Source organism: Erpetoichthys calabaricus, chromosome 5, assembly GCF_900747795.2.
Source record: "Erpetoichthys calabaricus chromosome 5, fErpCal1.3, whole genome shotgun sequence".
Taxonomy (NCBI): domain Eukaryota; kingdom Metazoa; phylum Chordata; class Cladistia; order Polypteriformes; family Polypteridae; genus Erpetoichthys; species Erpetoichthys calabaricus.
In genome coordinates, this window is record NC_041398.2 from 111,795,533 (window position 1) to 112,269,714 (window position 474,182).

General features: G+C 38.2%; 2 protein-coding genes across 13 annotated transcripts; one reads left to right on the forward strand and one right to left on the reverse strand.

The window, feature by feature from the left end:
- Positions 1-2,284: 2,284 nt before the first annotated feature.
- uchl1 (ubiquitin carboxyl-terminal esterase L1 (ubiquitin thiolesterase)) lies at positions 2,285-25,865 on the reverse strand. Its single transcript, XM_028801942.2, has 9 exons — positions 25,741-25,865; positions 25,650-25,661; positions 25,269-25,397; positions 8,421-8,568; positions 8,214-8,299; positions 8,085-8,132; positions 3,257-3,326; positions 3,056-3,114; positions 2,285-2,791 (listed from the first exon to the last, which is right to left on the reverse strand). The coding sequence occupies exons 1-9, from the start codon at positions 25,771-25,773 to the stop codon at positions 2,708-2,710; spliced, it is 669 nt and encodes a 222-aa protein (XP_028657775.1). The 5' UTR covers positions 25,774-25,865; the 3' UTR covers positions 2,285-2,707.
- Positions 25,866-92,709: 66,844 nt separating this feature from the next.
- apbb2b (amyloid beta (A4) precursor protein-binding, family B, member 2b) lies at positions 92,710-434,937 on the forward strand. Of its 12 annotated transcripts, XM_051928061.1 has the most exons (19): positions 92,710-93,006; positions 145,118-145,188; positions 199,219-199,321; positions 211,812-211,923; positions 220,680-220,758; positions 222,077-222,904; positions 273,312-273,520; positions 281,114-281,254; positions 286,746-286,808; positions 287,120-287,205; positions 287,292-287,352; positions 336,071-336,217; positions 346,835-346,962; positions 407,427-407,541; positions 412,081-412,168; positions 416,031-416,123; positions 419,627-419,742; positions 424,980-425,168; positions 431,562-434,937. In XM_051928061.1, exons 5-19 carry the CDS (start codon positions 220,740-220,742, stop codon positions 431,730-431,732), a joined length of 2,454 nt encoding a protein of 817 aa, XP_051784021.1. In that variant the 5' UTR covers positions 92,710-93,006; positions 145,118-145,188; positions 199,219-199,321; positions 211,812-211,923; positions 220,680-220,739; the 3' UTR covers positions 431,733-434,937. The 12 variants fall into 12 exon arrangements, with proteins under 12 accessions (XP_051784021.1, XP_051784018.1, XP_028657781.2 ...); XM_051928058.1 differs by lacking the exon at positions 211,812-211,923 and having other exon boundaries at positions 92,711-93,010; XM_028801948.2 differs by lacking the exon at positions 211,812-211,923 and having other exon boundaries at positions 92,711-93,006.
- Positions 434,938-474,182: the final 39,245 nt, after the last annotated feature.

A 474,182-nucleotide genomic window follows, 5' to 3' on the forward strand; every position in this document is an offset into this window, starting at 1 on the left:
AAAGGCTTCATGAGAGTGGCCAGAGGGCCCGACCACCTCTGGTGGGCTCTGTGAAACTCAATTAGCATTTGCTATACAATACCAGAATTGGCAGGTCCACCACTGGCACCCTGTGCTTTTCACAGATGAGAGCTGGTTCACCCAGAGCACGTGATAGACGTGAAAGGGTCTGGAGTAGCCATGGAGAACGTTATGCTGCCTGTAACATCGTTCAGCAGGACCAGTTTAGTTTGGTGGTGGGTCAGTGATGGTCTGGGGAGGCATATCCATGGAGGAACGCACAGACTTCTACAGGCTAGACAATGGCACCTTGACTGCCATTAGGTATCTGGATGAAATCCTTGGACCCATTGTCAGACCCTGTGCTGGTGCAGTGGATCCTGGGTTCCTCCTGGTGCATTTCAAAAGGGCCTCATTTCACAGCTTAAAAATCATTCCATAATCATGCCATTAAATCAGACTTTAGTACAGGCCATCATTGATTTTTGTGAATATTTAAATAGCATCTGCACAATACAGAGTGTTCATTTTGGACCAAAAACTGAAAAGCAAGTGTCAATCTAAACCAATTAATCACATACTGAATAAATCCACATTTTGTAGCACCAGCAGGTGCCCCAGGAGACAGCAGTACACAACATGGTCATAGGGAGTCATGAGGATCACTTATTCCATAAACACACATCACCTTCTGCCACTCAAAGTGTTAAGAGTTATACAGGAATGCCAGTCCAAACATTTGAACAAATGCCTTAACAGTTACCAAATATGTACACTGAAATAGCAAAGGTTAATACTTTAGAAAATTAGGTACTGCTGAATGTTTTAAAATAGTTAACTTGCCAGTTAAAGGCTGCTATAGCTGCGTAACAGTACTGGTCTCTTGTATGTAGTTTGCAGATGCTCAGTGTATTGTGGCTCATACAGAGATGCATGTTATAATCTCAGCAATCAAAAGGCAGTGTCGACAGGAGATGGCACCAAACGAGACAAAAGTCAAAGGCAGGAAAGGCTCTGCCTAAGCACAAGCCAACTACACTAAAACATTTCCCAATGTTGTAGTGAAATGACGGGTAAAGATCCTACCATTAAAGTCTTCCTAGATACTTCCAGCAATACTAAGGTACCAAGAGGCAGAACAAAGCAACTGTCCAAGTGAGGGACACAGGGTACAATGCTAGAAGTTGGAAGTGCAAATCAAAAGCTCAAAAACTGAAAAAAATATTTGAAGTTGGTCAAACAAGTTTTTAGGTTATCTAGCGTTTTAAACTATAACAGAATCCAATACACAAAATCCTTGCCTGCTACATTCTTAAATACAGAGTGACACAGAAGAGGATGATACCCAATCAAATCTAGCAATGAAGTATGTCTATAACATGGCCATGTAAAACTAGCAAAGCAGCTGTACCCAAAAAAAAAAAAATAAAAAAAGTGCTGTAAACCTTCAAAGATGAATCAGTGCATAAACTTTTCATGAATGCACAAAGTGCAGCAATGTAAATCTGAGATGTTAAAACTCACCCACACCACAACTGTTCATAAAGAAACTGTATGAAAAGGGACTTGCATATAGAAAAGCAGGCACTAACACCTATAGAAGAAAGTGTGGTTAAAGTTGGCTAATGAGAAATTCAGTGTGGATTGGGTTAAAATGAAACTCTGTAATGAATCACAAATCTACATTGGCCAAGATTCTGGAACTTGTCTGGTGCCACGAAAAGAACAAAGATCACCGAACAAGCAGATTTTCTCCACTCATTCATGATATGGAATTGGAGGTCAACCAGGGGAAAATGTCATTCATTACCTCAGTCAATGTACAGGTGTATACTGAAATTGGACACTTAGGTTACTCAATTATCAAGATCCTGTAAGGCCAGTCAACTGATATTTAAGAACCAGATTGTAAATTTTTTGGTGAAGTCCACACCTCAAAGAAATCAGGATGTCAAAAGCTCAAAGTGAAGCAACAAAGTACCAATTGTGTCTTAATTCCAGAATTTTCCTTAGCTTGATGTGGAAAAATGCTAGATTTGTTAGGTGTGTTTCACAAATTCAGAATGTTCACTTATTAAATTTGTTTTACATGTGGTTTACTCAATATGAAGTTAAAAAGACCTGGATGAGTATCATGTGGAGGTTCAATAATACATGCCAGGGATTGTATAACACTTAGATTCATGCTACATGAAGTGCCACCTGCCAGAACCCAAGTATTGGCAGTATGTGCGCTACCCAAAGGAAACTTAAAACTACATGGTCAATAAATGTGAAAACTACATTTCAGACAAAAAGGTGAATGTTTATTTTCCCCAATAGCTCAGCACTAAAGTTACAGCAGTAACTATTTGCAAACAGTGCAAAGCATGTTGACAATACTTCTATACAGACAAGTACAAAGTGCTTTACAAAGTGCTATTGATGCTCAGAAAGAGAAGGCAAATTGCAACAGAACACATTTTGCTGAACTCTAATGCTGCCAGGTCTTTAAGTCTAACATTCAAGGCTTAAACAGCTCCAACCATCAACTGTAGAATCATCATCCATACAAACCAATGATGGCTATATGGCAAGAAAACAATGGGAATCCTTTCTATGAACATACGCTGGCTGTAAGTAGAAGCTCAGGTGTTGAAATATTCAACTAACAGAACAAGCCCTTGCAATTCAGAATTTGAACAATAAGCTATTTAAAAAAAAAAAATTAACATTTGATCAAAGCCACAGCAGAAAAACGAACTTCTCCTTTTTCTCGTTCTGTGAACTGCTTGCAAATTTTGGCTACATCCTGAAAAAGAAAACAAAAAAAAAAAAAGGGTGGTAGAAGGGTTTACAAATTAAAAAAAGAGGATTCCTCAAGTCATAGATTTTTATGAAACCTCAACTTTCAAAGAACTGTAAAATTAATCTGAAATACTCTAGCTGAAACCCCCAGGGAAAACAAACTGAACAGATAGGACTCAAGAATCACTTAAACTAGTTGAACAATTTTGCTTTAAATTTTTTTTAAAAACTAAAAGCACCCACATGCTTTTAAAGAAATGCTACTAACCTTGATGAAAGAGCCATCTTCAGTGTTTCCTTGATTAACTGGACAATTCATTCTTCCATCTTAAAAGAAGACACACCACACCATTTACCCATTATGCATGTTTACAGCAAATCTGTCTTTAATATAAAGCTCAACAAATATCCTTAACCTTGAATTATGCCCTTCAGTTTATTACTGTATATATTTATAAAAAAAACCCACCTAGCTCATACAGTTGGTTGTTAACTTTGGCAAAAGTAATTAAGTGGAAATTCAGCTTATCATCTTCAACCTAGAATGAATGTTAAAAAAGGAACTCAGAAAACAAGTAAAATTATAGTTTACATGTGAAATTTAAGGCCAATTTATTCCAATACACACACACACACAGCATGTTGCACTTTATACACTTGACCAAGGTAATGCAAAGCCACGTGTTACTCAACCTTAACCTAAGATGAGAACCTCCATGATGCAAGAATAAATGCTACCAAATACCAGTGTTTACAGGGATTCTGGTCAGGGACTACCGCACTGAAGATGTGGCCAGCTTGAATTATGAAACAAGTAATGCTTCCTATCCAAAAGATCATCCACATGTCAGAAATGCAATTATACACACAGTGTAATGGACAGAGAACTTTTGCATAGGGCATACTAAATGACCATAAGCTAGCTCCCTTTTGCAAGTTTAAAATAAAAATGGAACTGATTGTCATACATTATTCGAGTGGCACTGCCCTCTGATATACAAGCACAAGACTAGCACTCTGCAACCTTTCCACCTCAAAACAGGAGATCAAAAGTTGGTAGAGCCCAGGTTTCACATATGCGGCATTGGGCGGTTTTAGAACACTTTCCTTACTCATCCAAGACAAATGATCAACCATGGGGAAATGTTGACTGCCCAGGTGCGGAGGTCTTGCTATAAACAGTTTTGGTTAACACCTCTACTCCCAAAAAGTAATACCATTCCATAGTGGAGTTGGACATGGGTACCGCATCAGGTCCAGACTTGTTACATGACAGACAGTACAGAGAAACAAGTTGGTCTTGCAGAGGGGAGAAATTACTTGGGCTGTTAGTTTATACTAAAAGAGAACCATTGCATCAGAAACCACCACTGCTTTGAATACAGTACAAGCTCAAACCTAAGAGCAACAAAGCAAAAGGAGAAAAACATCCAGACAGACTAAATGTGCTAATGTCATTCCAAGTATGCCAGGAAAAAAAAGTTTCCACCTTAAGGAAATTGAATAAAGCACTGCCTCCACTTGGGAGACAAGAATCGATGCATAAAGTGTACCTATGGTTACTCCTTTACTGTGCCAACTCTGACTTGTACCAGCAACTTCAGACAAACTCAGAACAAATAGTTTGGGTAAACTTAAGCTGAAGATGTTGCTATCTTGACTATATATTTGAGAATAGTTTCTGGCTCAATAAAATTCATCTTTGGTTAACACCTGTGGTCTCTGCAACATGGCCTATGGCAGGAGTCCTCAACTCCCATCCATCGGGGGGGGGGGGGGGGGGGGGGGGGGGGGGCGGGGGGGGGCTGCACGTTTTCATTGTAACCCTTTTCTTAGAGATGCGTTTTTGCTGCTAATTGAATTCTTTTGAATTACAATTTTACTGTAATTGACTAATTTCTTCATCATTCACCTGAATTGCTTCATTTCTTTCCTTAAAAATGGAACCCAAAGAAATGAAATGTCAAGTGAGTGAGCCAACAGAAGACCAACTGGACAGGGTCCGAAACTAACCACGGTTTTTCAAAGTTGGTACATTCACAAAAGTGAACTCACATGATGTACTACTGTATCCCACAAATGGGGGACATTTTGTCACATATCAGTGTACATATTTTGAATGCACTTTCATTATGTTGATATATTGTTATGCAGTCCAGCTGTACACAACATTCCATAACCATTCCCGAGAATAGCTTAGTTGCAATATTTGGTTTGAGGCACTAAAGATGTGATGCAATTTAAACACTTCTAGCACCTATTTATAGAAAGTGACAAATAGGGTTTTTAGCCATTTATCAGACTGCTAAAATATGTACTGTCAGGGTCTTGGCGAGCGAGTTCAAGGATTCAAAATAGTTTGTGTAATCTCCAATTATTCCTGCACAGGTTCAAAGTTACAGAAGCAGTAGTGAAAATTGGGATCATACACAAGTCTGTTCCAAAACACAGCTTGGAGATTTTAGTATCTGCCTCTATCCCATATATTCACTGGTCAAAAGTCTTTTCAAAAAATCCGTATGAATTACATTTCCACATTTATGAGCAGTGCAGATTCTTCCACTTAAAAAGGACATGTGGATTATCTTGACACGATTAACAAAAGATCAAAACCCCTCCCCACCCAATACTCGAATAATCCCAATAATCGAACTGTTGGCCGTAAGTGTGTGCATCCCTATTACTTGCCCAGAGAGTTTGGACACGTCATTGTTGCTACTGTTTACATCCCTCCTCGGGTGGACATGGAGATAGCGGGGGACATTATCCATTCCTCTGTTGCTAAATTACAAACAGCACCCTGAGGTGCTTGTGCTAATCGCTGGAGCGTTTAACCATGTGATGCTGGACAAAACACTACTTGCCTTCTCCCAGTACGTGGATTGTAACACTCGGACTATTGACCTACTGTATGCAAACGTTAGATGCATACAGCGCCACCCCGCTGCCTGCTCTTGGGAAAGCAGATCATAACCTGGTTCTGCTTCAGCCTCACTACAAACCAAGAGTGAGGGAGGTACCTACAACCACACATTCAGGAAGTGGTCCCCGGAGGCAGAGCAGGATCTGAGAGACTGCTTTGGAACTACGGACTGGGATATCCTGCAGGGATCACATAGTGAGAACACCGAGGAGGTTGCTGACTGCACTACTGACTACATCAACTTCTGTATGGACATTGTAGTTCCAGTAAGAACAGTACGCTGCTATGCTAACAAGCCATGGATTACAAGTGACATCAAGGGCCTTTTGAACAAGAAAAGGGCTTTTAAAAGGTGGCCATCACCATAAGCTCAAGCGCGTGCAGAAGGAACTCAGAGTCCAGCTCTGGGTGGCGAAGGAGCAGTACAGGAGAAAGCTGGAGCAGAAGTTGCAGAACAGCAGCATGAAGGAAGTGTGGTATGGGATGAAGATCATCACTGGCTGCAGCTCGAAGCAGGGTGCCACCATAGAGAGACACGTGGAGAGAGCAAACCAGATGAACAACTTCTTTAACAGGTTTGACCAACCTAACCCACTCTTCCCTTGGAGTACTGCACCATCCACCTATCCTTCTGCCGATACCAGCATGTAAGAATTGTTTCTGGACTTCTCTTGGGCCTTCAACACCATCCAACCTCTACTCCTTAGGGACAAGCCAACAGAGATGGGAGTAGATTCATACCTGGTGGCATGGATCGTGGACTATCTTACAGACAGACCTTGGTATGTGCCTATATACATCGGCATTCCAATACAACCGAGTCCTTCCATGTGCAAAAGTTTGCTGACGACACTGCTATCGTGGGCTGCATCAGGAGTGGGCAGGAGGAGGAGTATAGGAACCTCATCAAGGACTGTTAAAAAGTGCGACTCAAACCACCTACACCTGAACACCAGCAAAACCAAGGAGCTGGAGGTGGATTTAGGAGACCCAGGCCCCTCCTGGACCCCGTGATCATCAGAGGTGACTGTGCAGACCTATAAACACCTGGGAGTGCAGCTGGATGATAAATTGGACTGGACTGCTAATACTGATGCTCTGTGCAAGAGAGGACAGAGCCAACTATACTTCCTTAGAAGTCTGGTGTCCAACATCTGTAATAAGATGCTGCAGATGTTATATCAGACGGTTGTGGCAAGTGCCCTCTTCTATGCAGTGGTGTGCTGGGGAGGCAGCATAAATAAGGATGCCTCACACCTGGACAAACTGGTGAGGAAGGCAGGCTCTATTGTAGGCATGGAGCGGGACAAGTTTGACATCTGTGGCAGAGGGACGGGCACTCAGCAGGCTCCGGTCAATCATGGAGAATCTACTGCATCCACTAAACAGTATTATCTCCAGACAGAGGAGCAGCTTCAGTGACAGACTGCCGTCAATGTCCTGCTCCACTGACAGACTGAGGAGACCGTTCCTCCCCTACACTATACGACTCCAATTCCACCTGGGGGTGGACGTTAACATACAAAGTTATTGTCGGCTTTACCTGCATTTTTATCACTCTCAGTATGCTGCTGCTGCTGGAGTATATGAATTTCCCCTTGGGATTTACAAAGTATCCATCTACTCTCCCCAGCATTTCACACTGTTCACTATCACACAATATTGGCTTGTATTCTATTAAACTTCCTCTGTTCTACACGTAGACAAATTCTGCCATCTCTACAAACTAAGGGGAGAGAAAAAAAAAAAACCACAAACACCCACACACTACACATTTAGGGTGGAGTACTTTAAACATAAAATGTTAGAATTGCCACAACTCTTAAGTTTTAGAATGTAGGCTAGCAACAAAATCTTAAGACTGCAAACACTTTTCATTTAGCTTGGGCCTTTGGTTAGACAATCTAAAAAAAATAAAGTTGACCCATTTTTTTCCTGTCAATTACAAGCCCTATTTTAAAAGTGATACCAGCATATCATGGAGACAGAATCAGTGCCTTTGTTCTGCTAGCTTTCAAAGATGCAACTTGCTCTCACTACTGTAGAAAATTACCATTGAAATGTACTCTTTACGATCTCATGATGCAGTGTGCAAATCTGTTTAATGTAATTTTTAACTGATGTTTGGCATCATTCTGAAAGTACAACAAAGCCATCCAATAAGATACAATGCATTAGTTTATATAGCTCAATTTTTCTATAGTGTACACCTTGTAAAGCTACAAGATTCCCCACATTCTACACAAGTGTATTTTACCTAAAAAATGCAAGTGCTGCCTACTACTAAAAGGTCAAACAGTAAGCACACCCACACATTTAAAATTAGTAGCCCTACTATTCCATCCCAAAACCTAGTCACAACAAGAAAACATACCCGACACTGGCCAGTAGCTGCCACTTCATCATGGACAGCACGTATATCCTTTAGGGAAGAGAAGGGAAAGAATTGAGTGTGCAACTACCTCTTAAAAGGGTTATTTGGTTGAATAAATCTGCAAACCACCTTATTTTCCTGAAGGTGCTTGGCTCCCTCATCTGGAGACATGCCTGATGTTTTATCAAGGAACTTCTTTATTACAGATCCTTCCACTTTATACAAAAAAAAGAACCCACACAGAAGGAAGTTTTACATCAGGGTTAGCAAGGAGAATACAAGATTACCAGACATGCAGAAGTGCACTAACACCACTAAATCTCATAAAATACTTGCCAAATTCAAGGTTGTCTTGATTATTTGCAACTGCATGGAGAAGCCCAACAGTTGCACAAGAGTTGACAATGGTTTGCTTTAGAAAATAGACACCAGGTACTGCCTTCCCACCCAATTCCTCAGACTGCTTTTTTCTGAAACTCTCATGCTGCCAAATAGAGGGGGAAAAAAAAAAAAAAAAAGTTTAATAAAATCATTTATGAAAAAATCCATAATCCTAAACAGGTGAGTGAAATATACTTTGTATTATTGCATTAACATAGCATTATATTAATATCACATTAGCATTTAGTATCACAAGACCAAACCAGATTAACGGCAGACACTCAACTTCTTACCTTCGACAATTGTATAATCAGCCATTAAATCTAACACCCCAGAGACCCTACCTTTAGACGCAGAAAACGCATTTGATATGGTTTAATGGCATTATCTATTCACCATAATGCACAAATTTGAGTTCAGCCCAAACATGTGCATGGATCAGACTACTTTACACACTAGTCCAGAAGTCCGTTTGTATTATTTTGGGCTATTTCAAGCTAGACCGTGGTACTCAACAAGGATGTCCCGTCACCACTGCTCTTTGCAATCGCAATTGGCTGTATACTTTTGAAATGCAGAGATTAAGGGGATTTTCAGAGAAGGACTTGCACAGAAAATATCACTATATGCAGATATGGTACTGTATACACATGACCCACAAAATTCAGTGCCAGCAGTCCTAAAGCATTAGCAGACTTTCAAAAGATATATGGACTCAAATCAGTTTGAATAAGTGTACTTTTCCATGGAATTCTCTACTACACAATCTGACTGAACACCTTCCCATCTCTTTGCTTATCAAAATATCCAAGAGTACATATAAAGCTTGTTTTTCCACTACATTTTGCTGCGAGCATAGAAAAAAATTGAAGATGTGAATAGATGGTTTACCCTTCATCTTACATTAGCAGGGAGAATCATGACCATCCTTCCCAAGCATTCCTATATACATTAATAAATCATTATAAAAGAAAATCCTTTGGGATGGAATGACTAGGAGACGATAAGTGATCATCACGGAAGACAAAAGAATGGCCACATAGCGTCTCATAGGGATATAGAACACGATTCTTCATGTGTTCGAAACAATATAGTATTTATAAAAGGTGTCATTTTGCATGACTTCTCACTCTATACAACTCCAAGCTACTGACACACAGGTAAACAGATTTGAGTTAAAAAAACTGCAGCGGTGGGGGATGCGACAGCAGGCTGCTTTGTTTGTTGCTGCTTATTGACACATTTACAGGACAAAAGACGCTGATGTAGAAGTGTGAAGCAATTTAAGGTGGGACGGATCTACAAGTTTTTCGTAGGCTCTGGTAATTCTAGTGTTAAGTGGAGAAGGACAAATTGATTGCCTTTACACCACTACATAGACATGTTTCTCAACTGGAAGAATCCCAACCCCACCACTTAAGTCCATTGGTAACAAGTTCTATACCATTTGAAGTTGGAAAAAAATTCAGAGAATCTGTTCAAAACTTTAAAAATCTGGCAGAATCTAATTAATGACTTTTTACAGTAAGTGTCCATTTTTGGGGGGGAAGGGATTTCTATTAAAAAAAAAAAAAAAAAAAAAAAAAAACACCAAGAAAGTAACTGGTAGTTGCCTGTCCTCCATTTCTCGAGTGGGGGTTGAATTTTGCTTTAAGTTTGACTTAATTGTTACACACACAGTATAAATATACACACACCAGATTCTCAGACTCATTTCCAAGTGCCTTGCTTTTTTGGTTCTGTCCTCCTGACCATCTCACCTTAAGCTTTTGTCATACTGTACAATATTGCCTAATCTTGTGTAATAAGGAAGTTAATATAAAAAAAACATACAAGTCAAAGTTTATTTTAAGCAAGGGCATGCAACGTTAAACCTGAAGCAATTACCCTCCAGGACTTGGTTCCAACCCAACTTAAAGAAACTGGCAAAGCAACTAAATGAAGAATGTTTGAGCAATAAGCACTAAAACACCAATAGTAGAGGTAGATTACCCTTTAGTCTAAAAACAGCTACTTAGTTTTAAAAATGCTCCTTATTAGCAATAAAATGCAAATGACTTAGGAACTAGCAGTTTATCAAACCATTCCACCTTTTCAAATGTATTGTGAACTCAGGTTTAAAATTTGGAAGACCGGAAAATTATCCCCAGAACTCCTTATTCTACATGTAGCCCCAAATAGTATTTGAGGTGCAGTGTATTATTGTGTGCTGCCCAAGATGTATTTCAAGCCATTTATAATAAACCATGTGAATTTTACTGCTAGTAAGCAGATACTTCGAACCCAGAATAATGACCGAGGAATCATGTGGATAAGCTTCCTGATCATGCATTTTATAGCCAGCCTATTATAAAAAGTGTTCCTGTAGGGATTAAAACCAGCATTAAATAGGTGCATTTTAAGTTGAAATGGATTAAACTATTTTGGGAAAGGAATAGAGAAGCACTGTGCAGGTGGGAATATTTCATTTTGTAATATGGGAGCTGCAACCCACCCAGAGCTTATGTCAGAATAAAATATTCTTATAGGGAGGGCTCAACACTACCTTGAAACTGGTTGCCAAATATCAATTTCTATTACTTGTTCTTGTGACTTTCCAAAATACTAATCCTTGCATCTTTTACTAGTTCAACATAAGTTTTGGATCTGTGGTCAAAGATGTTTTCACTTTTTATATGCAGGATGTTGCTTATGAGCCCAAAGCTTCCCTTGGCCAAACACTTTTTGGGATGTTTCACCTGCAGTTGACCTAAAACCATCCTCTGTTATGGAAAACAACCACTGATGTTTCATATAGCTAAAGAATGGGCTGTTTCCACAAACAATTAACTAAGCATATACAAGAGTGTCATTGTTCATGACAATCAGAAAAGCGAGGTCCATGAAGTTTGATGCATTACATGCATTGTCTGGGGCTATTGTTTGAGGTGAAACTGATTTAGTAGAAAGCTTGAGCATTTTATAAAATGCCTCGGGTTCTATATCCGAACTCTTAAAGAGAAACACCCTCCATAACAATATATGAATTTTTAGCAACAGTCATTTTCCCCTTTTAAAACTTCGATTCATTTGCAACAAAAGGACATGCTTGTTTGGTCCCCTTATTGGGTTATGGAGGGTAAGGTGTGAAAACAAATCCACAACTTTTATAGGGTATGAACATGGGTACCAATTTCAGCTTAAAGCACACTGCAGGAGTCAGTCTTGTCCCAGAGATGATTTAGCCAAGGTAAAAACCAATCTACTATACTTTTGCAGGAACAGTGAACCAAGTTATGCTAGTTAAACTTCTAATAGCTGTAGCAGACATGGTGCCAAAAGCAACTGTTTTAAGTGTGGCTGTTACAAATGGGAACACTATGCAGATCTTGCTCCTTTGGAAAAGGAACAAAGGTTCTTTGTAATGGGGTATTTCACAAAGCATACTTTGAGTAAGCCTCACTTAAAAATCGACACCAAGCTAATCTGAGCCAGTTTCATTACCACAAAAGCATTACAGCAAGTTGACCCATAGTTTCCTCGGTTATCAAGCACACGTCTTAGCCTGCTATGTACAAGGCTAAAGCTTAAATTTAGTTCCGGGTTGTGGACTGAGAGATCACAAAATTCCCAGTCGACAAGAAACATCCCCGGAGAAAAGATTTTGGTATTATACAAGGTCCCTGGAACCTGTTTAAAAGTTAAATCATGAATACATTCACCAATTACAAAATTGTAAAATTACAATCCAACTATTTAAATTGACATTTAATTCATTACTACCTTTTACAGGATTTTGTAGCATTCTTCATTACACCAACATTTAAACTGCTCTGGTTTTTGTTGATAAAGTAGAGGTTAGCGGACAGGTAACTTGGGGCTGCATAAATCCCACAAGCATGGTCTTTTTAAAAAAAAAAAAAAAAAAAAAAACCCAAGTCAGATCAATATTTGAGTTTGGAAACCTGTCCCCTTGCTTCCAACACACGAACTATGTACAGTGGAACCTCGGTTTGCGAGTAACTTGGTTTACGAGACGAGCAAAAATTAATAAATTTTGACTTGATAAACAAGTGAGGTCTTACAGTACGAGTAGTGTGTATACGCTTTGTCTGCTGAGCGTCATGTGATCACAACTGAGCTGATGGTTCTCTCTCGCTGCGGGATTGTGGGCAATCGTCTCCTATTCTCCATCCAAGTCGGCGTGCCTCTCTCAGTCAACATCCATACGAGCGTATATAGTTTACTGCAGCATTAGCATTGTGACTGTGTGCACACATGCTTGTGTGTGCTGTGACGTGCGAGTCCCAGTCTTGCACCCTAAAACACAAAGCTGAGTCTCAGTACTTTAGCAACACCAGCTTTATTCAGCTTGAAACAGCAACAGCGCGGTTATTTATTGTGGGATCTGCTGCTCTCCTATACACAGACACAGTCAAGCACAGCCCTGCGCATTTATAATGTTCCTTGTATCACCCATCGATGACAGGCGCTTATAGCATATCTGCAATCTTTTCGGATTCGCTTTTACGGCAGACTGCGATTGCTTTGGGACGCTCTTCCGCATGTCGTCCCGTTGGGTGCAATCCCACAAGAGTTTAGAAACTCACACCACCCATGATTCAAAGGTAAAGTGCAGGTTAATTTGTTTTATGTATTTTTACTTTATATTTCGTATTAATCATTTTTATATGAATAGTTTTGGGTTGTGGAACAAATCTGAGTTTCCATTATTTCTTATGGGGAAATTCACTTTGATATACGAGTGCTTTGGACTACGAGCACGTTTCCGGAACGAATTATGCTCGCAAACCGAGGTTCCACTGTATTTGGAATGCTTTATCCCACTATGAACCAGTTTTTGCAACTAACAATGGGGTTAGGGAGATTAGATATATATCTTAATTTTATTTGCCAAATTTAAACACCATGACTGAAGAAATAACTGACGTGAAAACCCGATTTTTTTTTTTCTTTAAGCACAGTGAAGCTGATAAGTCAGATGGTTAGGTTTAAGTGGGTTAATTGTGGTGTGCGTTTATAGGTGTAAAGCATTTTCTCTTCAGGAATTAATGCATGGAAGTGCGCTACTATGTAACAATTTTAGAATACTAACAAAAAAAACAAACAAAAAAAAAAAAACCTGTTAGCTATACCACATTCTCCAGACAAAGATCCCTTTAAAAATATCTTATTATTATGTATCTCATTGTTTGGCAATTGTTGGTGACCCCTGCTCTGTACAATTTGGGGGGTTGGAACTGTGAAAAGGGCATTTACATCAAATCATTGCAGCCCCTTCCAAAGTGAAAGCAGAGAAACCAATATGCTGCAGTCCAACTTTAGACTAATTGGTTCCCATTTTTAAAACTATTAGCTAGTTCGTGGTTGACCCTAGTGATGTGCATTGCTTATACCAAAATTGTTTTTACACAATGCAAATTTAATTGTATTTGCTGGCAGTTTAACACTAGAATTACCAGAGCCTACAAAAAAAAAAAAAAAAAAAAAAAAAAAAAAAAAAAAAACCAAACTCGTAAATCCGTCCCACCTTAAATCCGTTTGCACATCTCCGCCAGAGTCTTGTCATCTAAATGTGCTGATAAACAAAAGCTACTAGCAGCCAGCTATTCCATCCCCCCACCGACTTAGAATGAACTTCTCCTAGCTCATGCCTTGCCTTGATTTGATTATCTGGGATTGAAGTGGAGTTTTAGAGTGGAAATTAGAGCGTTATTTGGAATACACGCATTTCATGTGTGTTCCGTTTCTACAGTATAGTAGTCTGTGCAAACATTTTTAAAACAAACGTTTTTCATATTCTAATAGTAAATGACAAAATGTAGGCATAAGCTATATAACTTATTTAGCCTGAAGTCCATATAGCAAAGGAACACTTTCACAAAAAGGTACAAATAAGAACACGTGCGCTTTTATTCAAAAATATAACTGCACAAAAAAAAAGCCGCGTTAGCATGCCACATTGACACTGTTACTACAACCGCCACGGTGGCGTAATGGTATCAGCCCCTGACTGGGAATCAGAGGGTAGAGAGTTCGATCCTGCATGGCTCCACTTTGAGAAGTGAACTGCTCTTATTCTTACAATTTTAGAACAACAACAAATTTGATTTCAGTCTGTAACAGCCGGTGTAACTTCTGATACTGGTAAAGGTTAGCTTTTTTTTTTTTTTTTAATTCACTTTTCATTCTCGCAGTCGCATTCAGAATCAATCCAAACAACCCTATCTGACAAAGACGTGCGGATTTCAAGTGACAGATATGAAGAAGGCAGCTTCACCAGCGTTTGTGTGTCAGAACCCTTTTTGGGCAGGGGGGGCGGTAGTATGCATCGTGGTACACTGCAGACCTATAGCACGTCTTTATGTCAGATGGGGTTGTATGGATTGATTCTGAATGCGACTGCAAGAATGAAAAGTGAATTAAAAAAAAAAAAGCTAACCTTTACCAGTATCAGAAGTTACACTGGCTGTTACAGACTGAAATCAAATTTGTTATTCTAAAATTGTAAGAATAAGAGCAGTTCATTTCTCGAAGTGGAGTCGTGCAGGATTGAACTCTCCACCCTCTGATTCCCAGTCAGGAATTGATACCATTACGCCACCGCGGCGGATATAGCAAGAGTGTCAATGTGGCATGCTAACGCGGCTTTTTTTTTTGTGCAGTTATATTTTTGAATAAAAGCGCACGTTCTCTTATTTGTACCTTTTGTGTAAGTGTTCCTTTGATATATGGACTTCCGGCTAAATAAGTTATATAGCTTATGCCTACATTTTGTCATTTACTATTAGAATATGAAAAACGTTTGTTTTAAAAATGTTTGCACAGACTACTATACTGTAGAAACGGAACACACATGAAATGCGTGTATTCCAAATAACGCTCGAATTATTTCCACTCTAAAACTCCACTTCAATCCCAGATAATCAAATCAAGGCAAGGCATGAGCTAGGAGAAGTTCATTCTAAGTCGGTGGGGGGATGGAATAGCTGGCTGCTAGTAGCTTTTGTTTATCAGCACATTTAGATGACAAGAGACTCTGGCGGAGATGTGCAAACTGATTTAAGACGCGATTTAAGGTGGGACGGATTTAAGAGTTTTTTCGTAGGCTCTGGTAATTCTAGTGTTAAAACCTTTACTTGCCCATGAACCAAATCTATTTAAAAAAAATAAAATAAAAAAATAAAATAAAAACCACTAGCATGCAAGCTACCCACATTAGAACAGTTAACAGACACTTCAAGTTTTAAAAAAAAAAAAACAAACAAACAAAGCAATAGTCTACAGGGTGCCGTTGTGTGTACATGTATCCTGGCTAAACACCTTTCTCCACTAGCAATATTGGTTTCTCAGTACCTTCTGTTACTTGCTGTACCAAAGGTTGGATAAATAACCTAATGGAACATTTGGTCCTGGATTAAATTTAAATCCATCTAGACTGACTAAATTAAATGCAATATGTAAAACTTTTACTTAGCGGTAATGTACCATTTGCAATCACTATGCTAATATCTGAAAAGGCAAGCTATAGCTTGACAATCAATATGAAAGAGAAGCAAACTTAAGTCATTGTATAACCACCAAATCACCAGTAGATGCATTCATGACAAAAGCCAACACTGGCAGTATATCACAAATGAACACAGCACACACTGCCAAGGCCAGTTCCTCATTTACATGTTAACCCCTTAAACAGGAAGCATGTCTATTAGCGTTCTGAAGACGAAGCTGAATCGGGGAGGGCATCTATAAATGCACTTAATTTTTCTTGCATGGTTCTGCCATCTTGTGTAATTTATATAAAAAAACCACACTGGTCAGAGGCACAGACATCCTTCACTTGGGTGAAAGTTATGGTAGTTTCAAGACCAAAGAACCCCTAAACGGTAGTTTCTTTCACTTACCCTCTGTCACATTTCTAAGGGAAAAGGATTTAGTTTTGGCATTTTTAGTGGAGGAACATCTTTCAGCAGTGTAACATTGCAGTTTTTAGCGTGCACAAAGTTACATGCATGTTTTGAACACAAATTTCTTTGATTAACGTTCTTATTTTGCAAGTGGTAATTCAGTTAGTAATTTTGCTTTTGTTTTGGTGTTTCTTTTTTTTGAGATTTGTTCTTTCTGGTTGGCAATTAGACATTCGTTACCCATTACTTGATAATGAAGCATAGTGACACTACCAGTTTCTCTAAAAGATGTGTGATGTGATAGATAGAGATAGATATACTATCTCTATATATTAGTTTTGGGATGTAAGCTTTGTGAGGCAAAAGTTGATTTGTGGAATATGTACATGGGAAAAGAACTTGTAAATGACACAGGAGGGGTTGATATACGTTAATTTAAAAAAAGATTGCGGATTGTGCCAACACTTGGGGAAAGGCTACCGAATCAAGGTTATCGGACTAGACAATTACTACAGCAGTTCAGAGCTGTATACATTTTTGAATTCTATTGAAACTGATGCAGTAGGAACAGAAGGATCAAACAGAAAGGACCTGCCAAAGTCTGTGATAAAAAATTGAACTCTGGAGAAGTTTTTGCTGCATTCAAAAATAAGTTGATGGTTTTGAAGTGGAAGGGTAAGAGATCTTTGTATGCTGAGCAGATATCTCACCAAGATGTGTAGTGTGTTTGTCACACAAGCAGAGGAGGGAAAACAATATGCTGCTGCAGAGACTGCAATGTTCCACTCTGCACTTCTCCATGCTTCTGTGCATACAACACGGAGTACTAAGTGAAAAATTATACAGTGTAAATAAAAAAAAAAAAAAAAAAAAAAAAAAAAAAAGAACAAAATTAGCTTGTTGCTAACAAAAATTGTTTTAAATTGTAGTTTAATTTTTTTCTTCCAACAATTTAACTTGCGTGTCAAATATTCTAGCAAAAATTCAACCATTTCTATTGACAGTGGAACTACAAAAGAGGCTCCCATTAAAGGGGTTAAGGAAAGTGGGATTCACAATACTTAATGCTAGAAATGCACCAATTGCTCAGCCGCTAATCTAAATCTGAGGATTTTTTAATATGAAAGACGATCAGTTAATTGGCAGATTTAAAAAAAACAAAAAAAAAAAAAAAACCACCAACTATTCAGTTGCAGTGCTCCTTTACACGAGAGGTATTACAGTAACTGAGCCAGTCCATGTCTTTTGCAGTAAACCTTTGGTAGTGTAAGCAAAGCAAGTCAAGGCTCATTATACAAGACAGCAGGAGACTGGAATATTAGCCTATACGTTAAAGTGGAGTAAAACTGAATTGTAGAAGACACCCTATGCAATTAGACAAATGGTAAGAAAAGCTACTTAAAATAAGCTCAGAATTCATTAAAGTTGAAAATTACACTGAGTTTAAACAGGCTTGCTTTAAGTGCAGCAGCTTACATTTTCAATCATAAAGTGTGGGTTTTGGTAAAAAACCAAGTACTGCATTATAAAAATGGCAATGTTTATAATTAGACCTCAAGAATTTTGTCTTGCCAATACACTGGGTGGGATCCCCACACAAAATAGCCAAGTATACTTTAACAGTAAAAGGCTGTAGTGCAATTAATGATTAAAACCTATACATGCAGGTATATTTACATTTAAGCAGCATTTAATTGCCTACCACTTAATTGTACATGTGTAATTTTGCTATAGAAATTGTGAATAAGCCTTTTAAGTACATTACATAAAAAAATGTGACCACTTAAGAACCACTTCATTTTTTTATGCTGTGTATTATGGATACAGTATTTTTGTATGCATTTAGGAAATTAGCATTTTTATAGTGACGAATAAGCCTACACAATTTCATTTTGTTTCAGCTGCTTCCCAAATTTACCATTGAGTAGTGAGCTGCTCTTGTTAATATACAATAAAACCACACATTTGATTTGTGTCTGTAAATTTATAGTACTTGTCAAAGTTAGCTTCCCCCCCTTGTTTTCTTCTAACTCACATTCAAGCTCCCACAACCCCCCCCCCCCCCCCCCACTGTTTTCAGATTAAGTTTGTTATACCATGTCTAACTTTGTTTTGTTATACCCCCCTCTGTTTGAAAACTGGGTCAGATCTTGTATGCGAACGAGACTGGGAAAACTGGATGTGAAGGCAAGTATGTGGTGAGGTGAGGGGAGTCATTCTGCATGAATGAGTGACTGGATGCGAATTTTATTATTTAAATTGCTTTGTTCTTGTGTTCCTGCTCACGCTGAATTAGTATGCACCTTCTGATCCATGATGATGTGGAAGCCGCACTGACTGGTGTATGTGATGTTTGGAATAATTCATTTATGACCTGTATTGTACATTTCTTAAAATGTTGCACTAATGCAACATTATATTCATTTGCATACCTTCATATGGTTGTGGTAAGCGACTGCGTTCGTCTCCCCCCCCCCCCCCCTTCTTTGCCAGTGTCCACATGTTGGTATTTCTTTTGAACTCTGGGAGATGCAGAAGACAATAGTACAGGAGGTCAGTTCCACGCTATATACAGTCAGATTCAAATGTTAACAGTTTCCCCACACACACACAGTCCTTCCTACATTTACGACATGTGTATAAAGGTATGAAGCCTTAAGTCCAAATATCAAACACTTTCACAAAAAAGGTACAAGTATAACAAGTGCACATTATTCAAGAATATATCAAAAAAAAAAAAAAAAAAAAAAAAAAAAGCAGATTATGGTTGGCGGATGATACGGCGGCTTGCGTGGTGCAATGCTATAAACTGCCGACGCCCAAACAGCTTCTGGGTTTGATGCCGACAGTTCTCAAGTTTACTGTTTTGAGTAGAGAGCTGTTCTGTTATACAATAAAAACCATATGCAAATCAAATGCAACAGCCTCTAAAATTTACAGTGCTTAAAGTTAGTTTTGTTTTATTCTCTCACGTTCACACTCCAACACCTCCCTGCCCCCCCCATCGGACACAGTGGTATAACAAATGTCTGCCACAGAAGCCCTACTGACATTCCCAGTCAAGCACACATCTTTATCTGAAATCTGCGTCAGATTGGGATGGGTATGTTTGGGAGCTTGATCGTGAGAATAAAAGCTAACTGACAAGTACTACAAATTTACAGACAAATCAAATTTGTTTTTCTTGTACGATATTAAGAGCAGCTCACTACTCAAAACAGCAAATTTGGGAAGCAGCCGATATCGAAACCATGACCCATTGATTGGAAGGCAGCAGTTCTTAGCATTGCACCACGCAAGCTGTCGTATCAACTGCCTACCATAAACAGGCATTTTCCTTTGGTTAAGTTCTTGAATAAAAACACTTGTTTTGTTGTACTTAGTGTTTTTCACTTTAATAATTGCAGATTACAATAGATTAGTTGCAGCCCTAGTTCCTTGTCAACAACTATGGTATTTGACTAATCAATTCCCCCCCCCAAATTAGTCACGATTATTTCATGCCTGACCATTCTGAAGCCTGCAACCTGTGGTTGCACACCCTGCTCTGGGCTCCAGTGCATGTCTTACCTCATCTGCTCACCTGTGAATGTCACCCTAATGTCTGCATCAACAGCATTAAAATTAATCAAATTAAAACCAGTGAAACATGAATTTAAAAATCAGATGTTTTTATATTAGTGTGACCATCACAATAATAGAAATAAATACAAACTAAAAGTGCACACAGTCATTAAACACAAGTGCATTTAACTTGACCAAAAAATAGTTAACATGTTTTTCATATGAAAAAATGTAGACTATATACAGTGGAACCTCAGTTCACGAACGTCTTGGTACACGTACAAATCCATTTACGACCAAAAAGTTTACCAAACTTTTGCCTCGGTTCACGACCACACTATATGAACAAGCCAGTTTCCCTTTCACTTTGTACATGTTCAGTCTCTCCCTGTGCAGCAAGCAAGAGAGCATGCAACAGGCAGAGAGAGAGAGAGAGAGAGACACACGCAGCATGAGAAAGCTGGATGCATAAGGTAGGAAGGCAGTTAAAGAATGCACTGGGCTGGACTTTGTTTTCACTTCCGTTTTACATCGATTGGTTCATAGTGTGCATTGTTGCAATGTTATTCTTGGTGGTTTATTAGATTTTTTTCAAATGTTCATTTTTTCCCCTGTGCTTAAACAAAAAAAAAAGTTTAGCCAGCAGTTGGTAGTGCTATAGCAAAAACTATTGCTGTGTTAGTTCTCTGTTCAAGGTTTTCAGTGTTATTCAGTGTTTTTACATTTTGTTTACTATTACACTGTGCATTCTATGGTTTGATTATATTTGTGCTTAAATACTTAAAAAAAATATATATTTACATAGTTCGTATGGTCTGGAACAGATTAATTGTATTTACATACAATCCTATGGGGGAAATTGCTTCGGTTCACGACCAGAGTTTTGGAATGAATTATGGTCGTGAACCGAGGTTCCACTGTGATGTGTAAAGCCTGAAGTGCAAAGATCAAACTTTCACAAAAAGGTTCAAAGATACAATAGCTTCCGTGGTACAACGGTAGGAATTGCTAATCAAGAGTCCCCCGGTTCGATCCGGACTCTCGTATATTTACCATATTGAGTAGCGAGTTGCTCTTATACAATAAACACATTTGATCTGTGTCTAACAGCCACTGTAAGTGTACAGCACTTGTAAAAGTTTTTTTTTTTTTTTTTACCTTTAATTCTCAGTCACTATCATGATACATACTACTGCCTCCCCTAGGGATCTGAGGCTGTTACTTTTCATCTGAAACTGGGAATAACTGATCTGGATGGATAAAAGCTCTCGCATCTAATCTCCAGTTTGATTGTCTCAAAACTGGAAATGCTGGCGAATCTGCCTTATTCGTATCTCATTGTCACTCGATTTTATTGTGTGTTCCTGCTTACACCGAAATAGTACACCCCTTATGGCCTGTGATGTCAAAGCCACACATAGGTATATATTTGGAATTTTATGACCTTAGTACATTTCGGAAAACATTGTGGCACAGATGCAACATTATTCATATTCATGCACGTACTTTCTTGCAGTTGTAATCCGTGACCGCGTTTTTTTTCCCCCACCCCGACCTTGCCCAGTCTGCACAGGACTCCAGGACATGCAGGTGGTGGTTCACCTTGCAGAGGAACAATGAACACTTCTCCGTGGACCCAGTACATGTGCTTTGATTGCCACCAGGTCAAGCTTGTTATAGCACAAGCAACCAGCCACCTGCTAGCACTGAATAAGCTCACGGCTTTGGGTGTCTGCAATACTGGGGTGGGAGGAAAGAAAAAAAAAAAAAACCCACACGACAAATGTGACATTTTGAAGAAATCATTGCAGGACCTCAACAGTACCAATCAGAAAACAATTGCACTAATGCAATATTTGCAAATGAACAGATCGGGTGTAAATTTATTACTTGTAACAGCTTTTTTCACTTTTATTTTCTCAGTTTCATTCATGCTCTCCCTCCCCTCCTGATCTGACCCTAACAGTGCCAGCATAAATTCAAAACGGTGGCATCACAGCTCCAGTATGCTTGCGTTTCATATGCTCATGCATCACGGTGGTGCTACCACACTTTAGAAAGTGTGTCTCAATCCCCTCCCCCCCATTGAAACCATTTATTTTTCCTCTACATTCTTATCCTCAAGACGTTTTCTGGGTTGGTAGGACTGTGTGCAGTCTTGACAAAACAATACTGCCCCCAGACATTCATGTAGTGCATTGCAGTTACAAAAACCAATGTGGTTCTTTGTGACTGGAGCCTCTATTGAAGGTTCTGTTTAGGACACGTCGACAATTGTTTAGTCAACATCGACTAATCATGGCAGCCCTACAAGGAACACATTAACTTTTGTTAACTGAACTGCAGTAGTGTTTGGGCAGGAGGGAGAAAATGGGATACCAGGACAAAAGATACCAAGGGAGAGGTGAGAAAGGATTTAAGGTGGGCCGGATTTGAGTTTTTCCCATAGGCTCTGGTAATTCAAGTGTTAAAAGCACAGTATTGTGGGAGTCTTTCCTGCTTATTGCAAGTCATTTTCCATAATATTGTAGCAATAATGCATTAATTTTGCAAATGTTCATACAAATCGATAACGGACATGATTATGAACATTTAAGAGACTGTATTGTTCTGTGCTGGTCACACTATTCGTGTTAGATAACTTGTCCACAAAAACCATGTCTGTGGCCAAGGATCTACATGGCTATCTGGAAGGTTGCAGGGTTCTGTTCGGTTCCTGCCAGAACTGATGTTACTCTGTTGGACCCTTCGGCAAGGCCCTTAACCTGAAAAATTGCTCCAGGGGTACTGTACAATGGTGTACCCGGGTACACTCTCACCTCCAAAGGTCATGGAGAAAAGGGGAGATTTCCCTCTGGGATTAAAAGCATATCAAGAAAAATTTCTCTTCCACTAGTACAAACTAGATGGAAGTAATTTTAATTTCTCATACATGAAGTATACAGAAACTATTGTAATTGTCCAAAAGTTCAATTAAAGACTCGAGTCGATAGATATCTGTCTATATATAGACTACGCTTCCACTTTGTTCAACCAAATTTTGCACACTTTAGGTACAAAACAGACTGGTCAACTTCTGAGCCTCTCTGCTAACCAGAAGTGGGGTACTTTATTCATGCAGCTGCAGAGGTCAATTCATTCAATTTCACTTTTATAATACTGTTCAATATATTTGATTTGTTGTTGATGGTTCTTTAAGGTACACTATTTTAAAAAAAAAAAAAAAAACACACACATTGTCTTGCAGTTTACTCCTCAAAATATCCTGAGTATTAAAGAGACCACTGCTGATTTTTTGGGATGGGTATTCCTTTAAGAAATACCTAAGAGCAATAGCAAAAATTCTAGAAATATGTCTAGTTAACATTTCAATTTAATGTTAAGTTTGACAGCACTGATACCCTTTAGGCACAGTATTCAATAATTATGATGTAGTAACTAAATATTGCCATTGAATTGTCACTATAACCCAGCAATACTTGCTTAATAGGAGTCCTATTGTTAAGTAGTTTAATAAAGTATCTAGGAAGGAAAAGGGCATAAATCTAAAATACTGGAGCAAAAAGCAAAATTGTTCTGCGTTTCATATGCTCACCCTTCAATTACGACCTTCAAGTTCTAGAAGAACTAAGTATTACAAATACCACTTTTACCCTAACTCTACATAGGGTTTTTGACAATTGCTAATTTTGTGAAGAATTGAAACTCATTCCCTTCTGATGAAAAGAATTTGAATGCTGCCTTTTAAAATAAGCACCCATAATAAAGTGTAACCAAAGGAGCCAATCACTGCACAGCAATATTTTCCTTTCTAGCAATGGACTATGCTAGCTTTATACATTTGAGTCTAATCTACAAGTTAAAATGATTAAAAAAAAATGCAATTTGTAAGGTAGTGGATGACTAAAAGTTCAATAAATCATTGTTTCCTGCAGCAAAGTAAATTTGGGTTTAAAGTTCACTTCAGAACTTTAATTATAAAATTTACTCCAAGTCTGTCTTACTCCTATTGAATAGTTTTCTTAGCAAACTAAGTATACATGCATCTGCCACACAAACTGTGCTCCAAAGTAGCATTTTTAATAATTTCTCCCAATCCCACAGTGGTATTTTTACAATGGGGGAAAAGCACCACCATAATATATGAGCCTACAACATGCCAAATACATCCAGTTACAATGGGATATGCCTCCTTGTTGCAGACATGAGGAAAGTGATCTGGCAGTAGTCATTTACTGCATACTCCTGATGCCATTTTTCTATTCACTTGAAGGTTCATGTAAACCTGAAAGTAAATTAAAATCCCCAGTGTGGCACAAGCACCACTGTTTGGTCTTCTGCCACAACCTTTCCCTTAACCTGGGCAGTGGTTACTGTAGTGGTACAAAGCTGGTTCTCTTAAAATGCTGAATCTCAGATGGTGTTAAAAAAAAAAAAGTTACTGGTTAAGCTGCATAAATATAATCAATATTCTGCTTAATACAAGCACCATCTTGGTATTACACCTATACCGCAGAGAACTTCAACTTGGATACCAGACATCCTTTAAATCTGTTTTGCAGAGTGTTCAGATTGTTTTTCATAAACTACAAGTTATTAGGCAGAATATGATTAAACAGCTATATGTTAGCCTTGAGCCCACAAAGCTTTGAAGGTTTTTAGACCATCCACATAAATACTGCTTGAATACTTAAGCACTTGTCACTGCAAAAATCTAAAACCACACCACTTTACAAGCACAAGTTGTGGTTTGCTCAAGGAACTGCTGCCGCATTGGAGATTGTGTTGGAAGGTTCTCCACGTTGATTTTCATCATTAGGAAAATTGACTAGGACTAGGTCTGCTGTAAAATTAAAGTAGTCACTTGCTGAAACTGCTCATTTAAAAAAAAAAAAAAAAAAAAAAAAACCGCACACCACACAAAATGGGGGGGGGGGGGCGCTGTGCAGTAGTTACATTTTTCCCATCGGTAGTTTAATGCTTGCCAATACACACATTAAAATTAAAAGGTACCGCAATTAGAACTGCATTGACGCGTTTGTTTCTCCAAAAGACTTCACGGCTCCTGACCCCTAGTCCTTCATATTTACAGTGGCCATTTCTTTTCAATTAACTTGAAGACTAACTAGCTCGACTGTGCTTTCCACAGCAATGCGCCCATGAAAACCAAGTTAAAACATTAGAATAACGACATGCCAATACGCGCGACACTTACAACCACCTCTTGTTTTGTTACAAACAACAATGTTAAAAGACTAAATATTAAAACACAGTTTGTGAAACAAAGCTTGGTCAGAGCAGCAGCTCCACCCCGACTAAGCAGTAACCCCACCTGTTCAGTGAGCGGGAGCAGCAGCATCACTGCGCAGCAGGGCTTTGGCACAGCAGATAGCGCTTCGTCATCGAAGCCAACCACATCGACCACGCGCCAAGAGGAGGCGACGCCCCATTTACATAGCACCTGGATAAAAACAAAGCATTATAAAAAAAATAACAGTGCAAACAGTGCTGAATACTAAGGCTTAATAAATTCAAATAAATGCAAGTCGGCGCCTTTTAAAAGCAAGTATATGAAGGGTCGGCACAAAGCACAAGACCCAACAAAAGGAGATAATGAGAGAAGATGGACAAAGCGAGGCATTGCGCGTCGTTTTCCATGCAGCTCACATCCCCGACACTTGGCAGAGACAGAAGTGACTCAGCATTCACGTACTTGGCTCAGCATCTGAAAAAGAAATACAGTAAATTAAAGAAACTGCCAAACGTCACAAACACAAGCCAGAATTGAAAGATAAAAAAAATACCTCTGGGTTAATTTCCATTGCATTCCACGCCATTGTGATTATATCAAGGAGTGTTTCCAAGTTCTTTCTCCGCCGGAAAATGCACCTTTACCGCTTCGTCAACTTCAAATCAAACTACACCGCTCCCTACCCCGGCCCGCTGTTCTTATACCGCCGGTGCTCTTCCATTATTGGAAGGGGAGGGGGGGGGTGATAATATACATGGCGTTAAAGAGCCAAGAAATTGGTGCCTAGTTCCTTTTGTACGTTGTTGTCATATAATAAAAAATAAACTATTCCCATGATTTCAGTTTAAAAAAAAATCAATTAGAGCAGCAGCGTTTCAGCCCACCAGCCTCGGTTAGCACATTCCGGTTCGAGCGATGCTTCCAGAAGTTGACAGTAAAGGGGAGACTATCGCTTCCTGGGCGCTGTCACTGACGTACAAATTTAGATCAGTCGTCTGTCTAACGAACTGTGTAGCACAGCGAGTTGGCGATGTCAGTTAGTTTATATCTGAATGGTCGTCATACATCTAAAGGTTCACTATAAGCGTATTACGTTTTAATCATAAAAAAGGATACTTGATGATACAAATACCAAGTGTGTTAAAGTTGTATGTTTACAATCTGAACAATAAAGAATATGATTAGCAATCGAAGTATTTCTAGAATAATATATATATATGTTTAATCCACTTAAGGTTCACAGGGCATCAGAACCTATTCTGGCAGCACTGGGCACAAGGCACTAAATGACACATGACACATCACATGAACCGTTTGCATATATTCAAGCTAGACTAGTTTGGAATCACCAGTTAACTTACTCTGCACATCGTTGGGAATGTGGTAGGAAATCCGCATCGGAAGAACGTGCATACTCTGCACAGACATAGGGGCTTAGGATATGAAGCCTGGATCAGTGAAGTAGCAGCACTACTCATTATGCTGTCTTAATGACAATGATGGAATTAATGATCATAAATAACTGAAGACATTCTGTTGCATTTTAAGAAAAGCAGTTATTTAAACTGGTTTCTTTATTGCAGAGTAATTCTTGTAACCAAACCAAAACCCTTTTTAACAAACCCATTGTTAATTGATTTTGCCTAGAAATTGCCTTACAGATTGAAGTTTGACTTTTAATAAAATAGTTTAATACATTTGTACTTTTGTCTAGAATTTCATATCTCACAAGCATTTTCACGTGCTTCATCATCCATCTGTTTGTTTGCTAACCTGCTTATTTTGTTCATGGTTGTACAGAGTGGTGCTTCATTTGAAAAAAAAAAATAATTTATTTCTAGTCGAGAAAAATAATCAATAGGTTTGAAGTCAATGATAGTATATTAAATGCAACAGTGAATAGTACATGTATTCAGTCTTCTGTCTGACTGGTTACTAAACCTATTTAATCCATTCTATTAATTTTGAAAAGCTCTCTTATGCAAATTTAGAGTACTCTGGAGCCAGAGCCTATCCTGTCAGCATTGGACCCAAGGTGGGGACCAGCCTAAAATGTAACAACAACTCATAACAGAATACACTCAAATGTACTCTTTCTTAAACTGGTATAAGTTTGAGTCACCAATCAATCTATGTTGCCTGCCTTTGTAATGACCTGGAGGCCCAAAGATACACAAGGAATGCGCAAACATCGCACAGGCTGCAACCAGAATTCACAGCTGTAGAGCTGTGAGGCAGCACTGCTAGACACTGCGAAACCCAACAGCACATTCAGTGTCTGCTAATTTTTTTATTTCAGCCAAGTAACTAAAAACAGTGGTGTTATTATTTCTTTAGTCAATAATACATACACTCTTTAAACTGTATAGCGCCTTTCACTCAGTACCTTATAACAGAATGATTAAATATTGAGATTCAAAGCATCACAATAACAATTTGCAAAAGAGAATAATCAAAATATATTATTAATCACAGGGAAAACAAAAAATTAAATTGCCTGATTAGTAGTCCCATATATACAGGATGGAAATTAAAGCTTCTTCTTCTTTCAGCTGCTCCCGTTAGGGGTTGCCACAGCGGATCATCTTCTTCCATATCTTTCTGTCCTCTGAATCTTGTTCTGTTACACCCTTCACCTGCATGTTCTCTCTCACCACATCCATAAACCTTCTCTTAGGCCTTCCTCTTTGTCTCTTGCCTGGCGGCTCTATCCTTAGCATCCTTCTCCCAATATACTCAGCATCTCTCCTTTGCACATGTCCAAACCAACGCAATCTTGCCTCTCTGACTTTATCTCCCAACCGTCCAACCTGAGCTAACCCTCTAATGTACTCATTTGTAATCCTGTCCATCCTCGTCACACCCAATGCAAATCTTAGCATCTTTAACTCTGCCACCTCCAGCTCTGTCTCCTGCTTTCTGGTCAGTGCCACCGTCTCCAACCCATATAACATAGCTGGTCTCACTACCGTCCTGTAGTCCTTCCCTTTCACTCTTGCAGATATCCGTCTGTCACAAATCACTCCTGACACTCTTCTCCACCCATTCCACCCAGCCTGCACTCTCTTTTTCACCTCTCTTCCACAATCCCCATTACTCTGTACTGTTGATCCCAAGTATTTAAACTCATCCACCTTCGCCAACTCTAGACAGACAGACAGACAGACAGACAGACAGACAGACAGACAGACAGACAGACAGACAGACAGACAGACAGACAGACAGACAGACAGACAGACAGACAGATAGATAGATAGATAGATAGATAGATAGATAGATAGATAGATAGATAGATAGATAGATAGATAGATAGATAGATAGATAGATAGATAGATAGATACTTTATTAATCCCAAGGGGAAATTCACATACTCCAGCAGCACCTTACTGATACAAAAAAACAATATTAAATTGAAGATTGATAATAATGCAGGTAAAAACAGACAATAACTTTATATAATGTTAACGTTTACCCCCCCGGGTGTAATTGAAGAGTCGCACAGTTTGGCGGGAGGAACGATCTTCTCAGTCTGTCAGTGGAGCAGGACAGTGACATCAGTCTGTCGCTGAAGCTGCTCTTCTGTCTAGAGATGACACTGTTTAGTGGATGCAGTGGATTTTCCATAATTGATAGGAGCCTGCTGAGCGCCCGTCGCTCTGCCACAGATGTCAAACTGTCTAGCTCCATGCCAACAATAGAGCCTGCCTTCCTCACCAGTTTGTCCAGGCGTGAGGCGTCTTTCTTCTTAATGCTGCCTCCCCAGCACACCACCGCATAGAAGAGGGCGCTCGCCACAACCGTCTGGTAGAACATCTGCAGCATCTTATTGCAGATGTTGACGGACACCAGCCTTCTAAGGAAGTATAACCGGCTCTGTCCTTTCTTACACAGAGCATCAGTATTGGCAGTCCAGTCTAATTTATCATTCAGCTGCACTCCCAGGTATTTATAGGTCTGCACCATCTGCACACAGTCACCTCTGATGATCACAGGGTCCATGAGGGGTCTGGGCCTCCTAAAATCCACCACCAGCTCCTTGGTTTTGCTGGTGTTCAGGTGTAGGTGGTTTGAGTCGCACCATTTAACAAAGTCATTGATTAGGTCCCTATACTCCTCCTCCTGCCCACTCCTGATGCAGCCCACGATAGCAATGTCATCAGCGAACTTTTGCATGTGGCAGGACTCCGAGTTGTGTTGGAAGTCCGATGTATATAGGCTGAACAGGACCGGAGAATGTACAGTCCCTTGTGGCATTCCTGTGTTGCTTACCACAATGTCAGACGTGCAGTTCCCAAGACGCACATACTGAGGTCTGTCTTTAAGATAGTCCACGATCCATGCCACCAGGTATGAATCTACTCCCATCTCTGTCAGCTTGTCCCTAAGGAGCAGAGGTTGGATTGTGTTGAAGGTGCTAGAGAAGTCTAGAAACATAATTCTTACAGCACCACTGCCTCTGTCCAAGTGAGAGAGGGATTGATGTAGTATATAAATGATGGCATCCTCCGCTCCCACCTTCTCCTGATATGCAAACTGCAGAGGGTCGAGGGCGTGTTGAACCTGTGGCCTCAGGTGGTGAAGCAGCAGCCTCTCCATGGTCTTCATCATATGTGATGTCAGAGCAACAGGCCGGAAGTCATTCAGCTCACTAGGACGTGATACCTTTGGGACTGGGGTGATGCAAGATGTTTTCCAAAGCCTCGGGACTCTCCCCTGTTCCAGGCTCAGGTTGAAGATGCTCTGTAGAGGACCCCCCAACTCCGACGCACAGACCTTCAGCAGTCGTGGCGATACTCCATCTGGACCCGCTGCTTTGCTGGCACAAAGTCTCCTCAGCTCTCTGCTCAGTTGCGCTGTTGTAATTATGGGTGGGGATGTCTCTCCTATGCTGGTATCAGCAGAAGGATGGGTAGAGGGTGCATCCTTGCATCCTCACAATTCCACTGACCTCCCTCTCATTTACACACATGTATTCTGTCTTGTTCCTACTGACCTTCATTCCTCTCCTCTGTAAAGCATATCTCCACCTCTCCAGGGTCTCCTCAACCTGCTCCCTACTATCACTACAGATCACAATGTCATCAGCAAACATCATAGTCCACGGGGACTCCTGTCTAATCTCGTCTGTCAACTGTCCATCACCATTGCAAATAAGAAAGGGCTGAGTGCCGATCAATGATGTAATCCCACCTCCACCTTGAATGCATCCGTCACTCCTACCGCAGACCTCACCACAGTCACACTTCCCTCGTACATATCCTCATACTCTTACATACTTCTCTGTCACTCCCGACTTCCTCATACAATAATACAACTCCTCTCGAGGCACCCTGTCATATGCTTTCTCCCGGTACACAAAGACGCAATGCAACTCCTTCTGGCCTTCTTTATACTTCTCCATGAACACCCTCAGAGCAAACATCACATCTGTGGTGCTCTGTCTTGGCATGAAACCATACTGTTGCTCACTAATCACCACCTCACTTCTTAACCTAGCTTCCACTACTCTTTCCCATAACTTCATGCTGTGACTCATCAATTTTATCCCCCTGTAGTTGCTACAGTACTGCACATCCCCCTTATTCTTAAATATCGGCACCAGTACACTTCTCCACTCCTCAGGCATCCTCTCACTTTCCAAGATTTCATTAAACAATCTGGTTAAAAACTCCACTGCCATCTCTCCTAAACACCTCCATGCTTCCACAGGTATGTCATCTGGACCAACAGCTTTTCCATTCTTCATCCTCTTCATAGCTGTCCTTACTTCCTCCTTGCTAATCCGTTGTACTTCCTGATTCACTATCTGTACATCATCCAACCTCTTCTCTCTCTCGTTCTCTTAATTCATAACCCTCTCAAAGTACTCTTTCCATATGCTCAACACACTCTCCTCGCTTATGAATACATTTCCATCTTTATCTTTTATTAAACCTAACCTGCTGCACATCTTTCCCAGCTCGGTCCCTCTGTCTAGCCAATCAGTACAGGTCCTTTTCTCCCTCCTTAGTGTCCAACCCCCTCTTCTTCCTCTTCTTGATCTCCAACGTCATCCTACAAACCACCATCCTATGCTGCTTAACTACACTTTCCCCTGCCACTACTTTGCAGTCTTCAATCTCCTTCAGATTGACTCTTCAGCATAGTATGTAATCTACCTGCGTGCAGCTTCCTCCACTCTTGTACATCACCCTGTGTTCTTCCCTCTTCTTAAAATACATATTCACCACAGCCATGCCTGTCCATTTGGCAAAATCCACTATCCTCTGACCTTCTTCATTCCTCTCTTTGACATCATACCTACCCATCACCTCCTTGTCTCCTCTGTTCCCAACATGTCCATTGAAATCCGCTCCAATCATCATTTTCTGTCCCTTGGGTACACTGTTTATCACTTCATCCATCTCACTCTAAAAATCTTCTTTCTCATCCATTGTACACCCAACTTGTGGGGTATATGCACTAACAACATTCATCATCACACCTCCAATTTCCAGCTTCATAATCATTACTCTGTCTGACACTCTTTTCACCTCCAGAACACTCTTGACATACTGTTCCTTCAGAATAACCCCTACTCCATTTCTCCTCCTATCCACACCATGATAGAACAATTTGAATCCACCTCCGATCCATCTGGCCTTACTCCCCTTCCATTTAGTCTCCTACATGTACAACCTTCCTTCTCTCCATCATATCGGCTAACTCTCTCCCATTACCAGTCATACTGCCAACATTCAAAGTTCCTACCCTCAGTTCCACTCTCTTTACCTTCCTCTTCTCCTCCTGCCTCCGGACACATCTCGCCCCTCTTCTTCTCCTTTTTCTTCTTCTTCTTCTTCTTCGGCCAACAGTAGTCCAATTTCCGCCAGCACCCTGTTGGCTAACAGTACTGGTGGCGGTCGTTGTTAACCCGGGGCTCAACCGATCCAATATGGAAATTTGTATTGTTGTCCGCATATTGATTTGGCCAAATTTTACACTGCATGCCCTTCCTGACGTAACCCTCCCAATTTATCCGGGCTTGGGACTGGCACAAAGAAAAACACTGGTTTGTGCATCCCCTGTGGCTGGGTTACAGAAGGCAGGAGGCAATTACAGCACTGTACACTGTAAAGTTTCACATTACTTACTTTTACCTACAAATAGCTGATCATTTCTGGCTGTGAGATCATTGAGAATGAACAAGCCATTCATTGAAACAGGAAGAAGACATTTACAGTTGTACATTGTTTTTCCTGTGCATTTTTTATTCATTTTGTTTTAGATATAACATTAATGACCTTGCACCCCTATAAAACAATAAAGATTTACGTGGTGTCACACACGTGCACTTGGGAGTCAACCAAAGGAACCAGAAAACGCCAATCCCAAGTCAGGCCGGGGGGCAGCAGGTTGCGCTAAACCTCTCTCTTTTCTCTCAGCAGACCAAATACTAGAAATCCTACCTGTCTTGGCCCCGAGGACATCACTTCCTGGGAACCGACTATAAAAACCCCTCATCCTTCACATTTAAACAGTTCTACTTTGGACTCGAACCTGTAAACATTGTACTCAACTCAAAGCCTTTTGCAGCCAGGGAAACCATACGGATGGCTGCCCCAAACCTTTATTATGTGTCCAGTCGTTTTTTTCACAATGGTCTTTAGCACTCTAAGTCATTCATCTGTAAAGGGTGATGAGTAAAAATATGTTGTTGTTAAACTCTAGTTTTTCTCTATTATTCTTTCTCACATTTTAGCTCTGATCCCAGTGTGTATTTTACAATTAACTATTTTATCTTCTTGTGAAACATTTTAAACAACTCAATAAGTATTATATTCATTCTTACAAGTTTGTAAGCCACCTACCCAGTGTAAGGCATCAGTGACTATCTCTCAGCAAATGCTGGAAAGCAGTATAAATTCTCTTAGAATACAGACCAAACTCACTTAGGATTTGCTGGTGAGCCTAACAGGATATCTTTGAACTGTTGGAGTGATCTAATACCACAGGACAAAACTGAAGTAAGCACAAAACCAAAGTAAGCACAAGGAGAAGGTGAAGGACTGTGTTTTGCATGGGGGACATACTCTCTGAAATTCAAGTCATTTCATTTCGTAGCCTAATACTGGCTTAAAACCACACACACACACACACACAGCTCTAAACATGTGGCAAAGCACTCCTACAAAAATAGCACTTTGATGTTTAATGGAAATGTAACCTCTTTAAAAAACAGGAACAAGGATAAGTTTCTTGTCTTTTTCTGCAATCTTCAATCTCCCATTATTTGCAGAGAGCTTGATTAAGAAAAAATGTCCAAAGGATTGATGGCTCAATGACTCCAATAAAATAGTACAGTACTGAGAAGTTAAACCATTGAGAAAGACAGTCTGTGAATGAGCAAGTAGTAACAACCTCACCACCTTATTCAAATGTTAGTTTACTCTAATTCTTGGTACAACTCCATATATGCCCCTTCTTCCATTTCTTTCTCTTTGTAATCAGAATATTCTAGCAACTTCTTGGACATATGAAATGGACAGGGACAGGGAAATATTTTGTCCCTGACCTTCAGTTTTTTCTTGTTTTCTGTTTTGTCCCTGGATGTTTACACTTTCCAAAGTTTCTGGTTTCATGTTATGTCCAACAAATTAAAAAACTTAATTATTTGCAGGCATATTGTTACTAAGATTGTCTTTTAGCACAACTAGTAAAGTCCAGCCAAACTCAGGAGATTTTCTTATCCTTGATACATCTAATACCTGAAGCACATTTAATTCTTTTGTTCTTCCATTCTTAAATACAGAGCATATATTTAACATCTACATGAGACATTTGATTTATTTCTTCTTTGATAAAACCTTTGGAGTGTAATTTATTTGTTTCATTTGCTATTTCCTATTTAATTTAAGCAAGTATTCCCTTGTGTAACTTTGAGGTTTTTCAAATGGTCTTTTTTAAACTGAAGGCATAGTGATCCAGTGGCTAATGATGCTACCTCACATCTTTAGGCAGCTAGATATGAATTCTGACCTAATATTTGCCTGTCCGAAAAATTAACTTTCTCCCTGTGTGACATAGTTACTATGATAGGCTCCACCTTACTATAACACAATAATGGAATTCAGTGGGTCTAAAGTGAACATATTTTTTATTAGAGTATTGGTGTATGTCTTACTTTCTATTGAACTTAATTTTTCAAACGCTGTCTTATACTTTCAAATTTTTATGATGCCTAATTTGTTTACATTGTTATATTTTCTTAATTAATATTATTCTATAATATTTTTTCACAAGGTCTTTATTCATTAACTACATTCACCGATGTTCTGTTTTATTCATGTTTGCTTCACTGTGTTTATTTATTTATTCTAAGAATGAATCAGCATATCTCCAAAATGGCAACTGCTGTTATTTACAGTTCAAGAGTTTTAGTTTTCTCATCCTTACATTTTCTAGGTGCTTCTTCCTTCCTAAAAATAAGATACACTTTTGTCAGGCCCACTGTATTTTATTCTTTCAAAGATTGAATCTTTACTATCTTGTGATCAGATGAGATCTGAGAGGCATCACTCTGTTGTGGACTGGAGAAAAAATTTAGTAGGAAAGCACTACTCCCTCTGAAACTCCTTAAATAATTACCAGCTCTTTAAATTTAACTAGGTCAGTTTTCATCTATTCAGTTCCAACTGGTAGCAAGGAAGGAATCTGAATATCTCCTGAAGTGGTCTTTAACTACAGTTGTTCTGCAAATAATGATTAAATAATCGCAAACTAAAACAGCACAGCTGAACCCTAAAATGAGCACACAGACTTTCAACAGTTATTACAGTGGTGTCGATCAACCAGCTTGCAATATGAATTGCTTTTGAGCACTGTGTGATTAAGGGCCATGATGAATTCTAGACATTCAACTCTTGTACTTTCAGTCTCCCAATACTCACTGTATAATGCTTTCATGCTTTTATGAAACTGGCAACATAACTTCTCCTTGTATGCATGAGATTTTGCATTGTTGCTCCATTTTTCCTCTGATACCACACACATAAGCAGGTTTGGTTAATTGGTTATTCAACATTGGATCTATTGGAGTGAAAGTGGATGTGTGAATCAGAATCCTTCATCAACCATGATATTCAAACTTTCAAATATTTTCAGAATATGATGTAATGGCAATTTAGGGTAGGAAGTCACCTTCGTTAAACATGAGGTTCCCCTTGATACACTTGACGTTATACATGATGAAACACTTACTTGCATTTGGGATTCTACTTATAGACATAGTAGCTCTTTTAGATGTATGACAGTTTTTGAGAATCTCAACAAACGAAAGGATTGTTTGATGAGTTAATGAGCAAACTTGATGAGTTGATGCCACAGGGCCAAAAAGACACTGAACCAACAATGAAAAGAATTTTGGATGTTAATGGTTTTCCTGCAGCACCTACACCCTACCTGCTACTTGGAACCAGCCCCCAGACAGCAGGTTTTTAATGTCAAATACGAGGTGGCCACAGAAAAGTGGTGTGATTGAGGTGGCTGTAGGGATCAGTTACTGTATTTTTGTCTATCTCTGACTTTAAATCATGATTCACAGTCTGGCCTAGCCCTTTAAATCAGATAGAAATACTAACTTTGAAATATTCCACTGGAAGTGGATATCATTAGACTTTTGCAATGACCCCTAATCTAACATATTATTCAAGGTATTAGTATAAAAAGTTTCACAGTTCTAATAAAGACAGTAATGAAAAGACAAAAAAGAAAACATATATTTGACCTGATCAAGAAAAAATATTTTTTTAATATACTATACAAATTGGATATCATATACCAGTTGGTTCTGCATGGTTTTGGGCATTTTCAAAACAAAATCTGTAGTTCTCTATTTGAAATTTTTATCATAGATAGATAGAAGGGACCAATAGACACACATGTTAGTATAACATAAAGTAAGTGATTAACATGTTTGATTGTTTCTCTAAAGCAGCTGTCTACAATAAACTTTAGGCCAATTTCAAGGACTGCTTAAGTCCAAAATGGGTCCACAAGAGCACCCTACCCCAGACTCCAATTTGTGAAATAGAGAATGCCACCTCTTAACCGAAGCAAGCATATCTAGCAAAATGCTTGACATCATTAGGCTTACCATAGCCTTTTTATTCTTGCACTTGTAATAAAGTAAAATGCTGTATTGCCACCAATCAGGGGTGGTTTTCATTCTTATAAAGTATGAATATTGAGTCATCTGCTATTGTGCCATTGCAATCATGATGGAAATACTGAAACCTTGATATAGTTTTCATAGAAAATATGAACATGATAAACATATCGAATCATAACTTGTCTAAACTATTGTGAAAAATACAAAGACACTATTCTATGTGGCACTCACCTGTGTGTGGTATAATAATCTGTTATAGAAATCAAGACTGCCACTTTACAATTTTTTAAAAGAAGTGTACCAGGTAAATAGAAAAGTAACAATGAATACTCTCTACTAAAATTTGTTGTTATAAAATCAGTTTAATTTCAATTAAATTAATTGATATTTTATTATGAAATTAATAACCTCTTTTCCAAAAGTATATGTAATATGGTCGTATCTTTTGTCCAAAACTGAGGGGGCTGTACAGTTCCATTAAGAAAGTGATGTCCATTTTTGTCCTTCTGTGATACTGGGCCTGCTCTCTTTAGTTGAGGAATAAAAGAGGAGCACATACTTCATGGTGTACCGGATAATAAGCCTTTCAGTACTTTCAGAGTCCAAGTTCTTTTATTGATTTATATCAGGCCTGGCCTTAGGCATAGGCGAAGTAGGCGACCGCCTAGGACCCCGGCGTCCGGGGGGCCCCGGATCGACTCCTTGGTCTAATTTTCATGCATTTCACAGAGCTTCCAGGGGGGCTCTGCCCCCCTCAGGGGACCCCTGGACCCCCCTTTCGCCTAGGGCCCCATAATACCTAAGACCGGGCCTGTTTATATGAATGCCTTTTTGGATCTGCTTGATTGTATTACATCTTGGACACCTGTGCCTGTATTCTGGACAGATTTATTGTATTTTATGTTGTAAAATTAAAATTTAATTCATGCAAATTTAAAACCTCTCAGCTTCATAGAAGCTTTTACTGTTTTTGCAGAAGTACAGTACTTTAGGATAATAATGCAGTATATTTAAAACACTTCTGCATTTTATTTTTTGTTTTAGTTTTATTTTATGCATATGACATAACTGTATTTATTGATTATACATTAAACTGTATTTTACAAACTGTAGAAAGAAGAAGCCTAAGATATTGATTTAGTATAATATAATTCCTCTTGGACTAAAGCAAAAATCTTTCTTCTCAGAAACTGTGTCCTACAGACAACCTTTCCTGTTTCTCGGAGTTAATATGTACAGTATCAGAAAATGTTTAACAACATTTAATGAGGTGTTCTATTTAACAAATATTAGTTTATTTCTTAATGTCACTTAGTTAATGATGTGTACACCATTATCATGACTGCCTGCTGAGTTAGATAGGTGGCTTATATTCTAATGTGCTGGAATAATCAAATGAATAATGCAAATGGAAAATGTGAATAACATTATGGAAGGAAAGAGATTTGCAGTATGTAGGCAGATGCTGGTAAACCTAGCATCCGTGGCACTGTTGTGTAGTAGCACTGCTTTCCCGCAAATTACACACCTGGATTAACTTGCTGCCAGGTTACTGTCTGTGGTGTATGCCAGTTTTCCTTGTGCCTGTTTAGGTTCTTCTTCAGGGACCCCAGTTTCCATGTTAGCATTTTTTACAATTCCTGTTTAAGAGGAATTGGAGGATAGATAGATAGATAGATAGATAGATAGATAGATAGATAGATAGATAGATAGATAGATAGATAGATAGATAGATAGATAGATAGATAGATAGATAGATAGATAGATAGATAGATAGATAGATAGATAGGTGCCACCCCCAGCCGCTTGCCACAATAGATAGATAGATAGATAGATAGATAGATAGATAGATAGATAGATAGATAGATAGATAGATAGATAGATAGATAGATAGATAGATAGATAGATAGGTGCCACCCCCAGCCGCTTGCCACAATAGATAGATAGATAGATAGATAGATAGATAGATAGATAGATAGATAGATAGATAGATAGATAGATAGATAGATAGATAGATAGATAGATAGATAGATAGATAGATAGATAGATAGATAGATAGATAGATAGATAGATAGATAGATAGATAGATAGATAGATTATATTTGTATAATGTTTTTCTCACCTACTTAAAGCACTTTACATAGACAGTGGGGGGAACCATCAATGTCTTGTATAGTATATTTTCAAAGTAAATGTATGAATAATTGCAGCTGCAAATGATTGATACATTGGCTGAAGAAATAATATGAAGTCAGAAACAAACTTTTTTATATTACCATAATTAATGTCAGTATTTATTATTAGCAGCTACTCTTGCATCCTCCATGTATGAGTTCATTAATTTCCCTTTGTATTACCCAAGACTCCAGCAACATTCCAGTATTCCACTATTTAACCAACTACATTTTATGTTTGAATTTAGGTAACAACTATTTTGTATTTGATAATGGTGTTCCTTGTCATCTGCGGTGGGTTGGCACCCTGCCCAGGATTGTTTCCTGCCTTGTGCCCTGTGTTGGCTGGGATTGGCTCCAGCAGACCCCCGTGACCCTGTGTTCGGATTCAGCGGGTTGGAAAATGGATGGATGGATGTTCCTTGTCATTCACATGGTGGGAGCAGAGCATGTGGTCATGATTGACGATACTGTTGACTTAATAAAGGTGTCCAAGATTCTGGATTAAAAAACAAAGTTTCACAGTGCATTTAATCATTCAACTCTCTTTTAGGGAGTCAGAATTCTAAGTTTCGTCATTTACGTCTTATTATTCTTTTAACCTTGATCCATGCTCTTCTTGCTGATCAATTTCTCTCATCTCCATTCTGGTGCTCCTCTTTTAGTGATCTGCCTTTCCTAAGTAGAGACAGAATAATCTCTAAGACATATAGGCAAACAAGAAGTCAATTCTCTATTCTTTACTATATACTGTATGCCAAAATCAGATTATTATAAACATAGGTGATAAACAACACATAACACACTGCTGTTATTATTTTTATGGTGTAGCCAGGGTTTTACCCAAGGCTCAGGTTACTTGTCATTTTTATTATTTAGTTTAATGTATTTTGTTGTTGGATGTGTTTTTGTCTAAGTGCATTTGAAATGAACTGTGGGAAACCTTCTGGATTTACAGGGTTGAGGGCAGTTGAGGTGATTGGCAGGTGGCCCTGGCTTTTATGGGTTCGACCCACAAAGCACATGGAACATAACAAAGGCAGCTTACATATGTAGACAAAATCAAAAATAAAGAAGAATGTACATAATCAACATAGATAAAAAAAATCAGGAATGAACTAAAGGGACGGGAAACATGAATTAGAACCCTAGCCATGACACAAAGTTCTTTGAATATTTTAAAATCTTAATTATAAAAAATAAAATAAAAAAAAAGAAAGGCAATGGGGGAAAAAGAACAAAAATAAGTTTAGTGCTTTAGACAAACCTATATTAAACTATCATGTCTCAGCCAGGCTTCCTCCCCTGGCTGGGGTCCACATTCATGTTTTATGTCACTTTTGTTCATTCTCAATTCTTTTATTTATTTTGATTATGTGTATAATTCTTTATTTTTGGTTTTGTCTACTGTATGTACATAAACTGTCTTTGTAACGTTCCACGTGATTTGTGAATAGTCCCCCAAGAGGCAGAGCCACCTGCCGATCACTGCCAGGAATTGCTCTTTGCCCTATAAATCCAGAAGGTATTTCAAAGTTCCTGGTAGGTCATTTTGAATGGAATAACAAGTTCTTGTGCTTTTGTGACTTTATAGGATTTTTGATTCTTTAAATTTTTGAATATTTGTATTGGGACTTTGTTCGACTTGGATGGCCTTACTACAGTAAATTCCATCTTGCCTTTTTTGCTCTCGAGAGCTGACTTTTTGTTCCATATTTTGTGAAATAAATCTTTACTAGCTACGCGCATAATTATTTATTGATGGGTGAACACTTCCTGAAAGACACAGTTGTCCTAATGGGGTGGATTTGAGGATACAACTGTGAGTGAATGAAAAGATGGAACTCTGGAGAGAGCAACATACAATTGTCCGTGACTGAAAATTGGTTTTGGCAGATACAGGCATATCTTTTTGAAAGTTTGGCACTGTGCCTTATTAATTGTCATTGCAAAGGTCAATCTAACAGGAAATTGTCTGCGTGTAAAAGTAAAAGGCAAATTTGAATCTGATGGGGTCAGGGATATCTCGGAAGTGAATGGTGATAGTAGCTGGAAGCATGTGGGACATTGCCACAATTTCTGCCTCGCCACCATAAACTCCGGAAGTATTCATGTAGTCAGCGTATTGTTGAGCAGACTGTATGACTATGCTTCTGTGACTAAGAACAACGCTCTGTCATGCGTACCCCAAGGTCTTAGAGTTGGCGGGCGGGGCTCTGTCGTGTGTACCCCATGCACACTGCCTGCTCATGCCTCGAGAGCGAGGGTGGACGTAGGAGGAGGGTTAGAATTGGCGGAATCTAACTGTCTTGCGTGCGTGCGTATCCCATGGTCGGGCGACTTGGTGGATTATATAAAGAAAAGCAGCCGGAACCGAAAAGAACAATGAAAAGTCAACGTGGCTCAGAGGTGCATGTGGACTGTAGCATAGACGAAAGTGACTGAGGCGGTGTTTGGTGAGGTGTTGTGTGCTGGCACATGAGCAGGCAGTGTGCATGCCTCGAGAGCGAGGGTGGACGCGGGAGGAGGGTTAGAGTTGATGGGTGGGGCTCTGTCATGTGTATCTCATGACGTGGGAGGGGGGTTAGAGTTGGCAGGTTGGCTGTCATGCGTATCCCATGGTCTTAGAGTTTGTGGGCGGGGCTCTGTGAGTTGGCGGGCATGGCTCTGTCGTGTGTATCCCATGGTCTCTGTCTTGTGTGCCATGGTCGGATGCTTAGTGAATTGTTGGTGGGCGGGGCTCTGTGGGTTGGCAGGCGTGGCTCTGTCTTGCATCTTGCGTGCCATGGTCGGCTGCTTAGTGAATTATATATATATATATTAGAGTTTGTGGGTGGGGCTCTGTGAGTTGGTGGGCGTGGCTCTGTCATGCGTATCCCATGGTCTCTGTCTTGCGTGCCATGGTCGGATGCTTAGTGAATTGTTGGTGGGCAGGGCTCTGTGAGTTGGTGGGCGTGGCTCTGTCTTGCGTCTTGCGTGCCATGGTCGGCTGCTCATTGAATTATATATATAGATTTTTAAAGATTCTGTTCTTGCCCTTTTTTGGTCTGGGTTTGGCAGTTTACTTCCCTCTAGTGGGCATTTTTGAAAGTGCTTTTGGAACTCTTTAGTGCCTGAAACTCTATGGCCACAATTTACACAATGTCAAAAAACAGGAAACCAAAAATCAGTGTCTTTTAATGAAAACAGGAATGAAAACTAGGAAATCCAAAAAAGAATCTTAAATCAAAATTAGGAGTCACAAGCTAGCAATGCCAAAGCTGCTGTGAAACCAGGGCAGTCACCCAGCTGCATAATCAGGTGCCACCCTTGGGGCTTTACAAGCAGGAGAGAGAGCCATTACAAATAACAATGGCAATGCATATATACAATGTTAACATAATACAACGTTATGCAATAATTAATAAACACAATATCAAATAAATAAAACACAGAAAGTACAAAGCCAAAAATGAGATTAATAGCACAATATGCATGTATAAAAATGTATGTTTAAACAGCAAAAAGTCAAAATAGACATGAAATAAATTTGAGCCAGGGCAACAATCCCAACAGTGCCAGAACACTGGCCCTAAACGTGACTACAAAGATTTCTGTCAAATGGGGTGGGCAAGCGATACCAGCACACAGATAAGAGTTCAAGACATGTTCAGATAGGCCCAGAGGGTTGGCAGGATTTTTTTTTTTATAATTTTTCTTTCTTTATCTTCACTTTTTGTGTGTCTTTCTAACAGTGTGTATATGTGAATAGATGCTGTATTTGCTTTAAGTGTTGGCCTCCATTATTCTGTTCTGAAAATACTGTATTCTAGAACAGTGCCCTAAATGAAAGGCATCTTTGTCTTCCTGTTCTGAATTATATAGTCCTGATTCCTTGAGAGATTTTATCTGGAAGAATGATACCTCCCACCATAGCTGTGAAGCTGTTCTCTCACAGAGAGATGGTGAATACCCTCTGTTCTCCACTGTGCTTCAGTTGGAAGTCATTAATTTTGCTGCATAAAATTTTCTGTTCTAAGGAATCCCATTTCCTACTCGGAGGACCAGGATATAACAGAGCGCATGTTCCTGAAAGCATCTTGACACATGTTAACAAAAAGCTTTCAGCAGTGGTGCAATGGTGTGTGGTATAAGTATGAACTTCTGACTGCTGTGCAATACCTGAACATCATTTCCATTCAAGTATCTCAGTTCGTAGCACCAGTCAACCTATCTGCTGCATGACTTTTTCAGCAGTGTTCTGTTCAGTATTACAAATGTCCTGCACTGGTAATGGGAGCAAGTCAACTATTTAAGTTCAGGGAGCCTACTTTGGTTAAGCCCATTAACATGCATATAAATTATTCAATTACAGATACTTATTTGTTTTGAGGATAATGTGAATAACTACAGTATAATGATGTCTGCTGCTCTTCAGACTTATTTTTTCACATTAAATCACAGATTTCTTCTAATTAATATGGTTATTGACATTATGATGTATCTGCATTTACAGTATATACATGACAGCTTGTACCTCCCTTCTTGCTATACAGGTACATTAGTTTCATATTTTAACAACTTGAAGAACTGTTTGAATTTATCAGTTTTGTTGTTCAGAGGTCTTGAGCATTAATGTCTATAAGTAATCTCATATTGCACTGTTTTTTGTGTTTGTTATCACAAAGCTTAATGCGACCTGGGTTTGAACCTCACTCCTGGTTGTTGTCTTCCCATACCTGCATGTGTTTTCCACCATTTTTTCTGATCTTCCTCTGACATCAATAAACACTTTATTATTATCTTGTTACCTTAAGCATAGCTGGAAAGGGAACGTTTTGAGTTTGAACCCTACAAATACATTTTATGACAGTTCCAACTAATTAATCATAGATGGAATATTGTTCTTTCATAATAATGTTCATGTTCTTTCTTATCCTTTTGTGTAGTTATTTCCTTGCAGCTCCTGCATGTTACATAGCAGTAAATAAATAATACAGGTGGTATATGCGGCCCCTTCTCTGTTGTGTTGCCTTGGGGCTTTCTTTGTTTTGTTAACACCAAACAAAAGTGTTGGTTAAGGTTTGACTACCTAGTAGTAATTGACTAATTAATGTACTAAATAATCTCTATTCTTAAGTGTTTCCAGAGTTTGTATCCTAGATATTATTGGAAGAAAATGCTAGCTGTCTAGCAAACTAATCATGCAAATTCCATTATTTTTTCAGTCTTTAATTCTTTCAATTCACCCACTTTAGTAGTCATGATCTGGCTTCAGAAAAAGGGAAAAGAAAATGTAGCTCAGCAACATAACAAAATTTCAGTAGTATACAGTAGAATGATCAGCTTATGCCACATCAGCATTTCTCCAGGCTAGGACAGCAGTCAGCAGAATTCATTGATGCTGTCATCTTCGGTCTGTTGACTCAGGGTTGGCTGTTCCACAAAACAGGCCTCTAATGACATTCCAGAACAGAATACAGGACTGAAAGCAAGAGTTCTGCAAAAACTTTTTAAAGGATTGAGTTTTTACACTTTGTGACACTTTGTAAACATGTGCAGGTTTTGAGCAGCTTCTAGCAACAATGATAATGAAAGCTTATAGCCAGAATTAGTATTTGGTGAGGAGGCTGTGTTGCACTATTTACAAAATGCAAACAAAGTGCTAATGTGTTCTGTTCTTCATACTACAGCATGTATTTATTGTGACAGGAGATAGATAGATAGATAGATAGATAGATAGATAGATAGATAGATAGATAGATAGATAGATAGATAGATAGATAGATAGATAGATAGATAGATAGATAGATAGATAGACTATTGACTTACTGTATGAAAACGTTAAAGACGCATACAGCGCCATCCCGCTGCCTGCGCTTGGGAAGGCAGATCATAACCTGGTTCTGCTTCAGCCTCACTACAAACCAAGAGTGAGGGTCCTACCTACAACCACACGATCATTTAGGAAGTGGTCCCCTGAGGCAGAGAAGGCTCTGAGAGAATGCTTTGGTACTACAGATTGGGATATCCTGCAGGGATCACATAGTGAGAACATTGAGGAGGTTGATGATTGCACTACTGACTACATCAACGTCTGTATGGACATTGTAGTTCCAGTAAGAACTGTATGCTGCTATACTAACAACAAGCCATGGACTACAAGTGACATCAAGGGCCTTTTGAACCAGAAGAAAAGGGCTTTTAAAGGTGGTAATCAGCATGAGCTCAAGCGCATGCAGAAGGAACTTAGAGTCCAGCTCAGGGCAGTGAAGGAGCAGTACAGCAGAAAGCTGGAGCAGAACAGCATGAAGGAAGTGTGGGATGGGATGAAGATCATCACTGGCTGCAGCTCAAAGCAGGGTGCCACCATCAAGAGAGTCATGAAGAGAGCAAACCAAATGAACAACTTGTTTAACAGGTTTGACCACCCTAACCCACTCTCACCTCGGAGTACTGCACCCTCCACACATCCTTCTGCTGAAACCAGCATAGGAAAGACATCCCCACCCACAATTACAACAGCGCAGGTGAGCAGAGAGCTGAGGAGACTTTGTGCCAGCAAAGCAGTGGGTCCAGATGGAGTATCGCCACGACTGCTGAAGGCCTGTGCATTGGAGCTGGGGAGTCCTCTACAGCGCATCTTCAACCTGAGCCTGGAACAGGGGAGAGTCCCAAGGCTTTGGAAAACATCTTGCATCACCCTAGTCCCAAAGGTATCACGTCTTATTGAGATGAATGACTTCCGGCCTGTTGCTCTGATGTCACATGTGATGAAGACCATGGAGAGGCTGCTGCTTCACCACCTGAGGCCACAGGTTGAACACACCCTCGACCCTCTGCAGTTCGCATATCAGGAGAAGGTGGGAGTGGAGGATGCCACCATCTATATGCTACACCGATCCCTCTCCCACTTGGACAGAGGCAGTGGTGCTGTAAGAATTATGTTTCTAAACTTCTCTAGCGCCTTCAACACAATCCAACCTCTGCTCCTTAGGGACAAGCTGACAGAGATGGGAGTAGATTCATACCAGGTGGCATGGATCGTGGACTATCTTAAAGACAGACCTCAGTATGTGCGTCTCAGGAAATGCATGTCTGACATTGTGGTCAGCAACACAGGAGCGCCACAGGGGACTGTACTTTCTTCTTTCATCCTTCTTCTTTATGCTGCCTCCCCAGCACACCACCGCATAGAAGAGGGCGCCCGCCACAACTATCTGATAGAACATCTGCAACATCTTATTGCAGATGTTGAAGGACGTCAGCCTTCTAAGGAAGTATAGTCGGCTCTGTCCTCTCACAGCGCATCAGTATTGGCAGTCCAGTCTAGTTTATCATCCAGCTGCACTCCCAGGTATTTATAGGTCTGTACCCTCTACACACAGTCACCTCTGATAATCACGGGGTCTGTGAGGTGCCTGGGACTCTTAAAATCCACCACCAACTCTTTGGTTTTGCTGGTGTTCAGTTGTAGGTGGTTTGAGTCGCATCATTTAACAAAGTCCATGATTAGGTTCCTATACTCCTCCTCCTGCCCACTCCTGATGCAGCCCACGATAGCAGTGTCATCAGCGAACTTTTGCATGTGGCAGGACTCCGAGTTGTGTTGGAAGTCCGATGTATATAGGCTGAACAGGACCGGAGAAAGTACAGTCCCCTTTGGCGCTCCTGTGCTGCTGACCACAATGTCAGACCTGCAGTTCCCAAGACGCACATACTGAGGTCTGTCTCTAAGATAGTTCACGATCCATGCCACCAGGTATGAATCTACTCCCATCTCTGTCAGCTTGTCCCTAAGGAGCAGAGGTTGGATGGTGTTGAAAGTGCTGGAGAGGACAAGAAAAATAATTCTTAGTGCACCACTGCCTCTGTCCAAGTGGGAGAGGGATCGGTGTAGCATGTAGCTGATGGTATCCTCTGCTCCCACCTTCTCCTGGTATGCGAACTGCAGAGGGTCGAGGGTGTGGTGGACCTGTGGCCTCAGGTGGTGAAGCAGCAGCTGTTCCATGGTCTTCATCACATGTGATGTCAGGGAAACAGGCCTGAAGTCATTCAGCTCATCAGGACATGATACCTTTGGGACTGGGGTGATGCAAGATGTTTTCCAAATCCTCAGGACTCTCCCCTGTTCCAGGCTCAGGTTGAAGATGCACTGTAGAGGACTCCCCAGCTCCAACGCACCAGCCTTCAACAGTCATGGCGATACTCCATCTGAACCCACTGCTTTGCTGGCACGAAGTCTCCTCAGCTCTCCTGGGCTGCTGTAATTGTGGGTGGAGGAAAACTTTCTCCTATGCTGGTATCAGCAGAAGGATGGGTGGAGGATGCAGTACTCTGAGGTAAGAGTGGGTTAGGGTGGTCAAACCTGCTAAAAAAGTTGTTCATCAGGTTTGTTTTCTTCCTGTCTCTCTCATTGGAGGTGCCCCGCTTCGAGCTGCAACTAGTGATGATCTTCATCCCATCCCAGACTTCCTTCATGCTGTTATTCAGCAACATTTGCTCCAGCTTTCTCCTGTACTTTTCCTTTGCCGCCCAGAGTTGGACTCGGAATTCCTTCTGCACGTGCTTGAGCTCATGCTGATCACCGCCTTTCAAAGCCCTTTTCTTCTGGTTCAAAAGGCCCTTGATGTCACTTGTAATCCATGGCTTGTTGTTAGCATAGCAGCGTACTGTTCTTACAGGAACTACAATGTCTATACAGAAGTTGATGTAATCAGTAGTGCAATCAACAACCTCCTCAATGTTCTCACTATGTGACCCCTGCAGGATATCCCAGTCCATAGTTCCTAACCAGCCTCTCAGAGCCTGCTCTGCCTCAGGGGACCACTTCCTGAATGAGCGTGTGGTTGTAAGTAGCTCCCTCACTCTTGGTTTGTAGTGAGGCTGAAGCAGAACCAGGTTATCTGTTTTCCCAAGCGCAGGCAGCGGGTGGAGCTGTATGCGTCTTTAATGTTTTCATACAGTAGGTTAATAATCCTACTTCCTGTGTGTTACAATCCACATACTGGGAGAAGGCAGGTAATGTTTTGTCCAGCATCACATGGTTAAAATCTCCAGAGATTAGCACAAGTGCCTCAGGGTACTGTGTTTGTAGTTTAGCAACAGCGGAGTGGATGATGTCACTCGCTATCTCCACATCCGCGCGAGGAGGGATGTAAACAATAACAACGATGACGTGTCCAAACTCTCTGGGCAAGTAATAGGGATGCAGACTTACGGCCAACAGTTCGATGTCCCTGCAGCAAGTGGAGATTTTGATGTTTACATGTCCAGGGTTGTACCACCTTGTGTTCACATAGAGAGCGAGTCCTCCTCCTTTCCGCTTCCTGCAGGTACAGTGGTGTGAAAAACTATTTGCCCCCTTCCTGATTTCTTATTCTTTTGCATGTTTGTCACACAAAATGTTTCTGATCATCAAACACATTTAACCATTAGTCAAATATAACACAAGTAAACACAAAATGCAGTTTGTAAATGGTGGTTTTTATTATTTAGGGAGAAAAAAAAATCCAAACCTACATGGCCCTGTGTGAAAAAGTAATTGCCCCCTGAACCTAATAACTGGTTGGGCCACCATTAGCAGCAATAACTGCAATCAAGCGTTTGCGATAACTTGCAATGAGTCTTTTACAGCGCTCTGGAGGAATTTTGGCCCACTCATCTTTGCAAAATTGTTGTAATTCAGCTTTATTTGAGGGTTTTCTAGCATGAACCGCATTTTTAAGGTCATGCCATAGCATCTCAATTGGATTCAGGTCAGGACTTTGACTAGGCCACTCCAAAGTCTTCATTTTGTTTTTCTTCAGCCATTCAGAGGTGGATTTGCTGGTGTGTTTTGGGTCATTGTCCTGTTGCAGCACCCAAGATCGCTTCAGCTTGAGTTGACGAACAGATGGCCGGACATTCTCCTTCAGGATTTTTTGGTAGACAGTAGAATTCATGGTTCCATCTATCACAGCAAGCCTTCCAGGTCCTGAAGCAGCAAACCAACCCCAGACCATCACACTACCACCACCATATTTTACTGTTGGTATGATGTTCTTTTTCTGAAATGCTGTGTTCCTTTTACGTCAGATGTAACGGGACATTTGCCTTCCAAAAAGTTCAACTTTTGTCTCATCAGTCCACAAGGTATTTTCCCAAAAGTCTTGGCAATCATTGAGATGTTTCTTATTAAAATTGAGACGAGCCCTAATGTTCTTTTTGCTTAACAGTGGTTTGCGTCTTGGAAATCTGCCATGCAGGCCGTTTTTGCCCAGTCTCTTTCTTATGGTGGAGTCGTGAACACTGACCTTAATTGAGGCAAGTGAGGCCTGCAGTTCTTTAGACGTTGTCCTGGGGTCTTTTGTGACTTCTCGGATGAGTCGTCTCTGCGCTCTTGGGGTAATTTTGGTCGGCCGGCCACTCCTGGGAAGGTTCACCACTGTTCCATGTTTTTGCCATTTGTGGATAATGGCTCTCACTGTGGTTCGCTGGAGTCCCAAAGCTTTAGAAATGGCTTTATAACCTTTACCAGACTGATAGATCTCAATTACTTCTGTTCTCATTTGTTCCTGAATTTCTTTGGATCTTGGCATGATGTCTAGCTTTTGAGGTGCTTTTGGTCCACTTCTCTGTGTCAGGCAGCTCCTATTTAAGTGATTTCTTGATTGAAACAGGTGTGGAAGTAATCAGTCCTGGGGGTGGCTACGGAAATTGAACTCAGGTGTGATACACCACAGTTAGGTTATTTTTTTTAACAAGAGGGCAATTACTTTTTCACACAGGGCCATGTAGGTTTGGATTTTTTTTCTCCCTAAATAATAAAAACCATCATTTAAAAACTGCATTTTGTGTTTACTTGTGTTATATTTGACTAATGGTTAAATGTGTTTGATGATCAGAAACATTTTGTGTGACAGACATGCAAAAGAATAAGAAATCAGGAAGGGGGCAAATAGTTTTTCACACCACTGTATCTGCGTCTCTGTCCACTCTAACTGTGCTAAACTCGGGTAGCTCCACGTTAGTATCTGGGATGCTAGTTGTTAGCCATGTTTCACAAAAACACAACAAACTGCATTCTCTGCAGGTCCTGACATTTTTCACCAGCGCAGCCAGTTCATCGATCTTATTTGGTAGTGAGTTCACATTTCCCAGGATCACAGAAGGCACCGAAAACTTGTATTGTCATTTCCTCGCTAGCCGCTTAGCCTTTAGCTTAGCGCCAGCTCTGCTGCCACGATATGGCCTTCTTACCTTGTCAGGTAAATAGGGAACCACACCGGCACGGACCTTTGTCTCAGTGCTAGAAGTTTACTACCTGAATAGATGAGTCTCGGCGTGTAAAAATCCATGTCCAAGTAGTAAAAAGTGTCCAGGAAACAAGTCCACATAAAAGAAAGTGGCAGGAGTGATCAGAGAGATAGAGAAATGGTGAGTATGCCTAGTGAGAATGATGCAAAGGAGGTCAGAAGTGTACAAAAAAGATACACTTATTCACTAAAACACAAAAGAAAATGATAACAAATACCAAATAAACACAAGGCAATTACAAATGCCAAAATAAATGCATGCCATGCAAAACCCTGTAGTCACAGACATTTCTAAACAGGACTGCCCTGTGGGATGACTTGGCCAGTCACTAAATATTCCCTTCTCTTCATCAGATTCTTTCTCTCTTTCTCTACCTCCCACTCTGTCTCTCTAATACTTAGTCCTCAGGCAATCTAATCTAATACATCTAATCCAACATAACATAACATAACATAACATAACATAACCATCAAGGTTATAAAGCCAATACTGTAGTTATATATACATTGTAAGAAAATACACAAACCACGTGAAAGAGTTGGGGATCCACCCCGTATACTTGAAATAAGGTTATGAAAATATGTCTTTACAGACAGGAGTCCAAAACAGAACCGAAGAAATAAACAAAACAAAACAGCACTTTCTTATTTTCACTCAGTATTAATTAGCACAGGGCACTTTTACAAATTCAGCAGAAGATGCTGTGCTTCAATTTTTATTATGAAGTATTTCATTACAAGTGTTTAGCAATTCAAGGTAGCTATGGGTTCATCTATCTATCTATCTATCTATCTATCTATCTATCTATCTATCTATCTATCTATCTATCTATCTATCTATCTATTGTGAAGGACAGCCGGGTCCCATTCCCTGGAGGGACGCCCCTACTGCATCTGTTCCGGGGGAGCTACCATGGACAGCTCAATACCTCCCCCGGGACGCTTGGTGACAGCCTCCCTAGCAGACGATGATTCCCCAACCGGGCGCATGGCTCCATGGGAAATGGAGTCCTCCACAGCCTGGTTGGGGGCTCGGATGGCCGCCAGGGGGAGCTGCATGGAGTCTGCAGTGCGGCTGGTCAAATCTTCAGCCCCACCTGGAAATGCAATTAGCGCCAGGTGATCACCTGGAATGCTTCCGGGTGGGGTATAAAAAAGGCCAGCCACCACCACTCGAGAGAGCCAGAGTCGGGAGGAGGAGGAGGAGGACTAAGCCTGAGGAGGAGGAGTGGTGGTGAAGAGAAGAGTGTTGTGGTAATATTTGTGTTTTGGGACTGTGTTGGGCCTGTGGGACACGGGGAAGGCATGCCCCACAGCTGAAGAAAAACAAAAGTGTGCTTTGTTTAAGTACGTGCCTCTGCGTCAGTCTGTGCCGGGTCAGGCGCTATATAGCGTCTATATTACATTGGCGTAGTCGTTTGGATCCCGGTCTGTACATTTGGACCAGAACCTGCAATAAAATTTCTGCAGAGACCCGGCATAGCGAAGCGCAACAGCGGGAGGCACGTACTTGACTCAGCTGCACGGAGAGCGTGCTCCCGTCGCAGCTACAAGCAAGCAGGCACGGCCCAGAGAGCACAGCACAGCGCAACAAAGCGCGCACACGTAGCGGGAACCGGCAGCTGCAAGCCAGCACGCGCAGCACAGCTCGAGAGGCGCGAAGCGGGCACATGCAGCAGGGACCGCAAGCTGGCACGCGCAGCACAGCGCGAGAGAGCACAAACAAGGCCGCCAAGGAGTGATTAAAGATACCACGGGATGGGGAAGAAGAAAGCCGGGCGGTCACAGAAGCCAGCCGCCAGACACTGCCATGCCCTCCAGCACCACGGGTTGCAGCCGGAGGTAGGTGACGGGCCCAAAGGGGAAGGGCTGCGGGAAGGGTTTTCCGCATTCGCGTCAGCCTACCTCCTAGGTGACGAGCCACAAAGCACCCGGTGGTGGCCGGGCGATATCTGTCCATGGATGGATGGTGGGGTCCGCTCAGCAGAGACCGAGGCAGAGCTGTGTTTTCCCTTCGCCCTGATCGATCGGCTGGGGGAGGAGAGCCCGGACGAGCTTCCCAGCGTGGTGTTCCCGCAAGAGGAGCGGGAGCAGCTCCCTGACACAGGTAAAGGGGGGGAGGGCATGTGTCAGTTGCCCGCCGAGGAAAGGTCGCAGGCAGGGCTGACAGACCTTCTCCCCGAGCCTCCGGAATGCCCGACCGGGCCTGCGGAGATCCCGCAGGGCCTTGATGGCTCGCGGTCGGCGGAAGGGGACAAGGGGAGCCCAAGTCCACCACCGACCAAAACTATTAACTTTTCCTGGGCTGCAGGGGAGGTGCAATCCGTTGTCCTGGCCCTGCAGTCCTTGTTTAAAGTCTTTCAGGTCCTGCAGGAGTCAAAGGAGGGGCTTGAGAAGAAGCTCGGCGGCCTGTGCGGAAGCCTGGTTGAATGGCTTCGGACACGTGGGGCGTCACCCTCCAGCCTGCAGGATGCAGCGGCGCAGGTAGGTGAAGCCTGGGCCGGAGAGCAAAGAGGGCGGTGCGCAACGGCAGCAGTAATGATTAGTACTGCTTGCCAGGCCGCTCCGCCCTCAACACAAGACGTTGTGATGACAGACAGCATGGCAGAAGAGCATGCGGGGAGGCAGCTAGTGAACGCCGGCTGCCAAACGACTCCGCCCCGACTGCCCGCGGCTGTCTTACGGCCGTCTAAAGGGGTACAGACAGCACAGGGTCTCCCTTCTTCCCATAAGAGGACCCAGACTGTCAGTACACCCCAGAGAAAAAGGAGGACCTGGACAAAGAGGTCGGAGACTCCTAACAAGGTGCAGCGTAAGCCTGTTGGTTTAACAATGCGGGAGGGCTATGCTGCAGAGGGGCAGAACCATCGCAAGCCCTCCGCAGAGCGGGCTAAGGGGCAGGAGTTTCCTGCCTGCTTCCACTCCCACAAGGGTCGAACTGGAGGGGGTCGGGCGTGCTATAACTGTGGCCGCGGTGGCCATGTCTGGCGGTGTTGTCCAGTAAGGACGTCCGAGGGGCAGGGACGTCGGGGCAGCACCCCCAGACCTGTTGGTTATATTTTCACAGGGCGCAGAAGCGGAGCCAAGGACGCCGACTCCCTATCCTGGGGAGGACCGGCCCTCACGGGGCAGGTCGATGAGCCCCATAAGCCTCATCTGAGGGAGGGGCCCTGTGAAGGACAGCCGGGTCCAATGCCCGGCAGGGACGCCCCTACTGTATCTGTTCCGGGGGAGCTACCATGGACAGCTCAATACCTCCCCCGGAATGCTTGGTGGCAGCCTCCAGATGATTCCCCAACCGGGCGCATGGCTTCATGGGAGATGGAGTCCTCCACAGCCTGGTTGGGGGCACAGATGGCCGCCGGGGGAGCTGCATGGAGTCTGCAGCGCGGCTGGTCAAATCTTCAGCCCCACCTGGAAATGCAATTAGCGCCAGGGGGCGCCCCAATGCCTTTGGAGCCCTGGCCCTCAGTATTTCTGCCACAACCAGAAGTGCTGGGGGGAAGAAGACCAGGGACACCCGGAGTGCTTCCAAGTGCACAGCCGGTACTTCCGCCACACTAAGGAGTGCCGGCGGAAGATTGTCGGGAGGCACCTGGAGCACATCCAGGTGGTTATAAAAAGGGCCGCCTCCCTACATTCGATGGCTGGAGTCAGGAGTGAAGGAAGACAGGGTCTTGGAGGAGAAAAGGAGGCGGCCTGAAGAGTGACGCATTTGTGAGGCCTGGGCTTTTGGGGGAGTTTAGGGGATTGTGTGTGCACTGTAAATAATGGACTTTGTAAATAAACGTGTTGTGGTGAACAACGATGTCAGTCTGTCTGTGTCTGGGCTGCTTTCCACACTATCTATCTATCTATCTATCTATCTATCTATCTATCTATCTATCTATCTATCTATCTATCTATCTATCTATCTATCTATCTATCTATCTATCTATCTGTGGGTATAGAAAAGAATCGCCCCCTTCGAAATATTCCCATTTGTTTTTGCTTTACAGCCTTAAATGAAAACACACACAAAAAATATTTCTTCCCAGCTTTACTTACTCAATGCAACCTATAACATCCAAGTGAAAGATATCACAGTTCAGAAAAATTCTAAAAAATCAAAAACAAGATACACTGAGATTAATAAAGGATCACCATAACCCCCATGTCAATATTTTGTTGAACCACCTTTTGTTTTAATGACAGCCATTCAGTAGCCATTCACATTTGTGCAATGTGGCATATTGACATGCTGGTCAAATTAATTGTCAATTTGAAGAATTCACAGGACTTATACTCAAATATGCAATATCAAGAGAAACAGGTCTCACTTAAGCCCCCTGAGACCATTCCAAAGTGAAGTTATTTTAGTAGCCCACATTGCTGAGATGAATAAACTGTCAATTGATGCTTTGAAAGTGTTATTAAAACCAAAAGAAATGTATGTTAATGTCCTGTTACTTAACAGTAAATGAGTAACAGATACATTTTAATAGATACCTAAACTAAAGTGTTAACAGAACTCTTTTAGAATATCTTGGGAGTAGGAGCAAGGTTATTTTGTGGTATTTTTCATGTGAATACAAGGTTGGCACCAACCTAAGGCTTTGAGCAGAGATTGATTTTAATTTTGTATTTTACAAAAGTGTGTTCTGCATCTAGTTGCCTCATGATTAAAATATTTATGTTATCTCCATAAAGAAAGTTATATTAGATGTTACTTGAAAGCAAGTGGGAAACATGTCATGCATGAGAGTGCTGCCCCATGATAATATTCACATGACTCCACTGTAACTTTCAGATTCATAATGCATTTTTGGTTTTGAATTCAAAGCCTTAAAAATGGTGAGCAGCCTGCCTGAAAATGTAACTGTCATTCTATGTAATGTCTTCTATCCATGCAAGTTTTAAATCCACATAATCCAGTTCAGAGTTGCCCCCTGAAACTGAAACGACTTTCCAAAACAGGGAATACACACGTTTGGATATTCACTGACATTAAACCAAGTTGGAGTTGTCAATCAAATTACCTGAAAACACGTGGCATATAGAAGAAAACTAGCACAGCCAGATAAAGATAAAACCCACTCAGACATGAGGAGAACATGCAATGTCTATAAAGGCACAGACCAGGCTGGGATTCTGAAGTAAGTCCCCTGGACCCTGAGGCACTAGCACAATTTATCGGATGGGCACAGGTAATGCTATCATCCCTAATATTCATTAATGGGTGTCGTAAATAAAGAATATGCCACAAAAATAAAGAGTTGGGGAATGACCCCATATAATGTCCAGTGGACGTAGCAAAGAAAATATTTGAAAAAGTGATCAAAAACCAAAGCAATTGACTATCTGTAACAGTGACATGGTGGTGTTATTTATACAAAAGATGGTTGACGGAAGTGATGTGGCAGGAGATTGCATCAGAACGGGTGGACGGAAGTGACATCATCATCGGGAGACTGGACATGATGTCATCATGGTTGTGAAGGAAGTGACGTCATCATCGGGAGCCGGAAGTGATGTCATCATTAGGAGAATGGAAGTGACGTCATTATCTGGAGTCGGAAGTGGAAGTGACGTTGGGTGCCCATCTTTTGAATCTGGAAGTTTGAGTGGTGAGTAAAGAGAATTATTTTTCTTCTTTTGGTCTGATGAAAAAAAGAGTGAGGCATTAGTACCATAAATCAACCCTTCATCTCGTGATGTTTCACTCACCTCAGGGCTTGACTGCCTCCTAAGTACATGTGTGTGACATGGGCTTTATATTATTTTAGGCTCTGCTATAATATACACAACTGACCAATCGACAACAATCATTTCAAAAAGTACTTTTTGTTCAAATTGGCTTTATTTCATATCAATGATTTTAGTTATGAATGATGGACCCCTTTTAATATTGTTTTGTCTAACATTTTGGCTACTGGCTTCAGTGTCTACCAATCTACGCTATTCAGCCTTCCCTGTTGTTGCATATACATGTAATAAATGGGTTGCCTCCTAAGCCACTGTCACATTATGAGATTTCTAGTCTAGTGGGGTATATTATATTTGCCAACCGCAGTCACTGATCTTGTTGCCAGACCAGTTTAAATGACTGAAAAATCACAGCTCATGTCAAATTTACTGACTGAGTATCAACTTTCTCTGAGTATGTCCCTTTCTCTCACAGCTGATAGCGTGCTGCCAACTGGAGCTGGTTCTGTACGAAGAGTTAACAGGTACAGACAAGTTAAGCTGCTATCTTGGCCCATTTTTCTTTTTTCCATTCTGTTGCAGTATGTAAAACATGAGACATCAGACAGAAGAGCTTTTCTTCTGTTTGTGAACTCTCATGCACACAGAGTCCACCCCTACAACCAAAGACAAAACTATGCCTGTTTGATGTTATTGAAGTAAGTCAGAGACTAGTTGGAGTGAGTCGCTAGGCATATACCTTAAGGTGAGTGGGAACGCACCTCCGACCGCCTTTGACTCGCTAACATTATGTAAATGAAGGCTATGAATGGAAATCGCTTGAAAAGTAGTCTTTAATCAAGAGACGCACCTGACACCTACAGTAGATTTTTATCTAATACTGTAAATATAGATGTGGTCCTAGTCCACTGAGTTTATCACAATAATCTTCTTTCTTGATTACTGATTAAAAGCAAGCTATAAGAATATGTTTAGAAGAAAATTTCTGACAGATACTCCTTGCACCATCAGGGCATTAGACATGGACATGCATTTCTGTTGCACTACGCATGTTAAGCTTCAGCCATATTTTCCCTAATTCATTGATTCTGTCCTAATGCATGTTTAATTTAATTGATCACAGATATTTTCCTTTTAGGTGCCACAGTATTTAGTACTGTTGCCTCACAGTTGATGCAAATCCTGACCTTGTCACTGTCTGAGAGGTGTTCAGATATTTCTCCCCGTACCTGTACTGATTTATGAATACAAGATGGCTGATGCTGTCTTTCAGGAAGTAATCTTAAAAACGTATTTAAGACTTAGATTGACTCAACAATTCTATTCTTCTAGTTTTGGGATCCCATTTTTCTGAATGTACTGTAAAATAAGAGAACATAAAGTGTAGTTAATTCAACAATTAGATCAGTTAAAGTAAAGCTGACACTTTGATTTGTGAAATTGGCTGGAATGAAAATCTGAAGCCACTGTGGTACCCCAGGACTGAACTTGAGGACCTCTTCTCTAGACTATGTATACATGAAATTAAAGAGGCAAACAAGAGTGCTGAATATAAATCAAATAATGTTACAGTATGTTAGACTGCATCCAGAGAAGGATGAGTGAAGAGCTAATTCAAATCTTCAAAATTATTGGGGGCACCAATTAAAATTGATCCTTCAGAATTCTTTCAATTAAATAACGAATCTTGCACACGAAAATACCGGTGAAAATTAGAGAGTAGTACTTTTTAAAGTTGTGAGGGATGGCCGACAGTTTATCCCGGCCAATACCCCCAAGCCTAACATACTAACATCCGGCGCCGCCAAGAGTGGCAGCCTTTTCAGCAGCTCCGTGTATGGCTGTATGTGTATGTGTACTTTTCTACTTTTATTTTTCTATTTTTATTTATTGTTTTTGTGAATTTCCCATTGGGATTAATAAAGTATCTATCTATCTATCTATCTATCTATCTATCTATCTATCTATCTATCTATCTATCTATCTATCTATCTATCTATCTATCTATCTATCTATCTATCTAAGCTGCCAGATGGAGCCATCCCTGCAACATGGAGGGGCCCCGAATTCCAGCAGGGCATCATGGAACTTGGAGTCTTTCATCACAGCCCTGCTGGATACCGTGGGGGCCGCCAGGGGATGCTGCAGGGATGCTCAAGGACTTGTATTTTCTATATAACCCAGAAGTACTTCCCAGTCACGGGGACAGAAGAAATGACGTACTTCCGGGTTGAAGAAAAGAAGGAGTTTGCATCTGACCCGGAAGTGCTGGGAAATCACACGGACTGAGGGAAAGAAGCACTTCCGGGTCAAGAGATATAAAAGGACTATGGGAAACCCCAGAAAGTTGAGCCGAGTTGGGAGGAAGGGTGACTGAGCTGCTGGGTGGAGTGGAGGAATTGTTATTGGAAGATTATTGATTGTTTATTGCGTATAGTGGAGGTGCTTTGTGCACTTATTTATATTAATAAAATAATAATTTGGACTTTTATCTGGTGTCAGAATGTGTTGTCTGGGGGTTCAAGAGGTCGACAGCGCCCATATCTGGCACAATGTGCAGCCAAGAAGCACTTCCTCACGCAGAGGCTCATGAACATTTGGAACAAACTATGAAGTGTTAGAAATTCTCCACAAAAATGGGAGGCCAAAACCATATAAAAAAACGTTACATCCATCCATCCATTTTCCAACCCGCTGAATCCGAACACAGGGTCACGGGGGTCTGCTGGAGCCAATCCCAGCCAACACAGGGCACAAGGCAGGAACCAATCCCGGGCAGGGTGCCAACCCACCGCAGGACACACACAAACACGCCCACACACACACTAGGGCCAATTTAGCATCGCCAATCCACCTAACCTGCATGTCTTTGGACTGTGGGAGGAAACCGGAGCGCCCGGAGGAAACCCACGCAGACACGGGGAGAACATGTTACATTTATTTAATAATTAAATTCAATCGTTGTAATCAGTAATTTAATAATGAATTCTCAATAAGGGAAAACATTTTATCTGGACAATAAAAAGTGAATTAGTTCTAACTAAGTAAACCAAAAAATTGCGTGAGAGCTAATGCCACTGCATTAAGCAATGAAGACCAGCTGACGTTTTATTTCCCCTCTAATGACTGCAGCAATAGAGGTTCATGAATTCCAAAGGAGAACCACCTCTTTAAACACCATACAAAACTGGAAATAACAATTGGAGAGAAAGGTATTGGGGAAAATAATAAAAATCACAAAAGGTGGTGCCAGATGCGAGGCCCTCCTAAGAACCTGACACCAAATCATTTAGAGAAAACAGAAAACTTATAAGTTTTAAAAAGTACCTGAAGTGGAAATTGTAATAGCTTAGTTAAACGTTAACTGAAAGAACTTGATGGATTGAGTCTCTTTCCATTTGTCAGACTTCTTATGTTCTTTTAATCATCAGCTGCTTGTGTTTTCCTTCCATATTCCAGCAATATTCAGGTTAGTGTAATTACCAACTATGAATTGTCTGTGTGTTTGTGGCAGTATGAACTGTCATGAAGTCTTGTCCCATCAACCACTGGCTCGTACCTGCAGTACTACCTGATGCTGCTGGGATAGAATCTTGCCCTACAACCTACACTGAAACTAGAATAAACAGTTTAAGAAAATGAATCAATGGGTGGCTTCACAAAATTCCTCAAATGAAATATGCGGTGTGCCATGATGGGAGCTTTCTGACAGGGATTCAAGGAATAAAGCACAAAACAGTACAAAAGAAAACTTATTTTAAATAAATAATTTCATTTTTAATATATGTTACATTATAAGCTCAAACATTACTGTATATATAAAGATATTTTAAAGTCTATTTTTGTTCTGCATGTTGTAATCCTGTTTACTGCTCTGTAATTTTCAAAATCATCTTAAGCTGCATGAGATCAAAACGGACAAGACTCTAACTGAATATTTGTTGAAGAGGTCGCCTGAACTCCACTAAGATGTGAAGTAGTCTTCCTTTGACTTGTTTTTCTTGAAATTCGTCTTTTTGAGCTGCTATTTTGCTGATGACCAGCAGAGGGTGCAAAGGACTTTTATGGAGCAATTTCAGCACTTTTATATAAAGGGTCCATTTCTGCCTAACTGGAGTGTTTTACAGTCATTCATGGTGAATTGTTTTTCATATTTGTAGACATTGCAATGTAAAATCTCCAATTTTTTATTCGATATTGTTAATGTCAGTTTCTATCTATCTATCTATCTATCTATCTATCTATCTATCTATCTATCTATCTATCTATCTATCTATCTATCTATCTATCTATCTATCTATCTATCTATCTATCTATCAGTGCCTTTAATATGTTTTCAATTTATCAGTCAATGTATCACACAGTGACTTTTTCATATTTGATTGTGTATAATATAGTGTCTTTTCATGTCTGTCCTTTTCTTATAGAATACTTTTACATATCATTTTACCACTTTATTATATAGTACCTTTCATATCTATCTATCTATCTATCTATCTATCTATCTATCTATCTATCTATCTATCTATCTATCTATCTATCATGTGCTACAGGCCTGAGTTTTCATTTTATGTTGCTCAGTTTCCAAATATCTTAATCTATTGTATTTTTTTAGGACAGGAATAAACTGTACATTTTTTGATATATTAATGTTTAGGCAAAGAAATATGTCTGGTATTCTATTTTCTGTTATTCTCTTGTGTGCACAACCATTTAAAGAAAAAAATACACCATACATGCTTTTGTTAGGTGGTTTGTCCAAGAATTATAACACGCTTTTATAAATAAAAGCATAAGAAATCTGTCTTTCACTTGTGTGGGCTTCACAAAAATAATGGAATTACAGCAAGAGCAGCCAGAAGTCGAAAGTGGACTTGGCAATGCAATTTTGGCTATGATTGCTAGGAAACAGCACTGACAAAGAAGAATAGCAGGCAAAGTTAAATGGGTTCCAGCCAATGATGAACTGTGTTAAACTCCTATCCAAAATACCTTAAATTACTTTAATTTTCAGTTCTTATAACTACTTTAATTTCCCATATGCAGAAATTATTCAATGTGCCACATTGTTATTATACTTATAAAAGCTCTAATCATATTTGTTCAAGTAATGTCTGGAAAAATGAACATTTTTAGTAATTTAGTCAAGTCCTTTGAATAAAATATATTAGTCTATATTTAGCATCTCTTTTTTCCAGTATTACTTTCATCCAGAGACAGTTCTTGCAGACATAAAAGACAGCTGAATATATTTACCCTGTGGAAATCAATTCCAAGAAGTTATTTGTACTGCATTGAGACAAAATGGCTATGGCTGTCTCTGCTTCAATTAATTTGTGTTGTATTTGCATGTTCTTCTTGAATCTGTGTGGGTTTTTATCCAGTTTTATTCCCTCATCCCAAAAGAGTGGTTCTAAACTGGCCCTCTAAAGTTGTGCACATGAATAAGCCTACAATGGAACAGCTTCCTTTCTGGGGCTGGTATCCACCTTGCAACTGAATGCTGCCGAGACAAATAAGGCCTTTCTCACCTATAAATCGGATTAGGTGGATTTTATATAGAGTCCAAAGCCCTGGGTAGTTACACAGCTGCATTTCCAATGTTTTAATGGGGGTCTGCACACTCTTGCATTTGTTAGTTTAATTTATATCTTACTCAAAACTGTCCTGCTATGATTGAGAGCATGTACAGTATGTTGCCACAGATTCACATTGGAAGATCAAGAGGGGGTGCTGTCATTAACATTGTCTTCTCCTTCTCTCTCCACACCACTGAAAAACTGTCGACTGAGGGCATATGGACCTGCCCCTTCTCGTTCCACAAGCCTGCCTAGAATTAGGCAAATTTTTGGCAAGGACCAGCCACCAGATGGAGCTCCCCATCAAACAGACCCTGATCCTATGGCTAAAGCTGAGCCCTATAACCAAGGGCAAGATACCCAACGCCACAAAGCATTTAGTATTTTGATTTGACTTCTGTTATAATTAAATGGGATGAACTGGTTGGCGTCCCAATTTTTTCCTCGAGACCTGTCATTCCTACACCCAGCCACAGTGTGTATGAATGTGCTTTATGATTGACTTGTGTCCCATCCTGGCTTTGGTTCCAGGCTGGTGCCTATTGCTCCATTGATACAATATAATACAATTTGTTTTTGTATAGCGCTCTTCACTGAGTGCAGGCAAAGACATTCTCATGCAAAATGCAAGTACATATTATACTAATCACTAAATACAGAATTAGTACTTGTAAAGATATAAGACTTGATAGGCTGTGGCTACTTCCTACCCTGAAAAGTGTAACATGTAGCACAAATGTGTATCAATGTGTGATTAGAACTGAGCTTTTGAATAAAATTAGATACAAGTGTCAGGATCAATAACTACTTGAATGCATTTTTCATTCTGTGCTTTTATGGATTTCATATCTTTTACCTTTCTGGATGTTTACTCCTGGTTAGCCCATTGTTTTTTCCAATAGGGCTGCACCTTTGTAACGTCATTGAATTGCATGTCTTGTAATTGTTGCTGCTGGGATGCTTTTATTGTCACAGAGTTCACTGTGTTCTGATATTGTACAGTGTATTTGTTCTTAGACCTGGAGACAAGTGAGTCTCACTGATAAACAGAGACGTCAACCCAGTAAAGAATTGGCTAAACTTATTGTCAGCCTTTTTCTGATGTCAATCTGTTTGTGTTAAAATGTGTTATGCACTTCTATGCCATCTTTTCAGGATTAAGAATGCTTCATGTTCACCGTGAAAATGTCATCTGTCTACGTACTAATTTGCCACAATGAAGACTGTGCTGCCTTCATGAAATGTCAAGTGCTTGACCCCATCAACACACACTTATCTGACTGCCAGAAGTGGTGCTTGGTCTGAGCACTCATTCTTTTAATAATCATTTTCATTCACAAGGTCACTGGTGGCGCTACTGTAAATATGCAAGAAATTGGAACCACAGTAGCTGCTGTATGTTCACGTTTTGGTTGATTGGGTGGTACAGTGTTCCTGCTTTTCTTATGAGGTTTTTGATCCAGCCTTAAAAGTTAAAGTGATGTCTCTTCCTTGTCATAGAGGTCAACTTCAGGAGTCATTTTTAAATTTCCCTCAGTCTCTCAGGTTCATTGATGACATATCTGTAGCCACACTGCCTTTTAATTTTAAACACCGTGTCTCTCCTTTAGCTGCCCTTGCCTGTAAAATACTGTTTGCAAACTTTTTTACAGCTTTTCTTTTTTTCATTTTAATACTGTCAATAAGCTAAAATAACATTCCTTCAGCTGAAGAAATGTGGTATGCAGTGCTGGGAATGGACAAGTTTTAAATGCCTCATATTTGGCATGGGCCTGTGGATTTGTGCAGAATTATGAACTGATGGCATGGACTTTAATGATGATAACAATAAGCTCACTAGGGGAGCCCTCAAAACATGAAAAGCCCTACAGGCACGACATTTATGTACACTACCACTTTTTTAAGGGGGCCAATTTTTTTCAACAAAAATATTACAAAATGTCTTCAAAATATTCAGAAGCAGTGTCTCTCTGACCAAACTTTGAACTTTGTGAGCTGGAATGTCAAAGGTCTCAATCGTGATCTAAAGAAAAAAAGGTTTTCTCCCACCAAACTGACAAACTCTCTGACCAAACTTTGAACTTTGTGAGCTGGAATGTCAAAGGTCTCAATCGTGATCTAAAGAAAAAAAGGTTTTCTCCCACCAAACAGGCTTAAATGCTAAAATAGTATTTTTACAGGAGAGTAACAAGTAAGGATCAGTTTCAATTGCAAGTTGCAAAAACTCCAGCTATATGAAGAAAACAAGAGATGTAGATATTATAATACATTAAACAACCTAATTTGTAGCATCAGATGTAGTATCTCATCTTGAAGGGTGCTATGTCATGGTGATGGGTGTTTTATTCAAATCTAAAATAATTTTGATAAATATATAAATATATATATATTCCTCTTATACTCTCACAGCATTTCATATCTACCTTTCTTCTTTGATAGAGAGTCGGTGTTTCAATTAACTCTAGCAGAAGGTGGCTGAGTCCAAAATCATTTCTAGGGTCATAGTGCCCTCTGGAGGATCCTGACACTCTTGCATTCTTGTTTAATTAAAAGACCCAAATTCCCAGCACAAGCAGATTGTAGACCTCCTGTTTTCTGCCTCATATAAAGCATTTAATGGACTGAACAATGGAAGAAGCAGCAAACACAATCTAAAGACAAAGTGAAAGTCAAAAAATGGAGGAACAGAACAAGAAAAAGTCAGTAATAGGCCAAGGTTACAACTGGGAGAGACAAATATTAACTTGCCAAAGTTGAAAATGTTAAACAAAACTTGTAGCCAAACAGCATGCAAACAATTTAAAACCATAAGTCATCCCGAAACTAGCTAATTGTGATTTTGTTTTGAGAATATCCAGAATGCTGTCTGGAGCATGATGCCAGTTTAAATACTGTTGTGCTGAGGTTGCCAAGTTACGCAGTTCTGGAACATATTCTCTGGCAGACCAGGAACTGCAGTGATCAGGTTTGACATCCCCTCTAACTAGGGAAATGTGCCACTAGCTTAAGTTCACTGTTGATATTAAACTAACTGTAATACTGTAGATGATTCCCTAGAGTCAGTAGAATCAGTAGATTTGGACCTAGACAGAATTGAGAAATGTTTAGCTGACAGATTAAATTTAATGTAAATAAATGTAAACTATTACATATATCAAATGAGAATATTACACATGATAACAACTGGACAATGAATGAAACTTGAAAGTACACCTTATGTGTAGAACGTTGAGTAATAGTGAACCCATAGTAAACTCATCACTGTCCACGTCTGAACATTGTAAAGGAGTAGTGCTTGAAATGGAGCAGTGCTCACTGGTCCTTTGTACCAATTCTTCTCTGTTTTGCTATTTGAAGAACTGGGAGTTTTCCTGCATAACAGCAACTACTATTTACCAATATGCTGTACTATACCAGCTATGGGGGGGCTACACTGGCTCCTAGGTCATATATGCATGAGTGGGCCCTCCCAAATCACCTGCCTCCTGAAGGGCGAAGAAGCCGAAACACCTTATGATTAAGCTATACAATGCATTAGTGAAGCCTCTTTGGGGTATAATTCAAGACACAGCAGTGTTAGAGAAAGTCCAGAAAAGACCAACTTGACTGATACAAAAGTTGTATTTTGTGAGTTATAAGTAGTACTAGGGTGTTGTACCGTGTTAGCCATTATGAATGTAGAGAAAAGCCAAGCAAAATGACACCTTTTATTGGCTAACTAGAAAGATTACAATATGCAAGCTTTCGAGGCAACTCAGGCCCCTTCTTCAGATTACATCTTGCCTGAAGAAGGGGCCTGAGTTGCCTCGAAAGCTTGCATATTGTGAGTTATAAGGAAAGACTGAAGGAGTTTAATCTTCCTGTATTAGGAAAATGGAGATTAATAAGTGACATGATAGAAATGTGCAAAATTATGAAGGAAATTAGAACAGTGGATTCCATCTGAAATGAGTGAATCAACAAGAACACAGAGACACAGATGGAACATGTTTAGAAGTAAACATTGCAAAAGTTTCTTCCCAAAAAAAAAACATACATCTTGAAAAAAGTAATATTTATGGAATAGAAAAAAAACAAGCTATTTTGGCATAGTTCTTATGTTACAACATGTGATATTAGACAAATCAACATATTAATAAAAGAAAAAGGAAACAAAAATAGTAGTAAAGGCAAATAATGCTTTATAATACCAGAAGCTGGAGTTATATCTAGAACTATACCATCTGATCCATACAATCAAAAAAGACACCTAATTAGAGTCTCTTCACACACTGTGGTGGAATGAGCCAATGTCTAAAAGTGTTACAGTATTTCTGCAGGGCAGATGAAGTGACCAGAACAATAACATGAAATCAAAACATGTTTAAAACTGGAAGATCACAGAAGACTGTACATCAACAAAGAGCAAGAAACAAAGTCAAAGACGTAAGTAAAAAGTCAGCACACAAACAAACAAAAAACACAAAGATTTTTAACAAGTGCCTGGATAGGGGAATATTGTCTGGGAAGACCATTTATACCCATTGCGTTGCAGTACTCCGGTCATGACCACCAAGGACATGTCCATGACAATGATTAGGTTTCCTAACAATAGGTGCCCAACAGCACAACGAAATGTGCATTTGCCTGTAACAGAATAATTCCTATCTTATTCCTATGCTCTAGGGCTGCATGTCAAGGGAAGAATAGCAGGTTTAGTCATAATGGCATCTAATTTTGACAACATCCTGACTGATCAGTTTATTCTGACATCTGATATCCTCAGCAGAACTTTTTATTAGCAAATATGAACTTGTAGAATAACCCCAACAGTGTACTGTCACAAGGTGAAGTTTGTGCAGAGTATAAAAGAGCACAAAGGACCAGAAAGTGAAAAACACAGTCAGAAAACAGAGCGAATGATGATCAATACTATCAAGCACCAAAGCCAGCACACAAAACAAAAACTCAAAATTCAAAAATTCAAAAATCAGGGCCTATTACATTGCAAACAAAACACTTGCTGAAGATTAAAGAGAACATCCAGAATACATTTTGCATTTTAAATACAGTCATGCTGGGACTAAGAAATGACAGCACCCATAAGAAAACAAAGAGGCATCTGAAGGGCTGCAGAGCAGCTGGAGCCTATCCAACCAATCATCATGCATAAGGCAGGAACGATTCCTCGATAAGACACCAGTCCATCACACGGTGAACACACCAACACAAACATGGACCAATTTAGCAACGCCGATTCATCTAACCTGCAGGTCTTTGGATCATTGGAGGGAAATCACACGGAAACAGAGAGACCATGTAAACTTCAAGGATGCAAGCATTCGACTCCTTGTTGTGAACTCCAAAGTCATATTGAACATTGAAAAATAAAGTAAACATGAATTTTCCATATTTCAAAATCAAACTTTAAAATTAGTACAGGCTAAGTATACATTTTTAAAGCACAAAGTAAATTAAGAACATAACAGGCAGCTTCTTGCACACTGTGAAGGGCCTGTGGCCAAACAGAAAGAAGAGCCTGCTATGGCCCCTTTTCAGTAACGTTTGAATGCTATCCACCCAGCTCGATTAACTGTTCAGATGCTTCCAGGTATTTATAAGTCTGCAGCACCTCTTCTGGCTACTTTCAGCTTTGGCTTTAAAGAAGGACTCCTGGATTGAACCTGTCTTCATATCCCTATGCTGGCTTCAATAGAGAACTACTCTGAAAGGAAAACATCTGCCTAGGGCATCACTGCTAGAAGAGAATGAAAGCTTTTCTTCAAAGCTTGCCTTACTGCAGCACTTTTAAGTAGAGCTTTAAATCATTTTCTCTATTATGAAACTGAAATACCTAGCAAAACTTGGAATAATATTCGGCTAACTTTGAAATATAATGGAGGCAGTGTTTCTCCAAATGCGGGCATAGAGTGAGTGAGAGAGAAAATACCAAGAACAGTAGTTAAAGTTTAACCTGAAGTTTAATGTCATGAGTACATAGTACTGTATATTGAAATCTTACTTCTATATCTCCACATAACACTTGACAACAATATAATAATAATAATAATAATAATACATTTTATTTATATAGCGCTTTTCCCATGCTCAAGGCACTTCACAGAGCTTAAGAAAGAACGGCAGGGTATACAGTATATAGCATTGTACTAAACCAGATAAATAAATAAAGAAGAGTAAGATAGTAAATTCAGAGAAAAAGCCTAACATACAACATATGTAGAATACAAACAAGATATACACACACACACACACACATAAAGAAACACACGTAGTATCCAACAACTAAACCTACAGCAAGGCCTGTTTGGCCTTTTTTAACTTTAAAAAGAATAAGCTTGCAAGTGCACAGCCACAGAGTTGCTGCATTGCTTGTGGTGAACGTGCCATTACATTTTAATAGCTATACACACTGGGCTGGCTGTGATTGTTAATGAAGTTTGTAGCATTAACTCGCCTAAACACTGCTGGATGAGAAGGTTTGCTGATGGCTTTTCAGCCATAACAATAATTAAAGCACAAGTAACATTGTTGTAGTCTGCACCGCGTTACTTGAAATGCAAAAGGCAGTGTGCTTTGCTTAAGCCTCCTGAGAATTTTGGATTACGCGTTTCTCATATTAAACACTTGGGGCTTGAAACTTTAAAACATTGACTTTTTAAAAAAAATCATTTATTAAACTTTTACTGTCACCTTTACTTTTTCATTCCTTTGTCACCATTCAGCTAGAAAACATCTGAGGGAGCCTTTATTTAAATCTAAAAAGATTTCAACATGTTATCATTCAAATCAGTTGAAATAAACAGCAATAACTGACAACAACTATGGCATTTTAGAGCGTCATGCTAGTCAATTCATTCTTATTTTACATTAAAACAGGATGTCATACACGTGCGCTTTGGGATCACCTTCCATTCCCTCTTGAGGTAGGTGGTACTATGATGGGTTGAGAGGTGGCACTCACCCTGTTTCTCTGTTTTAACCTGCAGCTGTGAGAGGGCAACTGACCCAACCGCCACCTAGAGTTGGCACTAGAGGAGGGGGTCTGTTTTTGGACCCGAAACTTGACCTGTAGCAAGCTCCTACACTATTTCTAAGCCTCCCTAAGGGGAACTTTTATCTTTTGAGCTGACCAAAAATAAAAATAAACCGGAAAATATTTTTAAAACGTGTTTAATTTAATTTTCTGTACAAACTACAATTAGTCTCCTTCAAAGTACTCTCCATTGGTGGAAATACACTTATCTAACCGTTTGTTTCATTGTTCGAAACATTTTTTAAATTCGTCTGAAGTAATGCCCATTAATGCTCTGGTCGTTTCTTGTTTTACTTCTTCGACGTCAGCAAAACGCCTTCCTTTCAAGTCTTTTTTCATCCGAGGGAACAAAAAGAAATCACACTGAGCTAAATCCGGTGAGTAGGGTGGGTGGTTCAGGGTTGTCATACCGTTTCTTGCCAAAAATTGGCGAATGCTGAGAGCAGTGTGAGATGGAGCGTTGTCATGATGAAAGAACCATTCGCCCAACTCCCACAAATCAGGGCGTTTCCTTCTCACACTGTTGCGCAACCTACTTTTACAAAAAAATTCACTGAACACAAGCACAACCTTCCAGACTGATGGCACTTGGCAGACTGACTTGTGAGGAGTGTAACTAGATCGCCCTAGCGGCCCAACTACGTACTACAAGTACCAACCTAACAACAACAAAATTCCGATTATTTTTGGGTCCCCCCTCGTATAACATCATTCCCAGTTTTGACATCCAACGTCCATGGTAAATGGAATGCAGCATAAGGTCTCAAAAATGGAAGAGGCAGGTTCAGGGGACTGGAAACCAGAAGTGATGTAATTGAAGGTGGGCCTGTCAATCATTTCTTCTGCAGAAGGAGGAAGAGTAGAGGTCTTAAGTGACAGCAACAACCCTTCATTTGAAGTGTTATTACAATCAGCCCTGAAGTTGCTGCACACATGTGTGACAATTGTTATTTTCTGTTGTTGGGGTTATCACGCCCAGTTTTTGTTTATTCTTTTGTGCTGTAATATAAAAGGCAAGACAATCATAAAGAATTGTGGCACCACTTGTGGGCCTCATATAATTGATGGAAAAATGCAGCCTCCACGTTGTGGTGTGGTTGGGCGATTGTACTACTTTCACTAAATACTGTTTGAAGCCGAATACGGTGTTATTATTGTAAGTAGAGGGCTTACGTGAAAAAGCCTTGTGCTACGTCTACTCGCTTTTTCACCAAAGTCTAACTGAAATCATTTCAGTTCTCTAATTGAATTAAATGCTTGACTTCTACAAATTAGATCATGTAAATCTCTACTGATCTTTTTAATTTCAGTAATTTGTAGCCTGCGGTATTCTGCTATTATTGTTGACGCCTATTTCTGAGTTTAGTTTTCATTTTTGACAATATCTGTTGTTATTATTTAAATTTTGGTGTTTTTGTAATAATAAATTCTTTTGAAATTCTATTAAGTTTTCTTTCTGCTATTGTATTAGCCTCCCTTTTCAAGGAATAAATCAAATTAAACTCGATCAGTTAAAGTAGTATACTGCAAAGCATGAAGTCTAAGGCAGCCAGAAAGATTTTTAGAGAAGTATAAAAATGTATAAGACTGTAAATCATGACAAACCCAAAAAAGCAAGAAAATCCAAGAGTTTCAGACTCAATTACCTGCATGTTCACTGCAGTCCTCTGAGAAGGCCTATCATTTCTTTTTTACAATTTTACTTCAATCAATAAATTTCAAAGGAATTGTATTACACTTTTATGGTATCACATTTCAAATATTACAGTCTGCCAAAATAAGGACAATGTTTTGGCCAGATGTGTGTCATAATAATGTCGCATCTGGCTGTTGCTTTTTTTCAGGGAAGTGGCAGCCCATAATCTGAGGCTTTCAGAGTAAAAAAACATTTTATTGCAAGGTGGAAAATAACTATAATATGAAGGTTTTAGTTTATTACATCATGGATTACCTGTATAATCAAATCTATCTATCCATTAATTTGCTATACATCTATGCAATTGTAGGGTCATGTGGGCAGCAGGTGCCAGTGCTGGACAAAGCACCAACCCATTCAACACCAACCTGGCCAAAGCAGTGTCATTGGTCAACCTAACCTTCACCTCTTTGGGATGCATGTGTTAAATACTGCAAGGCATGTACAGTAAGTGATGTATGGTTTGGGTGCCATTAGTGGTGTTATACCTATCTGAGTTGTCACACCAGTTGTCACGTATGCAGCTGCTGTTGCTAGGTAGAGGCACACCTGCACCAGTGGGTGATGTCAATCACCACCATGTTATATAAGAATGGGGCTTGTTTTGATTTTTTTTCATGAACTTTAAAATAAAGAGTTGGCAAATTAAAGCTTTCTAAAAACTGTAGCAAGTTTTAGTAACTTGACTTTTGTTTTCCCTCACCTTTGTCTCTCGCCTTGTCTTTGTACCACTGTAACCAAATTAATAACCAGCTATGACCCTGGCCATCTCTAACTATGTTATTGCCTTCTGCTTTTCTTTGATTCCGCAGTTTGGTAAAAATGTTCATCCTAGAGCTACACATCCTTTTTTTGTTGCATTGGACAGACATATCTGCTTCCTCACATTGGGAGGAAAAGAAACGGCACAACAAAAGAGAAACCCAGGCAGATGCAGGGGGACATACACAGCGAGTAGCTTTTTAAATTACAGCTCATGCAATCCAATCTGCAAAAGGAGAATAAACTCGATTCCCAAAACTACTCAACTCAGCCAATGGATTTCCACAATGATTTGCATGTTTTTATTGCAACGTGATATTATTGTCAGGGTAATGTCTTCATCTGACTCGACCTTCTGTGGGTTTACAGCTCTTATTATGTAGTTTCTGTACTGTAGTTACTATATGCTACACAAATTACATGATATTTCATAAAAAATAATTTTAATCAACAGTTTTCTGTATTCTGTTCTTTAATGTACATGTTAATGGTTATCTGTCTAAATCATTTTTTTAAATAGGTACCAGTAATGAGCTATGCAGAGGAGCCCTTCATTCATTGTTCCAACTCCCTTCCATGTCTCCCATGACTGTCTGCCGTGGCTTTTCCTTGAGCTTACAATTCCCAACTGGGATTGTTAGCTTCCAGGCAAACAATCAGAGTGAAATACTAATGAGGCAAACTGAGAGAGAATGCACGCTTATGGACCCCTGTGCAAAAACCTTCCTAAAGCTGGCATTACTGTTTAATTATCAACTGGGTGTTTTGAAGATGTAAGATGAGGAAGGCCTTGGAATTCGGCTCAGGGTAACTGTGAAAATGCTCTGCAATGGTGACTGTCTATGGATTGATTTGGCTAGTCACTTCAAGATGCAATGTGCCTTACTCCAATGTATTGACACTGTCCCTAAATGAAAACTATTAAAATCTTATTCAAATAACCATCAATTGTTGTGAACAAAGTAAAACATAATTCAATTAGATTTAAAAATATGTTTTGATAAAACTAAACTCCAAAAATTAACCATGATGTTAGATGCTATAACCATTAATCCTTACAACATAAGCTAAACTGTTACACTGCAAAAGTGGATTTCTAGTTGTTTAATGAGTGGAAAAACAGAGTGCACAGATTAAATAAGGAATTTTTTACAGTCATTCTTGTCTTGTTCTGTTCCTTGATCTCAAATAGTCTGTGCTTGTACTGACTGCAGAAAATGGCAGGATTCTGAAATGAGAATGGAATCAGGAGTTAGTAATACAAACTAGAAATCATTAAAACCAGAAAAATAAGAATTGAAGAGACAAGCTCAGAATTGAAACCAAATCATAGTTAAGAGTCAGAAAGAGAGTCAAAACCCCCAAAAAAAGTCAAGGTGTAAAACAAAAGACATAGTCAATAATGCAAATTCGAAACAAGAATTCAGTTACTGTATTAATCTCAGAGACAAACACTCAAGGGTTTTAGGTTGTATCCACAAACCTGGACAACTAGGAAGTGCACGAAAAAATAGCGGCTCCAATAAGGAAAACAAGATGGCATTTCATATTTAACATTGAAGAATAATAATTTATATAAATTAATTCTTTGGCCGCTAAAACTCCCAGCACAATGTTTTCAAATAATTTAAAAACTAAGGAACCTTTTAGAAAAATTAAAAACAAAAGGCAGATCATGACAGTGTTATTTTGTTTTTAATATTTTTTATTGTAGTTCAATGATGAGATTTTCTCTCATGGGTATTGCCATTTTGTGTTTCTAGATTTCATCAGCACATTTTGTGTGTCTGGTTACTGTGGTGCTGCTTCATGTCTGCAATTCATGTGATGCATGTTTCTTTTGATGTGAGACAAAATGCCAGATGTATAAAACGGCTCCTCACATTTAGCAAGCATCACCATTTTGAGAAATCCAAGGAAAGACTATTGCTCAAACATATATAAAACTATTTAGGAAGATTGTTTGGTTTGAAAATCCCATTTGCTTTTCATTAATAATTTCGATTGACATTTAGGTTTTGCTAAAAAATCTTTTGTTTCAGACCTTCGTTTTGACTTTTTCTATTTAAAGTTCATTAAAAATGATATTTGAATTAAAGGCCACAAGGGCTAAGGAAAAAGACCAGGAGATGAAATCTGAGTCAAATAGAACAAGCAAAAGCTCAAAACCACAAACACTTTTAAACTTGTAAAAACAAAATAAAATGTAAATAATGTAAAAACCAACATCAAAAATACTTTGCGAAAGTAAAGTCTTTACTCAAGAAAGGAATTGTGTGCCTGTATCCAAAATATGAAACAAAATGTTGAATTCAGAATATTCATTGCCAAGGTCTAAATCTTTCAACAAAAAGATAGAAGAAAAAAAGGGATGCTGTTGACATTTCTCCATAGTCTAGGACAACCTAGAAGTAAACAGCGCTGACCTTTATATTGTTGCAATGACGAAGTACACAACACACATTTCCAGTCGTCAAATGGAGGCCACCATAGGTTAAAGGATCACAAAATGGTGACGCCCATGAAAAACAAATAATTTTAACTGCGTGAAAACAAAAATTGAAGGTAAAAAATACAGTAATTACATATATATATTCTCCTAAAGGCATAATAATTGTTTACAAAATTTAAAAAGTAGGCTCAAAATAAAGGTAGAATCATTATTATTTCAGTGTGTGGTGTTAGAACAGTAAGTCACTCGCTATCCATTTCATTTTCTTTGACATCATGTAGAGCTGGATAGGCTCTAGACCTACTAAGACCTACGTCTTAGTAACCACTATCCAAAATGGCAGGTTCAATGGAAATAACAAGATAGCATAGCAGGAATTCCAAAACGTAACCAAGCAGTAGTCATCACATACTTCACAGGAAAATTCTAGGCACCTCCATGTCAGTGGAAACATATAATCCCTCCAGAATATCATCCATGTGTGTTTGTCCTCTCTCACCATGTCGTTGTTCTGCTTTCTTAAGAAACTGGAAGTATGTTTATGGTGGATACACCCAAGAGAGGTAACCAGATGGTATCGGGAAATGACCCAACTCATGGAGGTAAATAGGCTGAAGTGCTACCCCTTTCAATGACTTGACCATAGGGAGATATCTTATATGGGGGGTTAATTCACAGTATAACCTAATTCCAAGACCAAAGGCATAATAGTGGACTCCATGAAGCAAGGAGGTGTATGCTCCCCTATCACCATCAGTGGGAATATTGCTGAAAGGGTGAGCAGTTTTAAGGTCCACAGTGTGCATATCACCAAAGTCTCACATGGGCTGTTAACATAGAAAAAGTGGTGAAGAAGATACAACAACAAAGGTTTCTCATGATCCTATGCATCCTCAGATCATTTTACATGTGCATCATTGAAAGTAACTGGTTGTATTAATGCTGGGTATGGGGACTGTGCTGCTCACATTCACAAAGCCTTGCAGAGGGTAGTGTGCTCTGTCCAATAAATTTTTACAGGTGGCCTTCCTAACCAACAAGACATATCTGTTAGTCAGTATCTAGGGAAGGCAAGAAAAGTTATCAATGACTCCAGTGATCCAAGTAATGAACTGCTTGTGTTATTACCTTCACGCAGATGAATGCCATTGCATCAGGACCTGTACCAGAAGGTTCCTAAGCAGCTTCTCTCAATTGAACCGTTAAGGTGTTCACACTACTGATCCTTCGTCCCTACCTTCCATTGCATAACAACTATTTTGTGCTATTAGAATGCATTGTATAGTATACAAATTGTCATTATGTCTAATTGTTTACTTATGTAATGTTTATTTTCTACAATGTGTGCACACATGTTTTTCACTCACTTGTGAATTTGTGTTAAGTGATGTGGCAATAAAGCGACTTGACCTAAAATCTCCTTTAAAATATCATTAATATTTCATGTCTGAGTTTAACATATTTACGGGCACTGTCATTTTGTGAGTTTTTTGTTTACAGTGTCTATAGTGTTGCTACACTCAAGCAACTAGAGATGCACTTCACATGACATTTAAATAGCATCATACTTGTGATGTCACCTGACACAACTTTATGGAATTGGTGTCATGCTCTAGAAACTGGGACCTGTGTCTTAGTAACTGCTACCCAAAATGGCAGTTCAATGGAAAGAACGAGATGGCATAGCAAGAAATCCAAAACATAACACTAAAATAAAACAATAGCTGCAAGCATAAGTTATTCATTGAAACTAATCGTTAGATTCCCCATATTCCAAAAAGAAAATAAAAAATTACAACAAAATAAAGAAAAACTTATCCAGCTCAAAATTTGTTAAAGAAACAAAAGATAACTTACTACTTATGTTCACTGACAATGTATTTAGTTTTATGGTTTGGCTTGACCACCCATTATATCGCTTTCTTGTTTTTTTAACTTTGGCTCAGTTTACGGCAATATCTCATGTCTCTGGCCTATTTAAAAAACAAAATCTGCTGTGTCACCTTTTCTCGTAGAAGTGTTGGGAATCTTAGTTTTTTACTTCCGATATCTTTGTCTTTTTTGTATATTTATTGCATTTTAGGATGTTCTGATGTTTTATTTTTATTTTTGTGACATTGTCAAATTGTGCATTGTTTTGGGAGTCAGGATTTTGCGCATTTATTCTTTACTATGATATTTAGGTTTTCTGTTTGATATTTTTGGACCTTCTGGCTTTGAATCCTGCTTGTTTATTAACTCCTTTCATCTCCTGGTCCAGTTCAAATATGTGCTTTTGTGATCTGCTGTTCTCTACCTCTAGCAGTACAGCTGTTATCAGAGTAGCTAAACACTTGATAGGGACAGAATGGTTTATACAACTTTCTAAACTTTCCAGTATCATTTTGCTTTTATTTTAGTAGACAATAAATGTTCTCACCAGTACTGTTGCCTTACAGCTCATGGCTGCTAGGTTTGAAGCTCAGTCAGTTTCTGTTTGGTGTTTTTTACATATCTTCTCAATGTCTATGTCAGTTTTTTCTTTTGCTTCTCAAAAGATACAGGTTAGGTTAATTAGAGCCACTAAACTAACACAGAGTGAGTAAGCATCGGTGTGTCCTCAATGGACTGGCATCTCATCAGGGACTGTTTTCTGTTTTGTGGCTAGAAAAGTCTCTATCCCTTTAACCTTAAACTAAATTGGATGAATGGATATTTTTATATATATAAGATAATCTATGACTCCCTTCAATGCTAAAATAAGGTTAAGCATGTTTAAAGCATGAATGCATTGATTAATACTTATTCTTCTTTTGAAAGTTATATGTATGTGGAATGTATGATATGAAATCAACCATGTGTGCATATATGTTGTTTTGTTTACTACAACCTTGCTACTCACTTGGGACCCCGAGCATCATTCATTGCAGCCTTGTTACTAGGATGAATCCAAGTTCTCCACCACGACAACATGTCATACAGGTAGAGTTTTTTGATGCCAGCTGTCATTTTTTCACTTTTGTAGGCACTGCCTATAGTATAATTTGTGCCATCAGCAAAAAAAAAAAAAAAAAAAATAATAATAATAATGAAATCAATAACAAAATAAAATTAATTGTCAAATATCCAGTTAATCAGTAAAGAATTATGCAGAATGCCCTCATTGCAGAACACACCGTATATATATTCCACGAACAAAAGAGCTTTAGAAACTTCTAGTCTGCTTTATTTCCTGCCTCACTGCTTTCACCATGTCTGTCTTTCACTCTATTATTTCTTATCTCTCTCCCTCCCTCTTACCCAGTCTCTCTTCCTTTTTCTACTAGTCACGTCTTCTTTGAGGAAGCCTGTCCCAACTGCCTCCCATGTCATCAGATCTGACTGCCCTGGCTTTTCTTTGAGCCTATTTGTGTCATCTGGGAAGCTGGGTTTCCAGGTCAATAATCAGAGCTCATCATTGGTGACCTGAACATCCTCAGCACTGAGCAGACAATACAGCTTCAGCTGCTTTTCATCAGGAAAAGCTTTTTCTTTTTCTGATGCCTTTTCTGGATTGTTTCCTGGAAGTGTAGTGCCTAAGTTGCAACTGTTGTAATAGCATAGCAGAGGGAGTTTGTTGTACCCAGATCACACTGAAGAAGACTAAAATAGAGTTCCCTCAATACAGTAATGTTCATTTACATCGTCAAGCTAAGGCATTGCTGTAATTGGTAAATGGAAACAAACACAAATCCTGGTGGAGAGCACCTTGCAATGTTTGCAGAATAGACCCTGTTACAATATTTATGCATAAATTTTCAAATCCATTTAAACAAATTCTGTATTCCAGCAACAAGGATGGTAGCAGACCATTGCAGAATATTTTTAAATATAAATTTAGAGAAAGTAAATGGTTCCAGTGCACTGTTTCAAGATGTCTGTTGTCAACTCCATGATGGCTATGGTCTAAATGACAGCGACCTTTCAGCAGATGACCAACATATAAAGGGCTGAGCCTGGAAAGGGTGGCGCTTAGTTGGTACATCAGAGGTGGGGCTAGGTTTCAGGGAGCCATTTGGAGCTGTGGAAGAAAAGGAGATATTGTTAGCATCACCACCCTGTCTTGCCATGGTGTGTTATTGTTGGTCTTACCTGAGCTCTTAAGATTCTATCCTATGCACGCTTGTGTGACATGCCCCCCTAACGCTTAGTGTGTCACCAGTGGGATGGGCAGATCTAGCTGTGAGGTAGTGTAGCCAGGAGAGGGTGACAACATTAGTGTAGAGAGCACCCTTCTGGTGTCAGACCACAAACTTATTCTGGGATTGGATTCCTTAAATGTTGAGAGCCATTGACGTGGTGTGTGGTCCATTTTCAGAAGGTAATAGTGTAGTTGGGTGGTGGACCATTTAATAACCAGTGCCTCCCGCTCTGTCACCACATACCTTGTCTCTCTCTTCAACTGTTTCCGGTGGAGGTACATTATAGAGTGTTCAGCTCGATTTGACTTTACACAGAGCTAAAACCGGTGTCAGATGCATTGGTCTGCAGGAGGAAAGGTAATGAAAAGTTACAAGTAATTACAACTGTAATCAACATCAGGGCCATTTTCAGGTCATGGAAGTATAGCTTTCAACAAGCCAAAGTTATTTGGGTTGATTTTCGTGCCATTGACATGAATGGCGAGAAGGACGGCGAAAATCTGGTGTATGTGTTCCTTCCAGGTACAGCACTATAGGCATTGTGGGGTTGAAGCATTTTGTCCACCAGATGATCAAAGTCCCCATGAAACAAAAAAGGTAGGAGATGACACTGCCAGTGCCCACTAGGGGTGCTAATGCAGTTTTCCCCTAGGCCAAATCTGTCAAGGGGATCTGCCATTAGCCCTTTGTCATGTCAACATTGAATATCTACTGGGCATTCCCAAGTCGTTTAAGAAGATCATCCACTCTTATTATGGAGGAGGCATCAATGAGGTAAATTTGATCAAGCTGATGGAAGTTGTTACAAATCCTCCAACCTCTGTCAGGTTTAGGGACCAAAACGATGGGATTCAACTGGGGTTATGGCTCTCTTTAATAACCTCTAGGCCCAGCATTCTCTTTATTATAGCTCCACCTTGACTCTCTTTGACTCCAGAAGGCAGTACATGCACTCTCTAACCACCAATTCCATGTCTGTTACTATGTTATTGGACACCAGAGAGGTCTATCTGGGGATTGAGCCTGATCTGTTAACAGAAGTTGCCCACAGCTCCCAGTATTAAGAGTCTCCTCAAAGTTGAGATCATCATCTCTTACAAAGAGGGCTTTATCTGAGGGAGGAGTGGACCCATTGCCCCAATTCCTCTATGATTTAAAAAGATTTATGTGATGACTTGACTCAGCTGCCAAGTAGTCCACTAGTATTCTTTGTTCCTTGATCTCAAAAGGCCCTAGCCAGTGAGCCAGGAGTTTGGAGTTTGACATGGGAACAAGTAACATGATCCTTTCTCCCGGGTGGAATTCATGAAGGTAGTGCTGTGGTTACATAGGTAGCTCTGCATTTGCTGTGCTCTTTCCAGGTGCTGTTGGACAAAGTGCTGCAATTTAGAGGGGTGCTCACATAGGCTCCCCTTCCACCCAGCCTTTGTTGATGAGATCAAGCAGTTCACAGGGAAGATTGTTGAGCAAAATGTGTAATATCAGTTACTCAACTCACATTTCATCGTACCTTATTAGCACAGGTTTCACCTCTGTAAAGTGTAAAAGCTCAGAACAGAACTATAGAATATTAATATGGATTTGAGTAAACACCCTTCAGGAGGTAAGCTGATCTGAGGTGATGGAAATAAAAGCAGTTTGGACACAACAGGAGAAGATCACATGGTACACAAACCTCAAAAGTACAAAGATTTTACTTTAATATTATATTATTGTAGGGTGTGCGGGGCCAACTTGAGTTAGCATAGGTTGGCCTATTCTTGTAAACCCCAAGCTTAATACTTACTAGTGATGAGCGAACATTGCCGAGTTTGATTCACCATGAGATCCACCATGACAGAAATATTCTCAATATTCACTGAACTTGGCAAACCGCATTAAAGTCAATGGGGAAGGACTAACTGAACTGGATTTGACTGGATTATAATGGTGCAGGCAACTTCAAAGTGTACTTGAGGGCTAGGGAAACATCTGTCAACTATACTGAACCGACTATTGTGGCCAAAAAGGTGACCTGAGCTGTGCAGCTGCAGTGCTAACCACTGCACCACAGAGCCTCCGTTATATCAAGGAAGAAAGTACGCAGTCAGAGATGCAACATGTTAGATTTCGTCAAAATAAAGCGAAAACACCAACATCATAGTCAAAATTCAGAAAAAACATGTAGGTCTTTTAAAGGCAGAAAATTCAAAGTGTCGTATCATGATTGAAGTCGTGCTGAAGGCTCTCCAAACTGTCTGTGCTTTATACTTTTTCTTCTATTAAAAAAGAAACATTTTGTAAATAGCAATAAACCTTTTGTTATTATTATTGATTCATAGAGTCTCCTGTGTTTGGTGTTTTTCAGGCTCTTTCATGGTTTGTTTCCACTCTTACCGCACCTTGAGGCTAAATATTATGCATGCATTGGGCGCGCTACTCTTTCTCTTAAGTTGACATGGAACTCGAAGATCGACCTGCACATTTGGCTACAAGCAGATAACTCATCCAAAAGAGCCTGTAATGCAAATGATCAGCATTATATACCAAGGGGGCGGTCCCATCAGTGTTGGCTGTTAGGATGTTACACTGGCCTCGGAAAGTATTATGGTGCACGGTATTAAAAAAAAAAATGCTCCTAATCCATCTGAATTATCAGCAAATAATTCAACGAACAAGGGCAAATACAAACACAGCAAATTTGCTGCAAAGAATACTTTGGCATCAGCACTAATACTTACTCACACTGAGAAATACCCAGTACACTTATGTGTTGATAATGAGTGATGCCTGCTCAACCTGTCACTTCTCAGTACTTCACTGAGGGTCTCCCTAGATCTGGCTTCAGCAAAGCAAATTATACAACTTACTGCAATTATGCTGAAGTGCTGCTCCCTGTTGGAGGCATCCACAGCTTCTTAACCTGTGGGAAAGATGTAGCAAAATATCTGCACCAGCTGCTCTGTATTCTGCCTGAAGGCTGTAAGAGATTCAGAAGATAAAACAAACAAGGTCCAATGCAGAAACAAGTCAATATCAAAAGGTTGAAATTCTGTAAGCAAAGCGAAATCGCAACCCAAAAATCAACATCAATAAAAGAAAGCTATTATATAAAAAAAGAACAAAGAAGAGAAACACACACAAAGCTGTTTTGTTTATATTCAACTTACAAATGCAGAATGATCCTTTGTGACAATATTTAAGTCATTGTGCCCCTCAGTGGTCTTCCACAAACAGTACTAATAACTTGGCAGTACCGAGAAGAAAAACAAAATAAGTGTCATGGTAATGTGAAACTCATAACAAATAAATATTAACCATGATCTAGAAGCACTACCATTGCATAAGAAATAGAATTACATAAGAATAGAATTGTTCCTGGGGCAGCCATCCATATATTGTCCTTGGCTGCAAAAAGGTAAAGAGATAAGCCAAGATATGCTTGTTGAGTTCCAAACTGAACTGATTTAGTATTGAAAAGATGGTGGTTTTATAAGCTGAAACTGGAAGTGATGTCATCTAGGGCCGGAACCGGAAGTGATGTCATTCTGGGTTCCAGAAGCGGAAGTGACGTCAGTCTGGGGGGCCAGGACCGGAAAGTGATGTTGTTGATGTTGAATCAAGTAATTTTCCCATATTTGGCCTGCAGAGATAACAGAGGTAGGTTTAATGCACTCCGCCACCCCCTGGCTGGCAGGTAATTGCCTCTACTTGGTCCACTCAGCTCCCTCCTAATCGCATGTACATGACAACAGAATAATAGCAGTAAAATGAATAAATGCAGCAAAAAATATAAATGAAACAAGTGATAATGAATAATAGCAAAGCCTGGATGTAAAGTCCTAAATACACCCTTGTTCCAAAATCAAAACGCTTAAACAGTACTTTCTGTAAGGATATAGAAGATGAAGAATATAACAAAGGGAAGTATCTATGTGGGACAGTGATAGAAGAAGGGAGAGGAAGAGCTTGCCTTTCAGGTAACAGCACTGACAACAACTGGCTTTTAAACCCAATGCCTCTTTATGTATAACTTGCATTAAGCACATTTCTTCTGAAAGTATGGGCCATTCACAGCTGATACAATTCTTATCACTTAATCGAAGAGTCATCCCACTTTTTATAAATATATTGTGAAACTAAAAACCTTCCTGGGTTGAGCATAAGAAATGTACAACTTGAGTAGAAGCACTAGTGTAAAAATGTCACTTGTTTGCAGCATTGCTTTATAGACCTCCACTGTGTCACCTTTCAGATAAATGTCTGTAGAAAGAAATATGACTCTCAGATAGAAAAAGGAGTTTGCAGCACTAAAGCGTGATTATGAAAAAGGGTCAGAGGAAAAGTCAGTCACAGGTTTTTCTTTATTCACCTTTGATATTTAATAATTGACTTCAAGCTACAGGTGTACATCACAGAGCATCCTAGCAACTGCCCAACTGAGGTTATGTCCACTGGGATGAAAGTAGTAAATGGAGTAAACATTCAAAGGGATTACTAGGGTGGCTTTATGGATAAGGTATTGGATTTTCAAATCATAAGGTTGTTAGTTCAGTTCTAATCCTGGTGAAAGGCAAGTTAAATAGCTTGTGAGTGTTGGATCTATAAAAAAGTAAATGTAAATAATAATAAGAAGTGTGGTAGACAAAGAAGAAGAAAAAGGATGGTAGATGAAAAAGAAGATGAATAATAATAATAATAATAATAAAAAGAAGAAGGGTATAGTGTAATTTCTGCTGCCTCCCACATCTATCATCTTGGCCTCAAATCCAACAAATAATCATCACTGGTCTGAAGTTTGCAAGCTATTCTTATGTCTGCTTTTTTATCATATAATAAAAAAATCCATGTTATATCAGTTGATATTTCCAAATTTGCTCGTTTTGTGCAAGTGCATGACAAGGTTCAACACTGGACTGGTATTGTGTTCAGGGGTACAATTCTGACTTACATTAGATGGATTAGGACAAACTGGATGAATGATATTTCTTGGATGGCCTGGGAACGCCTGGAAATTCCTTAGGAAGAGTTGGAATCTGTAGCTGGGGAAAGGGAAGATTGGGTTGACCTGCTTAGCCTGCTTCAACTGCACCCTACACCAGGAAAATGCATTTCAGAAAATGAGATAAGAATGTTATATATTGTAATTTAGGTTAATTGGTGGCTCCATTAATGGGTTTCTAAGCACACAAAGCTGTTGGACAGGCACTGCAAGATGAAGCAGATTCAGAAAAAGAGTAGATGAATAAATGAATGAAGGAACGAATCTGTGGTGGGTTGGCACCCTGCCCAGGACTGGTTCCCTGCCTTGTGCCCTGTGTTGGCTGGGATTGGCTCCAGCAGACCCCCGTGACCCTGTGTTCGGATTCAGCGGGTTGGAAAATGGATGGATGGATGAAGGAATGAATCCAATAACAAATTAATTAATATTTTCCATTGCATATTTCAGCAACTCATGCGGCCACCATTGAATTTACTTTGAGACATGAAGATAAAAATGTTAAGTCTACCGTCATCTTAAAAAATGGCATTGAATCATTAATTTGTTTAGTTCTGCATAGTTCTGTTTAGTTCACTTTATTCTGCTTCCCTTCATTGACATTTTCACAAATAAAAATTGGATCGATCTGCATGCAGAATATGCAAACCAATCTAAATTCATTTGTGGCTCTTTAGTATAATAGCTGCTTACCGGCTTTCCTTATGCTCAATGATCTTTTCCTGTATCTGCCAAGCCTTACTAATTCTGTGCTTTAAACAGTTCATTTTGAATATGTTTCACAATTCAAGACAGAAATTCTAACATTTGTACAGTTAAGTTGTCAGTCAGTTTCTGGCATCTCCCCAGTTATTCATGAGCAGTACAGGTTCACATCTCATTCAAAGGACAAAGCTCAAGGACTCTTAAGGGTTCATAACAGGAACATTGAAGCACCCAATAATGTGGTTTATGTCCTCATAAAACTGATATATTCACAGATTCTTAAAGATAACAGCACATAAGACTATGTGTTCTTTACCTTGCTCAAGAATTATTTCCTAAAAAATGATCTTTAAAAAAATAAATGACAACTAGATCAGGAGGCAATAATAACAAAAGGGCAGCATGTTTGACCAACTACCATTATGTTGCTCTGGTTCTTTAGATGGCTTGCATGAGTACAATGTTTTATGACTCTGTGGGTCACTGCTATAGAGAAAAGAAATGACTACTCCTTTATGTCAAATTCAGGGGTGTTATTTTTGAAAATGTTATCAAATGTCAATCAAGATATTCTGTATGAAAGGAACTGTTGACTATGTCACCTACCACTATATTTCAAGATAACTGCTAAAATGTTGAATATATAGAGATGAACCATTGTAGTAAAAAACATTTGGGATCCATGGTAGTGCATGCATTTTTTTTAAATAGTGCAGGCTCTGGGCAGGCATAGGTGTACAAGGTGGTGAGGATGAGCGGTATTGATGAGGGAATTCGCAGAGCTTGTCTTCACATGCAGACACGCATGTTGTTAGAGCTCTGGGGTTGTAATTAAGGTACGTATTCCTGCTGCAGTGAAGTAGGATAGAGGGTGAAAAAAGAAACAATGGACGATCAACAGGTTAAACGGAAAAAATGAAAGAGAAGAAGCCCCAGGGTCGTGGGAGAGTCAGTGCTGTAGTAAGGAGGCAAGGGGCTGGGAAATATGCCCCAGATGGAGTGAGTGACTGGTGGTCTGTAGTCGGGTTGCTCCTACTGAGCATCCAGAGTAGCAGAAGCAACCAACCTTTGCAAGTGTAATATAATTAAATTGATGCACATCTAATAACTAGAGCCGTGGTCCACTTATGAATGTAGGAGAGTGAAATAGCTCTACTGAAAATCTCATTAATTACTATGCTGACCTGCTTTCCTAGGTCGCATAAGTAATATCCTTCACTTAAACCATTTTGGGTAAAATGTTTTATATATCTTTCAGATAACTTTGAATTTAAAATCATTTCTAACACCTCAGCAGTAATATAAACCATTTTGGTATTTTTTATACATATTATTCAGATCGCCTTGAATTTAAAATCATTTCTAACACCTTAACAGCAGACAGGATCAAAGTGTGCTATGATTAGTTGTAATACCTTACACCAGGGGTAGGCAACGTCGGTCCTGGAGTGCCACAGTATGTGCAGGTTTTTGTTCCAACCCAGTTCCTTAACGAGAACTCAATTATTGCTGATGAAGCACATATTGCTTAAGTGACATTTTAATGCTTCATTTTAGTGGTCTCGCTTGTTAAGGTTCTCCAACCTTAATTGCTTATTTCAATCTTAAACTGCTGCATTCAGTGTTTTAATTGCTCCTTATTAGCAATAAGATGTAAAAGACAAAGCAGCCAGCAGTTCTCCAGCTAGCTTTTTTCCAATTACATCTGTGTGTGTTCGTCATGCACGGTTTGATTTAATAAAACACTTAATGGAAAAATGTGACAGACTGAAAATGATCTGTTTTAGGCTTCAAATCATTTGGATGATATCCTTGGAAAGGAAAAAAATCTACGATATAAAAGCCTTACATTGCACAGACTAACAAGCCATAAAATTAAATAAGGTCTGAGACTGGCAATGATTGGTTTCTAATTAAGCAATTGGGTTGAATGAAAACCTGTAGCCACTGCGGCTCACCAGGACCGACATTGCCTACCCCTGTTTTACATCTTATTGCTAATAAGGAGCAATTAAAACACTGAATGCAGCAGTTTAAGATTGAAATAAGCAATTAAGGTTGGAGAACCTTAACAAGCGAGACCACTAAAATGAAGCATTAAAATGTCACTTAAGCAATATGTGCTTCATCAGCAATAATTGAGTTCTCGTTAAGGAACTGGGTTGGAACAAAAACCTGCACATACTGTGGCACTCCAGGACCGACGTTGCCTACCCCTGCCTTACACCACACTTCTTGCACACACAATTGATTTACTCAGCTTCAAGAACCTCAGTCTTCTATTACTCCATGTGAAAATGATGTTCTCCAGTATATTACAGAATCTCAGATTGGAACTCATTAATTTAATCCTAAAGCAAATATTCCAGGCCTGTTTTACTGTACTTGCTCTTTTAACCAATATAAAGAACCATTTCAGAGTAGCTGTCTGGTCGTTAAGCTTTCAAAGCACACTATTATACTCGCTTTTTTTATTTCCAAATAAAAGTAAGTAATTTAAAAATTTTAACTTGGCCAAAAGTGAAACCAATAAGAAATGAATAATTAAAGAGCATTGTTTTCCCTAATTTAATAGAATATCTTCACATATAGTACACCCATGACACCACTGTGCGTGAAGATGCCGCTTCTAATACCTTCAGAATGACACAGAACCTGGTGCCCACTGAAGTGCCACAGTCAGAGCCTGTTAAATCTATGGTCTTGCACATTTAACCCCAGAATTGCACACATGCAACCTTAATGGCTGGTGTCCTCCTTGCAGCTTTTACATACATGAAATTGCTTCAAAAATGTTTTCTGATTGTAGTACTTCCATAATTAGTAATTTTAATATTGGTGTATCCATTTCTACTTCAAGTTTTTTTTTGTACTTCATTGTTTCTGCAGTAAAGGTACAGTATGTGCTCCAAGAGTAAATTAGCAAATCGAGGCTCGAACAGCCTTGATACTTGTAGTTTGTCACGGGTGTTTTGTAAGTCTTTGAATTTAAAATTACAGCCAAAAGCTAAAAAGGATCAGAGAAGTCAATTAAACAACCTGAAAGAGTAAACAGAAAGGAAAATCTATAAAGCACAACCAGAACATAAATAAATTTTAATAAGTGCACCTGCAAAACACGTTTTGGCTTGCTTTGGTGACTTTCAAGCACAGAGCATTCAGAAAAATCAAATGAGCCGTCTTTCACATATATTTCTTAATATCACTTCCATCCCATAAAATCCTTGCATCCTAACCCTAATATTAAGGTTTTAAAGATAGAAACACATTATTCATGTTTAAAACAATTCGGAAAAGAATAAGTTGCTTTTACTTTTGAAAGATGAATAAAAAGATTCTTACTGTTTTCAGTTTCATTTAGGAGAAACCTGAAAGAAGATGCATTTAAATCACAATATCCACTACCAAATTATTATTTGATATGGTTACTGTCATCACCAGTACAGACATGCTGTGTGATAGAGATGCTATAAAACACATCTACGGTACAATTTGCAGTGACCCAACTTTATACTTTGCACTTCAAATCCTCAAGACAGTACACCACTCAGTCTTTCGCTAATTTTTATAACCAAAAACTCAAACAAAAAAATGGGCTCATACATTTAATTATGGATTTGAAAAGCAGAAAAGAACATTAAAATGCCTTTAAATTATTTTTGCTTGACTTTTGCCACTGACTGTTGGTGTGAAATCATGATGCTTACGTATCCTCAGAATGGTCAGTATTCCCCAATAGTCATTCAGGGTCATGCTCAAATGAAGTTATTGACGAACATTATATGAAACATATGATATCAACAAAACATGAACATAAGTTTAACTAATGTAAGGAAATGTGCCCCCATGACTGCAAATTGGATTAAATAGGTTTGACAGTGGTGTGATATCCTATAGGATTATACACTGCCTCTAAAAAGTATTCAGCCCCTTGGGAATTTTCACATTTTATTTTTATACATTGAATCTCAGTGGATTTCATTTGACTTTTTTGACAACCAAAAGAGACTATTTGATATCAAAGTGAAAACAGATCTCCCCAAAGTGGTCTAATCAAATTACAAATGTAAAACACAAAATAATTGATCACAGAAGTATTCAGCCTCTTCAAGTCAATATTTAATAGATGGCCCTTTGGCAGCCATGAGAACATTTAATATACTTGGACAGGTATCTCTCTGTCACCTTTGCACATCTAGACACTGCAGTTTTTTCCCAATTCTTCTCTGTAAAGCTTCTCAAGCAAGCTCTGTCAGGTTGCAAGTTGTTCATGAATGAACAGCCTTTTTCAAATCTAGCCACAAATTTTAGATTGCATTGAGACCTGGACTTTTACTGTGCCACTCCAACAAAACAACACCAACAACAACAACAACATTTATATAGCACATTTTCATACAAATGGTGTAGCTCAAAATGCTTTACAAGATGAAGAACGAAATGTTTATAAAAATACAAAAATAAGATTAGGTAACACTAAGTAACAGAGAATAAAGTAAGGTCAGATGGCCGGGAGGACAGAAAAAAACAAAACAAAACTCCAGATAGACTGGAGAAAAAAAACAACAAAATCTGCAGGGGTTCCAATGCCACAATATCGCACAGCCCCGACTGGACATTCTACCTAACATAAATGATCTAAATAAGTCCTCATGGTTTTCAGGCTTCATGTTACCAATGCTGTTTTAAGGCCATTCCTGTGTAGCTTTGACTTTATGTTTGGGGGTCGTTGCTGAAAAACAAATCATTTCCCTAAGCGAAGGTCTCTTGGAAACTGAATCTGGTTTTTCTCAAGGATTTCCTTATATTTTGCTGCGTTCATTTTACCCTCCACTCTCTTGAGCCTTCTTGTTCTTGCTGCAGAGAAGCATCCCCACAGAATCATGTTTCCACCACCACCATGCTACACTGTGGGGATGGTGTATCGTTAATGCTGTAAAGTGCTTTGTTAATGGAGAAAAAGCTCAATTTTGGTGTAATTCACAGATAGAGCTTTCTTCCATCTGACTTCAAAGCTTCCCATGCATCTTCTGGCAAACTCTAGCCAAGATGCCATGTGCTTTTGTTCTCTTTCCCACTCTCACATAGAACTGTGACTGCTGAAGCATCCAGCAACAGTTGTTGTCTGCACAATCTGTAGCTTGTAAGTCTTTCAGAGTTCTCATAGGTCTCCTGGTGGCCTCCCTCACTAGTCTTCTGGCATAATCATTCAGTTTTTGTGGACAGCCTGCTGTAGGCAGATTCACCACTGTGCCATACTCTTCTTATGTCTTCATGCTTGATTTAATTGGACTCCAAGGAATATTGAGTGACTTGGATTTTTTGTAGCCATCCCCCGACTTGAGCTTTTCAGTCACATTTTCACCAAGATGCTTGAGTTGTTCTTTTGTCTTGATCAAGTTTATTACCATAAATGAAAATCAAAATGAACATAAAAATTATTAACAAAAAAAACATTTTTGTAAACTAAACTACAAACAAAAACTACATAAAAACTAAAACTAAATAAAACTATTCAGTAGATGTAAAGACAACTAAATAAAATAATAAAATAATAAATTACAAAAAATATTTCAGTTTTCTTCAGAGCAAGACAGATATAAGGAAGGTACTCTCCGAAACTGAAAGTGTCCAGATTTATTAGGTTAAGTTAAATGTTTAATAAAACGATATGTATTCCTATTTGTGTGCTAAAATTTTAACAACAACGTTGATGTTCACACCATAACTAACATCAATAAAAATTTCTCAGCAAAATGTGTTTTGAACAGATGATGAAGGGAAAAATGATCACATACACAAAAAGAAAAAAATACACAAATTGTTAAAATTCATTAATAATGACAATTTTACCCTACGTTGGCATTCATTTTTTCTCCTGACATCCTAACAGTGTATTTGTGCTCATACTGTACTTACCATATTTTTGAAGTTTTGTATAAATAACTCTTGTTGTTTTTTAATGTTTGTTGAATATTATAAGAAAATGAGATGACAATGATAAAGAGCTGGGGTGCCAGCCTGGTTGTCCCATATAATTGGTTTGCAGAAATCAAAGAAAAAATAATTGCGGAGACATCTTTACAGAAGTGAATACACAACAGAACTAAGAAAGATGGAGGAAGTTCCGGTTTTGACCAAATTGAAAGAACATTGGTGACTGATATTTAGCCAGAATTATTAATATTATTTGTTTAGCAGACACCTTTATCCAAGGCACCTTATAAAGCAAGTTATAATACATACAAGAATTAAGGTGAAAGGATCAAAGCAACAGAGAGCAAGATTAAAAAGCAAGCATAAGAACTACTTGTCACACATATGTGTCAATGGATCTTCCTCTGGGCTCTTCTCAACTTCCATCCCAGGTTGGGAGGGGGCACCGGAGCTAATCGTATCCTCTGTTTTTCCCTCCACAGTCCCAAGATGACGCCCAGTGACAGCAAGTGACTTTGCCCCTTCCAGTTCCCCCACTACATATCCCAAGGTTCCAGGAGGAGGCATCACTCGTTACAAGAATGCACTGTAGGACAAAGCTCCTTCCCACCGGGACTCTCACAGAATTTAGCAGCCAAGAACGGTTCCTCGCATTAGGATCCTGATTTTTGTTTGTTTATGCCATCAAGTGCACGTATTGTTTGGACAATTATTATAATTAAATGGGGATAACCAGGTCAGCTCCCCAATATTTTCAGCTTGTGTACCTGAAGTTCCTTCCAATGACCACATACTGTATAATTATTCCTACAACTAGACTAAGACAAAAATAAGAATCCTAAACTCTTTATCAGTACAACAGCAGGTATGCTGTAGGAAAGAAGCTAAGTAGATCCAAAATCTTTAATGAAATGGTGCATTTTCTAAAGATGCTTAAATACAAGTAAATCGGGTGCCATTCAAATAGATAAAGGGAGATCACAGCTTTGGAGCAAGAATGGAGAAACATTGTCCAGTCTTGGCATATCTGGCAAGAGAAGGGGTGGTCCGTAGACAGGCAGAGGTAGAACAGAGACTTTTTGGAGGAACATATAGAGAGTACAAGGACTGGAGATACAGAGGAGCAGAACTGATCAGAGAGCTGAAGGTCAAGACAAGAGTTTTGAACTGAATCTTTATAGCAACAGGATGCCAGTGGGGAGACCAAAGGAGAGCAGCAGTAGGAGTGAAGTGAAGAACTAAGGACACCAGTCAAGCAGTTGTATTCTGGAGGAGCTGGAGAGGCCTGACAACAGAGCATAAAATGTTAAATATTGTATTAGTAAGTTCTCCATATTAGAGAATTTATCTGTGATTGTGGCAGGCAGTTTTCTTCTCACTGTGATCAATATTTTGCATTTCCACAGCCCTAAACCAATGAAAGAAAATGTCTGGTGATAGCAGATTGTTCTTTTATTTCCCTTTCTTGATTTCATTAGCGCAGAGTGGATACAGCCAGTCAGGGGAAAATAATTGCAGCTTGTATTATCTTGTCCAACTTGCAGAGACCCTGAACTGGATTGTGCAGAGGATGGATAAATGGGATAACTATTTTGACATTCAAAGCAATGGTCTAGCTGGAGTCCAGTATATTTTCTGCACCATTTGCCAGTACAAAGGTATACCATTTAGTATCTTTTATCTGCTATACATTGTAAACAAGAACTTACTATCAGAAACTTTATAAACTACATCATGAAGATATTTTAATGAGAGTAAGTAAGATAATTGTCACTGTATTTTCTTAGTTAATAAAAATTTTTAGGCACTGATGTGCCAAATATGATTTAGCACTCATCACTTAAATATATTGTTGCATGCAAGTGTTCGGTGAGAGTCTAAGCAGCTCTGTCAAGATAAGGCAACCACATAGCAAGGGCAAAAGCGATTGCTAACCGCTTCTTGTATCGTCCTTACAGACCAGAGAATGAGTCCTAGGATGAACCATAATATCACTTCCTTTATGACCTCAGAGGCAACAGAAGTTGGCGCCCATTCAGACTGCACTAATTTAGCGTTAACTTTGTGGTGGAGAAACATTTTGTCACTGAGACAACAAAAACCTGAGACATCCTTACTGTTGCCTTTTTTGTTCCTTTCTTTTTGACCTCGTTTATTAAAAGGTGTGTCTAGTTGTCCTTCTTCTCTTTATGATATTCTGTGTATTTATTTTACAGAATTACAATATGCATTTTACAAAAAAAATAACACTTTCATTACTGGTGGTTACTTCAGTCTCTTAGCAAAGGTAAAAATGTTGCTGCTGTTAAATGGTGAACTGAAAATTCATTGAAAATTTATACTGCAATTACAAAATCAAACATAGGTGTACTGAATATCACCTGAAAGTTACAATTCTGAAATGTTGCTTGGAAATTTGGAAGTAGAGTGAAAAGCACTCTTAAAAATATTTGTTCTTTAATGGCACTTTATGGTTCCTTACTGGTTTCTGTGATTCTTCACAGAGCCATTGCTTGACAAAGTACCCTTTAATTCTGGGAAGAGTTCTTTGCACATGAAGTTGGTTCTTTGTGCTTTGGAAAGTTTGTAATATTTAGAAAAAATTGAAACTTTTAATGTATTGTAGGCTACCTAGCAGGACACTAACAGATTAAGATAACCTGCACTTAGCCTGTGTGATTGTGCAGTAAAAGTGCTTTTAAAATAATGACCCATTAGTATTTCACAAATCTGTTATAAACTGTTCATGGTTATTTACTTTATGGAGGCTGTTATGGATATGAGTTAATACAGGATCCTTCTGGGATCTTCATGTGGATGTGTCTTTTAAGAACCAAAAATGGTTCATCTATGGCATTGTTCTGAAGAACCACTCTATTTTTATGAGTCTGTGGTCTTAGACACAGTGGGCATTAAAGGTTGCAACTCGAAAAGGATGGAAACTGTCAAAAAGCCTGGCCAAAAGAGTAAAAATTGTTTTATTAAAATACAGTAATTAAAATTCAAACTCAGAACTCTGGGCTATCATACCACCCGGTAAGAAATGTTAAGCATGGCAAGATTTATTCAGGTATTTTTATGCCACCATTAAAAGTTTTCATTCTGACATGAAATATGAGATCCATGTCACACACCTACACCCTGAACTGGACACGTGGGCATGGCAAATAACACAGATGGATGAATATAAATTGAAATACATTATTAAAATGATCAAGCAGTAAGATAATTTCTAATACAGGAGCTAAAAATAGTTTTAAAATAACATGATCTAATAATCTTGAAATGAATATAAAACTAAACTGTGATCATGAAACATTCAAAATACATGTATTTTTTCTATTGCATATCTTAAAATCAACTTGACACCTACGGGTCTCCGTAGACTGAAAACCCTCAGTATTATAAATGTGTCGAAAACTTGCCGGGAATTTTGGATACTCGCCTCATTCTAAACTTTAAACCACTTTAAAATGATCTATAATTTGTGGCAAACAAACAAACAAATCAATGAATATAATAACACAAAAAAGGCCGCGTAATTTATTGATTGTATCTCTTGATGCATGTTTTACAAGTGCCTTGGAATAATTTCAGTCGTTTTAAATTTTCGATAAAGATGGACAGACTGATAAACTATAGTTATTAAAATGTACTTATTATTTAACATATTCCAAAATGCGATAACTGATCAAACCTTGGCTCATGATGACTTATTTTCGATGACTGGAAATACAGCACTGCGCCACCATTGCATCTATTCTTTTATGTATGCACGTATACGTATATATAAAGTGAATGTATCTTGTTGGGGGCGCGAAGGCAGGGAGTGAGTGACTTGCTAAAACTGGGACACTTTTTCGCACTGACACCCAGCCCGCAAGCCTTCGGCAGGGCACCACGTGGTGTCGCCTGGTTTCCCAGTCTCACCGCCTGCCTGTCTCCGTGTTGTCTCACTCTCTCGCACACACTCTGCCGGCCAGTCTCTTTCTAGATTTATTCCCAGCACCAGGAATTATTTCCTGAGGTGAGGTTTGTGCTTGAAGCGTTCAGTTCCGGAGTGCCCAGCGGAGAGCCGGAGGCAGCGGCATCTGGCAAAAGAAAGAGAGAAAGGAAAGCGCTGCAGATCGGGAAGGAAAGAGAGTAGGAATGCAAAGAATCCAAGGCGAATAAGAGGCTGCTCGGTTCTTCGTACTTCTGCCCGTCGCCTGACGCCTTTCCAGTCCAACCTCGGTGAGTAAGTTTTATGTGCGAACCTTTGTTAATAGTGAAAATGTAGAAAGAGAAGGATAAACGAGGATTAATGCGTGACGGCAGCAGCGAGCGAAAGCGAAGATTGCTGCAGAGGAGGGGGGACTGCAGCGGTGCCAGGGCTGCGCCCCCGATTAGAGATCCTACAGCCAATTTCGTGATTCGGAGCATATTTTTGACTATTTACACAAATGAAAGTGAGAAGCAGCCACCTCCTCCCATTTTTGTATTCGGTCTGCGCTGATCGGGTAGGTGATTCAAATTGTACAGGACGTCGCCTTCTTATGTGTGTACAGGTTCCAGTGATGAGAGCTGCAATCTCAGATTAGAATTGAGCAAATAATTATTTTATCGGTTATGCGATCGAAAAATGACGGAATACGTTTTTAGAATCAATGCCGGTAATTAAATGTACAACCCACTCGACATCCCTCAGTCCTTCAGCAACATAAACATACATCTTTGGTGTCGCACGATTGATTTATGGATATTGGGGACAAAAAGATAAATTTATACATGCGATAAAAACATTTCAGGACTACACTGTGGCCTTACATAATACTTTTTTTCATACACATCCTCTTGGAAAAAAGGAGTATCATATTTATATGGCTCATAGTCAGGCCAACAGTAAAACAGCCTGTTCGCTTGCGCTCTCATCAAAGTTGGGTGTCATACGGGGCGGCCCTGAGAAGATGTCTGCGCGCGACGCCCCCACTTACTTTCTTCACTTCATCATTTTCACTGACAGCCGGTGCTTGTTTGTGTCGTCAGTCGATCAGCTTGCAGGAATATACAGTACGTATCTGAATATTCTTTAAAGTAAACGTAATGATACAATATCTATCTATCTATCTATCTATCTATCTATCTATCTATCTATCTATCTATCTATCTATCTATCTATCTATCTATCTATCTATCTAACTAACTTATAGTGCCTTTCCTAAATATATATATGTCTATCTATGTGTCCATGTTGCTATGCAGCATGCAAAAAGGTACGTGTTTTGTTTCGCATCATCCACGGCATATTGTAAGAACTATAGAAAGTGACGTTTCACTCCATGAAGTGGATTACGTCTTTCTGTCTCGTTAATGTTCGGTTTGATAATTCTAATACAGTTAAACGAACAGCTTGCGCCCTTATCATCCAACAGCCCCTCGTGTTTTTCTTCTGCAGGACTGCTGAAGTGGAGATGCAAAGGCAAGTTTGTTTACTTCCAAAATTATGTGACATGGATGGCAAATGAAAAGCAAGATTATTACAGTTAATGGGAAGAGTCTATCTTAAAAAGCGCTACCAGATGTTAGAAGGCATTGCAGTAAAGGCTAAACCTGTAGCGTAGAGTTACGTACTCGTTATGAATGTCATTTAGTTAAAATATCTTTAAATGTGTTAGTGTGATACTGGCGCCCATCCGGAGATTATTCCTGCCTTGCTCTTTGATGCTTACTTGAATAGGCATGTTCTTCCCTGCGACCCTGTTCTGGATAAACGGGATTAAGATTTTTTTGGTGCAAGTTATTTTAGAATAAACTTCAAGTAAATTTCAATGACTGTATATTCTTTCAGTGGATGTATGTTCCATCTGCCTGTACATTCTCTGAACTGATCCTTCCATTCACCCATCATTCTAACCCTGCCTCATCCATGTTTGAGGTTGATGGGTGCTAGAGTTCATCTCAGAAGTATTCGTTACTATCCTAGAGTCAACCCCGAATATGCTTATTTTGTTTCAAGGTGGTGAGAAGCTGAAGCCAATCCTGACACTATGAGGGTGCTATTTTATCACAGAAAAATATGTATAGGTAGAAATGAACTTGAATGAATGATGTAACTTTTTCTCCATTTTACTTTATATCCATTACTAATATGCTTACTTGGACAGAGCAAGTGAGATGGCACCACCTCATAACCAATTCTGAGGGGAACCTAGGCCTGCTGGAAAATCAAAAAATCTTAAGCGTGGCCTTGTTCTGCTCTTGGGTGTTGTCTCACTAGCTCGTGCCTGATTCATCTATATTGATGACGTGTCCCCATAATACATTCTAACTACTTGTATGACATTTGAGGTTAGGTTAAGCTTTTAGTTATATTACAAGTAACTGACAGAAGTTACAAATTTGGCAGTGTGGCATTACTACTATTGGCTTTTTATTTTATTATGGTGGTCCGTCAACAGTTCAGTGATGAGGTGTGAGTAGAAAAGCAAAACTATTTATTTGGTTGTGGAAAGGGTGCTTAATCCTTAGCCACACCACTTTGATACCGAAGGGTGGTCCAAATGTCATGGAAATCCTGGTACCTTCTTTGAAATCCACTGCACCGGGACCTGCAGGGATATTTTAAGCCTTCCATAGCCTTGTAATGGAATTAACAGGTGTCAGAGATAAATTAATAAAACTGACAGGAATTTAAAACCGATAGGAACAAAACTTTGACAAATGGTATGCTGAACATTCAGGTAAATTTATTTAAAGCATGCTTCAATATATGTTACATACAGATTTCTTTCACGACCGTGAAATGGCATTGTAAGTTTGCTTGTGCAAACAAAGATTCTTGAATGCAGAAGAGTTCACTTGCACTTCATAAGTGTATTATGCTCTGCATACTGTATATGCAGAATGTGAGCACATCATACCCATTGCCAGAAGTCTGCATGACCATCACCATCAAGTCCTTCCATGAGAACCCTAAATACAAAGAGGACTGTTTCATTTATGTTAGGTAGAATGCCCAGAAGGGGCTGGGCGGTCTCATGGTCTGGAATTCCTGCAGATTTTATTTATTTTTTCACTCCAGCTATCTGCAGTTTTTTTTGTTTTTTCTGTCCTCTTATTCTATGTTAATTAATGTTGTTTTATTTTAATTCTTACTTTTGTCTTTTATTTTTATTTTCTTCATCATGTAAAACACTTTGAGCTACATTATTTGTATGAAAATGTGCTATATAAATAAATGTTGTTGTTGTTGTTGTACCCTCCCTGTATGTATTGTACTAAGCTGTTCTGCATAAGCACATAAGTTGTAATACTGTCCAGAGTGCAATTTGAGTAGAATGTCCGTAATTTTATTCCTTTTTTTATTTAGACATTTGATAAGATGCTTTTAATAAAATACTTTGTTTTATGATATTGAAGAACAGTAGAAGCTGCAAATAGAATTGATTTTGTTAATGTAATATTGAATATGTTGATTCATGATGTTAATGTACATTTCAAATTTATGTTAGTCTTAACAAAGCAGTTGGCACTTTGAACAAAGTGGTGGAAAGTAGGAAGAATAAATACATTTATTGAAGCTGTTTTATGATGAAGTTATTTTATGATGCAGATTTTTGGAATTACTTGTCAGATGCGAATCAAAGATGTTCAGTTTTTACCAAGCAGTGTTACATGTGGTTTTAATATATGCTGTATACACAGATTGACACTCATGTTTGTGGGTTATAATTAAATTTTTGAGCACAGTCAGTCAAATATTTACAATGGAGAAGTTTTCATTTAATTGTGTGTATACTGTTCCAATGTACTAATAGATACATAGTTTTTTTGATGTCAGCGGTAAATAGAAAACTATGGATGCAACTTTAATATCATTGTATTCAGAGTCATTACATGGCTTAATTTTTGGCAGTACGTGTTTAAGTTTTTTTTGTTTTTTTCTTTTTGTACATACTGAGGTGTTTGAATGCATTGGTAAGACATTGGTAATTTCTTTCACCTTTTCCGAAGCAAGAACTTGAATTGAATCATAAAACGAGACAGGTAGCAATTTGGGAACAGAGCTTGAAATACTTCAGTGAACACGTAACAGCTGAAAGTTTTGTTTTGTCATGATTTATTTTATGTTGAAAGACAAACATAAATCTGTTTTTCTTAATCCATTTGTAATTAGACTGCATTTTAGAATGTGTTACTGTCTTTATTAATGCAATGTTTATTTGAGTTTGTTGTACAGTTTACCTTTTATTTGTAAATACATCATGGGTTCTTCAAGTTGTTAACTAAAAAGATTACAATATGCAAGCTTTCAAGGGTTAGGGTTGCATATTGTTGCATACAAGCTTACATATTGTAATCTTTTTAGTTAGCCAGTAAAAGGTGTCATTTTGCTTGACTTCTCACTACATCCATAGTGGTTAACACGGTACAACACCCTAGTACTCAAGTTGTTAAATTAGTTCAATTCCTATTCTAAATACATAATAATAAAAAAAAAATCAACTGCACATACTGTGTATTGAAATACATAGCTTTTGAGAGGTCCACCTGGCAGATGTGAAAGAAGCTGCAGAAAGTTGAATCTGTTCATTGTTAGGCATGTGGTTGTATAAATGTTGTTTTTTTTTACGGTGATTGCTGGCATCTTCTCCTTTTGCAGAAAAATGTTGAGTGTAGATCCCTTTCCATGCATCATTGACAACATGTTTCTTTTTACTTAATGGCAGTTATGCAGTCTGTACTAGTCTGAGTGTACACCAGCAATTATTTGGTAACCTCTTACTAATTGTTTTTTACATTTACTTTACTGAAATAACTGTTGTTCTCTTTATCAGTTGATTAGATTTACTGATTGCTTACAGTGCCAGTGAATTGATTTTTTAAAAATGTGTGTTCTACTCCTTCTTAATAGGTAAAGTTCTAAATGTTATATTGATAAAGTAATCCATGACATCCAGTTCAGATATTAATACTGTATTTAATAAAAATTCAACCACATGCTGCTGAGCAGTTAGTGTCTTGTATATACTGATCGCCATGCCTATTTTCAAAGAAAAATGTTGATAACATAACCGTATTAGTCATACACTTATTAAACAGGAAGATCCAATATTTAATTTATCGATTTACAGCCTGGGGACTGCAACTACAGATCAATTAGAAAAAAGTAGTGTTAAACTTATCCTTTGGAAAATGACGTGAGTGAGAGTAAAGAGCAAGAAACTGTAATAAATATATATAATATTAATTAATGCTTCCTTTTCATTCAACACTTTCTTTTTTAAAATACATTAGAAAAACATTTTCTAACATGCTTTTACTATAGTAGTATTATATTGTCTCATTTTTTTATTCTGTCCATTTTTGTAACGGCACATATCCCTTACAACATTCTCATTTTTGCCACATCTAACTTCTTATCCTGCACTCCCTTTACTGCCCATGTCTCACCTCCTTACATCATTGCTGGTCTTACTACTGTCTTAAAAACTTTACCTTTAACCTTTGCTTTAATTCTTTGATCAACCAATACTCCTGATATCTTCTTCTTATTGTTCTGACCACATTGCACTCTATGGGTTATCTATGCATCCAATTCTCTATCTTGGGCTTCCAGAGATCCTAGATATATCAATTTATCTACTCTTTTCAATAGTTGTCCCTTTGCAGGCTAATGTCTGAATCCTAATCATCATTAAACCTCATATATTCCATCTTCTTCCTATTTATCTTCAAAAGCCCTTCTCTGTTCTTCCAACTTCCTCTCTACTTCCTCTTTTCTGATGCTACACAACACAGTGTCATCAGCAAAAGTCATGCACCTGGAGTATTGGACTTATTTCTCATGACTCAATACATCCATAATGAGATCAAAGAGTTAAGGACTTAAAAAAGATCCCTGGTGCAGACCTACTCTAACTGGGATCTTGTCTGTTACACCAACACTGCTTTTAACCTGAGTTCTCACTCCCTCATACATATCCTGGACAATCTTCACATACAGTACTTCTCTGGTACTCCTTTCTCTCTAATACATCTTCAGACATCTTGATGTAGCACTCCATCACGAGCCTTCTCCAAATCAGTAAACACCACGTGCAGCCCTTTCAGTTTTTCTTGATGATTCTCTATGAGTTGTCTCAATGCAAAGACTGCATCAGTTGTTTCTGTCCATGGCATAAAGCCAAACTGCTCCTCCCCTATGGTCGTCTCCTCCCTAAGTCTTCTCTCTATAACACTTTCCCAAATTTTCATTATGTGTGACACCAACTTTATCCCTCTATAGTTTCTATAATCCTGAATATAGCCATTCTCCTTATAAATGGGTACAGTCACACTGTTCCTCCACTTCTCTGGTATTCTCTCCTGTTAACAGATCCTCTGCATTAGATCCTACAACACATTTACTCCCTCTTCTAAATTCTTTCACACTTCTGCTGATATTTCATCTGGTCCTGTGGCCTTTCCATTTTCCCTTCTTTTCAGTGCCTCCTTTTCTTCCTTCCTTCTTATTTTTGGTACTTGCCTTTCATTTGGGACTCCATCCCCAAATACTACTTTAAAAATGCTGACCTTAAAGTAGCATTTTGTAATGATGTTACAAAATGATGTTGCTTTTGTTTGCAACGGATTCCTTGAGAATGTGCTTCTAAACCTTTTGAGGCTTAAACTGTCATTGTTAGTAATATTCTCTGTACTTCTGAATTGTCTCGGTTAGTAAAAAAACAATTTTTTTTTAATATATTAACTTTTTAGAGGACAGAAGCTAAAAATAACACAGGCTTCAGAAAAAAATGTTCCTTTCTTGATTGACACAAATAAAAACAGATTTTTACAATGTAACATCAGCAGTAAATTCATATATCTAGCTTAGTAAATAAAGAAAAAAATGTCCAAAGAAAGCAATTGAATTTTAAGATTATTTTGCTGTGGCAAAAAATGTTTTTGATTTAACATTTTTTTAGTGATTTATGTTTGCATTTTTTATTTTAATAGTTTTTAGCTCTTTATTTAAAAATATATGCAATCTGCAGATTTGCATCTGCTTACTTTACCAACTTGTTATTTATATTCCTATTCAGTCATTGTCCGCTAGGTCACGGGAGTCGCTGGAGCCAATCCCAGCCAGCATAGGGCACAATACAGGAACAAATCCCTGGGCAGGGCAACAGCCCACCGCAGGGCACACAAACCCACACACAAAGCACACACTAGGGACAATTTAGGATCGCCAATGCACCTAACCTGCATGTCTTTGGACTGTGGGAGGAAACCGGAGCACCCGGAGGAAACCCACACAGACACGGGGAGAACATGCAAACTCCATGCAGGGTATTCCTATTCAAATCATTTATATATTAAAATTAGCAACTGCCCTAGCACTGAAACCTGTGAAAACAGCACTCTTAACATCAGCCAATGCCAATGCTGATGGGGTTTCTTGCGCTATCACCCTCTGCTTCCTGTGTCTGAACCAGTTCCGCAACCATCTACAAACATGACCCTGAACTCACACTTCTTTAGTTTGATGCACAACCACTCGTGTGGCACCTTATGAAATTCTTTCTGAAAGTTAAGATAAATAATATCATATGCTCCACTTTGACCCGATCCTTTTGTTGATTCGTCATAGCATGCCCGCATGTTAGTTGGGTGAGTGTATAATTTCGTATTTGGCTCACATTTTTCTCTTATTTACCCTTGTAACCATGCCTCCAAAGCGGACATCCGATGAACGTGCTGGTGATGAATCAAAAAAAAGGTAAATGATGATGATGATGGGGGAAAAAAAGTAGAAATAATAAAGAGATCAAAAAGAGGTGAAATGCTATCATTCTTTGGAGAAGCGCTATAGTCAGTCAACGATCAGAAAAAGTTTAAAAGATAAAGATTCTCTCTGTTCAGTAGAGTACCATATGTAGTTACTTTAACTATTTCTGTATTATTATTGTGTACTACTATTATTATGTTTAAAATGTTTTAGTGTATTTGGAAGTGTTTCTTAAGTGTATTATATACATATTAAGGTAAAATATATATCATATATTCACAATACGACAAACATTTGACTAACTGACGGTAAATGAGAACCATATATACCTATTCTGACTTATATACAAATTCGGCTTAAAGACAGACTTAGGAGCGGATCTTGTTCATTATCCGGAGACTGCTTGTAATGGCGTTCCTATGGTTATAATGGCTTTCAAATGATTCTGCAGTGAATATGCAGGCTTTGAAAAAGGACTGCTCAATAATGTGATGCTGAAGTCATTAAATAAACGATTAGCTTCCTTTAGTCTTATAACCCCAATAGTTTGTTACACCTCTACAATAGGCCAGTTTTTATTTACATATTTTGGTTTCAGCTTTTGAGGGTTAATTCTTGTTCAATGATAATCTTAGTTTTTTTTTTTTTCTTTAATATCTCCATTAAAAATGTTGTCAAAGCAAATCAGTGATTGAATTACTGGATTCAAGTTACTATTATATGAATCAAGTTTATTGTTATTTCTCAAAATTAATTCATTTAGGAATGCATTTTCCAAATTCCTTTTTCCAGTACATTGGTGCATGATGACCTGACATTATTGGAGGCAACACAGTTCATTTGTAGAGCATAATCACTTACATTGGGCCAATTTAGTGTCACCAGTTACTTTAACTGGATTGTTTTTGATGTTTTGGAGAACACAGGAGGAATTAACAAAGGGCCCTAGAGCTCTGAGGTGGAGACACTAAACTCAGTCACGGTGTTTCCTTCAACAAATTAATAGCAGTTTATATAAAAGCAACAGGAATGAAATGAACTAATCAGTTTAGAAAGACAAACCAATTTTAATGAATATATACAGTAATCCCTCGCTATATCGCGCTTCGCCTTTTGCGGCTTCACTCCATCGCGGATTTTATATGTAAGCATATTTAAATATATATCGCGGATTTTTCGCTGCTTCGCGGGTTTCTGCGGACAATGGGTCTTTTATTTTCTGGTACATGCTTCCTCAGTTGGTTTGCCCAGTTGATTTCATACAAGGGACGCTATTGGCAGATGGCTGAGAAGCTGCCCAACTTACTTTTCTCTTTCTCTTGCGCTGACTTTCTGTGATCCTGACGTAGGGGGATTGAGCAGGGGGGCTGTTCGCACACCTAGACGATACGGACGCTAGTCTAAAAATGCTGAAAGATTATCTTCACATTGCTATCTTTTCTGCAGCTGCACGGTGCTTCGCTTGACGTATTGATTTTTGCTTGAAAAACAAACTCTGTCTCTCTCTATCTCTCTCTCTCTCTCTCTTTGTCTGCTCCTGACGGAGGGGGTGTGAGCTGCCGCCTTCAACAGCTTTGTGCCGCGGTGCTTCGCATACTTAAGCCAAACAGCCCTATTGATTTGTTTGCCAGAGATTGTTTTCTCTATCTATGTGACATTCTGTGCTCCTGACACGCACTCCTTTGAAAAGGAAGATATGTTTGCATTCTTTTAATTGTGAGACGGAACTGTCATCTCTGTCTTGTCATGGAGCTCAGTTTAAACTTTTGAAAAAGAAACAAATGTTTGTTTGCAGTGTTTGAATAACGTTCCTGTCTCTCTACAACCTCCTGTGTTTCTGCGCAAATCTGTGACCCAAGCATGACAATATAAAAATAACCATATAAACATATGGTTTCTACTTCGCGGATTTTCTTATTTCGCGGGTGGCTCTGGAACGCAACCCCCGCGATGGAGGAGGGATTACTGTACTACTTACTAATGCATTGATCTGTATCTGTCATAGATTTATGTTCTTTGGACCTACAGTATTTAAGACAGCTTGGTTCAAATTAGGCATGGTGTATAAATAAAATCAATTATTATTATTATTATTATTATTATGTGTTGGATGATTAAAAAGAGTCATTGTTATTAACCATTCTGAGTGTTTTGAAACTGCTGGATGTGAGCCTTGCATCATAGAACCTCATCAATATATTTTCTGGTAATCATAATCCTGAGGACTGCATCCCTATTAAATTTGTGTCTTTTGAGATGTATGTAAATAATGATGCAAATAGACTACACTAGTGTTGTGTCACTATGAATTGTAAATTCACTGTCCAGATGGTTACTAGCCAAATGAACATCTTCATGTAAACCTTTTCAGTTCCATTTCCATCGAGATGCACTTTGTATGTTTGTTTGTTTTTTGTTTTGTGTAATTCTTGACTGACAATATATCGGTCCCTTTTGTTTGGTGTAACTCAGAGCTGTTTGATTGAATCAATGGTCACACTTTGTATGGTCATAAATGGATTTTTGAAATACAACTGACATGAATCTCTTTGAAGTCATGTTTGTTAACATGTTGACTCTGACTCATAAATGCATCAAAAAAGGGTGCTAAGCAAAATGAATGTTGTATTTATTCATTTTAATTAAGATATTTGCTTTATTGATTGAAAATGGTGACAAGAAACCAGTTCCAGCTCTGAGACATTTGTATGGGAGAGCTTTGAGACTGATTATAGGTATAAGAGAATGCATGTAATGGGCGGCACGGTGGCGCAGTGGGTAACGCTGCTGCCTCGCAGTTGGGAGACCTGGGGACCTGGGTTCGCTTCCCGGGTTCTCCCTGCGTGGAGTTTGCATGTTCTCCCCGTGTCTGCGTGGGTTTCCTCCGGGCGCTCCGGTTTCCTCCCACAGTCCAAAGACATGCAGGTTAGGTGGATTGGCAATTCTAAATTGGCCCTAGTGTGTGCTTGGTGTGTGGGTGTGTTTGTGTGTGTGTGTCCTGCGGTGGGTTGGCACCCTGCCCGGGATTGGTTCCTGCCTTGTGCCCTGTGTTGGCTGGGATTGGCTCCAGCAGACCCCCGTGACCCTGTGTTCGGATTCAGCGGGTTGGAAAATGGATGGATGGATAGAGAATGCATGTAAATTGCATTATTTATTTCGTTATTACCCCCCTTGTAACTCGATTTGCCAGGCTTTTCTCTTAATGTGGTGCTTTTCCAAGTTGGCATCTACCCATCTTACTTTATTTATCTCCATCTTTCACTTTAGACCTTTTCAGGCACAAGTATCCTTAATTTCTTTATTCAGCGTCCTCTTTTGAGATTGGTCTAACTGGTGGCCGTGATGTTAGTCACAAAACACCCTCAGGTAACCGTTCTGCTACACTAATCTTAGCCACAGTGTGACCAGTCTTTCAATGGACATTTTGTGACTGATGTTGTGGCATTACATGATGCTGGGCCAATATGTGACTGACCTCATAGGTATTGTGAGCTGCAATTAAACTCTGTTTTAAAATATTCTAACTTTAGTTTGACTATAGATGGCCCCAGTGTGCGGTCAGGTTTGATCTGATTTAAAAGTTCATTCATTTTTCAGTACATGGTGTGTAATGCATGTACAGGACCATAATTCAAAAACATGTCTTTCCCCCAGCTTTCTTGAAGGTCCATCTTTCACAGACATTTTTTTTCAACTAGGGAGATGATTGCTTTAACTGTTCAGACTTGATTGTTAGTGCAGTAACCCTTGGTTTAATTAGTGTATCAAGGTTTCTAAAAGGAGATGCCACCTTATTTATAACTGCGGTTTGTATAAAACATAAATGTTATAGCTCAGTAAGCTGAAGGTTTATTAACCTCTACTTTTTCATCACATAGTTTCACGTGGTTGGTATAAAACACGTTTGCTTATTATTGTCTGTTGTTTTTATTATGAGGAACCAAATCACTATTGTGTAAATTCAAAGCTAACATTAGCAGCATATTGAGCATCCACCTGTCCTGGCACTTGATGTATCTTTGGTTAAGCTTTTATTTTTAAATATACCATATGGTCCTTAAAGATTTTCCTATCCTCCTATATTCTTTTCGCCTTTTCCTGTTAGTTGAGTTGCAAAACACAAAACCCATGTCTGGATTAGATGAACCTAACTTACCCAGCATTTGTTTTCTGTGGGGAACCCTTGTCATTACATGAATACATCTATGCACAACATTAGTTAGCAAGTTCATGGACAAATCATTTCCTTTATGACTAGTAATTTTGACGGTAGTCTGATGGGTTTCTTCATTTTTTTATTGTAACAATTGTAGCAATTTTTAAAGAAAGTTCTATAGAAACACCAGCACTATCACTAATGCCTTAATACTTATCCTATATGTTTAACAAAAATTACTAGTGCAGATATTCAAGGGCTAGTACATTTTCATCCATTTATACATTAGGAATACCACACACAATGCCTTATTTTCAGTCCTTCGACTTTTATTCCATTACAGAGATGCAGAGTATCAAATACTATCCTGGCATCACTGGACACCGCATACAACAACAACATTTATTTATATAGCACATTTTAATACAAAAATATAGCCCCAAGTGCTTTATAAGATGTCAAAGAGGAAAGTTACAAGAAAAGAAAATCAGATAAGATTAGGTAAGAATACAATGGATATAAAAAGTCTACACACCCCTGACGAAATCACAGATTTTGTGTAATAAAAAAATGAAACCAAGATAAATCCTGTCAGAACTCATTCCACCTTTATTGCAAAATTACAATCTATACAAATAAGGTGAAAACAAATCAGAAACTGTTTTAGTGAAAAAATGAAAAAACTATCACACAAAAACCTGGTTGCATTAATGTGAACATCCCATAAACTAATACTTAGTTGAAGCACCTTTTGATTTTTTTACAGCCTTCAAGCTTTTTGGGTAAGCGTCTAGCAGTTTGGTACATATGGACTTGGCCACTCCTCCTTGCAAAAAATGTCCAGATCTGTCAAATTATGAGGACATCTCCTATGCACAGCTTTCTTCAGGTCACTCCACAGATTTTCACTTGGATTATGGTCTGGGCTCTGGCTGAGTCATTCCAGACCATTGATCCTCCTTTGATGAAGCCATTGCTTTGTTGATTTTAATGTATGCTTTTGGTCGCCATTCTGAAAGGTGAAGTTCCTCTTCATCTTCCTAGCAGATGCTTGAATATTTATGCCAAAATAGACTGATAATTGGAACTATTCATGATTCCATCCACCTTGACTAAAGTTCCAGTTCCAGTTGAAAAAATGCAGCCTCAAAGCATGATGCGGTCTCTATGCTTCACTGTGGGTATGGTGTTCTTTTAATGATGTGCTGTGTTATTTTTGCACCAAACGTACCTTTTGGAATTATGCCCAAATAGTTCAACCTTGGTTTCTTTAGACCATAATACATTTTTCCACATGGTTGTGGAAGACTGGGTTGGAGACTTTTCTTCACCCTTTAAACCATGAGCAGTGCCCTGAGTTTGTGTAAGAAATGTGCAAGTGTTTTTTGCTTTTCAGATCCCCTTTCTATTTACCATTAAATTGTTTTAATTATTATCTATTCACTTCTGATATGCATCAGTATCTCTTACTAACTTCAATTATAGACCTCAGAGCCTAGTGAAAATACAGGCTCCCCCCAAAAAAAAAACCATTTAAAATATAAAATTTCAAAATATTTATTAACAGAAAATGAAAAAATTAAGCTTTTAAATAAACATACACATAAATTCCTTAAATTACTAGTTAAATGCGCTTAATTAATTACTCTTCTGTTCTAATCCAAATCTATACAATCTACATATTTATCTCACATTTCAAATTTTAATATCTCGGGATGAAACTATTTACAAACTATTAGACTTCAGTATCATTCAACAATATATTATAGGACCCCACATACCTACCTACTCGAGTACACACACACATACATGCACACACAAGTATTAAACATCAAACGATACATTAAACAGAAAACATTTACAAATACAAACAAAATAACCAATGTTGATGGCCTGAGCGACGCTCGTGTGAATGCTCAACAAACGTGTTCAAAAGCCTTGACAACTCCTATGGAATTGCATGGAGAATACCCTTCAAAATGTCCTTCATGGTTGTAAGGACTTTCAGGACTTTCTCATTCATGACACACAAACTGCTGTTTCATTTCTCCTCTTTTGTGCTTGTAATCCCATTCAAACAATACATCCACTGGCTTGCAGTAAATGCTTGCTAGCAGTCTTGCCACTGTGCTAACAATTACAGTGCGAGCTCTCAGGCTAATCAGTTGTTCCTCTGCACCATTCAATTCCTTCCTCTAAATATTTTAATATTTTTAGAAGCACACAGAACTGGAGTTGGACAGCTCTGCAATAGCATGTTGTTTTTTTTTTTTTTTGTTTTCCTCATTTGCGTCCCGGTCTTTTTAAGTCTCCCGCCTTTTCAGTCAATCCCATTGTAGGTACAGGATACATACCCTCACTCAGCCAATCACACAACTGAGATACTGTCAAAATAATTTGTGCTCGGCATGATAACCAGGCAGTTCTCAAACAGCATTTAATTTTTTAAAACTTTTTTAAACCAAACTTAAGGCACCTATAGGGTAAGAGCTATGCAAAACATGGACTATCTGCTTTAAGATAGGAATCCACAGCATTTTACTCTCATATAGTAACTGCAAAAGGCTCGGCCAGGAGCCTAATACTGCATGCCTTAGCATTGTGGTACTTTTGTATTTTATTCAAAATATATTTACTTGTGTAGTAAGAAAAATTATTACTGCTGTCAAAGTAACATAAGATGGATGTGCTGGTAAACTAAACTGATAAATAATCATTTTCATTTATGAAGGACATGTTAAGCATTAACCTTTACTCTGCAAGACCATTATAGACTTGAAACATTTTCCAGTACTATGTAGAACGGCAGGACGGTATTGCTGTCTCAAAGCACTTTAGAGATGGTATCAGGTGGGATCTTAATGAATTAATTATTTTAGAGTCCCAGATGATTCTACTTCCTTTGATTTACTACATCTTTAACTCTTTAACTTGTCATATTTATAACCATTTAAGTGTGTACAAAACCTGACTAAAAGTAGATGCAACAATCCAACACACCCCCACCCATCCCCCATTTTCCCAGGTTGCACCTGTAATGCTGGGATAGGCGCCAATTCACTGCAACCATGTAGGCTCAGAAAACAGATGTGTTCAGGAAAAGATATTCACATTTTTTATTTTCAGGGATTATTGAGATGTGAAATTCTTTATTTGATACTTTACTGAGATGAAAATATTCAGAATTACAAATTAGAAATTGTAGTGCTTTAAAATCTTGGAGCACAATAAGAGATGATATGAACAGTAATGTTTTATATGAGAAAATGAAAGCTGTATTTCTTTTATTTTTGTGCTTTTTTTACAATTGGTGGTGTGTATTTAGCAGGTTTGAGTTGCTTGTAAGCAGACCCCCGTGACCCTGTAGTTAGGATATAGCGGGTTGGATAATGGATGGATAGAGTTTCTTGTAAGGCAGAACAGTGAGACCATAGTCATTGTTGCTGACCCTTGGTCCAGAATTTCAACCCTGTTCTGCCTGTGGTATTAGCATGTTCTGCCTCATCTGCAGAGAGTTTTCACCAATTACTTAGTTTTTCTTGCTTAGCAAATCTAATACGGCCATTTGCAAATGTGGGTGTTTGCCTTGTGATGTACTGGCTCCCTAACTGTGGCTTGTTTTTGCCTTGTACCCAGTGTTACCTTGAGTTACCTTGAGTTTGAGTATGTTATGTTATGAGTTCCTTTGTCAGTTGTAACCTTGTACAGTAACTGGTAAAGCTGCTGTGTTTGAACCATTTATCATGAACATACCAAATGTAAATAGGGAGTTTTTTCATGAAAATTTAATAGTAATTGGCCATTGTGAGGCAAAACAAAGAATTACAAATTCGACTATATGGCTTCTTCAGAAATATGCATCTGCCCCTCTGTTTGCTAAACCCACGTAATACAGTTATACGGCTATGGGAAGCTGGGGCCTGTCCTGGTAATAAATGCTGTTTTGATGATGAAGTAATCTACTTGTCTATCCATTATCTGACTTGCTTAAGCCAGCACAAGATTATGGGGACTGGGACCTATTCCAGCAACACGGAAAGTAAGCTGATCTGTGCATTTTATATATTTATCTGGGTTTAAACTAACATTTCCATGTGACATGCTAAATACAATGGATAAAAATGGAAAACATCTTAAAAGGAACATTTTATAACTGGTTACCCTAAAGGTCTGTTAGACACCTAAAGTCTTCTGATACTGATCTTCTCACTATCCCAGAGCCCTGTTAGTGATGTTTTTTGTGAAGACTTGTTCACCTTTGTGGCTCTTTGGTTTTCAGAGAGACTCAATCAAAAGAGCAATTAGTTCTTGCTGGAGTAAACATGGCCGTTCCTCTTTTATATTTTAGATCTCCTACCCCTGCAATTAAACTTTTTTTTTTTAATTGATGTACTCTTTTGTATATACTGTATTGATGCTACCTGATCAATGGTATATTTTTATTTCTAGTTGCCTTGACATTTAAAGCTTCTTTAAATTTCCTCCATGCTCCCTTTTCATTCAACTTGTTTAGAAATATTCCTGTAATCTGAAATTTTGGTTTGTGTTTCTTTACATTTCACTTTTGTTTCACCATGCACCTTGCAATGTTTTTTTTTTTTTTTTTTTATGAGAGGCCTTTTATAAATTAAGAACTGGATAACTGCATAAGTGAAAATTGTTTAATGTAGGCTGTGGTGGCTATGGTATTCTGTGACCCTGAGAAGTCTCTGTTCCTGCCTGTGCTTCAATTTTAGATAATTATTATGAACAATTGTGCCGTGTCTCTGTGCTTGTAAAGTGCCATATAGTGGCAGTTCCTGGAGAAAGGTGCTAAATAAATGAAGAGTTTTTTTTGTTAGAGATTAGTTGCAATGAAACACAAGGTAATCCATTGACGAACAAGGTAAGACTGTCACTTTATGAACAATGCTGCACATCCTCTCTCTGATACGCTAACATTGAGTACAATCAGCCATCAAATTATTCTGAAGAAGTGTGTCAGGGAATGCTACTGGGGCTCCTGTATACCAACAGCAATACATTTGCATAATGCCTCACTGTGATTGTGACAGCCAAGCTAGAAGTTTTCTTTCTTTTGAATTTTCTTGCTTTTTAGTTGTTCTTGTTTGTGTTTAAGTCCTAGTGTGTGTATGTGTGTAATTATTTAAAGAGCCTTTGTAAAAAGCTATATTTCCCCCTGGGGACAAATAAAGTTCTTTCTAGAGAAAAGCACATTTGGCCTTAGTTTATTGCAGATGCCTTTAATAAATGATATACTACAAATCTCTCCCTCGATCATCATTATTGAAGTACATACGGTAAAGAGAACGAAGGATGTTTAAAGTTATTTTTGTTACACCATGTGTTAGCACTTCACATAAAACCTCTTTAATTGCTGACTATAATGAAAAACTAAATGGTCACTTCCTATACTGTGTTCTCAGGCTATGCATTTTTCTAGGTTAATGGTACATTCCTGGTTTGGATTGCTGCCCCACTTTTTATTGCAAGATTTGAAAATGATCAGTTTTTCTGGCTATTGAACATGCCTATGGCAGTATTCAGACAACTGACACTTCCTCATTTTTCATCTCTCTAAAATTAAAATGCGGTATAAGTACCCCAGGAGGAATTGTAGTAATATCCACTAAGACACATACCGTTTTTGTTTGGTATTGTCTAACATACCTTTTTCGCATTAATGGTGTCTTTTTGGTTATTTAAGCATGCTATAAACTAGTAATGGATAGTTAGACCATTAGTAGCATTAAAAAGGGCAAAAAGGTGATTTGAATCATAAAGGAAAACCTGAGACCAATTTCAAGTGTATTGTTTCTTTTACTGTTTTTCTTCATCCTGTATACAGTACCTCAACAGGTTTTTGTGAATTGATTAGTAAATTATTGAATTGTAATGTGAAATTTTCAACAATGCTTTTGTCTTGTACATTATATTGAATATGTGTAAATGACTACAGTATTTGAGTTCACTCTCTTTAAATAGCCTGCTTTAGGGTTGTCATGATAGAAAATTTCAAACTTTGATATGATACTAAGAAAAGTATTGAAATTCAGTACCATTTTTGATACTCAATACAGTATATTATGTAACTCAATAAAAACATTTAATTCAATTTTAATTCTGCATACATTAAAATCTTTACGATGATGAAAACAAATAATAGAAATTGTAGTCAGTAAATGCAAATAGTTCAAGTGAAAATACTTCAAGTTATGTAAACAATAAAAAGTAAAGTAGTTTAAATCTGGTCAACAAACACTGTTACTGAGGTAGTACAATGAAATATTGCAAATATCATTAAATGTTAATTGAATAAGTATTACATTTTTTCTAAACAATATACATAAATTTAAACAAACTTTCAAAAAATATTGAACTTCTCAACTTACAAAAGTTATATCAACTTACATGTTATAGTAAATGTGATGAAATGTAATTTTAAAAATTGTAATAAAATAATAGTAAGTAACACACTACGGCAATACAGATGGTGGTAACAGTTTAAAAATCGAGAGAGTGATGGAGCTAAAATGCACAGAATCAAATTGGCCTGCAGGTAAAAGTAATTGCAGACCCCTGTCCTAATGCGTTAAATGTTTAACTCACTGCAAAAAACATTTTAAGCTATAGAAAAAAATTAACGCCACATCCCTACTTCAAAAGCAACAGTTTAGAGGTTAATACTTATTAATGTTTCCATAATTCACAAATAAGATACATCTGAGAATTTTTTTCTATTGACTTAATGTGTTGGTCCTTTAAGCAGAGCTGGTCAACCCATTAGCTGACATAGGTGACCTCTGAGGGCAGCAGCATCCAAAGGGCACTGTTTAGGTAAGTTAAAGGGTGCACTCCCCTGGTCACCATAGTATTGTCAATGCACTTCAGAAAATGAAGGGCTCTGAAGCCACTGAAGCCGACATTTTAACACCTGTGGGTGTGTAGAAACGGGGCTACAACTCTAGTCATGGGAAACCGGAAGTGCATTCGTAATGCAGGGTGCTGAATCAATCCATCCATCCATCCATCCATTGTCTCCCGCTTATCCGAGGTCGGGTCGCGGGGGCAGCAGCTTGAGCAGAGATGCCCAGACTTCCCTCTCCCCGGCCACTTCTTCTAGCTCTTCCGGGAGAATCCCAAGGCGTTCCCAGGCCAGTCGAGAGACATAGTCCCTCCAGCGTGTCCTGGGTCTTCCCCGGGGCCTCCTCCCGGTTGGACGTGCCCGGAACACCTCACCAGGGAGGCGTCCAGGAGGCATCCTGATCAGATGCCCGAGCCACCTCATCTGACTCCTCTCGATGCGGAGGAGCAGCGGCTCTACTCTGAGCCCCTCCCGGATGACTGAGCTTCTCACCCTATCTTTAAGGGAAAGCCCAGACACCCTGCGGAGGAAACTCATTTCAGCCGCTTGTATTCGCGATCTCGTTCTTTCGGTCACTACCCATAGTTCATGACCATAGGTGAGGGTAGGAACATAGATCGACTGGTAAATTGAGAGCTTCGCCTTGCGGCTCAGCTCCTTTTTCACCACGACAGACCGATGCAGCGCCCGCATTACTGCGGATGCCGCACCGATCCGCCTGTCGATCTCACGCTCCATTCTTCCCTCACTCGTGAACAAGATCCCGAGATACTTGAACTCCTCCACTTGAAGCAGGATCTCGCTACCAACCCTGAGAGGGCACTCCACCCTTTTCCAGCTGAGGACCATGGTCTCGGATTTGGAGGTGCTGATTCTCATTCCAGCCGCTTCACACTCGGCTGCGAACCGATCCAGAGAGAGCTGAAGATCACGGCCTGATGAAGCAAACAGGACAACATCATCTGCAAAAAGCAGTGACCCAATCCTGAGCCCACCAAACCGGACCCCCTCAACGCCCTGGCTGCGCCTAGAAATTCTGTCCATAAAAGTTATGAACAGAATCGGTGACAAAGGGCAGCCTTGGCGGAGTCCAACTCTCACTGGAAACGGGTTCGACTTACTGCCGGCAATGCGGACCAAGCTCTGGCACCGATCGTACAGGGACCGAACAGCCCTTATCAGGGGGGCCGGTACCCCATACTCTTGGAGTACCCCCCACAGGATTCCCCGAGGGACACGGTCGAATGCCTTTTCCAAGTCCACAAAACACATGTAGACTGGTTGGGCAAACTCCCATGCACCCTCCAGGACCCTGCTAAGGGTATAGAGCTGGTCCACTGTTCCGCGACCAGGACGAAAACCACACTGTTCCTCCTGAATCCGAGGCTCGACTATCCGACGGACCCTCCTCTCCAGGACCCCTGAATAAACTTTTCCAGGGAGGCTGAGGAGTGTGATCCCTCTGTAGTTGGAACACACCCTCCGGTCCCCCTTCTTAAAGAGGGGGACCACCACCCCAGTCTGCCAATCCAGAGGCACTGTCCCTGATGTCCATGCGATGTTGCAGAGGCGTGTCAACCAAGACAGTCCTACAACATCCAGAGCCTTGAGGAACTCCGGGCGTATCTCATCCACCCCCGGGGCCCTGCCACCAAGGAGTTTTTTGAACACCTCGGTGACCTCAGTCCCAGAGATGGGGGAGCCCACCTCTGAGTCCCCAGGCTCTGCTTCCTCATTGGAAGGCATGTTAATGGGATTGAGGAGGTCTTCGAAGTACTCCCCCCACCGACCCACAACGTCCCGAGTCGAGGTCAGCAGCGCACCATCCCCACCATATACAGTGTTGACACTGCACTGCTTCCCCTTCCTGAGACGCCGGATGGTGGACCAGAATCTCCTCGAAGCCGTCCGAAAGTCGTTCTCCATGGCCTCCCCAAACTCCTCCCACACCCGAGTTTTTGCCTCAGCAACCACCAAAGCCGCATTCCGCTTGGCCTGCCGGTACCTATCAGCTGCCTCCAGGGTCCCACAGGACAAAAGGGTCCTGTAGGACTCCTTCTTCAGCTTGACGGCATCCTTCACCACCGGTGTCCACCAACGGGTTCGGGGATTGCCGCCACGACAGGCACCGACCACCTTACGGCCACAGCTCCGGTCAGCCGCCTCAACAATAGAGGCACGGAACATGGCCCATTCGGACTCGATGTCCCCCACCTCCCTCGGGACATGGTCGAAGTTCTGCCGGAGGTGGGAGTTGAAGCTACTTCTGACAGGGGGCTCTGCCAGACGTTCCCAGCAGACCCTCACAACACGTTTGGGCCTACCACGCCTGACCGGCATCCTCCCCCACCATCGAAGCCAACTCACCACCAGGTGGTGATCAGTTGACAGCTCCGCCCCTCTCTTCACCCGAGTGTCCAAGACATGTGGCCGCAAGTCAGACGACACGACCACAAAGTCGATCATCGAACTCAGGCCTAGGGTGTCCTGGTGCCAAGTGCACATATGAACACCCCTATGCTTGAACATGGTGTTCGTTATGGACAATCCGTGACGAGCACAGAAGTCCAATAACAAAACACCGCTCGGGTTCAGATCGGGGGGGCCATTCCTCCCAATCACGCCCTTCCAGGTCTCGCTGTCATTGCCCACGTGAGCATTGAAGTCTCCCAGCAGAATGAGGGAGTCCCCAGAAGGTATGCCCTCTAGCACCCCCTCCAGGGACTCCAAAAAGGGTGGGTACTCCGAACTGCTGTTTGGTGCATACGCACAAACAACAGTTAGGACCCGTCCCCCCACCCGAAGGCGAAGGGAGGCTACCCTCTCGTCCACCGGGGTAAACCCCAATGTACAGGCTCCAAGTCGGGGGGCAATAAGTATACCCACACCCGCTCGGCGCCTCTCACCGGGGGCAACTCCAGAGTGGTACAGAGTCCAGCCCCTCTCAAGGAGATTGGTTCCAGAGTCCAAGCTGTGCGTCGAGGTGAGTCCGACTATATCTAGCCGGAACCTCTCAACTTCGCACACTAGCTCAGGCTCCTTCCCCTTCAGAGAGGTGACATTCCACGTCCTAAGAGCCAGCTTCTGTAGCCGAGGATCGGACCGCCAAGGTCCCCGCCTTCGGCCACCACCCAACTCACACTGCACCCGACCTCCTTGGCCCCTCCCATAGGTGGTGAGCCCATGGGAAGGGGGACCCACGTTGCCTCTTCGGGCTGTGCCCGGCCGAGCCCCATGGGTGCAGGCCCGGCCACCAGGCGCTCGCCATCGAGCCCCACCTCCAGGCCTGGCTCCAGAGTGGGGCCCCGGTGACCTGCGTCCGGGCAAGGGAAAACGGCGTCCAAAGTTTTCATTCTTCATAGAAGGTTTGAACCGCTCTTTGTCTCATCCCTCACCTAGGACCAGTTTGCCTTGGGTGGCCCTACCAGGGGCATAAAGCCCCGGACAACAGAGCTCCTAGGATCATTGGGACACGCAAACCCCTCCACCACGATAAGGTGGCGGTTAAAGGAGGGGGCTGAATCAATACCAAAAATGAAAAATAAAGTAATTTAAAGATGTTAAAATTGATACTAATTGATATTTCGATAATTTTGACAACCCTGTCCTGCTCAGCTCCAGTCCATAGCTTGGTGAGCATAGGGTGGTTGGATGGATATTCCATTACATCTACATATACAAGAAAGCCTACAGCAAAATACTTTGCACTGATCATGGAGCAACATGGCAATTGTAAATCTGTTTTATTTCAGATGGGTAAAAAATGTAATTCTCAATTAAAAAAATTATTGGAGCATAATTCCAAATGTTCACAGACAATTTAAACAACGGTGAAAGCTAATGGATGCTAAGTAAGGGAAATTCTTAAAAGTAGATAACAATATGGTGGAATCCATCCGTAGATCAGCTTTCTCCTAACCTATTGATTTGGAATATATGTTTAAATGTCTTTAAAGATTGCTGGCTTTATATATAACATTAAACACACACATTTAATGCCCTGGGCTTGTGGAATTTGGTCTTTCTCATTATCCCACTTTTGGGAAAACCACACGTATAGTGTCTCCCTAAAGAAATGTTGTTCACTGTGTATGTGTATGTGTGTGTGTGTTTGACTTAAAAGTTTGTTTTCCTCATATTTTGATCCTTTTAGAGTAGTTTTCTAAAGAGTTTCTTGTAATGTTGACTTCCCGTACACCATCATTGTAGTCTTTATATAGCTGCTAGTATCTCTACAACACTATGTGATCTTTGTGGACTCATAACTTGACATTATTACTAGTGTCGTCTATACTGAATTATATAACAAAACAATGCTGTTAGGTAAATCTAAAACTCTATGTTGGTCTCTGAATGAATGTGTCTTTTGCTTGATGCTGCCGATGAAGGTTCTGGCCACAGTGACTTTGACCTGGATTGTTCAGGCTTGAAAATGGATGGATGGTAATTTATACAGGTGAGCCTATTGAAAAGAATTGGTATTAAAAGATCTTATCAAGATGCTTTGTAAAGTGGAAAATAATCAAAAGTCTTAAAATTTTACATAATGTGCATTGTTGAACCCTCAGCTATCTTTTGTACAGAATAAATTAATTCATTCGTAAACTGAAGCATGTAACATTTTAATGTTAAGGGTGTAGTTATTTTAGTTTGCAATTCTGTTTTAATTAAAAATGCCTATTACAGTTAGCCTGACCTTTATAACAAATTTATGTGTTTAATGTACGTAATGTTGTAACTAAGGACTTTTATCAGTAATATGAAGATCAGACAATAACTAAGACATCTAATTCCCATCAGACGTGCAAGGCAATGAAGGAATGCTTCCCTGCACTGGCCAGACTTGCAAAGGCATATTTGAATATAAATGTGATGTCAACCCCATCAGAGCACCTATTCTTTTCAACAGGGAACATACCTAGTTTGAAGCAAGATAAAGTCAATGGGTAGAAATTTCTTCACTGCAGTGCAGGTATTTCACATTTAGAGATGTGACCAAGAAAATAGTTAACTGAAAATTTTTATTTAAAAATGTATTTCATTTTACCTATAAATTCTGAAGCCTCATTATTTTCTGTTATGATGCTTTAATCAAAATACTTTAGGTTTAGTCTGTCAGAAGCTGATTTGTATAGCTTGCAGTTCACAGCATCTGTCATATGCTCTTCCAGAACCACAGTTAAAAGACACCATGACATTTCCTGTGTTTTCTTTTCTTGATCTAATTTTATGAACATATTTTGCTACAGGGAAAGCTTTAACTATTTAAACTTTTTTTGCTAATGAAGCATCTCTGTATTTAAGTTGTAACAAAAGATAAAAGAGATCATAAGAGTTGGGGCACCAAATAGCGAACCCCTTATAATTGTTGACAAAACAACAAACACAATTTCACAATTATTGTTGGAAAATCTTTTCAGACGTAATGTCAGTGGTGGTATAGCCATTAATCTTCTGGTCTGCAGAGGGAGGAAGAGAAAACGCATTAGGACATAGCGCCAACCCCTGTAACTACCTGGAATTATCATCACTAGAGCTCTTAAGCAGTCCCTTACGTACACATGTGTCACAAAGTAGTGTTTCCAAGATAATTGTGACACTTTTTGCATTGAGCTCTTTCAAGAACTCCTTGTTAAAACAATAAATTTTAACTCACTGGAGAGGAAATGTCCAGCATATTGTCCATAAAATTGTACTAGACCACAGCCACCTCTTTTAGGACTATAGTCCTGAATGTTTAGTGCTCCAATATGAAATACAAGAAAAACTCTTTGGAATGACTCCCTTTTGGATCATAAAATGTAAAGAATGTAAGTTGCAAAAATATCTTCATATATAATATGCTACCGTGGCTGTTCGTTTGTCTGTCCAGGATTTTAAATCACCTGTACCTCGCAAACCGTTTCACCTATTGACCTGAAATTTGGTACACATATACTACGTGACGTCTACTATCCATTTTCGGGTGATGATTGACCTCCAAGGTTATTCCTCTTTTTATTTTTATTTTATTGTAGAATCAATTCTCAGCAACGACCAGCAGGGCGGCAGTGCGACGCATGTGTACAGGTGCCATTCTCATCCCTACCACCTTCACCGTCACTTCCCCTACCTCTTCATATCTTAAATCATTCTTGAGGCAGATTGAAGACTTAAGTGCCAGCTTAAGTGAAAATTTAAAGAAAACGTACTAAGTAATTGCAACACAAACACTGACTTAATCAGTTTTAACGTGAAAAGATGCAGATGAAAGAAGAGAAGAAGTTGGCCACTAGGGTGGAGAAGAGAAAAGCTGCTCAGGAAGCAGCAAGCGCATCAACCTCTGAACAAACGAATGCTAAACGTACAGACAAAGAGTTTGAAAACTACAGTATGAATGCTCAAGTCAAGTGTATTCAGTGCATGTTATTGTGCATTGCGCCGTTACTGGTGCTTAAATAATGAAATGCCTGATGAAATGAAATGGATAGGAATAGGCCACTGTATAACAGGTGAGTATATATTATCAATTCTATACCATAATCTAACAGAGGAGGCAGTGTGGCAGTTATTCTCATAAACAATTTGCAAAATCACTCAGTCGTAATTGTTGAATGATAAGATGATTTCCATTAGAATGGGTGAATATCTTGGTGATACTAAAGCAAACAAAGATAATATGGGGATTTGTGGATAGCGCTTTGAGTACTGAGAAAAGCGCTATATAAATGTAATTAATTATTATTATTATTATTATTTTTTTCTTCCATCTACAAGAGTTGATTAACACTACTAAATTAAGATGCTATCTCTTTTATTGTGGATTAAATACAATATTTTTGGACAAAACTGAACAAGATGCTGACTGTTTCTCTGATCTTAAAATTCCCATCTCCTTATCACAAAGTTAATTCAAATACTTTCACCAACCATAGTGCAAATAAGTGGACACTTATTACTGTCGTTGATTTAATGCACCAAACGTGTTTTACTAGTTCTTTTTAAAGTTTGACAATTATAAATTTTGTTGTTTTACCAACATTTGTTCATTTTGAAGATACATTATTAAGCGAAATGTGATGTAAATGTGTGCAACAACTAGTTGCTTTAAAATAAATAATATAGTACTGTATATCAGTTTTTGCTTAGAGGCAGAACGTTTTACTGGATATAAATACTGAATACTGTATAATCCAACTTTTATGTGGTAATTAATGAAATAAAAATATTTAGACCTCTCTTTCAAAACCTTTGTCAATTTTGAAGGACATTATGACTAACAAATGATATCCTTTGCATTGCTAATCAACATATACATTTAATGTAATGATCAGTGTACAGCTGACATACAACCATTGGTGCCATAACAAAGTATAAGTGGTATAGTTACACATTAAGTAGTAAACATGTTGCACATAATTCAGCCTCATGCTGGTTTCCAAAGACTTACTGTCAAGTCAATAGGGTCCTGCATCTAATGGCAGAGGTTGCCTATATATTTGTGTCCTATGATCTGCTAGTGTTAGTTTGTACCTTTAACTGGTCACATTTCATATAACCTTGAGCTTTGTACAGCCACGTAATGTAAAATGCAATCACAGAAAATACATGTGGGATAAATTTCAGGTGGTGCTGACAACCATTTGTAATGCCACGTAAGAACGGTAACTGTATCCTATCAACTGCATCTGCTTTACATCTTAATTAGCCAGGCTCAATTAATATGTTCCTTTAATTATTTATTGAAAATAGAAGCTTAAGGGGGAGAATGCTTTATTGATCTAGTAATATGCTATCAGTAAAGAGTATCAGCGAAGCAGAAGCAGTGATGTGCTATTTATATAAAGATGAGAGACAAAACTTCGAGGGCATCTCCTTTATGAGGATCAGAGCCTGATTTTCTTGGACTAGAGCCAGTGCTTTGTGATGCTCCTGTTTTATGGCATTTAATAATACATTGGATGTCTCATGAACTCTCTGCTAGACATGGGATTAGTTGCATGGTATCCTCTTCACACTGATGGTCTGAATGTAAGCATCAGATCCATAAAGATAAATCATGGGCTGCGGCTGCGGCTGATTCATCTTTGCAGCCTTGAAATAACCCTGGAAATTTTCAGCAGTTGCAGCACATTGGCAGGACCTTCTGTCTACATGCTGAAATTGTCTTTCTGATTTGTTTTTCTACTTGTCATTGAAAGGCCTGTTTTCACAGTTGGACAGTTTCTAGATTGAACTACAACATAGTAAAAAGTGGACTAATCAAGACTGGCTACAATAAAATTGAGGGTGAAGCAAGTACAGTTAAGATTTAAGAAAAATTTGAGTAAACGTTTATTTTTTAAATATCTTAACAGTTGTACCATGGCTTTGTACTTTTAAGTAGCTTGACATAGTTTGTATAATTTTTTTTTTTGTTAAGCATGCTTGTTTTTTACCTTCTATGAGGCAGTGAGGAGCTGGAACCTACGGGTCAGTAATTTCCTCTGCTCCAGTTCAGTTCTTCTGTCATCCTTCATCTCTGTAAGTGTGCCTTGGTCATTTATATATCCCAGTTCTCCGTTCATTGGCATGGGAGCTAGTCCTTTAAATCTGTTTGAAATCATTCCTTTAGGTGTCATTGCTTGAGTCTCAGATGACTGCAGTTAACTATGGAGCAAAAAGCTGTGTGTTTGATTTCACCATCTAGTTCTGCAGGTCAGATTCCACAATACTTATCCTGAGGTGTTTGTTAAGGTGGTTACTTGCCACATTTTTGCATTTTTAAACTCATTGGAAAATCTCTGGGTGGCATAGTGGTACAGTGGCTAAGTCTAAGGCTCAGATTCTATTCCAGTCTGTTTGTCTGCATAAGGCTTTTCTAGGTACTCCAGTTCCCAGTCTTATTTTGAAGGTGTGCTTGTTGATTTGCATGGATACTTTAAAGACCCAGATATGAGTGTGACTATGACTGTGAACTTCGGTGGTGTAGCCAATAGCAGAAAATGAATGTTTGGTTACTGCTTAATTTAAAGTATTGATCACAGAGCGCTACTCAAAATTTTTCACTGTGCAGCTCTTATAAAGTTATTAAATAGTGGTTCATGATGCCATTAGTAGTATTAGTATTAATAGTATTGCCACACAGCATTATATTTTAAGAGAATGTAAATTTAGTGAAAGAGAAAGTAAAGTATTGAACAGTAATCAATCCAGCCATGATATTTCTGAAACTACCTATTCCATTTTGAGGTTTTTAGGGGCAGAATACAATATCTGCTTCATCTGACACAACCCAGACCTGGAGGGGTGGCGTTCATGTTCACACCTATACTCGCTTAGCCATAAGGGTCCATTTGGACACCTAAGTTAACCTAACATATATATCTTTGAACTCCAGTATGACAGTGACTTTGCTGGAATTTAAACCCAGGTGCCTGCACAAAGCACTGTTGCAGCAGAAAGTGAAAGAAGTTCTAACCTGACTTAGTTTCAAAGGAATCGTAACTAATTAGCTAGTTAGGTAAGGTTATTTTTGCTGCCTATTTGTAATCTACAGCCATACCTGCAAAACCAACTCTGTATATTTGCATGCAGTTGGTGTAGTGATTATTCTAGACCATACTAGAAGGTTGTTACACTATTGGATTTAATGCTTCACCTCTTCACATTACATGTATAAACTGTGTCAGTATTAAAGGGGAAATGGGAGATCTGGAAGTCAGTTCAGAGTTTAAATATGTGGAATTTTTCAGATTATATTTATGAGTTTGTTTTCTTTTTTTCTGATTTAAATTGGACTAAACAGCTCTGTTATTTTTTTTACATTAGAAAGTAAAAGCTTATGGCAGTGTGCCAGAAAATTCCTTTTTTGTTTATCTTGTTCTCTTCCATCAATCTCAGCAATTATATTATCTCTGTGTCACACTGATCTGTTAGTAGTTGAGGCACATCCAAGGTGAAAGACAGATTTTTGTTTCCTTTTTCGGATTGCCAAAAAAGGCATACCTTCACAAGTGTGCTGTTTATCCTGATTTTATTATTGAATTGCGCTAAATTTTGCCAAGATTGGCTTCAGCTCTATATGACCCAGTAGTAAATAAGGCTGTTCACAAAATGGATGTGCAAAGGACCTATCAAAAACTAGATTTGCTCAGCTTAATCTAAAAGCCTCAGGTGACACAGATTACTATGAGAGATGCAATTAGAACTGTAACCGTTCTTTTTTGTGCATTTATTTTTATGAGATGCTGCTGCTGTTGAGTATGCAAGTATAGTAAGACTACCTTACCTTTTTTGGTTTACAGTACTTGCTGTGCCCACTTCATAGCTTCTAATTCAGTCATTTAAACGTTATGGGTTGTGTGAAGCTTCAAAAACCTTATTTTATTAGAGAAATTATTAGTTCAGTCAGAAAGTCTCATGAACTCTATATATAAAGTTTATATTTATATTTTAAAAGGTAGGCATGCTTTGTTGTGAAAAAGTCATTCAGCCCAACATACCTTATCTGTTTCCTGCTTGCTTAGTGTTTAAAATACTATAATAAACGAGTCATCAGCCATAGTGGTATGTAACTGGTCTCACAAATGTATTTCCAAATAAACATTTTCTAACAATTTCAGATATACTTTTAACCATATTTTACACAATGAAAAACTTGCTTTAAAAAAGCAGCTGGAATCCGATTTATTTATCAGTCCAAGGTGTCCATTGCAGTGCTGCTATAGCATTGGGTGCAACACTAAAAGAAGTTAAAAAATGTGAGGCCAACACAGGGAATACTCACAAACATTTGCACATACTATACCTACACCCACACTCACTCAGAGAGGGTCAATTCAGAGTCAACACTTAAGCAAACATGCACGACTTTGGGATGCCGGAAGAAGCTGGAGTTCTTGGAATAAACATGAGAATGTGCAAACTACACGCAGATAGTGGCCAGACTGGGAAATTTGTGCTAGCCACATAATTTTAACTGTTGTTGTTCAACTTAGTATTTCAGATGTTCTGTAAAAGATATGCTTTCAAGAGCTGTAGTCCTCCTACTCATATTGTATGCTTACTACCTATTATCTGAGGGATGTAGTTAGTGAATTTATATTATTGATAAATTATGAAAAAATTAAAAGATAGGATATGATTTTTCATTAATGCATTATTGTGGTAATGCACGTGAAACTAAAATTTCATCTTAAATTTGGTCAATTTTCAGATTTTCTACCACAGTCTCACTAATATTGTGCTTAATGGATATAATTGGGACCTGTTAATTAGGTCCAAGTTGATGATAATAAGAATGATAGTCCACATATGGTTGGTCAATCATTTACTGCACACATTATGCATAATCTTTATATGTTTAAAAGTAAAACTTGGGATCTTAATGCTCACACCAAAGATAAGTTTGTTTGTTTAGAAGATGCAAATTAAAGGGCAAATGAACAGTACAGTTGTGCTGTATGTTAAAAACAACAGTTTTAAGGAGAATGCAAGAAGGTAATTAGAGAAATACAGGTCAGGAAATCTATTAGGTTTTGTCACATGTTTATAGGTATAAGCTCTGATTGGTTGTTATTTTAGAGTTGTGATCATTTGGAGAAAAAGGTTGTTGCCAGTACATGAAAATATGCGTTTGAAAATGTAAGCTTATAAACTGTTAAAACTGTTGGAACTGCCATAGTACATTTCATTTAAAGTTTCAACAAATGAAAATATGCATTTGAAAATGTAAGCTTATAAACTATTAAAACTGTCAGAACTGCCATAGTACAATTCATTTAAAGTTTAAAAGCAACAGAACAACTGTTGATCTAGCAGTAAACCCTTATGTTAGGCACAGAAGAGGGAGAAAATCATCTTTGTAAAGCCCTCAGTATAGCACATTTCTGGGACATTTATCTTGCATGTCAGTACAAGTATTTTAACAGCCCCCGATCTTTTACACCTTCTTTACATTCTTTGCTTTATCTGACGTGATGTCGCAGATTGGTATTTGAAGTATGCAGATCTTTGTGGTGTATATTTATGTAAATTGACCTGAAATAGTTTTACTTTTTAAAATCTTCACACTTCCGACAAAAATGTTCTGAGGCACACTGCTTCTGGAATACCCTTTCCTTGCGTACATACAGTTTCTTGGCATTATTGAAATCATTAGGTAGCCTTTGACCACTAAACCAAAAAACGTGGAAAGTAAATTAATGCTTTTGATAGCTAAATACATCATTCTTTTCTACTTTTTGCCTCTGTGCCTTTTTAATAGTCACACCTTCGAGTAAAATGCAAACTTGCTTATGTTTAAGATATATTTAGCAGTAATGAAATGCACCCAAAACGTGCAAGATTGCAAAAATATTTTGTTTTAAACCTCACCAATGTAGTAGTTGTATTTGTTCCAAACCATTTTGTCTATAACAACAATTTAAGATGAATAATTCTTTTTCACATGGACTTGGTGGTAGTGTAGCAGTTAGCAGTCTCCTAGAATCCTCACGGGTGGCGCAGTGGTAGTGCTGCTGCTTTGCAGTAAGGAGACTGTGAAAGATTGTGGGTTCGCTTCCCGGTTCCTCCCTGTGTGGATAGCGCTTTGAGTACTGAGAAAAGCGCTATATAAATGTAACGAATTATTGTTATTATTATTAGAATCAGTATCCAAGATTTGAATGGTAGTCACAGTCTTTTTGAGCTTGTAAGTGAGTCCAGTATTTTTTCACAGTAAATATTATTTTTTAATGCTGTGTATTAGGTTTTTCACTCTAAATTGATTGTAAAATAGCCATATGTGAATATGGGTGCATGCAAATGTGTGCCAACCATTGGACTGGTGCTTTATAAATAGTTCTTGTCTAGCTGCTAGTGTTTCTGGAATAGGCTCTAGTTAAAAATGATTTGTCCCGGGTTCAAATAAAATAATTTTTTTTATTTTACAATACCTCCATATCCTTACTATAATAGAAAAATACACAATTTTCTTATTTCTTCCACTAATACAAATCTTCTTGTCTCATTCACTCTTCTCCTGACTGTGACTTCCCATACAGGAAACTTAGCTTATTTTGTGCCGGACCCGGGAGTACTTCTGTTGCTGCCACATCTCATCCAGGAAGCACTTCTGGGTCACATAACAGCACCCATGGACCACAACAGGGACTGCAGTTCCTAGGCTGCCCTGCGGTTATGCATGCAGTCGCCATAGCCCAAGAAGACTCCCACCTATTGTATCGTGGGGGCAAATAGTCTCTCCCTGCCCTTCTGTTAAACTGGTCTCCTGGCGGGGTAAGAAGCCATGAGCCATCCCAGCCAGAATGCCATTGTTAACTGGAAATATCAATTAATTGAATCAATTTGTGAGAATATATATATTTTTTCTTAGACAATTGGTGAAAAGTACTTTTTTAATTAAGTTTTTTTCAGATAAGTACATTACAGAAGAAATGAAACAATGTGTCAGTTTTAATTAAGAGAAACATTTTATTTTCTTAAATGCCATAAGTATTATGAATAAACATTTTCTCTACATATTTTATTAGTTAAAAAACTATGTATTTTAAGGGAATTTAGTTTATTTTAGCATTTTTATGGTCACTGAACAATATGCCTACAGAATTTCATTTTGTTAATAAAAAATGAACAGGTAACATCTGTAGTCCATAGTTTAATTATAAAAATACCAAAGTTAACAGTTTAACATAGAACAAAAGGTCTTCTCTGCATCTTGTTATACTGGAGCTTAGTGTAAAAAATTTTTTTTAAAGGGGTATGGAAAAAATTGTAATCAGCCAATCCAGTAACATGGTATCGGCCCTAAAGAAACCTAATTGAAGCACCGATACCGTTGACGTATTTGACGTAGTGCTGAAAGCGTTCTGCCATATCCATGTTTAATCACATCATGGTCAAGAACATACGCATGTTTTTGTTTATTTGCTTGCTTCGGTCTTTAATTAAGGATTAAGGGTAGCTAATGCCTATCTTGAATGCACTGACCATAAGGTCAGATCCAATCCGGAATTGAACACTACTCCTTTGCAATGAAGAAAAATGTAAATGTTTTTTATTTGAGAAGATTATTAAACAACTACACTGACAGGCAGTGAACATGCAAACTGTTCAAAGAAATTACAGTAAGTCTTCAGACAATAAAGAAAGAAGAAATCCCTAATATATAGTCAAGAATGTAGGTCTGTCAAATTTCTGACTTGAGTATCCTTCTGTTTTGATGGTGTTAGGATTTAAAGCTGATGTACACAAAATGTAAAATAGTGCAGGGACAGATAAACATGTTTGGGTAATTTGTCATCTAAATTAGGAAACAAAGAAATGCTATTCATAAATTTTGGGGTTATTTAATTACAGTGATAACATTGTCCAGATAAATCACAAAGGCTTTGGACACATTTTAATGGGTAAACATGTTTGATCAGTCCATTACTGGTAAAAGTTGTTCTTTTCATATTAACACACATTTTAGATATTCTGACTGCATAACGTCAATGACACGTACAGCATTAAAGATGAAGCAGAACAACAGTACAGACTTTGTAAGAGACCGTTTTGCTGTCTTAGCATGATGCTGCTCCTTGACTCGTACTTCTTGGCCTGATTTATATTGCACAGTATGTCTTTTGGCCACTTGAATATACCTGTTGTACAGATCACTAAATAAAATCTGGCTGTAAAAAAGTGCAGAGACAGATAAACATGTTTGGGTAATTTGTCATTTTAATTATGAAACAAAGAAATACTGTTCATAGTCACTTGGTGGTCTCATTCTAGAGTTATGATCTGAATGATAACTCTGAATTTTCAGTTGGGTCAAAGTGGAAACCCCATTAAAAAAAAAGAAAAAGAAAGATGGCCAGCCATGAAAGGAGGACTACCTGCTCCTGGCCTGTGGTAGTGGGCTTCCCCATGTATTATACCATAGTATGTTGTGTGGTACCAGGTCAGGTTATCCCCCAGTAACTAGCCTATGAGGGTAATGTTAGGCTTCATTTTGTAGGGGATATGGCAAAGTTGATAAACACAGAGGTTGTGAGGTGGTTTGTAGACTCTCAGGAATCATGAGTGTGCCTTTCTGGGTGTCAAGGTCACAGGTTGTTTCTGGTTGGATCTTTGTGTTGGATCAAAGTGATTTTCTTGGAGAGGTTTCAGTGAGTGGCAGAGATTGCAAAATAAAGCCATTTGATGGATTCATTGTAATACAGGAGAAGGAGTTGGTACATGAAGACTGCAAACATGTGAGTAGCAAACTTGTAATCTCTAGACTTTTCCATGGTCAAAATACTACAGCTTCTTTATATTGTTAGTTGCTCTTGAATTGTTTCTTAAGGAAGATGTCTTTTTGCCTTATTGTAAAAAGTGCAGATGAGCTTCTAATGTGAAGCTCCCTCTTAACTAAGATGGCCTCTGTAATGTCACATACCAAAACCTGCTACTGAAAATGGCAAGGCGTTAAAGCAACTGTTGTAACAATAGAGGATGACTTGAGATGTCATAGTGTGTGCCCATCAATAATGAAACTTAATTGAAACAAAAAAAGTATTAAGAGACTTTCAAAAAATATGAAGTGTACAATATATCATGATCCTTTCAGTCATGCAGCCCACCTTCAGTTCTGGGTGCTCAGCTTTCTGTGGTAATTAGTGGACACAAGTGCAGTGCATCTATGATCTACAACAGAACACAATACCCAGATTATCCCAGATCTTAATCATATTTATAGAAATATTTATGGGGGCAAGCCAAGAGAAGTGATGCATGGGAGATTTAAACATTTTATTAAGCTTTTCTGACTGAAGTCATTTGAGTTAGAGAAGTATGTAGACAGTTTTGGTGAATGGACCAGCTGACCTACTAGTTGATATAATAACTAACACATATTTAAGTTGATATGGCACTTCCAAGAGAATCCTTGAATTTTATTGTAATAATGGAGATGATGATGATGATGATTATTATTCTTTGTGTGGTTAGGAACCTGTTATGAAACTCTTTGTTGTCTGCTACTTCTGTTTTTGAATCAGGATGGCACTTTGAGTCTGGAGAGCTGTCTATTGTAGTTCTGTATTTGTTCAGAGGAAAGCAGAGCTTAACAAGGATGAAATGAGAAATGGTGTCTCCAGATCTTGTGTCATGATATTTTCCTGTGTATCTGAGTGAACAGCAAGTAGTCAGGTGGGAAGGGTTACATACCACAATGTGTTGTTCACAAGGCAGTCATGTTTTTGGCCAATGAGCACATTTTCTGACCGTAGTTCCACATATTGTGGAGTAGGAAGTGAAGCCCACTAACAAAACTCTAGATGTATTCATAATATACTTATTTAAAACTTTAGTGTGCATTACCATTGGAGCACAGGTGGGTTATACGATTTGCTTAAGGTTACACAATGAGTTTGAGGTGAGACTGATTTTCCAGTCTTTTGGGTTAAAGTCCAGTGCCTTAGCCAGTATACCACAATACAAGTTTACTTCTCCATCCACTTCTGTGGGTTAATAAATGACTGTTGATTATGGATACAAGTGCTTTGTGATAGGATAATCAGTTAAGAACTCAGCGTTCACTTGCTGCCCCAGCAAGAGGAGAGAAGCCAGTCATATTACTGATTATGCATAATACAATGAAGTTCTTACATGTCTCCTCAAAACAAATAATAATAAATAATAATTGCAAATATAAATTTATTATTACACTGGCATTCTGGCTGGGATGCCCCCTACTCACTTTGCTCACCTACCCCCTCCCCCAACAGGGTGTGCTATGTGCCAGCCACTTCGCGTCTCTGCTGCTTGCGTTGTGAAGGGGGGGCTGAATGCACACTAAGGAGATGTGGTCGGATCATCTGCTGGCTTGCTGCTGCCGAGCTGTGTGCTCTGCTAGTTGATCTGCGCATCGATCATTTAAAAGCCTGTACAGCAGCTGTCCTATTGTCTCACTGCCTTGTCTCGCGGGACGTTAAAGTGTCTTTCGTGGGACGTTAAAGTGTCTCAGAGAAAATCATGTATTGTCTCCTTCCAAGCCTTCCAAAATTTTTTTTATAATAGAGAGATATTACAATTTTTTCTATTATGATCCCTGATTCTACAGATGTGATCTCCAATGGCTCTGTACCACTTGCCTTAAGGAAGGACTGAGAAAAGAAACTGCAGGGCAGCTGCAGTCTTTAATAATTCTCTTTGCCTTTCTGAGCCATTAAGGGTTATAAATACAATGAACAGAAGGCAGTAGGATGCTGGTAATATTTTGTACTATCTTCACGATCCTCTGCAGTGCATTCTGATCTTCAGCCGAGCAGGTGCTATACGAAGATGTACTGTAATACAGTCAGTGAGGATGGACTCCACTGTGTTCTATAGAAGATTGTGAGAAGAAATGGAGAAATGCAAGCTTTCTTCAAACATCTAAGAAAGCAGAAGCGCTGTAGAGCTTTCTTGGCAAGACTCAAAATGTGCTGTTCCCTGTTCAGTTCTTCAGTGACAGTCATTCCAGGAAATTTAAAGCTGATTGTCCTCTCAACTGCCTGTCTGTCTTCTGCTTGTTGATGTCTTTGACCAGATCCTTGGCTTTGTTGACATTAAGGGTGAGATTTTTGTGTTGGCAGCAAGTCAGCATGTAGACTTCTTCTCCGTAAGCCGTCTCACCATTGTTGTAGTGGAGTTGTCAGCAAATTTAATGATGGAATTAGATCTGTGTCTGGCCATACAATCAGAGGTGGGCAAAGAGTATAGAAGTAAGGTCAGAATAATATCTGGTTGAGTGCTTGTGTTGAGGGTCATCATGGTATAGCCAATCTGCACATACTGAGGTGTGTTGGTTAGGAAGTCCAAAATTCAGTTACAGTGGGTGGCACTTAGTCCTAAATTGAGGAATTTGGTGGTCAGCTTTGCTAGTACAACTGTTAAATGTTGAGCTGTTGTCTATAAAGAAGACTTGTTACGGATCTCCTTCCTGATATAACCTTCCCCATTTATCTGGGCTTGGGACTGGCATGAAGAAAAAGACAGGTTTGTGCATCCCCCTGTGGCTGGGTTAAAGAAGACTCTGGGTTATTATGTTTAATGTTCCCCAGCACCAGTTTCTCAAGCATTTCATCATGATTGGAGTGAGTGCCACCAGTTTGTTGTCATTTTAACAACCTACGTTTATTTTTTTAGGTACAGGGATTATCCTTCTGAAGTACAGAATGTTTGAACCACAAATTCTTCCAGTTAAATACTAAAGATTTCACAGAAGACTTCAACTAATTGGTTGCAACAAGCCTTTATTACAGTACATGTTAGTTTAATACTAACTCTTTTTCTACAAACAGGATATTAAGGTTATGTCTAGTATTTATTATATTTCTGCATTTCTACTGTATTCTTTATGTGTTGAACTGAATATCACATACAGTAATTGTGTTAAACCATGATAAGGCAATTGATTTCCCTGTTACACTAGATAGTATTTGACACTCTACCCTGGGCTGCTAACCATTTACCTTATTTTTATTCTCTTAAAATTTGTTAATGGCTGAAATGTTGAATGCTGTGAGGAGATAAATTATGAGCACTGAGAAAAGGACCTTTTGCACTGGTGGCAAAATCCATTCTCTGCATTTTTTCTTAGACAGAAATGTTAACAGCAAAATGTCCTTAGCTGAGAAGGCAAATCTATCCCTTATTCAGAACCATAAAAACAAGATCATTCAATCAATTTTTATTTGATAAAGTACCTGCCATGGTGAACAGTATCTCAGAGAAAGAGCCTAAAGATTTAGGAGCAAAACTTCAGAACACTGAAATAACATCCATCCATCCATCCATTTTCCAACCCGCTGAATCCGAACACAGGGTCACGGGGGTCTGCTGGAGCCAATCCCAGCCAACACAGGGCACAAGGCAGGGAACCAATCCTGGGCAGGGTGCCAACCCACCGCAGCTGAAATAACATAATATTCAGAATATCTTTAGTTAATAAATATGAATTATAGGCTATTCACTGTAAACAGTAAAACCATACATAAAAACTGTAGCCATGGCTAATAGTTCTGTTACAGTGTATAGGAATTCAGTGATGAAAAGTTAAAAATTATTTTGATGGAAATATAGTGGACATATTGGAATGAGATAACAGTGATGCCAAAACCTTTGTTAAAACATAATTTTAAATAGATTGATCTAGGATTAGGTACTGAGTTAAACTGAGTTTGGTTTAGCTATCATCATCATCAGTTTAGTAGAATGACAATGTGGATATTAGGATTGTGTTTGGTGTGATAAATTATGTATCCAGAGGGATTGAACCAAAAATATGATCTCTAAACGTCACTGCCACTATTGTGAGATTTATTTTGGTGGTACTTCATGGTTTAGTGATGGTAGGTTAGAGAGGGTGGTCAATCAAGTCTTGACAAAATAAGTGTTGTCTCAAATGAAACAAAGGAAAACAAATACATGCTGGTGCTTAGGGCTAAGTAATCTTGAGGTTCTTAGGTTACAGAGGAGTGCCGTCTCTCTGGTTGCTTAGTTGTGAAGTGATGCCTTCTTCCGGGCAGTCGTGCTTTTATGGTCCAGAGACTGCAAGGGGTGGAGTCAGTTGCCCTAACTTGGTGCTTTCTCAATACTGTGAAAGAAATGGAAAATGCCACAGTTAGTGGCAGCACCCCCTCTTGGTCTGGAATGGAACTACACACCTGGGAGGAGTTAGGAGGGTGACTCTCTGATGCACTTTTATTTTCTCCATGGCAATGTGACTGAATTTTAAAGTTGATTTTTTGGATTTCATTTTTGTTCCAAACTGAAAAAAAATGTTAAAGAATGATTTTTTATTGTGAATGTTAATACTTATTAATTAAGCTAAAAACTGTATTTTTGAAAAACTGCATACTTTTTTTGATATAATTTTTGTATTTTTAAATTATTTAAATTTTATTAGCAAATAGTCCATAAACAGGTGAAATAGGCAAATGTTCCATTTCAAACAACAGTACCTTTGTATAGATAAATACCATCCAATGGTTCTTTAAAAATACATTTAACATGATAGAATATTTTTTTTTACCAGTAGAACATGAAGATTTGAGAAGAGGACTTGCTCAGCCTTTCTTTTGCATGCTGTTTGCCCCAGGATTGCCACACCCCATGTGTGACTGTTGCTATACAATGCTAATTTTGCAGGAGATGGAGGAAATAAAAACAAGGAACTATGATGGTGTCATTACTGAAACAATAAGTTAGCTTACCTGTTCAGAGTTCATCATTTCAAATTTCACTAATTTGTACAATTTTTGTGCTTTTTCATTTCTGCTTTTGTAATTTTCTAAAGAGTGCTACATCAATTATGTGAAATTCTTTTGGATAATGCCTTCCTTGTAATGGGCAGGTTAAAATCATGATTGAGTGATAGACTATCAGTACTTCACCCTAGGGTAAGCTCAGTGAGATTTATGTGGATATGCTGTATTTCACATTCCTTTTCAGATAAATATTGTTAGCAAAATGAAAAAACTTTCAACCAAGCTACACAAATGACATACACAAAACAAAACCCTTTAGCACACCTTCAAGCAACAGTGATATGCTTTCTTTCTCCATTCTGGAACTAGTGAGGTATACCTAATATTAATACTAAAGGTAGACAGAGTGGATTTACTTTATTCTAAATTTAATGTGCTAACCCAAAGATAAAGATGTTTAGTATAAATAAAAATGCAAAAATGCCTCATTGCCAAAAAACAAATATGTATGTTTTCATACAACACAGGTTTTGAATTTTCATAGGCCTAACTGCATGGAGTCATGTGACTTGCTTCTGGTTGAGGGTCTGAGTAACTGTGACATTTGGAACAAGTGAGAATTTTAGGTTAAAGTCAAATTAATATTTCTCATTAACTTGGAGACTTAGTGTAATCCATGTGAGTGGTAATGAAACCATAATGAAAACATGCCAGCGATTTGCTGTTTGCTATGGAGATACAAGGACACATGTGGGAGACTCTTTATGTGGGTTTGAAAAAGAGCAGAGATGTGTAACATTCAGGTATATCATGTAGTGCAAATTATGGTAACAATATGGAGAATAATCATCTTCAACACTATTGTTTTAATATTTAGTCAAAAGCTTATCAAACAGGATTTTGCATTTGTTATACATTTTGTTGTACAATGCAGAGTGGATTTCTAGAAGCTAGAAAAGCTCTGTTTGTTACCCATGAATCAACTGAATATGTTGGGAAGTGGAGTGATGGATAAATATGTATGCTTATAATTTTTTTTAGTTTTTATATTCTTTGTGTTGCAAGACATTGCATATTATATTTCTTAAAAATATGAGGAGGAACAATGGTATTATTGCAACAATCCCTTTCATTAAATGCTCACTTCTGCAGTTAGTACTTTTTTAAAACTCCACTAAGATAACATGACAAAGCTACTTATTCAAATTAATGGTTACTGGAGCAGTCAGCACAGGGCAAGAACAAACTCAGTTTTGACATACATAGTTATAAGAGTTTGTAAGAAGGAGATGTGCTCAAAGCACTGAATTTCAATTTTGGCTTTATTAAGAATTGTGATGACCTAGTTTTGTCTGTTTTGATTTTAGTTCGAGTTGATTTTTTTGAAAGCTTGTCTTTACCGTGCTAAAAATGCCTCTAGCTTTGTACTTATTCTTGTTTTCTTTGGATATTTTTACTGAGCCCAGGCATCAGGAGTATTTTGTGAATAAAACAAAATGTCAAATCTTAGGACTTAAAGAATACATGCCATAGTTTCAAGGATGACTGGCCAACATCATTCTGATGTTACTCAGAACCTAAATGTTTCACAGCTCTCATGTTAGTCTATTTTCTAGTGTTCATCCCAACATTAGTTTTGTAAGTATTACACTTCTATAATGATCAAGATTTAAACTTTGCAGCAGTCTTGTTTATTTGTATATGTATTCATTTTATCCATTAGAAGTGGCCTCAAGCTTGTCTACAGCAATATCATAATCAAATTTATTGTCATTTGTGCAGAGTACAGTGACATTTTTAATTGCATGTCTGACCAACATGTCTCCAATTTATGGTACCAGACTTCGAAAGGTTGTGAAAATATTCATATGAAAGTAATACCAATAGTAAACATAATGAAAATAAATACCCTTAATAGGATTTTGTACATATTTAGCTTTTTTATCTTCATATATTAATTATGACAGTCTTTGAAAGCACATTTCATTGATAATGAGATCTATACACTGTTGCTGCTCTATTTTGTTTAAAGCTGCTTTCAGACACAGCTCCAGCTCCCTGCTGTGTATTCCATATGGCAGAAACACAGTATTTATTGATTAACCTTATTTTAAGGCCATATTCTCAGAAATATTCTATACCAGAGAATTGACCACTGAAATTCAATGGGTAAACTGAAATACATGTAACACATTTTAAAGGTTAAATGTATTTTTCAATATAATGTGGTACTTATTTGACAGATTAATTATATGTATAGTGAAGATAATAGAGTAAGTACTGTACTCAGATTTTTATCAGCAATTGATCACATACAATTAGTGCTGCAAAAAGGGAAATATTTTTGAGGTCATTAGATGCAAAATGGCCTATGAAGAAGTGAATGTTTTTTAGGACACAAATACTGCTACATTTTCCTATAAAAAATATGCATTATTCATAGATATCACATAGATTGTTGCATAAAATTAGTATGCTTTTATTTATATTAATACAGTATACAAATGTCAAAAATGAATAGGCTGTAAATAGGTTGCAAATATTACAAATGAGAAATAATTGTCATTCAAGAGAAGCTGTAATTTACCATTTTATCATACACTAGCTGTGCTACACGTCTAAGACTGGTTGAAATCTAAGTAATCAACATTGACCTCAGAATTAATGTACGTAGTGAACCATGCAATACATATGTATCTGTTATATGCCATTTAGTGTGGGATTTGTAAAAGCATATTTATTGTTTATGATGCGCCATGTATTAGAAGGACAAATGCAATTTTTTTTTTTTTTACTAAAATGGAATGACAGAGATATAGAAACTGAACAGACACTCAGACAGTTATCCTTTTATTACATTGGACTAATAATTTCATAATTACTCTTTCAAAAATGACTTACTGCTTTATCCATTTATGACCTAAAAAGACACATAGTGTTATGCCCCCAGGTAATGGACACATCGCCATGAAGACCAAATAAATAAGAGTTTTTTTAATGACAATAAGACTGCTTTTTGAAAGCAAAAATGATGCACTATAAACCAATCACAGGTGACTTGTCAACTCATTCCCTACTCAGAATGTATGAGAATTAGATGGCTGGTAACAGACACATATACATGCATAAAGAGAAATGTGTATCGTATAAGACAAACTGAACCAAGGCACGCACTTCAAAAATTTTATTACTTGGAAGAATGATTTCTCAGATACTGTCCTGTTGCAGGACAAGGGACTCTTTATAAGAGCAGCGAAGTCTCAGCAGAAATGAAAACCATTCAAAGCCAAAGAGTGAATTTGGGCTTGCAAAACAGAAGGAGAGCTGATATGCTAATATTTAACACTGTTTTACAGCAAAAATGTTAAAATGTTTCATCATATTAATTTAATTTATAGCACTGGCATCCGTGCCATATTGGTTCAGCAAAATAAAGCTTTGGATGAGCTCTACTACAGTGTCTTTAATGTTGTATACAGCAGAACTGAACATGACAAGCTATAGTAAATAGATAAACGAAGGAAAGTTAAAATGAAATGATCTAGCTAGTTTGAGTAGATTTTCTGAAAAATGTTAGTCTCTTCTAGTAAAAGTTGCATCCTTCTTGACTTTAACTACAGTATTATGAAATAGTACGTTGTGTAACTATGTACCAAAATAATATGAATTCATCTTAAATATTCCTGCTACCTGAAGTGAAGTGTTGCCGTCTCTCTTTAATCTACCTTACATTCATAAACATCAATTTATTCATGTACTGTACAGGGTTGAGGCCGTTCATGAATTGAATTGAGAATGCATGCTAAATTCCAATTTACTTCCTGGAACTGGAATTAGAATTACATGCAGCTGAAGGGAAATGAAATTGGAATTGAATTGGAATGTCAGGAAGCAGAATTGAATTCAAATAAATTCCACAGAATTCCATTTACTAAGATAATTTGACTTGATTTTCTGAATAGTCTACAGTACATTCATTTTTATGAATCACATAAATCACAAACATATAAAAGAAATACAAGATAATGGCTACCAGCTTTATTAATAACAGTCCCTTGGCTAACAAACACCAAAAATTCTGAGAAGGTAATATGGCTAACAAATGATATTTTTCTGCCTTTAGTGGCAATCAGGCTGATTACATACGATGAACAGCTGCACCATTATACTCTATTGTATTTCATAAACAGCTGGGTTCTTTTGCTATGGTTTACATCAGATAAGCAAGTCATTTTTGATTCTCTCTTTATACAATGGCTTGGCAGTGAGTTAGCTGTTGACATTGTAGGTAAGTGTTTGGCTTGAACTCGGCCAAACAGCTATTTATACAGTATTATGTTCTGAAATTGTACATTGTAAATTGCATCTCAAGCTCATTTCAAACTGACTGCCAGGTACCCAGGACGATTCCTGGTTTGTTTCCTTTGTTTGCCACCCACCTTTCTCTGCATTACAGACCTGTGCATTGCTATAGTCATGTCTATTGACAGAATGCAGTTATGTCATTTCACAGCTTCTCCTGATGGTGGATCTTCAGGATTGTCAGAATCTGGAGAAGGCAGAGGAGAATAAAAGCACAAACAATTTTCTGCCACTATCTTTTCTTATGTAGTTCAGGTTAGCTTGATTTGAGAAACATGTTTGCACATTCTGTAGCCAAAGTTCTTTCTCAATGCTTTGTTCAAAGTATGCGTTAGGAAGCCTCCTACCCTTCCTTGAGACACAACAAAATGCTGTAGTGCTTCCTCTTGCTCCACTGCATTTTCCAGGCTAAATTACTGAGGATGCCACTCACTGGAACATGTAAATAATCTCTTGTTAAAGCATAGCTCTTTCTCTCATAAAATTGAAAACCTCCTTTCTTGGTTTAAATCCATATTGGGCAGGTGACTACGCAAACCATTTTTTCCTGCACCAACAGTCCAGTGTTAATCATTTTCATAATATATCTAATCATTCCCAGCATTCAAAGTCCTTGGGAGGTATAGTGAGAATTTACAGTAGTAGAGTTCATTGAAGATATGACCAAATCTGTACAAATATGTGTCAGAATTGAGAATAGTAAGGAGCTATATTGATGTACAGTACTTTATTCTTACCACCTAAGATTGTACAAATAATATACAGTAAACAGTGTATTTTTAGTACTGCTACAATCAGTCATGCAGCATCAAGAATATAAAGTATGTAATGACCAACAAGGCATAGAGTGCAGTATTTCTGCTATTCCTACTTTTTTTCGGGTATTAACAGAAACAGTGATAACTTGTGGCCTACAAAAGAGTGTCTTTTTCACCTCTACAGTGATTTTCAAATGAAGGAGTTGCTGCATAAGTAATTCTTAATACTGTATACTAATTATTTATTGTCCTTTTAGACATTTGTTCAATGTGGAGATATGCAAGGATCAAATAAACCCAATTTCTTGCTTGGGTGCTTTCTGAATCCTAACATGCCTTTTCAGAGTCACTTACTAATTGCCACAAAAGTCACAAACTGTCATTTTAACAAATAATCACCAATTGATTAGAGTCTGTGCATCTACAGCCTCCTGAATTTCTTTTTCCTTACCGAAGTGTGAAAGATCAGCGGCAGTCTCTGATCTCCTTCACTGTAAGCTCATTAAGGGCTGGCTGCATGCTAAGCTTCTAAGACACTGTATTATCTTCCTGTAGAGTCCCAAGAGTGTTAAAAGATATTGAGTGAAACCATCATGTATGCTTATGGCATATTCTGTATCTAAAATTCATAACATGGGAGTTGGCTTTTCTGTTAGTAAACTTTCAGGATCAACAGATACAAAGTTTGAAATTAAAGGGGAAGAAAATCTTTTCATTTTTCCTAGGGTGAATTAATTTTAACCAGTGCCAGATTTGAAATATAAAAGTTAATTACTTGTGTGTGTTTATTATTATGCTAAGATTGGTGTCTTATCTTATGAAAAGAGTGGATAAATTTAAATATCTAGGATCAGTGGTAACCCGAGTTTGGAAAATTAGATGCAGAAATAACTCATACAGTGCAGTGTGGATGGAACAATTGGAAGCAGGTATCGGGAGTATTGTGTGATTGAACAATTAAGGTGAAGGTTAAAGGTAGTGCTGGGAGGTATACCGGTTTATACCAAAAAACGATTTTATTTTTGTTATGATATGGAGCTTCTTATACCACAACACTGGTTTAAATAGCCTAGGGGGGACCTTTTTCACTGCTACGCCATTAAACACTCATGCAACGGAGTACATACTTTAGTGGAGGTATTGAGCTGTGAAAATGGACAGAGAACATTCTGAAACTGAAGCTGTAGCAGACGATAAAGTTGAACATGATGACACAGAAGAACATTTGTTGAAAAAAGGAGCCGTGTCTGTTGTCTGGAGATACTTTGGTTTTAAAAGGTTGGATGTGGACCAAACAACTATTTACTGCAAATGCTGTCGAGGTAAAGCTGTCGTCGGAGGCAGCAACACGAGCAATTTGCTGCACCACCTTAGCCACATACATGCTTTGGAGTACTAGTGCTTTGGACACAGGCTTCACACAGCCATAGGTACATATTAGTTTTTAAAATAATAAACTATTTTAAGGAACTGTAAAGTAAAAACATACCATAGTAATAAGAAATGTACAATGAATGTGTGTATAATCAGTTTTCTGTTATCTCTATCATCAGGTAGTCCCCTACTTACGATGGTTCAACGATCAAAAGCGACAAAATTGTGTAAAATATAAATTTTCAAGTTGGCGCGGTAAGCGAACATTTCTGTGGGCTGAGCGTTCCGAGCGATGCAGCATGATACGTTGCCGGAAACTCCCATGTTGTGATATGCCTCAGTTTAGCTAGAGATCGATAGAGATCAGTGATCTTGTTGTTGCCCTGCTTTTCAATATGCTTTTGCTAGAAGGAAATTTAGCTTTGATGATTTGACCTTGATTCCCTGCACGTGCATGAGTAACGAAGAGCAAACAGCTTCTAAAATGGCATGTGGAGAGATAGCAAAGTGAATGCTCAAAGCAAAATAATCCGTGGATGACTTTTTGCGTATTATCCCTGAATCAGATTCTCACTTGTCGGACTCCGATTTTGATGCAAGTGATCTGGAGATGGAGATCGAAAATGAAAGTGAGGTACCGGGAGCAGCTGATCGGCCCCCAGCTGATCATGGTGCTGAACATGTTCCTGTAGCTGATGCACCCATGGCAACGTTTGCCTGGGATGACCGACACGATGACCTTATTGCGTCTCACTGCAGCGGTCGCACCTGTCTCACAAAGACGGCCAGTCCACCGTGCATTCCTGCTGGCCTAGCTTGAAGCAAGGTCCATATTAATACAATTTGCCTTAATGATGGTTCAGTTGGTAAAGATGTCATCACCAAGTTGCACTTGCTATTTTATTTATTTTTATTTGGTGAATACTGTGTAATGTACCTGGGCTTGAAGCTTTAAAGTAATAGTATTATTACTGGAAGTCAGTCAGTCATTATCCAACCCGCTATATCTGAACACAGGGTCATGGGGGTCTGCTGGAGCGGCGGGCAGGGCGCCAGCCCACCGCAGGGCATTACTGGAAGTTGCACTATTATTTATTTTATTGTTATTATTTATTATTTTAAATATTATGCAGTTTAATGACGGTAAAGTTGTTGGATATTTTACTAAGTCTAAATGCCTCTTTGGATGGTTGAAAATATGTTGTCAAAATTTTAGTTCAGGTCAGGGAGTGCAGGAGAAAAAGTTAGATGTGGCAGAGATGAGGATGTTGAGATGGATGTGTGGAGTTACAAAAAATGACAGAATAAGAAATGAGACTACCAGAGATAGAACAAACGTTGGAAATATATTTAAGAAAGTCCAGGAAAGTAGATTGAATTGGTTTGGACATGTGATGAGAAGAGACAGTCAATATGTGGGCAAAAAAGTGATGGTAATGAAAGTACAGGGGAAGAGAAAGAGAGGGAGGGCCAAAGTGGAGGTGGATAGATAAAGTAAAAGATCTGAAGAAAAAGGGTTTGACTGGTGAGGAGGTGCAGGACTCAGCTGTTTGGAGAAGGTAAGTCAAGCACACATAGAAGTGGGAAAAGATGGAGAGGAAGAAGAAGATGACCAATTCTTAAACAGCAGCAATGGTTGTTGGTTTTTGTTCCAACTGCACTTTTAATCAGCAGCTGCTAACTGAAATCATTTTACTCTGTTCCTGACCTCAATACATGTATCTAAAAATGAGTTGTACTGTTATGTTTAACTAAATCATATTTAGAAATTTTATTGTAGATCTTGCATTTGTACTCTTACTCCTAATTGCATTTGCTACAGGAACTGTTTATGTTATTGTTGCTTAAATGCTGTTATTGTTTGAAGCACCTGTTTTCAGGCTATAGGCATGTGCGCCTACTGTTTGAAAACCTGATCACTGCCATCTGTTATGATGTAATCTGCATTTTTTAGGATTGTTTGATTGTAATTAAGGAAGCAAATGGTAATGGACCAGTGCCTCATCTAGTTCCTCTCCTGGTGCCAAATGCTGTAAGAGGTTTTGCTATCTCCTTGCAAGCATGGAGGGGAAAAAATAGGTTCAATAAAACAGATTTTAGACAGGTTTCTAAAGACGATGACACTATGAATTTATCCCTATGTGGGAGCTTTCATGACTCTTGGACACATCTTTAAAAAATTAAGTAGAAATAAAAAGCTGGCAAGCATTTCTGCTTTTATCAGCATGCATAAATGGGGAAATCGAATTATAATTAAGTAAGCAGTTCAGTTAAAGGTAGAAAAGAGGATATTCAGGTCACTGAATAAACTGTCATACTAGAAATCATTCCTCTACTTGCATGCCCTTTAACCAAAAATTCAACATGTTTAGCTCAGTCTTTGTGTCTGACAAGTTAACTACAAATTGTCTGTTTGATAATGATTGCCAAATAGATACTGTATTAAATATTATTTTAGATTAATACTGTAATAGTAATAGTAGTAATTGAATTTTTAGGTGTACATAGTACAGTCACATTTTTACTTGTCCAACATGGTATGACCACTCACCAGCTCCGTAATAAACAAGAGCACTATGTTATTTAAAAATGTTACTATTTATTTCTCTATATAAACAATTTTAATCCTGTATAGTAATAAATAATTTGTTTCTGTTTGACCTATACATTTTTGCCATATACACTCTGGTGAGAAATGATAGTATCATCCTGTTTGGGGCCTTGGTGTCTTTATCAACAAGAGGGTGGTGGTTGCCTGAATGGTTTAAAGAAAGAGACAAATCAACATAAAGGTTTGGGGCACCAGCAATAAAAGAAACAAGATTAACAAGTGTTAACATCTTCCCAGACACGAGTCCCACTGTGATAATTCTAAGATGGCGTGACTTCTGGCAGGAAGAGAGGGGTACAGGCAGATAGACACTGGAAGTGACATCAGGGTTTTAAAGCCATCAGTCTTCCGGGCTGCAGAGGGAGGAAGAGATGAGACATAAGCATAAATCCTGGATCATTGGGGTATTACCATTGCTAAAGTTCTTCAACTATCCCATATGGGGGACAATGGATAGAAACCTACTAAAGGTAATCATTAAACACATTAATCCAGGTACTGTTAAATCTGGCCAGCAGGCAGACATATAGTACTTTCTGAAACAGAATGCTCTGGAAGGTCCAACACTTTAAAACCAGATGTAACATAAGAAACATCTTAAAGGCAACCTCAAAAAGTGTTCACTTTGGCTAAGAGAAATTTAAACATATATTGGCAATCATCATCTTTCAGTGTCAGACTGCATTTCTGGAGTTAATCAGATGGAGTCTCTGCTTACAGCCAACACATTGTTCTACAATACTGCCAGTACCAAAATGAATTTTGACTCAACATGTTTTATACACGATTCTCATATTTTTTGGCTATGAAAGAACATTTAAATTAAGGCGATAACTCCATAGTCATCTTCTTTATTATCTTTGTAAGCCACAGTAGACCATCAGTTGCCAGGAATGTGAAAATGCTTTCCTATCATCAGTGCTGAAAGTCCAGGATAATTCACCTGCTAATTTCTGAAATAGAGAATCCTGACAAATTAGAAAAAGATTTCAGTAAAATGGTAAAATTAGCCAAGTTAGATTTTAACATGAATTAAATTTTTGTGTAACATAAGATGTTAAGACTATAACTATTACTAATATAATGTATTAAAACTTGAGTGTCATTTTTCAACTGTTTCTTTAATTTGTGTTGTTTCTGTACTGAATGCTTTGCTTTGGTGTTAACTTAGCACAGAACCAAAGACACATATACCCTGTAAAATATTTTGCTGTCTACATTTCATGCCAACATTCCATATTTTCCCACATTTTTGGAATTTGCTCACAACTGCACTCTTTTCTTGTAAAGAGGTCACTTCAGGCAGTTTTATATTTCATTTCTCTTAATAGGATATCTAATTTATTGTTCACAAACAGCAGCGAGGTGAATCTAATTCTCATCTCTCTTTTCTATAAATTATACTGTATGTTGGCCATGAGAAGAGTTCTTAGAGCCGATGTTGTGATTAAATTATTGTGGATGGACTAAATCTTGCCACTATTTCTACTATCTTAACTCAGAGTGAGCTGACCACTGCAGAGCCTGCACTGCTTCTAACACACAGTTGTGCACCGGAAATAACAAGAATGTAATTATTATTTTCCTCAGTTAGCAAAAGCTCTGTTGCTGTAACATTCCAGGAGTCATTCCTGTTCTGCATGCTTGTGCTTGAGCTCCGAAAGAAAAGCCAAATAAATGGAAAATGCAACATTTTTGGTTTGTTTATTTTTTTTATTTAGTGGTTGAGAATTTAATGGGACTTTGGCTTTAATGGTGAGGGCTGTCCCCTTGGTATAACATTCTCCTGCTCCAGTGGCCTGCTTTTGTTCAGTTTTTAACTGATGTCCCAGTATATTGCTACTTCCAGCTCTGGATTACTCCTAATATGCCTTTACACAATGTGTTTTCTGGGAATGCGTCAGTGATGGCTTAGAAAGGCTAGTTTATTCCTTTGATGAGATTTATTATGTGTACCATTTTATGCACAAGGTGATGGGTTAGTTGGATTGAAGGAGTTTAGTTATACTTTAATGTTTGTGTTTCTCATGTATGGGCTTGGGAAGGAAATCTTGACTGTTCCTGGAGCTATTAGACTGGTTTGGGGTGGGGTCAGTTTGCCCTGTGATTATGCATTTATTTATTTATTAATTCCTGCCGCTCAGTGGGAGGACTGACAGCCTGGCATTGACTCCTTATAACCTTCATTCCATTGGTATTATGTTTTAGTGTTTTACTTTAATTAATTCCTCTTTATTTCTGTGAGCAATTATAAATATCTTTGAATGCCCACAGCGTGCTTGACTATTAGTTACACAAGAGGACGTTGTGGTAAATGCTATGCTATTGTTGCATCAGACATGGCTGACTCCTGGAAATAAGCAGCTTTCATTCTAATTCTTTGAGAGTGATTCCTGATAAGTGTGTCTGCTGTGTATTAGTTGAGCTAGCTCAAAAGAAAATCACCTTCTTCTCTATACATTCTCCCACACATCATTAATTACTTTCTCATGTCACTAATCACATTCTGCTTTTTAAAAGACCACAAACCTTCATGGGCATTGACACAAATGCATATATGAATCCAAAAAACTGATCAAATTATTCTCCTCATTTAACTTGGTTAGCGTGCTTATTTGTATAGACTTTGAATCTACGTGACTTCTTCCATTTACTTAAACCTTCTGCTAAGACTTTCTCATTTTATTCCCCTTTCCATTATTCATATTTGAGGATCAACTATGTTTTTATTTGGCAATCACTGGTGAATTAATTGTCTGATTTTAGATTAGTGCTAGTCTGACTGATCTATCACAGAGCATTCAAGATCCAACTTTTCCTTTTGCACATTTCTTTCAGTGTCCCATGGTGGTGGTTTAACAAATCCCTGCAAAGATTTCAGTCATGTTAAGTTGTTTTTTTTAGAACAAAGTTCAACTGTGTCACTGATCCTGCAAACGTTTGGCGGGCTATTAAGGGTGCCATTTGTGATTGTGAATTCACAATATTGTTTGCTGCAAATCTGCAGATATTTACTGTGTAATTACTACACACACTATGACATGAACTTGAACAACATCCCTCAGCACTGGAGGTTTCACACCTCTGCATGATTATGACCTGTAGATTAAAAACTTTGGTGCTTCAGAGGCCTGAGTTTGAGATTCCTCATACTTTCACGTTTTACTATGTGTCCATGGCAAAGCCTAGCAAATTATTGACTTTAAAATCCACCAGTGAATCCCATTTGTGTCCATTGCAGCCATTAACAACAAATCAGGTTTTAATTATTTCTGTTAAAATAAAAATAGACATTATATCACAAAAATAACCATGTTGTCAAGAGCAGCCCATTGATCCTCACAAATCTTGTCAAACCTGTTCACCTAACTTTTACAAAATACACCAAATGAAATTTGGAAGGTCTTTTAAGTCTTACTATCGCCCACACTATTTGTAGCCACTCAGGTTAGGTGCAGATTGATTGCACACCTTGTGAGCAAAGTAGGTGACCATGTCCTTCAACTGCCCTTGCCTTTCATTCATAGTTAAACAATATTTCTTTCGGTGACAGTAAATTTGAAGTAGTGTCAGGGATTAGGGTGTTGTAAAGAGTGCTGGGCTGGATTAGTGAATGATGAGAATTTTAAAGAAAATGTACTCCTCATGTGCTGAAGCATAACTGGACCTCCTGATCACGGAGACACTTCCATTACCTTTTCCGTATTTAATGACTTATTCTTGCATTATCATTCCAGATAGAAAACGGAGCAAGCTAAATCAATTTTTGAAAGAGCAAAAGTGTACTTCTTCCTCAATAAATCCCCAGAATGTTAAAGCAACTTTATTACTTGAGAGTATGTCTTTTGGCTAGTCGGCTCTAATATAAAAATAAGTTTGTTCAGTTTAGGTCTTTTCTTCCTTTAAGAATGTTCATTCCTCATCCCATTTTTAGAAATTGCTAGGGTCACTTAAACAAAGAATGTTCTAAATAAAACAAAACATAGTATTTATCTGTTTTGGAAAAAATGAATTATGTGGTAAAATAAGTCTTGATTTCAGGTTAGACCATTAAGATTTGAAACAAACTGTGCAATTTTGTGTATTTGGATTTCAAATTCATGACATTTCTTGCTAATAAAGATGTGTTAACATTTTATGTATAAACTTGTTCTTGCATTAGTCTGGCTGAAATAAATGCACTCTTTGAAGCTGTAACTCTTAGCATACTTTATAATTTGAATTTAACTGAAAGTGGTGTCTGTCTTTAATTCAAGGATGTCCTTTTTCTCTGTCCTTTTCAGAAGAAGTTGGATTGGAGAATGGTTCATTTTAAAGCTTAGGAAAATCAATAGAGGTTAACAAATATCTTAAGGTAAGGCACTGTTTCTTGTTGTTTTCTGTCATAGTATTTGATCATAAGTCTCAAGAGGGAAGCTGCTTGATCAGATCATGTACTTTTGCACTACATGTTTCCATTAACAGTTCACAGAATATTGTAGGCTTACTGTATATTTAATGGATATGCTGTCAAATAATTAGAGTACCTTGGCAGGTTTTCTCACTTAAATATCCACATTTTAAAAATATCTTTGCATGCTACTTCTTAAAAACCTTTCTCAATAAAAATTGTTGCTGCAAGCTAAAATCTCTGTAAACAATAGGATGATCAGCTTGAGACATCTTTAGCAAATAGTTTTATCGTATCCGATAACGTTGGGTATTTCAGTTTAATAAAATGTGATTAAATAATGAAGTGGCTTGTTTTCAGAATAAAAAATGAAGCAAAGAACGTACCATGCCATGAATTGGTGCCTTGTCAGGGGCTAGTTCCTGGCTTGTACCTGATGCTGCTAGGATAGGCTTTGGCCCCCTGTGCCGTGAACTGGGTTAAGCAGGTTTGAGAATGTTATGTCAAATTTATGAAGCAAAGAAGGTTGACCTGTCAGATGAGTGTGCTGTGATCTGGATGCAGATAAATAAATTCCTTTAAGTTACACCTGAAATAACAACCACATGCCAGTATTTGATATGACAGGGTACAACCTGCTGGGTAGTTAGTTGGTAATTTGCCTCTTTCCTTATGCTAGATTATAAAAATTCCTTGTATAAAAATGATATTTTTGTATATTGCCATTGAAGAAGATCATATTCTAAAAAAAGATTACATCATGTGATGATTTTATTAAATATGAATGGCAGGTGCAGTAAGGTGCTGAAGTGTTTTCAGTAAATTCGAGTGACTCCAAAGAAAAGATTAGTAGAGATGGCACCGGTGTCTGTACTTCCTCCAGTTTAAAATTAGGGGTGCACAACTGGCATTTAAAACTGAGCTGCTTTTATTTGACTCCTTTCTGGGTAGTATGGATTGTCAGAAAGCAAGTGTTTTAAAGCTTTTGGTTGCTTGCAAATTAGGGAGAGATCTTCACTGGAGAACAAAGTGCTCATCCAGTTTCCCACAAAAAATAATTTACCTACAAAATAATGAAATGGAAAAATGCCTTAATGGAAAATAAGTATATAATGTTTGAATTTAAATGACATTTTCTCTATTTTATAACAATACAAGGGGGCTCTGCCCCCTGCTCGCTTCGCTCGCCTACCCCCAGCGTTGGGTATCCTGAAATACATTAGTCGAGCTCGTTCATTTTGGAGCCGTGCCCGCTTTGCCCGCGGCATTTCAGACGCGCGTTGTAGGCGCCTGCGTTCATTGATTTTATCCAGGCGGGCTCGTGTTTGCATATCCGTCAGTCGAGCTCGTTCGTTTTGAACCCGTGCCTGCTTTGCTTCCGCAGTTTCAGACGCGCGTTGTAGGCGCCTGCGTTCATTGATCCAGGTGGGCTCGTGTTTGTATCGTTGAGCTGTATTGTGTTTGAATTAGGTGTAAAGTGTTCAGCAGTTTGTACAATCCCAAGCAGCACATTATTCCAAACTTCGCTCCGCAGTAGTGCCACTCACAACATGGCGGTGACGCCTGCGCCTTCACTCCGCAGTAGTGCCACTCACAATATGGCGGTGACGCCTGCGCCTTCACTGCGCAGTAGTTCCATACTATCTTTGTGGACCTGTGGGGCCTCCGTAGCCTCTTCCGTTTGAATCTGGGCTGCAGCGCAGAATCCTCTTTTCTGTGTGGCTGTGTCGTTAGTCGTTAGCTATGGGCGTGTTGTTGCTTCATTTCTCATTCACGTCAGTTGAGCTCTTTCGTTCTTGGGCCGTGACTCCTTCGTGCGTGGTGGATACGACTTCGCTTGTGGTTTATGAGATGTGCGCTGTACGCGCCTGTGCAGTACGTCTCATGGTCCCATCGCCGTGTACCTGCGTCCATGCCATCCGGTTACCTGCGTCCATGCCATCCGGTTTACCATTCTCGGTTAGTAATATGGATGCTTTCCCTTTTCATGAACATTTGCTCTAGAATTTTGTGGACAGGGAAGAACACAGGGGATTGATTGTAGTGCCAGGACTGTTGTTTTTGATTTACCTTCCTGATAATATCACTTATCGCAATATGTTCCAAAGGTGATGTGCAGTTGCGTTTGACTAGTACAAAGATTTGAAAAGGCATGCATTTACATGTGTGAGATTCTGCTTTTCTTTGTTGTTTATCTTATATTATTTATTAAGCAAATATATTTTGCAGGATTAATTTCATACTACTTATATTTCTTTTAGAAATGTTATAACACAAAGAGTCAGGTGGGATTGTCTGTTCATTTTTCCCACTTGAACAATTTTTCTGTAGAAAGGGGTGTGGCATTTGGCAAAAGCATATACTTTTTCATTGTTTTTATGTATTTATTTTTTGAAGCAGCATTACCTGCTTGTCAGTACTGAATGGATATGTGGGAAATTTTGACTTTAGTTATAGTGGTTATGAATACATTTTCAGGCCAGATAAATGGTTATTTTTCCTTGGGACAAAATCAGTATTATGTAATTTATGTAAAATTAATACAGTTTTATATTACAAAGTAACAGATGGAGCAGGGATTATATTAGTGCACAGTGCTGCGAGAGTATAGTAAAATTAAAACTGTACATCATCTGGTAGTTCAGCATACTGTAAGCAGCACCTCTTAAAAATGACTTACTGCATCATATGATAGAGTAGACTGCAAACACCACCATATGGTTTGTCTAGTTGTTACTGACTTTCAAAAGAAACCCACTATTTTACTGCTTTATTTTTTATTTGGAGTTTAGATTGTCAAGGGAAAGTGTTTGTTTGATTCACTTGATGGTCTCTCATATGGCTTACTTTGTGTGGCAATAGCAGTCAGCGGTGACTCCTCACAATCTTTTCCAGAAAAAGAAAATGTATAGATTTATATTGTTGACATCCAACTTTAACTTTTTAGGGGAATAGATAATGCTATTTATCAAAGAACATAGAGAAGATAAAACCCTTTCAGTGTTTTTGTATTCTAATTCATGACATGCCTTCATTTTATTTATTTGTTTATTATTTAAATAAAAGCCAACTGACATTTAAAATGACACACTATCAAAGGATGTTTACTGCCTTGTACACAATATTTTGGGACATTAATACCTCTCACGCAATCACCATGGATTAGATATTTGGATTAAGTGGGTTTGATAATGTTATGCCAGGGAGAAAAGATTTTATTTTTTTTAAATTAAATTATTCCATCTTCCAGTTGAGACCTTGTCTTTATAAATCAGTCAACCTCTAGCTCAGGTAGTCTCTGGGCTTGAGACAGGTTTATGCTCTTTTGTGATTGTTAAGAACCTATGAAGTTCTATTTCTGTGTTGTGTCATTTCCTTTGCTCTTCATTTCTGGTCGTGATAAGGCACATCTTTATGGTACATATAAAATGAATTTATAGTACTTCCTAGTTAACCAGCATATTAGCTGAACTGTTGTAATTTAATTATTTAATAAGCATCTCTTTAAAATATTAATCCCAAACTGTTGGATTGCATCCTGTCATGATACTGACATATAGCTTTATATTAAAATATGTGTGCCCTTTTCAGCTTTGTATCATACAAATGTAGAAGGAATTTTTACTTTTTTTTTTTTAATTTGAACAGTCAGTTCTGATGATAAATTACTAAACTGCAAAAAGAAATATGTTAGTCTTCCTGCATTAAAAACGAAGTAAAAAGGACTAGGTTAAATTGGGTAATGTGTATCCAGACTTTGTGCTTGTATAAAAGAATAATTAATTAATTTTTTTTTCCTCAGTTTTAAAATGTGAGTTTTACTACACTTCAGTAAAAGGCAATAAAGATCTGACATAAAGTAGTTGTTCTCCTAAGTGCTATCATTCTCAGTCATTTTACTTTAGTAAGGGAAAATCAGGAAGATGGGAGGAAGGGAAGGCAGTGCACAACCCATCCAAGATTTCCTTACTTGACAGGAATCATGTCATGCAAACTAAAGGCTGAGCTTTACGGAAATCGGCTGAAGTTTACTTGAGGTTGAACTTAGTGAGAACAGTAGTACTCCAGAACCCTAAAGGGCAGTATTCTGCTGGAAATGGGGTCCTGCAAGACTCTTTGGAAATGTAGCCTCTGTGGGAATAGAGGTGATGTGGAAAGTCGTCCTATTTGAATTGAATGTCAGGGCCTCTACCTCCACAGTCAGACATGGTTGGAGTTGGGGTAGGAGCACTGGTAAGATCTCACCTAGCAAACGGGTAGAAGTGGGTAGTGGATTTGATAAGGACAAGGCCAGGGGGTAGGAAGGAGCTGTTTAATTTCAGTGATCACAGATATATTTGACTAAGTAACCCACAATCTACTAGCCAGACTGGAAGAATATAGGGAGCTCCAGAAGGGCATAGGCTTGATTATTATGTTATACCTTTTGTGTTGCGCTTACTCTTTATATGAACCCTGCTCTGGTATATTTTAAGTTTCATAATCAAATATACTAACTAATACCTATTTGAGCAGCTTTGGTGCTATTCTGAGCATATGTGCCATTGTGTTCAGATTCTGTCACACCTATTACATTGGAAATGGCACTATTTACTTACTATGCCTATTATATACAACATTTTCAAGGATCAGTACCTGTTGATCAGAGAAAAAATGTTTGAAAATTAGTATAAAAAATGTTATTAGGAAAGATCTTAGTTTTATTGACCATAATTCACACAACATTACATGAATATTCAGCATAAAGTTCAGGTTTGTGAAGAAAAGTCAGGAAACAGCATGTGAAAGGAAGCAAACTGTTCTTGTTTGGACTTCAGAGTGTCCACTTATGATTGGCTAGATCATTCTGGACAAGCACCCTTCTCTGCCCGAGTACTTATTTTACCAGACAATTACGTTGGCAGCATTCAACCTTAGATGTAGTGAATTGTGATGCTACTTTTACTAAAAATAAAATGTCATGCACACAGTCTGCAATCCAGGTTTAGAGCAGAATTCATTTTTTTTCTTATGTACAACACTCATATTTTATTTGCATTACCGTAATTGAAATGGGTAAACTTAAATAAGAAACATTCTTGGAAAAGAAAACACTTTCTAAAGGTAGAAGGAACTGGAGCTGGAACGTTGAGGCAGACAGTAAAGTCATGACAAGTCTGAGACTGTCAACTCAAAATGAGGAAAAGAAGTCCTCTTTCAAATCTGGGCATGTAGAGGCTGAATGCATTTGCAGAATATTTAGGCCCAATCCTAACCTACTCTCTCTCTCCTCGTCATGCCTGCTGAATTTAAATCTCACTATACAATGATTCTAATATGTCTGCAGTAATTCATTCTTGTAAAATGACTAGAATAACTATAGTAGTTTTTTCTTGTCATAATGATTCATTTTCAGACCGTTAATGTGACAATACGCTTTTTGGGTAAAATAAACTCTTATGCTAAGGTAGTTAAATAAGTTTTGAGGGGTAATTTTGACCTATTGCTTTTGAACCTGATATCTTTAACATGTCCTTTTTTATAGCTCACAAGAATGCATACCTTTGTGGTGCTGCACATCACCTCATTAATAGAAATATATGTAAATTGTATATTGTTGTCAAGATTAGGGTTATCTGTGCTTTTTAATATGCACTCCAAGTCGCCTGTCACTACTTTGTTCCTGTGTAGGTGTGCATCCCCCTTGTAGTGAAACACAGAGAAAATGAGATCATTACAATTTTGACTGCTACAGGTTTCACATAGAAACATTGATGGTGATTTTTAGAGGAATAAAATTATATTTCCTATCTGGCAATGTTTATTTCATATCAGGTGATGGTTTCAGGGATGACAGCGTGTTTTGAAAAGTTCCATCCATCCATTATCCAACTCGCTATATCCTAACTACAGGGTCACGGGGGTCTATTGGAGCCAATCCCAGCCAACACAGGGCGCAAGGCAGAAAACAAACCCCGGGCAAGGCGCCAGCCCACCGCAGGGCGCGCACACAAACACACACCACACACACACACACACTCCAAGCACACACTAGGGACAATTTAGAATGGCCAATGCACCTAACCTGCATGTCTTTGGACTGTGGGAAGACACCGGAGTACCTGGAGGAAACCCACGCAGACACAGGGAGAACATACAAACTCCACACAGGGAGGACCCAGGAAGCGAACATGGGTCTCCTAACTGTGAGGCAGCAGCACTACCCACTGCGCCACCGTGCTGCCCGTTTTCAAAAGTTTCTTAGAGTATTTATATTAAAGTTTTTTGAGAAACTCCAGCTTTTTTTGACATGTTTCTAAGACATGTTATAGGGTCTCACAAAGTAGTGGATATTATTAAAGACACTTCAGAAATCTACTGAGTAGTTGTTTTCATAAATTGAGATATAATATCCCAAGGATTGACTGCTAGTTTAATGCAAGAAGAATAAGTTTTTCTTATAAATGTGGTTGGTAAACTGGATAATGGTGGCACGGTGGCGCAGTGGTAGCGCTGCTGCCTCGCAGTAAGGAAATTTGGGTTTGCTTCTAGGGTCCTCCCTGTGTGGAGTTTGCATGTTCTCCCCGTGCTGCGTGGGTTTCCTCCCACAGTCCAAAGACATGCAGGTTAGGTGCATTGGCAATCCTAGATTGTCCCTAGTTTGTGCTTGGTGTGTGTGTGTGTGCGTGCCCTGTGGTGGGCTGGCGACCTGCCTGAGATTTGTTCCTGCCTTGTGCCCTGTGCTGGCTGGGTTTGACTCCGGCAGACCCCTGTGACCCTATGTTAGGATGTAGTGGTTTGGAAAAATGACTGACTAAACTGGATAATGGTAATCTGGTTGGAATTTACTGATCTTTTCCTATGATACTAGTAATATGTATGAGTGTTTTAGTAGATGGTAATTTTTTTTTTAATTTTAAACTTATTTTAAGGGATGTAAATTTTGAATTTTTAGATTATTTTTCCACTGTACACTTCTGTACTTTTTTCAATGAAGAAGCTGTAGCAAGCACAAAAAAACATTTTATTACTTCAGTTCTGATCTCTGCTACAAGTCGTTGTAGCTTTGGTTCTTCTTGTGATGTGATATGCAGAGAAGTCTTTTAATTAACAGTGGTAAAGGTTTGAGGCAGGGAGTGTATTCATTTCCTGTGAATCCTAAGAAAAGCACTTTGCTCATTTATTAAAACCTTTCAGCTCTTTCTAGCATACAGGTGAAAAATGAGCAACTTAAATCTTTTAATTAATGATATATAGTGAATAAAGTGTTATAAATACGAGTCTGAAAAACACTATATAGCCTTTCAGTGAGTCATAAAAGTAATGTAATATGGTCTTAAGCTACATTCTTGTAGACTCTTTTTTGGAAAGAAATAAGTAGCATACAGTATTATAATGGTGTGAGCCACATCCTGTTCATTTGAGGTTAAATTATAATCTTGTTCGTCATTCAGGAAATCCAAGCCCAGATCCTGTTCCCATAAAGGTACACTTGTAAAGCTATCAGTAATAACTAGCAGAGGCATAGCAGCCTTACTTTTGTTTGTTATTATGGGCTACAAATAAAGCCTTTTTTTGGAACCTGTCTATTTTTCATTGTGCTTTTTCCCCATACCGGGTAATGAGAAGAAGCATTTCTGATCCAACATTAGGAAAGGATGTCAATGCCTGACAAAGCAAACTCACATTAATAGTGTCAATTTGTAATTATAATGAAGCTAATTGGCAATGGGGGGAGAAAACCCACATATATATGGGAAAAAATCATATAAACATCAGCTAAACCAAGAATCAAAGGTCTCTGAATTTGAGAGCTAGCAGTGCTAACCATGGCATCTCCAAGTCAACCACTTTTTAAAATAAAAGTTACTTTTTTCTGCTGTGTTGAACATAATTCCCTGATTTGCATTACAGTACATAATTGTAACGTTGTAAGCAGCAAGCATATTGTGGTATATCAGATTTGTTTTGATAGCTTTAATTGTTAAGTTGAAAGGAGCTGTATAATGTAAGTATAGAAGCAGATGGATTCATAAAAATGAGTTTTAAAGAACCAGTGACATGGATGTAACCTTTAGCATGTCCTTACTGAAATAATCTAAATCTTGTGTCAAGAAATGCTACTGGAGCTTCTTTGTACCAACAGCAATATGCCTGCATAATGCCTCACTGTGACTGTGTCAGCCAAGTCAGACATTTTCTTTCTTTTGAATTTTCTTGCTTTTCAGTTACTGTGGTGTGTGTATATTTATTTATTTACTTATCTACTTATTTATGTTATCTGCTTATTTATTTAAAGAGTTTCTGTAAAAAGCTAAATTTTCCCCTGGGACCAAATACATTTCTATCTATCTAAAGTGCAATCTTGGGGTGGCCTCAGAGGGACTCCTTCATCCCCTTTCACACTAGCTCTAAGAACTGCATTCAAATACACTTTTTAAACCTGTGATGTCCCCAGAGGACATCCTGAAATTATTGCAGAAATATGTATAGTCTAATCCTGTTGCAAATACTATGAAAATAAGGTCAAATACCTTTGAAAATGTACAAAGTTTACTGTAAAATAAGCAAGAAGGAGACTTAAAAAGAGTTGGGGCTCCAGGAGATAATGTCCATTAGTCAAAATGTGAATAAAACAAAACACGTCTAGGTAAAGTGTCTGTTCGACATGAAGATCCATCTTCTTCAGAAGCTGGTTCCTATAGGGATTAATAAATAGGAACTTGTGAGAAGGCTTAGATTTAAGTATTGGAGGACACTGAAAAGATGACCTCCTAACGAGGAGGTTGCATTCAGCCTAGTGACAATGCTGCTACATTGTGGGGAAAAAATGTAACCCTCAGAGGAAACCTGTGTGAACACAGAATGTACATGAAAAAGCACAAAGGTGGCACCCCAAAAGGACCCTACCCCATATACAACTGACTAAACTGACTTGCGGATGCTAAATTAACTTCCAGTTATTGAAATTAATACAACATACATACACACAAATGTACAGTAATTCCCTTTAACTCCTGTCCACACAAGCCCACTTAGGCAGCACCTCAGCATTGTAGTATATATTCCTGTCTTTTGGCTCTTGTTTTGGATTTTGCAAGTGCTTTCTTGTTCTGAGGTTTTGGTTAAGAAATTTGGCTTGTTAAAGATTTACTTCATTACGGACTGGATATGTTGTTGTCTTACCTGTTCAAAATATCAAAATCAATGATGAGCCTCTTGGAATTGTGGCAGGGTGATGATAGCCTCTTGCACCTTTGGCTCAACATAGGAAGAAGAAAGAACTTATTAACAAGAACTAATTGATATACACAGCAAAAATCCATCCATCCATCCATTTTCCAACCCGTTGAATCCGAACACAGGGTCACGGGGGTCTGCTGGAGCCAATCCCAGCCAACACAGGGCACAAGGCAGGAACCAATCCTGGGCAGGGTGCCAACCCACCACAGGACACACACAAACACATCCACACACCAAGCACACACTAGGGCCAATTTAGAATCGCCAATCCACCTAACCTGCATGTCTTTGGACTGTGGGAGGAAACCGGAGCACCCGGAGGAAACCCACGCAGACACGGGGAGAACATGCAAACTCCACGCAGGGAGGACCCGGGAATCGAACCCAGGTCCCCAGATCTCCCAACTGCGAGGCAGCAGCGCTACCCACTGCGCCACCGTGCCGCCCCGCAGCAAAAATAATACAATAAAACAACTGATAAACAAAATTGTATTAATTGTGAAGAAAGCATGTTCAAAATCAAAATTTAGAAAATTGTATTCAAAACACAACAAAAGAAATTAATAAAAGAAAAAGAAAATGAAGCCTGGAATGAAACCCAGGATGTTCTAAAACAGAGAGATTGCTGTGAGTGGTACAAAATCATTATTTAGCATTCAAGTAAACACTGCTTGTTTTAATCATGTTTGAAGAAGTTATTTATAGCAAAATACAGTATAAACACCCCACTGATTACATTTGTTGAGCTATTACTCTGGAAATGCCCGATGGCATCACCCTTGAAGTTATTTCTAGGATGGACAGGTAGCTTCATCTTATTGTGTGCCGGACCCCTGCTACCAAGTGTGTTTGTCTGGTTGCACTTAAACTGTTCTCCCTGCTGTTCATGAAACTAGCACTATACACGAGTAAGCAATTTAATTGATGACACTCTATTTGACAAAATTTCCAATAGTTATGATTGTTGTAAAGGTAAATTCAGAAAAATGTATGTGTTTATCAACTTCTCGATTTCTTTTTTAGCAGTTGATGCAGTACTTACGACTGCTTATCTGTATATCATTTACGTGTCTAATATTGATAGATTATTCCTGTTGCTTTTCTTAAATAATTGTTATATATTGTTTAACTAATACACTTTGTAATAAATAACAAACATAATATTCCCTCTGGCATAAATGTAAAACCTGTTATTTGTATAATAGAGTAATTTTTATGAACATTCTAGAAATACAGGGATGCTATTTTGCCTCTATGCATGAATTTTTAGATTTTGCTTGTGTTTATGAGTCTGTGTCTTAGTGTACTGTTTCAAAGCTGTCATTTATTTATAGAACTTACCATGATGAAGATGATGCGTGTTTGACTCCAGGGACTTAAGATGTATGTTCAGTCTTTTCTTTTGTTTGCCACCGAGATTTCACATTGCTCTTGTGCTGTGGAAAAATACAGCTGTCTGAATTCACATGGCTTTGATCCACCTCACATACGTTTCCAATGCTGGCTGTTTTATTTTTTTGAAGTTGTGTGCTTATTTCATGCTTGTCTGCAATTTAAATGTTCTTCTTCAAACCATGCAATAAATCTAAAGGCCCTGGTTTTAGTTGGTTTACTGTTACTGTATTAACTTGAAAAAATTATCGATGAACTAGTTTTTGCACATTAAGCTAAACTTTTGCCTTGAGAAGCTCAGCTTGGGAGTGGTAAGTTAAATGTACAGTAAATGTGATAATTGAGGCTTCGGGAGAAAATGCAAGTCAGCATATCAATACCAGAAAAGTTGACTGAAATCAAACTGAATAATACCAAAAATAAGGCACAAGAGTTTAAATAACTAGAAAAGTCAGCATTGTGTTAAAATTGCTCACAGTGTGTCACCATGTGTATTAAAAAAATCGAAATGCATCAGACCACTGTTTTGTGCTACTTATCTGAATCTGCCTTTGTTTAGGCTAAGATGAATTTTTCTCTCCATCATCAAGCTTTTAGAAAATAATGCACTTTTCTTCTTTAAGGGTCCATAAAGCCACTACCTGAAAGGAAACATTCAGATTGTAGGTCAGTGTTCACTTCCCTGCTTAGGCTGCTGCCCCCGTGACCCAACTGCGGATAAGCAGTGGACAATGGATGGATGGATGGTCAGTGTTCAAACTCATGTTCACTGAAGGCAACAATATTTAAGCTTAAAAAATTAATGAAAACTCAGTTTATTATCACTAAACTAATTGAATATTGAAAAGTAGTTGTTATTCCAACAGATGCAGAAACATGCAGTGACAATTCACTACATAGTAGAGCAGCACAATTACTGAACAAGTCAATAAATATGTAACCAGATATGATGCCCTGTATTCCAATGACACTGGCACGATTCACCTTGGGCATCTAGTAGTTCATGAACCAAGGTCAAACTAGGGTTGTAGAAAAGGAAAGAGTCAGACAAAGAAGATACTGAAAAATATAAAAATTCTTTATTACATTCAGTACTGCAAATCAAAGTCAAAACCGTTCATGTACAATGACATTTATCAAAAATAAAAGAGCAAAAAGAACAAAATTAAACATAAACAAAAACCTATGGCAATCAGATTCTTTTCCGTCTTTCCTTCTTAAAAGCAGTAATTGGAAAGGAAATCTCCAGAAGATAAACAGTACAATAAAATAAAAATAATCTACTGGTTAGCTCACCACACAACCCCAGAGTTATCTTGTACTTTAATGGTTTCTCGGAGGTCTACACTATAGACTCTACACAACCTTCTCACACTCAGAATAATCAAAAGGTTACTATACAAAAAACCACCTCTACTGCGTCAATCCCAGCAGACACTTTTCTAGTCCCAACCAATGAGAGCTTGTGTCGCCATGCTCTCGATGCTGTGGACCTCCAGAAGAAACTCCTATAATATGAGATTCAGACTCGCATCAGCACATGCAGACACGTGTGAATCCTCCGTTAAGGCACCCCCTCCTCAACTCTGTACAAGTACCTTTCCTGCACTTACGCTAGACCCTTCATTCACTCAAAATCTTTCCCTTGCTGGCAACTAATTTGACACTGTTGACACTGAGAGGCAACTCTCCTTCCATATCTGCACTAATTGGTGCCAGTAACTAGTCATTTCTTACTGGTGCCTTATACTTTACCATCACATAAATGAACAGGTAAGCTCATAAAACTATTTAAAAAAAGAAAAAGTAAATCTATAAATAGTTTTCTCACCAGACTAAAATAAGTCCATTTACATGGCCAGTCACACCATAACAAATTAAAAATAATTATCAGATAAGAATGTTCAATATGCATTAGGCAAAATAAGTAAAAATCAGTAAAGCTAAATCAACTGATTGTTATTGGGTATATTTACATCATGGAGTTTTACTTACGGGTCAAGCACATGTTTCTATGGAAGTTGAATTTTTATGGCCTGGGGTAGAAGTTGTTAGTGGGTCTAGTGGTATATCATTGATCTCTATGATATTGCTTGCTGGATGGCTGGGGGCAAGAGGTTTAATGCTGTGCTGTATTAAATGTTGTGTGCAGATGATCCTGAAATTATGTGTTTATTCTTAGACCCCTTGAGTTTCATGGGCTACTCAGAATTGGGCAGTGGCCACAATTATAGCAAATACAATATTGAATTAGAAAGGGAAGAACTAGGGTTTGAAGCACAATGTGCATATTGTGTGGACTAGTGGCTAAGAGGCTGAATGTTAAAGAACTAGTCTGCTTTCTCACCCCTCCTATCCAAGTCATTGAGTGGTCCTGTGTCCCATTTATGTTAACATATGTACAGTGCTGTGCTTTGGGATGATTCATTGTGAACGGTGCTGTTTAAAATGCAACGTGGCTGGGTTATTCTTTCCATAGCCTTTAGTTTTCAATCATTATGCAAATTTAATTGCAAAGTTTTGTCAGGCATATACATTTATTCTAAATAAATGTGTTTTATGGTCTCAATTGAGTTATCTCAATTCTACATTTCATAAACTGTTTTGTAGCCATTGTTTGTGTCAGCTTTTTTGGCTTTTTTTGTATACAAAACAAGAACACCTTCTATCTCACTTGGTTTGCATGATTTTGATATATAAGTTAACTCAGTGTCTTGTCTATTACTTTTTAAATGATACACACAACTCTGTTTAAGACTCCCACTGCCAAATTTAGTTCTTTCCCAGTTTTAGATATTCAATGTACTTTTCCTTATTTTATATTTCCACTGATGTATTTCACTTTTTTACTTTTAAAATATGACTCTGAAGGATCTTTTGTTTCAAAATCTTTAACAATGGATACATTTGAAAATGGATAGATCAAAGTGACAGTAATCTTATTGACTATTCTGAAAATAATATGGAAAGAAATGGGTAAGAAAAAGAGGTCTTACAGAAAGGACAAAGCAGGGTACATCACCTTTGTGTTTGGCAATCCGCTAATCTGTTAATTTCAGCCTTCGTCTTTTCAGATGACCACACTCTAGTTCTTAAGTACAGGATGTTACTAATCACGCTTGAGTAGCGTCAAAGTGTCACTTTTATAGCGTTGCTTTCATATTTCAATATGGAAGTATCCTTTACCTATTTTTCCTTTTGCAGATACTACTGTAGTCTTTGTTATATGTATGTATATAGTTAAATACCATGCTGTATTTATATACTGTATATGTGGAAGTGAAGGTGTATGATATGGTTTGCATATTTGTAGTTAGAAATCCACAAAGTGAGAAAACGAATCACATATCTTTAGTTTTTTATTTCTAAGCTTTCAGTCATCATCAGAGATAAATGATTAGACACATAGGAATCCAAGGCAATATATAGCAAATAAGGAGGGGAGTGTAGGTGGATTTGGGGTGTGTTAATGAGGTGGGGTTCAGAGGGTGTTGGTCATAAGTCTTATTTATTTGGTGCATGTTCTTCTTTTCAAGTCTGCATTTGCTGGGTTCATGACCAAATGTATATATAACTCTGCAATGAACTTGTGCCCAGTTCAGGTGTTGTTCCTGCCTTGCACCTGATGATTGCCTGAATAGGGTCCCGCTGTCCTGTGGCCCTGCTGTGGATAAATAAGTGAGAAAAATGCATGGATGTATATACTCTGTACCTGCAAAATAATAGAAAGAGTACGCAACACATGTTTCGCCGTCATTGGGGCTCACCAGGTGTATGCACCTTTGCTTCCTGATGTCAGAGGTTCGATCCACCTAAAGGGAAGCAAAGGTGCATACACCTGATGAGCCCCAATGAGGGTGAAACACGTGTCGTGTACTCTTTGTATTATTTGGCAAATACAGTATCACATGTCTATGATCTGCTTCTTGAAACTGAGAGGACATGGTGGATGTTTGCTGACTGGCTGACCAACCACAAGCGTTACCTGGTAGGTAACCATCAAAATAATCAGACTGAGATTCAGACCTATGAATGTATATATGTATATTTACACATACACACTCACCGGCCACTTTATTAGGAACACTTGTTCAACTGCTTGTTAACACAAATATCTAATCAGTCAATCACAGGGCATTATCTCAATGCATTTAGGCATGTAGACATTATCAAGATGACCTGCAGAAAACAAGCATCAGAATGTGGAAGAAAGGTGATTTAAGTGACTTTGAATGTGGCATGGTTGTTGGTGCTAGACAGAAAATGGTCCGAAAATATCCAGTGAGCATTGGTTCTTGGGGTGAAAATGCCTTGTTGATGCCAGAGGTCAGATGAGAATGGCCAGATTGGTTCATGCTCATAGAAAGGGAACAGTAACTCAAATAACCTCTCTTTGAAACCAAGGTATGCAGAAGAGAATCTCTGAAAGCACAACATGTCAAACCTTAAAGCTGATGGGATACAGCAGCAGGAGATCACACCGAGTGCTACTCCTGTCAGCTAAGAACAGGCAACTGAGGCTACAATTCGTATGGGCTCACCAAAATTGGGCAATAGAATATTGGAAAAAACGTTGCCTGGTCTGGTGAGTGTCTATTTCTGCCATGACATTCGGATGGTAGAATCAGAATTTGGCGTCAACAACATGAAAGGATGGATCCATCCTGCCTTGTATCAATGGTTTAAGCTGGTGGTGGTGGTGTAATGGTTTGGGGAATATTTTATTGGCACATTTTGGGCTCCTTAGTACCAACTGAGCATTGTTTAAATTCCAGCAGCCTACCTGAATATTGTTGCTGACCATGTCCATCCCTTTATGATTGCAGTGTACCCATCTTCTGATGGCTACTTCCAGCAGCATAACATGCCATGTCACAAAGCTCAAATCATCTTACAGTGGTTTCTTGAACAATGTGTTCACTGTACTGAAATGGCCTCCACAGTCAACAGATTTCAATCCAACAGAGCACCTTTGGGATGTGGCGGAATGGGAGATTTGCATAATGGAGCATCATGTATAGCCGACAAATCTGCAGCAACTACGTAATGATATCATGTCTGTGTGGACCAAAATCCTTGAGGAATGTTTCCAGCACCTTGTTGAAACTATGCCACGAAGAATTACAGCAGTTCGAAAGTCAAAAGGGGGTTCAGCCTGGTACTAGTAAGGCGTACCTAATAAAGTGGATGGTGAGTGTGGTCAGATCTGTTGAAGAGAAAAGAGAAGTATTAGGCAAACCGAACCAACCCTCGACCTCAGGTGGAATTACCAATCGATGAGCCCTTATGCTGTCTTCCTAGTGCTTGTTTGTGACAATACACACACACATACACATATATAATAAAAAGTTAATATAAACTATTTTTAATCCATAGATTAATTTGTGCACCTTGTGACATCTCACATTTGCAGTGTTAGATTAACTTTTGGCATGTTCACCGATGGTGCAACCTCCGGTTTTGTAAATGGTTTGGATGTGAAGCCAGAAAACATAAAATTTTTGTGTGTAAGATGAATCATGAACATGGACTTCTTTAAAATTAAGAATGCTGAAAAGAACTACTTCTTGTAATGCTTCAGTAGGATTTGTGAAACTCTCACTTATAAGGAACATATGAAAAGTCTCTTTAGTATTACAACAAGCATGATTGTAGCACAAAGCCATGATGTAAACAATGAGCAGCCCTTAAGATGATGGACTTGATCATGTTTTTATTTGATGGTAAATTAGCTTGGCCATTTTGTCAGTAAGACAATTTCTTGGTGACTTCTAGGCTTTGAACTTGGGACAGCATGCTCAGTAGCGTGTATACCTTATATTAGATTTTTTTGTACTGTCTTACACTGATTTAGTACCTTGATAATTCCAGGGAGGGTTAGAGCCTCTTGAAGATGTATGTCATATGACCAGCAACTGTTTTGTAAATATTCACCTTATTGGGCTATTAAGATCATATTTGAGAAACACTTTGTAGAAGTCTATCAGCTATATATTGTGTTAGGCTGAAAATACTTTTTATTTACTTGTAATCGTGCCCAATAATATTTTTTCCATCACTCTGTTTGGCTTAAGTGTTCTCTGTCAACAAGGGAATCTGGTTTTTATTTGATTAAATGTGTTTTGCGCCGTTGGGAAACACTTGCCTGAAACGATCACCCTTGGCAGTATGTCTTCAGCTAGTGATTGGCTGGCTGCTAGAGGTGGGTTATTCCTGGTGGAATTATGGAGGATATTTGTTGATGTGGTTGAGTGGTACATTTAATTTTCTCCAATACATTAGCATCTTACATACATCAAATAAGGAAAAAACAAAAAAAAGTTTACAATTTTAGAAGAGCACACAGCTGCTTTAAATGACACTGGCAGTGCTGGGAATTACCTTTACTTTAGTACTTTTCTCTCATTTTGCATCACATGCTCATCATTGCATTCCACATTCTCTTTGAATTAAAAAGACTATTTGAGCGATTACTGACTTGTTTAAAAAATGTAAAATATTTTAGATGTTAGTACTTATAATTATTGAAATTGAGCTAGTAGAGTGGTGCAGTGGCTACTGCTAACTCTTCACAGATCCAAAGATTTAAGTTTACATCCATGCCTGATAACTGTGTGTGGAGTTTGTTCATTCTCTGTGTGTCTGTATGAAATTTTCCATGGTACTTTGGGTTGTTCATATAAACAAATTAGGCAGGCTAGATATAAATAAGTAAACTCTGAAAATGATAGAAAGTACTATACAGTAATCCCTCGCTATATCGCGCTTCGCCTTTTACGGCTTCACTCTATCGCGGATTTTATATGTAAGCATATCTAAATATATATTGCGGATTTTTTGCTGGTTCACGGATTTCTGCAGACAATGGGTCTTTTAATTTCTGGTACATGCTTCCTCAGTTGGTTTGCCCAGTTGATTTCATACAAGGGACGCTATTGGCAGATGGCTGAGAAGCTACCCAACTTACTTTTCTCTCTATCTCTCTTGCGCTGACATTCTCTGATCCTGACATAGGGGGATTGAGCAGGGGGGGCTGTTCGCACACCTAGACCAGGGGTGGGCAGATTCAGTCCTGGAGGGCCGCAGTGGTTGCAGGTTTTTGTTCCAACCCAGTTGCTTAATTAAAAACCAATCCTTGTCAATTATTTAATTGCATGGCTTGCTAGTGCTTTAACTCTGCCATGTCAGGTCATTCTCATATCCTAGATTTATTTTCCTTTCTAAGGATATCATCCAAATGATTTGAAGTCTAAAACAGATGAGTAATTCTCAGTGCTTCACTTTTTTCCCTTCACTTTCCTTCCATGTATTTAAATAAACCAAATAGTGCGTGATAAATACACACAGGTGTAAATGAAAACAAGCTAAATGGAGAAATGCTGGTCTCTTTTGTCATTTGCATGGTATTGCTAATTAGGAGCAATTAAAAACCAAGAATACAGCTGTTTAAGACTAAAATAAGCAATAAGGGTTCAAAATCTTAATAAGCGAGACAATTAAAGTGAAGCTGAAGTGTTACTTGAGCAATAAGGGCTTCTTATTAAGCAATTGGGTTGGAGCAAAAACCTGCAGCCACTGTGGCCCTCCAGGACTGAATCTGCCCACCCCTGACCTAGACAATACGGACGCTCGTCTAAAAATGCTGAAAGATTATCTTCATGTTGCTCCCTTCTGTGCAGCTGCTTCGTGAAGCGAAATGCTGCACGGTGCTTCGCATACTTAAAAGCTCGAAGGGCTCGTATTGATTTTTGATTGTTTGTTTTTCTCTGTCTCTCTCTCTCTCTCTCTTTCTCTGTTCCTGACGGAGGTGTGTGAGCTGCCGCCTTCAACAGCTTTGTGCCGCGGTGCTTCGCATACTTAAAAGCCAAACAGCCCTATTGATTTGTTTGCTTTTCTCTCTCTTTCTGACATTGCGCACTCCTTTGAAGAGGAAGATATGTTTGCATTCTTTTAATTGTGAGGCGGAACTGTCATCTCTGTCTTGTCATGGAGCACAGTTTAAACTTTTGAAAAAGAGACAAATGTTTGTTTGCAGTGTTTGAATAAAGTTCCTGTCTCTCTACAACCTCCTGTGTTTCTGTGCAAATCTGTGACCCAAGCATGACAATATAAAAATAGCCATATAAACATATGGTTTCTACTTTGCGGATTTTCACCTTTCGCGGGGGGTTCTGGAACGCAACCCCCGCGATGGAGGAGGGATTACTGTATACAAAAGGGTGTTCCTCCCCCTTGCTTCCAATGCTTTATCTATGTTTACGACCAAACAGCTTTGGAAAATGACTGACTGAATGAATGAATTAGTTACTTTTTATTTGACAGATGTCTTTACCAAAGTGATGCAGAATGTCGGAAAACATGGGGGCACTCATACCAGAAAGGTTAGTCTTGTGTTTAGAGTGGAATTGCTCAGTGATTTTATTTCACAACTTGATCCAATGGCAGCAACAAGTCTACCAATATCACAACAACACATTCTGTCATGTCAGTTTATCAATAGTAGAAATGTAAATGTCACTTTAAAACAAAGAGAACAGTCTATTTTTCTGTCCATTAAAACATTACCATTTTAGAATAAACCAAATTACAAATTGTGTAGCCAGTAATTCCTCTGACACATAATTTAAGGCGAGACCCATCTTAAGTAATACAGACTAGGATTAACTTTAGCTAAATTTATTAAAGCAGAGATGAGGCTGTCAGTTTAAAACACCTCTGTAAGCAGTGTAGGTTATGGGTAAAACCTATTGTGGTTTATTTAGGCTCAGCCGGGTGTATCCTTTATGGTTATCAATGTGTCCCAATAGCTAATGCGTTTAACTTGTATACCACAGGATATGACCCTGAACAGGTCACCCAACCACCAAATATAAAAAAAGTAAAAATTGTTACACATTCTTGTAAATCACCTTCTTCCATAAAATATTTTGTTAACTACAGTAGCCTGTAAAACTTTTGAGATAGTTCTAGGTTACATGTTGTGTTCCAGTCTATATTTTGATTGCAGGCTCTCATGCTTAAGATGAAAAATATTTGAAGCATAAGGAATTATTTTGTTAACAGAAATGTTTAAAGTTAATCTACAAAAAGTTAAATATGCTGGTTACATAAGTATCCAGGGCCCCGTGCTGTGGTACATTTAAGTTTCTGCATGTTAAAGATAATGTCTTAATGAGGGTACAATTAATACTTCTAATCAAACAGGGAAAAGCAGTTTTATAGATATAAAGCAAATGGATAGAACATATTAGATTAAAATTAGAAGAGGGTCTGCCAAAAGAAAAGCTTAGGAAAAGATTAATCTTTTAGCAATACAGAAATTTCAAGCACAGGACCTAAACAAAAGTGGAATGGCTCAACAGTTGAGATGGTGCTAACATTTTGACATCAGCGACATCTAGTATTATAAAAGTGGCAGTCCACATGCACTATCCTAAAAACCTGAAAACACTGGAGGAAACCTGCCAAGAGGAATGGGCAAAAATTACTTGTATACAAAGTTGATAGACACCTTTATCAAAGGACTTGAAGATGTTTATTTGTATGAAAATGTGCTATATAAATAAATGTTATTGTTTTTGTTGTAAAGAAGGGAGAAAGGTATGTAAGAAAAGTTTTACTTTAAGATATCTGTTTACAGATAATTAGTTTTGTCTTTAAAAAGTGTGTACTTGACTTTGCAGTACAAATACAGATTGGAATCAAAATTTTAAGAGGCATTTGTAATCCAACCACATTTGAAAGACTTTAAAGGAGCTGCATTCTTCAACATGGTGCTGTAAATAAGCGTTTTAAGATCAATGTATTGCTGCCAGTTCTTGTTGTTATTATTATTTTTAGAATGGGCCTGAGAGTCCAGTTATCTTTATAGAAAGAAAGCGTTCAGCTAAAAATCTGTAGACCAGTAGCATGTTTACTGCTGCTTTCGCCTCCTCAGTAATTTCTGTTGTAATAAAACAGGCAGCAGACAGAAAATGGTTTGGGGAAGGCCACCCTGCATACTTGAAAAAGGCAGGCAAAAATGAAAAATATGTCTTCACATACTTGAGTTCAAGACAGAACAGGATGAAAACTGGTCTATAAATGGAGTCAGGGAGGACGGAACAGGAACTGTGGCAGGTAGATGGGTTCTAGGTACAGGAAGTGATGTCATTAGTGGGTGGACTGGTGGTGATGTCACTGAAAGGCATGGTATTCGGCTGATCTGCAGAGGGACAAGAGGAGAAAAGATCAGATGACAATGCCAACTCCAGGTCTGGCTGAGAAATAACACTGTTTTAGCATGTCAACCATCTCTCATGTACACTTGTGTGACGCTGTGTAGTTTTTTGGTGATTCCAGCACTTTGCTGGTAGGGTAGCATTGGTATTGCCAGATTTATGTAAGCTTCCAGTTTAGTGACACTGAGATACACACCTACATTGAGGTACTGGATTGATGGTTGTGCCCAGATAGATTTTACTTGCAACAACTAAAATGCCATGTTTTGAGATTCCAGCTCAGCCACTTGAGTGTATGGATTTAGCAAGGCAAATTCTTGTTGGTTCACGTGGTGTTCTTCCCACATTTTAGAGACATATCTATTAAAGGGCTCTGTGATAATAGTGAATGTATGTGCCCCATAGACTGTTAACTCCACCTTGAGTTTCTTCTTGTGCCTTTTACCCCTACCTCTTTGGGGTAGATGCCTGGATGGGTGGCTATAAAGAAAAGAGATCCAGACCTAAAAAATAATGACAAGTGCCAAGTTTCAAAGAAGATCCGTAAAATAAGGAAGCACAAGGGTAAGGGTACACATGCAACATCTGACATTCTTGTGGAGTTCAATGTAACTTGGTGTTCTTTTCCACATGGATACATTATTTGTTCATTATATGAAATTGGTTGGTTGCATGGTTACTCTTGTTTAACCACTGTTAGTTCAGTGAAAGTTTTGCTCATGCAGTATATTTAAAGAGGCTTCTCAGCATCTAAGTAAGGGTACTTTTGTTAAAATACCTAAAAAAAAAAATCTAACTCCGTACTGTATTTTCTGTCTTCAACAGAGGCTATGCCAACAACAACATGTGCAAGATAAAATGCCATCCTAGCTTGGATACTAAGCCATCAAAGGGCACGATCAAAACAAATACACACACATCAGAGCATGTCTAGTGTGAGCTGAAAAAAAACAGGAAGTCTACTTTTGTATTGTGGGGAGAAACTGGAGTCACTGGGTGAAAACACTCAAATACATGGGGAATGTGCAATCAAGGCTCTGCATGAACTGTAGAGAAATCTAAAATCACTACTTATTTGAAGACAACTGATTAAATTGTGCAATGAAACTTTTTAAGTGTAAACATTAGCTCCTACCTAAAAATAGCTTTTACGTGTAAGTGCATACATTCCAAAGTGTTTAAGTACACACGTGTCCTCTCTCATTGACATTAACTATAAAGGTTTGATAGTAATCGCTACTATCAGAGTTCATGTCCTCAAAAGAGAATATGCACATGACAGTGAAGAAACATTTGTGTCAGAAAGTTCTTTCTCACTGTTGCCATGTTCTGAATTCTGTTGATTGATGCTAACTTGTCATCATGTGGTTATTCACCACTGAAAACATAGTGCAAGTTGCCAAAGACTCAAATACGCAAAATTTGTTAATGCAACATACACATGTTGTCATCAATTGGCAGTCAGTGTTGATTACATAAGTACTTTTTATTTTTCTTAAGATTACCTCACTGTGAAGGCTTGCTTTGATTTTTGACTTTTGCCCTATGGACACCTGTAGGGATGAACTGCACTCGTGCAAATATCTAGTCAAAGTGTCCACACCACTATATAAATAATAAAAAAAAATGATGATACAATGATGTGTTCTTTTCCTCTAATGGTTTGCATGGGATATGACTTTGCTGTTGTGTGCAGGGAGTCCACCACCACTTTTGCTGTTTCTAAAGCACATTTGTCACACATTGGACTGCAAATGTTTATGTTGAGGAAAGCCTTTGATTTTTGCTCATGCCTGCTGTAGACAATACTGATAGGTTTTCTGAAGTTTCTAATTACACTGGGGCAGCTCACTCATACTAATGCATCAGACAGCATGAGGCACACTGACCTTAAAACTGAAAAATGAATGAAAGTGCTAATGATGAATCTGTATTTTTTTATGCTTTTTTGTCATACAGATCTGTGTAGAAGTGTTTTCTTTTGTCTGTTGGAGATGAAGCCTATGTACTCTTTGTGAGACACTACTGCTTAAATTGTATGTTTTTTTCTTAAGCAATACCTGGAAATTGAGATTAGTAAAGCAGAATGCGGTAAATATTTCTGAAAGGATGCAAAAGCAAGTGTAGTATTAAAAACTGTTAATTATTTAGAAGCTGCAAGTAACACACAAGTTTGGAATTTGATGTAGAAAACCTGTTTTAGACAGAAAAAAGAGGAAACATGTAATGCCAGAAATGCCTGAAAAATGAAGGAATGTGGAGTTAATTATGCTTGAAGCTCTCTTGTCTTCAAGTGTGCCTTAAAACCTTTTATGCTCTAAATATGGTTAACTATGTTTTCACCTGCCATTCAGGTACAGGGCACAGCGGTCCCTACCTTCTTCCTTCCTTTAGAGACATACTACCCTTCTTTCACACACACACATAAGATTTTCTCAAATGGAAGCCTTTCCATAAAAGTTTAGCTTGCAGTACTTACACAACTTAATGTTGTGGCTGTATAAATGCAAACATGGCAACAAATTGTGACATGGCACACCTGAACCAGTATGCTTATCTTGTTTTAATCCTGAGGAATAATATCATTGGTTTATGTCTTTTTTTGATCATCATAATAATGCTAGATCTGAATTAGTGGTGGTGTGTTACTCATTAAATTGTTGACTCATTCATTACATATATAACCATCCATTTTCTATAGTCAGTTTTTCCTGAGCATCATTCCAGGAAGCTGAGCTGTGGCTCTGGCTGGCACATAACAAAATCCAGCCCTGGGTGTGGTGTTAGTACTTCACAAAGCTAACATAGTTCATATTAAACATAAATATCTGAAGCAAAAGCTTACAATTATCTACTCGACTTTCAAAAGTAGCTCAAAATGTCATCACCCACTCAGTGCCATTTTTGCTGGATAAATTGCAAAAAACACCCCCAATGAATGTGGCATTTTACTCGGTCTGAAAACACTGAACAGAGCAGAGGTTTATGTTTTTTTTTTTTGTTTGGCATGGTGGTGCAGTGGCAAGCACTTCTACTTCAAAGCTCCAGAGCCCTGGGTTCAGATCTTGGCTGGGCACTGACTGTATGATGACTGCATGTTTTCTGCACTTCTCTTTAGTATTTTCTCCAGGCATTTTCCCCTTCAATGTATATTCATACAAGATAATGTACACTTTTAATATAAAAGAGCAGCTAATGAAATCTTAAACTGATCCAACATGAAAAAAATACCTTCATTGCATACCTCTTGGGTCACTGCTTACTTAAAGCATCTTGTAGAGAAAAGCCAAGCAAAATGACACCTTGTATTGGCTAACTAAAAAGATTACAATATGTGAGCTTTCGAGGCAACTCAGGCCCCTTCTTCAGGCAAGATGTAATGTAAAGATGTAATAATGATTACATCTTGTCTGAAGAAGGGGCCTGAGTTGCCTCGAAAGCTTGCATATTGTAATCTTTTTAGTTAGCCAATAAAAGGTATCATTTTGCTTGGCTTTTCTCTACATTCATAATGGCTAACACGGTATAACACCCTAGTCCTACTTAAGGCATCTTGTATAGCAAAACGTCCATGAGCTGCTGTGCTGATATCTGGCCACTTTCTAGAGCTGTATAATACAGTATTTTATCCCATTCTTCTAGGTCAAATATAGTTTTCACAGTTATTCTTTTGAATTCATGTTAGCAGTGTTGCTAAGACAATCACAAATGTTAATTTTATTTTTAGCAATATAGGCCTTTTGTTCTTTTGCTCAGTGCTTAGTGTGGTTAGAGTCCTTCACAAGGTGAAAGGATTCCTAAATTTCAGGGTTCATTTTGGTTACGATGTTCACAAGTCTCCCTTCCATCATCAATGGTCCTGTTCACGGTGTGAACTATGGAGATGGTATAGTGTCTGTTACCTTTTAATTAACCTCCGGGACACCTAGTAAGCCTGAAATTCAAAATTCTGGTGTCCCTGACAAAATAAAATTAAAAACATGTTATAGAGCTATGAATTGCTCATTACTGACTTTGTGAGAAAATATTGTAGCAGAATGTAGAAAGCCTTTCAGAGGCAGGACTGAAATGCATTAGTCACAAACAGTTTACAAGATGGGTAGGACTAGAGGCTTGAATGGCGGCAAACTGTCTAGCCAAGAGGAGGGAACATTTACAAAATCAGGAGAATTTGAGAAAGAGACTGATATTTTTCATAGGAAATACATAAACTGGAGCTCCACAGAGGCTTAGTGCTGTGTAGGACTTCACCTTAGTGATGAATAAAATCCTGAAGTTCGCAGATGATATGACAGTCATTGGCCTCATCAAGGACAGTGACGAGTCTGTATACAGACGAGAGGTCGAACAGCTGGCCCTCTGGTGCGGTCAAAACAACCTGGAGCTGAACAAGCTTAAAACTGTGGAGATGACAGTGGACTTCAGGAGGATCCCCCCAGTGCTGCCCCCTCTCACACTACTCAACAGCATTGTGTCTGCTGTGGAAAACTTTAGGTTTCTGGGATCCACAATTTCCCAGGACCTAAAGTGGGAACTAAACATAAACACAATTGTTAAAAAGGCCCAGCAGAGGTTGTACTTCCTGCGCCAGCTCAGGAAGTTCAACCTGCCTCAGGAGCTGCTCATCCAATTTTACTCTGCAGTAATCCAGTCTATTCTCTGTTCATCTATCACAGTCTGGTTTGGCTCAGCCACAAAACAGGACAGGAACAGACTTCAACGGACAGTCAGGATTGCAGAAAAAATCATTGGTGTTGATCTGCCCTCCATTCAAGACTTATACAGATCTCGAGTCAGGAAACGGGCAGAAAACATCATTGCAGACCCATCACACCCTGGTTACAACCTTTTTCAACTTCTTCCCTCTGGTAGGCACTACAGAGCACTGTACGCCAAAACTACCAGACATGTGAACAGTTTCTTTCCTCAGGCCATCACTCTCATGAACACTTAAGTCAATCTCACAGCATCTGGGACAATACTAGGTAAAACCGGAGTCCAATTCCTTGTATGTGTACATATACTTGGCCAATAAAGCTGATTCTGATTCTGAATAGCATTGATTATTGATATATTTATACTGGCAGTGTTCATATTGGGAACGGGGTGAAGCTAGCCAAGTCTTGTTCTCAGTTTGTATCTGTTGCTTTGTAGTTTCCTGAGAAAAGTTAAAAATATGTAAGAGAACTACTCCAACAGTTCTAAACTACAGAACAGTTGTGCTTGTAAAAAAAGGAGAAGGTGGAGTGTCCAAAGCGGTGAAGGAAGGGTTAGTAAAATATTCACGTGAGTGGATGACATACATAATCAACAGATGTATTTCAGATATTTTTGCATGTCTATTTTGCCCTTTCATGACTTTTTGTCATATTCAGGCCATTCATTCATTATTATGGCTCCCATGGAGCCCCAGCCCCTTCTTGAAATTCACTATTTTGAATACATAGCACTGTGTCCACAATTGCTGCGTAGATAGAAAAAAATTTTGTGCACAGCACGCAGCAAAAACCGTGCGTGCGCTGGGATGTGCCTCTGTGTCTGATGTCATTTTCACTCCGCTGTCCTCATGCCCAGTGCAGTTGCACCAAGTATAAACCCCTTTTAGACTGCAACCGTATTTGACCTAGATATTTATGAGTGGATGGATAGAAAGTTGAATTCATATCATGTACATTTTGTTGTTTTCTTCTGTGCAATTAATTTTGTTATTTCTCATAGATCTCATTCTATGAATACCAATGCTGATGCTCCTTCTTACCAGTTTAATTATTGCTCTGAAAATTTACTTGAAGTGATAGTTCTCCTTTGGAAGTTTTTATTTCAGTGTCTCTCCAATTTTACTGTGGACTTCATGGATTGATATTTTATTGAGTTTCTCTTTAATTAGTTTTTTAGTCTATTTGTATTTGTTTTTTTCTACAAAATACATTATTTTAAGTTTTTAACTTTAAAATGTTGGATTACAGGGCAACTTTAAAATGAGACAGCCATAAAGAAAATTTTAATGAGTAGATTAATCAATTATTGTTTTGTATAGCCCTAGGAGGATTCAAATGACCTTCATATCAAAAGGAATGAAAATAAAATGAGTTGAATTATACATCCCAGAATGGTGAGCTCTTATGAAATCACACTCAAGAAGGTGACACTTGATAAATGATGGTACTTATTCATTTCTGAAATTCTCATTGTTCATGCATTCATTTTGTAGACCTAACATTTCCTGGTTAGAGTTTTAAGCATTAAGAAATGTAATCCACAGTTCAGGTCATCACAGAGCACAAAAGTCATACACACAATTACATTGAGTTACACTGAGGGCCACTAAGGCTAACAATCCATCTTTGATATGTGAATAAACATGTAACGACTGAAGGAAACCCATGCTAATCTGGAAGAGGCATGCATATTCTGCGCAGAATTTACTTCAGCCCTTTATCCTTCTTTATGCTAAATTTGTTTGATCTTGCTTTGTTCTAATATTGTCTATGAATGCATTTTCTTCTGCATTCTGTCTTATAAAGTGTTGCATGATGGCATAGGGTTCCGCATCTGTCTCATTGATTAAGTGCCCTGGGTTGAATTCCCAAGTCTGATTGTTCCTCTCATGTTTTACGAGTTTTTCTCTAATTTCGTGTCCACATCCCTAACAACACATATGCTAATTTAGTTTGTGACACTAAACTGTGTATAAGTGTGAAAATGTGTCTCAGTTGGCCTTGCGAAACCGATACTCATCTAGAGCTAATTTCTGTCTTCCCATCAATACTGTTGGGGAATGTTATGACAATAACCTGTGAACTTGAATTGGATTAAGTGGGTGATTAAGTAAGAATGTTATGTCTTTCTTAAAAATGACACGTTTTCATTATTATTATTAGTGCTACTTTTAAATTTTGGAGTTCCTTTAATGTTTTAGTATTTCTCATCAGAGGTCAAAAAAGACTGAAGCATGATTCAGAAATGCTATTCACTTGTGGAGTACAGCTAAATTACAGAATCAAACATGGAAACAACAACACAAGTTACAGAACAAAATTCTGTTTTTTACAAATTATGAAATTAAGTTTAGAGAAATGCAGTCTGGAAAAGATCAAATCCATGTGTGGCTTCCTAATATTTCGTGATTCTAGCTAACTGTGCTCATGAGCACACATACTTTTTTATATAAACGTATGACAGCACCCTAAGTGTTTTATATTTCTGCTTGACTTTTATGTTTTGACTGAGACTTCAACTGCCTCTTACTGTCCTTCACCTCTGGTGCCTTTGCATAAACTTCATGTTGTTGCCATGGTGATTGCTTCAGTAACTCGCTCATCAGACTTCTTCTTTCAGCAGATAGCAGGCCGCTCTCCTGCTACAGATACAGATTTAAGATTTATTTTTGGGCATAGACAAACATGAGAATAAAGAGAGCTAAATGCTTGCCTGTCCCAGATGGTTTTGATAGTATAGTTTAAAATCCCACTAATTTTAACACTCCACAGCTGCTGCACTAAACATTACTTAAAAAATTGGATGATCTCTTTCATTCATTCATTTATTATGAGTCAGTTTTGTTAAACTGGGTTTCCCAATTTAGGGGTATTGATCATGTTAAACTACTGGCTTCTGATACTGGTGTGTTGTGGTGTAAAGCAGCTTTCAAAAATTTGACAGGAAAATCTTAAACTCAGTATAATTTCAGAAGCTACATTTATTACTTTTATATTTTTAATTTTTAAATTAGAAAACAATTCTTTTTTTCTTAGATCACTTAATTTTTTACATTCTATATGTCATTAGAGTATATAGAAACAGCTAAGAATGAATCAATAACACTAAAACATTTATCCATCTTCATTTCAAAGATTATCAGATCTGAAAGAAAAAATGTAACTGAGGATGTGTGTTTTCTTTCAGTACTTTATTTTTCATCTTCAGGTTTTCAGTTAATGCATACATTCTAGACACCCTACAATACGATTTGAGATTCAGGTCTGTGAACATGAAAGTTCAGTTATTAGCATTGTAAAATGTTAGATGCCTATTGAATTTGAACAAAATCACTCTTGCAGATTTTGCTTTACATTTATAATGATAATTGTGTTTTTTGCGCATATTGGCCTGAAGTATTTTACTGATAAAATTACAGCTTTATACAGTGCAGGAACTGTCATGTACCAGAATCATCAGATTTTTGTTTGTAAACATTGTTAATTTGAAATGCATTTAACTATGATATGTGTAAAATGATGGCAATTAAAATATATATACATGAGTGCAGAAGTGTTTTTAGTGGTGTGGTGAATATAAACAATCATGTGCCGGATTAATTTTGCTTTCAGTGTTGGTAGCAATTCCACAGCTTGTTTTGTTTATGACTTTCCACAGTTTGCTGACAGAACAGGGAAGGTTTTAATTTACAGTTACAGTCATTGTATTTAATTGAATTTATTTCTTCTCCTTTGTATATTGTTTAGAGCTTACTGTGTGGGTTGTGACATTTCTGGTGAGTAATTATTATTTGTTTTGCCTAGCCCACCCAATCCAAGCCTTAACTTTAAAAACACTTTTCTAGAATATAGCCAATGCATTAAATTTGCCTTACAATATTTTGCTGTAATTGGTTATATTCAAATTTGTTTAAATGTATTAGATTTTTGTCTGATTTATTTCCATCTTGACATGGCAAATAATCAAGCAAATAACAAATCTTTAGAGCACCTTTCAAAAGAAATGCGATGCCAAAACAGTTTTCATATATAGGGCCGCTGTCCATGATTGATATTAAGGAGGCAATCTTAGTTTCTTTTTTATTTTCAGTTGTAGTTGTTACATAATTCTGTTTTATTGCTTTTAACTATTTATTTGAAATACAAGTACAGCAAAAGACTCATATTAAATTATTGTTAGACTCCTTGTTAATTATTAGACTCCTTGTTAGGCAAGGTTATTTGCATTTTATAGGGAGATGCTGGGTGCAACCTGTTTTCCAGCAAATGAGAACAGCCTCAATACTGGTACAAATGTGGTGGAGGTATGAAATTAACCTTTTACTGTGTGTGCCATATTTTTGCATATGGCTGTTGTTTGACTGTCAGTCAGTAATTCAATATACTGAATGTTGTTTTTTCTGTTAAAAATTTTACAGTATATTGGAAACCTTTTCTATATGGACTTTGCATCAGAATGGTTTGTGTTAGGTTTTTAAAAACATTTAACTGCATGGAGTTTTAGTGCTTACGGTTCAAAGCACATGCAATGGATGGATTGTATCCTGATGTACAGTGACTTATTGAAGAGTTTCCTCCAAGCATGTCTTCTTCATTATCCAGTGGGGCTGCCAGCCCTTGCTGTGCCTTTTGGCAACATTAAGGTTGGGCAGTACTGTTCATGCTGAAATTGCATTAGTTATATAAGTCCTTGAAGACAAGCATCCCCTGAATATAAATCTGTGTAGAGGTAATTAGAAAGGCCTTCAAGGCATGCATTTCAATTAAAAAACCTTATCATATGATCATTATTCATTTTCCATTTTTTTCTTAAGCAATTTCTACAGTACCTTCTAATAATTATGTCATATGTTTTAGTCTGGTGCATGACATTCTTGCTCTTAAATTCTGTTTTAACCTAAGTATTACCTTTGTGGCGTTTGCATATTCTGCTTGCGTCAGGATGGGCTTTTCACTGGGTTACTCTGGTGTTGCTCCCACATTCCAAAGTCGTGCAAGTTTGGTTAACTGGTGACTTGTCCAGTTTGGGTGATTTTGTGTGGGTGTAAATGTACCCTGTGATGGACTGGTGCTTCATCCAGGGATGGTACCTGTCTTGTGCCGCAAGCAATTGCCATTGGCACTGGCTTTCATAGTGCTGGCCTATATAAGAAGATAAAAAACTGGATGTATCGATCTGAAAGCAATCTTGAGCAAACATCTGCATTACAGCTGATGTATTAAAACATTTAGAGAATAGCATATGCACATTTTCATTTCTGTGCTAGTTGTGCTTTAATCATTACAAATGCTATATAAATGAAACTAAAAAAAAAAAAATTGTGCCAACGGTGTGTGATGGCATTTCTATGTTTGAACCTGAGCCAAGAAGTTGTCAGGGGCACAAGGGGTAAAGGAGTGGCACACAAAAGAGGATAGATTTCACAAGATCCATAAGTTAATAGGAGAATGTGGAATGTCCCTTTAACCCTAAAGGTGATTATCCAACCAGCTATATCCTAACTACAGGGTCACGGGGGTCTGCTGGAGCCAATCCCAGCCAACACAGGGCGTAAGGCAGGAAACAAACCCCGGGCAGGGCGCCAGCCCACCGCAGGGTGCGCACACACACACACACACCAAGCACACACTAGGGACAATTTAGACCTAACCTGCATGTCTTTGGACTGTGGGAGGAAACCGGAGCACCCGGAGGAAACCCATCCAGGCATGGGGAGAACATGCAGACTTCACGCAGGGAGGACCCAGGAAGTGAACCCAGGTCTCCTAACTGCGAGGCAGCAGCGCTACCCACTGCGCCACTGTGCCGCTGGGTAGGACTAAATGGATTAATAAAAACCCACTGAACTTTGACTTTGGGGGACCAAAGATGTTGTCAGGCTTCACTCTTTCACTTTTGTTCCTGCTCATTTGAAGTGCTCAGTTCTTTTCATCTCTTGAGCCATTTCCAAACCCGGCCATAAAAAAGCTAGAATCAATGCTGGCAGCATTGGGAATGAGACAGGAATCTTGGATGGGATATTAGGTCATTCCAGTGCAGGAATAGTTGTCTGAGTTTTCTTACCGTAATGATTCATATTGTGGAATATCAACATTTTTTGGAGCAACATTATTTATTTTTGCTTTTGACAACCTTGACATGCTGTTTTTACTGTAGCTTCTTGACTCAGTTCTGTTGGTAGCCACATTCTGTCTTTCCTGGTTGCTGTAACCTCAGCAGGGCTGTGGAGTCATAATCCAAGTCGTGGAGTCGGAGTCAGAAACAAGTATTGGGTAACTGGAGTCAGAGTCAAAAGTAGGTAAAATGTACTGACTCTGTCTAAATGTAAATTGTAATGTAATATTGATAAAAACATAGCCATTCTTAAATGTTTTTATGTTTTGTCTTATGTTTGTTACTCAGTGTTTGTAACTTCTTTAGTAAATAATTTAAAAAAAATCTACAACAGCATTGCTGCAGCCTTTAAACCCAAACTTTAACAGGTTTGGGTACTAAAAAGTAACCTGTTGACTCATGTTGGCAGTGATGAAATGCCTTCTGTCTTGTACAATATGTGTTTTCAGTCAACATAGTAAATATATTAGTCTAATTACAAATTGAGGAGTCCGAGTCGGTGGTAAACATAAATTGAGGAGTTGGAGTTTTAGGTTTTGTGTACCGACTCCACAGCCCAGAATCTCAAACACTAGTTAGATTTATAATCAAGCATAAAATAATCAGGAGGCGGTCTCAATAGGTAGACATTAGTCAGTGTCCAAGTTTTTCCATAGATGATTTTTCCCAAAAGACAAGAGGTAAAGCAAACCTGTAACAACATTATAGATCACTCACAGTAATTATTAAGAATATATGATGGATTAGAATGAGGTGTACATTTGAGTGGGGACTTTTTTAGAATTCAGGTTTATGGTTGTTCTTCTAGGGTCTACAAATATGTTTATGTATTTTTCAGTGCAGCATGAGGCCCTATTGATCATTTTGTTTTTAGTTTATGTCTTAAGGATGTATTGGTGTTCCTCTTTTTGTATTTACTGTGGGCATAATCTTGCATCAAATCATCCTACTCATATTAATATACTTGTGTATCATTAGTGAGAATTTTGCAATTTTTAATTGCCAATAGGAATACTACAGCTAGTGTAAATTGCTTCTTAGGAAATTAGCACAACTTAAAATGAATAAGTCAATATTTTGTGTAGTTTCTTTATCCATCCATTTATTTTTCTGAAGAAGCTTTATTTACTGGATCTCAGAGAGCTGAAGACTTTACATATAGCCGTGTATATATGCATTGCATGAACCAGAGCTTTATGGGATGTCAGTTTGTTACTGAGCACACCTATTACACTCAGTCCTACCCACAGTCACTCAAACAGGGGTCATTTTAGAGTATTCTTTGGGGAGCATGCAGGTTCCACAGGTAACTTGGACACAAATCAATCTAGTATGCAAGTGCAGTATGGTGGCACTGTTACCAATTATACTCCAAGCTGTATTAAAACCCTATCCACCAGTTTATAACAGGGTACTGGGAGGAGTTGGATGCAAGACTAGTGAAGACATTTCAGGTTACACTCAAACACATAACTTCTTGGTCTATTTACAGCTAACTTAATTTGCTCCTCTTCGAATGAAGTAATGGTAGAAAAAACACACTGATACGTTGAGATAGTGAGGTGTGGAAGAGCAGTGATATTCAGTCCAGAGTAGTGTCATACAAAGCAAGAATCACCACTGAAATGGCTACCAGTCCATCCTGGGCACACTCAGAAACACTCACACGCACTCACACTCACTCGTACAGGGTCTGTTGAGAGTAGTGAATTAATCTAAACTACATGTTTTTGGGATGTGGGAAGATCTGGCAATATTGGGAGAATGTACAAATTCCACACAGACAGTTACCTGGTGTGACGTTGAACCCAGCACCCTGGAGCTGTGAGGCAGCACTGTCTCATTAAATTAAGTGAAGCTCCACAACATGTACAGTGCAAATCACATGAAATTGGCATTTGGAAATCATATAAAAAAGCAAATATACAAATCAGGGAATTGAGTAAAATGATTAGTAATGATCTGCATATATTGTGCATGAAAGTTTTTTTAACAGACATTATAAAAATTAAAAAGTTTTACACCTAAAAACTGCATATTATTTATTGATTCCACTCACCATTATATGGGCATACTAAAACATGAACAGGATGCAGATTTAGAGGATTTACTGTCTTTGTTTTTAATGTATTAGTGCCTTAAAATTGTAAAAGGTTTTTGATACCAAGGTGACGCTATAGTACAAAGTCACAAGACATGCCAGTGTTTCCCTGGAGCCTGTTAGTAGATGGAGAAGGTACTGGCGATGTGCATTTTTAATGGCTGTATGAGAGTCCCCCTCCCGTTGCAGCGTGACGCAGGTGCTGTTTTCACATGTTCTCACTTGTGCTTGGGCTTGCAAAGGATTGCAGCAGGGGAAGGTGAGTGTGAGCTTATTGCTGTCTGTTGCTGATGTGTGCTGTAGCTCTTGTCTGTTGAGAACCTTTATTGCCTTCTATGCCGAATCACAGCTGTGACATCAGCTAACCCTGGCTCATTAAAGGGGCACTCAGACGCAGTAAACTGAGTCAGACTAGCAAGCTCATGCTGTTGATGGAGGAATCAATGTAAAGTACAGATGTAAATTTTGGGGTTTAAATTAAACATTATATTGATTTGTTTTAGACAGAACAGAAAATTTATGTAGCTGACAGGGAAATGTGTACCTGCCGAATTTCAAACACTGGATTATGTGCTTATTCTTTTTTAAAGGTTTTTTTGCTTTTTAACAAATCTCTAGTCTGTTTTTTCTGGCCTTAGTGACTGAGATCATAGGTAAACTGCTAAGTGTCATATGGCTGAAGCATTCTTTTCTGTGGACTTAATGCTGTTGTATATTATGATTCATGTTATGCAGGCTCCTAAATTTCTTTTTATTGCTTGGTTTCTTTTCCCTTAAGATATGCATGTGGAATATAAATAAAGAAATGAAGCTTTCATAGTTGGATCCCTCTAGTGGAATGGCCTGGAAAATTTGCTGCATTCACTAAAGGCCCCAGATTACACTGTCAGTCATTAGTGAACAAAGAATATATTTTGTGCAGAGGGGAAAAAACTACTAAAAATCTGACATGGAAATTATTCAAATAAAAGTAAAAAAGTATAGTTTCTCAAAAAAATACTAAAATAAAAGTACAATTTAGTTATTTTAGAAGCTCAAAAATATAGATTATCATTAATTAGCAAGTGTCTTCAGTTTTCCATGCTTTGCATTACAAATTATAAACACAATATGTATAGCAGTAAGTTGGATTGGTAGATTGACAGCATATATTTATTACAGTAAATGGCATACTTTACCTTATGTAGCAATTAAATTTAAAAAAAATTAGCCTGTACATGTCTATGAAATACATAAAAAATATATTTGTAAGAAACTTTAAACACAGCACACAGCAGCTTTATGGTTTTCAACTTACAGTTATTATTGTAGACTTCTATCAAAAGGGGCTTATCATCAGTTGCAAAGCACCTTGTACTCCCCTCCACTTGAATGAGATTTAAAGTTATAGAAGCAGACTATTTATTTAATTGCTAGAAGTACACAATGATAATTAAAATACAAATAGAATAAAGTTACTATATTCTTTAGTTTGGTTTAGTTTTTTTATTGTTTAGTGTAAGTAAACTCAGTAGAGAATTTTCCATACAAATCAGTTTTTTGAACAGCTCTTCTAAATATTATGAGTGATGTATAGTGATGTCTCCTCTTTTGTAGAGAGTGTTGCTGCTCCCTCTACACTGATAACTTTCCACTGCTTCTCCCACTTCACATCAATCACCATGTGCAAGCAGAGACACAAGGCCACAACAAATGAGTAGAAGTATTGAAATTTAAAAATCCCTTAAAAAGTACAATTCCCTACAAAAACTACTCAATGACAGTAATAAAAATAAATGTAATTTATTACTGTCCACCACAGGTCTTATGATTAATACTCCAAGATAAGAAAGTGCTTTAGCATATGCAAAATATTAGATATAAATGAAGAAAACAAACTGAACAGTCATTTTATATATATCTAGTGTTAGAACACCAAAACATGGTAAAAACAAAGACAAACTAAAATAACAGGAAATAAAAGTACCAATTTATAATGGATGCAGAATACCATTAATATACTGATAATAATCAGAGCACCTATGATGTGAGATGTGGCATCAATAGTCTTTATTCCACACAGTTTTCTTCACCTCTGGTCCTCTACTTCTGGGATTTGACCTGTTGAATCTATTGTTACTTCCACAACAACTGCATGAAGTTTTACAATGTTTCTTCTGCAAAATAAAATACTTGCATACATTACATAAAAACCCAAATATCATTAAACATGTGACAGATAAGGGTGGTACCAGAGTTATTATGAACACTGAACAATATGTGAATGAGTATTTTAGGAGATTAGCTGATATTTTATTAATTTCATTAATAAAATAGTGCAGATGATCAAATCATTAATGAACTTACCCCTCACCACATACTTAATTGATAAATGGACTGCCACATTTTAATACTTGTAGCTCTTTTTAAATTTTCTATATAAGATCACTAGGATCTGGTGGCACCTTCTGTTCTCCCCAGCTAAGGATATCTACTGCAACTTATTACAAAGTTTATTAATTTTCATGAGAGGGGTCTGTGTAAAATCTACCTATAAGAGCTCTTCATGTCTTCAACCACTAAACTCATCCCATATATTAGCATGTTCACTAACTTATTCTCATTTTCCTAACTCCTTAATGTATAGTATTGTAAAACACTTATTTCACAAACAACGCCCTGCTTTTATTAATTACCATTGTATGACTTCTCCTATAATAAAAATATACAGGACTGAGAGGTGAAACATCTTCCTATGCTGTTTGATTACATCTTGCCTGAAGAAGGGGCCAGAGTTGCCTCGAAAGCTTGTATATTGTAATATTTTTAGTTAGCCAATAAAAGGTGTCATTTTGCTTGACTTTTCACTAAAGGTGATACCTTAAATATTAATGGTTCAGAGATTACCCTTCCACGGCATTCTGATTATCATACCTAAGGCGTAGTTTATATAATGTGTTATCCTAGGATATGAAAGAAACATATGCATATAGAATACAAAAGAGATACAGTGGTGTGAAAAACTATTTGCCCCCTTCCTGATTTCTTATTCTTTTGCATGTTTGTCACACAAAATGTTTCTGATCATCAAACACATTTAACCATTAGTCAAATATAACACAAGTAAACACAAAATGCAGTTTGTAAATGGTGGTTTTTATTATTTAGGGAGAAAAAAAAATCCAAACCTACATGGCCCTGTGTGAAAAAGTAATTGCCCCCTGAACCTAATAACTGGTTGGGCCACCCTTAGCAGCAATAACTGCAATCAAGCGTTTGCGATAACTTGCAATGAGTCTTTTACAGCGCTCTGGAGGAATTTTGGCCCACTCATCTTTGCAAAATTGTTGTAATTCAGCTTTATTTGAGGGTTTTCTAGCATGAACCGCCTTTTTAAGGTCATGCCATAGCATCTCAATTGGATTCAGGTCAGGACTTTGACTAGGCCACTCCAAAGTCTTCATTTTGTTTTTCTTCAGCCATTCAGAGGTGGATTTGCTGGTGTGTTTTGGGTCATTGTCCTGTTGCAGCACCCAAGATCGCTTCAGCTTGAGTTGACGAACAGATGGCCGGACATTCTCCTTCAGGATTTTTTGGTAGACAGTAGAATTCATGGTTCCATCTATCACAGCAAGCCTTCCAGGTCCTGAAGCAGCAAAACAACCCCAGACCATCACACTACCACCACCATATTTTACTGTTGGTATGATGTTCTTTTTCTGAAATGCTGTGTTCCTTTTACGCCAGATGTAACGGGACATTTGCCTTCCAAAAAGTTCAACTTTTGTCTCATCAGTCCACAAGGTATTTTCCCAAAAGTCTTGGCAATCATTGAGATGTTTCTTAGCAAAATTGAGACGAGCCCTAATGTTCTTTTTGCTTAACAGTGGTTTGCGTCTTGGAAATCTGCCATGCAGGCCGTTTTTGCCCAGTCTCTTTCTTATGCTGGAGTTGTGAACACTGACCTTAATTGAGGCAAGTGAGGCCTGCAGTTCTTTAGACGTTGTCCTGGGGTCTTTTGTGACCTCTCGGATGAGTCGTCTCTGCGCTCTTGGGGTAATTTTGGTCGGCCGGCCACTCCTGGGAAGGTTCACCACTGTTCCATGTTTTTGCCATTTGTGGATAATGGCTCTCACTGTGGTTCACTGGAGTCCCAAAGCTTTAGAAATGGCTTTATAACCTTTACCAGACTGATAGATCTCAATTACTTCTGTTCTCATTTGTTCCTGAATTTCTTTGGATCTTGGCATGATGTCTAGCTTTTGAGGTGCTTTTGGTCTACTTCTCTGTGTCAGGCAGCTCCTATTTAAGTGATTTCTTGATTGAAACAGGTGTGGCAGTAATCAGGCCTGGGGGTGGCTACGGAAATTGAACTCAGGTGTGATACACCACAGTTAGGTTATTTTTTAACAAGGGGGCAATTACTTTTTCACACAGGGCCATGTAGGTTTGGATTTTTTTTCTCCCTAAATAATAAAAACCATCATTTAAAAACTGCATTTTGTGTTTACTTGTGTTATATTTGACTAATGGTTAAATGTGTTTGATGATCAGAAACATTTTGTGTGACAAACATGCAAAAGAATAAGAAATCAGGAAGGGGGCAAATAGTTTTTCACACCACTGTATATGCATGTATTCTTTGAAACATATTAATTCTAGACACTTCAACAAGAAAGCTTATATAGTAACCCAGCTGTTCTACACTGTCATTAGGTACTTTCCCATAACAAAAACTTTTCTTAGAAACTCAGGAACTTTTGTAGGATTACCCGTGCAAGAATTTGGGCCATTTGTAGTTCTTGGTGCTTTTTTTAGCTCCTTCTCCAGGGTATGTAGTTTTGGTTCAACCAGGAACTACTATGGGTGGGGCTCAGGCAAGAACTTGTGCTGGTTGGTTGACCACAAGCACTGCAGCCATCGTACAAATCTGTGAGGAGTTTAGAGAGTTATTGGTGTAGATGGAGCACCACATTTCACACCGCATCACTTTTCATTGCTGCCTCCTTGGTGTGCTATGCTGTGCGCTGCATTGAAGCAATAATCTCCCCAATGAAGCTGCAATCACTTTGAAGCAATATGGTGGGAGTGTGCTTCGTAAACTCCCGGACGCTTCGCACTTTGCACCACATCGCTCTTTTTTGCACATCATTTTGATAAAGGTTACAATTCTTGTTGTGCAGTGTGAGTGCAACACATGAAAGTGGCTTGGAACCAAAAGTGGGCCAGGGCTTACATTGTACAGGAACTCATTCGTTCCTGAAAACAAAGTTCCTGTGTTGGGAAAATGCCTGAGATTTTAATCCCACATCCTAGAGTCAATAACAATTCCTTGTTTAGACATAAAGCTTAGTGGATTTCTAAACTGGTTGTCCACATGTTTATTGTACTTCCAATGATATTTTTTGTTTGTGTTTTATTTTTTGTTATATTTTTCCTGATTCCATTTTTAAAACACTACAGTCATTTTGTCTTTACTATTCTGTTTCCTTCCTTACCATTTTTCCTATTTTATTGTTTTGTTTACTAGGACCCCTGTAGTTTAGCATTTTAAAAAGCAGTCCATTTTACATAGTTGATAATATTGTCTTGCTTCTTTGTTATATAAATGAAATTCCACATTGTAAGTATGATGCCCTATTTATATTCAATCTTTTTCAACTGATACTTGTATATTTTTTACAAAGAAGATGTTTGCATGGTATGTAATAATTTATTAAGACAAGAAAACTTTGTGTTTAGTTTTTTAAAAGTTTTACATTTTGTTTTTGTTAGATTTATTTTCATTTTGTTTGGGCCATTTGCTTAATGCTTGATAAAAAAAAAAATACTCCTTTATTTAAAAAAAAAACTTTCTGAATTATGCTGTGATAATATATGAGCCCTAAAAAGGGAAATATGCCTGTTGATTCTGCTCAGTAACTTTTTCTATTCCCAACTTTCATCACTAAGCATATATTTACCATTTATTTTTTGCTAGTGGACTTTTTTCATCTACTCTCATCAGTAAATGGGTATGGACTCTGTTTAATGCCAGATAAGATATTTTGGAATTTGATTTATTGATTAAAGACACTATGAAATGTGGCACCTCACATTATTGCTGATCTGATTATATTAAGATTTAGTGGAACTCGATACTCAATTGCTAGCTTTGCGATTGTCTTTACTCTGTTTTGGTGTTTTTACATTATGGATATATAAAATTATATTATCATTTTCAACATTTTTACTACTGTTCTAATGCCTTCACTTCTGTCAGATATATTTTACATGACCTGATGTAGATAGTATAAAATAGATGAAGTTTGATACACACGGCCCCTCAATCTGTGAGAGATAAGAGGGCAGACTAAGGGGGATAGCAGTGAATTGTGTGTCTTGAAGTTGCTGGCAAAGCAAAAGTGTAAACAGCCAATGAAACAATGTGGGCTGGTGCTAATGGCAGGAGCTAGGGGAGCAACAGTGGAACACTGCAGATGTGATGAGGTCCAGTCATTTGCAGTGGCAGCTATTTCTGCAAAACGAACCTGATTTATGGCACCTAATTCTCCCGCTTTCTCAGTAGAATGGGCTAAGCATTGCAATCACTGAAAAAAAACATGCAGTCACTTGGTCCCTCTTGTAACTGGGAGTGTTAAGGTTACGTACATATTCATCTACTTGAGACATTCATTGAATAAATGAACAATAATTGGCATAAACAAGCTTCTTATGGTGTTCTTATGGTGTTTTGGTCGTAATGTTAATATTGGTTTTATTGTCTTGCCTCTTAGTTATTATTTCTTGTCTGTTTTGCTAATTGTATCATATGCAAAAGGTATATTAGAAGTCTGGGAGCATAGAAAAAATTAAACAACAATATACAGTTCTTAATTCAGTTGTCAGGTAGTTTAATGTTAAAGAGCATGCTGGGGATGTTATTAGTTAAGTTGTTTTAACATTTATGTAATTGTAACTTCATTGACACCATTATTTACTTTAAGAGTTCCATTATTTACTTTAAGACTTCAACTTGAACAATGTCTTTACTTATATTATTAATTTAAAATTGCATTTGAAAAATTGGTTTACTGCATTTCTGTGTGATATAAATAATTAGATACCTTTTGTTCATTTAAATAGACACATGATGATATTATTTAAGCTACTGTATATATTAGATTGTTTTAGTGGCACATTCACTAAACGCGACTGCACTGGTAAATCAGTGGCACTCACATCATAGGACTAACTATGTGCAAAGCGCTAAATGCGATTTTTTGGAGTCTAATCCAAATAAATTCTTTTAAGAAGTGGGCATATTTTTTTTTCTTTTTGCAGCAGCTTCCAGAAAAATTGAGAAGTATAAGTAATGATGAGCCTAGTTCACCTGGGGCCTCATGTATAAACGGTGCGTACGCACAGAAATGTTGCGTACTCCCGTTTCCACGCTCAAATTGCGATGTATAAAACCTAAACTTGGCGTAAAGCCACGCACATTTCCACGGTAACTCATACCTTGGCGTACGCAATTTCTCCGCTCCGTTTTGCAGACTGGAGGCACCCAGCGTCAAAGCAGTGCTACTGTTCCTGCGTGGTCACCCTTTCTTTCATAGCTCCACATTCCTGACGCGGCTTTATAAATACACTGAAACTAACTGCATATTATTTATTAGTGTAATGCATCTGATTGTAATTAACCTGTAGCAATATAATGGTCCAGGGAATAGCCATAGTATTCCAAATACCATAACTGCTTTAGCATTGTAACTCTCACTGCATCTTCTTCTTCTTTTAGCTGCTCCCGTTAAGGGTTGCCACAGCAGATCATCTTTTTCCATATTACTCTCACTGCACCACTCGGAGTATTTATATCACTGTATCTGAGTGGGGAATCACAGCAGCAGCTGATCGGAAAGAGAAATATTGGTATACAGCATGAAGCAGACGCTGCCTGAGCCACGGCAAAACGCTTTAGAGACTTCCCAGTATGGACTTCGCGGTTTAGAAAAGGTTTCATCCCAAGAACTCTAAACGCACTCAATCAGTCCATCAAGTGCTCCTTGTAGAACTGTTTACTTATAAGTACAATTACCTCACTGTAAACTTGCACTACAGTTATAATATTGCACAACCTGCGCCACTTTATAAAGCGCATATTTACATATGATGACGGTATTCATTTTTAAGATGAAATGCAGCAAAATATGTTGATTATATTATACAGATAAAACTTTAACTTCATTTAAATAATCTGTATTGTTAATAATTAAACATGTGAGGACACGGTGCCGCAGCGCTAGCTAGTTCAGGGATTGTTCCTGCATTGCGTTGTATTCTTGCGCTGACGCGACACTGGAAAGATAGATGGATAGAATAATTAAACATGTACTACGAAGATATTTCAATGTTCCTTAAAAGTTTTGAAGAATCGATGTTCTGAGCTTACAAATGGCTTCACGTCTATTACATAGCTGATTGTGTGGCGATTGGGTATTTGGAGAAAGAAAAGTAAGGACAGGAATTGGAGGTTAGTACGTTTGAAGGAGACAGTACCGCTGTGATAAATTATTTCATTGAAAGTCGCGCATGGCGCAGCAAGCCTCTTACGTGAGATATGAACAAGCACTGCGCCACCGTGCTCCCATGTTTAATAACATGCTTTCATTCCTATCATCATGAAAAAGATATCACATATACATCTCAGTATTTTAATTATTCAGAGAGCTGTAATATCACGAATGTAATGGATTATGTGTTCTGTTGGAGAAAGAGAAAGCCCGTTTAAGAAGCATGTAGTGATTCACACACAGAGCACAAAGAAGATCAAATACAGAACAAAACATTTAACGTCCTACTTTAGTTACAATGGGATTTGAGAAACTAGTAAATTAAACGATTTTAAGATGAAGTTTATGATGTTCTACTTTAATGGCAAAATGAACTACGTGATTAAAGTGGAAATTTCGAGATTAAAGTTGACATTTCGTGCTTTTTACCCCACTGTGTGCCTATTTTTTTGTCTGTACCCTAATAAGCTTTCATATGACACTCAGACGGTGGGCTACGACTTGCCTATATTTACGGCGACTTTGATATGTGATTTCTTTTTTATTTTGGGCACTGTGCGACTTTGTGAACTTGAGCTTTCGAGTTTGTCCGACACTCTGTCACTCGATCAACTTCCTTTTGTTGATTAAACCACTGTTTAAACCAGCAAATAGTACGTTTTTCCTTTGCCTCCACTTGGTATTCGCTGAAATTCTTATATTTTCCCCTGTGCTTTTCCCATTGTCTTTTCTCAGAAGGCTATTTATATCGATTTGCATATTCAAAGAGGCGTAATTCTTGGAGGAGTTGGAGCGGGACAGAAGGCGCGTACACGTGCGTTACTTTTCACGCTGATCGGGATTTATGTAGTGGAAGAACGTGAAAGTTTGTGTACGTACAGATTCCTGCATCTGGATTTTTCTGAGCGTACGCACATTCCCACTTTTGTGCTTACGCTATGTTATAGTGTGAGTTCTACGCACAGCGTTATAAATGAGGCCCCTGGTGTTTACATGTTAAAATTAAGAGAATGCACATTTCTTATGGAAATATTTGTTTTCAAAAGCATGCTTCTCAATCATTTATACAGCTGTTAAAAATTCAATCACACAGTCCAATATGAAGAGTGCATAAAAGCACTAAGTTCCAGTAAATTTAGGTCCATGACACAGTAAACCATTACCTGTTTCTGCTATAATGTATGTCTGTATCCAGCAAGCTATTGGATAACAGTAGTCATCATATTTTAATCTTCAGAAGACAAAACTCTGATTAAAACTATATGCAACAATGGTTTTAAAAAATGTTCAACATTCAGGGTAGAAAAGTCATCTCCTACTGCAGTTGGTCTTCCAAAGTTTTGTTGCCAAAATCAAAACAGATCTGAAACAAGTAGTGCTTTATGTAGCTACGAATGTTTTGTGATGAGCAGCTTGAGCATAACAGTTCAATTATATTGATGAGGTATATATACTGAAAAGCAGATGCTTGCATTGCTTCTCCTCTAAATGAACAATCGTTTCATTACAATACAGTTGGAGTTTGTTGGCAGCATGTAATGTTACTATCAACATACCTTTTGAGCTTGCAATACATTCACATCATTACATTCAATGTGTTTACATGCATAACAGAACTATCAGACAGTGGTTACATTAAATTCTTAATTTTACATTACTGGCATTTAAGGTTTTATTATCTGCTTATATTTTGAATGCAGGTGCAACATGTGTTTACTTAAAACAGTTGAACCTCAATTTAACATTTCCATGTTTAACATTTTCCCAAATTGAACATTTTTGAATGGTAAGTGATGGTGGTGGCTGTTCTTTTTCAGAAGAAACATTTATTTAATTTGGGGAAAAAGGAGGAATATTTCTATGTTATACTTACATTTAATTTTTTATATATTTATAATAATAGTAATAATAATTCTTCATATTTATATAGTGCTTTTCTCACTACTCAAAGTGGTCTCCACGTAGGGAGGACCAGGGAAGCAAGCCCACAATCTCCTTATCGCAAAGCAGCAGTGCTACCATTGCTCCACCTGTGTGTCAGTAACTTACTGTATTAAAAATAGTGACACATATTTTATAATATGTGTGCTGTGTCTTTATTGCCAAAAATAAAAAAGAAACATCATTAAACACTGCATCTTGAATTTTTCAGCTCATCCAGCATTTAACAATTTCATATTAACCATTTTATAAGTTGTTCCCTGCAAAGTTGTGGGGGTTCTACTGTAGTGTTTGTAGACGGAACATAGTATACGTATGCAATTGGCAAAACAAGGTGTATATTTCATTGTACTGTTAATTGAAGTTAATTAATTTGATATTGATATCAAAGACCTTAATTGTCAATTATTAATTATAGTCGTTCACCTCTACTGCCTAGAAATGATTTAATGCTTGCCTATGTAAACTAATCAATGCAGAAAAAACATTTAATACACACTTTGTATAGTTTGATTAGTTGGCAAGTGTTATTTCTGTGTTTTTACTCTGGAAGTTAAATTTTTTCACTGGTGTCTTTTAAAACTTTTTGTATTTTGTTTTTTGCTTTTTGATTATATGCTGCTGTGCCAAGACCACCAGGGCTCTTGCCTGGCTGGGACACTTCCATAGTGGAAAGACAGGGGAGATAGCTTATTCGGGACATTATTTCCCCCGGAACGATAGAAGGCAGCCTCCTGGCTTGCAGTGGGGCCATGAGATGGGAGCATAGAAGTTCAGTCTTATTGGGGCCCATGGCCACCGCCAGGGGAAGCCTGAACATTTACAGAGCCCTGTTTGCACACCCTGTTTCCGGGTGTGGCGGAAGTGCTGCCGGAAGAAGCTTGTTGGACACCTGGAATGCTTCCGGGTGTCCTATAAAAGGTGCCAGCCATCACTACTCGGAGAGCCAGAGTTCGGAGGGGGTGGATGAAGCTTGCTGGGAGAGGAGTGGAGGTGGAGAAAGAAAAGAGAAAAGAAAAGGACTGGGCCTTGGTGCTTTCTTTATTTGTAATTTCCTGATGTGGGGAGCGAGAGAAAATCACTTCCCCACGTACATAAAACTGTGTTGTGTGCTGCACCTGTGTCTCTGACTGTCTGTGTCGGGATTGGGGAGCTGGTTTCCACACTGAATTTTTGTGCAGCTTACAAATCAAGCACACAAAGTTTTGCATCATTTATTTTAATAGAAATAATAGCAAAACCACATTAGCTCAGAGTAATGGAAAGACTGCCAAGATTGAAAGCAATACAGAAATAATGAAGAACTTTATACCACAGAACTAATACAAAACACAAATCTTTAAATTAAAACAATGTAAATTATGCTAATATAGGAAAAAATACCAAAGAGTTAGAAAATAAGTTGAAGTCTGTATTCATTTATCAAAAAAAGAACAAAACCTGGGAGTCTAAGGTCCTACAGAAAGACAACTTTTGAAACACCAACCCAGAATGTCTTTTGCTAGTTTATTACTATGTAGATGAAAGTGTAGAACTGTGGTGTTGTTCTGGAATTTCTTTGAACACAGTGTCAGATTGTCATCCTGATTCTGGTCCATCTTGTTTAAGGACACATCTACTGGGTTTGTTGGTTAACTGTAGAAATGTAGTAGTGACAAGATGTCTGGATAATTGAATGACATTTTAATTGACAAATTATTTGTTTATGGTTTGTTTGTTTATTTAATACTGTTTAAGAAATCCCATAAGATAAAACAAGCTAAAGTTTGGAAGCCAATCAGATTCCTGTTTCTCTGCTGGAGTTATAGGGCTGGAGCTTGTCTCAGTAGGATCAGGTCCTGCCAGCAAGACAGAAACCAACCTTGGATATTGGCTGCAGAGAGTAAAAACAAAATAGTTAAGTAAGGAAAAAAAAAACCGTAAATCTCACTGTTTCATAATAAGAATTGCAGCATGTAACATTCTTTCATTTTGGAAAATCATCTAATTTTGTGTATCTTTTGTTTCCTCAGAAGTGTTGACTGAAAGTCCTTTATAGTTCAGTACTTAGACAGAACAGAGGTGAATCTTCAGAATCCTCCTTATTTGGGGAAACTACAGCGAGAGGCACATTAGATTTCTGGTTGGAAGCTTTACACATTCCCTTGTAGATATACCTTGTAAGAGACACACCTGCGACAAAATGTCAGTTGACAAATAATGCAGTTTTAATAGCCACATTGGATTTTATAGAAATAGGCTAAAGTAGGCCTGACTGTTTGACTTTTGTTATTCCACAGAGGTGAGAAGTTATTTAAAAGTTTATTGAACTTGTAGCAAACCACTTTTCTACGTACTGTAATTCTCTCTTTCCTAGAGGTAGAAATGACTTGGCCACACTTTACATTCCAGTATATAACATTTACTAAATCTGCTAGTTAAAGTAGAGCTAAGATGTCCCACCTAAATATTGTGACTGAAAACAAAAATGAATTGTGTCAAAGCAGCATCCTAATCTTCATAAAGAAGGACTGTAACATAATATTTACCACTCAAGTTCACTTGAGATTTTTCTGTTCTGTAAACTAATTTAGTAATTTTAATACATATCTGGATATGTGTGTAATATGTCAATACTATCACTAGTAGAGAAAGAAGAAAACATTAAATTGGTCATCAGAAGTGTTGTTGGTTGAGATTAGGATACTACCAGATATTGAAAATTGGAAATCCTCCAGTGTTTTTTGATTAAAATTATTGCTCCATGGTTAATATGAATGTTGCTTCTTATGTAGTACACCACTGGTTAATTGTTAAGTGCACACAGTAATAACTTTATCTCTTTTAAACATATTATTAAATAACATTCTGTTTTTGCTACAGTTTGGACAAGCCACACTTTCCTGCCACTTTGACCAAGATGAAGTGGATGCAGAAATTGAATGAATATTCCTTTTGAGCTGATTTATTTTTGCAACTAATGATAGTAGTTCTTTGTTTTCTTGTCATTGCTTCTTCTATAATTCTTATTGTCTATTAAGAAATAAAAAGAAGGATTGTGTATTGTCTAGGTATATCCTCAGTATACAGTTTTGGAGCTAGGAGACCAAGTTCAGGAATGTGGAGGTGGCATGTTCTCCTTGTGTGCATGTGGATTTTCTCTGGGTACTCCAGTTTCCTTGCATACCTCAAAATAATGCAGGTTAGGTTAAATGGTGACTGTAAAAACTGAACTAATACTAATGACTGAGGCAGTGCTGGTTCATACCCTGTTCCTCCTTGTGCTCATATAATCTAAACCCCCAAACTCTATATAAGCATAAGCATGTCTGGAAGATGAATGTATGAATCACTGAAAGAAGACTCCGCATATGTGTTGAAAATAAATGGAAATATTGTGGTATAAATGTTCCAAAATCATTCAAAAAGACATTTTGATTTTGAATGCAATAACCAAGATGAGAGAAAATACAGAAAATGCAGCACTTGATTAAATTGCACTTGCTTCATCTGATCCACAGAAAAGTGCAAAGCAATATAACATAAATAGTTTAAAATCTGCTTTCCATCTTATTTGTTCATAAGTCTTAAAGTACATACTTGTATATAAAAAAAAAAACTGTAAAAATCAGGCACTGATGTTACGGCAGGTTCATAATGGAACTGGCAGGATTTAGAGGAAGTTATTAATGGCTTGTTGTAACCACAAAACTGTGTTTCTTCACAGAATGATTGATAGTTGGGAAAACAAAGATCCCTTGAGAATTAGCAGATGATAGCTTAAATTAAACTTTAGATGCACTTTCATATGTTCCAATGACTGTCTTTTAGACCATGGTTTTATCAATGAGTAATTTTGTGCGATATTTTCAGCCCTTAGTTTATGCATTTAAAATTGGTACAGATGTTCATAAAATCTCTGTTTCAGTGTTTTACACCCAATTTTTTCTTATTGTGATTCACATTTATATATGATTCAAGCCATGTTTTTGTCTACTCACTACCTGCTAATATCAGTCATTTTGAAGTATTTAATCCATCCACATGTTGTTTCAACCTGCTAAGTCCAGCTTAAGGTCATGGGCAACTCGGCCTGTCCTGGCAACACTGAGCGACAAAACAGGAACCATTTCTGTTGAGAATACCAGGCAGATACCTACGCTTTCTTTTTACCGACCATTTATCCCATCACACATTTCTTTCGCTTGTGGATCGAGAATGCTTTATCTTTATTTCACTCTTAATTATTGTCTTTAAGCAAATTTTTCTTTATACAGAAACATTTTAGTGTTACATGCCTTTTTATAATAAAAATCTGTTTACAAAAAAAATAATGCATTTTAGCTGCTTAGAGGCCAAAATAAGTGGGTCGAATGCAGGTCTGTGTGATATGTGTCAATGCTTAATTCTTGATTGGTTGACATAATTGGCAAGTTTGTAGACTCAAAATATATATATAGTATATGGACAAAAGTTGATAAATTACACCAAAACATCTCTAATTTTCTAAATTACGTAAGCTTCTTCACACCATTTCTTCTTGGTTTCTTGTAAAGTATGTATAAAAGATAAAATCAGTTTTAGCGCCCTCTTTTTTAGAGGTAATGTTTAATGCATGAAAAAGAAGCTTTTCTTTGTCTAAAGATATAGCACTAGATGGACAATGACACATTATGCAGTTGCCTCCATCCTAGTCTCATAATATGCTCATTGTATTGTCTGGCAATGCTGTCTTTTGTTCTTGTTTGAACTATAATTTTCTGTCATTTTTGAGCCTGAAAATCATTGATATTCATACTTCGCACAAAGCCTTACTGTAGTTTTTCCTCACCTGCCACTTTTTCAGCCTGATGCATCTGCTTGTTTTCATTGCTACAGAGTTCTCATTAACTGAATTATACTGTTAATCAGAGTAACAGTTTGCATGAATAAAACTTGTTTTTATGCACCCATTTATATGAAACAATTCTAAAATGACAATCTAATTTTAGTTGAACAAACTGTTGTCAGTCATTGGAGTTTTTTAATATCTGATTTTTGCTTTCTGAGATTTGCTATGGGAGTGCTGTTAGATTTGTTTTCACACTGTTGTCTGCTGCATGGGAAGCATGGTAGGATAGTGATCATTGCTGCTGCCTCCAGGTTTGAATCTCAGCCCAGTCACTGTCTGAATTTTACAGTCTCCCTGTGCATGAATCATTTTATCCTAAAGATATGTGTTAGGATACTTGGCTATTTTGGCCCCTGTATACGGTAGCGTTTTATGCAGTGGACTGGGAATCCATCCAGAGTTAGTTTCTTCTTTGTGCATGAGTCATTTGCAGTGAAAGCCAGCCAGCCTAGTGGCTGATAAAGACAAGGTTTGCAAACTGCTTTATTATGAAAAGATACCTAAAACTGGGAAATGTCCACAACATAAATTACAATAATTGATAATTTCATTAACCCTCTTTATAGAGGAAGTATCTGAGACCATCACACACATCACCATTTATTAAACCAAGTGGTATAGAAACTACAAAGACAAAATGAGTAAATATGAAATATTTAGTGTGTGTCAAAGGTTAGTGGTGGGAATAACTAATTTTGGGCAAAAACTTTGATATATTATTTTCTGGAGTAAAACAAACTTCCGGATATTCCCAGTATCATATGTTTGTTGTTTGGCATTGTGCTGCAGCTGCAATGTCAAAAGTTGCTTAGTCTAATGTCAAAGTGTTAAGACTGTTGAGGCATCCCTCAGTTTGGCAGGTAGGTTACTCCAAAGCTTAAGTCGCTGTAACTGAAGACTGTCCCACCTAACTTTGTTTATGTTCTGAAAATGCTCTGTGTGATTGCAGTGTACAAACCACTTGATCAGCATAAAATTATTCACAGGTTTCATGAAGAAGACCTTTGATATCAGTTCACACATAAAGCGGAGCAAATAAAAAGATAAAGAAATATACATATATGGTTAGGTTGTTAATTTTTTATATATTATTACAGCTACATTAGTCTTTAATTGTGTTTGTTGGTTCAAGGATTCTAAATTTTCACTGTGTTGTTCCAGGCTTCTGTCTTGTTATATGAATGTTTATATTGATTTAAGTTATAGTAGAATGAAGTGAGATTGTTCTATGGTGAAATTTCACAATGAATTAAAAGAAGTTTATAAAATGAATCATAACTTGGCAAAAGTCAAATATATGACTTTAAGCATTTAATAAAATGTTACGTGTTTAGTCTTAGTCTTAATGAAAGAGGTTGAAAGTTTTACTCATATTTCTTACAATCACGTGTGGAGCTGATTGGATTTTGAATACTTCTGGTTTTCCTTCAGAAAGTTACTATATACACTGACAAGAAATTACTGAAAGATATATTTTTAAGTCTTTTCACACAAACAGAAGAAACAGATAAATTGACTGTATATGTTACATGGGAACATATTGTGCAAGTAATGTGATTAATTTTTTTGTCTATATTCACCAATATATATATATTTCAAATTAGTTTAATGTCATTGGTAAGATGCTATATGCATCCTATCCATTCTGATTGTTTCATATATTTAATCAGAGACTTTAAGACAAATCTAGTATGGGTTAACAAAGCATATCCAAATGTCATCTTCTTATGTTTCAAATAATGCATCATACAATCATGCACTGAATCCTGTTATAGCAGAGCAGAAAGTTAAATAAAAACACTAATTTCATATTTTTCATTAGAATCTTTAAACACCACAACATTCGCTATGAAAGTAATATTCCATGAAAGTTTTTGTCCAGACACAGGTTACTCTCATTCATTTACATTTGTGACACCCCCTGTATAGTGAAGATGGGAACCTGTTATAGGAGAGGTGCCTACATCTTGGCATTCAAGGAGATTTGCAGTGGCCTTCACTACTTAAGTAATGTTTTTTTTTTGACTCAGCAGACTGTGTCACTCTGTTTTGTGTTACAGCAAATGGCTGCAAATCACTAGGTTATGAGTCTGAGTGTCGAAATATTTGAGACCTGCGAGTCTAAAAATCCTACCCATTTTATTCAAAAAGTTATTATCACAAAATCAGAAGGATCTTGTCCAGATTATAATTTAATACGTGCATGTACTTGGTGAAATGTATTTTAAGTAAAAATTCATCTGATTGCTTTAGGTGTTTCTTAAGTTATTGTTTTTAAGTAATGAATATGAATTTTAAGGGTTAATAACAAATAGGAGACGGAGAGTACACATAGAAGTAGTTGCAGGAGACAACTAAAAAGTCAATTTAGTAGGTGTGTATTTGTTATTCACATATTAATTTATTGCTTAAATAAATTACCCTGTGTTTATCTAATGGATTAATATTTGTTTTTTTATGTTTTTCTTTAAATGTGTTCGGTCACTGAACAATCAGGACTCAGATCAAAGAAAGGAGTTTATGAATCTCCTCTTGTAACAGCTATGATGCCCTAGATATGCATTGATCAAACAGCTAGGAGCATTTAGGATGATTTGTAATCCGCAAACAAAATATTTCAGCTTTGTATAGTCATATGTTATCCCAATACACTTTCTAAATATCAATTCATAGTACAACTGTCTTTGAACATCAGGTGCACTGGCAGGACCAGGGAATTTATTTTTTTATATTAATTGTGTACGAGTTTCTTTCTCCTCTGCTGCCAGTAGCCAATGACTGTTTTAACTCCACTGTTCATCTGTTTGATGTGTGAAATTGTTTTTCAGGGACATTACAGAAGACTTATTGCTTTCTTCTTTTTACAAATGCATAGTCAGTGTTGTGTTACTAGGTGAGGTATTTAATGTTTAGAGCCTAAGGACCTTAAAGTTACAATATGCATAGTGAATTTTCTCTTTTTTAACACCAGACAAAACAGATAAGCATATTGTGCACAAATCCTCTTGTTAAAGCCTTTAGAAATGTGTTAGACATTGACCCAAGAAGAAATAAAAAACCTTCTGTGCCGGCATTGTTCTAAGTAAGACTTATGCTCAAGCAGTAGCAATTGCCATGTTGGCAGCAAGAGTTAACTATGTTGGTCCAATCTGTACCACCCAGCATGTTGCAGAATTAAACAAAAAGCGTTTACTCCAGTCTGTGTCATCTTTGTTTCCAGATTGGCAGTATTCCGCTCAGAAGTAAAACTTTCTCCTGGCAACAAAATAAATAGTTATGTCAGTGCATCTAGCTTCAAAGCACAATGCTAAACTTGCAATTGATTCTGTACACCGACTTTATAGGTGATTTTCTGATTTTTGATAAAAAGTGATCATTATTGTGTACAGGCATCAATGGGGTATCAATGATTTTGTTACAACCTTCACTAAAAGTGACCATTAATTAAAGTATTGGCAAAAATGCATAATGCTTTATTATTTTGAGAAAAATGTTTAAAACTTTCTAATATAATGACAGTGAAGCAATATTACTTTACAGTAAATCACAAAACACCAATAATATAAATGAAAATCAACCATTTAGTATATATATATATATATATATATATATATATATATATATATATATATATGTGTGTGTGTTGACCTTAAACAGCCTACAGTTTCTGATAATGATGCAATCCCTCAAAGAGTTGGAAAAGGCCTTCTGATGGCATGAGATGCCATCACATCATTAACTCAAGACTGATTCCTCAGCAGAGATGTTCTGTCTTTGCTGAGGTATCACCAAGGGAATCATTTCCCTCTCTCATCGACTATACTCCCAGAGATGGCACGGCTGTGAGGCATACTTAGGATGCTGGGAATTATAAGAAGCATGTTCTACCTCTACTTAGTTAAATGGACAGTAGCATATTGAACTGCCCGTGATAGAGGTTATTGAGCACTTACATATGCTGCTGGTTAAATTCAGTGACATGTGCTGTCTTTGCCGAGAGATTGTCAAGTGTCATGTCCTCCTCCTTCTTGTGGCAGTTATGCTGTCTGAAATGGCAAGGCTGAGACACATATCTAGGACACTCAGAAGTGCAAGTAGCAGTTTCTACCCCCAGCTAACCAGCCAGCTGCAATCAAGCTGCTTACCTGCAACACTGCCATTATGATTATCATATTACGTTAATGGAAGCAGATGTTAGAATGGGGTTAAGGAAGAAAGCAACCTGGATATTTGTTGGAACTTTTGTGAACCCTTTTCTCAGTTTTTTAGTAAAATTCTATTTGCACACATTCTACCATACCATTTTAAGACCGACATTGCACACTCACAAGCAGGCTTGATGGACTGAATGGACTCCTCTCATTTGTCAAATTTCTTATGTTCTATAACTAGTGGTTTGACCTAAGAGACCTTTTAACATATCTTTCTAGTTTTTCATTTGAAAGATATAATGATGTTTTTTCTACCATTTTTACAGCTGAATGTTTTGACCCTCAGTACCTTACTGCCTGATGATAAAGTGAGCTGTTTAGGTCAAATAGAAATGATAACACTGAATTGAATTTATGACCATGTAATAAATGTAAAATTATAAAGAAGAATTCCATGTCCTGTGTATGACAAGGTTTAAATCACTTGAGAAATCTTTAGTTAATGTTTCAGATTTTTGCTCCTATTGATGCTGTCATATAAGTAATGGACACTGATTCCTAAATGAAAGTGTGATAGCAACTGCAAATTGCTTATATTTTTAATTTATTTTTACATAAATGAAGGTGAACTGGTGACTGCAGAAAATATACTACATCATTGTTCTTTTTTAGTGGATACTTTTTATTTAATTATTGCACTTCCTAATTATTGTTTGCATTTTCTTATTTTTAGGGGAAAATTGCATTCCCTTCTGAAGGTTAAGTCAGCATCTATTGCTGACAAACCAGTATGGGCAGACGCTATCCTGGAGTTTCTTATTATCCATACAACTCACGTATGTGCACAATTTATTTCTGAATATCAGTCCACTAAATAATCTTCTTAATATGTTTGTTTGTGTAGTGTGTACTTGTTTAGACTTTACATGGCACAGTTGTCCCTTGCTTCATATGAGAAAGGCCAACATTCCAAATACTTCACAATAGCACTTGCATGGTAGTGGAAAGTGGTTGGTAGTAATTTTTCTAATATATATCTGCTCTTGTATACATATTGTTAGACTTTTATGTGTTAAACATTTTGAATATGATGCTATACTAGACACTGCCTTTTAATATTAAAGGACAATGAATTCATAGGTTCCTGACTGGGTAATGCAGGAAATATTAATATTAAACAATCTGGAGATTGTTCAGTTTGATGTTCTTTAACGACATTAAAGGTTAACAGAAAATACCAAGAAACCATCAGGACTGGACAACATTTATGATGCTGATTAAACATACAGGAGAGGACTGACTCTAAAAGTGTGTTTTTGGTGACCACTGCAAAATAAAGACATTTTTAAGAACTGCAAGCTTACTATCCTGTGTCATGTCAGCCTTAATAATTCAGTTCAACTAAGTTGATTGTATCTTAGGTAAAGTAATGGGAATAGTTTTAAGACTAGAGAAAAGCAAATGTTCTGGTATCATATTGTTAGCTGGAGAATGTCAAATCTTAGACAGTTGTGTAAGTTATATTATATACTATAATGATTTGTTTCTGCGGTGGGTTGGCACCCTGCCCAGGATTGTTTCCTGCCTTGTGCCCTGTGTTGGCTGGGATTGGCTCCAGCAGACCCCCGTGACCCTGTGTTCGGATTCAGCGGGTTGGAAAATGGATGGATGATTTGTTTTGTAATAGCCATCTGTGACATAGTGTTTTAAACATAAACTAATGCTTTATGTCATCTTAAATTGTACTGTTGAATCAGGGAATACATTCAACAAGTACTTTTACTTTAATACTTGAAGTATATTTTCAAGCAAGTACTTTCTTACTTTTACTTAAATAAAGGTCAGTGGAGAATTTTAACTTCTACTAGAGTACATTTATGCTTGTCTATTTGTACTTTTACTTAAGTAAAGTGAGTACACACTGCTTGTAAAACTGGAATAATTGTACAGATTTTAGTTATAAAATGAATTAGTTTTTAGTATACAGTACCTCCTTTTTATTTGTGTGCAAACGCACACACTTTGTTTTCAGTGAAAATATTGTATTTCCTTGAGATAACCATAAACCATTTTCTCTGTTATGTAAACCTTTTTCGAATACTTGCTTTATTTCAGTATGACACTAAATATCTATCTGATTTAAATTGTGTAAATTTACCAAATGGTGACCTGATAGAGCAGTGGCTAGCAGTGCTGCCTCAAAGATCCAATGTTAAAATCAAACACCTAGATTTTATCTAAGTGGAGTGTACATGTTTTCCTTCTTTTATGCCTACATCCCAAAATATACGCTGGTTAGGGAAAGGGTGACATTAAATTGTCCCTGTGTGAATGTATTTTTTTTTTCTCATTTTAAGTAATAAGCAGCAAAATAAAGTGGTTACTTCTAAATTTTCAAAATTCAATATAGAGTTGCTAAATGCTAATTTCTGTCCAGTGCTGTTTCTGCCCAGAATTGGATTATGCAGGTTTGAAAATGGATAAATGGTTTGGTTTTTATGATTTTTCTTTTTAGTGGATATAAATGTGGCTTCCATGGTAGACTGCAGTTACAGTAAACCCTCCTCGAAGGTGAAAATCCGCAAAGTAAAAACCATATGGTTATTTTTATATATTTTAAGCCCTTATAAACTCTCCCACACTATTATAAACATTTCCCGCACAATTATACAGCATAAACCCTTTGTATTCTCTTAGATATTAGCTAAGATTCGTTGAAATTATGTGTGTAAACACACTGTTTATATACAGTAAAACCTAAATATTTTAAAGATATCGAGCGTCTACGATATCACATATGTTACAGCCATTACGACAGACAGGCCACCAGCATATAATATGTACAATGCAAAAAAAAATTGTATGCAGTAAAATGTGTGTACAGTGACACTAAACTATGTACATGTAATAAGTACTGTACGTAGAAAATTAATTATGGTTACTCACCAACAATGACACGACGACTTGTACGATAACGATGAGTTTAATTTTACAAAGGAGAACATTACAGCTCTTCTAAAGGAGCCTCTTCAGGCGATTGTGTAGCACCACCGTTGTTCTTCTTCCGGCAGTCTTCAATCCAAATCCCTAAAGCAGATTCCATCTGGACTACCGCCTTATTACATCCACTTACAACTCGTTTTGCGCCCTGGTTAAAGGACACTGCGGCCGTAGATCTTATATTCTTTTCCTCCTTTTTAAATAAAAAGAATCGTGGACTCATTGATGCCGTAATGGCGTCCTGCAGCGGTGTAGCTGTTCCGTTCCTTCAACATATCCAAAACTTTTACCTTTTCGGCAATCGTTAGCATCTTCTGTTGGCGCTTGGGCACAGCCCCTGAAGCAGTAACAGGAGCACGTTGATGCTGAATGAGCGAGACGAGACTTCCTGGTTAACGCAGCGGAATCGAATTCGGTGCTCCGTCGCTGAGCCAATCAGTACACAGGAACTTAACTGCGTGCTGTGTTTGGGTAGCTTCTCAGCCATCCGCCAATAGTGTCCCTTGTATGAAATCAACTGGGCAAACCAACTGAGGAAGCATGTACCAGAAGTAAAAAGACCCAATGTCCACAGAAACCTGCGAAGCAGCGAAAAATCTGCGTTGTATATTTAGATATGCTTACATATAAAATCCGCGATAGTGTGAAGCCGTGAAAGTCAAAGCGCGATATAGCGAGGGATTACTGTATATTTATCTCATCATTCGATAACTAAAATCTTGTGTTAGACATGTAGCCTGTCTGCTGATGTGACATACAAGCAGCTTGGCCTAACAACTTAAAGGTGTTTTCATACTCATTATCTGTTTATTAGCACTGTACCCAATCAGGAGATAGTTAGTTACATTGTTTCAGTCTCCTATCAGTTGGGTTGTATTTCACACTGCAAATTTTCAGCCAAACCAGAAGGAACCCTAGTTTGAAGTAAGGAATTAAGTGTTGTATTATTCTTTTTTGAGATTTTCAATATATCATTATTTGTGCAAACAATTCAACATAATGAAGCACCAAAATAAGAAACTCAGTTTTTGCAAGGATAATAGATTCTGTCAGTTGGCAAACTGTAATTTTGTGGAGGTGCACAAAGTGTCTAGAAAAGTCAAAGGTGGGATGATCAGTAAAGTTTGAAACCAAAGTCAGTATGCATATGCAATTAATATCTGAAGTGAATGAAGGCATCTATATATATAAAGGAGAGTTGGGATCCGAGAGACTATGTTTGTGGAGGGATGGAGAGTTAAGATGGGTGGTAGAGTCACGTGATCATCTCCTCTCCCATTCACCTGATTTCATTCACTTCATTTCGCTCCGAGCTGAGTTCCGCAGCTGACGCGGTCTTGCCGTTCTTTTTACATAGTGTTTAGTCCTTTCTTCTTTACTGATTTACTGTTTAGTAGACGCGGTACTTACTCAATAGTATTTTTTTCCTTTAGTGTTTCTACTTAGTGTTTCTTAGTGTTTAGTAGACGCGGTGTGCCGGTGCTCCTGGCAGTGTTGCGGTTTACTGTTACTTTCTACTTCGTTTTTGTACTTTAGTGTTTAGCAGACATTTACTTTATCTCATTTAGTGTTGTTCCCGGTGGTGTTGCCGTTTTTTAGTGTTAGTGTCTACTTAGTGTTTGTGTTTAGTGTTATGGAAGGAGTGATCTTACCACTGTCAGATTTTGCAATGAATGAGTTGGTAAATAATGATTATTTATCAACAGATCACATGAGCAAATTCAACGAAATTTTAGCTGCGCATACATTTTTCCACCCTCAAAAGGTTTTGCTAATGTGGACTCCTGACATACCTATAATGCCCATTCCACAAAATGCAAAACATATTCAAATATTACCTTCTACAGCTACTGAACGAGTGACTCACTGGGTGTGTACCTATTATGATGGTGCTGTAATTCATGTCTATGACAGTTTAAACACTGATAAAAAAATTCAACCTCACCGAAGAGCAGCTTCGTTTTCTTCATGCTTTGTTTCCTTACAAACCTCCCATAGTTTATGAAGACGCACAACAACAATTAAATCATACAGATTGTGGTGTATTCTCAATTGTATTTGCTGTGTATATTGACCCAAGTGATCAAGTTTTTACTATTTCTTCAATGTGAAATTACTTACAAATAATTTTTGTTACTCGACAATTGCTTCCATTCCCTGTCGAAAGTAGCCGACGGGCGACACCAGTTACAAGTATTCAGTGCGCTCAAAGACCTGTACGAAGTACGGCCACTGACAGTCACTCATAAAAGGGGAGATGACTCGGAGCAGGAAATGGGTATTGAAACTACATTGGAAGACATGCAATCAACGAGGCGATTAAACGGATCTCAAGAGAGGTCTTCTAGGTTGGAAAAAAAGCGCTTGGCTGCCAAAACCATATATATATATATATATATATATATATATATATATATATATATATATATATATATATATATATATATATATATATATATATATATATATATATATATATATATACACATACACCTAATTGAGGAAACTATTTTTACTGGTGGTGGCTCACGGGAGAGAGTTTTTGTTCCTCGCATCCCCGTTATACCCTCTGATCTCCCATTTCAATTCAAACGCCTACAATTTCCAGTAAGGCTCTGCTTCGCAATGACAATTAATAAGTCTCAGGGACAGACCCTACAAAAGTTTGGCATTGATTTGAGGCAAGATTGCTTTTCACATGGCCAACTATACGTTGCATGCTCAAGAGTAAGGTCAGCGCACAGCTTGGTCATATTACAACCAGAGGGGCGAACTGATAACATGGTATACAAAGAGATCCTTAAGAAATAATTATTGGTACATTTTCCCTTAGTTTATTATTTAAAATTTTAAAGCAGTACTTCGCTGCTGCGAAGCATAGGTATTTTGCTAGTCTTTGACTGAAGCAGGCCTGTATCAGATGTTAATACTTTTTCTTTTTCATCCCGAGCCAAGTAATTAAGAAGTATGCTTACTTTATATTTACATTAGGTAAGGGATTTTATGTAATACTGTTCAGAAAATGTCTTGTTAAATTAGATGCATTGGGTGCAGTTCTAATGTGTTCCCGCTTTTTAAAATGGTCTGACTTGAGTCTTTTTTACTTGGATATATGCTAGGTTTACTATTTAGAACACATTCTCAAACTTAGGTTGTTGTTATCACCTTTTTCTGTACTTGAAATTTGTTAAACAAAATCTTTTTTCATTTTTATTTTGTTTTATACCTTTTTGGATCACTGCATTTTGCTACCTGTTGGAAGTCTGTGCACTTTCCGTGTTTCCATCTCATTATTCCAGACTTTCTTTTAATCAATATTGCTTTATTTCTGTACCAGTCATCTTATTTTCAATAAGTCCACTCCTTTGTGTATATTCATTTGGTCAAACACATGTTGGAGACAGACAGGAAATCTACCTCTGGAGGTGGTCAGCACTGCTAATGATCTAATGCAGCAGTCAAATGACAGTAAGCAAAATCTATTATAAAATTTCATTAAAAGAGAGTTTGGGAGGGCAGTGCTTATTTCAACTAGTAATCTAGTACATTTCTTCAGGAGTATCCCAGATTCAGGACTCTTTCTACAGGCCACCCTTGAAATTCAGTTCATTTTGTTTTTGAATACAGTAATCCCTCGCTATATCGCGCTTCGCCTTTCGCGGCTTCACTCCATCGCGGATTTTATATGTAAGCATATTTAAATATATATCGCGGATTTTTCGCTGCTTCGCGGGTTTCTGCGGACAATGGGTCTTTTAATTTCTGGTTCATGCTTCCTCAGTTGGTTTGCCCAGTTGATTTCATACAAGGGACGCTATTGGCAGATGGCTGAGAAGCTACCCAGCTTACATTTCTCTTTCTCTTGCGCTGACTTTCTCTGATCCTGACGTAGGGGGATTGAGCAGGGGGGCTGTTCCCACACCTAGACGATACGGACGCTAGTCTAAAAATGCTGAAAGATTATCTTCACGTTGCTATCTTTTGTGCAGCTGCTTCCTGAAATGACATGCTGCACCGTGCTTCGCATACTTAAAAGCTCGAAGGGCACGTATTGATTTTTGCTTGCTTGTTTTTCTCTGTCTCTCTCTCTCGTTCTGTGCTCTTGACGGAGGGGGTGTGAGCTGCCGCCTTCAACAGCTTTGTGCCGCGGTGCTTCGCATACTTAAAAGCCAAACAGCCCTATTGATTTTCCTCTGCCTTTATGACAGTCTCTGCTCCTGACTCCTTTGAAAAGGAAGATATGTTTGCATTCTTTTAATTGTGAGACGGAACTGTCATCTCTGTCTTGTCATGGAGCACAGTTTAAACTTTTGAAAAAGAGACAAATGTTTGTTTGCAGTGTTTGAATAACGTTCCTGTCTCTCTACAACCCCCCGTGTTTCTGCGCAAATCTGTGACCCAAGCATGACAATATAAAAATAACCGTATAAACATATGGTTTCTACTTCGCGGATTTTCTTATATCGCGGGTGGCACTGGAACGCAACCCCCGCGATGGAGGAGGGATTACTGTACTGCCCTTCACTGCATATAGATTCATAGGGCTTACATATATTTATATAAAATGCACTGACAACACATTATTAACCAATGCAACATATATACTGTACATGCACACACATATATAAAAATTATGTTAAAACACACAGTAAAACGTAATGCATTCCAGTAATAACTATAAGCAAATAATTAGATCATAATAAACATAAGATATGGTGTGTTGATGAAGAAGAGGTAAGCAAAGTCTCAATTGAACAGTATTTCTAGTGAAAATAAACCTCCGGGGGACTCCATGGTCAGTCATACTATACCAAGACATAACAGTGTTTGTAATGACTCAGGCCAGCTCGCTTCTTTTCTCTTTCTGGATATGTTGCATTTCTGTTGGAAGTCCAAAGGTCCTAATATTTCTTATGTCACTTTCTATGGGCAGAATTGCTGTAGTAGCTTAGGAGTTTAGCAGTGTCACCGTGTACTCATGTACTACATCAGGACACCTAGAAGAGGGTCAGTAACAGTTTATGGTTTTATTTCTGTGCAAATGAACAGCCGAGATGAACAACTGATCAGCAGCTCTAATAAGACTATGCTAGAAGATTTTAGTGAATCTGCAACCTGAATACAGATTAAATTTACTCTACCTTATTCTAAATGTTTTAAAATTATTGACTTCCTTAATGTTAGAATGATGAATCTTTATTCTGTTTATATGTTATTTGTAACTAAATCCATGTTTGTACACAGTTAAGTTCCCTCAGCTCTATTTGATAGAAAGCAAAACTGGCCACACAATAAGAAATCAACATGTTTCCTTTGATAGAACGGTAAGCGTTAGGCTTACACAAAAACAAAATTTTTATATTTACCTGGTTATATTTAGTTTAATAGTTTTTTTGGATCACATTTTTATAAGAAACATCAATGAAAATGAGAAATGAACAAAGAGAAGTTAGAACAACTTTTTTCAATGAACATCTGGGAAAATTTCTTATAGCAAAAAAAAAAAAACCCTCAGTACTCCTTCACTCTAAAACCACAAGTAGTCAGAAAAAAAGAAATGATAGTGTGCACTTATCTGTAACATGCTAGTATCTTTATTTTTTAATTGAGTTTTCAGATTATTGTATGACGGTTAGCTGCATGACAGTAACTGCTGTTTGCAGCTATTTAAGTATAATTTTAAGAATTCACTTACTCATTGTGTCCAGTTCATGTGCCTTTTAATGGAGAAACAGATTTCAGTTGGAAGTAGCATGTAAGGTGTACTGGTACCTGGTGTGTGTGTGTGTGTGTGTGTGTGTGTCTGAAAGAACAGGGATGGAGTGGAACTCAGCAGAAGCGGTTAGAAGCATGCAGGAATGGAATGGACGGAAGTGGAATTGAAAAGTTAGTACAATGCAGATCTCTATCATCTAGGCGATCTGAGATAATTTTGCACGAATATTGTTTTTTTTATTTGTCATAAGATCATACTATTTTGAGGGTAATAAAACTTTTTCATTTAAACTTAACATCCTACCTACATCCTTCATTTAAGGATGATTAACTAGCTATTTTTGGAATCTGTACATAAAAACACACTGTCTGGGTTAACAACTACCACTACCTGTTATTTTATTGTTTAAAATAACATCAGTTATTTTCGACCTGCGAAAGGCACATTGCCAAACAGGACTTTTCAAGGGCCTTGACTGACCTTGAGAGTGGGACTTACTCTTTAAGAAAAGAGCATCCAAGGTGACCTCAGACTTGGGAGAAGCCCAGACAGATTAAAAGGCAACAGAAAGTGGCTGTACACCAGTCTGTGAGGAAGTGATGCAGAGGTTCCTGCTATAAAGTAAATGCAGTGTTTAGGGGCTAGTGGAGGCTGCTGTTCTTTTTTCTATTACATAGCCTTTAAACTTAAGTAAAACAAATAATACTAACATATGTGTGTATATATATATATATATATATATATATATATATATATATATATATATATATATATATATATATATATATATATTGTGAACTTTAGCCCGGACGCAGAATGTCCCAAAACACACACATTTATTAACGTTTTGCACCACCACAATGTACACAGTGCACAAACCCCACAAATGCTCCGTCCTTATCTCTTTTTCATGTCCTTTTCTTCTGCCGCCTCCACTTCATCTCGCAAGCTCCGTCCTCTTCCACCTGACTCCAGCTTCCTGAGTGGAGTGAGGCGGCTTCTTTTATACCGCACCCGGAAGTGGTCCAGTTGCTCTTTGATCAAATTGCAGCAGCACTTCTGGGTGTGGCGGAAGTGCTGCATGGGAATCCGGCTCCTCTTCTGACAGCACTTCCGGGTGTCAAGGAAGTGCTGCAGACCACGGCTCCGGAATTGTCCAGGCGCCCCCTGGTGGTGGCTACGGGCCCTGCAGGGTTGAGCTTCTAAGCTCCAGTCCCGAGGTTCCAAATGTAAGCCAGGAGGGCTGCCCTTTCATGTCTCGGGAAGGTACTGCTGGTGATATGTTCACTCCTCCAGCCAAGGCAAGGTCCCCCGCCGTCTGTCTAAATATATACATATATATATATATATATATATATATATATATTTATAAAACATCAGAAAAAGAGCTGTAGAACAAGTACAAGTCTGCTGTGTGTTAATAATAGATTATTGTGTTCTTTTCAGTTACAGGGACGTTTTAAGTGCAGAAAGGAATTAATTTGTAAAAATGCTGAGGCTGCAGTAAAGTAAGCCTTTCCTCATGAGCAAAATATGCTTAGAGGGGTGGTTTTAAAAATCACTTTAACTATAAGGATGGAAAAGGTTAGCTACTGCAGCTGCTGTCTGAAGTGTAGCCATGTATTTTAAAGACTTTCGTCTGGTGAACTCCAGACATGCACTGTTTACATTTATACTGATATTTCGATATGGTTTGACTGTACTCTGAATGTCACACAAATATAAACAAATTTTTGCCATCTGTATTATATCTTATTTTCAATGTTGTTTATTACTTCATTGTCTCTTGTTTAATTGTTCCTTTATTTCCTGAGAAGGCCTGTGCCAGTGTATTAATATATGGAGACTCTGGCAGGCTGCAGAGCAAGGGGGGGAATATTGTGGATTCCTTCCTGGGCATAGAAGAATGGATGAACTTTTTTTTGTCTATGCACAGATATTCAAAAGTTTCAGAGAGCTTACCAATCCTGTCAGTTTGAAGTTTATGGACTTGAAAAAACATTATGGTTCATACTCTTTTGTGATTTTTACTATAATATCATAGGGTTTCAGAGCAAATCCATTTTGATCCTTGTCTTGTATTAGAAAAAGTTGTGTTTACATAGGTGGCATGAAGTCAGCTCTGTTTTCTATGGATATGGGACTCTACCATGGTTGGATATTGTCTCCTACCCTCTGATTCATGATATCTATGGGCATAATATTAAGACTCGGCAAAAGCAAGTGTTACTGATGTTGGTGGAAGTGTGACGATGCGGGTTCTGCAACATGCTCCCATCTCCTGTTAGGGAGCCCTTGAACCCAACACCGTCGGTAATGTCACCGATGAGCTGGACAGTGAGGCAATAAACAGTTGAGCAAAGGGGATGATGTTTAAAGTGCAAAAGTGCTTTTATTAAAAGAACAAATCAAAATGCAACAGTGCAGTTCAAAATGTCTTCATTAAATAAATAATCCAAATAATGAAACGTGGAGGTTAAAATCAATAAACAAACTCTTCTAAAACCAACGAGGTAAAATAGTACAGGATGCAGAATGTTAAAATCAAAAAGCCCGGTGTCTTCTGTTTTCATGGCGGCTCCCCTGCTCTGCCCATCTGGTCTGCTCGACAGGAGAGTCGCCTACCTGCAGGATCAGCTGCCCTTCAAACAGGTCCGGTAGCCCTCCGTTTCTTGGCTTCGTCGGGCTCCCAACCGGACCGAGACTTGGGATATTTCCCAGCGGCCAAGGCGCTCATGCTGGGGCTACACCTGCCCAAAACCTCCTCGACTCCCGCTCCTAGCAACGGTACTTAGTTGCTCAGCTGGAGCGACCGCTTCCTTCAACCCACTGAGTGTTGGCCAAACACTCCTCTCGTAGGCTCTCCTCTCAGCTGCCTGCTTTCTCATAGGCGAGCCTGCTCTTGCTTGCTTGCTCGCTCGCTCTCCTTCCTCACACCAGCTTTCTCCACCTGCTTCCTGTCTTCTCTCTACCTCCCGTTCTCTTCCCTTTCTTTTCTTTTTTACCTCCCCCTAACCGACTCGCGCTTCTCTTTATAAGCGGGGATGACATAGCAGCTGCAGCCTATTAACCACAGGAACGATCACGGATGTGGTCAGTCTCTCACCTGTGCACTTAGGTGAAAAACGCCCACACCGCAGATCGCCCTGCGGCTTGCTATAGCCACCACGCCCACTCGCTAAGCCGCGAGCGCGGCGATTATTTATTTAAATAAAAACGGCCTTTGATGAGAGAGCTGTGGACCCATAACACCACAGGAAGATGTTGCCCTCTTACTTGTACGTTTCCGTCACAATCTAGAGCAGTTTTCAGCTGACTTATGTTCATGGTTAGGATGAAAGATATTGCTTTGAAAGCTGAAGTTGTGTTTTTGTCCTAGAAAAATGTGCCATACTCTCTATAGGTATAAGATGAGAAGCTTGCCCACATGGAAGAAGTCAAGTACCTCGGGATCTTGTTCACAGGTGTACATGGAGGTAATCATGAGATTGACCACAGAATTGACATAGGTGTGGAATTTTTGAGGATGAAGTAACAGACAGTGGAGTGGGAGATAAATCTTAAGACAAATCTTTCAATTTGCTTCATTAATCTGCACCCCTGTTCTCACCAATGGTCACAAGCTCTGGCTCTTAATAGAAAGAACGGGATTGTGCCTATCATTAGATTCCTGAGCATGGGTCCTGGATATCCAGGGATATTGTGTAAATGGATAAACAAACTGAAAAAGGGATGGACTGACATGGTGATAAAATGAGTATAGTTTTCAAAAAATGTCTAAAAAATTAATTCTGTGTTCTTGTAGCCAGTTTTGACATTTAGTTATTGTTCAGTACAGTGTACCCAAAATCATAGGCATTACCAGTAGCTGTATTTTGTTAAGGTGATAAACAGGAATTAGTTTACATAAATGCTAAGCTTTGTGAAGTAGACATGTTTACTATGTTCGATCGACAATGATTTTTATGATGATGATCTAGAAATTGGAGCTACCACCTTCCATAGAAGTGCACAAACATTTTTCTCTGTTGTACAGGCAGATTGCCAAATCTAAACTGACCCAGAGTACAATTGTGTGCACAAGAGGGCTTCCTGTCTGAAAGAACAATATAGAAAAAGATGTCAACATAAGTGTGAACTAACTGTTACTTTCACTTCAGGCTTGGTTTCATAGTGTAATTCCTTTTTGGTCTTTGGGGAGTTGAATATATTATGGCACTTCTGGGGAATTGATTTTTTTAAAATTAATTGTATTATTGTTTCCTTTCTTTTAACTGTCACCGTCATGATGTCCTTCTATATTACAAATTGCGTTTCACATCCAAACATGCTTTCTTGCTGCATTCGTTTTGACATAGTAGGTATCAGCTTATTTAAGCACCAATGGTTGTAGTATGACTCCTTCTGTACGAATAAAGTAATTCTTACAAAATGAAATAAAAACTATTGGTTTTATTAGAATTTCAGGTTACTGATTAAGCACTCATGATTTCTGTTTAGCCTGTTTTGAAAGCTCATCTGTTCACTTCACCCTCCTTGGTGTCAACATTACAATTCCAACTAATCTCTGGCACCTAAAAAAATCTCTAGCAGTTTGCTTTTTCTTGTAGTGATGCTCTTGCTGGTCGCAAACCCACTGTTGATGCAGCAAAAAGGAGAACTTGATGAAGCTGTGCAAAAATACAATCAAGACAGGGAAATTGAAGAATATCTCTACACTTGGTATGCCAAGTTATTTTCAAGAACACAATGGACTTGTTACTTATGACCAACTTAGCACAGCAATAATTAGTCAAACTCAGGTAGAGGACTTACTCTGAAAGTACTACAGTTTTCCCCACTCCTTAATTTTCTCTGCTGACTTCATTATAACTGGTAGGTAAACTTATAGCATGGGCAGTAAAGGGCCATATGACTTCTTCTTACATGAATGTTTTAAACATCTTAGTTCTTTTTTGTTTCTATGCAAGGTTCCTTTGGTGTGTCAGTTTCCTTTTTCACACATGAAATAATAAGATTAGGTTGATGGGAGAAGAAAATAATCCTGCTGTGTGCAAACACTTGTTCTTTGTTAAAATGGTACCACTCTAAAACTGAGTTTCAAATTATTCCTAATGTTGATAAAACTGGCAAAGAAGTGCTGTAATTATGAATGGAATGGAGTGGGCTTCATAATTGGATTGAAAGAATCTGAACTATTCTAAACAACAAAGCAAAGAGAAACCTTTAAATAGCCAGTCCACAAACATTACGAAACTGAACCGCTTTTTGAGACTTCATTTATCATTTATGTACTGAAAACAATCATCGGACAAATCCGGGACATCATTTTAATTTGAATAAGGAGATAATGGGAGATTGATCTGGATTGTCAGTCATCCTGTAGTTGAACACGACATCAACAAACTGACTCCCAGTCTTTTTGCTAAAATACAGCCTAAAATACAGTATGTTCATGATCAATTTGTGGGCAACTGCATGTAGAAGCAAGGTGTAGTGAACAGAAAAAATTTATTTGTTTTAACCGTAGCAAAACTATCAGAACTTCTAAAACAGATTTAGTATTTAACTCTGAGGCACTGATATTTACTAAAAATATGTCTAAATCTGAATTTATAAATTGTTTTCAAAAGCAGAGGCAGTGGAGCAGTGTATAACAAATTGTCTCATAGCTCTAAAGTCTAGAATTCAGATCTGGGCCTGTTGACTGTTTCTTAACATGTTATCCCCATTGCTTCATGGATTTTCTCTGAGTACTTCTTTTTGCCTTAACCATGTCACATTTAAGTTTATCCATCCATCCATCCATTTATAAACCCATTTAGTCCATTTCTGAATTGCATTAGCAGTAGGCACAAGGCAATTGCCATACATAGATGAGGTAATCATAAAATTGTCATGTACATTTTTTGAAAACTATGTAGATGCCATTAATACTGCAGTTTGGTGAGATATAGCTATAAAAATAAATGCACTATATGACTCAAAGTACTGTATGTGGTCACTTCCAAATTTTTGAGTTCAGATGTTTCAGCTGCTCCCATTGTTAACAGGTGCATAAAGTCAAGCACATTACCATGCAATCTTCATTGACAAACACTGGCTTTAGAAAGGGTTGTACTGAAGAGCTTGGTGATGACTTGAAACGTGGTACTGTCATAGGATGACACTTCTGCCACATATCAGTACATGAAATTTCTACTCTGTTAGGTCTGCCCAGTCAGCTGTAAGTACTACTATTGTGAAGTGGAAGCTTCTAGGAACAGCCACAGCTCAGCCATGAAGTGGAAGACTATGTAAATTAACAGAGCAAGGCTGTTGAGTGCTAAAGCACGTAGTGTATAAAAAATCACCTATCCTGTGCAGCATCACTCACAACAGAGTTCCAAAATGCTTCTACAAGCAACATCAGCACAAGAACTGTGTGTCAGAAGCTTCACGAAATGGGTTTCTATGCCTAGGAAGCTGCTCACAAACTTAATATCACAATGTGCAAAGCCACAAGTCCGCTGGAACGGTGTAAAGTATGCTACCTTATGACTGAGGAGCAAAGGAAATGTGTCCTCTGGAGTGATGAATAACACTTCACTATTTGGCAGTCTCATAGACAAATCTAGGTTTGGACTGCTTGGTAACTAAGTTTGGCAAAGGAGGGGTAATGATCTGAAGTTGTTCTTCAGGGTTTGGGCTAGACCCCTTAGTTTAAGTGAAGGGTACTGTTAATGCTGCAGCATACAAAGACATTTTAGACAACTGTGCACTTCCAACGTTGTGGGAATATTTTGGGAAGGGCCCTTTTCTATTCTAGCATGACCATGTCCCAATGCACAAAGCCAGGTCCACTAAGAGACTGTTTCTTGAATTTGGTGTGGAGGAACTTCACACCCTCCACACTCCAAATCCCTGACCTTAACTCTGTTGAACACCTTTGGGATGAATTGGAATGCTGATTGCGAAGCAGGTCTTCTCATCTTACATCAGTACCCGACCTTACAAATATTCTTTGAATAAGCATAAATTCACATAGACATACTCCAAAATCTTGTGGAATGTCTTCCCTTAAGAGCAAAGGTGGAAGGGGAGAATTCCATATTAATGTTCATGGTTTTGGAGTTATGGGGTGCCCAACAAGCTCATATTGGTATGATGTTCAGGTGTACACAAACTTTTGGCCATATAGAGAAGGTATTGGAGCATCTGTCTATCCATCATCAAACTCATTCAGTCATTTTCAGGGTCATGCTGGCTAGATATTTTCCTGGCAGTAAATGGCACGAGGTATTAACAAACACTGGATGGACGCCACTGATAGCATAAATCAGGAAAGCAAATTAACATGATCCTTTTCGTTTTTTTAATCTGGTGACTGTAATTTTTTATCTTTGGTAAAGTTTAATGTTAATTTCAATAGAACATCATTGTTAGTCTGTATCACTTGATTCTACTTTATTTTATATCCAGTTTTGCTAGTGAGGCTGCAGCAGCGATGTGCCATTATTCTTAGCAACTGTTCAAGATCTGGAATATTTTTAAATGTTACCAGTCTTTTAGATTTCTCTCAGTGGGCCCTGCCTTGTATACTTATCTTAAGTATATATGCAGATCATTTCAGCTGACTCCTCTCGATCCAGAACAACACCAGTTCTTTTCTGGGGTCCTACCATATTTTTGAGCTCTTAACCTTGTCACAGAAAGTGAAACATTAAATAAGGTACTTTGCTTTACATGCTAAGTCATTTTTTCTACATAAATTCAAACTAAACAGATAATACTGTATATTTCTGCTTAACTATTTAATGTGTATATTATGGCGACATATTAATTATTGTTTTTTTTTAACTGCTAATTGCACCTTCCAGACCAGCAGGTTGCAGCTGATGGTTCCCAGCCGGAACTATTGGGACCCTGCTACCTATAAGGGAGCATGAAGCCTGTAAGGTGCTTTAGATGTTTCCATCTTTAAAAGACTTGGCCCATTGATTCAGTGCCTCTAGAACAGGCATGTCAAACTCACTACCATTGGTGGGCTGCTTCGACTGCCATACATACGTGTGTCAGCGGGCCGCACTGTAACATACTGAAATCTTTAAAAAATGTAACACTTAAAGTTTAAAGAAAAGCAATTTATTTCCATACAATCTCCGTACAACAGCGTACAATTAGAGTCTTAGCCTCTTAGCTAGGTCCTTATATTATTATATTATATTCATTATATTATATTCATTGCTTATATAGGAGTCTTACGGTGTGAGATCTATTTCTTTTGTCCCGACACTTGGCATCTCTTGTTAGTAACCAGTTCGTCAATATCAGGCTTGAAATCTTGTGCAGCTGCAACTTTTATGAGGGTTGAAAGGTGCTCGACGGTAAGTCTTGAGCGATGTGGGGTTTTGGTAGGTTTCATTAACGAAAACAATTGCTCATAAAGGTAAGTGCTTCCAAACATTGACAGTACTCTCTTTGCCAACTTACAGATCTGCATATACGAGGGTGGCAGGTAAGCATACAAGCCTGGCACACCAACTTCATTGTATTTTGCCTTCAGAATAGAATCTAACTGCAGTTCAATCAATTCCATTTGGATATTCTCAGCCGCATTCTCAACGTTGTAAGAGTATGGTGATGTAAACAACTCAAAGTCCTGTTCGTGTGAACTGAAATCACGAAAACGGTTGTTGAATTCATTGCTCAGTAATTCAAGTTGGAAAACAAATCCTCCAAAAATCAAATTTTAATTTACTAAGTTTACTTCAAAGTTTATATTGTAAAATAAGCCGATATGCAAAAAGCCCCCTGACCTACACTAATTTTACAAATTCAAAATCACAAAAATTTGTTAATAAACAACTCACCAACTTCTCACATCCACTTTAGATCTTCAGCTGTAGTCTGCACTAACTGATCGTTACAATACTAGCACAAAATTACATAAAACTAGAGCAAAAAAACGTTAAAATATGCAAGCTATTACTACTCATGATGCTCAGTTCTGCCCAGTGGCCAGTCTCAGCATCCCAGCCAGTAGTGTAGCCTGCCAGGGGCGGCCCTAGGCTCATGGCGGGCTTGGGCAGAGAAAGAATCGGTGGCACCTTCGCCTGCCAATGTCAATATGGTATCTTATGCACGGCGGATGGCCACGTCTGTTGCGGACACTGCATAGCCGCCTCGTGCTCATGACACACTTTTATATGCGCGTGTCCATAACTTGAAAACCAAGTGGCGGCCCATGATATTCTCATTACGCCAGAACTTTATAATACTACATATAGCTTATTGCTTTGACTCGAGCGACATTAGTAAATACAGCGTACTAATTAACAAGAAACACAATGTTTTTCGGCCGCATTGCCGTCAGCTGTGTCGTTATTTTCTCTTTCTGTTTTATATTCAGTTTATATTGGCGTGGCGGCCCTGTGCAGGTGCACAGTTTGCACATGCCTAAGGCCGCCCCTGCTGCCAGGCTGCTGCAGCCTAGCACTTCAGTTGCGACATCGCGGCTCATTAACTTTGGACTAGGCTCGTGGCTATACTAGCAGATGACGTTTCCAGTACCGTAATGCCATGGGAAAACGTGCTTTTGTCAGAAGGCAGAAGTAAGAAAAGTTAATAAGTAACGCCGAAGATGCAGAATGATTCAATCACAAATGATAGTAATCATTTTGTACAAGTTTAGTGCTAACTAGGATCTGTCATGCAGGCAGCACAGATTTCTGTTGCGGGCCGCATGTGGCCTGGGGGCCGCGTGTTTGACATGCCTGCTCTAGAAGCTACCAAAGTTAATGCCAGCCTAGTGGCTTTACAGATATGGGAGACCATCCTTGAATGAAGTTTAAGTGACAGTCCTTTCTTGTACAAAAAATGGCTAGAATCAAAATGTGAGCTAGCCTTGCACAAGGATAGATTTTGCTATTATATATGTTAATAATTGGGTGTTCCTGGTAGTCATAATTTAGTTAATATGCTCACTATTGTTTCAATAATATTATTTACAAATATTAAATATTGGGCAGCATGGTGACACAGTGGTAGCATTGCCGATTTGCAACAAGAAGACCAGATTTTGCACTCCATGTGCCCCATATGTGGATTTTGCATGTTCTCCTCATGTCCATGAGGGTTTATCTTGGTGCTCTGGGTTCCTCCCACAGACCAAAGACTTACAGGTTAGGTGTGTTGGCATTGCTAAATTGCTTCTTGTGTGTGTGTGTTTGTGCGTGTGTGTGTGTTCATCCTATAATGATGGACTGGCACCCTGTTGTTCCTGCCTTGCTCCTAGTGATTGCTGGGATAGGCTCTAGATGCCCCACAACTCTGCCATAGACATGTGGGTAAAGATGATAGAGAGATGGATGGATGTTTAGTATTTTTCCTTCTTGACTGAATAATGACAAACACCTTAAGAATGTTTAGTGTTTCTTCCTTATTATTGATGGGGGAGAACTTAGACAGTTTATTTTTGTGTATTCTCACGATTGGTAACATAAACTGTAGCCTGGTTCAGATTACTTTCCATGCAAAGAAGTGTTTTTTAATTAAATAGAACCATAAATGATATTTTTACACTTACTTAATCTAGATGTAGATATAGAAATTTATCGTGGTGCCATTCGACACAAGGGACGAAATAAACCTATATTGGATGGCTGTTTATAGCAGGTCATACTATGCATACGCATACACACACAAAGTAACACTGCTTCCAATTCAGTTTCACCAATTAACCAACCAAATACATATTTTGGATATAGGAAGACAGTAGGAGTACATAGTGATAAACCCCACATAGACATGAAGGGAATGTGCAAACTCCACAGAGAAGGTTAATGGCAGGTGATTGTTTTCCTGCACTCTGGAGAGGTAACATACAGTAGCTTACCACTCTGCCACCATTTCATAAAGAAAATATGTTTTTATTTATAAAAATAAATGTCACTGCATTGAGCACACTATTAACCGTCACTTTCAAACATCTAGTGGCACATACTAATATGAATTAGTGAATAAATGATATTTTCGATAATTTGGAAATCTTTTAAGCTTACATATCCTGTCCTGTGTTAGCTCCTGCCTTTATTGTCTTGGTTCCATGTTTTTTTAGCAACCTTTAATCTCAGTAAGTGAGTCAAAAAATGAATGGAAGGACTTAAGCTAACAGAAAGTCTGATCTAGTAATGAAGCACATGTCTGCTAAATAAAAGTAAAATAAAATAAACTTGTGTTGACTCATGGCTTGATTTAAACCATTTACATTACATGAGCTTCCTTAGTAAATAAAGTGGCATGATTTGAATAATACAGTAATATAATTTAATTTGAAATGAAACCAAAGCCGGATGTCATAAGGACTGCATTAAACGGTGAACCCCCATGCCCCCACACCTCCTTCCAAAAGGATATCATGAGGTGAGGAGTTGTCATGGTAGCAAGATATTTCAGTAAGTGAAGCCAAAAATACTTTGGAGAGTATGTGTATGCTTGTGATTTGTGTGAATGTCTGCAGCCCACTGTTTATGCCTTGAACAATTCTGGGAAAATAACTCCTTGAACATTGTCAGCAAACAATAACTTTTTAATGTGTGCTTTACATTGATATATACAGTATACCTTCAAACAACAATTTACAAAAAAATAACAAAAAATGTTAGCATACTCAGTGCTGCTGGAAATTATTTTCTAAGAAATAAATGTAAGTGAACACAGTTTAGAGGTTCCACATATAACTGTAATATATGGAGGTTATATAAAGATTTTTAATATCTGTGCTATGAATCCATTGTTAAGTCTGATTTTTTTTTTTCCAAATGTTTTTTTAATGTGAAACCAGTTCTTGTATCAATCAAACACGTTAACTTTTAAATAGTTGGTACAGCTTCTGTACTGGTAATCATAGAAAATGCTGTAATGTACAATTTAGTTCTTTTGAAACACTAAAGTCAGTTATTGTTGCCATTACTTACAGTACAGAGGTGTTTTTTTTAATCCATCTGCAAAACTTTCTTATTGATCTCACCCTCTCATTGGTCCACTTCATTTTTATCCCCTTCATTTAGGGAGTTAGATGCTCCCCAGGCTTGCATGTGGGACAATAAATGTATACATGCCGTACTGTGTGCATTCCCAAACCCATTTTGTTGAAATAAATAACAGAGAAAACAAATTGCAGATTTGTTCTCAAATTGTACACCAGCTGGAGTTTCCAATGCAAAAAAGGAGAGCAGGAATATAATTAATGACATGTTCCACTAAAACTAATCTAATTAAGAAATTGGAAGAAACAAGAACAGTAATCTTTGGGATTAAAAGTAAGAGCCACTGTTCTAAAAACCAGTCAGGTTATATCTGTCATATTTGCTGAGTTCTAATATTCAGAAGGGTGTATTTTCTGGAACCCCTTCATTCACTTACCCATTTTTTTTTACTACAGAATTGTAGATGACTGGTGAAATAGAAACCAATGCTGAACAAGTTGCCAGTCAATTTAAGGGTACCTTACATTAAAATTCTTGGCCATTTTAAACTCTGTAATAAATCTAACAGAAATATTACCTAGAGTATACCCAGATAAAATTCACCAGAACAATGGGAGATTATGCAAGTTTACACGAGAAAGGGACCATGCCAGGAATTTAACAAGTGACCTTGAAATTGGCAGAGAGTAGCACCAGCTTCAGTGCCTTCTTGCCATCTGTTTGTGAGTCACAGATTTACAAATGAAATGCGCACTTTACAAATATCATAAGATATGTCAGGATTCACTAATTGCTAAAGTGAATTCCAAAGCTAGAAGCCCATTCCATGGCAATTTGCTTGTCTCACTCATATACTAGTCTATGTGGGTCACTGTGCCTTTGCCATCAAACCAGGGGAGTAAAAGACCTTTCATTCTGTCAATGTTTGTGTACATTTTTAAGACTCATTATGGTGTGTCGCTAGTTAAATCAACATTGTGATTGCAAAGTTTTCCAATTGTGTTCTTTCCCAGACCTTCCCCTACATGTACTTGTCTAGTATAACCTGTAGGATCTCTGATCACACTGATGTGACATGTAAAGTAAGTCAAAAAATACTTCAATGTGCTATTGGCCTTAATAAATGTTGCACTGCAGTGCTGCTAAATTAACTGGGCTTTGTTTAGCATTTTGAGTCAAGGCAGTCAGAGACGAAAAATCAATTTTTATTACCAGGGGATTAGAAATGCCATTAGTTGGCTCTACATATTTTTTCCATGTAAATTAAAAAAATATTTTTAACATTTTCTTTTATTGCATTTAAGTAAAAGGCTTTGGTTTATATGTATGAAATTTTGCTTAAGGCATTTAAACAAAAAATGTGAATGTTTCAAATATTAGTACATGTCTTGTGCTTTGTTTGTGGCAGTATGGTTCTCAGAAGATTTTGTATGTACAGTATGAATTTATTTCTTTTATGTTTTTGTACAGTTTTTTTGTTTAATTGCTTTAAATAATCCCTCTTTTCAGATATCAGATTGTAATCTATATCCAGATATCTCCATTGTTGAAGTCCCCCCCCCGTGATTCATGTCTGAACTGCTTCCAGGTTAGATTACATTTCACCTATTTCAATGAAAGATTGCTTTCTCACTTGTGTCTCTGAAAATGTGTATTCAACAATTATTGTTTTTACTGTTCGAAACTAGTATATTTAAAAGAAGGAAAAAATTAACATTTAGGGAATATTATGTCTTAATCTGTGTGATAATGACACAACAGAACAATAAAATCTTCTAAGATGTACAGTAATAGCCATATTATTTGTTACTCCAACTCAAACTGTTGCTTTTAAAATCCTGAAGATAAGGGCTTTGTACCGTTTTGTTCCCAAAAATCATGTGCTAGCAAGTGTGAAGAATAATTTTCAAATAGTGTTCCAAAGCACAAAAACAGTAGATATTTTAAGTTTATCTCAGTTACATCATATTTATTTCCAAAATCAACTTACTCCAATTCAGGGTTGATGGAGGGCCAGAGCCTTTCTTGGCAGCATGTAGAATAGTTTAAGAATGTACATTCCATGAGAAGTCATAGCTGAGGCCTTCTCTGGGTACAAGGCACAAAACATCCTTACATGGGACAGCAGCCCATTGTAGAGCACAGTTTTGCACACTGCCAGACAAGCCATTATCTGCAGGTCTTTGGGATGTGGGAATAGTCATAGTTCTGTAGAAAAAATGACTTACACAATGTCATGCAGTCAGCCACAGGGACAGAATATGAGCTGGAGACTTTGGGGATCTGAGTCATCAGTGCTAACTGCTAGGCCACTGTGCTTGATCTTCAACATTACGAAATGTATTATACTAATATTTAATATTCATGAGGTTGCCTACAAGAAAGTATTAGATTTGGATTTTTAGCTCCATCATCTGGATTTCACCTAAAATAAATTCTTCTAGTGGTTCTTCTAGTAGTGAGGATTATCGTTACTGGTACTGCAATCTTTGTTCTTGTCCTTGTTGACATTTTAATTTATAGAAGTCTTCCATACCAATTCCTCCACAATTACTTAAAAAAAATTTCACCACACTGAGGTACTTAATATGATTTTTGTTCAACACGCCTGTGTTGCATCCAGTCCCTGCCAGTGCCAAAAACAAATATTGCATAGAGAATTCTCAAATGTCCTGCTTAGAGCTTAGTGGTTGCTTTGCCAACCCACCTTTCACACCTTGATTTTATTTACTTGTGTTCTTCTATATTTTCACCTTGGGATTGCTTGCACAGATCAAGCTAATAGCACGAAACATTCTGTAAAAACACTATACGTTTCCTATTTGTTAATAGATTCTAAAAGCTGATTGAGCTTTTTTCTCTTTGTTATATGCTAGTACTTAATGCTTCTCTATTTCTGTTTCCAGTTGAGTCCTCCATGGAGATCATGTCTGTATATGTGGCTTCAAATGGCAGCACGACAGATGTGGTGAATCGGAATGCCCATGCAACACCCCCCAACTCTCTGAGCCTACGTTCCTCTCACAATGAACTGCTCAATACTGAGGTAAAGCATACTGAGGTCAAGAACAACACACCACCTAAATGTCGCAAGAAGTACGCCATGACTAGTATTCAGAGTGCCATGGGTTTGAGTGAACCATCAGCACAACCCTTATTGAGTGGCAATTCACCCTCTTCCACTGCCAACTCTTCCACATCTGCAAACCCTAAACTAGCCAAAAATGGGGAAAACCAGCTGCGCAAAGCAGCCGAGCAGGATATGAACAAAAATCTTACCACATCTTCAACAGGTGGTGGTCGCAACATAATCTCAGAGAAACTAGAGGGCAAAGAGACCAAAGCACAGGAACCTCCCTTTTCTGGATCAGTTCAACCTAGGAGAACCAAGAGCTTCCTTAATTACTATGGCAGCAGTGATGGGTCTGCTGGGGAGGAAGAACCCTTACTTGTGGAAGAGTTATCCAACAAGATCAAGGAACCTCCTGCATCAGAAGTATTGCTGAATGGTGACTTCTTGCCCAGTAAAAATCAGAATAGGCCATCTAGTCCAGAAGAAAGCCAGATGTCTTGTGCTTCCTCCAGCCCAGAAACTAAAAAGGATCATCCTAAAACAGGAGCAAAAACAGACTGTGCACTCAACCGAATCCAAAATTTGGCCCACAGTGATGAAGACTCCAGCTGGACAACCCTGTCCCAGGACAGTGCCTCTCCCAGCTCACCAGAGGAAGCAGGTAATGTACTGTTTGAGTTTATTTTGTCACTTGTTGTGTCAGGAATGTAGGGTATGCTATAGTCACCCTATTGTTTCTGTGAAGTTTGATCCAATCAAATTCATGTGTCCCATTTTGTTTTTTATTACATTCAAATGATTTACTAACTCTGTGATGTTGTGGGACTCTGGTCAGCTAGAAAAATTTAGGGGGGGTGGGGGTTTGAACACTTTTAATGTTAGTTGCAAATGTTCCGTCTTACTGAAACATTTATTAGGATACACGTTTGCACTTTCTTCAAAGAAATAGATGACAGAGAGGAAACCCACAAACAAATTAAGAACTGTGTTTTATTCTGGTGTGATTCATTATTTTACATTTTCATTTTTCAGTCATAGAATAAAGTTTTTCTAAGTGTTGTCAAATTATAAAACCATTGTTTGTGGTTTTCTCAACGTGAAATGCTTATGGGCTACTTTGCCTATCTGGCCCACAGAACCTTCACACCCCTTTTAATTTAAAATATAAAAAGCTATTACAAGTTTTTCAGTTTACTTTTTAAAGATACTGTGATGTGTAATAGATAATACTTGATTTTTATTTAGATTTTTAGTTGTTTCAATAATTGTTGAGTTAATATGTTTTCATGTTGGATTGGTTTAGGTGGTTGTTTCAAACACATTAAATGGTGCTTTAAGCTACTAATTTTCCAAGAGGAAGGTAAAGTAGCAGTATTTAGAACTTTAGAATTACTGCTTTCTGTGTTAGATTGCATCATCTACATATTGCTGAGGTGTTAAAAACATAAAAAGGCATAAGGCAGATATTTTGTCTCATGACTTTAATGTTTTATGTATTTTATTTTTGTTTTCTCCTTTTTAATTCAGTTCATTTTTAACTCTTTCAAGTCTCATGTTTGGCTTCTCCTTTGTGTGATTGTTTTGCAATGCCTCTTTCTTATTTAAAATTTGGAATCCTCTAAAGGGCTTTTATCTCCTGTTTCTCTGATACTTCAAAATTGTCTGCTATGAAAAGATCACTTTGAAAATGTTTTTCTTAATTTTGCAGTGTTTTTACTGAAGTCAGTGTGTGGCAATATTAGTTTATTGTTCTGTAAAGTATTCTTGGTGGGGTTTATTAATATTTTCTTCAAGAAAAAAGCTTACTTTTGTTATTCTTATGTTATTACCATCCCACAACACCATTTTTTTGTTGTTGTTTATGGGCTCCGTCATTTCATGGGTTGCTTTGCTAAGATGCATCTTTTATTTGCTGGAGGGGGATGGTAATGTTCGTCATGATGTCTGACATCATTAATACAACAGTTAAAATACTGAGATGTGGATAATTGCTAAAACTCAAAACCTTACATCTTGTTTTCCTAATTTTGTTATTCTGGGTTTGAATCTCTTGCTTACCACTTTCTGACTATAACATTCCTTAACATCCTTAACATAGTCCTTAACATTCATTCATGTATTTGTCACTCTTTGTTGGTAATTTAGTAGTTGTTCTATGAAACTAGTTTTTGTTGACATAAACATGCTGAAATGACAGGAGCCTTTACAAATACTGTTTACTATTACACTAATACCTTAAAAAGGGAGGAAGCCCTCTTATGTTTTCAGGATATGTTTAAACCTGTAAATACACTAAAGAAATTTGAGGGGAGCCACATTTAAGATTAAACCAGTATTCTCTTCCTTGCAAAAAATGTTGTGGAAATAGAGAACAAACCAGACTGAAGCTGAATACTGTGACAGATTTATAAAAACACATAAATAGAATATTTGGTAAACATAACTATTAGCTAGCCATGCTTGATGGGCTGAGTCACTGTCCTATTGTTTGTAAAATGTGTTTAGCCCTGGTTTAGCTCTTGGGAGACAAAAGTAACAAGACTCCCAGAACATGACTCTCTTCTCTAACCTGTTCCTAGAGTGTGCTACAGTGCACTGTGATAACTACAGGAATAACTTATTAAAATTAATCAAAACAATTGATATTTCTTACATTATTTGAGAAAGTACATGTTTAGAATTATATTTCTGATCTGGAAACACTGTTTCTAAGTCGCTAGGGAGATAAAGAATATAGTCACAATCTGCTTTCAATTCGATGGTTCAGTTGGCGAAATATACAAAAATGGACACTATGTCAGTGGCTACAAATCAGACTGTTTTGTTAGTTAAAAATCCTACACCTCTAATCTTATTATTATAGCTAAAATGAAATAGTCAAGCAACTAGTCAGTCTTTTTTCAGCTGAATTTGATTCTTGCCTTTTAAAAGTCTCTCCTGCAAAATTACTGTGCCTATCCTTAAGCAGATGAACCATGAGAGCAGTTTTTCATTCTAAGATTGTGATATATTTAATAATTCAGCTTGCAAAATATATTAAGTAATCAGAATTGTACTGATTCTGCCTTCTAGGGACATCTTTTAAAAATTAAATAAAAAAGTGAGACCTTTTGAATCTTTACCATCAGTTTCACTATTGTTATTGGTAAGACTTGCAATTGGTAGAACAATCTGTAAGCTACAGAGTAACAGTTCCTCCCCATTTTTTCCTGCTTAAACGAGGCTAAAAACCCTAATATGCCCAGAGGCTAAAACTCATAAAACATCCCTCCCCAACAACAATGAGTGATACCAACACATTTTTATAATAGTGCAGTCCTACTAGAACAGAACTGAGCTACAGTTACCAGTCACACACACACACACACACACACACACACACACACACACACACACACACACACACACACACACATATCTAAACAAAATAATACAGTATTAGCTGCTGAAAGTAAAATACAGAGTAATTAGTAACTTAATCCTAGTTTCATTAACAAGATACCAGAAGGAAAAAAGAAGAAAAAGAAATGTGAGAAGAAGAAGGAAAAAAATTTACAAAAATATTCTTACAAAATCTGATATTAAATTCTAATATTCCCAGAATATTTCATGAGTGAGTAGTATAATATCACAAAAAGTGTAAAATATGGATCTCAGATAAGTTATCAAACTCATATATCAGTAAAGATGGAAAATAGATGTAATATTTATACATCTAAAAAATACTAATAATAATGGTTATTAATATATATTATTATACTATGTACTATTAACAAAAGGGGCAGAATGGTGGCACAGTGGTAGCACTGCTGCCTCACAGTAAGGAGACCTGGGTTTGCTTCCCGGGTCCTCCCTACATGGAGTTTGCATGTTCTCCCTGTGTCTGCGTGGGTTTCCTCCAGGATCTCTGGTTTCCTCCCACAGTCCAAAGACATGCAGGTTAGGTGCATTGGCGATCCTAGATTGTACCTAGTGTGTGCTTGGTGTGTTTGTGTGCCTTGCCTGGGATTTGTTCCTGCCTTGCACCCTGTGTTGGCTGGGATTGGCTCCAGCAGAATACCATGACCCTGTGTTAGAATATAGCAGGTTGGATAATGACTAACTGACTATTAACAAAAGTACACAGTACTTCACTTTTCACAAACAAAATTGTTTGAAACTTTAAAATATGCTCTTTTTTATTGACATACTAATCCAGAATTATCAATAGTGCTTAGGACTTTTGCATGTTACTAAAATATTTATATACACAAATTTATAATTTTTTCTTCTCAAAGGTAAAGTGAGAAAAAAATGGAATCATATTTATATTTGTTATGTTTTTTCCCACAGCAAAGCACAAAAAGGGAAGCAGGCTTCTAAAAACTCAGAAAAACTGTCAGACTGACAATAATTTAGGTCTGGGCAAAAAAAAAAAAGAATTACAAAAAGAAAGAAACTTTAGCCAGGACATCAGTGTTATTAAGAACAAATATTACAGGCTTGCAATGTTCAGTAATGTTCTGACATTTCTGGCATTCTTTTCTTTTTTGCATTCCTCTTGTTGGAGGTTTGTATCCAATTCTGATTTGAGACAGCCCATTTGCAATCTCTGCTCCAGTCCTTAATAGGATTAATTCATGGTTTAAAAATTTTGTGAATTATTTTTTTTTTAACACTTCTTCAGTTTTCTTTGGAGAGTTGTAGAAATCAATCCTCAGCAGTGAATGAGACAAAAATGCAGCTGTTTTATGGGAGTAGACCATGAATTTAGATTTGTAAGTGTTAATTCTCATCCCAGTATTCAACTGTGAACCATTCCTATACACACTGATCTCCACAGATATAGATGTTGATTTACCAGTAAGTTTACTTCCCCATCCTTATGAGTCATGTGCTCTTAAGAGAATGAGATAACAATACGCTGTGGTAGAAATAAGGCTCTGACACTGTGTTGCTGGGCTCACTGTCTGTGATTGGATGAGGAGACAGAGAGGCCTCAGAGTATAACAATCACTTCTCTAGATTGAGGGGAGCCAGTTGAGGTGGCTTGAAGATATACAGTAGTTTGTCTGCCCAAGGGCAGACAAATACACTAAGGCACACAAATACATACTTCCCTCGGGAAGTGTACAAGATATATTTATTTAAGGAATGATTCTTAACCAACTGAGGACAATTTTTCTACTTTTTTGCTTTAAAACAATTACTTAATACTCTAAGGAGAATAATATTTTAGGATAGAGGTTTCATGTTGACATGACTATTTGGCCAACTAGTGGCAACATACTGCCTGAATAATTGTAGCAGTGGTAAACCCTGGATTAAATAAAAAAGACAGATACACTAAGTCCTACTTTCAAATGGTGTTTTGTTGGTTAACCAAGCAGTGGTGTGCAGACGTTATTGACAGTTACAGGTAAATGTTAATGGTCAGAAGACTTGTAGCCATCTGATTACATCTAGAATGCAGTAGACATTTTTTTTTAACTAACTGAAAAGTATTATTTTAAAGAAGTAAAAAGCATTTAGTGTGTAACTACTGTTATAATAAAAATAATATATTTTTGAGACCTTTCTGTCAAAGTTTTAATATCCTTTCTGATAGTTTTAATATCCTATTTTGTTAACTTCTTGGATTGAAATCAATTTTTGTGTGCTTATTTCAAAAAGCAATGCTGTTATGAAAAGCTAAGACTGATTAACATATTATCAGGTCTAAAGTCACCTTATCCAGTGCAGGCTTGTACTACATCAGCTGCCAGGATGTGATTTGTTTTGAATTGTCTGTATTTATGTATGTTATTGTATATGATTATGTTTGTGGCTGAATGTTATTCACACTGGCTATAGCAAAATAATTTTAAAGCATAATGTCATTTTGTAATCTTCATTCAAAGGTCAGGAGTGAAAGGTTTGCTGTCTTTACTATATATATACAGTATACTATATATATACTATATATATAAGAGAGTCTCTCTCTCTCTCTAATTCTGGTTTTCACAAAACTATTTAGAGAATTAATGTGCCTGTGCTCCTTAAATCACAGCTAACTTTCACCAGTGCCTGAAAATTGAACATTAGAACAATCTAGATGAGAACAGACCACTAAGCCCAGCAAAGCTCGCCAGTCCTATCCACTTAATTCTTCCAAAATAATGTAAAGTCTAGTTTTGAAAGACCTAGTGTCTTCCACACTAGCTGGTAGCATATGTCATGTGTCTATGGTTCTCTTTGTGAAGAAAAACTTCCCTAATGTGTGTGCGAAATTTACCCTTAACAAGTTTCCAACTACAGTATGTCCCCATGTTCTTGCTGAACGCCTTTTAAAGTAGCAACTTCAATCAACTGTACTAATTTCCTTCATAATTTTGAACACTTCAGTCATGTCTTCTCTTAATCATCTTTTGGTTAAACTGAAAACGCTCAGCAGCACTTCTAATCTTTTCTCATACTTTATCCCCTGTAGCCCTGGAATCAGCCTAGTCGCTCTTTTCTGGACTTTTGCTAGTGCTGCTATGTCCTTTTTGTTACCAGGAAACCAAAACTGTACACTCTACTCCAAATTAGGCTTTACCATTGTGGCTTAAGATTAAAATAACCAAATCAAAAAAGTGCACACATTTTGTAAGTAATTCAAATGAAATCATTAAGTAATTCCAAAACTGAAATATCCTAATATGGGTGCTCACTGTGATGTGTAGAAGTAAGCTCTTAAATTTAACTTTCTATGTTCTTATCTTATAATTTGTTAAGTTGTTTTATATTGAGCAGCCCAATGGCATATTGCTGTTGCTTCACAGCTCCAGGAGACTTTGTTTAAACTGTTGGTGGCTTAATGTTTGAGTTGTGTTTTCCTGTTGTACAGATTCTGCATGCTTTTTTGGGGTTTTGAGGTTATATTCTAAATCTGAAAGATGTGCAGGTAGGATTCAATAGCAGCTCTTAGCTGGTTCTCTGTTAGTGATTGTGGGTGTGATGGTGAATGTGAAATGAAATGAACTGGCACCCTTTCCACATCTAATTTCTTCCTTGCAAATGATGCTAATGTGTGTTACTGCTTGGTGTGCATTAGAACCTGAAAAACTCAGCATAACCTAGAATTGGGTTTAGCTGATGGGATTATTGGCAGTTTTATTAGTATTTGAATTTTGCAGGTATTAACACTAGAATTACCAGAGTCTACGAAAAAACTCATAGATCCGGCCCACCTTAAATCGCTTCTTAAATCCGTTCACACCTCTCCACCAGCGTCTTTTGTCCTCTAAATGTGCTGATAAAAGACAAGCTGCCAGCAGCCGGCTATTCCATCCCCCCTCCGACTTAGAACGTGAACGCACTTTTCCCAGCTCATGCCTTGATTGATTGTCTGGGAGTGAACTGGAGTTTTAGACTTGAAATAATACATCGTTATTTGGAACACACGCATTCCATGTGTGTACCGTTTCTACAGTAATCTGTGTAAACACATTGTTAAAACAGAAACTTTTTCATATTTTAGTAATAAATGTTACAAAATGTAGGCATAAACTATAGAATGTGTAAAGCCCGAGTTCCTAAGATCAAATAAACACTTCCACAAAAGCTTCACACACCATACAACAGCTTCTGTGGCGTAGCGCGCTAAGATTTGCCTCTCAGAGCGAGTAGCTTTTCTCTGCCTCACAAACATGAGTTCAATTCCCTGCTGGGGAGGAAGTGTTACTTCTTTTTTTTCTTTTTAACCTCAAACGGACATAAAATTTGTAAATTGGTATGCACTGTCAGTTAATGAGATCGTTATATTTTCATGTGGGATGCTCCTTTTAAAATATTTTTTTAACAATTGAGACTGCAATTAACATGAACAACTGTCCTTATAACTTGTTTTTTTCAAGATCCATAACACACAGACAGACAGAGCACTGCGTAATACAGAGACAGACAGGCAGAGATATACAAATAAACAGGGAAGGCACATGTACTGAAAGAAAAAAAAAATCAACATGTGCGTTGTTCCTGCAGCACTGAATGAGCTCAGGCGCTCTAACATCAACCCTCCCCCGATCTGGCTCTCTAAGTAACAGCACAAGTACAGACGCAAACCAAGTGTAATCAAGAGTCCTGGTTCGATCCCCACTCACTCCTATATTTGCCGTTTTCAGTAGTAAGCTGCTCTTTTTGTTAATATTATACAGTACACACGCGCAGTTGATTTGTGTCTGTACTTGTGCTGTTACTTAGAGAGTCAGATCAGGGGAGGGGTGATGTTAGAGCGGGTGAGCTTATTCAGTGCTGCAGAAACAACGCACATGTTGATTTTTTTTCTTCTTTCAGTACATGTGCCTTCCCTGTTTATTTGTATATCTCTGCCTGCCTGTCTCTGTATTACGCAGTGCTCTGTCTGTCTGTGTGTTATGGATCTTGAAAAAATAAGTTATAAGGACAGTTGTTCATGTTAATTACAGTCTCAATTGTTAAAAAAATATTTTAAAAGGAGCATCCCACATGAAAATATAACTATCTCATTAACTGACAGTGCATACCAATTTACAAATTTTATGTCCGTTTGAGGTTAAAAAGAAAAAAAAGAAGTAACATTTCATCCCCAGCAGGGAATTGAACTCATGTTTGTGAGGCAGAGAAATGCTACTTGCTCTGAGAGGCAAATCTTAGCGCATTACGCCACGGAAGCTGTTGTATGGATTGTGTGAAGCTTTTGTGGAAGTGTTTATTTGATCTTAGGAACTCGGGCTTTACACATTCTATAGTTTATGCCTACATTTTGTAACATTTATTACTAAAATATGAAAAAGTTTCTGTTTTAACAATGTGTTTACACAGATTACTGTAGAAACGGTACACACATGGAATGCGTGTGTTCCAAATAACGATGTATTATTTCAAGTCTAAAACTCCAGTTCACTCCCAGACAGTCAATCAAGGCATGAGCTGGGAAAAGTGCGTTCACATTCTAAGTCGGAGGGGGGATGGAATAGCCGGCTGCTGGTAGCTTGTCTTTTATCAGCACATTTAGTGGACAAAAGACGCTGGCGGAGAGGTGTGAACGGATTTAAGAAGTGATTTAAGGTGGGCCGGATCTACGAGTTTTTTCGTAGACTCTGGTAATTCTACTGTTAAAGTGAGGGTGAAACAATGATGTAGAGGTTAGTGCTACAATCTCAAAAACTTTAAGCTTTAATTTCAGGCCAGGTCAATGTCTACTTGGTATTTTCTCACAGTGCTCCAGTCTTCTTTCACATTCCAAAAATGTGTAGATTAAGTTGATTAAAATTTCTAAACACATCCAGACTGTTAATGAATGTACACAGTGAACTGATATTCCATTCAGGATTAGTTACTGCCCAGTGCTGCCACTAAAGTCTTTAGCATACATTTATTAGAGTAAGGAAGTTCAGAAAGTGCATGAATGAGTGAAAAGGCCTTGAAGATGGAAGGAAAATGTACATCAGTATTTACGTCTTTGGACTAGGCAGCATGGCAGCATAGTAATTAGTGTTTTAGAGACCCAAATTTGTATCCAGGCTTGGCAAATGTTTGTACGTTCTGCCTTTGCACATGTTGCTTTTCAAAGGAAGTTCCAGTTTTCTGTTAAACTCCAAATATATGACCTTTAGACTAACTGGCAGCATTAAATTCAAATTGGTTCCTGCTTTATGCCCATTGTTGTTAGGATAGCCTCTGGCTTGCGCTAGCACTATGGAATAAGCATGTTCTCAAAGTGGCTATAGAGATTTATTTACTTATTAACAGTAAGCCCTAGAGATATTTACTACCTATCCATTTTATAACAACGGTGTAAACAATAGTGTGTGTTAAAGGTAAACCTGTGCTTCTTGTTCTCTGAGGATTTAAGAAACAAAACTGTTACCCCTGTGTAGCCAGGCATTTTAAGTTCTGCTCGGAAGCTATTGATCACTATGCACAGAGAGAGCATGGGGGAGGGGGAGAAGCAGAGGTGAGCAGCACTTTCTCTAATAAAAGGTTTTAAATGAAATCAATGACTCCCATTGCTGCAGTGCAGCCCTTGAAAAGGAAAAAGAATCAGAAATATCAGTCTGGATCTACTTATTTTTTCATTGTGTTTTGTGCCTTCCTTTTTGGTGTGGCCTGTCACAACTAGCGGCTACTGACTGGTGCTGCGGAGTGATTTTCAAGCTTTATGGAGATGTATTGGCTCTCCATTTTAAAGGGATTGAAAGTCTTCAGTGCTACGCAGAGTGCCTTGAAATTTATATATCAATGCTCTCCATCTGGAATCAATTCAATACAAAGTGCATTGTGTGCACACCCCTTGCCATAATTTCTTTATGGATGTTGACTGGCTAGTATATTGGAATGGGCATTCATTTATTTAGTGAACATGCATTATTTTAACTCAGATGGCTGCAGGCGGCAGTGGGGGTGGGGGTCACATTTCCAAAGTCAATTTCACTCTTTGGGTAATTAAGGTAATGCCTGTTGTGCACAACCACCCAGCTGCTGTATGAGGTTTTCAGTAGGCTTAACTGGTGGCGCAGGTACTGCTCAGCAGAGGGGCCATGAGGCTGCTGCAGCTGCTTGGAGTACTCGCCTTCAGAGAGCTTAGAGGATGCTGCTTTTGGGACAGCTGAGACTTGCTTGTAGAGATGAAAACGTGGCTTGTGAGTACTGGCTCTTCTTCACTCAAGCATCAAACCTGTGGAACTGTAGTGGGAGAATAAAGGATATTCGTACGCTTTAAAACTGTCTTGTGTGTACTGTACTTGCAAAGTATTTTTTTTTATCGTTTTGCAGCGTAAGATGTTATTAAATGACAAGCTGGCTGATGGTAAAGAGCCTCAGTTGGCAAATAATTTGTATGTAGAGCAGAGTGTTGCGTTACTTTATACCATCGTGGGATATGTTGCTAAATTTTTACTCCTCTTAAGAGAACCCAATCTCTGTTTTTTTTTTTCCGTTTCTACAGTCACTTGGTATGATGAGGTTGCTCTTTTTAAGTTTTTTGCCTCAGCCATTTATGTTGAAAATTATTTGCCAGAAGCAAACAAGCTGCAGTTTCTTTTTGCCCTGTTCAGGAAAGAACATTGTGAACTTAAAGGTGGGCATGGATTTATGAAGAGTCTGAGGTGCCCGTTTCTTTAGGTCCAACAGAGTGGCTGACTAGCAATGAGCGCTTACCTATTATAGTTGATGTAAAGAGTATTAACTAGGACTTTTGGCTTTAGCATAGGATATGATTCTATAAATTTTAGATTTTTGTTTACATTATGTACTTTGAAAACTCTGTAATGTTTATAAGAAAACAAAATTAAAAAAGAATTTGAACTAATTTATTTTAGAATGAGATACCATCAACTTTCTATATATGGACTTGATAATCTTTGCCTAATGTTTATTGAAAACCAGCTGATGTTGGACAATTGCCTAAAATATTCATACTCTTCATTGGATTAAAGTTCAGATTTTGATTCTGTCACTGCAAGTTCATCATTTTGATCCTGTAAGGAGTCACCTTCCATGTAGTGGAAACACCAGGCAAGGCCATCATGTAGGACATTCAATATTCTGTTGAGAATGATATCAGCCATGGGCAATGAGTGACACCGAGTATTGTAAACATTGAAAAACCCATGAGAATATAAGAATAACCTCCTTCATATGTATCCTCAAAACTAGTCTCACTGCTTTTCATACACTTTAAATACTTGCTGTTTTGATTTCTGAGAACGGGGATTTTATTATAGTAATCCATCTATTAATATTCTCAAGCTGTTTTCTCTTGCTCAGGATTATAGCGTATTAAAAATAATAATACTATTTTTTAATTATTCTGTTTCACACTGATCCCTCATAGTTTAATTTTACAAATCTTAATCATTAAGGGGTTAAATGGCTTAAGAAGATTTACTGTATAATTTATACTGTATATATGGCCTACAGAAGACATAATACACAGTATTGTATTGCTATTTGCATTTTTAATATACAGGGTGGGCCATTTATATGGATACACCTTAATAAAATGGGAATGGTTGGTGATATTAACTTCCTGTTTGTGGCACATTAGTATATGTGAGGGGGGAAACTTTTCAAGATGGGTGGTGACCATGGTGGCCATTTTGAAGTCGGCCATTTTGGATCCAACTTTTGTTGTTTCAATAGGAAGAGGGTCATGTGACACATCAACCTTATTGGGAATTTCACAAGAAAAACAATGGTGTGCTTGGTTTTAACGTAACTTTATTCTTTCATGAGTTATTTACAAGTTTCTGACCACTTATAAAATGTGTTCAATGTGTCAGGTCCGAGCATTCCTAGATGAACAGTTTCCTGGAAAGTGGATTGGTCGTCGTGGGCCAGTTGAATGGCCCCCAAGGTCTCCCGATCTGACCCCCTTAGACTTTTATCTTTTGGGTCATCTGAAGGCAATTGTCTATGCTGTGAAGATACGAGATGTGCAGCACCTGAAACTACGGATACTGGAAGCCTGTGCTAGCATTTCTCCTGCGGTGTTGCTATCAGTGTGTGAAGAGTGGGAGAAGAGGGTTGCATTGACAATCCAACACAATGGGCAGCACATTGAACACATTTTATAAGTGGTCAGAAACTTGTAAATAACTCATGAAAGAATAAAGGTACGTTAAAACTAAGCACACCATTGTTTTTCTTGTGAAATTCCCAATAAGTTTGATGTGTCATATGACCCTCTTCCTATTGAAAAAACAAAAGTTGGATCCAAAATGGCCGACTTCAAAATGGCCACCATGGTCACCACCCATCTTGAAAAGTTTCCCCCCTCACATATACTAATGTGCCACAAACAGGAAGTTAATATCACCAACCATTCCCATTTTATTAAGGTGTAACCATATAAATGGCCCACCCTGTACTACATCCATTTTTATTTAAGTAGCAATTTTTGCTCCCTTTTACTGAAACCCAGTGGCATTTTATAAACAAACAAGTATATTTTGCAAATTATTGAAAACAACATTTTACTGTATCAGAATAGTGAACATGACTGATTTAGACTTTTTACCTAAATACTCCACCCCAAAATGTTGTTTTTTATATGTTGTTTGTCCCCTGTAGTTTGTAGTCACATCATAAAGAAGAGCCTAAAGCCTCATAGGATTGCCTTTTTGAATTGAAGATCCACCACTTATCTTCATTCATTGGTCAAGAGTCTTGTCTTCAGTTCAAAAAGGAAACCTCATTAGGCTGTTGTTTTCTGTTTTTGAGTTAGCTGATTTCCCCGGACATATCTAATGAATAATATTTTAGCACAAAAACATGCACTTGGATATTTTCAGTATACAACTGGATAACAGGGGCCACGTTTCTGTATTCTTCACCCAACAAATAAAATCTGAGGAAACCCATGGGTCAAATGTGGTTAATTTGATCTGTTCTTGGTGTTGATCAGTTCTCTAGTGTTTTTAGAATATTATGGTTTATGTGATTCTCTGGATTTCTGACGTCTGCCTTGTTTTTGATCATGATTATTGGATTCTGCTTTTTGGAAGTTTGTTTGCTATTCGATTGCCTTTGGCTCTTTATTGTACAGGCAGAAGTTTACAAGTTTACTCTCCCTGTAAGGGCATTTGCTAATGTATTTTGGGACTTATAGTTTTGTAGCCAGTTTTCCATTTGAAGGGCCTAATCCCCCTGAAGACAACAGGGGATCTGACTGAGTCAAGTGTGCCTCTGCTGGGTGCACCATTGAGGATTCTGGCTCACTCCCCAGCCAGAAAGAAGGCTCCTGTGAAGATTGTGGAGGAGAATTCCCCACAACATAACAAAACAAACTATCTAAAATATAAAAACCATGGCACTAACAGGCCAAATTTTTTTCTGAAGAAAGAACAGAATCTTATAATCATGGTTAAAAACAGAACAGAGGTCAGAAATGCAGAGAATCACATAAATTATATTATAAAAACATAAGAGACAGACAAAATTAATCGCATTTGACCTGTATGTCACCGTGGCCTTTATAGGGCTGCCTATGGTTCTATACGGAAACGAACAGGTGGCCCCACTTTTTGGAGAAACACCCAGAAAGTATAAGAAACATAGGTGAACACGTAACAATGCATGGAAATTAAACTGCATTCTAATTAAATAATATAAATGAAATATAAATTAACATGATAAGACAAATGAAACATGCTTTAACTTACACAAAGCAGACATAAAAAGGGAATTTAAACTGAGAATAAAGAACACAATTAGACCAAACCAAGACACTGAGACCTGAGTAGCATGAGGTTGTAATGTCTGTATGGTTCAAAGAGGTAATAAGTTTGGCTTGTACAATGTTATTATTAATTACCTAGAGTGTTGAATTACTCAATTAAAGTGCATTTTAAAATTGTTTACATCATGTCTTAGACAGGCAAGTTCACTGATAGTCAAATGACAACTGTTTTTTTAAAAAAAAAAAAAGGTAATTAAAAAGATATTTACTTGAAATTTAGTGTCTTCAAAATTATCAATGTATCCCATACAATGCCCAACAGATTTTTCATGTCCAAGTCAGTAAGTACACCTCTGCAGATTATTTTATAGCAAGGTTGACCATATTCAGTCCTGCAAGACTACTGTAGCTTTTGGATTTTGTTCCCACCCAGTTGCTTAATTAATAGCCAGTTCTTAGCGACAACAAAACTTATTTAATTTTATGGCGTGTCAGTTTTTCATCCTGTTATATCAGGTCATTCTTAATACATTATTGATTTTTTTCTTCCTGGGGATATCATCCAAAGAGTTTGTAGCCCAGAGCAAGTTATTCGCAGTCCTTCACTTTTTTTCCCTTCTGTTTCTTTCCAAATATGTTATAAAAAATAGATTCTTTATGATGAACACACAAAAGTGTAAATAAGACCAAGTTAGGTGGTGAAACCACTGGTTCCTTTATTGCATGTCTCTGCCTACAGTAAGTATGTATACAGTAATCCCTCGCTATATCGCGCTTCGCCTTTCGCGGCTTCACTCCATCGCGGATTTTATATGCAAGCATATTTAAATATATATCGCGGATTTTTCGCTGCTTCGCGGGTTTCTGCGGACAATGGGTCTTTTAATTTCTGGTACATGCTTCCTCAGTTGGTTTGCCCAGTTGATTTCATACAAGGGACGCTATTGGCAGATGGCTGAGAAGCTAGATTGCTTACTTTTCTCTTTCTCTTGCGCTGACTTTCTCTGATCCTGACGTAGGGGGATTGAGCAGGGGGGCTGTTCGCACACCTAGACGATACGGACGCTCGTCTAAAAATGCTGAAAGATCACGTTGCTATCTTTTGTGCAGCTGCTTCCTGAAACGACATGCTGCACCGGTGCTTCACATACTTAAAAGCTCGAAGGGCACGTATTGATTTGTGCTTGAAAAACAAACTCTCTCTCTCTCTCTCTCTCTCTCTCTCTCTCTCTCTCTCTCTCTCTCTCTCTCTCTTTGTCTGCTCCTGACGGAGGGGGTGTGAGCTGCCGCCTTCAACAGCTTTGTGCCGCGGTGCTTCGCATACTTAAGCCAAACAGCCCTATTGATTTGTTTGCTAGAGATTGTTTTCTCTATCTCTGTGACAGTCACTGCTCCTGACACGCACTCCTTTGAAGAGGAAGATATGTTTGCATTCTTTTAATTGTGAGACGGAACTGTCATCTCTGTCTTGTCATGGAGCACAGTTTAAACCTTTGAAAAAGAGACAAATGTTTGTTTGCAGTGTTTGAATAACGTTCCTGTCTCTCTACAACCTCCTGTGTTTCTGCGCAAATCTGTGACCCAAGCATGACAATATAAAAATAACCATATAAACATATGGTTTCTACTTCGCGAATTTTCTTATTTCGCGGGTGGCTCTGGAACGCAACCCCCGCGATGGAGGAGGGATTACTGTAGTCTCTTTGTGTCTGCATGCATCAGGTCCTTTCATTATGTCCTTCCACATCCATACTCGTGCACCCTGCCATGGATGCTCCAGCCCTCACAATACTTTGTGGCAAAAACAAGTTCAGAAAATGATTGTATAAGTAATACTTTAGAAGTGTAGGACACTGGGTTTAAAAACCATTCTTCAAACACCTCAACTGTTAATATGCAGTTTTCAGAAACAACTGTAATGCTTATTCAGTCTTTAAATAAGTTATTACAATGCCAGATTGTGCATACTTTCTTCGAGTAAAGTGTGTTCCTTTTCCAAATTCAACACCACTTAAAGCACAAAGTTTAACAAGTGTTCTGTTTAACTTCACAGACACTCCCACCTTCAGACTCCCTTCTTTAAAAGAAAGAGACATTTAATTACATTAAAATTCCAGTGTGCCAATCAGTGGAAGAAGCACACTAATTATACAGTTAACACTCTTTATACAGTTATTTAAAGAATCCTGACAGCTGTATGGATTGGGAAAATTAAGGCAGAAAGCTGTTTTTAATGACCGCTCACAAAAGCTGTATATATTTAACTTGTATTGTTCAGCTGTAAATTTTGAATAATCGACTAATTAGGAATTATTTTTCCGAATTACTCACCAGGTGCTAAATATGAGACCTGCCTTAGTTTGTTTGCCTCAACCCAGTTGATTTGTTGTTCTGACTTAATGATGTACTCATCAGGGTAAAAGTATAGTATATTGTGCATTTGGATGTTCTGCATAGAAAACTGATATATGAAGCCCAGGCTACTTTATTATACGTTCCGTTTGTCTTTTGGTAGAAGGACTTTAGGGGTTTTGGCATGGAGATTTTTATAATATACATATGCACAGTCAAGGTTTTAGTAACAGTAAAGCAACATTTAGAGTGCTCATTTGGAGCTTAAATAGACAAACCTTCCACATTTCTGGCATGGTTGAATTTCCTTGCTTTCACTCAAACATATTCTCTTCATGATAGTCCCTTTACTGCATGTGGAAGATCATTCATATTTACTTTTAAGGTCAAAAATGTTCCTGTACGTGATTTCACATTACCTTTTTCTGACCTCAAGTAATATTTCTGTTAGTTATTGGCTTTCCTACTGGGTGGGATTGCTCAGTATTGAGGCGTTGAGGTTCAGTGTTACTTTGTCTAATTTCAAATGTCTGTACAGTAATATTCTTACTAAACATTTTTGCCTGAATTTTCCTCAAATTATTTGGTAATCCATTTGCAGATTCTTTCCTTAAATGTATAATATTAATAAAATTCAATCTGGATTGAGGTATCATTTGCACTGTAGTTACTAGCACTGTTCCCCCACAGTCCCAGGTATCATTCTTGGCCCAGGTATAGTCTGTATGGAATTTGCATGTTCTTCCTGTGGATGCCTGGGTTTTTTCCAGTCACTCCAGCACTCCTTCCCTGTATATCCAAAAGCTGTTTTTTTAACTGGTGACTCAAAACTGACATAGTAAAACTTTGTGTGTAAATATGAGTGTGCTCTTAAGTAGATGGACCATTCACCCTGAGCTTGTTCCTCACGACTCTGTGATGGAAACCTGGTGTCAGATAATGGATTAAGCAATGGATGAATGGAAGCTAGTGCAAAAACTAGAAGAAGGGTTAGAGAGTTTTGGGGCAGTTGTGCTGATGACATAACACAATATTGAATCCTACAGATTTCACATATTTAATGTCAGCAAATAGAGTGGGGATTTTATTTGTGTTTATTTCTTTTGATGTGTGTTTTCACAAGCCCAGAAAATTGATTAGCTGAGTAATACTGCCATAGACATAGAGAGGCAAGATAATGGAAGTAATCACTGATGAATATAACACCACTTCTCTGAATAGGAGACAGTGCTCCTTGACAAAGGACTTGAGCAGGAGGGGCTGTGTGGACTGAGCAGGAGGTTGACCTGACTGTTCAGCTGAATATTGCCTAGAACTGCAGACTCCTCTTCTTTTAGCTAAGGTCAGCATTTGTGACTGTAGTATCTGAATGTCATAAGGTGAAAAGTGGATTCATGCTATGACAGGAAGGCAGAAACAACTGCTTATTAATGTGAATATGAACACTTGCATCTTCTTCGCCAATATGAACTTGAATGATAGTAATATCATATTTGGAACATTCATATTTGGAACAGTGATCTTTGGACAGATAAGTTGAAAATAATCATTCTGTTTGACATGGCCCATGATACATATTGAGAATGTTAATGCAGCTTTTCACACTAAGAATCTTTTATAGTGCCAGTAATAATAATAATAATAATTCATTACATTTATAGGGCCATGATTTGAGAATAATGTATCAAGACCTGGATGACTTACATCATTCAATCAATCAGGAAGTTTGCTATGTATCAGAAAATTCTTGGAGAGAATGCTAAGCCATCTACGTATTCATGACATGGGGCTGAAACACTGCTGGGTTGTTTAGCAAGAAACTCAAAAGCATGTCTACATCAGAATGGTTTTGAAAAAAAAGACAGATTTTGTGCTACCTTTTCAAATTTCAAGCCTAAGTCATTTTCAGATGTTTTGGCACCTAAAACAAATAGCTTATGACTGAAAACGTCATTGCCTTGAAGGGAGTCTGCAAATTTACAGTAGTATTTAGGGGCCCATTTATCTGTTGATCTAATATTAAGTTTTGGTTGGGAAAAGTGCAATAATGTGGACAATCAGAAAAAGAAAAAAATACTTTTTAATGGTACTGTAGATAGCGAACTGCTCTGCTGATCATGAATCTCTAGAACTGTGTATATGCTGTGGAAATAACAAGACAATAAAACAAAAAATAGGTTGGAGAGCTAGGTGGGATTCCCATTTAAAAGAAGATTGCATAGGCAAAAGGATGGAATTTGATGGAGTAAGTTAGAAAATGATGTGTTGATTAGCTCCAATTCCTCCGACACCTGTTGGTACCAAAATAAATACATATTTTCTGTTGCACAGTCTTTCTGTGCAGAAGGACTGGAAGGTTGTGGTCAGAGGGGTGGCAAGTGGTCTTCTTCCTGGTCTGTGTCTACATTTCTGGGCACGGAAGAGAAAAATATATAAGAAATGGTGCCACTTTCAAATCCTTTCCTTTCCTTAGTCCCCCTTAAAATCACTCCAGGCCCTTACAGATGACAATGTCTTTGTGGAGTTGTGGGTAGTAAGTCCAGACACATTCTAGAGGATTAATTTAGATATTTATCAAGGGTAGAAGCGGTATGAAAGATTAGTATCAGCAAGTATAAATCTTGTGACATATTGAGATCTACAGTATACCAAATCCTTAAAGCTCCCCACCCTTTCCTAAAAAACGTTAGAGAACTGAGCCCATGATTTTTGTAATCATGTGGCGATGGGACCAAACATGGGCTTCAAGTGCCTCCTTTGGCTGACACAGACGCAGTGGTGCACCTCACAGTACAGAACATGCATGGCCGTGTGCTTCACACAACAAGTAAAATCAACTGATCACAGTCCTGGTGTGAAATTATTTGGGCTTAGAGACACAGCAGCCTGGTTAAACTCAGAGGACATTCATGCCAACGCGCCCTGGTGTGCTACCTCACACATACCTGGCATAATAGGTATGTCAAATCGAAAACACTGCTGCTCAATTGCATGTGCAGCCCAGACTGGCCACGATTTAAACCTTTGACCAATACATACATGTTCACATGCAAAACTGACAGGCAGGGCCAATAGCTTACCTCTTCCTACATCACTAGCATGTGAAGTATGATCAAGCAAGGATGATACAGGTCAGACATGAAACTAACTTAGCCACCTGAAGACCCTCACAATGATTTTTGTGGAGTGGCCAGGACTGTTTCCCTTTATGAAAGGGGCTTTCAGTACCAGTTCCCATGAGACTTCACACCACAGCCTGTACAAGATGCAAAACATGACAACAGGTGCTGATGGCAACCTGCGTTACACAAACAGGCTGAAATTCTTCTTCAACCTTTCCAAGTCCTTACCCCCTTCCTGCTAATGACCAAATGATGGCACCCTCCACAGTGTGACCTCGGTTTGTGTGTCTATATGGCCACAATCATACATGCTTCCTGTCACACTTCATCACAAAAGAAAAGTACAAACAAAGCAATGCCATGACGTACACCAACACCTGCTAACACTGCACACCAGGGAACCAAATGCAGGTAAAGAACAATTCACTGCCAATCAACAACAGACAATAAGATAAAAAGCAAGATGTATGCCTGAATATATAACCATACAGACAAGAACTGACCCTCTGGCCCATCAATATGCCAGACTGAACCACCAATACAGACTAAGACCCTGACAAACACATTCACATGTCTCCCTGGATGCAAACAGATCTTCCACCACTCACAGCTCACACCTAATTACGAACATTGCTTTCACAGTTTGTTAGATGAATACTATTTGGAATTCTTTGATCAGCTATGTCCTCACTGTGGGGTGCTATTTTTCTGCTGGGAAAGCAAAACACTGTGTTGTTTAAATGGAAACTTACTGCTTTCTCTTATTTTTAGCATCACACATATTGACATACATTATCCCTTCCACAGGAAGTACAAGATAGTACAGATTAGACCCCAATTTCTTCCATAGATCATGTAGGTGCTCTTTTTTAGAATGTGATAGAAACAGACAAATGGAATATTGCACTTTTTACTGAGTGTAAGTAATTTCTTACTTTTCATTTTTTTAGTTGTTAAGACGTTTATTCAAACCTACTGTATGATAACACAGTGCTTTTGTTTGGCCAGTTTTTCTTTTAGTGAATCAAGTTTAAATCACCTTTAAAACATTAATGATTACTACTATTGGTGAACTCCTGTACTATCCCCTTTACACAGGACTAATGCTGTTATAACACACAGTACCTCAGGCTTTTGGTTTAATGTTTCATCACATTCTTGCATTACTTTGTCTTTGTGTTTTCCATACTATTTTCTTTTTTCTATAAAATACTTCTTTCATTTTGGATGTCTACATTGCACTGTCTATGAGTGCTTTTTTCATTCCTTTTTACTTGAGGACCACACAAGCATGTACACAGCATCAACAACTCCTTATTTGCCATCCATTATATCCTCTGTTGATACTCCCCCAGGACATGGTGTATGTCTTCAAAATTTACTCTCAACTCATTATAATGGATAACACCCCTTTCAATTGCCTTTTGTTTGAGGGTGGGAGGTCCAAGTGTTCAACTAGAACTGTTAGAAGTTTAAAACTTTCTTACAGGGCATTCTTCTTATGGAATCATGCAAGGATTGCAATACCTTAAAGTGACATTTACTATACTTAGAATTTTGACTGTCTTTTAGTGTTTTTTTAGTTCATATCATACAATATTCCAAGATATGCGTTTACAAAATCTGGGGGCATTTGTATTAACGCCCAGCTAGAGTAAGGAATAAATAAGGGCCACTGAGAGAGCACCTAAGTACTGGGCTGAAAACTAAAGTGCCCATAATTCAGTTATGTAGGTATAAATTGTTCAGTGGAGATAATATTCAAGTTAAAAACTCTCTACCAAAAGTGTGATGAAGGCAATAATTTTGAACAAGACACATTAAGGTTAGAACAGTATTCATCCTTAGAATTCCCTTAATACTTCTGGCAATATGAGATAATAGCTAAGGAACCGAACTTTGAACCACAATGCTACTAGTTTAATTCCTGACTCTGATGCACTGTGCTAATCTGAGCAAATCACTCAACCGCCCTTTGTTCCAGCTATTAAAGAATATACAGTATATAAGCAGTTTTACATAATATTTGTACTTATTTGTACATTTATGGGTTGACTCAGTGGTGTATTGGTAATGCTACTACCTTGCAATAAGGAGACCAGGGAGTTTGCATGTTATCCCCATGTCTATGTGGGTTTCCTCTGGGTGCTCTTGTTTCCTCCCACAGTTTAAAGGCATACAGGTTAGGTGAATTGGCAATCCTAAATTGGAGTTAGTGTGTATGAGTGTGTATGTGTTTGTGTGTTTGCCCTGTGATAAACTGGTGCCCTGTACAGGGTTTGTTTATGCTTTGCACTCAATGCTGGCTGGGATAGGCTCCAAGATCCCTCCTGACCCTGTTCAGGACTAGTAGGTTAGAAAACGACTGACTAAAATGTCTATTTAGACATTCTAATAATAACTGTATAGAAGTCACTGTGAAAAAAAATTCAATTTTTGTTCAGTTTCCCATTCTGGTTCAAATGCCACCAGTTCCCTCTTAGCATCTGCTTTATCCTTGAACAGTAATAAATTACAGAGACAGACTATGCCTTATGCACAGGCTACTTCTCAAGCTATATGTGATCTTTTTAAAAGTGAGCAACATCAGGGAAATGTTTATTTTTGGCCAAAAGCGAACTAAAAAGTGACTTACCAGTAACCATCCATTTCCTAAAACCTGGAGAGAGCAAGAAAAGATAAAGTGTGTCTCAGTAACCATCTTGTGGAAGGCAGGAACATGTAGAGCAGGTCCATTCAAATGTTGGCCCATGGGCCACATGCAGTCCAGATGCAACCTCCGAGTGGCCCAGCCCATGGTCCCACCAGGGCTCCAGACTGCAACTAAAATGGTCTCAAATGCATCCAAAATATGCATTGGCGATTATCATTTCTACTTAGTTTGCTAGTTGAGAAAGAAATCATTGAAATTTTAAACTAATTTTATTGTAACAGATACAAAGGCCATTTTTTTATTGTTAAGCAGAAGTGCTGTTAACATATGTGTTGGTATGGGCTCCCCCTTGCATATTCCTGAGCCGCATAAAGGCTGGCTTATATCCTGCTCTGGGTATGAGGGAGTTGTGGTAAAAATGATGTCAGACTTGGAGACACGCGCAGGAAAATATTTCTAAGTACACGGTGCTGCTGATGGGATGGCTGTGTGTTCCAAATTATGAATTTCAATGAGAGGCAGGTTACGATGTACCAGAAAAATGAACGAAGGGCTGAATATGATGCATCTGGTCACCTAAACAAAAGGTAGGCATGCAAAACATTTGAAATTCATCTGCCCATCATATAGGTCCCCTGTTATGAATATATCTGTGCCCTGTGGAATTCAGTTATCCCTTCTGATTTGTCACAGCACACTAAGGTGTAATTGTCACCGATCTCCTTTTGTTTGTGCATCTTTGCATGCTGTTTCTGTTTTGATTCAACGCATACCGCATGCAAAATGCCGGCCTGTCTGTCAGTAAACATGTACAAGCAGTCACCTGCCCTCTGTTTCGTCATGCACATGCTCTGTGATTGATGGCGGACAGTTGACTTTGTTAAAATGGTATCAAAAATGCCACTTTGTCAGTTGTTACTTCAGTCATTTTGGCGATCACTATCACCATATGTTCTGTTACCAATCAACAAAGAAACATGTAAAATAAGATTTAGTAAAAAAAAAAAATAATAGTAATAATTATAATTAATAATTCATTACTTGACACCCAAGAACTCTGTACAAAGACATTTTAAACACAAATCATTTAAACAAATGTACCAATCCACTTTCACACCATACCTGGTACCTTGTTCTTAAACATTTACTTGGGTAGGTTTTTTTATGTGGAGGCACAGAAACAGTTTCCATGGGAAAGGCTTTGTTGTGGAACTCAGATTTAACCTCTATCATATGAGTCATTAAAACCGTGTGAATAAAATAGTTTAAGTTCTATGAAAAAAAATCTCTTGTCTGTCATGACACACCATTTTAATTGGGGGAGAATCTCATATTTCAAAAGGGTAACAAATGTTATTGTTAATACTGTGCAATTTTTTGATTTTATGCATTTTGAAATATGCCTGGGTCGGATTTTTATTTCAAGAGGGGGGAAAAAAGTATTGCTGCTACCTTAGATTCTGTTCAATTATAGCATTTTTTTAAAATACATTTTGATGTGCTTGTGTCAGATGTGACCAAATGTAAAAGGGAAACAATTAATAAACATTACTTGTTTCTAAATACATTTATTGGTGTTGATTTAAAACTTGTCATTACCTGTTGCTTACTGGCTGCTGAAAATGTCTGGCCCAGCTAAATCTCTTGGTTTGAAAATATGCCTCAACTGGAATTGTAAGTGAATAACACTGATGTACTAGGTACCAGCCAACTCATTGCATGGTGAACACACTTACAAGCCCATTTAGCGTTACCTGTCCTCCTTACCTGCATGTCTTTGGAATATGGGAAGACACCCACACAGAGATGGGGAGGACATGTAAACAACATACAGGGATAACCCAAGTCTCCCTGTTGCAATGTAGCACTGCTACCACTGCATCACTGTGTTGCCCAGATTCACCATTATGTGAAGCACTACACAAATAACCTTGCACACTTAGTATGTACCTTGATTTAACCATGTTTTAGTTACTTTGAATATTTAAATGGTATATCACAATCTAAAGAGCATAGTTAAGCCATTTAATTGTGTACATTTTAGGCAACCACGAACGGTGTTTCTGTATTCCAATTTTAAAAAGTCTGGCACTGTAGCATTTTTTTAATTATTTGAAATTCAGCTTTCAAATCATCTTTACCAAAGCCTGTAGTTTATTAGAAGAAAGAGTACCTCAGCATTTAGTTAATATAAATGTAAATATACATGATGCCAGACTTAATAGTAAACTAAAAAAAAAAAAGAGTTTTACATTTTGCATTCATATCGATACTGTGTAGGTAAACTCTGTGAAGCTTGAATTAAACAGATGAAACAGAATATAAAGAAGGTGCTGTTAATTTGGCTGGGTTACTGGACAAAAAAGTTTTAAAAATTTAAAATGCTCTTAACTGTGGGTAGGTCACCTGGGAAATGGAAATATAGCCTAGAGTGGAACAGAATTCCATCCTTCCTTTATCGCTGACATACAATATCCTGTTAAGGTAGTGTCTCAGCCTCATGAGATGCACTTAATATAACTGAAGTATTTCTTTCCTCTTTTTTGGCAGAGCCAACTCAATATACAATAATTAGTGCCACTTGCTCAACACTATGATTTTAATAAAGCCACTGGGGAGATGGCTGTTATCCTTTTTGACGCAATATCTTGCAATGCTGTCTATGCAAACCATGAATTACATTTTTGAAATATACCTTAAGTAAGTATTGTTGTTTTGATTCTTGAAAACATGCATATTTTGACAAGTGAAAAATGACCCATTGTATCCATATAACTGAATCCACTTGTTAACAACTTTAGGAATTGTTTAGAATTCTAGAAAATCTAACTGCAGCCAGTTATTAAGGTGTAATGTTCATATGTAAGTATATAACCAATCAAAAAAATAAATAAAAAGAGAGATAATGAATGGGTTGTATCTTAACAAATCATAAGAAATGATTTCATGTATTTTGACTTAACAGATTTTATGTTTTCCCTGTTTCAAAAACACCATAATATGTTCTCTGTAGAAATGTGTAAAGCAGCAATGCTGCAGACAGCTAGTGATGTATTTCTGCATTGGCAAAAGCACCAGGATGCCTATTGCTGTAGCTAGGGTCACATGACTTCTTACACAGTAATACTGCAGGAAAGATGATCTTCGGGTTGCTATGACAACAGCATTTGCTGAGAGGAAGAACTGTTTAAATGACCAGTTCCCGATGATCACTTCCCAGGGAAGACTGATACTGCCTGAACCAGACAGGAAGTCTGGTTTAGAAATATTTATTCTACCTGTTCTGGCGTGGTTGTTTATTTACAGTGTTGTGTTTTCCTCATGTAAAATACCGTAGGCTTTTGTCATGATGCTCAGTAAAGACTACATGCTGGCCATTGTTATAGTGAATTACGAAGGTAGGTTTGGTTTTGAACATTATTGTGTATTGAAGCAATTTATTGAGCAAATATACGTAATAATGAGAATGAATTATGTATTAATGCTGAAAGTGTTTAGCACCAGAAACCTATTAGTATACAGCAAGTGAAAATAATCCTCTGAGATTTTATTAGAAAGCAATGAGATAATGATTTGGCAGGTTTTTTGTTGCCTTTTTTTAGACGGATGGGCGCTTGTAATGTTTGGGATTAAAGCTGGGTAAGAAGCACTGATGCATACAGTACAGTAAACATGTGTGTCCCAGATTGCAGGGGATGACTAAAAGCACCACACTGCAAAAAATGAAATCTTAACAAGCCAGACAATCTTGAAAAGAAATAATAGATCTTGTTTTTTTTATTTTAAGAATAACTGACTTGAGTAGATTTGTATGTGTAAGATATATAATCTCATTTTTAGAAAATTTAACAAGTTAAACTTTCTCACTATATTGGCAGATATTTATGCTTAATTCTAATACCTTTTTCTTGTTTTTTATTTATTTTTTTCTCATTTTTTCCACACTGATTTTTTGCAGGTATTAGAATCAAGAAAAATTATCTGCCAATATAGTGAGAAAGTTTAACTTGTTAAATTTTCTAAAAATGAGATTATATATTTTACACATACAAATCTACTCAAGTCAGTTATTCTTAAAATAAAAAAAACAAGATCTATTATTTCTTTTCAAGATTGTCTGGCTTGTTAAGATTTCATTTTTTGCAGTGCAGGATATAAGCATCACTATAAATCAAATACAAATACTTTTTTTTTGCATTGTTAGGAATGTTTGGATATCTGATGCACAGCAGAGCAGTGTGGCATAGTGGTTAAGGCTTTGAACTTTAAACCCTGAGGCTTTGAGTTCAAATCCTACTATTGATACTGTGTGAGTATGAGCAAGTCACTTTCTCTGCTTGTGCTCCAATTGGAAAATCAAAAGAAATGTAACCAGTTGTATCTCAAATGTTGTAAGTCACCTTGGATACACACACACACACACACACACACACACACACAGAGTCACACGGACACGTGTATGTATTTTCTACTCATGTCTTTACATCATCTAGGTCTGACATTTACACAAAATGCATAAAATTCTAGTTATTTGTAAGGTTGTAAAATTCCTGTATGTGGTTTCTTTAACTTGCTGTACAAGATACACTAAACCCATGATAGATGTTGTAAATAATTTGTGCAGGCAAATGTTTTTTTCTCAAATGACGACCTTTACAGTACAGATTTTTTTGCCCATTTATATGAAAGACATAAAGAATATGTAATTTAATCATATATTAAACTATTTAATAGCACAAATAATTAAATTACTCCGAATTTAAAGGGTGGCCCTATGGCACAGTGGTTATTGTTGCTGCTTTATGGTTCCAAGGCATCTAAGTTCAATATTCACCCTGGTCACTATCTATGTGAATAAAGCCCTGAGCAGTAATGTAATTTACCTGGTATGAATGAATGTGCATTTGTATATGGCCATGTGCAGTGTTGGATTGACATTTCTTCCAGTTTTTATTATTGCGTTGTTCTGGATGCTTCCAGGATTATCTGACGCTGGATGGATGGATATACATTGTTCTCCATAAAATATAATGGTTACTTAACAAAACCTAAACAGTTCTTTCATTTGAGCTATTATCAATTACGGGATCCATTTTAATTTTATATGATGCCATTCACAGGGCACACCATCACAAGGTATTTTGCAATGCAAACAAAATGCATTTAAAAGTAGCATATCCTGTGAGCCTGAACTATACATGCATAGCATAAAATTAATTGATTTCAGAAATAAATACAGGATGTTCAGTGTTTCATAAAAAAGTACATGAGTAGCAAGAAAGTGACTAGTTTGGGTGTAGATGTTCAACATGTGAAGACAATAAAGGTGAATTACGATTGTTTCAGTTGATAGCGTGCAGGTTTGTGCAGAGATTACCTTTCGCTAATTAGGCATGTGATGGAATGTTTAAGAAAACTCCTTTGGTGCCTACATCCCAATAGAAATTAATAAATGATATGACACTGAAGGATACTGAGCACCTGCTTAATACTTAGAAAGGTTTTCATTTCTAAGTATAATCAGCAGCTGAAAGAAGCCTTTGGCAATGCAATGACAAACCTGATTATGTGGACCACAACGTTGTCCTCTACCAACTCAAAAGAAAGCAGAAGGAGTTGTCCTGGGCATGTTATAATATGCTGTTCATATTCTTCAGACCATTCAGGATGAGCTTGAGGTTATCATGGGAATCCATGGTGCTAAAATCTCTTACTGCTCCATCAATTAGCACAACAGAGATATTTACCAAGAAGTAAGATTGTTATTTTTATTGTCATCTAACTGGCAAATATTGAGTATTTGTTGTTCCAACTAGCTAATTGGTGCTGTCCATCTGTGCTTGGTGCAAGAAAAAACCTTATCAGTTCTGTTCAAGTGAGGATGGTCTTATCAGGCCTTTGGAGGTAATACTGATAATGTATATCTCTGCATAATTTAATGAAGGGAAGTCTTCATTTGAAAGCAGAGTTGAAAAAATGAGCATCATGCACATGTTTGTATGCAAAAGTAAGGCCCACTACACTGTGCTGAAACCTGCTACATTCAAAATACTAAGGCATTCTACTGCAGCCTTTTAAGCTATGTTGAAGTGGCAGTAATTTGTGTAGGGCGGTGCCAGTATTGGACTTGGGTGGGCTTTGGTTGATGCATGTTCCAAACTGGCCCACCCTGGATCTTAGATTTTTAATTTTTTTTATCAGATATAAACTAGCCTATACTGCATGCATTCATTTTAATACATATCTCTTGGTCAGTTCATTATAAACTTACACAGCAAAATCAACAGTGTTAATTTTATCATTAGAAAAATTTGTTTAACTCTTTGAAAAGTATTTGGAAAGCACATAGAGTATATGGATGGTAATTGTATCGTGTACATCTGCATAACAAGGTTTAGAAAAAGAGACTGATTGAAAATGTTACCAAACACAGCTAATCAAAACATGTGACATTTACAGGAGGTTATAACTAGTAACTTACTAAAGTTTATTAGCACTCCAATTTGAGCTCCACCAAATCAATTTGTATAATTAACTAAAGAGAGTTGTTCAACAAGAGTGACTTATCCATCAGTAGTGTTGAACTATGTCTTGTTGGTGGGAAATGTGAATGATGTATCAACAGTCAGCTGTTTCAGGGTTTTTAACGAACGGAAACAAACAGAAGTGCAAAATGTGACAGAGGTTGATGTCGGCACTGAAAATTTCAATAATACCCCAATGAAAATCTCCCTGCTAGCTGTGTTCAATTTAGCTATGAGTGTGCTAACACCATTGTTACTGAGTATGCTAAAAAATCTATAACCACCCAAATGCCAAAAGATGAAGGAGCAACCAGGTCACTGATTTTTCTGGTTTCCATGAGCCACCAACTTGATTGCTATTAAAGTTTCCAACTTCTATTGCAGCCGGTAAGGTGCGCAGCTTTGTGACTCATTGATACAACAGATAACAGTGTGTGGGTGGGTGGAATACTGGATGTTGAATGATAAGATTCTGGCATTTTTGTAATAATCTAGTTGGACAGATTACATGTTGTTACTAACTCCACACAGAGCCATAGCAAGGTTTGGGGCAGCCACCCGTATAATTGGTATGCTGGCTGCAATGCCGTAAAAATGAATACAGCACTGATGTGCATAAAACCGAGTCCAAAACAGAACTGAGGGAATAGGGGAAAAGTGGAGGCTTTTAAAGGGAAAGACAGGAAGTGAGGTTAAAGGGGTTGGGCTCATGAGGGTCTTTAACCGTAGGCTCTAGCCCGGACGTGACATCACTGGGGCCGGAGCCGGCAAGGTCGTCTTCCATAGGCTCGATCCCGGAAGTGACGTCAAGAGGACCAGGTGGACTCTCCCGTGAGTGGTCTGCAGGAAAAGGAGAAAAAGAGTCAGTGCACTCTGACACATCCTGTTTTGAATCGAAATTGCCCTTACTCAAGCCCTTTAGCTACCTCCCATGCGCATGTGTGTGACAATGTGTACTCAGGGACTTGAAAGACATGCATCAGATATACACTCACAAATTGCTAGGAATGGCAAAATGGTAGTCTGACTGTTTACTGTTATCTAACAAAACAATACACGGGTTTTATTTGGCCATTTGTGCATTATGTTGGGCTGGTAAGTCTTACGTACCAAAAAAATGCAAGCAGTCAATTTAACTTCACCATTTGTAGGTGGTTTTAAATTAGTGTTAAAAAAACATTCAAACTAGACGTGCAAAACAGAACAAAAGAATTAAAATTTTTGGATAGTATGACTGGGCTTATACATTTTTTTAATGAGTATATATTTAACAGGAATAAAAATAACCTTAGACGCATCTGTGACAAATTTAAGCCCACCCTAGTATGAAGTCCTGGTTCCACTACTAGCTGTATGGCCTAGAAAATATATCACTCCCAATATAGAAGAGAAGATTCAAATATTAGTGTAATATCCAGCTGAACTACAAGAGAGAGAAAGTGAGTCTATAAACATAATTTGATTGCATACTTAAGATGGAACTTCATAAATAGACTTCCCGTGGTTGTCCCAAACAAAACAGTGATCTATCAAAATAATATTTTGTCTTACAGTACAACCTCCAAAGCATGGTATTAAAATATACTGCAGCATCAAATACTGAATACTGAAAGCAGAGATACCAACAAATATTACTAATTACCAATTTTTGCTCAACGGACAAAGTGCTAAATTGTACATCTTGTTGTACATAAGTAATCAATGTGGCTACTCTAAAACAGCATGTTATGCAAGTTCACGAAATTGTGTTACCAAAAAATCAGTCAATGGATCATGTAAAAGGAGACTTCTAGCCCCCTAGGCAGTGATAAAACGTTCAGGCTGCACGTGTACCCACATGAGCAAAGGTGTGCTGAGTAAACTGCAGGATCAAAGGGTACCTGGAAAGAGCAATGTCAGACCCAAAGAAAATTTCACATACTCTATAATCAGAATTTTTTCTAGATATGAAAGTGCATTTAGCATTTCATGGAAAACTGGAAAAATATGATTTTGATGGTTCATTTGCATTTGATATTAATAATCCGGTAAATTTTTGAGGTATGTCAATTCCTGTTTTAATTTTTGCCAAACAGGCCAACACAATCTGCTGAGGGATGGGGGGGCAGTGCTGCACCAGCCATTCATGCAGAGACTCTGAACATGCAAGGCGCTGTGAGGCAGTAATATTACCCATATACGGGTTAGCTTTAATATAATATTTTAGATAAAGTGACAAGTACATTGCACAAAACCTCAAAGATTTTAAGACAGAAGAATATGTTCATTACATACATGACAAATAAATGAACATGGATGTTGTGGAATAGTTTTTAATAATTCTTCACTTCTTGTCTGTCCAATAAGTTTTGTTTTTGATTGATTTAAATTTCCATGCAATGCAGTGTATGTTTCATTCTGAAGTAACACTGGTACTGGTATTAATGAAACCCATGTTAGCTTTGATTTGAAAAATCTGGATATAGATAATAATAGTAATAATACATTTTATTTCAAGTTGCCTTTCTAAAAACCAAAGGACACTGTACAAACAATAAAATCATAAAACCAACAGTAAGCAAAAATGCATGTAAACATACATATATATCTATGAAACTGAAAATAAACAAAGCAAAATAAAAATACATATACCCAATGTAAATAAGTGAGTCTTAAGACAGGATATGAAAATAGGTAGTGAATCCGTGGCCCGAATATTTTGAGGTAGAGCATTCCAGAGACTACTAAATGCCCTGGAACCCATGGTGATCAGGCTTGCAAGGGGAATGATGAGGAAACCAGATGTGGAGGACCTCAGAGTGTGGATGGAGGTATAGACATGTATGAGGTCAGAGAGGTGTAATGGGGCAAGGTTATGGAGTACTTTGAAGTTAAGTAAAAAAAAAAATTTAAATCAATGCAGAATTTTGCAGGAAGCCAGTGTAGCTGTTTAAGAGATGTAGTATTGTGTTGTATGGAGGGGGTCTGAATTATAATGTGGGCAACTGAGTTCTGAACAAACTGGAGTTTATGGAGAAGCTTATGCAGGAGACAAAAGAGAAGAGAATTACAGAAATCAATGTGGGAAATGACCAACGCATGAGTAAGGATAACAGTGCTATTTAGTGTGAAGGAGGGTTGCAAGCATGCAATGCTGTGGAGTTGAAAAGAAAAGATAATGATATTATTGATATGGAATTCAAAAGACAGAGTACTATCAAAGATAACTCCCAAACTCTTAACCAGAAGGGAGGGAGAGATTGTGGTACCATCCATTTAAGTAAGAAACTATTACATTTTGATAAAGTAGACTTGAAGCCAATGAAGAACCTCTGTCTTATGGCTATTGAGTTGGAGGAAATTGTAGAAAAAACAAGATTTTATTTCAAGTAAGCAGTCATTGAGGCACGATGGAGGAAGGACAGATTAGTTTTGTAGACATATAGAACTGAGTATCTTCTTCATAGTAGTTGAAATTGATTCTAAATTTCTTAAAAATGCCACCTAAAGGGAGTAGATATGTTATAAACAGTACCAAGCACCAATCCCTGGGGAACACCACTAGTGACTGGGGCGAATTGTGATCAAGAGTTTTTAGCTAAAGAAGCTGAGTACATTTAGACAGCTATAAAGTAAACCAAATGAGAGGGTATAAGTAATAAAATACTATCTGATACAGTATCAAAGGCTGCACTCAAATTGAGTAGGACAAGGATTGTTAAAAGCCCAGTATCAGCAGCCATTAATAGGTCATTAGTGAAAAGCCCAACATCAGCAGCCATTAATAAATTATTAGTGATCTTTACCAACGCTGTTTCCATACTATTATTTGGACGTAAACCAGATTAAAACGTCTCAAACAGGTTGTTATCAGTGAGATGAGCATTAACCTGTGCTGCAACTACTTTTTTTAAATGATTTTTGAGATAGATAGATAGATAGATAGATAGATAGATAGATAGATAGATAGATAGATAGATAGATAGATAGATAGATAGATAGATAGATAGATGGATGCTTTATTAATCCCAAGGGGAATTTCACATACTCCAGCAGCAGCATATTGATAAAAAACAATATTAAATTAAAGAGTGATAAAAATGCAGGTATAACGGACAATAACTTTGTATAATGTTAACGTTTATCCCCCCACCCTGAGTGGAACTGAAGAGTCGCATAGTGTGGGGGAGGAACGATCTCCTCAGTCTGTCAGTGGAGCAGGACAGTAACAGCAGTCTGTCGCTGAAGCTGTTCCTCTGTCTGGAGATGATACTGTGTAGTGGATGCAGTGGATTCTCCATGATTGACAGGAGCCTGCTCAGCACCCGTCACTCTGCCACAGATGTCAAACTGTCCAGCTCCGTGCCTGCAATAGAGCCTGCCTTCCTCACCAGTTTGTCCAAGCGTGAGGCGTTCTTCTTCTTTATGCTGCCTCCCCAGCACACCACCATGTAGAAGAGGGTGCTCACCACAACCGTCTGATAGAACATCTACAGCATCTTATTGCAGATGTTGAAAGACACCAGCCTTCTAAGGAAGTATAGTCGGCTCTGTCCTCTCTTGCACAGAGCATCAGTATTGACAGTCCAGTCCAATTTATCATCCAGCTGCATGGTAGGTTTGATATTGTACAATAATTATTGAAGATATTGAGGTCAGCACCAGGTTTCTTACTACAGCTGATTTGATGGATAAAAGAACAAAACCAGACCTTGGAGAGGACTGAATGTGTTATAAGTGAATAAAGTGATAGCAAGCAGGCTTTTACCAATCAAGTAGGTATGGCATTAAGATGAAAGTGGCAGATCTAGATTTATGAATAAGATGAGATTGGCTAGTACACTGTGGTCAATAGTCTGACCAGAATTCCTAAATGTGCAAGAGTTTACAGACCAGAATGAACATATTTTTTGGTGTCATATTTTAAGGTCTGACAAGATTCTCGGTGGATGTATTTAGCTGGACATTGATACACAATGCTTTGGTGGAGTTGCAGTGCTGGTGGTGGCACCCCTGAGCAGGACTGCAGTTTGAAAAATTCAGCTGCTTTATATTGAAACCACGAGGTTTCTGAATGCAGCAATGAAGAAAAAGTAATCCAAGCAAAAACGATCCATGTCAGCAGTCATAAAGCCGCATCCACCGACACCTATGCTGTTTCTGGAGTTCCACCCAAGCAAAAACACAGTCTCGAATTAAAAGAAAAGATATTCCAGCAATCAGGTAATATTTATTAATCCAAGATTAAATTGATATTGTCAAATTAGTTAGTTTTCAGTTTCATAGAAAAAAGAACAATAAAACAAATGATACAAGCTATGATAGATTGATGGTTTAACACATTCAGTACAATTACAACGTATTTTTTGTGTAGTGCTGTTCACTGAGTGCAGCAGCAGAGCACAACAATTCTCAGTTAAAATACAAGTATAGGCTGTCCTAATTACTAAATTCAGATCTTGTACATGTATAAATGCAGATGTGTTAAAACACACAAAGAACGAGGTAATTGAATACTACAGTTTCTACCTTTGACTTAGTAGGAGGGTTTTGTACCATGTTAGCCATTATGGAAGTAATGAAAAGTCAGGCAAAATGACACTTTTTATTGACTAACTGAACAGATTACAATATCTTAGCTGCCTCAAAACCTTGCATATCATAATCTGTTCAGTTATCCAATAAAAGGTCTCATTTTGCCTGACTTCTCATTTTACCTTTGACTTATCAAAATTACAGACATGAGGCATTTGGATTATTACCAATAGAAATGACATGCAGAATTAAAAAAACAACTTTAATTTTCAAAAAGCATACTGACAGTGCATGATGCCTGTTCATGACAGATTTATTATTATTGGTAAAGGTTTTTATATTTTAAAATGTGACAAAATAATTATTCATTGTGCCATTATTTTTAAGCCGAAGTTTTTAAGCCTTTATAGAACACACAATATGTGTGTGCCTATTTTGGAAACTGAAATAGAATGACTATATATTAAGATATGTCCAAATGTGTTAAGTGTTCTCAAAGTAAATAATTGCAATGAAAATGTTTTTCATAGAACTTGATAGGTAGATGTTTACTTTAAATGCTTATTCCACGGCTCTCTTTTTGTGTGGTTACACTCTGCACTCACCAACAAAGACAAACATACTTGCCTCTTTATTGTGTTTTGTTAGAAGGCAAATTTGTTTTTAAAGCATATGATTTTCCATAAGTAAAGCTGTGATTTTAGTGGTAAAATATTGCATGTCACTATTTAAGTATGTAGAATGAAATGGAAGAATTATACATATACAGTATACAGTATATATATTGTGAACCACTAGGGGCACCAGGGAGCCCCAAGCACCCAGACACAATTTTGTAGAGAAGTCCAGTTTAAATAAAACTGATTTATTTACCTTCCAAAAAGGTTCAAAGGTGAATCACCACAGCTCTCCTCAGCTTCTCTTATTTCTCTTCTTCTCCTTGACACCTCCTGGTTAAGCTTTGTCCACTTCCACCCGACTATGACTTGCCTGGATGAGTGCGGTAAGTCCTTTTATATTGGCTAACCCGGAAGTGCTTCTGCTCTTCTACCCACACAGTCTGCAATCACTTCCGGGTTAGGTGGAAATCCCATGCCAAAATGGCTCTTTCATGGTACCCAACAGGACTGTCATAAAGAACTCCAAGTCCTTTAGTGCCCTGTAGGAACCCGTGGCACTGCTGCAGTCAGGGAAAACTGCCATCTAATGTTCTGGGGGAGGCACTATACTGAATCCATTGTTCTCCCTAGTCCTCACATTATATGGGCCTCCCGGCTTGGTGGTGTTCCTGCATCCAACCCAGCCATGTATTCCTCCAGGCACTGACATCCTCTGCCTCTGTTCTGGGCAAGGAAGAGTATTCTTTGGTCCATTTCTTGGAGTGGCATAGGTTGCTGGCTTCCCTTCCAGTTAAGGAACCACCCTTCTTCCCCGGGAGGCCCACCTCTGCATATTGTCCATCACTATGCATACATTATATATATAGTGACACCTGTAGGGGTGTTACAGCCACCCAACCCAATATGGACAGACATAAGAGGCACACTTACAAAAGCTCACGCTTTTTATTTTTCTTCCTCACACAGCACCTTGCACAGTGCTCCAATCACCACAAAACCTCAGTCCCATGTTTCTCTTTCTTCTTTATTTTTTTCTGTCTTCTGGCACCTCTACTCCTCCCTTTGCAAACTCTGTCCTCCGTAATGTTAGCTGCCCTAATTTTATCCTAATTATTACAATTAATGACAAACAGAACACTAAATACAGAAAGGCTGTAACTTCATCTATGTCATATAATAACCTAAATAACCACAAGATATGGAAAAGCAGAATGAAGAGGATGATGATGATAATAATAATGAAAATCTTTAAAATCAAGATAAAGAAAAACCAAATTACTCCTATGTAACATGTGTGAATGCTTGCTACATTCCAATAAAAAAAATTAACATGTGATTTACGGTGTCTTACTGTAGACAGAAGTGAGAGAATCTGTGCTTAATAAAAGTGTTTCGATCAATTAAATAAACTCAATAAACAACTACATTTTACAGTTCTTGAAATAGTATGCTTTACTCAAGAGTTTCAAAGTTTACATTTAAAACTGTAAGTGTGATGATTGTTGCATTTTCTTGCTTCTGAAAACATTAGAATAGCATGTATAATACAGCAGAGGTTCTGCTATTTGACCAGATGGAAAGCCAGACTAAAATTATTGATAGTTCATCTTAAGACAAGATTTAAGTTCCAAGATCACAGTTTTCTCCAAGACTTTACAAAGAAGAAGGTAAATTTAAAATACAATTCTTAGGAAAATTTTCTCCTAATTCATTTAAACTTATTATTATATGTTTTTTTTTTGCAAATTAATACTGTATTAGCTGGTGTCTAGGAAAAACTAAGGTGGAGTACATTCCTTGCACAATCAAAAGTATTAACTATGTTAACTAGTACATAGTTGTCGGAGAGTCTATATTTTATAATGTTCTGCTAAATTCAGTTTGATTAAATTTTATAAATTACTGGCAGTAAATTCTTTACCAAAACTCACTGAAGAAAGACCAACTCAGACCATACTGTAACAGATAATCTGGTCTGGTTACCTGTTCTTTGGTCCAAAGGCATACTCCATACCAGCATACTGGTTTATACTAGTGTTAAACTGATGAAGAGCAGGGGTTGACACTGTTGTAAGGGGGAAATCATTTGAAATACGACTTGGTGCTTTAAGGTGTCTGCCTTGTGCTGCAAATAATCCAAGAGGAACTATCACATATGAATGTGTTACTAAATTCCTTATTTGTGCAAAGGAGGTTTTCTTTGAATTTTTGTTTGCTTTGTAATGTGCCTTATGATGGAGAGTATTGTGAAGGGCACTACATAAAATAAAGACTGATTGATTTACATAACAATGTAATCTCGATTGTAATGGTGTTACTTGTGATTGACATTTGAGCTATTTGCTTTTTAAAAATTCTTTCTTGGAAGTGTTGCATATTTTGATATTTTTGACACTTCTGCAGTCAACGTCAGCTCTCCACAGCCATAAATTGGACTAATCAGGCTGAGGAAATGCATGGATGTTATAGCTACTATGCCACAGTATTCTTAATTAATTTCAGCAAATAGGAGTAAAAAGTTGTAACACTAAAGGCCAGTCAAAATGGAAAGGTTTGAGACATAAAAATATTGCCAGGAATTAACAATACAAATTTACCAATTACTATGCACATTCGCACATAGATGCCTAATCTATCTTTACAGATAAAAATGAAAGGAAAACAAAATACCATAAGCACTCTCTATGGGAAATGAACGTGTGACCTGACAAGAACCTATTAACAATGGTCAGAACTGGAAAGTCAGAATACTCTGATAAAATCCATGGATTACTTTCCTGAATTCATTAAATGCTAGAAAGTTATTGTATTGTTAGCAGAATCCTTTAAACTGATCAAAATAGAATTTAGTCACAGTCTGTTAAAAAAGTAGATACTCTGTTAAGTTATCCAAATAAAAGCAGGAAGATAAATGAAAAATATATAAAATATAAAAGATAAAAAAGGAAGATAAATAGAGCTCATTGGGATAATCAGTAGCATCCATGCATTTCATGATACTGTCTCTGCTTCAGACAATTTTGTAGAAAAAGATACAGTTCAGAAATGCAAATACATGTAAAGAAATAATCATCATCTGTCATGGCTTCACGTATTTTCATGCAATTTACACTAGCTCAAAGCATGTTGAAAGCAAATGTATTTTTATACAGTATGGTTATGTGAGGAAAGTATCTTTTACTATCTACAGATTTTTTTGTCAAATTTGAAGAAAAAAATTCTATCATACATCGCTAGCTGCGCTTCAGAAATGTCATAGTTTATGAATCGGTTCATTGAGTGTAATTTATCAGATACTGACCACCCAAACTCGAACTAGAAATGCTGCCTACTAAGTAATGTGTAGACTGAAAGACTGATCAAATAAGACAAAAAAATGTACATAACGGACCACAACATTTTTAAATTACAGGTACAATGTTGTCCATATTAACATAATTACCGTGTTTTCTGTTCTGTGCCTGTTGGTCTGTTTGCTTTTTTTATTGCCCGATTCTTGCACTTCTCTACTGGGGCTGTCCTCTCACTGCTGATTGGTCATTTGCTCAAACTTTAAAATGAGTATCTACTTATTAATTTCTGAGCCAGTACAGATATCACTGACTAATACAATATAGTGTCACTGGCCATCATGTATCCTTCTGTTGTTCTTGTTTGAGCTGAGGGAGTGCCATACAGAGACTGTCCTCACTGCTACATATAGAATGGGGAGGAGCTCAATGTTGGTGATGCACCATCACTAACCGTTTTCATTTCTCATTCCTTAGCAGGATTTCCTGTAGTGAAACTTTAACACTGTGTATTATGTAAAGATGCATACACCTTTTGTGATTTATAATGCTGTTAAACAATCGGGTTTATTGTAACACTAGCAAAATACCCGCGCTACGCAGCGGAGAAATAGTGTGTTAAAGAGGTTATGAAAAAGTAAAGGAAACATTTTAAAAATAACGTAACATGATTGTCAATGTAATTGTGTTGTCATTGTTATGAGTGTTGCTGTCATATATATATACATATACACATATACACACACATATACACACATATACAGATATATTATATATACATATACACATATATTTTATATATATATATATATATATATATATATATATATATATATATATATATATATGTACACATACATACATACATACATATACACACATAGATGCACTTACAATAACATAGAAATCAATATAAACAACATTAACATCATTATCATATGAGAATATGAAGTAATATATAAGAAGCACATTTCATATAAATATAAATTATTAAACAGTAAAATCTTGTTCTATAATTTGCTACCGTGGCTTTTCGTTGGTCTGTCCAGGATTTTAAATCACCTGTAGCTTGCAAACCGTTTCACCTATTGACTTGAAATCTGGTACACATATAATACGTCACGTCTGCTATCCGCTTTATGGGTGATGATTGTATTACTCTTTTTATGTTTATTTTATTTTAGAATCAACTCCTATCTGCGCACACCAGGGCGGCCGTGGGCAGATGCGTATGGTGTATTCACTCCATGTTATCGTGCATTACGCTGTCAGTCGTATTTTGATAAATGAATTTGAACAATATATAAGAAGCGTATAAATTATTAAACAGTAAAACATTAACATTTAAGAAGTAAAGTTACATTGAGTACTACTGCAGTGCCTTCGGGTATACCTCATTTTTTGTTTGCCCATTACATGCTTAAATGTATAAATTTTTTGGTGTACCTACCCGAGAACACACGACATATAACCGAGCGTGGGAGAAGCATGGATTTTAAACACGCGTTGAGTTCATCTGCTGGTCTCCCTCGTGGAATAACTGGTAATGTTTGACTAAAATGTACAGCGAGTAAAACGACATTACCTCCTTTTTTTTTTTTTACGATCTCTGAGATCTTGCTTTTTTCGGTTCAAGGCTTTATAAGCTCTTTTATGTGCCATGGTGTACTTAATAAGTACTAATTATCCCAAACCATCATCTTTGAATGTTGCAAGACTTTCGCCTTGTATGTAGATCGGGGTAATTACATTCATTGCATTCCTAGTCTGAATCACAATCTGATTGTATGGGTGGTTACCTGGCACTGTAGGGTTGCCACCCGTCCTTTAAAATACGGAATCGTGCCGCGTTTGAGAATGAAATTGCACGTCCCGTTTTGAATCAATACTGGACGGGATTTATCCCGTATTTTTTTTATCATTTTTTTTTTAAAGCAGCGTCTCATGCAAATCATCCCACACGCATTTTATGAAGATGCCTCCTTTCCTACTTTTGATTGGGTAATACTTGATGTCATCGTTAGTTTGATTGGTGTTTTTAACTGTCCACTGAGGAGGGCGTGTCTTTTAAGTACAGTCTGCAAAGTGTTGGCACTGAGATGTGGCGTCAGCGCCATACTTGAAGCCCCTAACGTTGCGGTCAGCAAGTCGGCTAACATCCGCCATGTGCCGTCTTTCAGTTGCGAGAAGCAGATCATAGAATGGTTGAAACTGTTGCCCCTAACGTTGCGCCACGGCGTGTGGTTCGTTTATACCTCGTGTCTTCTCATTAAACTTTTATCTCGCGAATATGTTATTGCAATCCGCAGCGGGAGCGTTTCTATAAACTTAATTTAAACTTACGTTTTACACCGTGCTTTGTTTCCCTTATGAACATGCTTGTATGCTTAACTCGCTCCGTTCTCAATTGTTTAATTAATTTTTTGCTCTTCGCTGTTTGCGGCTGTTCCTCCATTTCCCCCTACTTCGTTCTTTTATCTCGCGAATATGTTATTGCAATCCTTAACGGGAGCGTTTCAATAAACTGACTGAAAATAGTTTTGCATTTACCTTTTTAGTAAAAGGCGAGCTTTTAAGCCTGAGAAATCACCCCGTAAATGCACACGTTTAATTGGACATGTGTTAATATGTATGGTTACACAGTATTAAAAGACAGTGAACAACGTCAGTTACCTTTGTTCCCGCGTTTGATAAAAGGTGAGCTTTTAAGCCTGAGAAATCACCCCGTAAATGCACACGTTTAATTGCACATGTGTTAATATGTATGCTTACACAGTATTAAAAGACAGTCAAAAATTAACGTCATTTACCTTCGTTCCCGCGTGTGACTCGTGCTGTAAATCTCTTCCTTGTTTTTAGTTCACGTGATTACGTAGGAGGCGTGATGACGCGATACGTGACTCTGCCTCCTCCATTACAGTGTATGGACAAAAAATATGTTCCAGTTATGACCATTACGCTTTGAATTTCGAAATGAAACCTGCCTAACTTTTGTAAGTAAGCTGTAAGGAATGAGCCTGCCAAATTTCAGCCTTCCACCTACACGGGAAGTTGGAGAATTAGTGATGAGTGAGTCAGTGAGTCAGTCAGTCAGTGAGGGCTTTGCCTTTTATTATTATAGATTATACACATCATCATTTCGCAAACTTCCCTTCCCTTACACGGTCATTCACCCACAAGCAACCTCACAATTCAAGTATTCATTCTTGAAAGCTTTCAAATCAATGTCAAATTACTGTTTAAAAAAATAAATGCCACTGGCAGTCAATCACTGTTAAATAAATTAATGTATGTCATTATGTGTCTTGATCAGTTTGAAATATCAAGTTGCTTTATAAAAATCAAATAATATAAACATTAATCATCCTGATAGTTTATAAGAGACTAGTGATAAAAAATAATCACAATTGCAATTGTAAGTAGTTGCTTTATACAGTATTTTTGCTAAAATATTTTGATCAGTCTGTAACTTTAAATGTAAAAGAAGCACAATTAAACAGATGTTTAAATCATTTGTATGGAGTCCAGTAAGTGTCAGGATTTCAAAATAAATTTTACTGATATTCATTTATTTCAAAACCTGGAGGTTTCAGAAAAAAATGTCCGAATGGACCATTAATTCATCCAAATGGATTATTTTTGTTTTTCATTCCTGACATACTTCATACAAATCATTTAAACGTGTTCAATTGTTTGTCATATATGTTTAAAGTAATAGAGTTACAGTGGTTCGATTTGATTGAATATCAGATATACTTGGATTCTGTTAGCCTTGTTTAATATTCTTTTTGTCTTCCTCCTGCATCTTTTTTGCTGTGAGACATGAATTTTTCCATTTGAGCGTTAAGGATGGTCATAATATGTTAACAAAAACTTACAACTTACAATTGGAATTGTGATTATTTTTTATCACTAGTCTCTTACAAAGTATCAGGAAGATTGACATTTATATTAAGTCACTTTTCTAAAGTAAGAGGCTTTGGTCAAACATACTGTACATATGCTTAAGGATAATAAGAAATAATGGCTGTACTGTTAGTAAACAATATCATATGTTACAAGTTTGCAGCTGTTTAGGGTAAAGCATATGGAACACACACAATCATTTGCAAATATAGTCATTTCTAATTTGATTTAAACTGTGTACAAATTATTAAGTTTATGCACTGTTAATTACAAAATTGGCCAAGGAAATACAGTGTATGCTGTAGCATGCTGTATTTATTCGTGACTGCTTTCTAGACTTAAACACTGTTACTTGATTTATAAAGAAAACATTCATTGTTTAGACATATGTTACGCATAGATACGATTGTTATGTTAAACAACAAAACAACAGCTTTTCGGTTGATTCGTTTGCCTATGGTGGCTAGACATTAATATAGCTTTGTGGGCTAGATTTAATACAGTAAATGTGCAAAAACAATAGAGCAGTACTATGTGATAGTTTGATGGCTGTCACTTAACCCAGGGACTTTGTGAGCTTGAGGGAGGAATGTCCAAGACACATTAAAACACCACTGATGCTGAAGAAGGATGCTGCCAAGGGGCATAATGATGAAGCAGATGTTGTTGAAGTCTATCTTCTTTTCTGCAACAACATTCATTCTTTCTGTAATGTTATGAAGACACTTGCAAGAAATGTCATAAGCTACATTGACCTTTTTGGCATTATGGAGTCTCTCAAAGACAAGCTGACTTAAACAAGAGATTATTGTTTCCATGGGCATCTAACCAAGGTAAGATGACACATCCATCCACATGTGATACCAACACTGCTATCAGCTGCATTGAGAAGTATTTTGAATTTTCAAAGGACAACTGGCTCTACTGTTTACTGCTCCTCACTCTCCAGGATAGCTCACTTATATTCATTGGCATGGAAAAGGCTGTTGGAAAGCTAAACCTTATAAGCATGCTCTATCTTGACATGGATAAACTGTATGATGAGCGTACAACAGCTAACACCATTTTGGGGAGACTCAGCAAAAATGATCAATAAAAAACCAAAACCACATCTGCATGGTGGGAAGATGTGTTTCAGAAAGCAGATCTCCAAAATATGCTGTCAGTGCTGTCCTTCATCCTGAACATACCGTCATCTGTAGGGTTTGATGAAAGGATATTTTCAAAGATGGCTCTAAAATGGATTGACACAAGAAGCAGGTGTTCTGTGGAACTCATCAAGAGTGAACTTCATGTCATCATGAATTTTGACATGTCTTGTGCCAAATTCCACACCATGGATTTAAATAAAGCAAGATGTTGCAGCAACAAGGCTAAGGAATATACCTGCTGTTGGTGGAGCTATTGTTACAATGTTTTAGGAGCTATGTTTTGTACTGCAAGGCTTTTTATTGGCTTTGTCAATGAGTATAATTAATGCATGTTGTAAAAGATAGCCCAGACACAGACAGACATGTCCAAACCACACACGTTTTATTCCTATTTTTCTTCACAGCGCACAATATCACACAGCACAGACAATACTCTCAGTCTTAATCTTTGTTTCTTCTGCCACCTCTACTTCACTCCTCGCAAGCTCCGTCCTCTTCCACCTGACTCCGGCTCCTTGAATGGAGTGAGGCGGCCCCTTTTGTAATGCACCCACATGTGCTCCAGGTGCTCCTTGATGATCTCCCTGCAGCACCTCCTGGTGTGGCGGAAGTGCTGCATGGGGCATCCGGAAGCACTCCGGGTGTACCTGCTTCCTGGTTCAGCAGCACTTCCTGGTGTGGCGGAAGTGCTGCAGTCCAAGGCTCCTTAGTGTCTTGGGTGCCCCCTGGTGGTGGCCACGGATCCCCACAGGGTTGAGCCTTCCAGTTCCATGGCTCCCACACAATCCAGGATGGTTGCCCTCTTACGTCCTGAGGGAGGAATTGCCCCTCTCCCGGTCCCCTGCTTCTCCAGGCCTCCTGGTGGGGCAAGGTCCCCAGCCATCCATCACAACGTTAAGAATTAAAATTGCCCTGTGAACTGCACCTGCCATTGGTGATAATGTTGCACCAATATGTTTGTTGCTATATATGCTATGAAACGGTTGCCAGTGGCTGTAGTTTATACATTTTGCATAGTCAGTATTAGTTGGAAAATTTGAAATGGGATTTGGGGGGGTTTGTTTACAAATACACACCCCAACACTTATTCCCCATCCCACTCACCACACCCCTAAACTTTGATATTATCACCTTTATCTACTCTTCTTGCTGTTGCTATCTGAAAAATTGTTCCTTCAGTCATACCATGAATCACTTTGTACTGGCCCTTTTTCCTTGTGGCTGCAAATTCTGCTTAAAAATCTACCAAATGATCAACCGAGAAGGCACCTGCTGATTGCACCATGACAAGTAAACCTGTGTGTTTGGTACCAAGTTGACTCAGTACATGAGACTAGAAGTGCTTGGTGATGGTGGTAAAGGTGTTAAAATAGAAAAGGCAGTGTGGCAGACTGCCGGGGCCTTTACCCGGCCGGGACTCCTTCGTCATAGAAGGACCAGGGGAGAAGGCTTATTCTGGACACTGTCTCCCCCGGAACGCTAGAGGGCAGTCCGCCCGGCTTACAACAGGGCCATGGGTTTGGAGCTTGGAGGCTCAACCCTACTGGGGTCCGTGACCACTGCCAAGGAGCACCTGGAACTTTCCCGAGCCCTATTTAGTAGCACTGCCACCACTACTCAGGGAGCCAGAGTAGGGAGAAGGTGGACGAAGCTTGCTGGGAGAGGAGGGGAGGCAGAGAAGATGAAACAGGAAAGGCTTTTGTGCTGGACTGTATTTAGTGCTTTATGTACTGCGCTGTGGGGAGCAGAGAAAAAGTGCTTCCTCATGTGAATAAATGTGTGCTGTGTGGCAAACTTGTATCTCTGCCTGTCTGTGTTGGGTTAGGGCAGCTGTACATGCCCCTGGGCTGCGCAGCAGAAAAAATAAAAGAGCTGTGGAGTCAGTTGCTAATGGTGACTAAATTTTAAATTATTGCCACATATTATGATTATTTGTTGCATTTATGACTATTTTAGTTGCAGTCTGGAGCCCTGCTTCTGTCAATGCCTACAGAGAGGAGAGGGAAAGAAAAGCTCTTTATTCTGCTTTCCAGTAAGATAGCCACTTACATATTTAACCAATGACATCTTACCTGAACTTGCGAAGGCAAATTAGGTATTGGGAAATATCAAATAATTAATAATCCATTTTGAGTTGGGTGTGATGGGGCACTTTGCCATCATTATTAATTAATGAATAGTGTTGCAATAAAGAGCTTGTTTATAAGAGCAAGGTTAAGGCTCAGCATCTAAAATGTTGTTTTAAATGTTATATTAGTTATAATTATCTTTCACATATAGTATTTTTGTACTTCATTTACTGTACCATCATGATTGATGTCAGCCTAGTCTACCCCTTGAACATGGATGTCTGATAGCCATTGAAAAGCAAGAATCTTGTTATCTATCAAAACCAGCGCAGAATCTCAAACTTAATCTTTTTTTTTTTTTTTACATCTTTAATAAAATAGAAAAGAGTGATGACTACTACAAAGGTAGGAAAGACATTTTAAACAGAATTTGGAAGATAATAGCAGTAGGGCATGAGTGTACACACAGTGGGAAAGAAATTACACTTATAAATAAGAACAAGCCACCAAAGATAGGCAGTGGAGCAAAACACAGAGGGACAGTGTAAAGAGGACAGGGGAAAGACAAAGCTTCATCATTTTGAGCAAAATGCTTACCTGAGCTAACAGCTCCAAAGATTTTGGAAATTTTCTGGAGCAAGTAAATAGAATAAACATCAAGCAAGTCAAAATTGACAAAAATGACAAAATTCATTTGCATATTCAAACAATGCATTGACAAATTTGTGTCATGCAGGAAGGCCAAGACCAGTCCATTTATAGTTCAAGCAGAGTGGACAGCGAATAACTTGAATGTATCAAATTGTGAGTAGAGGAGACGCAATTGGTTTTAAGGGAGAGAATCTTATGAGAGGGTTATATTAAGAAAACCCAAGGGTAGGGTTGCAATCAGGATAATTTCCATACCAGTAAAAAGTCTGAATAGTATAATGGGATTTGTATTGATGAAAAACTTATTATTACAGTATATTATAGTATACGGTAAATTTATCAATTTTTGTATGCTATTTCATATGTGAATGGTTAACATATAGGTTTTTGGTATAAGATTCATGTATATAGTGTACAATATTCAATGAAATTCATGCTTGTCTGTCTGCCACAGAACAGGAATAGCATTACAGTGCCAAGAACAAAAATAAAACAGAAATATATGTTTAAGTTTAGGATTTTTAGAACATTGTAAGCTTCTTCATTTCCATCCTAATACAAAGGAAGAGGTGTGCCATGTTTTATAGTGCTTGTCCTTCAATGTCTAGACCAATGCTGTATAATTGCTAACTTCTGCTGCTTGTATGTTATTATGTTACTTATGGTAGTTTTGTACTATTACTTAAATTGAGCACAAATTTGCAGATGAATATTCTGATACTTGCTTGCTACTTGTTCCTAATAATAAATATGTGAGAGTTCATGTTGGATCACAGTCCTTAAAGCAATGAGTTGGCTTGTGTTATAAAATCTATCAACACTTAATTACTTAATTATTCTGCATTATTCTTAAGCACTTAATCCTTCTGGTGCAGTTTTATGTTAACTGGTAAAGGATGGATACAGTTCTTAAAAAAGAGATCCATAAGGGGCTCTGCTCAAAATTAAACTGTTTTGAAGTTTGCAGCACAACGTGACAAATATCAGAAGTTGGAAGGTGACTAGATTCACAATATTTATATTTATATATATATATATACACTGTGTATATATATATATATATATATATATATATATATATATAAATATATTTTAAAGGAACACTTTTTAATCAGTATAGCATCAAGTCAGTGAAACTTCTGAGATATTGATCTGGTCAGTTAAGTAGCAGAGGGGATTGTTAATCAGTTTCAGCTGCTTTGGTGTTAATAACATTAACAACAGGTGCACTAGAGGGGTAACAATGAGATGACCCCCAAAATAGGAATGATTTAACAGGTGGAGGCCACTGACATTTTTCCCTCCTCATCCTTTCTGACTGTTTTTTCACTAGTTTTGCATTTGGCTATGGTCAGTGTCACTACTGGTAGCATGAGGCGATACCTGGACCCTACAGAGGTTGCACAGGTAGTCCAACTTCTCCAGGAGGGTGAATCAATACTTGCTATTGCCAGAAGGTTTTCTGTGTCTCCCAGCACAGTCTCAAGGGCATGGAGCTGATTCCAGGAGACAGGTAGTTACGGTAGGAGAGCTGGACAGGACTATAGAAGGTCCTTACCGCATCAGCAGGACCGATATCTGCTCCTTTGGGGAAAGAGGAACAGGATGAGCACTGTCAGAGCCCTACAAAATGACTTCCAGCATGCCACTGCTGTGAATGTATCTGACCAAACAATCAGAAACAGATTTCATGAGGGTGGCCTGAGGGTCCGACATCCTCTAGTGGGCCCTGTGCTCACTGCCCGGCACCACGGATCTCGATTGGCATTTGCCATAGAATACTAGAATTGGCAGGTCCACCACTGGTGCCCTGTGCTTTTCACAGATGAGAGCAGGTTCACCCTAAGCACATGTGCCAGACGTGAAAGGGTCTGGAGAAGCCATGGAGAACGTTATGCTGCCTGTAACATCGTTCAACCTGACCGGTTTGGTGGGGGGTCAGTTATGGTCTGGGGAAGTCCCATGGAGGGACGCACAGACCTCTAAAGGCTAGGCCATTAGGTATCGGGATGAAATCCTTGGACCCATTGTCAGACCCTGTGCTGGTGCAGTGGGTCCTGGGTTCCTCCTGGTGCATGACAATGCCTGGCCTCATGTGGCGAGAGTATGCAGGCAGTTCCTGGAGGATGAAGGAATTGATACCATTGACTGGCCCCAACTCTTGCCTGACCTAAATCCAATAGAACACCTTTGAGACATTATGTTTCGGCCCATCTGATGCTGCCAGGTTGCACCTCACAACTGTCCAGGAGCTCAGTGATGCCCTGTTCCAGATCTGGGAGGAGATCCCTCAGGACACCATCCGTCGCCCCATTAGGAGCACACCCCGACATTATCAGGCATGCATATGCATACAAGCACATGGGGCCATACAAACTACTGAGTACGATCTTGAGTTGCTGCAATGAAATTTTGGCAAAATGGACTAGCCTGCTGCATCATTTTTTCACTTTGATTTTCAGGGTGTCTTTGAATTCAGCCCTCAGTAGGTTGATAATTTTCATTTCCATCAAATGATGTGGCATCTTTTCTTTCCTAACACATTACCCAGTCCATATCAGTATAAATATCCAGCATGATTTTTTTTCCCCATTGAGATCTAATGTGTTTTCAAAGCGTTCCTTTAATTTTTTTGAGCAGTTTCATATATATATATATATATATATATATATATATATATATATATATATATATATATATATATATACTAGCCAACCCACAGCATAGCATACACTGCATAATTATGTATTGATGGGTGAACGCTTCCTGAAAGACACAGTTGTCCAAATGGGGTTGGTTTTGAGGATACAACTGTAGGTGAATGAAAAGATGGAACTCTGGAGAGGGCACCATACAATACAGCGTTTTACACGCTGCATACAGCGATTCACATCCGCGACAAACATGCTTCTTCTTATGGGGTGGGTTTGAGGATACGACTGTAAGGGAACTCTGGAGAGAGCAACATACAATTGTCCGTGACTAAAAACTGGAGGACCGCCGCCGCGCCCCCACCTCCCAGAGCGAGGGACGGGGCTGGTCGGCAGTCGCGTGCGGAGGGCGGAACAGGGTGTGAGGGAAAGGACGCCCAGTGAGGACGATGTATTGATGGGTGAACAGTCATCTCTTAGTCATCGTTCAGTACGCACTGCCTGCTCATGTGCCCGCCCCCAACTCCTCACCTGAATTGCTTTCGTCTGTGTACAGTCCACATGCACTTGTGAGTCATGTTGACTACAGTAATCCCTCGCTATATCGCGCTTCCCCTTTCGCGGCTTCACTCCATCGCGGATTTTATATGTAAGTATATTTAAATATATATCGCGGATTTTTCGCTGCTTCGCGGGTTTCTGCGGACAATGAGTCTTTTAATTTCTGGTACATGCTTCCTCAGTTGGTTTGCCCAGTTGATTTCATACAAGGGACGCTATTGGCAGATGGCTGAGAAGCTACCCAGCTTACTTTTCTCTCTCTCTTGCGCTGACTTTCTCTGATCCTGACGTAGGGGGATTGAGCAGGGGGGCTGTTCGCACACCTAGACGATATGGACGCTCGTCTAAAAATGCTGAAAGATTATCTTCTCGTTGCTATCTTTTGTGCAGCTGCTTCCTGAAACGACATGCTGAACGGTGCTTCGCATACTTAAAAGCACGAAGGGCACGTATTGATTTTTTTATCTGTCTCTCTCTATCTCTCTCTCTCTCTCTCTCTCTCTATATATATATATATATATATCTCTCTGCTCCTGACGGAGGGGGTGTGAGCTGCCGCCTTCAACAGCTTTGTGCCGCGGTGCTTCGCATACTTAAAAGCAAACAGCCCTATTGATTTGTTTGCTCCTTTGAAAAGGAAGATATGTTTGCATTCTTTTAATTGTGAGACTGAACTGTCATCTCTGTCTTGTCATGGAGCACAGTTTAAACTTTTGAAAAAGAGACAAATGTTTGTTTGCAGTGTTTGAATAACGTTCCTGTCTCTCTACAACCTCCTGTGTTTCTGCGCATATCTGTGACCCAAGCATGACAATATAAAAATAACCATATAAACATATGGTTTCTACTTCGCGGATTTTCTTATTTCGCGGGTGGCTCTGGAACGCAACCCCCGCGATGGAGGAGGGATTACTGTATTCATTTTCCAAACACCGCCTCAGTCGGTTTCGCATCTGCTACAGTCCACATGCATCTCTGAGCCACGTTGACTTTTCATTGTTCTTTTTGTCCGGGCCGGGTGAGGTTTCCCGTGTTGAGTCTAATTAAGCCAAAGGCTCCACACCTGGTGGTGCCCTTTCGTCAGTTCCTTTAAGTTTCAGCTTTGCAACCATACTGCCCCTGGAACCCAAAGACTTTGGTTGCCCGGCGGATCATGAGAATAATGCCGCCAGATCGCCAGTCGGCATCGTTTATGGTCGGAATTACGACAGTATGTGATTGTCTTCAAACCTCCGACTTTCGTTCTTGATTAATGAAAACGTTCTTGGCAAATGCTTTCGCCCTCGCGCAAATTGTTGGTGGACGGGGCTCTGTTGTGCGTGTGCCATGGAGACAGAAGCGACTTTCGTGGTGTTTGTTGCCTGGAGAGCGAGGGTGGATGCAGGCCGGGGAATAAGGAGTATTGTGTAGACAAACATTTTCCATGTTTCTGCAGGACCATCTAAGAAGAAGCATGTTTATCGCGGATGCGAATCGCTGCATGTAGCGTGTAAAACACTTTGCGATGGTGGATACGGTCGTGAGTTGTAACCGAAAAGTCAACGTGGCTCAGAGGTGCATGTGGACTGTAGCAGAGACGAACGCAAATGACACCGTGTTTTTTGAGTTGTCGCGTCCGAGTTGGTGGGCGTGGCTCTGTGAGTTGTCGTTCTATCCCATTTGGTGGGCGTGGCTCTGTCTTGCGTGCTCCATGGGTGTCTTGCTCGCTGGCGGCTTAGTGAATTATATATATAGATACTGTATATACATATATTGTAACATCTGGATGTAATACGCTTTGCTTTTCATTTAATTTATTATTGTAAAAAAGTTTTAACCTTTAGAATTTATTCTTTTTTCCCAGCAGATATATGGAGTGACCAGTCCTTTCAAACAGACCCAGACCTTCCCCCAGGCTGGAAGAAGATCAATGATATTGCTGGCATTTATTACTGGCACATACCAACTGGAACAACACAATGGGAACGCCCTGTTTGTGTATCAGCTGACATAAAGGGGTCTCGAAAGGGTTCACTTAGTTCAATCACCCCATCATCCACTCCAGAAAATGAGGTAAAATGTGAGATCTTAACACTACATCCTTCAGAGTGTAATGAAACTGTACTTGTAGTGATGATTTTACCAAAAAGATAATACATTTGAAGCCAGCTGAGAATTCACACTTGGGCACATTTTCATGCACAGCAACATGCTCTGGTTTAGCTTTTCATCTTTAATACAATATTATTTTCATCCACAAGATGGAGTATATAGCTTTGAGCAAAATTAAGTGCTCAATTTTTAAATTAGAAAGAACAGTATTTTTTTGTTTTTTAAAATGTAGCTTTTGTTGATGTCTATGACACATTACTAATAAAAAATACCCATATGTTAATAAATATTAGCATTTTAAAAGAAGTATTGAACACAATCACACTTTCACATTTAGGTTTAAGACAGCTTGGGCTGCATTTTTCCACTCTACAGTACCTACAATATGTACTTTATGGAGTTATTGGATGCTATCTTCAAGTGTTTAGTCGTGATAAACTCAATTATATCATAAGTAAAATGTGTTTTGTGGTTCTTAAAATACTAGCTGTTTATTATTGCACTGTCAGTTGCTACCTGTCTTAGCTTCAAAAATAACTTTTAATTGATACACTTTGATACACTATCTCAGATAGCTGGGGCAGGATCCATATGAGCTATGTCGAGTGTTGCTTAATTCATGGCAGAGTGCCTTTTTTGTTCTTAACTGTACAACCATACCAGGTTATGTCTCTCATATGCCCTCTTCTGCTGATTGCTAGCATCCTTCTGATGGTCCTGATCTAGTGTGTGGGCAATATGCAGACTTTGCCTCAAATTCTGAATATACTCTGGCTCTGGATATGTGCTGATGTTAGACTTAATGAGGGTGTCCTGAAGGCCTGGGATGCAGGAGAGAACAGTTATAGTCCAAACATAAGCATTGGCATATATGAAGTGAGTGAACTCCTACAGAGCAGAGCATTAAGCCCACAGTACAGTAGAGAGATGCCCTTCTTTTACTCTGCTGTACTAATAAAGAACTTAATGACCAGGGTACTGCTGAATTGCACCACCTCCCCTCTTAGCGAACAGGCATTAAATCTGACTGTAACCGATGTGAGAAATACTCTACGAAGAGTCAATCCACGGAAGGCTTTAGGACCAGGCAATATTCCTGGCAGAGTACTAAGGGACTGTGCAGACCAGCTGGTAGACATTTTTACTGACATCTTCAACATTTCCCAGAGCACCGCCATCGTCCCAACCTGCTTCAAAACCACCACCATAGTTCACGTTCCAAAAAAGTCACAAGTGTCCAACCACAATGACTACCGTCCCGTTGCACTCACACCCATTATCAAGAACTGCTGCGAGAAGCTTGTCATGAGGCACATCAAAACTCTGCTGCCCCCCTCACTGGACCCCCTGCAGTTTGCTTATCTCTGGAACCGTTCAACAGATGATGCAGTAGCCACCACTCTCCATCTGGCTCTCGCTCATCTGGATAATAAGGACACATACGTTCGAATGCTGTTTATCAACTTCAGCTTAGCATTGAACATGATCATTCCTCAGCAGCTGCTGGGACTGAACACCTCCCTCTGTAACTGGATTCTGGACTTCCTGACTGAGAGACCTCAGTCAATCAGGATTGGAAGCAACATCTCCAGAACCACCACACTGAGCACTGGAGCCCCTCAAGGGTGTGTGCTCAGTCCATTATTGTTTACATTGCTGACTCATGACTGTGCAGCAACGCACAGCTCTAATCACATCATAAAGTTCGCCGATGACAAGACTGTGGTGGGTCTCATCAGCAACAACAATGAGTCAGCATACAGAGAGGAGGTGCAGCAGTTAACGGACTGGTGTAAAGCCAATCACCTGTCTCTGAATCTAGACAAAAGAAAGGAGATGATTGTTGACTTTAGGAAGACTAAGAGTGACCATCTGCCACTGAACATTGACGACTCAACTGTGGAGGTCGTCAATAGCACCAAATTCCCGGGTGTCCACCTGGCAGAGAACCTCACCTGGTCCCACAACACCACCTCTTTAGCCAAGAAAGCACAGCAGTGGTTCTACTTCCTGCATAGGCTGAGGAAAGCCCATCTTCCACCAGCTACTCTAACAACATTCTACAGAGGAACCATAGAGAGCATCCTGAGCAACTGCATCACTGTCTGGTTTGGAAATTGCATGGTCAGGGATCACAAAGCCCTATAATAGATAGTGAAGACAGCTGAGAAGATCATCAGTGTCTTCATCAATTACATTTACACCACATGCTGCATCCACAAAGCCACCAGCATTGTGAATGATCCAACACACCCTTCACATTCACTGTTTACACTTCAGCCATTGGGAAAAAGGTACCGAAGCAATCAGGCCCTCACCACCAGAATGTGTAAGTTTCTTTCCCCTATCAGTCAGACTCCTGAACACTCATGGACCAGTCTGATATCTGATGTATGTGTTCTGTTCTGCAGTGTTGCACATGTTTGCACATTTTACTCACATGCACCTGGTTATATATTCTGTGTCTTTATGTTATGTGTTGTGGATTCTTCATTGTCCTCTGTTTTATGTAGCACCATGGTCCTGGAGGAATGTTGTTTCATTTCACTGTATGCTGTACTACTGTGTATGGATGAAATGACAATAAATACTTTTGATCTTGGAAAGGCTGTCAGACATCAGATATTGTAGAGTGATACCAGTCTTTTGGATTTGGAGAAGCTGGCATACCTGCAGTGATACTTTTAGCACACCTGCAATGATCGTGTTAGCACTGGTGGTCATGCTGTGATCCTGGGTCATGTTTGCCTTGGTTAACATAGCAATTCCCAGTATCTGTTGTTTGGAAGGAACCCAAAATGTCTACATGCCACCAGCTCCATAAGGGCTTCTACCTGGAGGGCCTGAAGAGAGCCATATTACTGATGAGTGGGTTTTGTTGTAAATGGTTAATTTGTCTCATTCATCGATGAATAGTTCCACATCCTGTTTTCACTCCGCCCAGTAAAACTCTGTAATTTGTAATTTGTTAACTAATGTTGTCTTATTTTAATTTATTTTGTCTTTTATTTTTCTTCATTATGTAAAGCACTTTGAGCTACTTTTTATATGAAAATGTGCTATATAAATAAATGTTGTTGTTGTTGTTAAAACTGATGTCTGATTCACTGCTGTGTTTTGAAAATGACGAAGTGCACCACTCTTGGTGGTCCATGCTTTTCCTGAAGGACTTCTCAACAGCATTTACAGAAGGGATTGTTGTGAAATTTTGCTTTACCGTCTCCTAGAGCTGTGACCTCTGTGCCTTTACTGTTAGCCCATGTGGTGTTACTTCAACCCATGGTGAGTGCCACCCTGATACTATTTGTAGCTATCCTAAAATTGTAGCCAACTCCAGGTGTTCCTCCTCCGCCTGCTTGAATTGGCTTGCGCTGATGCTGTGCACTGTGTTTGGATACTCAACACTGCATTGTAGTTTGCATTTTAACCAAAAATTGCAGAGAGAGAGAGAGAGAGAGAGAAGAAATGCAGCTTTTCCTTTGAAATTGCAGAGTTCTCACCAATAAATAAGTACAAGTTCAGATTCTACAGATCTTTTGGCCAGTTTTATTCTGCACTCTGTGAAAAATGCTTTATAAAGTAATAAACAATTGAGATGGAGACGCACCACATCAAAGTGATAAGTGCTATGTGGATTATTAAAAACACACTGACACCATAATATATAATATGCCAAAAGGTGGTTGCATTAACGTAAAGGTTAAGAACTCTTGTTCTAAAAAAATTTGAGTAGTGTTTATTTAACAGTCATGTCAGAGAGATGGAATGTAGTTTTATGAACACAAATTATTACACATCATTTGAAACTGTGAGCCACATACTATTCATGAGCAGTTTAATCTAATAATGAGCTGATCTAATTAGGGCATTAGTTGCCAGAATACCAACAGGACCATAATAGGACACAAAAGAGAAAAATAAAGTTTTAGAACATGTTTAGAAAGATATGGGGGCTGACATTTTTTTAAAGAATGCTCCTAAATCTTGCACATTATATTGCACTTACTATGTGAAATACCTTTCTACAGCTGTAAAATGTGCAGAGGTCACTGACTTGGAGGACAAATGTAGTGATGTGTCACCATATGGTACTGGAGGAAATAACTGATACATGAAAATGACCCTGGAGGAGCTCTATTGTCCTGTCTCCTAAAAACTAAAGTGAAGGTTCAGTTTATGAATTGGACTTACTTATAGTTGCCCATTTTCTGTTGCTAATGTAAACTACATTTTGTGTGCATACCTCTTCTGTGCTATGCAGTTTTTTGACTTTACAAACCTCTTTATAACTTTACTAGCAAAATACCCGCGCTTCGCAGCAGAAAAGTAGTGTGTTAAAGAGGTTATGTAAACATATATATACATATACATATATAGATATATATACATATCTACATATACACATATCTACATATACATATATATACATATATATATATATATATATATATATATATATATATATATATATATATACATATACACATCCACATATATATATATATATATATATATATATATATATATATATATATATATATATACATATCAACATATATATACACATACATATACACACATACATACACACACACATATACATATACACATACATACATAGTGCGTTGTAACACGGGCTGTGATTGTTACATGGGAGGGAGACGACAAATCACAGCTTCCCGCTTTCTAATCGGGCCTGTGATTGGTGCTTTGACTGATGCCCAGATCCCACAGTATCTCCACTTAGGAGAGGCGTTAGGCAAGTATAATTGAATAGTTGTGCTGCAAGTTTAGCTTTACACCTGTTTTTAAGGCTTATTGACTGAAAGGGGCTTTCATGAAAAAAGTTAGGGCTTTGCTACAGGATACACCCTCCACAAGTTAAGGAAGTAAAAATAAAGGTATATATTTCTGTTTTATTTAAACCTTTTAAGTTTGCATGCGGGCGGCATGGTGGCGCAGTGAAAGGTGCCAGTTAGGAGACCCGGGTTCACTTCCCTGCGTGGAGTTTGAATGTTCTCCCCGTGTCTGTCTGGGTTTCCTCCGGGTACTCCGGTTTCCTCCCACAGTCCAAAGACATGCAGGTTAGGTGCATTGGCGATTCTAAATTGTCCCTGGTGTGTGGGTGTGTGCGCCCTGCGGTGGGCTGGCAACTTGCCCGGGGTTTGTTTCCTGCCTTGTGCCCTGTGTTGGCAGGGATTGGCTCCTGTATTTAGGATAGAGCGGGTTGGATAATGGATGGATGGACATTTGTATGCATAGCCCCATTTGCCCGTTTTCGTTTTTTTTTCTTTCTTCAGTAATATTTCAGCAAACCCGGAGCTTGTCAGTTCAAATCCTGGTACTGACACCACTGTGTGACCCTGAGGAAGTCACTTCACCTGCCTGTGCTGCAAAAAACAAAAGTAATGTAACAAATTGTACCTCACATGTTGCAGGTTGCTGGAATAAAGGCATAAGTCAAATAGATAAATATGTGTTATACACATAGGAACTATGCATTTATTTTCAGTTAAGTCATCTGCAGCAAACCTTTATAAATGAGGGTTTCTCCTTTTTAGATAGTACAAACTGTTTCTTCTTCATTGAGGTTTTCTCTTGGAGAGCTTTTTTCATTTCATTGAAAATTAAAGCAGCAGCTGCCAAAATATGTAGCTTTCTTATTAATTTTTCAACATTGTGTAAAATAACTTTATAAAGTAACATAAAAGGTTTAAATACTGGTTATCCTTTTACACTAAAATATTACTGAAGAGATACGAAAAAAGTAAAATGCATATGTTGTTTTTCTTTAAGGAGATTAAATATTACTGAAGAAAGAAAAAAAAAAACTAAAACAGCCAAATGGGGCTATGCATATGAACTTAAAAGGTTTAAATAAAACAGAAATATATACCTTTATTTTTATTTCCTTAACTTGTGAAGGGTGTATCCTGTAGCAAAGCCCTAACTTTTTTCGTGAAAGCCCGTTTCAGTCAATAAGTCTTAAGAACAGGTGTAAAGATATTGACAATAAGCTACGCAAACCCACCAAGACATGGAATCGCTTAAATCAAGGCGCTGCGCTACCTTCTTCCAGATCGGCCCCAAGGCGTTCATATTTTTCAAAAGCAGTTCTGGTCTCCATCGGCATCTGTAGCTGAGTCGAAAAACACCATCCCATACTATTAGTTAACGATTAACACATTTCTATATGTATTGTAAGCATACAATACAACTGATAATATGTTGTGCTTATTTATCTGGTGTACCGACATTTTTGCGCGTTTAACGGCTGAAATTCAACATGGTTTGTGCCCTTCAGAATGAAAACAGTTTACATTTACCTTTTTAATAAAAGGCGAGCTTTTAAGCCTGAGAAATCACCCCATAAATGCACACGTTTAATTGCACATGTGTTAATATGTATGCTTACACAGTATTAAAAGACACTCAACAATTAACGTCATTTACCTTCGTTCCCGCGATTGAGTCGTGCTGTAAATTCTTACTGTGAAATATAATTGACAAATAATTTGTTGAATGAACTTGTGAAGAAGGTGGAGCTGGAGTATTACGTCACTTCATTAACGAAAATGCCGTGATGTGCGGAAGGGCGGGGTGAGTGTGGGGGTTGACGGAGAATGTTTTCTTCAGCGCTGTTTGGGGCTCTTCCTTGTTTTCAGTTCACTTGATTACGTAGGAGGCGTGATGACGCGATACGCGACTCCGCCTCCTCCATTACAGTATATAGACAAAAAAGAGGTTCCAGTTATGACCGCTACGCGTAGAATTTCGAAATGAAACCTGCCTAACTTTTGTAAGTAAGCTGTAAGGAATGAGCCTGCCAAATTTCAGCCTTCCACCTACATGGGAAGTTGGAGAATTAGTGATGAGTGAGTGAGTGAGGGCTTTGCCCTTTATTAGTATACTGTAGATCAGTTATAGCAAGTATCTAGACGATGGGCAGGCACCACCCTTCATTTTTTAATGAAAACATCATTAGTGTAATGTATGCGCAGTTATATACCATTAATGCTCTCTCATAAGTAATCAGTTGAGTTGCTGAGTTCAAGAAGAGTATAATTTTTCTTGAGGTCTGAAAAGTTGCACTTCTCAAACTATGTTTCATTTCTTTCACTCTCTCATTTGACTTTTCTGACTTTACAGTAGCTAGTTCCTCCTTGGATATTGCTCATTTTGTCAATCCCCTAACTAATAAAGCCTCATTAGCACAGATTGATAGTTGTCCAGAATTCTGCAGTATGGCTTCAAGTATTCAACCTTCAGTACTTTCAGTAATTCACAATACTTATGTTGTGATCACCATGACTTTAATGACAGTGATGTTAATATTTTTCTGGTCTAATACACCATTTAGTATCATATTCCTATACAATATAAGCCTCATAACCAAAAGCAGTATAGATATGTTATAGGAATGTTCAGATTGATTTTTGAGCTTATATGTATTTTGAATTTGTTAGGATATATCAATGTATTTTCCAGATTTATATTTCTACATTACATCTGCTGTTAGGGACTTATCTCTTACCTTTTTCTTTCCATCCTTAGGAGATTACACAGAATGAGGTCTTTTTAGCTCCTGGAAACCATCTCACGAATGCAACGCTTGATGATTCAGTGGAGCAGATTGCTACATCATCATCTGATGACACAGTGCCATCATGTGGCTTTGTCAATAGCTGTTACTTCGTAAGTGGCATATTTTTTTTTGGCTGCAGCTGGAAGAGATGTCAGCAGAACTAAAAGAATTTCCATTGGAAGTTATCTTTGACTGAAAAGATTTTCCTATTTATATTATGCAGCAATATGTACGCCCTTAATTTAGTTTCATTCACATTTTTCAGTAAAAGCTATTTTACCACATATTGGGGAAATGTATCATTACTTTTCACCCAGTGCCATTTTACTATGTGTCTTAATTACTGTACTGCAAGATTGGTTTAAATACATATATAAATGAAAATGAAAAACTTCCAAATGATATTTGTCAACTTTCAGAAGAAATGCATCTTTCATGATTTTCTTAATTTACTTATTGCTATCAATCTATGGAATTTCATAAAATGTAAATACCTGTTCTTGCTGTAGCTAAGCGAGAGAGAGAGAGAGAGGAAGAGGGATGGGGTGAAAGAGACAATTTATAAATATCGGTGATCATTTTCTCAGGAATTCTTGAGACTAGCAAAATTGTTTAGAAGTGGATGGCTATGGTTTAGGCTGCTGACAGGTGGACATATAAAGAAATCTGGAATGAGATGTTAAACTAATGAGAGTCTAATGACTTTCCATACTTTATATCTCACTTGTTATTAAAATCTTGGCTAGATGCAGTAGGAGTGTAGATTTCTTGGGATAGGTGTGACATTTTTTTTTATTCAGGTGTTTACTGTTATGTGTAGCATATGGATGGTCTTTTTGACATAGGCAGAAGCAAAAATATTTTGTAAAGACGTTTAACATTGTTGTGTATGTATGATGGTGTGCATTATCAGTCCCAACTCCTTGCCTGCCCTTCACTCCCCGTTTTTGTAGTTGTCTTATTTATAATGTTGCACCAAAGTTTGTCTGTCTTGATATATTCCTTGTTTTGGCAAAATGCACATAATAGTGATCCTTTGCTGGTTGCCCTGCAATATACATTTTTGTAAGTCAGAGTAGTTTATTTCTCAAAAATGCATTTCACATAGCTGAACATTTGTTGGCAAAAAGTCTACTTTTTTGTATTGATCTCTGTAAATTTTAATGGATGAACTACTGGAATTACCCACCAATTCTGTTTCCGTTGTTAGTGAATTAAACTATATACCAAATATGAGTTTTCCATTTCACTGCATATGTCATTGACACTTTATGTTAAGCATGCCTTAATTTTTTTAATTATAGTTATAAGGAATAAAATATCACAATTTACTGTAATTCCATGTGCTGTACATAAACATGAATACCATTACAGCATCCTGTGAGTAAAGCAATAGGTTTGCCACTTCTGGTTATAGAATCATTCATTTCACTGTAGTTATGAAGGTTCATTTAGCCACACAAGATACTGCTTTTCTTTTGACTTTTTTGATTTTGACAGCATTGAAACAAAGGAATGTTTTGTCAGTATTAGTTGGTTATTTCTCTGCATTGTGAACCCCAATTTACATTACAGTGCCAGGTGACCCTGCAGAGACCTAATTAACAATAGAAGTAAGAGGCAATATGACTGTCTGTTAATTTGTCAGTTTTAAGGACTCCTTGCCTAATATCTAGTGTACCTTCCCCAATGCTACTCTGTTACTATACTGTGCTCATAACAATTTCTTTTCGAGATCTAATGAGAAGTCAAGCAAAATGACACCTTTTATTGACTAACTAAAAAGATTACAATATGCACGCTTTCGAGGCAATGATCCAATAGATAATAGTACATCTCCCTGCCTAGAGAAAAGATGTGAAACGTGTCCTTACATTTATAATACAGATTGTGTAGTTGTTCCGCACTGCCAGCTAGAACTTCGCAGAAAGGGATCATTTTCCTGCAGATCATCTAATGTAGTCTACTTAATTCTCTATATGAAATGTCCCAACACTGCAATCTGTGGGAGAAACAGGATAAACACTCTGCCAAAGAATGAATTTACACAGGTTCCACATTAAGCATGGCAATAGGGATTTTCCTGTAGAAATTCACTTGGACACAGTGTGAAGGACTTTAAAGTCAGAGTGCTTATGGGCACCTTCAAGACACAGCAAGAGAGAAAGGAGTTGGAAGTTAAACTGATATTAAAATTTAACACATTAAAACATGTTTTAAATATAGGAAATAGGTTTATGACCAGATATGAGGATTATTTACATTTCTCTTGCCAACTCAGCCAATTTTTCTACAGATCCACTGTAGAATGGAAGCTCATCAAAAACTTCAAAAGACTTTGTTGGGCAGTTATTAAAAGATCTTGACTGTACATTGTTCTCCTCTCCCTCTAAAAGAATCTTCGCCTGGAGGGGTCTATTAATTTTGTACATTGACGATGACCCACTTAAAGGTTTTCCAGTGCTGTCTCTGTCCTATTGTCTCAGGAAATTCCAGTTTCTGTATTACACCTTACACCCTCATGAAATTGGGGCCTGAGCTGCCTCGAAAGCTTGCATATCGTAATCTGTTCAGTTAGCCAATAAAATGTGTCATCTTGCATTGCATCCATAATGGCTAACACACTACAACACCTTACTGCTTTTAGAGATCCATTTATTATTTAGGACCCTGGCATCACTGCAAGGACATCTTATAGCTAGCCTTTGTCCAACATGGCATATGAGAAGCTGAAATTCTGCTCCTGACCATAAACATTTTACTATAAGTTATCTGTATACAGTGGTTTCAGAAAATCTTCAGGCTCTTTCATTTTTTTTTCATTTTTTATTATGTTGCAGCCTTGTGCTAAAACCATAATTTTTTTCCCCACGGCAAGCTACACTCAATACTCCAGAATGACAAAGCAAAAACAATATTTTAGAAATATATTCAGATTTATTAAAATAAACAAAAATACAAAAATATCACAGTAAAACAAACATTCAAACCCTTTACTTAGTATTTTGTTGAAGCACCTTTGGCAGTGATTATAGCCTGGTGTCATCTTGAGTATGACATGACAAGCTTCACAAACTTGGATTTGGAAATTTTTAGTCATTCTTCTCAAGCTTTGTCAGTTTTGATGGAGCCCCTCGGTGGGCAGCTATTTTCAGATCTCTCCAAAGATGTTTATTTGGGATAAAGTCTGGACTTCTTCTGGGGCATTCAGGGATATTCACAGAGATGTCCCAAAGCCACTCCTGTGTTGTCTTTGCTTTGTGCTTAGGGTCATTGGCCTGTTGAAAAATGAACCTTTGGCCCAGTCTGAGTGCTTTGGGGCAGGTTTTCATTAAAGGATGTTTCTGTATTTTAATTCATTGAGTTTACACTCAGCCCTGTCTCTTCTCCCAGTCTGTGCCACTGAAAAACCTCCAGCCATAACACTAGTCTTGGTTTCATCAAAAGAGAGAATCTCGTTTCTCACAGTCTGGAAGAATTTCAGGTGTCTTTTTCCAAACTTCAAGCTGGCTTCCATGTATCTTTTCTGCCACTGTGTTTTGCCACTTTGTCATAAAGGTCAGTGTCGCATTGCTGTAATAGTTGTTCCTCTGGAAGTTTCTCCAATTTCCACAAAGGTTCTTTGGAAGTGAGCCAGAGTGACAGTTGGGTTTTTGGTCACCTTTCTTACCATGGCCCTTCTCCAATGATTGCTCACCTCAGCTGGATGGCCAGCACTAGGAAGAGTTGTGGTTGTTTGAAATGTTTTCCATTTAAGAATGATGAAGTCAGGTGTGTTCTTGGTAATCTTCAGTGCTGCAGGAATTTTTGTAGTCTTTGTCTTTAGGTATTAATGCTTACAGATTTTAATATTCTTCGTATTTATAGTTAATTTAAAAAAATGTATAGCATTTTGTGTTCTTTTACTGTTGCGACTGATTATGCATTGATGAATTACAGAACATCCCAGCTGTGTATAATAAGATTTAATATGGGCAGCGTGATGGTACAGTAGTAAATGAAAAGCCCTTAAGCTCCAAAGTTGTAGGTTCAAATCCTGATCAGTCACTGGAGTTTACATTTTTTCCCATTCATTTTTTCTTTGGATTGTTCAGGTTTTCTGCCACATTCCAAAGACATGCAGGATAAGTTAATTGGCATCTTTTAATTGTACCTTATGACCACTAGAGGGTGTCTGAGTCCCCCAAACCTCAGACACAACAATACAGGCAACAGTTCCGTGTTCAAATGCAGTTTTCTTATTGAGTACAGAACCTTTTCACAGACTTTTCTCCCAATTAGCACAGTCACAATCACAATTCCTCTTCCTTTTATTATCCTCCACTCTCCTCCAGGCAAGTCTTGTCCTCCATCTCCTGACTCCAGCTGTCAGAGTGAAGTGAAGTGACTTCTGTTATGTTGGGCCTGTGAGTACTTCCAGTGCCACAACTTTGCACCAAGGAAGCACTTCTGGGTGAGGCGGAACCTCCATGAAGGGGAATCTTCTCCTGGCAGTACTCAGGGACCTCACTAAGGTTGTCCCCCTGAACTACAAGTCCCATACAACCCTACTGGTGTAAGCTGGGGTCATGCGAAAGGTTCACTGCCATCTATCATGCTTGGGGTAATCTAATTCCTTTCACCAGCTTTCCCCAATTCACCCATTATTTCTTCTTCCCAACTGGAAAAGGAAATCGGAATCATCCCGGTCTGGGTGCACCTCCATCTGCACTGTCATTCCATAATAGGTACCTGGCCCGGTAAAAGCTTCACTGCCCATCCCAGTTGGATTGCAAGACCATCCATTATGTCTCTCACACCCTATAAAACTGAGCATGTGCTCAAAGATTGAGTGACATTTCACTTAAGAATTATTCCTGTCTTACACTTAGACATTTTGGTTCCTTCAGTTTTATAAAGGTGCTTGACTAATGAAACACTAAAAACATTCAAGCAGGTGAATACTCTTTTTATTGGCATTAGATATTCTTGTAAACTGGCATAAAGTGATTAATTTAGAACAGTAGCTCGGTCAAAATCTTAATAAAAATTCCTCTTGTATCACAGATGTTGAAACATTAAAATATTACTGGAAAAGCTCAATGTATTGTGTATGTCTGTACTTTTTTATTTGAATAAGTAAGGTCAGCTAGTGAATGAAGGAATGCATGAAAATGGTGAAGTTTTTAAAAATGATTTGTATTGAAACTGTTTGCTGCCTTGTGATGAATAAAGAATGTGTTATATCTTTATTTCATTAATTGCTTTATAAACTGTTCAAAAACCTGGTAAATAACAAAAACCCATGAACAAATTTCAGCTTAGTTTCATAACATTCTTGAAGTCCACAAAAAGCAAGATCTAGAGGCCTGGAAGCTAGCAGGTGCTATGTTCGTTGTAAAAGGAAACGTTTAAAAATTAGTTATTATATGAACGTTAGCAGAAACCCAGATACTTTAGCAAATGAAACAATGGAGGAACTCCATCAACTGTATACTGTTTGCAGTATTTTCACTAACATACTATGCAAATAATGACCTAACGGTGGTGTCTTGTCTTGTCTTTTTTTTCCCCTTTTACCAATGCTTTTCCCTACACCTGTGTGAATGACTATATGTCTAGAAACAGCCTTGGAGTGATTTTGCTCTTCTGAATGGGGGCAAGATTGATAGTGAGATTTGGAAGGCAAGTATATCAACTGTCAGTCGCAGATGATTTTAATTGACATATGCATGGCAGTCGCTATATTCACTTCCCTAGCAATCTGCTTTCATATTTACCATGGCTGATGTTAATCATTCACAAGTTTTGCTTATTTTGGAACACTGAAATCATATATATATAAAACCAAAGGTTTACAAGGCATGTAATGTTAATGTAAAATGTTTATGTGTCAGTTTGATGCATGTCATAACACAAGAGACTTTATTGAGGGTATTTTGTTTTTCTTTAGTAGTCATAATGTCTTTGACCTGTTTATTATTTCCCCACACCAGGATCTGCAAGCAGCTACAGTAAATCCAGATCCTAGCCTGAAGGAGTTTGAAGGAGCCACCCTACGTTATGCGTCTTTAAAACTTCGGTGCGTCAGCTTGTTGTTCTTAAAATCTACCTTGCTTTTATAGCACTGTGAACCCTATTTCTAATTCTTTTCTACTGTAATTCTAGAAATGGGCCCCAGTCTGATGAAGAAGATGCATCTAGCGTTGATAGTGACCCGGAAGCTAAGGTAGGAGTTCAAAAGAAGCTATGCCAAATGTCAACTTACTTTTAACCTACTTTTTGATAATGATGGCTGTAGGACACCATGTCTATATGTATAGACCAGTCCATCCTATCCCTAGCCACCTTTACCAGCCTCTGCCGGAGAATCCTCACTGGTTCCAAGGCCAGTAAAGTGCTGTAATCCGTCCATTATATCCTACGTATTTTAAAACATTAGGACAATTTTGATGAGAGGTCACTTAGCCAAAATCATTTCTAGTCCAATTCATTTAATTTCTCACAAATACATTTCGAGTGAAGTTTTGAAGGTCCTTAAAGTTACTTCCAATATTTCCTAAATTATTACATGTGTCTAGGGTGTACAAACTTTCCTTTAACAAGTGTTCATCTGCATCCCTGTATTTTTTTATGAAGAACACATTTTAAAGTAAAAACTTGGATCCCCTTATTAATGTCATACAGTAATCCCTCGCTATATCGCGCTTCGACTTTTGCGGCTTCACTCTATCGCGGATTTTATATGTAAGCATATTTAAATATATATCGCGGATTTTTTGCTGGTTCGCGGATTTCTGCGGACAATGGGTCATTTAATTTCTGGTACATGCTTCCTCAGTTGGTTTGCCCAGTTGATTTCATACAAGGGACGCTATTGGCAGATGGCCGAGAAGCTACCCAACTTACTTTTCTCTCTATCTCTCTTTCTCTGACATTCTCTGCTCCTGACGGAGGGGGTGTGAGCAGGGGGGCTGTTCACACACCTAGACGATACAGACGCTCGTCTAAAAATGCTGAAAGATTACCTTCACGTTGCTTCCTTCTGTGCAGCTGCTTCGTGAAGGGACATGCTGCACGGTGCTTCGCATACTTAAAAGCTCGAAGGACACATATTGATTTTTGATTGTTTGTTTTTATCTGTCTCTCTCTCTCTCTCTCTGACATTCTCTGCTCCTGACGGAGGGGGTGTGAGCTGCTGCCTTCATTGCAACTGCTTTCTGCCGCGGTGCTTCGCATACTTAAAAGCCAAACAGCCCTATTGATTTGTTTGCTTTTCTCTCTCTCTCTGACATTCTCTGCTCCTGACGCGCACTCCTTTGAAGAGGAAGATATGTTTGCATTCTTTTAATTGTGAGACGGAACTGTCATCTCTGTCTTGTCATGGAGCACAGTTTAAACTTTTGAAAAAGAGACAAATGTTTGTTTGCAGTGTTTGAATAATGTTCCTGTCTCTCTACAACTTCCTGTGTTTCTGTGCAAATCTGTGACCCAAGCATGACAATATAAAAATAACCATATAAACATATGGTTTCTACTTCGCGGATTTTCACCTTTCGCGGGGGGTTCTGGAACGCAACCCCCACGATCGAGGAGGGATTACTGTACATCATTTTAAACACTTAAGTTGTTACCACATAAGCAATCGCAGCATTGTCTAAAAAAAAAAACCTTAGAGTGTGGTGTAAAGGCCGCTGTCTGCCTGCATCACATGTACAATGGAGGAAGAAGATGAGATGTTTTGATGTCTCAAAGAAGGTTTTGTTGTGTTTCTGGTTATTTTTATACTTTCTGCTATCCTTATGTTTGTGCCTTTTTGAGTTTTACAAAGTAAAACCTTTATTTTGCACAATTTTTTGCCCTTTCAGCACTTTAATTTACAGCTAAAGTTGCAGAGAAAAGAGGTGCTGTGAGTGGTGTATACTGTATATTTTGAGATTCAAGTTACAGTACATTTTTTCACGTTTGTTATCTTTATTGTACAGTTTTCAAAGTTTGTGCTTGGTTGTAACTCATAGAGTAAGTGGCTCTTATAAGCAACAATAATGGAAATAGTTTCCATTTAGGTACTTTTTTCCATTTAAATAGAAAACATTATTTTTAATCATCACAGTGGAGCACTGATAAGCACCTTTGCTCACAGATCCAAGATTTTAAGTTTGAATTCCATGCCGATCATTGTCTATGTGGATTTTGCACATTCTTCTATCTGTGAAGGCTTTGTTTTAGATACATTGGTTATTTGTTGAATCCAAATTGGTTCTGTGTGGCCTTGCAATGAATGGACTGGCACACTACCTAAAGCTAGTTCCTACCTTGCACTCAGTGCTGCCTAGGATAGGTTCTGATAACACTAAATTGTATTAATTAAATATGACAGTGTTATGTTATCATTTATAGAGGGCACCTTAAAAACTCATTGATTCAAAAACTGCTTAACAAGAAAGCAGTTTTTAACAAAAGGCCTCAATAGACAGGAACAAACAAGCTATAGTTTGTTATTACATATTTTATTCAATTAAAATGGCTTTCACTTTAACATTCTTACGAGTATTTGGTCGTTGTTTCACCTGTATTCCTGTGTATATTGTAATGTAGCTGCCTCTTAGTGAATATTATATTGCATCAAGACATCATTAACCCTGATCTTTTAGGCCACCATCTTTCTGTTGACAGCAGATCATGAATTTACCAGTATTTCACTTTGTCTTATTTATTCTGTATTGGATGTACAGTCTCACAAAATGTTTTAAAAGGTTTGAATATTACTTATGTTCTTGTCATTAACACATTAAACATCAAAAGTTGTAAAAAAAGCAAACATTTCCTTTGTCCTCATTAATCCCCCAGTTTATAAATTTTTTTTTGTAAGCTGAAGCAAACCATTTAAATTTTTGTTGTGCTCTATATTAATGGTTATTATGTTCAAAAGAAAAAAAAAACTATGTACACTGTGAACAATGTCGAATTGTTTTCAGCTGCTGCCACCTGCAGTCTATGGTCACAACTACAAGATTTTGAGTTTTACATTATTTCTAATGTGAACTCTGGAAGGGATTCTGCTAGCTCTGATCTAATGTAATGAAAAAAAAATTATGTTGTCTATTTGTATTAGAGCTAATATGATCAGTGATAATGCTGTACAAAAACACTTTTCCATAGAAAAATACACATTGCCTCTGTTGCCTGTTGTCCAGAGCTTCTCCTTTTTAATAATTGTGTTGTGCAATCTTTTTTATATGTCTGAATTTTGAATCACACATTTTGATTAATTTATAACTTCATTTATATTTTTGTATTGTTGTCAGCTGTCTAATAATGTTACTGCTGATGCCCATCAGCTTTGTACAGAGTGTACTATTTGCTTGTGATGTCAAATCAATCATCTTTTATAAAAGTGCAAAGACTGCAACTATTTCATGCCTGAATTAGCTTGGGAAGTATGACCCACTGGCAAAAAAAATGAAATAAAAGGAAATTCAGAAAAAAAAATGAATACATAACCTGTTCCACTTGATCTCTGAAAAATAGATGTGAATTTCACCCTAACCATGGTTATTCTGTTGGATTTGACACATTGTTTTTTTAGTGTATATATTTTAGCAACAATCTAATTTTTCAATTTAAAAAATAAAATGTCAGGCCTAGGTATCCCTCATAATCTTATCAAGGGGTACAGGTCAACAATCTCTTATCCAAAATCATTGGGGCCAGTTGTGTTTCAGAATTTGGAATGTTATGGATAGGGTTAGGCTTAGGTAGATAGTAAAGGCATTATATAATAAATAGATAGATAGTAATGATGTACAGTGTACAGTATGCATTCAAACTGCATGATGACAAGGTGTTCAGGAAAACATACCATTTAAACCAAATGCATAGATTTTTCCCCTTAATTTTACCTGCAAATGATTTTCAACATTTTATGTAATAAATAGATAGATTGTAACAATGTACAGTATATGCATTCAAATTGCATGATGAGAAGGTGTTCAGGAAAGCATACCATTTAAACCAAATGCATAGATTTTTCCCCTTAATTTTACCTGCAAATGATTTTCAACATTTTATGTAATAAATAGATAGATTGTAATGATGTACAGTATATGCATTCAAATTGCATGATGAGAAGGTGTTCGGGAAAACATACCATATAAACCAAATGCATAGATTTTTCCCCTTAATTTTACCTGCACATGATTTTCAACATTTATTTAACATTTTGCTTAAACTAGCTACTTATACATCGCTTTGGCCAAAAAATGCTAGTGGTGCAAAACTGTAGGAAGTGATGCCATTTTTAAGCCATTCATGAACATCTCCAGTGGGCTATCTAGTCACCATTATATTTTTTGTGTTTCTGCTGAATTTCTGCACACATTCTGCAAAGAGAAAGAACATACACATATTCTGCAACAAACATGAACACTTTAGAGGAGCAGCAGAAACTTGCATGTACAAACTGTTTTCAGTATCTTCAGGCATGTGCATTTCAGTTCCACCGTAGTTCGTTAGAATCCCTTTGGGGATGGTATGTAAAATGCAGAAACCATATACTACTGTTATTTAACATAAATGAAAATAAAAATTATAAGAGACAACTTTCATATTTTACTAATACACACTTACTTAAAATTAAAGCAAATTAAATTTAAGACATTTGCAAGTGACTGCAGCTGTCACAATTTCTTCACCCCGAAACCTTTTTTTTTTAAATAATGTGTGTATTCAGTGGTCCTTCTCTCTCACCACCTCACCACATCATCTTCTGAGGGGAATGCAAACAAAGATTCAAAGCACATGCTGATGGGTGTGTTTACTATGTTTAGGAAAACAGTGTCCCGATTGCCAGTGGTTCGCACTTCTCAGCCTCATTCAAAGGAAAACTGAACATGCAGGACATTTATAACACCATCTTCTTTAGTTTTTATAAGGTTGAGGAAGAATAAAGTTTTTTGTTGTATGTAATAAGTACATTATATAAGCTACGTTTCTGTTTTCAGAAAAAAGTGTATGCATTCATTGCATAAGACTTTGTTAATAATGTGTCTTCTTTCTCCTCCATGGTCAGACAAGTACACCCCTTGTTAATTAAATGCACACCTTGCATTTTGAGGACCTGAGGGGATGAATCGTTACTGTTTCAGTTATCCCTTTGTTGTCATATGACTGTCATCACTAACCCACACTGAAAAATAAAGCAGTTTAGTGTGAGCGAACAGAAATGATAATCTGCATCCTCAAATCTGAGTTTGTAATACACCTGAAAAAGAGTAACTTGCTTTCTGCAGGTAAAGACTGAGCATTTGTTTTTGGAAGTAGAGGAAATCGTGAAATTGAGCAACTGATTGGTGTATCAGCAGTTGTATTGAGGATGTCTTACAGGACTGTTGACTTGACTCACATTCTTGGATGAAGATATGGATTTCTTATTTAATTTTAATATCATTCTGCATGGTCATGAATCTAGGGTAGAGTCTAAAAAATGAAATCTTACACAGGGCCTTGATTCTGTCAAAAATAAGAAACCCAGCCAAGCCCACCTAATATATTAAATGAGATAGCTTAAACACAATATCCACTCATAATGAGTAGTAAAAGTTAGATTAGTTTAAACTCATTGAACAATAATTTTTTATAACGTTCTCTTGTGTTTGACCTACTGTTTGTGCAGTTTAATGTTTCCACATAATTAATTAACCAACTGGGTATATTTACCTTGTTACCTCATCCCAAAATTTGAACATAAGGTTGGAACTCAGTCTGAACTGCAAAAAGTAAGTAAATTCATCTTCTGTAAAATAACTTTTTTAAACTTCCAGTAGCACTTCTTGACTGCAAGTTCACACTTGATTCAGACTTACTTCACTCATGAAGTTGCATAGAACAGTTGTAAACTGACCAAAAACTGTGCAAAATCTAAGAAAATAAAGAAAGACAGCATTAGGGATACTAATTATTCCAGTATATAAAATAGATATATACAATCACTAGCCAATTTACTAAAGGCCTATCAAGGGTATAGAAAAAATATTTAGGCCTTTTGTTTCATGCTGACTCCATAGCATCTTGCAGTTCCTACAGATATTTAGGCCACATATTTATGCTGCAAATCTTCCATTCTAGCTCATCCCAAAGGTATTTTTTGAATTGATAGCAGGGACTGCACAACTCACTGGAGAAACATGAAATGAGTATTATGTTTGTAGAATCAGTCTGAGATGATGTGTACATTGTAACATGCCACATTATCCTGCTGGATATATACTTTGAGAAAGAGTCTACTTTGGCTGTAAAGAGATGTGAATTTAGTATTTTATTGTCTCATATTTTTCAAGAAAACCTTTCCAACAGCATTCCACTGTAACCACCAGCCAATAGCTTTGACACAAGGCAGAAAGGCTCCATGCAATCATGTTTGTGTCAAATTCCAACCCTGCTATCTGCATGGGGCAGCAGAAACTGAGATTGGACAGACTAGGATACATTTTTGCATTATTCGGTCATCCAGATTTGATGACGACATGCCCATGGTAGACACTAGTGGAATCTGGCATGTGATTGTGCTGCTGTAGACCATTAACTTCAAAGTCCAATGTGTTCAAATATACCTACTGTTCAAGGCTACATCACTCTTTAAATATTTGTATACCTTTCTGTTAGCTTGAAATGGTCTAACCATTCTCCATTGTACTCACTCGTGAATAACACTCACCCACAGAATTGCTACTCATTAGGGATTTGCGTGGGGGTTTATTTGCACTGTCCCCTGTAAATTCTAGAGAACACCGTGTGCATAAATCCTAGGTGAGCATCAGGTTCTGATATGCTAGACAAATCATGTCTGGCACTAAAATTCATACCACAGTTGATATCCCTTTATCCACTGTGACCTAAGGGATTCAGGATACATAGAAATCCTAACACTTTTATTTTGTATGTTGTAACTCCCCTTCTTTCCTTCTCCATTATTTAAATAATCACTGTCCATGGCCCAAGTATACTTTTGAATTAACTTATAATGCAGTGCTTCTCAAGTTTTTTCTAAACTGAATAGCAATTTCAGCTCAATATACAATGCAATTCAATTAAGACATCTGCTAACCTTCCTCTAGTAAAATTAAATTTAGGTGCCGGTGCAGTGTTGTATTCATACATTGAGCTATCATAATATCATAATATGCAAGCTGTGATGACCTTTTATGATTTAACTTTAAAAGAATGGTAAGGCTTATGTTATTATTGTAGTAAAAATCAAAGTGATGATTGAATTTAGTTTTTAGAGGACTGTTTTATGTATTTAGGTACATTAACATTGTGACATTTTTCATCTTAGTCTGTTGTACATGTTCAGACAATATGTATAGTTTAATTTAATTCTAAAAAGCTAGAACATCCACTTTTGTAGGAACATTTGTTTGTGGATGGCCATAACACATTGGTAACACTATCTAAAAAATGTGAAGAATGTTCTACAAGTTGTGTGGAACTAAAGTTAAATTTATTTAAAAATGTACAAAAAATTCAACTATTGATAAAGGTTTAGATTTCAAAGGACAGCCGGCAAAATAGTGGTTTGAGTGTTGGACATTGAGCAGTGGAGTCTCCAGCAAAATATTTGGACTTGTGATGTACATTTCATTGCTTATCTTCAGGTTAATGTTGCACTGTTACTTCAGGTGTTTTGCAGGATGTTGGCTACAATGATAACCTTCACATTTTAGGGCATATACGTAAAGAAGTATAAAGCACCACCAAAATGATCATTACAGAAACCTATGCACTTCTCACTGACTTCTGCACAGTGCAAATAAATTATAGTGTTTCTCTCCTCTTCTCGATTAACATGCTGTTAATACAGTGGATACAAAAGAGCTGCATGCTTCCAGTCACGGTCTGTTAGTCAGAACATTCCACAGTGAACTACAAGTAATTAAAGGCTAGCCCGTTCTGCCACTTCTGTCAAAAGGGCATGATTCCATCATATCATCCTGTTTCTGTGAGGTAGATTTCTGACAAAACGAAGAATGCTGCTGTTACCACTTTCTGTGAAAAAATAAAAGTTGTATTAACTTTAAAAGCTGTATTTATTAACATTTTATGGCATTTTGTGAAAGACTCCTTTTCTGCATTTCTCTGTAATGTACCCTTTTAAATTTAACCTTTTTTGTTAGCTATTGCTAAGAGTTTTTCACTCTTTCTGTCTTTGGGTGCAATGAAAATTGTGTAGACTCAATTGTGCGTACCTGATATATTGATATTGGGCAAGAAGACAAATGTTCCACTAAAACATCCATTTCTTCTCAAAATTGGAAGTACAGGGTACTAGAATATCAAAAACCACCCTTAATCTTACTGGCACTGAATGAGAAATCATTGTAGAATGGAAGTATCATTTAAAATTTTGAAAATTCATCATAACAAATAAAGGCAGCCACGGTGGGATACACACACATCTGTCTGAGGACCACTGCTTTATTGAAATAAAGGCCGTTATCTGTGGAGAACAGTAATGAACTTCAAAGTTCATACACTATGTAGTGAGCAGTAATCAACTGTTTATTTGAACAGTATTGCTGAACACATTATAATAATATCTGTGGTAAATGGAAATTAATCTGCTCACCTTATGCAAGTATTATCCTGCTACTAAATACTGTTGATTGAATATGGCTGATTATACAGTACTTACTCATTGAAGAGTTTATAGTTGCAAATTTAAAATTGCTTGCATTACCATTTTCTTTAAGATTTTTAGTAAGAAATGCTAACTTTACAGTCTTCCCTTAATGTACCGTATATAAATTGCTTTTTGGGCCACTAACTTTGTGCCAAATATACAGTAGATAATCTACAATATAAATCTATTCTGTAATTTATCTGTAGTACCTTTTCTTTATATCATTGTTTGCATTTGTCCTCTGTGCATCTTTGCATTTAACCTAACTTCAACTTTATTTCTTATCATTGTGTCTGAGTCACATATTCTTTTATTCTAGTATAGCCTTTAAATAGCATTCTAAATACGTTTTGGTTAATTGACAGCTCTAAATTGAAATGGTGTGAGCGACTGTGGGTTTGTGCTTTAGTGTACCACGTGGTGGACTGGCACACAGTCCAGGACTGATTCTTGCTTTGTGGCCAATGCTGCTAGGACAGTTGATAGTTTCCTGAGGTCCTGAAGTGGGTAAGAAAATAAATGACAATTTGGATTTTGCAATGCCAATGCAGCTTCACTTGCTTTTAAGTCTTCTTTCCAACAGAGGAGGGGATGCTGGCTCACGCATGCTGTTGCTGCTCCTCCCTGTTAACAACACTTTTCGTAAAATTTGCCTTAATCCTGCACTTTTTTACGATTGTTTTATTTCTTTATTGTACGTACTGTGTACTTCGTGGATGCAGCTGACTCAAATTGTATGGATTTGGATTAATTTTTACGGACTTTATGGACTTTACCTTGACTGGGAACAACTGAATCTGTGGATCACGGGACGATACCTAAGAACATTTCTTTGTACCTGGCGATCTAGGACTCTGGGATGATCTGTCTCCTTGATTACAGTTGCTATGCTGGTCTGCTCTCGATTCCTTGTATTGTGCTTTATGACTAAGAACTGATCTGATGTTCACACCCACCTGGCTTGTGGCTCTGGAATGATCACGCCTGTAATACCCAGCGTTACTTGTTTGTGGCTGTATGCTGGAACCTCCAAATCCTGCTACCTCCTTCTGCTATGCTTTCTGCTGCTTTGCTATCGTCGCTCATCTGCGCTACCACACCCGCCAGTCTCACCGGCTCCGCTGTGCTGTGCTGCTTCTCCACTGCTATCAGATAAGTATTGCTCAGTATCATGCTATAATACTCTTGTGACAAACTCCTTCATATTAAACAGTTTGTCCAGAGCAAATGGTCTGATTGGAATATCCTAAAAGACACCGGTATTTTGTGGCACCCGATATATGTACATCGCGGGTCAGGCTGTGAATGAAAAGATCACTGGCAGCATTTGCTCAGGAATACGCTGTCCTACTCATGGCCCTGGAAATAGAAGTGTCAGTGTGCCAAATTTACAGTATGTGAAAAAAAACTCTGATCACGGCTCTGTGCAAAAAGAAGTCTCATCAACTAATATTGCATTGTTTAATTCGAGATCTCTTAATGGCAAAACATTGGTGCTGTCAGAATTCATCATTGACACCAAACTTGATATGCTGTGTTTAACAGAGACTTGGCAAAAACCGAATAAATTTATGTCTCTCACGGATGCGACACCACCTGGTTACACTTTCCTCACAGAGTCTCGTAGCACAGGACAAGGCGGAGTACTTGTAGTAATTGTCAGAGTGGAGTTAAACATCAAAAAAATCCCAATTGATTGTCCATTGTCTTTCAAGTGTCTGGCTCTTAAACTAATAACGGAATCAGGTCCTGTCTTACTCATTGTTCTTTATCGTCCTCCAAAATACAATGCATCCTTCATATCTGATCTGACTGAACTATTAACCCACTTAAGTTCCTTTTCCCAGAGCGTCATTCTTCTTGGTGATTTCAACATCCATATTGACATCCCCACATCTAAACTTAGAAATGAATTCCTAACCTTACTGGACTGTTTTGACTTGACACAACATGGTGATTTTCCCACCCACTCTGGTGGTCATATATTGGATCTGATCTGTACATCTGGACTATCTGTTGCCAACACTTACAGCACTGATTTGGGACTCTCTGACCATAAAGCAGTACTTTTCACTGTCTCATTACCTCTCCCTCTTCTTACCTGTAAATGACAAATTTCTTACAGAAACCTTAAAAATATCTGTCCCTCTATCTTTTCTGGATCCATTTCTGATCTTTCTCTGTCTTCACCTATTCCATCAACACTAGATAATCTTGTTGATCACTATAATACAGCCCTTCATTCAGCATTAAATAAAACAGCTCCTTTAAAACATAAGGAGGTTTCCTTTAACTGTTCAGCTCCTTGGTATAATTCAGAATTGCAATCTATGGAAGCAGCTGGCCTTGAGAGAATGTCACGTAAGTTCTGGCCTCACCGTGCACATCCAGGCTTTCTCTGACCACCAAAGAGCTTACAGAGAAGCACTAACTGCTGCCAAGAACACCCATTATGGTGGAATAATAGAAAGAGGTTTTATTCTCTGTTGTTTACAAACTACTCCAACCCGCATCTGGCCCAACTACCTCTTCTACTGGAGTCTGTGAGAAATTCCTCCACTTTTTCCGTAACAAAATTAAAGATCTAAATAATTCAACTAACATAAATACATCATCTGTTTATATCTTTCCCTGTTTTCCCACTCCATCCAGCTCCTTCTCTAAGTTCTCACCAGTCACATCTGCTTTTGTTAATGACCTACTTTGTAAGATGAGGCCAACTACTTGTGTACTGGACCACATCCCCACCACACTACTTAAATCCTGCTTTCATGCCATAATCCCGACTATTACAACAATAATAAACTTATCCCTTGACACTGGCTTTGTGCCGCTCACTTTTAAAACTGCTTCTGTAACCCCAATGTTAAAAAAGTCTGGTCTTGATACTGACAATCTTAACAATTTTCAGCCTATTTCCCACTTACCTTTTCAGTCAAAAGTTCTTGAGCGTGTTGTAGCTTCCCAACTCACCAACTACTTAACTTCTAATAATTTGATGGATCCCTTTCAGTCTGGTTTCAGAGCACAGCTGTAAAACTGCTCTGCTACGGGTAACCAATGATTTGCTTATGGCAGCAGACTCTGGACAAACCGGCATATTAATTCTGTTAGACCTCAGTGCAGCATTTGACACTGTCAGACATGACATTCTACTGTCCAGAATGGAGAACATGCTGGGTATCTCTTGCACTGCCCTCTAGTGGTTCAAGTCCTATCTGACTGAGAAGCAAGAGTTTGTTAGTCTTGGCAACAGCAGATCCAGCACAGCACCAGTCATATAAGGAGTTCCACAGGGCTCTGTCCTCGGTCCTCTGTTTTTCTGTATTTATATGCTTCCTCTTGGCTAAAGTGCAACTTAATAAAATGAGCTCCTTCCCAGTTAATCTTGGCGGTGATCTCATCAGACCTGCCTCTACTGCAAAGAACCTTCCTTTCTTATTCCGCCCACATAAATCACATTAAGAAACATTCTTACTTTCATCTCCGTAACATATCACGTGTTCGCTCCTTCCTCTCCTTTTCTAACGCTGAGAAACTTGTCCATGCTTTTATCACATCCCGCATCGATTATTGTAATTCCCTACTGGCAGGTGCCCCTTCTAATCTTATATCACAGCTCCAGCTTATTGAAAACCCGTCCTCAAGAGTCCTTACACGGACCAGCAGCACTGAGCACATAACACCCATCCTGCTTCGCCTTCACTGGCTCCCTGTGTCTTACAGAATTGAGTATAAAATTCTACTAATAACCTACAAAGCCTTAAATGACCTTGTGCCAAACTACATCAGTGACCTTCTCCATCACTATGTGCCTGTCCGCCCACTAAGGTCCTCTGATTCTGGCAATCTTGTTGTACCCCACACTAATCTACACTCCGTGGGTGACAGGGCCTTCAGCTGTATAGCGCCCAGACTCTGGAATGACCTACCGAAATTAATTAGATCAGCTGACTCAATGAATTCTTTTAATAAAACAACTCAAAACTCATCTGTTTAGCTCTACCTGACTTTATTACCCTTCTTTCAGTTTGCCTCTATGTCAAGATGCTCATGTAACCTGTGTGTGTGTGCTAGACCATCAGTTATGTGTCTGTTAGGCTTTTTTCTCTGGACTTACTATTTTACTCTTCTTTATTTATTTATCTGGTTTAATACAATGCTATATACTGTATACCCTACAGTTCTTTCTTTAACTCTGTGAAGTGCCTTGAGCATGGGAAAGGTGCTATATAAATAAAATGTATTATTATTATTATTATTATGTACCATTTCATGTGCCTCCGCGTTTGCATGTCACATTAATCTAATCTGCTGTTTTCATTGTTCTTTAATTTTCTTTTCTTGGAAGCATCTGATGTTGTGTGGTTCACTACTCGCTTAATGTTCATACAGTGCCTATAAAAATTATTTACACCATTGGAATGTTATTGTTATAAAGGAATGAATGACAGTGGATTTAATTTGGCTTTTTTGACACTTATCAGCAAAAATTAATTCTTTAATGTCAAACTGAAAAGAGATGTCTGCAAATTACAAATATTCACCCCTATAATATGACACACCAAAATCATCCATGGTGCAGCCAGTTGGTTTTAGAAGTCTCATAATTAGTTAAGAGAGCATCTGTCTGTAGTCAAGAGGTTTCAGTTGATTGCAGTGCAATGCATCTTATGTTAAATGCATCATATCTGGAATATCCAGCTTGTGATGAACAACTCTGTGAAAAGGTGATTGAAAAGCACAAGTCAGGAGATGGAAAAAAAATACCCAAGTAATTGAATATCCCATGGATTGGGGTTAAATCACACATTGAGGTATACTACTTCTGCAAATCTACACAGAGCAGGCTGTCCATAAAAACTGAGTGATCACTCGAGAAGACCAGTGAGGGAAGCCACCAAGAGACCTATGAGAACTCTGAAGGAGTTGCAAGAATCGAGGGACTGTGCATACACCAACTGTTGCAGGGTGTTACTGGGAAAGTGGCAAAGAGAAAAAAAGCACATGACATCTCAACTAGAGTTTGCCAGAAGGCATATGGCAGACACTGTAGTCAGTTGGAATAAGTTTCTATAGTCTGATTAGACTAAAATTGAGATTTTTTTTACTATCACGCTAAACACCATGTTAATGCTCATTATCAAAAGCACACCATCCTCACTGTGAAACATGATGGTGGTAGCATTATATTGTGGGAATGCTTCTCCACAGCAGGCTGTGGAAGGCTTATAAGGGCAGAGGGTGAAATAAATACAATGAAATGCAGGGAGATCCTAGAGGAAAACCTGATGCAGTCTGCAATCAACCTGCACCTGTGAAGAACTTTGTTTCCCAGTAAGACAACTCCAAGCCTATAAAGACAAAGCGACATAAGTATACCTTGAAAATATCAATGTGTTAATGACCTGGAGTGATGACTCCAGATCTAAATCCAACTGAGAATTTATGGCTTGATCAGTTTTGCAAAGAAGAATGGAAGAGAATGTCAGTGTCCAGTGTTGAAGACCTCTCCACACAGACTCAGGGCTATCATGGTTGCAAAAGGTGCATCTAGTAAATATTTACTTGAAGGGGGTGAATACATGCAGTGTGATCAATCATTTTGTATTTTATATTTGTAGTTAGTTTAGACCACCTTTCTGAGAACTGCTTTCATTTTGACATTAAATAATAATTTTCTGATGATCAATGACAAAAAAGACAAATTAAATCCACTATGATTCAATATTGTATAACAATGAAATATGAAAACTTCCAGGAGGGTGAATAATTTTTATAGGTACTGTATATTAAGATACCAATATTCTTTCATTCTTCAGCACATCTTTGGCCATTGCAGTTCAAAATTAAATCTGATAGTTGAGCCTTTTTAATATCTGAAGTGTGCAAACTTAAATAATAGCTTCAGTTCCTCTTCATCTACTTTATTTCCACTCTCCCTCTTAAATCCAGCCTTTTTTTTTAATACTCCAAGCCTGCAACACAAAAATGTGTTTGTCATTTTTGTTACTCTTTTCATAGTATCTAGATTGTCTATAGTCATTCATCACTTCCTACTTTATTGTCTATTGCCTCAGTCATAATTTCTAAATACACAGATTTGATGAAAATAAGCATTCTTGTCTTAAATCTTGCCCAAATTTTGGTTCTGATTGTCTTGTATTTTTTAAAGTGTAATTTGTCTCATATCTGTCCAGTCTCATCCTATTTTGTTTAATATTCACCTTTGCTTCTTCCATTATATACTGCTGATAGTTTTACAGAACCACATCCCAAAGCATGTGAGCAGCTCAGTGACTGATCAGAGTTTGATTATTCTTATTACAACACAATTTTTATAATACCCCGTGTGAAAGATAGAGGCACTGTCGACCCCTTGAACCCTCAGATCAGACGTCAGACACCAGATAAAAGTCCAATATGACTTTATTTTATAATAATAATGTGCACCAAGCACTCTACACTCCACTATACTCATATAATAACACAATAATAAATCAATAATCAATCAATCCTCCACTCCCAGACGCGTTGCCACCCTTCCACCCAGCTCAGCTCAACGCTCTGGTGTTTCACTGTCCTTTTTATAGTCCTTGACCCGGAAGCGTTTCACCCTCTCTGTCCTTGTGGCCTGGAACACTTCCGGGTCAGATAAAAAAATCCTTCTTTTCTTCACCCAGGAAGCACATCGTTCCCTTTGTCGACGTGACTCTGACGTACTTCCTGGGCGTAAGGCAAATAGTCTCTGTGCCTCCCTGCAGCGTCCTCTAGCGGGCCCCAAGGTATCCAACAGGGCTGAGAATAAAAACTACATTGTCCAGTATTCCCTGCTGGCATTCGGGGCACCTCTGTGCTGCAGGAAGGGCTCCACCTGGCGGCCTGGGGGTGTTGGCCGGGATGACATGCCAGCCATATCCCACAATACTTCCCCCCCAGCGAAAAATTATGATTTTGAGCGTCCAGCCCCGCGAGGGACATCTTCCTCCAGGAGGATCCGTAAGTCGGGCCTTGGCAAGGTTGTCTAGCCTCCCCGGAGAACGTTATAACGGGAATCCCTCTAATTCCCTGTCCTCCGAGGACAACATCGCCATACATGGCCCGGCCGACGACAGTTATAGCAGATCCGCCATCCTCCTGGTCGCCTTCCTCCGTGAGACTGGAAGCACCTCGGTACTTCTGGCTCCATCCTTCTCTCCGCTGAAACGGGTTTATCGGCCGCTCTTACGTTTTCCAACCCCATATCCAACTTTTCAGGAGACCCCCGTTTTATTTTAGGGATCTCCTGTTTAATCTGGGGCTTGTGTACAGTTTGGGTCTCTCTATTAGAGAAAGAGAGCCCTTTCACTGTCTGCACGCCCTTTGACTTTAAACTAATCAGACGCGGCGTCTTCAGCACCGCATCTCTCCGAGAGACAGCACTTTTCAGCTGCTCTGGTTCGATCGGCGCTTCCACTGCCCCTTCTGTCATCGTACCACATTCTCTTGTTGGGTTCGCAGTGACTTGACACCCGCTACTTATTAATGGCAGGCCCGGATCACACTGCGTCCCTTTATAATGTACGGTACCGACATTACCCACCTGTACCGCCAAATCATATAAGACGGGAGGTTGTCGTCCTATACGCCACAGGAATTCATCCACTTTCCAGATGGGCACTTCGGTGGTCTCTCCCAGTTCCCTGATGGTCTTCTGAATCGTCGTCAGTGTCTGTAAGAAACTACGTACAGGCTCGATTAGCTTTTCGAGTACCCACACGTCCATAAAGTTATTTAATTCGGCCGGAGGCAAGTTAACTTCCGCTTTCTCCTTACCTACCGGCCGGGAGCCAATGAGCATGTCCGCTGTCGGCACGTGCTCTGACAGGCTTCATGGAGGCTCTTGGGAATTGGAGTCTCGCATTTTAGAGGGCCGGGGCGCCGCTACCAGCCGACTGCGATCTGCCTTTTCTAATTTAGCGGCGGACCGTTCAGTCATCCCCCGTCCCTTATTACCTTTATTTAAAGCTAGCGCTGCTTCGCTTGCCTCCCCTTTCCCCTTCAGGGAGCTCGATTCCGTCGGGGAAACAACGACCTCACCTATGGACTGTGTTTGACCTTCTCCTTCCCATAATCCATCTGGGGAGGTCACATGCCCAGTTTTTGGCAAATGGAAGGTAATCCTAATGGTCATATGATCGATTGTCGTCCTTTAGGTGTTCCCAGCCTGCTCCGGGATAGTCCACGTGACTACTCTTGTCAAATAGGATCCCCAGGTTTCGACTCCTAGATGGGCTAGACTCCTCGTCATCTCGGCCATCTTGCCTAGGTGGGAAGTATATCTCCGACTCGTCGTCAGAAACGAGAAGACAGGCCTCTGAAAAGTAATTAAAATAAGGTCCCGGCGAATTGGACGTTTTTGTTGCACATACCTCTGGACTCCGATTGCATCCTCTTATTTTATAGAGGTTGTCCTGTACGTCCGAAGCCCGACAGCCATCACGCTGCCGTAATGCCCGGGTCCTCACGGCATCAATCATTGCTCTGTCTTCTTCGCTTCCCGTCAGGTATGTCCATAACCGCTCGGCGTCATCTAGGGTCTGTTCCTTTGGGCGATCTCCATTCTTCTTCCCAGACTTCTTCCCCATCACGTACCGATGTTTACGGAGGCTTTCTATTATGCAGCGCAGCCTACTGAGTATGGTGGTTTTCTCTGCATGTCCTGACGCTGTCTTCTTGGGGTTCTCTGTCCACAGAAATTTTTTTAATTCAGGTCCTCTGCCAAATCGATGGCCAGAGAATCCTGCCGTGACTACGCCACTGTGAAAGATAGAGGCACTGTCGACCCCTTGAACCCTCAGATCAGATGTCAGACACCAAATAAAAGTCTAATATGACTTTATTTTATAATAATAATGTGCACCAAGCACTCTACACTCCACTATACTCATATAATAACACAATAATAAATCAATAATCAATCAATCAATCCTCCACTCCCAGACACCTTGCCACCCTTCCACCCAGCTCAGCTCAATGCTCTGGTGTTTCACTGTACTTTTTATAGTCCTTGACCCGGAAGCGTTTCACCCTCTCTGTCCATGTGGCCTGGAACACTTCCGGGTCAGATAAAAAAATCCTTCTTTTCTTCACCCAGGAAGCACATCGTTCCCTTTGTCGATGTGACTCTGACGTACTTCCTGGGCGTAAGGCAAATAGTCTCTGTGCCTCCCAGCAGTGTCCTCTAGCGGGCCCCAAGGTATCCAACAGGGCTGAGAATAAAAACTACATTGTCCAGTATTCCCTGCTGGCATTTGGGGCACCTCCATGCTGCAGGAAGGGCTCCACCTGACGGCCTGGGGGTGTTGGCCGGGATGACATGCCAGCCATATCCCACACCTGAAATTTCTGTTGTGAATCTAATAAGGCTGTTCACTAATTGTCATTCTCCAACTCATCAGTTAACATGAACTACAGTGAACTCAGATCAGTTCACTCCATGATTGCTTCAATTGTAAGATATTCTTTGCAAGAAGCATTAAAAATGAAGCCAGAAATAAGTGTCATTTGAAATAAAAGTATTGGAAATCACATTTTCTTATACTTTTTAACCAATTAAATTCTTTTGCAGTCAAGTTGTTTTGTTTAGTATACATTAAGTGATTTATTCTTTTCTGAGCCAAGGTGACATTGATTTATTCATTTTAAATGAACTCATCAATATTTAGTTATCTGATTTTGCTACAATTGATTTCTGTTATCGTTGTTTCATCCCACTTATCTATGGGATTAGCAACATTTTTGTCTTGGAAACATGATTGCTTTTAAAACGTAGTAAATAATTTAAGCAAAAAAGAAAATAAACAGCATTAAGGAGTATGTTTGAATCTTTTTTTAATGTTTTAGAGAATAAATATGCAGCAAACAATGTAAGAGCAGAATTTTTTTTTTCAAAATGTGTTTCTATATGTAACAGCCGACATCATTGAAGAGCCGTAGTTAAGGCAATAAATCAAGGTTGATTTTTAAAATTTTTCTTAATGAGTGGCACATACAGTATACTGTATAAAATGTGACTAATGTGACTAGCAAAAAACTCTCAACTCAGATTTCATAAAACGGGAAGATAAACAAAACACCAAAAAGTACACAAAAGCAATATCTCTGTTTCTAGAGTACAGTAATCCCTCTTCCATCGTGGGGGTTGCGTTCCAGAGCCACCCGCGAAATAAGAAAATCCGCGAAGTAGAAACCATATGTTTATATGGTTATTTATATTGTCATGCTTGGGTCACAGATTTGCGCAGAAACACAGGAGGTTGTAGAGAGACAGGAACGTTATTCAAACACTGCAAACAAACATTTGTCTCTTTTTCAAAAGTTTAAACTGTGCTCCATGACAAGACAGAGATGACAGTTCTGTCTCACAATTAAAAGAATGCAAACATATCTTCCTCTTCAAAGGAAACAGAGAGGAAAGCAAACAAATCAATAGGGCTGTTTGGCTTAAGTATGCGAAGCACCTCCGGTACAAAGCTGTTGAAGGCGGCAGCTCACACCCCCTCCGTCAGGAGCAGAGAGAGAGAGAGAGAAAAAAAATCAATACGTGCCCTTAGAGCTTTTAAGTATGCGAAGCACCATGCAGCATACTTAAAAGCTGCACACAGAAGGTAGCAACGTGAAGATAATCTTTCAACATTTTTAGACGAGCGTCCGTATCGTCTAGGTGTGCGAACAGCCCCCCTGCTCACACCCCCTACGTCAGGATCACAGATAGTCGGCGCAAGAGAGAGAGAAAGAAAAGTAAGTTGGGTAGCTTCTCAGCCATCTGCCAATAGCGTCTCTTGTATGAAATCAACTGGGCACACCAACTGAGGAAGCATGTACCAGAAATTAAAAGACCCATTGTCCTCAGAAATCCGCGAACCAGCAAAAAATCTGCGATATATATTTAAATATGCTTACATATAAAATCCGCGATAGAGTGAAGCTGCGAAAGGCGAAGCGCGATATAGCGAGGGATCACTGTACTCTTTTCATTTGTACCATAAACTAATGCAACTCTGATCCAAGTCCTTCATCTATATGCCTCTAGCCCTCCTTATACAGGGCATGAGGATGTAAAACTCATTAAGTATGGCTTGAATCCTGGCAGCTAGCCATAGATGAAAGTTTTGTTCAGGCAAACATAAAACATAAATGTTTTCTACCAGTCAAATATCCACATTGTTTTTCACTTATCAAGAAAATTATATCTGCAATGTGTTGATTAATATAAGCATTACATGAGTAGAACCTCAGAAGTGTGGCATAGTTTTAAACATAGTTTTTATTACACTTTGCTCAGTTTTGCATATGCTTTTGCTTACTCAGTTCATCTATTTACAAAACTAGGAATGTGAGTAAAAAACATTTAAGCATTTAGCCAATTTGAAAGTGAAAACTATTTAGGAAATTTCAAAACGGTTAGCATAAAATCTCTGACTCTCCCCATCCTTCCAATAATAATGCTCTTTACAGATAAAAAAAAGATTAACTATAGTTTTCCTGTGAAATTGCATATCAATACAGACACTTCTCACCTAATAACATACCTGTTTAATGACCGCACAGACTTACAAACCAGCTGTCCTACCACTCGGTATTGTGTGCTGTATGAGAACTTTTGTCATAGAAAAGGCAGCGCAGCATCTCCGCGTTAAGTATCTCATCTCACTTTATGTATTATGGGCACACTAATAAAAGAAGTGTCACAACTTTCTTGAATTTAGGACAAAATACAGTAAGTGCAATTAGCAATTTTAATATATATACAGGAGTGCTGATTTCAGTGTGATCTTGCTGCTTTAAGAATTAAAACCATTGATGGCTACTTTCTCTGCTTATAAGTAGTGCTTATAAGTAGTTAGTGGTGCACAAAATACTGATCAAATCCCGTTATAATGAATACCTAAGTAACAAAAGTTTCAGAATAAGGAATACTCTTTGTTGGCCCGGACAAACGTTCATACAACATCATGTTTAACAGATTTCATTTTACTGAAATGTAAATTTCAGTATAATATTTTTTCGACAAAAAATGGCCACTGCAGATAATAATGCAATGCAAAAAATATACAGTATAAGGCACACCTACACTACATGTTCAGTCTCAGTGATGCTCAGCGAGAGTATAGATGCAATATCATACATGTATAGCTGATTCTGAGTCAGTGCTTCATTGAGTGTCCAGTAGTTGTGTCATACTGTATATTGATACTGTACTGATTGAGTTTTATAGCACTTCTTAAAGTTTTCTTTGCAATGAACAAAAAAAATGAGAAATGGAAAATACAGGTACTTTATTACTGTATAGAGAAGGCAGGTATATTCTTAAGACTTCATTCAAAATAATAGCTGTAACTTAGGCACACACACACAACATGGGCAATTGTTCTGCTTTAGCTTCCATCTTCAGATTAGGACACCAGCATCTCGGAATCATTCCTGTGGCAGACCAGGGGCCTCATGTATAACGCCGTGCGTAGAACTCACACTATAACATGGCGTAAGCACAAAAGCGGGATTGTGCGTACGCACAGAAAAATCCAGATGCAGGAATCTGTGCACACGCAAACTTTCACGTTCTTCCACTACATAAATCCCGATCAGCATGAAAAGTAGCGCACGTGCACGCGCCATCTGTCCCGCCCCAACTCCTCCCAGAATTACGCCTCTTTGAATATGCAAATCAATACAAATAGCCTTCTGTGAAAAGACAATGGGAAAAGCACAGGGGAAAATATAAGAATTTCAGCGAATACCAAGTGGAGGCAAAGGAAAAACGTACTATTTGTTGGTTTAAACAGTGGTATAATCAACAAAAGAAAGTTGATCGAGTGACAGAGTGTTGGAGAAACTCGAAACATCAAGTTCACATAGTCGCACAGTGCCCGAAATAAAAAAGAAATGACATATCAAAGTCGCCGTGAAAAGGCAAGTCGTAGCCCACCGTCTGAGTGTCATATGAAAGCTTATTAGGGTACAGACAAAAAAAATAGGCACACAGTGGGGAAAAAAGCACGAAATGTCAACTTTAATCTCGAAATTTCCACTTTAATCACGTAGTTTATTTTGCCATTAAAGTAGAACATCATAAACTTCATCTTAAAATTGTTTATTTTACTAGTTTCTCAAGTAGCACGTTAAATGCTTTGTTCTGTATTTGATCTTCTATGTGCTCTATGTGTGTGAATCACTACGTGCTTCCGTTCTTTCTCTTTCTCCGACAGGACACAGAATCCATTACATTCGAGATATTACAGCTCTCTGAATAATTAAAATACTGAGATGTACACGTGATATCATTTTCATGATGATAGGAATGAAAGCATGTTATTAAACATGGGAACACGGTGGCGCAGTGATTGTTCATATCTCACGCAAGAGGCTTGCTGCGCCATGCGCGACCTTCGATGAAATAATTTATTACAGAAGTACTGTCTCTTTCAAACGTACTAACCTCCAATTCCTGTACTTGCTTTTCTTTCTCCAAATACCCAATCGCCACACAATCAGCTCTGTAGTAGACATTAAGCCATGTGTAAGCTTAGAACGCCGATTCTTCAAAACTTTTAAGGAACATTGAAATATCTTCATAGTACATGTTTAATTATTCTATTCGTCTGTCCTTCCAGTGTCGCGTCAGCACCAGCAAGAATACAGTGCAAGGCAGGATCTATCCATGAACTAGCTATATGCTGCGGCACCGTGTCCTCACATGTTTAATTATTAACAATGCAGATTATTTAAATGAAGTTAAAGTTTTATCTGTGTACTATAAGCAACATATTTTGCTGCATTTCATCTTAAAAATGATTTTGTCATCATACGCGCTTTATAAAGTAGCGCAGGTTGTGCAATATTATAACTGTAGTGTAAGTTTACAGTGAGGTAATTGTACTTATAAGTACAAACAGTTCTACAAGGAGCACTTGATGGATTGATTGAGTGCGTTTATAGTTCTTGGGATGAAACTGTTTCTGAAATGCGAGGTCCGTACAGGAAAGGCTTTGACGCTTTTTGCCGTGGTTGAGGTAGTGTGTACTTGAAACTGTATACCGATAATTCTCTTTCCGATCAGCTTCTGCTGTGATTCACACTCAGATACAGTGATATAAATACTCCGAGTGGTGCAGTGAGAGTAATATGGAAAAAGATGATCTGCTGTGGCAACCCTTAACGGGACCAGCTGAAAGAAGAAGAAGAAGATGTAGTGAGAGTTACAACGCTAAAGCAGTTATGGTATTTGGAATACTATGGCTATTCCCTGGACCATTATATTGCTGCAGGTTAATTACAATCAGATTCATTACACTAATAAACAATATGCAGTTAGTTTCAGTGTATTTATAAAGCCGCGTCAGGAATGTGGAGCTAAGAAAGAAAGGGTGATCACACAGGAACAGTAGCACTGCTTTGATGCTGGGTGCCGCCAGTCTGCAAAACCGAGCGGAGAGATTGCGTACGCCAAGGTATGAGTTACCATGGAAATGTGCGTGGCTTTACGCCAAGTTTAGGTTTTATACATCGCGATTTGAGCGTGGAAACGTTCGTACGCAACATTTCTGTGCGTACGCACCGTTTATACATGAGGCCCCAGGTGAGTGTGAGGAAGAGCAGGTCGAAGCCTGGTGTTAAATGTTATAAATATCGTGGGACAGGCATGTTACACGGTAAGCCTGATCCTGTAGTGGACAACCAATTACTGGTTTACTGTTTACCAGAAGGAGCAGAGTAGCTATGGAGCTGTCCTTGTGCCGCCATTGTTAGAGATGGTGAATCACCAGGGACCCCAATCACAACAATATACATATTTTCCCCCATATTGGTTATAACGGAATTTACGTTTGTGACGGTGCAGGTCAGTTCCACACTACTGGTACCCTCCTGGAGCCTCTTGATCCCAACACCATTGATAGTCATGACCAGATGAGCCAGGCAAATGAGGACACTCACACAAGGCAAGGCAAAGGTGCAAAAGTACTCAAGTGCTTTTATTAAAAAAAAAACATCAAAACCAAATCAACAGTGTTCAGAACAGTGCTGTGTATGAAAAGATGTTCAATAAATAATCCGATAAATGAAATGAAAGTAAAGGTTAAAAGCAATAAAATAAATAAATCCATTAAAAGCTAGGTTAAAACACCTAAGCAGAAGTCCATTCTTTAAAATCAAGTCTCCGGTGCTTCTCTTTATCCTAGCATCTCCGCCCCTTATCCTGAACGGACCTTGCAGGAGGAGAAAACGCTAAACCTACAGGCACTACAATTCTCCCACAGATCTGGGTCCCTGCCACTCCATGGCTGCAATAGGGCTTCCCTAACTGAATCCAAGGCCAGGGTCCCCAAAGGCCATGGCACTTACTCTGAGACTCCAAGTCTGAGCCTTGCCAATTCCCTCTGCCTTCACGGACTACTATGGAGAATCGCCTGCACCACCTGGTCACTCCAGCTCCCTAAATTGCTCAGCTAGAGCGATACTTTACAGCAGCCCCCAGGATGATGGCCACCCACTCCCTTGAGAGGCTGTCCTCACAGCTGCCTGCCTCACGCTTGTACACTCACTTGCTCTTGCCCCAGTTCTTTCCACCTCCCTGTATGCTTCTCTCCTTTCAACCTTCATTTGTTACTTGTCTGTCCCCGTTCTGATCCTGCGCTCCCCATTTGCAGGTGTGATCACCTCATTGCTCCCTGATAATGAGACAATCAGACAGCCTGCATGTGCCAGCAAGGCAATGCATGAATGGCTAATCGCTTCACACCCACCTGGAGACAAGCCGTCTTCTCAGTAAACTGCTCGTATCTGCTCCACTCCCCAGCACAAGCACATCATTTATTTATTTATTCTTAAACCGTGGACCTGCCCTTCCACAACGTTATAACAAAGTATTTTAATAGTACCATGAATTTCATTACAACAGGATTCAACCTGTAGTATGTTATCTCCCCTTTGCTTATTTTAAAATAAAATCATGACAGTTTTTAAAATGTTTGAAAGCCCTTTCTTACACAGGTCACTTACTATTTACTGTTTTCTGTAATTGGAGATGAGTGCATTTTTGGCTATAAACTAAAAACAGGTATACTCTGTGTTACGTAAATTTGTCTTATTTAGTTTAATAAAGTTTACCCCAAATCACCATTTGAAATTGCTTTTTACTTTATTCCCTTTTTAATAACTTCTCCATACTGAATCATGTCTTTTCTGTGGTGATTTTGCACATTATTGACAAATGTTCTTCTGTCTCTGAGAGCTGACTGAAAGACATATTCAACATTTTCTTTCTGTAGCAGTTATGCTGAAGTGTGCTCTGATTATTATTTGTGAGTTATGTACATCCACTTTTAAACATGTTAGTCCATAGCTAACAGTATAAAATTCTGTCTTTGTAGTTTGTTGAAAAACACAAAAAAATAAAGTAGTTTCCTGCAGTCTTCTTTTTTGCCTATGGTAAGGAATTGGCAAAAATGTTTGCAGCATTAAGAGAATTCATGCTTGTAGTTTTGCACATGTTCAGTATTTGGACTAATATTAAGAAAATTATGTTTCCTGCCTTGTAGCCAATGCTGCTGAGATAGGTATTGGCCACTGATATTGGATTAAGTGGGTGTGTAAAAACATAATCTAATAACAACAACAACAACAACAACATTTATTTATATAGCACATTTTCATAACGATTACAATTATGATGTAAAAATTGCATTTTATTCCATGAGAGTGCTGTATGAAGTGTGGATGATGACAGGAAGACCAAGAATAGAACAGAAACAACATTTGCTTGTAAGCCAGCATATGCACATTTGGTCTTCTATATATAATTTACATACAAAGAAAAAAAACACTACAGGCTGCCATTGCACAGCAGTAAACACAGTATGATCTTCAAATCTTCAGTTAACTGCCTTCTCCTGAACTAAGAGTAGCTTTGCTGGCCGTAATGTTTCAATATCAGTTAATGATTGTATATCTCAAACATGGCAAATTTCTTTAAAATGTATTTATTTAATAGCTTTCTGGGCATTCATCTGAAACAAAATTGTAATCAATGACACTATTTTCATTTGTTTTAAAACAGATGCTTCTCTACAAATTTCTAGCACACTGAGTCACTTAATACTTCGTAATGTCATAGACCAAAGCTTAAATCCTTAACATGACAGTCCCAATAAATGTGTATAAACATAACCACACAAGCATATCAAGGACATATTTGCACACTGTATTGTGTGTTGCATCAGATTTGTAAGCAGTATATTTCTTGTTTTACTGACCATAGTTGCTACTGGGTGTGGCTGGTTACTTACCAGTATATTGCCTTCTTAGAAATATAAGTTAGCATTAAATTTAAAAGGAGAAAAAGTTTAGAGACTATACAGTCAAAATGTTGCCCCCCATATTATTTTTATTATGTCTGTACCACAGATATGTTGGCTTGTATCTGTGGTGCTTGTTTCTTTGTTTGCCTCAGAAAACAATTGCAATTGCAAATAGCTGTTAATAACCTCGTTTAGTATATTTACATGGCCAATTAATTTTACTTTCTGCTAAATTTTATTCTGTGTTGTAACTTTATTTAAAACAGTATACAGTTGAGAGGGTTTTTTTTAATTTTAGTTTTACATATTTTATGAGTAGAAAATACTCCATTGCATCTGAAATCAAGACATGTATAATGCAGTGTGCTTAAAAATCATGAGCAGAAAAGATTTACGAACCACAGGCAAAGGTAATCTCAAATCCCACCTCTCATTAATAGAATTACTGTACATACATAAGTGATAATTTGGTTGGTGCATTAAAACTGAGAAATGCAGATAAAGAAGACTTGAATTGCAAAATGAGATATGTGATGAAGTAAATGCATTTGAATAAATATCATATATGTATCATATGTGTCTAGCTACGTATCCAATTCAGGGTTGCGGGGAGCCGTTATCTATCTTGGCAACATTAGGTACAAGGTGAAAACCAGGCCTGGACAGGGCACCAGTCCATCATGGGGCACACTTACACACACGTCCACACTCACTTATATTTTGCCAGTTTAGCCAAAAGTGTACATGTTTAGGCTGTAGCACTAAAACACTTTACAACCCATGTGGTTATTCACTAGCACAGCTCAATGGCAGTGGTTAAGAATATGATCGCGACAGCATTCTTGGGCCTGATGTCACCTGGCCTAGGTCACAGAAGGGCCTGTCCATGTTGCCATGGGGTATCAGGAAGCTCCTTATCTGGATCAAGTCTCCTTATGGAAATGTGCCCATATACATCACAGCCAATGGTGGTGTGAATGACATCTCCTGTGACAATGATGATCTGTGCCTATTTTACATCAAAATTTATATCACAAAAATTTTGGTGGGTAAGTTTAAATATGGTTAAGTTTTTAGAGCCTGGATTTCTTTCTTGACTTGTTTTCTTGTATTCATTTACATGCTTATCCATCAAAGTGACAGTAGAGCCCTTGTTTCAAACTTTATACTTTCAAGTGTCATTCATTGGTGAAAGTAATCTTAGGGTCACTGGGAGCTGATGCTAGTTCTTGCAGAATATACTTCAAGTCAAAAATCTCAGTCCATTCTGATGCCAGCAAAAATAAGCCTTAATCTAAAGCAGGGTAATACTTTCAGGGTGCACCAAAAAGTGACCTTGACATTGTCAATTGAGTACAAATGAATGCAGAGTAACATTTACGGTGAAAATGAGTTTACCTAAACATGTATTGTTAGTGACTCTGAACAAGGTATTAGTCTGTTGCAGGACCCACACTCAGGTGGTTGCAGTTTGGACAAGTGGGAGGAAACCCTAGCACCTGGTAGAAAGCTGAATGGGTAAAGTGAAACAGTTCAAGTGCACATAATATGGTTGGAATGAAATGTGAACCCACGACTATTGAGCTGTGATCCAGATGTACTAACCACCATACCATTGAGGCCTCAACAATAAATATATAGTATTACATTCTGTTTTGCACTTTATTCATGATTGTTTTTCTTTTCCCACTAGTTTGTACTTTATTCATGATTATCTTTTTCCAGTAGTTTTTTAGTCTCAAATTTTATGGTTGACATCCATCCAATCATCCATCCTTCCCTTTTGTACTGCTTATCCTGCTTATGTGAATTTCCCCTTGGATTAATAAAGTATCTATCTATCTATCTATCTATCTATCTATCTATCTATCTATCTATCTATCTATCTATCTATCTATCTATCTATCTATCTATCTATCTATCTATCTATCCATCCATCCATCCATCCATCCATCCATCCATCCATCCGGTCTGTGTCTAGGGGCTGCAGTTTAAGCCTTGACATCCCTTTCCCCTGCCACCTCCTTCAACTACTTTGGGAGTTTAATGAGGGGTTCGTTAGCCATCTGGAAGATATAATTCCTTCTCCTGGTTGGACATGCCCAAAAGATGTCCACAGCACCTCAACTGGCTCATTTCTATGTGGAGGAGCAGTGGTTCTACTCTGAGCTCCTCCTGAATGTCTGTACTCCTCACCTTAACTCTAAGGCTGAGCCCAGGCACTCTGTGAAGGAAACTAATTTCTGCCACATGTTATCACAATCATGTTCTTTCAGTTAGTTGCCAAACTCGTACTCGTAGGTGAGAATAGGTACACAGATCGATTGGTAAATCTAGAGCTTTACCTGTCTGACACAGTTCTCTGTTCACCCCGACAGACCAGTGCAATGTGAACATAACTGCTGACGCCACTCCAGTTCGCCTACCAATATTTCTCTTCATTCTTCCCTTGCTCATGAATAAGATACCCTGTGGTACTTAAATTTATCCTGAAGAAGGCATCATTTTTTCACTAAGAAGCATGACCTCAGACTTGGAGGTGCTGATCCTCATTCTGACCGCTTCACACATTTGTATCTCATCAGCTCCTATAGAAGCGAACAAGGTGTATAGTTTTAGAAAATCTGCTTGACAGCTGACCATTGGTGGAAGTAGTTCTGGGCAAGTGCAAAGGGGTTTTCTTGAAAATCTAGCCTTATGAATTGTTCGCTGTGTTGTAATATTAATCTTGAAAAACCTATTTTTTAATCTTGTACTGCATATAATCATATTAAAATGATTATACAATGTGGATTGTATAGAATAGGATAAGTCAAGTTCTAGTTACTATTTCCCTGGTGTGACTCATAGGAAGGTAGTTTCAGAATTACATGTACTTTAAGTTTGTATGTTTTGATTGGCAACTCTGAATTGCCCAGATGTGAGAGAGTGTGCCCGACAATGAAACTGCCACCCTTCCAGTTGATTGCTTCCTTGTACCATATGTTGCTGGGATAGACTTTGTCTCCTATTAGTGGTAATGAATTAAACAGGCACAGAAAAGGGATGAATCTGATCTCCCCTTACATACTAAATTCAGCTTTAGCACCTGACACATCAGTCTATTTCAGACCAACACTCTTTAAATGTTGTCCTATCATAGGTGATTTAGTCAGGGTTTGTATGTATTCACAAAAGCAGTCCCAAAACTTGGGTTCAGGTTTAAAAAACAAAAATGTAACAATAAAGTTTTTTTTCTTAATGCATTCCAGAAACACATTTGTACTTTATCTGTTAAGTCAGAGTTGCATTACTTGACTGCAATGCCAAGCATTCTCATTGTAACTGGTATAATGTGCTCCTCATACTTGTCCCTGTGTGACATATTTGTAGTGTGTGGCATGCACACAGTTTGGTAAATTAGAAGGAGTAGGCAAGAAAACAACAAAAATATATGCTGTTGTTCTGGGTCTGCCTTGTATGCTTGTCAGAATCCTTCTCAAGAGAGGAGGTTATTCCCATTTTCCCCTTCTCTGTCTTTGTTAGCTGCACATCTTATTCCCTCAAATTATTTCACGCCTGACATCCACAACTCTAAATAGCATGCGGTAGCTTGTTTTTTTGTGCAGTACATCAAAATTTGCAGCTATAGCCAAATATCTTTAAAAGACAGCAAATGCACAGTGTCTTTACCGTTCTTAAACAAAAGAGGTCAGACATTGCATACATAGTTTTTCATAAGCCATGAAGGCAAAGCAAGCATCATACTATAATTGCAGACAATAAAATTAAATTCGATTGCAATAATTAATCCAGTTATATCTGACACTTCAATCTTCAGCCATCTGACAGATTTTCTATGAAATCATCTTCTGCACCATATACTGGCCCATTTCATGAAGCAAACAGTATCTGCTGCATCCTGCGCTGTCACCTTGCTGAAATTTTATTATATACAATGTTTCTTTGGAGCCTTCTCCATAAAGTAAAATTATACAAATGCCAAGAGTGTGTGTATGTACAGTATGTATGTTGTGAATGTGTATATATATATATATATATATATATATATATATATATATATATATATATATATATATAGGTATCTGTGTGTATGTATATGTTAGTTATGTATCAAGACAGAATCAAAATTTTGAGGAGTTACATGTTTTAGGCATTCCCTGAACGCTTCTGAAGAGATATTTGACTCTGTATTCATGTCAAGATATCCATCCATCCATTTTCCAACCCGCTGAATCCAAACAGGGTCACGGGGGTCTGCTGGAGCCAATCCCAGCCAACACAGGGCACAAGGCAGGGAACCAATCCCAGGCAGGGTGCCAACCCACCGCAGATGTCAAGATATGTGTTTGTGAATACATTTTTTTGCATTTTAAAATGCTAGATCACTATAGATTTGCAGAAAAATTGCTTCAAGTAGATTTTTCTATAAAGAAAAAATGATTTTGCATTTTTGTACACATTTGTACTGCCACTACGGCAAATTTGAGGATGGAGAATGTATGTTTTATTCAACAACATATGATTAATTTTCATTTCACATAGTGGTAACGTTTTGGCCTGCCATGTTTTACTGATACAGTAATAGCATTTGTAGAGGGAAAGTCATCAGTTGGACAAATTAATTTGTTTTAGAATAGATTGTGTAGCAGTTGAGGTTCTGACCCACCTCTTGAACCTTCAGGTACCACTCCAAACACCAGGTAAAAGTCCAAGACTCTTTTATTTTGCAGTAATCACGTGCACAAAGCACCCTCCACTCCACACTACTCATATACTAATCAATACTCCGAATACAAATACCAATCCTCCTCTCCCAGACACTTTTCCACCCTACCTCCAAGCTCAGCTCAGTGTCTGGGCTTTCCCAGAGTTCTTTTATATTCCCTGACCCGGAGGTGTTCCTGCCCAATAGTCCACAAGTCCTTATTACTTCCGGGTCAGGGTAGAAGTCCTTTTCTTCAACCTGAAAGTACGTCATCTCTCCTGTTCACGTGACCAGGACGTACTTCCAGGTTATAGGGCACATACGAGTCCATGAGCCTTCCTACAGCGACTCCCGGTGGTCCCCAAGGTATTAAGCAGGGCTGGAATTCGGGGCCCGTCCATGCTGTCGGGAGAGCTCCTCCTGGCGGCCTGGGGGTGAGGACCAGAATATGAAGCCGGCCATCCATCACAATTCCCCCCCCCCCCTTAGCGACGACAACTGGGGCGGAGCGTCCAGCCCCGCGAGGGACGTCCAATCGGGCCTCGGCCATGTTGTCTAGGGCCCCCAGAGAACCTAGGGGGAACGGTGTATCGTCTGTCTCTCCGTTCCCCTGTCCTCCGAGGACAACTTCGCCAAACGTGGCCCGGCTGATGACAGTTGTAACACCGCCATCGTCCTCCCTGTTGTCTTTCTCCCCGAGACTGGAAACATCTTGGGAATTCTGTCAACTCCGCCCTTTCCTCCGCCAAGGGAGGTTTTACGGCCGCCTCGCTGCTCTCAGCCCGTTTCTCCATCTTGTCAGGAGACCTGCGTTTTATTTTGGGGATCTCCTGCTTATTCTGGGGCTTGTGCACAGCTTGAGTCTATCTATTGGTAAAAGAGAGCCTCTTTGCTGTCAGCACGCCCGTTGACCTTCACTTCTTAGGAGGCGGCGTCCTCAGCACCGTATCGCTCCGGGTAACAGCACTTTTCAGCTGTACCAGTTCGATCGGCGCTTCCCCCGCCCCTCCGGTTACAAGCGACAACTCCTTAATAACACAGGTCGGGGTTTGGAGGTCCGAATCGCTCCGGGAGGCCGCGTCATACGCTTGCCCTGGCTCGTTTGTTCCTTTCCCCGACCACTTGGTTATCGTGCCACAATCCCTTGTCGGGTTCGCAGTGACTTGGCACCCGCTACTTATTAATTGCGGGCCCGAATCGCACTGCGTCCCCTTATGATATACGGTACGGCTTACCTGTACCGTCGAATCAATCAAGACCGGGGCTTCTCGGCCTAATCGCCGCAGGTATTCCAGTAGTCCTTTCAGCGGTGCCTCGGCTGTAGCTCCCAGCTCTTCCACACATTCTTTCAATTCCTTTAAACCCTGAAAGAAAGTATATACGGGCTCGAGGTACTTCTCGAGGTCCCGCACGTCCACAAAGTTATTTACTTCGGCCGGAGGTAATTTCGCTTCCGCCTTCTCCTTACCTGCCGGCCGGGAGCCAATGAGCACGTCCACTTCTGGCACGTATTCTGCTGGGTCGTGCAAAGGCTCCTGGGACTTGGAGTCCGAAGAGGATCGGGTGGCCTCCAACGGCCGACTGCGATCTGCCTTTTCTAATTTGTCGGCAGACCGTTCAGTCACATCCCGCTCCTCTTCCTCTTTATTTAATTCCGGCGCTGCTTCGCTCGCCTCCCCCTTCCTTTTCAGGGAGCTCAGAACCGTCTGGGAAATAATGACCTCACCGAAGGACCCAAACTGACCTTCTCCATCCCGGCATCCATCGCACGAGGTCACGTGGTCGTATCCCTCGAATGGGCTCGTCGCTTGCCGACTCTTAGCCTGGCCTGCCTTCTGGTCATCACGGCCATCTTGCCGAGGTATGAGGCAGGCATCCGACCCACCGCTTGTTTTCTGGAAGCAGGCTTCTGCAAAATAGGACTAAAAACTCCCCGGCACTTCGGGCGTTTTCCCGGCACATACCTCCAGAATTGGCAGCGGTGTTCCCAATCTATTTAGGGATTCTGGCGCGTCCGATGGCTGACAGTGTTCCTGCTGTTGCGCCACTCGAGCTCGTTCAGCCTTTATCAGTGCCCGGTCCTCCTCACTCCCAGTCAGGTAAGTCCACGTCTTCTCGGCTTCTGTCAGGGTCTGCACCCAATTAGTACGCCCATTCTTTTTTCTGGATTTTTTCCCCATCGTGGTCTGAAGTTTAGCAAGACTCACAGTCGCAGCGCTCTCTGTAGTGGGAGGTGTTTGCACCTCTGTGCGTTGAAGAGGGACCTTCTTAGGGTTTCCTGCCCACACAATATTTGTTTTAAATGCAGGTTTTCTGCCAACAGACAGCCAGATAATCCTGCCGACTATGCCAGTGTAGCAGTTGAGGTTCTGATCCACCTCTTGAACCCTCAGGTACCACTCCAAACACCAGGTAAAAGTCCAAGACTCTTTTATTTTGCAGTAATCACATGCACAAAGCACCCTCCACTTCACACTACTCATATACTAATCAATACTACGAATACAAATACCAATCCTCCTCTCCCAGACACTTCGCCACCCTACCTCCCAGCTCAGCTCAGTGTCTGGGCTTTCCCAGAGTCCTTTTATATTACCTGACCCGGAGGTGTTCCTGCCCAATAGTCCACACAAGTCCTTATTGCTTCCGGGTCAGGGTAGAAGTCCTTTTCTTCAACCTGGAAGTACTTCATCTCTCCTGTTCACGTGACCAGGACGTACTTCCAGGTTATAGGGCACATACGAGTCCATGAGCCTCCCTACAGTGACTCCCGGTGGTCCCCAAAGTATCCAGCAGGGCTGTGCATAAAAACTACATAGTCCATGAGGCCCTGCTGGAATTCGGGGCCCGTCCATGGTGTCGGGAGAGCTCCTCCTGGCGGCCTAGGGGTGAGGGCCGGAATATGAAGCCGGCCATCCATCACAATTGACAATCAGCATCTTGCACCTTTATTTTAAATGAAACTTGAAACTTCCTGAAAATTCTAACATCTTCAAGGCATCTTTTCTCAACATGACCTCAGTAAAGACTCACTCAGTTAATAATTCATGTGCTGCCAGTGCTTATCTGCCTCATCAGCTTCATGTTTGATTAAAATGATTAAACCCTCTTTTATGGAGAATGAGTGGTTTAAAAAATAATGAGAGACTTGTAATGGAAGAGCATGCAGGAAATCCATTTGCATTCTCTATTAAAGTCTGGTAACACTTTGGTTTTGCAGATAGTTGGAATCACTTATGTTTTATGTTGTCTATATGTATACAGTAAATCCTTTGTCATGAATAAAACTTGCCTCGCATTGTTTTGTTGTTACTTTGATCATTTCATAAATATAATGTAATTTTAGTGGAGCATCACCATCACTACTGATGATTTCTTTCAATAACAATTTTTATTTTCTTTATAGGAGAACTTGATATTAACTATTGCAACTGTACTTCAGTGCCTGGTAGCTTTTAATAATAATAATAATAATAAGTTGCATTTATAGAGCACCTTTCACAAATCCAAGGTCGCTTTACATACAGAGTAAAAATAAATAAATAAAATTACACAGATCTTCAAAAAGTATTTTCCAAGGCAGCTGTTTAACTTTTCAGAGTAGGATTCTCCAAATATTACCTTAGCAGTGGTCTAAGCTACATGTCTCACATTTTCAGAACCTGATTTCTGCCTTTAACTGTACTAATTCGTTTGATATTACAGACTCAAAATAATGTCAGAATTCAAAATTTAACAAATGACAAAGTCTGTCATGGAACAAAACCTATATTAAGGAAAATTATTGTAAAACGTATTACTTTTAAGAATGTCTCCTTCAGGATAGCCCCCTTCAGAAATAACACATTGTCCATCTACTTGAGAAGCATTCTTATAAATTTTCTCCTAAGAGGTCTTTCTGTACATCACTTATGGCTCCTTCAGTTCTATCCATAGTATGTAGGATTTGGTGACCTTCATATCTTTGCACAACTGATGCATTTATCGTGGTAGATGCAAGATCTGGATAAACATAGATAAAATACAAGCAACCAAAAGCCTAACAAAAGCTCTGCTAAACATTTTGGCTTATCTGGACAGTGGCTTGCCCTTTTAGATACCATAAACTCTCCTGCTGACTTTTGACTCGATCTGCCCTCATGGTTGAGGTGGCTTTTAATGATCTTTTATAAATGAGTTCAGATCAAATCCCTGAATAGTCTAAGGAGTCCAGGTGCAGCCTTTTTTTCACATCAGGGACATTAATGCACCCCTATGGATCGTATACAGACAGGCCTCTCAGGCAGAATCTATGTTCTCTGCTCTTTTAAAGATCGAGTATGATTCCATTGTTTTCATCTTGGGCCCATGTGCTCTTTTGTGACAAGTCCTGGCATCCTATCAAACTACCATTTTGTATATATGTGCTGTGTTCAGCTGAGTTTGGTCCATCTTTTTAAAAGGATGAACCCTTCACTATCACATAGGGAACTAGGAGAGCTTCCAGCCTTCTTGCTATTCTTACGTGGTCACTCTTCAGGAATTTGCACAGGGCCAGACGACCTATAGGAATGCTGTACCTCCAGTGTCCTGAATTATGGTGTATGTTTCAGCCCAGGCTATAAGTCTCTCCTGAACTTCTGCAACTCCCTATTGCTCTACTGAGTCTCATTGAAAATTTGCAGGGTCTGCTGACCCCTAGCAACGCAGGTCTTCCTACCCTGGTATATTCATGACCTCTACCTTTGCCAGTTTGGTGTTGATCATCCCAGGAAATCTATCTTAAGACTTTGACCTGTTACATAAACCAAAACAAATTTAAAATTAGTTTACAATCCTTTTGTTTAACAAAAAATGTAAAAGCGGACTACTTAAACAGCAGAAGTGTTTTCATACCATTGTTTTCAGTAGTAAGGGGGCTGTTTTCTCAGTGTTGTGTGATCAATGCTCTGTTGCTTGGTCAGCATTGTCTTCTCGGAAGACTTTGTTCACATTGGCATAAACAATGAAGCTATCTGCATAAATTAATTGACTTCTGATGGTTGTTGTCTTATGAAGATAAATTGATAATTCATGCATAGCAGTGTTCTTACTCTATCAGGTTTACTTTGATCCAAAGTGGAATATTTTATTTATAGATGAGTCTATAGATATAGAATTAAAATTGGAGGCACTTTTTAAAGCTAACACTAGCTGAAATACTGTACATTAAGAATTTTTCTACATAGCTTCCAAAAATTGACTTGTAAGGGATGCATTTTATACAGTACTTCAACAGTAGAATTAGGCAGGCTGTCAATTTATCCATGACAGTTTGTTGATTTATGTGCACACAATGATAAACTGATGTCTTTTTTAGGATGTAGTTGCATTTTGTGTCATAATTTTGCAAACATATTAGACCCAAGATAAATCTAGTTTTTTTGGTAAAAATGTGCCATTTATCCTGTTTTCTCAAATATGTTCTGTTAAATACAGTTCTAGAGGTTTACAATGAAAATTCCACATTGTAAATATATAATAGGTGAGCTAGTTCTGATTCATTGAATTTTTAACATTGTAATAGTGCTAAGCACACAGACAGGAACATAAAAAAAGCCTTTTCCTTTATTTGTAGTACACATTATATATTTAGAATGTTTTGCGGATTGCTGTTAGACCTGTAATATTTGCTTTTTGTAATTTTTTGAGTTGTCTCTAGTAATCAAAAGAAATGTAGTTTTTTTGGGTTTTATTTTGGTATGTTTTTCCTTTTATAAATCATTGCCACATACATGCAGTTTCTTTAACTTCCTCTAGGTGCCATTACTCCACTACATATATATTTCTTCTTGCAGTTTTGTTGTGTTTTCCATGTTTATTATATTACTGCTTTGTATTACATTGAGCACAGTGAATTGGAAATGGTGATTAAATTTGTGGAGGAAATACTTCAACGTTATTTTATTTAATTTATTTTACTAAATACCTTATTCTTGTTCTTTGTAGTGACCAAGGTGCTTTTTAGTAGGAATGTAGATAGATAGATAGATAGATAGATAGATAGATAGATAGATAGATAGATAGATAGATAGATAGATAGATAGATAGATAGATAGATAGATAGATAGATACTTTATTAATCCCAATGGGAAATGTAGTGCTATGATGTAATACAACTGGATCCAAAATAATTTGAGATTCAGGACAACAAGTGGGACAAAAACATTTCGTTTAAACATCCTTGTCAAGTAATAGTGTGAGATGGTGAGGTGTTCTTAGGATTTTTTATAATTACGTTTTTAATAATTGTGAAAATGACTTGGAAAACATGCAATATTAGGCAGTAGTCTTGCATTTTGTAGCTTTGTGGCAATCCTGTGTTTGAAAAACATAAATTTAATCATGCATAATTTTTTATTAGCCATATCCTTCAAGAATAAATGACTAGGAAAATATTTCCTGTTAGTTCGTTAAATTCTTATATTTATCCTCAGTTATTCTTATTTTTTTAGTAGTAACAAAGTATACAAGTTACTGCATTTCGAGTGCCTAAATCCAGTTAATCAAAATAATAAGAATTTAAAGTCATGTTTAGCTAAATCTGCCTTAATCCAATTTAATCAAGTTATTATAAATGCTGTTTCTTTGCATTTGCATGACACCACTTAAACTCAAGTTGGGAAAGAAACAGTGCTTTTGTCAGAATAAAATGATAATTTGGATTGTAATTGAGACCTGGTGTAGTTAGAATAGTATATTGTATGTATAAGGTAAGGTTATAAGATCATTATTGTCACATATTTTTAATATATTTTTTTATTCTTTTTTATACTTTAATAAGCTGTTAAATACACTTTCATTTATCAGGATTTTTTTAATAATATGTGTTTTAAATAGAAAAATGTCTTTTATATATTTATTCCATTTTGTTTTATACAAGAAATCCTTTGCAATGTATTCTATCCTTTTGTTATAACCATGTTTATTATATTGGCTGCATAACTGCGTTTTTATGTTTTTATATTGGTCCAATTTATCGCAAGCTTGGAAATAACTGTAATAAAATGATAGATGAGTAATAAATCAAAAGAGCAATAATTTTCTGTGTCAATTCTGGCAGTGTATCGACTTTTATTCTTTTGCTAGCTACCACCTTTATCATATTTATTGGTAGTTTGTTTCTCCCAAAGTGATTAAGCATGCAGTTTTTTTTCCTGAAGGTTTATTAAACAGGGTTCAGCTTGGGTAAAACAGTTGCTTAATATGGAGTTTTCACACTGACTATGTATGTCCTGTTCCTGCCTTGAGCTAAAGTTATAGAAGCATTTCATAACTCATTCACTGCTTAATTAGTATCACATTCCCATAGTTAAACAAGAAAACTGGAACAGGCTTTGACCGGTGGCCTGCTCAAAGACTGAATCAAGCAATCAGCTATTTACTGTTTAGCAGACTTTAAATGCAAGGAAAGAACAGCTTCAGATACAGTTCCCAGAATACTTCAAATTAATACAATTGTGATAGACAGACAGACAGACAGATAGATAGATGCAAGGAAAGAACGGCTTCAGATACAGTTCCCAGAATACTTCAAATTAATACAATTATGATAGATAGATAGATAGATAGATAGATAGATAGATAGATAGATAGATAGATAGATAGATAGATAGATAGATAGATAGATAGATAGATAGATAGATAGATAGATAGATAGATAGATAGATAGTTTATTAATCCCAAGGGGAAATTCACATACTCCAGCAGCAGCATACTGATACAAAAAACAATATTAAATTAAAGAGTAATAAAAATGCAGGTAAAACAGACAATAACTTTGAATAATGTTAACGTTTACCCCCCCTTCCCCCGGGTGGAATTGAAGAGTCGCATAGTTTGGGGGAGGAATAATCTCCTCAGTCTGTCAGTGGAGCAGGACAGTGACAGCAGTCTGTTGCTGAAGCTGCTTCTCTGTCTGGAGATGACACTGTTTAATGGATGCAGTGGATTCTCCATAATTGATAGGAGCCTGCTGAGCACCCGTCGCTCTACCACGGATGTCAAACTGTCCAGCTCCATGCCTACAATAGAGCCTGCTTTCCTCAACAGTTTGTCCAGGCGTGAGGCATCCTTCTTTTTAATGCTGCCTCCCCAGCACACCACCGCGTAGAAGAGGGCACTCGCCACAACCGTTTGATAGAACATCTGCAGCATCTTATTGCAGATGTTGAAGGACGCCAGTCTTCTAAGGAAGTATAGCCGGCTCTGTCCTCTCTTGCACAGAGAATCAGTATTGGCAGTCCAGTCCAATTTATCATCCAGGTGCACTCCCAGGTATTTATAGGTCTGTACCCTCTGTACACAGTCACCTCTGACAATCACAGGGTCCATGAGGGGCCTGGGCCTCCTAAAATCCACCACCAGCTCCTGGGTTTTGCTGGTGTTCAGGTGTAGGTGGTTTGAGTTCCACCATTTAACAAAGTCCTTGATGAGGTTCCTATGCTCCTCCTCCTGCCCACTCCTGATGCAGCCCACAATAGCAGTATCATCAGCAAACTTTTGCACGTGGCAGGACTCTGAGTTGTATTGGAAGTCCGATGTATATAGGCTGAACAGGACCGGAGAAAGTGCAGTCCCCTGCGGCGCTCCTGTGTTGCTGACCACAATGTCAGACCTGCATTTCCCGAGACGCACATACTGAGGTCTGTTTGTAAGATAGTCCACGATCCATGCGACTAGGTATGAATCTACTCCCATCTCTGTCAGCTTGTCCCTAAAGAGCAGAGGTTTAATGGTGTTGAAGGCGCTAGAGAAGTCTAGAAACATAATTCTTACAGCACCACTGCCTCTGTCCAAGTGGGAGAGTGATCGGTGTAGCATATAGATGATGGCATCCTCCCCTCCCACTTTCTCCTGGTATGCGAACTGCAGAGGGTTGAGGCCGTGGCATACCTGTGGCCTCAGGTGGTGAAACAGCAGCCGCTTCATGGTTTTCATCACATGTGATGTCAGAGCGACAGGCCGGATGTCGTTCAGCTCACTAGGACGTGATACCTTTGGGACTGGGGTGATACAAGATATTTTCCAAAGCCTCGGGACTCTCCCCTGTTCCAGGCTCAGGTTGAAGATGCGCTGTAGAGGACTCCCCAGCTCCAGCACACAGACCTTTAGCAGTCGTGGCGGTACTCCATCTGGACCCGCTGCTTTGCTGGCACGAAGTCTCCTCAGCTCTCTGCTCACCCGCGCTGCTGTAATTGTGGGTGGGGATGTCTCTCCTATGCTGGTATCAGCAGAAGGATGGGTGGAGGGTGCAGTACTCCGAGGTGAGAGTGGGTTAGGGTGGTCAAACCTGTTAAAGAAGTTGTTCATTTGGTTTGCTCTCTTCACGTCTCTCTCGATGGTGGCACCCTGCTTCGAGCTGCAGCCAGTGATGATCTTCATCCCATCCCACACTTCCTTCATGCTGTTATTCTGCAACTTCTGCTCCAGCTTTCTCCTGTACTGCTCCTTTGCCGCCCTGAGCTGGATTCTGAGTTCCTTCTGCACACGCTTGAGCTCATGCTGATCACCGCCTTTAAAAGCCCTTTTCTTCTGGTTCAAAAGGCCCTTGATGTCACTTGTAATCCATGGCTTGTTGTTAGCATAGCAGCGTACTGTTCTTACTGGAACTACAATGTCCATACAGAAGTTGATGTAGTCAGTAGTGCAGTCAACAACCTCCTCAATGTTCTCACTATGTGATCCCTGCAGGATATCCCAGTCCGTAGTTCCAAAGCAGTCTCTCAGAGCCTGCTCTGTCTCAGGGGACCACTTCCTAAATGAGTGTGTGGTGGTAGGTAGCTCCATCACTCTTGGTTTGTAGTGAGGCTGAAGCAGAACCAGGTTATGATCTGCTTTCCCAAGCGCAGGCAGCGGGGTGGCGCTGTATGCGTCTTTAACGTTTGCATACAGTAAGTATCCAGATTTCTGATTTTGAATCCTGAAACAATCCTTTGTGAAGTTTGCATTTACTTTCTGATTTTCCTCTCGTATCTCAATGATGTGAATGTAATTGGTGATTCTGAAAAGAGGATGATTTTATCTGAAGCAACTCATAAATTCCTAGCATATATTAAAGTTGTTTCCATACCTAGTTTTTGTCAGTGTTTCAGTTTTCACTTGGTAACAGAATGTGTTGAGAACCTTTTTAATATATTAAGGTCTGTTGCCATAAATGATGTTAAGACAGTCTAAAGTTAAATGAGAATATATCTGAGACTCTAATTCAAATCTTTATTTCCCTATAGTGGCAAACTTCCACTTAAGCCCCACTTTAGGCATGATGGAAGAGTCAAACCACTCACAACCTGTTTCTTAAATTATAAGAAGCTTTAATTATAGAACTTAAATGAAATAAAAAATATAATGAACATATTTAACCTAATCTAACTGTTAAACATTTCATATGTACAATTCAAATTAAACTATATTGATAAACTTTCTTAACTGTCAGAACACGGTTGCTCCATATCCTACTCCATAGTAATAATTTCAGCCCCACACCACCTTTACACAAGGACGGATTAATGGAGCACCAACGCTATATGGCCAAATTATGTGAACACCCCAACAAATTATTAATTTCAGGTATTTCACCTACACCCATTGTTACTCTTCTATGACAAACATTGCCATTTGTATGGGTTATACTAAAGAGCTCAGTGAGTGAGTAAATATCCATCCATCCATTATCCAACCCGCTATATCCCAACACAGGGTCACGGGGGTCTGCTGAAGCCAATCCCAACCAACACAGGGCGCAAGGCAGGAAACAAACCCTGGGCAGGGCGCCAGCCCACCGCAGGGCGCGCACACACACACACACACACACACTAGGGACAATTTAGAATCACCAATGTACCTAACCTGCATGTCTTTGGACTGTGGGAGGAAACCGGAGTACCCGGAGGAAACCCACGCAGACACGGGGAGAACATGCAAACTCCACGCAGGGAGGACCTGGGAAGTGAACCCGGGTCTCCTAACTGCAAGGCAGCAGCACTACCACTGCGCCACCGTGCCGCCCGTGAGTAAATATGTAAAATATAAAAAATGTCTGCTCTGCTAGATCTGCCAGGTCAACTGTAAGTGTTATTATTATGAAATTGAAATGTCTAGGGACAAGAACAGCTCAGTCACGAAGTGGTAGACCATGTAAACTCACAGTGTGGGGCCACCGAATACTGAACCATGCAGTGCATAAAAATCAATTATCCTCTGTTGCATCAGTCAAAACTGCCTCTGGAAGCAGCATTAGCACTGAGCTGTGCATCAGAAGGTGCATCAGGAGTTTCATGAAATGTGATTTCATGGCCAAGCCGCTGCACATATGCCTAAGATCACTGTGCACAGTGACAAATGCTGTCCGGAGTAGTGTAAAGCACCCTGCCATTGGACTTTGGAGCTATGGAAACATGTCCTCTGGAGTAATGAATCACACTATCTGGCAGTCTGATAGACAAATCTGGGTTTGGCAGATGCAAAGAGAACAATACCTTCCAGACTGCATAGTACCTACTGTAGAGTTTGATGAAGGAGTAATAATGGTCCAGGGCTGTCTTTTCAAGGTCTGGATTAGGGTCAAGGGTACTGTTAATGCTACATCATACAAGTACATTTTAGACTATGGTGCACTTCCAACTTTTTTTGCAACAGTTTGGAGAAGGCTCTTTCCTGCTCCAGTGTGGCTATGGCCCTGTACACAAAGCCAACGTCTATAAAAATTTGGTTTGATAAGTTTGGTATGGAGGAACTCAAGTGGCCTGCACAGAGCCCTGACCTCATCCCTATTGAAAAACTTTAGGGTGAATTGGAATGCCGATTAAGAGCCCAGTCTTCTCTTCTAACAACAGTACCTGACCTCACAAATTCTTTTTTGGTTGAATAGGCACAAATTCCCATAAACACACTCCAAAATTTTATGGAAAGCTTTTGCAGAACGGTGGAGGTTGTTATACCATAAAGTGTGGTGTGGTGATGCAGCTCCATAATAATGTCCATGACTTTGGAACGGACATCCAACAAGCTCATATAGGAGTGATGGTCCAGTGTCCACAAACATTTGGCCATATAGTGATGCATTTAAAGGAATGACAAGTCGATCAAATAAACGTCTAGTTTTCCCATACTTATCAGTTTTCCAATCACTCTTAATAAAAAGTATACATTTATATTAATTATAAATATTTCTTTAAAATATGGGCAATTTTCACTTTATAATCTAAACAATTGCAAATAAGGTAAACTTATATTAAAGGAATGCTCCACCCAAAAATTTATATTTTTTTTATTTAAAAATTTTTAAACTCATGATTTCATGCAGAATGAAGAGGAAAAGGTCAATACTGACCCAAGATTCACAATGGCAGAAAGGGCCAAAATGTCCATGGAAAAAGAAAAAAAATCCACACCGTTATCCAGTTAAAACATACAAAATATTGTAAAATATATACTTCTGCAAAAATCAGCAAACATTGTAAACAAGAATCTGGTACAAACTAAAATCTCATGACTGCCCAGCTGCCAGTCCATTTTGGAGTCCTGATATTGCACAGAAATTGCCACTGGCAATTGTATTCATCTTTAGTACTTTATGGATCATTCTGAGTGAATCCACCATTTTTCAGGATCATAAATGCAAACACTTAATAGCATTCACAGGGCTGTCACTTAAACAGATTTGACACCCATACATACTGAATATTATGTCTTAAGAAATGGAAAAGGGAACAGTCAAAATGCTTTTGGCCACTGTCAAAATGGTTCCTTTATTCTTCACAGGTTCAACAAGAGACAGTGATATCCCACTAATGGCATTTATATTTTGTTTTTCAGTAAGCATCACAAGTTGTTTTTTTTGCATTTTTTAGCTTTCATAAATACAGACTGAGCAGAAGTGAGCAGAAAGCAAAAAGTACAAGTAACAACTCATAGTGGTCAACATTAAAATATGACTATTAGAATTTGCTCTCACTTTACCGGGATATTATGCTTAAGAAAAAGACAACTTTTGGTGACTGTTATCAAAGGAGAAATATATGTCAGTCATTCACTCTCCAAAAGATCCTTTTTAAGCACATATATGGTCAAAGCAACATCTTCTTTTGATGACTGATTTGGAATACTTTATTAAAAGAATAGGCCTATATCAAGCACTTTTATTAATATTTATTAATTATTATAGAATAATTCTACATAGATATTTAACAACACAGTTTGGAACAGGAGAGTAAAACACTGGACCACAGTGCTTAGATTGCAAGAACATCCATTAAAACTCCAAAAAAAATGCATCTCAATTACAGTACAAGGGTATTGTCATTATACTAAACAGGACAGTTGGATTTATTTTGTTTAGCTGATGCTGATTTACTTAAAAAAAAAAAAAACTTAACTATTTTTGTTTTGTTGAACGTGTGTAAATTATTATTGGATAACATGGGTGTGCATTTATACATGCCCTACAATGAGCTGGCACACTTATCAAGGGTTGGTCCCTGCCTTGTGTCTGATGCTGCCAGTATATGCTTGAGCCCCATGGCCATGAGTAGAATTAAACAGGCTTAAAAATAGACAGATATTTAATCAGATTGTTGTACATCAAATGAAGAAAGCATTTTGTTTTCTATTAAAAAAAATAATGCATTTTTACTGTACAGTATTTAAAAATTATAACACCTGAGTTTGTATTAGAAGTCATTTGGGAAGATACACAACACCTATTTCATCTAATAATATTTTATATTATCTATCTATCTATCTATCTATCTATCTATCTATCTATCTATCTATCTATCTATCTATCTATCTATCTATCTGAACCAAGTTTATATAATGTTAATTGAAAATTATTAGTGTGAACAAGTGCCTTAAACATGAGCTACAGTATATTTAATTTCCTTGAAATGGGATGAAGAAGTAATAGATTAAGAGTACTCATGTTGTTCCTTGTATTCTTTTTAGGTTTAAAAACAATATTATGTACTGTAACACGGTCCAGGGCTATTACGCATGGGCCATGCAGTATATATATGTAATCTGTGAAGTAGGTTGAAATACACTGTGTAAGAATTTAAAAGCATAAAAAGTGAAAATTGATTAGTTATTAATAATTAATATAAAATGGGTGACTACAAGATGAGAAAAGTAAAATGCATGAATAATTAATATTGAAATGTACCAGAATTAAATATCTCATCCCTTCTCATTTTCTGTACAGCTGTGTCCTTGTGAGGGTCATTATGGCCAGCTATTGAGCAGGGAAGACCATACTTCTCTTTGCCTGGCAACGTTCTCCACCTTGTCCCAGGCATTTTCCAAACACTCATAGGTCAGTTGAGGGTTATGGCTCTACCATTGGTCTTATCCTAGTGCTCTTTGTCTGGGACATCTCCCCAGGGGACACTTATGGACCACCCTTAACAGATGCCAAATCACTTGTTTCTTTTGACCTGGGTCAGTAGCTGCAGTTGTACAGTGGATAAACAACTGGACCCTAAAGAACAAATTCCATTGTTGCAAAGTGTAGTAAATCTCTTTACTTGTGTCTTAGCATGGTGTTCACCACAGAAAGCCCCCATATAAAATAAAAGATTATTTTCTTTGTTTGTTTGTTGACCCAAACCCTAAAGATGTTCCTTATTTTAGTCTCTTGTACATAAAATCTCATTTTTCAGTTTCTACCCATAGCTTGTAACTGTAAATTGGTGTAAATATGGAAGTACATTTGATCCATACAGGTCTTTACACCCGCAGTGCCCCTCCTGCCATACATATACAATTAGGCATTCTCATGATCCTCCTCTACCCTGACAGATAAACATGATGCAGATGATCAACCCTTACCTAAGAGAAAAGGATGCATTTTTCAGGGAGACGTGAAGTGCTTAGAGTAGCTTTTTCCTAGTTGTGCCATAATAGCCTGTCTGTAATAATCAGATACTAGAAGAGAAATGAGACACACCCATGGAAGATTCCTATGTTGTCCTTATTTGAGATTAACATCAGGAATTCAGCCTGAACACTTTTCTGCAAATCAAAGGACAACTTTATACAGCAGCAGCTCTGAAAAACCCATATTTGTGCAGAATGATCTTTAGTCATAAGCCCTTTTTGTGTTTTCAAAGATCAAGATCCCTATTCATATGAAAGACTCTTCTCTTCTCCATTAGCACCATTTCTTTGCATCATTTTGGACTTAAGCACATGCTTCTGAGTGACCACATACCAATCTTTCACTGTAGAAGGGCAAGATCACAATTGAAAGTGCTTTCCAAATGAGTAATTATTCTGGGAAAGATCTGCAACCTCATGACAAAGTAAAGAGCTGAATGAAACAGAGTGCATAAATCAAAGTCAAAATAAAAAAAAAATATTATGTAATGTTGAAAACTGAAATATTTAATTAGATACTGCAGTGGTTTAATTTTAATTTTTATGGTTGCTTTTACCGGTTTAGCGTTTGATTCATAGTAGTTGTTATTGCCTTGTGTAGCCTGGATAATCAGTAAAAAAAATCAATTTTCCCCAGGTTGTCAGGTAGCACCCTTTTGACATTGGCAAGTGAGATGCTCACACCTATATGGTTGACATATCAAAATGCATGAAACAGTCCCTACTATTTTATAACCATGCATTGCCATTTATCATTTACATGTATTCATTTTAGCATTTGTATATTCATAAGCATATATCATTCATTTTTGTCCTATCCATGGTATCTGTGTCTTGTTCATATTTTATTTTTGTCTGACTGTAATCGGTAATTCTGGATTCATAGAATAGTTAAATGGACGGAGTGTGCCTATTACTGCTACCTTACAGTTCCAGAGTTCTGCTTTTGATTCATGCCTGTATGGGTTTTCCTCTGGTATTCCTTTACCTAGAGACGTGCTGGTTAGGCTCAATGCTTGACTCAGAGCTGTCCTTTCCCAGCTGCTTGTTGGTTCTGTCAGTTGAAATTCCCTCTTCATGGAGCTTGGAAAACAAGCTTCTTAGCAGTTCAGGTTGAAGAAAAAAATCTTCATTAGTAACAATGACTGGTTACTAGTAGACATACCATCCTTTGTAACATATTCCCTTAAGATCAGTTACTTTTACTTGTACATGAACGTTCGTGTATTGCCAAAATTGTGGGTTCTGTGGTATTTTAAAGGCTTAACACCAAGTCTGCTCTTGGATGGAAATCACACACTTCATTATTAAAACCTCTACACAAGGATTAGAAAAAACGGAATAAAGACTCACTTCATGCTGACACAGCAAACACAGAAACAGTTCCATAGAATAGTGAGCACACTCTATCAGGCAACCACCATTCAAACTGGAAGTGCAGTGAATCCTTGAGAGCATGTCTTTGTTGCCATCACAGCCTCTTGCAAATAGGAGAGAGAACTCAAGAGAAAAGCCAATCAGGGAACAGACTTGTAAAAGTGTCGCTGCATTCCCTTTCACAGGCTTCAGTCATCGTGAGAGCCTGTAGGTGTTACAGGTTGCTGATCCAACACTGATTATTTTTTCAGTTGTGTTTTCATTCTGCAAATGTTTCTGTAAAACCTACCTTGCTAGGAGCATATTGTCTAGTTGTGACAAACTGCATCATGTGCTGTACGCTCCCATTCTAAAAACCAGGCTAAGAGTCAACCCTCATGGTCACACTATAGCAATGTATTATCAAATTCAGAATTTTTTTTCCTAAATTATGCATCTACCTTTTCTGCATTAGACATGCATCAAGTATTCACTCAGCAGGGAAGTGGAGGTTGGCATGTCATTTTGCTAGTTGTCACCTTGCCAGCAATTAGCTTATTTTCCCTGTGGTCTTTCTTGTTTTTCATAACTCAAGCTTATATGTGTACATTGACAAATTTAAAAAGGAAGTTGCATGAGATCTTGGAAGAACCAAGCTCTGATCGATCAATGATCAGTTGTGTTTTATTCTAAACTGACAACTACATCACTACAGAGTACAGTATATTCTAAGCTGCACAAAGCAGGCAATATAATCAGGATCATGATTTGATTTCTCTAGTACCTTTAACACTGTCCAGCCACTTCAGTTGTAGAGTAAACTTAAAGTGATGGAGATAGATGCCTTCACATTGTCCTAGATCATAAACTATATTACTGAAAGGAGACCATCTATTAATGTGGTAAGCAGCCCAGGAGACTGCCCTGTTTCTCTTCACTGCATACACAAATAATTTTAACCACAATGCCAATGTATGCCATCAACAGATGTTCTCTGATTATTCCTCCATTGTAGGCTGCATTGATAATGAAGATAAGAAGTAAAAAATATATTATAGGACTTGTTCATGTGGTTTAGGGAGAATCACAAAGAAATGAACATTACAAAAATAAAGAGGTTGGTGGTGCCCCTGAGATAAGCCATGTGATCATTTGGAGGGGCAGTGGTGTAGGCTCATGAATACCCGGGGCTCCATCTGAACAGGAGACTGCTTTTGCTAGATATAACAAACGTCTTGTACAAGAAATGCCAGTGCAGGCTGCTCTTTCTGAAGACATGCAGGTCCTTAAATGCAGACAAGCTTCTGGAGATATTAACTACTCCAATAAAACCAGTGCATGGTACTAAGCAGAAGACTGCTGGGAAAAATCAGGGTTGCCCAACTCCTCCATAAGCTGATCAGAAAAGCCACTTATATAACATTACTGATCCTGTTAGAAGAAAAGAGAATGTTGGGAAAATCAGAGTCTGCCATGGCTAATGCAAGTTGTCCTCCACTTGACACACTGTTCAAGAGCACCTTTAGTCACAGGCTCATTTCTACACAGTGTGCTAAAAGGCACCCAAGGGCTGTTTTTTGACTGCAGCCTCCAGACTGTATAATACCTCTTCCCCTTGTGTCCTTCTTCATCCTATCCAATTATTATAGACACATTGAAACAGAGGCAGTATTTCTGTATTATATTGTGTATATAGTTATGGGTCTTGCTGTTATATAACAATATTCATGTTGTGTTTTTAAACACTGTTTTATGTACTGTGTAGCTCAAAGAGCCAGTGAATGTTTCTTCAGTGATTAATTAAGCTCCATCTACTGTATTTGACTATTTGAAAACCCTAGTTTTATTGTTTGGTTCATACAAAAAGTCATTTATTTGGTAATTGAAACTGCCGTGTTCCACTTAGTATGCTCAATAGCTTATTTGTTTATACTGTATATATACATACACACATGTTTATTTTTTTTTCTAGTGTTTTGCTGTTCGTTCTCTGGGCTGGGTGGAGATGGCAGAAGAGGACCTGGCTCCTGGAAAAAGCAGTGTTGCTGTGAATAACTGCATCCGACAGCTGTCCTACTGCAAGAATGACATTCGAGATACAGTTGGCATCTGGGGAGAGGTATGAAAAGCAATCTGCTGTCTTGTCCATTTTTGTCATACATCTTGAAATTTTTTATTATGGATGTGGAACATTGAATAATTTGTTTGCACTCAGATGCCTTTGTTATTTGATTTTTGAGGACATGCCCATGTAGCTTGACTTCTGCTTACCAAAACCCCTCACTACCCCGAACCCCTTCAGCATATGTCACTTTGTCTAATATTGACAGTTTAAATATTTTATTAGATGCTGAAATGTTCAAAAATATAATTTTGTTTTTGTAAGTGCATATTTACTAGTTTAGCTTATTACTCATAGTGAAAATTATCAATTATCATTTTGAGTGGCCTGTATAGTAGGTTAAAACAAATCACACTTTTCCCACAAGGTTTACATTGCAAAGAGAAATGTGATACCCATATGGTTTTCATGTTAAGATGCAAGTACCAATCCATATTGTTTTATACCCAAGCACTAACTGTACAGTTTATTGCTTGAGAAAAACAGTTTCAGAAATGTGAGCTGAAGTTGAATCAACTGCTAAAGTCTTGTCCTACATGATGAATTTTGAGTTGATCTCATTCTTTCCAGTTGCATATAACTTAGGACTGTTATGATGCAAGCATGACACGACTTCAAATTATACTTATTAGAGCATGACACTTGGTCTTCCTGCTCTAAACACGTTTCTTCAGCACATTAGAAAAAAAGGTGGCAGTCCGTGAACAGAACTGTTTTTCTGTTTATAAAATTCTAACATAACATTCTCAAACCCTCTTATTTAAATTTATGATCATGGGTTGCCAGATATTATTCAAGCATCACAGTGCACAAGGCCATGGTCAAGAAAACAGCCCATCACAGGACTCTTTGATGCATACACCCTTGGCCACATATACATATTATATGTTGTACAAGTCATTGAGATGCTAATTACCTTAACATGCTGTAGGATATGGTAGGAAAACCAGACTTCCCAGAGATAAACTTACATAGACACACGGAAAACATTCACAAACAGGACCTGGATCTGGGTTTTGTATTTAGGATCCTATGTCCACCATTGTGCCACATAAATATTTTAATACCTTTAATAAAGTTTAGCAGTGTAGTTACAACCTTCTGTGCTTTGTTTGCAAAGTTCTGCTTTCACTAATGAAATTTAAAACAAATTATATTCTTCTTTGTGTGTAGCTTGTTAGTTTGTGCAGAATGCTGCAGTAATTTAATCATTTAGGTTTTTGTTTACACTGTTGAACAAAAAGCAGATTCCTAACTTACCATACTTACTGTACATTACATGTGAGTAACATTCTACCACTTGTAAATGAATGACACCCGGCAATATCATGTTTCCTCAAGCAGCCTGATGTAAGAATCTGTATTTAAACAGAGGATATAATTTTGTTGAAAGAGCAAATTCTGTGTTTTTCTGTGCCCTTTCACATTATAGTGATATATTGATATAAAAATGTTGATCTCTAGAAACTCTGCATATAATTTTAATAAATCAATAAGAATTTTTAATATATTATCAAATTTCTTTTGCGCCTTGTTGTAGCTTATTGTCTGCTCCAAGTTTTTCTTGGTCCTAGGATAAGTACTAAAGTCGTTGTTGCAACTAGGAAACGGTGAATTTTAAAAATTGATAAGGAGATGGAAATGTCTTTGGAAGGCTACATACTAATATTATATTTAATACAATATTTTTAGAAGTGTTGATTGTAATAATGAAATGAAGAAAACCAAGTTTTAATAGGAAATAGACACATTGTGTTTTAGACTCCTGCAGTATGTGCACTTACAGTACAGTAATCCCTCCTCCATCGCGGGGGTTGCGTTCCAGAGCCACCCGCGAAATAGGAAAATCCGCGAAGTAGAAACCATATGTTTATATGGTTATTTTTAGAATGTCATGCTTGGGTCACAGATTTGCGCAGAAACACAGGAGGTTGTAGAGAGACAGGAACGTTATTCAAACACTGCAAACAAACATTTGTCTCTTTTTCAAAAGTTTAAACTGTGCTCCATGACAAGACAGAGATGGCAGTTCTGTCTCACAATTAAAAGAATGCAAACATATCTTCCTTTTCAAAGGAGTGCAAAGCAAGCAGTCAAAAAAAAAATCAATAGGGCTTTTTGGCTTTTAAGTATGCGAAGCACCGCCGGTACAAAGCTGTTGAAGGCGGCAGCTCACACCCCCTCTATCAGGAGCAGGAAGAGAGAGAGAGCCACAGAAAAACAAATAAAGTCAAAAATCAATACGTGCCCTTTGAGGTTTTAAGTATGCGAAGCACTGTGCAGCATGTCCTTCAGGAAGCAGCTGCACACAGCCCCCCTGCTCACACCCCCCTACGTCAGCGCAAGAGAGAGAGAGAGAGAGAGAGAGAGAAAGTAAGTTGGGTAGCTTCTCAGCCATCTGCCAATAGCGTCCCTTGTATGAAATCAACTGGGCAAACCAACTGAGGAAGCAAGTACCAGAAATTAAAAGACCCATTGTCCGCAGAAACCCGCGAAGCAGCGAAAAATCCGCGATATATATTTAAATATGCTTACATATAAAATCCGCGATGGAGTGAAGCCGCGAAAGGCGAAGCGCGATATAGCGAGGGATCACTGTACATATCTGGCCATCCTTTGTTCACATAATCCCAGAGGAACCATTCATTTTCATCCTAATTATTCCTGCATAAAAAAATGGAAAATTCTTTGAATTATTTATTTTCATTTACATTGTAAGTCACACATACCAGATGTCCATCCATTTTCTGAGGCCACTTTGTCTATTACAGGATTATAAGATATTGAAGCCTCTTTGATCAGCTTTGGCAAGTCAGGAGCCAACCCTGGATAATCTGCCAGGCCCACACAGTGCCTAGTTGTGTGCACACTCATGTTCACTTAAGCTAATTTAGCGTTACCAATTTACCTACCAGAAGTTTCATTCGGATAAATGGGGTGCAGTAAAGAAAAAAAAAAGTACCAGGAGAAAAAAAACCAGGAAGATCATTGAAGAACAACTCCTCACAGATAGTGACTCGACTTGAAACTGAACCTAGATCCTTTTCTCTGACCATAGTTTTGATCATCCTCTTGCCACTCGGCACTGATTTGGAGTATTTTATGTTCTCTATCTAGAGAATCTACTTTGAAATACCAGTTTGCATATGAACTATAACTGAAATATTCCATTATAGTGCATCATCTTTCATTTAGCAATCTTGTGTAATGCATTATACATTGATCAGATTTAGATCATTAATCAGGCTTTAGATCATGTGTAAAAAAAGAAAAATATTTAAAAATACTTTAAAAATTAATTTACAGTGTGTAAGGCATTTTCCGCACACTAACATGCACTTATTGAACTCATTCAAAATAGCTTTCCATTGTATAGCAGTAAGTTTTTAATGTTCAGCTTTCCATTTCTGTACTAATATTGTTTTACTGTCTGACTTATGTTGTCTATCTCTGTTTATATATTGTACCTTAAAACCTTAAATTCAATACATCCCTTATACTTTAGTCACATCCACTTTGCAAAGTCTGACAGTATTATTATTGTATTATTATTTTGCATCTGCTGATTAGGCACTGGAAATTTTATGTTGGTTTTAAAGGTGATAACAATGCAAGAACATATTTTTTTTTCTCAGAGGCGTAGAGCCTTCAATGAGAACATGATACAGTATGGTGTCTTCAACTAAAGAACTCAAAAGGGTTATGAGGCTTGTATCTGTGCTGCTCTAAGGGTGTACTCACTCTAGGCACCTTTGTTCCGTACCTTGCCCAAGTGCAATTGTTGCCCCTTCCTACTCCCCCACTGGCCTGCACTCTTCTTAATGTTCTGGGCCCAGGCACGTTTTTGTTATGACCTTGTGACTTCATGTAAAGTCAAAACAAGATCCAAACATGGAGTGACAACATGCATGTCAAAATGATTTTACTTATTTTGTGGTTGTTTTGGAGTCATGTAGGGCAGGTTGACGCTCTACCCTGTTAAAGATTTATTAAGTGTGCAGCGCAGTGTTTTGCTGTTAATCGTGCTGCACACGCAAGATTTTTACAGAGACAAGTGATGTTAAGGAAGGAATTTGCAGCTTTTCTTGCCAACTTCAATTCATGTTCTTCAGTAAAGTGAGAGTAAAAACCTGTTTTTAACTCAAACGGTACTGAATGAAATGAGAATTGCACCATGTGATGTGTCCCATCATTGATGTCATGTCTGTTTTCCGTGCTTAGGCATGTTTAGCAATCACACTGTTCTCGAATGTTACTGAACCGTGCTCAAGCCACCTCTTCCAAGCAGGCCAGGGCATGGTACGCTAGTCAAATGAACTAGATTTTGTGGCGCTGCATGCGGACAAACGTTCTTGGGCACAGAACACACACCCTAAGTGAGGTGGGAATGAGACTGAAAAAAAGCTGGATATAGCAACATCAAAGTCTCCTCTAAGGTTTTATTTAAGGTCACAAAAGAAAAATAAATTTATATTCTCAAACCTTTTTAATTGAATTCTGGAGAGCTGGAGGAACCATACCTTGGGTGTTGCACCATGTCATTGCAAGACCCAAGCATGCACTCATGTGGCCAATTTAGAATCGCCTCCTTTTTCATTTCATTTTCTTTAACACATTTCCTAATTCTATTTACTGATCCCAAGTGAAAATGTGAGATATATCATTATTTTTTTCCCCACTGACTGCTGGGGGTATTTTTATTAAAGATCACCAAGTTCTTTATATGAGTACATAACAGATTGTATTTAGAATACCACACACAAGTACTAAAAATTGCTTTTTAATGTGTGAAGCCTTCAAAAAGGGCAGAAACATGTATTATCAGGTTTGTAGGAGGTCACTTCCAAAATAATTATGAATCTAAAACTAAGCAGAGATGACAAGTGTGATTTATTTTTATTTTTAAATAAATTTGAATCACTTTCTAAGATCTTGGAGCTTTTCCAGTTCGGTGTTTGAACTCACACAGGGCTAATTAGGGAATTGTCAAGATCAGAGGCAGAGCGAGTGTGCCTGAGCTCTCCTAACACCACAATGTGACAGGTGTGGAATCAGCAGCTAGCGGTTAATTGTGTCTCCAAGAGAAAATGAAGTAATATTGCGAGTATGACAAGTACCTATGCAGCATTTGCTGGAACAACCTCGACCTGTGTTATGAACCTTGAAATGTACTTTTGCCAGATATTTGAAAAACCACTTCTGTGAAAAGTAAGGACAGTTTGCACTTTTCTGCACTCCTGGTTCTTACTGAAATATAAAGGTTAAAAAATGTTGCAAAATAGTCATGTCTGTGCATCATCTTCACTAGATTCCCTACTAAAAAATCATTTTGTCTCACACATTAAATCTCATTATTGGTGAATGCTAAACTTTTTTGTCTCAGGCTGTGGTTCTTTTTACTAAAGAAAGTGTCATAACTGAGTTATGTTTACAAAAATATACCATAAGGCAATCCCCTATCCTGCTGAAAAATAAAATGGACCCAACTGTATATTTTACTTTTCAGTTTGGAAAGTTAATTTTGTTGTGGTTTAATTATGGAATAAATATATTACATATATAGTAGTATTAAAATTCCAAAGTATTATCTTTATGCTTTTTTCCAATAAAGAAAAATACTCCAGCATGCTTCATAAAGAGGCTTTAAAAGAAAGCTTCTATCTCTCTCTTCTTCCCTCTGTCATGCACTGTTTTGCACTATAGTGCAACTTAGGAAAGCATCATTTATTTATATATATATATATATATATATATATATATATATATATATATATATATATATATATAAAATACAGTATAATGACTTTGTTAAAATACAGATTATGGTACTGTTTTTAGATCCATAATTTATACCTATATTATCAATCCATTAATTGCATCCTTCTATTCACCTGTTAGGAAACCTGCATAATTCAGGTCAGTGTCATGGGACTGGAGCATTTCCTGGTTGCATCAGGTGCAAAGTAGAGAAGTAAATCTGGAAAAGTGCCAGTCTGTCAAATTAAATGCTCACAGCCAATTAAGAATCCACAGTTGATGTACTATAGACTGGGTGGACACCAGAGTACCTGAATAAAAACCTGCAAAGACACTGCAACAACATTCCCACTCCACATAATCAGTAACAAGGTGAAGATTGAAAATCAAGACTCTAAAACTGTGAGGTAGCAATTCTAATATAAAAATGTACTTAAACATATATAAATGTGTACGTACCGTAGTGCCTCAGGTTAAATCTGAGAATGAAGCCTGTTTATAGTGTAGTTGGCGTATAATGTGTTGTGGTGCATGCACAAATTCATGTACCCTTCTACTAGAGGGCTTTGTGCTGCAGGTTTGAGAGAGCGAGTGGTAGTAATCAAACCACTCCTTAAAGCACAAAATAGGCCCTTGAAATATCAGCTGTGGATTATTGCAGACTGGACAAAGTCACTTCATAGTAGAAACTGAGACTTGCTTTTTTCGACCACTGTCAGGCTGTGCTTGAAGCTGTTGTGCTTTAAGGTGCCTATCACACAAGCTGGGGACCCTCAGAAATTTGTCATCTCATTGGGTTGTGACTTTGGGTCTGCCAGGTCCCTTCCTATTAGAGTTTCTTCGAGTTTCCAATTGCCTTTGGATTGTGCAGGATATCATTCTCACTAACACTTCGATTTTTTTTTTTTTTTTTGCAATTTCTGTAAATGAAAGGCCTACACCTCTAAGGGTAATACTGTTCTGTCTCGTTTCATTTGTTAATTGTTGTTTTCTTGCCATTATCACTGGAATATTGTACAAGTAGTATTTCAGAGGGTTTAGTAACACAGTCTGTTCCAATTCTCCTTTAAGACACACAGAGGGTTTTGAAGTAATCAACAGAAGTTGGAACACCAATGCAAATTGTTTGCTTCAACTTACAAGGCTTAATTTACTTTAATAGCTTCCGATCATTTGTAGGTTGTAACCTACAGTATTTGTTGTTCTCTGAAGAAGGCCCATTTGTAATATTCTGGAATTTTCAATTTTTATCAGTTTTGCTAACCTAAACCTTAAATGTAAACCTCTGGTAGTTTACTGCTTACCTTTTCACTAATTAGGTCATTCATTGCATTTCAGCTGATTACATTTGAAGAAAAACTGGAAAAACTGAGGTGTTCTAATCTTTTGAGTGGTAATGTGTGTGTGTTTGTATACATATACACACAGTGCCCTCCATAATGTTTGGGACAAGGACATATTTTTTAGAAGCCACACCGCTATATGTAAACCACTAGGTAGCCACAAGAAAAGAATAGCCAGGTTACAATTTGCGACAAAGTACTTTAAAGAGCCTGCAGAATTCTGGACAAAGGCTTGAGGACAAATGACACAAAGATGAACCTATCAGTGTGATGGCAAGACCATAGCATGGAAACAAAAACAAAACTGGCCAAGATCATGCCACCTCATCTGTTAAATATAGTAATGGGAGTGTTATTTGTTTCAGCATGTATTGGCAACCACAGCTACTGGCATGCTTATCTCAATTAATGATGGAACTGCCGATCGCAGCAGCACAATGAATTCTGAGATGTATAGAAGCATCTTATCTGCTCTTGTTCAAGTAAATGCTTCCAAACTCATTGGACAACACTTCATTCTACATGAAGATAGTGATCCCAAACATACTGCTAAAGCAACACAGGAGTTTTTCAAAGCTAAAATAATGGAAAATTTTTGAATGGGAATACCAGTCACCCAATTTAAATCCAATTGAGTGTGTCTTCTATATGCTGAGGAAAAGACTTAAGGGGACAAGCTCCCTTAACAAGCACAAGCTTGTTACTACTTTAGGGGCTTGACAGAGCATCACCAGGGAAGATCCTCAGAACCTGGTAATGTCGCAGACTTCAAAAAGTCACTGCATACAAGGGATAAGCAACAAAGTACTAAATATGATCGTTTTAATATACCTGCCATTGCATTACAATTATGATGCCCTGAAATGGGGGGACCATGTAGAAAAAGAGTTGTAATTTCTGTATGATGTGACCAAAACATATGGAAATAGAATGCATGTAACTTAAAGTCGGCAATCAGAGAACAATATGTCTTTGTCCGAAACATTATGGAGGGCACTGTATACAGGTATCTGTGTGTGTATGTATATTTTTTATATATATATATATATAATATAATGTTTCCCAGCAAAAGTGCATTTGATTCACACCAAGGCACATGGTCTTTTGAGATAATTAAACATTGTAGCTAAAGTGCTGTTTGGAGAAAAAAATAATTAAAAGACATCAAGTAAGAAAATTAGCTGTTCAAGTAGGGGTTTATTTTATTGATGACTAACCTTTAATTGAACAAATAATCTGCTCCCATAGGCATCTTGGCAAAGTAGTTTGCCCATGCTGATGTTCAGAAACACTATTTTCACAGCTTTTATATGTAGTGTGATATCATCAAAGTTTAGGCTTTTTAGCAGCACTTCCTCTTTAGCTCACAGTGCTGAGAAAATGTAACCCTTTCTTATGGTTTGGGTGGCTAATGCAATTGCACATTATAGCACTCTTTACCGCTGGATGTTTTGTTTCAGCTTACCTTACTGTTCTAAATTCAAAGCCTCTCTGAGTGAGACCTGTCCTTAACATAAACATGTGAGGTCAAAAATAACACTCTCAGACCTTCTTTATCTAGGTGTGGAACACAGGGTTGGTGTGCCTCTCAGCAACTTTTGGCAGAAGGTGGGAAAAAGCCCTAAACAGAGAACTAGTCCATCACAGGACCAATTCACAGGCACATTCCAACCAACACTACTGTTATTTTATGTTGTATATTTCAAGTAAAGTAGTAACTGGTTCATGCTAAGGCACATAATATATTCTAAAAATGATATGTCAGTTTGCTTGGCTGAAGTCACAAAAGGACATGAAGATAATGTCAGAACTTTGTTTAGTCACAGTTTGGACCCTTGAAGCTACAATATCCAAAAGTCTGCTCCATTTTAAAGTGTGAATGGCAGTTTCCAAGTTGCCACCTTCTCTTATACAGAAGGTTTTCACCTGTTCCACATCTGAAAAGCATAGTAAATATCATTTATATAGCTGCTGAAGGACATTTCTCTCTTATTGTGAGAATTTACCTGAGCAAACTAATGTCCTAATGATTATACTTCTAACAAAGCATCTCAGTGAAGATTAGGAAGCAAGCAGTTTGTAGAAACAGAATGGAATGCATTTCATTCTGTGAACACACTAATAATCCTCTTGACCATAGTCCTTTTCTAATGCGCTCTATTAAATTTTGTATACTGTATATATGTTAATGTAAAGTTTAACCCTATTCTCAGTTTCTTTTGAGTGTTTCAGGCTTTTGTTTTATTTTAACTTACTTGAATAGTCATGCATATGAATTTTCTTTAACGCTAACTGATGATATTGAGGACTTGTGAAACTGTAAAAAAAAATTAGCTGTTTTGCAGTTTGAGACTAAGGCTGCTGTATTATAAATTGTTCTTTACTCCAAGGCTTACCATCATCAAAATAATTTGCCACTGAAAATGTAGTCAATTGGAAAGTCTTGCTTAGATTTTATTTATAAAGGTGTCCACAGTCCATACCATAAATACATTTCAATTTTTAAATAATAACATTCATCCATCAATTTTCTAACATGTTTATTATTATTATTATTGTTATTATTATTATTGGTTGATTCATGTATCTAAGGAGAGTTACAAATTATTGAAAGGTTACAACTGTTTATTGATATTTTTTCAGCTCTACTACGGTCAGGTGTTCAGTGAGACAGAGACAAGCACTGAATTGGCAGCCATGAGACTTAAAGTGTAGTGACTTTAGCAAATACACCATACTGCCTTTTTATCCAATTTTGGGCTCATGCTGAGCTGCTTCCTGTCATTACAGGACTAGGGTGGAGTCAGTTGCCCTCAGTGTGCAATTTCTCGGGGCTGTGGGAGAAAAAAGAAATGACACATCAGCAACAGCACCTCTTTGTGTTCTGGAGTGGTAGTTCTTACCTCCAGTGTGCCTGGAAGGTGAACCTCAGATGTGCATGCATGACAGTGTGTAGACAGAGGGCATGACAGGATTTGAATTTAAAACTCTGGAGCTATGAAGCAGCCATTTTAAAGAGTACACCACCACATGTTCCCTTAATAATAACATATTGAATAATTTGTTTGTGATTAGACATTGAATCTAGTCATGTCATTTCTTTAAGGGGTCTTTTGAACTTATAGTTGCTTTGTAGCTACTACTGTACTAATATATTTTACTTCATCCTGTAATTAATTGATTGTTTAAAGGATGGATAAATGTATTCGAGCTTAATTTAATTTTAAAGTGTTGCATATGGAAATGAATTAAATACTCTGCTCTGCAAATAGTTAACATGTTGGCAGAGCAATATTGTTTGTCTCATCTATAGCACATGGAGGTTAATGCCATATACAATATGTGGTGTATTTCAATATGTTTGCTAAAATCAGTCACTAGTTACAAGAAAATCCAAGCTTACAGTTATTTATTATTATTACATTTGTTTTACTTTATGCACTTAATACCACTGCTTTGTGTCATTTGTAAAATATAAAAGAAGGTAATCTTTTTTTTCCTCTTTCTTTTGAAGGGAAAGGACATGTACCTAGTACTTGAGAACAATATGCTAAATTTGGTTGATCCTATGGGTCGCTCCATTCTGCATTCTCAGCCCATTGTAAGCATCCGAGTATGGGGAGTTGGTCGAGACAATGGAAGGTAAATAAAAGTCTTATTTAATGTCTTTTAAAGATAGTTGGATTGACATTTTGATGCTTTTTTGTATATTGCACTTTGCTGGGATTTAAAATTTTATTAAAAATTTGTTTTCTTCATTGTACTGCTTATCGAAAGCAAACCATATGTCTAATGTTCATTTTTAATTTATGACTTTGTGGGTCATGAGTTAAGTTTCTCAATCTGAGTAGGTCAATAATTGAACCTCAGTATTAATGAAGATGTTAAAGAAACCTGAGGGCAAGGTCACTAAACATATGAAGTTCCTATTCAATATAACCTTGGGCAGCACAATAATGAGAATCTCTTGATTAAATCAAAATAGTGGCATTCCAGCCTTTGGAGCTGTGCCTTTTTATTATTATTAAGACTGAATTTTTTTCTTTAAGATCCTACTCAATACTTGTTATTCAGTAATTTTAGAAACAGTTATAGATTTATTTTCTAGTTTGTTTCTTGATTGTAAGAACACTGAGCAGTAACATTTACGTGCCTTAATCAGTGACACATTTTAAACTACACTAGTATGAGTTCCTTTTGTGCTCTTGGTGTGAGGTGATATATTTGGCCATGTCCCTGTAATCCCCAAAATTATAGATTCTGCCATAAATCTTTGAAATTATCATGAATGAAAAAGTCTTTAAATAATTTTCATTTTAGTTTTTAATCTTGGATATCTTCAGGATGGGCTTGCCTTTAAAACACAATATTGTCCTTTATGTTCCAGTTGCTTAATCATGCTAGTCTTAACTTTGAAAGGCTTTATAATATTTTTTTCTCATGTAGTACATGCTCACCTCCCTAAGACATTAAGAATTTGAAATTGCATGTGATAAAACGAAATGGTGGTGACAAGCTTAGTTCTGGATCTATATTTTGAAAATCTCAATATGCAGAATTGCTCTGTACCTATAGAGAGAAGTCTTTACCTTCCAAATATGAAAACATATTATAATTATCTGTCTAAACAAGAGTCCTTTGAGTGGTTAAAAGAAAATGAAATGATACAGCACATCATTTTCCTATTGCCTATAAAAATGTTTAGGACCTTTTCCTTGCAGCAGGCTATAGCCTTGTCATGCTGCAGTCCGTAATAAGGTAAAGATCTTTTATGAGAATATGAAAATCTCTAAAATTGCTTTACTGCCACACAAGCATTAACATTTTTTCATGCATTTTTTATTGCCTTTAGTCCCAGGGTGGAACCAAAATGAATGAATTTTTATTACAGTCGTCATTGCAAACTAAAGAACGTATGAACATGTTGATGATGAGGGTGATAAAGCGATACTGATTTTAGTAGTTTGAAAATCTTGCTTTAGTTTTGTTTCACATATAACCAGCAGTAACACTTTTAAATAAAATCACACTGAGTGTACAGCTTAGTTATAAAAACTGTAAACAACTCACTTATTACACTAGGTTTTTATCTAACCTTGAAAAAATATGTATAGATTTCATAATGATCATTGGCTATTGCATGTCTTTGTGCCCTGAAAATCTGAATTGCATACCCACTCTTTCAGAGGTGGTATACTGTAGTCTGCACTGGGTCTACTGAAATGTAGGAATGTTAGGTAACGTCTTGTGTCACTGAAATCCTGTGCATTATATAAGAGGATGTATTTTTAAGTCCATGGTCCCTTAACACTGAATGTTCACTTGACATTTACAGCTGTCATTCTGCAGAAGTACTCTGCTATTACAGCTAATCACTAAAGTCCTGAAGGCTGGCTCTTCAATAACATTCATGCAAGCTCTGTATTTGTGTGATTTTCTTCTATGCTGAACATATTTTTTTACATTCAGATCTGTTAAGAATACAATATGTGGTTGTTCATAATATGTTCAATGGCTTTGCTATATAACTTCTCCAGTTTCTTTAATATGAGTCAGATCAGTGGTTCAGTCGGTGGTTAATTCTGCTGTCTCATAATTTTAGCTTTCTGGGTTCAAACCTCATAGCAGGTCATCTGTACAGAGTCTGCATTTAATCTTTATGTCTACATTGGTTTTTCTTCCAATTGCTGAGTGTTTTTTTTTTACATCCTTTCAATGTGTGTGTCAAATTAATTGCAGAGTCTAAATTAATATGTGTCATCTAGGTTTGGCTCATGCTGCAGTGGGTCAGCGCCCTCTCCAGTGACTGTTCCTGATTTTCACCCAGTGCTTGTTGGTTTAGGCTCCATCTTCCCAGTGATTCTACTCTAAATAAGCAGGCTTAGAAGATGGATGGATGCATGTTATGAAAAAAAAAATCTTAGTTTAAGCATTGTTAAAAAAAAAAAAATCCTGGGATCACAGACTTTTGTTCCTGAAGTCTAAATGGTTATTATTTTGGAGTACATGGAATTAAGATGGTTTGAAATTTGATCTATGAATTAAATTAAACACTGTTTTAAATTTTTAAGCAAATTATTGTTTAAATGATAAGCATTATTTGTTCAATTTACACTGTACATGTGCAATATTTTCACGCCAGCTAAGGACATTGAATTTTACAAAACTTTCAAGGGTGTGTGTTATTTTATAACATAATAGGATATTTTGTTTTACTTCAAGATTGTATTGAGGCCAGCATCTTTAATATCCTCTTTGGCTTTAACCCCAAGTGTGATTTGAGCTCAGATTTCTATGTAATTAACAGTTAAGCTCAAGTCAGACTCAGGCTGACGTTTAATGATCCAGTTTATAGTGTTAAGCCCGAATAACTCTCAGGACAGTATTCCGCTGCCGTTTTGTGAATAACCTCATGCTGCAAAAAAGCATGAATAAGCATTTTGCCACTCTAAGGTCATCAGTAGTCATGAGTGAAGGGGAGCCTTTAATCAATACACAGTGATAAGTAAAAATGAAGCTGTAAAGCCAGTTTTAGAACTCACTGAAACTGAAAAACAATTGTTGAATCAAGCGATAGTGATGACAATGTAAATTGGTCATCAGATGTTGACACAGTTAATAAAATTGATACATACAGCACAGTATAATTGAACCGCTATGATATGCTTGGTGAATTCAATCATCTGAAGGTTGAAGTAGATGCAAGTGCAAGTAGGTGCATGGCAGAAAGGCAAAATGATTGCAGTCAAGCAGAAAGAAAAGAAAGGTATTAGCCCCGTATCACTTTTCACAATGCAACAATTGTGATTTGTGTCAAGGGAAATGTAGAAGTCAATAAGTCTTGCATTGTGATAGTGTACGATAACACTAGTGACATACCGATCATGTTTATCAGGCACTGTCATTTTACCCTCTCATATTCAAGCAACAAAAACAAGAAAGTGTTCAAAGAACACTTCTGTTGTCCTGATTGCAATATTGTGCTGTGCATTGGTAACTGTCTCAAAACATGTCACTTGAAGGAAGTCTGCATCAGTACAGTAGAGGACACTAGACTTTCAGTACCTTTCCTACTGTATTGATGTTGATATTTTCATATTTACAAGTTTCTGTTACAATGTAATAACATTTTGTCTTGTGGGAAAAAAATCATTGTTTTTGACTTTTTTCTGTGGGTAACCATTATACTAATATAGCTATTAAATAAAGATTTTAAGTTTTATGTTAAAATATAACAACTTTTCAATTTTACAGTGCATTGAGAGAATATGGTTAATGGAGAGAATTTAATTCTGCTTTATGGGAAACAGAGAGAAGTGAACTGTGGTGAATACATGACAGCTTTTACATTAACCACATTATTATTATTGTTCATTGTGATGCACAGCTTCTTGACTGAAGAGCTCATAAGGATTTAGATGTATAGAGTCAAAAAAATCTTCAACACCACTTCAGATAAAAACAGTGTAAGCACCATGTGTCGTAAAATATTGTGGCACAAGCTGATGCACATTTAATTCTTTTTCATCACATCTTTTTAATGTTCTTGCAAAAATTAAGGCAAAGTCTTTTTGCAGGTAAGGCAACTGAATATTTGCCTTAATTGTTAGTGAACGCTTGAAAAATGTAAATGTTTCCTTTTAGATTATGTTCATTTTTCTTCCTTTTGAGTATAAAGAGCATCAGGAGGGTAGAGACAGAGTGATATGGATGTATTGATTGTGTTATACAGTAAAAATGGCTGGTAGCTGACACCACCAGAGCAATAAGTGCATACATCTGCAATGGCAGTAATTTTACCATTTACTTACCATGTTTGCAAGTTTTTGAGTGGTTAAGTGTATTTTATATTTAATTATTAGGATATTTTTATTAAGAATTCATTTTATGAACTAAAAGACTTTATGTGAAATGGCACCATGCTAATGCAAGTCATGTCATTTACTTGTTTAATTGCTGAATTCATGTTCACTACTGGCTATTTCTACCATATTAAAATACTGAAAGTACATGTGGGTGTCAGCCTTGTACTTTCTAATTGGTAAATATTTGAATGGGTTTAAAGAGTAACGGAAAAATAAACTAATTAGTTATGTGAATACTTTTTCCATGAAGTTTTGAATAAAATAATCCCCTTACAATTTGAGAGAAGTAATTAGTAATTTGTAATGGATTACTTTGTTTGATTAACCACATCAACTCTGTATATGATATATTTTTTTTATTGCCATTTATATTGTCACTTGCTGTTAGGTATATTTTGCACCAAAGGATGACTGAGACGTAAGAATTGTTAGGGTGGAATTCTATCATTTAATTAAGAACAATACAAAAAAAGGATCTTGCAAGGCAATAGAATGTAAAAAGTACAGTTTTATTATATAATACGATTAGTTTTTATAAGAAGAGCATCATCTCTCTCTCTCTCGGGTCCAAATGACGACCATCATCCTACCAGGGGCGGCACCTCCTTTGCTTGGTTGGGGTGGGATAAGGCATTGCCAGCTGGCGATGGCTCCACCCTGTAGAGCAAACCAGAGTTAAGGTTAGCATCAGCACCCCCTCCTGCACTGCGGTGGAAATGTTAGAATTACCTGAGCCCTTTGGGAGATCCTCAAGTGTGTATGTATGACAATATACACACTTGCAGAAACTATCTTAAACATTTGTGAAATGTTTTAGGAATATGCTTAACATGAAACCATATCTCTCCATAAGTATATGAAGTATTTCTTTGATTGGAAATATGAAGTTGTTTGCTAATTGTTTATCATTTGTTGAAAATACCTTAATTTGTTGTATAGTTGTAGTGTATGATTATTGGTATATAAGCTATTAGTTTAATCAGTAGTTATAATTAGAGTCTATGTTGGTCTGGGGTGGGTTTAAACTGGCTTACACCCTTGCAATCATAATGTCCATCACAAAGGTACTTGACATCCCAAAGAGAAGATGTTTTAGGTAACATTTTTTTAAGAGTACTATAAAGTTTTCCATTGCCATTTATCACAACTATATTTTAAATAACAGTATTTGGTATACCATCCACACAGGTGTATTATTTAGTGACAATAATATGCTTGTTTACATTGTAATACAAGAAATCAGGAGCTGATGATTATTTTGCAGGAGACATGTGTCACCACTCTTGGAATGCAACAAGTAAATATTTCAATATTTTATAGAATAAACCTGTATTGTCCTTTGAGATCAAGCAACTGTAGTGTGCAATTATGGCTTTGTAATTTGTTATCATACACACCATACTTTTCATGTTAAATCCTTGTAAAGTAAAAATGTCTCATGAGGAATAGGTTCTTAATATGAACGATCTGTAACACATCACAGTTGCTTAAAACCTTTACAAATAACAAGTTATAATCTACTTAAAAATAAAAAATAGACATGTATATAATTTCTTAATGAAATAAATGTTTATATATTAGGAAGCAGTAAATGCTTACTGAAAAATATGAAAGGAATTAATTGTTATTAAGTGCCTGCAACAGACAGTGATTATTTTTCTGAGTAGACAGATTGATTTCTTCTGGTTAAAAATGATCTGTGTTGAGGTTGAGAAGAATTATTACATTTGTTTATCAATAAGGGTGTTGTACTAGTTACAGACCATGGAATATTATCTGTCCATATTTTTGCATAACACATTTATCCCCAGTCAGGGTCAGCCAAATCCTTTCTTAAGGATATTTTTAATATAAAAATATATGAATAACATGTTGGCAAAATTAGTTGATGTCCTTTTGCATGTGTATCTTGATAATTACATTAAATAAAGAAAACAGAGTTACTGTGATACACCCAGAATGTGTCCTTATTCCCCAGCCTTTGCTTTTGCTTTGTCTCTGCTTCCTGTGCCTTTGGTAACTTCTCGTTTGCTTGCTCTCTACACTGTATTTTTGAATATAGATCTCGTGATACTGCCAGCTGGAATTAAACATTTCTTGTCAGCATATTTTGCAGTTGGTTTTGCCCCAGCTTACATAAATGTACCTCTCCACACAGATTGTTGCTGTCTTCCAGGCATATAATAATCATGTTTTCCTATATTGTGGTAGTGAAGAGTCAGATTTAATTAAGTAACAAAGGTAGTAAGTGAGGATGTGAGCCAAAATTGATTTTGAATATTTATTAATTTGTGAATATCTTGTAGCATGCTCTATTTATTTATTCATTCTAGAAAATCTGTTTCTGGCACAGTCCCAGTATAGATAAATGGAAATGTTTCAGGCATTAATTAATTAGTGTCACAACTTCTGCCTGTCAAGATTTACACAAATTCCTCCACCCTGTCACCTGACCCACTCATATGTAGTTCAACAAACATTTGATCGTTTATTTTATAATCTAATTTGGAATTTTCAGAGTCCAATAAAAGTTCCAAGTAGTTTATCAGTATGTATTGTATTATACTAAATTAAAGCAGTGCTTTTGGAGGACAAATGGCAAATATGGCTTAACCTGAAAAATGTCAGTGAAATCAGTGGTGATTATAATGAAAGCTGTACCCTTGCATTGCTGAAGCCCAGGCCCTCTACTTAGCACGTTTCTAAAAGTCATGGTGTGGTATCTTAAATCAGTACTGTTTATTCAGCTACAACTCTGAGTAGCCCACAGTGTTGCGCCTTTCTTTAATTTTCACATTTTGTAAAAAAATTTAGATCCTATGTTGAAATAATGGAAAATTCATGTCTGAAAGGTCTGAACTTTTCAGTGCATTTCACAAAGTACTTTTTTGAGTTCATTACCACAAAATGTTTTCAGTCTTTTTTTTTTGTTTTTTCTCCACATATTAATTTGGGCCATGTGGAAAGAAGCATGCTTTCAAACGATGGAAGTTACACTAATGATTTCTGACCAAATGGTTTTGAAGGTGCATTATAATAAAAGATTGATGAAAAAAAGAGTTTAGCTGATAAAACTTTAATCATCTAATATGACTGCTAGCTGTGCCCTAGGCGGGTGCCTTTTGAGGCTATGTGGTTTATTCTTCTCACTCAACGTTCTGCAGCTGCAATATGATTGCAAAACTTAATACAGCATATTACCACAATGGGTGCAGATTGATTTTATTTGTTTGGGGGCATTTCAGGGGGCTTTGCACAACCAAGATATAGTTTTCGATTAATATTTAGTTTTCCTCATGTTTCTTTCATGTGATACCTGTCTGAATTGCTTTTCCAGTTGTGAAATGCTTACTTTAAATGCCATTTCACTACTCTGTAAGGCTGCTGCCCTGCTTTAATCCTGCTGTTCGGACAGCATCCTTTTGTCTACTGTAAGCTTCTTGATGGAGAATGGCAGTAAGTTATTCAAAGAGCTCAAATCAGTTGCTCCCTGGCACAGTAAGGTTAATGAATTCCAGCGGATTTTCATCCCTATTAATATCATCTTTCTTTGGTTCCTGAAGTTCAAATTGCTAACTCAGCAAAACTGTTTGAGTCAACCGTTCTGTGTGTCTATTTTCAGGTTCTGAGTTAAGACTGAGGTCGACAGTACATCCAACATCTTACTCTATCAGTACTTATTCGAGAACTACAGTTTATAAAACAAAAAATGAACAACTGAAACAGTGTCACTACTGTGCTGCTTACTAAACCATAGTACACTAGAGAAAGTAAAAAAGCTTGCTAACAATGGTTCACTTTGCACATGGGAAGTGAAATGTCATACTGAGATCTGAAATACATACATACACTACATATTGTATCTGCCATGAGTAATGTCAGTGTAACTTGTACAAATGCAAGAGAAACTTGTTGAGAAATCCTCACTTTGAGAGTTATTGATCTACAGGTATTGTGTGTATGTGCATTTTTAAAAAGCTTCTGACAATTCCTGCAGAACGTCACCAAGGTCTAAAAGAGGGTTTTATCACAAGCAATTGCACGTCTATTCTAAAGCATATTAAGTACCACTAAAGGGGGCTGAGAGGAGGAAGAGAATAAGAATATAGTAATGGTCAATCAAAATAAATGCCTCAGTTTTAAGGCACCATACATCATCTTTAATAACATACACCGTACCAAAATAGTGAGCTGTGATCTTTAATTTAAATTCTAAGACAAGTCCTCCTCTCAAATACCGATGGGTAGATCATTCCAGAGATATGGTACACTATAGCTAAAACCTTGGTGTTCCTTGGAATATACTTTAAATTGTCTGAATGTTAACATTTTAGTTTACATCCAGGCTTATGGTTGGTAAGAGTCTGAAAATAAACTGGGTGCAGAGTTGATTGACTGTAAAGGTCTAAAGGGGAAATCTTAAATTATCTTTAACTTAACCGGAAGCCAAAGTAGCAAATTTAGAACTGCTGTTATTTGGTCTTCTAATTATCATCCTCTTATTTTGAAATCAACAACTTGAGGAGCCTGACGATTAATCATTATGATATTCAATTTATTGAATGAAATAAATCATTAAAATTCTATCTATCTATCTATCTATCTATCTATCTATCTGTCTGTCTGTCTGTCTGTCTGTCTGTCTGTCTGTCTGTCTGTCTGTCTGTCTGTCTGTCTGTCTGTCTGTCTGAGCAGAGCAAATTGTAAAGTTAGTCATGCAGAATAGCCAAGAAAAAAATACATTTTGCCATGTTTCAGATAGAGGCACAGTGGTTAGATCAGTTTAATGATGCTTTTAATTTATGGCAGGGAGACTGCTATGTGAATACATGCCATTTATTACCAGAGGTCAATATCTACATATGTAGAAGTCTTTCTTTGCATACTTGTTCAGGATTCATCAAGATATTACTCACAGTGTTGAGGATGCACACTAATCATCAGTCAGCTTCACTGGTAAACTCAGCCAAAAATGTTTATACCAGTTAATAGAGCAGAATGCATTCTAACATATAAGACAACAAGGCTTTTTACTTTATGTCAGTGACTGCTGCATACTAAATATTCTTCTCCAACATAAAAATTATCGAGTTTTTAAAGAAGTTATTACCAAACTTAAATAAATTATATATTGGGCCAAATATTCTTTTTTTTTTTAAGTTTTATTACTGCATGGTGTCCCACTAGTTAGTTCTAATTTTGTTTTGCTTCCTTTTTGCTCTACTTTTTTACCCACATCGAAAAGACAAAGATGGGTGGCATGGTGGCGCAGTGGTAGCACTGCTGCCTCACAGTAAGGAGACCTGGGTTCGCTTCCCGGGTCCTTCCTGCGTGGAGCTTGCATGGGTTTCCTCCCACAGTCCAAAGACATGCTGGTTAGGTGCATTGGTGATCCTGAATTGTCCCTAGTGTGCGCTTGGTGTGTGTGTGTGTGTGTGCCCTGCAGTAGGCTGGCACCCTACCCGGGATTTGTTCATGCCTTGCGCCCTGTGTTTTCTGGGATTGGCTCCAACAGACCCCCGTGACCCTCTGTTAGGATGTAGCGGGTTGGAAAATGACTGACTAACAAAAGCCAAAGATATTAGCTTAAATGCTGATCTTAATTTAAACCAATACTGTAAAGTGTAAAGTGTAATGATTACATCTTGCCTGAAAAAGGGGCCTGAGTTGCCTCGAAAGCTTGCATATTGTAATCTTTTTAGTTAGCCAATAAAAGGTGTCATTTTGCTTGACTTTTCACTCAACCAATACTGTATAAAGTGATGATGAGAATGTGCTAAAGTGTGTTCTGATGGTCTGGCACCCTGTTCAAGGTTGGTACGTGACTTTCACTCAGTGCAGCATAAATAGGCTCTGCTCCTAGTGACCCTGAAAAGGATTATGTGAATTTGAAGAGAGATACTGCAATGAAGTGGCACCCTGTCCTGGTTTGTTTTCTATAGTGTGTCCAGTGCTGCTGGTATAGAGTTAGGTTAAGCAGGTTTGAGAATGTTTGATTCTATCTATATATGTATGAAATTAGGTGAATGAATAGATTTCTGTCAGCATGAGAAAGTGAATACTTATATCAACCACTTGTAATATAAAATTTGAAAACCTGAGAAAAACAAGCTTACACCTTTGAAATATTACTTTCAGAGTAAAGAACCTTGCATCATTCTTTTCATTCTAAAATGCATTTAGTGTTGTCTAAGAGACAGATAAAGAAAACATTGACTTTATATAAGAATAAATATGCTGCAGACAGTACAGCAACTAGACACTATATATCAAAGGGCAAGGGCAAGACAAAAGTGAAAATTATATGTCAAAGACATAATAGACTAACAGCTTTTTAAAATTCCTCTCCAGTATTCCCATAACTCAAGAAAACTAGGGCTATATGTTTGAATTATTGTTTTCCATTTGTACTGTTATTGAGTAGATGATAATCATTCATAACCATGACCCATATTACTTCTCTAAGTCCAACACTAATAAGAGATATGACCATAAAATACGCACAATTAATAATTTCCAGGTCTTCATTAACTGATGACAGTAACTAGTAATTCCAGTTTTGTTTTATTTATCATTTAGAAATGCATTACTGCATATCCCAATTCAAGACTTCTTCATTTTTTTTCTCAGTAGTGAACTTTGCCATTCCATCTCTTTTTTTGTTGAATTTTAAAGGAAAAGAACTATATTGAAATATAAAATGTGTATTAGTGTTATTAGTTGGTTAATTAATTTCTATGCATGGTGATTGAGTGTTTCTTTTCTGTTGGTAATGTTAGACTGAAATACGTTATTTGCTCTGGAATACTTTCTTGGATTAAAGGTAGTTTTCCACTTTTTTTTAAGTGGATCGATTCAATTCAGTTTTATCCCAGTTATTTATACTGTGCATAGAATTAATTGTTTCTATGTACCTAATAACATCACGTTTAAAAAAATGTGCTTCACAGCTGCAGATGAAGCTTTAGCAACATGCCTAATTTCTTGATGTTAGCTATCTTTGGAACTTGAAGACAACTTATAAAGAAAATCTGTGAAAGTGTTAACAGTCTTGGTGTATAGTGTACTAAGAAGATGAATCCATCCTGTAGTTCGATTGGAAATTGTTGGTTTATTACAGAAATAAAGTTGTGTGATTGGGGAGACATCGTCTTCTTTAATTACAAAGCTCAGCACAGGTCATTCATCCCTTTGGCTGTATGTTTAGGCATTCTTACTTTAGTAGGCTAGGTTCTACAGCATAATGTCGTAATAAAAATAGGGATGGGAATCGATTTTAAAAAATTAACTAATTGATCTCATAAATTTATGCAATTAATTGTGATTATCACATCTAACATTAAGAAATGTAATTGTAAAATTAATAAATAATCATTAAATAAATACACACTGAATCACTACTTTAATGTAGAATCAACACAAAGAAATTTTAAAAAATAAATGACATAGTTTAAACTTAAACAATGACCTTAAACCTGAACTTTTAACAACTACTTGAGCAAGTACAACCTGAAACTGAATGCCTTCCTAAAAGGCAAGTGGAAAAGAAGGCAATAAGAAAACAAGGCCAAGGTATTAATTCTCAAATTGGTATAGCATATGAGACGCAGACATATTAAAGTAAAAATTAAAGGATTGAAACAACTTTTGATGGTGAATGCACTGCCTAAGACTGATATAATCTTATAAATCGGCATAAAACTTTTGTTAAAGCTCTGTAAATACTATCCTCAATTGTTCATCATCATCAACGATTTGATGATTATACTCTGCTTTAGTGTTTGTCAATTACTTTGTGCCATGGTAGTAACAGTGTAGTGCCCCTGGGTCCTGACCTGAGAGAGAGATGCTCCTCTGGAGGTCGAGATCTGTCTGAGAAGAACAGGACTACCCGGAGATAGCCGAAATAAAAGCAACTTTGTGATTGCTGTTTTGCAGACACTTTAGCATGTGTATAGATTTAAAGCTTTTGTGGTTAGTAGAATCGTGCCTTGGGATTTTTTAGGTTATACAAAGTGTGCCACCACAGAGTATGGTTGGAAAACACTGCTTTACCTGAATCTTTGCTCCTGGCATGCTAAAAAAGATCTCTGTAGCTAATATCAAAAACTGAGACTGTGCATTACTTGGATGGCTATGTTGCATTCTTTGCATGAATTAGCAAAGATGTTGCAAACTTGAACATGGGTAGTGATAATCATCCTCCCTCCCCACTCCCTTTCCTTCCACTCCCCTACACCTATGCCAGTATGTATAAATCAAGAAAATGAACACCAGTGCTATGTATTGACATGTGGCGTATCATTATGAACTGCATAATACATAAACTTTTTGAAGGTAGCATATAAATATGGTACTGGGTGTGTATGTAATTCTTTAGATACACACTTTTTTGTATTATAGTTTTGTAATGTTAAAAATGCCACTCTGACCAAAGCACTGCCTGAGGCGTTTGCCTTGTTGCCGGCCCTGGATGCAACAATATTTTTTAACACGTTAAACATGCCCCATTAATCACAAAAATTAACACGTTAGCTTTCTCATGCCTAAATAAAAATCAATGTTGTGGGCCTTGTTTGATTTTGTGTGGGCTTAAATTTGTGTGCCGTTAGCAATAAAATTCTTCATTAAGGAAACATGCCTTACGTCTGTTCCTTCTTGGTATCAACTATAAGTGTATGAAGTGGAACAAATATTTCAAATAGGCATGTTCAATAAATATAACTTTCATAACCTTATCTAAATTACTTCATATCATTACAGCTTTCTGTAAAAAATAAAATAGTACTACATTATGCTTGTTAAAATTGGTTGCCATTGTCACATTCCTGCACTGCTATGGTGTGCTGAAGGGTCAGCCATGCAGGCCTGTGCCCAGGTAAGCCTAGTGCTCTAATGACTTATAATGGACAGTTCAGCAAATGTTGCTGATAGTTTCCTTGCAAAGTAAAAAGCAATACAGGCTTATCTTATCCCACCTGCCTGTAGACTTGTTCATACACTCTTGGGGCTGCAGTACAGCATGTGATCATTTATTTATTTATTTCACCTGCTGTTTGGATTGTCTTCTGGGATGAGAAAAGATGTTGAAAACCTGAAATAATCAAATGTGGGATACAAGAAATGTATTAAAAATATCCCAAAGACTACATAAGCTAAATGTGTAAGCACCCCTTCTGTTTGATGTTTTCTCCTATCCAGAGGCATTTTGAAACTGCTTAGAGTAAAGAGACCCTTAATCAGTGAAGCTATACAGTAGCATGGAATGTTAAGAGAACAGTGTCAGTTGTTTTGTGTTTTTTTAAAGATATCAAAAAGCTTCCAAATGGAAGCTTAATTTACTTTGTCACACTCCATAAATTTCAGCTTTCAAAAGGTCCGTAATATTTTATTTTTCTTTCTTTTTATATTTTTTGCGAAAGCTGCAGTGCCGCAACTACTTTGCTTGAATAATCTACCAATCTCAGACATCCTATAGGCAACTGCTCAAGCTTTTTTCAGTTACAGTACATGCACACTCATTTGAAAAAAATGTTTCAGTTTCATTATTCAAACAAACCACTGAACTTATGTATTTGGTGTGTTATAGGTGGGGGGGGGGGGGGTGGTTGTAAATGTCCATTTTGGTTTACTTTTTATATACCTTTTCTAAAAGCTGCCTGTTAAGTTGGAGCTGAAACGTCTTCTGGGGATACCTCTATCAACTGAAAGAAGTCACTATACACTGTATTTCTTTTCTGATAGTCCAACTTAACATTTAAATGATATCATAAAATGAAAAAGATGGAAAATGCTCAATTTTTATGAATGCATTAGCCCTTCAATGTCAATTCCATGTTAAACATAAAGTAAAGAAGAGTAGCATGCCCATAGATGATCCACACCAGATAAATGGGTGGGCAATGTGCACCCCATAAAATAGTTAATAACATTTTTAGTGCATAAAGTTTGATCCTGTGAGTAATAAGGAAAAGTTTATTTGCAATGCCCATCAATGTCACATGCAATGTTAAATATTACTTTTTCTCCAAGTCACAACACCTACTCAATCTATTACACCGTTGGTTTTATTATGCCTTTTTTTTTCTAAATGCAAAAATTAAAAAAAAAAATACTGCATGCTAATTAAAAAGTGTTGTGGAGCATTGTCCAAAGAGGAGTGAGTGGATTTTGAATAAATCAGTTATTTGCTTTGTTTTTGGCAGTTCCAATAAGCAAAACACCGTTTTGGTAAGGTTCACACTTTTTTTCCTTACCTTTTTTGTAGATTGGGGTTCCTTGTAGAACCCACTTGTTTTTAAAAAAAACAGAATAGTGTAATTTATTAATAAATACAAAGATTATAGATGTTGCATAATGGCTTATATTACACAATATAATTGCTTATATTACACAAAAGATGGGATGCAAGACTTAAACAGATAAATATCAGACAGTAGCTGTCCTTAGTTTGTTTAGAGGTTTTTTGGTGTGATTATTTTACAGAGTTTTACATGGGGTGTTTTAGTTTGGGAAGTTTTTGTGTGACATCTCAGTCAACTCATTCTTGTTCAGTTTCACAGCTGTAGGAGAAACAGGGCTAAACCTTTAGGCCAGACATGAGCCTCACTCAAGAGCTTCTCACAAGATAACAAATAAATCCATTAATGCAGGTCTTTATAGCTAGTTATTTACTAGATGCTTAGAGTTCTGTTTATTTTAGTTCAAGCTATGGGGATTTTATGATACCAAACTGGTTCTGTGTGGACTAATGTGTTGTGGCCGAAGGTTCAAGTGAATACCTTTGTAGTTATTCACTTGTCTTTGCATATGATTCTTCATCTGTGTCCTGTGTCCTATATGATGTCTTGTACTAGTAACTAGTTTTTATTCATATGTTTTGTGGTTTTTGGACCTGCAGATTACATTTCTGTTGTTTTTTTTTATGTTGATGTGACGGTTTCAATATTTGCCATCTCTCCGTGGATAAAGTAATGTTTGGTGTAGCATAATTAGCTTATTTCCAAGTTCTCCCTGGTGCTAGGTTTATTTTTGGTTTCCTAACTCCCACTTAAGTTTGTAATTTTGATTTTTATCTTGCCCCTTGACTCGCCTATTCTCAGTCCATTTGGACTTCTTGGTTACAAATTTGTTTTTGGCCTCCAACTACATCATGTTTCCAAGACCAAGCCCTGGTCTTTTGGCATTCGTCTTAATCCTCCAACAATTCATTTTTCACTTGTCCGTCTTCTTAATTCACTTTGGCTGTTTCGCTGTTTGACATATCCTCTGCAACTTTTTCAGGAAAAGCAGGACAGTTTCTAACATAAGAGGTAATGAGATTCCTTTATTCTAAGTAAGAAAGGCAGCATCTCTCTAGATGGAATGTGGCACTTTCATATGCGTAGCTAAAGCTTGGAACAGAGGATATTACACCCCATGACCCCACCCAACATTTCAGAGGGTCCAGCTCCAGAAGATCTAAAGAGAATAGGTTTCAAGGCAAAAAAGAATGATTTTCAATGTCCAAAGGAGATGCATGGATGAATTTCCTGTGGCCAGGCAGTATCATTGAATTTACTGGTTTTAAAGACAGCAAAGACATGTACACAACCTCTGCTGATTGCATAAGAGTCTGCTTCCAGTAAAAAGTCTATGCCTGCTTGTAAGTGCATGAGGATGAAACAGTTCAACTTATAGTAACACACTTGAATTTTCTCTTAAGACTCCACTTTGATCTGCGGACATGTCAGCTCATGTTTGATTATTAAATATAGTTATCAGATGAAACTTAGAAGGCAAGCTGATTAAATGTTTGTTAATAATATAGGTCAGGTCAGGTAGGGGAGCATGCACTGGTACATATAACTGCTTAATAAATTGGCCACTCCATTTATTGTTCTTTTGGAATTCAGCTAGAGTGGAGCAACTGTTTTTTTCCATTTCTACAAAGTCTATTCTTTTATTAGAGAAGGCCAGTAGAATTCCTTGGAAATGGGGCATTGCCTATCAGGTCCTACAGCAGTACTTTATAATCACTGTTGATTTGTAATATTTGCTTTTCGCTTGTTTTATCACATTATATTTAGAGATTGTTTTTTGTCAAACTAATGATCAATCCAAAATGACTGTGATATTCTACATAAAAGCATATGCTAGTTCACTAACTTGCAACAAGTTTTCAGCTGTACAGTTACATAATGAGAAGCAGGATCTTAGTGAAATATTATTAATTGGATAAGTATAAGTGTGAGCCAAACTGACTTTTAGCCAATAAGAAAACATAATGTTATATTTTTAATATGTCTGATGTCATTGATAAGCCCATGGCCATAGCAATACATACAATGAATGTCAAGTGTGAAAGGATGCAACAGACACCTCAAAAAGGTTTGGGGCAGCCACCTCATATACTTGAAAACTGGTTTGAAAAAAAAAAGCGAAAATCTGAGAAATAGATCTTTTCAGACTTGAGTCCAAAACAGAACTGAGTTAACAGAAAAACATAGAGGGGGAAATAACGTCATCTGGACAGGGACTGAAAGTGATGCCATCAGACCCAGAACCGGAAATGGCATCATTAGGCCCAGAACCAGATGTGATGTCATTATGCCCAGTCGGCATTTCGCGTGGTTGGTCTGCAAAGAATAAAAAGAAAGAATCAGTGCACTCTGCCACTCCCTTGGTCCAGAATGGAATTACCCTCTTTTGAGCCCTTTAGCTGCCTCCCATGTGCATGTGTGTGACACAAGTTAAATTTCTAGGAAGTGTTATCAAATTATTTTATCTTAATTTTTTTTAAAAACTAGGGGGCAAAGCCCCCCACTCGCTTTGCTCGCCCACCCCCAAGCGCCAGGGCGCGATCCGCGCCAGCCACTTCATGCCTCTGCCGCTCGTGTTGTGAAGGAGGGGGGGCTGAATGCACACTAAGGAGAGGCGGACGGATCAGCTGTATAGCAGCTGTCCTTTTGTCTCACTGCTTTGTCTTGCGGGACGTCAAAGTGTCTCTCACAGGACGTCAAAGTGTCTTTCGCGGGACGTCAAAGTGTTTTCCAAGAAGATCACATCTCGACCTGTTTTTTTTTATTAGAATAGAGACATAATCCCTTTGAGTATTAAACTAGATAATTTACTGTATTCATTATAAACATAATTACTGAAATTGATTTATTTGTTTCAGAAATAATATTTCCATAGAGGATGAGGTAGTCAAAAGGACAGATTAAGTAATAAAACAAGCCTGCTTTTCAAGAAAATGTTCTAAAATGCAGTTGCAGAGTTACCTTAATTTTGCAAAATATTACCAAGTTAAAGTTTCAGGGTAGTAAGGTACTGCTGTCTACTTCACTTTTAAATAACCTATACTGTGCACCTGTTGTTCTCTATGAGAAGAAATGCTTTGTAATGATAATGACAAATGTATCTTTTAATCAGCTTTGCCCGTGTACTTGTTAAAAAAGAAATCATTATAAAATAACAGCTGGCATCAACTCTACTAATCTGCTTTACTAATCCACCCTTCTATCAGAAATAAAAAGTTTCATTTAACATGAATTAAAAACAGGAAGTAGTAAACACAGGGATAAGACAAGGTACTCCAAAAAAACAGAAAAGAAACAAATCCCTCCTGGCCCCCAAGGCCTACCTAAGCATGGTCTAATGCATAGAGTGCTTAGAGCATTTACCCACCACAATATGCAGAAGGATATTTAAGGCTTCAGGCAGATATACAGTAACTTGTGGGTTAAATTGGCTGTTGAATTCCGAAGTTGTGATTACTCTTCAGGTCTAACACCTAGAACTCCACTACCAACCCCAGGTGTTCCAGCAGTCCTGAACTCCAGTATAACATTAAAAGGGATAGCAATACAATTGTTGCCTAGTCACTATAAAACATAGCTGAAGGCCACTCCCTGCTGCCGAATATGGGACATGGAGACTCTTATTAAACTCTGCTCCCCATTGTCCTTCTATGATATTATCATCCAACAGAGTACATACCTTCTAGGCTCCATCTGTATTTAAGGGGCACAGTGTCACCCAGTTGGTGATGAGTCAGTTATGTTGGCATGGCAATGTATAATTCCACTGCTAGTGTACTTTCTTCCAGTGGATCTTACTTCCTATCTGTTGTTCTGAGTTGAAGTCTTTAAACCCAATCCTAATTAATCCCTCCTCCACTATATACTGTAATCATAGTATATGAAGCAAATGTACACAACATTCTCAGAGGAAGGTGGAGTCTGGATTTTTGATCGAATGATAAGACGTTAAAAGTAACTACAGTGTATATGAGTTCAGCAACTGTATTAAAACTTATTGAAAGAATTTTAAACTGTTTTTTTCTTTTACTGAAACAATATAATGTATAGTAATTAATCCATTTCCTGACTAAAAAATTACAGACACAGTTTGAATGCTATCTGAAATGCTTTCAGGTCACATACAGATATCACCTTTATGTAGAACTCTAATTTATACCGAGCATTCATGTGGTGCAATGAAGCGGACACTGTGAAACAGTAGTAGACTACTTGCCCATGTAGAAAAGACTCTCAAATAGAGAAAGGAAAATTGGGTTGATTCTTTACATTCCCAAATTACAAAGAGACCAATTTCCATGTTAATAACATATTGCAGTTGCAGCATAGTGGGGGAGAGGGGCATGACAATACACCCTGTGAGCCATCCATGACCAGTATGCTAGGCTAATGCAGCAAGTGCTCTGAACTATCAACTGTAATAACATTAGGATCAAGGAAGATTACACAAAGTCTGTGCGGTTATTTTATTTTTTTAAACTCCTTCTAAAACTATCACATGCACAGAATACATAAAGTAAAACATTATTTCAAATGAAAATCTAAAAAAGAAGCATTCAGAATCAATTATTTACAAAACGACTCCCATAACAATGGAAAAGTCAGAAAGAGAAAGAAAGAAAGAAAGAAAGAAAGAAAGAAAGAAAGAAAGAAAGAAAGAAAGAAAGAAAGAAAGAAAGAAAGAAAGAAAGAAAGAAAGAAAAAGACTTGAATGAAATGTTTTTAGGAGTCGCTGTGGACAGAAAGCACTTTCATTCAATAAACATACAACAAATATGTGATGCTCAGGTGTGTCTGACTAACATTCATATATATATTAGTCGAGCTCGTTCGTTTTGGAGCCGTGCCCGCTTTGACCGCGGCATTTCATACGCGCGTTGTAGGCGCCTGTGTTCAGTGATTTTATCCATACGGGCTCGTGTGTTTGTATGTCCGTCAGTCGAGCTCGTTCGTTTTGAACCCGTGCCTGCTTTGCTTCCGCATTCATTTTGAACGCGTGCCTGCTTTGCTTCCGCAGTCTCAGACGCGCGTTGTAGGCGCCTGTGTACATTGATCTTATCCAGGTGGGCTCGTGTTTGTATCGCTGAACTGTATTGTGTTTGAATTTGGTGTAAAGCGTTCAGTGGTTTGTACAATCCCAAGCAGCACATTATTCCTAACTTCACTCCGCAGTAGTGCCACTCACAATATGGCGGTGACGCCTGCGCCTTCACTTCGCAGTAGTGCCACTCACAATATGGAGGTGACGCTTGCGCCTTCCGTACTATGTCGGGTTTCACTATGCTGTGTAGGCGCCTTTGCCTTTCGTACTTTCCCGCGCCTTCCATACTATCTTTGTGGACCTGTGGGGCCTCCGTAGCCTCTTCCATTTGAATCTGGGCTGCAGCGCAGAATTCTCTTTTTTGTGTGGCAGTGTCGGTAGTCGTTAGCTATGGGCGCGTTGTTGCTTCATTTCTCATTCACGTCAGTTGAGCTCTTTCATTTTTGGGCCGTGACTCCTTCTTGCGTGGTGGATACGACTTTGCTTGCGTTGTATGAGACGTGCGCTGTACGCGCCTGCGCAGTACGCCTCATGGTCCCATCTCTGTGTACCTGCGTCCATGCCATCCGGTTTACCATTCTCGGTTAGTAATATAGATTAGTAAGAATGTTCCTAATGTCTAACAGTTCTGTACATACAACCTGTGTCAATTCATATTGTGTACTGGTGGTGTTCTGGGCACTGCATGATGGCACATTGCTATTGCTCTCTCCACTCAGCTACTATCACTCGTGACACCCACAGAGAGACCAGCAAAACTTGATTTTGCGTTCTCCACTTCAGTCAGTAATATCTGAAGTTCACATTCTCTGAAGTTTCGTTTTGTGGGTTCTCCCATGGTTCGTAGTAAAGATGTCACTCGGGAATATGGGAAATTTTTATGGTGATTAGATCATAAATATTCAAAAAAGGTGCAAGCGTGTAGCTTTAACTTGATTTGAGATTTGTGAAGGAACTTGGCGTGGCATGTGGTGTACATATTGTTTTATAAATTTGTTTTTTTTGTGCATACACTGTTTTTGACTTTAAAGTGTATGTAAAATTTTTGTATGGAATTGGAAAAATATAAAGTTTTATATGTGAGGCCCCTGGTGTTTTTTGTTTTTCTCTTCTCTATTGTCAATAAACCTTCTGGCCATAGCTATTGTTATCATAAACTAATGAGTCTATCACAATTTTTAGCATGGTTTCAATTATTCTTATTTATTTATTTTCTGCTATGATTTTGTTCTCAAATACATTTTTATGTAAGTGTTCTGAATCACAATAGCATTTTCTGCATGTTTCAGGGCTTCCTTGTTTACCTTCCTTGAGAAAGTATTAGCCATTAAGCATGCTTATATTGGAAATGGAATCAGGTTACAGTGATGCCATGAGAACCATTTGTTCTGAAGGTAGTACACTGTAAACATGCCTAATATTTTATGTCCACTACGGTCTTGTCCTATAGAAGATATTTAGTTATTTTCAAAAAGCATAAAGCAGAATACTCTGTGGACAAAGTTCTGCCTGTTATCTCTGAACTGGACTATGACTTATCGGACTCCAATTTTGATTCAAGTGATCGAAAACAAATGTGAGGTTCCAGCTTCAGCTGACTGATCCCCAGCTAATTGTGGTGCTGAACAGGTTCATGTAGCTGACACGCCTACGGCAATGTTTGCCAATAGGACTGCCACTTAACAGTGATAAAGAGGTAGAAACCAGATTGCAAAGCACAGCGACCATGACTGGTGCCTTGCAGCAAGCCTGCCGCACATTCTTGGCAAACTGGCAGCCACAGCATGCAGCAACAGACGTTTTTTGTTGATTTCTTTGTGAAACCATTGCTTTTCAGAAACTATGTTTTTTGGAAAAAATATTCAGCCCTCAAAGAGTTAAATGACTTTGAACATGGCATGATTATTGGTGCCAGACAGGCTGGTCTGAGTATTTTCGAAACTGCTGACCTACTGGGATTTTCATGCCCAACTATCTCTAGGGTTTACAGAGAATGGTCCGAAAAAGGAAAAATATCCAGTGATCAGCAATTATCTGGGCAAAAATGGCTTGTTGATGCCAGAGGTCAGAGGAGAATGGCTAGACTGGTTTGAACTGATAGAAAGGCAGCAGTAACTCAAATAACCACTTGTTACAAATGAAGTATGCAGAAGAGCATCTTTGAACACACAACACATCGAACCTTGAAGCAAATGGGCTACAGCAGCAGAACACACTGGGTGCCATTCATTTCAGCTGAGAAAAGACAACTGAGGCTACAATTTGCACAGGTTCAATATAATTTGACAATAAAAGGTTGGAAGTACATTGTCTGGTCTAAAGAGTCCCAATTTCTGATGCAACATTCAGATGGTAGGGTCAGAATTTGGCATCAATAAGTTGAAAGCTTGGATCCATCCTGCCTTGTATCAATAGTTCAGGCTGGTGGTGATGCTGTAATGGTGTATGGGATATTTTCTTGGAACAAATTGGGCATCTTAGTGTTAATTGAGCATCGTTTAAATGCCACCGCCTACCTGATTATTGTTGCTGACCATGTCCATTCCTTTATGACCGCAGTGTAACCCATCTTCTGATGGCTACTTCCAGCAGGATAGCATGCCATGTCACGAAGGTCAAATCGTCTCAAACTGGTTTCTTGAAAATGGTAATGAGTTCACTGTACTCGAATGGGTCCCACAGTCACCAGATCTCAATCCAGCAGAGCACCTTTGGGATGTGGTGGAATGGTAGATGCGCAACCAACAAATCTGCAGCAACTTGGTGATGCTATGATGTCAATATGGGCTAAAATACCTGAGGAATGCTTCTAGCACTTTGTGGAATCTATGCCATTAAGTACTAAGGCTGTTCTGAATGCAAAAGGAGCTCAAAACTAAGGTGTACGTAATAAAGTGGCCGGTAAGTGTATAATCGTAACCAAAAAATGAATGTTTAAAATTTTATGTGGTACTGTAATAAATATTTAAATATATGCATGTTTGCCTAGGTAATGTGCAGATTTTAAAATTATATGAATGCATATAAAAATAAATTACCATGATTTTTAATTTAAAATGATCTTTTCCACGTTGTATGCTAACAAATTCACTTGATTATTTACGCACAGGATCAGTATGATGAAACACTGCAGCATACATTGTAAAGGAATTAATAAAAATAAAGTTACTTTAAAAATGACATTTTTTAAATTGTTGACTTAATTTTGCATTTTATTACAGTTCTAAAGCACATGTGCTGTTTTTTAAGCAGACTAATCAGTAATCTTTATACCATTGTCACTACTGTGAAATTCCATAAAAACAATCTCTCATACTCGGTCTAGGAAGACAGACCTGTGCCAGCTATGATATAATTTCAGGCAATGTCGTCATCAGAAGTTCATCCCAGCCTTTAGTGTCCTGTTCGGCTGAACAAGTTGCTTCCTCCTTTTTTGCATTGACCATGACAAAATGTTTCAATTGGTATGAGAACTCCATTCAAACCTTTGTGTATTTCAGATATAATGTAAAACTCAGTCTGATTACAGATTGACTCTGATTTGGTTAATTTTCCAAACCTGCTTACATGAAAGCCAACCTGACCATTTAACGTGCAGTGCCTTGTGATCCATCTTGTAGCCTGCCAAATGATTTTCTCAGTATTTCTCACATTTATGACTTTCAGCAATCACAAAACAATGAAACATTTAGCAAATGTTATGAAAATTATTGGTAGAAGCAACAATATGTGACTACAAAGTGCAAATGTTTTTGAAAGTTAAACTTGGTTAAATAAATAAATATAAATGCAATACCGCATTTAGTGATCAAGACATGTCTACTTAGAAATTGACATTGCTGAATGCAGCGTTGAATAAAATGACCTATTTAGTATTAATTAACCAATTTTCTAAACTTTAGTATATGTAATTATTTTTATTTCAATTGCTTTCTAAGATAAGAATGAGGACTTGCAAGTAAATATACCATTGTGGTGCACTGTCGTGCAAGTTTGGCTGTTCTGTGCCTGTTGTTTTGGCTCTCTCCACTTACGTACCAGCTAAAGTCAGTTAAAAAATAGTGGGACTGAGTGATATTAAAAAAGATTTTCTGCAGCTTTCTGAACTCTAATATGTTCATGTGCTCTGAATATACTAGTAATATAATTATGAATTTAGTGATTGTAATTTCATCTGTAGCTTATATCTCAGTACAAAGAAATTGTGGCAGCAGTGTTTTTGCTAGCACACGTGTCCATCTTTTTGTTAGTTCCTAATGAAAAACTGGAACATAATGTACAGCATAATTAAAGACATGGGTACATTTTGAGATTTGCCTGTCTCATTGTAGGTGATAACTATGACCAGCAAACATGGGAGGTGGATATGGGCTCTATTGGACTCAAAATTATATGTAATGAAATAATAATAATAATTCATTATATTTATATAGCGCTTTTCTCAGTACTCAAAGCGCTATCCACACAGGGAGGAACCGGGAAGCGAACCGACAATCTTCCAGTGTCTCCTTACTGCAAAGCAGCAGCACTACCACTGCGCCACTATCTTAATCCAGTAGTTAAATGTAAAAATATCTAGTGTAAGAATAAATCAATCAAATGATAAAGGTTAAACTACAGCTGTTCTAATATTCAAACCAAGGCAATTGAATTAGATGTGAAAATCGTTTTAAAAGCTGGTAAATTTATGTACTTCTTCATTTTATTAAATTTGTATCTCATACTACTGTATATGTGAATTTCCCCTTGGGATTAATAAAGTATCTATCTATCTATCTATCTATCTATCTATCTATCTATCTATCTATCTATCTATCTATCTATCTATATACATTTCTGACTATACATAATGAAAGCAGAAAGACATTATCTGCTTGTGAGCAAGAACTGGATGGAATGTAACCTACTGTCCATAAATTGTACCACCAGGGCAGAGTTTTGGAGACAAAGCTGAGAGTAAAATTGTTGTCTTCCATGTCTATAGTACAATATGTAAGGAATAATATCCAAAAAAATCAGATAAATACAGAGCTGAAAGACATGGTGTAGGTTTACATTTTTGTAAATGTTAAGCAATTGACATGTTGAGGAAGATATATGTTTTTAAAGATCTGAGATAGATGTTTTTAAAGATCTAAAGTAATATACTTTCAGAATAGCTTCCATTTATTAAAAAAAACTTTCTATGTGTTTTAGTGTGATACTATATTTTAATCTTGCTTATTTATAGAGAACGAACTACCACCTTTGATAGTGCTTTTACTTTCAGTATGTCAAATAAAAATGGATTGAGTGGCTGATGTTTTATTAAGAAAAGGGTTTGCTTCATATAATGTTATAAGTTGTAAAGGCAAAGCTTCTAATCATTGTTCTGATGAATTTAGAAATATGTCTTGTTTTCTTTGTAATATTTCCACTTGGAAGCTTCTAGTCAAATTGTATTGCTTAACAATATCGTCCCTGTATTCATACATAACCTGAGCTGTAACATTTTATGCTTTGCTCATTTCTGCCATTTCCTTTTGCTCCTGGCTAAAGAAAAGCAATAACATTCCAAATTTAATTGGTTACACACACATTTATATATGTTGTGGCAGGTCTGAGCCCTACAACATGCTTTGCTTGCAAATGGTATATCTAAAATAGTTTTATCAATTTCTTGCACACTAAGTGATATTTAATTGAATTTATATAGGCTTAGCCTTGGCTTAATCTATTTTACATTAACACATACTTATGCCACCAGTATCAGGAGCCTGGAGAGTTCAAAAATGAATGAAGAGGTGGATATTCTTAATATTTACAGTACAGATACATGCCTTCTAGTATGAACTTTTTTTACTATATGTCTACTAAATTTTGACACCTCATTTTTGTTAAGTATGTATGAATAAAGCCATTCCTTAAACAGAAAATGTCTGAAGATTTTTGTTAAGTTAACAAAATGCAATCCTTGATTTTCAAAATAACAAACAATTTTGCTTTTATTTACCATAGCCGAACTAAAAGAAACAATTACCTACAACTTTTATGTTGGTCTTAAAATGTGCTTGCATACCTAATAGTATACAACAGGTTAACATTAAAATGGCAGGAAAATGTAACACTATGCCAGAAGCATTGATCAATGCTGGATAATAAATACAACAAATCTCCTACAGCCACAAATTAAAAGTAGACCACTACTAAAGTGAGATTTCGCTATATTCATTTATAAAGAAATGACAACTCTCTTCTTTCAAATTTCAAAGTCTGAATTTGGGTCAGATCAACAAAATTATGAAACGTTTTGCATTTTTGATCAACTTGTCAAATAATACTCTCAGCGGCTACTGCATGCCAGTTTAAATCAGAAGGTTTGCTATATAATTACTCCTGCAGTTTAAAAAAAATTAAAAAGGCATTATTCTGCAGCTCTGTATATTTAAAACACCACAAGGCAATGTTCACTATAGAAAGACACTTCCAAAAATAAATGTTGTTTCATACATACTATAAATTAACTAATTTTAAAAATGCATACACTGTCTCATTTGCCCCTTAATATGTGCATATTTATTTGTTTTATGTATTTATTGTTGCAGGCATGTATATCACTGAAGGATGTACACAAATCTAGAGTGAGAGAAAGTTTGGCCTGGCATTTACATTTGCTTGGCTTAGCATCATGCACTACAAAAAGCGGATTAAGGAGGAGGAGAATAGGCTGGTGTGAAGGGAAGGGGGGAGGGGAGGGGTGGGGTGGTATGAAGCAGTAGCCGTGTTGTTCAGAAGGCACTTGATACAAAATGAATGAGCTGTCTGCCTCTCTGGGGGGCTTCTCCACAGGTCGTTGAAGTACATGGCTATATCAGGAGCACTTTGTGCTGTCTGATGCATACCGATGTTTGAGGGAGAGCAGGGACTAATGCCGAGTGTGTTTGTGAAGCCATTTGACGTGCTCTGCATCCAGTGCACTTGCTCTGCTGCTCTCGCTCTCTCTCTCGTTCTCTCTCTTTCTCTCTCTCTGTCTCTCTCTCTCGCTCTCTCACTCTCTCTCACATTTGCAAACACACACACACACACACACGAGTGGTCTTTTACCTGCTGCAGTAGAGGAAAGGGAAGAAAGAAGCAAGGAAGGAATGACAGAATGAGAGGGGTTGATTAGGCAGAGAAAGAAGTGTGAAGGAAGGTCATCATCATGTTTACTAATGACAGCAGTTCCACTTATTCTTAAACGGACATTGCAGAGTGAGTGCCAGAAGGGGAGATTGGGAGACAGTGGGAAAAAAATGCACGCTGCCCTCAAGTGATGTGGTTAATGACCTAGAGAAAAGCGATATGTTAACATAGAGATGGATGTCTGCTTCACAGTAAGTATTCTCAGCCTTCTCCATTTGGGGTCTTGCTTTTTTTATATTCTGCACCGAATGCTCCGGATTTTCTAGTTGCTTGGATGTGCATGCTTCTAAAATACAGTAAGTTAGTTCAGTGAGTAGTTTTTTCTTTTTTAAAAAAAAAAAAAAGAGGTGGACTATAAGCCAGTCACTAATGATTTTCACACACATACACACATTATTAAATGAGGGAGCTATTTGCCAGCAACTCGATGGAAACACGTGTTAGAAGATTTTAGCTAAGAAGCTACTCACAGAGATCGGATGAGGACTAGTTATCACAGATTTGAGGAGAGCAAACATATTTAGTTTGAGGATACACTCTTGACATATATGTGAAAATGATGAAAACTGAAATGTGTGTTAAAGCTAGTAGATCATAAGAAAGTTATATTCTCACTATGCTGTTTATAACTAAATTAACATCTGTCAGCATTGGGGATTTGTTTAATCACATAACGTCTTAAAAATATTTCTAGACCCCCATGTTTTTAAGAGCTGCACACAGGTCTGACGACTTTATCTGCTACTTTCACTGCATTTGGTTACTGTATGAGTGGAAAAGGGAGTTAATGATAAGTGTGTATAAAAATCATTTAGCTTAATGATTTTTTCCATCTTCTTAAACTTTTCCTGAAATTCGTCTGTACCAAACTTTGCTAATTTAATGTTGCTTTTTTTGGTCTCTTGGTCCATTTTCTGACACTGCCTTTCTGATGGAATATCAGAAAGGATGCTTAAGCATTACTTCTATAACATAATGTCTTTTTTTAATCAACTCTTCTCCCCTTTCCCCATCTACTCAGATATAGTAGCAATCTATCTTGGTGTGATGTGTTGAAAAATGCTTTGAAAAGTTGGCTACAAAAGGGAATCCATCTCATTGACATGGTGCTTGCTTAATCTTGGCCCTTGTCATAAATTATCTGACATACTGCAAAATCACCAATCAGCCAGACACTCATCTCCTTCTAATGAACTTCATAGTGATTAAGTGTTAAACTTATTCACCACTGAGAACTGTAGCAAACAAATGCCTCTGTCACACTTCTTTTCTTCTCTTTAGTCTAGTTGTTAAATCTTTGGAGACAATGGAAGTGAGTGTTGTTCTTTATTTGCTTTTAGAATTGCTGCATCCTTATATAGTGCTGACGGTTTCCAGGCATCTGGAATTGTCTCTTTGTAACACATCAAGTGATCATTATTAACAAACAGATTGTGAAAGCTGCATCAATTTTCTCTGAGATTTCAGTTACTAATTTATAGCAGTGCCAAGTGGAATTATTTTGTTTTTTTTTATACCCTTTTTTCCTCCGAGTGGGGATTTTGGATAGGTGAGAATTAAGTGAAACAATCAAGCTTCTGCGATGGATTGCTGGAGCCTTTAGAGTAAAAGGGACGTGGTATCAGGAGAAAAGTGGCACCATACATATGTTAGGATAATGTCTGGCTGGTCTGTTCTCATGTGTTTATTTAATCATTTTAGCATCTAATAACTTTGGCAAACCTGGCTAATCAAATTCAGAGGCGCTGGTGGCCAGAGTCTACACTGGCAGAACTGGATGCAAAGCAGAAATTAGTCCAAGTTTATTGCAGCTCCCACTCACACACTCTCACATTGGGACAATTTGGAATCACTAGTTATCTTCACCATTATGTCTTTGGAAGGGAACTGGAATACCCACCAGAGAAATCACACAGGCACTGAAAAAATGTGCACTTAGTGTAAGATATGACCCTAGATCTGAATGGTATGCTAGTTCATAACAGAGCATACTTAGACACATCAGGCTCAGAAAGGGTCATTTTAGATTCCCCAGTTAACTTAACATTCTCATCTGTGGGATGTGGAAGGAAAACCAGTGAAAAACCCACACAGAAATAAGAGGAACTCGACACAGGTAGTGACTGAGCACAGGAGTCAGTCCAGTGATTCTGAAACTGTGAAATAGTATTAGATTTTGCCTAGTGCAAAATCATTTGTTCAAAAATTAATACTAAAAATAGAAAGGTTTGGAAGTTGTCATTTTTGTAGCATCAGATTTGTATGTATTATTTTATTACACTCATTCTCTGGCCCATTATATTTAATTTTCAAACTCACCTAATCCAAGTCAGGGCATCTTTTGTCTTTTGCTGCCCAGGAATGGCTCCAGCCCTCACCCCATAACCCTGTCTGGATTTGGCAATGTAAGCATGTACTATTCAGGGTTTACTGGAAATGTAATTTGTCTTATTTTTGTTTGAGTTTGAAATTGTATTTTATTATGGACTATACACAAAAAATTACCAAATTCTGATTTGTTATTTCCTTTGATGCTGTGTCTTTCCAACTATAATTATTTTACGTAATAAACTTTCAACACCAATATATTTCCTTTCATGTTTAGATGTCATTCTGGGACTCAAAGACTAGAATTTGGACATATGTTCAGCTTTTCCTTATGCAGCTGCTACTAGCTCTTTCCCAAGTCATATTAAGAGCTAGAGGGTTAGTGAAGAGTGTACACCGTTGTTTTTGGCATTTGAGCTTTCCATTCCTAATTGAAATTCAGTCACAGCAGAAGAAAACTGGGGTGAGATGTGTGCCAAGAAGACTAATTTGAAGGGTCAACAGCCTCAAAATAGGGTAGCAATCCTAATTAAGACAGACCTTAGTACTCATTTTTTTCTCAAAACTGCATCCTTGTCTGGGTTCAACAATACACAGCCATATTTTGGTAAAATCAGATATTTTCTGTCATCAGTAAAGTTATATATCATAACACATTTTTTTTAAATATTGTTCTCTATGTGTGTCAATAAAGTGAGTACATGCAGTAGAAATTTAGAAAAAAATACTTTATATAAAATAAACACAAATGCATGTGCATTCTGTGTGGAGTTTGCATGTCCTTTCCATTTTCACTGGCTTACCTAAAGAGACTCCAGTTCCTTTCTTATGCTTTCAGTTGGTGTCACTTATATGCAGTGATACAAATATATTTGTGTGTCTGTGTCTGGTGATGAATTGGCATCCCATTCAGGATGCATTTATGTTTTGTGGTTTTGAACTAGAGTAAGTGAAGTATAAATGGATTGTCAAACTTGTTTCTGTTTCTTTTAAGTGTTAAAAAAAATAATACAAGTATGCAGTGTTTCTGTTTTGTTTACTAAGTGTGAAATGAAGAATACAACATTATGTATATTTTTATTACCACTTCTGCTTTAGTTGAAAAGTAAAAAGTATTTATGCCCTTACGTTACATGGTGTAATATTTAAGAATAAGAATGTCTCCAGTAGTTACCTCTACTGCCTTACAGCTCAAAGAAACTGGAATTGAAGTTTGAGCCAGTTGCTGTCAATAAGGAGTTTGCTGGTTATTTCTGTGTTTTCATGGTTTTTCTCCAGTTGCTCCAGTTTCCCTCCCACATCCCTAAGATATGCAAGTTAGATTTGTTGGATGAGTATGAGTGTGTAATTGAATGTGCCCTGTGAAAGACTAACACTCCACCTAGGATTGGCTTGTGTCTTTACTGAGATGCTACTGGGATATGTTCCAGGATCCTTCAACCCTGAATTGGATTTAAAGACTTGAGAAATAGATTATATAGCATGAATGCTTGCCTAAGGTGGTTAGTGCTACAGCCTGACAAGCTTCAAGGGCTTGTGTTGATTTCTGGCCTGGCCACTGTCACAGGTAACAGGCAACTCTGAACTGGCTCTGTTTGTGTGTGAACTATATATATATAACCTGTTTTGGGCTGAAATTCCATTCAGTGTTGTTTTCTGGTGACATAACCAGGGAGAGGCTTGTCTCCTGTCCCACACTGTAATGTAAAGACTGTGTTAAGAAAATGCTTAGGTGGATAGTTGGACACTTGCCAGAAATCTTTTGCACAAAATTAAGCAAGTACAACTTTTGTGTTTTCCTTCTAGTTGTTAATAAATTTTAAAAGTTCAAACACGTATGATAAAAGTAAAATTTTAAAGAACTGTAGTCCACTTGACAATGAATTTACATTCTGTATAGCTTGTGAGCTGCGAAGCTGATCGCACCCCCAGAAGTTACAGACGCCCCTGGGAAAACCCCTAAGAAACATAGACAGATTACCTTCACATTCCTCCTTTCCCTTCTGGCCGCCTCTGTCACGTAATATGCCTCTCGCGCGGTACTCCGCCTTCTTTAAAAGCCTGCACGGGCTTCTCTCAGTTTGTTAAGTTGATTGCTTGCTTCTCCTTATCTCTCTCTCAGACATTCTCTGCTCCTGGCGGAACTGTCATCTCTGACTTGTCATGGAGCACGTTTAAATTTTTGAAAAAAAGACAAATGTTTGTTTGCAGTGCTTTGAATAAAGTTCCTTTTTTTTCCACAACCTCCTGTGTCTCTGTGCAAATCTGTGACCCAAGCGTGACAAGTGGTACCAGGAGTGGTTGCACAGATGGATGCACAGTTGGAAGCCGAATACATTTTTCAACTCGCCCAAAATGTTCCGCTCCCTTACGATCCAGAAGATGATTTACCACCCGAGCATCCTCCAAATGTCCGACGAAGAGATACTCCAGTCCCACAACAGTATCTTCCGCCACCTCCAAGAGCTACTCCAGTCCCTCAACAGTATGTTCCGCCTCTACCACCGCCTTCTCCGCAAGATGATAGACGAGTTGTTCCTCTGCCTCCACTTCCGGACAATGCCAAGAATGTGCTGAATAAGATGGGTCCGTCTGATGACCCAGAGATGTTTCTTTTGGCTTTTGAGCAAGTGGCGACTTTGTTGGGATGGGACAAACGTCATTGGGCTGTTATCGTCACCCCGTTTTTATCTGGTGATGCCCTTCTTTCATTACGAAATGTACCTGCCGATAAGCTTGGCGATTATGGTTTTTTGAAGGACCAAATTGTTCTGCGTAAAGCTACGACATTTTTATCTAAAGGTTTTGCACTTTATGACTGGAGACTGAATATGGATGGTTCCATCCATGCACAAATACAAGATTTGATTCATAAAGTGCAATGCTGGTTCGAGGGGGATAAGATGGAGCGCATCGTGGAAAAGGTTGTTATGAACATAGTGCTGTTCGGAATACCAGCACCTCTCCGAGATGAGTTTTTTCGTCACAATCTTGAATCACTGGTGGTTATATCTCAACGGTTGGAAGGCTCACAGACTGCTTGGAAAACAGGCGGTGGGTACGGTCCTCCGTATGCTGTGTTACAACCTCCGAGGGATCGCCCAGGACATCCTCGTCAACTTGACCGTGGCCCAGAACGTCATCAACCGTCGGCAACTGATCCTCGGATTTTGTCGGGAAGGCCTCCCGGGAACGCAGTTGGTGCAGTTACGAATGAGATGCCTGCTTCTGGAGAAAGAGGCCGTGGCCGTGGACGTCGCCATGGATATTTCGGCAGTGGCGCTGAATGAAGATGTTTTCGGTGCGACCAACCGGGTCACTTGGTGAGAGATTGTTGCCTGTCTCCTGCTCAATCAATGGAAGGTGGCACAGCGGAGGTTTGTTGCTCGAATATTCCGGATCCGTCGAAAAAGAAAGATGGCTTATTTTTCTCGGTGAAGTTCAGGGGCCGCAAGGTGACAGTGTTATTGGACTTAGGCAGTGACCTTTGTGTTGTGAGACGCGACTGTCTTGACGACAGTTACCATAGTAATACTGAGACTGTAAAAATACGTTGTGTACATGGAGATGTTAAAGACTATGAGACTTTGCTTCTTCCTTTAACTTATAAGGGTTGTCACTTTAAAGTTTGGTCTGCTGTTTCTGACTCATCCCCTTGGCCTTTACTGATAGGTAGATGGAATGCCCTTTTTCTTAGACTAATGGCTGAACATCGCTCACTAGTAATCGATTCGCCTGTTGAACTTAGTCCGGGCGAAGAAGACGAGGAACTGGTGGCAGTTGGGAAAAATCTAGAACCCAATTTAGATATTGAACCCGATCTATCCAGTGAGTCTGAGGCTGACACCGCCCACAATATCTCAGAATGGCAAGGCCCTTCCACATCCTCTCAGATTGTGAATGTCTCCGAACCCAAACCGAGCACTAGCCAGCAGCCTGATTTTGTGTGCTTGCAGCGTGCTGATGGCTCATTAGAATATGCATTTAAACAGGCTCACACTGCTAGTGACTCCTATTACCAAGAGCGCGATACTGGGAGATTGAAAACACCACATTTTCTAGAGAAAGACGGTTGTCTTTTCAGAGTGATAACAGACCATTTGATGGGGGAATTTATTGAGCAGCTAGTAGTACCTGAGGGGCATAGGGAAATTCTTTTACAGCTGGCTCACTCTCACATCTTGGAAGGGCACCTGGGGGCTGATAAGACCAGAGAGCAGTTATCAAAACGATTTTATTGGCTGAATATGGGAAAAGATGTTGAACGGTTCTGTACGTCATGTCCTGACTGTCAGATTGTCTCCGCTTATAAGCCGCCTCGGGCTTCCCTTTGTCCTATGCCTATTTTGGATGTTCCCTTTCAGAGGGTGGGATTAGATATTGTAGGCCCTTTGTCTAAGACTAAAAATGGTTTTCAATATATGCCGGTGTTAGTTGATTATGCAACACGATACCCAGAAGTAGCTGCTTTGAAAAAGGCCAACTCCTCAGCAGTAGCCAAAGCTCTGTGCGTGATTTTTACTCGTATTGGCATTCCTAGGGAAATTTTGACTGACCAAGGCACACCTTTTACTTCTCGTGTGATGAAACAATTATGTAAAAGATTCGCTATTAAGAAATTGGGCACCACTGTTTACCATCCTCAGACTAATGGTTTGACTGAACAGTTTTACAAAACCTTAAAACAAATGATCAGAAGAGTTGCTCATAATGATCCCACAACTTGGGACACCGTCCTGCCTTTTGTTTTGTTCGCGGTGCGGGAATCGCCACAAGCATCCACTGGTTTGAGTCAGTTCGAGCTGTTATTTGGCAGGCGCCCAAGAGGCATCCTAGATGTTGTACGAGAAGAATGGATAGGACATGAAACAACATCTCTCGGGGAGAGTTTTGCAGAGCGGGTAGTTTCCTTGCAAGATAGAATTTCTAGACTTTCTTCTATTGCTGTGGAGCATCAACAGCGAGAACAGGAAACACAAAAACTTCTTTACGATAGACGCAGTCAGCTTCGCGAATTCAAACCCGGCGATTGTGTTTTAGTACTGGTACCATCTGACCCGCACAAATTCCTAGCTAAATGGCAGGGCCCAGCAGTTATCAAGGAGCGTATGGGACCAGTAAACTACAAGGTTAGAATACCAGGCCGGCGAAAACCATTCCAAATTTTACATATTAATCTCTTAAAGAAATGGCACAACCGACAAGAGGTTCACACTTCCTTGGCTGCTGTTTCTCAGACTGATGTTGTCACTGGCAACGATTTGACTGATTCACAAAAGACAGAGTTATTAAACTTGATAGAACAGAACACTGATGTTTTTTCAGACTTGCCAGGCGTCACTAGTTTAGCAGAACATAAAATCACCACTGAACCCGGTGTTTGGGTGCAGATGCGGCCATTTCGAATTCCAGAAGCATGAAGAAATATTGTGCGCGAAGAAGTCAAGAAGATGCTGGAGCTAGGTGTAATTCGTGAAAGTAAAAGTGACTGGTGTAGTCCGGTCATGTTAGTTCCCAAGCCAGACGGTTCGGTTCGCTTCTGTATCGATTTTAGGCGTTTGAATAAGGTGTCTAAATTTGATGCTTACCCAGTGCCCCGGGTAGACGAACTCTGGAAAAACTGGGTCAGGCGACCTATATTTCCACGCTAGACCTCACAAAGGGTTATTGTCAGGTGCCTCTAGAGGCTAACAGTTGTGAGAAAACAGCATTTGCGACTCCTGATGGACTTTATGAATTTACAAGACTCCCGTTTGGTCTTCATGGGGCCCCTTTAACATTTCAGCGAATGATGGATCAGATACTGCGTCCACATTCTGAATATGCTTGGGCGTATCTTGATGACGTGGTGATTTTCAGCAATGATTGGCATTCACATTTAAAACGTCTCCAGGCTGTACTTGATAGCCTGAAACAAGCTGGATTAACTGCTAACCCTAAGAAATGTAAACTAGGTATGTCTGAGACTCATTATCTAGGTTACTCCATGGGCAGGGGTTTACTTCATCCACAATTAAGGAAAATACAGGAGGTGCTTGCTTACCCACATCCTAAAACGCAAAAACAGGTGCACGCTTTTCTTGGACTAGCTGGTTACTACAGAAGATTCATCCCTGACTTCGCAAATAGGGCTGCTCCTCTCTCAGAGCTTACTAAAGGAAGAAAAAACCTCCCTATTATATGGACAGAACCTTGCGAATGTTCCTTTTCAGATTTGAAAAAAGCTTTGTCTTCTTATCCAGTGCTACGAAATCCCGATTTCTCTAAAGATTTTATACTACAAACAGACGCTAGTGCATTCGGAGAAGGTGCGGTCCTATCCCAGGTATTTGATGGGGAAGAACACCCTATCACATACTTGAGTAGGAAATTACTCCCCAGCAAACGCAATTATTCAACTATTGAGAAAGAATGCTTGGCGATTAAATGGGCTGTAGAAGCACTACGCTATTAACTTATGGGGACAAAAGTTCACATTAGTAACTGATCATGCTCCACTTCAATGGTTATACCGTCAAAAAGATACAAACTCCCGTCTCATGAGGTGGTTCTTGGGATTACAACCTTACAGTTTTGATGTCAGGCATCGACCTGGCTCTGAGCATATTAATGCTGATGTCCTGTCACGTCTGTTTGAGCCTGGTCTGGAAGGTCGCTTGATTCACGAAAACGTGAATAAAGCTGAGGGAGCGGGTGTGAGCTGCGAAGCTGATCGCACCCCCAGAAGTTACAGACGCCCCTGGGAAAACCCCTAAGAAACATAGACAGATTACCTTCACATTCCTCCTTTCCCTTCTGGCTGCCTCTGTCGCGTAATATGCCTCTCGCACGGTACTCCGCCTTCTTAAAAAGCCTGCACAGGCTTCTCTCAGTTTGGTAAGCTGATTGCTTGCTTCTCCTTATCTCTCTCTCAGACATTCTCTGCTCCTGGCGGAACTGTCATCTCTGACTTGTCATGGAGCACGTTTAAACTTTTGAAAAAAAGACAAATGTTTGTTTGCAGTGCTGTGAATAAAGTTCCTTTTTTTTCTACAACCTCCTGTGTCGCTGTGCAAATCTGTGACCCAAGCGTGACAAGCTTTTTTGATCATTACACTTATATGGTCCTATCCATTGCATAGTGATGCTGCTTTAACTGTCAGATACTGGTGTATGCAGCATGTGCTTATGGGATTCACATTCAAGAAGCCGACTAGACAAAGGTCTTTTTAAAAATGTGAAAATGTAAGAACTTGAAACAATGAGAAATGATCAGATTCTCATTTTTCAGATTACTTAGCAGAAATTAAATCTTCCCTGCAGAGATCTAGGCCATCTATAGGCTTTCATTATTTTGACAAATAATTTCCCACCCATTATAAGCTGTAATTTATCCCATTAGTCATGGTTGCATTGTTTACTTAAATTTAGTAAAACAATAAGAATAGGTAACTAAGATTATGGCTGTACAATCACTTCAGTTTATTATGTGTATATGTGAAAGTCCTTTGTTTTGCCTGTTTCCTTGTGAATGGTAAATTGCATGTGTGAATTTGCTTACAAAAGCACTTTGCATTCAGGGGTGAGTCAACATAAGTTATGAGAGGGTGCTTAGCTAGAATGATGTTCTCAGATGGGGAGTCACCATAATGGCACAAGACAGTTAACAGTCCCTTAAAGGCAGACAGAGAGCCAGAGAGCCTCACTGGCAGCAGGATAGGTCCTGCACATGCAAGTGTGGTGTCACTAGTGAATGATTTGGCCCTTGTGCTGCAGAAGTATAGGAGCACCAACACAAGTGAAAGAGAAACCATGTGGGTGGAAGGATGTCATTTACTGTACATGTCTTTATTTGGCTGATGCCTTTATCCAAGGCATGCAACGTTTGAGATACAATTGGTTACATTTCCTTCGTATTTTCCAGTTGGAGCATAGGCATGGTCATACAGTGTCAGTAGCTGGATTTGAACCCACACCCTAAGGATTTGAAATGCATAGCCTTTACCACTATGCCACACTTCTCCTTGTAAATGGAAATGCCATATTCTCAGCACTTACTAGGAGTGCCTAAGTTTATAAGTAAAAATAGGGGAAGTGAGAATTAGGCCAGGGAAGGGGCTGTAGGACCTCCTGGCAGTCAGGTAACAGCTTATGACCATTAGGTGAGAAAAGAGAGTCCAGGTTGCCTGTTTTAGTGTGTCTAGTAAGGACTGGCAGATGATCAGTGCTTTCCTGTCCATCTGCTCGGAGGGCACACAGTCCGAAGTGAAAACATGTCAAATCTGTATTATTCTTGTGAAAATTGTCAGATGAGGTTCTGTCTAAGAGAGAGACACGAAGCCACTCGAATTAGTTCAATTCATATGTCCCAGTAGCAAAATGAGCTTCACTAAAAGACAGGCAGGGACTCAAGACCTGTTTAACAGGATGCTGAGAAACAGCGGGAGTTCTTGTTTTGTCATTTACTCTCTACTTTTGTGTTCATCTCTCCATGCTACTGTGTATAAATATATAATACTTGCAAATACATATTGTTTTTGTGTGTGCATATGTGCACTTTATACATATAACTAAATGTAAGACTAAATAGTGTATACTGTGCAATATAATACTTGCAGATTTAATCTTTTGAGTTTATCCTTGCAGCAAATGGATGTACAGTAATCCCTCGCTATATCGCGCTTCGCCTTTCGCGGCTTCACTCCATCGCGGATTTTATATGTAAGCATATTTAAATATATATCGCGGATTTTTTGCTGGTTCGCGGATTTCTGCGGACAATGGGTCTTTTAATTTCTGGTACATGCTTCCTCAGTTGGTTTGCCCAGTTGATTTCATACAAGGGACGCTATTGGCAGATGGCTGAGAAGCTACCCGGCTTACTTTTCTGTCTCTCTTGCACTGACTTTCTCTGATCCTGACATAGGGGGATTGAGCAGGGGGGCTGTTCGCACACCTAGACGATACGGACGCTCGTCTAAAAATGCTGAAAGATTATCTTCACGTTGCTATTTTTTGTGCAGCTGCTTCCTGAAATGACATGCTGCACGGTGCTTCGCATACTTAAAAGCTCGAAGGGCACGTATTGATTTTTGATTGAAAAACAAACTCTGTCTCTCTCTCTCTCTCTCTCTTCCTGCTCCTGACGGAGGGGGTGTGAGCTGCCGCCTTCAACAGCTTTGTGCCACGGTGCTTCGCATACTTAAAAGCAAACAGCCCTATTGATTTGTTTGCTTTTTTTCTCTATCTCTCTGACATCTGCTCCTGACTTGAAGAGGAAGATATGTTTGCATTCTTTTAATTGTGAGATGGAACTGTCATCTCTGTCTTGTCATGGAGCACAGTTTAAACTTTTGAAAAAGAGACAAATGTTTGTTTGCAGTGTTTGAATAACGTTCCTGTCTCTCTACAACCTCCTGTGTTTCTGCGCAAATCTGTGACCCAAGCATGACAATATAAAAATAACCATATAAACATATGGTTTCTACTTCGCGGATTTTCTTATTTCGCGGGTGGCTCTGGAACGCAACCCCCGCGATGGAGGAGGGATTACTGTACTTTACTTCAATCAAGTCCCAATAATTACTTGTGCTTATGTACTCTGAATAAAGTACGTCTGTAAGAAAAAGTCAGAATATAATTGTAAAACAACAGGACATTATAAAACACCTTCACTTTTGTCAGAGCTACAGCTGACCTCAACTGCGTAAGACAGCAATGGCCATGATAAAGAGCAGACAGACAGAGCGATATTTGAAACTAGTATTTTGAGACTGTGTTGGATTGCAAGCCATCCATCCAATGTACCAATTTTGAACATTAAGGCCGCATTAATTATTTGGCAGTATTATTTAAAAAAGATCACTTAAAGCATTTCAACAGGACAGTCTCAAAATTTGCAAATTATGATGCTGTCTTTTAGTTGCAGAATAATATGAAAACATTTTATCTCTTTTTATGCTTGAGATCTATTTAAGCAGAGTAATGCTGAGATAAGAAAGTTTTAATAAGTAATGCTATTAATTATTTCGTATGCATTATTCTTTACTTGTCAAAATTTATTTGTTTAGTCAAAGCTATAAGAACGCGCTCTGTAAATTCAAAACCAATAGGATAGTCTTTTAAATTTTATATATCATTTATTTTTTTATGTATTTTTTCATTTATCATTTATTTTCTAATTGGGACAGTGGCTACCTAAATTACTTGCTCGCCCAGTACATTTTTGAAAGTCTTTGTATTGAGGGGTCAAAAATGATGGGGTAGTTAGAACGAAAGGCAAAAACCTAAACAAATATATGCATTTTTAAAAGAAAACGTATCAGTTTGGATAGGGCCTGTGAGACCAGAAAGGGTGAGACTGGAGGTGGGGCTTCAGCTGATATCAAGGGTCTTCTGGCTGGTTGGCCGGTTCTGGCTGATAGCGTTGGAGGAAAACTATTATGCTGCCATGTAACCTTTGTATCTTTCCCCTGTGTACCATTCAAGTCTGTCTTCATAACAGACTGACAAATAAACCTTGTGCTTGTGATAATGTATTAGTATGATTATATATAGAATTGCTGTCAAAAAAAATTAAGCAAAGTTGATCAAATTAAGTATTTGGCATGATCACTTAATTAATTACAATTAATTTTACACTTATAAATGTATTAAAATGAATCCTGAATTAATCATTTTAATTAAAAAAATTACATTAGATTAAAGTAAAAAAAAGGGCACAATTGTTCAATATCATTTTTTCCATCTGTGATATGACAAATGCCAAATGCAAAGGTCTGGGCAGTTAGACCCTACAATTACCAAAATGGTTTTCCAAATCATTTCACCCATTTAAAAATATTTACACACTGTTGTTGTGTGGCTTTTGGATTTGCCATTTTTATATGTCTTAGCCTAAGCTATAAAGTACTTTCCATGAAGTACATAAAATAAAAATATTGTTAACATGTTTCCTGCTTTGTACCCAGTCCTGCCAGGATAGACTCTAAGCCACTATGATCCTGAAATGGCTTAAATGAGTTGGAAAATTTTGTTCTGTCATGCTTGCAAGATTTTTCTGGTTATTAGGAGAAAAAGTATAAGACAATATTTGTAAAACAAAATTACATTTCAAATAGCTCATCTGCTGCGGTGGGTTGGCACCCTGCCCAGGATTGGTTCCCTGCCTTGTGCCCTGTGTTGGCTGGGATTGGCTCCAGCAGACCCCCGTGACCCTGTGTTTGGATTCAGCGGGTTGGATAATGGATGGATGGATAGCTCATCTGTTTTACTTTATTTTGGAGCCAATGCTTTCTTTTAATTCCTTATTGCCTACATATTGAAGAAATGAATAACCATTGCAACTGAGACAGTGTGAAGTTGTGGTGTCTGTACTTACATAACCAATATGAAAGTGAAATTTTGGAAGCGAAAATACTTTAAGTCTAAAAGCATGATTCTGCATCGTAACCTACAGCTGGTAGACACAGCGTTTCCCATAACATTTGGAACAAAGATACATTTTTCCTTGATTTACCCCTCTGCACCATTGTTTAAAATTACAAATCAAACAATTCAGATGTGATTAAAGAACACAATGTAGACTTAAATTTAAAAGTATTTGCATACATTTCAGTCACAGTATGTAGAAATTATAACACTTTTTAGACATGGTTCCCCCATTTCAGGGCACCATAATGTTTGGGACATAGCAATAGTAGGTACATTAAAGCAATCATATTTAGTACTTTGTAAATTTAACACTCTATGTAGCCTTGGTCTCCAAGATGCTATGCTTTGTACAGTGGCCTAACCATCATGCAGAATGAGAGTATATGCCATCGTTTCTAAAAAAAAATGTGATTTCTTCCTCAAACACTTCAAGTTAGTGCTCAATGATGGCAGATTTACCTACCTTATAATACCTATGTTTTCTCTAGAAAGAATAATATACCTCCACCCTGAAGATGAACAGCTCTATGCATCAGTCCGTTGTCACAACAACAATGAAGAATAAAATGTTCCTCTTATATTTCATACCAAAGTTATACCAAAATCCATGTTGTAATACTAGTTATTTATGTCAGAAATCACATGATTGATGGTAATGTAAGCACATTATGTTCCTTTTTATTATTTTTTTTTTTTTTTACAAATATTTAACATTGATGTGTTAATGCCTTGAATTTCCATCTATTTATGTACTGCACTTGATTATTTCAGTTTTAAAACTGAAGCTAGAACCAACAGTATTGCATGCAAAGTGGAAAGTAACTCTGGAAGTAACACCAATAAATTACATGGCACATAATAATACCAATAAAATTTTGTCACAAGTTATACTAACCTGCAGACCTTTGAGAATTAAGAGAAAAGTCAAAGTGCTCAAACAAAAACATAAAACAGACATAGGGAAAAGCTACAAATTTCACACAAATAGTGAATGGACTGGAATTTGAATCTATGTCCCTAAAACTGTGGTGCTGCTGCTTTAACCATTAAGCATTTGACATACTAAATTTCTATATACTTGTGAATGTTTTGTATGTGTTAAAGAACATATCTGGAAATATATCTGTGACACCAAGTGGAATTAACTGGGTTAGTAATTGTTAGGTTATCTGAAGTAATTTGTAATATGACAACTTCAGTCTTGTTTACTGCATTCAGTTAAAACGCAGACTATTTAGAACATTTTCCTTAAATGTTTGTGAATTACCTAGTAGGCTCCATATGACATTGTTTGTCTGCTTCCTTTTCAATTTGGTATGTGTTTTAGGTGAATCAGTGTTGCTAAACTGGAGCAGACAGGTTGTGGATGAGGCACCTTGGACCTCTTAAAACAAATGCTATTATCTTGATGTATCTTATAATCACACTGTCATGATCCTATTTGAAAAATGTAGTAGAGTGCCTATTGCATTGGGCACCTAAATATACTGTGTTTAAAAAACAGCCATTTCTCGTACCTGATTGATCACTTTCTTTCTTTGTTGTTTTTATTGTGTCATGTTTTTTAACATTTTAATTTCACCTGTTGTTTGAATATAAATAAGAAAAATAACCATTTGCAAATGCCAGTCTCTTCTTTTTTCTTACCTAAACTTTATTAGGACAGGCTTTCCTCTGCCCCCCTCTCCCCTCATAGAGCTGAGCTTTACCCCACTGGATCTATGATGGCATTTTCCAAGCTTCATGATGGCCCCAGGCAGTCTTATTTAATAGGGGGGTAAATTACAGCAAGTGAATTTCCACTGGCTGGTTCTAATAGCTTCCAAGGTTTGCTCTCACAGTATCATTCCAATTTAATGTTTTTCCTACAATTTTGTATCTTATTGCTTTTGTGTGTGCCATAGAAGCAGTATTTCCTTTCATTTTTTTCTCCTTAAAGCATATGAAGGTCTAACAAAGAATTTTTTTGGTGTTTGTTATAGATTTTATAGTAAATATATACATATTAAGAAGAGCTTGCAGTTTTAAGACCTGACTTAGTAATTTACATAATTGAACACATTTCTGTCAATAGTTATAAATGACATCTTAAACTGATTATATTTAAGTCAATTTCTAAGTTTCCCTTCTTTGCTGTGTAACACCATTTTAATTATTTATGAAATCAAATTGGAAAGGTTAATATGAAATGCCTTGAGCCCAGAAAGAGATGTCAATGCCAAAGGGCAAGTGGCCACTGCAGCTAAATCCCAGGGAACAGGTTCAGAAGAACTCTGTACAGATATGGTCCCTGTGTTTACAGGAACAGCACATCATTATATGTGGCCACAAAGTCAAGGCTCTAATGCAAACTCACTGTCAAAAATAATGAGTTCTTTGCAAAGGGATTAAAGAGAATGTCGTATATTTATAGTCATCAGCTTGCCTGAAAGGTAAGAAGAGAAACTCTGCCTGCACATGAGGAAGTGTAAGAAGCTAACCTTGGACCAAAACTGGGCACCTTGCCTTTTGGATCACCTCAACTAGTTATTTAAAGATGAATTAGAGAGAGATTCCCTCAGCCATATATAAATGAGATGAGGATGTTGGCATAATAGAAAGTGGGAGCAGCCCAAAATTGAGATGGTAACAGAAGCACAAAATGTTTAAAATAAAATATGAAAAGAGGAAAGCATGTCAGCTACCTACTTGAAGAAATAGAGATCTACTCAGATAGGGTCCTAAAGGGCAAACCATTGTTTCTTGTTTTATCGAACTATATGTGTTCAATTGTTATTACTTTCCCAGTGATAAATGACATGCTTTTTATGTATAGACATTGTCATCACTGTGTAATTATGAATCATTCAACTGATTCCATTACAAGCCCCCAGGTGACAGAAACCAACCCTGTATGGGATGCCACTCTAGCTCAGAGCACAGTCACACACTTGTCTGCTCACACACACACACAACTCAATTTAGAGATTGCAATAACCTTACATACAATTCAGTGGAGGGAAGCATAAGCATATACAGGAAATCCAGACATGCATGGGAAGAATGGGCATATTCCACACGACCAGTGAACTGTCTCCCTTCCATATATACACATTCATGCATTAATATGTGTAAGTCATGTAAGAGCAAGCCATTTAATATCTACACATCTCTTTAGCTCACTCAGTCATCACTTGCTATCACAATGGCTACAACCAAAAAACAGCAGTTCAGGAAATGAGGTGACACTTTCCTGGCACTGTATTGAAATGGCTAAACTCATGTGTGAAGTTTGAATATTTTTCCCAACCTCTTATTAGTTGAAGAACTTTTTATAATATCAAATTAATGAAATTTTTTTTTCACCTTCTCTTTTCTCAATAGCTTAATTCTCAAAGTACATTGACATGTGTTAGGGATTAAAGGTTCTGCAGGTCACAGGTTATCAGCCTATGCTTTAAAACACTGTCAGATGTTATTGATTAAAATAGCATGTTATGCATGTTATGTTATTCTGTACTGAATTGCTCAAGGTTTAAAAAGTTCACAGCAATTCTTGTTGTATTTTGACCAAGGGAATTTCAACAAAGAGCATATTATTTTATTTCCAGAAAAAAATACAAAGTAACAGTTTGACGATAAATGTGATGGTGCAGGTCAACTCCTTGCTCCCACTCTTGTTTGGGAGCCTTTGAACCCGACACCGTCAATAGTCATGACCAGGGAGAGCTGAGTAGATGAGGACAAACACACCAAGCAAGACGATGGTGAAAAGTGCATGGTAGTTTCATTAAAATAAATCAAAACAGTGTTTAAAAAGTGCCATACAGGTTTAAATTCAGGCAGGAAACTGTCTTTTTATCCAGTGAGCCTCGGTGCCCCTTTAAAAATCTGACTCCTCCTTGGCTTGCCCTATCTGGACCTTGCAACCCAAGGAAAAGTCGCCCAGCAGATGCAGACAACGTTTTTCTCCTGGCCCGTGTTCCTGTTGCCAATCCTACAGCATCTGCGGGGAACCGCCTGTGCCCTGCTCTGTGCCTACTGCTGCCTTTCCACGCTCAGTCCCCTCACCACTGCTAATCCATTGGCTCTTCCCGGTGAGAGCACTCTCCTGAGCATAGAGGTCATTCCTGCTACTTAGATGTTCAACAGGAGCAACTCCCGAACCCTCTCCTGAGCACCGGCCACACGCTCCTTCCTGGGGCTCCACTCCCGTCCGCTTGTTTCCTCTCATTACACCTACTCATGCATGGACTCCACAAGACATCTGAACTATCCCATTGTATCTGGCACCAAGACATTAGCACTAGATCCTTTAAGTCCTGTAAGTTGTGAGGTGGGGCCTCCATGGAGTCAGACTTGTTTTGCCAGCACATCCCACAGATCTGGTGAATTTGGAGGCCAGGTCAATACCTTGAACTCTTTGTCATGTCCCTCAAACCATTTCAGAACAATTTTCAGAGTCTGGCATTGGACATTATCCTACAGAAAGAGGCCAGTGCTATCAGGGAATGTTGCTGCAATGAAGAAGTGTACATGGTCTGCAGCAATCTTTAGGTAGGTGTTACATGTCAAAGTAAATTAATGTGAATGCCAGGACCCAAGGTTTCCCAGCAGAACATTGCTCAGAGCATTACACTGTCTCTGCCATCTTGCCTTCTTCGCATAGTGCATCCTGCTGACATCTCTTCCCCATGTAAATGACAGATACTCACCCAGCCGTCCACATGATCTAAAAGAAAGTGTGATTTATCCGACTAGGCCGCCTTCTTTCACTGCTCCATGGTGTAGTTTTGATGCTCACTTGCCCATTGTAGATTTACTGCTCTGTCTGTACTGCACTGCTCGTCCACGACCCTGTTGCCAATTCACTGGTTGTCCTTCCTTGGACCAGTTTTGGTAGGTACTAACCACTGCATACCGGGTGCACTCCACAAGATCTGCCTTTTTGGAGATGCTCTGATTTAGTCATTAGCCATTACAATTTGGCCCTTGTGAATGTTCTTACACTTCAAGACCTGACTTTTCATTTGCTACTTAATATATCCCACCCCTTCACAATGATTTTTACTTCACATGTCAGTGGTTTTAATGTTGGGGTTAATTGATGTATATGCTTTCATCCTGCACAGAAAATCAAAAAAATTTATTATTTTTTATGCAGTGTGTAAAGAAAGCAGTAAAGAAACTAATCATCATCATGTTTTTCAAAATATAATTTACCTTTACTGTGTACAGTACTGTCCACTGGGATTGGCATCTAATATCTGTGCCACTCAAGGCACCCTGTTAGCTTCTTGGGGATGTAGCAACATCATGTGAGCAGTGATTAATGTAGAGAAAATGTTCCTGACAGCAATATGATCAGGATGAACAGCAGCCCAAATACTACTTACTATATTTTTGCATATGTCAGAAACCATAATTCTGCCATTTGATTTCAGAAAATTGTTATCTTGGTCATAGAACTGCTATTTTGAACATTTTTTATGTGCTTCATTATATATTTGTGCTCAGTTTTCTTGCAGAAAGTATATTATTATTATTAGTATTATTATTATTATATTTTAATATTCCATGCTATAATTTTCAACACAGATATCTATAGCTAATATTCTGTTGCATAAATGCAGATTGGCTCAAAGGATCCAACTTTAAACTGCAACATTTTTAATTATGGTGCAGGATTTAAAGATAGTTTAAAGATTTAGGGATAGTTCATGCAAAAATCTGAGGTTTATGGTAGAAATAATCCCACAGGTTGATGTACAAAGCATTGTCATATGATCCCATATTACCATGTGGTTTCAATGTTAAATATACCTAGAGAGGAAACAACATAAATTGCATTTAATTGAATAACATCTCTTTACTTTCATCTTTCTTGTTTAGAAATATTGTTGTACATTTAGTCATCTTCTGCAAGGAAACTACTACTTTATTTTGAGCATGCCTTTGTCTGAATCATTAAATTCTGTAAACCTAGTCACACTAGCACTGCATTGCAGATTGTACATTGCTTTAAAAGATGTTTTGTTTTATGCTGTTTTTTACACACAATGTCTGGCTCAGTTGATAAAGTGATTAGAACAAACACACAAGGGACCAAAAGTCCAGTAAGCCAGAAACACGTGAAATTTATTATTGTTAAGCTTTTCAAAAGGTGTTGATCATTGATTAATAAATTTGAAATAAAACTAGGACATTTTACCTATTCTCTAAAACCAGCTGTAGGATTGTTGGGTGATTGAGCCTATCCAGGACACATCAAGCATCAACCGAAAACCAACTCCAAACAAGTCACCTGTCCATTGTAGGAATCTCTAAAACACATCTCCACATTTGCTTATGCGATTGTGTTACAGCCAGGGTTTTTCAAGTATTTTTTCATATTAGTATGATTATGTTATGTTATTTGCTGTGTCTTTAAATGTTCCACCATTCCTTGTGTTTTATGGTTGGTAACTCAGGAGAAGGCACCACCCTGATCTCAGTGCAGCTGTGTCCTTTCTCTGCATTTATGTCGAATTGTTGAGTGTTATTCTGATTATTGTTTTTTCTGTGATTTTGTTTTTCTTTTTTATTGCTTCTGCTCTTGGATTACTGATTTTGGATGTCTTATTGGGACTTGTTCACTTTGGATTGCCTTTTTAGGTAATTCTTTTTTGCCCTGTTTGCCTTGGCTTTTCTTTCTTCAATAAATTCTCAATTTGTAAAGATTTTGTGTGGGATTTGTCTCATTTAGCAAGATCTTATATGGTTCCTCTTCTTGATGGGCAATTTTGTGTTGTTTCTTGCTCTTTAGAGATAATTTTGAACTTTCAAAGCGAGGGTCCCATTTTATGTATGTGCAGGCTGAAGCCTGTCAGTGATGGTTGAAAGCAAGCTGCCTGGGGTGAGGTACCTGGTCTGTTTTTTGGAGACATTTAGCAAGTCTAGGTTGAACTGCTCCGAAGGAAAGGTTGTGCATTGACTAAAGATCATCTTCTAATCTTATTAAGAATTAATTTGTCTTATAGAGGTAAACTCTGTCCCACCCATCTAATTTATCTTTGTAAAGAAGGTCAGGAAGTGACAAAAGTTTGCCATATATACAGTATTTCTACAGACGTATTCTCTACTCTTTTTCACAAAGTGAGTGGAGATGTTGGCTTTGGTCCAAAGAATGGGGTAATAAGAGGTTTATGGTTGTTAATTTTGATGCATTACAAAGAAATGTGTAAAACCCTCTTTTTAAAACTCATGGAAGGGGGTAGTTAAAAGTTAAACCAGTGGCATTTATAGGTCCTGTGTAAATGTTTGCCAGAGTGGAATAAGAGGTAGTGAGAGGTACTAGCGTAGATAAATGTACAGACTGAAGAGGAACTATGAAGAAGCATGTGTGGTAGTCAGGTCTACAGGTGATGATAGTAAAGCTGGAGTTTCATCAGTGATTCTATGTAAACCAAACCAGATATTAGCAATTGTGAACAAGTGGGTAAGTATAGAGACAAACTGAGGTGCTGACATAAGAGTGCTTGTATATTTTTAATCTTGGGCAGAAGTAATTACAAATATAAATATAAGGCATTGACATTGATTTGGAAAGCAGTTGAAGGCATATGCCTGGACCACCATGGTGATGGCTGGAACCAACAAAATAGTATTGTAGAGAGAGAGCAGTGAAGCTGAAAGGTAGAGGCTGCCACTGTGCAATATGATACTTTCCCAGTTGCAATTTAGAAGTTATAAGCTTGCATATTCATTTGAAAGAAGTGAACTATCTTTACTTCAACAAGATGAACTGCCGCTTACTACCTCAGAGGCCATAAGTTTGCAGCTAGTCTTTCCATGTGAGAACGAGAAAGCGAAAGGAACAGGGCTAATCAATTCATTGTCAGGGTCAAGAATGCATGGAGCATATGGGTTGAAGTCCATATAAGACATACTAAAATGTGTTGGAAGGAACTTTATTTAAGTATATGATCTGTCAGCATTGTGATCTGCTGGAATTGCTTAATAAATGATGTTTAAGTGGTTTCAGCTGTAAAATGATAATGTATGGTAATAGGAGTAACCTGAGGTAATGAGAAAAATAGCTGCTTTGGAGAAAGCAGAGAAGTTTTGATATTATAGGGTCATTATTGTCACTTGAGCAGAAAATAATGAAATTCTTACTTGCAAGTGTTAATCAACATAGGTGAATGACAAAACAGGTCAGGACTTAAGAGTGGTGGCAAGATTCAAATTGTTCATGGAAATCATTGCACCTTTCATTTCCTATGAACCTTAGTAGGTAGTGAAGCAAAAGTTTATGTAAGTTGTTTAAAGATGGAGAAACGTGAAGCACATTGTGAAATGATTGAGATCACATTGATCAGGCAAAAATATTTTCTGAAGAATTAGAAAACTACATGCATAGATTAAAAAAAATATTGGCATGGGAAAACAGGGGATTGAATGTGGGAGTGTTGAATAAACCCAAATAATGGCAGTTAACTTGGTGATTAGTCTTTGTTTTTTGCCCTTTTTCACCAATACACAGTGGACACTATTTTCTTTTTTTGTTGTAAAAAATTAAATTAAATACAAAGATATTTTATTCTTTAATACTACCTTTAATCCATTTCTTACTGCAGTTCTTTATCTATACTTTTATTTGCTTTCAAAACGAAATGGATTTCTTCCAGCTGAGTTTCATGGTCAAAAGAGAAAAAGAAGTGTTCAGGCAGATATCACCCAAATCTCACAATGGACGGTAGCTATAGTGACTAGGCTAAGAGCTTTAGAGTATGTATTAAAGATTCAGATGCTTTAAGAAAGCTTCCTGGGACTCTTGGATGAGGCAAATTATTTTAAAACCAGCTTGTACATGTTTTATTTATTGTTCGTAGTTTTTCTATGGACCAGAACTAATTACCAATCAGCCAAAAAATGATCAGACTAAGCTTGACAGCTGAATAGGGAATGTACTGGGTTTTTTTCTTGCTTTCTTTCTCACACACACTCTCTTTTCATTCTTTCTTAATGCTTCTTGCATAGATTATTGAATACATTAGCCAAATAAAATCCAGAGAGATGCAGTAAGTGTAGTAAAGAGATATTTCCCTTTTTAAAACTTGTACTTCAGATGTAATTAAAAGAGCTTTTACTTTGACATATAACTGGCGGGCCTTAAATATTTTATTTCTGTAGGTTTTTTTGTTAGAGCATTGCATTTAAATTTTTTTTGTGGTTGATGTTCACCATTGTTTTACTTAGTGTTAAATTGCTAGGTTTTATTCCTCTAGACTTTTCATTTAAACCCTGACATTGTTCCAAATAAAGATCAGAAAACCTCAGCAAACAATCAAACATTACATTAGCTAAATTATTTTTTGTAAACATTTTTTATTTAGTATGAAATCTTGCAAAAATTATAATACAGAGAAGTCTAAACACAACACATGCCCAGTCATTAATTGCATACAAATTAACTAAACTTCACAGTGGTCAGACAAACAAGTCTGATTTCTTCCAATTCATTCATCCATCCATCTTCTTTCTGGCTCATTCTTTTCTGTTTACCAACAAGCCTGTGCTCACTTAATAATTCTTTAATAATTCTTTACATTTATGTAGCGCTTTTCTCAGTACTCAAAGCGCTCTCCACACAGGGAGGACCCGGGAAGCGAACCCACGATCTCCTTATTGCAAAGCAGCAGCACTACCACTGCGCCACCTGTGAGGGATGGCCCATAAAGTGATGGGCATAAGAAAACTTAGTCAGACACTGGGGATCACTGCAAACATCATCACACAATGTTTCATTGCTTTATTTTTTTTGTCAGATTTGATCATCGTTAAATAGCATAACATCTATTCCAGATAATTACAATATTAAAGGAATACTTCACCCAAAAGTGATATTTTTTAATATGTTACTACGTGTAGTTTGTAGTGATGGCCAAGTAAAAATTTGAATCTCATGTTTTCAAAGAGAACAGACATAACAAGGTTTCTGATAGACCAGGAGCCAATGGTGAACAACGCTGGACAATAGCAAACAGTATGAAAAATGTCCATGAAAAAATCCTCATGTTACTCGTGTTGCATAATCCACATGTCAAGACATTGAGTCATATGCCTACAGCATGCACAATGTGTGTATTTTTTGCTAAAATATTTTTAAATAAAGTACTTCTCAAATAGGAAGCTTTTTCACATGGGATTGTATTTTTGAAATAAAAACAAGACTCTTGACCAATGAATGACGTGGAGAGGCAGGAAATTTTGCTTTTATACAGAACATCAAATGGTTTCTTCCATGTACCTACAAGAATAGCTTCAATGTGAAAATCTGAAAAAGCCAATCAGTAAGTAATGGCTGAAAATGAAAGTAGGTTGAATTTGTTGCTAAAATGAAACCAAATCAAATGTATATATTTTGGCACGCGGGGCATATTGTGGTCTATTTAAATAAGATACTTTTACTCTACAAATGCATTTAATGCTGTTTATCCTCAATGCCATTTGAGTTTCCAGATATCCTCTTCTGGTTAAAAACAGAGCTAGAAAGGGGAAAAAGGCATGCATATGCTTTCATATTTATAATTCATGCAAGAAGAGACCCAGCCTAAATTCAAACCTGTCTAAATAGCAAATAGCAATAGTTGTTGCTATGTTTCTATGCTGCCACTTGTTTGTGAATTTATTCAATTTCTTACTTATGTTATGTTCAGGTACTTCAACTGTAAAATTGCTTTGTTCTTTTTAAAATAGTTAAGTTTTTAAAAATGTTTTCCATTAGGCAGGCCAGAAAAAAGTGTTTGCATTCTCCGCCTCCACTTGCCTTTTTTCATACATTTACCATTGTAACTCTTGTAAAAAATACACTGTCATCACCATACTGTACTGCATAATGAAGAGCTGTTTTACATAGATACACTGGAGGCTGAACACTCATACATGAAACAAAAAATAAAATACTTCAAAACTTGAATTATTGTGCCTGTAAAGCAGAAGTAGTTCAATTTACAATCTAGTGGTTATTGAGACAAAACACAGCAGAGTTGAGTATCTCACATACTTCATTGTAACACTAGAAACAAATCGAGAAAGTACAAATGAATGATGACAAAAGCAGCTTTCAGGAGTGACTAAGAGATTCTTCAAAAATAAGGGTAATGCTTTTTGTTCTGTATTCATGTTCTTGTGTTCCTTTGATATAAAGCCTGTTTTTTTTTTACTATTATATCCTCACAACATATTTAGTATCTTTCTGCTAAAACAGACTCGGTCCTATTTTCACTGTCACAAATAATAATAAATAGGCCATGTTAAGAGCTTCATTATGGTTAAATTGAATTTTACTTTTGTCTTTCGCCATTTGTCTTTCCCTTAAACATTTTTGTATATAAGATCATATTTGGTTTTAAAATCTAAGTCAAACTCCGATTTGCCTGTCATGATTTCAGCTTTAACATTAACAAAACATGAAATTTCAATTAATGAACTGTATGCCTTTGATAATCAAAATGCATAAATAGATATATTCCTAGGAGCACATTTGGAGTTATTTGTGAATACAGCTGTCTTTGCATATATGTTGTGAGGAGTAATATAATATAAGGCATTTTTGACTGTGCCACTCTTGTTAATGTGATATGTAGCAAAATCAACAAATATATAGGTCAGCAGACTCCTCTTTACAGGCAGATTCTGTCTCTTTCTCTCTGTCTCTCCTTCTGTCTTGAGCCTGTCCTTTAAAATTTTAATTGACTCCCAGGTCCTTTGAGACTCTGATAAAATGTGCGGGCCTCCTTTTAAGTGCTATGCTAGGAGTGCAGCTAATACTTTGGTGGTTCTCCTTTATGGAGGAAGAACAGACACAGCAGTGAGACTTCTGGTCAATAATCCCAACCTCTTTCATGTCCCATTAAAGGTTCCCTCATAAGAAAGAAAAAAAACACAGGAAACTTGATAACAACTTTTATCTGACTTAACTAAAATTTCAGGTATTGTTTGTAGCAACATTATTCCATTTTTTCCTGCTCAGTTGACTATAATGGTGGTTGTTTTATTTTCTTAGTATCTGCTAGTGAAATTCAAATTTTTAAAACATTGGCAGAGAATTTCCAAGTTCAATTGAAATTATTGCTCTCAGTCATGTGGAGTGTCCCTTGGATTTTCATTTATAAGTTATGTTTTCAGTGTACATGTAATGAATTCATTTTATTGAGTTCTTCTAGTGGCATTACTCTGTTAATGTAACATGCTAAAGTTTAAGTGCAGTTACTTGGAAATGTTTTTGCAGTAACTAGGGTTTCCTTTTTCGTGTTGTTATTTCAAAAGACATTATGTTCAATTACAAAATCTATTACATACATTGTGATTATCATTCATTTCAATATGTACAATTTTGGGGCTTTAATGTTTATACTAAACACAATGTTCTTCTGACAAAATTACATTTCTGTATAAACAAAATTAACAATGTAAGCTGGTCATAAATGATTATTTTCATCCCTGCAAAAAGCATACTGTTAGTCTATTACCATTATTAGACGTATTTTGATTATGCATCCGGGGTCCATGAACTTGATAAGCTGTTTAAAAAATAGGTGGCTATTGATGCAAGATACTGAAAATGTCTTTTATTAATAAGTCTGTTTTTTGTGTATATGCAATCAAAATTTGTCCTAGTGACAGAAAAATATATATGTAACAGAGCATAGTGAGAACACTAACTTTATCTACAATGTGCAGTCTGATCCTTTTCTTTGTATGTTTTGCTGGTGGGTACTAATTTTCAACATCTTAACTTAAACTAAAGCCCTTTCTATTCATGATTATAAAATTTTATGTTGGGATTTTTTGGTGTTTGTTTGTTTTTCTGACTGTGTTTTTGCTTTTTTCCTCTTGTGCTGCTTTCCTGGATTCAGAGAGAGGTAAATCTTTGCTTTTCAATTTCATTTTTACCAAATCTCCTTTCTTATTCATTCCATGCTCTTATAGGCATCAAGGGACTACATCATCTGCTCCTTCAATGACCAGTACAAACATGAAGTTTAAATCTTGTTAACCTTGCTATAATAGTTCTAGAACACAGCTGTAACATGTGCTTTAAATTATTAATCGAACTGCCTTGTGCATTTAAGACCCTGGACAGATTGCAGATAAGCTGCACCGTGCACCACAGCCATTAACCCACATCACCTCAATTCAGGTGCCGATCCATAAATCCTCGCTTGCAATTGCACAGTCATGTGTTATACAATTCAGGGTGAAGCTGTCAAAGCTGATGTGAAATGTGAATTTGTACGTCCATGTTGTCTTATTTACAGGCACTTATCTGTTATAGTTCAGCTTTGGTGTGAAAATGTCACCATCATGTATCAGAAGTAAACAAAAATCTTATAGTTGCCCTTTAATGAAAGGGCAGTTTTATTTACAATTAAAATTGTGTGAATCCTTAGTTTTATTTATTAGATACATTGTTTAATCTTTTGGATTTGTATTTAGAGTATTTTATCTGCTGATGAGAAAAATCTAGGGATTTTTTTTCATGTTATATTCTGCTTGATGTCAAACATATTAGAAAGTGAAGCTTCCATTATGTATTTAAAGTTTTCTGTAATGCTGAGTGAGTTGTAGAGCCTTTTTAAGCATCAAGCGCAAATAGATGAGGACAGCTTCTTACTGTAATATATTATACATATATAGAGTAAAGATTAATAGGCCTTTGGGAGCAAGTAAATTCTAATCACAGTATGTCCATTGAGAAAAGGAAACATACATATTCTCATCGTTTCTTTCCTATTAAAATTCAATGAAAAGGTCAAACAATGTAACCTTTAGCTTGCAGCCTTAAGGAATTAGTTATGAGATTCAGCACTATTGACTCAGTTATCCTTAGAGACTCTTGAGTTTAAAGCAGTACCAATTTTATAGGCATCTTTTACAGTGCCTGTATACTTTTGATTCATCATCTGGTTCATTTTCACTATTCATAAACAAACATGACCGATTAATGCTGTCAATTGTTTTCTTTCTCAATTTCAGATTGAAGGTTCAAAAATTTTAAAAGATCATTTGTATAAAAGTATTTTTGAGCTGTATAGTTTGAATATCTAATCACTGAAGATTTAACCACATTGCAGATAGTGCACACTAAATTATCTACTTGCTATGGTGCTTCTGTTTGGGGGGTTGATACACAGTGCGTAGTATTCCAATATAAGATGCTTCATCCACATTTAGGTCATGCGCATTTTGGATCATATGATTTTTTTACAGTATTACAGTGAAGAAAGAGCTTGATATAAAGCATGCAAGTATGGTCATGTGAAAATAATTAATCTGGCAACACTGCAAATAAGGACTGTCTCCCTCACAGCTGACAGAATACCGGTTTATACTGAACTTCAAATTGTCAGAGCTCATAATCTGTTGTAATGAAAGGAGACGATAATTTAGTGTAGATGTAATCTCAGTTCAAATTACTCCTCACAAATGACTGCACTGTACAAGCTCACCTTGCAGTCATTTTGAACACCCTGTTCCTGACTGACCACAGTTTTTGACCCTGCCTGTATAAGTCTGCCCTGAGCTGCAGTAAAGCTCCGCAAGCAAATAAAAGGTTAAAGAAAAATGGGTCTGGCTCACCATAGTTAATTAACATTAAACTTGTGTATGTTTTTGAAAATTAAACTGTGTTAAAATACATTGTGTATGAAAGATGAATTATTGTCAAACAAAGCATGATAATTATTTATTCAAATATGCATATGTATGGTATTGTCAATATGTACAGTATGTAGCCCCAAAAAGCTTTCAGATAGATTTTTATATATTCAAGCAATATATTTTAAATATGACAGAATAATGGCTTATTTCAAAGGCATCACCCCACAGTTAAGTTGATGTGTATGTTATGCACTGTAACCAAGCATTCCATCCTTAGTATGGAGGCTACAAAGGTTCTTAAAATCCATTGACATAAGTAAAAATAGGTTTGATAAATTGAGTCCATGGTGCTCCTCTATAGGTGAAATAGATTGACATGGTACTTAATATGTCACAAACATAAACACAAAACAGTCAGAAAATTTGCACCATGGATGTCCATTGCTCTCCTTCTTTTCTAAAATGGCCATCTGCCTTCTTTCTCAAATTGAAACTTTTCCACTGGCACAATATTTTACAAACATCAAAAGACATGGATTTACTTCTGAAACAAAAAAAAAAAAGATTTATTTTTTTGTACAAGACTGAGAAATCAACTCCAAAACTTTTTAGAGTACGAAAAACTACTTTTCTAAATACAGTAGAGGGTTTAAAGTCTTTCACCAAGAAAATCATATTTAATAACTAGAGTCAAAACACTAAGCTGAAAATCAGCTATAGACAAAAGATTGAGAGTCATAAGCAGAATATCATAAAATTTTTAGAGCTCAAATCTGTTTATCTGGGTGTGAGGTGCCTTGAATTGTATAGGGTATACAGTATATCAGCTATTAGACTCAAAGCAAATGTATGTTTTTATTATACAATATTAATAATAACAGCAGCTCACTACTCATAACAGTAAATGTGGGGAAAACCCGGGATCAAACAACGCAACCTCTTGATTTAGAAGCAGCCGTTCTTACCTCTACACCAGCCATGCATTTGATATTTGGGCTTCAGTTTTTACATATTGACAACAACATGTAAATTGAATAGTTTCTTTTTTTTTTGGTTGTATTCTTAAATAAAGGAGCATTTGTTTTGTTATACCTTTTGTGAAAGTGTTTATTTGATATTTGGACTTCAGTCCTTTTACATTATACACTTCACGTCAGCATTTTGTCATTTTTATAACATGAAAAATGTTTCTATTTTAGTTATGTGCTCAACATTACTTGCCTTGCATTTCCTGTCATCCTACATTTATCCAGATCATTGTAGACACGGAACACACATGAAATGTATGTATTCCAAATAACAATATATTATTTACCCTATACAATTCCAGGCACTTTAGCTCAGAGAATTTTCCGTCTTACTTCAGCTGCGTCGGTGGGGGATGAGTGAGCAGGCTGCTTGCTGCAGGTGCTGATTGATACATTTGCAAAACGAAAACACTGATGAAGAGGTGCGAAGAAATTTAAGATGGCCCAGCTTTATGACTTTTTTTGTAGGCTTCAGGGATTCTAGTGTTAAGAACATTACCCAGTGTGATGTGCAGTTCTAATTGAGTGGTGAGTCAGTACTGTCTCAGGCCCCCTGTGACATTGCATTGAATTAGGCAGGTTTGTCTGTGCATGTATGCTTATGGCAAGAGTTTTGAAACAGGAAGAGCAAATAGGAAAAAGTCACGTCTTATCCTGTGTTTGCTTGGCTGCTCCTTGAGTGGGTGAGTAAGAAGGAAGCTGTTGTTTCATCAATTCAAACCAAAGAGGTGAATACTTGTACAATCCATTTGAGTAGCCGAATGTTAGGAAATGTTTTGACGGGTAAGAGGTGCACCTTTGTGCACAATTAATCATTAATACATTTGATTTTTGTTAAAAAAATACCTTTAAGTCTGAAAGGAGACAATACACTGGTATCTCCCGAAACTGTCAGAATTTTTTATTATACCATGATATGAATTTTTGGCAAAACTACCAATACCATAGGTTCATCCACCTGAATGCCCCTAAGATTGTCCCTTAACAGCACAAGTAAGGGTTTCAGTAGTTATAAATGGAGTTCAGTACGTTTAACCATACATCTTTAATCACGATGTAAATGCTTAGAGTGTCAGGGTATTCTTCACTTTAAAAGGAAGATTAATCCATTGTTTATGGGCTCTGCACCAAGCACAGTTATTTTGTATCACTAAGGATTCTTGTATTGTTGATTACAGTATAAGCATTGAAGTATAAATATTAGTAAGTTCAGCAAGGTAGAGAGGACCACTTATGTCAAAGTCAAAATTAAGATTTTTAAGTTGATTCTAAATTTAATGAAAGCCCACATTCATACCTAAGAATCAAGTCTTGAGAGCATCCTGTGGCATTCTTTTTGTCACTAAACTGCACACTTTGGACCTGGTATGACCTTGTGTTACATAGTATTGTAGTTGCAGAAGCTTTCTTTAGAAAAATGCCAACATCTCTAAGCTGTGAGATTTTTTCATTGTTCTAAATGTAGTGTGATGAACTGTGAAGTTGTTCATGCTAGTATGCAATTAAGGACCATACCTCTTTCGCTCACATACTCTATTTGTTCTATGATAATTTGGGTGTGATCCATAACATTCCTCATTTTATCTAAATGGATACTGTCATAATATCTAATTAAATTAGAATAGTTATCATAAATAATGTTCAATGTTTTGCATACACATAGGTATTAATTCTATTACTTTTTAACACTGCCTAAACATACTTGCCCTCTCAATTTGGACGTTCTGCTGGTAGCTCAAGCTTCAGATTTTAGGTCCTGGTATACAGTAATGCAAAACACAGTACTGTTTTTACATGTACATTTTTGGCATCCATAGAAACAAAAAAATATTTTGGGCTTCATAAAGCATAACCTCAAAAGTAAGTCAATGACAGCCTGTATTTGTAGGTGTGTGTGTGTTTGTGTTTGAAAAAAGGAAAAATGTATATGTTACTGTGTAAGTAATGAAAGTCTGGCAGAAAAGTCAAGGATACAAGATAAAGGAACAGCATAATTATAAGAAAAGAGACAAAATTCATTTTCAAGAAATGAAAGGCATCATGTATGAAAAATATGCTAACTTGCCACACAATCCCTACGAGTCAGACATAACTAAGTAGATATGACAAGTCCACATCTACAGTATAAATGCTTTACATAGTAGTTTCATTATAGCAGAAATCAGTTTTATGTCAGATATGATAAACAAAATAACATGACTCATTTACTCACTTATTAATTAATAGGAAAGTAACCTACTTTCATTTGAAATTTACAGATGAAACAGTTGGAAAGTATACTTATTACACTAAAATTCCTTAAATAGTACTCCAGGCATTATGAAGTTATTTGATGGGGCAAGCTAGTTATTTTAGTAAAGAACTCATTTTGGGTGATAACCTGATAGATTCTATTCTTCACATCCTATATACAGTATGTTTATGTCTTCCCAATTGAAGAAAATTAAAATGATCTTTCATCATTGACTTATTTTTTATTTTTTAAATATTTATACGCTTTTTAAGAAGACCCTGCTCTTGTAGGAACTATGAAACCAAAATGACATCAAAGAAGTTAAATAAAAAATGTTTTGTTTCATAAAACATTATGAGGAATACAAAGTACCAGTTGCATTCAGTCTCTTGTATGTGTTTATGCTTTACCTAGCTGTGATATTCCTGACATGGACATCACAAAGGAGCTTCCCAAATGAATAAAAACTAGCACCTTTCAAAGAGTACAATCATAAGACAAATTTACAGTGAAAACAACCAGATCACAACACCAAAAGAAGAGATAAAAGATCAATGGAAACTATAACTTAAGAGCCTCAATATCTGTTTTAAACTTAAGTGGGTTTTAAACTTGAATGTTGGGAGTGAATTGGGTTTGTGGCTTTGAGGGTGCACTTGGCCATGTTGTGTCACAAAAAAGAAGTCACTGAGAGATGCTTGTAGCATAGAACAATTACAGCATCAGCCTATCAACCTTCTCGTATTTAGCTAATTGGGATTTTAATCATATTTTGATATAACTACAGTAAAGTCACAAATAGCTGTTTTAATGTGTGTTAACTGAAAAATCAGAACAAAAAAATAAATATCTCCTTTCATGAACGCAAAAAAATAACATCTCTATCCATTTGGGAGACAATAGTTAACACAACAATGTAAATCTTAGAAAATTAAACATCTCTCACTCACAGAGCTGGTAATTTATATTCTAACAGTGAGCCATTTGTATTTCCTTTGATGAAGGCAGCTATACTTAACTTCTCGTGTATGTAGTTCTTTAGCATATAGTATACAAATACATAAATCATCGTTAGAACTATAGCTCCCAGAGGAGGTTTATTGATTTGTATAAATGCCCAATTAGCTGAAATTGATAGCCAAGCAACAGCACCAATTAACAGGCTTCAAAATAGCTTTTAAAAAAATTTGCAAAAAAGCTATAGCATTAGATAAGAATTTTCAAACTGAGGATATAAGAAAGACTGCAGTGACAAATCTATGTAGGTGTATGTGTGTATATGTATATATACTGTATATATATATATATATATATATATATATATATATATATATATATATATAAACATCCCTATTCATATATCATGCATTGAAAATATGAATGATTTCTGAGAAATAAAGCATGGCAGTTTAATTAATTTTAGGCTTTTTCTTTGACAGGAGTATTTCTTTTTTAATTCGTCAGGCTTTGAATTGCTAAATTTAATTGTCATCCAGTGCAAAGGATATTATTATTATTATTTATGTATTTTGTATAATGTTTTTTGGAAAGGCTTCTTAATTATATCCCCAAAATCTATTCTTTGTTTTATGATGCAGCCTCAGAGCCCTATTGTAGAGTTCACAGCCTGATGAAAGAAATTCATTATTGCGAGGTCTAGGGAGTTGCCACATATTTTATAGGGTTGTATTTTTATCAGTTTTTAAGTGACATAATCTTTAGTTTCATAGCTTATCAAGGGAACTGTTGCATTTAGTCTTGAAATTCCTTTATACAGGCATTTCTGTATTAACCCATCATGCTATTTGTTACATTTTCTTTATGACATTCATTTTCTATATTTGCTAAAAGATGTGATGGAAAAAGGTTTCAATTATATGTTATTTTATACATCTGCTATATGTTTCTTAGTGTTCTTTTATATATTTTTCTTTCATTTCTGATCTATCATATTGAACACACCCATTCTGTCCTTAGTTCACATCAAGTAAAGTCGATTCTTCTAACCTTATTTCCAGTACTTTAAATTTTAAAATGTGAAATCAACCATTCCCATGTTTTAACATATATAAGCGTTTTCTGAATTGATTTATTTTTCTTTGCTTCTAGGGACTTTGCTTATGTGGCCAGAGACAAAGACACCCGCATATTAAAATGTCATGTGTTCCGATGTGACACACCAGCAAAGGCGATTGCAACCAGTCTTCACGAAATCTGTTCCAAGGTGAGTGTTCATGATTCATTTTGTCCCCTATTGTAGAACTGTAGCCTAAAAGTACTGCTATGGGGCATCTTTCCACTTTGACAGCTTTTTTTTCATTTTTAAATATCTTTATTCTCTTAATAGGTTGGTATGTTCTCTCAGTTTTAAGTAATTCTTCCACTGGTTAGCAGTCTACAAAAAACATGATTGATTTGACGTGTAGTGTGTGATGTATATAATACTTTCCACATAGCAACTGACTATGAGGGTGAGATGTGTGACCTCATTCTCCAGCTTCAGCCTGAGTCTAATTAAATTTAAAAAATTATGTTTTTGTCAAAATCTAACTAAATGAACTACTAACAAACTAACCAAGGCAATCAGTGAAGAAATCAATATTGCTAGAAAACCTGTTTATATTTGCATCAGTTTATTTGAGTTTCTTCAGGTTATTGATCTTTGTATTTGGGTGGTAGTTCAACTTGGGTAATGCAAGACCTATTATCATTTTTGCTTTTAGTATCAAAACTTGAAACCTTAAACTAAACTACTACAGTTTAATTTTTGCAGAAAAGACTTAGAGTGCAAGCTTATCTGAAATTAAGAATTACAGATGAATTATTTGTCAGTATTCGCAAAATGGCACCCAAGTTGTAATACAATTTTGCCTCATTAAACTAGCAAGATATCATCTCGTTTGAAACCAGTTGTGTTATTTTTAAACCAGATTGACATAAAGACATTCTTTTTATTTAAATATTTTTAATCATTAATCAGTGTATGAGAAATAGTATTGAGAGGAAAGTTGCATCTTCTGTAGCCCATCTATAGCTAGTTAGGCATCTTCGCAAAAGATAACTATAACTGTATAAGCCCTATACAAATAAATGTGACATTATGAAACAAACTATTATTACATTTTTTAGCCATAGACACATAAATAAGATACTGAAAGGCAGAGTTTGATTTTAAAACTCAGTTTCAATTGTGTAAAGTAACTTAATGAAATGTTCTCCTTTGATATTTTATGTAAGTTAAAAGTGAAGTTTTCATGTGAGAATCATTAGTGAATATACATACGGTATTAAATGAAATCATATGCCTCTGCATACATTTAACAAATCACTGAGGGGTGACTGCCAGTCTCCATTCTGTATTATCTCAGCATTGCCTTGGGACATTGTGTGGCACACGTCTGAGAGTAAAGAGCAACAGTAAAATATTGAAGTTTAGGGTGCATTTTATGTCATAATTGTACCCTCGTTGACTTTAAAAAAGTGAATAAAGCTTTACTTTCAGGTAGCAATGAATATCTGCAAAACTGCTGCCTTCTAAAAATTACCACGTGTAGCACAAAGACAAATCTGTTTTCTTGTTTTTAGTGACTTTGTAAACAATAGTGAGATAATAGATAATTCTTAGCTTTGTGGAGGTAGGCAGGAGTATATAATCAGTCCATTTGAAATTACACAGCCCAGCGTGTTAAATATGATACGTCGCATATAAAAGTTATTATGAGCATGTAGAAACCACCTGCTACATATTCAACAGCACAGGTATGAAAGAAGATGGTACGAACACAGGATGCCAAAGATATTTAACCTTGGAATAGATTCTGCATTACCACATTGCTACCCTTATAAATCTCTTACTACAGATTTGCTCAGTTATATGTTTTACAATGTAGTATCACAATAGATGGTCTGTGAAATTGTGTTTTCATGTATCTGATTTAAAAATAAGAGCCTCCACGTAAATAAAGTGATGATTTCAGACTCTACACTTAAACTTAACTGTCCCTCCCTCTCCCTCTCTCACTAGCCCCCCCAATTCCCCTTCCCCTCATCGGTAATCTATTTTTAATAAATAACATACATAATTTACTAAGATATAGTATATACTTTTCAACGTTGTCTTAGAAAACCTTTTTGGAAAATTAATTTCCCAGCTGTCCAGCTTATAGAAAATATACCCTTAGTTGTTTAAAGGCCTAACAGAAAAGCACTGGCTGCTCACACCACAAGGTCATGTGGGAAATTAAGATGGAAATGGAAACTGAACATGTGGACTGATGAGATGATTTGCATGTTTAATAGTCCTCCAATGATAGTGTGTTTGAAGGCAGTTCATTTAAACAGATTAATAACATGTTACTTTTACAGCGTGTTTATGTAGAACAGTGTAACTTTTTAGCGGCTTTATTTTCCAATTTAACTAAAATTTTTAGAACAGTACCTATATCCTAACGTTTTGTAGATTCAACAGTTTTGTTTTTTTTTAAACTAATTTAAAAACCACCCTGTGGTAGCATTGCTGTGAGTGGACTGGTGCTGAATTAAGTACTTCTCCGCTAATCTTCTGATACCATTTGTCACATAATGGACCGCATACTCAGAGATTCTAACAGTAGGAGCATTTTTATTGCTATTACTGTTTTATTTACTAGTGTTGCTAGTGTGAAAGCTACTTCCAGCAGTCAAAGTTGCCTGCCAAAACCTGGAGGAAATGTGCTAAAAGTTGAGTGCAGACTTGGACCCAACTGACATTCGTATTTTTGATCCAATAATAAAGGCAAAATTTGTGGAGTAAAGTAAACCAATATTTATTATAGATTTTTTTGTATATAAATACAAAGATCACTCAAATTTGACTCTCAAAAGAGAAAAGTATATTTTTAAAATCCATAAAACTTAATCTCTACATTTAAACAAATTGCTATATTGACAAATTTTAAAGTCTTTATAAGTAATCTGATCATTTTATTAATTTGAATAAAAATTGATTTTCATACAAGTACATGCTGTAAGTTTTGTGTATCGTGTAATGTAAGGTATGAACCAAGAACTATAAAGCAAATAACAAAAAACTTTCTACACAACTATAGGTCTCCATGAAGTACCATCAAGGGTAAAAATTTGCCTTTCATATTGTGCTGAATAAAGTCAGTCTGCATTTTTTATTTTTCAAATAACCACCTGTGCTCTTATTATTCAGTTTTACTGTAACTATTGTAGAAGAATGTTTGTGGGATTTGTATAAGAAAGGAATGTAAAAACAAGACCTGCATTTCTCAAATTGGCAAGCAACTTCCCTTCTGTAAAAAGATTTAGTTTCCACTGCTATGAAACGCTCTTCTGATCTGTCACAATCCATGCAATGTCATCTTCTCAGATTTTAACAAGCTAGTGAAGAGATAAAGGCGCTTAAAGCTCCTTCTGCTGGAGTAGCTATTAACTGACAAATGTATCGCACTTCAGACTGCATTTTGTCTGTTGAACTTTTCCTAATGCCAATATATCACTGATTATCTATCTATCTATCTAACTAACATTGTGAGATAATATTAGAATTCTGTAGGCCTACTTACCATAGTGTAACATGCCTATCTACTTTAATGTAAATAAAATGTCATTTTAAACCTTTGCCACTTGTAAGCATCCATGTCAACAGAAACGTCAAGAAACAGAAAATAGCATACCATTTTTTTAGCTTTGACAAATGGAGGGTCATGTGCACAGTGTGTGATAGTTTAAATTAAATATGGGTGGGTTAGATGAGAAAAAGAGGAGACATGTAAAATTCATCATTAACAATATCAAGAAAGTTGTCATGTTAAATGAGTGATTTTCTGTTAAATCTCTCATAGATCTTGGACATGCAGTAGAGATGCAGTACTGTATATTAATCAGCAGATTAACCACTTAATAGTATACCCATTAAAGAAATGGGATTCGCATATAGCTAATATTTTCAAAATAAAGCTGAGCTAAGGTCTGTCGATTTCAAAGGTGCTACATCTGTTGATAAATATTTCCATGTGTTTTCAGCTTTCTTTGTAAAGAAACATGTTTTGCAACATTCAGTGCCCTGATTAAAGAACTAATATTAAAGTAAACTTTCTAATATTACACAAGAGCTGAAATTATAATTCCCTCAAACAAAACTACAGCTCAGACGTACAGTTAGAGAGAATGTGAGGTGCTCTGCACTAGACCAATTAGAACTTATTAGTACAGAAATTTGAAAATAGTTTTAAAAATGTTTTCTCCATTCTATTTGTTGTCTTTAATAAGGAATAAGATGAAATGACAATAGATACCTGCAGTATTCTGTGTCTCCCTGAGATACTCTGACAATATAAATGCTTTGATTTTAATGTTGTAAGACAGAATGTGTACCCAAAAATTGTCCCGAGAGTACATTGTTCCTAAAGTTTCTTCGAAGTGGATCTGTTAAACGTGTTTAAAAACCTAGACCAAGTGGTTAGGTATTGCAAATACAATCTATGCTTTAATCCTGTTTTATTCAAACCCTAGTACTGAGCAAATGTGTGAGTCTTGATATACACTAAGTTGAGAAGCTAAAGCAAGTATCTTTAAAATATAGTCTTTCGTTGTGTCAGTGTTTTTGATTATAGAAAAGTAATTTAACCTTTTCTGTTTCATCTGGGCTGAAAGTAAATTATTATGAATTGTTAGACGGCATGTGAACCATTATTATCAGAAACATCACTTCATTTTACATAGTAATTTCTTTAATTTTCCTTGTTTTACTCTTCAGATTATGGCAGAACGTAAGAATGCAAAGGCTGTAGCAGGCAGCTCTTTGCAAGACAGAATTAATGTGGGCCTGGATGTCCCCTTGCAAGGTAAGAAAACAAAATCATACAACAGCCAAAAACTTCTTTTAGCAACCTCTGTCAGGCATCAAATGACTACTTAGTTGTTTTATTTATTTTTATTTTACTTGTTTATATAATTGTTAGTAGTATTCCAGGATATAAAATTTAAAAAGAGAAATTAAGAGAATTACATAATCCATAATATGATCAAAATTGTATTAAAAAGCAATTTAAATGTAATACAATAAAACCCTGATTGTTTGCACCCTAATTTGCTGAGGTTTAACATTATCCAAGGTGAACCTGTAAGTGTAATACACTACTTTTCTTAAAACTCGTAAAAGCTTTGCCATGAATACTGTACCGAGCATGTAAATACTATACTTTTAACCACAAGTGTACAGAGCAAGAGGTCGATGAGCTGATATTGTGGGAATGTGGGTGTGATTCACTCACCCCTTCCTAGGCTATTGTCAGTGTGTCGACAGCATTGACTGTGTGCACATGTACTGTTTCATTCACGTAGTATTTTTGTGTTTATACATTTCTAGGCACTGTGGTGATCAGCCGGTGGGAACTGTGAACGCACATTCTCTGGCTCAGCGACAGTGTGAGCTAAATTGAGAGCTCCATCTGTCAAGCTGCAGAGCCTGTCTCTGACCACTGTGAGTGGTGCACTTCCCTGAAGATGTCAGCTGGTCTTGCTCTCTGTCAGTCCCCACCTTCGTTGAGCAATGTCGCCATTACTCCCCACTCATCCACAGTGCACACTTCACCCTTATCGCCAGTTGAATTGCCATGGTCTCACACTATGAAGCATCTCATTTTGAAGATTTGCGATGTAGTGAACAGAAAACCCGCAGCCTCTGTCTTAGTGGTGAGCGTGTTGCAGCATGAGCTAAATGGAGACTTCCATCCATCAGTGGCACAGAGCTGTCCCTGGCTACTGTGAGCAGTAAATGTCTCTGGTGATGTCAGCTAATCGTTCTCTGTGTTAGGCCCCTCCTTCTCAAGGCAGTGTCACCACTACAGGAGCCACCTATTTTATCCAAATTTTCAGCTATCCGATGAGGAATTAGTCCACATTAGCTTGGATAATTGACGTTCTACTGTAATTAAATACACATGCCCCATCCAGGTATTGATCCTGCCTCGCACCCTATGTTTGCTAGGATAGGCTCCAACTACTCTACAATCCTACCCTGCATATGCAGGTAAGGAAAATGGATAGATGGATTAAATGTACAGTGCAAATGTAAAACTAGTAGCTGTCTGCTACTTTTAAATTGCAGTGCAATCAGGGAAGTTTGCCAAGTTTCTGAAGACCTTAAGCATGCCTCCTTGTCCCTGAGTTCTAGCTGCCCTTCAAGGAGATCTTCACCATACTCAGAATGTTACTAACCAATCCACTAAGTATACCATTCATAAAAGTCTGATAAGAGAATACAGTACATACTTCCCAGAAAACACTGCAGTTCTGTTCTGGAAAGCTTGAGTTCTGTGAAAAATATGAATTAATGAACTTGCAAAGTACTTAGATGAATGCACGGATAATAGTATCTCACAACTTCGTAATGCCTTTATGAGATCACATCTGGAGTATTGTATTCATTCTTGTTCTCTTTATTCAGTTTAGTTCAGTTTATTGATGTAAACTGCAATTCACTAAGAAAAGGAGTTTTTACACAGATTCACAATTATTAGTGACAGAAAAATACAAAACTGTTTTACACACATCTCTATTTAATTTACTTTAATAGAGTAATAAAGCAATTATCAAAGATTAAGATGTAATCTATCTAATGGAAGATCTCTTACATCCCAGAGGAAGGACAAAGTACACTAAAGAAAATCAAGAGAACAACTAGAAGAATAGGACTAGGGGTTGACATATGATGAACAATTGAAGGAGCTGAATCTTTTCAGCTTAGCCAAGAAAAGGAGATGACATGTCAGAAAAGAAAGCAAGTAAAGCAGATGCCAGCTGCTCTTCTAGAATATATGGTCACAGATGGAAATGGTTAGGAGTAAATTTCATAAAAATGTTCGATAATACTTCTTTATACAAATAGCAGAATATCTTTCACCCTCAACATAACCAGCATTTCCTTTTTTTATAGATAATGTCTGAATTGTCTTTTGTTATCAAAACATATTTTAAAGATGCTTATAATGCCACATGGACCCTTATATGAGCAAAACCCTGATACAATGAAAATAAAGTCAGTCACTTTACACTTAGAAGAGTCAGGACACTTCTCAGAAACTCCTGTAGAATATCAGAAGACCAGGTTTCTTCCAGCTGCTTTATGCCCTTACTTTGTGATATATGGCCCTGATTACATTTTCTGTAAGTAACAATATACACTGCAGATTACTTATGGTACTTGTCGCTCATGATTAGAAGCACACATGCGGGATGCACAATCATTAGTATTTGGTGTATCCACCATAGGTTTGGAAAAAATGCTCATATATGGTCTGGTGTGGACAGGAAAAGACATTGGATGTGTATATGTGGTATGGCATGCCATGCAGCCTGCATATGTGCCCATAGTTCATCTGTGGTAAGCACAGATGGTTTCTGGCATGCCAGTCGCCATCCACCCATGTCCCAGATGTACTCAGCATGAGACAATTCTGGTGAACAGACAGGCCAGGGAAGAAATGGCACATGGTGATCATCCAGGAAGTTTAGGACATGTTGTGCCACATGTCCTGCTAGACTGTGACACCAGGGAACCTCTGCAGATAGGGTCCCACTTCAGTCTCCAATACCTCTGTGATGTATCGCTGGCTAGCTAAGGTACCTGCAATGTGTATGAAGTGGGAACAGGAGTAGAACCCAATAGCAGACCCACACCGCAACACCTGGCATTGGGCTCATATGGTGCTGCAAAATGCATGACTTCATAGTGCCATAAATCGAAATGGGACTCATCTGATAACACAATGCAATGCCAGTCATCCTGTCATTGTTGGTATTTTTTGGCACCAGTGCAGTCATAAATGCTGGTGGTTGAGAGTCAAAGGTTTCTAAAGGAGCGAGAAGGCAACACTGCTGCAAATTGTGCTGAACAGTGTGTATGACTTTCGTTGATGTGTGACAGAACCTAACTGTTGGACTAGGGTCTGTGATTTGGCTATTCAGTCCATCACCCTTAATTTGTGCATTAGGGCACTCCAGATCCCTCCATTTTGTGGGTGTACCCATCTTGTACTCACTGACACTATTGTCTCATCACTGTGCTTGCATTCCGTCCAACCTGAACACTGATATCCCGGAAGGATAATCCACTTTCCCATATTCCAACAATTGTCCCTCTCTCAAAGGCTGAGAGCAGGACATTTGCTTGTTGTACTCTTCATTTTGGTATGTTTGTTCCCTAAGAGCACACTAACTGCCAGCAGCCACTCAATGAGATTACCTTTCCAAACTCCTTTCATACCCACTATGGGAAAGTCCTAGGGTATAATTCTCACATGTCATTTGCATATGTACTGCACATGTAATCATTTTCACACACTACCATAACCTGTCCACCCTGCAGTTTCAGAAATAAAGATGCAATTTCCCCAGTGTTGCAATTTTAATTGCCAGCATAGTGTTTATGTGGCATTTTTTGGTTTGGTTTATATAATCATTTATGTAAAGTCAATTTTCCTCAGATCAAGGCTAACATAACACTGTCCCAAACTGATGCTGAACAACTCCCTATAAATTGCTAGAGATTTTGTTGGCAGAGTTGCTGAAAGGCTAATTGTGAAAATGTATAACATAGTTGTTTAGATCTTTAATGTGGATCTTCTAAGGTTGAGCATGAAATTACTTTCTTGTTTCTTAATGTACTTGAAATGGACTTCATCTTCTTCTTTTTCTGTTCTGTAGACTTTCCAACTCCAAAGACAGAGTTGGTACAGAAATTCCATGTGAATTATTTGGGAATGCAGCCTGTGGCCAGACCTGTAGGTAAGAAGACAGGTATCCAAAAGATCTTTTAAATGTATTTATCCATAAGTAGAGTATAATCTTCAATATTACTTCTTCCTTCATATTGTAAAGGCTGTAATAACAATTACCCTAGGTTCTTGTCTATAAGCCGGACTCCTGTATAAGCCGGAGACCAAAAATCATACGAATTTTTAAAATAAAATCGTATCATAGATAAGCCGGACTCATGGATAAGCCGAACATACTATAACCTATAACTAATAGAAGGGAGGGAGGTCAGTGGTCTCACTCGCACCCATTTAATTTCTTTAAGGGGGGAGAGAGTGTGAGATATTGGCGTCTCTCTCACTCCCCGCATGGCGCGGTTGGAGCGTCCGGAGCGCGTTCTTTCTGCTCTGGGCATCGCCGAGTCAACACGCGCGCGTAGCGGTCATTTAAATTGTGATTTTATATGTAAGCATATTTAAATATATATCGCGGATTTTTTGCTGGTTCGCGGATTTCTGTGGACAATGGGTCTTTTAATTTCTGGTACATGCTTCCTCAGTTGGTTTGCCCAGTTGATTTCATACAAGGGACGCTATTGGCAGATGGCTGAGAAGCTACCCAAGTTACTTTTCTTTCTCTCTCTCTTGCGCTGACTATCTGTGATCCTGACGTAGGGGGATTGAGCAGGGGGGCTGTTTGCACACCTAGACGATACGGACGCTCGTCTAAAAATGCTGAAAGATTATCCTCACGTTGATATCTTTTGTAAAGCTGATTCCTGAAAAGACATGCTGCACAGTGCTTCGCATACTTAAAAGCTCGAAGGGCACGTATTGATTTTTGACTGAAAAACAAACTGTCTCTGTCTCTCTCTCTCTCTCTCTCTCTTCCTGCTCCTGACGGAGGGGGTGTGAGCTGCCGCCTTCAACAGCTTTGTGCCGCGGTGCTTCGCATACTTAAAAGCCAAACAGACATATTGATTTGTTTGCTTCACTCCTTTGAAGAGGAAGATATGTTTGCATTCTTTTAATTGTGAGACGGAACTGTCATCTCTGTCTTGTCATGGAGCACAGTTTAAACTTTTGAAAAAGAGACAAATGTTTGTTTGCAGTGTTTGAATAACGTTCCTGTCTCTCTACAACCTCCTGTGTTTCTGCGCAAATCTGTGACCCAAGCATGACAATATAAAAATAACCATATAAACATATGGTTTCTACTTCGCGGATTTTCTTATTTCGCGGGTGGCTCTGGAACGCAACCCCCGCGATGGAGGAGGGATTACTGTATAAGCCGGACTTATGTATAAGCCGATATTCTATTTTTTCATTTTCACAACTTTTTTCCTTAGATAAGCCGCGGCTTATAGACAAGAACTTAGGGTACTTTAGTATGCTATATTTGTAAATAATGGTCCCAGGTATTTAACAATTTATACAATTGACACTGTTCCCATTACTATCACCAATTAATAACCCAAAAAGTTAACCATCAGTTGGGAATGAGTGAAATTCCAGTTTGTTAATTATGGAGTCCTTAGCATTTCCCTAAGTAAATACTGTAAGTACAGAGCCTTGATAGCCCCTTGGGTTTATGGATAATAGAAGTGTTATGCTTAATCTGTGAGCATATGCAAGCAGTATAACTTCACAAATTAGACATTTTCTACTTCAACAGTTTACCTCAAATGTATTCATTTCCATTGTGTGTAGAAATAAAAAAAACAGTGAATTTCAAGTAAACTAATTGTATTACAGCCTGAAGGGAAAACAAAGTGATTCATTTAACAACTGTCATGTGTCAGAAGAATGTGGCTAATTTATTTTTATGTGTAGATTCCATTTTAAATTGTATTCCAAATGTGTCAAAGTGGTAAAGTCAAGAGTAGTGACTGCAGTAAACAATCTAATAATTTGCAATGCTTATTTCCAGAAGCACCTGACAGCTTTCAGGTTGTACGGATTTCATGTAAAATATCTGCTTAGAGACGTTGTTTGTTGAACTGCTGTATTGCCGATTAAGTCATACTCATAATATGTATCTATGATACATGCATGTTTTTGGTACTTATTGCCTTTGTTCTTCTTCTGTTTATAAAATTATTCTATGAAAATATTTTGTTTGATTAGGATAAGAATAGTATTTAGAGATCTGCATACCTTACAGAATAGCATTTCTAGAAAGACAATATTTTCCGCCATGGTTCTGAAAAGAATGAACATTTTGTCTTAAAACCTAGTAAAGAAACAACACTATCAATTCTTCTGTTTGTTTGTTTACCTGTTTTTGGCACTAGCCAAAACTTTATTCTCTAAGTACTGTCTTGCCACCTGATTGATGGCAGCCTCTGTTGCAGACCGGTTGACATCACATGCTGCCATCCATGAGGCTGAGAATACAGTACATCATATCGATTTTAACATTCAGACCAAGCAGCTAGCTGGAGGATGCCATGGCCTGATCAATAATTTTATGGGCCCTGTGTATTTTTTTTTTACTTCCAAGGGAAGTAAAAGAGCCCATCTCTAAATCTTATTCAGACATTCTAAATAAACTACTAGTATTGCAAGCTCAGGTTACTCTAATAAAGACAATGCAACAGGAGCCAATCCAGACAAGATAGCAGTTCATGGCAGAGCACAAATGCACATATACTCGTACCTAAGCAGACACAGGTAGACAATGCAAACTCCACACAGGCAGTACCTCGTTTGGGATTTCAACATCAGGAGTTTAGAGCATGGAGGCAGGAATGCTATGCCATCCATTTGACGTAGGAATAATCAAGCATATAAAATACTGGTAATTTAGTATAGATTTGCTTACTGAAGTATTAAGAATTTTGTTTGAAGTATATCTCTGTTCAACTTTATGTCACTTTCCACAGTTCACCAACATACAGTAGGATATAATCATCACCAACTCAGGCAATGAACATTATTTATTATTTTTCCTAAAATTGATCCATTTCTTTTTTTTACTTCATTGTTTTGGGCTCATAAAGAAAAAAAGAAGGTTTGACATAATTTGCCTCGACTTCTGCGCTAACTTTAACAATAGCTTTAACATGAATGTGACTCTGTACACGTTCTCCTACACTGTATATGTTCCCGCTAGAAATGTATCAGCTGTTCGCACTGCTAACTGTAGTGGCACTTTGCCAGTTTCTTTCAATTTGCCCATCCATCCATTAATCTATTTTTTTTAGCTGCTTAGTACATTGTGTCATTGAATATATGAATGTGTTCTCCAGCAATAATTCAAAAGCACAAATTAAAGAATTAACTTTCCACAAATATTCGTAAACACATTTTTATACAGTATAAGAAGAAAATATACTAAGATCATTATAAAACAATTGAGCATAAGGTGATCTCTGAGGACCATGAAGTCTCACCTAAGCATTACTGTATTTTAGAAAATATTTGTTTGAATGAGACAAAGTAACAGTTCTGTATGTTCTTATTCTGTTTCTGTGCTTGGTATGAACTTATCTTTGTCATGTTTATGTCAGCAAGACTAATGTGATGTTTACTTTCATCATCTAGGTATGGATATATTAAACGGAGCAATAGAAAGCCTCATATCTTCCTCCAACAAAGACAACTGGACACCAGTTATTATGAATGTGGCTGATGCCACTGTTACTGTTATAAAGGAAAAGGTATGCTAACTAATAGAGAGAAATATTTAATGAGTTGCACCTGTACTTTCTGTAAATGTATTTTAGGTATACAGAAGGAGGATTGTACTTTATATACAGTGGTGTGAAAAACTATTTGCCCCCTTCCTGATTTCTTATTCTTTTGCATGTTTGTCACACAAAATGTTTCTGATCATCAAACACAGTTAACCATTAGTCAAATATAACACAAGTAAACACAAAATGCAGTTTGTAAATGGTGGTTTTTATTATTTAGGGAGAAAAAAAAATCCAAACCTACATGGCCCTGTGTGAAAAAGTAATTGCCCCCTGAACCTAATAACTGGTTGGGCCACCCTTAGCAGCAATAACTGCAATCAAGCGTTTGCGATAACTTGCAATGAGTCTATTACAGCGCTCTGGAGGAATTTTGGCCCACTCATCTTTGCAAAATTGTTGTAATTCAGCTTTATTTGAGGGTTTTCTAGCATGAACCGCCTTTTTAAGGTCATGCCATAGCATCTCAATTGGATTCAGGTCAGGACTTTGACTAGGCCACTCCAAAGTCTTCATTTTGTTTTTCTTCAGCCATTCAGAGGTGGATTTGCTGGTGTGTTTTGGGTCATTGTCCTGTTGCAGCACCCAAGATCGATTCAGCTTGAGTTGACGAACAGATGGCCGGACATTCTCCTTCAGGATTTTTTGGTAGACAGTAGAATTCATGGTTCCATCTATCACAGCAAGCCTTCCAGGTCCTGAAGCAGCAAAACAACCCCAGACCATCACACTACCACCACCATATTTTACTGTTGGTATGATGTTCTTTTTCTGAAATGCTGTGTTCCTTTTACGCCAGATGTAATGGGACATTTGCCTTCCAAAAAGTTCAACTTTTGTCTCATCAGTCCACAAGGTATTTTCCCAAAAGTCTTGGCAATCATTGAGATGTTTCTTAGCAAAATTGAGACGAGCCCTAATGTTCTTTTTGCTTAACAGTGGTTTGCGTCTTGGAAATCTGCCATGCAGGCCGTTTTTGCTCAGTCTCTTTCTTATGGTGGAGTCGTGAACACTGACCTTAATTGAGGCAAGTGAGGCCTGCAGTTCTTTAGACGTTGTCCTGGGGTCTTTTGTGACCTCTCGGATGAGTCGTCTCTGCGCTCTTGGGGTAATTTTGGTCGGCCAGCCACTCCTGGGAAGGTTCACCACTGTTCCATGTTTTTGCCATTTGTGGATAATGGCTCTCACTGTGGTTCGCTGGAGTCCCAAAGCTTTAGAAATGGCTTTATAACCTTTACCAGACTGATAGATCTCAATTACTTCTGTTCTCATTTGTTCCTGAATTTCTTTGGATCTTGGCATGATGTCTAGCTTTTGAGGTGCTTTTGGTCTACTTCTCTGTGTCAGGCAGCTCCTATTTAAGTGATTTCTTGATTGAAACATATGTGGCAGTAATCAGGCCTGGGGGTGGCTACGGAAATTGAACTCAGGTGTGATACACCACAGTTAGGTTATTTTTTTAACAAGGGGGCAATTACTTTTTCACACAGGGCCATGTAGGTTTGGATTTTCTTTCTCCCTAAATAATAAAAACCATCATTTAAAAACTGCATTTTGTGTTTACTGGTGTTATATTTGACTAATGGTTAAATGTGTTTGATGATCAGAAACATTTTGTGTGACAAACATGCAAAAGAATAAGAAATCAGGAAGGGGGCAAATAGTTTTTCACACCACTGTACAATGGACTGTGTTTGTGTGTGTGTGTGTGTGTGCGTGTGTGTGTGTGTATATATATATATAAATATATATATATACCTGTGTATAAATATATATATATATATATATATACAGTATATTCACATATATACTGTATATATACAGTATACACACATATATATAGACATGTATGAGGTTCAAAGTTGCACAATAAAACTAAAACACTCTATAGAAGTACTCTATTCTTTAAGTTGTAGAAACAACTTTTGTCTTTCAAAAGAAAAGTGAAAGTTTATTTATTTTTAAAAGGATTCAAGTCCATTTTTGACTTGAGTTAAAAGAATTCAAAGGCATTCTGTTGAGAACTGTCACCCTGCAGAGGTATGGGATTGTACAGTGCAATCCACATCAAGAGACAAGTATTTCAGTCTCAGATGGGTAAAAGCCAATTGCATCATGTATTCTATAGACCTTAATAAAAGAACAAGTGTCTGTGTGTCTGTCTAGTTGCTGTGCCTCTGTCATACCAACAGATGGAACATCATAAACATTTTTAGTAATAAAATGCATTGCATTTGTCATTCCAACAGATGGCATATCACAAATATGAACACTCCTTTACGAACCCCTCAACAAATGGCCTTAAACAGTAGTTAATGCTGAGATCTATGTTGATTTCTTAGATTTCAACCCATCTTAGACAGGTAGAATAGCCAATCACTTCCTATTGTGAGATATGAGACTTCTGCAAAGCCGTAGCTGATCCTTGTTAAACTGCTATCTATGTGAGAGTGTGTTTCCTCTGTATCTGGAGTAGAGAGTTCAAAAGGAAGAAACATTACAACAGAAAAAGGGTTTTGAGTTGGGGGTGGAACTCAAAAAGAGCAACCACACAAGATCCAAAACAAATCAAAGTGTCCTTCAGGTCGTCAAGAGTGCTTTGACTCCCCTTAAGGCTGGTTTCAGTCTGAACAATAATTCCAGCAAAATTGCTACTTATTTTCTGCTCGCCCAGATGAAGCTGAGCTACTGGGAGGACACTGGTATAAAAAGGGACAGGCACTCAGTGACAGCGCCCCTTCTCTGTTCAGGGTGGTACCATCGACATTTTGAGGAGTCTTGATGTCCCCAATGCATACGTGTGTAACTATATATTTATATAAATATACGCACGCACACACAAACTGAATTTATAAACACTCATAATGAAACATAGGACAGTTGAAAACTGTTTATTTTGAAAAATGTAATCTGTAATAGTAATTTTTATCTACAGTATAGCTAGGGAAGGAGAATATACATTTTTTGAAGAAGATATTATTCTTCACTTTTATTTCATATAATGGCATTTTCTCCTTCAATGTGTTAGCTTTATGTCGAAGAACTTCCTACTTAATACCAGTAGCACTGTGTGACATAAAGAAATGTAATCACACCAAAGAATATTAGAAGAGCAACTTACCTTTGCCTGAAAGCAACCTCCAGTGACTTGGAATACTGTATCCCCTACAGTGAAGAGCCCCACTGTTGGTTGTGTTCTTGGTGTAAGCTACAAGAGTATTCCTTAGACCTAGAAGGCTCACTTAGATACATGAGTGGTAATTATAAATATCTGAAGGAAACAATGTATAGTGTTATTAAGGTTTCACAGTGTTCCACTGATGCTTAGGGACTGTAAAGCACAAGACAGCATGGTTAGTACATGATAGTGACTTACCTATAAATATCTGGGAGTGCAGCTGGATGATAAATTGGACTGGACTGCCAATACTGATGCTCTGTGCAAGAGAGGACAGAGCCAACTATACTTCCTTAGAAGGCTGGCGTCCTTCAACATCTGCAATAAGATGCTGCAGATGTTCTATCAGACGGTTGTGGCGAGTGCCCTCTTCTACACAGTGGTGTGCTGGGGAGGCAGCATTAAGAAGAAGGACGCCTCACGCCTGGACGAACTGGTGAGGAAGGCAAGCTCTGTTGTAGGCATGGAGCTGGACAGTTTGACATCTGTGGCAGAGCGATGGGCGCTAAGCAGGTTCCTGTCAAACATGGAGAATCCACTGAACAGTGTCATCTCCAGACAGAAGAGCAGCTTCAGCAAGAGACTGCTGTCACTGCCCTGCTCAACTGAGAGACTGAGGAGATCGTTCCTCCCCAACACTATGCGACTCTTCAATTCCACCCGGGGGGGTAAACGTTAACATTATACAAAGTTATAAAGTATCTATCTATCTATCTATCTATCTATACAAAGTTATTGTCAGTTATACCTGCATTTTTATCACTCTTTATTGTTTTTTTATCAGTATGCTGCTTCTGGAGTATGTGAATTTCCCCTTGGGATTAATAAAGTGTGCGTGTGTGTGTGTGTGTGTGTGTGTGTGTCTGTCTATCTACCTGTGTATCTTTGTGCAAGTCACTCACCCTGCCAGTGCTCCTGGTCTAAAATTGTGTGGAAAACTGCAGTCCAGGTGAACGTCTTAAGAATGATGTTCACTACACAAGGTTTTTTTTTATTGCAGATACTTGATCAGTTAATTAAGTGTTTGTACTATGAGGCTAATGGCTGCTAGCATCAGATCAGATGTTAAAATGCCTCCTAGGTTTGTGTTCACCCATCAAATCTGTGGTTTTAGGAGTGCTCACTAATAAATTTTTTAACACGGTCAGTTATTGACAGAGTTTAGAAAAAAAATGGCTAAACCTTTGATTCAGATAAATTCTATGGAGCATTTTCACATCATTCTGCTGTATTAAACCTGGCACATACTGTTTTATACTTTTATCTCTGCAGTACTTTGAATTAAAATTTTAGTGGTGCAGAGCCAAGGTCAAAATATAGCAAACTAAACAGCTGATCATGAATAATGAAACAAAATGATCTCAGTGAGGCTCTCTTAAGCAACATGAAGCTTTTGCTTTGAGTTTTGTGCAGCATTCTGTACGCAGTATTTGCCTAAGTTACACCTGATTTTATCATACAGGAATGGGGAGAGTGTCTTATTTTCTACTCTTTAGAAATATTTTAGATAAATAAACAGAATGTTGCCTGCATTTATTGTACTGCTAACTTTAGTTTTGTTTATAATGTATCAAGTAATTGCCTTGGCTCATTAGAAAAACATCAAGAAATGTTTAAAAAAACATAAACATAATGAAGCCACTGTTATTTTTATCCACCTATAGCAGCATATTTAATATTACCAGGTGAAGTAATATTTTGTAATGAAAAACACTGATGTGATATCTTACACTACATTTCTTCTTTATATTTATCCTCATCCATCTACTGTAAAAAATAAAATTACAAAAGAAAATTCCACCTAAGGAACTGTTCAAACCATTTTTTGAGTTTGTCAAGAATCTCATCATGTGTTTAAGTCAGTATTCTTTGACCTCTTGTTCAAAGACTGATTGGGGATGGTTTTAAAGATGATTTGATATGAAATGTGGTATCATGTATTGTATGTAAAGTAGTTCTGTGTCTTACGTATTGTCAGTGGGGTGAGTATTAAGAAATAACCATACTTGTTTCTTCCTTCTAGACTGAAGAGGAGGAGGAGGAAGTGCTGGTAGAATGCCGAGTCCGTTTTCTTTCTTTCATGGGAGTTGGAAAGGATATCCACACTTTTGCCTTCATCATGGACTCTGGAAGCCAGCATTTTGAATGTCATGTATTCTGGTGTGACCCTAATGCTGGAAATGTCTCTGAAGCAGTACAGGCTGCCTGCATGGTAAGTCAGATTGGTCTCACGGGGATTATGGAGTATGCGTATAGTACTCATGGATTGTTTGGTTAAATATCATGATATTTAATGGTATTTTCAGGCATTGTTTGAAATGACTAGTTTTTTCAGGAAAGTGTGAAGTTTTTTTACTCTGAGTTTGTTTTTATTCACAAGTATCTTATATCTTTTGTCCTGTTGCAACTGATAAAATCTCTGCAAACTATCTGCTGAGCAAAGTTTGAATGTGTTTCCATAAAAATAAGATGCAGTTTGGAGCAAATGAGAGCATCAAAACACAAAAGGTTTGGTTTAATGTACTAAATCACTTTAATGCATGCTAAATTCAGAACAGCAAACATACAATCAATTGAAGAGTCTCCACATCCATGTCAGTTAAGCATAACATTTGCAGAAGCTGCCAGCTCAGCCTTAGGTAGTATGTTATGTATCAGGAGTCACCAAGTGTAACAGCTTATTAGGATTTAAGTCCAGCTCAAGATGAATACACTAAAATGGATTTCTACAAACAAGTTTGTAAATTTGGAAACAACGCGCAACTGTATCTAATCAATGTTTCAGATATTAGAGCAGAGGAAAAGTGTGCTGTCTTTTGTGCTGGTACAACACAGGATTTGACATAATTTAAAAATGTATGTAGTACACCTGTGATTTAAATATCATCAAAACACAGAACAATCATTTTCAATAGCTAAGATCTTCACTCTTATTTTACCAGCGGACCATCTTTTAACAATAATTTTTCCATGTGGAAATCAGTTTCCTGTAAATATTTCACTGATGAAGTTATGTATATTCTATCAGTCTCTCTTAATCTGTTAAGTTGAAGTAACTACAACTGAGAAAACAGCTGATCTTCTTATATGTGCAGATTGGTCCTTAGTTGACATTGCATGTGCTCTTATGTTTTATACATTGTTTTATTTTGCTTGCATTATTTTGAACAACTGTCACTTTAATTATCTTTCAGCATAGCAGTATTAATCAGATAATGTATGGTGTTTCCTAACAGATTTGATTGCAGGAAGTGTTTTAGTCATACTGTACTCACAGACATTTGTACTGAGAGGAAAGAATGCAGCTGCTAAGACCGTACTGTGCACTAATGATTTCAGAGATATACCAGATGAAGAATACTCTATCGAATGCTAATATCATAAAAACACAGTGTTGCCTAAAAAATGATCGTAACCACTGTTAACATTTGTAGGCTTTATACAGTATGTGAAAGGTACTGATAAAACAATGTCTTTTCATTCAGGAATCAAGAGTTCAGTTAGAATGAAAGACAGCAGACGCTGCAGCTGTTGATGACTGGGTTACGAAGCTGTCTGCCGCTTAATGATGATACAGTTTAAACAGTGCACAGATACTCCCGAGAGAAACGCATTTAAACGATGCCACAGAATCCAATAAAATGTAATTGTTCAATAGCAAGTGTAGCTTTTCTATCAGCCATTTTTTAAATAATTAAATGAAAAGATGTCAGCTGTATAAGAATTTTCCCGAAGGGATTTCTTTCAGTTTATTAAAGGATATTGTAAGTGAATTGGTGCGGGATAAAATTGCACAGTTATGGAGTACTATTTAAAACAAAGAAGGAAGAAATCACAGTTTTATGAGTTTAATCTATCTAATTGATTCAGTACTTGCACCATTGTGTCTGTAGTATTGTTCCCACATATTGATTGGTTGCTGTATGTGTAGTTTGCAGTATTGATCCACTTAAAATTTATTTCTACATGTAAATATTATATCACAACTGAGAATAAAGTGAGAATTATATCAGACAGCATGAGCTGTGGCCCCTGGAGGTCTTTGTCCTATTCTTCTATAATAAAAAAGTATTTATATATTATACCTGCGGTATCTTTTTGCAATTACAGTTCATTAGTTTTGTGAGTACTATTGTTTGAAATGGAGAGTAGCATAACTATTATGCCCAGAGAAGTTGTAAAGTTTGAAGACTTTGTCAGGAGTGTTAAGATGTGGCAAGAGTAAGATTTCCTATTTTAAATTGGTGTTGTTCTTCAAGAGTTCTTCATGAGTTAACACTAAGACGTGTTTATATTCTACTACACCAGTCTACAAGAACAACAGATAAAAGATTTAAAAATATATATCTATGTTTTACTTTTATCAGTGTTATGTTATTCATATAGAACTCAACAGTTCCAGATTTAGATAGATAGATAGATAGATAGATAGATAGATAGATAGATAGATAGATAGATAGATAGATAGATAGATAGATAGATAGATAGATAGATAGATAGATAGATAGATAGATAGATAGATAGAACTTTATTTTATTTAGTGGGAGAATATCATGGCCCCTGATGGTAATGAAAAGTTATCAATTGTTTTCATTATTTTCTAGCTATACACCCTTGAATGCACACAAAAAAAGTATTTTATTGAAATGGATTTTAACAACAGAAATAAAATGGAGCTAATAGATGCTTGTGTACATCTGCTGTATTAAATAATGATCAATGCAATGACTTTCTTTTAGTTCATAAACAATCGTTACAAAACTGATATGAGTACAAGATCATAGCTTTAAGCCAGCAGTGGAGGGATACAAGGATGTTGTAGTAATGTTAGAGCATTGCTCTATTATGGCGTATTTTTCCACCACCCCTGGATGTGTATAAAAAATATATTAATGTTTAGTCAATTTGAAGCCAAACTAAGATTATAATCAAGCAGAGGGCAAACAAAGTAGACAGAATGTCTGATGTGTGAAGCATGAGCACACTAAGAAAAACGCCAGAACTTTTGCAGATGCAGGACACAATATGTTGAGTACAGTATGCCATGTCTAACATGTATGTCAATTGTTGATGTCAGTGAGCACTTGCTGCTTCAGCCATTTTAAGCATTAATGTTGTTACTTGCAGTCAGGCTCTTTTTTCTGTATACAGGTGTGCAGGCTTTTGGTGAGAGAAGTGTCTTTTGTTCATTCTTTTAGTCTTTGTAAATAAAAATAGCTTTTGTGTCTAAAATCAAAGCAATGTTCTTTTACAGTTCTTTTTACTCCTATCTGAGCAGTGACAGTGTCACACTTCTGTACCTGTAAGCATCGAGGAATCCATTAGTACTTTTCATGTTGTTTTGGTACTTTTAGTTTTCTTTTATACAGTAATTTAAATCTACGCTTTCCTGTACTATTGAATTAATGTGACCACAATCAAAATGTCTGCATTATTATTTTTGCGTTTCATACTCTTTGATACTGCATCTAACACCCAGATCTTCTAGCATTTTTGTTAACTAACTATAAACTTTGATGTTTCCAAGTCATGTTGACCACTGTGTGTGATCTTCCATTTGCGGAAGTGCACTTTCTGCAAATCAACACCAATCTAAGCAACTGTAGTAAGTGTTTGAAAATGTGAGCCCAAAGAAACAATGTGCCAGTTAAGATATTGTGTATGAGAGCAAAAGTTGTAGCCTCATGGTTGGCCACTGAGTAACCATGGCCTTGTTAAAGGCGTTCACAGCTTGACAAACACAAAACCAAACAATCCACTAAAGCCAATTTCACATCACAAGACTTCTAGTCAATAGTTAGACTTGTTATCTGCTGATCTTGTCACCAGACCATGTCAGTTTACACAACTGAAAATCACTGAGCATGTCACATTTAGTGACTGTGTGATGACTTTCCAGCACATTTGTGCTTTTGCCTTCTTGTGACAGCCATTAACATGTTGCCTGTTGGAGCCAGCACTGTATGAAGGGTTACCAGGTATGCGAGTTCATGATATATCAGACAGATGAGCTTTTCTTCTGTTTGTGAGATCCAAAACACCCATGTTCCTTATTCTTCATCGCTACATTATATGCATTGTTCTTCTGGATGATCATCCAGTGGTTGCCAGCTCTCATGCAAACACAGCCCACCCCCTACAGCTAAAGACAGAATCAAACCTGTTTAATTTTGGTAGGGCAAGTCATATACTAGTTGGACTGAGTCTCTTTGTATGTCAGATTACGTGACTGTAAAGTGAAATGAAGGGCTGCAACTGAAAATTGTTGGAAAACATGTGTAATGTGATATGCCCTTAAGTTTCGCCAGAGGCCTCCAGGAGCTTTAAGGGAAAAAAAGGTAGTGAAAGTAAAGTAAGAATGAGGCTTAGCTCAGATGTAACCAGGCCTGGGACATCATGCAAAAGCAGTCATATGCTAGACAGGCTTCAAAAGGCAAAAGGTATTTCTTTAAATGAGTATGTTTTTTAAACCTTTGCTTGATTTTTACATTTCTGGAGTCTTTCTTTTTAGTCAGTAACAGCACCACTTTGTATGCTTTTCATACAGTACACAAAGGTCCATTCAGCCACACTGGCTAGCACTAATCAACTGCTCAGTCTCCTACATTTCATCTGCATATATTCATTTAGCTGATATTTAAGGCAAAGTAATTTGTGAATGACAGAAATTGTAATTGCTTCCATGTCTGTATATTTGTAGCACTGACAGTTTAAGTGACTTTCCTGAGGGCTTTAGTGAGTCAGAAATGGGAGTGGACAAACAACCTTGAAATGTATTGACCACTAGACCACACTGCTTACAGACTGTCTGTTATTGGTAAATATTTATAAAATGAACAAAATGGAGGAAAATTTGATGATAATTTTTAGAAAGCAAGGTAAACCCTGGGAAATGTTTCCACTTCATCGGCAGACAGTAGCCAGGTTTCCATCCAAGAAGTTTTTGCGAAAAAATATTTAGCGCTTCAAATTTGTTTACCGATATAGCTGATGGAAATGCTAATTAGCGATAAAATGTTGTACATTTCGACATAATATTTTTCCGTTTAACTTTAGCGCATAAATTCCATATTGATACTTCAGATGTCGCAAAAACTACATTGGAAACACTTTTTGTCGGAAAAAAGGGCTTTAACGCAAATAAATGTGTCACATATCACGTGCAATCAAAACGAGAATGGCGGAGCGGTTTGCATGGTCTGATGAAGAGAGTTTTTTTTTTGATTAAACGTCGTTATTTTGTATTAATTCAAATTTCAGTTTTAATTAAAAACCTTAAGGGAAGCAGGTTACAGTACTAATTCAGTTGTTATCGCTCTGAGAAGGGATGTTGAAAGGTAGGCTCACCTGTACAGATCCGATGCTGCAAACACAGCTGCATCATGGGCACTTCCAGGAGTGCCAACGCAAATGTCTCGTATCATGCACCTGTCATCAACAAGGGCCTGGAGAACAATAGATGGCCACCCTTTGCGATTAATGTAATCGCGGTAGCCTTCCGTCGGGGGAAGAATAGGCACATGCGTGCCATCCAGCGCACCGTAAATCTGTGGCACAAGATGCATCAAGGAATTGCGGTATGCAATTTCATTGGCCTCCGCTACAGTCGGAAGTCTGATATAACGCCCCATTAATTTTTCTTTAATAGCGGTGCACACAGCATATACACATCGATGGACGATAGTTTTACTAACCCCGAACGTTTGTCCAACTACTCTATACTCGGCGCAGGTTGCCAGCTTGTAAAGGGCGATGGCAATCCGCTTTTGGGTTGGAACTGGTGGTCGGTGGCAACTTGTGATGGGCGCAACATCAGGACTGATGAATCCACACAACATCTCAAACGTCGGCCGTGTCATTCTAAAAAGTTGCAGCCAGAGATTTTCTGTGAAGTGTCTCTCCACCACCTCCTCCCAGAAGGTCTTATTCCGTCGTCTCTCCCATACCCGTGGGTTTCGTCGCACTGGGGTACTTTCTTTGAGCTCTAGGGCTATCAGACATGCAACTGCTTCATTCTGCTGTCGTCTTCGGATATTATGTACAATTCCAATTATTTGTGAAACTGAAATAACAGTAAGCTGGCGAATTTCAAAAAACTGTCTGAATAATCTCTCCATTTCTTTGTTTCTTTGTTTAGTGGAGGGGGTGTAACGTGGAAAACAAAAGGTAGATAATTTGCGACATACACAAAATTATGTATGGAAACGGCTCAAGGGCAGATTTTTTTCGCGATACAACAAAACTTATGCGACAGTTTGTTTTGGGGGGGGGATGACATCATCACGCACACCATTTTATCGATAAAAAGCCAGTTGGATGGAAACAGGCTGGAGACAGCAAATTTCACACATTTTTTTTACGTATATTCTGTTTGTCGATAACAAAATGTCGCGAAAAACTGGATGGAAACTTAGCTAGTGTTTGCATCCTTTATTTTGAAGCCATCTAATACAGTCTGCTATACCAACTCATACAAGGAGGCCAGACATCCATCAGGTGGAAACAATTGTTTACCTTACTTAAATGTAATTACATTTGAACTGTATCTTACACAAATACAAAGATATATGAATGTTAATCTAACATTTCTTTTCTTCTTTTGCAGTTGCGGTACCAGAAGTGCTTAGTCGCCCGACCTCCTTCACAGAAAGCCCGATCTGCCGCTCCTCCTACGGACTCTGTGACAAGACGTGTCACAACTAGCGTTAAACGGGGAGTGTTGTCCCTCATTGACACTTTGAAACAAAAGAGGCCTGTAGCGGAACTTCCTCAGTAATCCACTGTTGCCTGGCTAAGAGAAGGAACCATTGAACTCCCATGTACAGTAGAAGTTTGTGAGGAATTCACGACTCAACGGTCACACAACAGTACTCGGCTTTCCTCTCACTCGTCGCCAGCTCTCTGTCTCCAGTGCTTTCTCTTGCTTAATGTACAACAAGCATGTTCTAACATTCTAATCATCAAATGTGACGCATGAACTCTTTTATTTCTTTTTTTTTTTTCTTTGAGTGTTGAAGAACACTGAAGATTAAGGCCCTCTTACTGTCCGTTTTTTAGCTGACTGTGGTCTGTGTGTTGATGCGCCTTCCAGATTACTGCAGTTTCAGAAAGATCAGACTGGTGCCTGCCTCACACAGTACTGTCCCAGGAGCTCTTTGCATATCAGTAAAAGTGTATTAATGCTTTTCACTTTTTACATCTTCAGAAATGTTGCACTTTTAGATTGCTTAAGCAATGAAGCTGCATTTTATTTGTGCTGTCAGTACACTTTGTTATGTATTCCTCCGGTATGAAGTGCTAAGTTAACTTCATGCACTGGGGTGGAAATCGTTTACTTAGTAGGCTGTCAACCATAAAAGCATTTCAGAGGAAAGATTAGTCAAGTATCAGCTTGACTGAAATTTGGAATACAGTAATCCCTCACTTATCGCGGGAGATAGGTTCCAAGGCCGACCGCGATAACTGAATTTCCGCGAAGTAGGGACACCATATTTATTTAATTATTTAACGTTTATTTGGACATTTTTAAACCCTCCCTGTATTGTTTACAACCCACCCTTTACTCTATTAATAACAGGGACAACTGCTAAGCAATATGAAATCGGTAGATAAGTTTACACTTACTGTATAGCGAAGTACACGTAGCTATATATGACGTGATGAATATGCTGCGCAGTAAAAATGATGACGATGAAAGTGATGATCCCCTGAATGCAGTATAAAGAGCACGTTAATATTGAATGAGTGAGATGAGATGAGACTTCCTGGTTAATGCAGCACTGCGTCGCTGAGCCAATCAGCAGCACACAGGAACTTAACTGCGTGCTCTGATTGGGTAGCTTCTCAGCCATCTGCCAATAGCATCTCTTGTATGAAATCAACTGGGCAAACCAACTGAGGAAGCAACTATCAGAAGTAAAAAGACTAATTGTCCGCAGAAACCCACGAAGAAGCGAAAAATCTGCATTATATATTTAGATATGCTTACATATAAAATCCGCGAAGTCGTGAATCCGCGAAAAGTGAACCGCGAAGTGGTGAGGGATTACTGTAATGCAACAGCCTTACACGTAATCCTTCTTGAAGTGCTTTGGGAAGGTGACCACAAATTCAGAGTGCCCTTAGAAGAAGGTTGAGGAAGAGTTGTGCAAACTTTTCATCGCTCCGAAAGTGGGAGCCTGTAATGTAGCTAAAGGCAGATTAAGCATCCTCTAGGTGAAAGATGGAGTAATGTGATGAAGTGGTCTTTTAAAAGTCGTTTATAGAAGAGTAGTCTTTATTTTTTTTTTGTAAAATGCCTCTAATATACAACACACAAGTAATTTTACTGTCCATTAATACTATGTCCACTGTCATTGTATAGACAATGCAATCTTTAAACTGGCTAACATGCTACCATTCTGACACACACACCACTTCCAGTCAGATCCACGTCTCCAGTTTGTGAAGTGGGCTCCAGTCCTCCAAAGCAGTGGCACACTTGAAAACAGCCACAGGAGCGTTACTGCCCTCAAGGACAAAAATTGACTGGCATGTAAGCCAAGTGCTGAGCAAACCTAATTGTAAATAATTTATATTAATAATGACAACAATTTGGAGTATAATCCATGCCAAACATTACTGTATGTACATTTGGTCACTTTCAGAAGCTGCTGTTTATTTTTTTGTTTCTTTTTCTTTTTTGAAGTGGGGAGCTCCATATGTTCTTGTTAAACATTTTACTCTTGTCATGGCCAAAGCATAACATTTTGATGTCTCTGTGATGAACTGAACAAAAAACGCAAATGAAGAATTTTTATTTTCTGTGCTTAGGCCAATTAGTTGTAGCGAGACTACAGTTACCCAAGCATTATCTATGCATTCTTTATATCTAGCAGCTCTCAAAGCAGACAGCCATGTCACTTTGCATTGCATGTCCCGTGAAAATTTTAAATTCTTAAGAGAAATATTTTTTATTTTATTTATTCTATTTTATATTGAAGTATAACAGGTTATTATTATTATTATTATGTTGACTCGTTATAATTACTGTGTGCTCTTTTCTCTATCTCAAAATGTATCTAGCACTATTTGCTCTGTATACTAATTGTATTAGTCAGGCTAAAATGCAGACTTAACACAGGAAACGACAAACTGTACATATCTGTCAAAGTGAGCCAAAGTGTTGCTGCAGAGAGCGCCTGCAGTGAACTGACTAGTATCCGTGACAAGCAGAGAGTAAATTCACTCTTTTCCGATTACAATAAAACACCTGCCGAATATCCCGGTGTACTTGACGCACCGTGTCAAAGCAGCTGAGTATTGCATTTGATCAACTACCAACTACAGCTTACCTTGTTCTGGGGAATGATAACGTTGTCCTTAAATTACTGTTGATGATCTTGTTAGTTATAAAAAATAAATAAATACGTACATAAATGCATGAAGGGATTGTAGTCATAAGAATGTATGTGCGTACGCTTGTGCGAGTGGGTGCGTGTTTGAAAGAGAGATAGTAGAATTCGTATGACTGTGCTCAAGGCTTTTTAATGGTAATTTTGGTTCTTTTATTGGGAGTGGGAGTGGGGCAGGGGTGGGGACGTTAAAGAAAATGTAAAAGTAAGCTCTTGGAATAATATATTTGAATTGGGACATTGAGAATTTATTTATGCTTTTAACATCACAGCATTCTTCTGTTTCCAAACGGATATAACTATCCCGAAATCGATTTGCAAGCAAACTGAGCTTCTATGAAAATTCAAACATTCCTATAGTCCTACTTCTTTTTCTAACAGCACATCCACAAGCTCTAGTACCAATACTTGACTAAAATACCTTGCAGTCTTCAAACCTGTGGTGACTCTCCATCTTACTTCTGCTGTGTTCTTGATTTAGTCCAATTCCTGCTCTCTTGAGTAGTATTGAAGTGCACCTGCTATACAGTAAACAAGTTGGTTTCTTCTGCTGTTCACTAATTTTACACCATATTAATGTAAGCTGTTGTGAGAATAAAACGCATATAAAAAATAATTCTATAGCACAAGCAGTATTTTATTTATTCTGGTATGTTGTTTTCTCTTCATTCTCAGAGTATGGAACCTCAAGTTCCGTTGGTAACTCTAATTTGACCTTGGATATATGCACGTGTGTGAATGTCCCCTGGTCCATGGTTGATGAGAGGCTGCTGCGACCTTTGACTCAATTGAAAGATGAGTTTGGTATTACTGAAGTTAGTTATGTTTTCACAGTCATGGCTAGCTCTTATTAGTCATTTTAAATGAAATGTGTCTCTCCAAACAAAGATTACAAAAGTCCATACATGGAGCAAAATCTTTAAAGCTTGCCAAATATGTCCACTTTGAAGAGCTCAATATTTCTAGTTTGCAAATGTTTCCCTCATCTTGAAATTGTGCTGATACTAAACACCTGCTTACCCAAAGAGTTTTCATAGTGATAAGTTAAATTGTTACGAATCTGTACCGTTATTGAAAAAAGTTGGGACGTACTTGTAGAATTCCCTTTTATTCTCTGAGAAGTCAAAGTTGCAAAATTATGTTGAAATTATTTATTCCTTCTGGCTATAGTTTTTTTTTCAAGCATATAAATACATTTTCACATATCCCAACAATATGTCCAACCGCAAAAGTGAAGGTCAGGTCAGGTTGGAGAGCATGCACTGGTACAGCATGGTGCCGCACCCACCACACAATGAGATAGCTCAGTATCCTGGTTGGCAACTCCCCAGGCAGACATGCAGTCCAGTCCCACCCTCCGGAAATGATCCTCTGTCTGCCGCAGCCAGGTGTTACATAGGCGTACCCTTGGCCTGGTCCAGCCAATCGGTACCTAAGGATTCCACAAAGAGACGCAGAACCAAAGGAGTCCATTCTTCGACTCAGGTCACTGGATAGCGTCCATGTCTCACAAACATATAGCAAGACAGAAAGCACCAGACTTGGACCTTCGTCCTTTTGTATAGATATCAGGAGCGCCACACACCCCTATCCAACAACCTCGTGACCACCCCCTCCCCGACCCCCCCCCCCCATACTCTCCCAATCTGTCTACTGCCAAGGTAAGTAAACCTCTTGACAAGGTCAACACTCTCGCCGCAAACAGACACACTGCTGATGGCTGTGCTCAAGACGTCATTAAAGACCTGGATGTTGGCCCAGACACACAAACTCCTCGCTCAGTCTCTCAAGCATCCCGATCAGAGCCTCCATTGACTCCATGAAGAGTCAAAAGTCAAGATCAGTGAATCTTTCTTCACCAACAAATGCTTCACAACTGCTGGACCCCACGACCTTGCCCAACACCCATTCCTTGCAAGTATTGAACAGAGTAGAAGCAAAAACACACTCCTGACGAACCCCAGAATCAACTGGGAAAAACGCAGAGGTTCTGCCTCCACTCTGCACAGCACTCACAGTCCCAGTGTACAGGCTGGCCATGATATCCCGCAACCTTGAGGGGATCCCGCAAAGTCTCAGGATGTCCCACAAGGCAACTCGATCAACTGAATCGAAAGTTTTTTCTACGAAAATTGACAAAGACTGCAAAGAAACTGCTGATATTTACGTTTGCTCTCCATGAGAACCCTCAGTGCCAGGATGCGGTTGATGGTAGACTTCTTCAGTGTAAAACCAGACTGCTCCGGTTGCTGGTAGGTGAGCAAGTGACCATGGATCCTATTAAGAACGATCCTAGCAAGGACCTTACCCTTAACCGAGAGCAGTGTTATCTCCATGTAGTTGTTGCAATCCAGACAATCACCCTTTCCTTTTCTGATAGGGACGACAAGTCTCATTTTCAGTTGGGATGGCGCCAGTCTCCCGAATGGAAGCAGAGATTGCTTGCAATGCCAGGAGGACAGCCTTAACACCAGCCTGGAGAAGTTCACCCTAGATACTATAGGTTCCTGCAGCCTTCTCTGCCCTCAGCTGGTTCACCACCTGTGCAATCTCAGTGAGATTGGTTGGTTCACAGCTAATTGAAGGATCAGCCTGAAGAACCATGGACCCAGAGATATCCAACGTCCTAGTCTGAGGATCAGCTTTGAACAGCTGTTTAAATTAGCCAGCCCAGCGGGTCACAACTGCAGTGTCATCCGTAAGGACCGTTCCATCAACTGCCCTGACTGCGACTCAGGATATGGGTCGCTAGACCAGTGTCACTTGCTCACAGATTCCTCTAACAAAAGGCTCCTTATCTGCCCTTAGAGCCCTTGCAGCCGTCCTTCTCCGTTCCCGGTACAAACTGGAGTTGCCATCAAGCCGTGTGTTGTGACTCCTCTCAATGATATCCAGAGTGCCCACTGAGATGAAACACCTCTTTATGGGAACACCGGTAACACCAACACATCCTTCAGCAACCTTCAGGGTCTTGTTATGGAATGTCTCCCATATCACATTAGGATCGTCAATCGTACCCAAATCCGTAAGTTCCTAACACAAACTGTGTGCAAACTCGTTACAAATTGCCTGATCTTAGAGTCTGGCCAAGTCCAGCCTCGTTTTCCTAGTTGGTGGTAACCTACTGGACCAAAACTAGATCGTCAGAGTAACAGTAACAAGTTTTTGGTCAGAATTCACAAACTGGGAACTTCTGTAGGCCCTGCAGTTTTGTAAGAGCCTCCAGCGTATGCCCATGAGGATGTGATCGATCTCCTTCACCGCACCACCAGTATTGGTGTCTGCACACCTCAGAGATTGCCCCCACTGAAATGCGGCGTTTTTCACAGCTCCTCCAACAGCAGAGGAAGATGATCATCAAGCCAGAGAGACCAGACTTTCCACGCACCTACCCGGATTGCCCACCTCAAATTGGGACCCGAGTGGTGCCGTGCAACAGGTGAAGCCAGATCTAATCTCCAACAGGCCTGACCACATTGGCTCTCAGACAGTTTTGACTCTTCCAGGGAATGGGGCTCCTGAGGGCTTTCCCCCATCCCCTTCATGATGTGAGCAGCCTTCCTATGGGCAGCTGCAGTAGAGCCATTCCTGCAGATAGCACAAAGGAGTCCTGTCTGTCGCCTCAGAGCTGTGTGAAGTTTTTTTTTTTTTTTTACGGTGGCTGGAGTGCCAATCCTGCCACCAACCCCCATGACTTCCCAGCAAATTGGAGGTCCGCTTGCACGTCATACCCAGGACATGCACCGAGAACAAACTGAGAATACACTGGAAAGAATATGCTGCAACACACTGAGAATGACAGAATGATGTGAGTGGTGTCATTGGAAAAAGAGGAGAAAATATCCTGTAGGCATCGCAGGGCTGAGGACAAGTGGTAGTGCCCATCAGACGAATGTCCAGTAGTGCACACTGAGAACACACCTGCTTTATACATCGTAGACTTGAAATACTTTGACAGCTATTAAAAGAGATGGATGTGTTTGGCCACAAGACCATGATTTCTGTAACTCGAATATTGCTAGCTGTCACTGAGTGTACACTTTTTTCCACTTTCTGAAAATAAATTGAAAAAAGAAACAAAGTACCAACTGGACAGTTCTCATTAAGGTAAAAGTTATGCTTCATTTTATCATTAATCTTGTTTAGTTACAGCATGATCATGTTTTGTACCGTTATAATGGGACCCTTCTACACATTTAAACTACCTCACTCATTTACCAGTAAATCTTAAAGTCAGGTGCATGTGTGAATATAGCCAGGAATGTTCCAGGTTACCATATGGATAAAGCGTAAAGTACACAAATGTCATAGTGGAGCAGCTGCTGGCAGAGGGAGCGACGCACTTTATTGGCTGTGAAGCAGCAGGTAAGCCCCGGGAATTCATTTACAAAGATATTGAATAAGGTGGTCCATTGTCTCCGCTCCATTTAAATTATTTGCTTGACTCTCCTGGTATTGCACTTCATAAATCAGACCTGATCACTCTTATTATACCTAGTGCCCCTTCTCCCTTAAATTTCTTGGTTTTCTCTTGCCCCCATTATGCCCCAAATCCCCCCAATCCTCACTCTGATTACCTCCTTTTATAAAATTAATTAGTCCAAGGAAGGATATTGTTGTCTGTAACTTCTGAAATGTAATTGAATCTCTGTACTCTTAAACTCTTCTCCATCAGTCTTTTTGCTCCTGTTTAGCTATTGTTCAAATTCATATTTTTTAGTGGATTTAGTTTTGTCAGCACTATACTCGCTTTCCACTCCTGTCAAGTGGAGTCTCTTCTCCATGGGCCCCACTCTTGCTCAACTGAAAAGCCCCTGACCCTCTTTCTTCCAGTTTCTGGAGGCCTTCTTTCTTCACCTTGATACGTCTGGAAGTCTTGATGCTGTCAATTAATCAATCATTTGGCTCCAACATTAAGGAATGGAAAATCAGCCATTTGATCAGTGGGATTCTGGCTGAAAGGTGGCCAGTGGTGTCGGGATCTCAAAGTCCTTTTAAGCTTATTTTTCATAGGGTGGTTGGGCTCTTGTTTTGCTCTCCTGGCACTGCCCATATTTATCTTTTTCTAAATACAGTTAGGTCCATAAATATTTGGACAGAGACAACTTTTTTCTAATTTTGGTTCTGTACATTACCACAATGAATTTTAAATGAAACAACTCAGATGCAGTTCAAGTGCAGACTTTCAGATTAATTCAGTGGGGTGAACAAAACGATTGCATAAAAATGTGAGGCAACTAAAGCATTTTTTGAACACAATCCCTTCATTTCAGGGGCTCAAAAGTAATTGGACAATTGACTCAAAGGCTATTTCATGGGCAGGTGTGGCCAATCCATCGTTATGTCATTATCAATTAAGCAGATAAAAGGCCTGGAGTTGATTTGAGGTGTGGTGCTTGCATGTGGAAGATTTTGCTGTGAACAGACAACATGCGATTAAAGGAGCTCTCCATGCAGGTGAAAGAAGCCATCCTTAAGCTGCGAAAACAGAAAAAAACCATCCGAGAAATTGCTAACATATTACGAGTGGCAAAATCTACAGTTTGGTACATCCTGAGAAAGAAAGCAAGCACTGATGAACTCAGCAACGCAAAAAGACCTGGACATCCCCGGAAGACAACAGTGGTGGATGATCGCAGAATCATTTCCATGGTGAAGAGAAACCCCTTCACAACAGCCAACCAAGTGAACAACACTCTCCAGGTGGTAGGCATATCGATATCCAAGTCTACCATAAAGAGAAGACTGCATGAAAGTAAATACAGAGGGTGCACTGCAAGGTGCAAGCCACTCATAAGCCTCAAGATTAGAAAGGCTAGATTGGACTTTGCTAAAGAACATCTAAAAAAGCCAGCACAGTTCTGGAAAAACATTCTTTGGACAGATGAAACCAAGATCAACCTCTACCAGAATGACGACAAGAAAAAAGTATGGAGAAGGTGTGGAACAGCTCATTATCCAAAGCATATCACATCATCTGTAAAACACGGTGGAGGCAGTGTGATGGCTTGGGCGTGCATGGCTGCCAGTGGCACTGGGACACTAGTGTTTATTGATGATGTGACACAGGACAGAAGCAGCTGAATGAATTCTGAGGTGTTCAGAGACATACTGTCTGCTCAAATCCAGCTAAATGCAGTCAAATTGATTGGGCGGCGTTTCATGATACAGATGGACAATGTCCCAAAACATACAGCCAAAGCAACCCAGGAGTTTATTAAAGCAAAGAAGTGGAAAATTCTTGAATGGCCAAGTCAGTCACCTGATCTTAACCCAATTGAGCATGCATTTCACTTGTTGAAGACTAAACTTCGGACAGAAAGGCCCACAAACAAACAGCAACTGAAAGCCGCTGCAGTAAAGGCCTGGTAGAGCATTAAAAAGGAGGAAACCCAGCATCTGGTGATGTCCATGAGTTCAAGACTTCAGGCTGTCATTGCCAGCAAAGGGTTTTCAACCAAGTATTAGAAATGAACATTTTATTTCCAGTTATTTAATTTGTCCAATTACTTTTGAGCCCCTGAAATGAAGGGATTGTGTTAAAAAAAATGCTTTAGTTGCCTCACATTTTTATGCAATTGTTTTGTTCACCCCACTGAATTAAAGCTGAAAGTCTGCACTTCAACTGCATCTGAGTTGTTTCATTTAAAATTCATTGTGGTAATGTACAGAACCAAAATGAGAAAAAAGTGGTCTCTGTCCAAATATTTATGGACCTAACTGTATTTTTCTCACTGGGCTAGAGTTTGGGGAGGGTTCTAAAGCAAACATTGCTGTGTTTTATCCATATAGTTTTTATTTGTTTCATTCGATTGAAAAAAAAAAGATCATAAACGCTACCAACATGAAAAGTGCTGCTCAGTTGTTTCTTCTTTCTCCTCTTCTCTCTTGTCATTAAAGACGTCATTTTTCACGACCTCATTGAATCTTCCGAACAGAATCCTTGTGGCCCTGTCACTATCCATGGCTCTCTTGCACCCTTCTGCTGTGTTTACACTGTTGTAGCTGAAGACCCCACAGATGGCCTTTGGGTCACCCCTCACTCCTCCTTCACTCCTGTAACTGACTCTGAGATCTCTGATCTGCTTTATATCTTCAGAGTCACCACCTGTGCACCTGACCACAATGCCTTCCATCACCTTCTGTCATTTCTATACATGTCCTTTTAAATTATTGTTGTCCACAAGTAGCTCTCCTGCAGGCTTCAAGCAGGTTACATGTGGTGCTCATTGTCAAAAAGTTCTCTTTCAGCTCCTCTACTCTGGATGATTATCATCCAGTCTTCCTTGCACACTTTTTATTGACAATAACCTACAAGATACTTTTTAGGCCATTCCATGGAGACTATTGTACTATCTACTGAAAATGTGCTCAGGTCAGGTTGATATTCTTTGGCTTATCGCTAGCCTTAGTCTTTTTGACATTTCATGAACTTTTGACGCAGTTAGCCATTCCCAATGTTTTTCTGTCCTTCATAAGCTTGGAATCAGTTGTGCACTGGATTGGTTCAGCCTGTACCACACCTTTTGTGAATTATGGTCAAATTTTCACTTCTTTTTTTTCCTTGGAAACACTGCAGTAGTAGGTCTCTTTTCCTCTGACTTCTTCCTATGTCTTCAGTTACCACCACCAAGTAGATTTCATGTTCATTTTCCTTCTTTCAACACACAAGTTTTAACCCAGACCTCCAGCTTCTGTGGATGAATAAACGTCATCTTAACCTTAACCTCTCTAACCTTGATATTTTGCACTTGATTTCTGCTTCTCTATCCACAGATGTGTATTTAAGGGTTGTCCTTAATGATGTTATGTACTCACCACTGGAAAATGTCAGGGACGTTTCATTGAAATGTGCCATCAAGACATTTCTTCTGTGTTTCTTTACCCTAAGGATTCACAACCATTGACCGTTTCCACACCACTTATGCTACACAACTCCCTGTTTAGACTCTGAGATGGACTATTAATACTCTCTGAAGGAGCCAACTGGTGTTCTCTGTTCCGTAGTCACCCACATGCTCCTCCGCTTTACTCTCTCCACTGGCATGCAGCAAGACTCCATTTCACAACTGCTCCCCTTGACCCGCTAGTCTCTTCTTGCCTCCAGTCTCAGATTTCTCCGTATGTCTCTTCCGGTTCTGGATTGTCTTCTGACTTTTCCCCCACAGAAGACATGCTAAACCTAGATGGTCCTTCCCAGTTTTTGCTCCCAAGCTGTACAATGTGCTTCTCATGACCATCTTACCTGCTCCTAATCTATTGAAGTTCAGGCAGCTCTTGAAGGCCCAGTGCTGTCCAGTGCATCTTGAGATGGTTGTGACTCCCAGCCCCTCTGTTTCCCTTCTGCTTATCTGAATGAATGGATTCGCCGTTATGTAACGTAGGTATCACATCACACATCAGCGGCTCTCAAACTCAGTCTTGGGGAAGCTGTAGGTGTTTTGTTACAAGAAACATCCATTTTTCATCAGACTTGTAGATTAAGTAATTAAGCTGTTATTTCCCAGTTTCTCTGTTTTGGGGTCACAGTTGAAATGATAAATGTGGTCATTTTTGTTTTTTGGAATACCAGCTGTGCTACCTGACTAAGATGGGTTGAAATCTAAGGACTCAACATAGACCTCAGGTTTTTTATCTGATACGTCGTTTGTCCATTTGGTCAGTTGTAATAATACGTTCTTGATCTCCATAGTTTTCCTGACGTAACCGTAGCAGTTGTGTTTGCTGTTGTTTGAATCCTAGTTTTGTAGCTTTCATGGGACTCACCGTGGTACTGCACTTCTTGTACTTCAGTTTGAATTTTGTTCTCTTGTTAACTTTGTGATCACTCAAACTGTATGTATGTTTTAAAAATTCTAAGAATAACTAATAATAATACTGAAGTTCATTCTTATAACATGTGATCAAGGAGACCAAGCAAACAGCGTTCATTTGACGAAAGGCACATGAAAAGCTGAACCAAGATGGATACCTGTCTTCCCAGCCCTTTGAACTACACAGTGCATCTGTGCCGAGCCTAACCATTCTATCTGATCTTTTTATTAATAGGAAATAACCTGAGCTCTAACGCCACTGGATATCTGTTAATTGCAGCAGATTTTACTTCGGAGCATCACTTCATAAGTGCGATCACAGCAGGATGCCAGGCAACCTCAGTTTCCCCTGATCACGGTAGGAGAGCTGAAGGCTCTAAGTAACAGTACAAAAAAACCTGATTTATCTTTAAACCTTTATGTCTTATTTAGTTTTTGTTTCTCCTTAATCTTTAAGAAATGTTAGGTACAAAGCTGTAGATCTTGATGTCTTAAGTATGAGGCTCAGTGCCTAAGGAGGCCCTTGTTTTAGTTTGTTATTTTGAGCCCATAGATGAAGTGCTGCGCCAGGTGCCACATGCTGTACACTTTCTTCCTCCGTAGACATACACGGTGTGGCTGAAAACAGACTTGCTGTATAACTCCATATTACCGAGAGGAGCAGGAGGTGGAGATGGAGGAGGAGAAGTCTGTGTCAGCAGCCCAGGGAGCAGGACAAGAGCTAATCCAGGAGGTCACATCTCTCTGTCTCTCACTCGCTACCACCACAACACTCCTTCCTTTTGGTGCATTTCCATGTTTTGTTAAGATAGCTCTGCCTTGTTGACATCGGAGAGCCGACTGAGCAACTGTCGAAGTGATGATGTGTGAAAAGCTCAGGCTATGGAGGACCCCCTGAAGGCGGCAGGTTTTTGTTCCCACCAATTTCACACTCAGTCAGTTTAGTTGCTCTCATTTATTTAGCTTGTCTTTTTCTCTTCTCTCATTCTGCATTCTGAGAAAGTAGACCAGCGTGATTTCTAATTTGATAAGACATTTACAAAGATTTGCTGTAGCTTTACGTGCTGAACTCTCTTAAGTTGCATTGTTTGACCTTTTCTTTAAAGTTTGCTGCCATAATTGTAATCTTAAAATGAGAATTAACAACAAGCAGAACAGATGACTCGCCAGACTACGCAGAATTAATTAAAGCTGCAACTGCTATAGTGCCAGACCTAATGGTGTACTCATTAGTAAATAACAGGTTCGATAAGCAGACGATGATGAGTATTTTAAAATCTGATGAAAAAACAAAACTCTAAATTATTTCCATGTAACATACATACTGTACATGTTTGGTATCCACTTTAATGAAAGGACAAGTGTCTGTGTGTGTCTGTCTGGTTGCTATGTCTCTGTTATATCCATCCATTTTCCAACCCGCTGAATCCGAACACAGGGTCACGGGGGTCCGCTGGAGCCAATCCCAGCCAACACAGGGCACAAGGCAGGAAACAATCCCGGGCAGGGTGCCAACCCACCGCAGGACACACACAAACACACCCACACACCAAGCACACACTAGGGCCAATTTAGAATCGCCAATCCACCTAACCTGCATGTCTTTGGACTGTGGGAGGAAACCGGAGCGCCCGGAGGAAACCCACGCAGACACGGGGAGAACATGCAAACTCCACGCTGGGAGGACCCGGGAAGTGAACCCAGGTCCCCAGATCTCCCAACTGCGAGGCAGCAGCGCTACCCACTGCGCCACCGTGCCGCCCGTCTCTGTTATATGACATTTGTTATAGCACTTGTAAAAAATTAGTGATAATGTTTTTGATGTGCCATCTGTTGGAATGAAAATTGCAATGCATTTTATTACTATGTGCGTTACAAAATGATATTCCAATAGACGGTGCATTGAAAATGTTAAAGTAACTGCCTGAAGGATAGAAATCAGCTTATCCATGTAAAAGGACGGGAATCTCTGTGTGTGCCTGTGTATCTGTGTGTCTGGATTCTAGGGTTAGGAAGAAACGTTTAAAAATAGGCAAAACGTGCAGACAAATGATATTAAAAATACCAAATAAAGATCTAAAAATAAGAAAAATTGTTATTATATTGTCTGGCATAATGCTTTGGCAGCAATTTTCTTGTACCTGCTCAGGCCACAAAAACAAGGTTTATAGCTTTAATGTTAATGATTGTTAACGTCACATGGTGGGCAATGGATGAGTGAAAATAAAGATAAATCGATGTGTATGTCCGGAAACCAAAGGCTTGACACAACTGCTCTAGAGACACTAAACTAGGTCAATGTGTTAAAGACCACCGCTGCATTTTCCCAGAAATACACTTCAACTATAGCAGTGGTCAGTTTGACGCTGCGAGGAAGTGGCAAAAACAGGCAGGTCTATCTGAAGAGGAAAAGGCCGCCAGCAAGGGAAGGAGATCAAGAACGTATTATTACAGCTGACCAAATGGACAAACGACGTATCAGATCAAAAACCTGAGGTCTATGCTGAGTCCTTAGATTTCAACCCATCTTAGTCAGGTAGCACAGCTGGTATTCCAAAAAAAAAAATGACCACATTTATCATTTCAACTGTGACCCCAAAACAGAGAAACTGGGAAATAACAGCTTAATTACTTAATCTACAAGTCTGATGAAAAATGGATGTTTCTTGTAACAAAACACCTACAGCCTCCCCAGGACTGAGTTTGAGAGCCGCTGATGTGTGATGTGATACCTACATTACATAACGGCGTATCCATTCATTCAGATAAGCAGAAGGGATTGAGTCTGCAGGTCTCCTGAACGATGCAGATGTTGGCTAATATTAGATAAAGAAATTCAAAACTCTTACAATCTTGTCTGAATTGTAAATGAGGAATACAACACAATGCCGCAAGTCAACACTGGAACATGCCAAGCAGAGGTTGTAAGGATACAAGACTCACAGAGCCAGACGTGACTCTCAGTCTGGGGACAACACGCTAAAAAGACTGCAGTGAATAGCAGCAAAGTCCACCCCTGCAAAGGCTCCGCCCAGGGGGTTTCTCCTTAAAAACCCGCCCCAATTTCTCCAGAGTCTCATTTCTACTCATGTATTAAATAACTCTGGAAAGACGGGGAGAGAGCAAAAGATACCGAATAAAAGACACCGACCTCCGGGCCACAGCCTTAAACGCACAGTCTCCTTTAGTCTTCAAGCCTCTGTGCGGGACTGTGGTGTAGCAGGTCGACGGCTATGAAAGATTTGTGGCTTTTTAAATAATCCATTCATCGTGCCATTCTCCGTGGGTGCGATCGTGCAGCCGTGGGGAGTTGATGGAGTAATTGGGGCGAGTCACACCTGCATGTGAGGGTGCTATCATTCTGAATTGCTTAATCGGCTTCCTGCGGTGTGCGATTGAGGTGCTGCACCCATGGAGCTGTATAAGAATGGGCCGGCATAAAGAGGAGGGGAACAGTAAGGAAAGAAACTGAAAGGAAAGAGGCTTGGAGAGCGAGAATAGCATTGGGGCAAAAGGATGAGGGTGAGCCAGCCAGCCAGCCAGCATGAATGAGAGAGATCAGTGCGGTCAGGAGTCCCGATTGGAGCAAACGATTGGCGCTTAAGGGACAGATCGTGCCCACTGAATGGAAGAGTGGGTATGATTGTGGAGGAGTCCGCCCTAGGGATCTGAGGGACGACTATGAGTGCAAGAAAGAAGACGGGAGGACAACCGACCCTGAGCGGTCTGGCAGACGCTGACCGACGCAGCCAAGAGGGGGGTCGGTAGTATGAGGACCATGGAAGCTGAAGTCTCTCCCGCTGAGCATGCCTTGGGTGAGCTGGAGAGACTGGGAAGGAGCTGTGCTTGGCGGTATGACCCCAATGTCTGCTACAGCATTTTAATCTTGTTTTAAACATCTGGATTTTATCTTTTTTTGTATGGATTATTTGACATTTTGATGCACTGAACTTTTATTTGGAATCTGTTTTGTTCGTTTTTGTAATAAAGGCACTTCTGTACTTTTGCACCTTTCCCCTTGCTTCGTTGTGGTGTCCTCATTGTCCAGCTCATCCGGTTATATTACCGATGGTGTCGGGTTCAAGGGCTCCTGAAAAGGAAGTGGGAGCATTGAGTAGAATCTGCATCGTCACAGGGACAGCTAACACACCCTGATCAGAAGACGTCAAAGACCTGGAGGTGATAGAAGGCTGCAGTAGCTCAGTAAATTGAGTACGAGTTTGACCATGTAGGGCTCTGAAAGTGAGAACCACGATTTTCAAATGAACTCTGAACTTAATGGGAAACCAGTACAAAAAAAAAAATCAGGATGGGTGTGATGTGAAATCTACTTGATGATCTAATCAGGTGCCTGTATGGTATTTGCTGAGCTGCTTCAGGCATGTGTGATGTAAGGATGTAATCCGTACTTCGGCCTTCCACCTTTCATGTGTTTAAAAAGGCAAAAAAAAAAGATTTGAATGGTACATTAGCTGACCACATTAAGAATATGAGTACTGCTACCAGAGATATAACACTGATCTCTGTGCGCTGGTAGTGCATTGCCGCATGGCTAATTTGCAGTCATAATCAGTAACATGCTGAAGTTACCATCCAAAACAAGCCTTATAGGAGCCCTGTTCTAAGAATGAAAATATGTGCGACCTTGTGAAATAATACTTAAAATATAGACTGATTATGTTTTAGAAGCTGTTTCAATCTTCATCATGGAAGAAAATAGAAAGACGCTTGCCCTGTGCCCAGAGCTGTGACATCAAACAATGGAATGAGCTGTCCCAAGGTACCACTTCTTCATATGTCCAAGACTGGAACACTGTGAGCTCATTGAGACTGTATATATTGTACAAAATATATATTATATTGTATAAAATATAAGACAAGACCGGATAATGTGTTGGGGCACCTCAAAGGCAAACCCCATATAATTGATAAAAAAAAATAACAAATACAGTAATCCCATCTCCATCGCGGGGGTTGCGTTCCAGAGCCACCCGCGAAATAAGAAAATCCGTGAAGTAGAAACCATATGCTTATATGGTTATTTTTATATTGTCATGCTTGGATCACAGATTTGCGCAGAAACACAGGAGGTTGTAGAGAGACAGGAACTTTATTCAAACACTGCAAACAAACATTTGTCTCTTTTTCAAAAGTTTAAACTGTGCTCCATGACAAGACAGAGATGACAGTTCTGTCTCACAATTAAAAGAATGCAAACATATCTTCCTCTTCAAAGGAGTGCGTGTCAGGAGCACAGAATGTCACATAGATAGAGAAAACAATCTCTGGCAAACAAATCAATAGGGCTGTTTGGCTTAAGTATGCGAAGCACCGCAGCACAAAGCTGTTGAAGGCGGCAGCTCACACCCCCTCCGTTAAGAGCAGGGGGAGAGAGAGACAGAGAGAGAGACAGAGACAGAGTTTGTTTTTCAGTCAAAAATCAATACGTGCCCTTCGAGCTTTTAAGTATGCAAAGCACTGTGCAGCATGTCTTTTCAGGAATCAGCTTTACAAAAGATAGCAATGTGAAGATAATCTTTCAGCATTTTTAGACGAGCGTCCGTATCGTCTAGGTGTGCGAACAGCCCCCCTGCTCAATCCCCATACGTCAGGATCAGAGAAAGTCAGCGCAAGAGAGACAGAGAAAAGTAAGCAATCTAGCTTCTCAGCCATCTGCCAATAGCGTCCCTTGTATGAAATCAACTGGGCAAACCAACTGAGGAAGCATGTACCAGAAATTAAAAGATCCATTGTCCGCAGAAATTCGCGAACCAGCAAAAAATCCGCGATATATATTTAAATATGCTTACATATAAAATCCGTGATGGAGTGAAGCCACGAAAGGCGAAGCGCGATATAGCGAGGGATCACTGTACTGATAAGGTCTTTTCAGACTGGAGTCAAATAACAGACTGACTCAAAATGGAGGCAGAGTCCCTTAAAAAGAAGTCAGACAGGACCGGGAGGGTCCAGGAAACCATGACCCAGAAGTGACATCATTGGGATGGCCAGTCATCTGATCTGTAAGAGAGAAATGAGGAGAAGCATTAGGCAACAGTGCCAATCCTTGACTTGGGGTGGAATTACCATTAAATAAGCCTTCAAGATGTCTCCCAAGCACATGCGTGTGACAATATATACACATTGTAATGAGAGAAGGCACAAAGAAAGTGTTTCGGGGCACCTTGAAGGCCAACCCTGTATATTGTAAAATGCAAAAGACATGCGTTTTTGTTAAGCATTTTTTAGATTTCTAATCGAACTGTCCAAGATGGCATCTTTGCAGGTTTGAGGCATGTTTTGAAGCATTTTGGGAGTTGGGCTGGACGTCATAGGTGGAATTGTGTGAATCTTCCTTTCTGCAAAGGGGAGATGAGAAGACAGAATGTTAATGCAGAGAGCCACCTCATGTCCCAGAAGAGAATTACATTCACATAAGCCTTAAGCTGTTCCCTAAGCACACATGACAGTACCCCCACCTAAGCCTAGATCCGCCTAATCAGGCAACCAGAGCCATGAGGTCATGGACATGAGACAATGCATCGGCGTTGGCACAGAGAGTACCTCGACAATGTAGGACTTTGAACCGGAAAGGCTGCAGGTTCAGAAACCTTCTGGTCACATGGGAATTCGAGTCCTTGTGCAAGACCATCCAGTATAAAGGGGCATGGTCCGTCCGCCACCAGTATGAATTTGTGTCCCAAAAGATAATGCCCGAGCTGGTTACTAACCCTTTTAATCGTCAGGATGACCCAGTAATTTCTGACTCAGATACATAATGGGCTGTTCAACACCATTGATGCTTTGGCTCAACATGGCACCCAAACCTGTGTCTGAAGCATCAGTCTGCAAAACAAAAAGGAGAGAATAGTTAGGAGTCATTAATATTGGTGCTGAAACAGGGGCTACTAAATGCGGCTTCTGTTTTTTCATCCTATGCCAGTAAACTAGGAGCTTGTTTCCTTGTCAAATCTGTTAAATGGACAATCCTCTTGGAGAAACGGGGTGCAAACTGGCGATAGTAACCTGCTATTCCTAAGAACCTTGGGCCTGCCTCTTATTCTTCAGATGGGGCCAGTTTGTTATGGCTTCAACTTTGGAACATTGTGGTCATACAGTGTTTGTGCCCACCAAGTAGCTCAAATATTTTGCCTCTGTTAATTCAAAGTAATATTTTTTTTAATTTATCCTTAGCCAGGCCTTTCTTAGTGTCAGGAGCACTGCAGGTACCCGCTTTATATGATCCTGCTATGCTCTGGAATAGATGACAATGATATCTGATCTCAGTTTCAACTTCTGCTCGTTTGGCTTCCGGGAGACGATATAGGTGTTCTCTGATGACCTATAACAATGTTATGCTCAATCAGAGAGTTTCTTCTGGGTCTCTCATTTTCCAATCCCAGGATGGATGTGCTCCAATCGTTGTTGGGGGATCAGATCCAAGCCAAAATTAAGGGTGTTGGATGTGAAGAAGGAGCATGGTTGATTGGAGTGGGGATCAGGCTGCCTTTCCTTCCACGGCTTCAACAAGTTTATATGAAATACTTGCTCGGCAGGTCATCTATTTGGTTGTTTAACCCAATAGTCGACCAAGCCTTTCCTCTATTTTGTACGGGTCCTGCCAATGTGCCAATAATTTAGAGTGGGAAGTGGGTATGAGCACCATTATGCAGTTCCAGGGGCGGAACTCTCTGAGAGTTGAGCCCTGGTTGTAATATCAAGCTTGAGCTGATTAGGCATGTTCAATGTTTTCTTTTATGATAGGTCAAATCAGCACAAAATATTCAAGAATATTTGTAGTTGGGTTGGCCTCCTCTTCCCATACTTCTTTTATGATATGCAGAATATGAGTCGTTGCCCATATAATAATTCAAAAGGGAAGAGGCAGTAGAGGCTTGAGGAACCTCTCGGTAGGCAAATAGTACAAGTGAAAATAACTGATCACAGTTTCTTCCATCCTTTCTGACCACCTTGTGAAGGATCTGCTTATTCATATGATTTAACTGCTCCACTAAACCATCAGTGCTTAATATGAAGTAATTTGGCCACTTCCTTGAACGTTTCCAAGATAAATAGTGTCCTTTGTTATCTTAGGATTTCTCTGGGGATGCTGACTCACGTGAAGACCCTAACAAGTTCCTGTGCAATGTTTTTAGAGTTCAACACTCTCAGTGAGATGGCTTCCGGATACTTGGTAGCATAATCAATGATGATCAATATATATTTATGACCTCTAGTTGAGGGTTCAAAGGGTCCAACAATATTCACCCCGAGTCCCTCAAAAGGTATATCAATGAGCGGGACAGGAACTTGAGGAGCACGGTCATTCCGAGGAAGCTGTTGCAACTGACATTCCAGACACAAAACACAAAAGCAATGGATCTCCTCATTGGTTCCTGGCTAATAGAATCAGAGCTTTGTCCTCTCTAAGGTTTTCTTGGTACCTAAGTGGGCACCTAGAAGGTCGGTGTGTGTTAACTCACAGACTTATCACCGGAAAATCATTGGAACTATCAACAATGACCTTACCTCTTCCTCATGCTCCACTACCCTGTATAGCAGACAGTTTTAGGTCCCTGTGGCATAGGATAATTTGTGTGTTGGCTGATAATCAGAACAATCCCATTTAAAGCAGATTTAAAGGAATTACTGTTGCATTGCTCCTGTTTAAAGGAGGCCGGCATTTGCCTAAATTGAAAGTGTAAATTAAAAAGTGGATCAGTAGGGACCTCAAGAGGTGAAGCTATGTCCTGTATCATCAAGTCATTGGCCTCCTCAGAGGCACCAGACTGTGCCGGCGTGATGTCATTCTCATCCCACTGAGTAGCCATGTGACCCTGTTTGATTGCCTGTAATCAGAATAATAAGTTTAATGTCACTGTGCTCTGTACAAAGATCCACTCACATGTACAGGCCAGGCCAAAGTAAGTACACAGGGGCTCTCAGCATTTAGAACTGCTAGGCAAGCATATGAAGAGAGAAAGTTACAACTACGAAAATGGGCATTGTACTATTTCTGTATGTTAGAGATGAAATTGAATCCTCTCCTGGCCTTGTTTGGAACTTAAGTAAGGGCCTGCATGTGGAGAAGACAGTATAAAAGACTTGGACAGCAGCCAAATACTTCAAAGCAGATGGACAGATGGGTGATATCATCATCCGTCCTGAAAAGCCTTCCAGCTCAACGACGAAAAATGGCAGACTGTATAGATCAAGATCCCACCTTGGTATTGTCTTGCTATGGCTTCCCGTCTGTAATGTAGCGTAAATCGTCATTAAAGAAGGCTAAGTTATTTTCTCTTATGTGATTTCTTACCGCCATATCACTATGAGAGAGGTATCGCCTTTTAATATCATATCTGTATAGTTTTCAGTTACTTAAAACGCCGCAATTACAAAAGAACTTATTATAACTAGGGAGCTACAGCCCCTAAAGGAACATTGCCAGGAGTATACATGCTGTGGGAACAGCTTGTGACTGAGTTTCCAAATCAATAACTAGGCCTGGTGGTTTATGAGAGGTGGATTTTGTCATTTTGCTCCTACCTTCTGACAAGTCCCATTTCTAGTAACACCTATATAGGGAGTGCTGTGCGTGATAGCCACCCATATCTTTTGAATGAGGGACTTATACATAAAATACATCAGGCTGACCTATACCATCCAGGTATACCTGTTGAATACAGTTTGCACTGGTCGTACTGGACTCCCACTGTTGCAAAAGCACATAATGGTGGGCAACAATGTAAGTGTGACAGCCACTCTGGGTCGAATGCCCGCTCATGTCAAGCCCTGGCCTGTAAGTCCAGAGCAATCCCATATCTCAGCAGCACCTCGGCTTTGAGTTTGTCATAATCACTGGCTACCTGGAGGCGGAGTGGTGGCTCTGAGGCTAAGGATCTGCACTGGCAATCGGAAGGTTGCCGGTTCGAATCCAGTAAATGCCAAAAAGGGACTCTGCTCTGTTGGGCCCTTGAGCAAGGCCCTTAACCTGCAATTGCTGAGCGCTTTGAGTAGTGAGAAAAGCGCTATATAAATGCAAAGAATTATTATTATTATTACCTACACATCGAGGTCATAGTAGGCACACTGAGCTGGTCCCCCACAAGAACGGTGCCAGGATGTGCACCCACTCTGTGTGATTCCAGTGATGATGAGTTGCTGTTCTTTATATAAAAAGACACATATCTATACATATCTCCTCTGGAGAGTGATATGGGCTTGTCCACATACCTCTGCCTCAGTGAGCTGGGTCTTCTGTTGTCCCACCAGGAATTTTAAGGTCTGGATCTCCACTGGCATTGCCTAGATGATGACTCCGACATCTTGCTGCACTGTCATATTGAGAATCCCACAAGAATCCTGCTGACTGCACCACGTGTAATGAGACAAAGCACAAAGAAAGTGTTTTGGGGCACCTTTAAGGTCAACCCTGTGTAATTGTCAGGTTCAAAAAATGTAAAAAAAAAACAACTGTTAAGCGCAAAAAGATTGAGTCTTTCTTAGACTTGTAATTGGACTGTACAAGATGGCATCGTTGCCAGTTTTGAGGAATTCTGAGAGGAAGAGGTGGGTCCAGGTGGGCTGACCCTGGAAGTGACGTCTTAGGTGGAATTGTGTTAATACTTCCATTTCTGCAGAGGTGAGAGGACGTTATTGTATAGCCCCACCTCATGTCCCGGAGGAGAATTACAATCACATAAGGCCTTGAGCAGTATGCGTATGACAATATACAGAGGTGCCTCGTTCTTCAAAATTCAAATTTAATTCGTTTCAGGAGGCAGAACTCAATTTTCCCCATTACAAATAATGAATAGTGAATTAAGCCATTTCCAGACCCAAAACAATACCCATTTCAATAAACGTAAGGTAAAAATAACACAACTAAATGCCCTAACTAATAGATTAAAACAAGAAAACAATAAATAAAAAACCTAAATACTGTATACTATAATGAAAATTGCATGTACTGTACCTTAGTGAAGAGCGGCGATGTCCTGTGTGGCTGGTGGAGAGGAAGAGAAAGGCTACTGTTTGGAAGGGGAGTCACCTTCCATAGGCACACCAAATATCTGTACTTCTGGTGTCCTCTCGTCCTTCTGCCTCCTAGCACTACTAGTTGAGGATTGCCAGACTCGCCACAAGTGCACCACTTTCATACTTCACGGTAAGTTCCTTTTGGCCTCACTCTTCAATATTACAGCCTTCCTCTTAGGCTTCGTTTCTTCCACACTCTTCTTGGATGCCATGGTAATTAGATAGGGGTTATTTACAAAATGAAAATGCAATCTGATCATTTGTCCTGGCTTTTGTGTAACAATAAACATCTCCATCTTGCACACGGAGTAACCTGAAGACGTGTGACTTCAAATATGACAAGAGTGTTGCTGTAGGTGTGAGTGGTCCTCCGATAGGCTGCCCCTCCACCCTGAATGTGGGTTTCACAAAGTAGGTGGGTGGATATAACATGACACACTAATCTGTCCCCATATCCGCTCAGATTGTGCTTATTGCCCATATGGCAGGATAGTCACACTGGCAGAATGGGTGAAACGTACCATCTCAGTGGACTGTGTCTGTGATCAGAATTGTACTTTTCATATTAAATAGTGGCAAGGCATACCATTTTGTGACACTAACACTAAAATCTGTTTCACAAGTGAGTTTACAATTGCCAAACATAAAACTGAGGAAAATTTTGAGGTTTAGATTTTCTTTTTTTTAAGTAGAAAACAAGGAATACACTCCCATGTTTACCAGCCTTCTTTATTGCAGCCTTCTAAAGCAGGAAACCCAAAACATGCCGGCAAAACCAATTCTGTTCCCATCACTGCATTGTGATTTTTAGAAATGCGACATGCTGCATATTTTCCACGTGAAGACCCACTAAGACGCACCATCATGTACATTACTGTGTTCTCTCAGCACACGGCTGCCAAACCACAGCTGTTACCTAACAAATGCCTTCGCCCTTATCGAGGATTTGCACAGTTATGGGATTTTTTTTTAATGTTCCTTCACTTGATATTTTTATTTGAGAGTTTCTTGGTGCATCTACACACAAATCTGTTTTAGTTAATGCATTTCTGCTCTCCACTAGCAAATAAAAATGGTAGTGGTCTTCATAAATTGCAGATATCTGGTCAACTGGAACAACTGTGACGTGGACAGCCCATTCAGCCCAACAAGCTTGTCCATTCTATTCACAGAGATTGTCCAAAATAACATCAGACTGAATTTTGAAAATCCCTGAAGTCCTGCTCTCTACCACACTACTTGGTAGCTTATTCCATGTGTCTGTAGTTCTCTGTGTAAAGAAATTTACCCTTAACAAGTTTCCAACTCTGTCCCCATGTTCTTGATGATCTCATTTTAAAATAACTGTACTAATCCACTGTACTAATTCCCTTCATAATTTTAAACACTTCAATCATGTCACCTCTTAATCTGCTTTTGCTTAAACTGTATAGGCTCAGCTCTTTTAATCCTTCTTCATAATTTATCCCCTGTAGCCCTGGAATCAGCCTAGTCGCTCTTCTCTGGACCCTTTCCAGCGCTGCTATGTCCTTTTTGTAGCCTGGAGACCAAAGCTGCCCACAGTACTCAAGATGAGGCCTCACCAGTGCATTATAAAGACTGTGCATAACCTCCTTGGACTTGTACTCCACACATCAGGGCGCTATATAACATAACATTCTGTTAGCCTTCTTAATGATTTCTGAATATTGTTGGGAAGTTGATAGTATAGAGTCCACTACGACCCCTAAATCCTTCTCATAAGGTATACTCTCGATTTTCCGACCGCCCATTGTATATTCAAACCTAATATTTTTACTTCCTATGTGTAATACTTCACAGTTACTGACATTAAATTTCATCTGCCCAAGTCTGTATGCTGTCCAGATCCTTCTGTAATGATTCAACAGATTTGAGATTATCTGCTAATCCACCTATCTTGGTATCATCTGCTGACCTAATCAGCTTGTTACTTTTATTCCTATCTAATTTATATATATATATTAAACATAAAATAAAGTGAACTTCCTAAACTATGGTACAGGTGACCCACACATTGTAACAAATGGGACATCGGAATGGAGCAGGTGACACAGAGCGATGAGGTAGAAGAATGAGGAACCTGGAGTGGGCAGATCAGAGACAAAGAGAGGAGAAGAGCAAACACTGGAGGGTGAAATGACAACAGGAGTGTGGCGAGGTTTACTAACAGCCAAAGACTAATCACTTGGGGTCCTGCAACTCTCCATTTCACAGAGAGAGGCTGGTCGTGAACTCGGGGCCTCCCAGCAGCAGATCCAGTTGCCCCAGGTGGTCTTGTGAAATCTGCAGCTCAGAGATTGTCATATACCACAGCAGCAGGCTCTCTGTTGCTAAGCCATGCTGCCCCCCTCCTTACAGTTCTACCATTGTGCTTTATAATAAGAAGGCCCAATTCCACGTTGTCTTAGTTCCACTAGCTCCTCACAAAGCATTTCTTGTAAATGAATAACTTTTACAGCCCCTGTGACTGAAACTGCTGATGCGCCCATTAAGCAGTCACCATGAAGATGGCTTGCACCGTCAGCCCACACTTAATACTTCTCAGTATCAAAGCGAGCCGATGAAATGTTTAGCATGCACTGGGGAGTCTCCAGTGCCATCGCTTCACGCACAGGGCTATTGATTTTGGGTGCCAGTGATTTGTCAGTCGCCTCTGTCCTTTGAATGAGATGTAGTTCAGATCTGCTGGCTGAAACGCAGCATCACAAATAAGCAGCCTTTCAAACGAACGGCCCGGAGAGACTGCAGACATTATTCCGCCTGTTATAGTCTTCCGACCTCAGGTTTTTTTCCTATTCCCTTTACTGTTAGCATTATAATAAAAATGTGTTGGCTTCTCTCAGCACTCCGGCGTTTTGATTTCTCACCTAATGGCAAACATCCTGCATTTCCTGTCCCAGCCGCTTTCCTTGCTGCGATTTCTCTGCCTCTCGATGATCCACAGTTGATTTCATTTTGCCTTAAGAGCGGACTTCATTTCTCTTTTATTTCTCCAGGCAATTGTGATTCTCTTTACTTCAGGTACCATGATAATAAAGGCAGCGCCATATGGCTGGAGATCACAGCACAATTAGAAACGAGCGGCTCGCATGCTGCTTTCCAATTCCTCGCTTTTCGCCTGCCATATTTGTAATCAAATTACAGGAGCACACCTAGAATACAAAGTTGGAGTCCCCTCCACAATTAAACCCTATGGCACACAAGGGAGCAGAGCGCTACGAGTGGCTGCCTGGCTTTCCGTCTGAGCGACAAAGGGTCACCAGGGCTACATGCTGTGTAATTTGTCACATATAACTTTTTGAAGCATTTTAAAAATTTTTATAATTGTGCTCTTGTTTTATCTCATTTATTTAATTTTTTGTCAATTATGCTATTTTCCCCCACCCTCTTCTTTGTTCCCTGTTTTCCTTTGGTGCATTTTTTGTAATTCTGTCCTAGCGCATTATTCCGCTATGAATGGTAACAGGCATTAAGGATGACAAGATGAGCCATTGGCCTCAGGCCAGCGCTGAGCCATCAGCTAACTCTGCTGTGTTGTTTGGTTCCCTCTTTTCAGGTTTGTGTTCTTGTTTTATTTGGATGTTTAGGGTTTTGTATCAAGGGCTTTGGATTTTGAAGGTTTATTACATTAGATTTTGTTGTTTGTATTAAGTTCTTTTTGTATTCCTTAGATATATTTTGACATTGTTTTGATATTTGAATAGCTTTTGTTAAATATATCATTTAAGACTTAGTTATTTTGGGCCAGGGAATTGGCAGTTCCCCTTTCCCTTAAGTGATTTTTTTTTTAGAACTTTATGAGACTGTTTGAAGTATTCTAGCTTTTTTATGTTTGTGGGTCTCAAAATCATAACTATAATGGTCTTTTCATACTATGTGCTGTTATGTTGTTTACTGTTTTGTATTTGTAAATAATTTAATATATGAGCCTGTCTTCGGTAAAGAGTTTACTATAATAGTACATTAAATTGAATTGATGTGATGTCTACTGGGTAGCATCCAGACAACCCTAATGGAAGCATCTTAATCCACCAAAGCTGGGTGTTACTGGGTGTTGTTCACACCAGGAAGAAGCAACATAAAGTAGTTTAGTAAGGTTTGTGTCACTGTGTGCTGCCATCCACCATGGCATCATTTATGCAACAAAGGACACCAGTCACCCATTCATAAACTTCAGACTTTGGTTTGCAAAGGGTAAAATGCCATCTTGGGTGTCGTACCAGGTTCTCCTGTCAGTGTTTTGGTAGTATAAGGTCAGGAAATAAGGAGGCCAACACATAAGAAGGCTTTTTTATATATGCATTTAATTATCATTATCATTCATGGTGGCTCCGAAATCCGTACTAACCCCTACTTTCTCTGCTGTTCTTTTTTCCAGTTTTCTGTGGTGGCGATCTGTGCCACCACCACCTGATTAAAGCACCATGCAGTCCCTACATTGATGGATTGAAGACCAGAGGTCCACGTGACCATCATCATCAAGTTCTTCCATGTGAAGCCTGAATACCATGAGGACTGATTGAGGTCATTCATGTTAGGTAGAATGCCTAGAGGGGCTGGGTGGTCTCGTGGCCTCGGAATCCCTGCAGATTTTATTGTTTTTCTCCAGCCGTCTGGAGTTATTTCTTTTTTGTTTTTTTTTCTGTCCTCCCTGGCCATCGGACCTTACTTTTATTCTATGTTAATTAATATTGCTTAATTTATCATTTTTCTCTTTCTTTATCCTGTAAAGCACTTTGAGCTACATCATTTGTATGAAAATGTGCTATAGAAATAAATGTTGTTGTTGTTTATTTCATTACTGGTCACACCAGTGGTTAGCTGCATTTTCTCTCAGAATGCTGGATATCATTCCACAAGGTGTTCCTCATGGCAGCAATATGGAATGACAATGATCATTAAGGAGTGGTCAGCAGTCACTTCACCTTTCAATGGGATGAATGCACCCATAATACATCAGGAAAATGGATCTCAAGAACTTTCGCTGCTGGCACCTTGCACTCAGGCTTGTGAGCTTCTTTTGTGTGTGTCACATGTTTGTGGAGAACATGCTGAAGGAGGAGTCATGAGGCTTCATGATGTAGTCGTTTGCCTCTGCCCGTTGTGTATAATCACGGGTGTATGTTGTGTAGTGGTGTTTGAGTGTTCTTACTCAGACCGCCGAATTCTTGGCTTAGTCTTCAATGCTGAATTAAGTGCACAGACCGCACACATCAGGCATATCTGCTTACTGCTATGAAGTAACACAAACAGTGAAGGTCAAACCCCTTGTCCACATATTTTACTTGATTTAGATTATTAAAATTCAATAAAGAAAATACAAAAATACAAATCAAAAGAAAGAACATAAATAGAACAAAAAGATAAAGCGATACTAATGCAACAAAATGAAAGTAAAAGTCAATAGACTCCAATCAAAAATTGAAACCCTAAAAAATAATTAAAAAAAACCTACCTGGTCAAAGACTACACGCTTTATAATATAAAAGAACAAAAGGCACCTGAAGAACGCAGTTGCAAGAGCTAATGCCACTGCACCAAGGCTGTGACAACATGCATCTTAAATGGCCGTCAGGTGTCTCCGGCCCCAGAGAGCTGAGAGCTGTAAGCGAATTAGAGATGCCAGCCTTGAACTGGGTGGGAGGGACGAACAAACACACAAAACAAACGCAACTCACAACTACAGTCTTCACACGTTTGTTAATCTTGTTTTTAAGAGGTTTAAGCTTCCATCCATCCATCCATTTTCCAACCCGCTGAATCCAAACACAGGGTCACGGGGGTCTGCTGGAGCCAATCCCAGCCAACACAGGGCACAAGGCAGGAACCAATCCCGGGCAGGGTGCCAACCCACCGCAGGACACACACAAACACACCCACACACCAAGCACACACTAGGGCCAATTTAGAATCGCCAATCCACCTAACCTGCATGTCTTTGGACTGTGGGAGGAAACCGGAGCGCCCGGAGGAAACCCACGCAGACACGAGGAGAACATGCAAACTCCACGCAGGGAGGACCCAGGAAGCGAACCCGGGTCTCCTAACTGCGAGGCAGCAGCGCTACCACTGTGCCACTCGATGTTTAAGCTTATTCTGAATTAATTTCACTGCCTTTCTTACTTCTGATTATCAAACATGGATAATGTTATACAGTTTTATTACATTCTCAGCACCCTTTTATTTTTATCGCTTTCATTCTTAGCCATTTTGGGAGTTTTGTTTCATAGCAATGGCTGTGTTGTGTACTGTTGCTATGCCAAGGAAGTCATGTGACATGTTAGGGCATCTTTATTGGGCTGAACGGCCTGTTCTCGTCAAGGTTATTCTGATGTTCTAATGTTCTAATCACAGTGGCTGTAATTTGAGATGGCCACGCTACATCCTATTTGTCCCGTTTTATGGCTCCCATCTCAACATACAAATCTTTGGTTAGCAAGTACATAAATAAAAAGGAGTAGACAGCCAGAACTCTTGCTTGATCTTGAACTTGGACTGCTCATCTTCTGCTTTGTTTTGTTGATGGTTGACGTTGTTTTTTGACTCCATTTTGTGTATGACTTTCTAAAGAGGAATATGTACCTAATTATGTTTGGGTTTTTCATAATACATATATACACTATTTGTTTAATTGGGTTAATGTAGACTGGTGGTTATTTTTTCTGTTTATAAAGGACACCATCATCACAGGGGATCAAGTTAGGGCTAGGATTCTGTCCATTTCCGAACCTGTTAAAATGAATCTCTTACGAAGGGTAGGAGGTGTTTCTGTGTGTGTCAGGCGATTAGAGGAACGCTCTATAGTGCAGCACGTGGTTAGTCTCCCGTGTCATGATCAGTTTTGACTTATGGTCCCTGTGTTCTTGTTGAAGAACTCATGTTTAAGTGACAGCCTGGATCAACTTTACTTTAATTTTGTTAATCATTTTAAACACTTAGAATATGTCGCCTCTTAATCTCAGTTTGCTTAAGCTGAGAAGATTCAACACTTGCCAACTTTCCTCATAGCTCCTGCCTCTCTGCCCTCCTCCTTTCTCTAGCACTTCTACTTGAATGAAATCCTCTTGCAGTACTCCAGACGAGGCCTCAGCAGTGCGTTCTAAAGTTGGACCATAACTTCCCTTGATGTTTGCTCCACACGTCCTGCTATATAACCTGACATCTCATCAGCCTTCTTGATCATAATGATGTCATTGATATAGACAAGTACATAAATTCACAAAATATCACAAAAGATGTCACCTAAAAATTTGGGAACACTGGTGGAGAATTTACTAATCCAATGGGCATAACCTCATATTCATAAAGGCCAGGTGTTGTATTAAAACATTTCGGTTTACCCATGGCGCGTCATCTATTTGATAACAGTCTTCCACTCATTACCCTCATGATAATTTATTAAATTACATACACTACGAAGATCTAACTTAAATATGGAAGAACCCAATCCCTGACTTAACACCAATGAGATTTTTGATTGTAATTTTATTAAACTTCCTCTAATCAATGCACGGTGAAAGCCTCCATTTTGCTTTGGTATACATTTATTTAAATGGTTCTATGGATCTATTTGAAGGTTTAATAAATTAATTTTTCAAATTTTCTTGGATGTGTTTATCTAATGCCTCAGCTGTGGGTCTCAACAGCGCTTATGTCCTACTTGGGTAAAGGCCAATCATATTGAGGAGGCAACTCTCAAGGTTTTTGTTTGCTACAAATGTCTTGGGACTCCAGATAATATTCAGGCAATATCCAAACAGAACAACGAGAAATGATTGGGTGGAGGACCATTTCAACACATCGATCTGCTGTAACCACAATGAACTCCAGCCTTCAGTTTCTTTATTAGCTCGATTTATTTTAAAATTGCGCTTCATAAGCCATGGAAATCCTAAAATAAGTTGAGAGCTATCATAATCAAAGGCAAAAATGTAAATGTTTGGAATTCAGGATACCAACTTTCATATTTATTTGTCATTTCCTGTTGTCACACACATGTGTATGTAAGACAGTTTAAGGGCTGGAATAATTGTGTTTCTTCACATGACCAGGGGTTGGCACTTTTTTTCTCCTTTTGTTCCTCTGCAACAACAACAACAACAACAACAACATTTATTTATATAGCACATTTTCATACAAAATAGTAGCTCAAAGTGCTTTACATAATGAAGAAAAGAAAAATAAAAGACAAAGTAAGAAATTAAAATAAGACAACATTAGTTAACATAGAATAAGAGTAAGGTCCGATGGCCAGGGAGGACAGAAAAAACAAAAAAAAACTCCAGACGGCTGGAGAAAAAAATAAAATCTGCAGGGGTTCCAGGCCTCTGGGCACTCTACCTAACATAAATGAAATAGTCCTCTTTGTAGTTAGGGTTCTCACGGAGTCACTTGATGCTGATGGTCATACAGACTTCTGGCTTTTAATCCATCAATGTTGGAACATCATGATGCTTTGAGTAGATGGTGGTGGCGCAAGCGGAAAAAGAAACAGAAGAGAGAGTAGGGGTTAGTACAGATTTTAGAGCCACCATGAATAGTTATTATAATGAATTGAATATACAGAGTATCAGGATTAAATTAAAGTGAAGTTATGAGAAGGCCATGTTAAAGTAATGTGTTTTCAGCCGTTTTTTAAAGTGCTCCACTGTATTAGCCTGGCGAAATCCGATTGGTAGGCTATTCCAGATTTTAGGTGCATAACAGCAGAAGGCCGCCTCACCACTTCTTTTAAGTTTTGCTCTTGGAATTCTAAGGAGACACTCAGTTGAGGATCTGAGGTTACAATTTGGAATATAAGATGTCAGACATTCCGATATATAAGATGGGGAGAGATTATTTAAGGCTTTATAAACCATAAGCAGAATTTTAAAGTCCTAAATGACACAGGTAACCAGTGTAGTGACATCAAAACTGGAGAGATCTGCTCGGATTTTCTTTTCCTAGTTAGGATTCTAGCAGCTGCATTCTGCACTAGTTGCAAACGATTTATGTCTTTTTTGGGTAGTCCTGAGAGGAGTGCGTTACAGTAATCTAGTCAACTGAAAACAAAAGCATGAACTAATTTCTCAGCATCTTTCAATTACATAAGAGGTCTAACATTTGCTATGTTTCTTAAGTGAAAAAATGCTGTCCTAGTGATCTGATTAATATGCGATTTAAAATTCAGATTACAGTCAACAGTTACCCCTAAGCTTTTTACCTCCGTCTTGACTTTTAATCCTAATGCATCCAGTTTGTTTCTAATAGACTCATTGTATCCATTATTGCCAATCACTAAAATTTCAGTTTTCTCTTTATTTAGCTTTAGAAAATTACTATTCATCCATTCAGAAATACAAGTTAGACATTGTGTTAGTGAATCAAGAGAATCGGGGTCATCAGTTGCTATTGATAAATACAGCTGTGTGTCATTAGCATAGCTGTGGTAGCTCACGTTGTGCCCTGAGATAATCTGACACAACAGAAGCATGTAGATTGAGAAGAGCAGCGGACCCAGGATAGAGCCTTGTGGAACACCGTATAGAATATCGTGTGTCTTTGAATTACCACAACTAACAAAGAATTTTCTCCCTGCCAGGTAGGATTCAAACCAATTTAAGACACTGCCAGAGAGGCCCACCCATTGACTAAGGCGATTTCTAAGAATATTATGGTCAATGGTGTCAAATGCGGCACTCAGATCTAAGAGGATGAGAACAGATAAATGGCCTCTGTCTGCATTTACCCGCAAGTCATTTACTACTTTAACGAGTGCAGTTTCTGTGCTGTGATTTGTTCTAAAACCTGACTGAAATTTATCAAGAATAGCAGGTTTATTGAGGTGCTCATTTAACTGCATAATGACTGCCTTCTCTAGAATTTCACTTAAGAAAGGCAGGTTAGTGATGGGTCTAAAATTTTCAAGACCAAAGGGGTCAAGATTATTTTTCTTAAGTAGGGGTTTAACTACAGCAGTCTTAAGACAGTCTGGGAAGACACCCGTATCTAATGACGAAATTACTATGTCAAGAACATTATCAATAAGCACGCCCGATACTTCTTTGAAAAAAGTTGTTGGTATTGGGTCAAGGACGCAGGTGGAGGGTTTCAGTTGAGAAATTATGTTATGTAAATCAGGTAAATCTATGCTGGTGAAAGAATTTAATTTGTTTGTAGCAGACCTACGGAAGATCCGGCCTCTCAGAAACATCACTTCTGTTTCCGGTCCCATCAACCTCCCTTCCAAGGACATCACTTCCTCTTCGTGCCCCTCTAAGCCCTCCTCTTCCTGTTACCCGACTATATAACTCCCTCATGTTCAAACGTTACCCCTCAGTTCTATTTTGGACTCATGTCTGTAAAGACTGTTGCCTTAATTCAAACTGATTTTCAAGTATACGGGGTGGCTACCCCAAATCTTTTTGTTGTGTCTCTACTTCTTATTTTGCACTGTTTATTGGTTATTCATTTCCTGAAGGGCTGAGCTCCTGAGGCCTTTGAAGTCGACAGCTCGAATCAAGACCACAGCAGCAATGGTGGGGGTCTCATGTCCAGGGCTCTAGTGAGGTATAGTGAGTCTGACTGCCAGGCCTGTTCTGAGATCACAAACAGAGTGAAGTGAATCTCCACAAAATGGTGCATATGACAGGATGAAACTAGGCCAAGAAATACAGATGGTAGACATCGGAATCTCTTTTTTTTTTTCGTGTCCTCAACTTGATTCTTTTATGCATTGAACTCCTTGTAGTGTGACTTTCTTCATCACACTTTATAAAGAATGTAAAAATAAAACATTAAGTTCTTGCAAACCATATCATGTCTGGAAACTTTCACCTGCATCTCCACCATGATTCAGTTCTTCCTTCTTCACCTATGTTTTCAGGATTTTGGAAAGACTGAGCTTATGCTGACCACATTGGGCAAAAAGCAAGAGCCATCTGGCGACGCGGTGCTTGTCCATCACTCAGGCCCACCAGGCCATCTCATGACCTAGGCGTGTTTGGGAGGTGCGATGAAAATTAGAAATTGACGTTTCTGTGAAGGGGGGCACCGGTGCAGCCCTCTTGTCTCCTCTCCTCCAGTGCCACTGAGGTCTAGCTGGGTCAGATCCAGTTTTAGCATTCCTTTTTATAATCCATTTGGATATTCCAGTCCTTAAGGACTTTCTCCTAATTGTATTTCAGGGTAGTCCATGATCGCAATCATCCATCTTGTCTTGTCATTACCTCTTCATTTTTTTCCAAGTATCAATGCCTTCTTTACTACACTCTTTACAGAAATATTAAATCCAAAACTGAGAAGTGTGTGCAGCAATCTCATCTGCTTTCTTGATGGTCACTCTCTCTACTTCAGAGATCTGTGCTTTAACACCATGGACTTTTTGCTGTCAACCTGGCATGTCTGGATTTCATTAGCCTGCCTACTTTTGTCACTTCTTTATTTCTTAGGATGACCACTTGCTCAGATAAACCCGTCCACGCGTTTCCTGAGCTTGCTGTGCTCTAGTGTTCTTGGAACCAAATCATTTCAATGTGAAGTTGTCATTTGCAATGCTTTCTTTATTCTGGGGGCTTTAATCAAGGAAACTCTACAAAAAAATGAACAGCTCTTCAGTCTCCTCCTCTTCTGGTTCGTATGATGAAGGTCAGAAGTGGACACCACTGAGAGTTAGTAGTCCATGGCTAACAGAGGCCACAATGTGATAGCCGTGGGCTCCTGCTGTCTGTGAGCACTGGAAGTGTTACACACTGTCATTTTTATGGAAAACATCTACTTCCCTTTGAACGTTTTCTTGCCTATTAAGCATGGCATCCCTTTGTGTGATGTTGAGCTCATACTGGTGAACAGTGACACACAACTTGGCAGCTCATTTCCTAAGCTCTTCATGTCTGTTTCTTTTTGCCAAATTGTGTTTAGCAATGTAGCGTCATTCCTCTGGTAGATGGGGATCAAATCCCAGCCCAGTGGCGGTCTCGTTCTGGAGTGTGCACCTTCTTCCTGACGCTGCCTGGGGCTTGTACAAGTGCTGTAGTTTCTGCCCACATTTCAAATGCGTGTGGTAGGTGGATTGGCAGCTCTGGAATTGGCATACTGAGTCAAGGGGAGCCATTGTGTCTAGTGTCACACATGTGCATCCGAGGACTCCTTCTCAGGCTTAGTTAAGGTATGCAATAACCCACCAATATGAGAGAGTGGGGGAGCTACCACTAAGTTTGTCTTCTCTGTCTTCCCTCACAGTGCCAAGAAGCTGTCCATTCAGGGTACTTAGCCTGCCCCTTCTGGTCGGACTGACATAAAAGCTGCACGTCTCAAGAAAAGCAGGTCCTAGTAGAAGCCAGAGCAAACCACAAGATGGAGCTCCATTTTGATCAAAACCTTTAGTTCATGAGAAACCCCAAGATAAGGGATTGGTGCAAACTGCACATTTTTCTTTCCTTTTTTCATTCATTCCAATTCATCTGGTGACGAATAAAGGGGGCAACCCAGTTGGCGTCCCAAAAATCCTTTGTTTTTCAGACTATTATTGTGCTGCCCGACCACACCAGGAATGGAGCCTGCTTTGAAAAGTGCCAGGATGAGACTATGAGGACAGACTGAAGTGGGTGAACTTCTTCATTTAAGCAAAAGGAGATTAAGAGGAGACGTGATTGAAGTGTTTAAAATTATGAAGGTAATCAGTCCAGTGGATCGAGACTGTTATTTTAAAATGAGTTCATCAAGAACACGGGGGCACAGTTGGAAACTTGTTGAGAGTAAATCTCATGGAAAACTTTTTCTTCACACAGATAACCTTAGACAGCTTGAATAAACTACCAAAATGTGCCGTAAAGCCTGGATTAAGACCCCGCACAGGCCATTGGGTGCCTCAGCTTCTTAACAGGGGTTGATCCTACTTTTAAGAATGCAGCGTGAAGACTCCTGGTTGTTTAGGGGCAGCCTGGTGTTTCCCACTCTTGCTTTTGCTGCACAGAACTGGTTAATTTCATGGAGCAGTTTGGGGGTTCCACTTGATCATTTCTGCTCATTTTCTTCATCAACCATTTGGCATTAGTGAAAAAGCCTTTTACCATCCTGGACCCCTGGATGTGCACCCAGAACATCTTGATGGTAGATCGGTCCCTGAGTGTGGTAGATGGTGTGGTGTTGTACACTCCAACAAAACCAAACCAGTCGTTTTAAAGAACTTTGATGGGTCAGCCATGTAAATGTATCTGCTGTGCTGCTCTGTACGTCTGCTTGTGCTCACACACACACTGACAAAACCACAGTGCACACTGTGACAGGACACCTCAATGAATTGGTAGTTCACATTATGACCATCTCTAAATAGTTCAAAAGAAGGCACTTACCTTGGACGATGTTAGTAATGTGTGGAAGCGCTCTTGCGAGCGAATGTCACCGCTGTGGGGGGCTTCATGGCACATGAGAAGTAAGCAAAGATATAAGTAGCATCACATGTTGCCCGGGTTCAAGTATCAGCAGTCACCGGTGCTATCAGATAAAGAAGTGGAGGGTCTTTGTTAGTGTGTCGACATAATTTAAATGAAAGGGGTCAAAGAAAATGTTTTTCGAATGTGTTGGCATGCTTGTGCACAAGGGGTCCACGTGCATACATATATGAGGAAGCAAGCTGAGCTGAAAGAGGGCTTGCACAGGCATTCTACATGGGTGCCGAGTTGGCATAATGGCATCTGCCGCTACTGGTCAGGGGAACAAACGTAGTTGGGCAATATCAGTAAAATCCACAACTTATTATAAAGGGGGCTTGTGTCCAACAGACTGAAGGAGCATGGATGGAGTTCTAACTAATGAGCATTTGTAAGAGTGGTAAGGAGCATTGGGCGTATGCTGTGTTTTTCTGTAGATATTTATAATACCCGCCAAGTGATTGTTTTAGTGGAAGTGTTTTGGGATTGTTTTGGTGGTGCTTCATTCTTATATATGCATTTTTTGAAAATATTTGCATAATTTTTGTTTAAAGGTAATCTCCTCCTGATCCTCTACAGGTAGACTGCCTGTGTGTCTTTATAGCAGTGTTGGATAATGGGAATTTTAGATTTTTGTTCTTTTACATTTTTGTGCGAACTGCATGACACTGAATTGCTTTCACTTGCAATATTTGTCAAAAATCTACACCATTGTTTTTGTCTTTGTTTCAATCTCCCACCCTGATCTCCTTGGTCCTGAACTACAAGAAGCCCAGAGTGCAGATTGGAGTCAAGTACTGTACCACCTTATGAGGTATCACACACACATACACACTGCTGGTTACATGGCATTATCACACTAGCAGAAAGCTCAGATGTCACAGACAGTAGGACTTTGAAGACCATCAAAGCTGAACTTGATGTCACTTTGGAGAATTATGTGAATAGGATTGGCAAGCTTGTCGAGCTTAGTGGCTGGATCTCGTCAACATCGTTATAATGTGACCCGTGCTGATAATCTCCGGCTCCTGAAACCTCTGTAACGGAAATAGAAAAATGGAATGGCAGCATCACAGAATATAAAAGCAACTTGCAGGATTTTGGATTCTCTTAAATGCTCTCAATAACACTGCTGAGCTATCTTGTCTCTCATCATTTTGACTCCACAGCTCTCATCAGGTTGTATCGCCATCTTAAATGGTCTAACTCTGGAGTCTCCGCACTTCATTAACTTTCCATTTAGAGGCTTCTACTTTTCCTGGGTCTGTCCAGGTCCTAGAGAGCCATACTGGCTGCCACCTTTGATTGACAGGAATCATTTAATTTGAGGCTACCTTTGGCTTTGAACGAAACTCTCTGCTTCATTAGACTGTTTGTGGCCCTGCATTGCTACTCTGTGTGACTGCACAGCTCAACAGATTTACAGGCTCTTTATTACTGTCTTTGTCTTTTTCTTCACAGAAATAAATTTGTCTTCTAGCCTGCTTGTTTAATATCAATCTATACATTTGTACCTAAATGTTTTTAAAAGAAGATTATTTGCAATGTACATCTTGTTTATGATATAACACTGTGATTTATTGGCTCCAAAAAATTGGCTACAATACAGTTATGCCAACAAGCTGTCCTTAACTTTGCTCATTTGGCACACATTTTTATGAGAAACTGAATGCAAAACATACCCTGTGGGGATATTTTTAATTCACCTAGCAAGTTTGAAAAGCTAATGAAGAAGAAGAAGAAGCTGCTAATTAAATTGGAGTTCAAAGAAGGGCACAAGCCATTCACTGGCTTAGGAATTGGCTGCAATGATGCGGCACCCTGGGACCAAAGCTGAACAGCCCTGGCCTCGTCCTAATTAACCTAAATAATCTGCAAAAGAAAGATGCTAACAAGTGGGCTACGTCTGCAGATGACACTTGATGTGAAGGACACTAGGAGTCATGGTCGGCTTGTTGCCTTCTGCCTCCAGAGAGCATACAGAAGCGATTAAGAAGGATATTAGCATGTGTTAGGTTACAGAGCACAATGGATGAAGAAGATGTTGAGCTACTGGTGAGGCCTTATCTGGAGTACAAAAAAGATGCAGCAGCATAGAGAAGGTCCAGAGGGAGTGAGCAGGTTAATTCAGAGATGGAGAGATCCGAGCTATAAGCCTGCCTTCTGACTGGACTCGTTCTAGAAGTGTGAGGCTTGAGCTATGAGGAGAAATTGAAGGGGATGAATCTGTTCAGTTTAAGCTAACAGAGTTAAAGACGGGACATGAATGAAGTGCAGAAAATTCTGAACGGAAGTAGTATGGAGGGTGGTAGCCATTTACACTGAGTTGCTCATCAAGAACACATGAACATTGGTGGAAGTTGGATAAGGGTAAATTTCACACAAATGTATTTCTTCATACAGAGAATGTATGTATGGAATAAATTCCCATGAGGGGTGATAGGTGGTAGACCTTCAGATCATGATGGGTTTGCCAAGCTTTGCTGGAATGAATGAATAGTTCACATCAAAATGTACTTATGTGCTGGCTTCTCTCTGTCTTTTCCAGCACATTCTTCTGCACAACTACAACTTTCTAATACTAGAAGCATTTTCTGGGTCTTGATTAAGATCTACTAACTTGTTCCTGTCACTCTCTTGGCCCACCTACTTGATCATTTCGATAGGTTGCTTTGCTGTCTGACATAAAGGTCACTTATACAGACGACTGGCTCAGAGAACACATCCAAAAGGTCTAGTCTTCTTTGTAAACTTCTCTGCATTCATATTACTGTGCTGAGAATGACTTCATCCCGATGTTACTATTGTCATCCCAAAATGTGGAATTCTTTCGAACATTAAATTTCACAATTTTTGTAACAGTTTATCCTTTTGACTTGTGGAACCAATTCCAGTTCCCAGATTCAATTGCATTTAGCACTCAGCAAGGCAGGTGGTTCTGATGGAACTGATGGTTCCCTGGGAAGACTGGATGGAGGAGATGTATGAGAGGAAGAGGGCTGAATTAGAGGAACTGGTAGTTGAGGGTCAGTGGTGGCATGTAGGGTCTCTCAACATAAGTGGGTTATAGAGCATCATGGATAATCTCTCTCCAGGGAACCTTAATCCCCTTGTCATCACAGGACAGCACAGCATGGAAGCAATCAGGAATATCACAGAGGCTTGAGGGAAAACCTCAGCATGGCTGTAGATCAAGAAAGGGGATTCATGGGCAACAAGTGCTACTTGGTGCCTCATCAGCCCCAGGTGGGTCACCTGGATTATTAGATTACCAGTAACGGTGCACTGCACAATAACATGCAGTGAATGCTCTTGACTTGAGCATTCATAGTTTTCATCCTCTTTCTCTGTACGTTTAGCATTTGTTTGTTCAGAGGTTGCTGTGCTTGCTGCTTCCTGAGCAGCTCTTCTTGTCTCCACCCTAGCGGCCCGGTTGTTCTCTTCTTTCGTCTGCATCTTTTCACGTTAAAACTGATTAAGTCAGTGTTTGTGTTGCAATTACTTCATTTTCTTTAATTTTTCACTTAAGCTGGCACTGAAGTCTTCAATCTGCCTCAAGAATGATTTAAGATACAGTCGGAAGAGGAAGAGACGGCGAAGGTGGTAGGGATGAGAACGCTGCCGTATACATGTGTCGCATGGCCACTCTGCCGGCCGCTGCTGAGAGTTGATTCTACAATAAAATAAAAATAAAAGAGGAATAACCTTGGAGGTCAATCATCACCCCGAAAGTGGATAATAGACATCACATTGTTTATGTGCACCAAATTTCAGGTCAATAGTTCAAACGGTTTACAAGCTACAGGTGATTTAAAATCCTGGACAGACAAACGAACAGCCACAGTAGCACATTATAATAGAAGATGTGAATGTGAAAAGACCCGAAACACTCCATGACCACGGGGGCAATCACAGATGATCTGCATCACAAGATGTGTTCATAAGAAAAGAAGCTCTGTAATCCAGTTAAGCAGTCTTTAGTGATTTATTGTATTTTCATCTCTGCAGCTACATACAATAAATTTGAATTAGTACAAAAAATATTTTCTTGTTATACTCACTAAATGTACTTTTTAATTAAAATGTATAAAAATATACAAATATAAATTTCCAAGTGAAATTGAATTTAGCTCACTTAATTAAAGGTTCATTTATTCCATTCCATTTCCCTCAGAGGAGTGCTGGCTTTGTCGGGGGTCAGTCGTCCATCTGCACTCGATGCCTGCAGATCAGTGAGCGCACTTCCTGTGCTCCGCTCTCAGCTCGTCTCACTTTCTTGATGTTGACCCTGTTAGGTCTTCAGTACTGTAGGTGAGAACATCTTCTTTTTATGGGTAGATGTATAAAACAGAGGTCATTCCACTCTTCTGTTACCAATGAGCTCGCTCTTAGAACTTCTTGACATCTTGAGTACGTTTATAAGCAATATAACCGTTGTGACCTACAAATTCAACCATGCCTTGGTTTCTCAGTGTGTCTATGGACTAACTGAATTACTTCATTTTCCATTCCTGCCTCCTTTACCAATTTTGTGTCTTTTCCCTTGTGGACACTTTTTTTTGCACTGTGACTTAAACCAATGTCACATTACAAGACTTCTAGTTGTGGGTATATTAGACTTCCTGACCGATGCTGATCTTGTCACTGAACCATATCAATTACATAACTCAAAATCAATGGGTATATCATATTTAGTGATTTAGTGTCAACATGACGATCTTCCAGTGCAATCGTGCTCACCTCTTTTTGTGGCAGCCAATAGCAGTGCTGGCGTGGTATGAGAGATTAACAGGTATGGACACATCTAGGTTCAGTCACAGTCTTAACCCTTTTTCCTTTTTCCATTCTGTTGTAGTACATTAAATGCAAGACATCATTTTGTTTGTGAGGTCCAAAGCCGCCATATTCCTCATTGTTCATCGCTGCATTACATGCATTGTACTTCCGGATGACCATTCATTGGTTGTCGGCTCTCATCCACACAGAGCTTACCCATACGACTAAAGAAAAAAATCAAACTTGCTTGATTTTATTGGTGGAAGTTGTGGACTAGTTGAAGTTGACCATTGAATATGTCACATTAGGCAACTGACTTCACAGGATCACATCACAGACTGCCTCCGACTCACTAAGACTATCAAAATGAGGGTTACAACTGAAAATTGTCAGAAAAGTTGCAAAATGTGACATGATCTTTACATATCTCTCCATTTAATAGTGGGCCGAGTATGCCGGACAAGGAAAGTGTCACTTTATACGTATATTTTGTATATCAAGTGGGCGCAAGCCAACCAGAGACCAGCATTACTGCACTTGTCCAACTAAGATGTAAAACCATTTCTAGAAGATCAAGTCCCATGACTGCTACTGCACATCCGTCTGCACGCCACTCCCCAACTCTACTGAATGGGCAATGTTGCCAGATGGCTGGGATTTAAATAGTCTGTGAATCAACTTGCTGCTCTGAGATGTAGTGATGCCACCTCCAGCTCTTTAAAGTGACAAGTCCAGTCTCTGCCAATTCCCGTTTTAACAAGGATTTTTATTGTTTGGTAAAGGTTTAAGCTGAAATAAAGGCAAGCAAACACAGAGTAGCTCCAGTACAAGGGCCAATAAACAGCACTTTGGAAGGTCCATCTAAAATCTGAACTGTTCTTCTAATGAAAACAATTCAGCAACAACAAAATGGAAGATGAATCGGTTTAGATTGTAAATATGAATCCATGGAGTATTTACACAAGTACAATCACTTGTACTGCTATTGGACATATTTTGCTGATATAGTTGATCTTTCTTTAGCCAATACCAGATTAGAAAAGCTGCCACAATATGATGGCAGGCACAGATAGAGACAATGACATGACCCAAACCGCCCAAGCAACGCTGATGAAAGCCTTGACTCATCATAATGGAGAAAGAAAAGCTATGCTCATGTTTCAAGCCCATTGCAATGGGGTTTATTGCTGTTGTTCATTGTTCTCCCATTTCTTTTGTTTTCAGCATCTAAAAATGAGGTTGTAGCACTTAATCAGATGGCTTGTCCCTTTGAAGGCCTCTGACCACAGAGTCTCCCAATCACACTGAGTTCACGTTCATTTCTTAGATCAGATTAGACGATAAGCTGAATGAGTTGTTCAAGTCTCCTTTCAAATCAGACAAGCAAAGTGAATCATGCTCTGCAAAGGGGTACGTTGGTGTCCCAGCATCCCCATCTAGGCCTGGTATTTGCCTCCTCCCATTAGGCTCTGGCTCCTGTGACTCTAACTGAGAGAAGAGGGAACAGAAAATCAGCCGAAGGGTGAATCCGTCTTTGTTCTCAACACCAGGGGCGTGGGTGATATACCAGTGGGGGGCGTACAGTCTCTTTGGATTTAGCCACATGCACTGAGTAAGATCTTGCTAGTGAGGTCCTCACATTCACATTGGTTCCCCTCCAATGAATATATGAGAGGCGAGGGGTGGTTTGCCTTTTATTTACTAAGGAGGTGTAACAAGGCAGTGTAACTGGTGGGAAAACCAACTCGACTGGTTTCAGGACTCTCATCTTGTCTTC

Excerpts from the sequence above, each read along its gene's own strand:
- uchl1 (XM_028801942.2), bottom strand. The coding sequence starts at position 25,773 with ATGGCGTGGAATGCAATGGAAATTAACCCAGAG. Across the intron at positions 3,327-8,084 it reads CAGCTACTGGCCAGTGTCGG|GTTGAAGATGATAAGCTGAA; the intron begins GTATGTTTTCTT and ends CATTCATTCTAG. Across the intron at positions 2,792-3,055 it reads AAGATGGCTCTTTCATCAAG|GATGTAGCCAAAATTTGCAA; the intron begins GTTAGTAGCATT and ends TTTCTTTTTCAG.
- apbb2b (XM_051928061.1), top strand. Across the intron at positions 281,255-286,745 it reads TTGTCAATAGCTGTTACTTC|AAACAGCCTTGGAGTGATTT; the intron begins GTAAGTGGCATA and ends CTATATGTCTAG. Across the intron at positions 287,353-336,070 it reads ATAGTGACCCGGAAGCTAAG|TGTTTTGCTGTTCGTTCTCT; the intron begins GTAGGAGTTCAA and ends TTTTTTTTCTAG.